Here is a 576,716-nt window from a genome sequence, read left to right on the forward strand (position 1 = left end):
AGGTCAACTTTAACGAAGGGTCCCGAGGAGTACCAGCATGGAGGTTGCCGCCAGAACCAACACCACGTGAGAGGCGTCTCCAGGGGCGTTCCTATTGGAAATGTGATTTTGTATTAGGGACAGCACCCCGGGGTGGAGTTAGAGCAGATGATCTGAGGAACCTAGGAGAGCGGATGGGTAGGCAGATAGGGAACTGCAAGACATCGACTTTGAAACAAAGACTAAGGGAAGTGTGTGATCTTCTTTGGAAGTCACCACGGCTGACACCTTTTTAGGTAAAGATCTTGCTAAGTAGGGATGTCACTTAGTCTAGTGTAGGGACAGTCTAACCTGAACTTTTCCTTTCTGTAAATGACGCATAAGCTACAGCTTGTGTCCATGTTGGCAACTTTAATGCTTTTTGAATTTGTATTAGTGATATCCTTCTGCCGACTAAGAGCATTTAGAGAATTCTTGTTTGTATTGATTTCTGTATACCTTTTGAATCTTATTCTGAGATGTTTGTATCTCCAGATAACTTTGGCTTTATAATAAACTCTTAAAACTTATTCGTAGTAAGTGGTTATTCAGAGTGGAGTAAGTTCTTTCTCGATTAACCTAGTAGTGGATTGCCTTTTACTCAATGACAGGTACCAACGATTTAGTCGACCTGAATTGGGATCTGGATTAACAACAATAGACCAGAAATCCCGTGTTAACAGTTGGTAGCAGAGTGAGGATGGTTACCTTCTTGAGGAAGGTGATCTAGACTAGGTTAGTTTACCCCAAGGTCCCTAGAGTTCGAGAGGTGGCCTGCCGAAGAAGGCGCCGACGGAGAGAGAGAAAAGCAGCAGTATTGGACGAGAGTGAGTATAACAAGGGTCATGCGTGGACAGATTGCGGTGTTTTGTGTTGTGTTTGTATTGTAATGTCATGCGGAGTTGAATGCCTGTAGTGTGATTGTGAGAAGGTTGTGAGCGCGCGCAACCTGGTAAAATCTTAAGTTCGGGGTAGAGCTTAAGTGGTTCGGGTGTATCGAACATCCAGAGTAATTGTCGACCAGAGTAAGGAGGTCATGAGGTACCATTGACCGCCGCAGGACCGAGATAGGGGGAATGCAAGAGTGTGTGTGTGGGTAACGGACGCAGGTCGGACGTTACCATGTGCAAGTAACCTATCAGAGAAGGCGATTGTCTGGACGTATAAGAAAAGACATTTCGTCAGTTAAGGTGACAATTACAGTTAGACTGTGGACGTACAGTCAAGAAAAGTGATCGCTTGGTCGGAAGTAATCATTTTTCAGAGTATGAATGGGATGCATGCATGACCGCGGAGACGAGCTGAGAAAGGAGGGGAACTGCTGCAAAGGGGGACGAGTGACGTCGACTAGAGCCGCGCTGAGATAGGGCGGTTGGTGTGACGTCAGCTAGAGCCGCGCTGAGATAGGCCGGTTAGTGAGAAGCCGTGCCGTGATAGGGCGGTTGGTGTGACGTCAGTGAAAAGCTGCGTTCTGATAGGCCAGTTAGCGAGAACCACGCTGAGATTGGTGGATTGTCATCAGGAAGTAAACAAACGCGAAGAAAAATAGAAATTCTGTAGGTTTTGAACATGAAGTGTTTTAAATGTTTGAGAGGGATTTTTAAGAGAAAAAGAAGGGACTCTTATTACGGGGAAGAGGCACCGCCAGAGGGTACACCAGCTTACTATATGGCAACGAATGTTGGCTTGCATACTATACTATGGATTAGTGAATGGAGCAAGATTTCGGAAGGGAATGAGGAACTGACGTTTCCTAAGTATGGAACGTTTAGGTTAGAGGTGTTACATCGGCTGAAAGCAATTATGTCCTCTTTGAATCCTTCGCCTAGACCAACACAGTTTGAGGCCCTTAATGTGGGGATTAGGGCGGCACACGACAGAAATCTGAACAGGCGCCAAGAAAGGTTGAAGCGATCAGTAAGGGCAGTGCGAGATGCCCAATGGGATGCGGACGCCAAGAGATGAAGGGTACAGGCTATTGAGGTGGATATGTTGTACACAGTGAGAGAGGTGGCAGGAGAAAAGAGGCTCATGGAAGAGGATGAGGAGAGCGAGTCGGAGGACAACTTGATAAATAGATTGCTAATAGATAGACCGCCTCCGAACGTTGGGGAGACAGAAAGTAAGGAACTCCCAAGGGAAGGTGGGGCTGCCATAGAGGGGTATAGACCACTCCCTATATCGGATTGGACACCTGTCAAAGGTGAGGAGACACCTCAACATAGTACAGTACAGAGTGTAGTCGGAAGGTTTGTGGTACAGAAGACGCCAACCACTGAGAAGGTTGAGTCTTACGGGTTGCCAGACGCTCTACAAGTACCCGTTACCATAGGTCCTATAGTATCGATTTACAACCCCGAGAGAGACAGAGAGGAAGAACAGATACGGTTAGACAGAGAGAGAGTTGAAATGGAAAGGAGAAATAACACGACAAATGCCTGGAGGCAATTGCCAGGACCAGTGACGTGGAGCACCCCATTTGATTCAGCAGTGGGTCCCGCAGCAGAACAGGGGGGTCAGAGAGGACCGATGGACCTGAGGGGACCACGGCCGAAATCCTTTAAGGAGCTGAGAGCTGACTTGAGAGAATGGGATGGGTCCACAGAAGCACCAACCAACAGGACAAGAGCAGGGGCTGAGTGGGGAAGTCGAGGCAACGGGACCGTATCTCACTGTGGGGCTAGCGAAAGCAGTCAGGAGCGTGAAGGTCAGAGTCAAGAGAATAGGGGAGTTATACGTCCTATTGATGGTAGGGATCAGCAGGAGCGAAATGGTAGAAGCACGGAGTGTGGAGAGATGTCTCGCCTCTTTGAAAAGGGTGGAGACCAAATGGTACTAGAGTACAGAGATAGGTTTAGGTGCACTCATCACGCACCTGGGGAGAATGTGCAACACTGGAATAGGGGGAACAGTGAAAGATCTCGCCATACATCGGGTGATCAGAGATCACCGACAAATTGTGAGGAAAGGGGGAGTAATGGAATGTCTTACCATGCACCCAGAGAAACCAGGCAGGATGGGGAATGTGGGACTATGAGGCACAATGGAGTGTTTCATCATCCACCCAGAGAGGACGGAACTGCATGGGATCTGGAGGGGTGGGAGCATGGGAGGACCCCCCGTAACTCGCCTGAGCCTAGACGTAGGACTCGGAGCTGGGATGGGAGAGATGTGAATGGACCCCCTAGAGCTAGCATACTGAAAGCTGCGGTAAAGGCCAAAAGACTCGATGTCACTAGCTTAAAATCTGATCTGGACGAGATAATAGATGGGACGTTGGCCTTAGAAAGGATTGACTTGGACGAACAAGATGAGTTACTGTTTATAGCAAAGGATATTACCCGAAAGGCAAGAGCAATTCATGAGAAACTGTCTGAACTGGCAGACAAGTATATGGTAGACTTGTCCAGAACAAAGACATTACAGAGTAACCATAGGTTGCAGTATTCGGACCAAGACTTAGACGAGAAGAGAACTACAGGATTAAAAACACACATAAGGGAGCTGATAACAGGAATAAGAGCGTGGAGAGATCTGGACAAATGGGAAGAGAGGTGGTCCAAAAGGGGTACTGTCAGACGGAGCACGAGTGTGATGTCTCCGGAAGGAAGGGTAATGCAGATGGGGGCATTTCCTTTGAGAGAAATATCGAATGGGAACTATGTACATGTGCCCTGGAGTAGAGGAGATTTGGCTGCATTTACCAACTCATTTCCGAAGTTAAGGGACAATCCTGTTGAGTGGTACAAGCAGGTAGAAAGGTTTGTGAAAATCTCAAAGGTATTGTGGATTGATTTGAACACCTTGTTTGACATTGTGGTCCCAGGAGATTTGTGGACAGCATGCAAGACTAGTGTCGAGTGGCCAACTGTGGAACCAGAAAGGAATGCTGCTACAAATAGACCGTCTGAAATTGTAATGTTGAAATATGAAAGGGTAATAACTTGGCTGAAGGATAAGGTCCCACCACAAGACATAGATTGGGTAAAAATAGACCGAACCAGACAGGAACCCAAGGAGACAGTTCATGAGTTTTATGAGAGATTGCTGAAAACATTCAAACAATACAGTGGACTCGATGTAATGGACCCCAAGGATATAGGACAGTTTGTGTCAAAGTTCGTTTTGGGGTTGAGACCTGATATTTGTTTGATGATTCAGCAACATTTAATTTGTTGGCAAAACAGACCATTAGATGAGATTTTGAGGTATGCAAGGTACTGCAGTGATGAAATAGATTCCAAAGCAAAGAAGCTAAAAGAGAAGCTTATGGTGGTGCAGATGCAGTCAGCTGGAAAGAGCGGACAGCAGCAGCAGGGGACGGGGACAATGGGACGGAAATCGAATATTCAGAGTAAGGACAGTGAAGATAACTCGAGACCTAGAATTGACATTGCTACGTTGAAGAAAACGACAAAGTGCCACCAGTGTCATCAGGTGGGACATTGGAGACGCGAGTGTCCCTATAACCCTGAAAACGGAGAACTAGAGGTAGAGGAGGAAGTTCCAGAGGTTCCAGTTCAAGGGGTGACAGTGCCAAGAATCAAGGTGGCTAAAGGGGGGACTTCGGCTCCACGAGCTCAGTTTCCGCAGCCACCAAAGATTTCGACAGGGGGAAAGGTCTTTAGACAAATGCCTCTTTTCATAGATGAGGAAAAATGTTACTACATTGATCCATTGACTGGACAACGTGTAAGCAAAGAAGAGGACTGTACCCTCGGGGCAGTTCTGGAAGTGGATCAAAGAGGACCATTTGTTGAGGCTGAAGTGGCAGGGTGTCCCACAACATTCTTAGTGGATACCGGAGCTACTCGATCAACTTTGAGATCAGCAGTGGTTCCGGATCTACCAATGTCGGGGGAAACAATTCAGGTGGTAGGAGTCGCAAACAAGAGAATGACTAGCCCTTTGACGGAACCAGTGTCAGTGAAAATCGGAAACTACATGAATGAACATCAGTTTGTGGTGTGTGATTCTAGTCCTGTGTGTCTGTTAGGAAGGGACTTATTGTGCAAGCTGAACTGTACCATATACTGCACACCTCAGGGAGTAGAGGTAGAGACGACAGATGATGACGCTACCTTCAAAATTGTAAATTCGAGAACATGTATAGAACTGTATCCTACTCTGACTGTGGAGGACCTTCCTTGGGACTTACGCGAGGCAGTATCATCAGAAGTATGGGATTTTACAGGAGAAGAGATAGGATTGGTCAAAGGGGTAGAGCCAGTGAAGATCATGGTGAAACCAAATGTCGATTATCCAAGAACGCCTCAATACAAACTGTCCCAAGAGACGATTGCAGGGATAAAACCTGTGATCGATTCTATGATTCAACAGGGAATACTGAAGGAAATCGTGGGAAGTCCATGCAACTCCCCGATTATGGGTTTGCAGAAACCTTGTGGAAATTTAGAATAGTACAGGATCTTCAAAAAAATTAATAACATTGTTGTTTCATGTTGTCCAGTGGTACCGAATCCATCAGTGATATTGTTTCAGATACCATTCCAAGCTGAGTGGTTCACAGTGATAGACCTTTGTCAGGCCTTCTTTTCAATCCCATTAGATGAAGAAAGCCAGTATCTTTTCGCTTTTAAAATGGAAAATCGTGTCTTAACATGGTGTAGGATCCCACAGGGGTTCACAGATAGCCCTTCAATCTTCAACCAGCTGTTGAAAAAGAACCTTGAAAGTCTAGTGCTGCCACAGAACTCGGTTCTGGTCCAGTACATAGACGACCTACTCAGAAGCTTGCAAGGAAGACACCATTGCCTTGTTGAACCATTTAGCTGAAAATGGACACAAGGTATCCCCGAGCAAATTACAGTACTGTCTGACCGAAGTACAATACTTGGGTCATCGGATAGAAAAGGGAAAGCGCAAAGTGTCACCAGATAGGATAGAGGCGATAATGAAAATGAACGCGCCTACGTCACAGAGAGAAGTCAGGATGTTTCTAGGAATGGTTGGTTATTGCCGACAGTGGATAGCTAACTTTTCACTGAAAGCAAAACCCTTACAGAAACTGACGCACAAGGAGGTGAGTGATCCGGTACCATGGGACAATGAGTGCTTGAGGGCGTTCCTACAGCTGAGAGATGACTTGTGTCGTGCTCCGGCTTTGGGGATGCCAGACTATGAGAAACCATTTTCCCTCTACTGCTGCGAAAGGGAGGGCTGTGCTTTGTCAGTTTTAGTGCAAGTCCATGGAAATGCCCGTAGACCAGTTGCCTACTTTTCGGCTACTCTAGATCCAGTAGCCGCAGCTTTGCCCGGATGTCTCAAATCCGTTGCTGCAACAGGTGTCAGCATTGAGCGTTGTGAAAGCATTGTGATGGGACACCAGTTAGTGGTGTATGTACCTCATTCTGTGGAACTGTTAATGACCAGGACCAAGACACAGCACTTGACTAACAGTAGGCTCACGCGCTATGAGCAAGTTGTTCTTGCTGCAGAGAATGTGACCCTTAAGAGGTGCTCTGTTTTGAATCCTGCTACACTGATGCCACTTCCTAATGATATAGAAGGCGAAGACTGTGAAGATCACGATTGCCTTGATGTGACTGAACTATGCACGAAGCCCAGACCAGACATTGTGGATGAGCCATTGATTGACCCCGATGAAATTTTCTTTGTTGATGGCTCATGTTTAAGAGACGATACTGGTCGGTTGAGAGCAGCTTATGCTGTTTGCACCATTACTGGAGTCGTGGAAGCCACTTGCCTGGAAGGAGTACACTCCGCACAGGTAGCAGAAACATTGCATTGACACGTGCCTGTACAGCAGGTAATAAAATTAGAGTCACCATTTATACCGATAGCCAATATGGTTTCGGTGTAGTTCATGATTTCGGGCAATTGTGGTCTCAGAGGGGTTACATGACCTCCTCTGGTTCGCCTATTCGAAATGGAGAATTTGTGCGGCTGTTGTTGGAAGCATTACAGGGTCCAGCCGCAATTGCAATTGTGAAATGTGTAGCTCATACAAAATCTACAGATTTTGTGTCACAAGGAAATAGATATGCAGACGAAGTTGCCCGCTATTGTGCGGAGCATGGTTATTCTTTCACGGAGGTGGAAGTAGGTGGGGCTCAGGAAAAGACAGAACTAAGCATGATGTTAGAAACTGTTGATACTTGGGAAGATTTGAAACAAATGCAAGACAATGCACCTGAATCTGAGAAGCAGGCATGGGAAACAGCAAGTTGTGTGAGAAGCGAAATGGACTTTTGGGTTTCAGCAGATGGAAGGGCAGTGTTACCTGAGGAGTTAGCGAGTCCAATGGCACGACAGATAAATGGTCCAGTGCATTTGGGAAGAGACGCCATGCTGAGGGTGTTCAGGCAGACTTGGTATTGCCCAAAATTTAGGATTGCAGCAGAAGCAGTGTGTAAGCGATGCGTTACTTGTCAGCAGTTAAACATAGGGAAAAGAACACCAGTTACACTGAGTCACATTGGGAGGTCTGGGGGGCCTTTCAACAGAATGCAATTGGATTTTTTTGAAATGCCAAAAGTCAACCGCCTTAGGTATGTTCTGGTGGTAGTATGCATATTTTCCAGATGGGTTGAAGCATACCCTACACGCAGGTGTGATACACTCACAGTAGCAAAGTTGTTGCTTAGAGAGTTGATCCCGCGCTTCGGGTTGCCTGCCTCTCTGGAATCGGACAGAGGAACACATTTTAACAGCGAAGTTGTGAAGATGCTTTGTTCTGCATTGAATATTGATCAGAAATTGCATTGTAGCTATCGACCAGAGGCTTCAGGTATCGTGGAGCAGATAAATGGGACGCTGAAATGTCGAATTGCTAAAGTATGTTCATCAACTTCCTTAAGTTGGCCTGATGCTCTTCCTTTGGTCCTTATGAGCATGCGTAGCACACCCGACAGGAGGACAGGTCTCTCTCCACACGAGGTGCTGATGGGGAGGGCAATGAGACTTCCAACTGTCCCAACAACCGCATTGTTGAACATTACAGATGACCTGATCCTGGATTATTGCAAGGGGTTGTCTGACGCCATTCATTCTGTGTCTCTTCAGGTACAGGCCGCAGAAGTTCCACCTTCAAGAGATCAATGCCACGACCTGTGTCCAGGTGACTGGATTGTGGTGAAGAAGCACGTCCGGAAGAACTGCTTAGACGTGCGCTGGAAAGGACCTTACCAGATCATCTTAACGACGAACACTTCCGTGAAGTGCGGAGGGCTGCCCAATTGGATCCACGCTTCCCATACTCGAAGAGTTCCAGCACCCCTAGAAGAAACAGCTCCTCTCGCAGAGGAAGATTCAGTAGTGGACGGTGAGCCACCAGAGGGGATCAGTCAAGCTGTGGGGGTGTCTGAAGAAGTTGGGAGCGCTACGGATCCAGAAGAAGAAGAAAGACAGAACGGGGGGGCGTGGCCAGGCGCCGATGGAAATGGCCGCCTGAATCCCCAGCTCCGCCGGGACCGTCAGTGTCCCCTTAAAAATCCGCTCTAAATCCTGGCTGGGAGGCTCTCCGAAGGCGGCCCCCAGCTCCCTCAGGTGCGGTGACTCCTCGGTGAGATCTCCCGGCTGAACGGACCCTCGGAGGCCCCGGATTCCGTCCGCGACTGACAGCGGCGACCCGACGTCCCACCCCTGGATCCCGCATACGGCCGAGTCGGCCACTCGAGGTCCCGGACTGCGGCCTGCCGCGGCCCGCGGCTGTGAGGCGCGAAGGCGGGGGGCGTGGCCTCAGCATAGGCGCGAAAACGCCGGAACGTCCAGGACGTGTGGCAGGGTGCCCAGCGAGGCCCTTTGAACACGGGAGACCCGGGACCTCTGCTGCTCGACTACCCAAGCGGTAAGAGGGACTGCCGTGCACAGCGTGTAAACCACGGGGGCTGGGGTGAGATTGCCCGGCCTGTGCTGCTCCCAGCCTTCCACAGAATAGCTGCCCTTCACTGCTGCATACAGGTGGCCCCTGTGGGCCGGACACGTCCCACGGCTGTGGAGGAGGCTGGCCCCGGGGGAAATTGACGGCAGGAGGACCGGCTGGAGGCAATAACGGACCTGGGAGGCATCAGATCGCGACGTGAAGTCCCTGACACACCCCTGGAAGTGGGCCCCGCACTACTATAGCGCCTGGACGGCGGCTGCTGTGGGACAGAGTCTCTGTCTCTGCCTGAGATCGGCTGGAGCGGGGAGTGGAGCTGGCGGCAGTCAGGAAGAGGGTGGGAGACGTACCATCGGACCCCAGAGGCACCAGATCGAGCATGAAGCCTAAAGGGGGTGCAGTGCCCCAAGCGAATAAACTTGACCAATATACTGTGCCTAAGAACCAGACACCGCCTGGGGGAGGGACGAGGGATGTCGTGGGGAAGGCGGAACCCTCTCTGACGTCCATTATGGCCGCGATCCAGACACTTGGCACTAACCTAGAAACCAAGATGGACAAGATCACCATCGAGGTGAATCTGCTCCATACCGACTTGAAGAAGACCGCGGACCGATCGAAAGCCAATGAGGTGGACATTAAGGCCCTCCAGGACTCGGAGAAGAAGCTCACAAGCAGGGTCGACGAGCTGGTCCACCAGCACCGACAGATGGCACTGCGACTCGATGATCAGGAAGGTAGGGCTCGAAGGAGCAACATACGCGTGGTGGGCGTGGAGGAAGACCTGGAGGGTGACAGTATGGAGCTTTTCCTCGAAGACCTGATACTCCATCACCTTAAGCCCAAGAGACTTTCCAAGATTTTCACTATAGAGAGGGCCCACCGAGCTCCGATTCCCAAGCCTAAGCCTGGAGCCCCACCGCGAACAATTATCGCCAAAATCCTTAACTACCGTGACCGAGATGCGATACTACAGGCTGCCAGACAACACGGTGATCTACAATACGAGGGGTCCACGGTACGGTTTTTCCCTGACTTCACGCTGCAAGTGCAACAAGAACGGCGGTCCTTCCAAGGGGTCAAGGCGGCGCTCCGAGACCATGGAGTTCGGTACATGATGTTCTTCCCCGCAAAACTAAAAGTTCTGCACGATTGCCGGTCCCATTTCTTTACCTCGCCAGCAACAGTACAGGACTGGATCGACGCAAAGTTGGCCGTGGCCCGCCCTCTCCAAAATGGCGGACAGTGGAGAGACAATGGACAACCATCTCCGGGATCGGCGACGGAGGGAGCTGAGGCGGGGGGGCAAAGTCAACGATCCTGGCGCTCGAGATCTAACAGTCCCCGTTGGGACTCACCCGGAGAAAACACAGCGCGATGAAACGACGCACACAGGACTTGGAAGTAGCCGGACAGTAATGTATGAAGTGTGCTTGTTTGTATGCCTGGGCGCTCCGAAGGGGCGGAATGGGGCCTGCCCGGGAATCTAGGGCCGGGCTCCCTTTTTGTACTTGCACACCCAAGGCCTGAGGGACTGAAGGACCTGGGACACTGCCGGGGGGCGGCCGGGACGGAGCTGGCCACGTGTCTCCCGAGTTAGAAGTTCCTCGGTTTTTTCACCGGGGTAGGGTTGGGCGACAGGCGCTCTGCTAATTGGGGTGGTGGGTAGTTTGAAACCCACGGAGCAGGGGGCAGGGAGGGGGGGGTTCGTTTTTGCAGAGGTGGGCGGGCTGGTTGAGGTCCAGGCAGGGAGGAGATCAAGGGAACTGTCGGATATGCATATCACTGTCTGCACTGTTAGAGCATGTCCGGGGGGTTCCGGGATGGGTGGTGACCACTGGGGGGGATCCGGGGAGGGACGGGGAGTTGGGGGTTTGTTATGGTCGTACGAAGTGATTATCTATGCTGTCATTTATGGTTCAGTGGTGCAAAGTAGAAATGGTTTACAAAGCAATGGTTATGGCTAGGCATTGGGAAAAGAGCTTGAGAATCATGAGCTGGAATGTGAATGGACTTGGGGACAGACTCAAGCGCACTATAGTCCTTCAACTCATTAAACGACACCAACCGGACATAGTAATGTTGCAAGAAACTCACCTACTTGGTAACACATGTCACGCCCTTAACAGGTGGGGCTATACTCTCGCCTCGCACTCTGGCTTCACCTCAGGTTCCAGGGGGGTGGGGATACTTTTGCGCCGCTCGCTGCCCTTCCACATTGATAGTACTAAAGCAGACCCACAAGGCCGCTTCACGGTGGTCTCAGGCCGATGGGAGGGGTTCACGCTTAACCTGCTTTCGACATGCATCCCGCCGGGCCTGCAGGCTCAAGCCTTTGCAGACTTGGGCAAATTACTGCTCTCCCTTCCCGAAGGTCAGTTAGTCCTGGGCGGGGATTTCAATTCCGTAGTGTCAGGATTCCTGGATAGACAGCCCCCCAGGGATCTTCCCCAAGGGCAACGATGGTTAGCTGACTTTCTTGAGGCCTTTGGACTCACCGACGTTTGGCGTCACCTTCATCCCACAAATAGCCAATTCACCTTCTTCTCGGGGCCACATCATACCTTCTCACGACTTGACTACATCCTCACCGTCCTGCAGCACCACACTACAATACGGGAGGCCACACTCTTGACCAGGGGCATTTCGGACCATTCACCAGTTACCACACACATCACGTTCGGAACCAGGAGGGAGGGGTGTGTAGCGCCGATAAACCCCTGGCACCTAAAAAACGAGGACACACGGGGGAAACTTGACACCTCCATCTCACAATACTTTGAAGAGAATTTGGGATCGGTAGACTCCCCTGTCACGGTATGGAAGGCATTTAAAACGGTGGTAAGAGGGGAGGCGCTTTCAGTCATCGCAGGTAAAAGACGGGAACAGCACTGTCAGGTCACTGCAGTCGAGGCGGACCTCGCTATACTGGAGGCTGAGGCACTCGAAAAAGGGGCCAGGATGGTTAGACATAAGTGGCAGATCAAATTGGCAGAATACAGAGAGCTGGTCTCCCTGGAGGCCCAGACGGTGGCTAGACATAGAATGGGTAGGTTGTACGATCAGGGCGACAAAGCTGGAAAGCTCATCGCCTGGTTAGATAAAAAACAGCTAGCCAAGAAGGTAGTCCCATTAATTCATACGCAATCCGGAGCGATTCTCACAGAGCCTCGAGAGATAGTTGATGAGTTTGCTAGACACTATAAACAGGTCTATACGAGGGTATCTGACCGTCCGGAGGAAGACTCTATTGCCCTCCTTGCTGATATCCAAATGCCGTGTCTATCTGATGATGATCGTGAGACCATTGATAGCCCACTCACAGAGGCCGAAATACGGCGCGCGATAACGGAACTCCGGCCTGGGAAAGCATTGGGTCCCAACGGCCTCCCGATAGAATTGTACAAGATTAAACTGGATACTATCAGTAAGCACCTTAAAGCCATGTTTGAGACAAGCAGAGAGGAGGGAATACTGCCGCGTGACCAGCGAATTGCCACTATAGTGGCAATCCCGAAGGAGGGAAAACCGGTTGAACACTGTGCCTCATATAGGCCGATCTCACTCCTCAACGCTGAGCCCAAAATACTGGCAAAGGCACTTGCCAATAGACTCAAACCAGTACTGAGTACGCTGGTACATCCTGACCAGTCTGGCTTTATGCCACACCGGAATACGGCCCTCAATATCCGACGCCTACACGGGGTGCTTGGCCAGCGCCATAGACTGACGGAGGACGCGGTGGTGGTCTCCCTGGATGCCACTATGGCGTTTGACACCCTAGAATGGCCGTACATGTTCGCTGTCCTGCGTAAGCTGGGCTTCGGACCCCGATTCACATCGTGGCTTCGTCTCCTTTATTCGGAACCGCTGGCACAGGTCCTAGTGAATAATAAGGTGTCGGAGATCTTCACTTTAGAACGTGGTACTAGGCAGGGCTGCCCTCTTTCTCCTCTCCTGTTCGCCCTCTCCCTCGAACCGTTGGCTGCCTGGATTAGACAGGACGTTTACCTTCGCGGGATAGAGTGGGCGGAGGGATGGGAAGATAAAATATCCCTATACGCTGACGACATTCTTTTATACCTCTCCAAGCCGCGACGATCGATCATTGCTGCACTCGACATCTTCGCTAGCTTTGGTCGCAATTCCGGCTTCAAAGTCAACTGGAGCAAATCCTATCTTTATGTCCTCAGAGGGGGGGCCCCCGAGGCTTCCTGACACCTGTCCCATCACGGTTGTTGAGGAGGGCTTCAGGTACCTGGGAGTGTTCATCTCCACGGACAAAGCCCTATCCTATGAGTGTAACCTACTGCCTCCCCTTCGGCGTCTCCAACGAGAAGCCAAGTCCTGGCAAGGTCTGCCATTGTCGCTGCTAGGCCGGGCTGCCTTATTCAAAATGATGGCGCTGCCTAGGTTCCTATATGCCCTCCAAAATTGCCCTGACCTGGTGCCCAACGCCTACTTCACGGCGATTGAAGCCGCTCAGCGTACCCTCCTCTGGGCGGGCGCCCCCCGTATTGCCTTGCAAAAACTCACACTGGGGTGGTATGACGGAGGCATTGCCCTACCCGACATCCGGAAGTACTACTGGGCGGCCCATCTCTCGGCGATTAATCAGGGGACCTACGGGGATGGCAATGATCCAGCCTATGGGATGGACAGATGGCAACTCCCGGGGGGAAACTATGAAATCGCACTCTACTCCAAAATGGGTAAACATCACTTTACTGGGCCTACACAGCATTCGGTACAGATATGGCACATAGCCCAGAAAAAACTTGGCTGGTCCGGGGTCCTCACCATGGCTACGCCGCTCTGGGCTTCTGGCAAGTTAGGCAACCTGGGTCGTTCTAAAGGGTTCCGGAATTGGGACTTGATTGGGATCTCCCAAATTAAAGACGTCTGGGGCCCTAAAGGTGTCCACACATTCGATCACATGCAGGCAACGTATGAACTGGCGCACACCGAATACTTTAGATACTTACAGTTGCGACACTCACTTCAGACAAACATTCCGCCAGACACTACACTGCCTCTATGCTCACCTCTTGAAGACAGGCTGTTAGATGGCCTCATTCCAGAACATGCTATATCCCTCACATACAAAAAATTACTTAATAACTCCCCCGACCTACTCCTTCCCTTAAAAGAGAAGTGGATGGCAGATGGACTAGAAATTGATGAGGAGGAGTGGACCTATGCTCTGGCATCTCCCCGTGAGGTGGCAATATCAGCCCGGTTGCGCCTAATTCAACTGAAGATACTTCACAGAATTTATATTTCAGGTGCGAGGTTGCAGAGAGTGGGAAGAGAAGGGGACGGACTCTGCAGAAGGAGTTGTGGTGCGGAGAGTACTTTCTTTCATATCCTTTGGGGGTGTCAAAATGTGCAACTGTACTGGGGGAGAGTGGTTCGCTGCATGCAAGAGGTGTGGGAGGTAGAAATACGGCTAGAGGCCAAAAGATGTCTGCTCAACATTTGGGAACCAACGGACCTGTCACACAAAGGGAGGCTTTGGGTCACGCTTGGGCCGATGGTGGCTAAACGCAACATTGCTAGGCTGTGGGGGATCCCAACCCGCCGAAACTGAGAGACTGGAAATGTGACATGGACTGGTGCATGCTGCAGGAGAAGACGGTGTATGTCTCACGAGGCTGCCCTCGCAAATGGGTGGAAATATGGTCCAGGTGGAACGAATACAGGGGAAACATCTGTGAGCCCCCGCTGACCACACAGTCTAGCTCTCTGGAAATGTAGGGCAGCCCATTGCAGCCAGACTCCTAGCACTCGTACTCGTTTAGGTACCGTATATGCACCTGAACTGCTCTGAACCTGATAGTCATGTAACGTATCGACCAAGTTATAGGGGGGGTGTTTTCTGTTTTGTTTCCCTTTTCGGGGGAACCTCCACACATCGACCTTATTATATGTGTTAAACTTGAAAATGTGACCTTCCTCATCCCTCATTATCCTTCGAGATCCCGCAGTTGTACACTCTGCAACGCCGCCGTACCCCCGGGTTGACGGTATGGGCTGTGTTTTAAAATTAAGGTACACTGATTGGGTCTTCACTGTTGGCCGGCCCGATGGGTTGTAGGCGAGGAATGTTTGATGTGATCTGCTAAATAAAGGTCTTTAAAAAAAAAAAAAAAGAGAAAGACAGAACGGCAGTGAAACTGAAGTTGCCACTGAAGGAGAAAGCTGCTGTGAAAACAACTCAGATGCTGATCAAATCCAGAGTGATCAAGAACCGAGTGAATGGGCAAGAAATAGGAGAACAAGGCGTGGAGCAGCTACTTGGCCTGAAAGAAAAAGGAGGCCAAGCTTGAAGCCAGCTCGAGAGGAAACTCTTGCTCCTATATCCGAAGACTCAGATCCAGAAGTAAGTGCACAAGGACAAGAACAGGAAGGTCCGAGAAGATCAAGGAGGGTGCGAGTGCCTTGCAGAAGATACGCTATTCCTGAGTGGACCTACCTCGCTACAGATGTCCGAAGCACGCAGAACTGGGAGGGTGAGGAAAGTGACCCTGACCAGAACTGACCCCATTATAACAGTGGAAGTAGAGTTGCTGATACCAGGAGTGGAGGTCGAAGGGCTGCTGACACTCAACATCGTCTATCCTCCTCTCCTGAGCGGAATAAGAGACTTGATCCTAAACACAGTTGAATTTCCGGTTTGCTGTTCAAGGTGTCCAATACTTGAGGGATTACTTCTTCGTTTGGAAATATTAGAACAAGTGATGGGAGTTGTTGGAACACGCATAATTCCGGATTGCTAAAGACCTTGCAAAGAACTTTGTAAATACAGATTGAGAGATAACCTAGCGCCAAAAAGAAGAAGAAGAAATTAGGGATTTCCATTTTAGAGGGTGGAGAAGGACTAAGGTTGTCTATTGCTACAGAACTCAGAGACTGTTTTTGCGGAGGGGATTTTCAGCTTACAGGTGTGGTTCGAAAGATTGGAGAAGCAAAGAAAAGAGACTTTGTACTGTGAAAGAAAAACAGAGCTACACTGTCTTGAGATCATGGAGGCTGGCAACCCGAACCGCAGGGCAAAATGCATAATAGGCACACTTTTAGTGGTAGTGATTTCTCTTATAGTTTTAGTGGTTACTGTATCATATGTAGTGGGACATGAAAATGATGTGAAAACAGCAAAGGAAGCAAAAAGTGTATCAACACAGAAGCCTCCTACTGCTGGCAAACAGGGGGACAATACAGAGAAAGAGAAAGCTTTGCTAGCCGCTGAGACTCGAAGGTTACACGTAGATGAATCACAGGAAAGTTTTAAATCAAATGCATATGCTAAATTGCTTTATGAATATGTGGATGCTATGGAGGCAAAGGATTGCTACGTTTGCATGAAATTGCCAGCATCGGTAGACGAGGGTATTAGGTACCACCATCTTCCATTAACTTATGGAATCACATGTAGTTTGTTGCTGAGCATATTTTATGAACGTGATGGTTTCGAGTATTACTTCTCGAACTTTGACTCGGTATTGCCAGAGGTGCCAAATTATAAGCATCTAAATAAATGGGATTATTACAAGAGTGAGGACAGGTTACAGAAATGTTTCCTTCCATGGGAAACTTTAGATACTTCACATGCCCGAAGAAATAATTTGACTTGTAAAGTGTCAGAAATTGAGAAAAAGTTTGTAGGGCAGGTGGATGATCGATACAGGAGACAAAAGATTTTAAAATCTTCAGGTCAATGGAAAACAGATTGGACCGAGGAAGAAAGGGCACACCAAAAAAAGGGTAGCAAAGGTCCAATTGCTCTAGATCGAGAGAAAAAGGGGAAACTGTGCATACATAGAAGTGAGACCTATTACGAGAATGTGTTTGTGGGAAAAGTAAGTTGTGAACATGCTTTCCAATTAGAGTATTACTCGAAGGATTTCCTGAAGGAAATGCAGGTGATCCCAAATGTATATTTTGTCTGTGGGAGAAATGCATATGTGAAACTACCAGATAATTGGTATGGATCATGCTATTTAGCGATTGTCTTTCCCAAGATATACCATGCTAAGGATTTGCAAATTATAGAGGGAGAAACACCAGCTAGAGGAAGAAGGGATGTAAGCACTGAGGAGGTAGTTGGAGACGTATTTGGTGCTATGTTTCCTATTTTAGGGATAGCACTGAATGATGTTAAGATAAGAAGACTGGCAACAGTTGTAGATAGGTTGTCCGCCAGTACTGCTAGATCACTAATGCTGGTGGAAGGAGAGATGCAATCGATAAGGGCAATGGTTCTTCAGAACCGACTTGCTCTAGACGTTCTGTTAGCCAAAGAGGGAGGAGTCTGTAAGGCTTTGAAGGTCCAGGAATGTTGCACTTACATTCCAGACAATTCAAAACCTCTAGAAAAATACATACGAAACATTACTGAGATACACCATGAGATAGAGGAGTTGACAAAGGTAACAGTGTGGGAAAAAGTAGGTCAAGGAATGGGTAAAGTTGGAGGTTGGTTTGCCAACCTAGGAAAGAATATCATTTGGTACATACTGAAACCTATCATCATAATAGTGATTTGTGTAATCACTTTGTGGGGATTGGTGAGACTGTACAAATGGTATAGAGCAAACAGGTTGCAGAGATCCATGCGAGAGCAGGGGAGGAGATTAGCTGCGATGCAGGAGAATCAGTACAGGAGTCTGAGGGCTCTAGAGATGATGAAACGAGGGGGTACTGAAACGACTTCAGTCTGACTCAGACCATACCTCAGGGATAATGTTTTGAGGGTGATGACTACTGTAAGTCATCAAAGGGGGGATTGAGAGAGCACAAATCTGAAAAATGTAGAAGTGCACCATATTTACAAGCACGTAGTAATAGTTTAGTATAGAATACACAAGAGTGTCAAACTTATAGAGTGAAAATTAGAGAAGAGTGTTTAATTAGAATAGGGATGCATATATCAGTGTGAAAAACGAATGTAGAGATTTGTAGAAATGTTAGAATGATGTTGGAGTCTCACGTTATGAGGCTGTGTGAAAAAGAAATGTAATTCTGCTAAACGTAGAAATGTGTAGGCCACATGGCAGTTCACATAGAATACAGGATGCTGTTACACTTTCTTGTGAGATAGTGGATTTCAATGTTATTGTAATGCAAAGTATTATTAATCATAGAATTGAAATATGTTTTAAATAGATGTGTTACATTATAGTAATGTGTGTTAGTTAGACTACTGTTTAAACAAAGAAATTAAATGTGCAGAGTGCAGAGGCCCGTTTCATGTAATTTTAATAGGCCTGAATAGACAAAGTCATTTCTTTTGATCTGTATGTGCTCGTTAGAGAAAAGTCTTGCTAGACACTAACTATGAATCCTGTTACATGGTTTACGACTTAAAGATATGGTGGAGGCCGGAATTTGAGGCCTACAGAGAAAGTGTCTTTTGCAGGTGCGAGGGGGTCTAATCAGGAAAGTGATGAATAGTCTTTTGGTCAAGAGAGCCAGGCACAGGCCTGTAGGAGTCTTCAGGAATTTCTAGGGGGTACCGTCTTGCCGGAGAGAAGCCTGGGAAGCAAGGTTAACTTTAACGAAGGGTCCCGAGGAGTACCAGCATGGAGGTTGCCGCCAGAACCAACACCACGTGAGAGGCGTCTCCAGGGGCGTTCCTATTGGAAATGTGATTTTGTATTAGGGACAGCACCCCGGGGTGGAGTTAGAGCAGATGATCTGAGGAACCTAAGAGAGCGGATGGGTAGGCAGATAGGGAACTGCAAGACATCGACTTTGAAACAAAGACTAAGGGAAGTGTGTGATCTTCTTTGGAAGTCACCACGGCTGACACCTTGTTAGGTAAAGATCTTGCTAAGTAGGGATGTCACTTAGTCTAGTGTAGGGACAGTCTAACCTGAACTTTTCCTTTCTGTAAATGACGCATAAGCTACAGCTTGTGTCCATGTTGGCAACTTTAATGCTTTTTGAATTTGTTTTAGTGATATCCTTCTGCCGACTAAGAGCATTTAGAGAATTCTTGTTTGTATTGATTCCTGTATACCTTTTGAATCTTATTCTGAGATGTTTGTATCTCCAGATAACTTTGGCTTTATAATAAACTCTTAAAACTTATTCGTAGTAAGTGGTTATTCAGAGTGGAGTAAGTTCTTTCTCGATTAACCTAGTAGTGGATTGCCTTTTACTCAATGACAGGTACCAACGATTTAGTCGACCTGAATTGGGATCTGGACTAACAACAATAGACCAGAAATCCCGCGTTAACACCCGCACCTCTTCAGGTGCCCCCAGCCTCCATTAACTAGCCTTGGGCCTGACAAACCCTGCACCCGCCCGTCTCAGTGCTGCTGCAGACCCTCCCTTAAAGTGACCCTTGCCTAGTACCGGTCTAAACCCCTGGAGACTGGAAAAATAAGTCATATACTTACCTGCTGATGCATAACTCTGCTTTTCCTTCCTTAGAATTGCGTTGTCTTATAACTGTTGTATCCGACTGTCTACCTGTTTCAAGTAGTCAGTGTTACTGTTTCAGATTGACAAGCCTGAAAGTATTTCCAAGACTAAAAAGCATTCCTTGCATTCTATTGATTCATACTTTACAATCTGAGAGTATTGCAATTGAAAAGTACTTACTTGTAACTGAGAGCAACTTGGTTCCATGAATTAAAAGTAACTAAAGTAATATTTTTCTACAAACAGTGGCATGGATTCAGTCATTGTGTGTTTCTGCTTTTTATGAGTACGTACACCAAAGGCATTCACATTACCCTCTGATAAGCCTAACTGCTCAGCCCAACAACCACTAAATTGAGAGTAAGGTATTATCTACTTTAACCTCTGCCGTACCTTTGGGACTCACTGGAATCTGTGCACACTATACTTCTTTTTGGTATGTTATAGAGCTTGACTGAAAACATCCCATTCACCTTGACCCCGGCTACCAGGGCAGTGTACAGCAATTTCACCTACTCCAAAAACATTGGGCCGAACCCCATCTTGCCCAGCATCGCCATCAAGTAGGGCCACTCCAAATAGTAGAATGCCTAATCGGCATGGGGGACTGTTGGCTCTTCTATACGATCACTCTGCACTAGGCATCTCACGAGCCTCTGCAGTTTTTGTCCTGTTGCCCTATAGGGCATGCAGCCTGATTGGTCAGGGACGGCAAGTGTGTCTACTATTTGTATCAAGCAATTGGTGAGGCCTTTTCTTAGACCTTAGTTTCCACTTTTGGCAGTGAGATTAGTCTATATGAGGCTCATTTCTCTGCCGGCTTGCCCTCCTTGTGGATCGTCACTATAGTTGCCTGCTACAGATCTTGCAGGAGGCCACCATCTTTTCTCCCTTAGTTGCACAGTGCCCAAAGCGGGCCCATTACAAGTGACTTGACGCATTTGAAAAACTTGGGTGGCAAGATGTTCAGGCTGCAGATCTGCCCCCTTCATCTGTGTCAGCACTTCCGCTATTCCCATCTCCACGATCTCCACCTTCAGAGCCAGTTTCTCCTCTGGTCTGAGTCACGCAGCTAGGAGGTAGGAGACGAACCTGGGCCTGTCTACCGACGCTGTGATCTTATCGAGGTCCCCTTGTGCTGTTAAGTTGAGGTCTCCCCCCATGAGCAACGAGGTCTCCGGGGTCTCTGTGATCCATCCTGCTAATTTCCCCAGTGCCTCGGTCAGAAGGCTGGGGGGGAGGGAGGTACCATGATGCAAGTAACAAGGCCTCTCCCCATCCATCTTCCACTCACTGCCGTCTGACAACTACAATCATCCGCCCATGAGCGGGTGACCTGCTGTGGGAGGGATCTGTGTGCTAAAATCCCCACCTTCCAGGCTCCCCTGGAGAATCCCACATGCACTAGACGTTTGTAGCTCCTGTGGTGGAGGATCCTACAATTGTTACCCTCAAGATGGGTTTCCTGTAGCAGGACAATATTGGGGTCGTGTCTGGCCAAGTATTTCCAAATTACCCATCTCTTCAGCTTGTTACCCAGGCCGTTGATGTTCCAAGAGAGTATCTTGAGTGGCACCCCAGGGGTCATACCCTGTACTATGTGTCCTGCCATGGTGTGCGTTTTTCTGGTATTTTCTCACCTGCAGCACTCCCCAGGATGCCTTCAAACTGCCCACCTCCCTACGCCCCACCCAACAATCTTGTGCCATGGCTCTAAAACATCCGGCCACCCCAATGCCTAAGGTGTCTGTCGCCCCATCCCAGAACTTGATAAAGCATCTTAAACAGTAGAATTGTTCTCGTCCCCAGTCACTGCACTAATAGAAAGGTGAGGGGCATAGGTCCACCGGAGTATCTTTAACTGCCATCAGAGCAGCCGCCCCTTACTCAGTCAGTCGACATAGTATGTGCACAAGGGGCCTCCCCTTATTCCTCTGGGTCCCTTAACCAATGGTGTCTTCTGTCATTGTGGTGACCACTGGTAACGGCATCTCAGGTAGATCTTCCTGCAAGGTGGCAAAGTCACCCACTATGTATCCCGAGTCCACCGTTAGTACTGCCCATCTGTTATGGCTGATTAAGGACCAGTGCTGTTGTGTGTCTGCCACCACCTTGGCCCTTTCAGACTTTGCCTGAAGTGTCATCGGGGCAGCACACGGCTGTCCTCGTGTTTTGCATCTGGGTTTCTGGCTCTTACACTCTGAGGGTCGGTCCATTTCCTGGGCATCAGGGAGTAGGTGCCCCTTTATCAATAACCCGTAGCTTTGCAGGGAAAAACAGCAACAGCGCATATTTTTGTAGTGTAGTTCCTATTATCCCAATAGGCTCTGCGCATTGGAATAATACCTTCAATGGTATAGGCCTAGACCAGACGTTAACTAGGTCTACTACTGTCGATATTAGACTTAAAGTTTTGGGTTTGCCAGCTAGCTCAGAGTTCACTAGAAACTTTCTCGAATGTTCAGGAAGGAATTAACTTCCCTGATTAGACAAGAAGGGATTTAGTTTCTGACAACCATAGAACATGACAACTTTGCTCTCCCCTAATCAAGAGTGTATCTCGAGAGTCGTGTGAACAAAAGGCAATTTATTTTACTCAGTCAGTACGTGCATTCTTAGTCTCATCAGATTGTAGAGAAAAGGAAGAGACGGGCGTGTTCAATAAAAGATGTTATTTATTGATCAGTCTCTTTTCTCGTACAAGAGAAATGGATCGATATTATTGCAATACTTATAGTTAAGTAAAGTGCATACATTAGAAGCAGAAGTATAAAATAATACTGTAAAAACATTGATATGGTTTCTAAGCCATATGAAGGTTTAAAATGAATAAAATATATTACATACACATATACATTTGACTAAACGTACTCAACTGGTGTTTCTAGATACGCCTACCCCGTGTACCTGACCTAAGTCTAATACGTGGGCGGGAATAGAAAGTTACAGTTTAAGTTAAGTTTGTTTTTGCCAAGTGACTGACTAAAGAATTCTCTGCGAGGGGTTATTCAGTTCTGTACCTGGAAGTTAGGATGAATGAGTGATGGTATCTCTCGTCTCTGGTCTCGATATTCCAGGCTGCCTGCGAGGGCTACCCGGAAAAGCCGGAGCTGGATTTCTCGGCAGGAGAAATAGGCAGCTGCTCGATCTCAGCGCGTCAAGAAGGCGGGGCTGCGCCAGCGGGGTCTGCTCTGCTCTAGGCTTCGGCAAGTCTGGCTGCTCCGTCCTTGTCACCGCTGCGTGTGTTTGCATAGGGCAATATCGGTAATATTTATACCTTTAAGGTGCCGAGATTGACGTAAGGATGGACATAGATACGTCAATAAAGATGTCATACGACCAGGTCGTTAGCACATTCTTTTGCTGAAGTTCTCGATGAAATCAAAACAATGGCCGCAGGGTTTTTCCCAGGTTGTCATAGGTTTGATTTGTTATGAGAACTCCGTATGCCTTATCAGGGGCTGGAGGAATATCGCTTGTCTAATTAGATGGCAAGCGTTATGACCTAATCAGATAACACGTTCCTGTGCCGTAGTGTGGCTTTATCAGATAACGGTTCCTGCATCATGGGGGTTTTCTGCCTCATGGGATGGCTGCTAGTTAACTTGTTAGTTTGCTAACCAGAATAGGGTCAGGAATAGGGGGATCGATACAGAACCTATAGGAATACATCACACCCACTCCACGCTAACTATGGACATATTTACTAATCTATGCATAGTAAAACATACTGTAGAGTATCGTGTATACCTTACCACCCCAAAATACATAAATGCATTTTGAAATTATCAAATATACGGAAAAAAAGCAGTTACATGTATTGTATGCACTCAAGCTGTGAAATAATGCTAAAGTAATCACGCATTTGTATACATTATTGCTATTTGGTATATGAAAATTTACACATGAAATGGCTCTTAATACAGAAAAAAGGTTCGAGACCATTTCATCACAGAATAATAATAACTATGAACATGCCAGCGGGCAGCTAATGTCTATAAGCTATCTAAAATTAGAAATTTTAGTTCTCTAAGAATAGTTCTTACTTTAAGCAGAAGATAGTGTCCCGAAAAATATGCAAAAATATTTTGGGGCTGCTGAAAAAATTTGCTGTCCGTGAACTGGAGGGAAAATTGTTCATGTGACTTTATTATTAAAGTTGAAGGCCACATTCAGGGAACGCCGTGTACGGGCTTGTTCAAAAGTCTCTATTTCTGCTCTGGTGAGAACATCATATCATTTAGGCTTTCGAAAAAGTTGTCAACAGCTTCCTGGGAGAGTTCCACTAACTCGGAAATAGGTGTAACCATGCATTCGTGCGCATGATTGTCTCCATTGACATTTTGATTTGGATTGCTGACAGAAGGTCGTACCTGATCGATGCTGCTTACATCTTGTACTTCACTACCCCTTAATCGTAGTGGTGAAGCTTCCACGAATGCCGTCATCAGGATTGGTAGCCTTTGAGGGCAGCACAAAGCGTGAGCCTTTGTTGGACTCAACAATGTTTCTGCATCCATTGGCGCATCCGATTGTAGCGTCAGACAGGTGTCTAACACGCATTCTTCTCCGCATAGCAGGCACGTTAATACAGGTAAAACACATCGCTGCCACATTGGTCGAAATGATAGAAACCAAGTCATGTTCAGGTCTCTAAGCCGGGATAGTCCCAGGATTTTTGATATCCGGTCCCGGTATCCAATGGCTAGGATTGTTTCTTCCCTTGTCGCAGGTGTTCTGTCTGTGACATGGTTTGCCATAACGAAATATAAGGACTAGGAATAGGATTCCTGCAATCAGTCCTAAAATGAGGGGAAGTCCGCCAAAAATCGAATGGACGAAATCTGGAAAAATACCCAGTATGGCTTTGAATGGTGTTAATGCCATCGAAAATACTGTCTTAAATACCTTTGAGACGCCACTGGTATCAGAAATATTTAAGATTTCATTCAGGATTTCTGCGAAATGTATTGGGGAATTAGTTGATAACAATGAATGTATCTCTGCAGTCGTCCTTGCGACTTGGAGATCATACGTTTCTTTTGATGACGTGAGCCTTGTCGGCGTCTGAAGAAGCACTGTTTTCATTCTGCTTAAAGTATCTATTCGAATAGAAGTAATTTTCAAGTTGGGCCATGCCCTTGCCTCCCTGTCTGGAAAGGAGCTGGGGAACAATGAGTGTCCACAGCACTTGACCTTCGCAGTCGTAGTTACGAGATAAGGAGTCCCGGGCATAAGACTACAACATCTGCGATCTACAATTAGAATGTAACTCCCATTATAGAGTCTTTGAAAGAATGGTTCAATCTCTGTTGCAGGTGCGCCTTGCTGGTGACATGAAAGGTTATTTGAGTTCCCTTCACAGGCTCCATGCAAACTAATTCCGTTACACAGAAGTGTACCGCTTAGTGACATTGCACAATTATTGCCACTAAGAAACACTTTCTGTCCTTTATTACTGACACATGCATGTGAATAGGGAAAGTTCCATGTTGTTTTTATGTACCCTTTTCCTAATTTTTCATACATGCCAGCCTGTATATATTTTTGGCAGTATTGAAACCTGAAGGTTGATATTGGAATATTAATTATCCCATGTATTATCCATTCACTGACAGGTCGTTCTGACATTGCCACTGGTAATCTCTCAAGTTTCTCAATGCTCAGGATTGTATAATCAGCTCCCTTTTGGGCCATACTGATTTGTCTATCAGTAAGGTTAAAGATATAGAATAGTGACGTTGTGTTGATTAAACGCCAAGGCACATAGCCTGAACGCAGATTTTGTAACGTCCAGCCAAGCTGTACAATAGAACGCAATTGAGACTGACCGTGTTGTAGCAACAGTAAGTCTTGCGATAATATGTCGATTGCTGAAGACACAATGCTGTCCAAAGAAAAAATTCTGGAGGACAGAGTCATTAACCCATTGTCCACTACAGAAAGTGATTTTTCCAAATTAATACGGTCAATTTCCCGTATCCTTTCTGCTGTCTCAATTTGAGTAACCTTCCAGGCCTCATTGTATGCTGCATATACAGAGGTTGCTATGAAACGCTTTTGACGCTGTTTGCGCGGTCCCATAGTGAAATCACGCAAGTCAGCACCATCAGTAAGTAAAGTTAGGTGTTGCTTAATTTCTGCCAGTGTGGAAGTTTGTAGCCATTGAAGGCATAATTTGCCCACACTGTAGGTGGTTATTATCCCTGGGTGTTGTCTTTGAGGATATCTAGGGTCTGGCCTGGTCATTTTGAACCCCTGTGTTTTGGTCAGGAATCTGTCTTGACAGTTATTAGTATCTGTGGGCCAGATCAACCACTGTTTCCAATCTGGATGTGTTCTGTTTTGGTTTAATACATAATTTACGTCTATCTCTTCATCTGTAGAGCTATTGCTGTTCATTGTTGGTTTTGGAATAGACGGTTTATTTAAGTCTTTGATTTTGGCTAGGCCAAGACAGGTAGTTTGTTGAACAGTGTCATTTAAAAATATAATTTGTTCTGGGATTATGCAGGCTCTAAACAAAGATTCTATACCCTGTACTTGCCATTCTTTTGTGCCCCAAACACTTTTCAATTCAACATTTTTGTCCCAATAATCAAAACCAAAAGTATTCATTTGTTCAAAGAATGAGTCTGAATATATCAATTTTGTGTTGGTTATCATGGACTTCGTCCCTGTCTTATTTGACAATTTGAAATAAAATGTTTCAGCATTACTTATGTTAAAACCTGAAAAGTATGAATATTTGTCGTAAACGGTTCTTGAGCTTCCTTTTGGAGGGGTTGCACAATGTTCCCATTGATTATAATTTAAAACATTTCTAGGTTGTGCAGATCTATGTAAAAAATGGTTACCATAGTGGTTGTAGCAATACATACTATCATAATTTGTAGAACCCTGCAAATAATCATGTTTGGTAAATTTAGCAGACATTACTAAGTCAGACATCATATTATTAATGCTTTCGAAGTCCCAATCATCAGCAAATGAGCTTGGTTTTACAAAGTCACTCAATGAGATCTTAATTTGGTGTGGATATTTCAGGATTTCAACCGGACCATAGATTTCGTAGTCTGTGTTGTCCCATGCTACCCCACCCGGTATAGGATTGGCTGTGAAGTTGACTGAAGAAAGTTCTCTTTTCTCGACGTGTGAAGATGTGTGTGGTTTGAGGATCAAGTTGATTTTCTGACTTGCTGTGTCCATTTTAGCATATTTTCCCTCAATGAAGCGTCCCAATGTTAGTATCATGATGAGCCAAAGTATGAGGATAAATGCACCAAAACCCACCCAAAATTCGATCCATGGAGAAATTAGATATGTTTCTTTCAGTTGTTTCAAAAGTTCTTTAACTTTATCTTTAAAGGTTTTTGATGATGGCTGTGTCTTTGATTCAGTGAAGCCTCCAGAGGAATCATCAAAGTTTATGAAGTAGCCGGATGCAGTTCTGTCAATAGTTCCAATTGCTTCAGGATTAATGTTTCTTGCATTGTCGTTTGTTACTTCATTATAGATTGGTGTGTCTCTGCTAAATGTTTTTATTTGGGTTTTCAGAGGTCTAAGTTCCATTGCATTGTTGCATAGTCCTTGTTGTTCTTCTGTAGGCGTTTCGAATGTGATTAGCCTCTTTGTTAGAACCTCTGTACTGGTAGCAAACCTTGGTGTTCTGCTACTTATTGGGAGTCCACTTGGCCTACTATTTGTTATCGGCCACATGATTGTGGTTTTACCAGGTCGATGGATACAACTCGGTTCTCCTTTTTACCAGCAAGTGGCGGTAGTACAACTGATCTCGTCCCGTTGACAGACAAGGCAAGAACTGCTTTTCTGTAAGAAGGCCCAAATTCCTTCTTTACCGCGATCTTTTCTCTGACTAGATCCCCGACTTTTGGAATCCAGACAGGTCTTGCTGGGACAGGTGGTGGTTCTTCAGTGGTTGTTGGCTGCTGTTTCAACTTTATGTTGCTCAGGTCTTTTCTTGTTTCATTTAAGTCCTGCAAAATAGCCAAACGGTCTTTGATATCAAAGCTTTTTTCCTTCACCACTGAAGTTTGACTATCAAGGTCAGAGATTAGCATCCTAGTTCCAAATAATAATTCGTACGGACTGAATCCCCTCAGAGAATTTCTTGGCAAGTTATTTAGACTACGTTGGACACTTATTAGATGTTTGACCCACCCAGCTCCCGAACCTAATACCTTTGCCGTTATAGATTGCTTTATGTCACGGTTTTTTCTTTCAACAATTCCGTTCCCCTCAGGGTGAAATGGACAAGAGTACCGCAATGTCACGCCCATGCTGACCATGGCCTCCTTATAAGCTCTAGAGCTAAAAGCAGGACCGTGGTCTGAATGCAGCATGCCAATTGCGTATGTGCCGATAAAGACTCGCAAATCTTTTATAACAGTTCTGGCGTCAGCCGTTCGCTGGGGCCACATCCATATGAATCTCGTACATGAGTCCACTGCAACCAAGATATATTTATAGTTACCATCCCTTTGTAAGGGACCACAGTGGTCTAGGTAAACACAGGCTAATGGTTTATCCGAGATTAGAAGGGGCGTCTGTGCTGGGCGTCTCACCGTTGATACTTTCATTCTTTGACATATTTCACATTCTAAAACATAATTCCTTGTTTGTCTTCTCATTTGTGGCCACCAGTATCTCTGTTTTAATAATGATACTGTGGCTGAGACGCCAGCATGTATAGAAGCAAGCCCTTCATGTGCCGCTATTATTAGTCCTAACCTATGTTCCATGTTTGGAATTGCCCTATCCCCCACTCCAGGGATTCGAGCAAAAGGAACATTATTCGCATCAGTTATGTATGAGTATTTTACAGGAAAGCCTTTCGGGAGTGTTTCTATCGAATCCTTTTCTGTAGCGCTGACAGCTTGTAATATTTCGCTGTCTATTTTTGTTTTTGACCGGGTGATGGCAGCTACGGAAGCCGTTTGCACAGCTGCCTTCGCGGCCTCATCAGCCAATGAATTCCCTGCAACGTGAACGCCATCACGTTGATGACTCAGTGTATGTATCACGTGAGTCTTTGGTAGTTCTTTTTGTAAAAGAACTACTTGTTCCCAGAGCATTTTATGCTTGACTGTGCCACCTTTCACATCCTTGAAACCATTCTGAAGCCAGATCTGCAAGTATTCATTGTAAGACTGAACGCAATAATACGAATCGCACACTATGAGTGTGGGGAATTCTCGATCGGTGTTTTCAAGCGCCATCTTGAACGCCAGTAGTTCAGCTCGCTGAGCCGTACAATCTCCTAAAGATTGTGTTTTAGTGATTGCTGGTTTAAATTTTCCTTCATGCCAGCGACCTTTAACGATCGCGCACGCAGCACTGTAAGCTTGCTTACCCCCCACTGCGGGTTGTGCTGATCCGTCTGTATATATTATACAGCCGTAGTGTTCTAGAGGCAGATTTTCGGTCGGCGGAGGACATTCAAATTCATATTGGAGAAATTCTTGAGTTTTTAAGTAAGGATCAAATTCGTACGCCACGTCTGTTGCAGCAAGAGAATTAGCCCATTGTATCCATCTCGGATGGAGCGCTTTAGCATTTGGAATGCTTGCTTTTGTTACAGCCTCTAGGGCTGGTATCGGTGTCACGATTATTATTCGTTTACCTTGAGCCAGGGCTCGTTCTTTTGCTATAGCCGTCTGTGTTGCAGTAAGAATTTTCTCCGTTGGGCTAAATTTCATTTCAGCCTTAGTGTACAAGTGTGATTTGAATGCAATTGGTACCTTTTCTCCCTCATTAGAAGTCAGGTATGTGAATCCGCATCTTCCTGGGATGACTCGAATCACAAGATTGCGTGTTTTATCACGTGTTTCTAATTTTGTTTTAATTAGCATGTCTGTTTGTAAGGATCTCAGAATTTCTGTGTGTATTTGAGTCCAATTGGTTCTTTTAAAATCTGGTTTTATTAGATCATAAAGGGGTTTGACCGTTTCTGCGTAATTTGCAATGTATGTTCTTCCGAAATTTAGGAAGCCTAGAATTGACTGTAGGTTTTTTAGTGTTCTAGGTGCTTGGAGTACGGCACATTTTTCTAGAAAATTGTCAGCCAGGCTTTTGCCTTCACTTGATAATTCATATCCTAAGAACAGGACTGTCAGATGGGCAATTCTGGATTTTTTAAAGTTGAATTTGTAACCCTCTGCTGCGAACCCAAGTATTATGGTGTTCACTCTCTTCAAGTGAGTCTCCAAGTCATCATCTGTTAAGTATATGTCGTCGACATACGATAATGCTTCGTCGTCATATATTTGTAGTAATTCTGTTACTCTCGCTGAGAATACTCCCGGGCTGTTCTTATACCCCTGGGCTAACCGACAGAATTGCTTTTGAGTGCCATTTATTGAGAATGCAGACAAATATCTGCTCTCTGGTGCTATGTTTTGACAAAAGAATCCATTAGAGATGTCTAATGTTGTTTTGTATTTTTTGCGCACTATGTTATTCATTAGTGCAGCACTATGCGAATTTTGCACTGCAAAAGTTTTGCAACATGAGTTAAGGTGTCGGTAATCCAAAACTAGACGATATGAATTGTCTGGTTTGGAGACCGGAAACAAAGGGTTGTTCATTTGTGAGGTGCAAGTTTCAATCACCCCCTGGTATTCTAGCTGATCTAGAATTTCTTTTACCTGTTTTTTAGCTTCTTGCTTAATTGGGTACTGCCTCTGTGCAATAGGTTGTGATTTTAACTGGATTTTGTGAGGAGGAGAGTCCTCATCCCATCCTACGTGATTTTTATATAAAGCAGGAGCTAGAGCTACTGCCCACTTTCTAGCAAGTGTATATTTTTTATGAATTGGGATATGATTTGAGAAGGCAGGCATAATTATTTCTTCGCCATGAGGGCACTCCCTGACAAACTCTGGTGGCCAGTCTTTTTCAGCTAGAAGGATGTCATAGCCCTTGGAGAGATTATCCCAAAATAGTCCCCTTATTTTTCTAGTCTTATCCCCCTCTATACGTAATGTGGTATTTCATAAATTTTGTGAGGTTTGCTAACTCTGGTGTCTGCAGTTTCCACTTGAAGATATTCATTCGTGTCCACTGTCTCCAGATGATTCATAAGGACTTTGCGAGCTATGCTCACTTCTGCTGCGCTGTCTAGCATTGTCTGAGCCCATTCTCCGTTTTTCAGTTGTGTCCTCAGTATTCTCGGCATTGTTAACTACCTTGATACTGGCTACCTTCTTTTTTGGAAATTGTAATTTCTTTTTTAGCTGAGCAGGTTCCTTGTCTTTGGACTTGGCGTGCTCTTCTCTTTGTTCTGATCGTCCTCTTCTTTCCGATTTCTGCAAAGAAGTCTGAAAAGATTGAGAGGGACGTGTATCAATGTCTTGATATCTATCAGGCTTTTTTATATTATCCCTATTTCTAAGGTTATATCTTTTCCCAGAGGGGTCACTCTGGGGTGACCTGTGTCTTTGGTTCGGAGATTTTTCTCTTCGCCTAGGAGACCTTCCTCTGGACTGGAATTTCTTTTCTTTAGGATTGATTGTTTGTTTCCATCCCAGCTCTTTTTTTGTGATGTTGAATTATTATTAAAAAATATTTTTTCAGGACTTTCAATCAGTTGTGGTTTTACTGGTATTCCACCTAAACTATCTCTACCTAGTTCCTCATAGGATTTTTCTATGATTCTGGCAATTTCAGCTGGTTGGTCTGCTATATCTGTCTCCTTTAACCTCTGGCGGATCGCCACGTTTGCTGCTTCACCCTTTATGTTGGCTAATAATATAGCCGAGACCTGCTTGAAGTCTTTTAGTAATTTCATACCAAGAGTTAAAGCTGGTTCTGGACCATATTCGTCTTGAATTTGTTTTAGCACATCTGGTATTACCGAAATGGATGGAACACCGTGCGTTTTTGTGTAAATGGAAGCAAAGACTGTACCCCAAGTGTCACAGTCCTCAATGTGTGGTGCGATTCCCATTGGAAGACAGATAGTCAGAATCCTGTGTTTTTCTAACGGGGTGGTGTCTGGAAACACCGCCTCTATTTGGGTGATTTTTTGTGCCAACCAGAATGGTATTTGTTCCCGTTTAGCCGGTACTTTACCTAGGCAGGATTGTATATTCTGAGGTGTAATTTTATTTGTGTTCCCCTGGTGAGGGGTCAGCTGTGGAATTTTAATTGCTGGTTGAATTGTTGAAGTCCGCATCACATACTGGACAAATTGTCTATGTATCTTTATTAATTGTTTTAGCTGTGTTAACAGCTCTGCTACAGACATCCCATTGATGTCTGGATGTGGTGTGTATCCGGCTAGGACCGGCCACGTTGCTCCTGGTCTACCTAAAGGACCGAGCCTGGTGATGTGATTATTATGTTTTAGGGCGCCATTAAATAAGAGCAAATGCTCTTGAAATTTAAGTGGTACTTCCACCTCCTCGAAAGGAGTGTACATTTCAGGAGGTTCCTCTATTTTGTAATAGTGGAAGTACTTTGTTACAGCATTTGCTGCTGGAAAATGTATCCATGAATAGTATACCTCTGTCTGCCGATATTCGTGTGCCTCAATTACGAATATGACTGTACCACCTCTAGGTGTCAGTCCATTTTCTATAAGTTTTAAGGTTATAGATTTTCTTTTAATGACCGGGATGAGTATTATATCATGGTCAGCTTCTTGTAGTGCAGTATCAGCTTCTGCTATTTCAGCTGCTAATCTAACTGCCTCTCTTTCATCATCACTGTCTGCCATTTTACCGACAGGATGGTTACTTTGTTTGTTTGCAGATCAGGTTTCTTATGGAAACAAAGATTAGATGCACAATATTTTGGAACGGTTTATCCTTCAACGTTGACTAAACCAAGAACCATACATAGGAGTTTCCTCCTGCGAGGTTTTGGAGGATATTACCTTTCACCCACTCCAGACGTCTTTGGAGTATTATGGGGAAAAAGGGGTCTGAGTGAGAAAGCACGACTGAGTTACTCTAAATGTCTTACGTTACTTTTATCGCCCTTCCAAACGCGTTGGGCGCCATGTAGTGTAGTTCCTATTATCCCAATAGGCTCTGCGCATTGGAATAATACCTTCAATAGTATAGGCCTAGACCAGACGTTAACTAGGTCTACTACTGTCGATATTAGACTTAAAGTTTTGGGTTTGCCAGCTAGCTCAGAGTTCACTAGAAACTTTCTCGAATGTTCAGGAAGGAATTAACTTCCCTGATTAGACAAGAAGGGATTTAGTTTCTGACAACCATAGAACATGACAACTTTGCTCTCCCCTAATCAAGAGTGTATCTCGAGAGTCGTGTGAACAAAAGGCAATTTATTTTACTCAGTCAGTACGTGCATTCTTAGTCTCATCAGATTGTAGAGAAAAGGAAGAGACGGGCGTGTTCAATAAAAGATGTTATTTATTGATCAGTCTCTTTTCTCGTACAAGAGAAATGGATCGATATTATTGCAATACTTATAGTTAAGTAAAGTGCATACATTAGAAGCAGAAGTATAAAATAATACTGTAAAAACATTGATATTGTTTCTAAGCCATATGAAGGTTTAAAATGAATAAAATATATTACATACACATATACATTTGACTAAACGTACTCAACTGGTGTTTCTAGATACGCCTACCCCGTGTACCTGACCTAAGTCTAATACGTGGGCGGGAATAGAAAGTTACAGTTTAAGTTAAGTTTGTTTTTGCCAAGTGACTGACTAAAGAATTCTCTGCGAGGGGTTATTCAGTTCTGTACCTGGAAGTTAGGATGAATGAGTGATGGTATCTCTCGTCTCTGGTCTCGATATTCCAGGCTGCCTGCGAGGGCTACCCGGAAAAGCCGGAGCTGGATTTCTCGGCAGGAGAAATAGGCAGCTGCTCGATCTCAGCGCGTCAAGAAGGCGGGGCTGCGCCAGCGGGGTCTGCTCTGCTCTAGGCTTCGGCAAGTCTGGCTGCTCCGTCCTTGTCACCGCTGCGTGTGTTTGCATAGGGCAATATCGGTAATATTTATACCTTTAAGGTGCCGAGATTGACGTAAGGATGGACATAGATACGTCAATAAAGATGTCATACGACCAGGTCGTTAGCACATTCTTTTGCTGAAGTTCTCGATGAAATCAAAACAATGGCCGCAGGGTTTTTCCCAGGTTGTCATAGGTTTGATTTGTTATGAGAACTCCGTATGCCTTATCAGGGGCTGGAGGAATATCGCTTGTCTAATTAGATGGCAAGCGTTATGACCTAATCAGATAACACGTTCCTGTGCCGTAGTGTGGCTTTATCAGATAACGGTTCCTGCATCATGGGGGTTTTCTGCCTCATGGGATGGCTGCTAGTTAACTTGTTAGTTTGCTAACCAGAATAGGGTCAGGAATAGGGGGATCGATACAGAACCTATAGGAATACATCACATTTTAGGTCCTGTTTCCATGGTTGGTGCTTCAATGCAACAAAGGTTTCCATAGTCGGGATAAATGCTCACTTTCCCAAGGATCATGGCACATGCCACCTGTAGAATGTGGTCATAGTTGCGGAAGTTCAGCAGTCAAGCTACTATCGATCTGGGGAGTGAGCTGTGAGCCAACGGTTAGGCCGGAACCCTATGTGCCCTCTCTGTTGTGAACACATTTGAGGCCTTGCCTCCCAGTACTGTTGACAGCAGCCAGTCTTCCATAAACAGCTCTACACTGGGGCCCTCCGCGCGTTCCAGGATCCCCACCAGCCGCACACTGTTATGCCGGGAATGGTCCTCTCTGTCCTCCACTCTCTCTAGCAGCTTATCAATGGTCATCTGCATGGCTCGGACCTGTTTGTCATTATACGCCACTGTAATCACGATCAGGCACAGTGAGGATTGAGTTTCACAACCCACTCTGCTGTTTTTTTATGGTCGATTTGCAGGAACCCAAGATCAAACGCTACTACATCAATTTTTGTTTCCAGCGCAGCCTTGGTAACCCTAATCGTCGCCAGGATCACAGCAGTGTGGGTTTCCAGACCGTGCTCCGTCTCAGTCACCCCTTGGCTGGACCCTTCGTCTCTGTGGTGGGGGGATCTGATGTTGGTCCATCTTCAGGGCCTTAAATTGTACCATAACCTTGTGTGTGTGAGGTCCCAGCTGACACCCTTTTCAGTGCATTGTGGGCCCCAACTGCTGTCGCTCTTAGGACCCCATGGAGTTCCCAATCTCAACCAGGAGGGTATCCACCGCACAAGCTGCTTTACGCAAGGGTGTGTCAGCCCCCTCCAGCTCAGCCCCCACTGCTCACTTGTCACAACCCAGGAACCAGCTACCCTGCCCCCTGGTACATGCCCGGGGTGTACGGCTCTGCACTGCTCAGATGGGCCCATGGGGTCACCAGACTGCACGGGCTTGCCCATGCCTCACGTTTACCTTCATATGGCTGCAGCAATTATCCCCATGCCACTGCTGCTCCGATGGGCGCTTCTCAGTGTTGGGCTCTGGGGCCTTTTTTGTACCGGGCCCATATTAGGGCCCATAGAGAGCCGGAGTGGCGGCAATCCGCCCCTGAGAGTCTGGTTGCTGCAGCTCGCCTCCCCGGGTGGGCTACCCAAATCACTCTCACACAGTGGCAGCTGCCATCTTGCCTAGTGTGCAAGCTGCCGCCAGTTTGTTGCGGTAGGCTCCGCAGCCTCCCTTATGGTCAGAGTTCACCCATGACCTCCACTGCAAGGTGTAGGACTCCCACAGCAGTTTTTTCTCCGTCGACCGTTAACCGGATGGCAGAAGAAAGGCATCCTTCGGGGGGGGGGGCGGCGCCAGAGCTTTGGGCTCATGTCTCCGACTCCATTGGCATCATGACACGCCCCCAATTATAAATCATTTAATACCCTATTTTGAATTAAAAATACCAAAACAATATATAACAATTAAATAGTTTAGATTTAAATAGGAATTATGTACTATTTTTATATATTGTTTCAACATTAATTTAAGTATATGTTTAGCTAGTTAAAATAATATAATTTAATTTGACATTAGTTCCTATGGGGTTTTGTTTTAAGTCTCTATCAGCCTGATTCATCAAGCCGAAATCGTCTCGCAAAGGGCCAGATTCTGAGAATCTGGCCCTTTGCGAGCGCTATTTTTGCATTTGGGATTCATCATCCCAAATGCAAAAATCAGTAATAGCGATTTTGCTATTTTGCAAGGAATTACATTTAAGGAATCTCTATTTGAGATTCCTTAAATGCAATTCATCATCCATTTAAAAATTGCGAATTCGCAATTTCGGCCCGCTATTTACCGCAAGGTCAAACCTCGTGGTAAATAGCGAAAACTTAGAAAAATGCTTTTAAAAGCATTTTTCTAAGTTGCATGTTGCACACACACATGTCCTTTGGACATGTGTGTGCGCAACACCTGTTTCAATTTGCATTTAAGGGGTGCTACAGGGTGTCCTTTGGACACCCCTGGCACCCTTTAAATCGCTATCTTATTTGCGATTAGCAAATTGCTAATCGCAAATAAGGAATACTCCCCGTTCATTCCTATGGGCCTTTTGGCCCATAGGAATGAATGGGGAGTTATTCCTTATTTGCGATTAGCAATTTGCTAATCGCAAATAAGGAATGTGTAGGAATCGCATTTCTTTATGCAATTTCTACATGAATCTCGTTTTGCAAGTCCTTAATAGCGATTCGTTATGAATCGCTATTAGGGCTCGCAAAACGGGAGAATGATGAATCAGGCTGTATCTCCATTATTTTATTTGGGAGGGTGTTGCAGTACCAAGTGTTGGTCAGGTGTAATGCTGGACTACAAAAGTGTAAATGACTACAAAGGTGCAGTTTGTGACTATCAAAAAGTAATAAACTTACTCACAGTGAAGTTTGTGAATCAGGATCTTGATCCGATTTTAACTATTCAGAAGATGTTTAATGATCCATTTCTTAGAGAAAACTACTAACTCGATAACATTTTACTATGTGCAATGCTCACACATTGAACGTTGAGGAGGGTTCAATTATCACCTGCAGAATGCAAATGGTTGAGCGTTTAACTCCAATTGTTCAAAATATAATTGACCGTATCCAGAGATAACATCCTGCCTTTTAATGGTACTAAGCACTTGACATCAACTTTTGGAACAGTGACATTTGTCATTCCTTTGCACTTAGTGTGCCTATGCTTGTAAATGTGCTAATGTCCTGATGAAGGCCTTGGCCTCATACACTATATATATACATGTAAGAAAATATTATTTTTGAAAGGCGATTCTAAAATGTTTAAGTTTTTTTATTTTTTAAATACTAGTATACATATTTGGCTACGACACTAGTGTTTCGTCACTACATTAGCCTCTGTTTCCGGTTAGTCTCTATGACTCTATTCAGTATGTGACATTAAGAGTAACTTGTGCACCTACCTCTCGGAGTTTCTCTTTAACTGTATGAAAAAGGCTCTTTTGTGTCCATCTCGATGAAAATACAACCTCTTAATTAATAAATACCTAGAGGTAGGATAGATTTTCCTTTCACAACCCCAAATCCCATTAATTTTCATTGATGATGGGTTTGTAGTAAAGATTCTGCAGGTGACTGGGCCTATCAGACTCTTTGCTGGAACAGAATTTCCCAAGGCCACTGAACCATCTCAATAGGGAAGAAAGACCTACACCTAAGCATGATTACAAATAAATCAATGCCATCCAGGGTAGGTCTAAGAGTGCCTGAACCAGGCCACATTTCAAGGTATTCACATACAATACGTTTAAAGAATACATCTAATGGATCTCAGTCAGTGTTTCGCCCGAAAAGTTTGAATTAATCAGGCCCCCCTGAACCTATTTTGGTCAATCCCACTTTTGATCAACCCTCTGAAAAAAGATGAATTTGACTTTATCAGCAAATACCCTTCAGACAAAGTATTTAAACACAAACTGGCTCATAAATTGACCAGCTACCTTCTACAAACCTGGAAAACTTCTGGCCTGTTCCCCAAAGAGTGGGAGTGATGAAACAGGTTGTTGAAATATCCCAGTAAACTAGCACATGGCAGCATCAGTAACAAAGTGACAGGATATCCTATAAATGACAAATAATCAGTCCCAGTCAAATGTATGATATGTCATGAACTCATGATCCAACAGTTGGCCACCCCCAACACCTTTGCTGTGCCTGCTCTGCCCACATGCAGAACAGAGTACTCTCCTGAAACCATGTTGATCAAAAGTTGGTTCATCAAAAGTCATAACAAGAATCGTCGATGGGCAAAATGGGAGGGCATCCCAAAACTCATTGATGGGCACCCCTGAAGGACGTCCCAAGGCTCACTGATGAGCACCACCAAAGGGCATCCAGATACTCATTGATGGGCACCATTCCAGGGCCTTCAAATAATCATTGATGGTCACCACTGGATGGCACTTCAAGACTCATTGATCAGCACCACCAGAGATTATCCCAAGACTCATTGATACACAGCACCACTGGAAGGTATTCTGAGGCTCATTGATGTACATCACTGAAGACCACCCAAAGACCAACTGATGGGCACCATCTGAGGGCTTCCAAGACTCCATTATTGGCAGCATTGTGAGGTACCCCAAGACTCATTGATGGGCACCATTGTCGAGAATCTTAAGACTCAATCATTGGTACCACCGTGGGGCACCCTTAAGACTCATTGACGGGCACCATTGTCGAGAATCTTAAGGCCCACTCATGGGCACCAGCGTAAGGCATCTCAAGGGTCATTGACGGACAGTACCTGAGGGTATCCCAAGGCTAACCGATGAACACCACTGGAGGGCATCAGAAAACACACTTATCAACATCTCTGGAGGACACGTCAGGACACGCGGATGGACTCCATGACAGAGCATCCTGAGACTCGTGATGGGCACCACTGGAGGCTTTCCTAGTATGACTGTACGCCACACAGATGGCTTACATCATTCGTTATCATTTTATTGCAAGCTCTCTTTTTATTTCTCAGTATAACATCTGCATCATCTAAAAATGCTCCTATTTAAAAATATACAAAAGCTCATATTGATAAATCTAAAAATGCTCTTATTTAAGCTTTTCTTGTAATTTCAATCGACATTTAAATAAAGAAAGAAAACCCTCAAAGGTGAAAGGGTATGAACTCATGCACAGCACCTGTAGAAACCCTATGATGCAAAAACTGCCAAAATATAGTCCACCTATGTCTAGTAAGTAATTGGGACGCTCAAAGTCTTTATTCCAAACATTTGCTAAATGGGGAATAAAACGGTGCAGAGACATTTGGTCTTGTAATCTTCGGTGACACAAAACGAGTCCTTTCACCTTGGCCAGAGCACCTTAGGGCGCTGTTGCCAGGGCACCGACAAGAGGTGTACACTGCTGTGTTAATACAGCTGTTGCTTCTTAAAGAGGGTTTCAGATCTGTTGCAGAATGCAGAGTGATGAGGCAGGTCTGCAGGAGCCCAGGGGTTGCCATAGAAACTGTGATTCTGAGGATTCTCATCCTGAGTTCTCTCGATTCTTCCCATTGTGCGAGGCTTCCCATCACCCCTCCTCACCCCAGTGCTGGCGGGGTCTGCACCCTTGCCTGGTTGTACTGTTTGCCTCATGGGGGCGACCCAAGAAACCAACACATAAGATGCACTAACACCCATGAGGATAGAGCACACAGAAGCCTCCAAAGACTTTAAATGTGCAGCACACCCCTAGCAACTGCTACCTGCCTACTGGATTATCTGTAGTTGCATTTATATAGCGCTTCATACCCCTGGTGAGGCGCTGGAGGGCTTCAGCTGATGACACACAATAGAGAGTGCTAGGGATACATGGTCTTGGCATACTTATGCAGGGAGTGTTCTGTAGCTGTGTTTGATGGCCAGTGGTGCCCTTAACTTGAGAGCATGTAGTTGCACAAAGAAGAGTGGGGGGTCAAATGCTTGTGCTCATTTTGCCTGCTTGGAAGGGTGTGGACTGTGGAGGAGGTGATTTGGTGCCGTGTGTGATGAGTAGTAGAGTGCACTCCTCATGTTGCTGCGGATGTTTAACCGCGCCTATGCCTGGAGTCGCAGAAAGTAGATTGACCCCTGGAGTCATGTAACCCTCCATTCAGACCATTCATAATGTCTCAAGAATTTCCATTAGGCACTCTGTTGTATCCTTTCTCACTCTTTGCAAAACATGTCTCACTCTCTTCTTAATTCCCCACATCCAGCACAAGTCCCAGACTGTCTTTGCTCTTAGGCAATGCAACATGTATCCCAGCTTCTCTCTCATCTACTGCGAAATGTGTCTCCTTTTCAAATCTCTTGCCCTATCAAATACTATGTGCATTTTGTTCTTCCCTCACCCAAACACACATCCCACCATTCAGTGCTTAATTTGTAAAAAACAAAATAATAATAATAAGTGCCAGGGCTTTCAGTCATGAGCACTCTAGTTTACAACACCCATTGTCCCTGCCAGTGCTGCCAATCACCCTGCCAATGCAACTTCTGACCATCACTCTCCTACAAGTGTGAAAATTCAGACCATTCCAGGTTCCATAGCTATAAAAATGGCTTTGGCGGCAGGCATGAGTCATTTTTAATGTATATTGAATTAATAAACAACTGTCGTTGTGGTCATTTCTAAATTAGACAAATGGCACCACCATGTAGCAGACAGTTACAAGTGTTGGTGTTGACAATTAAGTGCCAGTGTCCAGCACCGGAAACCACTGGCTCAAATTAAGCACTGCTCCAATTCCTTCTTCCCCCAATCTAGCACTTGTCCAAACATCTCCAACAAACAACCCAACTAATGCCCCTCCCTCTCATCTTCTTGCCCAATCAAACTTCCTCTTCCGGGTCCTCCTCTCAACCAATCACACCTCCTTCCTGCTCCTGCCCAGTCGAACTTTCCTGCTCGTGCCAAATCCAACACACAAGCCATGTCCAGCCCTTTGCTCTCTCACTCAGTGCCATGAACTTTGTCCTGCTCTTACCCAATCAAACATTTCCCGTGACCATCCAATCACACAACAACCCAACAAATAACCCACTTCGCTCCCTAAATTCCAATCCCACACTAATCCCTTCATATCCTTCTGTCACCAGTTATATAAAGTCTCACCCGCTGCTCCTCTCTCACCCAATCGAACAAATGCCCCCCTTCTCTCCTCTGTCAGCAATTCCACACGAGTCTCCACCCAATCCAAAACAATGCTCCCCCCTCTTCTTTTCTCAGCCAGTCTGAGACATCCCATCTCTCTTCTGTCTCATGCAGATCCACCTCTATTCTTACCCACCTAAGATATTTACATCCCAATCCGACAAGCCTTTCTGCATCTCTGTCTCTAAACCAATCAAGCACTTATCTGAGCATCACTTTTACTTTTACTTAAGCCAACTCTTTGTATTTGAATCCCATCACTAGTTCAGTGTTTAATTTGTAAAAAAAAGAAAAAAGTGCTGGGGCCCCCGTCAGGATGCCACCGCAGTTTGCACCACAATTGCCACTGTACTTACACAACTGCTAAAAGTGTGACAATTCAGACTGTTCGATGCCGCCAAAGCTTTAAGCATGGTTTAGGTGGCAGGTATTAGTTTTTTTTGTTATTAAATGTATATTTAATTAACAAACAATTGTTTTTCTGCTCATCTTTAAATTACACAAACAGCGCCACCATGTGGCAGTAGTCATAAATGCAGGTTCCGGCAATTAAGTGCTGGTGCTGAGCACCAGAAATCGCCAGCTCAAATTAAGCACTACTCTAGTTCCTTGCCTAATGGAGTAGCATTTCTTCTCCCTTTCCTTATGAATTCTCTTCCCGATTATTCGTTACTACACGTGTGGCACATTTTTCTTTTTTTCTCAATAGTTCCACTGTATACAATTGTTCTTTCAAATTCTCCCACTTAGCTTTGTTGTTTTTGAGAAAGTTTGGGCCCTTAGTTATACTTATTAAGTGAGCTTTTGTTCAGAGTGCTACCACTCAACTTATAGGAGTGCTGTAGGTTTGAATAGGTACATTAGAAAACACTGTGCAGAGTGCTTAATTTGTAAAAGAGAACTTAAATACAATTGGCCAAAACCAAAAGTACCATTTCGGTCACAAAATATTCTTTGTGTCTACCTCTATGGGGCAGATTTACTAATATGTTGTTCAAAGTTGTACAATGCAGCGCAGCAACTTTGCTACACTGCATTGGGTGAGGGGAAAAACACAGGTCAGATCTATATGCTGCTGTCATCCGTGCATTGGCGCTCAAACCGTGTACCTAGTGACTTCACACTCACCTTTGTGTACATGATGTCTTGCATAGGTTCTGTACTGGAAGGGCACCCTTTCTATAGAACATACTACGTAGACTAACATTACAACGTTTTTCACATTGGTTGTGTGCTGTACATTGCAGGACTCATACAACGTGGAAAATATTTGGTGAAATTAAAAGATTTCTCCAGCCTAACTTCTGCCTCTAAGAGGCAATATTTCATGCGGCAAAGTCTGTCATTTATTTAGTAAAACACACAAGATGATGGACGGAGTGTTGCACAATGGCTAAACATTCACTCCTAGTCACAGATCTGGGTTTAATCCATCGTTATTTTGCTCACCAAGCCACCCCAGTTCAGACATGGCCATATGCAAATCAGTCTTGACCCGGTGCCTCATGGGAACAGTCCAGACCGAACTGCCAAGCCATGTCTTTCCTGGACCGGAATTAGGCATCCTAGGACCGGTTTCTGGCTATCAGCCGTCTTCAGCCAGGATAGCTGATTTGCATATGGCCATATCTGAACTGAGGTGGTGTGGTGAGCAAAATAACGATGGATTTAGGCCCAGATCTCTGTACTGGGGTGAATGTATGACATTGTTCTGCATTCTGTCCATCAACTATTGTTTTTGGAATTATTTAGTAGGCAGGGTTTTGAATCAAAAACCACAGGTGGCAGCATGGAAATGCCCATGTAGGACCCACGGGAAGCCCTCTGAATGCAAAGGAGAGAAAAGTCTTTTTTGCATTACTTGAACACTTACTTTGCATTACTTTAAGTCTAATTTCCAGCTCACGTAAAGATTTGCGCTGAAAAATAAATACCATATCAACACTTTGTACTGATTTGAGTCACTACAGGACTCGGCTAGCGTAGGCGGCGCTTGCGCAGTCTCACAGGCGAGATTTTATGTGTTCTAGTAGGGAGGTAAATGAGCTAGCTCTTCTCCATTGGCTGGCTTCCGAAACGGCGGCCAGCCATTGGAGAACAGCTTTGTCTGTCACTTTAAGCCACGTCCATTTCAGATTGAGGGGCGTGTTTTTTGCTGTCCTTTCTCTCCGTGACGTCTTCAGTCAATCAACAAAAAACACGCCCCCAGTCTGAAAAGGACGGGGCTTGGCTGGCGCTGTTCTCTGTGTTGTCTAGGTTTCTGCTCTGTCCCTGCCTTAGCTCTATGGTCAGAGCGCCCACTCTGGCTCTCCTGTCTATGGTTTTGGTACACACTATCACAAGCATTGCTAAAGGCAAAATTCTGACCGCGAAAGTCACACCGGATGCCTTTACCGTTGCTCGTTCATATAAACTCGCTTGCTTTCGAAGGTCAGCCAGATAAAAACAAGGTGCTCCGCCTAAATTCAGAACCTATTATGATTCATGGGAATGGTGGGTGATATCAACAGATCCCTGAGGGCCAGCTCCCTTCGCCTAGTCACGCCCAGTGGCATCAACTGCTCACCTGCGCCTCCCTCCGCAGCTGACAGGCACAGGTGGGCGGGGCGCACGGGACAGGTGAGCAGCAGCAGCAGGCGGGGAGGTTCCACCACTTCCGGCTCCACGCAGCATGGAGTGACAGTGGGCAGGGCCACAGAAACTGACCCCGCGTGCTCGGACCCGCAGCTGTGCAAGGTGCCAGAGCCGTGGGAACCGGCTCTCCCCTGGGAATCCCGTGGCCGGGGAGCGACTCAGCGGCCTGAGGTGGCAGCGAGGGACCCGGGCAGTGAAGCAAGCAGCCGTCTCTCCCGGGAGCAGAGGCACCTCAGACGGCAGGCAAAGCGCCGTGGGTGCAGGGTGCAGGCACAGAAACGGTCTACATGTGAGGCGGCATATAAACCCTTGGATACAGGAAGCAGGCGCAGTGGCACTGCCTGTGGGCGAAGGAAGCACGGACAGCGAGGGTGCTCCTCCTGATACACACACGGCGGCCGTCGCTTTGGGTACTTTAAGAGTGGCCAGGTACAAGAACAGGCAGGGTGCTGACAGCACGTACACTGCACGGTATCAGGCGCTGTGCCCGGAATAATCCCAGTGGCAGTGAGCGGGAGGGAAGCATGGTGCCTCGGTGCGCCGGCCCTGTGACAGACCCCCTTGCATTGGAAATAAGAATTGGCTGCTACAAGGGTACTCCACAGGCTACAGGCGCAGTGACCGGTCCCCGCGTAGATGTGGCTCCCCCCGTCCGCGGGGCTGTGCTGACACTCGCCGGTGGTTGTTGTCCGAGTGACCCCGGTGCTGCATCACGGAGGTGGGGGTCCTCCTGTGGCAGAGCGGCCCTCCCTCCATGTGAGCGGGCGGAGAGGGGCCGAGCCCCAGGGGGGGCTGGAGGAGAATGGCTCGGCGATGCCTGCCACCCCGTCCCCGGGGCCCGGCTCCAGGCGGGGCTCAGTGGCAGCAGAGGCCCCCAGCCCGCTGCTGCTGGACTTCGACCGCAAGGTGATGCCTGTGGCGGGCGGCCTGGGGCCCTACACGCGCCACCTGATGCTGCTCACCTGGGTGCCCATGCTCTTCATCGGCTTCAGCCAGTTCTCGGACTCCTTCCTGCTGGACCAGCCGGACTACCGGTGCCTGGGCAGCCGGGGCAACGCCACCGTGCCCTGCCTGCTCGGCCACACCGGGAGCCCTGGGGCAGCCCCCGCGTACAACCAGAGCCACAGCCGGGGGCTCTTGGAGCACCCCGCCCACGCCGAGGACCCGCAGCTGGGGAAGGACTGCCAGTGCAGCGAGTGGACCTACCAGATCCGGGCCGGCCTGGGGCAGAACGTGGTAAGCAAGGTAAGAGTTATGTGACCTGACCTGTGACCCCGCACCCAGCGGTCCACCCTTCATACTCAGTATATACCCTCCTGCGGTGCTTCTCTTACAGGGGCAGTGATCGGCTTTTCTTGCCTCTGTTCCCTGATTGTGATCGTTTTTCTTGCCTCTGTTCCCTGCTTGTGTTCGCTTTTCTTGCCTGTGCTCCCTGCTTGTGCTCGCTTTTTCTTGCCTCTATTCGCTGCTTGTGCTCGCTTTTTCTTGCCTCTGTTCCCTGGTTGTGATCGCTTTTCTTGCCTCTGTTCCCTGCTTGTGATCGTTTTTATTGCCTCTGATCCCTGGTTGTGATAGTTTTTTCTTGCCTCTGCCCCCTGGTTGTGCTCGCTTTTCTTGCCTCTGTCCCTGGTTGTGCTAGCTTTTCTTGCCTATGTTCCCTGGTTGTGCTCCCTTTTCTTGCCTCTGTTCCCTGGATGTGCTCGCTTTTCTTGCCTATGTTCCCTGGTTGTGCTCGCTTTTCTTGCCCCTGTTCCCTGGATGTGCTCGCTTTTCTTGCCTCTGTTCCCTGGTTGTGACCGCTTTTCTTGTCTCTGTTCCCTGGTTGTGCTTGCTTTTCTTGCCTATGTTCCCTGGTTGTGCTCGCTTTTCTTGCCTCTGTTCCCTGGATGTGTTCGCTTTTCTTGCCTATGTTCCCTGGTTGTGCTCGCTTTTCTTGTCTCTGTTCCCTGGATGTGCTCTCTTTTCTTGCCTCTGTTCCCTGCTTGTGCTCGCTTTTTCTTGCCTCTGTTCCCTGCTTGCGATCGTTTTTATCGCCTCTGTTCCCTGGTTGTGATCATTTTTTCTTGCCTCTGTTCCCTGGTTGTGATCGCTTTTCTTGCCTCTGTTCCCTGGTTGTGCTCGCTTTTCTTGCCTCTGTTCCCTGGGGCGTTACTGGGCAGAGATGGGCGTGTGGCTGACCTGGACTGAGGGAAGCAACGGGTGAGCTCTGGGAGTTGGTGGGGCCCTCGAATAACCCATTTGTAAATAAGGAGAGTCCCCAGGGTTAGGGTGTGTGTGTCTGTGGCTTTGTGTGTGGCTCTGTGTGTGTGTGTGTGGTTCTGTGTGTGTGTGGCTCTGTGTGTGTGTGTCTGTGTGTGTGTGTGTGTGTGTGTGTGTGTGTGTGGCTCTGTGTATGTGTGGCTCTGTGTGTGTGTGTGGCTCTGTGTGTGTGTGTGTGGCTCTGTGTGTGTGTGTGGCTCTGTTTGTGTGTGTGTGGCTGTGTGTGTGTGTGTGTGTGTGTGGATCTGTGTGTGTGGCTCTCTGTGTGTGTGTGTGGCTCTGTTTGTGTGTGTGTGGCTGTGTGTGTGTGTGTGTGTGTGTGGCTCTCTGTGTGTGTGTGGCTCTGTGTGTGTGTGTGTGTGTGTGTGTGGCTGCGTGTGTGTGGCTCTGTGTATGTGTGTGTGGCTCCGTGTGTGTGTGTGGCTCTCTCTGTGTGTGTGGGGCTCTGTGTGTGTGTGTGTGTGTGTGTGTTGGGCTCTGTGTGTGTGTGTGTGTGTTGGGCTCTGTGTGTGTGTTGGGCTCTGTGTGTGTGTGTGTGTGTGTTGGGCTCTGTGTGTGTATGTTGGGCTCTGTGTGGCTCTGTGTGGGTGTGTGGCTCTGTCTGTGTGTGTGTGTGTGTGTGTGTGTGTGTGTGGCTCTGTCTGTGTGTGTGTGGCTCTGTCTGTGTGTGTGTGTGGCTCTGTCTGTGTGTGTGTGTGTGTGTGTGGCTCTGTCTCTGTGTGTGTGTGTTGCTCTGTCTCTGTCTGTGTGTGTGTGTGTGTGTGGCTCTGTCTGTGTGTGGCTCTGTATGTTTGTGTGGCTCTGTCTGTGTGTGTGTGTGGCTCTGTCTGTGTGTGGCTCTGTCTGTGTGTGGCTCTGTCTGTGTGTGTGTGGCTCTGTCTGTGTGTGGCTCTGTATGTGTGGCTCTGTCTGTGTGTGTGTGTGTGGCTCTGTGTGTGTGTGTGTGGCTCTGTCTGTGTGGCTCTGTCTGTGTGGCTCTGTCTGTGTGGCTCTGTCTGTGTGGCTCTTTGTGTGGCTCTGTCTGTGTGGCTCTGTCTGTGTGGCTCTGTCTATGTGGCTCTATGTGTGTGGCTCTGACTGTGTGGCTCTGTGTGTGTGGCTCTGTCTGTGTGTGTGTGGCTCTGTGTGTGTGACTGTGTGTGTGGCTATGTGTGTGTGGGTGCGTGTGGCTCTGTGTGTGGCTCTGTGTGTGGGTGCGTGTGGCTCTGTATGTGTGTGTGTGTGTGGGTGCAAATGCAATAGGTCTTGCATTTGCAAGAGATTAAGCTATTGGCATTGTAAATGACAATGCCATTTATTTATATGTTTTAAAAATAAAAAATAATGTCATGAGCAATGCCAATAGCTCTAACTTTAACAAAGACGAGACCATTGCATTGTAAATGCTTGTTGTGACTGTGACTGGCGCACATTGTTAATAATCTGCTCCTACATTTTTTAAATTACTAAAATGCAGTTTTTAACTCTGCCACAAGGTGGTACAAGACTCTCAATACAGAACCATATTTACTAGTGTTTTTCTTACACTCTTTGATAAGTAGGACAACTGGCAGTGGGACATTTTTAAAATGGCCCGTTGCCCTAAAATTAGTGCCAGTGCTGCCCACTGAGAACCACTGAAACAAATTAAGTACAGTGAGTGTGAGGATATTGAGGATTCATCCCGAGGTGAGGTGTGATTCCCCCATACCTGATATTCTGCTGTTGTTCTGTTCCAAGCTACCAGATCTTACAGGCAAAGCAGCTCTCAAATGTCTGTAAGACTGATAGGCATTAATTTAATGTGTCATTGTCTGCCAGACTATCAGATGAGACAATTTGCTGCCCTTCCCATGTTACTCCCATTTAATGCTAGCCATGCGATAGGGTTTTTCAATGCTTAATTTGAGCCGGCGGTTTCCGGTGCTTGGCACCGGCACTTAAATGTCAGCACCCGCTCTAGTGACAGTCCACCACATGGTGGCGCTGTCTTTAATTTTGAGATGCGCACAACAACCGTATTAATGAAGACACTATTCACTGAAAATGAATAATACCATCCCCTGACGCCATTAATATAGCTTTGTGTGGTCTGATATAGCCTGAATTGTCAACTTGTCGGAGTGCGATGGTTAGGTGTTATGTTGGTAATGTCATTGGCAGCAGTGGCAAGGTATGTGTGGTGCTGGTTGCAGTGGCCTTCCGGGAAGGGCGGTGGCACTTAATTTTTTTACAAATTAAGCACTGGTCACTGAGGACGGGCAAAGTCCTTCCAATTTTGTCAACATACTATAACATATGAAACTATGTCTACTCAGGGGTTTGGGTGCACACTTTTCTTTGTTCTTTTATTTCAAAACAGATCTCAATATATTTACAAACCCTGGGTGAGATCTCTTAATAATACATGGAATTCTGTAATCCCTATTTAAGAACCTGTCTCTAATTTCTTTGTAATCGGAGACTTGTGTCGCACGTAGTCGTCGATTATGAACTCAATTATTATAAGTTATTACAGTTGAGTTCAGATGTCACTATGCCTGCTGCCACAGCCAACAGCCGAGGTGAAAGATAGATCAGGTCACGGAGCATAAATGAAGCAGCTGTTTAAAGCAACGAAAGTTGCTTTTCTTTCTTCGGCTCTATTTTTTAGCTTACAGGGAACATGCTTATTTTTGCACTCTTTAGATAGCTAGAGAAGAGCTAGTATCGTTCTGCATGTCTCTAGGCATTTGGAGCTAGTGCAGCTCTTTAAAAAAAAAACACAATGGACTTGCATTGAACTTTTTCTAATAACTTTGCAACAAATAGCTAACATGTTTTTGATGTGTTTCATTTTGCACTAGAAGTTTTATTTTTATTATTTGCAAACATGCTCGCTCTTTCATATGAAAGAGATATGCATCAAGGTTTTAAGTGGTGTGTGGAAAAGGTGATGGTGTGACCATGTCTTATAAAGTACCCCCTGGCATACATGATAAGGATATTGCAAGTCAACTCGGAGTTCAAAAACTTTATAAAGGAATTCGGACTTAGGTCCTGTTCCTCTATATGGTTATGGAACTCCTCTGTGTCTTGAAATATAATGTACGGCAGGGAGCACTGTATCCCTTCTGTCCTGCTAGTCTCTGCCTCGGCCATCAGCCCTCTCTCCCAGGTCCCCTCCCAAACATCCGGGACCCTGGGAGTTTACTGAAAGGAGCGATTTACATCAAAATAATAAAATCGGAGGACCACATTTGAATCCTGTTGTCAACTTAGTTTTCATTTACTATGCAAACACCTTTGGGGTATTGTACCTGTGCCTCAAGGTTTACCTTCGAGTCACTTATGAAAGCGAATACCTTGTCTTTATGTTCGATTTCTTCTCACCCATAGGCTTCCTAGGCAGCATTTATCTTATTGATCCACTTAGCACCCGAAGCCATAATATATATATAGTGCCACAGGGTGCTCTCCATGCCACTGGAGTCAAGCTATCCTGGCTGAAAAAACATTCTGTTCATCAATTGTTCTTTTTGCACAGGGTTGCATAAGGCATTTGTGGCACTTTACTACTGTAGAAGGGTCTATAGATGTGTGTGCGCCCCCTTCTGTTAGAGGGATCAACACAGCATACATTTGATGTCAGTGCAATTACCATGTTGCATTCCCTCGTTTGGTATGGGTCTGGCCACTTGCTAATGAGGAAATACTTTGCCTTTGCACTCACACTGTGTTACTGATGTGGGCACAGAGACAAAGAAGCTGTTAAGGGCACCCTGACACTGTGCCACATACCTCCAGGCTAATGCCTTAATGGATGATGCACTAAAACTCTGTCAGAAGTTAAGGTAGGACTATGGCTCAAATCGAGACATATTTTGGGCCCTGGTATAAATTTCTATGCCAACGTAGTTTGTGTGCCTGGTAAATATAGTTCTTGGAAACCCTGTGAAGCTCATACTATTGTTCTCTTTCCTAAAAATATCTTCACACCTGTGGGGTCTAAAGACTCTATTAACTTGTTTCGAGTTGTGCCCTCCCTTTAAATTTTCTCTAGCTTGTCTCTTATGTGACTGCTGCTCCTGGACATGTGAGGGCACAGATTCTTGTAATCTTTGTAGCTTTGTGAGATGGTTGCCTTTTCCAAAGACCGGTATTACAGTCCACCTACCCCACCTTAGAGACCTGGGCATGGTGGAATCCTCTATGAGCACTAACTCCACGCTCAACTGTCATTCAACGGTCACCAATCACTAGTCTATCACAAGGAGCCCTGAAAACCATAGTGCCTACTGCCTAGAAAGATATGCCAATTCACCAAAAACCTAAGGTTTTTGGATTGCACCTCTTACTTGTGGTAATTTACAGCTCCAAGGGGTTGGCTCACTTGGGTCTGACTAGACTCAGAGGACCAGGGGACCCTACCACCACAAAGAACCTCAAGGGGCTGTGTATCATTTAAAAAATACCCTGAGTAAGTGTTGACTAATGGAACGTCCCTCACTCAAACTTCTGATAGGACCATTGATCCTCTCAACCTCACCCAACTGGTTCCAATGTGAACTCCCACTGGACCCTTTTCCTGGAACCAGTTCCAACCAGCTTAGATACTCTTCTGCAATGACACTGCTGAGAAGGTGGGCTGACGGATAAACTCCTGAATGCCCGTTGGATTTGGGATCAACATACTCCAAGATAACTACATTTCTTTTCTCACTCTATTTTAACCTTATTTAGATACCATGAGTGGCAAGTCTTAATGGTACTCTTATAATATTAATAAAATATTTAGGTCTTGGAAGGAAATTAAGCTTAGAAATGCTAAGCGCAACAGGACTATGTCCCCTGGATACATGAGAATTGGTCCCTCGATGGAATTGCCCGGGAGAAGGGCATTTACCAGAGCTCTGAAATATAAATCAGAGAAGAAGGGTGCCAATATACACCCCTGTCTTTAGTTATTCTCTGTCACTACTGCTTTTTTTTACATGCCACATTCTCCCTTATCCTCTCCTTTATCCATGATCCAGAATGGAGTTCCATTATTATAAAATTCAGCCCCACAGGGACCCCTCACCCCATCATCCTTTTTTTTCAAACAGAGTGGGGTGAGTCACAGTATCAAAAGCAGAACTGTGACCAATCAAAACAAGGAAAATTAACTGACTTCTATATTCGACATTTTAAGGTCTGGTTTGACAGCACGTCTGTCTTTTAGAACTATTTTTACTAGTTCATTAAAACTTACAATGAGTGGTCTTTGGCTGCACACAGAAGAGTTTTTCTCTCTGAACTAATGCTATTGACTTGTTGGTGCACTGAGGGACCACTCTGCATCTGAAAACTACACTGAGTCATCACTGTTTGTCAAATTCCATTTTAAGCCCATATTTGCTCTGTATGCAATGAGAAATCCTTACTACTCTCCCACGGACCTACCTTTGGAAAGCCAGTAGGTCTGCTTTTAACCTCCATACATTATGTATGAATGTCTGTTATTGCATGCAACTGCACTTTAATGTGAGAACTATTACCTTTGCCAGTGCTTGTTGAGATAGGAGAACCAACAGAAAAAACATGCCGGGAAACGGCCACTACAACGCGGCCGTTTCCACGGAAACATTAACCACGCATGCATTACAATGCATGCGTGGTTACCACGAAAGCCTTTACCACGCATACCTTTACTACGAGGTACGTAGTAAAGGCATGTGTGGTAAAGGCTAACATTAAAAAAGGGGGATTGGGGGGGTCTCCCCCCCAAAAAAAAGAAACTCACCTAAAGTCACTCGGCGTCGTTTAAGAGGAAACGGAAAGAAACTTTCGCTTCCTCTTAACGACGTACGACGTCACCACGAACAAAGAGAGGAAAAGGTTATGCGTTGAAATAGCATTCCGTTGTAACGCATGCATGGTAAAGGCATGCGTTGCAACGGAATTCGTTGTAATAACATACAACCAATGTTGAAGGATTTTTAAAACTTCTGCACCAGCCCACGTTTGCAAATGTTGAGGGGTGTTTGAAACCTCCTCATCATCCCAAGATTACAAATGTGGAAAGACGTTTGATTCTTTTGCATCAGACTAAGATTGCAAATGTTGAAGGATTTCTAAACGCTCTGCGTCAGCCCAAGATTGCAAATGTTGAAAGATGTTTTTCTACTCATTTTTGTTAAAGCAAATACATTTTTTACGTTTTCCACATACTTTACCATGCAGAGATATTTGCCCCGCTGATGGAGTCGCACTGTGATGTATATGAAAAATGTTAAATGTTTGACACGAAAAAAATGTATAAAATATTTTTATGTTAAATATTATTGTAAATTAATGTAATATATTTATTTTAAATGTAGAATTGAAGAAATGCTCCATAACTTCCAACTGCATTTTGAATTAAATATTTAATTAATGTTTAGGAATAATGAAATGTAAAAATATTCTCATATTTAAATATAAAAATTAATTCCCATCTATAGTAAAAAAAAAGACATTTTATTATGCATTACTAATTATTAAAATTGATGTATTGATTCATTAAAAGTAGTGTAACTATATTTTAATAAAAATTATCGTTACATTTATTTTTAAATTCCCAAGAGTTTATTAAAATAAGTTTTAATTAAATAATAAATACATACTATTGAGTTTCATTTCAATTCCCTAACTCAATTATTCTCTATGGGAGCATATTGCAGTACCAGTGATTGGCAATGTGTGTTGTTGGACTTAATTCAGCTCTGAGCTAAAGCACCTTACTATTTTGGGTCCCTTTTTGGATACCGTATCTTTAGACAGGGCATTTTGTGACTAGGAATAGGCTTACTCTTTTCTGGATGGTTGCATGTCCCTCCCTATACCCCTCACTGACCATCCCCGATACTTCCTAACCCCCTCCTTATTCCTCCCTACTCCTCTCCCTTTTAGTTGTAAGAATTCCCCATTTTCCAGCCATTCCCTTCATTTCAATCACACATTTACTACTAAATCATATACTTATGTGTGGAGGGGCTTTGCACTCGCGACAGACATCTCCGCATGGTGGGTGGAATTTGCATAGTCACGCTACGCAAAGCGATGCAAAATGTTAAAAAATCTCTGCAACCACGCAAAAGTTCAGCGAAAACGCGGAATTGCTGGTTCCGCCCGTTCAAGATTCTTTTTTCCTGTTCGCGAATGCTGTTTGCATGCCTGGGGAGAAATATCTTGTGAACACGCATTTTGAAAGCGCGAACAAGCAAACAATTCTGCGAAGCCGCGGATCGTGGAATTCTTGGAAATTCTGCATTCTCTGTGGAAAGCGAAATTACCCAAATTCCGCGAGCGGAACGGAATTACTGCCCAGGCCTAATAAAAAGGCAGAAGAGGTGGAATCTCTGACTGTAGGTTTATGAATAGCATTTTGTGCTATGTCTGTAGTACTACAAATGTGCCCTGGTGTTTGTAATCACCTGGAGGGAGGTGGTGACAGAACTCTGAATTCACTCGTGACTGCAGTTGACTGAAGGGATATAGTAAGCTTTGGTGTGTTGCCTGCTGAACCATTGGCATGGCAGAGAGCCGGACACTGCTGGCCCAGCCGTGATCGGCCCGCTATATTTAAAGGTAACTGCTGGGTGGGTGGTTTCCTTTTTTGTTCAAAACAAACGGTTGGAGGAGTTTCAGCAAACGCAAAGCCCTCTGCAGCTTGCTTTTCTTGGCAACCAATATAGACATCCGTGAAGCGCTAGGAATTTCCAGCAAGTGACTAGGATGTTTTTATCCATTTGTATTATGATGTTGTGTATGGGGGCTGCACACATGGGAAAAACAACAAAACAGACATAGCATTGCAGGCTGACAACATATCTGCTTGTGGTCCAGTGGCAGTTGCCGGAAGTGCAACCAGGGCCAGACCCGGGAACAAAACAAGTTGTCAGAAGCAGTGCGGCTTACACAAACAACAAGAACAGAAGTGAAATATCAACATCTTTTTGTGACATTTGTAATAAAGCTTGAAACATTGAGAGAACATATTTGAATCAGTTGTTGTTGAATGGTTGCACAGATTGATGATGTGGTGGCTCTGAATGATGTTGTGGTGGCGACGAGTGATGCTGTGGCGTTCAGTGATGCTGTGGTAGCGCATAGTGATGTTGTGGTGCCCCTGAGTGATGCTGTGGTGGTGCCGAGTGATGCTGTGGTGATGTGATAGATAGTGAGGGCGATAGATAGATAGAGGGAGGGCGAAAGATAGATAGAGGGGGAGAGAGAGATAGAGGGAGGGTGAGAGAGAGCTAGATGGGGAGAGAGAGATAGAGGGAGGGTGAGAGAGAGCTAGAGGGAGGGCGAGAGCTAGAGGGAGGGCGAGAGCTAGAGGGAGGGCGAGAGATAGAGGGAGGGCGAGAGATAGAGGGAGGGCGAGGGAGAGAGGGTGGGCGAGGGATAGAGGGTGGGCGAGGGATGGAGTGTGGGCGAGGGATGGAGTGTGGGGCGAGGGATGGAGTGTGGGGCGAGGGATGGAGTGTGGGGCGAGGGATGGAGTGTGGGGCGAGGGATGGAGTGTGGGGCGAGGGATGGAGTGTGGGGCAAGGGATGGAGTGTGGGGCAAGGGATGGAGTGTGGGCGAGGGTTTGGAGTGTGGGCGAGGGATGGAGTGTGGGGCGAGGGATGGAGTGTGGGGCAAGGGATGGAGTGTGGGGCGAGGGATGGAAGGTGGGGCGAGGGATGGAGTGTGGGGCGAGGGATGGAGTGTGGGGCGGGGGAGGGATGGATGGATGGATGGAGTCGGGGAATGGATGGATGGATGGATGGAGTGGGAGATGGATGGATGGATGGATGGAGTGGGGGATGGATGGATGGATGGATGGATGGAGTGGGGGGATGGATGGATGGATGGAGTGGGATGGATGGATGGATGGAGTGGGATGGATGGAGTGGGGAGGATGGAATGGGGAGGATGGAATGGGGAGGATGGAATGGGGGATGGATGGAGTGGGGGATGGATGGATGGATGGAGTGGGGGGGGATGGATGGATGGATGGAGTGGGGGGATGGAGTGGGGGAATGGATGGATGGAGTGGGGGAATGGATGGATGGAGTGAGGGATGGATGGATGGAGTGGGGGGATGGATGGATGAGTGGGGGGATGGATGGATGGAGTGGGGGGAGGGATGGATGGAGTGAGGGGAATGGATGGATGGATGGATGGAGTGGGGGGATGGATGGATGGATGGAGTGGGATGGATGGATGGATGGAGTGGGATGGATGGATGGAGTGGGGGGGATGGATGGATGGAGTGGGATGGATTGAGTGGGGGGGTGGAGTGGGGGGATTGATGGCTGGATGGAGTGGATGTACTGCATGTACCCTTGAAGGCATTTACTGTTCACAGATAGTTTTGGGTGCCGTGCAGGAGTGTATCGCAAACCCCTGCAGCCCCTACGTCGCAGGAGAGACCCCAAGCTTTCAGGGGGGCCCAACCGTCAGAGGGCCCCTATTCACCCCGAGGCCAATGAACATCTGTCTGTGAGATGCGGTAGACTAGGGGGTTCCCGCTCACCTTCTGCACGGAATCACGCATGCGTCACACCGCTGCTTGGTGTTTGCATCTTTACTAGTGCTACTATATCGTCCGTTTACAGGTGTGTATCCTAATATAAATATAATTGCATCCACTGAGATACCCCAAATATACCTGCAAATGGTATGTGGTGAGTACCTCTACATTGCACATAATAAGAGCTGCGTGAATCATTCTAGACGGAGTAACGTGGCTGTTCCTGGTAAAGAGTGCTCAGTGCAAGATTTATAGCGCCATTTTTATGGAGTGATATACCCTAAGTACCACGCACAGATCAGTGTAGAGGTTATGTAACCTGCAGAGATGGTGCCGCGTGCAATTATCTTCCGGGGCTACCATGTACCCTGAGCTAACGGAGCTGGCACTTAAAGGATATACTCACGCCACAGGTGCAAGTGCTATCCAGCTGCATGGGTGCGCAGAGACAGAGTAGGCGAGGGCAGGCACTCTGCACAGCTGGCATCAGCCTCCCCCTCCTTGCCCACCTCCAGAGATTGACAGCCAAGGAGCTGGCAGCGGACACACTCCCTGATTGACATCTCGGCGGTGACGTCAACGCTGACTGTGGTCGCCATGGCGACGCCTTGGCAGTGAACTGTGAGGCCCCGCCTCTGCTCTTCCCGGTGCCCTGACATCAATTGACGTCACCGAGAGGCGGTGCCGGGCGCAGGCACCGCTCCCACGGCCGAGGCTGAGCTCTGCCACAGGAGCCGGAGCTGCTCGCGCCGCTTCCCCGGGCTCCCGCACTCCGGTGCCGCCTCCGCTGCTCCCTGGCCCCAGCATGGTCATGGCCGAGCCCCCGGGGCACCCCCAGCGCGGCCCGGTGCGGGTGGGCTTCTACGACATCGAGCGCACGCTGGGGAAGGGCAACTTCGCCCTTGTGAAGCTAGCGAGGCACCGCATCACCAAGAGCGAGGTGAGTGCCTGCGAGGACCTAGAGAGGGATTCCTATAGATGAGGCACATTCATCCGTAGACACAGATACATGCAAGCCGGGCCCCTGGATCACCGAGAGGGAGGTGAGTACATGTGGGGAGCGAAACAAACAAAAACAAAAGCGGAGACTTTGGGGGAAATTAAGAAACATTTGTGAAAGTTGCGGGAGGTGTGTGTGCATGTGTGTGTGTGCGTGTGTGTGTGTGCGTGTGTGAGTGCGCGTGTCTGTGTGTGTGCGTGAGTGTCTGTGTGCATGCACGTGCGATAGGCTGACTTGCTGGGAATTTGGACAGGGGATGTGCACGGCGCCGGGCTGGACGTGCGTGCCCACAAGATGAAATCGCCGAGGGCTTGCGCGTGCACATCCCCTGTCTCAGATTCCCAGGAAGTGGCCAACAATAGCTACTTCGCTGGACGCAATCCCAGCTCGACCTAAAAAGTGGTGCGTGGGTGGAGGGGTGCAGGGCTAGCATGGGAGGGGGAGTGCGAGCGTAGGGGGCGTTTACTTATAAAAAACAATAAGACTTACCTGAAGCTGCTGGCCACCTCGCGCCTCTGTGCTCCTCTGCTTCCTGTTCGCAGCAGACACCGAGACAGCATCAGAGACTCCCTGTGCAATCACTGCACTGTTCTGAGAGCAGCACGACCAGGAACCAAAACCAGCTATCAGAAGAGCAACCAGGGCCGGACCAGGAACCAAAACCAGGAATCAGAAGCGCAACTAGGGCCAGACCAGGAACACAAATCAGTCTTCAAAAGCGCTAACAGGGTCAGACCGGTTACCAAAACCAGTCTTCAAAAGAGCTACCAGGGTCAGACCGGTTCCCAAAACCAGTCATCAGAAGCGCAACGCGGGCCAGACTGAGAACCAACAAACAGTCATCATAAGTGCACCCAGGGCAAGACCAAAAACTAACACCAGTCACCAGAAGCACAACCAGGGCCAGACCGAGAACCAAAACCAGCCATCAGAAGGGCAACCAGGGCCAGACCGGGAATATAAACCAGTCACCAGAAGCACAACCAGGGCCAGACCGAGAACCAAAACCAGTTGCCAGAAGTGCTAAAAGGGCCAGACCGGAACCAAAATCAGTAGCCAGAAGCACAAGCAGGGTCAGACCAGTAACCAAAACCTGTTCTCAGAAGCGAGGCCAGACTGGGTACCAACAAATAGTCATCATAAGCGCAACGAGGGCCGGACTGGAAACCAAAACCAGTCGTCAGAAGTCCAATAAGGGCCAGACCTGAAACAAACCCAATCACCAGAAGTGTAACTAGGGCCAGACCGGGAACCAAAACCAGTCACTAGAAGCGCATCCAGAGCCAGACCAATAACCAATAACCAAAACCAGCCATCAGAAGGGCAACCAGGGCCAGACCGGGAACCAAAAACAGTCACCAGAAGCACAACCAGGGCCAGACCGAGAACCAAAAACAGTTGCCAGAAGCACAAGCAGGGTCAGACCAGTAACCAAAACCAGTTCTCAGAAGTGAAACCTGGGCCAGACTGGAAACCAAAACCAGTTGTCAGAAGTGTAACTAGGGCCAGACCGGGAACCAAAAACAGTCACCAGAAGCACAACCAGGGCCAGACCGAGAACTAAAAACAGTTGCCAGAAGCACAAGCAGGGTCAGACCAGTAACCAAAACCAGTTCTCAGAAGTGAAACCTGGGCCAGACTGGAAACCAAAACCAGTTGTCAGAAGTGTAACTAGGGCCAGACCGGGAACAAAAACCAGTCACTAGAAGCGCATCCAGAGGCAGAACAATAACCAAAACCAGCCATCAGAAGCGCAACCTGGGCCAGACCGGGAACCAAAACCAGCCATTAGAAGCGCAACCAGGGCCAGACCAGGAACCAAAATCAGTCATCAGAAGTGCAACCAGGGCCAGACCAGGAACCAAAATCAGTCATCAGAAGCGCTACCAGGGTCAGACCGGTTACCAAAACCAGTCATCAGAAGCGCAACCAGAGCCAGACCGAGAGCCAAAACCAGCCATCAGAAGAGCAACAAGGGCCAGACCAGTAACCAAAACCAGTCATCAGAAGCGCAACCAGGGATAGACCGGGAACCAAAACCAGTCATCAGAAGCACAACCAGGGCCAGAACAGGAACTAAAACCAGCCATCAGAAGCACAACCAGGGCCAGAACAGGAACCAAAACCAGCCATCAGAAGCGCAACCAGGGATAGACCGGGAACCAAAACCAGCCATCAGAAGCACAACCAGGGCCAGAACAGGAACCAAAACCAGCCATCAGAAGCGCAACCAGGGATAGACCGGGAACCAAAACCAGTCATCAGAAGCGCAACCAGGGATAGACCGGGAACCAAAACCAGTCATCAGAAGCGCAACCAGGGATAGACCGGGAACCAAAACCAGCCATCAGAAGCGCAACCAGCACCAGACTGGGAACCAAAACCAGCCATCAGAAGCACAACCAGCACCAGACCGGGAACCAAAACCAGCCATCAGAAGCACTACCAGCACCAGACCGGGAACCAAAACCGGTCATCAGAAGTGCAACCAAAACCAGCCCAGGCATAAATGTGCCATCTGGCCTCTGCTCACTGCCCCCTTTCTTTATCTGTCCTTTTTCTGCCTCTCTCCCCACCCTCTCTTTCATTTCTGTTGCCCCTGCAATACCTGCTGCCATTAACCCTGGGGTGCTGAGGCGAGTGAGAGTTACCCCTGGGAAGGGGCCCTGGGCCTTCAAAGGCTGCAGCTCCCTTCCAGCTGCTCGACCTCCTGGTGAAAGTATCCACTGAGATAAATGGCCAGTCCGGCCCTGCAGACAAGGCTTTTCCTGCCTCTAAATGAAGCTTCACTCGCGGGAGAGGGCCCTAAATCTGCCCAGCAGAAGCACCCGGAAGTGTCTGGTGCACCCTGGAAGTTTCACAATGGAAGCAAGCAGAGCTGTGCACCTCACTTGGAAGCTGTGAGCTCCCCAGCCTGTGACAACGCGCGTCACACAATCCCTTTGTCAAGGTTGTTCTGGTTCAGGCTTTGTCATTCAGATGAGGTTTCCAGGCCTCGAGCTGCCTCCGTGAATACCAAATAAAGAGCACGCGCCCCACTCTCTCTGGCAGCCCTTGAGAGGACGCTGATTGCAGAGATTTTAAGAGAAGTTCGGCTCCACTAATTGATTGCAGGATTTGAACTTTGGACTAGAAGTCATGCTCTGAAAATATCTATTCCATGCACTTGTGAGCAACCTCCTGCGTTAGCGCATTTTCCACATAATACAATAAATCATGGCTTTATCGTGAAATTGGAGGGCTTTGCGTTACCATCCACTTTAACATTATTCATTGTGGGAATATATTGAATCAATGGAATTTCCTCCTCCACACTGGGCCCCATTCACAAGAACAGGTGTATGAGTAAGTGTGACTTACCAACTTCACGAGTAGTTGAAATGAAGAAGATGTATATGAGAACACAAATGCCCCAAGGCTTCAAGGCGCTAATGGTTAGTCCTGAGGTACAACTCGGCTGATGACTGGCTCAAAGTTACGCAGTGTGGGCGTCTTTACGAGGGCTTATCGCACCAGAACGTCGCTTTTTATGGCCTTCTGCCTTATTTACAAGGCAGCTTTAAGCCACTTAACATGGCTTAATGCCGCCTTATAAGTAACCCCTTTTTCGCTCACGCTTAGCGTGAAAGGGTCGGACAATGGGAGTTGCGATGGGCTTTCCGCCGCAACACCCATTGCTTTTGATGCGGCCCCCTATTTACAACGGTGGTATAAATAAGGGGCAGCACCAAAAATGATACCAGGGAAAACCTGGTCTCAACCTGGTGAAACGAGGAGAAATGATTAATTTCTCCTCTTTTTGCTGTTTCTATGAGTGCTGCATTATGCAAATCACCATTAGTGATTGTTCATATTTAGGAAGGTTTCCCTTCCTCCACATAAACAATCAATTATAAATGATGAGTTGCAGCTTCTATATGTGCTGCACAAAGCAGCGCGCGTAGAAGTTACAAATCGCCATTCTGGATTGTTTATGTGCAAGAAGAGAGCCTGCATTGATGCTAGGCAGCTAGATTTAAGCGGCAGCGCTAGGGGAAATGCAGGGGCGTGCTGCATTCTTGTGAACATGTCGCATGTCTGCGTTTTTAAACACCCAGAGCTCAGCGTTAGCAATTTTGGAGAAGTGTGGCTCAATGGTTAGAGCGGCAGACCTTGATGCAGAGGTCTGGCCCGGGACCAGGGTTCAATTCCCCACCTCGCCGGGTCTTGGGCTCAAAATTCCACAGACCTGATAATTCTCGCCTCGGTGCCTATTCCAATCATGGAGTCCCACTCTGCAACTCTGGGCAATAGCTTGCTTAATCTCCACAACGGCCCCCATAACGCTAAGGATGCCTGGCCTCCACCTTGGGGGTGCCCAGGAGTGGACACCTCACAGGGAAAGCCAGGAGTGGTTCCACAGCGGTATTCGTACAAGCGCCTTGAGACCCTTGCGGGTGAGTAGTGCGCTATACAAGTATCAATTTACATTTACAATTTTACACGCTCCACCAGTTTATTGTAAATATTCCCTTTATTGTTTATCTTCCTACAGAGTAAAGAGCCAGGTTTTTAAAGCCTTTCTGAAGGGAGTATGCATCTTTAGGCAAGCAGGGTGCCAAGGAAGGGAGTTTCATGGCTTAGCTACTGCCACCAAAAAGCTGTGCCTTCCCATTTTTTCTTACAAAATCTGGGGACAACAACCAGATTATGGCCTGCAAAGCAAAGATTTCTGCATGGAGTGTGCCATTGAAACATGGTTTTGATTCGTCCAGGATTTGCATTATACAGGGCCTTATGAACAATGCATAGTGCCTTAAACATAATGCGCTAATTTTCCGGTAACCAGTGAAGATGGACTAAACCTTTAGAGACCAACTGATGTTTAGGGATGTCTAGGGTCAGTCTTGCTGCTGCATTTTGCACCATTTGTAGCTTGGTTTGTGCCGTCTTGTTAATCTCAAGGTACAGCGCATTGCAATAATCAAGCCTGAGTGAGATCAACACTCAGTCTACCTGTTTGCGCACAGAAAGTGGAATGAATGGAAAAACGTTTCACAGAGTTCTAATAATCCAGATGAAGGTCAGAACAGTATGGTTGACCTGAAGGTTCAAAGTCAAATCACTATCCAGGATTACTCATAGAATTTTTGCTGATTCAGTGGGAATGGGTAATGCCCACAACATATCCAGCCATCAATTACGGCTCCATAAAGTTGGATGGCTCCCAAAGATCAGAACCTCTGTCTTAACACCGAAAGTTTTTGCCCATCCACATGGCCACTGCCTCATGTATTTTTTTTAAATTAACTGCTGTGGCATCCGTGTCTTTCGTGATAGACACAATGTATGTCATCAGTGTACAACACCGCCTGCAGCCCGCATGAGTGTATTAGCTTAGCCAGTGGGGAGATATAAAGATTGAACAATGCAGGGCTCAGAGATGAGTCCTGAGAGACCCCACATGTCAAGGAAAAGGGTTTGGATTAAATTTGGTTCATGATCACCCTCTGGGATCTGTCCTTGAGTAAGGAGGTGAGCAGATTCAGTGCAGCATCGTCTAATCCCAGTTCCTTTAATCGCTCCATAAGCAGGGTTGGTGAGATGGTATCGAAAACTGTGGATAGATCTAAAAGAACCATAGCCGTTGCCTGCCCTGAGTCAACTCGACCGCTAATACTGTCCGTTGCAGATACGACGGTAGTTTCATTTCATGACTCTTTCTAAAGTCGAATTGTGACACATCCAACAGTCCTTGTTCCGCCACATAATCCATCCAATGCTGGTTTTAATGTTTCTCCAGGATCTTGGCTGGAGTGGGAAGCAAGTAGATAAGGCGATAGTTCTTAAGATCGTTGGGGTCAAGATTGGGCTTTTTAAGTAGAGGCCCAGCCGTTGCCTCTTTCCACAACTGTGGGTAGCGGCCTGAGCTAATCGCTCTATTCATAATAGATTTTAATGGTTGAGCTATTTTGCGGACTGCCAATTGTAGGATTTTTGGGGGATAATGTTTAAATGGCGATCTGGATTTTATGTTAAGAAGACGTACAGAGGGGCATATTATCAAGAAAGGGCGTTACATTATCGCTGCTTTAGCGGCAGGAAACTGCCGATAAAGCGGCAATAATGGGCTTGATAATATGCTCTATGGAATTCCAATCGAAGCCCATGTTAGATGTCTTCACATCTAACATGGGCTTCGATTGGAATTCATAGAGCATATTATCAAGCCCATTATCGCCGCTTTATCAGCAGTTTCCTGCCGATAAAAGCGGCGATAATGTAACGCCCTTTCTTGATAATATGCCCCTCAGTTTGCTCAGTGGTGATGTGAGGAAAGCAAGACAGCACCGCTTAGTGTTTCTCCTCTGCCTCTGAAGTTCCCGGAAGGCTCAACGGAGCCTGCATGCTTTACTGTGCTGACGTTTGAGCTTCTGTGTTTGAGGATTCAAACTCTTTATAGATGTTCATGATTTTAGATTGAAATAATTCAGCTAATTTAAGCAGAACCCCTGTGAGCCCTCTGTTTCAGAGGAAGCTGGAGGAGCTGAAAGCAAGTGAATAACTTTAAAAAGTTCTCTTGAGGAGTTAAACGACTCTAATGTATCCGTACAATAGCTTGATTATTCTTCCCTGATGGCTATTTTGTATTCTCTGATGGTTTTCTCGTATAGGGTTTTTTCATGCTCCTCATAATGTTCCCACCAGGAGCATTCCTGGAGTCGACAGGCCTGCCTTAACAAATTTTTTTTTAAACATACTTTATTGAATTTCCATTTATATCTGTTATATTCAAACATGATTATGTGTCTGTACATTGTTTCCAATCAATTTAACACTGCGTATAACATAGCCATCAACTTTGTCACATCCGCCTGCTTATTATTGCCTTAGGCATTCGTCTTATACATGAATTTAAGCTGTGACATAATTATACAGATACCAATAACAGATAAACTGTAACTGTTAACAACTATTTGTCCGCCCACCCTCCTCCCGCCATGTTCATGGCTGGTGCAGTGGTCGTCACTGAGGGCACTGGTGAAAGATTCTGCTGACACCGCCTTCCAGTTCCATTGGGATGTTGTTATTATCAGAAGTGTCCTTGTTCTAAGGATGTGGGAGGCAAAGTGAGAAGGCAACTGGGTTACTCCTGGGACTCAAGTGTACTACAAGAGGAAGTCACAGCAAAATCTTGCTTGGCCGATCATGTTTAGGCTTTGGAACTTCCACCAGAGGATTCTGTATTTTGTCCACAAAGTGGAGTTTACATTACCACCAAACAAAAATCAGCAGTGCTCAAGCATGTGTAAAATACAGGAGCTGTCTCTTGAATATTTCCCACCCCTCGTTGCTTATTGCACTTGCACCTGACACAGGCACTGTGCTTGGAAAGGAAATAAAGACAGAGGTTTCATTACTGAAATGTGGTATGATGACAGCTTGAGGTCTTAGGATATTAAGGTGTGTGGTGCATTGAGCTTACATTTTCAAAAGGAGATAATACCGCCCAACAGCAAAAACAGTTCCACAAGGACACTACTGAGGGTAGCTGCATTGCCACCACCAGCAACTGCACTACTGTCAATTACATTACTTACATATAAACAATAATAATACAGAAATGTTGCAAAATCGTGCAAAATCACATCAACTCTAGGCAGGGACATCTCTATGGTTGTGTGTTCTGTGCAGCCACACCTGGCACTGACCTCTGGGGGTGCTGTGTTTAGAAATAACAGGGGTCTAGAAAGCCCCTGCTGCAGAATTCCTTGTGTTTTCAGAAGTTTTCAGGCAACAATAAAAATGTTACGATAACTCTGGTGATTAATGTTCCTGCTTTAGAGAGATCAGAGTTTTGTTTAGTGGCAGTTTCCACTCATAATAAAGTCGTGCAGAGGGTTAATATGCCTGCTGCAAAGAAAGCGTTTCATGCAAATAACGGAACTCTATTTTCTGTGGATCACTCAGTGGGTTACTGCTTTTGTCACAGAGATCCTTTGTCACAAGTTACAATCCTAATATAGCACAGTGAGCCATGAACTGTCATCAAAGAGCTGCATGGAAACTGCATGGTGTTGGTTAAAATGTTCTGTTGTTTTCACCAGTCTTCATTAGCCTAATGTTGCTAAAAAGGATTAATTTGGGTAGAAATACATTCTCATTAGTGAAGCCAACCACCGAGGTACGTTTTAAATTCTGAGTTTGTGCTTCTCCAGACCAAACACCCTTAAAATATATTGCCTACTAGTCTCTGTGACATGTTACACCTACACCTAGTAATCCTCATAGCGTTATGTAACTTTTCCTATAGGCTAATTTACACATATATGATTCAAGGGCTCTGTATAATGTGTGTGTGCTGTAAAGTGCTCCGACACCCTACACCAGTATGAGTAGCCCTATCAAATAAATGAAATGTATGCGAGAGAGGGGCTATGGAGAGTGGCACTGGCGGAGCATGGCACTGATGGAATTTGTGGATAAGAAGAGTTTTAGGGGGCACCAACAAAGATTGTCACACTGGGCTCCCCCATCGCTGGAGCCGGTCCTGATTCTAGGGCACCCTTGAAGCAGCATGAAACCAGCATCAACTTTCACTACTTAAAGAATAGTTTTGGTGAGGTCACGAAATGCAGTGCTAATGACTGAGAATTTTTTGCTTGTATTGTTGAAATACCTGGCTCAATGATCCCGCTTTCTTATTTTAATTAGTTATTTAATTTTTATGTGCAAGTCTCCTATTTGTTACTTTATCCTCTCATTTGTTGCTCACATTTTTGTCATTGTTTTATTTCCCAATGGATGTTTTGGTAATGGAGCTTGCCATTCACACCAGGAGCTGCTTGGTTCAAGTTTTGGTTGTGTTGCCCCTCTGATACTCACCCATGGGCGTTTCAGCCGAGTGGTGGGGTCAGGGCACCACAACAGGTGGAGATTGGCAGGAGACCTCAGTAGGTTAGTGGGCAGGTGGTGATGACTTAGCCAGTAATAGAGGTGGATTAATAACAAGCGGGTAGTGGAATCTTCACACTCGGGACGGAATCTCCGTACTGGGGGGGTGGATCCTTGCCCCGAGTGTGTAGATTCTACCCTGAATACAGAAACTCCACCCAATTGCAGAAACTCTGAAGTCATAAAGATACTACTCGTAACTTACCTTTATGAATACTGAAAGTAGTAAAGTTAGACCTTTGATCAAAACTTAGACCAAAAGTCTAACTTTATCTTTGTGAATAAGGCCCAAAGTCTTTGCGAGGGCATTGGGTTTGGTCTCAATCCAGATCAGTGGTTCCTTGAAACCACCTCGACCACAGGATATGTACTGGATGATGCCTGGTCAGCCACTCTTTCCAAATGTCTCTCACGTCAATTGTCAACACTTACTCCTGCCCATGGTGTGATCATGCCAAATAAGTCGTTGTATCGTGGGGCTGTGACCATTTTGATTGTCTAGATGCAGCCTCATATAGAGAAGCGCAAGTGGAACATTTCTGACAGTCAAGAACTATGACAGCCAGCAGAAGGTTCATATTATCACTAAAGAGATCATTTCACATTCGGATCCCCAAATAAGTTATCGGGCCACCCATCCACTGACACTGGGAGACGCCCAACAGAGACGGGGTGTGTGCTGGTTCAGTGGGAAAGCATCACTCCCCCCCCCCAATTAATACTGTATTGTGAGGATTTGCCAATGGCAGCGATCAGCTCCATAAGCGAAAGAAATTAAGTATCCACTCTCGAGAGAAGCATAAGGATTTAATCAGTGTAGAGCAGTAGTTTAAGCTCTCTTGGCTGGGTCGAATGCCAGAGATCTGTGCGGTAGCTCGAATCTTGATTGCTAGGGGTTCCAAAGTCATCTAAAAAAGAGCGGCGACAGTTGGCCACCCTTCTGCATCCCTCTGCAGATAGGAAAGCATTCTGAGAGGAAAGTCATTGCAGTTGATCTGGGCCAAAGGAAAGGTGTAAAGAAGTTGGACCAATTGGATAACGTAATCCCGGAAACTCGCCATCTCCAGAGTGCGGAACAGGTAGGACCATTCAATTCGGCCAAAGGCTTTTTCTGCACCAAGGGAAATTGCCACACGCTGCTTCCCTCTCCTGCGTGCTTGCCAGATGACATGGGGAAGCACCAGCATGGGGTAAGATGATCTCCGAGGCATAAAACCCATATCTACATTGGTCAATAAAAGGGGTCTGTTCACTGCTTCAGAATTGAGGGCCTCCTTCTGTTTGGGGAGCAAGATGATGGTCACTGCATTGAATTCCAGCTGAAGAGAAGGTTCCTGCATATGAGCGAACACGTTAGCCAATAGGGGAGCCAGTTGAACAACATTCCTCTTGTAAAATTCAATGGGGAAGTCATCTCCCCCAGAGCTTTGCAAGGGGGCATCTGCTTAATTGCTTCCAGAATTTCCTCAGTGGAGATAGCCATCTGCAGTTCTTCAGCAGCATTCTCCATGGGTCTAGGCAGATGTAGACCATCTGTGTGCTCAGGAGAATTCCTGGACTGTATAAAGATCCTTATAGAAGGTGAGAAATTCTTCCAAGATATGCTGGGGGTGGTTGAGGGGACCCCTATCTGCCCTGATGCTGTGTAATGACCCGTTGGGAGTCCGCATGTTTAAGCTGGACCGCCAGCAGTCAACCAGCTTTCTCTCCAAATTCGTAGTGTCATTGTTTGATTCGGGCTAGTGATTTTTTGCAATGGAGGTGTACATGGGGTTCGAAACCAGCTTGACCGGTATCAGTTGTCGGAAGAGGTCCTGTGTTGGGCATGTATGGGTAGGATGCTTGCAGAGAAAGTATCTTCTGTTCCAGTTTTTCTTTGTGGCGACTGACTTGAGTTTGTAAAGGGCAAATTCCTGCTTCATTTAGCCCCACATGTATGCTTTGCAAGCATTCCAAAGAATTTGAGAGCCAGAGTCCAGCTAAGTCTGGAGAAGGGTGTGTAGAGTTTTCTTCGCCTTTGGATCTTTAAACTTACAAGTCAGAATCTTCCAGAGGCTGCAGGGTGCATGGAAAATATTCAAGTCCATGAGCCCTTACATGAGGGCATGGCCAGATACTGTGTCCCGAAACTATAATGCAGGTCTGGAGTTGTGGAATGAGGGGACTTGTTAGTAGAAAAAAGTCTATCCTAGATTCTATGGCATGTGGGTGGGAGTAAAAGGTGTATTCACAATCCCTAGAGTGCAGAAGTCACAAAGGGTACAAAAGGGAGGAATCAGGAAGTAGGTCTCTGTTCGGTCTAATATCTGGGGTGCCTGTGCAGTCAAGAATCGGGTCCTGAGCAATGTTCCAGTCTCCTCCCAGAAGGATTGTCATGTGCCCTGAGTCTGTGAGCAAGCGGTGAAGATGGGAGAGGAACAGAAGTTTGAAGTCATTGGGCATATAAATGCTCCTCACAATAAGATGAGACGATTGTATGGCTAGTTTGCCTATGACCTAGCAGCTGTCCTTGTCTGACCATGTAGCAGTAACCCTGGCAGCCACCATTTGTGTAGCAGCATAGCTGTGCCACCCTTTTCTTGAGGGAGAGCCACTGGCATATAGTGCCTTCCCCACTCATACTCTCTTGAGCTTTTGGGATTCAATTTCCTAAATCAGTGCAATGTCTGGATTATGAGTAGCCGGGAAAGTCAGCACATTTTTACATTTTATATAGTGGTTCAATACTTGAACATTAAGAGAAAGCATTGTCAGGGTCACAGGGCCAACATGACTGGTCTCAGATGGTCAAAAAACTAGCACCTCTTAGGAAAAAGGCTGTCAAATGAGGTTGTGTCCTCATTTGTGTCGAAAGAAGCGGTAGGTGAAGGTGGCTACGTAGTACCATGGCGGAGGATGCAGTCAGGTGAACTGTAGTCAGGGAGTAGTGGCCGCACCCAGCCCAAGAAAGAAAGAGATGAGGCTCTAAGGATGCACCTAAGTGTTCAGGTATCAGTGGCACAAGCACCTTTGGTCAGTATCAGTGGTGATCTGGACTGGTCTCTGTTGCCCGGAAGATGGCTGCTCCACCTGTGGGTTTCAGATGAGCTAGGGTGGTTGTTATATGATTCTCTAGATAGGCGTTTGGGTTCTTGTATTGTGCCCATGAAGGATGAAGCACTTGCATAAGGTTCTACCTGGGGTGAAAAGATAGTAGCCGCATCCATCACTAGGTCAGCAACGGAGTTCAGAAACCATCCCAGGACTGTAAGATTGGTGTATTCGCTGGTAATGTCATTGTGCGTAACAAGCATGATCCCCGGGTCGAGAAGGCTGTAGCGTATTCCCTTGGCCTTAAGCTGTGGACTATGCTAGGAGTGGCCTATGAAGAAACGTAATATCAGGGGAGTAGTTAACAGCTCCTGTGATCCACCGTCCATGGTGGAGAGAGGCTCCATTGCGGCAAAACAGTTGAAGAATGCAATGCACTTGGTCGGGGTGTAAAAAGCAGGCTATAAGTGAATGGGGATTATCCAATGTGGTTTTGTGCTGCATTCTTAAGGGGCTGACTGTGAAACACCAGGGGTGGGTCCAAAGTAGCTTTCAGCTTTCAACAGAGTGGGCAGGCAAGTTGCAAGGAATCGCCTAGCGTCAGACACTTTCCCTTTTTCCAGGACCACAAAACATTTGAGGTTGTACTCCCAGCTGTGGTCCTCCTAGTTGCAGTTGCCAGAGTTCAGAGCTGGACTCCATGAAGTTCAGCAATTATATCTTCCAACGTTGGAGTGATGTGTCTCTGGTGCTTGATAATTCAATTTTGCAGCTAAATGTCAATGAAAATTCGAACCGTCCCTAGATTCAGGTTTGGTCATGAGCTCTATGGAGGAGACCCTTTGGGTTGGTCTAGACGCTTTTTTATATGTTGTCCATTTCTTCCAATTTCTCAAGCTCCTTCTCTACCAGTGGCCTGAGACGAAACGATAAGCAGGGCCTTTGGATTTATCGTTTTGTCAAAGTGTAGTATTATCAATGTGTCTTTAATGTTGACTGATCGAAAATAATCAACAAAAATCTTGGCAAAAGTACCGTGAACACATTGCATGTAAAGTCAAAAAAATCAACAACAAAAAAAATATAAGACAACAATATCATCAAAAAATGCAAGTATATCGCATCAACTATTATACACCATATTACCTTTAAAAAATCAATTACTTTAAAAATATTACAATTAAAAATACTTGTAATATAAAAAAATTATAACATGCAAATATAAAATAAAAATATATACTTTAAAATAATGAGTAAAATATTACTATAATATTTGTAAAGTATGATTTAAACATAAACAATTAAAAATGTGTAATAATTATAATTACAAACACTAGGTTTTCTCAATATGTTTTAAAATAGAATAGCATGAAATAAAGAAATACATTTAAAAAATACTACAAATAAATAAAAAAATTACATTACACTAACTTTTCCAATTAAAGCAAATAAATTCGGAAAAAAGTCAAAAGTCAAATAAAAAAAATTACATGTGGAGGGTTCCAGTTCACTACCCTCACTCTAACCTGACGAGCAGCAGGGTAAATTGAAATTTTGGAGGGTTCAGATTTTCTATTCCCCCTCTAATCTACGTGTCCTTGTGTAACGCAACTGGTGCTTATGTAAAGTGCTCTGATACTTTGGGTCAAGTTCGCACTATATAAAAAAAATATATATATATGCAACAGTAAGGAAGGTGATGGACTTTGTAGGGATCAGATGTACAATTCCCAATCCAACTTAAGAAAAAGTAGAAAAATTGCTAGACACTGCAGGGGCCAGATTCCCATTCCACTTCAACATAAGCATAAGTTGTTAAAGAGTTGGAATTTGATGGGGTAAGATTTACTATTCCCACTCCGATCTAAGTAATAGTAAGGAAAGTGATGGACTTTGTAGGGGTCAGATTTACTATTTCCATTCCAACACAAACAAAAGTATTTTATTTTATTTATGATGTTATATACCGCAAACAAGACCATCTCTGGTATCACAGTGCTGTTCATGGGAAGTAACTGAAAAAAAAGGAATACATAGAATCTCAAGGATAATATCATGAACAAGATCGTTTCGGGTAACTGGAGGTTGGAAAGTGTAGGGCTTTGGAAGGGCCAGATTTATTATTCACACTTCAATATTATCGACAGGGAAAGTGTTGGACTTTGGAGAAAGTCAGATTTACTATTCCTACTCTAATCTTAACTAAGCAATAAGGCAGGTGTTGGACCTTGGAGAGGTCACATTTTCTATTCCCACTCTAACCTCAGGAACAGTAGGGAAAGTGTTGGACTTTGGACGTTATAGTTAGGTGAATATGTTAGTGACAACATTAACGTTTGCATATTTTAAAACCCAGAAATTCACTAGTTATATTTAGGAAAGTTGACTGTAACTTGTGCCCCTCCATGCACTGCTTTTGACCTCACATATTACCTCACTCATTACATGTTCTATGACATCATTTATGATATCACTGATGACATCACCCAAGTTTCTTTTGTACACATCACTCTATAAACCAGTATGGCATTAGAGGCCTTAAAGTAAGTACAAAATAGCTCCGAATAATATGAAACATTATTAATGCCACCACAGATACAACACCCACAGGTGTAGCAAGCATGTGTTATGTGTAACATTGACCCTATACAATTCACTTAACGGGTAGCCTAGTTCACACTAACAATCAACCACAGATATATGGGAGACTCTCATTGAACACGGTGTTCAATATGTATACAACTGTTCTTGGAAAGCCAAGTACCTCACGATACTCAATGTCTGTTCCAAAATTAATGCCCAACTATGGAAAACTTTTCTCTGTATCAAACTCCTCACAGGCACCAAACCTATACTCAGAAGTTAAGTTGATATGAGTAAACAAAGTGGGTTCTGAACACCGTGTTCACTCTATGGAGAGAGTTTACTCAATACCACACTGTTTGCAGACAGTTAAACTCTCATGAGAAATACACCATGGAGTATTAAAAAAAAGAAAGAACTGTGTACACTCTTTGAAAAACATGTCCAAAGAGAGACTACTCACTTAAAACAACTAAGATCTGAAGGAGCTAAGCATCATAATACCTGCAGGCATCAGTCTGTGGTGAAACCTTTACAGATAGCCCATCTTCTGAAGCAAAAGAAGCACATGTACATAGGTTACTACCTGGTGCACATAGTTGTCTATGTAATGTAGAAATTGTCATTCTGAAACGATTCGTTCTAATAACTCAAGGTTGCTTACAATACTTAAGGGCGATTACGATGTCGGGTGGACGCACTGTCTCGTAAACGGTACCAACCGACCTCTGGTCAGCAGTCCCGCCCGCTTCATTAGGAGTCGACTGAACACTTTTCGGTCGCATTCCGACTTTTTCCTATGGGAGCTTGCATTACGGCAATAAACCGGCCATAATGCATGCTCCCATAGGGAAATGGGAGGTGTTGTTCATCCCTGCACCCCGTGGCATGCACCATAAGGTGCCTGCCACGGGGTGCAGGGATCAATGGGGGCACCATAAGTGCCCCCTCGGGCCCCAACCATAGGCCGCACACACAATGGGGGCCCTGCCTGGGGTCCACAACCATGCTTTCCGACCTGGTTTCCATGTCGGACAGGCCGGCATGGAAACCATGCCGGAAACTGTGCATCGTAATCCCCTAGGCAGAAAGGACGGTGAATTTCTGTGTTTTTTTAGTTCAAAATGTTAATATCACTGACATATTCACCTAACTATAAAGTTAATTTAACCTTTTGTTTTTCCAAAGTATATATATGCACACACACACAAACGTGTGTGTGTGTGTGTGTGTGTGTGTGTGTGTGTGTGTGTGTGTGTGTGTGTGTGTGTGTATATATATGTGTGTATATATATATATATATATATATATATGTGTATATATATATATATATATATATATATATATATATATATATATATATATATATATAACCTACTGGCGGTCGCCAGTAGGTAGTTATAGTTAGGATCGTTTTCTATAGGAAATCCGCAACATTCTATTGGGAATAACTTTGGCGCCGAATGAGGGATCTGCCTGTAATTTTCCTTAACTTTGCCTCGCTGCGCACCGCTCCTTCCTTGAAAGTTTCGGGGGGATCCGTCAAGTGGGGGCCGAGATAAAAGGTGGGTCCCAAAACGTGTTTTCCCCATGTTAATTTCCATAGGGCGGTTGGACTCACTTTTAGCCCGAACGGCTGAATGGATTTCCACCAAACTTGGCAAAATTGTAGGGACTGGTACCCCGATGTGCCTTTGCTTTGTCTCAAGATATATGCTCCAGTGGTTTTTACGAAAAGTAACTTTGAAAAAATATATATTGGGCTACATTGGGCTATATATATGTTAGAGCCCAAATGTAGCCCAATGTAGCCCAATGTAGCCCAAAGATGGCCACCAGAGACAAAAAAAAACAAATGTAGCCCAAATATCAGCCAGATGTAGCCCAACTATGGCCCAATGACAGAATGTCCCAGAGTCTACTAAAGAACAACTAGAGCGCTAACAGTCTTACTTATGACAAAAGTATGGCACACCTGAAGTCATCTTGATTGGAATAAAGTGTTAACACTTAAAACATTTAATTTGCAAAGGAACAAAATGAGGGGGTTCATATTGCAATAGAAATTATGATTAGTGCTGAAGAAAGAAAAATTAGGGCACATTTTGAGTGACTTCTCAAATCCTCTTATATTTCATTAAAAAAATTCTGATATGCAGTCTCCCAAGATGGCCACCAGAGACAAAAGAGCCCAAATGTAGCCCAAATATCAGCCAGATGTAGCCCAACTATAGCCCAATGACAGAATGTCCCAGAGTGTTCTAAAGAACAACTAGAACGCTAACAGTCTTACTTATGACAAAAGTATGGCACACCTGAAGTCATCTTGATTGGAATAAAGTGGTAACACTTAATACATTTAATTTGAAAAGGAACAAAATGAGGGGTTTCATTTTGCCATAGAAATTTTATATATATATATATATATATATATTCACTGAAAAAAACATAGGTTACACACGAGTTATAGTTAGGAATTAGCATTTAAAAAACCTTTGAAATTCACTGAAAAAACCATAGGTTTCACACCAGTTATAGTTAGCTGGAAATTTTACTCGCATAAAACCATTGAAATTCCCACGTTATAGTTAGTTGGACTCACTATAACTTGCACGTCTGCAATGCACTGCTGATGACGTTTTTTTTTCGATTTTCGCGGGGGGATAGCCCGGTACGCGCACCGGGGAGTGTACCGGGGAGCGTACCATGGGGAAAAAAGAATGACAGATTTTTTTTAAAATGTAGCCTTTTTTTTATAAATTGGAGGTAGTTCTAAAAAGAACTGTTTTTTTTCTTCTTTTTGTTGTTTTATATATTTTTTGAACATTTGTACTTTTTTTTGGCTTTTATGAACTATTTTATATTTCTTTGGTTATTTTTATGGGGAGAAACAAAAAACAGGGAATTGTAAACGGCTCAACTGGAGCAAAGAAAAATAAGGAAAAAATTATGTTTTTTTGGGGCAATTGTGGTTGTCACCAGCACGGTTGATGAGCTTTAAGCTCTGCTCACCATAGGTGATGGTCTTACCACAAAAAATACAAGTGATCTTGAATTCACCAAACTGTGGTTGTATGTTTGGGACCATCTTCCTTGTCTCTGGTCCCGATTGAGTGGGTTGCTTTCTTTTGGAGGTGCTGGGTGAAGATTGGGGAGGGTTACTGGCCAGTTCTCTCACCTCTGCCGCAGCATAGTTGTTGGGATGCTTGCGCAGCATGTGCCGAATCATGGTGTTATTGCCAAATGAATATTTCTTATTAGGGTTCCCCCTTGAAAGTTCAGAGCCACAGATTTGGCAAGTCACCTTTGGCGCATTCACTTTCTTCTTGCCCTCTAGGATGGAAAAAAACTCCCATACAATGTGCTGCTTTGGCCTATATGGGGTATTGTCTTCTGGCAGGAATGTCCTACTCCCCTCCTCCTCCTCCTCCTCCTCCTCCTCTTCTTCTTCTTGACCACCAATGTGATGTTGTGGTGGTCCTCTTGGTGATGGTGGTGGTGGTGGTGGTGCAGATGCTCCAGCTGCTGCTGCTACTGTAGCCATTTTAAAGTACAAAATATTAGTCACAGATCTCCAAACAGGTCTTCCTCAGTCAAAGGACAAAGTCTGAATAAGGAAAAAAGGTGGGGGCTTTCATCATTTGGAAAAGAAAAATGTCCTGGACCAATGAAAAGTGTTATTTTCAGGTCACATGACCCGGGCTTTCATCATTTGGAAACCAAAACTGTTTTGCACCAATAAAAAGTGTTATTTTCAGGTCACATGCTTACATGATGCTTACGTTGCGCGATCGTATGCACTCGAGTGCTTCCGGGTGCGCTTACACCGTGCGTATCACGCGGACGCGGCTACACGATACGTCACGATGATGTTTGGGCGCGCCCCGGGGCGCGTCCCGGGGGGCTTACATAGCGTGTTCGTATGCGCGTGGGTGCTTCCGGGCGCGCTTACGCCGTACGTATCACGCGGACGCGGCTACGCGATACGTCACGAGGATGTTGTCGTTCGCGGCAATAGCGGTAACAGGACTCTCCCCGGTACGCGCCCCGGGGCGTGCCGCAAAATTGCGCTGACCGGGGCGCTCCCCGGTACGCGCCCCGGGAGCGCTCCACGGCAAAAAAAAGATGTAACTTTTTTTAAAATAAAAAAATAGTATTATATAAATATACAATATAGGATTCATTATAAAAAATATTACATTTCATAGGTTTGAGGCCCTATATTTAGTTAGGAATTAGCATTTACAAAACCTTTGAAATTCACTGAAAAAACCATAGGTTTCACACCAGTTATTGTTAGGAATTAGCATTTAAAAAACCTATGAAATTCACTGAAAAAACCCTAGGTTTCACACCAGTTATAGTTAGGAATTAGCATTTAAAAAACCTATTAAATTCACTGAAAAAACTATAGGTTTCACACCAGTTATAGTCAGCTGGAAATTTTACTCGCATAAAACCATTGAAATTCCCACGTTATAGTTAGTTGGACTCACTATAACTTGCGCGTGCAATGCACTGCTGATGACGTCACATATTACATCACTCATGACATGGTCAGTGACATCACTCATGACATCAATGATGACACCATCTTATCGGGCTTCCTACTGTGGGATTTGGTTCTTGGTCACAACGTCAATATTGATACAGCTGCAGTCCTGACAGTTATTTTGTCGCCTTCGAGGAACTGAACATGATTGCCGTGGTTTTATTTTTATTGTGGGGTTTGTTATGTGTTTAAAAAAGAGAAAAATCTTAGACCTAAGTCATGTTGTATATTTACATTCTTTGCATCATGCACCACGATACTTCCATCCGCCGCCGGGCCCCCGGGTTGTCGGCTCTAAGGCCGTGTGCTCAGTATAATCTATATTGATTGTTTTACCGTTGCAGCCGGCCCTGGGGGTTGTTGGCCCTACATTGTGTATTCCTATGCATGTACAATAAAGGTCTTAAAAAAAAAAAAATGATGACACCATCCTTGTGACAGAGTGACAGACCTCCTTTCACTGAAATGTAACCCTTGAAACACATATTCAAAAATAAAAACTAACATTTTCAAAAAAATGGAGATAGCCATACCAGTTACAACAACCAATTCAATTATTCCACCATCTATATACTCATGCACTCATCCACCAACAGTTCTATATAGTCACTCATACATATACTCACTCTTCATATGAAGTGATACACCTATACATCCTCTTACACACCGACAGTCATCCTAAAGATACTGTCACACATACTCACACATGCAAATAAACTATTGAACATCCATTTATTTGCATATACAGCTATACACACACTAACATTTTACTTCTAAGGAAACTTACACATACTTAAACAATCACTTATAGAAACACATACTAATTTAAACAGGAACTCTTACAATTCCCCACTCTCACATATACTCACGTATATACATCAATCTTCACATATACTAGATTAAAACATATGTAGTTACTGATAAACACACTAGTGAGACAGTCATTCACTCACTAACACACACATATACACACACTCATCCACCCATACAGTCCTGCACATATGCTGTCTTCAAAACACATACAAACAGATACAAACAGAGAGTCAGTCATTCATACATCTATGTGCTAAGTAATACCCCCACCAAACCATACAAACACTCATACTGATACTAAGAAAAACATCTAATAACCCATATGCATACACATGTAGCAACTCACCAACCCATGCAGGCACTTCTATACAAAGTGAAACACTAATACATATATTTGAATATTTAAACATTACTCTCTAATATATGTATTCACTAAGATACACTTAATAAACCAGTTAACCAATCAATTAAAAAAAAAATCCATGTAAACACTTATTTAAACATTTATTCTTCCATCAACTTTTACATATACATATATAACACATTTATTTTTTTAAAAGACACACATTCACTGGATGGTGTCATGAGTGATGTCATGAGTGATGTCACTGACCATGTCATGAGTGATGTAATATGTGACGTCATCAGCAGTGCATTGCACGCGCAAGTTATAGTGAGTCCAACTAACTATAACGTGGGAATTTCAATGGTTTTATGCGAGTAAAATTTCCAGCTGACTATAACTGGTGTGAAACCTATAGTTTTTTCTGTGAATATATATATATATATATATATATATATATATATATATATATATATATATATACACACACACACATATATACATACACACACACACATATTTATATACGCCATGGAAGTAAAAATAAATATAGCTAAATAACACGTTTTTAGAGCAATCGTAACAATTGTACTAATAAACGTACATTCCCACCTTTATTTCTCCAGCAGTGTTTGTCTATCTATCTATCTACGCACACACACACTTTTTATTTATATAATTGCGTTCCAGATATAGAAATAGAGGTACACATGGGGGTAGATTAATTAGTGATATTGCCATTTGAATAATAATTAGCTCCTACTACTGCTGCAATTGCAATAATAACTGAATCTAGGTCATCTCTCGTTGATGCACAAGTTTAATTTTATAGATCAATGTAAATGCGTACAGCTCAGTGGGGGTCATCTAAACATAGAACTGCTACTGAAGACTCCTTAGGTTACCGGATACTACAAAATTGTCTATTCAGCAGTAACATCCAGGGACCAAAAAACATGATACAGACAGCATCACTACATTTACATTTTATTAATTAAATTGGCTGAATTTCTGTTTAATGACCACCGTGATTATACATTCAAACTACAGATCAATCAAAAACGTCATATCAACATTTTTTTAATCTGGCAATGTTTCAATCTATAAATATACCAGGGGCAGCAACAGCTGTCCCATCCCACCCTTGGGAGACAAGTATCCACAGGTGCCCCTGAACCCGCTGTTGTACCCTAAAGTTTCTTCTTCATCATTCTCTTAGAGTTTGGGAATAAGTCAACAAATGAGGAAAACCTTTTTTCTATGACATATAGAAATGTTGGAATGTTGAAATAGTTTTCGGATTGGAAATTTACCTCCGGCCTTTGGACTGTTGGTACAGGAGCATTGACGCATGTGCAATATGGTAGACAGGACATCGGCCATGTTTGTGAAGGAGTATCCCAACAGCCAGAATCTAATAAGACTCTACTAAATCTATGAATAAGTCACTCTAAGAGTAAGTCACACCTACTCACAGCTTTATTTCTGTGAATCGAATTCTAAGAGTGAACAACAAACTATTGCTCACAACACTGATTGTAAATTGGGATTTTAATATGAAAGCTAAATAATTTTTCTTAAATAGCATTTTTTTAAATAACATCTTTTTTCCGCCCGTCTTGCATTCGTTGGAAAAAAACTCACGAAACCCATGGTTATTCCCTATTGCTCCAGGGTTTTCTCTTCTAGTACCTCAAAAATTATATTTTACCACTACTTTCTCCCACTTCCCTGAGCTCCAGAACCCTTTAGATGCTTCAATTCAAGCTCCGATTCCTGCACTCTTATGCCCCCTTCTCTTTCTGATGTTTCATAAAATATAATTATGAAGAAAAAAAAACAATATGTAAAATGCCAAACTGAGAAACTGTTTATAATTTTTTTCCAAAGGACTTTGCCAACCTCCTCACTCTATGGCAGGTTTAAGGCACCTAAAAAAAAAGAGGTAAAAACTGAGGAGGTAAGAAGGAAGAATTTGGAAATAGCTTGTCTTGTCACGTATTAAAGGGGAATGTATAAATGTATTCTTGTTTATTACATATCCTCAAGTGCATTTCAAACAGGAAGTGGCCAGGCACCCAAATACTACCCCATAAGCCACAGCTACTTCTTGCCACTAGCCACTAGCCAATAGCCAGCCTTCAGTGCTTAATTGGTAAAAGAACAAGTGTGGCTGACTGTCGTCGTGCCGAATACCAATGTTGCATAGTCTTGATTCCAACTCATGCCTCTTTAATCCACCATCACACACTCCCCGGCCATTCATCTCACCATGGCAGGTTCCGATATTCTCCCTTTGTCATAGTTTTTTTTGTCTTTCTCTTCCTCCTTCTTTCCCCCTTGTGCGTTTTTCCGATCTTGCTCTGGGCGAAAGTCTGATGAAGAATAATAGGTGCCGGTCTCCAAAAAACGAAGCCAGTGGGCCCCACCTGCAACCACTGCTCAAATTAAGCACTGCCTACACTGCCTTTGGTCGGCCAGTAACCTGTGATTTACACAGTATGAAAGAGTGAATCAACTGGCCATTTGTATTGCACTTACTTTAAAACTCCATTACCTTTAGGCACTTAGCAGACAGCTGACATTCAAAGTGACATTATTTTATAAACCAGTCAATACATCCCCAAGGCCATGCTTCTCCAGAAGGGATAGGAGATGAGGTGGTGTTTTTAATCAGTGAATGGTAACTGAGCGTCTACAGAGGACCTTTATAACCAAAGCATGTTCTACTACCCATGTAAATAAAGAAGAACACATAGTGGAAGGATAGAAACTGGCAATCTAGTGTTTATATTTTGAATGTGGAGGGAAGGAGCCAGGTGCAAAGGGATACACAGTGATGTTCAAGTCTTTTGTGCATGTACTACATTGTTTTACTATTTCATTGCATACTACAGTATCTTTAACATTTGTTTGAACAGTGTATTCATTGGTGAAGGTTTCATGATGCATTTACCAAGACATTATTGATTGTGGCACTGGATCATAGCGCTTTTAACCAATCTCATTCATTCTTGACACTGGAAACCAAGTGCCATTTGCTGCAGTTGGAGGGAGGCCCAATTAAGCTGCTTTCGACCTAACTTAACCTCTTTCCGTCTAGGTAGTTAAGCACACAGACCTTTGATGCCACAAGGGTGAGCTGTATTAGACGAGATAGGATACCTCGGTCAGAAAGTTATCAGAAAGTAAAGGCTAGAACAAGGCGAACCAGTGGCTGCATTTTTCTGTAAATATTAAATTAACAGTTTAATTGACAGTTGTCCTTGCATTGTGAAATGAATTAAGATTTGAGATCATAGCTAGAGTAGTTTCTAGAACTGCGTAATTGAGAAAGCATAATGATGTTCCTCCATGCGAAACCTTAATAAAGAAATGTGATTTAAAAAAAAAAAAAAACAGCGAGGGAGCATAGAGCATGGTGATGAATATTCTGATGGATATAACAGATGCATGTCTGCAATATAAGAGTACCAGCACTTCCCCTAAAAAAGACGCAGCTCAATGTAGAAGTCTAAAGTCCCTTACAAGCTCAATGCATTCCTTAACTTATATAAGTTTGCTCCACCTCTAAACATTAATGGCCTGTGGAAGATATGCTAAATCCAGAATGATGACCGGTCAGAACTCAAATAAGATCCATCAAGTTCAAAATTATATTTAAATGCCTACACAAACTTGCTTGTCAGACTTAGTGACTCATTTGTCTTATTGGGGAGAAAACCTACATTGAGTGTTCCAATTCACATATTTCATAATCGTAAACATTAATTATCATACATACTTGCTGCATTTGTCACATTATGTGATAATTCATTAAATCATTAACATTGGTTTACATAATCAAGGTTTCCTCAGTGAAAACACAGGATTTGTTCTTTTTCTTTCTGCCTTAGTCGCAAACACCAGAAGTAGGAAAAGTGTTTGCCAACAAAAATTTACCAGATTTTATTACAATGGAATACCTCTACAATTCCAGATTCAAAGAGTATTATTCCATTAAATATAATTATTACTGACAGCACCCTTCTTTATCAATTGTTGTATCCCTAGCATTCTGCAAAAAACACACACACACACACACACACATAGAGTACAGGGCTTTTCTGACCAGAATTTTAGTTCAATATCAATTCCCTAAAAACAAAACGGAGACAATTTATATAGGTATTTACATTTGGAACTGTATCTGGCAGAATGATACACCTCGGTCATAGGCAGTGTTGTATAGTGAATAGTTATTCACCTGAAGCAGGTAAGCAAGTAATACAAATATGTCTGACAGGTATATTAAATGTGAATAGTACACTGTCACGTCAGTTCATCACATTACATAATGGTTGCTGCACAACCAAGTCCACTTGTTCGCTGTATTATAAGGAAAGCAGTTGGAATTATTGGATTGCTCAGCATCTACTACTTAAACTGCTGATTTTTTTAAACAAAAGGTTTAAAACTTAGCTGAAGCTGCATATAAAATACACGGAGATCCTGATATTTTTCAATAACTCAATTGAACATTGAATTGAGAATATAGAAAATGACAAAATATTTTTTTTGCTTTTTTTAAGATCTGAAGTCTTCTATTTTAAGATATTAAATAAATGTCTAAGGTATAATGAAGTTCTTTAGACTTGTGTATTAAAAGATCTTCCAAAAGCTCTCCTGTTAAAAAAAAAGAACCAGACGCTAAGCCCAAGGAGAGAGGTTTTGAAAATGACATTTTGGTAATATTTACGCTCAATTTCTGTACCCTTCCCTTTACTAAATCCAAAACATTCAATGTGGAATCTGGTTCAGCAATATTTCATATCTGCTGACGACAGTTGCCTGTCACTGAAAAGAACACTCTATTGATTCCCTTTGAATTGTGAATGAAACAATGTCTGCTGCTAAACTATTTATCAAAATTCTCATACAAAACAATGTAGGGCTTGCCACACATTTAAACATATTGTTTTCAAGAAATTAATCGACTAACCTTTGCTGTCAAAGAACTTCCTTTCATATTAAAACCTGTGCCACGTCAGCTATCTGAAATCTAATCTGATGTTAACAGCAGTCTAGAAAGTGCTTGGCAATGACAGAATATACATCGTTAGCTCCAGTATTAAACTTGTATCTTGTTCCAATGAACCTACACTTTTCCAGCTTTCTCTTCAACATATAATATAGTCTGAAAGGGAACTGTAAAAGCAGTTAAAACCCTTTTGTCAACTAGAAGGAAAGAATCTTAGTCTAAATCTTCCATTATGCAGGTGTCCAATTCTTTTATCCTTCATGATAATATTACAAATGGAACAGGTGAGGCGAAGTGATGTTTTATTTTTGCGATAATTAATCTTTGTCCAGTATTGGTATATTTCTCTGTGATCTGGCCATAAATTCTCTCAAATATTGTACTTAATCCAATATAGGAAAGGTTTCATATCAAAATCGCTTAAACTAATAGTCCACTTATAGCGACTTTACATCAGCATCCATGATGCAGTGGAATTTTTACATTTTTAAAAGTAGGTTTGGTGAGTCCAACTAACATTTTTGGACACAAATGATATTATAATAATCACATTTTAGTTTTAAAAAATATACATTATTTCCAATTGGATACATTATGATTCTTGTACATTTGTTATAAGTTGATACTTCAAATTGAATATGTACTATCTGACAATTCATGTTCCAAGAATGTTTCCACCTGGTGGGATTTTAGTAACAAAGATTTTAGAATATCGCAGATACACAAGGTGTGCTTAAATGTAAGAGGCATCTTTTGGAAATGCATCACTGTCAATAATCAACTCTAGTATTAGGGGGATCAGGAATGTTTTTGATATTAATCTTTGATGAGAAAATTGAAAACTTAATTTTCTCAAGTAGTACAGATAAACATAATACATTGCAATCTTCACTATTTTATCCAACATTTATGACAGACTGCACCATAATCAATTACTTCATCGGACAGCCGTTACCTAAAAATGACGAATACATGTTCCCAAGCAAAGAGTACCTACGGTTGCTTTTGGGAGATACCTTGATTGAAGAAAATTGTGAAAGGCTGACTGCCTCGTGCCAGAACCTTCAGAGGCCCTTTTGGGGCATGATTAATATATTATAATACAGCAAATCAGTGGAGAAGTCAATTTAGTAACCAGGGTGTAATAAGAAGACTTGAATTTAGAGATTTAGAGTACACAGACTTTTCACTACTTTCATTGTTAGGCGGGGGGAGTTGAGCAATTTCTGGGAGTTTGCTGAGGCTGCCATTTGTTCATTCTTTGTTTCTAGATGACATGAATTACCACAAATACAGTCAAATACAGCATATGTTAGTGAATACATGATTATGAAATCTTGGGACATCAAAGTCTTCCTGACAGTGAAGATAAGTGAATCATTTAATGTATGTAACTTCAAAGAACAGATATACATGGATGGTGTTTATTGAAAATTGTTTACACCCATTTTCACTTTTATGCACAGTATATTCACAAGTGACTGTGATTTCTTTTACATTGAAAGAGCCACACCTGGTACAAGGATACTAGAAGGAATTCAAAATATACTTATTATTTGGAAACCCAAACACTATGTTGCTGTAACCACATTGCTAGAAAAATTTAGCAGCATGAAAAAAGTAAACATACTTTTAAACAATACATTTTACTGCATGGGTGTGTGTTTTTATTTGTAGTGCAAGCTTTGAGGAGATGGGGTTGCAGCAAACATCTTCATCTGTATCTTCCTGAGAAAACTCTAACTTCTAGGTGTCAAGATATTACAGCACAGAAAATTAAAAATAGATTATTGCAACTTAACAATTGTAACTAGTTTACATGCAAACTATCATTTTACTGCAAGGCGAAATCTTTCAATGACTGTACAGAACAAATGGTGGTCTCATACTAAGTTCAAAAACAGGTACAATACCTCATTATACAAATAAGCAAAATCTTTCATTTGTACCATGGAGTTAGTAACACTAATACCAAATACAATTCTTTGGGAGTGAGACCTCTTTGTTTAAAGCCCTGTTAAAAAGGGCTTGGCAGCCATCTTGGATTTTCCACATTGAACCACTAAGATTACTGCTTTTCTCGAAAACGTTTGACAATTATTTTTATAAATAGGACACTTGGAGAAATCCAAGCTAGCTATGGGCTTAAAATGTTGGAAAATGCTTATTGAAGATTATAAGTGGAAATTTAATTAAATTGTTTTGGAAAAGTTTTACGTAAGTGTTTAGGGAGAGTATTAATTATTTCAGTTATATCAGGGAAGGGTGCAATAACTGAATCATGGATTGGAGTCTAGCCGGAATAACAGAGAGTAATGATGCTAAGGGCTGATCAAGTTATACAGTTGATTTATCAGATATCCTGTGGTTTAAGCTCCATTTGGTTTTGGATGGATGAACAATGCACTCTCACAAGAGAACAATTGCAGATTCCCCTATATTCTTCTCCTTTAGTGAAAGCAGGAAAAACATGTAATATTGAGAAGTTCAATCTTTGTTCACTTTTGTACATATGTAAAGCAATATGAAGCGTACTACTGTCTTCAGTATTTATTGTAAAAACATGTTTTTTGTGAAATTGTTTTCCATTTTCACTACTATTTGAGCAGATTGGACCCTTGGGCTGCTCTTCTATACTAAGATGTTTTAGTATTGTTAATTTATGTATATATATATTTAGTTAGGACGCCCAACATTGATGCTCAAGTGATGGATCCTAGCCAGATTTTCAAAAGAACCACAGACTGTTAAAATGTGCAGTTTAGATTAAATTACATATAAATCTATCTAATGTGGATTTCTTGAAGAATGTATTGGTGTTTGTCTTTGTCCACACTCTTGGCCAGGAAAATTCACACAATTTCTCACTCTAGCTCTACATAAGAGCTTCAAATCTTTAAGTGGTCAAGCACGTCTTGTCTAAACGATACAAACAGAGATCACAGGATTGGACCTCTATTTTGGCAGTCTATAAACAGTGAACCAGTACAATATGTAGCCGCTTTATTGAAATGGACAGAATGCGGCCTACAAAATTAATTTTGCAAGTGGTGACAAGTAATGGTGCTTGTTCATGTGTGTGAATTGTGGCTAATGAACTCTGTTTTAATGATTATATTGCATACTTTATCATTGTATTAATTACTTGTAGTGCATGGTTTTAAAGTGGATTGAAATTAATTTAGTAATTTTATATTATTGAGATATTGCTACTCTGAATATATCAGTTTAACTTGTTATGGTATTGCCCTCTTGCATTGTATTCAGTATATTTCACAGCTACTGTCATCAATGCTCATTATTAATACACATCAATAAATATTTATATTGCTGTGCATGTTAATTATGTTCACTTAATATTTAAGGACCAGCTTGCTAACTGTACTTTAAGAACTAGGCTCAGGAACTCACCATCTTGTTGTAGTTTGAGTAACACAAGAAATTTTGTTATGACGAAAAAAGAAATCCACAAAGCTCTGCGGGAGTAATGACTTCCATGTCTCGTCAAATAAGCAAGGGTTGGCCTACGCAGCACCTGGCAATGAAAAATGCATGATGGGAAAATAATATCTGTCAGTGATAAAGAAACACCAATATGCACTGGAAATACTAGGGGTCTGGCCTTCAATCTTTGGCTAATGACAATTCTAGTGACACTAACAACCAGAGGAAAGACAGTCTTGGCTCTGGGACTTCACAGTACACATTGGCCCAAGACGTGGCGGCACATTTATTGGAGTGGCTGAGATTGAAGTTACTTTCTGGAGGAATAATAATTTATCTTCTTTTGGAATTCTGGGGTGGTGACATGCTATCATAGAGGTTCATCTATATGATAGGCTATCAAATTCCCTCTTAACTGGAGAAGCTATTGCTGTGGCATTGGAAGAGGGAAGTAAAATAGCTGCGGAAAGCAGGGTTACAGAAATATATGTGAATAACGCTTGGGCCAAGGCTGCTACTGTATCTCCGAAACTTCACAAAATTCTCAGTAAACAAAGCGGACAGTGACTTTCCAGGGCTTTCCAAGCCATACATAGCAGATGGATTTGCAGCAGAAAACCACATACAGGAATAACTTGACATCCTTGGTACAGATGGTTTAGAAGACACAAATTGTGATGTATTTTACAGGACATACAGGCATTTTTGAAGTAAATTCTAACTTGAAGCCAGAATCCTGTACAGACCTATTGGCAGGAATCAACCCCCTATGCAGGGAGATGGCAGTATCCTCGCTTACAGTACTTACGGGGTTTATTAAGCGCTCATGGTCCCTGTCTGACCATCTTACATCCCTCAAGCCCCTCCGCCACCCCTGTTAAATAACGCTAGGACAACATGTGTGTTTCGGCCTTGAGCCATGCGCTCCACTAGACTGTACTGGCTACACAGACAAATGGAGACAGGTGGGTTAGGGCTCGTCGGCTGGAGTACGTTCTCAGTTCACGCTGTCTTCGTCGCTCCCATCTCTGTCCTCTTTGGCTTCGGAAATACTGCTTTCATCAATGTTCTCCAAGGAGTCAGCGTGCTGTATGGACAGCTCCGACAGCGCGATGCTGGGCAAGGTACTCTGCTCCGGGTACAGCCACGGCTTGTGCTGGGGGTTATGCTTGCGCTTCCATTCCGGGTACTTCAAGCAGGCTTTGTACATTTTCTTCATGGCCTGAGAAGGAAAAGGGGAAATTTCAATTAAAGTGGGGCTTTTGAGTTAAAATATGTACATTTTTCAATGACCCCTATCTTAAATTGACCAGATTCTCATTTGTCACCCATATCAATATAGAAGCCTTATTTATTGCTGATAATGTAGGTGATTGCTTTAACTACTATCAGCTCCATGGCTTTAATACTGCTAAACTTCTTTTGCCAAATAACTCTTTTTATTGTGTTTTATGTTTTATTGCGATAAACGATTGTTATAGTTTTAACTAAAACAATAAAAATCTTTGTATTGTTTTGTAATATAGAAATACATTTAGTGTGTGGCCTTCATATACTTGTTAGGACTCTATCTTTGTTGACATGCCCAGGAGGTTTACACAGTATGCTAGTTATTTAGGGTTATACAGGGTTGCATTACAAGTAGTTTGATGGGCAACAGTTTAATTAAACTGTAGCTCAATGGTATGGTACAGAAGCAAGAAGGAAATAAATAAATCTTAGTTTACAATGCAGTAAGGAGTAAAACAGAAAATGTAGCATAATTTTAAATAGTTACTGAGTAAATGCTTTTAAAATTAGGTTTTCTAAGACTCAAGGCAGCATTTTGTGGAGAAACTGTTCAGCTTTTTCTCTCTATTTGGTCCGTACTAGTCGGCCTGGATTCCCTGTGGTTCTGAAGGGCACCTTCTACACCTTGAACACAGCAAATGACAGCCTTTTCAGTAATGTCTCTTCACTGGGCTTCAATCTTTATTTAAATTGTATCATATGCTAAATTGTTATCACCCAGTTTTTAAACTTATGTACTGTCAAATTGTTTTTATCACAGTGTTCCTTTAACATGCATTTTTTGCCACGTATTTACAACACTTGTCTATACCACACATTTATTGTAAGCTGGGGAGCAAAGAGAAGGTCTCCTTCCACAAATACATTTTTTATATAAGTATATATAAAATATATATAAACAATGGGTGGTAATGGAATGCATTGCAAAAGCATATACGCTCTGAAAAAAGGGCGGGGTAAAAAGTGCGTTGTAAAGGCATGCAAAGTATTTCCCTGCGTTGTTCCGTCAAACAACCTGTGCAATAGCAATGGCCCTTGAATGTTTCCAGAGAGGTCTGGCAGGGCGTCCTGGTGTCCTTCCACACATCTGTGAACCCTAAACTTTCAAGGTTTTTTGTGTAGGTGCCTGTTCTAGTCTGCCTGGGAACCAGTTAGGGCTCAGCGGCACTGGTGTGCGATAACTCAAAAAAGCATGGGGGAACTCTATTGGCTGAAGGTGGTGCGACTCTAATGTAAATATGGCTTACACTGATGTAGGGTTGAGGTAGGGTTGAGGTAGGCATTGGAACCACAAGAGATGTGAACAGTGATGGTCTATAGTATTGTCAATAGACCTCTTTCAAAATAGGAAAGAAAAGAGGTATTCATCAAACCAGCCCTCTCCTACCTCGCCGGGAGCTAGCTAGATCCCAAACAGCGAATGTGATGGAGTGTTGTAAAGACATGTTTAATGAAAACTGTACTCCAGTACATCATGAGCAATTCATGGACCAATTCCTAGAAAGTCATAAATCTGCTGTTCTAGGTCTCAAATCTCATTTGGGTGTAAATTTACCAATTTTAGGGATTCAACAACTCCCAGCTCCAGATGTGCAACTTTTACATGTGCACCGAGGCACTTCTGCGTGAGGCACTTCTGCGCTGATGCACTTCTGCCTGAATAACTGTGCACATTGCCTATTTAAGCACAATGAAATGTCAGCAGTTTTGTGCAATGGCACAATTTTCTTAATTTTCTTTTAATCACCATACAAATAGTTTTCTCCATGAAGAGACCCCTTCACCGCTAACTCCACCAGTTTTGAGGGTGTCCTTTCCCATTCCCTCCCCAGACTGGAATTTACTCCTGATATGGACTAAATCTCTGGCCATGGTGGGAAAGGGATTGGAGAGGAGTTTATGGGAATTCCTAAACTTTCAAAGGAAACTACACCGTGGAATGCACACTCCCCCACCCTCAAAAGGGTTTTATTCATGACCAGTATTATGCAATTGGGGGGAAAGTTGTGCATGGGTAAAAGTACGAATGCAAGGTCGCCATTTGGGAATACTCTTAAATCCAATCTTTTCTGTGCGTGTGCAAGTCATACTTACAAAAGGATTTGTGACTAGAGCACCTGCAGACCTGACAACTATTAACATATTTTTACAAAGTGAGAGGGGGTAGGGCCTTGAAGGGAAGGGGCTTGGAAGGGAGGACAGGACTTTTATGCCCCTCACCACCGGTGCCGGACTGGCCGTAGTGGGCATCAGGCGTTTACCCGGGAGGCTTGAAGGGTGGGGGCCGGTATTGCAGCGGTGGGGGCTGGTTTTGCTACTGGTTGTACTGCACTATTGGCCCCCAGTAACAAAAGCAGCAATGCTTCACACTTGCATCCCCACCCCCACCCCATGCCCCTCGGGGGCTGGTGAAACAAAATTGCCAGGGCTGCTTTGGGTTCCCAGTGCACTGTGAATTTAATGATAGACTTCTATATATATTTTAATCTCTATTTGTGGGGGGATTTGTAAAGATTTTAATTAATCATACAATAAACTATGACTGACTGGGTTCCCAGTGCGGCCCTGCTCAAGAGCTGGCAAATCGTGGAGGGGCGGGGCTTAAAGCTCAACCCTGCTCAAGTTGGCCAAACCCCAAACAAATACCTCACCAGCGTTTTGGGGAGGTGGTAAAGCTCCTGATGGACCTCAGCTGCCGTGAGCCTTCAAACAAGAACTGTAAATACACTCTCTTGGGACTTCCAGCTCACTTTGTGCCACTGTGTGCTATTGGCTGTTCAACGGGAGACTGTGTGACGAGAGCCAATATTGTGTGGTACACGCGGCGCTGTGCAAATTGGCACATCTGCTCTTGGTGGTGTTTAGGTTTTAAAAATTTTATTAAAAGGTAGTTTAACTGATTTTTATAGAGCACTCCAATAATGTACAGCCTCGCAAATATTTCTTTTTTTTTAATTTCAACATATTTTTATTGATTTTTACACATATAGTCATCAACGCGGTGTCGTTACAGGGTGGCAGCCCAAACTGGCTGGGTTTGTCGAGGATACAGTTACACAGTAAATATTTCAACTGAGGAAAAGCTGCAAAGAAAGACCCTTTGGAACAAGTGAGTAAACAGGAGGGAAGATCTTTTTGCTTTTTCTCAATAGTTGCAGACCATTGCCGCCACCACTGTGAATACGATAAATGCAATGGCTGGTGGCCCAACTGCTGAGGTTTCAAACTTATTTTACATAATTTGCTATTAAAGATGATTAAAAATAAATGTATTGCTCAGTGACTGTGTTGCTAATACATTGCATTTGTTACAAATGGGGGTGGGGTCGCACACTACTCACACACCGGCGGTGTCGCCCCTAACAACTCTGGTCAATGTAGTTAAGTCTTCGCGATGCATCATCTTTCGATCTTCTGCTATCTTCGCTGTCTTCGCCATCCCTGGACACGTGTTTCAGGGTATTACCCCTCATCAGCAGGGATAGGCCGTGTACTGGGGTTGCCGATGGCTGCCAATATCTGCCAGGTATAGTACCACTCAGGCACGTAGGTGCGGGATCCCTGGCTCGTCAGCCCGCTGCTCAAGGGAGCTTTCAAGTTACAAATGGGGGTGGGGTCGCACACTACTCACACACCGGCGGTGTCGCCCCTAAGGACTCTGGTCAATGTAGTTAAGTGTTCGCGATGCATCATCTTTCGATCTTCTGCTATCTTCGCTGTCTTCGCCATCCCTGGACACATGTTTCCGGGTATTACCCCTCATCAGCAGGGATAGGCCGTGTACTGGGGTTGCCGATGGCTGCCAATATCTGCCAGGTATAGTACCACTCAGGCGCGTAGGTGCGGGATCCCTGGCTCGTCAGCCCGCTGCTCAAGGGAGCTTTAAAGTTACAAATGGGGGTGGGGAACCCCATTACCATCGGCAACCCCAGTACACGGCCTATCCCTGCTGATGAGGGGTAATACCCCGAAACACGTGTCCAGGGATGGCGAAGACAGCGAAGATAGCAGAAGATCGAAAGATGATGCATCGCGAACACTTTACTACATTGACCAGAGTCCTTAGGGGCGACACCGCCGGTGTGTGAGTAGTGTGCGACCCCACCCCATTTGTAACTTTAAAGCTCCCTCGAGCAGCGGGCTGACGAGCCTGGGATCCCGCACCTACGCGCCTGAGTGGTACTATACCTGGCAGATATTGGCAGCCATCGGCAACCCCAGTACACGGCCTATCCCTGCTGATGAGGGGTAATACCCCGAAACACGTGTCCAGGGATGGTGAAGACAGCGAAGATAGCAGAAGATCGAAAGATGATGCATCGCGAACACTTTACTACATTGACCAGAGTCCTTAGGGGCGACACCGCCGGTGTGTGAGTAGTGTGCGACCCCACCCCATTTGTAACTTTGAAGCTCCCTCGAGCAGCGGGCTGACGAGCCTGGGATCCCGCACCTACGCGCCTGAGTGGTACTATACCTGGCAGATATTGGCAGCCATCGGCAACCCCAGTACACGGCCTATCCCTGCTGATGAGGGGTAATACCCCGAAACACGTGTCCAGGGATGGTGAAGACAGCGAAGATAGCAGAAGATCGAAAGATGATGCATCGCGAACACTTTACTACATTGACCAGAGTCGTTAGGGGCGACACCGCCGGTGTGTGAGTAGTGTGCGACCCCACCCCATTTGTAACTTTAAAGCTCCCTCGAGCAGCGGGCTGACGAGCCTGGGATCCCGCACCTACGCGCCTGAGTGGTACTATACCTGGCAGATATTGGCAGCCATCGGCAACCCCAGTACACGGCCTATCCCTGCTGATGAGGGGTAATACCCCGAAACACGTGTCCAGGGATGGTGAAGACAGCGAAGATAGCAGAAGATCGAAAGATGATGCATCGCGAACACTTTACTACATTGACCAGAGTCCTTAGGGGCGACACCGCCGGTGTGTGAGTAGTGTGCGACCCCACCCCATTTGTAACTTTAAAGCTCCCTCGAGCAGCGGGCTGACGAGCCTGGGATCCCGCACCTACGCGCCTGAGTGGTACTATACCTGGCAGATATTGGCAGCCATCGGCAACCCCAGTACACGGCCTATCCCTGCTGATGAGGGGTAATACCCCGAAACACGTGTCCAGGGATGGTGAAGACAGCGAAGATAGCAGAAGATCGAAAGATGATGCATCGCGAACACTTTACTACATTGACCAGAGTCCTTAGGGGCGACACCGCCGGTGTGTGAGTAGTGTGCGACCCCACCCCATTTGTAACTTTGAAGCTCCCTCGAGCAGCGGGCTGACGAGCCTGGGATCCCGCACCTACGCGCCTGAGTGGTACTATACCTGGCAGATATTGGCAGCCATCGGCAACCCCAGTACACGGCCTATCCCTGCTGATGAGGGGTAATACCCCGAAACACATGTCCAGGGATGGTGAAGACAGCGAAGATAGCAGAAGATCGAAAGATGATGCATCGCGAACACTTTACTACATTGACCAGAGTCCTTAGGGGCGACACCGCCGGTGTGTGAGTAGTGTGCGACCCCACCCCATTTGTAACTTTAAAGCTCCCTCGAGCAGCGGGCTGACGAGCCTGGGATCCCGCACCTACGCGCCTGAGTGGTACTATACCTGGCAGATATTGGCAGCCATCGGCAACCCCAGTACACGGCCTATCCCTGCTGATGAGGGGTAATACCCCGAAACACGTGTCCAGGGATGGTGAAGACAGCGAAGATAGCAGAAGATCGAAAGATGATGCATCGCGAACACTTTACTACATTGACCAGAGTCCTTAGGGGCGACACCGCCGGTGTGTGAGTAGTGTGCGACCCCACCCCATTTGTAACATTTTATTTGTTCACTTCAGCGATTTAGTTAATTGCCTTGATTTGAATGTTCCAGGGTTATATTATGAGCTCCTACAAATTATTCATATATTTGTTTATGGTACATTCATAACGCGCTTCCAGCAAAGCAACATGTACTGTTATGGTACAATTTAAAATAAGGTTACTACAAACATACAAAAAGAGAACAGGCAGGACCATGAAATCCATAAAGTCCATGAGGAAAGAAGGAAATGGAACCAATTAAAACATGAAAATTATTATGCAGCTATTATTCAACAAAGGACAAATGTATGTCAGATCAAAATTTATCAAGAAGTGGACACCCAGTTCTCCTCACTGACTGATGATGGGAAAGGTAACATGTCTTGGCAGATCTTAAATGCAGAAGTGCTGCCAACTGTCTGGATGGTGTGTAATCCAGATGGCAAAGACAGGAGACGAACTAAACAAAGCAATCATGAAGCAGAAGGAACACAAACAAAAATCTGTAGATAGCAAATGCAACCGCAATAACGCAAACTCCTGACTTTGTGCCCAAAAGGGTGGGCAATAAAATCTACTTTGCTGGTAGAATTGGCAGAATATGGAGTTCCTGCTGAATTCAGCCAACCGCTGCGTGGCGGAGTTCTTTCTTGTGTGCAGCTTGCCAACGGTAGGTTGGCAAGTGCGAGTGAGATCTGGAGTCCCCTAGCACGATTCTTTGGTCACTAGGAGGGTACATGGTGAGATTTCCTCAACGCGGGTGGTCGTGGCCGTTGGCGGTCAGAAAGCTGCCTCTCGAGTAAAAAACTTCCAATCAAGAGGGAGCAAAACAAACTTGAGAAGCAATACCCTCTAGCACGCCATGTGGTGCCATTCGCACTGATGTTTCAGCACGGAACAAGCTCCCAGAACTAAAAATCACTACAAACAGCGCAACGTGCCTAATTCCGCCCGTTCGCGGAACATGGCGGAATCTCGCTGGGTTTTTATGTAACTCCACGGAATTACGCGGAGTGAAACTCCACGAGTTCCACCTAGCAGATCCTGCTGGTTGTAGTTAACTAGGAATATGAAGTATTAATGTACGTATGTTTGTATGACTCTGCACATGTTGAATTATGATCCACAAACCTAGCCATAGATCAACGGCGTGCTGTACAAGGTGGCTGAAGACAGAGTGCAGCATAGAGGTAAAGTGAAGAGAGGATGACGTGGGACAGGGAGTGTAGTGTCGGGGAAAAGAAGTGAGAGGGGAGAAGTGGGGTTCTTGGGAGGAGCAAGGACCCAAGAGAGGACATCTTATTAAGAGTCTGGTTACAGACAAGATACAGAGGGCCAGATGTATCAAGGTTTTCCTTCGCCCGTGTGCCACGGTAGGAGGTTCAAGGGTGACACAAAACCTAAGCTCAATTTATCAAGCCATGCAAGGATATTGTTGTTATTAATATGTAAGCAAATATGGATGATTACTAAATCTGATACATTGAAGGGTATAAATTACTGATGTAAATACAACTCAAATAGAAGAGAGTGAGAACATTATTTGACATTTGTCTTTTGTGAATTGTGCACATTGGATCAAGTGCATGTACTTGTATTTATGATAAGACATGGAAATTCGCCAAAATGCTATTCCTCCCCAGGTGAGGAGTAAAGAGGAGAAGTATCTTTATTTCCCTTCGTTTTTGCTCTTTCTAAGTATGCTGCATTCTGAAGAACACTGAGAAAGAGGAAAATGCCGCTCAGGACTGTGTTTGTGCAGGAAGGTGTTCCATCCTACACAAAAACAATCCTGTCTACATTGCAGGCACCCTTGCACCATGACGCAAGGGTGCCAGCGTTGGCGCTATGGAGCCAAACGTGCACCAGGACTAGGAAAGGACAGGAGTGCACCATTAATGGTAAGTACAGCGCATTCCTGCCCTTTCCATTTCACGCAGCAGGGCGGCTTGCTGCGTGAAAGAATGATAAATGTGGCCCAGAGTGACCAGTTGCTGCCTTAAAACTTCTTGAGTTCTTTTCTTTAGTGACGGAGAGATGGAACTGGTTAGAATCCAACTGGGGTGGAGCTCCACACCTTGCAATGTGGCCGCAGAAGCCCTGGCACCTCATCTTCTCCTTCCAGCATGTCCTCGTCTCTCATGAAGAGGTTCTGTTCCTGCATATCCTTCAAACTTATCTTAGGCACCGGGTCATGTGAGGTGGTATCGTCGACTACATTGTAGAGAATGCAACAGGTCTTGAAGATGATGTAGGCTGGAATGAGGAGCCAGAGGGTCTCACTGAGAGAAGGAGTTATGCTATAAAATTTCAGAAGAACTTTGCCGCGATCCGCAGAAGCGTGAATGCGTTTTTTTGGAGGGTCAGATGGGATATTGGATGCCAGTTAAGGCGTTACCTCCACAAAGGTGACATAGGATCCACACCTCGACAGTTATTTGTAAGTCCTCTTCAGAAAGAAGTGGCTTTACATTGTGGAACAGGGACTATTAACCTATGGATTTCCATTATTAAATATTAAACGCCCCTATCTCACCAATTGTCAATAAACACTATTTTTGGGAAATTGTAATTTTAACATTTGGTGGTACATCATAATTTTTTCAGAAAATGACTACAATATATTTTAGCTTTCATTAGTAAGTCATGTGCATTCACTGATGTCATCAAAGGCTGTGGATCAAAATCATTGACAAAGCCCAGGTAGCTCTGATACGTAAGAAGTTCTTTTGATTTAATAAGGCTTTGCATATATTGACATCTGATTGTTAACATTAGCAATCTTAATTGATCTTCAATCCTCAAAGCAGAGTTTGACTGTCAGGAAAGGACCTTCCCTTTGCATGGCTTGTGGTCGAATTACTGCTGGCCCAGACGCCACGTGGTAAGAAAAGACTTGATGTTCAGTGTTCACATTTCATTGCTGTCCTGTAGGGGAAAGGTGTGGCACAACAACCAGAGCGGCTGACTCCGGAGCATGTGGCTCACGGTTCAATCCCCGGCACAAGCGGCAGCTTAGCTCAGCATCATGCGACTCTGGGCAATAGCTCACTTAATCTCCCCGAAAGCTCCCCAGAGCCTGGATACCCCTATTATTAAGGATGCCATGAATTGGATTCCTCACGCTAAGCATTATGCAGCACAACTTTAAAGTATTCGGTGCCTCCTTAACGCCTCATAATCTTTCTGATCGATTGATAAATCTAAAGTCTCTGTAACATCGAATGTATCTAAAATGTGTTTTTTCTCTTTTATACTAGTAATAGACTTCAGCAAACTAGTCCTGGTCTTCTATGTTGGGAATCTCATTTTCTGGATAGGTTTTCTAATATCCTTTTCCCCAAGAGAATATGGTGGGCTCACTTCATGTGCCTGCTAGGATCATCTCCTATCCAGTGGTGTTTAAGGAGATCTGGACCATGGCCTAAATCCATCCAACTTTTCTCAGTACAAGTTGCTCACTCGCCGTTTCAGTTTGGAAAATTTTGTTTCCTACTTGACTCTGTGCTCCAGCTTGACTCTACACTTCACTTCATCTATGACCTCCTGTTGCTCCTCCATGTCCTTTGGACTGGACCTTTGGGAGGGTTTTTTCTGCAATCCAGTTTTTTCCTTCAAAGTAGTATTTGCTTTGGCAGTACTATACAACATGCAGTTCAAATCTGCGGCCTGGTATAGCCACTAGAAGCAAAAGGCCAAATCTGCAAACACATTTGTCCATCAAGAAAACCTGCTTTGCACATTGACACTAAAAATGTAGCTTAGAGGATTGGGAGAGGTATACCCCGAAACCGGTCCCAGGATGCTTGTTTCCGGTCTAGGGAGAAGCTGACTCGGCATTACTGTGTGTGGACTGTTCCCATGGGGAGCAGGGTCAAGACTAATATACATGTGGCTGGGTCCAAACTGGGGTGAAGTGGCATGCCAAATAACGATGGATTAAACCCAGATCTGTGACTGAGGTGAGTGTTTTGAAAAGTTTCAGCACTCCATCTATCATTTTATTTTGTGATGTTGCTATGTGCACCCTAAATGGCTATGGGAATGCCCTGACGTGGGTCCATTGCTCGCTGTGCCACTGGATTCAAACTAGCCTGGCTGATGGGGGGTGATACCCCCGAAACTGGTCCCAGGATGCATGTTTTCAGTCCAGGGAGGACTTGGCTTGGAAGTTGGGTGGGACTGTTCCCATGGGGAGCAGGGTAAAGGCTGATTTGCATGTGGCTAGGTCCAAACTGAGGTCAGGAGGCGAGCAAAATAACTAAGGACTAAACCCAGATCTGTGACCCAGGTGAGTGTTTGAAAAGTTTCAACACTCCGTCCATCATTTTATTTTGTGATGTTGCTTGAGAGGTATAACCAGTGGCAGAGGACAACAGCAAAAGAGAATCCTTTATGAAACCATTCATACTTGATTGGTTTCCATGTTTATATCAACAACTGTGAAACTCACAGGCTTCGTTCAGGAACCCTCGTTGTCAGTTACACCCATACCGTGGCAAGAAATTAATTACTTCATACCCTTAGAAAAACGTACACACCTCATTTCTAAGGAGCAACTGAAAATAGCAGTGGACACGCTGGCCATTCTCAGACTCTGTTTCAGCAAGGCTATCCTAGCCAGGCTTTCTCAGTCTTGCCTGGGTCTGCCAAAAGCCATTTACAATCTGCAGACATATTGATTAATTCATCCATAAAACCGCTCTATCTCTTCCATTTCCTGGAGCTTCATTGGTAGCAATTACATTTTTGGCTAACCTTCAAGCTATGGTGCATTGCCTCTAAGGTAATACACATGACCAGCCATCTTCGCATTGCTGCTCTGTCGTCCACCTGCAGAGGTCATAGAAACCCACGATGCTGAGATGTGCTGAGGCCTGAGGTCCCCAGGTTCAGAACATTCATCACCCAAAAACCTTCCACAACCAGGGCTGAAACTCTTGCAATTAGGATTAGAACCCACTCTCTCCTGCCCTTCAGGAAACAGCTGAAGACTCATCTTTTCTCCCTAGACTAGCTTTACCTTCTATTTTTATATTCCATTACAAACGTGGCAGGCAGGGTATTTTGCCAAGATATGTGTGGAAGTAGGCAAGAGTAAAGTGTCTGGTGTAGTAGATGAAACAGTGGGGGAAAAGTAATAGGAAGAAATGTGTAAGAAATTAAAAAAAGAGTACGAGGAAGAAGGGACGATCCAAAGTGTATTTTATAATGAAAGATAAGAGCAAAACACTTTTAGTGGAAACAGATTCTCATCATCATCATCATCATCATCATCATCTTTATTTCGGCAACATGTGCCATAAAGGTACAAATGACATTAGATCTAATACAGTAAATGTTAAAATATGTACAACCATTAAAACATATAAAATCAGTGAACAAATATAAGGACTAGCCATTCTGTATGCTAAAAATGTCTACATCACAGTTTATCATTTTAACAATTTATCATAATTCCCCATCTAAAAGATATCTCCTCTTATGCCAAACTATCCCCAGATATTTGGCTACGGCAAAGACTATATGCCCTGATAAATCGGTCTTAAGAACCCTATATGCTTGCAAGCAGTGGGAGAAACCCAGGTTTTTACATAGTGGGACGATCCATGTCTTCCGCGCCTGCACATAAGCACTACAAAAGAACAATATTTGCAAATCAGTTTCCTGTTCAGATTTGCACCCTGGGCAATGAGACGGGGAAAAATCTGCCCATTTACTAGTGTAGGCCCGTAATGGTAAACTGCCATACCTCCATTGGAGATACAGTTTCCTGATTAGTATTGGGGATATGGTACCTAAAACAGTTTCAAACCTATAGCTGTCCTTTATTATTAAAAATGATGACGTTAGGGTGCCAAGGCCGCTTCCTTGCAGGTGAATAGCCATTTTACTTTCCTGGTACTGGGTAATGAGCTGCCTTCGTGTAACCCCGGGACATGATGAAAACGGGTCAGACCATAAGGTGGGTAGCCCTAACTTCCCTAATTCTTTCTTAATATAATTTAGCCAGGGAATTTTCCTGATGTTTGGGAGGGTAAGAATTTCCTGCAATTCTAGCCTGTAATTCGCTAGCTCTGGTACAGACCAAATCCTGCGCCAGAATAATAGGGGCCGCAGGCCGATGTCTTCATCAAGAGGTCTTAAGGCCAGGTCGAGTCTAATGGGCAGCAGCGGAGTGGTTGGAGGAAGTGATAGGAGCTGTCTGATAAATTTATTCTCAGTTACTACCAGATCGCGATTACACGTGTGGCCCCAAAGTTCGCTTCCATACATAATAACTCCCCTGGCTTGTGCTCTATAGATCTCTAGGGAGGGACCCACCGGCTTAAAAGAAGATTTGTTCTTAGAGACTAATTTAATGATCCCGCCTGCTATTTGGGCCAGCTTTATTTGTGATTTCTCCCCTTGGTGCGCCCATGACATTTTTTCGTTTAGGGTGATTCCTAAGTACTCAAAGGTTCGAACCCTCTCTAGTACGTTAGGTCCAATGTACGGATTAGGGCGGGTTCTGACGGGGGGGTTGAAGACCATATATTTGGTCCATGATCTTTACAAAATGCCTCGAAACCATTGAGAACTCGCTGGATCCCCATTGGGGACTTGGAGAGCAGCAGGGTGTCATCCGCAAACATAATTGCCGGCACCCTGCTGCCTCCAAGTTTGGGAGTGTCAGTATTCTCGACCCCATTCAGGTGCGCAATTACCCCATTGACATAAAGGCAGAACAGGGTCGGTGCAAGCACACAGCCCTGCCTAACCCCCCTGTCAACGGGGAATTTGTTGGACAATATCCCCTCCCTACCACATCTGACCTGAGCGTAGTTACCAGTGTGTAGTCTGATAATCATAGTTAAAAGATGTTGTGGAACCCCTAAGCCAGAGAGGACAGACCAAAGTTTCCTACGAGGTACCAGGTCGAAAGCTGCTCGTAGGTCAACGAATACAGTATAGAGGCTGCCACCCTCCAACTGTACCGTTTTCCAAAATATAATAGCAAGTCCAAAGACTTGATCTATGGTGGACACTTTGTTCCTGAAACCCGCTTGGTATGGGCTCAGGACTGAATGGTCTTGCATCCATTCCAATAAACGATCCAGAATCAACCTGGCAAAAATCTTTTGGGGGACGTCTATTAGACTAATAGGCCTTTAGTTGGCTGGGAGCAGAGAAGAACCCTTCTTGAAGATGGGGACAATCTCTTCCCCCAGCCAAGTAGCAGGCACCGGCATCCCCCCCAGAATTTCGTTGAATAAAACCTGGTATGGAGCCCAAATCATGGGTTCGTTTTTTAATAAGTCACCAGGGAGTTTGTCCAACCCAGGTGCCTTTTCTGAGGCAAGTCTAGCTATAGCTGCCCCTACTTCTGGCAGGGTAAATTTGTCCATATCCAGAGGCGGCGTGGGGGTCATGCCTACCGTCGAATCATCTTGGACCCGGGTAAAATCTATGTTAGCCGCAGTGTACAGGGATCTAAAATGATCCTCCCACACACTTGGTGCGATATTGGCCTCGACTACCGGGGTAGGATCAGCCGAGCCATTTTTTACAATCTGCCAGAATTTCCTGGCATCACGGAACTTAAGAGCATCAGTCATATCTACCCAATTACCATAGTCCCATTCGGTCTTGGCATTATAAATTAGATTTTTGTACTCCTTCCTCTTAATTCTGACCAAGGAAATATTATGCTGTTGCTTCATAGCCGCTAGTAGGTCAGCCTTGGCCTTTCTACAGGCGGCATTGTACCATGAGGCACGTGTCCCCCTGCCTTTTCCTTTGCCTTGCCTCTGCTCAGGATTTAGAACATCAGCTAAGGTGCTACACAACTCTAGATGGAATACACCGAGTTCTCTATAAGTCTCCTCAGGCGTGACGGGATTGTGTATAAGGTTGTCAACCTTTTCCAAAACTAGAGTAGCTTTTGCATACAACCTCTGAATATCCTTAGGATTTCCCAGAATTTTGGGCCAGCGGACTCTACGCCGATTAGTAGATAAGATCGTTCTGGAATTCATACGATCATTGCCATCCTGTATTTGGATAGTGACACCCGGAACCGACATTTTTAGGATCAGCACATTGTGATCGCTGTCGATTCGGGGAATTACATTAAAGTCCACAATTCTGGCCCATTCGGACATTTCCACAAATATGTAGTCTAATCTCGAATTATGCCCCATTTTATTAAAGGTCGGTTTAGGTGGAATGTCACCACTTACCCGGCCATTGCAGGCCCTTCCAGAATTTGCTAGGGTCAAACAAATAATTTGCGTTGCTAAAGGCGACCAGGACTTCACTAGTGGGCCAGCCAATTTCGGGATTCCCCAATGTTCATCTTCCTCATTGGTTGTACCTTCTAGGAATAATGGAAGGGGCTCAAATTGGCAATTGAAATCTCCCCCAACCACATACGGGATACCCTGGGGGAAAGTGCTCAAGAACAGCGCTAGTTCCTCAACGGTACTAGAAACTTTTGTTATACCTACTGGTCTTGAGTAAACATTTATCAATGCCAATTTTGTTACATCAGACCATTCCAAGAGTACGCATTGAACATCTAGGGAATTAGTTGGTAAAGCCCGAGCTTTGCAGCCCAGGTGGGAAGCCACCCAGATAAGTAATCCACCAGACGGGCGTCCCTTCCCCTTCGCCCAGGTAGAGAATGTATCAAAACCTGCACGCTGATGGTCCTCTCTTGCCCATGTCTCCTGAAAGAGGCAAACATCCTTTGAGTCTATGAATGCCCCCCAGTCAGGGGAATCAAATTTATTAGCTAAACCCGCCAAGTTCCAGGAGACAATGGAAATAGAACCCCTTTCACAGAGATCTGTTTTAAAAGAGTTAATCGGCCCATTTGCCGCCGAGTCGCCCAGATTGGGCGTAGGCTGCAAATTATTCTGGTTACGCGGGCTAGAACTCCTCTTATTAGAAAGGGGGGATGTTTCTTGCTCAACCTAGATATGATGAGCTTACAATGCCTGTCTGAACCCCCCCTTATGGCTTCACGGTCCATCCTCCCCGCCACAGATAGGTTACTAGAGTTTGGCTGTCAATCCACCATCTCTAGACAACTGTATCTGTTAGCGGTCGGGAGGCCATACCAATTACCCCTATGTGCTTGTTCTCTGAAACCCTGTAAGGCCCAGGTACCCCAATTTCCATTCCTGGCAGGACGCCCTACAGTATGCCAGTTACTGTCATTATTCCAATCACGTATTAGTCCACTCCTGGGGGGGTAAAAAAAGGAAAGGCGTTGTGTTGTGATCCCCTCATGTCTGTCCTGGATATTCCAGGTACATATGTAATCAGCAGTGTGGGGGTCCGCAAAGTTGACCAATATACAGTCGCCCTGAACCGTTTTCCTTTCGTGAACCACCCATGCTACCCTACGCACTGTCAAGATCTTACTAGTTAGATTCGGAGGTAGGGGCCGGTTTATATTTAGCCAATGTTGAACTTTATTTTTTAGAGACCAATTAGCTTCCTCCTCAGCCTCACCCAGTTCTGGGACCCCCGTCATGAACATCACATGAGGGCTTGCCTGAGGAGGCAGGTTCACCGGTCGTCTCCTATGTGGCCCACCGTCATTATTGTTCTTATTTGACTGCATCAAATGATCCCTGGGAGGAATGGGCCCCTCTCTCAAAGGGGTAGCACAGGTTCTCATTTTGGGTGCAGTTGACTTCACAGAAGAGGAGTCAGGCTTAGATTTGGGGTTAGTCACAATTGTTGATGGTTTTTTAATGACAGGAGCACTGGGTTTGTACTTGGGTTAGTTCCCCCTGCTTTGTTAATCCCCCTAGAATTTACTGTTTTTGGGGCATCACACAGGTCAGCTATCTTTTTTTCAATACGAGCTAGTCTTGTCTCAATAGGGGTGAGGTAGAGTTTAAAAAGTTCAGCAATCCTAGGTAGGAGTGAAATGGTTACCTCATCATCCCTAACACTAATCCTATCTAAAGCGCCCGAGGCTTCTACATTCACACTAGAGGTAGCTTCATTAGTGGGGGCATTACTAGGGCAATCAGTAGCTATAGTCAGGTTTTGGGCAGGAGCCACCGGGGTCTTCCTCGAATGTTGTTTGCCCCTCCCCATTATGTTGTTTGACTTAGATTTTTTGGGAATGGCTCCCTCCCTCCTAGCCTTCTGCTGGATGTTGCTCAAATCAGTGGGTGGAGTGGTAGCGACTAAGTCTGGGATTTTGTCTAGATCTACACATATTTGTGGGTCTGAAGAGAGGTGGGATACTGAGAGGTCTACCGTAGCGGGTAAGCTCTGTCTATGAGCGTGTATGTCGGCTTTAACTATTATAGGGGTTAGTAAGGGGGCCCGAGCCATGGATTGCTCAGGGGTTTTGGCTGTGGCAAACTGACCCATGGAGGATCTTTTTGCAAGGGCAAGATCTTGAGATACTCTCCGTCCCAACGAGGTGATTTCTTGGTCTATGAAAGAATTAGCCCTTAAAAAGAAATTATCCAAAGTGCCGGTTTGTAGTGGGCCCCCCGCTGCCGTCTTGCTTCTAGACCCTCTTGTGCACATGGTTATCAAAATAAATACTAGCCACAAAAGTCTCTACAACAATAATGTTCCTAGTTACAAACAAGTACGTAATGAAATAGTATTAAACGTGCACCTACATGTGGGTCCAATCTGAGTTCAGGGGTTAGACGGGTGGCCCAGCCCGGCCTTACACGGCCTCTAACAGGCTACAACGGGCCCGCCCTTGGCCCGGGCTTAGCCCCGGGCTGAGTTACGCGCGCGTCCCGCATGCACGTTACGATCACTCCTTTAAAGGGAGGAGACACAGGAGGGGGCGGGAAGAGGACCTGCTGCGGCCGATCAGCGCCGCTGGGCAGGCTGGTCCTCGCAGTCCCGCCTCTGTCCGTGTGTGGCGCTGGCGTTCCAACACAGTCCTCAGGGTCCCAGGTGGACAGGGAAAACAACCAAAGCAAGCGAGCGGCCCCCGGGAGTAGTGGCGAAGTGGTCAGACAACCAGGTAGTACGGCGATGTCCGTGTCAGCAGCAGCCCTTCAACCAGAGACCAAAAGGCACCCACCGGATACACACTCTGCAGGATCTTTTGAGCAGGAGGGGGCGGGAAGAGGACCAGCTGCGGCCGATCAGCGCCACTGGGCAGGCTGGTCCTCGCATTCCCGCCTCTATCCGTGTGTGGGGCTGGCGTTCCAACACAGTCCTCAGGGTCCCAGGTGGACAGGGAAAACAAGGGTCCAAAGCAAGCGAGCGGCACACGCGGAGCAGGGGCCGCGAGAAGTGGCGAAGTGGTCAGACAACCAAGTAGTACGGCGATGTCCGTGTCAGCAGCAGCCCTCCAACCAGAGACCAAAAGGCACAGATTCTGTGTACACCATAATTCCAAGAGAATGGTTTGAGGAAAATTGTCCCAAAGTGTTTCTCTAACCGTGAGATGTTTACAGTGGAGAGATACAAAGGAAGATGTATCAATATTTTGTTTATATTTGGTCAAAAGCAGCATTCAAATGTCATGAACTGTGTGAGGCAAGGGTCGAGCCCCCAACTTTACAACAGGGGCACCAGGATGACCTGCACAGGTTTCTCTAGCATCCTCCCCAGCCACAGAGGAGGCAACAAGCCACGTTGCACATGGAGCTCTGGTTCGCACGTCTTCTTCTGCATGCACCCGTTAACTGAGTGCTCTGCATCACCACCTTTATTAACCACACCCAGTCACACCCAACCAATGACACAAGGAGTCTATAAAGGACCAATCAGTGGTGTAGCACAAGGCCCTAAAGCCCCCGCGGTGCAGGGGCCCTAGCTGCAGGGGGCGTCAACACCATAGTACGCAGGCCTGAGAGGTCCACATTAAATCCGGAGCGGGGGCCACTCCATGTTGCAGGGGGGCCCCCTCAACTTTCGTTACGCTACTGGGACCACTAGAGGCCTCAGATATACAAACCCAAGACACAACCTATTCCCCTTTGTTAAAAAAAAAGCATGAACACATATATGAAAATATAAACATCGCAACTCCTCGATTAGACTTTGCGGTGCTAGCACTAGTCTTCCAGATCTAGTTGTATGAGGTAAAAGGGGAGGCGCCTTCACTGGCATCTCTGGAGAAGAGTCGGATGCTTGACAGGTGGACTTGCCTCACCTCGTGAGATCTGGTGCTGATAAACATTATAGTAAATGCATGCTTGAAGTGCAAGGAGTCCCTGGTTATGGACTTTTCAGGTCATTGGGCAGTTACCTTATGTTCTTTTTTTGCCACAACTCTTAGCAGTTCAGCATCAAATGGAGCATCAGTCTTGTGCGTCTGCTTTTGCTCAACAAGAAGTCGGTCTCCTTCTTCGAAGACCATGTCTCAAATGCCCGTGGGCTTATTGGGGTAAGCCTTCATTTTGCATTTGTGAGAGGTGTCTGTGACCCGAATCTCATAAGGGTCTATTGACCGACAGGTGGTCCGTTGTGGTATCTGTGTCCCAAGTGCTCTCTTGAACAGCAAACTTTCTACAGTCGTGCAATGTTGGGTGGAATTGGTAAGCACAGAGGGCTGTGTGTAAATTTGACTTCAGGTTTATTCCTCTCAGCGCAGCATGCTGAACCACCCTTTCAATGTATTCATAAATCGCTTGACCGCGCTGTTTGCCTGTGGCCAGCGACTTGTACTTTTCTGATGTTTGATGTTAAAACTACTAAGAAACTCCTTGAACTCTCTGCCGTTGAAAGGTGGACCGTTGTCAGATTTGAGAATGGAAAGAACACTCCAGGCTGCGAAAATGTCATCCAGCCTCTGGATAACTTTGTCATGTGTGGTCTTCTAGTAGAGGAAAACGTTAGTTCTCATTGAAAACTTCCATGAGATGAAGTCCATTATTGATGGGTCCGAAGAAGTCAGCCGCAATTCACTCCCAGGCCTGTTTAGGCAGATTCAACATATTCAGCAGGTGCTACATTGTTTTGGGAGACAGGCAGCTGCATAGATGACAAGCTTTCAGTTCCCTTTCAAGTCGCTCATCAAAGGTGCTGGAACCACACTCGATCCCTGAAGACTCTTTTAGTGGCCGCAACGCCACAATATCCTTCATGTGTCAGCTCAATAACGTGTTGCCTCAGGCTTTCAGGGATAACTATTCTTGTTCTTTGAGGATGAATCCATCATGTGTAACAGAAAGTTCTTCCTGAACATTCTTGAATTTCCGGTACTCAGCGTAATCGGTAAGAGGTCGAGTCTGTTTTCTCAATGACTGCGTCGCAATTATTTCTTTAAGTTTGAACTTGTCTCTATCAGTGCTTGTAGCTGCCAAAATCTGTTCAATAGATTGAGATACAGGCGCATTTGACTTTATTGCAAAATGGACGTAGGCCTCAGCCGCTTTAGATGTTGTACTATGATGTTGTAACGGCACTAATAAAAAGTAGCCTGCAGGGTTTGATCCTCCTTCCACCAGCGTCTGCACAGCATTGAAATCATACTCCTGCAGACACAACCGACACCTCTCGATGCGAGGGGCAATCTTGACTTTTGGATTTCAAAAAATGGTGAGCAATGCCTGATGATCTGTGACAAGGGTGAAATACTTTCCATACAGAAACACATGGAAGTGTTCACATGCTCATACTACAGCTAAGCTTTCGTTCTCAGGTTGAGAATAAGCACACTTGGTCTGGGATAAACTCCAGCTAGCATAGGCCACAATGTGTCTCTGAAGATTGGGCTGTCCATTGTGTTGGGCAAGGAACGCACCCAACCACACCGAGCTCTCATCTACCACAATTGCTGTATACAATTTCAGATCAAAATAAGCTATTTCAGTTGCATTTTCAATTGCGTGCTTTATGTGCTTCAAGCTCCGTTCACATTTAGATGACCATTCAAACAGAACATCTTGCCTTGTTAGTTCTCTCAGAGGAGCCCTCACAGTAGAAAAGTCATGAATGTACCTGGAGCAGTAGCTGGCCATGCTTAAGAAAGATCGCCATGGTTACATCTTCTGGAGGGCAAGTAGACGACAATGCTTGTACCTTTTCAGGGTCAAGAGACATCCCCTTTTCAAAGAAACTATGCCCAAAGAATGCAAGACTGTTTTCATACAGTAAATGTCCTGCCATTGGAGAGGTAGGCAAAGGCTGCGGGAAAGAAAACTATTTCATAATGGTTGGTAACACGAAAGAGAAGCTAAATGCGTTATGGAGAGACAAGAAAATGGACACCAAAAAGTTCCAGAAGCACTCTAGGAACTCCCACAAAGCCAACCGGCAACATAGACCTGTCCAATGGCAGGACATTTACTGTATGCAGAAAGGAGAATTGACAGCGGAACTCACTTTCTTTTTCTTCTGAGACATCACTCTGTGGGCCTGTGCCTTGTATTTGTGCTTACTTTTCATACTAAACGCTGATTCCATTTAGGATTCTCCAGCTTCCATACCAGCAGCCTGTTGATTAGCTTGTTCCTCCACCCTTGCAATCATGAGCACTTTCTCCAAACTGAGCATTTCCCGGAGCATGAGGCGTCAGAACGAATCGTAGAGGCAAACATCGATAACTCTAAGATGCATGGCTTTTTCATCATTGAATTCACTGAGTTTACAATGCTTTTTGAGCTTATTATGTCTTTCAACAAACGTATCCATCGTCTCACCAGGTTTCCGCCTTGCTTTGTTGAAAGTGTACCTTTCATAGTTGACATTCGCCATTGGATTGAACTTGGCTTCCAAAGTCCTCTTGATTTGACAGTATGAAATTTCATCAGCTTGTGATATTTTCTTCATCACTTCTTTTGCTCTGTCACCTGCCAGGTTCTTTAAGTATATGATGATCTTTCTGTTATCTGCTTCTTCTATAGCATCTATGAAGCCATCAAACATTTTGATGCAGGCACTCCAGCTGGTGCCAATATTTTGCTTTTGGCGGTATCAGTGGCATCAACCCTGACTTAAGGTATGATGACTGGACCCGTCTACTCTAGACTCAAACACCATGATAGAGCCCCATAAGAGGACCCAGAGTCTGGAAAAAGTGTTTCTGGGCACAAAGCAGCTGCATCATACAGATTACCCTGACTGAGATGTCCTCTTTCTCTCCTCTACAGCTTTCCACTTGCAGTGCAAAACTAAAATCAGAATGGCCAGAATATCCTAAGCATTCACCCTACATTCACCAATCAGCGGTGCCTCCCTGGATCTTTACAAAGTTCACACAGTTCATGTACAGTACTTATGGGAAACATCCTTTACAACGCAACTTTTACCACGCAGTGCCTTTACGACACAACTTTTACAACGCAAACCATTACAACGCATTGCGCTGGGGGGCGAGGTAGGATAGGGAATAGATTTAATTTACTATCCAACACCTTCCCTACTATCCACGGGGACTGGAGTTGGAATAGTAAATTAAACTATTCACTATCCAGCACCCCAAAGCGCTGTGCGTTGTAAAGGCATGCGTTGTAAATACCGTGTTGTAAAGGCATGCGTGGTAAAAGTATGCGTTGTAATGTCATACATCCGTACTTATGCACCAATCATACTCTGTCCCAGCATTTTCACCAATCAGCCAAAACTCCTGTTCCTATACATAAGTCATAATAATAATCAATAATAACCCAGTATTTGTAAAGCGCAAACTGATCACCGGTAAGGGTCTCAAGGCGCTCGGGCCGTTGGGGAGATTAAGTGAGTTACTGCCCAGAGTCACATGATGCTGAGCTGATCTGCCTATGCCGCTGGGAATCGAACCGTGAGCCCCACACTCCAGAGTCAGCCGCCCTGGCCGCTGCACCACACCTCTCCCTTCATAGACAGAACTAAGCAGCCAATCACATTCACCATATTAGGAAACCAGAAATCAGAGCATGGCTCCAAACATTAAACTAACTACCTCTGATAGCTATGTTAAACCAATGCTCCATTCTCAGATACACAGAGAGCAATATGCAGCCCACTCACTGCCTACCTACTAATCCATAAATGCGAACAACCATTTTGATGTACCAGGGTGCCCCATAGTAAAAATAATATCACATTATCTAACCTTTACGTATTCATTTAAAATACCTTTGCAATTTCAAATACCCTAGGGGTGCAGGTATCCACCAGAGATCCCCTCATCAAAAGGCCAGTGTGCCACAATCTGCTTGAAATGGCAGCAACATCATTTAAACTCCAGAATTACAAAGCAGGACACCTTTCTGTGAAGTGATTGAACAAAGAGAGGCTCCAGCATCCACTCTGTTAGAAGGAGCTCCATGAAGAGCAGGCTGGAAAGCAGGTCAGCTGCAGTGAGGCTCTTTACTTATTTAAAGGTATATTAAAGGCTTCAGATGCTGAGCTGCCTCTTTGGAGATATGGAGGCAGTTTAGAGTGAGAACAGCTATACAACAGTACTTTATCCTAATTTCCTGACATCAGACTTCATCTGGCTCAAAACCTGTTCTGTCCTCGCGAGCGAGCGGCATCCTGCCACATCTTGAAGACAGTGCGGAGAGCAAACCTCCATATAAGAGGAGGCAGATGCTGTTTTTATGGTAACTGGCAACCCTGTTATAGGTCAGAAATACTGGGTTATCTGCTAGAGATTTCAATCTTATGATATATCAGAGCGCTTTACATGAGTATCAGACCATACTTGCAGGTTACATAGGGGAAGATGTATCAAGCCTTTTGCGAATTTCGGCCTTTGCGAATCGCAAAAGGCTTTTTTGCATTTTTTGAAATGTATCAAAAAAATCGGAAAATAAAGAATGGCAAAAATGTGCGATTCCTTATTTTGCTTAAGCATTTAAGGAATCGCAAATTTTGCGATGTATGTGGGTTTTAGAAATTGCGAATTGGGGTTTAGAAATCGGAAATTACCACCAACTTGTAGTTGGTGGTAATTTGCGATTTCATTTAAAAATGCCCTATTTGGCATTTGTGAAGGTGGCATGTGACGCACATGCATGCCCATAGGGCATGTATGTGCGCCATATGCACACACATGTAAATTTCAGGGGTGCAGCAGGGTGTCTTTGAGACACCCCTGCACCCTTGAAATTATTCTCAATTTGCGAATTCGCAAATTGCGATTAGCAAATTAAGAAATATTTCACAATCATTCCTATGGGCCTCCTGGCCCATAGGAATGCATTGGAAATTATTCCTTAATTGCGAATTCGCAAATTGCGAATTCGCAAATAAGGAAGACTAAGAAATTGCTAAAAAATAGCGATTTTCTAAATACATTCCATTTTGCGATTTCTAAATAGCGATTCCTTAAAAATCGCTATTTAGAAATCGCAAAATGGAATCTTGATACCTCTACCCCTAAGTTACAAAGGTTACACAGTTATTAGGGCCTGGCAACATAGTGACATGTAAGGTCGAGACAAACTAAAAGGACATATACGTAAGGGAAAAAGCAGGCAAGGGGAGAGATTCAGGGGAGGGGGGTGAGAGCAGGGGAAGTAGGCAGAGAATGGAGGTGGGAAAGAGGCAGGGATGGTGAGAGACACCGCATGGAAAGAGGAGGTGGAGGGTGGCGGGGACACAGCCAGTAGACGAGTCAGAGCTGCGTCCAAAGTCCAGTATGCTGTGATCCCAGGGGAAGTGGTATAATTTCCCCATCTCTGTTGCGAGAGGCTCTCTTTACGAGTTGGACTCTCTCAGAGGGGTCTCTGAGACTCCAACTGTGTAACCTTTGTAACAATGTAACCTGCAATTATGGTCTGATACTCATGAAAAGCGCTCTGATACCTCCGGGTCTAGCCTGCACTATATAAAACCTTTAAAATAAATAAATAAATATGGATTTAGAAAAGATGCCACTGAGGCAGCATCAGTCTATAAACAGTGTTTCGTTCTACTGAAAAAAAGACACAAATTGGTCCAGCATGAAAGGTTGGGCTGCATTTTCTAATGGTGGCAAAATTACCTGCTTCTGTCATCAAGTCTATGTTATTATTAGCATTGTCATTACTATACGTAATATCAATAGCAATAATACCTCACCTGTCACTGAACGCCTCCTAGATTATGAGCACCACAGCTCTTTGATATAATGGCCTTAACTTCATAACCAGTTATTTTGACTTGGCTGATTTGGGTACATGCAACATCAAAATTTAACAACGCGGATTTTAAACGCTCAGACTGCTGTACCAGACTTACTTTTCCAATGATTGCACAGACCCTCTTGGAACAGGTGAGATGCACCTCCCTTGACATTGTGTCACATGTACATCACATATGTATCAAGGACATTCTGGGTGCACCTTTTCATGATATATATATATCTCAATTGGACAGTTGAGGGGTAACAATAAAATTACAAGTACATTCAGGGTAATGGAATGATAAGGGAGCCACAGGCCCTCATGCAAACATTTCAAATGAACCCCCATGTCCAGTGGGTAATAAAAACAGAAGTATGGGGCAGAGGCCCTCTCACCTCCTTGGTCCCCAGTGGCGCTGTACGGCTGCACAACTCAAAGCTACATCCGTGTTTGAGGACTACTTCATCAATTTTAGTCGTGGACCTCAACCTCTCGCTTCAACAATAGGTCAACCAAGAGACCCAAGGACCTTGTCACCATAATAGTGCCTCAAAGGACATTATCCACTCGAGACACTCTCAGAGCATTATGGCTTCTAGAACTAGTGTCCCCAAGCTTCAACTGTGCCAACTGGCTTAATATTAGGCTCGAGGGTCCTTATTTACAAAATACTTTAAAATGTTGCCGCAATACAAGTGCTAAACCTGAACAGGCATTAACTACCGCGTCACCCCTGCCCCAAGTCCTGGCATTGGCTCTCAGTGGCTAGAAGAATAGTCCTTTGTGTTGTTCATTACAGGGCCACTTTAGGAATTTTTGGAGCCTCAGGTAAAGTTGGGGCCCCCTCGTTGGGAACAAGTTTGACTTTGATATGCAGCTCAGTTAATTCAATCCGTCTTGTTGCCAAATAATATTACATTATTAGTTAACTGCTAAAAGCTCAAGTCTACCGGCCAAAGAGCACTCAAAAAAAATGATACAAGCATTGATGAAGGCATTTCCTTTTAGATATATATTTGGTGACTTACAAAAACAACATAACATTTTACTTAGAGTTCAGTGTCTACCCTGCTTGCTCCTCCCATTGCAGAAAAGAGACAATAAGCTCAATCTGATGGAAGTTGATTGGGCCAGCACTTAATATTAATATAAAACAGATGCACTTAGAGCTAAAGTTGTAGCATGAATTGCTGGATATATGTAAATCCCACAAATCCCACATCAGAGCTGACATTCTTGATGCAACAATAAAAACCATAGCACTATCCTGAACATGTATCAGAGGGCCCCTTGGAAGGTGGGGGCTGGTGGCTAATTTGCCCCTTTGCCCATGTCTTAAAACTCATCAGGTGATCCAGAAATAGGGCCACTCTTCCTTCTCAAACCTCAGGCTCTCCTGCCAGAGGAGGATTGTCAGATCCAGAATGGTGCCAGAGATGATCCTTTCCCCGTATAAAATAAATTCTTTATGGGGCGTCTTCTCTGTACAAATTTACATGCTCCCAAAGCAGATTGGGATAACTAACAACTGCTTAGAATTCAGAAGGGCCAGAAAGATAGGCTGCTTCCTGCAACCTAATTACAAAGAAGCACTGGTCAGTCAGTGTACACAAGAGGAGCTGTTATCCCTCAAACCTCTCCCGCTACACGAGTCACTGATTACTGTACGCCTACATCCTTCCACTGTGCATGCTTATACGTACAGCGATGTGTATCAAACCATGCTACACCATATCTTCAAACCCTGCATCTCGCACACCACACGGGTCTAGCTACCACCTTCGCCCTATCAAACATTCACTTCAGAGGGTCGCCACGAACCTGATGTAAATTGGAGTGCACCCAGTGCTTAATTTGTGCCAGTGGTTTCCAGTGCTCGGCACCGGCACGTAATTGTCAACACCAACCCTTATGAAACTCTGCCACATGGTGGCGCTGTTTGTCTAATTTAGAAATGAGCATAAAACAGTTATTTAATAATTTAATATTCTTTAAAAATGACTAATACCTTCTGCCCAAGCCATTCTTATAGCTTGGGAGGCACGGAACATTCTGAAGGTTCACACTTGTAGGAGTGTGATGGTTAGCAGTTCGGTTGGTACCTTAATAGGTAGGGCAGGTAGGGTTAATGGATGGTACAAGCTGCAGTGACCTACTGACGAGGGCCCTGGCACTTATTATTTATTTATTTTCTGAAATTAAGCACTGCTTGCAAAGGAAGTTCAGTTGTAGTTGTTTGCACTCACTAGCGTGTTTTCAGGACTACCTCTGCACCAGGATACCTTCCCGAGCGATAGTGCGATCCGCGAATTGCATAACATAACATTCCCGCAGCTGGCCAAGAACATCACCGAGAGAACAGGCCTTCCAAACCAGCCTGGATCTATTGGTGACATTCTGCACTACCCTCGCTCTGTGGTTGCCCACCACAATGACACAATGTCCCTTCAGAAGACTACACACAAAAGTTTTTAAGTGACTTACTCGTGTGGTACTCATAATTCCAGCATTAAGCCAAGAGTAGGCCAGCAATAGACCTGACTTAGTTCTGGAACTCATACGTAAGCCAGGAATACGACATGAGAAAGTCACACTTACTCATACATCAATCTTCAAGCACTGGACCTTGGCCTGCTAAAAGAATTACAAAGTCCAATCGTAATTTCTCGGATAATTCATAGATTGTGGCGTGTGCAGATTTGCTTCCAGCTCTGTCGATCATCACATTTTTTTAAAAATAATACTTTGTGAATTTTAAAAAGAAAAGATGTGTCCTGGGGTATCTTATTGTCCATTTTGTGGCGACTGAGGTTAGGCACGCTGCGTCAATATGTTGTCATAGTGAAACTCAGTGTCAGTCACAAGTAAAGAATTTACATCATATTTTAAAAAGCTTGAGAGACAGAACAGCAAGGAAACAACAAATACTGCATGGTTACAAAGACAGGAGATTTTTAATTGATGGTCTTGTTAAGTAAAAGTACATATTCCCTTGAACTAGAACTTCAAATTTGATGAAAAACACAGAGTGGATGGTATATTTTCGTGATACAATCAGAGTTTTTAAACTGAACACTAGAGTTGACATGAATTATTGTAAAATATACCGCAAATGGTTGCCGCATGCTTTCTATTTGTACCCTAGCTTGCACCTAGCAATCCGGTTTGGAATCTTGAACCTGATCATTCTGGGCTTTTCAGGTTTGACTCCTGATGCTTTCGCACCGTTTAAGACATCTTTTGGACACATGGAAGGGAGTCAAATATCTAATGCAGAAGAGATGAACCCGCTGCAGAGTCTTATGGAATGCAGAGAGTAAAATGTAGGATGGAATCTCCCAGTTGTGTCTTACTGTGGAATACAAGTGAGGTCTACTTGGATGATGTCATATGTGTGAAACAAAGCAATATATATTTGGAAGTTCTATAGAGCTCTACATGTCTCCTTTAGGTTACTTCAGAGTACTGAAGGTAAAAAAGTCAACTTTGACTATGGTTGTTGCAGTCTGATGGGTGAGGTAACATCTTTCTGGAGAGACCCAGAAGATCAGACTACAGCGACCCTACAACATTGAATTTTTGCTCCTGCCCCCATATTCCGTATTTCAACACTGATCCCACTGCTCGAGGGTCTGGCAATACAAGACCCTGACTCTAATCCATTTACCAAGTTTACTAGAAGACCAGGGAAGCCATGAGTCACTCACCTTTGGTGCCAAAAATTGTGACGACTTGTTCACCACCCATTTTGGCAAGGACCCTAAAAGGAATGGAGGAAACCAAAGCATTAGATGCAGAGTCAATCAATGGTCAATGCATTTCTTCTAACAAGACAAATCAAGCACACTGGGTCACTCGGATGACTTGAAGATTTGTTCACACAGCCGTCACCTTATATGATATGTCCTAGCATTTTTGCGAAAGCAGCGTTTGTGTACATTGCTGGTCTGGCAGTTACAGGGGCTGAAATCTTGTGTCCATCTCCAGTCACTCACTTGGAGCCTCATCTCCCATCTCAATTGGAGACAAGAACAAGTAGCATTTAATACATTTCTAGGTTTGGGTTTCGTGGAGCTTGGCCAACATGTTTCACTGTGAATCCCCCGTTTTAGCTTCATTGCCTCACACTTCCCTTTCTCATTTCTCGATTCAAGGAACTTCTTCCTTAAGTCTGACCTCTGAATATTGTCTCCACTCACTTGAAATTGATATTTTGTATCCCAATGTTTTGCATGGAGGGCAAATAGAGATGGGGCTGTAATGTTGGACTATCTTCCTTCGCCCTCCTGATAGCCTCCATCTTGCTGGTCACCCGTACTAGTCCTAGGTGAGCCATGTGTGTCTGAAAATTCCACAAACGAGTGTCTGTAAAATTTCTGATTCCTTTTGTGTATCCACATTGCTTTCTAGTGCTTTTAAATATTTTATATGCCCGACTATTTTCAACTGCATGTTCAGTCATCTGTGGGGAGTTACATTTTTAAACCACCATTGGCAATGCCAGTGGGTGTGGCTTTTATCTAAAGTGCCTATACAGTCACTGGTGAGTTTAGGCACTGAATAACTCATCACATATGTACTCTGCCATTCATCCTTGCGCTCATGCATCCATCATTCTAAGGGCTGACTCGTTCTTGCATCCCTCCCACTCACAGTCCACAATAAAACATGCACGAAATCTCAACACACATATGCAAAATAAAATCCTTACTAATATAATAAAGAGAGAGCCCAAACCTTTGAGGCGGGTAATCTCAGGAACCACAGCACCAATCACAACACCCAATACAGCGTTGGAAAGGGCAGTTGCAGCAGAAGGACATAGGCTATGCAGACGCCCAACATATACATTTAAAAGGTAAAAGAACCGTGCCACCAAAGTAGTCCTTTGTGGGCGTGTCTGCGTTGTGCTGTGGGCGTGTGCTGGGGGCGTGACAAACACTGGGGGCGTGTGGTACATTCCGCCCTTCATGCCACGTCTCATATCGTATGCTAATCCCACCCTGCTCCCTTTAAATACCCCTGCACCCCATAATCATAACCCACCCTTACTACTCAAAATACCTCAACACCCTTAAACACTAACCCATCTTAACCCTATAAATATACCCTGTACCCCAAAACCCAAACCTATCCCTAAACCCTAAAAATATCCCTGTACCCCAAAACCCAAACCTAGCCCTGAACCCTATAAATACCCCTCTACCTCAAAACTCAAACCTACCCCTGAACCCTAAAAATACCACTGTATCACAAAACCCAAACCTAGCCCTGAACCCTAAAAATACCACTGTACCCTAATACCCAAACCTAGCCCTGAACACTAAAAATACCCCTGTACCCCAAAACCCATACCTAGCCCGAAACCCTAAAACTACCCCTGTACCCCAGAACCCTAACCTATATTTGAACCCTTAAAATACCCAAACACCCCAAAACATATACCTCAGTACCCCAAAACATATACCCCTATACCCATACTTACCGTATCCAATTATTTTTAAAAAACATGCTTTTACCATTCATGCATTTACAACGAATTTCGTTGTAAATGTATGCGTGGTAAAAGCATATAAAATGTAATGCCATGCGTTATAATGGCATTGCGGATTCATGGTACTTTCGTAATGAAAGTATGCGAAGTGATGGTATGCGGAAAGAAAGTTGCGGAATAATGGGTGTTTACCCTCCCCCGGTAAGTACATTGGTGGCACGGCAGCCCACATCTCCAGCAACATACTCATATTTTTTCACCACCCATTTGAAAAATGCACAGGTCCCTCTCATTGATGGCCAGTACGACATACACTTTTAGACACACCTCCCGCCACAAGTTCTAGAGTGCGAACTTTAGAGCTGGGGAGCTACGTTTGAATCTCGGCATCAGCTCAACATCCTGTGATTCCAGGCAAATCGCTTTGTCTCCCCGTGCCTACCACAAATGAATGTGTTCTTCTGTAATGTAAATTGTGCTCATGCCATGTTGTCGAGTTCGCGCTATATAATATTGCAAGGAAAAATAAAGTAGGGAAACTCGAGTTCACACACTACTGAACGCACACTCTTAAGTGCATCAGCAGTGCACTGTGAATCGGAGCGTTTCACAGGCCTGACACAGATAAGAAATGCTATCTAAACGAAATCCTACAAAACAATATACTACTGGCCGGCAGCAATTCATACCCGGACAACGTCGGGACGGGCTGCTAGTAAAATAAAAAAATAGAAAAAATGCAGCTGCCTAAATGTGGTGGCTAAATACTTGCAATATCAAATAAGTAAAAGAATTACACATCGCAGCAGGTGGCTGATGTGTCTGCAATCAAGGGCAATTAATTACATCAGAGGAGGTACTGTGCTCATTTTCTTAAACTCCCTTGCTGGTACACCATTTCCTTTACTATACCCGTGCATCCCTTGCTCTGTCATATGCTGAAATAGCCTTTGTTTCCCTAATTTACAGCCTTTCCTCAATTCTTCACAGAAAGTGATGTCCATGATCCAGCGGGCATCCATACGGTCCCAGTGTTCTCATGACCTAATTTCTTCCACTCCCTTCTTAGCAAAGAGAAACACGTCTCTGACATGACATCTCACCCCTTCTTAAAGAAAGACAACAATTATTTCCCCTTCCACCCCCACTTGAGAAGAAAAACCCTTGATGTCCCTTACATGAATGTGATCTTGCCAACACAGGTTTGTTGAGTCAATCGAGATGCTCCTGTTGCTGTGGATGGCGTCAAGTTTGTGGTTTATGTTCTTGTGTGGGCAGCTGGTGTGATGCACTGGTGGTTGCATGGACTCATCAGAGCATGGTGCCTGGCACTCCGAATGGAGGAAGTCCTCCGGCTCTGATGTGTATTTTGGTGGTTGTCTGCAGGCAGGTTTTCATGATCATTTTGTAGCTTTTGATACTGCTGATCTGATAGCATGTGATGATATGCTCTTGCGCCCGATGCATCTTCAAGTGGTCTGCTTGAACAAGGTTCTCTTGACTTTTTTGGTGAGTCCATTGGTTTGCAGGACTCCTAATGAGATGCCCCGTGAGCCTCTAGGTGATTTTCTGGCTGTCACCCAATATTTGTTCACAGATATTTTTCCATTTACACCATTGCTTAAACCTAGGAAATCTTGCTTGAATCCGACAGGTAATTCCTCATCCTGGTTAGACAAGATGTTGACAGCAGTGTGGCAATGTGAGTTTCTTTCATTGTCTCTTTCAGTCTTGGGGGCTTGTCTCAGTTTCTACCTTGTGAGATTAACTGCTGACTCTCCCTTTGGTGTTGTCTTTCTCTGGCCCATTTGTGTTCTGATTTCTAGGGTTTGACAGTACTGACAGATTTTCTGCAGCTTGTTTACTCTTCTCTCCTGGGTTTGCTATTGCTCAAGCCATATTTGTGGAAACTACCGCCGCTGGACACCTCCTCAGAAGTGCGTTTAAAGCTTCCCATCCTGTGCGACACAAGGTTCTTGGCTATTTCTGTGCCTTGATCGGCCTGATCACCAAGCAAGCATGAGTCGGTCTTACTCTCTTCTTTTGGTACACGCATTAGGCAAATGACATTATATATCTTGTCTTCGGCTGTGAAGTCTCGTCATTGGCTTATCTGTGTATTCTTGAGACCTTTCTTGGTCTTCATTCCCCTTGTTCCTTCTTCAGTCTCTATGACTTCCTCAAAGGTTCATGAGATGTTTCTTCTTTCTTGTTCTTTCCCAGTATCGAGTTGTGCTGCATGGTCATTGGCCAGCTCACCAGCTCTTGCCCTCTTTAGGATTACCTTTAACAAGAGCATTTCTTTAGAAACTTGCTTTGTGTGGTTGTGAAAAGACGCAACTCTCAATGGAGATGAATTGTGTCCTCAGTCATGCATATTTCCAAAGCACAATGTTATACCAGGTTTTCTATTCTTGCAATAAAAGTCACCAAGGCTTTACCCATTTCCTCATGAGTCAAGTTGAAAAATGTGGCATTTGTGGTCCACATTCCTTTAAATGTTAAAGTGTGCACATAATGTTTCTTTGAGTCTTTTGTATGTCTCAGAGAGCACACTGATTAAATGTTGGCCAACATGCTCTGCTAGATCACAAGGATCTGCTGCTGCAGCTTTGGTTTGTCCTTTGATTCACTTGCTGCTTCAAGGAAGTTGTCTAATGACTATACCCACTTCTTCCGCCTGAACCTCAACACTGTGTGTGCTGGTCTCCTCAACTGGGGGTGGCAGGTCAAGGAAATGAGTCAAATTTAATGGCCTCTTATTTCATCCACTGTGATGCTACACTATTGAGGCTCTCAGCTTGAAATGCCTCCTGCAACTTTGACCCTTACTGTAGGTTTCTTATCTGTACCACCCTCTTCCTATATTATCCTCAGTTTGGGATTGGTTCCCTCTTAGACCCCATCCACACCAACCTGCTTCACTTGTCACAGGTGGTGGATGAAATGCACTATATTTGATCTTCAGAATGTCTTGTATGTCTTGCGCCTTTTCTTTGCGGCTCAAGCTTGGCTGGCTCTGCCGGGGTTCAAGCATGTGATTGGCAGATCACACTTCTCAACGGTGAGCGTTTCACTTCTTTTGCCAGGACTCTTAATTTCAAGTTTCTGGACTTCTCTCTCCTCTTGTTCAGGGCCAGCTGTATGCTATTTTATCCTACTGTAATAACATTTGTATTAAAACTCAATCTTAAAGCTTTATTGTTCCTTTGAGTTTTGTTGAAATAGAGGTTACGTTGCTGTTTGCCATCATTGCGAGACGGTTGGTGGAGCGCTAGCACTTGCAGCACCCGCTATAATGTGTCACGTTTTAGTAAATGGTTTGTGTCCTTCCTTCATTCCACGTTCTCCTTCCTGCTGACTCTCACTTCATTTCTCTGCATGTTAATGGAAATTTGTTTTGGGGGATTTCATTTTCCAAAACGCCCTGTGTTCCTGAATGCCAGTGTCTTTCACTTTGTTGGTCTAATCCTTCTTGCTAGTATTTCAGAGTGTTTCCTATTTATTTGTTTAACAATGTTTACGCTTTTTGTTTATTTCTTGGCTTCTATTTTGCTTGTTTGCCTTCCATAGCCGAGAGGCAATTTAGGAGGCTCAGCTGCCTTCAGTTTACAGTTTCCAACTTTATTCAATTAGGTAAACTGCCACTTGTGATGGTGTTGGATATTAAAATGGACACCACATTCCCTTATACTGGAGCAGCCTGACTCTAAAATGGCCACTTTTATTTGCTGTGGGCTGGCGGCTTTCAAAATGGCTGCCTTATCTTTCCTTTCGGGCTGGCTGACCCCAAAATGGCTGCTTCCCTACCCATGTTCTGACAAGACATTTTGTACTTTTCTCAGAATGGCGGTCTGCTTCAGAATTCTATATCTGTCAAAGATTTACTCAGGCACTGTATGTTGCCTTAATTATGCTCCTTTATTGGTGCTTGACAACCTCTCCCAGTCATGGGTAGCAATCATGTTAGCCCTCCCCCTTGAGTGGCACCAGGGCTCTATAGTGGCTGGAGCTCTTACAGCTGGTCTGCCATCTTCTAATGATGCGGCCTAGTATGGATGCTTTACCTTTGAATCCACTCCAAAAGTTCCCTTTCCTTCAATCACCAGGCATTGGAGCGCTTGACATTCTGGCTCTCACAGCTCAGGGCACCTTGACCTGACCGTGAGCACACACTACACTGCGGTCTGCCCTGCAGGGCTAATTAGTTTGCATTGTGTCAACAGCTGTGATTGCTGGATTTGGCTTGTTGAATAGTATATCCACCCACGTCACAGGCAAAACGCAAATACACCGATGGTACCAGTCAGGCCTCCAATCCTCTCACGTGCTTGTACGCATCCCATCTCGGCAATTGAGGGAAATCAGTCTTCCACCCCATCAGACAACGTCGAGTTGAGCACCGGCCAGTTACACATAGATGTGCTTTATAGCACACATGAATAGGACTCCAGTTCATAGGCACTCATCATGTCCATAGTCAAGCACAATGTATCACCATAGATGGTTCTGCCCTATATTTATTTAGCAATTTCCAATGCCTCTGGGAGAGCTATACTCTACTCATGCAGACATAGCATCGGCCATCTTGGAATGGTATTGTGCCAAGTGAATAATGCTTCTAAAATGAATATGTCAGCTGCATTAACTTTGTCATAACTTTTCATCATAAACATATAAGACCTGTGGTATCTGACATAATAGTTTCCAATTAACCACTTGGCCCTGTAGTCTTTCTCATTTAATTGTCATAACCAATTCAGGACTACCGCATTGAGCATAAGCTTACCCACAAGGCAGCCTTCAGGCACACAGTCTTGAAATAAGATTTTCACATTGGTTGAAACAATAGCCTACTCTATCCAAAATGATCACAGTGCAAACCAGCACTTAACCCTTTGCCTTATACAGTAATCTGTGAGATTCCATATAATAAAATCCTGAATAATACACTCTTAAAGGCCTACTGTCTTTAAAATATGCTTTTCAAAATATATATGTCAGGTGTACTGCAGTTGTATCATTTCATAATAACCATATCAGCCATGATCGATGGCTTGTTACGATAACCAATCAGGTCCACTCTGCCCACTTATATCAGAGTGGCACCTGGATTTAATAAAATGGTTGCAAGCGGAAACAATGGCCCGCACGAGCAATGGATCTGGTGGCAAAAGTTCTGTGAGATCTACCAAATGCGATCACTCCTAAACGGAGAAAATCCTAACTTTAAGACTTTCAGTATTCACAGAAGGCATTTAGGAGTCCTAAAGTTAGGAGTCCTAACTTTACTACTCCTAAACTGAGAAAAATCCGAACTTTAAGACTTTCGGTATTCACAGAAGGAATTTAGGAGTCCTAAAGTTAGGAGTCCTATCTTCTGTGAATACCGAAATAAGTAAGTGCCTTCTGTGAATACCAAAATGAGTAAGTGCCTTCTGTGAATACCAAAATGAGTAAGTGCCTTCTGTGAATACCAAAATGGTAGTAAGTTTAGGATTTTGTCTTAAGTTAGTTCTGTGAATCGGGCCCGAAATGCCCAGACTCCAACTCATTAGCCATTGGAGAAAAAATCAATTCATTTTAAATATGAAACCTGTCTGCATATGGCTTCCAGCACCTCTTCAAGATTTACTCCAATGTACTTATATGGTAATTAAAAATGCCTATGTCTATCAAAAATTGTTACATTTAGGAGGCATTAAGAGATAGAGGAGATGGATTGTCTGAGGAAACGGACATGGAAAGAGGATGCTAGATTTAGCAGGAATAGTTGTGATTAACAATTTGTATACCTTTAAAATATATAATCACATAAATGACTAAAACCCCACATTTCCCCCTAATATTTTTTGAAACAGTTCTTTTCATATCTGTATTAACCCTTTTTTGCTGATATACTTCAGCCTGATACAAATAAAAGGCTTGAGATTCAATAGCTTATATTCCAGCAACATGGTGTTAGTTGTGTGCCACTTTTGTCATGAACATAAAATGTTAGCACTCTAGTTGTGAAGAACTCTGTGGTGAAGCTACTGTAGAATACTGTGGACTCTACGGACAGACAGCAGCTGCTGTTGGATGTACGTTTGCCAGTCTTTCACATGGATGAGAAACATTTTTAATAATTTACTGGAAATATGTCCTCATTTTAGCTTTGTGAAGCACTAACCATAATGTCCATGCAAAATATAGCCCTTGATTGTGTCTATTTACTGATGTCTTCTCTACTGTAAATGCTTTAAATTCTACATCTCATTCCAGCAACATGGTGTTCAGGTGTGCCTCACTTCTGGCATGAATACTGAATGTCAGCGCTCTAGTAGCTCATTAGTACTCTGTTGATGCTGCAGTCACACACTTGGAAGTCAGCTGGCAGACTGTTGGAAGTTCATTTTTCCCTCAGAATGGCAGACCTTTCTCTGATATGGCTTGGCAAGATATTCATAAAATTAAAGAAAATGCGCCCTTAGCTTAGGTTCTCAAGCTCTAACAAAACTTTCCATGAGACGAGCATATGAATAAACAATTTTCACTCCAAGATGGCTAATGAAACCGTAAGGCAGGATTTTTCACAATGTTAAATCACCTTAGAATTTCCCACAATTCCTAAAATGAATATGGTAACCTCAATAGATTAGGGCTATTGTGATTAAAATCTGTTATCATCATTTCTATATACTCTTTTTGTGACCTTAAAACCAGGTATTCACTACAAATCTTTTCGAAAACACTGGAGCCTTAAAAAATCCAACAGGGATTAACCTAGAAACATTCCACCTACTTAGTGCCATGAAAACACCATCTAACAAACTATGTTGTAAATTTCACCCCAAATTTGAAGAGTCTGATTTACAATAGCAATATTATCCACAACTCCCAAGAAGTTAATGTCTGGGACCGGGGGTGAATCCCACCCTTGTCAATAACTACCTGGGGGTGCCCTTCACCGTGAATAATATTGCTTAACTTGAACATCGGAATGTTAGAAAATAATGGAATGGAATATGCCCCGTAATTGTTGGTAAAACCTTCATCTCCAACATTTCAATTCGTGTCTTTCTGTTTCTTTTTAAGAAGGTTCTTATTAGAACACTCTTGGCACGGTGGTGGGAATGTTTTAACAGCACCATAGCCCTTCTGACTCAGCCTATTTCTGTTGTTAAAGGGCAACTTTGTGATGTAACTCAAGGAAAGGGAATTTTAATGACTGTATAGCCCTCTGGGGCATGCTAAAATGCTATAATAAATCTATCAGTGATTGAATTCAAAGTCAACATATGGAATATTGCTACAATGGCCCACACATAGCCAAGGCAGAGCACAGAATGAGCAACCTAACACGGAGGACTAAACTAGTCAGCATTGTCCTAAAGAATTTGCACAGGAAATGAGTTACCCTGCTCAGTTTAAGGCATTTTGGCCATTTTCCTTTCAGGTTGCTTCTTTTGAAGTAATCTTCTGTTGATATCAATGGTTCTGCTACGGATAACCTTTTCTTATAATGTACACTGAAACAATGTCAAGGGTCTAGTTAATTCGTAGCTCTAAACTTTTCCATACACTTACTTTTGAATTGGGGCTTCCAGCATCACATTTTACTGAACTGCTTCTTCAAAGGTGCCCAATATCCTTGAAAATGTACGGCAGATCAAACACGCTTCTATCCTTTTCATCTTCGACCTTTCCACTGCTTTTATAAAGGTAGATCATTCAATTCTTCTCTCGCGTTGATTGACAGCTTTACTGTCTATTTCTGGTCGATGCTCCTGATTCAATGGCTTTCCTCCGTATTCTTGTTCCTGTCCTGCCCAGCCCCAAAGCATAGTTTCTTTTAACTGGTTAGCTTGCATCCTTCTACTACTGACATCAGGCAGCTTTTTCTTATTCTTCTTTTAGCCCTGCAAGGAAGTTCAGCACGTTCCATGCTCTCTCCAATGTCCGCCCAAAATCACCCCCACGTTCTCCCGCACTCATCCATGTCTGCCAGTCCTTCTTCAGTTTTTATCTTTTTTATTTTTCATTTTGGGAAGTTTACTTTTCCAAGGGCCTGGCAACGCATATTGCTACTGGGCCTTTCATTTCTATCTTCACTGTAGCTTCCTCACACCTCCTATTCCCGCCTGCTTTGTCTTTTGCACAGGCCTAATTTCTGCATGGGATAGCAAGTTGCTTGCTTCTCGGTTTCGCCGGAGCAATTGACGATCTTAATTTATCATTCCTACATGACCATCCACCACCTTGGAATGGTACATTAAGAGTAAGGTATAAAAAAAAAAAAAAATGACCACGCATATGGCCGCATGTGTGCGTAAATACAGTGGCCACCTTGGAATAATTTACTTACCGTATAAGTAAAATCTTTCTAAGATGGCTGCTGGTGTGTGTGCATACAAGCACACACACCAGGAGACCCATAGGAATGAATGGGAAGACATTCTCAATTGCGATTACCAATTAGAGAATCTCAAATTGAAAATGCAATTTCAAGGGTGCAAGGGTGCCAAAAGGACACAATGTTGTACCCTGAAATATGCATGGGTGCACATTTTGCGCACATACATGCCCTAAGGGCATGTATGTGCGACATATGGCACTTTAAAAAAAATCAAAAAAGTGCTTTTTTTAAAGAAAATCGCAAATTGCCACCAGCTTGAAGTTGGTGGTAATTTGAAATTCCTTACGGCCAAATAGCAAATTTCTGGTGCTTCAAGAATTGCATTTAAGGTATCGCAATTTGCAATTCCTTAATTGCATTTGCAAAGTAGAGAATCGCAAATTTAGCAATTCTCTATTTTGCGATGGCTTTTTGAGATGATAGATCCCAAAAGGCTTTTTACAATTCGCAAACGGGACGATTCTGAGAATCGGCCCGTTTGCAAACAGGAAAAGGGCTTGAAACATATGGCCCCAAATTACTAATTTTTCTTCTTCAAGTGTTGTTTGTGATTTTTACTTCTTAGGCTTCTTCTTTGGCTAATTATACTCTGATTGGGCATAAACTCTGCAGCTCATTTAATATTAAATATTCCCTCCCTGGCTATTTTGCTCTTTACACATTTTCAGATGTTCCCAATTTGTCACAAAAACCAGAAATGCCTATTATTTACATCATTACATGATTCTAAATTTATCATTGGTTTTGGTGCCGCCTACCCAGTGCTTAATTTGAGGCAGTGGTTTCCGGTGCTCCACACTGGCACTTAATTGCCAGAACCTGCTTTGGTGCCCCCCCAGTGCTTAATTTGAGGCGGTGGGTTCCGGCGCTCTGCACTGGCACTTAATTACTAGAACCTGCTCTTATGATAGCTGCCACATGATGGCACTGTTTGTGCAATTTAAAGATGAACAGAAAATGTGTTATTTGTTAATTCAATATACATTAAAAACAACTAATACCTGCCACCATAGCCGTTCTTAAAGCTTTGGCAGTCTCAAACAGTTTGAATTGTCACACTTGTAGCAGTGTGATGGTTAATAGTTGTGTAACTACAGTAAAAATGTGCGGTGCAAACTGAGGTGGCCTCCTGACGAGGGCCCCAGCACTTATTTTTTTTTACAAATCAAGCACTGCAGCTACCTTTCTGTTTGTTCCAACCATAATAAGGTGCTTTTGCTCCACAACTCATCTTGGATTTTTTTCCAGACTTTGTGCTGCTTCTCTTTTCCATATTTTTTAGGTTATTTTCTATTTGAAAGAAAAGAAAATGTTCTCCCACTCCTCATTTACTTAAAACAATTATTTTAACCTTCTTCCTCATTCGTGAATCACAACCCACACACTGTCAATGTCTATTTTCCTTCCATTTTAAGATTGACTTGTAGTTAGTTGACATGCACGTTGGATAAACCTTCTATAAAATATGGAAATAAATTCATGAAAATGAAGCGCATGCGCACTGCGGCTCCTTGGTAATGAAGTGTCGCGGTTTTTATGCTGCGCTCATTTCGCGCTTTTCACGCTCTGACTCATTACAGAGGATTTGGCAGCTCAGCCTGATTTAGCGGGTAGGTCGCTCCGGTTTAAGCTCCTGCCATCTGGCCTACCCTATACAAAATGCAAAAAAAGGGAACATTGCACGCCATTTCATTGTAAACAGAGAGCTATTACTGGCACAACATAACCATCTTCTATTGCTGGCAGGCCTGCATCCTCCTGTTAGGGATTTTCTTATGTTTTCAACATAAATTGGTCTGGTTCCTCTTACCACCTCCCCCCCTTTCCACTGTGCCAGAGACATTGCTCTGAACCAGTAGCCAGCAGATACATTATTCAGCAGTGATGCATAAAAGAATATTCATTAACATACATATACTTATTTCTGTAAGTATGCACATATATGTTATTATATAAAAACTCAAGGCAGTATTAATGATATGATATTAAAAAGGTGGCATGTCCTATTCTAGGTTGAAATTTTTAGGAAACAAAAATCTCTTGGTAATTAAAGCGTGTGACCAAAAGAAATGGTAAAGAAATTGGGGTGGAACTAAATAAGCAAGAACGGACAACGGCAAGGATGTTACTAAATGAAAGCGGTATATTTTCAATATACGGGCAAAAAGAAAGAGATCAATTACGGAAGGGGGAGTGGTAATAAGGATTTCCTTCACGTAGGAAAAAAAACATATAGGTAAGTTTCAAATGTAAAAGGTCTGCATTAAGGAAGGCAAGCAGAATAGTAGGGGAACTCCAGGGAACATTATAAACAAGCATTTGCAATGCATTCGGTCTCGCCTTTGGGACCTAATATGTATTTAGCTATGCAGACCATTAGCCTAGGTGCTAAAACATCTACTGTTTTTTAACATAGAAGGAAAGTAAGCAGGAAACTGCGTGACATGCCAGGCATGGGAACACATGGAGAGAAATATTGCCTTTCAGCGGGAAATGGTATAGCCCAAAGCTCTGTTTTTAATATAAAATCAGGGCCTTTGGTGGTCATATCACTGAAAATACAAGATTTGAAAAAAATATTATTGTCTACGGGTGCTCGTGGAAGACAAATTCTATGGACTGGAATCTAGAGCATGCTAAAGCAATTATGGTATTTTACTGATCTCTGCTGGTCGTTTTCTATCAAGACAGTTAAATAGAGGCAGTTGAACAGACAAGTCTCTAAGCGGAAGCAGACAAGTCCTAGGGCTGATCTCCAGAGCCCACAAAGTGCATACACATATAAGTATATAATAAGCATATACTAAAGTATATACAAGGAGGTCTCGAATGCTCGACCTAAAAAGAATAATCAAGGGACTTTCTTCGGGGTATTGAAAAACAAAAATATATATATAAAATACATACTGAAGATAAAGTTTGAGATTAATCAATCTAAGATCAAACACAAACAAAATCAGGGGTCAGTAATCACTCTGACAAAAACTTAGAAGACCAACAAAGGCCAGGAATTGCAAATGGTAAGTTACATTGCAACTCCACATTTATGGGTAATTTCCTACACGACACTAGTTCAAGCTCATCTCTGATAAAATAGGTCATGATTGGAGGTAACGGGGGACGTATAGCTACCCCACAAACGGTTTGCTTCCAGCCTGGAGAATTTTCCTGCCCAAAGAAGGGAAAAATCTTTGATTCATAGTGTTCTTGGATCTTTCCCTAGAACTTCAAGTTGCTGTGGTCTCTCAGTCTCTTCCCCGCCTTCCATCTAAGGGTGTGCTAAAGACTGGTCCTTGCTTGGCGCCGTATGTCTGATGAGGCGGCTTTGATCCACCCATGGGTTGATTATGGTAATTCTTTATCTCTACCTGCCTAAGTCCTTCTTTGTTGTCTGCAACGAAGGGGTTGTTCACCAATCTGAGCCTGTCAGCCCCTTGCCGCTCTCCTAGTTCACAGACTAGGGTTCTTTTAAGACATTAGTCATGTCTCACCTGCCTGTCTCTGTACCCCTACCTGTCCTCTGAAGATGAAAGTTTCCTGCTATATCCTTAGTGGTGTGTGGACTTCAGAAGCCAGGCTCTTCTGGAAGCTCCCCGGTATCTTAGACAGCGCAGGAGTGGAAACTCCTTCCCTGCTGCAGCTGCTACTGTTGTTTCAGGAAACTACTCCAGATGTAGCTCTTCTCTTCCTGCTGTGCATACGGATTACAAGCCGTGGAGCTATATTACTCACCAGCGCATGAATCCGTGGGTGTTTACAAGCATTACACTACGGAAACAAAACACAGAAAACAATGACACCAACAGTGAGAACCGTAATTGCAGTCGGTGCAAGGCCTCCTTGGCGGGCACAGAATGGGTGCTGCATGCAAATAGGTACACTGCGTCCATGGGCAGCATAGTACTTGCTGTATGCAAATGGTGCAAGGCCTCCATTGCAGGTACATAGTATGTGCTGCATACAAAAGGTGCACGGCTTCCATGGGCCGCATAGTACTTGCTGTATGCAATCAATGCAAGGCCATCGTGGCCGGCACATAATACATGCTGCATGCAAAAGGTGCACAGCTTCAATGGGGCACATAGTACTTGCTGTATCCAATCGGTGTATCTCCTCCATGGCCAGAACATAGTACATGCTGCATGCAGAAGGTGCACGGGTTCCATGGGTCCCAAACGTGCTGCATGCAGTAGCTGCACGGCCTCCATGGCCGGCACATACTACATGCTGTATGCAAAAGGTGCACAGCTTCCATGGGGCGCATAGTACTTGCTGTATGCAATCGGTGCATCTCCTCCATGGTCGGCACATAGTACATGCTGCATGCAGAAGGTGCACGGGTTCCATGGGTCACATTGGGCGTGCTGAATGCAGTAGGTGCAAGGCCTCCATGGCCGGCACATTGTGCATGCTGCATGCAAAAGGTGTACGGCTTCCATCGACCTCATAACACTTGCTACATGCAATTAGTGCAAGGCCTCCATGGCAGGTACATAGTATGTGCTCCATGCAAAAGGTGCACGGCTTCCATGGGGCGCATAGTAATCGCTGTAGGCAATCGGTGCAAGGCCTCTATGGCAGGCACATAGTAGATGTTGCATGCAAAAGGTGCATGGCTCCCATTGGGGCACATAGTAGAGGGTGCATAGGACACGCTGCATGAAATTGGTGCATGGCTCCCATGATGGCACGTAAGACGTGTTGCATGCAATCAAGGCATGGCTTTAATGGGGGCACATGGGACAGGTTGCATAGAACTTGTTGCATGAAATTGGTGCATGGCTCCCATGGGGGCACAGAGGATGTGCTGCATAAGCTTTCTTCAACTGGCTCCTCATTTAAAGGGGATCTATCTTGAATACCCTTAAATAAAATGGCCTTGGAGGGTGACCTAATTATATAAATATGCAAAGTCTCAGTTTATTTAATATTTATTCAAAGCGTAGAAAAGAGCCTCTAACTGAATGAATCAACTCAGGCTCTGTGTCTGGCATCATGGAATGCCCTACTTTTTGTGAACTGTGTTAAATAAAAGGAATTTTGCATAATTACATAATTAAGTCCCCCTCCAAGGCCACTTTATTTAAGGGTGTTCAAGATACAACTTAACCTCTTCCATGCTGGTATCAGAACCGCTCCGTCACCAGCCTCGGTTGCGCTGTGCTGGTGATGGAGCGGTTCCGTCCCGGCCCGCTTGGCGCGCCTGCGCGGCGCTGTTTATGCGCCTGCGTGGCGCGTTTTATTGAGCGGGCGGGGCCGTGACGGAACCGCTCCATCACAAGCATGGCGCGCCCGAGGCTCGTGACGGAGCGGTTCCGTCAGGAGCATGGGAGCACCGGGCGGCCCCCCCTACCCCTGCGGGGGAATTGCCGCCGCAGCGAAGGTGTTAAACGAGGAGCCAGTTGGCTCTTGTCTTCCGAATAATTTTGCAGTCACCTCACCGGAGGCCTTTACCCTCCAGTTGCTCTCATCTAGTCTATCACAGAGTCCTGATGAAGACCCGAAAGTGAGGCTCTAACTGGCCCCTCTTCTAGTTGTTGGGTCGAAACGTCAACATTTCACAAAGCGTGGATTGGATTATTCTTCCAGAAAACCAGCAATAATGATTGAAACTAAGAACCCTATACAATGAGATTGCATGTATGTTGTACAAAGAAATGTAACAGACAGGCTTCTAAATAATGGTAATGTTATATGTACAAGTTCCACTTCCTCTTTTCATTCCCCAACCAAAATTTCCTACACGTGCACTCTCTTTGAGCACCTTCTCTCTCATCTTTCTATCTGGAGAGAAGTACTGTAATTACACTGTTGCATAAATAAATAAAAAGTCATGCATTCACTTCACTTGTGTGTGATAAATATTAGTATTATTGTATAGTTTCTTGCTTATTGATATAGGTGATTGCTTACCCCCTACCTCAGGACTGAGGTAGGTGGAACAGACAAATTAGATTAGGACAAGTGCATTAGTTCAGTCGTCCTTTCTGTTGGTGTCTCCAGCGGGAGCACTGTTTTGAAGTGTACCTCGGTCGTTGGGGTTATTGTTGGGTTACCCCATTGACATGTAATGGTTCATTAGGAAAGTGGTCACAACTAAATTCAAATTGCAAGTCCATTCTGCAACGAACCAATGCTAAATTAAGACAATAAAAGGAAGTCACCACAAGCAGCCACCAGAGTGAAATGGAAGGCCTCCGATATGGCGGTCATAGGATAACGTGTATTTGTTTAAGCGCACATCCTCTCAGAAGGAATAACAGATGCTGTTGTCTCACAACAGTTCTCATTTTATCGACCTCAGAAGGATGAAAGCCTGAGTGGACCCATCAGGATTCTAACCTGTGACCATGAGGCGAAACACCGATCCATGCAGTGGGTGTGTTTATCCACTGAGCCACCAGACCCCCCTGCTGACAGAGTGGGTGCACCAAAATGGCACATGACGTTTTATTTAGGGTTCTGCTCCCCGCACAGTGACGGGCTCTGCACAAACCACCCCCAAGATTTTTCAAAGCCTTTACCTTTGTCCACCACATTTTGATTTCAAAACAATTAATTGAGTAGTGAATGTAATTCAGAGCAGCCTCTCCAGAGCACAGGCAGGTCCCAGCACTGCACGACCAGCACAACCACTGCAGCAGTGCAAGCAGCCTGCACACCAGCAGTGACGGGAAACAGCCACTACAACGCGGGCATCACATCGCGATGCCCTTACAACGCGGTTGTTACAACGACCACGTTGATCTTGGACATGGTAACATAGGAGTACGACCTTTACAATGCGGTTGTTACACCGCGGATGTTTACATCGCGGGCATTACAACGTAAGTCGTTATAACGACTTGCGATGGATGAGGCTCTAAGCTAAGGAATAGTATGATTTACTATTCCAACAACTATCTACGGTTACGTAGACTGGAGTTGGAATAGTAAATCATACTATTCCTAAGTCCAGTGCCCTCAAGCGCAAGTCTTTGTAACGACTTGCGTTGTAACGAACGCTATGTAAAATACCGTGTTGTGAATGTATGTGCTATAACGTCCTACATTCGGTAACATCATGCTCCTTGCACAATTCCCTTTTCATTCAACTTAGATTTTATGTTTATACCACTGACAAAGCCATAAACTGCCACAAAACACCCACTGCGGCTGAACTTTGCAGGATCCCCCACCCGACAGGAATGAGTGAATGACACTCTTCTTTCCCACCCAAAGCTCCAACATGAAGGACCAACTCCTTCAACATCCTCAGACTTCTAAGGTGGGGTTTTCCTTTCTTGAGCTTTCCACAGAGAGTTTAAACTGTACTAATTCCTCTGCCCTCCCTCCTGGATTAGGCAGACTCTGCATTTTTGGAACCAGAATATCTGCTATTCAAACTTCAACAGGTCCACAACTCGTTTCCACCCTCGGGGGGACACCTCACCGGCTTTTCTACCGCTCCACAGGTTATGAGCTGCCTGAAGACTAGTATTTATTCAACACTAAGCGCTACAAGAAATTCCACTAAGATTCATACTGCAAAGGTTGAGTCCCTACAGGCCAACGGTAAGCCCTCAGTCCCGCCCGCTGCTGGAGATTCCTCCTTTCCACGAACCTTGTCGAGGACAGGTCTCTTTCTTGTTCCAAATGGCAAAATTATGGACCATCTCATCAAGTGGTGTCAGGTAAACTCAGGACCACTTCAGTTTTTCTCACGTTAAATCCCTGGCTGTGCTTGTCCTCCTCTTAGTGTGTTACTCAAGGCGCGGCATTGACCAACGCAGAACTTCAGGTCCCTGTGCACAAGGTTTGGAGAACTCCAGTGGTCACTGATCATGAGACGACTCTGAACCATGTTTTTAACTCTGCTGAAATTTCCAATTCGACGATGGGTTCTTAATATACGATTATTAAATAATTAAAACTACTGCAGCAGCGGACCTATGTAATCAAAGTACAACTTCAGTAGTAAGAGTGTAATTCGTCGATTACCGAGTATTTGAGATGACGCAGTTTCTGGTGCCTGAGGATCTTTGGTAGTACTCAGGCTTGCTCTATCGTCTAATAGTTGAGGGCAACTAAGTGAATTCTGCAGCAGCTTTATTCAAAAGGGCACTTCAAGTCTCCAAGAACCGACTGGCACGGAGGATCTAGTGGAAGAACATCACTAACATGGCAGACCAACAACTGCCTTACCTTCCACCAACTATCCAGACACATCCGTTCCGCCTCCCTCTCCATCGCAGACACCCCACGGATCCATCGAGCCAACATCGGCAGACGTACCTCTTTACACCTGGCAGCCAAGGCTTGGAACAACACCCCCGCCCCTGGACCTCTGGACCGCACCATCACTCCAACAATTCAGAAGAGATCTAAAGATCTGGTTGTTTGAATAAACAATATCCACACAGCTACTACAGGTCCTGCGCATCGAGACCCTCACGGGTGATTTGCTGCACTCTACAAATGAATGAATGATTGATACATGTTGCGGGTTACATGCTTCCTGGAGGCCTCTGCCTCATCTCAGGGCTATGCAGCCCAATGGCTGCAGGCTTCATAGTGGAAGCCTCGATAACAGCCGGTCTTGAACAACAACACTGGGTATTGTGTGAACAACCACAATAGGCCACAATGACAAGCCTGGAAATTTGCTGATACATGACCCTTCAATGCAGTAAGCTGCACGCTTCCAGGTTCCATTGCCTGTGCCCACTGGAAGATTTGCAACTCTGGTGGCGCGGCTTCCTGCACTCTTGCCACCTTTGAGATCACGTGACTGTTGGGTGCTTCCATGCGATCCAATTGCTATTGACGCGATAGCGTGATAGTCCCCTAAGCCCTCATTACTACCGACATTACGCTGCACGGGGCACTCACAAGTCTCTTATCACAGCCTCAGCACGGCCAGCAGCCAACGCAGGAAGCCATCCATCGAGGGTATTGACAAAAGTACCTTTCCTTAATGAATCAAGCGCGCTGATCAATAACCCCGGAAGTAAAGGGCCATTTAACTGTGAACCACGCCAATTTCACACTGCGGCTATCCTATGGCCTACTTAGTGAAATGATGTATCTCCCCTAGGATGTAACATGGAGTTACAATCGCGAAACATACAGGAGGCTGGTGAGAAAGGTTAACAAATTGGATGCCCATTCGTGGATAATGTAACCAACCTCTCATCAAGGAGGCACACTGTCTGGATGTCGAATTTTGTCAAAAGAATGTCCCTTTAGATTCTACTCAGTGTCTGCAACAGGTTTTAAACCCCAGTGAGTTTATTGTCTGCTTGTTCTTGAGAACAAATTACTTTTGACTATCCAGGCCTGGTCTCCAAAGCATTTTCTGCAAGTCCTTTTGTCTTACTCCAGGCTTAGAAAAGATGTACTCCTTTGTTTCCAGAAGTAAGTACTGCTTTTAAAATGGAGAAAAAGCTTTGTGAAACACACCACTATTTTTCTCATGAATAAGCACGTCTTACTTCTGGAATAGCATTAAGACACACCTTAGCCTAGACTAAGACACAACTACTCCCAGAAAGAGTTTTGTGAATCGGGCCGAGGGTGTTTTTTACACCCAGTAAAAGAGCTTGTGTCCTTGTGGACAAAGTATGTCCCCTTTATATAGTGTCCTAGTTTCTCTGCACTCCAATGCATAGGTGCAGAAGTAACAAGACTTAAGGAAAAACGTGCTACATGAAAAACTAGTATGCGGAACACCACTATATAAGTAAGTCAGAATATAAAATTGACTACAACCCACTCAATTGAGACAAGCCCGGGGCCTGCTAATGCAAAGCATGAGGGTAATAATGCAGAGTATAACTTGAAATTGTGGTATAATCATAGCCTAATTTGTACCGGTGAGTACTGCTTTTTGCCTCTTCTTGCACTGTCCCTGGTCTCTGTCCCAGCAGCATTAGTCCTTCCTTCATTTCCAATGCAGATAGGAATAGAAGGAAGAACGCAGATAAAGTGAGCTACGCCATTTCACTAGCTGGCTGCCCTCCTTCTATTGCCATGGAATCAAATGGAAATTAAAGCAGGGCTGTTATCTTCTCTCCCGGCCGCAGTGCATGCGGGTCACTCCCAAGCCTGTTGATAGAGCCCAGTGCCTAGCAGAGGTAGTGCAGTCTCAGGGCAGCAGTGGCACTGCAGGTAAGTCCAGCCTTCCAATTTTGGGGGACGCATTTCTTTACTTATTCATTTATTATTAATTAAGTGCAGTGTCTTATTGAAACAGGTTCAGCAGTCTGCCCTTTGATTTAATAACCACCAAGCATGCGCAACTGGTTTTGAATGTAGTGAGGATGAGACTTGTTTTATATTTGGTCATTCTTATTGGAGTGTTTACCCCCAAAAATACAAAAGGAAATTAATATACATGTAGTAAAATCAGTATATGTAAGCGTTAATCAGTCATAAAACAAGCATCTAGTGAACTGATATAATGGAATGTTTAAGAAATTGCAACTATGTACAATTATAAAATGTAATACAAATAAAAAAAGCAAATGGAAAAAAATATGAACTGATATAATGACTGTTTCTCAATGGACGTTATGATGAATCAAAAGTAAAAATGAAATCCGAAAAATGGAGAGGAAAAATACAGAAGTGGAAAAGAAAGAAAAATGGAAGAAAGAAAAGATGGGGCTCTTTCATGAGTTATAGCATATAGAATCATCTAAAAACAAACACACGATTAATAAAGTTAGACAATGATATTGAAATAGTGCTGGAGATAATGTATTATATTTGATATTTCTATCTCAAATAGGTATATAAGCTTCACTGTGGGGCTAAAAACAATGATGTAGAAAGGCAATGGATAGCATCTTCTCACTGGCATTCAGAGTCCTGGATTCTACATGCTACATTGATTGTGCGATACAATCTTTACGATGTCCCTTGGGCAGGCTATAACTTGGCGAAGCTATGTGTGAAGTAATAAAAACAAAAGCAATGCTAGAAATCGAAACATAAGATCATCTCTGGCCAGATATTTCGAGAGTAGGACAGTCACTGTGGTACAGTTACAGTTTCAGACTTTACAAGTGGTCAAACAATATTGTGGACAGGCAATACAGGCTGTGAACAAAGGCTTCAGGGAGCCTGAGGGGATTTCAGTCCCCTCGCGCTCCCTGAAGGCTTTGTTTTGTTTGTTAGAACATTCTGCCCTCTAGTGCCAGAATGTTCGATTAGCCTTATAGCCTTTCGTAGCAGGGCTATACCAGCGATTAAAGTTCCTGCTGCCTTGTTAAAGTCCCTCGCCTTCGGCTCGGGCCTTTAATGCTGCAGCGGGCCTTTAATAGCCAGTATAGCCCTCTACGGCGGGCTATAAGGCTATATAGCGCATTAGGACAGAGATGTATAGATGTGCTGTACACAGTAACAACAAGAGTGTCACAAAGGATGCACATCAAACAAGAAAGGAACCAACAAGAGAAGGAATGGGCAAAGGACAGAGGGCATGGGAGAAGACGGATTGAACCCTTACTGGTGAGAGGATCTGTGTGCCACCAGAGCCAAGGCAAGGGTGTGTACACATCAGATTGTGTTTGATTTTGCTTCATGGTCTTTCTGAAGGGTCTTAACACTGCTCAGAGACCCAATTATAACACACTGTGTGATGAACTCTGAAAGTACACAGTAAGTGGAGTTAGTGGCCAGGCTTTTATTTTGTTTGGATTTCGGCTTAGTGTAAAGAGAATAATGTAATATAACTTGTGTATCTAGAGAATCTAGAAAACAAATTTACCAGGGATAGGTTGGAGGCTTTGCCGTGGCGGCACCAACAGCACACACTGCCAGCTTCCTGGATACTTCTACTGTGTTCCTGGGTCCAAACGTTCAATTCAAAAGTTACACCTTGGTAAATGCCCCAGTGGTACCGGCACAAACTCAGTGTGATGGGGATTGGAGGCTCTTTTTTCCCACTTGCCTGGGTACCAGGCTCCAAATTCAAGGTAAGCCATCAAATCCTACTGTTCGACTTGTGTCCTGGAGGAGAGTCAGTTGGTCACTCACAATGCTGCCTCCAGACCCCCAGTCCATTAAAGAAAGTAAAGATGCACCCTGCAGTGTCTCTTCACAAGATAGACAAAATATAAACCCAGATATTTAAGTGTTGTATGTTACATGTCACCAAGATCTCGAAAACACAAAAGATATCAGAAAACAAAGGGAAGAAAATGTGTGTGATGATGCCCTTAGATCAAGAATATATAGAGTATCACAGTTTGTAAGTACACTAACATTGCCACTTAATGCAGCACGCAATACAACCCAGAATGTTTTGGCACTTGTGTGTGCAGGGTGGGGGCTATCATATACAATTTGGCAGATGCAGGGCTTCTGCTAAATTGCCCCTTCGGCCCTATTTAGAGTAGATATCTGGTCTTATCCTCTACATAAGGCGAATGGACCTTCTGGAACTGTTGGAGAATGTCCTACAGCCAGCATTTTTGATAGATGACCTGTATTCACAAAATTCTAAATAACACTGTTAATAATTCGTGCTAATGATTGCCAAAATTATTGCTACTCATTTTATTAACTGAGAAGAGTGCGAGACTGACCTGCAAGGACTCAAATGAAAGCATTGGAGATTACATGCAGATGTTTGCGTTAGGTACAAAACCAACTGAACAATATTAAAACAAAACTGGAAAATTGTGATCTGCAACGTACACAAGGATATATTTTTATGTATATATATATATTTGGTTTTATATAGCGCAAACTAGACCCGAAGGTATCAGAGAGCTTTACAAGAGCACCAGTTGCGTTACAGACAAAGACATTCAATTTTTTGTTAGGCACAGAGAAATTAAGTGATTTGCCCAGAATCACAGGATGTTGCGGATCCCCGCCGAGACTCGAACCTGGTTCCCCAGCTCTGAGGTGTACCGCTCTAGCCGTTAGGCCACATCCTCTCCCCAATACATATATATGCAACTAACACACTAATAAACTGAGAACACTTGCTAGGATAGGAGCCTGTGATCTGCAGGTCACATACTGAGCTCAGATTAGGCACACTAATGGCCTGATTATGATCTTGGCAGATGGGATACTCCGTCACAAACATGACAGATATCCCATCCCCCGTTTTACAAGTTCCATAGGATATAATGTAATTGTAATTTGGCGTACAGTAACCCTGCCCGCCAAGATTGTAATCAGGCACTAAGTTACTTCATGATGATTCATGCCAGCCTCTTTGTACATTCTGAGCATCTCCACAAGAGTGTTGCATGTAGGGGACCATGGAGATTCCTATAGTCAAAATGTTGGTTGCTGCCAGTCCAGGTATACAAAGTCCTACAAGCCTTAGCGCCAGCCAACTAGTCGATTTTTGGAGCAAGTTTCAATTTTCAGAATGTTGACCGGTGAACACTGAATCCCAGGAGTTGCCAGAACACTCAAAATGTGGAGCATCAACCTCATGGAAGCATGAATTTATTGATCTGGTGCCATCAACTAAAATAAACTGGTTTGCAGTGAGACTCCCTCAACACAGACTTCAGCAGTGGGGTTACAAAAGTGCAAAACTGAAAAGTAACTAAAGGAATTAAGTCATTCCTTCGTGGTGTGCAGCATTAGCAGCACACCCACGAAGCACCATGCCAGAAGAGCAGAGGGCCACCAAGGGGGCCACATTTCATCTTGGCTTGTGTTTGGTCCCTCCTACCCAGTGGCTGTGGATGGAGTGTGACTGAGTTATATTGAGGATAAAGTAGGAGCCCCTCTATCCCCAAAGCCTTTAATGGGTAGGAAATAAACAGCTAGGCTTGGAGATTGCCTAATTCTCTTTGGCCAGCTCATCTCTGTTTGAATGCTAGTAGGAAGTCCTGCAGTATTAAATTACTGGTCCTTAATCCATACAAACTTGTCTTCACGAGAAAGCTGCAAGATTTCCCAGGTAGACCGTTTCAAGGATTTTCCATTAAATTGTCAATTGACAACCAAATTAAATTAGATTATCACTCTAAAGGAACTTCAGTGGCCACTGGAGACAGAAATGAATTGCAAATAAAAACTCATGGCATAATATAGAACGGTGCCCATTTCTGGTCATCAAAACAATTATTTTTGTCAATGCAAGCAGTACTGAGCTACCAAGGGCACCAACATATGGTTAGGGAGGCATCCATCCACTTTCACTCTGTGTACTGTTGCCCTGTCCCAGTGCTTAAGTTGAAAATATATATTTTTTTTTTAAGCTAGGGCCCTTGTCGGGAGACCACTGCAGCTTGCACCACATTTTGTCCCTGGCAGTGCTGTCGTTGATAGTATCAACACAACTACCAACCATCACACTCCAACATGTGAGACAATTTAGACTATTAAATGCCCCCAACGCTATAAGACTGGCTTGGGCTGCAGGTAATAGTCATTTTTAGTGTTTATGGAATTAATAAACAACAGTTGTTGGGCTCCTCTCTAAATTGGACAGGCAGTGCCACCATGTGGTAGACTGGCGCAAGCGCTGGTGTTGACAATTAAGTGCCGGTGCCGAGTACCGGAAACTACCGTCTTAAATTAATCATTGCCCTCCCCATACAGGCTGCATGCCCCCATTAAAATCCCAGATCCTCCTCCCTTCTCTGCTGTCTATTGCTTCTGTCACCCACCCCTAACATCTCCTTTAAATCAAAGGATCTTTCACGGGCCACCCATATCTTCTCCCTGACCCCCCTTACAATGATAAAGGAGAGCAGCATCTGCAGTCATTTGAGAAGTCGTCATTATTGTAAAATGTACATTCATAAGCAGTGCATGACAGGGACTTGAGTTATGTAAAGTTTACCTAACCATAAATCGTGAATTTCCGTGGATTTTAGTTTTTTTGTGTAACCATAACTGCACTTAAGCTGTGTTTTTTTCAGTGAATGTCTGTGGTTTTTTAAATGTATGTTAAGGTAATATAACACATTTAATGTTATGTGGATGGATATGAATAATGACTTTGGTCACACATGGTAGGCATGTGCACTGGGCATACACAAGTGCCGTAAGTCGATGATAGTGGAGACGCGGTTTGCGTCTCTGGTGCTGCTGTTGGCTAAACGCTGTATTGCAATGTACTGGAGGGACCCGAAGGGACCCCCGTCGGCGGGGGGCGGTCAACAAATGAGGTGCCGCAGAGGAAGAGGTGTTACGATTGGTGGAGCTCAAGGGTACCCATAAGCACCCCATATCTATGGCATGGGCCATCAAGTTACACTCCTTTAAACAGGAGGCGGTGGACGAACCACTGCCCTAAAGCGCTTGCTCCCCCGCGGTGTGCACACATGCCGAGACATCCGCTGCAGTTTCTCTGTGGTATAGACACCACTTAATGGGCCGGTGACAGTAGCCTGGGACATATGATCCACATGACGTTCCGGTTCCGATTCCTCGGGGTCCCTGCCCCCCCACCCCCCCTGCAGCGCAGTGCGTCCAGCAGTTTAACCCGGACGTTTTTACCCGTTGGCAGGGCCAGACTGGGAATCACAACCGGCCCTGGCAAAGTGCTCGCCCCCCCCTCCCCACAAGGGGGGGGGGGGGTTGGAGGTGCCGCCGAGCTCTTTGCCGGGGCCGGTTTTGGGCCAATTTTGGTACAGGGCCGATTTTGCAGCTATGCTGCAAAAACGGCCCTGTAACAAAAACGGCACCCAGGGGCCCAAAACCGGCCCCACCTGTGCAGCGCACCGGGGTATTGCCCAGTGCCCGCTATGGCCAGTCCGGCCCTGGCTGATGACGAGATACTAGTTCAGACACAGTGTACCCCTGTTCCATTCCCAGGTTTGATGAGTTTTGATAGTTATTTGCACGCACAGCAGCGAATCACTCACGGGGCTGATGTTGAGAGCTTACGCCCGAGCATCATTGCAGATCACGGACCATCTCTCATGGAAAAATGTTTTTACACCCATGTACCTCCCCATATCGATGATACTGTCTACTGCACTAACAGATGGGATCTGAACTGGGATATGGCTATAAATGTTACCATGATCTGTAATTAATAAGATGTTTACTTCCTGCGATAATTGATACATATGTGCTGTGGTATACAATGAAATGCAAATAAAAACGATTTTACCCAAAAAACAAAAACAAAAAACGAATAATGACTTTGGTGGTGCACAACGGATCTGCAAAAAACTTTTTAAAAAGTTCATCTAATTTTGATGTGGTCTGGCATTTTTTGTGAAGATCGGTCAAGAGAAGGGCACAAGAAAAGAGGGGTGGGGGTCAAAAAAGTGACATTTCCCACTTTAGCTCCTGCACAGCTCTTAGCTCTCTTATACAGAAAAAATGGCTGAGTTGAATTACATCAAACTTGGGATGAAACTTCACTCAAGGACCCTCCTTTTCATGGTTTGTTGTAAATCTATTCAGTAGTTTTTTTAAATACTAACATTACAAAACTTTTTTTTTATGGCTCATTTTGAGCCAAGTTCCTAATCAAGTAACAGATATTGAACTATTAGTCTGTACATGGTATACAAACCAGGTTTGTAGCTCATCCAAGGAGCTAAATTTTAAAATATGCCCGGACAAGAGAGCTTTTTCTCCCTTTGTTCATTTCAGCTTCATGGATTTAAAGCAGGGTCTGCAGACAAGAAACAATTTGATTGACTGGCTAGAACTTCAAGAAATATGTTGTGGCGGTCATTAAAGGACACGGTCCCTGCATGCTAAAAAACAAAAATATTGGATCCAAAAGGGGAAGGGGAGCATCCAATGGCCTTGTTGCCCTGGGGGTGAGGCACCAAAGGAATGCTCTGGAGATAAAATATTAAAAAAATAAATATATGTTACATTTTTTCAAGGGGTTTATAGACCCTGAGTCAGGTTTCGTGGATCCAAGAGTGTCTCCAACAGGTCCATGAACCTAGTCTTGGTGGTCTGTGAAACCAGACGATTTCATGAGCCTTTGATGGCCTCCTGCTGGGTCCACCCACCCATTCCACAGCAAGCGCACCCTATGGGCGGTCAAACAAAGAAACAAACTTCCTGGGATTTATGAATTGAAACCAAGGTCTACAAACCACCTGTTTGGCCGTACAAAGTTTGTGCACTGTGGGTTGGGTGTAGGGAACTGTAGCAAGTGATAAATGACTAAAAACAAAAACACTGGAAAACAAGCATTTGCAATGCAATAGGTCTCGCATTTACACAAGTTTGAGCTTATGGCAATGCCTTTTATTTATGTTTTGGTTTTTCAAACATAAATAAAAGGCATTGTCATTTACAATGCTAATAGTTTAAACTTTAGCAAAAGTGAGACCTATTGCATTGCAAATGCTTGTTTAAAGGACGCCTCAGACACTACTTTCCCAACCTACCAACCTTCAGCGATAGGACAAAACTGCAAGAAGCCAAAAGTAAGTAAAAAAATGTGATTCAAAAGCATCACAATGTTATATTCGTCTGGACTGTGTAAAACTTAAACCTCAATCAGAAGGTTTCTTAGTCCTTTAAAATTATCAAAATGGGTGAAATACAGACACTGGCAAAATCTCTTAATAATGCAATGCCTTTAACGCAGCTCCGATCAACTTGGCTTACAGCACTATTTTTTAGGAAAGACCAACATAGCGCACCAAAAGTGCAATTATCCCAACTCGAAAGTTCTAAGCGTTGGTATTGCTTTCACCTGCTTTGTAGAGAATGTAACTGACCAACACGATAATATAGCTGGGCCTCGTACTGTCATCAAAAACCGACACCTTCAAATAAACTTATGTAGGGAGGCCTTCGGGAGGTCGTAATAGCATTGACTGGAAAAAGTATCACAATAACAGAACAACTATTAGTGTACCCAGTATAATGAAGTACTTGTTACATTTAAGGCTCACATTGACAACGCAGGGTAATGATCCTATTAAGAGCAGTCGTCTTTTCAAAAGCTCCCTTTCAAAACAAGGGCTCAGCTGTTGGACTGAATGTTTCATGAATGATGACTGGGCACATAGGTAACATACTGCTAGGACCAGTTCTTCCTGTTACAGCTACAGTTTACAGAACACGTATTCAGCAAATCCTTTCAACATTTATGCGTCCAGCGAGCCCTAAAAAAGCTGGCCATTCATTGCTGTTTTAATAGTCTACAAATGCGTGTTTGTGATACTAAATAGGACTGTGAACGAAATCGTATGTATTCATCTGATATTTATAGGTTTACATCGTCTTCGCTGCTTTATTTTGCTCGTGAGAAAATGTAACACGTAGTCGTTGAATGCCACTCATAATTACACTGAAATTATGAAAATGTCACACAAAAGCAATCTGAAACCATGGCAGCTATAGGCCGCTCTTACCTGGGGAGAAACTTCGGACGGTGGCCGCGCTCTCGAGCTTCGCGCAGATCCTGTCCTCGAGCCTCCCCCGTCTCTGTGGGCGATCGGATGATGGTTCTGGTGACAGGGCCTGTGCGCGAGGCCCTCGGATGCCGGGCTGCGCTCGTTACCGCGATCAGAGGGCGCGGGTGAGGACTCCCCATTTCAGCCATTAGTGTTGGGGGGCGGGGGGGGGGGGGGGGGTGTCGCCGGCCTGAGTGGCCTGGGGCCCTCACTCGTTGTTTGTCGCATTGACTTTCTCCCGCCAACAGTTCATGTTCTCAGAGCACGCAAGATGCAATGCCCCTTGCAGGGGTGGGCGTCAGATGCTGGTGAGGGAAAGGGAGCCCTGTGCGCGCGGCGGCCAGTCCAACCCCTCTTTAAGTCGTATCGCCGTGAGGCCTTCTGAGGGTGGGGTGTTCCTAGGAAGGAGGGGCCCCTTGAGCGGCCGCACAGCCCTGGCTATCGGATTCTCGACTATCCGGACTGACGTCTTCAGTGTGAGGGTTCTAAATGTCTGTCAAACACGTATCTAAGCTATACATTGCGCCGCGAGTGAGTACGATGCCATGGGCCATAATGTGAGCCGGTAAATGTGAGCCCATTCAAACAGGTTGAACAATAACAGTCGGTTATAATTGAAGTTCAGTGGCCCGTTCCCACCCATGGGCCCTGGCACCACTGCACCAGCCTCACCGACGATAGCTACAAAGGGGACCCTTTCTCGACCCTGGCCGTTCCTAGGCGGCCTCCCGCCAGAAAATATTTTATTGAAGGAGTGGGAGGGAGGCCCACAAAAGACTTGTTCTTGTTCAATCGTTTACTGTGAGCGATAACGACGTGTTTGCCCAAATGAATCCCTTTGGAGTCATGAACGTCATGCCTCTATATTTTAAAGCACATTTTCCGGATCAAACTCGTGGCTTCTACTCATGAGAGTGTATTTATCCTGACACAGCCGAATGTTTCTCTTCTCCTTTTGGGATGGAAATTCCCACGGGACGACGAGCGCGCACTGTAGCAGTTTCTCAAGTTGCAAGGCCGAATGCGTTTGGTAAAGCTCACAGGGCTGCAGCTGGACCCAGTTCCAAATGTGCCTCACGCTTCCCCAGTGAGGAAAGACGGCCACTGTCCCCTCCTGCAACCGGTGGTGGGTAAGACTGGGACATCTTCCAGAAGAGGACGAGGAATGCACTGTATAGATTTTCAGTAAAGTGCTGAAAAATAATGTATTAAAAAAGTCTTAGAAGTGCAGAGAAAGTAAAGGAAAGCACGCTCACGAAGGTGATGCGCGCGTTCACAGCCCGTGTCTCGAAAAGTGCGCGAGCAGCCATTGTCTCCTATGTGCCGGAAGTCCCGCCTCCTCGAGCACCCGAGAAGGGAGAGGAAAAGTCCTCCCGCGGCCCGGGGCTCCCGTGAGCTGTGGAGAGCCCCGGAGCCGCCTGCGCAGAGGAGTAGCCTTTTGTCCCGCGGCCCCGGAGAAGAGCTGCAGAGCCGAGGAGTCACACCGGGAGGAAAGAGAAGTGCTGCGGAAAGAGCCCCGAGGAGCGGGAGCTCTCGTGTAGCCCCCGCCAGCAGAGCCCGGTGAGTGTCGTGAAGGGGGGGGGGGAGAGAAGAGATCCGGACAGAGCTCCGGACTTTGGACAGAGCTCCGGACCGTGCCACAGTGCCACCGAACGGCCCCACCTGGTCAGCATGGCGCATGGAGTCCGGTTGTGGAGCCAGAGCGGGAAGGAACCCGGGAGCGGTGAAAGCGAGCGGGGGGCTTGTATGGCGGTGGTCTCTGTATGTGTGTGTGCGTGCGTGCGTGCGTGTAGGTGCGCTCCTGTGTGTGTGGGGGGGAGGGGGGCCTTCCTGCCTGCGTGTGCATGTGTGTATGTCTGTGTTCAGCGAATCGGTGGCAGGGGACGTGCACGGCGCCGGGCTGGGCGTGCGCGTTCGCGCACACCAATCCAGCCTGGACAAACTCGTGCACCTTCTCGTCCGTCCTTCCCTCGAGACAGCTAACTATACGTCTCCAACCCTGGAAGCATCCTTTGGATGCTAATTCCAGGGCGAGACCTAAAAAGTTAGTGAAATGATGGTAACCTTCCATAATAGACCCTAATGTATGTTAAAAACAAAACTTTAGAGATTCTACTAAAAACCCACAGTCATAATGCAGTTGTAGTTACAAATTTCCAGAATCATTCAATGCACTATTACTCCAGCTCCCTAGTGCTTAATTTGAGCCAGTGGTTTCCGGTGCTTGGAACCGGCACTTAATTGAAAACACCCGCACTTATGACAGTCTGCCACAATAGTTTTGTGAAAGCCAAGAGAAATCTCTCACTCAAAACAGAAAGGTTTCGTAAAGAGGGGACGGAAAAATTACAGCTATTAATGCCCAACTGCATGTGTGCGATCAGGCTCGTCCCACTAATCTTATCCAACAGAGACAGACAAACGGACGACTGCTCCTGCCTGCTGTGTGCCCATGCTTCACGCTCTCACCGAACTTTGCCCGCAGACACAGTAGAAGTTAGAACAGCATTCTATGCACTCTGATTGGCTGAGCCAATCTCCGCATTCCATGCAGGGTGCTGCTTGTCCTGCATTGTATTTTAATAAGAATGCCTTCCTGCTTTGGTTTCACTCTGTATAAAAAACAATTCCAATGCCAACCAGTCTGCATTAGCTTCAATCAGGAATTTTGTTTAGTTTGTTTATTGAGTGCATGGTTGGTTGAAGGAAAGGTATTTTGCAAGAAGGAAGGTGTGTTCTATTTAGATTGGCATAGTGTTTTAATATGCTACATTTGCATGTGCCTTACTTACACTAAACATGTGTATTGGTAAAACGCGCGTTTACCGCGAAGGGTATCTTGGCGATTGTTACCCAACTCAATGGCACTTATTCAATTACTTGAAAAAGTGGTGGAAAAATCTCTGTGTGGCAAAGTAATTATTGGTTTTAGACTCCTGAGATAAGAAGTATATTTTTAACTCGTGTGTGTACTCAGTGAGACTTGTTGGAAGAGAAGGAACAAGTCTGAGAATGGGAGGAAGAGATTTCATTTTATTTTATTTTGACGCATGCCTACTGGACGAACACCCCTCTAGGCACCAAAAAAGGACAGGGAAGGAAGGAGACAGGCGTATTGGAGAAGTAAATACTGACAGACTGGGGTGCATGTGTTTCTGTGTGTAAGTAAATGGCTCCTAAAATTAGAGACGAGTGGATATGCTAAGCCAAATTAATTCTGCTATTTATATATAGATTTAAAGGGAGCGCCCAGTGTATGGAAAACAAGCGGTTCTTCCCGCAGTCGCAAATCTCCATCAATCGCCAACAATAGGCATTCTAGAATATTTCTTTCTTTGATGATGTCAACTGGGGTTTTGACATATTTTGTGGCGCCATTCTGATCTGCCATAATATCAATTAGGCATTTGATCACCAATTCCATCAGCCAAACAACAAATTTGTCTATGAGCTCATTCGTTCTCCGAGGTTGGATGTAGAATTTGTGGACAGTAATTGCCAAATTTTCTGAATCAGCAAATCTATTCTATAACCTTGGTTTCGCTTCTACATATATATCATGTCCCTGCAGATCTATGGCCGCTGGACAATATTTAGAATCATGTTCCCCTGCCTTCCCAAAAGCGCTGACCAGTAATGCCTTTTCTTGCTTGTACTGAAGTCTTCCCCACCAGCAGGGTTGGACTGGCCAATAGGTCAATCTGGAAGTGTCGAAGGGCTGCTCTGTTAGGTCAGTGATTTGGCCTGTTTTTTTGGCTGTTTGTTTCCCTGGTTTATGGTCTGGTGGACAAGTGTTTGATGATGATTTCCCCGATATTATCACAAATGTGCTTGCTGGAAGCATAAATACATGCCTTTGAAAACACTTATACAGCATATCTTTATATATACGAAACTGCGAGCCACTTTTTTAGCTGTCGTATTCGCTGAAGAGGGCCACTTTATTTTGGGACCCCGGCCCATATTCTGTCCCACTTCGACCCTGGTGACCAGATAGTTCGATAACAGTTCGATGCATTCGAACTGTTATCGAATGCATCGAAACACTGTGGACGGTGGTGCCAGTTCCACAAGAAAAAATGGTGGTTGAATTAAGGCCTGAGGATCCGTTTTGAGTTGCGTAAATGTTGGCAAGACTAAAGAGGCACAGACACGAACTAAAACCTTAAGATAAAAGTAAATATGGATGTCTACAAGTGACACTAAACTTATTTTATATAAAAAGGATGCACAGCCAAAACACCCCTATCCTGGGCGGAACAAATTAGTGCAGGTGGGGCTGAACCTATGGTGGAGCAGTAAAGGTGAAGTACCAGGCCCTGCCACAGCCCAGCCTCTGCTTCAAGACTGGGACAACTCTTGCACTGTCATGCTTAAATATGTATATATACTTTTAAGTCAAAAGATGGTGAAGCTGTAGTTCTGACCTCCAACCACCAGATGGCGAAGGCAGCCTATTCCAGTGCTTGGCTGTAGTTCTGACCTCCCACCACCGGATGGCAAAGACGGTTTACCCCTGTGTAACTAGTTGAAGGCTGCACTTACAACTACATACATGGCAACATTTTGAAAGTGGTTAGAGGAAAAGTTTGAAAATAATCGTGGGAATTGATTTTCCCCACTGTCTTACATTGAAGCAGAGGATATTTTAGGAGGGAGAGACCTAAAAGAAGTCATTTTGGGCATAAAAACTCCAAAGTCTTCTGCCCCAATCAGCAACTATGTAACACTGTCCTTAAAGCCAGCTGGCCATGGGCAAAGCTAGAGCTTTAACAGCAGCAGAGATCACTTTGGGTGAGACACATCTCTCTGGTACGCGAGTGCTTATCCCATTCGTTGAGCAAGGAGAAGTCTGCTCGAAACACTGCTTGGGTGCCAGGGCTCATTCAGCGTCTCCAAGGGGAGTTGGGTGGCACGAAATGAGAGGACCGCGAGTGCTGAATGCTGGCAAATGCACTCAAGGAAGTGTGTGTAAGTTTCCTTCATGCATCTCAGCATCCTGGGCACCTGGAGAAGACTGTGAGCGAACCTGAACTACAGACTATGACCTCTTTGGAGAGGACTTTAATACAGGGACAACCCAACAAGATGATGTCCCCAAACTGGCCAGTTACAACTGGACTCCTGTCATTTTATCTGACATGGTGATGGAGTGGACAGTGCGTTCCATCATTTATTGTTACGCCATTTGTCTCTAAACTTTTCAGATAAGAAAGTTAGCAAGAAAACTGAGTTGTCCAATAACTCATGGAGTCTTTTCACAGATTAGGAAGTGGTTTTCATGCCTAGGTGCTAGGATGACAAACACTAGACTTTTGAGAATGCGTGAGAGATAATGCTAAGACATTGTTATCCTTTGATTTGTAAAGTTGTTCAAGACAAGTTCAGCTCAGCAAGTGATGTTCAATGGCTGCAATCCAGTCTTTTTTATCTTCTTTGACTGACCTTAAGATTTGGTACACTAAAGATTCTTGAACGTAGTTTTATTTGCCATTTAGACATGACTTGGTGATGAGAAGACATTTTAATGTCCAGTAAATAATTAAATGATGACGTTCAGTGCATGTAAAACTGCAGACTGAGCACTGACTTAGCAAGTGTCTTTGTTCTTCAATTGTCACTACAGTAGAGAGCTCCAAACTCCAAAGGCGAAATCTTATCTGGTACAGGGCGAGCCGGTATACAATCTGAGGAAATCTAAACATGAAGTAAGTCTGATGGCTGACAAAGAGTTACCTTTATACAACGTAAAATTGGGATGCAAGTAAATAAAGGTGGAAAGCAGAAGTAAAGCACAGAGGGCCCTGTGTGTTGAGGAGACTCAACGCTCCTCTGCATTAACTTAGTGATGGTGTGGGTGGCGGCTTCAAACGCAATAGTCAACACAACAGCCAATACGAAGATGACCAATCGAACAGGACCCGAACAAGCCCATTATGGTGCTAAGCACGGTGCACCGAACCCTCCTATTGTAAGGTTTGTCTTCGTGTGAAGGTGTGACTCTGAAGATGTGTGGGTGGAGGGGTCTGTTGTATCTTGTTTTCTTTTGTATTACTTTCTTGACACTGTTCCTTTAAACTGTACATTCCTTTTGGATTCTTTCTTACTGTCGTGTTCTTTCTCTTTGCCTAGTGGGGCAGTTGCCTGCTAGCCTGGAGAGGGACACCAGCTGATACCTGTAGCTTAACAATTAATATACTTTCTTAATTTATAATTCCTTGGTGAACGTCGTATCATTTCCCCACAACAAGGTCCCCAGAGACTGACAAGTAAATATCTAATTTAAACCAGGTACCGACATCCTGATACCAAAACAATGTGATGAGAAGAGAGATCTGAGTGACACTATTCCAGAGCACAAATCTTGAGTGAAAGTCAAAGCAGAACGGCATCCCAGGTGGGGTTTTGCCGCTTGTTGGTTCTCATCCACTCCTGGTGGCTGCAGATGCTGGCCTGCTCCAGGGGCTGCCTTTGGCGCTGATAGGCGGAACCAGCACCAGTGGTAGGAAGGCTGCAGTCATGTACCGGAGATGTCCTGAAACACTGCTTCACGGTTGTAGGTACCAAGAAGAAGATATCCTACAGTTCCTCTGTTGGGAAGAAGCTTATCACCACGGATCAGGAGCCAGAAAGGGATTTTTAACCTCTTCCATGCTCATGACGGCTCCCGACCGTCATGAGCATGGTGGGCGTGTGCTGATGACAGCCGGGAGCCGTCATGACCACGCCCGTGATAGGAAGGTTCAGCACTGCGGCAGAATTCGTGCCGGAGCGATGAGGTTAACACAGAGTTGGCGTGGGAGTGCTAGTAGACAAGCGAGTTTGGAGTAGGCAACGGTGGCAGTGACGTTTGTTGCATGTGAGGTGTATGGTAGTTGTATAGTGCTCTTTACCCCGAAGAGTTTCTAGGGGTAAATGTCTTGCTGCCATCTTGCGGTATTTGACCACAGAGAAATCACACATGCGCAGTGGAAGGTCTTGTGAGGCCGATAAAACACATCGAAGTTCAACATCAAGTTTATGTATATAAAGAGGAATGAAGGCAATGGCGGCCTCGCAGCGCAGTGCAGCGTGCATATGTTCACAGAGTCTGTAAGATGTGTTGAAACTAGAAGGTCCTATAGATCCTTGAGTACTCATCATAGTGAGTACTCAAGGAACTACCACTTTAAAGGAGTCATCTGGTGAATGACATCACAATAGGTCTCAAACCCCAACAGACATCATTAAACAAAGGAACATTCTGGAACACCTATTGTTGATTGCAAATAGAACGGATTTTATTTACAATGGATATAGATCTCCCGCTTTTGAAGACTTGGGGCTCGCATGGTGTGTGTGTACATTGAGGCGAATGACCAGCATCACCCCACACGTAACCCAGATCTTTCTGCAAGGGCTATGTTAAAGCTAAGGAGAGATGACATCCCTTCCTACTCACTCTTGGCACACAGGATTGCTTGTATCAGGGCCGGCCTTAGGCATGTGCAAGCTGGGCACCTCCACAGGGCCGCCAAACCCCAGGGGCCGCCAGGCCAATATATATCCTTAATATAATAATCCTCTGAGAATGGATACATATTTGCATGGCGGCCCCAGTGGCAGGGATTTGGCGGCATCCGGCTCTGTTCCACTTCCAAACACCCTGACCCCAAGTTCAAGTTCAAGTTCAGAAATTTATATAGCGCACTACTCACCCAGAGGGTCTCAAGGCGCTTGGGGGAGGGGGGGTGCATTTACTTATCGAATATCCAAGTTTTCAGTTGTTTTCTGAAGGAGAGGTGGTTCTGAGTAAGGCGGAGGTGGGTGGGGAGAGAATTCCAGGTCTTGGCCGCTAGGTAGGAGAAGGATCTGCCCCCCATGGTGGATTTACGGATGCGTGGGATAGCGGCGAGGGCTTGATTGGATGATCGTAGTTGGCGGGTGGGGGTGTAGAAGGTTAGTCGTGTGTTGAGGCATTCGGGTCCAAGGTCGTAGAGGGCTTTGTGTGCGTGGGTGAGGAGACGAAACATTATTCTCTTGTTGACGGGGAGCCAGTGGAGGTCTTTCAGGTGACCGGAAATGTGAGCTTGACGAGGAATGTCCAGTATGAGTCTGGCTGAGGCATTTTGGATGCGTTGGAGTTTTTTCTGTAGTTTGGCTGTGGTTCCGGCGTAAAGGGTGTTTCCGTAATCCAGACGGCTGGTGACCAGGGCGTGGGTGACCGTTTTTCTTGTTTCGGTGGGGATCCAACGGAAGACTTTTTTGAGCATGCGTAGGATGTTGAAGCAGGATGATGAGACGGCGTTGACTTGTCTGGACATCGAGAGAGAGGAGTCTAGGATGAAGCCCAGGTTGCGTGCGTCATCCGTAGGTATGGGTGCGGTTCCCAGGGCAGGTGGCCACCAAGAGTTGTCCCAGGCAGAGGGGGATGAACCTAGGATGAGGACTTCCGTTTTGTCCGAGTTTAGTTTTAAACAGCTGTTCTTCATCCATTCGGCTACATCTTTCATTCCTTCGTGTAGGTTGGTTTTGGCGGTGTTTGGGTCTTTGGTGAGAGAGAGGATCAGCTGGGTGTCGTCTGCGTAGGAGATGATGTTGAGGTTGTGTTGGCGCGCGATGGATGCGAGGGGGCTCATGTATACGTTGAAGAGGGTGGGGCTGAGTGATGATCCTTGTGGTACGCCGCAGATGACTTCGGTGGCCTTTGATCTGAAAGGGGGGAGGCAGACTTTCTGGGTTCTTCCGGCGAGGAACGAGATGATCCATTCCAGTGCTTTTCCTTGTATTCCGACATTGTTGAGACGTTGTATGAGGGTGCTGTGACAGACTGTGTCGAAGGCTGCGGAGAGGTCAAGTAGGATGAGGGCAACAGTTTCTCCGTTGTCCAGTAGTGTTCGAATGTCGTCTGTTGCTGCGATGAGGGCGGTTTCGGTGCTGTGTTTGGCTCGGAAGCCGGACTGTGAAGGGTCGAGGGATTTGTTGGATTTGAGGAAGGCGGCGAGCTGACTGTTGATGGCTTTCTCAATGACTTTGGCGGGGAATGGGAGGAGCGAGATGGGGCGGTAGTTCTTAAGTTCAGTGGGGTCTGCTGTGGGTTTCTTCAGAAGGGCGCTGAGTTCGGCATGTTTCCAGCTATCCGGGAAGGTGGCGGAGTTGAGGGAGCAGTTGATGACATCGCGGAGATGGGGTGCGATGATAGAGTCTGCTTTGTTGAAAATGTGGTGGGGACAAGGGTCGGTTGGTGATCCTGAGTGGATGGAGTTCATCAGGCGGATGGTGTCTTCGGTGGTGATTGGGTTCCAGGCGTAGAGGTTGTTAGAGTGCGGTTTTGGTTCGGGGGTGGGTGAAGTGGGCTGGTCTTCGGATTGGTTTTTGAAGCTGTTATGTATGTCGGCGATTTTGTTGTGGAAGAATGAGGATAGAGAGTCGCAGAGGTCTTGGGAGGGGGTGAGGTCGTTGGTGCCGGCGGTGGGGTTGGTAAATTCTTTGACGATGTTGAATAGTTCCTTGCTGTTTTGGGCGTTGTTGTCAAGTCGATCCTTGAATGCTGATTTCTTGGTGGATCGGATGAGTTTGTGGTGTTTGCGGGTGGCGTTCTTGAAGGAGGCCAGGTTGGCAGTGGTTGGGTTTTTTCTCCAGGCTTTCTCGAGGGTACGACAGAGCTTCTTGGATTCCTTAAGGTCGTCGTTGAACCAGGGGGCTTTTTTGCTGCCTTGCTTGATTTGATGGTATTTCAAGGGTGCTAGTTCGTCTGCGCTGTGGGTGATCCATTGTGTGATGTTGGTGGCTGCTTGGTTTGGGTCCGATGATTTGGCAGGGGGGTTTTGGTGAAGCGATGTGAAGAGTTGGTCGGTGGTAATTTTGTTCCAGTTTCTTCGGGGAATAGGTTGTAGGGGGTTGTGGGTCGAGGTCTTTTTGTAGTTGAAGTGAACGCAGCTGTGGTCCGTCCAATGGAGAGTAGTGGTGTGATCGAAGGAGATGTGCTTGCTGGAGGTGAAGATTGGGTCGAGCGTGTGTCCAGCAAGGTGGGTGGGGGTGTCAACAATTTGTTTGAGTCCGAGATTGGCTAGGTTGTCTAGAAGGTTGGTGGTATTGCTGTCGTTATTCTTTTCCAGGTGGAAGTTCAGGTCTCCCAGTAGGATGTAGTTCTCGGAGGGGAGGGCTTGTGGGCTGATAAAGTCAGTGATGTCTTCGCTGAATTGTGCACGGGGTCCTGGTGGTCTGTAGATGAGGGTGCCTCTGAGTGTGGTCTTGGGGTCGGAGTGGATCTGGAAGTGAAGGTGTTCGGCGGTAGTGAGGTTATCGTCGGAGCTGGTCGTGATGCGGATGGTGTTTTTATGGACGATGGCGATGCCTCCTCCTGTTTGGTTGGTGCGGTCCTTCCGGATGATCTTGGAGCCGTCCGGGATGGCTATGGCGATGTCGGGAGCTGAAGAGGCGTTCATCCAGGTTTCTGTAAGGAAGGCGACGTCCGGAGATGTGATGTCGAGTAGGTTCCAGAGTTCAATGGAGTGTTTGTGGATCGAGCGGGTGTTGAGGAGGATGCACTTCAGGTAGTTGTTGTCGGGGCACTGTTTGGAGTTTGTGGGTTTGGTGTGGGTCCTGATGCAGTCGAATTTGCAAGAGTGGCAGGTGAAGGGTCCATACGTGCTTCCCGGGGCAGCCAGGTAGCATTGTGGTGAGCGGCCGGGGTTCAGAGCGGAGAGGGTTGTGGCGTCGTATGTAATGCAGGCGGAGTGGATTTTGTGGGGGCAGGGGGTCTGGCGCTGGGCGCGGTCCAGGCGCGGACGGGCGTAGACGGGCTTACCTTTGGCGCACCTTCGGCACGCATGGGGCGCGACCGCTGCCCATGAACGCTGCGCGCAAAAGCAGCTGTCATATGTGGGTAGTGGAGGGGACGGGCGAGGGAGGAGCAGCTGGGAGGCGGGTGCGGGGTGGGGGGCTGGCTACGAGGCACAACAAACAAAATGGCAGCGAAAACAAACCAGATACAGGACGAGATTGGGGCACACAGATGAATGGCGCTATGGGCGGTGGTACCAGCACAATCAGGCAGTAATAATTATTTTTGAAGTCCAGCAATGCGAGCGCCAAAATTTACATGCGAGCAATAGGACAATAGCAGGCACAGGATCTTAGCGAGTTATGCTGACAAGCGCTATGATAACCAAGCAGCAATATTATTTAAGCCAAGCAGTCAGAGCTACGATACCCAAGCAGCAATCTTTTTAAAGGTAAGCAGTCAGAGCCAAGCGCTGCGATATCCAGCCAGGAAGCGTGGGGAGCGACCTCTTCTCACGGAGTCAGAGAGGTCACCCCCCGCCTCTTCGCCGCCCCACCCGGACCCCCTCTTACGGGGCCCCCTACCTACGCTCCCTGCCCAAGGCCACCATGAGCCTAGAGCCGCCCCTGCTTGTATTAATGGAGGGATCGATCGGGGTGGTGACGTGACTATCGATAATGCAGCAGGTGCAGAGACACCGCTGCCTACTGCACCCCAATTAAAGCTGCCGATTACAACCAAGCCTGGGCAACGCTGCTCTATTTATCTTGATTGGATTGGGGGCCAGGGAACTTGTAGTACAACTCTGGATAGGCTGGATGCAGGGGGCAGAAAGCTAAAGGGAGACAAGCATGGCGGCAACGTTCACATTTCCTCTCTGGCACCCCGAATGAATGCCTCAGCATGAGGGATGTAAGTGCAGGCATTGCACAGCGGTGCCTCCGCCTGCAGGCCGCGTCCTCCCGCCTCTGCTAATGGATCTGGAAAGGAGAGCAGCGCGCGGGGGCGCGCGCCGTTACATCGCCTCACTCCAACACGAATATAGACTTTCCCAGGAGTGGAAATCGATACACTAGCTTGAAGCGTCGTTAATAACCGGAATGTTACTAAATGTTCAGCAAGCCCGGTGTTTAACACATTTAGATGCGTGTGCAGTGTTCCATAGCGCCACATAATGACCCATAAACCGGAAGCAATCAAGCACTGAGTCTATTACGCAGTTGCCTGTGTTAGCCAGGAGACTCCCGAAACCCTTTAATTGCAGAAGCCATTTTTATTAAGACTTGGGCACAGCGTAATAGGAAAGTGTTAACTCATTTCAAGGTGGCCTCACTATTTTATATTGGTGTGCCTAGCAATATCTTGTGGAGAATGTTGGTTCTGTCGGGTGCAAAGTTGATTCTTGTTTTAATGAATAATAACATATTGAAAACAGTACTCAAACCTTTCAGTAATAATCAATGAAAAGAAAAGAGTGAAAGACAAAAAAAACAGAAAATTAAATAAATCTGAAGTTGCATTGAGGGATAAATCAATATATTCTTTTACATTTTATGTTATTGGCTGGGGGTCACAAAACTAGCCAATACCATAAAATGTAAAAGAATATATTGATTTATCCCTCACTACAACTTCATATTTATTTTCCTGGTGTGTTTTTTGTCTTTCACTCTCTTTCCTTTTCATTGATTATTACTGAAAGGTTTGAGAACTGTTTTCTATATGTTATTATTCAGGAAACCACGAATTAATTTTTTACCCGACGGAACCAACATTCTCCACATTCTTATACACCCAGGTTTTGGGTTAACCCCATTATACTAGATGTAGCAATAACTTGTGGCAGACATTTTGTCTGATATGGTACGAAGTTTCCTCACGCCTGAGCCCTACACCTGAATCCGAAAGGCCTTTGAGACTGTGCAGGTCTCTGGTTCGCACCCTACTACCCACTGCACATTAGATGTGATTAGATTCATAGCCAGCTCGAGATAAAGAACTCAGACGTAGGTGCCAAACGCCCCCTTATCACACTTCCTGTTTTAAATTTCACACTACACAACTCAAGAGGATCGCGCCTAAGCATTGAAAAGGTGTCTGGAAACAAAAGAGTGGTAAATAAATCAAATATCGGCTCAGGAGACAAGGTAAATAATTTAAAGTAGCATAGATGGAGTTAATAGTAGAAGAGAACACCTTATTTAAGGGAACACATTATTAAAAAAAAATTATAAATAGAAACTAACATTAGATACCTTTCCAGGCATAAGTCCTTAAATAATGTAATAATAACATATGACGTGAGACGTCAAGCAACACCTACATTACGTAATTATTATTCCAATTTTCCTTCCTCCAAATCTACTGATTTGTGCGGGAAGGGCCAAAATTGAGTGGCAATTCACTTGTGGAATTTCACTCATCGCTGGAAGAGTAGAATACACCGCCATCTTTGCCTCTTGATTTAGTGTTTTGTAAAAATTATCTGTTAACGTACAAACCTAAATTATTCCCTATGTTAGTACAGCAATAATGCCTGTTACAGAGTAAGGGCTTGGCCCGGCTTACCCGCTACCTCTTCACCCATCTTCTTTCCCACCGCGTCAAAGAAGATGCCGCTGTCATCACTGCGGGGGCCAGCAACGCTACCATGGTGGCACGCCTCCTCACTAGGGCCGGTCACAATGATCTTTCCTCTATACTTACCCTCTCACATTTACCTCCATGCGGCAACCTATGTTGTTGATGTACGCGTGCAACACATGTTACATAGGTTACCTCCTACCGTAGCTGGCCACGGCTTGTCATGATGCTTCAACTTCTTTCCATGGGACACCACACAAGTTGGCAGATCGGTTTTGGGTCCATTAAACATGGTTAGATTTGGACCATTGTCTCAGAGAAGGATGCTTCTCTTCTTGACAGGCGCGTTCGTGCTGGCATTAGAGTGTGGAGGGCAGAGTTTGTGGTGCCAGTGATACCCCTCAAGAGATCTACAGGCAGCAAATGACTTATAAAACCAAGATTATGCCCTCAATAATATGGTTTATGAAGTACCCATGTCCGTCACTGCTGTAGGTTTGCTCAATATTCGACCCTGACGGGTTAACAAAGGCCATCTTAACCCACATCATCCACCTACACGCTAGATTACTCCATGACGCAGATTACGCCACTCACCACTGCCTGCGACAACATGTCTGCCACAAAGACCTCCAGTCCCAGCCGCTTACACCAGGTCAACTTGCTCCAGACATATCCTCTCTGGTCCTTGCCCACCACCATCTTCCACATAAAAATCTTTCTTTTCAGACCTCATCTTCAGCCCGCTGCGGTTTCCTCCCGCCCAACAATGAGCCCACACTGCTGCGCAGGAACTCTGTGTTTTTATTTTACTGCCTGAATCTCATGTTTTTATCTGCAGCCCTGGAGAGCGAAGGCGGCGTATAAATAGACGCCAACATGTACGCATACATCAGTTTATTTCGGCGGCATGAGCCAGCTGGCACAAAGGAACAACAGGACATTTTTATAACTGGTTATGTATTCAGCGGCATTCATCCCTCCATAGGAAGGGGACTCAAATTCTTAGTATCAGATGAAACATTTTCTCCTAATTAGAGACATAACACCGACACTTTTAAGAAGATTCTATTAACTTGGAGCCATGTGGTGCAGTCGTGAGCAGAGAAGTGGAAGGGGTGATGTCTGTGAGATTTCCACCCTTCCTGAAAACACCAAACAGCATGTTCCTCCCAGGCCTACTTGGACCCAGTCCTGCCCTGCCTCCCTTCTCCAGTCTTGAACCACCCTAAATTTTCCAACCCTAAAAGATGAGTGTAGCAGTTGTCACTCCCAGTTCCTTGACGTTCTGCATTCATTTAAGCCTACAGTTTTTCTGCCCCTTCCCTGCCCCACTTCCTGTAACTTTTCTTTTCTGTTCCACTTCCTGTGACTTGACTTTTCTGTTCCACTTCCTGTCACATGACTCTGACCCTCCACAACAAGGTGATTAAGACACCAGAGTTTTTTATACTGTGGCCCCGCCAGTAGTAGTGATGTCGCATCCCCGCTGCATGGTACCATGCCTTTATAGTCCAATGGAGTCTTGGAATATTTCAGAGCGCCTCATAGCGACACTTGAGTATTGCTTGCTGCAAATTGGAACCAACACAATCCACTTAAATTAAAACAGTGCATACAAAGTGCATGCAGACAAAAACTTTACTGTGCGGAGGCCCCCCCTTGAACTTGCCCCCCCCCCGCACTGCGGGGTCAGCGGGGGCCTTTGTTACTCCGCTGGAGTGGTGGTACCCACAGCAGTGTCGCCGGAAGATAGTGTGGCTCGTGCCGTCCTCCTAGAGCAATGGAGGCAGCAGTGTGTCTTTCCTGAGGAACAGGTGAAAGCATCTGCTCGCCAGCCCCTGCTAACCTAACGGAGAGACCGACCGAGTGGGCACAGTAGGAGAATGGTGAAGAAGCAGTGGGCAAGCAGGGCCATAGGCAGGTGCAGAGACTAGAAAAGAAATTAATAGTGCAAGTAAGTTCTAAAATTGGCACAGTTGATATAGACACTATTGCTCCTTCTAGATTAATGTTGTGATATTGTGGTGCCATTAAGATATCTGAATAATTTTGCAGTCTATCCAGCGCATGTTGTTTACTTAATTAGTGGATTCTGAGATTAAAGTTTCATTGTCAATGTCCTTGAGTGGTTCTCCTCCTATCTTTCAAAATAACACCAGTTTGTCTCACAAGCCCCTCCAGGTCCCCAAAGATCCCTTCTCCTACGAATCCCTCAGCATTCCATGCGGTTCCCGATCGTCTTCGACCTCTACATGGAGTCCCTTGGGGCTCTACTCCCCGATAAAATATACAAATTTCACCAACATGCTGATGACATGTAACTCACTAGAAAGTCTCTTCCACTCCAGACACCAGCATCTCAAACACTGCCTGCACTTCATTGAGACCTGGATGCCCCGCACCTATTTGAAGCTCCACCCCACCAAGACAAAATTCCTGTTATTCACCAGGAACAACGGGCAAGCAAGACAAAGTACAAACCTTGCTCAATGACATGAATCATGACCGCTTCAAACCAAAAATTTCACCTAATGCCACTCTTGGAGAACAACCTCACACCCAAGAAAACAAAGATGGCCGGGTACCAGCTCTCTCTGCTGAAGAAAGCCAAACCCTCTCTTCATGACAGTAACTTAAAAAATGCTGTTCAAGACCCTGTACTCTTGCCTTTGGATTGTGCCAATGCCCTACTCCACGCTGACTCCACTTCGGAGCATCCTAAGTGCCACTGCATTTCTCATCCAGGGCCAGAAGAAATATGCCAACATCACCCTCCGTCCTGATGAAACTCCATTAGCTCCCCTTGCTGGTCCACACCATCTTCACACCCAGCTGGCAGCTGCATCTGCAACGCCGCCTGTCTGGCTGACCAGCTCACCACCTCTGGTGGCTCTCAGCACGCCGGCAGCCAGGATACCATCAGACTGAAGACACAAAGTATAAGACCAGGGCAACAGTCCTTGCTCATTTATGCAACCCGATCTGGAGAAATCTACCCATATCCTTCAGGACTGCCCCAACCCTGCTGCATTTCAGAAAAGAGTTTAGAGTTTAAAGAACACTACATCATGATGCAGCGACAGCCAACAAACCAAATACTCCTCCAACCACCTGTGGAATGTATCCTGTCTTAGACCCTGTGCTGTTCTCTGGCTGAGTGCAAGCTACACAAGTACCATATACATACTCACACCTTTATATTCTAGAAGGCAAATCCTAAGCTCCACACTCAACTCCCTGCCTGATGGGATCAAATAAACACCTGAATGTTAATCGACCTCTGGATACCTCTTGTAGGGGGCCATAACGTGTCAGAAGCATAATACACATTCGGTGCCCTACTCCACTATGTTTAATGTACTTGGCAGTCCATATCTGCCTTTATAATTTCCATACTTTTATGTACAAAGGCAAATTTACACAATATATATATAAAATAAAACCAACGAAGGAGGTTCACTCAAATAGGGTTGTTTGGGAAGAGGAGTCATCCACATCTCCTAAAGGCAAAGAGAACCAATGACCTACGAGCAAGCGATCCTTGTATTTTGATCTTCTTGGTATTGGGTACAATTGAAAAGGGTTCACGTATGGTTGGTGTGGTCAACAGAAGACTATAGACTTGGAATCTAATATTGCAAATGCATTATTGGCCAAGCGCTCCCTCGAGTCATCAAGAACCCTCGGAGAATAAGAACCACTCAAATCTACTGGAGTAGTACTCGTGTGCGATACACCTAGTACATACACGTCAAACACTGAAAATCACTAAAGGAGATTAATGCTGAAAACTGTACTAGATGAAGTTGTTTGGAAATTAGTAAAGAAATGCGGCTCCATAAATCTTACAAATGTGTAAGTCAAATATTGCAAGGGTCACACAAACCTTACTGAAAAGATAGTGCTTTCCAATTGACAACGCCGTAAGGCCGAGTTGTGTTGCCTATTGAAAACATTTGCTCATGATGTAATGATAAAAGGGTCTAAGCAAGTAATGTTCCAAAGTGATCTGCCATATATTAGGTATTGCATTAAATGCATGATTCAAAGTCATTAACTAGGGTAAAGAATCATTGAAGAAATCAATTGAACCTCAAACTATGAAGTTATAAAACTGCATTAACTCTTCCTCAACGAATACACTACCTCGCAGGAAAGGAGGCCAACACTTTAATGGAGCACTTCCACAAAAAAAACTAGAAATTAAATACATTAAAATAACATTTTGGGGGGGCGTGGCCAAGATGGCGGGGTAGACGGACGTGTTAGCTGGAGCTCCTGACCCCGTCTAAGGCCCTGAGCCCTACCTGCAGCTAAATTCTCCCCCCCGGAGCTGCGCTGTGCTGCTGAGTAAGCGAGGGAGTCAGTGGCTGCTTGACCATCGCCGCCTGGCCCCAGTACAGCGCGAACTCACTGAGTTCGGAGTGTCGTGCGGCAGACCGGGGCGGACCTGAGCCGGCGAGGCGCCTTCGTCCCAGCGGTGCAGTGGACTACGGGACGCCGAGAGGCGGAGACTTGCCTGGCCGGTGTGAGCGAAGCTGATCTGTGCCGACGGACCTTGGGTCGGGGTCCCGTTCATACCTGCACAGCGCTGTGAGGTGCCGGTGGAGCTTCCGCCCTTCCCCTAGCGGCCCAAGATGGCGACGAGCTGAGGCCGAGACTTCTCTCCCGAACCTGCATGGAGACCGGCGCCCGGGAGGCGTGAGCGGAACGGGGGCTGCTGATTCCGCCATCAGTTTGGTGCTCTCGGCGAAGAACCGGGCGGATTGCTAGCAGCGGGGACCCCTTGGCTGGCGACTGGTGCACTCCCCGCCCCGGGACGTTGGCTCAGCCGGGGTGGGAGCTACGCGAGTGCCCGGCTTTGCGGCCTTCTCCGGGCAGCGCGGAGGGCCGGAAGTGGCAGACTTTGGAGTTCCGCCCCTGGCGAGCGCTGGTAGTGGCCGGAAGGTCGCTTCATCATTGCGGGCAGGCAGCCCCACGACCCCCCAGCACCGGCCTGCTTCTGTGCGACCCTGCCAAGGAGGCCCACAGCTGACCGGGCCATATTGCGGACATAGGTGCAGCGGCCCCCCCGGCGTGGCTCTCCCCGCCCCTGCCACCTCGGGAAGCAGCGAAGATCCGGGTGGCAGCCCCCGCCTGCAGGAGCAAAGACTGGGGCTCAGCTTGTGGTGGAACGGGAGCCACCTCGAGGAGCTGACATAGTGCGCTGCCGGGAGCCGGGCTGTTGGGGTGCGGCCCTTGACCACGGATCCCGAGGCCCTCGACACAGCTCTGGAGCCCGTGTGCCGCGGCCCGCCCCGGGGACACAGTGCCGTAAGAGACTTTGGAGCAGTTGGCGCCCCGTTTTGAACTGAGGAGCAATACTCGACCCTGGTGGGCTGCGGTCTTTGAGGAGGTCAACGCCGGCCCCGGGTTGGAGGCAGACCCCTGGAGCGGTGAGGACCGGTGAGGAGCAGAGAGGTGACGGGCGAGTGGATCGGTGGGGGACCTGCACCATGACCACTCAGAGGGGTGGTAAGCGGAACGATCGCACGTTGCCGGAGATGCTCGGCAGGCCTCAGAACAAAGGAGATAAGGCCGCCTCTCCACCTGGAGCAGCTGGGACCTCACAGTCAGACGCGGCGGCGGAACCCCCGGTCACCAGATCCTTTTTGGAATCCCTATTTGGCACGCTGCGGGAGGACTTCCAGGCATTGAAACAGGAGGTGGCGGGAGAGGTGAGAGAGCTCCGCAGGGAGGTGGACGGACTGGGCGAGAGGGTGGCCACAGTGGAGGGTTCCACACACAGGCAGGATGAGGAGATTACCTTTCTGCAGCAGGAAGTGCTGACCCTCCGAGAACAGCACTTGGACCTCCAACTGCATAACGAGGATTTGGAGAATAGGTCACGAAGAAACAACATACGGGTCCGGGGTGTGCCGTCCTCAGAGGAGAACCCGAATATAGTTACGTACCTGCAGGAACTCTTTCGGTCAGTCCTAGGCGAAGGGGATGATTTCCCCATCAGAATTGACAGAGCGCACAGGGTGGGACCCGTTAGACGGGCTAGTGGCCCTCCCCCGGACATTCTAGCATTCCTCCCGGACTTCCCACTGAAAGAGAGGATAATGGCGGAGGCACGGAAAACACGATCACTCACCTTTCGCGATCATCCTGTGGCGCTATTTCAGGATCTGTCCACGCTCACGCTTCAGAGGCGTAAGGCGTTTAAGATTGTAACGGACTTCCTCAGGCAGCACGATACGCCTTACTCCTGGGGTCACCCCTTCCGTATAATTTTCACATGGCGTGGAGAGACTCACCAATTGCGATCCCTACAAGATGCTTGCGAAATCCTGGGCATCACTGCGGAGGAGGAGGGATCCCAAACGCCGAGGAGGCGACGCACAGCAGACGGGGGATGGCAGCGGGTGTCACGCAGGAGGACGACGGGGGTGTCACGAAGGCCGGGTTCTCCAACTATCAGAGCGGCGCGAGAAGATGCTATCCAGACAGCCTCTGAAGAACTTGGAGGCGCGGTGGAGGCGGCACTGACCGCTTGAATGTGCTCCGGGGGGAGTTCACCATAGCAACGCTTCAATTGCTGGCTCGGGGTGGGGGGGTGGGGGCGACGGATTGGACATGTGTGGCTGGACGTCCACTAAGGTAACATTCCACGGACTGGTCCGCCTGGGCCTGTCTGGGACACTTTCAGGTAGTTATGGGACAGTTGGGGTGTGAGTTGAAGGGTGGGGGGGGGAAACTGGGGACACTGGGATTGCGGGGGGTTGAAGAAGTTTGGGTGTTGGGTGGGGGTGAGTTGGGGTGTTGGGGGCTTGGGGCCACTCTGTCCGGCGCTCTAGGGGCATACACACATACCTGTCCTGACTCATGTGCGCCATTACATGCACTCTCTCGGTTGCACACCGTCGATACACTGCGCAAAGGGGAGGGCTCAGACATCTCATGGCGACGCTGAAGGTGGTAACCCTTAATGTTAAGGGGTTGAATAATCCTACGAAGAGAAGGGCGATTCTATCGCTGCTTGAAGGCTCTCAGGCGGACATCTGTCTGCTTCAGGAGACCCACCTACTGGCTGCGGACTGTCACAGATTACGGTCCCGACATTTCCCCACGCAATTCTTCTCTTCCAACACGACTAAAACGGCCGGGGTAGCTATCTTATTCTCCAAGTCCTTCCGGGGGGAGGTGTTGCATAAACTCACGGAACAGAAAGGTCGACTTCTGGCCTATCGCCTCAAATTGGGGTCCCAATTGTTCACGGTGGGGACGATTTACGGCCCGAACGAACAGCAAGACAGGTTCCTGCGCGCCGCCCTTGATGACATTACCGCTTCCCCGGACAGGAACATCATTCTGGGAGGGGACATTAACATGGTCTTTGATTCCTCCGCGGACAGATCTGCGCAGCGGCGTCCCCAGGCTGGTGAGTTGTCTCCGGCGATTAAGGCCCAGCTGGTAGATTTGGATATACACGATCTCTGGCGGAGCCTACACCCGGCGGACAGGGATTTTTCCTACTACTCACATGCACACAAAACATACGCCAGATTGGACCACTTGCTGGTTACAGGGCCTGTCCGTGACATGGCCACGGCCTCGGAAATAGGGGTTATCAGTCTTTCGGACCACGCGCCGGTCTCGGGGACTTTCCGGCTCCAGTTGAATGCTGCGAGGCGCGGGGTTTGGCGGTTGCGGGACACACTCCTTCACAAAAAAACGGTGGTGCAGCGGATCACAGACTCAGTTCAGGACTTTCAGTTACATAATTCTAACTCGGATACCTCACTCTCAACTCAGTGGGGAGCCCTTAAGGCGGTGCTGCGGGGAGAATTCATTGCAGTTTCGGCTGCAGACAATAAGGATAGGGCGCTAAAACGGGACGAGCTCACTCAGAAGGTACGGGAACTGGAACAGGTTCATCGCCGGACTGGGGCTCCGAGAATTTGGAGGCAGCTCAAGGCCGCCAGAAAACTCTTGTCCTCTTTGGATTTAGATAGAGCGGAGTACGCTGCGCTGAGAATGAAACACGCCTATTACACGGGGGGGGGGACCGGTGTGGCCGTTTACTAGCGGCTAAACTTAGAGCAGTGCACCAGTGCCGTCGGGTGAAGGAGCTACGGGATACAACCGGGGAGCTGATCACGGATGACGCTGCCGTGGCGGACGTCTTCCGTCGGTTTTACGCTGACCTATACGCTGCAGATGACACTCGGATTGAGGAGCCGGAGGCTTACTTGGATTCGGTGCCCCTCCCGTCCTTGACCCCGGACCAAGCTGTCTATTTGGAAAGGGAGATAAGGATTGAGGAAGTGGTTGCGGCAATCTCCAAGCTTAAACATGGAAAGGCCCCGGGCCCGGATGGGTACACGGCCCTTTTCTATAAAACGTTTAGCTCGATGCTCGCCCCTATTTTAACTAAGCTGTATAACTCCTTCTCAGACCCAGGGGCTATTCCGCCAGATCTCTTGCAGGCAACTGTGTCGGTGATACCCAAGCCAGGAAAGGATAGGACCCAATGCGGCTCGTATAGGCCGATCTCTCTCTTGAATATAGATCTGAAACTTTACACGGGGATCTTAGCAGCACGGCTTGCGCGATACCTCCCTGGCTTGATTGAACCGGACCAGTCTGGCTTCGTGCCGGGCAGACAGACAGTTGATAACACGAAGAGACTGGTGCACGTTTTGGAAAAAGCTACGCGTATTCCGGGGGAGAGGATGTTGCTTTCGGTCGATGCCGAGAAAGCATTTGACCGTGTACACTGGCCCTACCTTGAGACTGTGATGGCACGGTTAGGGATGGGGGAGAAGTTTCGTAACATGGTGTTTAATTGTTATAAGTTCCCGTCCGCGGTGGTGCGGGTGAATGGCTGCAGTTCGGGGCGCTTCGACATTGCGCGAGGTACAAGACAGGGGTGCCCTCTATCCCCTCTCCTCTTCGCGCTCTATATGGAGCCCTTCGCTCAGAGAGTGCGACGGAATCCGGATGTGACGGGCATTAGGATGGGGGGTTACTCCCACGCGATCAGCCTTTATGCGGACGATGTGATTTTCGCGCTAGAGAACCCAGGGCGGTCATTACCAGCTAGCATGGCCGAACTCGAGGCTTTTGAGAGAGTGGCGGGCTTCAAGATGAATGTAGCGAAATCCACTGCATTAGATGTCTCCCTTCGACCCGCGACTAAGAACGAGCTGCAGGGGCTCTTCCCCCTCCGTTGGTCGCGGGACCAAGTGCAATACTTGGGGATCGCGCTGGCCCCCACGCTGCAGGCAACGATTACCATCAACTACGAGGCGATGTATACGAAAGTCAAGGAAGAAATGGGGAGGTGGAACAAGGGGACCATTTCTTGGCTGGGGCGAGTGGCAGCTGTCAAGATGACGGTCTTACCACAAATTTTATACCTGTTTCGCGCTCTGCCCTTACAGCCCCCCAAGGGGTGGATTCAACGGATGCAGACTGAAGTGTCCCGATTTGTGTGGCAGGGCCGCGCCCCCCGAATGCGCCGCGCACTTACTACTCTGGCGCCGGAATCGGGAGGATTGGGGGTCCCGGACTTGCGCAAATACTTCCAGGCGTCTCAATTGAGATACCTGGTGGAGTGGAGCAGACTGGAATCCGACAAACATTGGCTTTTTCAGGATCAGGCGGTAGCCGGGCGCCCGCTGCAAGACATACCATTTCTCCGCCGATCGCACCGTCCCCCGAATCTCTATGCCTCTTACATCACACGGGTCCCGTTAAGGGTGTGGGACGCCACCAATCGAGTATTTGACTTCACCACATTCCCCTCCCCTTTCACACCTATAGTGAGCAATCCCGATTTCACACCGGGGACAGAACCTGGGGGCTTTTCGCGCTGGAGGGAGAAGGGTTGTAAGGCACTATACCACATGTACACGACTGACGGGATTGTCCCCTTCCAAAGCCTGAAAGACGATTTCCAGTTGGACGAAACGGACCGCATGAGATATTGGCAAGTTAGGCACTGGGCCCTTCACCCACAGGTTAGGGGATCGGCGGACAGGAAACTGTTGCCGTATGAAAAATGGTTAGTGACGCGCACCTCAGACGCGAAACTAATCTCCGATCTGTATAAGATGCTGCAGCGTCCGCCCTCACATTTCCATATCCCCGGCAGGGAGCGGTGGCACAGGGAATTAGGGAGGACTCTTAGTCATAAGGAATGGGAACACGTATCATACCGAGCGCGGCATTCAGCTTACCATGTAGGCCTCACAGAAACATTTACCAAGGTCTCTACTTATTGGTACCGCACTCCGGAGCGGTTACACGAGATAAACCGGCTGATTGATGATAGGTGCTGGCGCGACTGTGGGCAGAAAGGCACTCTAACACATATCCTGTGGGACTGTCCAATTATACAGGCGTACTGGTCAGAGATACTTGATGAGATTGATGTGTGCTTTGGGATTGAACTGCCCAGATTTCCTGCTTATACCCTGCTAGGCCTCCCTAATAGGTTAATGTATCCTTTGAAATCCAGACGGGGGAGGCAGATTGCGATAATGTTAGGTTCAGCGGTTCAGAATATTTTAATACACTGGCGCACACCCACTGTTCCTTCTTTAACAGGGTGGCTACACAGGCTGTGGCATGTTCTGGGGATGGAAAAGCTCTCTCTCACGTTAGCTGGGGAGGTGGATGGCTTTGAGGAGTTGTGGCAGCCTTTTCACACACTGCTGTCCACGGAATTCAAGGAAATAACATGCCCTAGATACCTGAGGCTCATGAGGCTTATGCCACCGTTGTGAGGAGCTGTTGGCGTGGATTGAATGAGTGTACTAGCGGGTGGTGCTGAGGAGAGGATGCGTGCTCGAGACTGCACCAAGGCTTTGGTTTTACATGGCACCGGACGGAGTGGGGGAGGGACTGTGGGGGGGGGTTTGTTGGTTAATGGGGGGTTCGATTGGTTTAGGTATGGCTTTTATGCCTTTGTTTCCTGCATATTGCAAATTGTTGGGTCAGGTGCTGGACGGCCCCAGCGGCCGGGACATTTGAACTGCATTCCGGAGATGCCTCTGACGCGAGCACTGACCCTTTGTATGACTGTCTACCTCTACCACTGTACCTTTCTAATAAAAATACTTTAAACATAAAATAACATTTTGAATCAAATGTAACACTTTTGTAAATAAATCTACTACTTGAGTGAAGGAATTCAGAAAAGCTGCAGGCCCATTATTAAAAACCAAGAGTAAACGTTTACACCTGGTAGAGTTTCCCAAAAACAGAATCCAAAGTAGAAAGGAGTATTCCCTTCTAAGAAACCTTACCAATACCTACTGATTCTCAGTTTAGATTTACATCACATCACAATAATTAGAGATAGTACTCCAAAACTTGGAAAGCATGCCTTTTTGTTTGTGTCTTCTTATTTTTAGGTCTGATGTAGCGATAGCTTTAATGTTTTGACACCCTTATCATGTTTTCCAAAACAAATAATGATATATCTCTTTCGGTCAGCACCTTCATCCACTGGTCTCTTCGAACGCTATTCACATTTACTTTTGCCCGCCATGGCCTAAAATATGGGTCAATAGGTCAGTCTAACTTTAGCCATTGGCTTTCTTCACTGAGTGACATCATTATGTTCTTGCACATGTGCACATCTGTCTACAAAGTAACCCACTTCAGGGCTGGTAGACATTCATGCCACCTTTAGAAGACAGTATGTTTTTCTTTGCATACTTTTACACTTTTAATGTGCATTGCATATGTTTTCAAAAGCAAATAGAAAAAAAACACAGGCTTGCCATGGCCAGACCTTTTGGTTTTTCCAATGCTTGTTTATATTTGGGCTACTGTGCAAGAAATACTTTATACTGATAAACAAGCAGTACACCCAAATCTGAAAAAATAGTAGAATGGAAAACTTGATTGTATTGATAGAGACACTCAACATTCGGACATGTTTATCTAACAGGTTGTGAATGAAATCTTCTACAATTGCTCTATGGACCATTCGGTGAATGATTACAACTGACACACAACGCAGCCGTACCGTTTTATACAAGTCGCTCATCATGCGCTTCAACAACCGCTGAAAATTCTTGTTTTTATAGGATTCTTTCAATAAATTATATTCTGTTACTGGTGCTGCCCTCTGTGGCTACGCCAGGCCTTTCAGACTCGCCTAGTACTAGGCGTGCAAGCAGTAGCGTAATGCGAAACGATGCCCCTCCCCCCACATAATGTGACGCGGGCTCCTCAGTTTCCCAATTTTCACAGATATTCATTGGCCTTGGTCTGAATGGGGGTCCCATGAAGAGCTGTGAGGCAACCGAAAGTGTTGCACCTCACCTTTCCACGTCGCGGGGGCCATAAAGACTGCAGTACACCCCAGGTACAAGCAATGGATAGTCATTGAGGTTTTATGCCAATACAAACATCCATAAGAGTACATTATTAAGTTAAAGTCTGGTATAGGGTCAGAACATCAGAAACTGGGGTATGTAGAAGGGACAGCATGTTGGGTGGAGACATCTCAATATGAAAGGTGAGTTATGCTGAGATGGTGTGGGTCACCACGTATAAGCCAATAAACATTGGCAGATTCACCAGAGAGCCTGGTGTATGTGAATTCCAGTTTACACATTAAATAACTATCTTAACTGCATGTGTATCCGATTACACCAACGAAATGCACTGAAAATTGATGCACTTACCTTTCGGGTCTACCTGTGCCAGGTACGTGAGGACACAACTCTTGGCTCCTTTGTTCTCGATCAAGTAGCCGGTCTGGATCGACACAGCCCTCACCATATCTTTCCTTGGAGGGTATTTCTGTGAAAAGGACAACACATTTCCATTAACTTCACAGCACAAGACCAATAGGTGCAACATTTCATGTTCAATCTTAAAAAATGTTGTAACTTGAGTGGATTGGGAAAACGTTGTTGCTTCTCAACATTCACCTTTCACCTCACCAGAGATGGCATCTGTTGTTGCTGTCAAAATCTAGCGGCAGCCATTTTGAGAGTAGGCCTGGGCGTGAAATTCTGCTCTACTTGCTGGGATTTTCCCACTGATTGCAGAGTTTTTGCCTCGCTTGCGCTGGCCAATGTTAAATTGGCAAGTGCGAGCGTGGAAAATCTTATTCTTAACCAGCTCCTGGCGAGATTTCCCAATGCAGGCAGTCACGGATGGTCACTACCGCTTGTGTTGAGAAACCTTCCGTTCCTGCTGAGGAAGCTGCCGCTCCAGAAGAAAATTTTCTTGAGCAGCAGAAACAAGCACCGCCCTCTTGTGCCGTTCGTGCTGATTTTACAGTGCGGGACAAACACCAAGCGCTAAAAATCTGCACAAATTTGGGGATGTAACGTGCTCCGGTGCTTGCGAAACTACACGTAGCGTGGCACCATTTTTTGGTCACTTCGTGAAGTTATAGTGGAACTGCTCAAACTCCACCCAGGCCTATTTGAGAGGCCTTAATGTCAAACAGGTCCTGCAACCTGATGGCAAGCAATAGGTAGCAAACAGCTTAATTAGATTCCAGTTCAAATTTCAACAAATGATTCATGGTGCTGCAAAAGTGGCACAAACCATGGGATTGGCACCCCACCTAGACAACGTTTGAATGAAGGAAGAGCCTTGAAATTCAAGAAAACAACATATTTATGTTACCTTTTCTTTTTAATATAGGTATGTTGCCATGAGCAACATCATTAGTCTTTTTGGGGGGAGAGCCCTTTCTTTGGCTATGGAGATTTCCTTTTACATCTACAACCTTTCAAGGAATTTCTGTTCCATTTGGATCAAAATACTCACATTTACCTGCTCTGTAGCCCCTTACAAAGCACCGGCCATACCCATGGAGCTTGGGTTTCTATAGACCACACCCATAGAGCATCACTGCGCAACTGTTGAAATTGCAAAAAGTCCCAAATAAATCTGGAATATGGAGGTCTTTTTTGAGAAATTGGATGATGCCTAGAATCCGAGGGGAGTGTGTTTCCATCTGTAGGTTTGTGGAATTTCCCAGCTATTAGATTAACATTTTATGTACAGACCGTCACATCCAAATAATTCAAAACCAACTTCCTAAGGCTATGTTGCTTCTAATCATCCTTTTCAAATATTTAAAACATTAGCTTAAAAGCTCTTCAGTATCATTAAAAGATGAGGTATGCATCTACACTACAGATGTCCCTTGCAGACCAGGAGCTCCCTTGAAATCCATGGCACCGCCAATCCTCGGGTGTGAGCGAAGTGGTACGGAAAGCTTTTTCATACAGGAGGAATGGCTGTGCGAAAGATCTGAGTGGAACTCGCCAATCTACCCATGCGCTCTGTGCTGGTCCAGACTACCTTGGAGAGACTCCTGCATCTCTATTTCCATCAGCACCAGGTATAATGTGCACTTGCACAGCACCTGGAAGCTGCAACTCGTAGAATTACGGTACTGGACATATATCTTTACCATGTCTTATCTGGATATCCTCTTATCTTCCCGTCTCCCTTCTAGGACAATAGCGGTACGGAATCGCACAACGATCCTGCGCTTCCCTCAATAGTGTACATATGTCACTAGCCTTTCCCAGGTATGTCGAACTGAATAGCAACTACTTTGTCTTGGATTTTGGGGTGCTCCGTTTATTCAAGCACATCCTTCAATAACATAGATCGGAAAGGAACCAAGCCATTATTTGAAGCAGCAATCTTAGTAATGATCATTATTTGAACATTGCTAGCCATTTTGCTTAGCTAAATTCTAGGTTCAACTTAAGAACTCTGAAAACAAATTCTTCTAGAGTTAAAAAAAAAAGTGTTGCTTTCTTTCGACCCATTTCTAATTGGATGCAACTTTTGAATGTCCTTACCCATTCTCTAATTGGATGCAACTTTTGAATGTCCTTACCCATTTTCTAATTGGATAAAATTGTTGAATGTTCTTACCCATTCTCTAATTGGATACAACTTTTGAATGTCCTTACCCATTCTCTAATTGGAGGCAACTTTTGAATGTTTTTATCCATTCTCTAATTGGATAGAACCTTTGAATGTCCTTACCCATTCTCTCATCTGATGCAACTTTTGAATGTCTTTACCCAGTCTCTAATTGGATACAACTTTTTAATGTCCTTACCCATTCTCTCATTGGATGCAACTTTTGAATGTCCTTACCCATTCTCTAATTGGATGCAACTTTTGAATGTCTTTATCCATTCTCTAATTGGATACAAGTTTTGAATGTCCTTACCCATTCTCTAATTGGATGCAACTTTTGAATGTCTTTATCCATTCTCTAATTGGATACAACTATTGAATGTCCTTACCCATTCTCTCATTGGATGCAACTTTTGACTGTTCTTACCCAGTCTCTAATTGGATGCAACTTTTGAATGTCCTTACCCATTATCTAATTGGATGCAACTTTTGAATGTCCTTACCCATTTTCCAATTGGATAAAATTGTTGAATGTTCTTACCCATTCTCTAATTGGATACAACTTTTGAATGTCCTTACCCATTCTCTAATTGGAGGCAACTTTTGAATGTTTTTATCCATTCTCTAATTGGATAGAACCTTTGAATGTCCTTACCCATTCTCTCATCGGATGCAACTTTTGAATGTCTTTACCCAGTCTCTAATTGGATACAACTTTTTAATGTCCTTACCCATTCTCTCATTGGATGCAACTTTTGAATGTCCTTACCCATTCTCTAATTGGATGCAACTTTTGAATGTCTTTATCCATTCTCTAATTGGATACAAGTTTTGAATGTCCTTACCCATTCTCTAATTGGATGCAACTTTTGAATGTCTTTATCCATTCTCTAATTGGATACAACTATTGAATGTCCTTACCCATTCTCTCATTGGATGCAACTTTTGACTGTTCTTACCCAGTCTCTAATTGGATGCAACTTTTGAATGTCCTTACCCATTATCTCATTGGATGCAACTTTTTAATGTCCTTACCCATTCTCTCATTGGATGCAACTTTTGAATGTCCTTACCCATTCTCTAATTGGATGCAACTTTTGAATGTCCTTACCCATTTTCTAATTGGATAAAATTGTTGAATGTTCTTACCCATTCTCTAATTGGATACAACTTTTGAATGTCCTTACCCATTCTCTAATTGGAGGGAACTTTTGAATGTCTTTATCCATTCTCTAATTGGATAGAACCTTTGAATGTCCTTACCCATTCTCTCATCGGATGCAACTTTTGAATGTCTTTACCCAGTCTCTAATTGGATACAACTTTTTAATGTCCTTACCCATTCTCTCATTGGATGCAACTTTTGAATGTCCTTACCCATTCTCAAATTGGATGCAACTTTTGAATGTCTTTATCCATTCTCTAATTGGATACAAGTTTTGAATGTCCTTACCCATTCTCTCATTGGATGCAACTTTTGACTGTTCTTACCCAGTCTCTAACTGGATGCAACTTTTGAATGTCCTTACCCATTCTCTCATTGGATGCAACTTTTAAAAGTCTGTACCCAGTCTCTAAATGGATGCAACTTTTGAATTCCTGGGAATGTTTATAGATGGGCTGAGAACTGGTTGGGAAGGCGGACTTAGGTTCAACTAGACTGGTATCAGTCATTTCACTGCCACAAACACAGGATGGGAAATACCCTAGACTGCACTTATTATGAATGTTACCACTGCTGACACCATCAGTGGTGGAGTTGAGTGGGATGCACCAGGATGCCGAACAAGAAATAATAGGGGGGTCTGGCTGTATGACACGCTTCCCCATCACAAAGGAGAAAACTGGGAGAAGAGATTCAGAAAAACCCCATAGAAATCACATGTAGGAAATCCTTAGCTCGACCAACGTTTCTAAAAATGACCTGCAACACAAATGTATTTGGAATGCAAAAAAACTGAAAGGCGGCCTTGTAATACCATTAACGTCGATCGAGCCCCCGGAAACAATTTTCATTTTGACACAAGTTCCACTTTGAGCTGCCTGCAAGAACATGCATAACAACTTCCTTCCCCATGGATCCAATGGTTTATTTCCAGCAGCTCTTCAAGTGAAGCTCTGTTCTGCAAGGTGTCTCAGAAGGTTTAGGATTGTGTAACTGGCTGCCTGTGGCACGTACTAGCACGGAACAGTCCTACATCACTCTGAGGATATACCTTTCTGAAAGCCTCCTTGGAGCTCAGAATGTAAAACCGGGTTGTGAAAGAAAATCAATTTGTTGAACAGAGGAAATATCAAAGAAATAAACGAGCATCCCTCTGTCTGTGTTTTGTGTGGGCTGTCCCTCCTTCTTTAGGGGAATAAATACCTCATAGGAGAAAAAATATATTCATTTTGTGGGAATGTTTTGGGCAGATTCCTAAAAAAAAAAAAATCTGAAGTGTGCAAATTAATAGGCCTGGGCGGTAAATTCTGTTCCGCTTGTGGAATTTGCAGAATTTGGTTAATTTCGTGCTCCGCGGAGAATGCGAAATTGCCCAAACTTCTGAGTTCCGCGACTTCGTGAAATTTTTTGCTTTTTCGCGATCAGGAAAAAAGCATCGCAAACATGTAATTCCGCATGTTTGCGGAATTTTTGCGTGTTCGCGGAGATTTGTGTAACACAATTACGCAAATTCTGCCCACCCCTACCAATTAATTCCTTATGGAATCGGAATATGTGCCTTGAAGAACCCAGAATTTTGATCTTTCAAATATTGTGAGTCATGAAGAACAGGGTAAATTTCACAATACATTGACACTGACCGCATGTTTGACGGAGTAGTTCATAATGATGTAATCCAATCCCATTGGTAACCAGGACCGCAGCGTGATGACGTCTCTGTTCTTCAAAGGCTTCGGGCACTTCCCTACGTGAAAAGATTAGAACATATAATTACATTTCATATGATGCAAATTGTTACCAATAGGGTAGGTCTTTCTCTTAGTGTCTGTTTCTGATTTGCTGAGGTTAGGGGAGGGGCTTAGGGGACGATCATAAGTATGGTGACCAGACAGCTATGTTTACTGCGAATATACCGGGCTGAACTATGGGACACACTCAATGGAGCGATCATCCGCTATCCAGCCTGGCAAACAGCCCTCAGGGAACACACTTACAATTTTCTTGTAAACACCTGTACCACCCCCTGAATCCTCCAGGAGGCAGTCAGATGCACATGCAACACCAACTCAGAACACTAGGGGCTTGGCATGAACACATTTTCCAGGGCTGCCTTTAGCTACCCACAGTTTTACCCACTCTGGGTTTGTGTCCCAAGAGTACGGTGACCAGAATTTTAAAGCCAAAAACCAGGACATTTCACAAAAATAGAAGGACTACAATTTTACTTCAAGCCAGCACACAGAATGACAGCGCTCCTCATCAGAGAATTACAGAACAGGCAGTTAGAACATACACAAAATACAATGTTTAAACCCAGTAGCTTGCCTGTAAATTAAATTGCTTTCTTGAAACAATTGCTAACTATCCCTGCTTTGTAAAACATAAAAAGCACCTACCGCCGTTTTCAGTCGACTCTCTCTAAAAACCGGGACATGAGTTAAATTTCCTGAAAACTGCTGGGACAGCTCGTGAAAAACCGTGACCGTCTTGGCAAATCTCAGACACCTGGTCACCCTACCCAAGGGCCTCCACTTGTACAGACCACTTCCCCAGTTACTGTGGGTTCCTTCAAGTCTGTGCCAGGCCTGCACTCCATGCTTAATTTGAGCCGGTGGATTCTGCTGCTCATCACTGGTACTTAATTGTCAACACAAGCGCTGGCACAGACTGCCACAAGGTGGCACTGTCTGGCTAATTTAGAGATGACCACAAAAGCCAATTAATAATTCAATATGCATTAAAAATGACGACTGCCTGCCGCCCAAGCCATCCTTATAGCTCTGAGGGCCTGGAATATTCCAAAATGTCACACTTGTAGGAGTGTGATGGTCAGTAGTTGTGTTGTCACTCTCATTGGCAGCAAGGCAGGAGCAGTGTGTGGTGCAAGCTGCAGTGGCCTCCTGCTGCGGGCCCTGGTACTTATTATTCATTTACAAATTCAGTACTGCCTGCACTGCTGTTGCAGGCTAAGCCCCCGAAGAAAGAACGCCTGCAACATCACCACACTAGTCCAAGTTCTTACCGACCTATCCTTGCTTCATTTGCAAAATACAACCTCCCGCTTGACGTACATCAGCCCGTTACTGGGTGGCAGATGACCTGGGAGTAGAACCTTCGCCATGAATTGCCTTGTTGCAATGAGCCAATCGGTATGTGTGGCAAGGGAAAGCCATGTGAGGTGCCCAATGGTGTTCGGTACACAACTGTTCATCAAGTTGTAGAGAGATGGTCATATTTACCCTTTTCATGATTGTTCTGTGGCCAGTGGCATCAATAATCCACCCAAGCCCCCTTCTGGTAGTCCAGACCCAGATAGAGGAGTTTCCTCTCGATGAGGAGTCTCCAACCTTTCTCATGATGAGAGCTACTTCTAATCACTGAAACCAATTCTGAGCTCTGCTTAATATAGGATTCTGTAAGGGCACACATGGGCCAAGTAACTTGATTAATGCCACTGAAGAATGCCAGTCCTGCCTACTGAGCAAAAAGAATTAAAAGCACAAGACGTATATCCGAAAAGGTTTACCTCAAATCTTCAAGGAATAAATGTGTCGCTTTGCTCTTGACTGAGAGAAAGAGAAAGTATGTGAGAGAGAAAGAGAGACAAAAGGGGAAAGGAAGAGAGAAAGAATGAGAGAAAAAGAAAGAAAACTGTTATGAGGGAAGAAAGTGAGTCAAGAATGAAAGGAAGAAAATAAAGAAGAAATATTCAGAGAAAGAATGATAGGAAGGAGAGAAGAAATGAAAAAAGAACATATAGAAAGAAAGGAGGTGAAGAGTGTGCTTAAAAAAGGAGATAGAAAAATGAAGAACAAAACTGAAAAGAAAGAAGAGAAGGGGAAAAAGAAAATGCAAAACACAAAGAAAGAAAGGAAGAAAGCAGGAGAAAGAAAAACGGTGAAAAGAAAAGGAGCTAAAGAAGAAAATAAATCACGGTAGAGGAAAGCGAATTGCAGATAGAAAAAGAAAGACAGTACATGGAAAAAAAAGAAAACAGAAGGAGGAGTTGGAAAAAGAGAAAATGAAAGGAGAGAAAAGAGAAATAAAGGAAGTGAATTAAAGTGAAACGAAAGAAAAAGAAAACAGCAAGGACAGGAAAAAGGACAATTAGAGAAGTTGAGGAAGAAAGGAGAGAACAGAAGGAAGTAGAGTAAGAGAAATATATAGAAGAATGAATTAGGGGATGAAACAGAAAGCGAAAAAAAAGAAAAAAAATAATAGAGGAAAAAGAAAGAGGGACAGAGGCGACACTAAAGGAAAAAACAGAAACTAGTAAAGAATGAGTTTTCATAAGCGGTTAGCCTGCATTGTCTTCCAAGGCTTCACAGAATGGGCAGATTGTTTAAAAGTGCTGCTTTAGTCGGTGGGGGTCTGCATATTTTCAAACCAGTTCACAGGGGATTATAATGTGTGAGCGACTGAGAGGTAGCCTGGGAGCTACTGGTAGCTTGCGATCGACTTGTTTATCAATCAGGGACATCATAAGGATTTGGGGGGCCCTGGGCCAAACGTATTTTGGGGCCCCTTTCCATAACAGCTTTAAATATATGATCCAATTTGAGCTCTTTCATGCCCTCTTTGGCCAGGTCACTGATATTGCACAGGCACACTCGTCCATTCCCACAAATTATCTGTGTGACGCACTCTCGTTTCTCATACCTGAAGACCTGTTTTGATCTAAAAGAGACTTTTTTATGGATGTTGCTTGAAACATAACCACAAAACTTCTCTATAAAATAGAATATAGAATATTGCAGACTCACATCTACAATAAAAAAAAATTAAAGGAAAACGAATTTAAAACGTAAGAATGATTCAAGGTTATCAGGGCAAGACTCTCTACAGAACAGAGCTGTGTATATGGGCGCCCCCTCAAGGGATGGGGCATGGGCCAGAGCCCACTTTGCCCATGCCTTAAAATGTCTCTGTACTCCAGATGCTGGCATGGACGTCATGTAGGGATTACCAGGGGTCGCAGCTGCAACCCCTGGCTTGCCCCTTGCGGTCCCTGGCTTCAGAGGTGGCAAAATCAGTGGAAGACAGGGGAAACTTGTCCTTATGTACCTTGTTTGGGGTTCCAGTTTCCCTGTTGTATGGTAATTTTTTAATGACACTAGAGTGAATAATATTATATTATCGTATTCAGTATTTGCATAATAAAAAACGGAGTACAATTAGCTGGAATATGATTCTCCCTGACAGCTGAGGTAAGTAAAAAATGCTTTTAAATGTATGTTGTGTGTATGCTTGTGGGTTAAAGTGTGTTTATGTGAGAGAGAGTGTGTGAGTGTGTGTGTATGTGTAAGCATGTGTGTGTGAGTGAAAGTAAAGGTCAAATGGTGTGTGAAGTCACTTCCTACCCCAGGCATTTGGGTGAATTGACGTTCATGGACCTTGAGTGCTTCGATGAAGTTGGTCTGTCATCATGTCTGTTCTTTGGGGTTCTCGCATCTCAAGGCACGCAAGAGTCGTGCAGCATGTGGTGCGGAGACGGACAGAGCTGAAAGGATTTTCTACAAGGCAACCTTGTTTTCAAAATTTAGAGTTCTCATAGGATAGGGTCAAAGTTAGAGTGAGGAGAGCGCATATTCAACGATTGTTGACTAGGCAGGCGACTGCCTGTAGGATCATCAACATTCAGGTATCCATTTGATGCAGACATTCACTCCTTAGGGAAAAGCAATCAAAACTGCCCAGTGGAGGGGACAGTTTCGTTTTCTTTTTTGTTGAAATATTTTTATTTTATTTTGTTCTAATCGAAAAATAACATAGAAAACAAAGCATAAATATTTGACAGGCAATATTGGATAATCCATTGTAGTTTCATCAGGTATATGTTCACAGTAAATGTCCATTGCAAGGCAGTACATTGAGCGACACAAAATAATAAGTCTTGTATAGAGCATAGTCTAAGGTTACGAACTTTCTGTGTGGCGTCAATAGGAACATAGGATACAACAGTCCAGGGTCTTCCTCCATTCCTCGTGACGGTGTTCCCCCACCCTCTGTTACCCCTTCCAATTCTAATTCATAATACCTCATCCAAGGCGCCCATATCTTCTTGAATTTCCGAGGGCAGCCCCTAGCTTTATATGTCACGTGCTCTGCCACCATGTACAAGTCTAGGCATGTCCTCCATTCTTTAAGTGTGGGTACTTGCTGTGCCCCCCAGTGCTTCGCTATGTCCCGTTTGGCCACCACCAATCCCAAGTTGGCTAAGAGTAGTTTTCGTCTAGGGATATCTACCTCTGTTGAAATACCTAAAAGAAGGTATTTTGGCTCCATTTCAAGTTGAAGGTCAAGGATATTGTTGAGCTCACCCACAATCCTCCCCCAATACTCCTGAATTTCTGTGCATTCCCATAGTGTATGGATAAAGGTACCATCCACCCCATGACGGACAGTTTCAAAAAGCTAAGGAAGATGGCAAGGGTGTGATCATGAACTTTGCCAAGCCCAGACACTTTTGGACTGGCTGTTTCTGTCCATGCCACTTGGTAAACCTATTGATTAGGGATTTGCAAATTTTGTTGAAGAAACATTAGAAGTATGAGTCAAATACAGAGCATACAACTCTGCTGCAATCCCTGATAGATCTAAGCCACCACGTCTAACCCTGCTGATCCAAGCTTTAGTTTCCGGATGATTGCACTAAATGCCCAAAGAAGTGGCAGCCATATTTTACATTGAGAAGGTTCCACCCAGACCCTACATCCAAACACAGCCTTCCTCTGATGCACTATTGAATTGCTACAATATTCATCTTCAACATTTCCTCGATGTTTGTACACACTCTCCCTATCCGTCCACAGACACAAAGACAAAAAGAAGCCACAACTCACAGGCGTAGTATCCGATGTCGGCGTTGACCGTCAGCTTGCCTATATCAAAGGTCTCGATGACATTGGTGTCCCACTTCTTCCGGTACTCCACGTCGTGCAGCACATCATAGAGGTCTTCCGCTGCGATGTCCTTGCACTCCATCCTACACTGGAAGGGGCAGAGAGAAAAAGGAGAGCCTTAAACAGGGGGCTTGGGAATAAAACACATGTAAAATCCACAGTCACCAGTGTGGGAAGGATAGCGCGACGGGTGCAGAGGAACCTGGAAAGTGATAGCTCACTCAAAGCGTAATCATTTTAACACAAGTATCTGAGCAAGACTGGTCTTATATAAACTAGAGCTGAGAATTAAATTAGCTAGATGTCCAAGAAAGGTCACGCAACACCGGATCCATGCCGGTCTTCCTGGATATCTACATAAAATAAATGTACATATAATTAAAATAAATGCAACCCCTGTACAGCGTAAGCACTTATCTCGATAACCTGACCACCGCAAGAAGTACAAGTGAGGAACAGATCATATTTTGCATTCTGACTGGTGGAATCATTGACAAATCACAGTACCAGAAACACAGAGCACAAAAAAACCAGCCAACAAACTGTCCTGTGTCTTTGTTGTTGTTTCATTAGCGGCGGCCATAGAAAACACCATTAGGGGCATGGCCGTCACCTAGCAGCAGTGGACTGCAGCAGTCTGGAGACAGGACTCTGTGCAGGAACCAGCCTTTGGTTTCCCTCAGCCTTGCTCTTAAAGTCCCCTGAAGGTTCCAAAATGCATACTAGATGCGACTGCAAAAGCCCTCTGTTGTAACTTTGCACTTGGTTCCGCCCTCTTCCCCCTTGTCACCCCTCCCGCTTCTCTCCCACTTGGTATGGCCCGTGCTGTCATTTGAAGGCAGCAGTAGAATGTTCTTGTGAACGATCCTGTCAAGCTGGGAGCACCTTGTGTTAAATTGAACTGAATAAAGGTTCCTGAATTCTACCACGTGTGGACCGTCTTTACTACAATTTTGGCGACGAAGGAAACGGAGCTGAGCCAGGGTCAGTTGGGTGTCTCTCCCCTGGAGTGATATGAGCTTGGACAAGGAAAATATGAGGAAACGAATTTATGATGTATCTTGGGCGTTCTAAGGAATGGGAGAAATTCAAGTGAAGTAAGACCCACGTTGAGGAACATTGAAAGAAGCGCAAGTCGGTGAGGTGAGCACTTTAATCTGAGTGAAGAGAATAAAGAAGAACAGGGAACGAATTTTAATCTCTGTTGAGGAATAAGAAAACATGATGAAATAAATTGATGATTTAACTTGGGCAGTCTGTGAGAATATGAAATGTTGAGAAGAGAAAGACCCAAGTATATGAGCGCTGGAAGAGGCGAGAGTTCGTGAGGTGAGCAGTTTCAGCTCAGTGAGGAGAGCTGAGCGGAGCGGGGAACGCATTTGGAATCGTGGACGTCGTGTTTGAACTATATAAGTTGAGCCTTGGAGACTGAGTTGAAAAGTGAGCGAGGCAAGCGTACCAAGGTTCTTTGTCCCCGCAAGTGTCATTGAGGAGAATCAGCGCGATCATCGTTTGAATTGTAAATCTCCTCAGTTGTTCTGAGTGCTGCCAAAGCTCCGTCACATTTGATTAAAACCACCTCAAATCTACAGCGCTAACCGGATTCCTATTTGGAGAGGCACTGCCACCTGGTAGCCATTTTAAGCATAGGAGCATGTGAAAATCTCCAGTGAGAACAGTTCAGCGCAGGTCATTTCAACCGGGGTAAGGGGAAGTGAGGCACAATTCAGTGGCGGTTTCCCTTGGTGGTGTAAAATGCCGGGAGGAAAGATGTGTAACTCTCCTCAGTGCGGTGTGTAGGAATTCAACTACGCCATAGCAGCAAAGCAGCGTCTTAGAGTGTCGTTTGAAGGGAAGGAGAAGACCGAGATCTCACGCACTCGTGTATCTACTAAAGGCTTATTGGTGAGTCATAGTGGCTGGGAGGAGGAGAAGTGAGCCGAGCAGGGAGCTCGGAAACGGCATCTTGAATTTTGGTGAGGCACAGCTGAGCGTGAGAGGGAGCTACCCTAGGGTGAACTTAAAGATTTCTGAGGCTGATTTTATTGGAAAATAGACAATAACAGAAGCAGCCAGGCGCATAGTAGAGTGTGTGGTGATAAAGAGCCTTTGAGTTTTCAACAGTTATAAGCAGCGTGAGGTCAATGCTCATGGGAAAATTATAATAAAAAAAAAGGTGCATAATTGGTATCAAAACTTATGGGGGTGTAAAGAGACTGTGAGTATTCAACATTACAACGCGCAGCGCGAGGGCGAGGCTCATTGAATATTTACATTAAAAGCTGCGCATAATTAGTATCATAGCTGACGTTTTCCCCTTGAGACTTTAACTGAACAAGAGCGAGACATTGATTACCAGAAGGCTGGACCCAAGTTGTATAACGCTGAATCGTGGTGAATCTTTGAAACAGTGTGAGGTGCGGGGAGCAGAGCAGAGGGTACAGTCGTCCGAAACTGATCTGAGGCAGCGGGTTGAAGCTGCGTGAGGAGATTTAGAGGAACAGAGAGTGTAGCGAACCTCTGGTACCGTGTTTGATGATTAACCGAGGCAGCGCGTTGGAGCTGCGTGTGGAAATTTGAGAGGAACAGGGAGTGCAGTTAACCCCTGCTACCGAGAGTGAAACAGAACAGAGGCAGTGCGTTGAAGCTGCGTGAGGAGATTTGAGAGGAACAGGGAGTGCAGTAAACCCCTGCTACCGTGTGGAAAACGGAACTGAGTTAGCGCGTGAAGCTGCGTGAGGAGATTTGAGAGGAAGGAAAAAAAAAAAAGGAAAAATAAAACTTAGGAATTCCTGAAAACAAGCATTGGTTTTCAAACTTCAAAGAAAAGGGGAATAATTCAAGGAGTTGGGGCTTGAAGCTATTTTAGGTGAATGATAACCGTGCTCCGGAGCAACCACGTCATCGTGCTGGGTGAAATTAAGTGAATTTAGCTTACCTGCAGTTTTCACCTGTTGGGTGCAACGCTAGTTACATAGTACCGAGAAATACTTACTGGTTGTGTTATATTAACCTGGTTGAATAGCAACATGAACGTGGAAATGAACAAAAGGTATAACTTATCGCCACCGGAGCCATTTTTTGAAAGGACTGGTGTTACCACAAAGACTATGGAAGAGTGGAAGGAACATTTAAGTAATATGGTAGCTATGATAGAAAATGAGGAACAACCATTACTTCCCAATGATAAGGTGGAAATATTGTGGAATAGATTAAGTGCAGGCGGGGAAGAAGTCTACATTAACATTGGAAAAATGGTCCAAGAGGGAGCCGGAAGGAATGTCGGGGAAGAAGTTGTGGAAGATACAGAGGATCATTATATGCAAGTGAGGTCTTGTGATGCACAAAGGTACGAAGGTATCAGGGATGAAAAGAACGACAAAATGGGGATGAACTTGAGTAAACTTAACCCTGGGGGTACTATCAACTTGGGAGGAAGTGAAATTGATATTGTCGCAGATTCTGTGTCATATGATTCTATGGTGAGCACGAGTTTGAGGAAAAGCAAGTTAGCTGAAGCTTTTGGACTTGGACTCAAAGAGACTAATATATCCCTTAAAACGTACATGGGTGATGACAATAACCGATCAGGGGGGAAAGAGTTGGAATTGATATACAAGGAAAGATGTACTAGGAAAACGATTTACATCACAGTAAATGAACCCTCCGATCTGAGAGGGGTGGAACAAAAGAAATTAAGATTGATAAGGTTCCTAGAAAGCAATGAACACAGGAGTGACCTGGTGGGAATCAACAGTACACCAATGGCCTGGTTTGAATGGTTAAAAGAAAGGGAACCACCATATAAGGGACAGGTGGCATGGAAAGGAACTGTTTGGAGAGAAGGATGGAAAAAAAAAATGGTTATGGACAAACTCAAAGTAAAACATGGTACATATAAAGGACTTGAAAGGAGAAGGAATATAAGCAAGGAATCTGTGAAGGAAAAAGGTGAAGAAGCTAGAAAAAAAGAAAATGAATTTGTTAGTAAAGGAAAATATAAGGTAACTCCCACTAAAGGTGGAAAGGAGGAAAAGGGTAATCCCATTCGACACAAATTAGGGAGAGAATGGCATGAAGCTACAAGGAATGAACCCATATCCAGAAGTTCAGGCGCTGAGTACGGAAAGAGGTCTGAAGTGGGAGCATGGCCTAGACCAGACAACGAAGATGAAAAGGGGTATGAGGGCCATGGTGTTACAAGGCGGAGACGTAGTGCGGTCTGGTCCAGGAAACTACCCAAGGAAAAGGACTTAAAGTTATTAATACTCACCGAGATGGAGGTGATGATACGAGGGAGTGAAGTCTGGAGCACAAGAGAACTAAACCTTGGGACTGACTTGTGGATGACTGGCATAGCGGAAAAGCAGGAGTGCTAGGAATATTTTACCCTGCAGTGTCCGCCTGGGCAGTCCGTGCTTCCAAGTTGGATTAAGGCCCGGACAATGGGTGGGCCATCACAGAACGAATAACTCTTGTTGACAGTAATACCTCCTATGTAATTCTGAGCTGAAAACTACTAGAGGTTTGACTTTGGGTTGGTCATCACAGAACTAATAACCCTTGTGTACAGTTATACCACATGAGACATTTTACTTTGTAGAATTATAAGTCTGTAGTGTTGGCCCCGTAGGCCATGACTAGGGGATAGTGATTTCTTACCAGTGTCTACATTATTTCTCTGAGCCCTGACACTCGTATAATTAGGAGCATGACGTCTCTTAGTCTCTGTATAAGTATTTAGGGGTTCAGGGTGGACGGGAAGTTGAGGAGTCTAGCCCTTGCTTTACTCTCCTTTGTCTGATACAACCGGGGGATAAGGGGACTTTTATAGTTTCAGGTCACCACCCTCCTGTTCCTGTATTTCTCCGCCCCGCCCGTACAGAGACAGTTTATCTCGTTTACAATGGTCCTCTGCCAGCTTGGTAGAGGCCTTGGGTTCTTTCTTCTTTATGTCCCAGGTTCTCACCGGGACTTTGGACTTTTGTCTAGGACCCTCTGCGTTTCCTGTTAGCGCAGTTGCAGTTATCTTTTCCCTCCATGCTCTATCGTTTTTCTCTCTCTTACCTTCTCCCGTCATCTCTCCCTTTTCTCCACCCCTTCCTCCTCCCCACTCCGCTCCCCTTCTCAGCTGCCCCCTGTCTGTTCCCTCCTTGTCTCCCTAGGGAGGATGATGTGTTGTAACTTTGCACTTGGTTCCGCCCTCTTCCCCCTTGTCACCCCTCCCGCTTCTCTCCCACTTGGTATGGCCCGTGCTGTCATTTGAAGGCAGCAGTAGAATGTTCTTGTGAACGATCCTGTCAAGCTGGGAGCACCTTGTGTTAAATTGAACTGAATAAAGGTTCCTGAATTCTACCACGTGTGGACCGTCTTTACTACACCCTCACTAGCGTTCAACTGGATGCCCAAGCTGGGCGGGGATCCTGTATGCACAAGGGCGTGACTAGAAAGTGGTAGCAGGACTACTGGTCAAAAACAAGACTGGCGATTTGTCACTATCTGAATGCACGACAACCATATCTGTCTCAGAAAAGATTCAGAATTCTAACTTCCTGGATATGCAGTCAAAATGGCGGTCTTTGCAGATAACTGGATAAAAGGGCATTATCAAGTACATGGAGCAGGGCCCAGTAAAACAGCATACATTATTGACTCCACTGTATACATGAGAATAATCTTTAGAAGTTTCAGAGCTGCTTCCTGGGGTTCCATCATGATTTACGCGCAGAGCAGTTGAGATCAGTGGTTTATATTTTTGCGAGGATAAGTATACAGACAATAACAGAAACATCAAATGGTGGAACAATTTACAAAGGAACAAGGCAAGCAAAGCGGCACAGCCTAAACAGGCAGCACGGCTTCCTGGTCATCTACAGAAAATCCCCCCTCTATTTTAACTCAGGAAAGCTCTAAAATGTGCCTTTTTGGTGTTGAGTAGCTTTCAGTATATCTTTTTTGAGAAGAAGGATCTTTGTTACAACAACATATTTTTAATCGCTTCAAGCTCTGCCTGTAGCCATACCTTTGTTGGTTGTTTTAGCGCCAGGACACACTTCAGGGTATTTGTTGTGCTCTATAAAATTACTAACATAACATAATATACATAACAGTTAAATAGTTTGGGTGGATCACCAACACAAAGGAGTGAGTTGCTTGGTGGACTCCATGGAAGGGAACCCAGTCTGCAGATTTAACAAGCTTTTGCAATACAATAGATCTCGCATTTACGAGAGTTTAAGCTATTGTCATTTACAATGGCAATAGCTCAAACTCTTGTAAATACGAGACCTATTTCACTTCAAAGAAGCGGCCGCCATAGTCTGGACCTGCTTGGAAGTGAAAGCAGGCATGGCGAGGAAAGCACGTCGTGTCCACAGTAGGAGAAACACATTAAAGAAAAGAGTGCTTACAAACTTAAGACATGCCGTGTCGCATCCGTAGTAAATGGGCCAGACGCCATGGGTGTTTACAAATGCATACAAGGCGGTACCAAGGAGAGACTAACAACCCTAACAACAATTCACAAGCCAGCTTTTATGAAGGACAATGACACAAGCCAATGAAAAATGTGGGCGGGGCTTCTCTTACATACTCCACCACAACAAGTCTCGTAGATCAGCGCATACGCGCGGACTCACACTCGAACTAAAAATGAATGACCATTTCAAGGGAACAGAAGGCAGACTTTGCAATGAGTACAAGCAGACAGTTACAGTGATATAGTTCACTCATTACAGGTGTATTTATGATGCACTGTGTTTTAGGGAATGAAAGGAAAGACATTTTTCTAATACTAAGTAGCCGATACCTGGCGGCAGTCGAAGGAGTGGAGAATACATTTAGCCTTGAAAATCACTCTAGGATTTTAGCAAAAAGGAAAGGAGTAAGGGCGTCAGATGGAAATTAGATTAGTGGAGACAAAGGAGATGGGTTGGAAGAGGGCCTAAAATAGATATTTTTGTTTTGTTGAGCCTTAGAGACCATACAGTTGTCCAGTGTTTTATAGCGAGGCAGGTAGAGTTTTTAGGCTGGAGGTGGGGTGCAAGAGAGGGGAAGGGTAAAAAGCTCTGGGTGTCACCAGCCTAGAGGAGAGGATACACCCTCAGGAGAAGGTATTGAGCGAGAATAGTAGCACACCGAGGAATGAGTCTTGTAGAATAACCACTAGAAAAGAGATGGGCGAGAACAGTGCGGAGCACCATGATACAAAGCACAAACAATTCTATCATTCCTTTTCGGAAGGTCACTGGCACCCATCTCATGAGAACGCTGTTCACCTGCAATGATCTAACTGTTTTGATTTCGGTCATGTGTTCTATTGGCGCCTGAATAGAAAAGTCTCTAAAAACTACATATATTGGGGGAGACGTTAACCACTAGATGCTCACAGGTGCAAGGGGGAACCTTAGTCTCTCAATATCATGATTTCGGCGATGGTTCAATGTTGCTTAATAAACATGTTCAGACTTCAAGTATGCATGAGAACGTGGTTTTTCTTTGACAAATGGAGATGTGTATCAGGATTCATTTGGCTCAGGATCTTTGAAGAATGTTTTGCTGATAGTCTACCTTGGAAAAGAAATTCCAAGGAAGACATAGTGGCGAGGACCAGAACCATGCATCCATAATTAATCACAATCTATTGCGATATATTTATTGCATCTGCAACCGGGATTCCAATCAATTTCAAGGAGATTTCAGATTTCAGGTAACTCTAATTATGTTTGGGTTTTGAAAGGCCAATATCAGGACCACAAGGATTCATGGCCATTTAGACACATTCTCTCATGCAGAGGGAACATTGGATGGAATGGTGCAAACCATCAATGTATCCTAGGTAAAACGAATCTTAATCGGACAGGTCTGCATTTACAACTACAGTCCTGCGCCTGCATCACCTACAAACCTAACCTACACATTGCAAAGTTGCACTGATAGAATACATCTCTTATTCTTCCAGAGTAATTTATTTATTTATAAAGTGTTTTTTCCTCCTACAGCACTACAGTACAGGACTAAAAATAAAATAATAAGAGGGGCAAGAATAGTAAAGGACTAGGCAGCAATATGTTTAGCAAAAAAGAGGAAAGGAAGGTGGTTTGGCGCGTTTCTCAAATTGAGAAGTGGATTGCTCTAGAGTTGCACGCCTAGTTGGCGTAGGGCGCAACTTCTTGCAAGAGAAAGTTTGAGCTTCGGAGTCTCCAGCAGCAAGAGACTGCTGGATCGGAGTGGTCAGAGAGACCTAAATAAAGAACATGGTTCGAGGACAATGAGTTGAAGAAAATTTCACTCTTATAGGAATGATGTAATATCAGCATTCACTGAGGTTGGTTAGCGAGGTCAGTGCATCATGAACCGGTCTGACAATGTGTTGAGCATCGTCACAATCCATTAGAGTGCACCAGCTCTGACGGTTAATTAGCTGAAGCAATGCCCTACCATTTCTAATGTATTCTAATGTTTGCATGTTCCTCATTAACTCGTTTAATATATCCCGCATCAACCGGTCCACTTCATCATTCGAGATTTTATTATCCAACTCCCGAAGACCACAGGTCTACATTTCCTTCCCACCTTTACCGACTCTTTTTAGACCATGCTGGACCTTCTTTGATCATGCGTACGGATTCACCATCCTTCCAACCTCCAAGCTGACCTGTCTACTGTGCGATGAAAGTTAACCCATTAGTATTTCCTTGAATATAAAAAGTCAAACAATTCATTCTAATGTCACTTAGGCCATAAAGCTGGCTGACCTGTCACACTATCACAGTTTGTATACCTTTATTGCACGGTTCCCAGACAGAAAGCGTCTGCAGGTTGAGAACCCTACCTTCTGCAAAAAGCCTCAAGTCTCCATAGGAGTCAAAAGAAATGAAGGGTGAGTGGGCTTGTGCTGAAGAGACATGGTAAAATATGAACAAAGTGGGTGGCACACAATGATGGATTAACCTCCCCTCACGGAAAAATGTCTTATAAGAAGGAAGAAGGACAAGGATGTGGCCTTACGGCTAGAGCGGTCAACCTAGAAGCTGGGGGAACTGGGTTAGAGTCTCTGCAACAACATCTTATGATTCTGGGAAAATTACTTAAACTCCCCGTGCCTACCAAAAATGAATGTGTCCATCTGTAACGAAACTGGTGCTCATGTAAAGCGCTCTGATACCGGATATATTCAGGTCAAGTTTGCGCTATAGAAAACTAAAACAAAATTAAAAACCAAAAAAGATCTTCTACAGACTATACCATCTGTCCTAAATGCCTGGAGGTAGCTGAAGATGCCTGCTCTCCTTTCCTCCCTCAGGGCTCAAATTGAACTCTTGAGGTTTTCTCAGCCTTATTCTATAGAAGATTTAATTGCTCCTAGCGTACAGAATCACTAATATTCCATGATACCCTGAAAAGTGATGTTAGTCATTAATCTTCTTTCACTCTGTAATGTTTGTCATTAATCTTCTTTCACTCTATCGTCAAAAAAGCAGCTATAAGGTGGCTAAATGACTTTTATATTACAAATATAAATGTATTTTTATAAATCTGAAGATTTTTTCTTGCCCCCGAATATGGATTTGGTAGTATAAACTGAAAAACTCGGACATTCAGTAAATACGGATTCACCGGTGTTCAGTAAATAATCCAGATGTTAGATAACATTGACTATGAGTTTTTATAATATAAAGTACAGTCAGTATTTACAACTAATGTTAACCCTTTACATGCGCCCGTCGGCCAACGGCCGTCGCGAGCACTACCTCCGCAGTGCTGCGCACTTCCGTTGGCTGACGCGTCCCCGCCCACTCAATGGAATGCCCGCGCGAATGTGTACTATTTACCGGGTGTGGTAAATACTGCCCTCAATAAATAGCACATGTACAAAACATCAGGAAGTGCCCATTTTCAGGCATTTGAAGTTCTTGGAGTGAGAAAATTAATCCTAGATACCAGAAACAGCCACAACAACATTCAGGACTCCCCCAAAGTACCAACAACCCCCTCCTATACAGGAGTGGGCTGGTGATGAAGCAAAGCTTCGCATATTTTGCGACCTTGCCGAAGTCATGAACCTCGTTTATGTGTAACAAGGTAATAAGTGTACGTCTTACTAACGTTTATATTTAGTTTGAATAAGGATTAAGAAGCTTGCCTATGTGTTTTACTAAAATAATTTACTCGAGTCATTTAAAATGTCTGCCGCTTGTATTTAGTTACTGCGCATGCGTCAGCCACACTCACGTGTCCTGACGCGTCTGCAGAATTGGAGGGAAAATTATGCGCATGCGTAATACATAGCTTGACCCATAATGTGGTACTGCTCGTGCCACTGCTCTTGTCACCGTTTCTATGTAGCTAACATTTAGACTGCATAAGTATATTTTATGATGATAAGTTGAAAGTACAACCCTGTGATGTGATTTCAGAACGTTATGTTTGTGTATTAATTTGTTCTCGCTTACTTTTCATGTACCGCGGGGAATGGGGGTCCGAACTGATTGGGAGCCATATTGACGGTCTCTTCTGCGCATGACCAGGGAGCACTGAAAGGTGGCCACTTTGGACAGTGGAACTCAGCCAGCTGGCAGCCACAGTCAAGATGCGCCTGGGAAAGCCACCTCTGCGCTATGAGAACGGAGAATGTTGCTCCTCATGTGTTACATTGTTAATTTGTCACTCGTATTTCTGCACGGTTTCTCATGGGAACCCCAATCTCGCTAGGCGGTACCCAAATATGTAAATGTAGCATCTAAATAGACTAATATGATTGGTGTGTTACCCAAAGCCTACCTTAGGACCAATCGAAATTGGGGATTCTGACACTTTGCAACATTTGGGGGGTGGTACACTGACCCAAAAGAGTATATCTACCCTGGGTTCACCTAGGGAATTGTCCGACTTGTCTGGTTTAGCTGACCTGTCACTGACCCATCGTACTCAATAGGTGACTGAAGATACAGAGCGCTGCGGAGCACTCTGTCCGAAATTGACCATAGACTAAGGTTTTACTGAACCTTAAAGTGCTGGCGAAGCACTTTGCTGGGAGTTCGCTGACCCAATCGGGGTCTTGATCGATAGCTGCAGAGAGGGTGGAACGCAGGCGTTGCTTCCAAACTGCGGGTGTGGTCCTATCCTGAGCGGTCCTGTCCTGAGGGTTTGCTGTCCTGTCCTGAGGTCCTGTCCTGATTCCTAATCTGAGGGTATCCTGTCCTGTCCGGGGTGTCCATTCTGCACCTGCTGTCCTTTGAGGGGTATCCTTCCTTGAGGGTTTCCTGTCCTTAACTGACCCGTGGCCAGGGTTTGGTTTCCACACCAGTCTAGGTAAATACTGCTCTAAGTTCCTTAAAACTTGCACCTTTCTATATTTCTGTCTTTTGCTCAAATAAAGAGACATCTTGCATACGTTGATTTTTCCATGCTTTTGCCGCAAACTATTGAAACGTAAAGTCATTTTGCATAATTTTTCTTGATATGTTCTCATGTTACCCTACCTTTTAGAGATCATATTTTGCATTGCAGTTTGTCATTTTCTGATATGGTCTAGAACGACCTTACTTAGATTTTCTAAAGAATTCCTGCCTTGAATGCATAGCATATTTCCTTTACATCTCATTATTGCATTTTAATGATTACCCTGACTTTATTTCTCTATAGTTATGTACTTTTCATTATCTTGATTATCGATTGCCTTATTCTTGTAAATCTCATGCTTTCAGAAAACAAACTTTAGATAAACATTTTAAAACTTCCAGTTGTCCGTGGTCATTCACAACAGTATTGAATGTCATTTTGAAATTGCATTTGCTGCCTTTCCTTTTACAGCTAGGCCCCTGATCCATTGAAGTCATAGGTACCCGTGTCGGTGGATGGTAAGTCGGGTACACTAAGTAATAACAGTAGGGAACACACACAATTGGTAGCAGCCCGTGAAGTCGCCTGGTCAATGAATAGTGTTAATTGAAAGTATATGGGCCCTGAAGCCGGAAACGGCGAAATCATTGGCTGGGTGACCTCGCGCGCTCTATCAGTTTTCTGGTAGATCAGAGGATGGTTAGGGACTAGCTAAAGGTTAGGTAGAACTAGTTAGACTAGTTGAGTCGGAAGCTGCTAGTACATTAATGCTGCTATAAGAGCGGCTGTTCCGAGGGGACTGATCACTCTCTTGTGAATACGCTGCTAAAATCAATGAATTGTTTTTTCATTATTATTCTTGTTCTTATATTGGTATATGTATTAATCCATGCATTTGTAAACCGTATTGTTTCTTGTTGTCCGAACTCCCCGGGGAATTGAAAGGGCAAGTGGTGAATAGAATCCATTGTCCTGAGGTCACAGGCTTAAGGAAAGTTAGGTGCAGGTTAGGATAACCGGGAAGCACTAACTAGGGTTTTTCTGAATACATGTGTGAATAAATGTCAGTAACGAGGTTCATTGGCAAAATTCCCATAGTGGCGTAACCTAGTAAGGGTCACATCGGAAGAGTAGCAGGTTCATCGGAGCTTGGGTGAAAGCAAAGGGGTCCGCTGGGAAACCTTAGACTCGGATATATCCCGGAAAGAAGTGGATGAGTTTAGGGGAATAACAGGTTCACCGATGCTAGAGTGAAGGGTAGGCGGAAGAGATCTGCCCGCAGCGCGTGAAAAGTAAATGGAAGTAGTTTACTTGCAGTAAAACAAAGCTATCCTGTCTAGACACTTGAGCACTGTGGCGAATGTGTATTTGTTGTAAATTAACCAAGCACTGAGCACTTTAAAAGGAAAGAAAGTTTCCGTTACCTTGTGAAGGGAGGGAGTCAGTCGCGAAGCGCCTCTGACGTCACTCCGTGCCGCGCTGGGATTGGTAGAAGCAGCGGGCGGGTAGCGGGGCTGGAATTGTAAAGGAGGGGTGAAGCGCCAGAGCGTGAGGACAGTCTCACGAAGGGGCCGCGCACCCATTGGCCGAAATTATTTGAACGCGCGCACCTCATTGGTTGCACGGAATTACAAGACGCGTTCTGATTGGAGGTGATTTTGTAAACAGAATTAAGCGTAGAAATCGTATGTGGCACTCGTATTGTCCAGAGACTAGACCCGATCTAAGAAACCAAGGGTTTGAAAGGGATCAGTGGAAAGCCAATAGATACGATATCATGTACGGAGCTAAGAGAAAGATGTCCCTTGTAAGCAGGGTAAAGAATTTCTTCAAAACGGACAACCCGATTAAGTCTAGAGAGGGCGTTACTATTCCGCCACCGAATACTCCTGCCTCATTCATGATGTTTGACCGAGGGTACAACACCTGTGTGTGGTTGGAGAATTGGGTAAAGTACACAAAAGATGACGGAGTATTGGCTTTTCCGTTAGATGGTACTTTTAATGGCAGAATTTTATTTAATTTGAGAACCCGCATGAATGAATTACATCCCAGACCGAGACTAACGCAGTATGAGGCATTAGAGGAATGGGAGATCGAGGCTTTCGAAAGAGAGAAACCCCGAATGGACAAAGGTCTGACTAAGTGGTACCCCAGGCTGAAACAAGAGACAAGGGACAGGAGGATGAAACAGTGGAGGCAGAGCATGATTGTTGAGGGTCTGTTTCCTATGATGCCAGCATGTACCCCGTCAGGGGGAGAAAAAAGGACAGAAAAGTGTAAGCATTGGGGAGCTCTTGGAGAGTCAGATGATGAATTGTTAGATGACATCTTTACGAGAAGTCCGCCCCCTTATAATGAAGGAGCCCGACCTTCCAGTGCAGGAGAGAATCTCCAGCGTCCATCTATTAAGGAGGAGGACAGATCCCTATGTAGGGGGGGAGGGGGCCAGGTATTGCCCTATTTCGAGAAGCCCGAGCCCCCGGAGGTACGCAATATATATCCTAGAATGCCCGAGAGCTCAGAGGAAAAATATTCCCGTGAAAGAACATTTTACCCCAGACCTCTTTATGAGAACGAAGAAAAGCCAGTAGGTTCAGGGGTGCCCTTTTTGCAGCCTCCATATGGGGAGGAGCGCAGGTCATTTGGGACAGGAACTTTGTTCCCGAAACCAAATTATGGTGGGGGTTCAAGTGAAACGCATCCTACTGCCCCGAGTCTTACGCCTCACCTGACCCCACAGATGATACCTGACCGGACATTAGGAAGAGTACTAGATGAAAGAGAGCAAGAGGCCCTAGCTAGACAGAGGACAGAAATAATTCAGAAGATCTCCCAGTTAAATACCAGTCCTGAAGCTTTGACTATTCCGGTAACAATCGGACCAGTGGTTCCGTTGTACGGGAATAATCAAGGAGGTCTGAACCCTCCGGTTATGAACCCGATAATGGCCCCGCCGAGGCAAGAGCCCCTACTGATAGACGATCAGTCCAGTGAGTGTGAGTCCGAAGTGGTGTTCTTGGATCTACCAAACAAACAGACCGGAAAGGGAGTGCAGAAGAGGCATAATCCTTTTGATGCGAAAGAAATTAAATTAGAATCAGCAACAGGGACTAGGAGTGTTTCCTTGGTAACGCCAGAAGAGATTGAAAATTGGAGTCGTGATTTAGAAAAACAGGCTCCGCAAACGAAACCTTTAGACCTCTACAAGCTGAGGGTAGAAATAGAGGAATTGATGGCAGGAAATGTGGGGTTAGACAGATTAAATACCTATTCTGAAGAAGAATTGCTGTTCATGTATAAAAGCCTTACCAGAAGTACCAGGGTGCTCCACGAAAAACTGACCGACACTGCAGCTAGTATGGGGATAGATATATCGAGATCGAAGCCCTTGCAGAAACCATACCGAGCTGAGTTCTCAGATAAGGATTTAGAGAACTTGAATGTGTCAGGGAGGAAGTTGCAGATTAAAGAGTTGCTTGCAGTTTTGCAAAAATGGGGAGACGTGGAAAGGTGGAAAACGAGGTGGGCACGTAAGAAAGATGAGGCCCGATCGAGACAAGCTACCCCTGAGTTCCCTCTGAGAGAAGTAGACAAGCCCGAAACGTTATGCCCCATGCGGGAAGTACCAGGTGGGAGGTATGTGCACGTTCCATGGTCCAGACAGGATATTGTGTCCTTTACTAACGATTTCCCGAAACTGCGCGAGAAGCCGGTTGAATGGTACCGGCAAGTGGAAAGGTTCATAAAGGTGCAGAAATGCCTGTGGAAAGACCTGGATGGGTTTTTCCGACATTGTGGTCCCAGTCGATCTATGGACCGAGTGTAAAATAGCCATAGCCTGGCCTAGTGAGGAGTATACAAGAGATAAAGAAACAGGGGAACCTTCGAAAGAAGTCATGAGAAAGTATGAACAAGTAATTCAGCACTTGAAACTAAAGGTGCCAGCTAAGGAAACTGATTGGACCAGGATAGATAGAACAACGCAGGAAAGAGAGGAGACAGTGCACTCCTATTATGAAAGGCTGTTGCAGGTGTTTAAAACATACAGTGGTATAGATAACATCGAGATGAAGGACATGACGCACTTCATTTACAGGTTTGTAAACGGTTTAAGACCTGAAATTTGTCAGTGGATAAAAGATAACAAAATCTGTTGGCACTCCAAAAAGGTAGACGAGGTCCTGCGGTACGCAAAGTACTGCGAGGACAAGATGGCAGAAAAGAAAAAGGCTCTCAAGGAAAAAGTGATGTGGGCTCAGGTGAAGCTCGCAGAACAGCAGGAAAAGCAGTTGAGTAACATGGTCAAAAATGCAAAGAACGAAGGCCCTGGGGGAGGGGGAGGAGGCAAGCCCCGGCCCAAAATGAGCAGGGAAGAGGCTATGAAGAAATTTCCCTGCCATCAGTGCGGCGAGATTGGACACTGGCGTAACGAGTGTCCTTACTTGCCCGAAGATAACCCCAAAACTCCTGATTTAACTCCACAGACGCAGAAAGAGAGACCAAGAAAGACTCAACCACAGGTAAAAACAGTTCAGGTGCCCCGAGCACCAAAGCAAGTATACAGGGGAAAACAGGCAGAGGGAGATGAGATAGAAGTCTGGGAAAGCAATGAGAACAGAAATGCAGCAACTTCGCAGTATCTTCTAAATGATACCTTCCTTTGTGATGACCAGTACTGACGGGGCCTGAGATGGGAGGACGAGGAGTGCGTACTTGGCGCCTCCTTGCCGGTAGACCAGTCCGGACCATACATTGAAGGAAAGGTCGACGGAAACGATGTCACCTTTCTGTTGGACACTGGCGCTACCCGTTCTACTGTGAGAACAGTGGACGTTCCAAACCTACCCCTCTCGGGAGAAGCCATCCAAGTAGTGGGTGTATCTAATCAATTGATTAGTACTCCTGTTACCAAGCCCATGGAGATTTCAATTGGAAACTTTAAGGAAATGCATAGATTTGTCGTTTGTGACACCAGTCCGGTAAACTTACTGGGACGTGATTTGCTGTGCAAAATGAACTGTACCATCTTTTGCACACCAAAGGGTGTGGAAATTCAGACCCCAGATGAAGACGGCATTTATAAATTAATGTTAGTCAGACCTGACTCGGAAATTAAACGAATGACCATGCAGGATTTGCCCAAAGAACTCCAAGAAGCAGTAAAGCCAGAGGTATGGGACTTTACTGGGAAAGATGTAGGGTTAATGAAAAATGTGGACCCCATACAGATAGCAATAAAGGACAATGCAGTATACCCCAATACTAAACCCTACAGGATGAATGCAGAAGTGAAAGCTGGTGTTGCTGTGGAAATACAGAAATTGTTAGAAGGAAACATCATACAGGAGGTGATGAGTAGCCCATGTAACTCTCCGATTATGGGCATTAAGAAGCCTAGTGGCAAGTACAGAGTAGTACAGGATCTACGAAAAGTCAACAAAATAGTAGTTCCCTGTTGCCCTATTGTCCCGAATCCAGCAGTGATTCTGTATCAGATTCCCTGGGATGCTGAGTGGTTCACCGTGATAGACTTGTGTCATGCATTCTTTTCCATTCCCTTGCATCCAGATAGCAAATTTCTTTTCTCATTTGCCTTCGAAGGTCACGTGTATTGCTGGAACCGGGTCCCTCAAGGGTATACAGAGAGCCCCTCTATCTTTAATCAGATCTTGAAAAAATGTTTGGAAACTTTAGTCCTACCTGGGAACTCTGTCTTAGTTGATAAATATGAAGAGACGATGCACAGCTAAATTGTATTCGGTTGGTTAAATGTAAATGAGCTTCGGGTGCACACGTGGGTGATGTCTCCGTCCGAGACACCCAGGAAAATGTATGAAGAGTCGTGTATGCATGAACCATGCAACTACATCCCCACAAGTTGGCACTCCATTTGAATAATTCTTCAAAATGACAAAATTATTTTGAAAAGGTTTTGCCACCCAGCATGGACAGCAAGCCTGATGAATTGAAAGGATTAAGACCTGGCAGTACATTTCAGGCTCCTTGTAGCCATAAGTCAATTGATTTGTTTGAAAAACTGGTACGACATGACGTGTCTAAGATCAACTTTCAGCGTCACAATCGACGCCCTAACCTCACATCTAAAGACCTTGATGCCCTCAAATCTCTGGCCAACAACAAGTCAATTAAATGCTTGAAAGCTGACAAGGGTGGGGCTCTTGTCATCCTTGACGACTCCTTGTACAATGAACGTTTACAAGAACACATCAGTGATGCTTCCTTATACATGAAACTCAATCAGAACCCGACTAGAGAATTTCTTAACACCCTTCAAGACATAGTCAAGAAAGCTTTTGATAACAATATTATACAGGAACGCACCAAGAATTTTCTCCTACCTCAGCATCCAAGGAGTCCCACTTTACAAATGAGTCCTAAAATCCATAAAGATTTGAACAATCCCCCTTTTCGGCCTATTGTGTCCACCCGAGGTTCCATCCATGAAGCGACTGGTAAACTGATCGACAAATACCTACAACCTATCGTCACCAAAGCCCGTAGTTACATCAGGGACACCACAGAATTTTTAATCAAACTATCTGAAATTCAAGTCAATTATGACAAACACTACATCATGTGTACTGCTGATGTCAGTTCCCTTTACACATCCATCCCTCATCAGGGAGGGATTGAAGCAGTTGAACAAGCCTTACTTACTAGTGACATTGACAGCTCCATGCAAATGTTCCTTATGGAATTGATGGGATACACCCTCTACCACAGTTACTTTCATGTCAATAATGAGTGGTTCCTACAGCTTTCCGGGATGGCTATGGGTAATTGTGCGGCCCCTTCATACGCGAACATCTATATGGAAAACTTTGAAAATATGTACATTTATGACGATCAAACCAACTATGAAAAAATACTCATGTATACAAGATACATCGATGATCTTTTCTTTATCTGGACAGATTCTAAAGACTCTCTCGAACAATTTCTCATACAACTGAATACCAAAGACGACCGAATCAAGCTCACATGGGAAATCAATGATTCAGAAATCACTTTTTTAGATGTGAACATAAAAATTACCACCAATGGACTCACCACTGACATTCATAGAAAAAAGACAGACCGCAACAACACCCTGCACTATAAGAGCCATCATCAGGAATCTCTCAAGAGACACTTACCGTTCTCTCAACTTTTGAGAGTCAAGCGCATTGTTTCAGACGATCACATTCTTGATTCACGTATGGATGAAATGCAGCAACGATTTGTAGTGAGAGGCTATCCTGAACAGGTTGTGAAAGATGCACAACTTCGAGTATCACAAATCACTAGACAAGAAGCTCTATCAAAAAAACCTAATACACCATTGTCACGAAACGTCCTGGTGTCCAAATATTCAACAGTTAGTAAGATCTATAAAAAGATCATATTAAAACACTGGCCCATTCTTCAAATGGAACCTGATTTTGATGAACTATATAGAGCTACACCATTGTTTGCCCACACTCGAAGCAAAAACATTAAAGAAATCTTGTCCAACCCCACATCTCCAGGGCAAAAATACAAGGGCACACAACCGTGCCTTAACTGCAGTCATTGTAATTCAGCCATTAAAGGTAATTTCATCCATCACCCAATGAAAGGCAACATCATCAAACTTCGAACCAATGCCACATGTGACTCCTCTAACCTAATCTACGCTCTTAAGTGCCCCTGTGGTAAATTATATGTGGGGAAAACAGAGAGAAAAATAAAGACACGTTTGAATGAACATAAGTCAAACATCAGACTTAAAAACGCAAAGTCTAACATCGCTATGCACTTTGATGAAGCGCGTCATTCCATTGCCCAACTACAATTTATCATTGTGGAAACTGTGATCAAAAAGGAGGGCACTGACAATAACAAACTCTTATTGAAGAGAGAATTAGAATGGATCTACCGCCTTCAAACTCAAAAACCTCATGGATTAAATGATCGTTGTGAATTTAGTTGTTATCTATGATGTTCATTATACTGCATTGTTGCTTGCACTGCGTGTGCACCTACACCTATTACTTATCACCAACATGCATGGTCCACTTTTATTATGGTTATTATTTTCATCATTATTATCATCATTTCCTTTTTACTCATTATTACTTTCTTTTTACTTTTCACCACTAACTTATGTTTTGTACACCCTGATTGCGTTTTTTCCCCACTTCAATATGGCGCCCACACTACTCGTTCACTAACCTAGTCCTTCCTTAATGTCTACCACCCCACATCCCGCGTAATATAGTCTTCCTGACTTCTTGTCTGGGAACCACGACCCTGTCAGTAACGGGCGGCGTTACTCTGAAGCTTAAGTAAGTTTTTTCCACAGGCGAACCGCATGGTGGCCTGCTTAATGCATGCTTTACCGTTTACGTTATGTTAAACCTTTGAGCACTTTCACTAAGATGTCGCACACAAACTCCGCTTATATGAGGTCACAAACCATTTGATAAAATCACTTGTATCGAGTGCACTGTTTATGCTTTACCACACCCAAGCCTTCACCTTTTTAAACCTTAAGCGCGACACTAGTTAAGCGCGAGGCACCGCTTTTCATGTAAACATGCATGTGAATTATGGTTTTTTCACCGCTATGTTTTTTAACCGCTATGTTTTTTACCGCTATGTTGTCTTTTTACCGTTATATATCCTGATGGTGATTCGTCTCCTTTCTTCTAGTACTCCCTGACAAAGGGCCTAGCCCGAAATGCATTGGAGTCATAATGCTTCACTGTTCCTCGTTTTGAACAACGAACTTTTGTGAAAATGAACTACTTATTGATATGAATTTAATATCAATCTGCCATTGATATGTAATCTACGTTCAAAATAAATTGAATTATCGACATAGTCATTTTGAAGAATTATTCAAATGGAGTGCCAACTTGTGGGGATGTAGTTGCATGGTTCATGCATACACGACTCTTCAACTCTGTCTTAGTGCAATATATAGACGACCTCTTGGTGGCGTCTAAAAGTCATAAGGATTGTGTGATTGACACCATTGCCCTGCTGAATCACCTGTGTGAAAAGGGACATAAAGTGTCCCCTGACAAGTTACAGTTTTGTGCAAAATCGGTGAAATATCTGGGGCACCAGATAGAAAAAGGTGTCAGAAAAGTGACATCGGAAAGAGTGAGAATAATTCAAAAGATGCAGTTGCCCCGTACTCAGAAAGAAATAAGAATGTTCCTGGGTGTGATAGGATACTGCAGGCAGTGGATTCTGGGATTTGCAGTCCTAGCCAGGCCCTTGATAAAAATGACTAAGAGAGGAACACCGGAGATTGTAGAATGGGATGATGAAAGCTTAACAGCCTTCACCAAACTACGAGATTGTCTGTGTACTGCTCCTGCATTGGGGATGCCAGACTATTCCAAAGAGTTTGCCCTATTCTGTGACACTCGCGATAATTGCGCATTGTCAGTCCTAACTCAAGAACATGGCACAACGAGAAGGCCTGTGGCATATTTCTCTGCCACCTTAGATCCAGTGGCTGCTGGATTACCAGGTTGTCTGAAAGCAGTAGCTGCTACCTGTGCCAGTTTAGAACAGAGTGAGTCAATTGTCATGGGACATCCGGTAACTGTGTATGTTCCGCATGGAGTGGTAATTTTGTTGACCAGAACAAAAACACAGTATCTCACCCCTAGTCGGCTGACTAAATATGAGAGGATTCTTGTGGGTGCTGCAAATGTAAACATTGTCAGGTGCAGTATTCTGAACCCAGCCACCTTACTCCCCGACCCAAAGGATATGGAAGGGGGGGTGGATGATGAACATGATTGTATTGATCTAACAGAATTCAATACCAAGCCACGCCCAGACATAAAGGAAACGCCATTGCCTGTGCATGATAAAGAACTATTTGTAGATGGTTCATGTCTAAGGCATGAACAAGGAGGCCTGAGTGCTGCCTATGCAGTAGTGTCCCTAGAGAAAATTGAGGAAGCAGGTTATCTATATCACATCAAGTCTGCACAAGTAGCCGAATTGATTGCTATGATAAAAGCTTGCCAAATTGGGAAGAACATACGCATAACAGTGTATACTGACAGTCAGTACTGTTATGGGGTTGTGCATGACTTTGGCCAGTTGTGGCTACAGAGGGAGTTCCTGACTTCATCAGGTACCCCTATTCGAAATGGAAAAGTTGTCCAAGACCTTTTAGAGGCAATCCAGTTACCAAAGGAACTGGCAGTGGTAAAATGTGCTGCTCATAAGAAGAGCATGGACAAGGTATCACTGGGAAACGATTATGCTGATCGAGTGGCCCAATGGTGCGCTAGAGATCGGTATATCGTAAATCCGAAACGAGGGGGGCCAGGAACCAGCTGCCAACTTCAGGTGTTTGAGGAAGTGCCTACATGGGATGAAGTGAAAGAGTGGCAGCAGGCGGCACCTTGGCAAGAAAGAGAGAAGTGGAAGGACGATGGGTGTAGACCAAGACGTGTGGATGGTGTCATCTTAGGTCCAACTGGTATGCCTGTATTGCCTAGACACTTACTTAGCACAATGGCGAGGTTGATACATGAAGGATCACACATTGGTAGGGACGCCATGATTCTAGTGTTCCAACAGACTTGGTACAGTAAAAAGTTCAGGAAAGTAGCAGAGTCCCTCTGCCAGAGGTGCCTGTCATGTCAAAAGATGAACCCAGGGAAGAGGACTGTGGTGGAACTGGGGAAAATTGGGAGGTCTGGGGGTCCCTTTGTAAGGATACAGGTTGATTTCATCACCATGCCCCGGTGTGAAGGAAAGCGATATGTCCTTGTCATGGTCTGTTTATTTTCAAAATGGGTGGAAGCTTTCCCTACTCCCCAAAATGACGCAAAAACAGTAGCTAAGTGTTTATTAAAAGAACTGATACCTAGGTTCGGGGTTCCAGTCACTATTGAATCAGATCAAGGCTCACATTTTCAGAATGCAGTGATCGACGAACTCTGTAAGGCCTTTGGAATTGCCCAAAAGCTTCACTGTGCCTACCGTCCAGAGGCTTCTGGAGTAGTGGAACAAATAAATGGAACTATCAAAAACAGACTAGCGAAACTGTGTGATGCATCTAAATTGACCTGGGTGAAGGCCCTGCCCCTGGTCCTGATGGGATTGAGAAGTGTTCCTGATCGCAAAACAGGCCTAAGTCCCCATGAAATCATTATGGGAAGAGTGATGAGACAAGCATGGGTGCCAGGAAGCAAACTGTTGAGTATTACTGATGATTTGGTGCTTGAATACTGCAAGAGATTGGGTGACCAAGTGCGTTCTATCTCTCGCCAGATCGGAGAAGACGCCATCCTCAATCCAACGACTCCCCTCCACAAACTGGTCCCGGGGGACTGGGTGAAGATAAAGAAGCATACTCGGAAGAGCTGCCTGGAGCCAAGGTGGGGAGAAAAACGTCAGGTGATTCTGGTTACTACCACAGCAGTCAAGTGTGCAGGGGTTCCGCGTTGGATACACGCCAGCCACACCCAGAAGGTACCACCAGACGAAGTGCCTGAAGCAGGAGGACGTCCAGCAGAGGACTCTGCAGGAGCCAGACCAGAAGTAGCTGACGACGTACAGCCCAGTACCAGTCAAGCTGCAGAATCAGCAGACGTTGGCCCAAGGATAGTTGATGACGAACTACCAAGAGCCCAGACTGCTGAAGGGGTAACGGAAGCTGAGCCAGAAGTAGCTGAAGACGAGCTGCCTAGCATATGGCCAGAAGAGTGGATTCCCTTGATTGATCTCACCGAAGACCCCATTCGAACAAGTGAACGACTTTGGGAAGGTAGAGAGTGGACTAGAGAGGAAAAGCAAGGCACAGGCGAAGAACCTCAGACTCTTGAGATTCACATCAAAACTGAGGAAGGAGAAGGTCAGACAGGGACAGAGCACGTGATTAATACAGAACAAGTGAATAAGACTGAACAAGTGCCCGATACTGAACAAGTGAAGGATCCTGAACAAGAAAGGAATACAGAACAAGTGATTGATACTCCTCCACTGACACCTGATATCGGGAAGGGACAGACTAGACATAGTGTAATAGTTCGAGCAGAAGAAAGTCCAGAGATCGAAGTGCTTGAACAGGATCAGATAGAATTAGAAGAACGTGTTCAGGAAACAGAATCAGAGACACTTGAAGAGCAAACACACAGTATACCTGAACAAGGCCAGATTAGTACCCAGGCAGAAGAAACAGATGCTAGCCCTGGAATTAGTCAGATAGAAGAAGAAGAAACTGAAGCAGAATTGCCACAAGCTAATGAAAATAAGAGGGCAAGAGAAGAAAACGAAGTCCAAGTACCAACCAAAAGACTAAAGAAAAGAAAGCATCTTGAGCCTAAATACATAAAGAAATTGAGATTGAGAATAAAAACAGTAGAAGAAAAACGTGCAGAAGAAAGGAGAAGTGCTCGTATAGCAGAACAACCAGAAGACACTTCCAAAAGAAGGAGTGATCGGATAAAGAGACAAAACAAAAAGTACAAGTCACCTGAATGGACACTTGTGTTAGAAGAACTTGAAGATCTCGATATCACTGACGTAAGCGACGGAGAGCCCGTCCCTGAGTACTCTGACGAAGAGGAAGAAGAGCCACCGTGAATTTGCACAAAGTAAGATACTTGTGTAGAGACACAAAGAGGGGTTGAGAAACTTCTTCTGAAGCCAAAATGTCTGATTCAAACGTGAATGGTAGACCTAGTCGCAGCTGTTGCAAAACATGCTGCAAGGTATGTGTCTGTAGTATAGTTGTCCTGATATTACTGTGGATAGGACTAACCATTTTCATTCCCTTTGCTGTAAGCAAAGATACTAATATTGTCCCTACTGAAATTGTAAATACTGACAGTGAAGAGCTGACAACACAGAGTGTAGCTAGACATGAGAGAGCACTGAGACAAACAAAACAAGACTTAGAAGCATCAGATGAGGAAGAACTACACTATCATAGAATCAAAAACAGGACACGCTTAAATGTTTTCGCAAACTTGTTAATACACTATGTAGAGACTATGGAAATTGAAGATTGCTATGTCTGCATGAAGCTCCCTACTTCTGTAGCTGAAGGCGTGACATACCATCACTTGCCACTGACATACGGAATTTCCTGTAGCATTTTAGCTAGTTTATTTTACAAAAGAGGACCGTTACAGTACTATTACTCTAATAATGACGTGATCTTTTCTGAGCTTCCTATACGTGGGAACTTGAATCCTGTACATACCAAAAGTGACGCAATACGATACATGGGAGATTATTTCCTGACTATAGGTAACATTGACATAGCGGACGCACACAGAGATAACTTGACTTGTTCTTTGCATGAGCAGGAAAAGATGTTCCTAAACATGGCAGAGAAAAGGAGAATTAAAATACAAAAGAAGGCTAATGACGAAAGTCAGAAAAGGCCAAAGTGGGCAGAGAACATGGAAGGCACCTCAACTGGTGGGGCGGGTCCTGCTCTGTTGCTGGATTTTGAAAAGAAAGGCAAGCTATGTCTTCACCGCGAGAAGACTAGCTATTATAATAACATTTTCATTGGTTCCAGTGAATGCGAACATAATTACAAGGTAATTGGAGGTTGGGGTTTCAAAAATGGGTCAGAGCCTGTGTTTCCTGGAATTTATTATATTTGTGGGGACAAGGCTTATTTCAAATTGCCGGATCACTGGTATGGAAGTTGCTATTTTGGCATTGTCTTCCCGAAAATATACCATGTGAATGGAGTTGCTGGAAGCAGTGAAAATACTAATGGCTTAGTGCGTAGTAAAAGAGAAAGTATAGGTGAAATAATGGGTAGTATTTTCAGTGCACTGATACCTGGAGTGGGAGTGGTTCTGAACACTCACAGAATTTGTAAATTGTCCACTATAGTGGATGTGTTGTCGACTGAGACAGCTCATGGATTTCTGCTGGTCAATACCGAAATGGTTGCGATCAGATCAATGGTTTTGCAGAATCGACTTGCTCTTGATACCTTATTGGCGAAAGAGGGCGGAGTCTGCCGGATGTTGAAGGCGCAACATTGTTGCACTTATATTCCGGACAAAAGTGTGCAGCTCAAAAGATATGTAAGAAACATTACTAATTTGGCAAAGGAACTCAGACCACTCGAGGTTGATAGTGCCTGGAAGAGACTGGTAGATGGTCTCTCAAATGTAGGTCATTGGTTCGCTAGTATAGGTAAAGGCTTATTGCTCAAAGTACTGATGCCAATTGGAATTATAGGTCTCATCCTATTTTTCATATTTGTCTGTTGCAAATGCCGCAAGCACACAAAGAAGTATGAGGTGAATGCGAGATAGGTAAATACAAGAGGAGTGAAACGGAGTGTGGATGAGCTCGAATTAGAAGAGATGAATAATCAGATCTATAAAAAGGTGAAGAATTCTCACCCTACCAAAACTGAACGAGAAAAGCTGGAGCGATTGCTAGAAGAGATAGAATTGTATAAAGTGTGAGAGAAAGTTGGCATCTGGTTCCATTTATATTTGTGATGATAGTAAATATCATCAAAGAGGGGATTGATGAAGCAAAGCTTCGCATATTTTGCGACCTTGCCGAAGTCATGAACCTCGTTTATGTGTAACAAGGTAATAAGTGTACGTCTTACTAACGTTTATATTTAGTTTGAATAAGGATTAAGAAGCTTGCCTATGTGTTTTACTAAAATAATTTACTCGAGTCATTTAAAATGTCTGCCGCTTGTATTTAGTTACTGCGCATGCGTCAGCCACACTCACGTGTCCTGACGCGTCTGCAGAATTGGAGGGAAAATTATGCGCATGCGTAATACATAGCTTGACCCATAATGTGGTACTGCTCGTGCCACTGCTCTTGTCACCGTTTCTATGTAGCTAACATTTAGACTGCATAAGTATATTTTATGATGATAAGTTGAAAGTACAACCCTGTGATGTGATTTCAGAACGTTATGTTTGTGTATTAATTTGTTCTCGCTTACTTTTCATGTACCGCGGGGAATGGGGGTCCGAACTGATTGGGAGCCATATTGACGGTCTCTTCTGCGCATGACCAGGGAGCACTGAAAGGTGGCCACTTTGGACAGTGGAACTCAGCCAGCTGGCAGCCACAGTCAAGATGCGCCTGGGAAAGCCACCTCTGCGCTATGAGAACGGAGAATGTTGCTCCTCATGTGTTACATTGTTAATTTGTCACTCGTATTTCTGCACGGTTTCTCATGGGAACCCCAATCTCGCTAGGCGGTACCCAAATATGTAAATGTAGCATCTAAATAGACTAATATGATTGGTGTGTTACCCAAAGCCTACCTTAGGACCAATCGAAATTGGGGATTCTGACACTTTGCAACATTTGGGGGGTGGTACACTGACCCAAAAGAGTATATCTACCCTGGGTTCACCTAGGGAATTGTCCGACTTGTCTGGTTTAGCTGTCCTGTCACTGACCCATCGTACTCAATAGGTGACTGAAGATACAGAGCGCTGCGGAGCACTCTGTCCGAAATTGACCATAGACTAAGGTTTTACTGAACCTTAAAGTGCTGGCGAAGCACTTTGCTGGGAGTTCGCTGACCCAATCGGGGTCTTGATCGATAGCTGCAGAGAGGGTGGAACGCAGGCGTTGCTTCCAAACTGCGGGTGTGGTCCTATCCTGAGCGGTCCTGTCCTGAGGGTTTGCTGTCCTGTCCTGAGGTCCTGTCCTGATTCCTAATCTGAGGGTATCCTGTCCTGTCCGGGGTGTCCATTCTGCACCTGCTGTCCTTTGAGGGGTATCCTTCCTTGAGGGTTTCCTGTCCTTAACTGACCCGTGGCCAGGGTTTGGTTTCCACACCAGTCTAGGTAAATACTGCTCTAAGTTCCTTAAAACTTGCACCTTTCTATATTTCTGTCTTTTGCTCAAATAAAGAGACATCTTGCATACGTTGATTTTTCCATGCTTTTGCCGCAAACTATTGAAACGTAAAGTCATTTTGCATAATTTTTCTTGATATGTTCTCATGTTACCCTACCTTTTAGAGATCATATTTTGCATTGCAGTTTGTCATTTTCTGATATGGTCTAGAACGACCTTACTTAGATTTTCTAAAGAATTCCTGCCTTGAATGCATAGCATATTTCCTTTACATCTCATTATTGCATTTTAATGATTACCCTGACTTTATTTCTCTATAGTTATGTACTTTTCATTATCTTGATTATCGATTGCCTTATTCTTGTAAATCTCATGCTTTCAGAAAACAAACTTTAGATAAACATTTTAAAACTTCCAGTTGTCCGTGGTCATTCACAACAGTATTGAATGTCATTTTGAAATTGCATTTGCTGCCTTTCCTTTTACAGCTAGGCCCCTGATCCATTGAAGTCATAGGTACCCGTGTCGGTGGATGGTAAGTCGGGTACACTAAGTAATAACAGTAGGGAACACACACAATTGGTAGCAGCCCGTGAAGTCGCCTGGTCAATGAATAGTGTGAATTGAAAGTATATGGGCCCTGAAGCCGGAAACGGCGAAATCATTGGCTGGGTGACCTCGCGCGCTCTATCACTGGCATCAATGTTATGGTGGCAAATCACCTTGAAACAAGACAAACAGAATCCACTGCCATCCTCTGATATCACTCACTCACCAAAAGCAGGAACCTGCTAAACTCTTCAATCATGTGCTCCAGCAGGAACACGAAGTACACGTGTGTGAATCCTGAGCCGGAGCTCGAGCCAACGAAGTTGTGAGGCACCATGACTGCCTAATGTGCCACCCCATGCAGAATATGTCACCAAAAGCAAACAAAAACCGGCATATCGAAAGAGATAACTCACAAAAGCAATCTAGTTTCAACATATCCACTTGATGATAGGAACATTAAAAACAGGTTCCAAACCTTGAAATTCTGGGTATCTAAGCGAGTTGCCAAGCACAAGCAAAAGCAACGCAACTGGTGGTGATTCTCCACCTCAGCTCCAGCTGAAGCCGTGGGAAGGAAAAATGATCAACATCCTCAACATGTCTGGAGTAGAAGACATGAAAGAAGGTCTTGAGGTCAGAGGAATGCAAGGTAAACGACATGAGAGTTGTAACGTAAGTAGATGTGTTCGTAAATAAAATGGATGGGTGAAAATTATCATCATTGCGAAATGACTGTTGTAACAAATATCTTATGGTACTGCTGGTGTGTATTGAGATTGGACTACAACAATCATAATGAATGGTAATCTTGATGATGAAGTGTTGATTTGTCCATCAGTACGTTGAGAGTGTTGGGTCACCACAGTATGACAAATGTTGCTTCTCCACAGGATCATGGCATTGTGGTTTGTTCCGGGCACCTAACTCTTGTCTTTTTTAGGTCGTCCCGACTGACTGCTTCTCTATCTGTGGTTGAAGATCTACTGTGAACAAATCAATACAAAGAGTGGACAACCATCTTTGAATTTGTTTTGAAACAAAAGAAAATTAATTTAAAAATAGCTGCTGCACCTACAAGTACATAGATGGCGACTATCTAGGAAATACCAAGCACTGGCAAAATCAATAGGTTTCCAAGGTGGGACCAGTGGCTTTGCCAATGCTTGTTCTGTTTGCCAATATCAAAACCACCTAAGATGCTCATTTAAACTCAGTTCCATATCTTTCCAGAAAAGGGTAGTACTCATTTTTAGGGGTTCCAAAGCTCTGTTTTAGTTTATTCTTGTTTTTCTAATTCACCACTAATTCTTTTTGGGTTACGGAGTAGCGTGCTTCTGCCCGAAAAAGCGCTTCAATGCTTCGTCAGGGGTAAGCACTATATAAAAACAATTACTATTGCAATTTCCAGGCAAATTCATTTCCTAACGGGCAGCAAATCGAACACTAGTTCCACACCCAGTTATGTCCACTAGGACAAGAGCGCAGGGTCAGAGCTGCCGACCTTGGCACTGAGAAACCAGGTTTGATTCTTGGCGTCGGCTCAACATTTTGTGATTCTGGGCAAATCGCTTAATCTACCCGTGCCTACCGAAAATGAATGTGTCCTTGTGTAAAGTAACTGGTGCTCATGTAAAGTGCTCCAATACCTTTGGGTCTAATTCACGCTATATAAAACTGTGAAAAATAAAACACCCAGTTGCTACCACCCTCAGTGTCTGTGTACTCTCTGAACACACTGGCCGCCATGTTTAGGGTGCTCATCACTCAGCCACCCAGTCTGTAACAATAACTATAACCAGGGCTTTAAGTGGGCCGGGTCCTGTGGTGCTCAGCACCGGCACTTCTAAAAAGCAGAAGGTGCTGAGACTGATCCCTAATGGGCTCTCCATTTTTACCTTCACCCTCAAGGTGAAAAATAAATCTGAACTCTGCAGCAGTACCACCTTCCACTGCCTTTGTTGTAACATCAAAGAGACTGTTCTAGTTCTTTCAAAGAAACATCATTTCAGAACTGAAGCATTTTCAGTATTCTATACAACGAAGCCATAGTTTTTGCTTTGTAATCCTATGCAGCTAACAACCATTGACAAAGCCAATTGACCTGGCTTGTTGTAGGTGTAATTTTACTTGCTGATTATATATCTGGATGCAATGACTAACAGCAAAATACCAGTCGGGCTACACACTATGCGAAGCACACATTTTTAGCTTACTTTTAAGCCACGTCCTAATTGCACCGGCCCGCTCCTTGGAGAGAACCCCCACCCCCTAGTTTTTTCATCCCAGTTAAAGGCATAACTATAACGGCAACTTTTTAGTACCTTCGCACAATCATTAAACAGAAAAAGTCAAAGCAGCTCTAATTAGAGAAAAAGAAACATTTTAATTAATGACCGTCCAAAATACTGCAGTCCGCAGGGCTGGGACGGGACGCTGGGGACATTGCATACTGTTAGTTGCTGCTAAAAGAGCTTTTTCGATCTGCATTGACTGAAACCACTTCCAACCAGCTGCACGCCAGCGACCTCATTTCAAAATCCATTTATAATGCCTTTTTGGTGACACGCTTTATAATCAAATGGTAAACCAATTTGCTCTAATAGTGAATGCATATTTATGAGCACGTTCCCACCAAATCAATTCTCAGAAGGGGAGTGACGCGCCCTGTAAACGGCAGCGCGTGCATCAGCCAGGGGACATTACAAGAGGCCACGAGACCTCTGCACTGCCCACGCCTGGAACACCAGGACCACTTTCGAGACCCCAGGGGGGCTAGGGGAATAGCGGAGGGTTTTATTATTATTGCAAGGGATTTGTATTGTAATTGCAATTGCATTTATATAGCGCTTACTACCCCTGACAAGGTGTTGAAGCGCTTTTTCGGGGAGTAGCATAAAGGATTAGTGTTGAATTAGTATAGTGACATATGAAGGTATTTTGAGTGGTGGATAGAATAATCAATTATTTGGATTCAGAAGTATAGCGGAGAGATAGAAAAGGGAAAAAGGTTTGTATATATATATATATATATATATATATATATATATATATATATATATATATATATTGTGTCCAACTCTCCTTCAAAGAAGAAGAAATGAAAACGCACTCACGATGTCAGTAGTAGTTTCCTTCGGATTTTATTTACCAAATGGCATTCAGTTTTTCAGAAAAAAGCACCGACGCGTTTCGCTGTGCACACACAGCTTTCTCACGGTCAATACAAAACACATTAGAGAGCCCCTCCTATATCAGTAGGGAGTCGCCAGAGAACATTTAAAAAAACGTCACTTCCTTGATAATTAATGGAGGTGATGTGGGAGTTGTAGTTTGTGTTGTGAATTACAGACTGTTTGTTTGGATGCTGTATATTAAGCGCATGGATGTTACATATGAGTTATGTTGTCACATTTTGGCCATTACATTACCCAGTTCTTTCAAAAGCGCAGGGTCGTCTTTTTCTAACCGCTTTTAAGCGCTGCACATAGTACAAATCTTGACAAACCAATAACCATTCCTGCCCTCTAGTGGGCAATTCATTTTGTTATTTTTCACTGTTTTTTACTCTTTTATGCCCTCCCCAGTGGGCATATTTGTATACTGTGCAATTATTCCCATTGCCATCTACTTCTGTGACAAACATGATAACTACTGTCACATCATTACATTTACTCTTAGTCTCGTAAGCCACATTCCCACTTATGTTTTACAATCTACTGAATACTACTGTCCGTTCTGTCTATATTTGAAACAAGGGATCATAGTTCATAGCAAAGACCCAATTTTCATAGATGTACATAAAGTTCTTCACTTTGATTAAGACCTGTCGGAGCCATTGTCCTGAAATTTAAGATGTGTCGTGACTCACGGCGTCTTAAAGTTTTTTCTCGATCCCCCCCTCTTTCATGTGGGAGGACTGTTTCCAAGGTAGAACTTGAGAAGTGTCCAATCTGCATTGTGTAATTGTTCCATGTGTTTGGCCACAGCATTATTACGGTCTTTATTTACTGTCGCTCTCACATGTTCCAGGATTCTTTTCTTTAATTCCTTTTTCGTGCTGCCGATGTATTTGAGTGTACACGGGCATTCTATCACGTATACCACATGAGTACTTACACAGTTTATTAGTTCTTTTATTCTCCATGTTTTGTTGTTCGGCATTGTCACTTCTTTTTTATTCACCGCTATTTGGCACACCTTGCAATGTTGACATTTAATGAAACCTTTTGTTTTCATCCATTGTATGCCTTTCTTTTTCTTGGTGTTGTCTTTGAAATGGCTTTGTATCAGTCTGTCTTTAAGGTTTCTTGATCTTCTATATGTTACCTCCGGGTGCTTGCCCACTATTTTGCTTGTGACAGGGTCTAATTGTAACAATTTCCAATTCTTCCTGATGATTGTCACGATTGTTTAGATTCCCTCGTATGGTCTAGAATCAATCGTATTTTTTTGTCATCTTTTTTATCGTTAAGTTCAGTGTTTTCCTTTTTGGATGTGAGTATTTCCCTTCTTCTTTTGTTGTTAGCTCTTCTCCAGCATCTTTCAATGATTTTCTTGTTATATCCTCTGTTTTTGAACCTGTGTGCCATTTCGAAGCTTGTCCTTTTCCATTCTTTTTCTTCCGAACAGATCCTTCGCAGTCTTAAAAATTCCCCATATGGAATATTTTGTACGACCGACGGTGTGTGAAAACTGCTTGCATGCAGTGTTGAGTTCGTTGCAGTCTCCTTTCTGTGTAGAGTAGTTTCTACTCGTCCATTGTGAATGTAAATTTCCGTGTCCAGGAATATGGCTTTTGTTTTGTCGATGTTATATGTGAATCTTAGATTGGTACTTGTGGAATTTAGAATTTGGAAATATGCTTCAAATTCCTGATTAGTGCCTTCCCACACAATGAGAAGGTCATCAATATATCTAACCCATTTGGCAATTTTGTTAACATAGAAATCATTGTCAGGGTGCCAGGCAATTTGTTGTTCAAACCACCCCATTGTGAGGCATGCATATGCCGGACTGAAGGCAAAGCCCATAGCACATCCCTTAACTTGCTGGAATAACTCATCCCCAAACAAAAATGTATTTTGAGTCAAGCACAGTTCGATCATTTCCATTAACATTTGATTATGTCTTTTGAATTGTATATCCCGGTTTTTTAGGAAGTGAGCACATGCATGTAGTCCAATATCATTTTCAATGTTAGTATACAATGATACTACGTCCATTGTCACAAGCATGTAATTCGTTGCCATGGTAGTTCTTCCAATTGTTTTAACAAGTCTGTGGTGTCGCGTAGATAGGAACTTAAATTGGTTACTAAGGGCATTAGAAAAAAATCAATGTAACTAGCTATCGGTTCCATAAGAGATCCTTTGGAAGAGACGATAGGACGCCCTGGTGGTTTTCGTGGGTTTTTATGGACTTTCGGAAGAAAGTATATTGTGGCGAGTATTGGGTGATCCGTTGTAAGAAACTTCTCCTCGTCCAGGTCTAATAGATTTTGTTCTCTCCAGGATTTCAGTTTCAAATCTAGTTTCTTTTTAAATAGTTCAGCAGGATTGCTTTCCAATTTTCTATAGTAGTTCTTATCACCCAGTTGATGCTGTGCTTCTGCTACATATTCCTTTGTATCTAGGATGACCACATTGCCTCCTTTGTCCGCCATTTTTATGGTTATACTTTTATCCTCTGTCAGGTCCTTTAGTGCCATTCTCTCTTCCTTTTTAAGATTGTCTTTATATCTTATGCCCTTGATTTTGTATAATTCTTTAGTGATCGCCTCCTGAAATAGATCAATTTTATTGCCTGGTGGTAGTTGTGGGTAGAACTTTGAGGGTCTTTTCATACCACTTAGTCCTGCTCCTTTTTGTGGACACACCCCTGATTCAGAAATTGGTTCCTCTTCCCCCATTACATCCAAGTTTGTTAATAGTACTAATGCTGGAAGATCTTTAGTTGTAAGTCCTCGTTCCTCGTTCCTCTTCTGTTTCTGTTGGTTGATTGACCTGCTTTCGTTTAGTGGAATTTGACATTTAAAAGCGGTTAGAAAAAGACGACCCTGCGCTTTTGAAAGAACTGGGTAATGTAATGGCCAAAATGTGACAACATAACTCATATGTAACATCCATGCGCTTAATATACAGCATCCAAACAAACAGTCTGTAATTCACAACACAAACTACAACTCCCACATCACCTCCATTAATTATCAAGGAAGTGACGTTTTTTTAAATGTTCTCTGGCGACTCCCTACTGATATAGGAGGGGCTCTCTAATGTGTTTTGTATTGACCGTGAGAAAGCTGTGTGTGCACAGCGAAACGCGTCGGTGCTTTTTTCTGAAAAACTGAATGCCATTTGGTAAATAAAATCCGAAGGAAACTACTACTGACATCGTGAGTGCGTTTTCATTTCTTCTTCTTTGAAGGAGAGTTGGACACAATTAATTAAGGCTGGGCTCAGCCGAGGACAACGCACCGAAGCGAAGTAGCGCCAGGGGTCTGCAAAATCGGAGCCAAACTGGAAACATTATATATATATATATATATATATATATATATTCACTGAAAAAACCATAGGTTTGACACCAGTTATAGTTAGCTGGAAATTTTACTGACATAAAACCATTGAAATTCCCACGTTATAGTTAGTTGGACTCACTATAACTTGCGCGCCTGCAATGCACTGCTGATGACGTCACATATTACATCACTCATGACATGGTCAGTGACATCACTCATGACATCACTGATGACACCATCCAGTGAATGTGTGTCTTTCTGAAAAATAAATATGTTTTATATATGTATATGTAAAGGTCGATGGAAGAATAAATGTTTAAATAAGTGTCTTAATGGATGTTTTTTTTTTATTGATTGGTTAACTGGCTTATTAAGTGTATCTTAGTGGATACATATATTAGCGAGTATTGTTTAAATATTTAAATGTTTGTATCAGTGTTTCACTTTGTGTATAAGTGGCTGCATGGGTTGGTGAGTAGCTACATGTGTGTGTATATGGGTTATTAGATGTTTTTTTTAGTATCAGTATGAGTGTCTGTATGGTTTGGTGGGGGTGTTACTTAGCACATAGATGCATCAATGACTGACTCACTGTTTGTATGTGTTTTGAAGACAGCATATGTGCAGGACTGTATGGGTGGATGAGTGTGTATATGTGTGTGTTAGTGAGTGAATGACTGTCTCGCTAGTGTCTTTATCAGTAACTACATATGTTTTAATCTAGTATATGTGAGTATTGATGTATATAAGTGAGTATATGTGAGAGTGAGAGATTGAAAGAGTTCTTGTTTAAATAAGTATGTGTTTCTATAAGTAATTGTTTAAGAGAGTAAGTATGTGTAAGTTTCCTTAGAAGTAAGATGGTAGTGTGTGTATAGCTGTTTATGCAAATAAATGGATGTTCAATAGTTTATTTGCATGTGTGATTATGTGTGTGAGTAACTTTTGGATGACTGTCGGTGTGTAACAGGATGTATAGGTGTTTCACTACATATGATGAGTGAATATATGTATGAGTGACTATATAGAACTGTTGGTGAATGAGTGGATGTGTATATAGATGGTGGTATTACTGAATTGGTTGTTGTAACTGGTATGGGTATCTCTATTTTTTTGAAAATTTTAGTTTCTATTTTTGAATATGTGTTTCAGGGGTTACATTACACTGAAAGGAGGTCTGTCACAAGGATGGTGTCATCAGTGATGTCATGAGTGATGTCACTGACCATGTCATGAGTGACGTAATATGTGACATCATCAGCAGTGCATTGCAGGCGCGCAAGTTATAGTGAGTCCAACTAACTATAACGTGGGAATTTCAATGGTTTTATGTCAGTAAAATTTCCAGCTAACTATAACTGGTGTCAAACCTATGGTTTTTTCAGTGAATTTTTTTAAATGCTAATTCCCAACTATAACTGTTGTGAACCCTATGGTTTTTTCAGTGAATTTCATAGGTTTTTTAAATGCTAATTCCTAACTATATAAGGCCTGAAACCTATGTTTTTTTCAGTGAATTTCAAAGGTTTTTTAATGCTAATTCCTAACTATATAAGACCTGAAAGCCCACCAGGAATCTCCAGTATGCGCCAGGGGACTGCATTGCAGAGAGGTGTAATGAAGCCACGCCCCTTTTTACACCTCTCTGCAACGCAGCCCCCGTGCATGTTTGAAGAGGGGGAACTAATTTCCCTTGCATACTGGGGGGCCCTGGGGGCCAACTAGCCCACCTGGAACCTCCAGTATGCGCCAGGGGGCTGCATTGCAGAGGTGTAATGAGGCTATGTCCCTTGTTACACCTCTCTGCAACGCAGCCCCCTGCCACGTTTGCAGAGGGGGAACTAATTCCCCTTGCATACTGGGGGTCCCTGGGGGCCAACTAGCCCACCAGGAGCCTCCAGTATGTGCCAGGGGGCTGCATTGCAGAGAGGTGTAATGAGGCCACACCCTTTTTTACACCTCTCTGCAACGCAGCCCCCGTGCATGTTTGAAGAGGGGGAACTAATTCCCCTTGCATACTAGAGGTCACTGGGGGCCAACTAGCCCACCTGGAACCTCCAGTATGCGCCAGGGGGCTGCATTGCACAGAGGTGTAATGAGGCTATGCCCCTTTTTACACCTCTCTGCAATGCAGGCCACTGGCGCGTTTGCAGAGGGGGGGACTAATTGCCCTTGCATATTGGGGGTCCCTGGGTCATATCTGCCCAAACACCGATATTCCCAACGAATGAAAATGACTTTTCTTGAGAAACATTTGGATTTGGATTATCATGTCCTATACTTTGGAATTTTTGAAAGACTGACTTTGAGGATGCTATAAATTACTCAAGTCTGCCCGAATTGTGTGGGTAAAATTGATACCTAGTCACTTTGAATAAGAATGTACCTACGTCTCGTCTACCATTTGGAAGAAATATCTAGTTATATGACAACAGAATACCGACATAACTTGAAGGAAATAAGAACGCCCTGAAGAAGTTCTGTTGTACAGAACGAAACGTTTCGGCTGGCTGTGGTACATAAACTTAAGGAAAATAAAAGCATTTGAATATACACCAAGATTCAGCTCTTCAATAAGGACTCTAAGTGATATGATTTGATTGGACTTATTGTGCAAGTGGTGCTGTGCCAAACTTTGGAATATTCTCCACTACTCTCTACTACTTACTCTCTCCTACTCCACTACTCTCAAATACTCACTCTCTACTACTCATTCTCTACTACTCTACTACTCTCTACTACTCTCTCTCTACTACTCACTCCCTACTACTCACTATCTACTACTCACTCTCTACTACTCTCTACTACTCACTCTCTACTACCTACTCTCTACTACTCACTCTCTACTACTCTCTACTACTCACTCTCTACTTCTCACTCTCTACTACTCTCTACTACTCACTCTCTACTCCTCTCTCTCTACTACTCACTCTCTACTACTCACTACTACTCACTACTACTCTCTCTCTACTAGTCTCTACTACTCACTCTACCACTCACTCTCTACTACTCTCTACTATTCTCTCTCTCTACTACTCACTCTCTACTACTCTCTACTACTCACTCTCTACTACTCACTCTCTACTACTCACTCTCTACTGCTCTCTACTACTCACTCTACTACTTACTCTCTACTACTCTCTACTACTCACTCTCTACTATCTCTACTACTCACTCTACTATTCACTCTACTACTCTCTACTACTCACTCTCTGCTACTCTCTCTACTGCTCTCTACTACTCTCTACTACTCACTCTCTACTCTCTATTACTCACTCTCTACTCTCTACCTCTCTCTACTTCTCTCTCTACTAGTCTCTACCTCTCTACCGCTACCTCTCTACCTCTACCTCTCTACCTCTACACCTCTAGCTCTACACCTCTACCTCTCTCTACACGCACACATATACACATATATATATGCATATATATGCATATGCATTTATATATATGTATGTGTATGTATATATATATATATATACATATATAAACATATATAATCTGTATATCTATATAAATACAAATATAAATGCATGCATACATATACATATATGCATACAGATGCATGTTATTTACATGAAAGTTTAAAAAACACTAATAAAAGCAAAGCTAAAAAGCCACCTCATTACAAACAGAATGGCTTTAACTTAAACGAGGGCGAGATCTGTTGCATTTTCAATGCTTGTTTACTTTGGTTCCATCAAGAAGGCATTCAGATGTGTCACACATTTGCCATAAATTCTGAATGTTAGCACTCTAGTTGCTCATTAGATCACTGTAGTAAAGCTACTGCTCACCAGGGAAGTCTGCTGCTGGTATTCAAAGTGCATGTTTCAGTCTGCATGTCAGAATTTTTTTAATGAAATAGAAGAGGATTTGAAAAGTCACTCAAAATGATCCCTAATTTTTCTTTCTGAAGCACTAATCATACTTTCTATGGCAAAATGAACCCCCTCATTTTGTTCCTTTTTAAATTAAATGTTTTCAGACTTACCACTTCATTCCAATCAAGATGGCTTCTGGTGTGCCATACTTTTGTCATAAGTAAGACTGTTAGCGCTCTAGTTGTTCTTTAGAACACTCTGGGACATTCTGTCATTGGGCTATACTTGGGCTACATCTGGGTGATATTTGGGCTACATTTGGGCTCTTTCGTCTCTGGTGGCCATCTTGGGAGACTACATGTCAGAATTTTATAATGAAATAAAAAAGGATTTGAGAAGTCACTCAAAATGTGCCCTAATTTTTCTTTCTGCAGCACTAATAATACTTTCTATGGCATAATATACCCCCTCATTGTGTTCATTTTTAAATTAAATGTTTCAAGAGTTACCACTTTATTCCCATCACGATGGCTTCAGGTGTGCTATACCTTTGTAATAAGTAGGACTGTTAGCGCTCTAGTTGTTGTTTAGAACACTCTAGGAGGCTGCAGTAGAACACAAAGGAATCAAAAATTAGCTAGCATTCGCGCCAAGAATTTTCAATTCTTTTAAGGACACGGAGGCGAGGATTATGCTTCTCTTTCTTATATTTGCCACTCACAGCAGCCAATGAAAAACGTTTTGTATGCAAATAAAAACGACATTTCCCATGATGCTTGTACATACATCACATCCTGTATAGCCCCATAAGAGCTGCTGCATCCTGTGTCTCCTCCTCTTTCTTTGCTCGAACATATACAGTCCACACATTAAGAAATCCAGTAAATTTTTGCAGAATATGAATCTCAATAAACATCCTTCAACATGGAGAATCAACATTAACAAATCCAGTCCTTTTCACGGAATATGAGTCTCCAGAAACATCCTTCAACATGGATAACCATCGTCAACTGGAAAGATCACGTCTTTTAAGCCAGAAGAACACCTGCTCCTTCTTCTTTACTCGAAGCTGAAAGGAATGAGACAGGGAAAAACCCGTAACTTCTGCTGAGACAGAATATCAAGTACCTGCGGGTGGGTAATTATTACCAATACTGTAATAAACCGGGTGGGATAATCCTCGCCTCCGTGTCCTTAATAGAATTGAAAATTCTTGGCGCGAATGCTAGCTAATTTTTGATTCTATTACAGGACCGGAGGCTTCGGATTATGCTAGTTTAACGCTTATTAACACAACTACAGTCTTAAATCTCCCACCGGTACATAACATACTGTTTAAATAGAGTCTGAGAAACTCCATCAGAAAAGGCAAAACTTGCACAACAATGGGAATTATCAAAAGAAGAATGATAAGTATCGTACTTGAGCAAACTGCTTATCACAATGGTTCTAACACTCATTCCGGCCAAAGGCCCTCAACTATCGGCTGTAATAACCTCGTATTTACAAGGAAAAATGACAATAATCATCAACCATCATATGAACATACACTCGAAAACTCAGATAGTAATTCCGAGAATCATCGTTGTAAGCCATGAGGCATGTGAAGAAGCACCCATAAAGTGCATTATCTCGAAGTCGTGTGACAAGGCCCTGACCACATGCCGTTCAGACCTCGCTGACAGGGCACTTTCTCATAGTATATACTATACCTGTAAAACACGGGCTTGCCTCGCCATAGGAAACACCCGAAGGTGGAATGCTTCGTAACACAGCCTGACAATATTTAATGTCCTGTTTGGAAAATTTTTACACCAGCAAAAAGAATACGACAGAAAACTCGACGCAAGTTCAGCAACCTGCCCTGAACCGAGAAGAGCCGCAGGAAAACGGCCAAATGGACGCTAGAAGGAGAACGTCACCGAAGTCCCCGTACATTATTTGGGAACTAATTCACCAGAAGGAAATCAGTCCTCACAAAGCCGCCAAATGGCATACATACCCACAAAGCGACACTCTATCGCCGAAACGTATGTAGGGAATGGAAGGACCCAGAAATACGAAAAGAACGCGCTCGAAAACCAAGAAAATATTGTAGATACCAGAAACTTGATCGTAAATAAAGCAAAGTAGAAATACATACACCTATGAAAACTTGTACTTATCACATTGCCATGTGTCAACCCATACCCGTGCCTACTAAACGACAACGATGAATCTGTGGGCCGTAGCTCCCTGGTGAACCAAAAGGCATCTGCCTCGAATTTACATGAGTGATACTACATTAGAAAAAGGGGAAATTGCAAGGAGAGGCGGGTAAACCGAGCCGGCCTCCGCCGACCCAAGGGGCATTGGGATATCAAAATGGATTCCGCCCTGCACGAAGGTGCGACCAGCCGTCAGAATACAAGGAACCCGGATGGAACAAACCTTTACTGCCATGAAGGCTAAGGAGGTATACTGCAACAATCTAAATACGAAATGGTCGGAGTCCTGGAACTAGACCACTAAGAAGATGACCTATATGCCCCTATCCGCAGATCGTTCTCGCGGTCGAGATATTGCGCATGCTGAACAGTAAGCCTCCAGAGGCGTGCACGACAAAGAGCCCGAATAACTGGAGGGACCGGAAAAAACTGTTTGAATGACGGTGCCCAACACACCACTACCGAGGCATCCACCCAAAGGGAAACTCTCGCGCTGATACCATCGGAAAGTCATCCTCGCATTGTAGAGTGGGAGTACAACCACTGAGTCGCATGGGATCGAGATAAACTTGGAACCTAAACTAAAGGCCCCAAATGCATGAAGGTTATAACCGAGCTATTCCAGTACATCAATCCGATATCCGGAACTGTGAGGCCAAGGCCTGCTAAGATAGATCAACCATACCTATATGTATCCAATTAACCTGAGAGATAAAACAACACGGTATTCGGAGGGTAATAGGGAGTTGAGGCTTGGGATAGCCTATCCCTCGCATCAACGTTAGAACCACCATCGGAACAACAGCCATTGTAGGGAAGGAGATAACCAGACTTTCCCCTGAATGTCATATGCCAGAAACTGCGGAAACACGATGGAAAAGAACCGACCAACTAGTATGAATGCGACCACCAGCCAAGAACGCCTACCCTTTATACACTCAACGATAATAAACTGACCTAAAGTGGTGTCCAACCTTATGAAAGGCTTTGCGCCTCTCGGGCGATCCGGCGCAAAGGCGTCATACCGACGCCTATCGCCGAGCGTGGCGGACTACGACCTTGATTTGCAGCCTGTCAAATCAGGAAATCCCTTTCTGAGACGACTAGGAAAAAGATGAAACACGAAATAAAGACAATAACTAACAACGTAAAAATAATAAGTAAATAGACAAAAACGAACTCATGCTGAAAGATGTGTGGTAGCAGAACGAAAAAGGGCGTCAATCAAGCCCTGTCACCCTGAGTTAGGTAACGTCATACGCGAGGCCCTGTTGACTGCACAAGAACGTGAAGAACCTGGGTGTCAACATAATCAGCTCAGGAGGCTCTTGCGCTCCTATCAGTAGTTGTCATCCTCCAATATAGAAATATATATATATATACATACATATATTCCAACATCATCCTCAAGGGACATCTGTATTCAATACATATGAAAGTGCAAGGCACAATGCAACGGAGGAGTCGAGGGGGAGCCAACCCTGTGCACACTAAAACAGAGAAATGAATAATGCATCGGCTCCTCAGCAAAGCTGTAGTCATTATACCAGCCCAGAGGGCGTCGGGAGTCTTTGTAAAATACAAGGAGCGTGTGCGCACTCCGAGGGCCAGCCTATTGTTAAAGCCTGGAGGCTACCAGGAATCTGCTCAGGTAAGCAGGAGGCACTGAGACCTCAAACAAAACAAACAAGGGACGCCTGCGACGTGCGTAGGCCAATGTGCCCAAAGTAAGCCCAAAATTGTGCCCAAGTGGGTTACGCACACCGGAGCGTTATGACTCCATAACCGCACTCGGCTACTAGGGAAGCCTTTGGCGGAGCAAGCACGAGACCGCGCAAGTATTCAAACAAACCTATGGAAGTGACAGGAAACTTTCACAATGTGTAAACAGCATCGTTGGAACGTAATCCAGAAGTAACAAATCAAGACACAAACACATTCACCCAATTCATCATGGCGCACTCTAGCGCCGATTCCAGCTCCAGAGGGAGCGAATGATTCAGTTTGTGGCCGAGCCTAGGCCTCTCATGAGGATTAATGTCGCCGGCATAAGCAGAGCGACCTCACCACTCCCGCAGGAGCTATCTGAAAGTTGCATCAGCGCTACCCAAACGCTACCAAGCGCACCCTGCCGTCCAGTATAAATTGTTAAACATATCCCAGGAGAAAATTAAACTGAAATCGTAGAAAAAACATAAATTACAACATTATTGATAATCAGACATGACTCGGGGCACCTGGGATCGAACCCTTCACTATGGAGATCAAAGGCCGCAGCCTTGCCCCGAGGCCACCTGTAGACCGATCCACATGAAGCTGATGAAACCTGAAGACCCCGGCAGGGAAGCGCGGCATGCGCTGATCAGCGGGAGTACAGAGCGCCTGAAAAAATACATCAACGAGGCGACGCGCGCCCGCCTTTAATGAAGTGAGCCATGAAGCTCTGCGGAGTTCAGCGGTAAAGGGACCAAACCCGCGCTCGAACGGGCCAACTGATTAGGCTACAGACTCCGCTGCAGGAAGAGGCGCCACACCCGTGCGCCGCACACTGCCCCCGCAAGAACACAGCCATGCCCGCAGGCCATCGGGGTACGTAACGCCTGGCCGGGGAAACCGAACCGGTAGGAAGGAAAAAGCGTCCAGGGAGTACGCTGCTCCCAGCGGGAGCCGCTCCGCCCTCCTTTGCGGCAAAAACAAGCCATGGCGCCCGCGAGCGCTGACACAAGAAGCAAGGCAATGCTGCTTAAGTCGCCAACACAAACTCCCAGTACCCTTTGTAAAATGAGGACAACATAGCCAATTTGTCATCTCCAGAGCGCTGCAAGCAGTCTTGAACTTAGGGAGTGTTGTCCGTTAAGATACAAGGCTGCACGTAACCCGTGCACTACTGACTCCCATAAACCACCATCACGCCACAAGCCTGAAACATAGCGCGATATAAGCGCAAAGCAGTTCAACAACATGCGATCTAGACGCAAGGCAATTAATATAGCGCGCTATGAGCGCAAAACTACTGGCATTAATCTCAAAGAAAATCCATCAGTCAAGTAAGACATTAATCATGGCATAATGTTGGGAGCACTTAACTGTCTGCGTGAGCAGCAAAGAAAGAGGAAGAGACACAGGATGCAGCAGCTCTTATGGGGCTATACAGGATGTGATGTATGTACAAGCATCATGGGAAATGTAGTTTTTATTTGCATACAAAACGTTTTTCATTGGCTGCTGTGAGTGGCAAATATAAGAAAGAGAAGCATAATCCGAAGCCTCCGGTCCTGTAATAGAATCAACTGACATTCTCTGTCCTTGTTGGATGTACATGTTTTCCTGAGAATGTCAGACTTCATTCTCACATGACTGAGAAAGATAATGTGAATTTACAGAAAATATGCTTTCAGTTTAGCTTATAGATCCCCTTCCAAACCACTGTGGGAAAATCATGAGATATTAGTTTTCTTTCAAACATGATTCATGATATCCCAGCAGAAGGCTTTTTCACATGGTAAAATCACCTTAGAACACACCACAATTCCTAAAATGAGTATGGTACCATCAACAAATGATTTATAATGTAACTAAAGTCCTAAAACCCTCTATTAACTACAATGCTTTTTAATGAGGTGCTATCATGTATATTGGTCCCAAGATGGCTGCCAACACTTCTTGGATGAAGTGCTGACAGCCAATCAGATCAGATGTGTGGTTAAGCTCCGCCCAGATATATATATTTTTTTTAACCTAAATTACTCAAAATCCACTGGAGCACATATCTTGAGACATAGCAAAGGCACACCGGGCTACCAGTCCCTACAATTTTGCCAGGTTTTGTGGAAATCCATTCAGCCGTTCGGGCTAAAAGTGAGTCCAACCGCCCTATGGAAATTAACATGGGGAAAACACGTTTTGGGACCCCCCTTTTATCTCGGCCCCCGCTTGACGAATCCCCCCCAAAGTTTCAGGAAAGGAGCGGAGCGCAGCAAGGCAAATTTAAGGAAAATTACAGGCAGATTCCTCAACCGGCGCCAAAGTTATTCCCAATAGAATATTGCGTATTTCCTATAGAAAACAATCCTAACTATAACTACCTACTGGCGACCGCCAGTAGGTAATATATATATATATATATATATTTGAGTGGTGGATATTAGTCCGTTTTTTGGATTGGGAAGGATAGCGGAGGGATGGAAGATGGAAAAAGGTTTGCATTTATATATATTTGATCCAGTCATGCTAATACCACCATTAGGTATGCATTTATTCAATTGATTGATTACACATGGATTCACTTTTGGCTATAATCTGTACCTAGTTTCCCGTTTATGATCAGGGGTGGCCTTTTTGGCTATACTCAAAGCACTATGAGACACTAGCATAGCATGCAGAAATTCTAAGCCATACACTAGAAGGTTGTGAAATGGATAAAAGGAAGCTGGTGCTCTTACAGTGTTGCTATAACGTAGAGTTACTACCTCTTTCCATGCTAGCAGGCCACCATGCTTCCAAGCCCTGGGCTAAGGCATTCTGGGAGATGTCGGCTTGTTTTGCTTTCGTTGAACAAATGGAAGTAACCCATCCGATGAAGGATGGAATTAAAAAGCCTAGAAATACATGGTGTTTCTCAGACGCAAAGTGGCAAACCAACTCCTCGAAGATCGATATACAGTGACCACAGAGAGATGACCAGGACCACAAACGACCAAGGTCATCCGCTTCTGCGGCAGCGCTTTTCCCCTGCAGCAGATACACAGATAAAAACACTCCCCTCCTCTGAGGTCCGAAGGAGAAAGCACCAAGTAGGCTCCGTGGTGAGGCATCCAGACAATATCATACAACGCTCAACTCACCGTCATGTGGAGAGTGCCACCCAACTTTGTATTATCTTCACCTTCCCATCCAGCCAGATCCTTCTCACAGACCTCAGTGGGGGTCCCCCTTGCATCCCTTCCTCACCCTACAAAAACTGTTCACCTCCATCGACTTCAACGGGATCACCCTCCACACATGACTTCACCCTCCTTGTAGAGTAAACAGGAGGAGCTGTAAGAAATAACCAAAGCTTGCGCTCTGTCTGAAATGAGTAAAGACCCTTGTCATTGATAGGCCCAGAATGGATGGTGCTCGAGCTAATTCTGCCAAAAGTCTCTGCTACTTTTCTAGGTCAAATGCAAAAACAACAGTTGAAGGACAAAATGCAGAACAATGGCATACATTCACCCCAGTACAGAGATCTGGGCCTAAATCCATCGTTTTTTTGCTCACCATGCCATTCCAGTTTGAACACAGCAATATGCAAATCAGTCTTGACCCTGTGCCTCATGGGAACAGTCCAGCCCGAACAGCCAAGCCAGGTCCTCCCTGGACTGGAAACAAGCATCCTGGGACTTTTCTAGGTCTGTCTGAATGGCATTGGGCCAATCCCATGCTTAATAATGCTGCTAAAGATGCAGACAGGTAATGTAGGCAGGTATGGAGTGCTGTTGTAAGTGCGCTCCACCAGTAGAGCAGCTCTTCACCTAAAGACATGGAACTACCCAGAGATTCTGCTGCCGTAGATGCGCTCCACCAGAAGAAGCGGCTGTCCTGTCCACAAGGAGCGGTGCTCCACCTAAACACAAGTACCTACCCAGAGTTTCCTTGCTAGTGTTCTGCACAGGATACCACTTCACTTGCTGTTGCCCCTACTTCCTGTGGCACAGAGTATTTATAGGGTGAAAGCCGGTAACTTAGGGAATATTTCACCAAAGCAAATGTGGTGCTTACATTTGCCTCCTAGGGACGCAGGACAACACATGATTAACCGGGGTCCCTGGAAGTCCAGACATGAATGCTGTGCATGGCAAACCCCATACATAACGGTGCACCTAAATGTCAGCAGATGCGACATCAAGCCTTTTGCTGCGCACAGCGTGGGGATAGCAGCAGGGCCTGGCCTGTGGCTAGGACCTGCTCCCAACCCCTTGCTGGTGTCCACCCCCTGTTGCACCCACTCCCCCCTTTGCAGCCAACCTGACCACACATAGGCCTTCAGCCGTGCGCAGTGTGGGGTAGGCTGCAAGTCTTGGCAGGTCCACCACCCACCGTGCACTGCCTTTGGCCATGCTCATCAAGGGCGAGCAGCCAAAAGCCTGTATGTAGTCAACCCACCACAGACACTCACATCACCCTTTTATTCCTTTTAATGGTTTTCCAATCCTGTGTGAGTCTGTGCTCCAGCAGGACTCTCGTAGGAGTAAGTTGGCCATGCTGGCTCCTGCTGGAAATCCCTAGGATTGCAGCAACCCCCATATTTTTTAACTTGGCTCTGGGGGGGGTCCCTATGGGGCCAGTCACAAGGTCCAGAAAGTCTCCAGAGTACCCCTACCCCAGCCCCATGCCTTTTTTTAAATCATTTTCAGAACGCAGGGACCTGGTCCCAGTTTCCTGTGATGGCGGCCGCTACATTTCTCTTCATGTTGGGCTAGTCGATCAGAACGCAAGCTCCTGTGGGACTCGAGAGAGCCTCTCGCTCCCAAGGGAGTGAGGGGGAAATGGGAGAAAGCCCCCTCGGCCAATCAGATTGCTCTATTATTTCAAGTTGTAAGCCTGCGGATCTATAACTCGTGCTCTAAGGTAACTATAACTTATTCCCGCCATGCACAGTTTAATCATTAATAATTTCACTGCAAATGTTGCAATGATATTATCAATGATGTCACAGAAGATGTCATGAGTAATGTAATATGTGGGGTAATTTGCAGTGCATAATGAGGGTGTGACTTATAGTTATCTTAAGGCACGAGTTATAGTTACTTGAGATAACTATAACTGCTGAATTTCTACCATCCTGACCATCCTGACTCCTGCAGAGGTGGTCGCTCCCCACGCTCCCTGATATCGTAGCCTGGACTGCTACATTGCCTGCTTTTAAATTGTGCCATATTGGTATCGTAGCGCAGCGCTGGACTGCTACATTGCCTGCATTTTCAATTGTGCCACACTGGTATCGTAGCGCTATATCGCATTGCCTGAGTGTTTGCTATGCCTTGTTTCGCTTTTGTTTCTGTTGCCATTTTGTTGTTTGTTTGCCTCCCAGCCCGTCCCTCCACCCCGCTCCCGCCTCCCAGCTGCTCCTCCCTCCCACAGATAGCATAGGAATCGTCCTGCCTGCCCTAGCGCTGTGACCATCCTGACTCCTGCAGATGTGGTCGCTCCCCACGCTCCCTGATATCATAGCGCTGGACTGCTACATTGCCTGCTTTTAAATTGTGCCAGATTGGTATCGTAGCGCAGCGCTGGACTGCTACATTGCCTGCATTTTCAATTGTGCCACACTGGTATCGTAGCGCTATATCGCATTGCCTGAGTGTTTGCTTCGCCTTGTTTCGCTTTTGTTTCTGCTGCCATTTTGTTGTTTGTTTGCCTCCCAGCCCGTTCCTCCACCCCGCTCCCGCCTCCCAGCTGCTCCTCCCTCGCTCCACCCCCCTCCACTATCCACTTATGACAGATGCTTTTGCACGCAGCGTTCACGCGCAGCGGTCGCGCCCCATGCGCACCAAAGGCGCGCCAAAGGTAAGCCCGTCTACGTCCGTCCGCGCCTGGACCGCGCCCAGCGCCAGACCCCCTGGCCCCCGCAAAATCCACTCCACCCGCGTAACGTACGACGCCGCTACCCTCTCAGCACTTAACCCCGGCCGACTCCCAAACTGCTACCAAGCCGCCCCAGGACACACCCATGGACCCTTCACCTGCCACTCGTGCAAGCTCGACTGCATCAGGACCCACACCAATTCCACAAACTCCAAGCAGAGCTCTGAAACTAACCACCTGAAGTGCATTCTGCTCAACACCCGCTCGGTCCACAGACACGCCATTGAACTTTGGAACCTACTCGACACCACATCGCCGGACGTCGCCTTTCTTACAGAAACCTGGATGAACGCCTCATCTGCGCCAGACATCGCCATAGCCATCCCGGACGGCTACAAGATCATCCGAAAGGACCGCATCAACCAAACAGGAGGAGGAATCGCCATCATTCATAAGAACACCATCCGCATCACGACCAGTTCCGATGACAACCTCAGAACCGCGGAACACCTTCACTTCCAGATTCACATCGACCCTAAGACCACACTCAGAGGCACCCTCATCTATAGACCACCCGGACCCCGCACACAATTCAGCGAAGACATCACTGACTTCATCAGCCCTCACGCCCTCCCCTCCGAGGACTACATTCTACTGGGAGACCTCAACTTCCACCTGGAAAAGAACAACGACAGCAACACCACCACCCTTTTGGACAACCTCGCCAATCTCGGACTCAAACAACTTGTTGACACCCCCACCCACTTTGCCGGGCACACGCTTGACCCAATCTTCACTTCCAGCAAGCACATCTCCTTTAATCACACCACAGCTCTCCATTGGACGGACCACAGCTGGGTTCACTTCAACTACAAAAAGACTACGACCCACAACCACCCACAACCAATTCCTCGGAGAAACTGGAATAAAATTACCACCGACCAGCTCTTCACATCGCTTCACCAAAACCCTCCTGCAAAATCATCGGACACAAACCAAGCAGCCACCAACCTCACACAATGGATCACCCACAGCGCTGACGAATTAGCACCCTTGAAAAACCATCAAATCAAGCAAGGCAGCAAAAAAGCCCCCTGGTTTAATGATGACCTTAAGAAATCCAAGAGGATCTGTCGCACCCTCGAGAAAGCCTGGCGAAAAAACCCAACCACTGACAACCTGGCCACCTTCAAGAACGCCACCCGCAAACACCACCAACTGATCCAATCCACCAAGAAATCATCATTCAAGGATCGACTCGACAACAACGGCCACAACAGCAAAGAACTATTCAACATCGTCAAAGAGTTTACCAACCCCACCGCCGGCACCAACGACATCACTCCCTCCCAAGTCCTCTGCGACTCTCTAGCCTCGTTCTTCCACAACAAAATCGCTGACATACATAACAGCTTTGGAGACCAGCCCACCCCACCCACCTCCGAACTAAAACCCCCCTCCAACAATATTTGCGCCTGGAACCCAATCACCACTGAAGACACCATCCGCCTGATGAACACCATTCACTCAGGATCGCCAACCGACCCATGTCCACACCACATTTTCAACAAAGCAGATTCCATTATCGCACCCCATCTCCGAGACGTCATCAACTGCTCCCTCAACTCCGCCACCTTCCCGGATAGCTGGAAACATGCCGAACTCAGCGCCCTCTTGAGGAAACCCACAGCAGACCCCACTGAACTTAAGAACTACCGCCCCATTTCGCTCCTCCCATTCCCTGCCAAAGTCATTGAGAAAGCCGTCAACAGTCAACTCGCCGCCTTCCTTGAATCCAACAAATCCCTCGACCCTTCACAGTCCGGCTTCCGAGCCAAACACAGCACCGAGACCGCCCTCATCGCAGCAACAGACGACATTCGAACTCTACTGGACAACGGAGAAACTGCTGCCCTCATCCTACTCGACCTCTCCGCAGCCTTCGACACAGTCTGTCATAGCACCCTCATACAACGCCTCAGCAACGTCGGAATACAAGGAAAAGCATTGGACTGGATAGTCTCGTTCCTCGCCGGAAGAACCCAGAGAGTCCGCCTCCCCCCTTTTAGATCAGAGGCCACCGAAGTCATCTGCGGCGTACCCCAAGGATCTTCACTCAGTCCCGCCCTCTTCAACGTATACATGAGTCCCCTCGCATCCATTGCGCGCCAACACAACCTCAACATGATCTCCTACGCAGACGACACTCAGCTGATCCTATCCCTCACCAAAGACCCAAACACCGCCAAAACCAACCTACACGAAGGGATGAAAGAAGTAGCCGAGTGGATGAAGAACAGCCGTTTAAAACTAAACTCGGACAAAACGGAAGTCCTCATCTTAGGATCATCCCCCTCCGCCTGGGACGACTCATGGTGGCCACCGGCCCTGGGAACCGCACCCATACCACTGGACCACACACGTAACCTGGGCTTCATCCTGGACTCCTCCCTCTCGATGACCAAACAAGTCAACGCCGTCTCATCATCATGCTTCAACATCCTACGTATGCTCAAAAAATCTTCCGTTGGATCCCCACCGAGAAAGACGGTCACCCATGCACTGGTTACAAGCCGACTGGACTACGGAAACACCCTCTACGCCGGAACCACAGCCAAACTACAGAAAAAACTCCAACGCATCCAAAACGCCTCCGCCAGACTCATCCTAGCCATCTCCCGCCAAGCTCACATTTCCAGTCACCTGAAAGACCTCCACTGGCTCCCCGTCAACAAGAGAATAACGTTCCGCCTCCTCACCCACGCACACAAAGCCCTCTACGACCTAGGACCCGAATACCTCAACACGCCTGTCCTTCTACACCCCCACCCGCCAACTTCGATCGTCCAATCAAGCCCTCGCCGCAATTCCACGCATCCAAAGATCCACCATGGGAGGAAGATCCTTCTCCTACTTAGCGGCCAAGACCTGGAATTCCCTCCCCACCCACCTCCGCCTCACACAGAACCACCTCTCCTTCAGAAAACAACTAAAAACCTGGATATTTGAGAAGTAAAGCTCCCCCCTCCCTCAAGCGCCTTGAGACCCTCTGGGTGAGTAGTGCGCTATACAAATTTAGACTTGACTTGACTTGACCATTTGTAATGTTATTTCCTTACTATAACATCCCTGTAACCTAGGTGAGTGGTTGTGTTGGTGTGTAAATGGGTGTGTGAGTGTGTGATGGGTGTGTCAGTGCATGTGTGTCTGACTGTGTAGGTTTGTGAGTGGTGGGTGTGTGAGTGGCTGTGTGGGTCTGGAGTAGGTGTGTGTGGCTGTATGGATGTATATGTTGGTATGCAAGTGTGTGAGTGGGTGTGTAGGAGTGTGTGAGAGAGTGTGCCTCTGTGTGTGGGCGGTTCTCTGGGTCTCTGAATGGGTGCACAAGTGTGTAAGTGAGTGTGTGAGTTGTTTTCTGAGTTTGAGTGACTGTATGGGTGTGTCAGTAGTTGTGTGGGTGTGTAAGTGGGTGTGTAAGTAGTTGTGTGAGTAGGCCTGTGAGTGTGTGTGTGTGTGTGTGTGTGTGTGTGTGTGTGACTTGCTGTGTGGGTCTGAGAAAGTGTGTGAGTGGTTTTGTGGGTCTCTGAGTGGGTGTGTGAGTGGCTGAACAGGTGAGTGAGTGGTTGCATGAGTGTGTATGTGGATTTGTGAGTTCTCAAGGTCTCTGGGTGTGTTCATGGTTGTATGAGTTGGTGGGTGGGTGTGTGAGTGGTGATCTGGGTCTCTGAGTGGGTATCTGAGTGACTGTATGGATATGTGATTGGGTGTGTCAGTGGCTGTGTGGGTGTGAGTGAGAGTGGGTCTGAGTGGGTGTATTTTTTTTTAATTGGGATCTGGTTCTCTGGATCCGCAGCGGATTCACACACTGGGCCACGCTGAGCACTGCAGTGGATCAGTGGATCCTTGCGTGCCCCCCAAAAATTGTTGTTGGACAATTTTTTGCCCATGAGGAGTCCCTCACAGACACCTCCATCCGTCCCATGTTGTCAGGATACCAGTGTCCTAGGTGTCTCCAACAAGTCGATTGTGAGCTACCAGTAGCTCGCAGGCTGTCTCTCAGTCACTCACACATAATTCCCTTTAAGCAGGTTTGAAAATATGCAGACCCCCACCAGCTATAGCAGCACCTTAAAACAATCCACCCATTTTGTGAAGCCTAGGAAGACATCTAATGAAAACTCTTACTTTACTAGTTTCTGTTTTTGCCTTCTATTGCCATCTCTTTCCTTCTTTCTTTATCCTCTTTCATTTATTTTGCTTCATTTTTTTTCTTTTTCTCGACACTTTCTAATTAGCTCCTGCCTTCTCTTTCATCCCCTAATGTATTCTTCTAAGTATTTCTTTCTTCAGTGTATTCCTGCTTTTTTCTTTTCTTCCTCTCTTTCAGTCTCTTGCTCTGCTTCCATCTGGTTCTCCTTTCTTCTCTACTCTCATCAACTTCTCCAATTATCCTTTTTCCTCTCCTTGCTGTTTTTTTTACTTTCTTTCCTGCTTATTCCTTTTTTCTCTTTTCTCCCTTTTCATTTTCTCTTTTTCCAACTCTTTCTTCACCTTTCTTTTTTCTCCATGTACTGTCTTTGTCTTTATGTCTGCAATTAATTGTCTTTGCATTCCTCTTCCTTGATTTCTTTTCTTCTTCCTCTCCTTTGATTTTCACCTTTTTTTCACCTGTTTTTTCTTTCTTGTTCTGCTGCTTTATCTTTCTCCCTCTCTCTTTCTTTGTTATTAAAGTTATTTCTTCATTTTTCTATCTCCTTTCTTTATCTCACTCGTCTTTTTTTTACTTCTGTCTGTATATTCATTTTTCTCCTTCCTATCATTTTTTTCTCTGAATGTTTTCCTTTCTTTTTCTCCTTTCTTTCTTGGCTCTTTTTGACTCCTTTTCTTCCCTTTTAAAAGTTTACTTTCTCTTTTTTCTCTCCTCTTTTCTATCTTCTTTTCCTCCTTTGTATATCTTTCTCTCTCACATACTTTCTCTCACTCTAGAGCAGTAAGACAACATTTTTCCTTGAAGATTTGAGGTAAACCTTTTGGTATACACCTCTTGTGATTTTAATTCTTCCTGTTTATTGGGCAGGACTGGGGTTCTTCAGTGACAGTAATTAAGTTACTTGGCCCATGTGTACCCTTACAGAATCCTATATTAAGCAGAGCTCAGAATGGTTTTCAGTGATTAGAAGTAGCTCTCGTCATGGGAAAGGTTGGAGACTCCTGATCTATCCTGACCCCTTACGCCCTATTTAAACTTTGTCCCCACCGCCCCCCGCCAGAAACCGTGTCCTGATCGATAAAATGGTGGCTGCAACTTTTCACTCCGGTTACAGCCAGCCAACCACACCATTGCTATTGGCATGTAGATCTGTGGTTCCTCCGCGGTGGATCCACCTCTCTAGAGATACATAAATCTTTTTACTTTAATAACTCCAAAACTACTGAACAGATTTACACCAAATTACAAAAAGCACTCTTTCTGAACCAAGATCTAACTTTCTGCCAAAATTGGTGTAATTACATTCAGCAGTTCGGGCTGTAGACGTGTCTGAAATCCCTACGGAAAATTGCATAAGGAAAACGCATTGTGGGAAACCCCTTTTTCTAGGCTCCCACTTGATGAATAACCCCAAATCTTTCCTTTCCAGACAGCAGCTGAAGTGAGTGGCACACTACTTTGGAAAATGTTGTGAAGATTCGTCAAATGGCACCAAAGATAGCAAAACTAAAAATGCTTTTCCTATGGAAATGAGGTCCAAACTATAACTACCTACTGGCGACCACCAATAGGTCATCTATGTATATGTATATAGATACATATATCAGTATAAATATAGAGATATTCTAGCAGCTACATTGAACGTGTTGCTATAGAAGCTCATAGGGAAAGTCTAGAACCGTACTGGAGATTCTTTAAAGCTCCATAAACCTCAGTAAGGCTTACCTTCACAAGTGCTCACATGCATGCAAAGGTCTGTCCAACATACATGCACAAACACCCAACACACACATACAAATGTGCATACATGCATGTGCACCTGCAACCACCCATCACACACTTAGCTTGTGCAGACAGGCATGCATCTGCATGGATACAAAGTCCCATCAGACAGCTTCCTGCAAGTGCGCGCGCGTGCACACACACACACACACGCACACACACAGTGTTCAGAGCGGCCTGTGATTGATCTGTTACCACTGCCACCATTGCAACACCTCTCTGGTCCCCTGCGGGGAGGAAATAACTGTTTATTGATGTTTTCTTTGGTTTGTTTTGGCTGTCAGGGTATTTTACCTTAATTATTCTGGGATTTATGGATTGATTTTTTCCTCAGTATCTATATGAGAGTGTGCTCGTAGAATACCAATTTCAAGCATACATTAGATTTCAATGAACGTAAATCACGCGTGACATGTATCCCTTATTTGATGCAAGGAAAGGATCACATATTTCTGCCTAGTTTACTTCCTGGCAATGAACTCTACCGCAGAGGGTGTAAACCATGGGTGTAGTGTTGTAAGTCAGACCTCCTGCTGCAGGTATACAGAGTAGCACCTTGTACAATGCTCACTACAAAGAGTCAGAAGTCGTGCAGTCTTGTGCCCACTTTGTATTCTTGAGCAAATCAGTTTTATCTGTGCTTCGGGTACTCATGCACAGGGGGGAAACAACCTTTACAACACAACTTTTACAACGCACTACCATTACAGCGAAACTTTTACAACGCAACATCCATTACATCGCATGCCATTACAACGCAACCATTACAACGCATGACACTACAACACATACCATTACAACGCATGTCATTACAACGCATGTCATTACAACGCATGTCATTACAACGCATACCATTACAACGCATAGTACCCTTACACTTTCCAACACTTACCCTACTGTTGCACCCCCTGGAGTTAGAATAGTAATTTTTACCCCTACACTATCCAACACTTACCCTACTGTTGCACCCCCCTGGAGTTAGAATAGTAATTTTTACCCCTACACTATCCAACACTTACCATACATGCAATGTATTGTTATGCGTTGTAATGGTATGCGTTGTAAAGGTAGTATGCGTTGTAATGGAATGCGTTGTGAAGGTAGTTTTTAAAAATTCGTTGTAATGGCATGCGTTGCAATGGATGTTGCGTTGTAAAAAATGCGTTGTAAAGATATGCGTTGTAAAAGTATGCGTTGTAACGTCATACATCCGCACAGGGAGATCTACTGTTTTGTGCAGTGTAAGTGAATCCCACTAAGTGCAAGGGGTATGCCAGGCAGGTGTCCTTGCACAGTGAGCGGTAGGGTTCAAGCTGCACCACACGGATGAGGCTCAACAAGGTAGGACTGCTCTCTGGTTGCTTGTGTTCCTGTTCAGATGACTAAAGGTTTGGGATGGGCTGCTCCCTTTTGGGTCCGCCCAAGACTAATTGGCTTGTGGTTGGTCCTGTTCCATAATGGCACAGACGAACTTAAACTCACCCAGTGGAATATGGCATGAAGTCATTATCAGCAGCAGAGATTAATTCAAACATTTTACCCGTCACGTTGTGTTATCCATAATTTAGTCATTACCAAACACTTAACACCACAATATACATTTTTGGAGCAAATCCCTAGATTCTGCAGTAGACGGGGGGGGCAATGCAATATTTGAGGTTGGTCCGGCCGCTTCATTGTGCTGACGCAATAGAACTTGGGTCTGGTCTCAGACAGTTGAATATGCAGGAGGTGTGATTTGATTACCCGCAAAGGGAAGTATATGTGGCTGTTCCCTGGCAACGGCGAGAGCATGCCACAGAAAACCCTTCTCTTTCAGGGTTCACCTTGCACTATCCTGATCTGACTGTGGCTTTGAAGGAATGACTGGAAAGCGAGTAGCGGAGATTTCCATGCATGCTATTGCAGTATTTGTTGTTGTTCAGTGTCCCTATCTTGAAGCCATGGTTGAGCCATAGGTTGTGGTTTTGGATACTCCAGCAGTTGTCTGGTTGCTTCCCTTTCTAGGATTTGTTGTGGTGAAGGGGATTTAAAATAGTCAGGCAATAAGCTAGCATCTTAGCAGTGGCAGTGGGCATCTTCAGGAGGGGGTCATGATTGCACCCATGAAAGAGACGGTCTACTCCCCTGAGCAAGGATAGGTGCTCAATGACTATGTCAGAAGACAGCCATTGGGAGCAATTCCTCAACCAGCAGTTCTTGACACGGGTTTGCAGGCAAGTTTAAGGATTTGTTCTACAACCATGTGGATCATTTCCAAGTGGGACTGCCCGCTTATTGGCCAGGGGAATCTGAGATCTTCTTGCTAATCCAGATGTCTCCAGGGTGGTCATGGTGGATGACAGCTGGGCACCACACTGTGGTACCCAATCGGTGAATTTGGCCAGTGCATCAATTGGAGCAAACTAGACCTTTGTTGTCTTAGCTCTGGTAATCTGTGGATTGGAGCAAAGCCGCCGTGCAATGCAGTGTTTTATTAACCTCAGCTGTTTAAGTGGGCCGGGTCCCACTGGGTCTTAGACCCGGTAGCAATTTTCGTGACATACACTCATGTCATTAAGTTCTATGGCAAAAACACTGATCGATTTCTGAACAATGAATGTAATAAATGTTAAGATGATCCATGTCAGCCGTTTACTTGTCAAGCTTTACTCAATATTGCATTCCTTAAGAAGGTTAACTGTTTCCAGGGTTTTGTGTTTCTGTATTTTTTTTATGTTGCACAGCATATTATTCTTGTATAGTGCGTACTTTGAACTGAGACACATCCAGGTGTTATTAACGGGCCGTGATTGAGAGGGCTGGAATTGAGGTTTCTCACAGTGTTTGTCAGTGGATGAAAACAGATGTTCAGAATACATGGTCATCCAATGCTCGGCCTCTCTGCAAAGCGCACTGGACTCAGTAATGTTTAATTCAGTCTCTCAATTTCAGTTCTGAAAATTGTTCAGTATTAATTACAACAAAATCATTGTTACTCAATTATCTTGCACAGCAAACAACTGTGGACAAAGTGAATAACCTTGGTAGGTTTTATGTGTGTCTTTTGGTGTGGTATATATCTGGATGCAATAACAGATCTCAGAGAGGAACCAAAATACTGGTCAGGTGGCACAATGGGGGAATCACAGACATTTAGTTTACATGTTTAAGACACGCCCATAATTCCATAGGCCACGCCCATTTTAGAGACACCCCACTTTTTTCATCCCACTTAAAGGCCTGATTAACTGACCTATGTGGAGTGCAGGTCATAGCCTCTTTTGCTTCACTGACAGAGGCCTAAGCTGTCCACTGAACCCTGATTATTTTGCTGTGCTTTATAACAGCGGGGGTGGGAATTTCCTTTCTTGCACTCTTGACTTGGGCCTGTAGCCAGTGGCGTAGCTATGGGGATGCGGGGGGGGGGGGTGGACCATCCCAGGCGGCACTGTTTTGGAGGCGGCAACGGTGGCCGCGCGGCACTTGTGGCCCGTTGCTTGTGGCGGACTTTATGATTTATTTGGGGACACCGGACACTCACTGTCTGACACTTTGTCAGTCAGTGTCCCCAGCCCCCAAATAAATTATAAAGGCGGCCGCAACGCCGGGCCACCAGTGCCGCGCCCGTTTTAAGTGCAAGCAAACTCACCTGCTTGCAACTGCTGCCTGCCTGCAGTGCACGCCCGCTGCACGCACGTTGCACGGTGGTGGTGTGGTGCGCGCGCGTCTCCAGAACACGTCCTTGGGTGGAATGCATGTGATGTAAGTCACTTCCCGCTACTGTTAGATATATATATTTTATTTACTGGCTAGATGCTAGTAGAGAGAGAGAAGGGGTGGAGGGTGGAGGGATGTAGGTTGGGGGATGGGGTGAGGAGGCGAGCCTGGAATGGCGGGACAGTGGACTTGAGTGAGGTCTGCACACATGCCATCCGGGATTACTTAGAGGCACCTAGTGTAACCTACAAAAAAACACCAAGATCTTATGGAAGAATTAAAGACCCAGTAAGTTGGCGACCTTTTGTTTTATTAATAATGTACGTTTAGAACATTCAATTTTCCTTTTGCACCTTTAAACAGTGCTTGACTCACAAAAAGTATGGAAACTGTCTAATTTTTACCAGGAGTGGGTATGTTTATTAAACTAGCAATGCTTTGCGTAACTCAGGGTGAGTGGCTTACCCGCAGGAGTGTTTTCTACATTTACACCCTGATGTACATTTTTTCCCGCAAAGTGGCAGTATTTCTTCCCAGTGCTAGTTGGTGCTAAAATAGGATTTGTAGTTTCACCTCAAGTACATTTTTTAACTGTTTTCCTCACGACTTTGAAACTTGATGGATTTGTACCAATATTTTCTTCTCCTAACATCATGCAGAAATTCTTGACCATAGTGTTAAACGGCATCTGAAGAAAATATTGTGAGCTGTGGGTTGTAAAGGTACTACTCGCAAGAACTACGCGAAGCAAAGGAGAAAGTGTGCAAAATACCACATGCTTAATTTTGAGTACAAGGTGACAATTATGGGAGTGAACACAGAGTGGTGCCTAGTAATAGCTAAATATTTTGCAAAGCGCTACTTATCACCTGTGAGGGTATCTAGGCGTTGGGGGGTGGGGGCTGTGCTGCTGATGAGGGACGTTAATCGAATAACCATGTTTTTAGGCCCTTCCTGAAATCCTGCAGGGTGGCAGTCTGTGTGTTCTCCTTTGTACTGCCGGTCACCGGTGTATTTAACTGTGTAGCCTTGGACCATGTCATGTAGGTGGATGTAACTTGCATGATCGAGGTAACTATTAGCGGCGATACTACGTGTCTCTCTGTCCATTTTCCCAAGCCCCCTCCCCCTGCTCCCCAGGGACAGCAATCTGAGGGATAGCCCCGGGCACCACAAGCTCTAGCTACGCCCCTGCCTGTAGCACACTGGCTACTCTACTGATAAAGTGACCACTCACCAAAGTGAGAAGTGGCCGAGGTTACAGTACAACCAGAGCCGGCCTTTGTTAAGACAGTGTCCTGGGCGATAAAAATGTGGCACCCTTGCTGATGCGAGCTAATTAAATGAGGCAGCAGGGGGGGGACCCTTTTGAGTTCAGTGGTCAGTCCTTGGCTGAGGAGTGACTGGCTCCTGAACACAAACATTTCCAGACCTCCCCCAGCTCACCTAAATCACCGATAGCATAGCTGCCTCCCGCTGATGATGGTTTTGTGTGTCAGCAAAGGTGAGATAGTGAAGGCAGGGCAAGGAAGGGGGCAATGGGTGTTAATAATTGCCCATGGTATGATAATGAAGGATTAAAACCACTTACTGGAAAATCAGACAGAAACGAGCATGGAAGGACATTGACACGGTTGGAGCAAGACAACAGGGGTGCTGCTGCTGGCATTACATTAATGCGCCCCTCAGAATATTTGTGTCCTGGGCCTGGTCCCAGCTCGCCCATGCTTAAGGCCGGCCCTGCGTACACACCTCTGCATCGCATTTCTTTGGCCACTCCACGGACACACCTTCAGATGGGCACACTTATGCATCCTGATTCAGAAACTACATTTCCCTTATTTACACATACACTTGGCACTATAGTGCATGATTACGTGCGTGCATTGCACACCACACCAGCTCTTTTCAGTGAAATAGGAGTAGTTCATTGCACGTGTACTTTAAACCTTTTCAAGATGTAAGTCAGCAAGTCCCAGGGCTTTAAGTGGGATGAAAAAACTGGGGGGGGGGGGTCTCTCAAAGGGCGTGGCCAATATAATTAAGGGTGTGGCTTAAAACACATAAGCTAAAAATCTGTGCTTAGCATAGTGTGCCGCCCGACTTGTATTTTACTGTTTCCATCATTGAATCCAGATACATGATACATCAAGTAAAACCATACTTACAAGTCAGGACTATTGGCTTTGTCAATGGTTGTTAGTTGCACAGGATATATAATCAGCAACTATGGCTTGTATACAATACTGAAAAAGCTTCCACTCCAGAGATAAAGACTCTCTTTAAAGCATTATCCCTTCCTCTACAACGTTCACCTGGCATGACGTCATGCTGTAACTTCTCCTAGTGAGAGTGAGCAGTGTGAGCAGCGATGTGCCTGCTGTCACTGTAGTCCCGAAAAAACAGACCGCCTGTGCCAGGGCACAAAACAGAGCCCGGAAGAGACCCGTTTCGAGGCCCCCTTTAAAAAACTGCTGGTGCTCAGCACGGGTGAGACCCTGCCCACTTAAAGCCCCTATAGGCCAAGTGCTGTCTGAGACATTCATAAGCACTGCTACACTGATCAGTACCATCCATGTTAATGCTCACAGCCGTGTGGGCACTGGGACAGTGGGCTCCTCCTTGCTACCCATAGATTGCACCTACCTCTTAATGGCAGATCTGACCAACAGTAACCAAGCAAGGATGCCACGGGGCCTGGTGCAAGCGAGGAAAACAGCGCCTTTAACTGCTGGGGCAGTAAATCCAGCACGGTCGTAGTTCATTGGGCCGCTTAGGGCTCATGGCCCCGGTGTCACTGCACCTGCTGCACCACTGGGAGCAACGCCCCAGCTGGCCAAGGATTTGGTTGTAAATCCAAGGTTGTGATCCATTGATCTGTCACTCAAGGCGCACCTGCGCCTCCCCCCTATCAATTTCCTCCAGGATAAACGCCATTGCTCATCACAAGCGCCCCATTAAACTGACGGCTGCCTGACAGCGAGCTCCGGGCTTTCATTAAAAGAAGCCTCCCGGGGACCGGCCTTATAGTCTGTACAACGGCGTCAGGGGCACTCGTACAAGCGAGAACCATTGGAGCCCTGCCTGCTGGCTGGGTAGCAAAATGTAGCAATAATCAGGTCCCCCCCCCAGGCCTATGTGCCCCGGTGTCACTGCACCTGCTGCACCTTTGACAGCTGCGCCCCTGAGTCTGTAGAAACATCTGTACCCATGCCCCTACAGAAATGTCAGCTAATAAGAGCTGCCAGACCACTCCAATCAATCTAAAGCACAGCAAATCACCTGTGGGAGTCTCAAGGCGCTAGAGTTGCTAGCTGCTTCGAGGTTCGAAAGGAGAAAGCACTCCGAGAAATGGGGGAAATGAAGAAAAAACGAGTAAAAAAAAGCAGCAGAAAACAATCAAAGACGGGGGGGAAAGCAGAAAGCAGTAAAGAACGAGGCAAAAGCAGGCAAAAGCACTCAGAAAGGAAGCAGTGCAGCAGCACAGGAGAGCTGGGCCTGGACCGGTGGGACCTATCCGGCACAACACCATACTTGCACTACTCTATAAATACTTACAACTTACAAGGCAATGTGTTCGGGTGGGTTAGCCGAATTGAAACAAAACCAAAACTACAACTCCCAGAATGCACTGATGTGTAAAATCAAACGCCGTTCTGGACAGGTAGTGTCATGCTGGCATGGAGAGACCTTGCAACCCTAGGTGCTAGCGGAAATAAAAGTCTAATAACCCCCGCACTCTGCCCCACTCCCACATGTATGCATATCTCCCCATCATGTACTCCTTATCACGCCAAGAAAAGCCAACTTACACATTTGTCTTGTGGTGGTAATTTGTTGGCCGCAGTTTATTAGGAATACAAGGAAACAATGTATATACTTTGCATTTTGCATGTTATGTAATAACAAATTCCTTGGTATTGTCTCTTGGCCCTTCTGGGTCGTTTCCTTTGGTAGGTTGGGTTTTCTGCGCCCCTTTTGCGCGGGAAGGGAGTAGCCTCTGTCCCGGAGTTAAACCACCTCGCTACCTTGTCCGACTTTGTTGTGCCCTGCCATCCGGCGGGGGCTGGGCTGCGAGCGCCGTCTCCATTTGCTACCCCCTCCTTCGGTGTAGGCCACGCTACCCAGCCGTGAGGCATCCCAGAGTGGGTGGTCCTACGCACCTGTCCTTAGGCTAACTCACCCAGCCGTGAGGCATCTGAAGGTGAGTGGACCTATTCTGGCACACCGCCCTCCGGTGTGCCTCTGTACCAACCGATATCAGCGTAGTTCTTCGCCACGCCGTCCGGGAGGCTGCCGTCTCCCTGCGGCTCCCCCCCAACTACGTCCTGTATTTTCACATTGGCATCCTGCCAGTACCATTGCACCCCACGGTTGCTCTCGAACATTCCCATGCCCCCTCCGCGAGGTGTGCCCCGTCGCTGGCATAGCATTCTGGGCGGTCGTGTGGATGAGCCCGTGTCTGTACCTTCTGTATCACCTTGGTCATCTTATCGCTTTTTTTTATTATTTTTTTTTTTTATATATCCATGCAAAGTGTCTTTGCTATTTCCGTTCCACTGCTGTACGGACCCAATCTCCTGAAGTTACAGGCGGCATGCATAGGCCGATTGATTATTTTCCACCGCCCTTCATTCAAGATCTAACCGAGTTGTTATTATCTAAAAAATGCCCTCATCCTCCCCGCTAATTCTCTGTCCGGTTGCAGTGCTATGATACGGGTTTGAGTGAGGGTCCTAATTTCTTTCATGGTTCGTTAATGGGAAGCCTTTATTCTTGGGGCGTGCGTTCTAAGCCGCGTTGTAAGCCCTGACTACACTACTTCTAACAGTTCCCGTGTAGACTTGCGTCTCCACGTTTGTCAATATGACGCAATGTATCCTGTTTCGTACTTGCTCCCTCAATCGATGCGATTATTCCAGCACAGTGCCTGCTGCACAACCTTGAGCACGTTCCCTTTCTCTCCAAGCCTCTCATGGCCTCTACTGCTACACTATCTAGACTCTCTCTAGGATATGGCTAGAGATTTGGAAGCCTTGTCTCTTCTGAGGGAACCGCCCTAGTCGACGTCTCCACGTGGGTGGAGTGGCCCATGTATCCTTCTGCGCTTTACATGGCGAAGGGCGTCTTTTGGCCATAATCCTTCCCATGATACTAGCCATTGTATCGATCATTAGACTTCAGGGTTCCTCTCGCTCCCGCTGGGGTGTGCATTGTGATTCATTTATCTAGTTCTTTATTTCTAAAATTCCACAGCCTTTCCTGGTGCCCTCACATATGTAAGTGGATACCCTAGACAACTGCAGGTGCCCGTTCTCCTCTGTGACCGAAGGGGCCTCAGCTGTGCACTTCCCTTGATCCCCAACCACACTGCTTCCGCTGGGGGATCTCTATGTGTTGGCTGCACGGGCCCTTGGCAGCGGATGTGTGACCTTTTGTATGTCTCTTCGGGGAACCCACTCCCCTCCTTCCATGTGTCAATCGGTCATTCCATGAACACCGGCCCTAGCCTCTAATCCCTGATCGGGAGTCACCGAAGTTATTGGCTGGACTATTCGTGGGCTGGTGACACAAGTGCCCCCAAAAAGAATTCCCGGCACTAACCTTGTCAATTCGCTAACACGCCTTGCGAGGCTTTGCACAGGTGACCTGCTCACTGTCAGTGCCCGGCTAAAGAGCGGACGACCCTAGGCTCCTTGCGGAACTCCTAAGAACCGCTGTCGTGTTTAAGTTCTTGCCGGCGGACAGTCACTGCCTCAGAATGTGAGCTCTACTCGCACCTACCCTGTGCCCGAGTGCCCCGGCAAAGGGGGCCCCGAATGCCTGGCCATGGCTCCTACTGCTGAACTATTTCGGTCCAGCCACCTGGAGTACCTTTGGCCCGGGGGGGGGCCATGAACAGTAACCAAATTCTGTTCCCGCCTTAATGCCCCCCCCCCCCCTTTTTTTTTTTTTTTTTTAAGACTTGAGCGTGCCAACGGGCTACCCTCCCTTTCTTAAACCTTTGCCGCGCTCCTATCACAAGCTGTGCGGAAAAGTGCCTTTAAAGGCCAGGATTGTTCTTGCCCTGGTGGCGCCCCCCTCTCCTAGTACCTCTAATGGCCTGGTGCCTCCTGCGCCACATGCGTTTTCAACGCTTTGTGCACGGCCTCCCGCTGCTCTGGCATGGCCTCCGGTCTGATCCCGCCTTTGCAGCTTTGGTCCCCCGCCTCCCGGGCTTCAGTCGCCAGGGGTGCGGGCTTGCGCCCTAAACCTTCTCTCCTAACTAAGTCCCGGGCTGGGGCCGACTATCGCCTCACTCACAGACTGTCATCCCCCTTGCTGGTTGTTACAAGCATTTGCAATGCAATAGGTCTCGTATTAGGAAAGTTTGAGCTATTGGTATTGTAAATGACAAATTTTTTATTTAGGTTTTGTTTTTGAAAATAGCGAAATTAATAGCTTTGTCATTTACCATGCCAATAGTTATAACTTTCGCAAATGTGACACCTATAGCATTTGTAATGCAATATGTGTTGTATTTACGTGACTTACATGTATTGATATTACAAATAACAATGGTTTTTAATTTTTTTAAATAATTAATACTTAAATAAAAGTCTGATGCCTGATGTTTGTGGATGTCTGACACTTGTGGATGTCTGACGCTTGTGGATGCCTGACGCTTGTGGATGTCTGACGCCTGATGCTTGCGGATGTCTGACGCTTGCGGATGTCTGACGCTTGCGGATGTCTGATGCCTGCGGATGTCTGACGCCTGCGGATGTCTGACGCCTGCGGATGTCTGACGCTTGGTGATGTCTGACGCTTGCGGATGTCGGACGCTTGCGGATGTCGGACGCTTGCGGATGTCGGACTCTTGCGGATGCCGGACGCTTGCGGATGCCGGACGCTTGCGGATGCCTGACGCTTGCGGATGTCTGACGCTTGCGGATGTCTGACGCTTGCGGATGTCTGACGCTTGCGGATGTCTGACGCTTGCGGATGTCTGACGCTTGCGGATGCCTGACGCTTGCGGATGCCTGACGCTTGCGGATGCCTGACGCTTGCGGATGCCTGACGCTTGCGGATGCCGGACGCTTGCGGATGCCTGACGCTTGCGGATGTCTGACGCTTGCGGATGTCTGACGCTTGCGGATGCCTGACGCTTGCGGATGCCTGACGCTTGCGGATGCCTGACGCTTGTGCATGCCTGATGCCTTTGGATGTCTGATGCTTGTGGATGCCTGACGTTTGTGGATGTCTGATGCCTGATGTTTGTGGATGCCGGACGCTTGTGGATGCCGGACGCTTGTGGATGCCGGACGCTTGTGGATGCCGGACGCTTGTGGATGTCTGTTGCTTGTGGATGTCTGTTGCTTGTGGATGTCTGTTGCTTGTGGATGTCTGTTGCTTGTGGATGTCTGTTGCTTGTGGATGTCTGTTGCTTGTGGATGTCTGTTGCTTGTTGATGTCTGTTGCTTGTGGATGTCTGACGCTTGTGGATGTCTGACGCTTGTGGATGTCTGACGCTTGTGGATGTCTGACGCTTGTGGATGTCTGACGCTTGTGGATGTCTGACGCTTGTGGATGTCTGACGTTTGTGCATGCCTGACGCTTGTGCATGCCTGATGCCTTTGGATGTCTGATGCTTGTGGATGCCTGACGTTTGTGGATGTCTGATGTCTGACGCTTGCGGATGTCTGACGCTTGCGGATGTCTGACGCTTGCGGATGTCTGACGCTTGCGGATGCCTGACGCTTGCGGATGCCTGACGCTTGCGGATGCCTGACGCTTGCGGATGCCGGACGCTTGCGGATGCCGGACGCTTGCGGATGCCGGACGCTTGCGGATGCCGGACGCTTGCGGATGCCGGACGCTTGCGGATGCCGGACGTTTGTGCATGCCTGACGCTTGTGCATGCCTGATGCCTTTGGATGTCTGATGCTTGTGGATGCCTGTCGTTTGTGGATGTCTGATGCCTGATGTTTGTGGATGTCTGTTGCTTGTGGATGTTTGATGCATGTGGATGCTTGATGCTTTTGGATGCCTGACGCTTGTGCATGCCTGACGCTTGTGCATGCCTGACGCTTGTGGATGTCTGTTGCTTGTGGATGTCTGACGCTTGCGGATGTCTGACGCTTGCGGATGCCTGACGCTTGCGGATGCCTGACGCTTGCGGATGCCTGACGCTTGCGGATGCCTGACGCTTGTGGATGTCTGATGCCTGATGTTTGTGGATGTCTGACGCTTGTGGATGCCGGATGCTTGTGGATGTCTGACGCTTGTGCATGCCTGACGCTTGTGCATGCCTGACGCTTGCGGATGTCTGACGCTTGCGGATGTCTGACGCTTGCGGATGCCTGACGCTTGCGGATGCCTGACGCTTGCGGATGCCTGACGCTTGCGGATGCCTGATGCTTGCGGATGCCTGACGCTTGCGGATGCCTGACGCTTGCGGATGCCTGACGCTTGTGGATGTCTGATGCCTGACGCTTGTGGATGTCTGACGCTTGTGGATGCCGGATGCTTGTGGATGTCTGTTGCTTGTGGATGTCTGTTGCTTGTGGATGTCTGTTGCTTGTGGATGTCTGTTGCTTGTGGATGTCTGTTGCTTGTGGATGTCTGTTGCTTGTGGATGTCTGTTGCTTGTGGATGTCTGTTGCTTGTGGATGTCTGTTGCTTGTGGATGTCTGTTGCTTGTGGATGTCTGTTGCTTGTGGATGTCTGTTGCTTGTGGATGTCTGTTGCTTGTGGATGTCTGTTGCTTGTGGATGTCTGTTGCTTGTGGATGTCTGTTGCTTGTGGATGTCTGTTGCTTGTGGATGTCTGACGCTTGTGGATGTCTGACGCTTGTGGATGTCTGACGCTTGTGGATGTCTGACGCTTGTGGATGTCTGACGCTTGTGGATGTCTGACGTTTGTGCATGCCTGACGCTTGTGCATGCCTGATGCCTTTGGATGTCTGATGCTTGTGGATGCCTGACGTTTGTGGATGTCTGATGTCTGACGCTTGCGGATGTCTGACGCTTGCGGATGTCTGACGCTTGCGGATGCCGGACGCTTGCGGATGCCGGACGCTTGCGGATGCCGGACGCTTGTGGATGCCGGATGCTTGTGGATGTCTGACGCTTGTGCATGCCTGACGCTTGTGCATGCCTGACGCTTGTGGATGTCTGTTGCTTGTGGATGTCTGTTGCTTGTGGATGTCTGTTGCTTGTGGATGTCTGTTGCTTGTGGATGTCTGTTGCTTGTGGATGTCTGTTGCTTGTGGATGTCTGTTGCTTGTGGATGTCTGTTGCTTGTGGATGTCTGTTGCTTGTGGATGTCTGTTGCTTGTGGATGTCTGTTGCTTGTGGATGTCTGTTGCTTGTGGATGTCTGTTGCTTGTGGATGTCTGACGCTTGTGCATGCCTGACGCTTGTGCATGCCTGATGCCTTTGGATGGCTGATGCTTGTGGATGCCTGACGTTTGTGGATGTCTGACGCTTGCGGATGTCTGACGCTTGCGGATGTCTGACGCTTGCGGATGCCGGACGCTTGCGGATGCCGGACGCTTGCGGATGCCGGACGCTTGCGGATGCCGGACGCTTGCGGATGCCGGACGCTTGCGGATGCCGGACGCTTGCGGATGCCGGACGCTTGTGGATGCCGGACGCTTGTGGATGCCGGACGCTTGTGGATGCCGGACGTTTGTGCATGCCTGACGCTTGTGCATGCCTGATGCCTTTGGATGTCTGATGCTTGTGGATGCCTGACGTTTGTGGATGTCTGATGCCTGATGTTTGTGGATGTCTGTTGCTTGTGGATGTTTGATGCATGTGGATGCTTGATGCTTTTGGATGCCTGACGCTTGTGGATGTCTGATGCTTGTGGATGTCTGTTGCTTGTGGATGCTTGATGCTTTTGGATGCCTGACGCTTGTGCATGCCTGACGCTTGTGCATGCCTGACGCTTGTGCATGCCTGACGCTTGTGCATGCCTGACGCTTGCGGATGCCTGACGCTTGCGGATGCCTGACGCTTGCGGATGTCTGACGCTTGCGGATGCCTGACGCTTGTGCATGCCTGATGCCTTTGGATGTCTGATGCTTGTGGATGCCTGACGTTTGTGGATGTCTGATGCCTGATGTTTGTGGATGCCGGACGCTTGTGGATGCCGGACGCTTGTGGATGCCGGACGCTTGTGGATGCCGGACGCTTGCGGATGTCTGACGCTTGCGGATGTCTGACGCTTGCGGATGTCTGACGCTTGGTGATGTCTGACGCTTGGTGATGTCTGACGCTTGGTGATGTCTGACGCTTGGTGATGTCTGACGCTTGGTGATGTCTGACGCTTGGTGATGTCTGACTCTTGTGGATGTCTGACGCTTGTGGATGTCTGACGGTTGTGGATGTCTGCTGCTTGCGGATGGGCAGGACACTTGTTGAAAGAAATACAGTGAAAAGCGTGCAATAGAAACACGCCAGTATAATATGAGCTCTCCCTCCACCAATCAGCATAGTTGACAATCCGTTGACTTTCCGATGAGGGGGGTTAGTCATGAGTATAAGAGAGAGAGATCCCTTTAAGCTGAAAGCAAATGGACAGTTTTAAGAGGGAGATAAAAGGTTCGAAAAGAGGGTGACCCATTAATGTCTGTGCCTGTGGATGCATTTTGTCAGGATGGTGAATATGTGATGAAAGAAGATGGCAAAGGCACAAAAAAAACGAGCCTAACAGGGGCAGAAAAAACGCGGCCGCGAAATGAAATCCCTTTGAAGTCACGCTGCTGAATGATAGGGAATCTGATAGGCCTCTAGGAACCTGTAACACAAGCTCTTGGCATTGCTGTGGGGAGGGGGGAGGAGAAATGCGAGTCACGGCCGCCAGGCCGTGAAGTGTGAAGCAGTGGGCGGGAAAGAAGATCCCTTTGAAGCTGCTGGGCAGAAATGCGAGGTCACGGCCTGGCGGCCGTGAAGTGTGAAGCAGTGGGCGGGGAGGCAGGAGCAAATGGTATGGGGAGCCTTTGAAGAGCAAGCCAGAAACACCAGGGGAGCGGAGAAGCAGATTGCCTAGGAGGCAGGCAGAAGGCTCGGGCTCGTGCATGTGCACATGCACTCGTGGAAAACCTCTTTTTGGTAGACCTTAGTTTAAGTCTTGGTTTCACTGCTATAGACTCGTCCTATTCCATTCCTGCGGAATGGGAATAGGCCGAGACCTAAAAAAGGTGTGTGCTGCAACTGCAAACTAACATGTCTAGAGAAAACAGTTTCAGCTGACAGTCACTGTGGAGGGCATGCGTGGAGCACCTACCCAGGCAGCAGAGCTCTGGATCTCAACAATAACTCAATATTCTTCAGCTTCCATGCATGATAGTCACGTGTGCTGAGGCCAAAAGAACAACAAGCATTGGAAATGCAATAGGTCTCGCAGCATTAGAGTTAGTGCTTTTAGAATTGTTTATGGGTTTTTTTTGTAAATCTTTAGCATTTTTGTTTCCTGTAGCCAATGCTAAAGAATTACAACAAAAAAAAGCCATAAACATTTCTAAAAGCTCTAACTCAAATGCTCCGAGACCTATTGCACTGTGTGAGGGTGAGGGGTTGAGGGTGAGTGAGGGTGAGGGTGGGTGAGGGTGAGTGAGGGTGAGTGAGTGGTTGAGGGTGAGTGAGGGTGAGGGGTTGAGGGTGAGTGAGAGTGAGGGTGAGTGAGGGTGAGGGTGGGTGAGAGTGAGTGAGGGGTTGATGTTGAGGGTGAGGGGTTGAGGGTGAGTGAGGGGTTGAGGGTGAGTGAGGGTGAGGGTGAGTTAGGGTGAGGGGTTGAGGGTGAGTTAGGGTGAGGGGTTGAGGGTACAGAGGGATATTTGTAAGAGAATGGATCATACTACACCGTGGCTAATTGGGGAAACTCAGATGCCCTGTGAGTATAGATAGTCCAGAGTAAGAGTGTTAGCAAGATAGTATCCTCATTTACAAAAGGTTCCCAGAGGTAAACGTCACCAAAATGACATACAGTATTATCTAGGTATGTTGTTCAATGATCGGTGATATTTAAAACAAAACTGTAAGGTTCTGGTACCACAGTGTATGTCTTTCTTTAGAACCGATCCCTCCTGTATCCAGGGTAAGTCGAAGTATTATTTGGCCCCTGTGCCTACAAAGTAGAGTTACAAGAAACCGGTGCCGTACACTGCCGCTCTGGAGAGGGAGGGACAAGTGTAGCCGAGAATACCGAAAGCCCTTGCTGCGGAGCTCCCCTCGGGAGATGGTGAAGCTCAGGGGCCCATGATACCCCGCAATCAATCCGCCACTGGGAGCAAGAAACAGCAGCCACGATCACAGAAGGATGGCACGCGTAAATATGCCGAGTACACTGATCCACAGCATAAAGTCCGCCTCCAAAAAACTAAAAGAGACGGTAGAAGTGAGTACATCCAAGCTAAAATACAGTCTGATTTACAATCCAAGCATTCTCCCAAGGCCGGTTATTTGCATGACGAGGGCTCCTTGCGGTGTTCGCTCAGCAGTCGGAAGTCATCGACCCTTGTGTCTTTCCACCTGCAGGGTGCCGACTGTGCTGATGTGTGTTTACGGAAGGCGCCGATGAGAACCTCACCCCCCCCCCCCCGCCCCCCTCCAGGGTGGTAGGGAGCGGTGGACAAGTTCCCAGAGGGTCCCTTTTCAGAAACCAATGCATCTTCGCTGGTTCTCTGGGTATGTCCCACGATAGCAACTTTTATTTTCAGCCATCGTCTTTGTTTGCGTAGCATCGTCTTGGATGGTGCACGGCGCTAACTGTACCAAACATTCCAGGCATAACATGCATTTTAACACTGAATGTGATTGTCACAAGGCATTGTTAAACGTAAAAAAAAAAAAAAAAAAATCAGCACCCTGTGCAGTTACAGACTCAAGTAACAGTTACTTTAAACGCAGTATTAAAGGGCATGCATTACGTGTACGTATTGTTTACAACCTCCACACCGACGACTAACACATTTAACAACTTAATTTAGCACACGTCTGTTGCACGTGTTACTTTATTTAAGAGCATTTACTCCAACAGGAATGTTATCTGTTGTGTATCATGTCGCAAATAAAGACGCATTTTGAGTTAGATTAATGCAATTAGAGTTCAGGTTACACGGGACAAAGACGTGATCTAAACTAACATATAGTTCATTGTGTTGGCATAAGACACATCATCTTAGAATTGACCCCTTCTTCCCCTTACGAAACACACTGGCCGCTTGTGATTCACAGCAATCTCTCGGCGCGCCTTGTGCCTGAGGTGTGTGTTGCAGTTTTATCACATAGTCTGGCACACCGCAGGATGAATGTAACCGCCACCATTTACGGTAAGGAGCGCCATAGGCCGGAAACGGCAGAGGTACGGTCACTAAGCCCTTGGCTTCAAGGTGCACACCCTCTAAAAGAACACAAGAAATAACCCCCATGCATTCGCCCCGCAGACAAGGATTGTGGGGGCAAAGACGGCTACTAGTGTCTGGCGCAGATAAGCAAATGCCGCCCTCGGCCCACCAAGCATGCTGTTTAGGGTACTACCGTAATGGGGCAAAACAAGTAATAAACATAAGTGTGTAAGCGAGAAATCCTCAAGGTGCTTTGCATGGAAACAGGCTTCACAGTCTCCAATCAAACAAGACGGAGGGAAGAGAGGGGAGGGGGGAGGAGAAATGCGTCTCGGCCGGAGCAGGGGGCGGAGCAGGGAGAGCGGGCTTTGGAATGTAATTGACACGGCCGGCCGGTCGTGAAACTGAAAGCATGGCCGGCCGGCCGTGAAAGCCTTTGATGCGGCAGGGGAAATGCGAGACGGCGGGGAGGGGGCGGAGCGGGTAAACAAAGACGGACGTGCACGCGCTTTTAAGCTCAATGCGCATGCGCATTGAGCTTAAAAGTCACGGGCACTGCAAGGAATCGCCACGATTCCTTGCAGTGTGGATAAAGAGTGGATAAGTCCCAATACTCTCGCTTGCTCGATGCGCATGCGCATCGACAGGCGAGACCTAAAAAAACACATCTGCCGTGCTGGTCCCCCTCCCAGGTCCCCTGCTGACTGATCAGCCTGTGTCTCGAGTGCTGGTCGGTCGCAATCAGTGTCCTGTCTCAGGGTGCTTTCCCTCGCACCCGTCCTGTTCCTAGAGGCCCCACGTTATTTTTGTTTGTTTTTTTTTTGTGTTTTTGTTATGCACGTGGTGGTTAAGTGATTTACCCAGACTCACCCGATCAGTAATGGTCTTTGCAGGGCCTATACAACCCTATGCATCTGGATGGCCCCATTAAAAACGTCTGGTTTGTACTTCTGAGAGATTTGAGCCCCTATACTTCGTGCCATCAGTGCCACTGAGCTACCCTGTGTGCATGTTCCTTTGGCGGTGATACCGTGCTGTGACTGCGCGCACTATTTTATCAAGGGATATTAAGCTCCGAGGCGCAGTGGCCGCTAAGATTGTGCTCTGACGCCGTCGCTGCTCCCCCCGCTCCGTGAAGATAGGAGCTTCACTAGGGGGAGCAGGGCTATATGCCCCGGCTCGCCCTCCGCCCTCCTGTAGGCCCCCTGTTAATTGGGGGGTTTGTATCTCGCCATGGCACCCATTGGCCGGGAGGGTTGGCGCCACTTTGGTGGCTGCTTGTGGGGTGAGGGGAGGGCCGGGGGCATCCCTTCGCCCTTTATCCTGCTTTTTCGCGCCAAAAGGGCGAGTCACCACTGGTTTGTCCGGGGGGGGGGGGGCACGCCGCTGGTTATGGCGCCGGCTTTCGAGCTCCCTTCGGGAGCAGCCTCTGCAATGACTTGTAGACCTGCCCACAGTGGCGTGGGGGGGGGGTGTTTGGGGGGGGGGGGGTAGAAGGGGCCTCTCTTGCCGCAACTTCCATTTTTGGCAGGAGTCAGGAGAACAAATTTCTAAATGTTAATGACATACCACTGGCACAGTATGCCCACCTAAGCTACCTCATTCTTAATCAAAATAGCAAGCTTATTTACAAATAACAATCTATAAATAGATTTCAATGAAAAACCACTGGGCACTGGAAAGTGAAGGACTTGGGGTCTATTGCCCCCTCTGCCAACCCTTCCATGACATCGTTAGCAACCATTATTAACAGATTTGACTTGTTTTAATATAGCGCCTGCTACTGCAGCTTTTGTCATTTCATAGCACTGTGAAAAAAAACGGGATTTACTAACTTAAATGGTACTCCAACAACTTCAGAAGGATGAAGGACTAAGTGAGCCCTGCCAGGATTCAACCCTTTTAACTGTTGCAAATATCTACGCGTATGTCAGCAGTGAGCGCTTAGATAAGCCACCTGAGGACCTAGAACAATCTAACAATAATTTAATAAAAGCTGGTACCCTTCCCCAACTATAAACCAAAGATTACATGAAAAAGTCAAAGTAGAAAACACTCCAGCTGGAGGGTGCAAGTGTGGTCCACAAGAGAGTGCCAGGTCAGACTTTCAAGTTATTCACATGAGAATTGCACATACATATAATTGACCTAAAAGAAAATAATTTACATATTAAGTGGTTGCCCAGAAAATCTTGTCATTATTATGGCTCTTGAAGGCAAGTACCATACAAACATTGAAACTACATACTGCCCAACAATCCCTGATTTACTTATCCATTTGTTGTGATTTCTGTGCCCCTCATCATGGGGAGACTGAAGTCCAAACAAAAGAGAATGATTCCCTCCCAAACCGTTATGCCATTTGGCGAACTACACTGTCAAGATGAATTTGTAGGAGCTGAATATAGTCTCCCTGATTTGCCCCTTTTTCAAACACCACATGCACATGAAGTTACCCTACCTTGTCCTGGCTTTAGCACCACCCCCTCCTTACAGGGGCGGCAGGCACGACTCGCAGGAATGGGGGCAGGCGCAGGGGGAGGGGTGTGGAGTGCTTAAAAAAAATTGAAAAAAACCATACCTTGCCGACACCGCCGGGTCCCGCGTCTTCTCTCCTGCTCGCCTGTGTCTGAATCCAGGTCGAACAGGAAGCAGACAGCCAGGCTCCCACCCCTAAGCCAATCACAATGCTCCAAATGGAGTGGTGTGATTGGTCTGAGCGCCGTGATACAGCGCTCAGCCAGGGGCTGGAGTGGCGGCATGTTCTCAATGCAAACTGTAATGCAGCCTGCATGGAGAACAGGGGAGCGCGCATGAATGTTTTGCCCGGCCCGAGAGGGCTGACCAAACAGTCATTGCGCACAGCCACATGAGTGTTCTACCACTCTACCCCTGCAGCTCCGCCTTGCCCCCTCACGCACTCCCGCAACAGGAGGAAACAATAAGATGATGAAAACATTCCGTTATCATTTTTTTTTCCTTTCTTTGCTGCTCCTGGCAGTGGGGCGATGCTCCTCCGCCGTCGCTGAGGAGCCGCCGCTGCCTACTTGGTTTGTATACCTTGGGCTATAACTTGATGTTTTTGTCTTCACCACTTCTGATAGATTCTGGCACAGACTGACCTACTGGTTTTGTGTTGCCAAGGAGGAAGGTCCTTCTCCTACCTGGCCGCCAAGACCTGGAACTCCCTCCCGGCCGACCTACGCCTGACCCGAGACCACCTCTCCTTCAGGAAGAAGCTGAAGACCTGGCTGTTCGAGCAGTAGCGGCACCCCCCCTCCCCCAGCGCCTTGAGACCCTACGGGTATGTAGCGCGCTCTATAAATGTCATTGATTGATTGATTGATTGAATTCTCTGGCAGAGCCTGGACAGGACTGTCCATATGGGACTCCGGGAGAACTCCCAGTAGGCTGAGGACTGTTATTCGGGGTGGATGGTCAGAGAGATCATTAGCTGTTCGACAGGGCCGGCTGGGAACGCAAACTAGCCCCCTGGCAGTTAAGTCAGACCGGCCATGGGGGGTTTGGTGGTTGTGGGAACACTGCTGCTGCTTTTAGTACAGGGGGCCAATATTGTAGCACTTATGCAAAACCGACGCCCTGTACCAAAATGGCCCCCACCAGTCCAAAACTGGCCCCCACCCTTCCAGCCTACCGGTAAAATGCCCAGTGCTCCCTACGGCCAGTCCAGCCCTGCTATCCAGCCTGGCAAAACACCCAGGGGGAACAGACATAAGTTATTTGCTTTCTCAATATTCTCCTGGAGAAAGTTGAACTCACTTGGTACAATAAGGGCTTGGCATGAACACATTCTCCAGGGCACACTTTAACTGCCAGTCCACCACTGGTTACAACCCCAAACTTATGTGCCCTTTCAAAAGAGCAAAACAACAAAATATATATTTCCAGAGGCGGTGTAGTGTTAGTAAGCAGATAGTTTGACAAACCTAAAACCCATTTCACAGAAACTTATTTTGTGATTGAGGACACATTGCACCAGCTGTCTACAGTTCAGGATGTTATGACATGACAGTGTGCCGAAGGTACATAGTGCTTATTTCAAATCAATTGGTCCTGACTTTCGTTTAGTTTAAAATAAATGCCTTTAAAAAACAGTTTGTATGGAATGCTCATATTGGCTCAGCCAATCAGAATGCTTAGAATGTTGCTACCTTCTACTCTTCTTTGCCTGCTCCTTTAATGAGAGAGTGAAGGAGGGGTATGAAGTGTTTACTTTGTAAAATAATAACTTCTGGTGCCCAAAGCTCTGCTCGAAGCACACGGTCGTTGAAATTAAATGTCGGTGTGCTGAATACCGAGCCTTCATGGTTTTAAATCCACCTCAGGCCTCTTTATTCTACTGCCAGACACTCCCTGCCCCTTTATCTCACTCGAGCAGGTACCTTCTTTCTCCCTTTGTGATGTTTTTTCGGTCTTTATCTTCTTCCGTCTTTTCACTTTGGTTGATTTCCCTCTCTTGCTCTCGGCAAATGTCTGATGCAGAAAAATAGGTGTACACAAACTACAGAACCCAGCTCGACTGGAAGAATAGAAGACAACATAAGAACCCGTCCGACGACCTAAGGAGAAATGAATCTGTTTGTTTAGCCCCTTCGCTGCAGAGGTAATTCCCCCGCTGTGCAGGGGAGGGCGTGGGGGGGGCACACACAGCGCCCGCATGCTCCTGACGAGCTGAGCTCGTCACAGGTGCACCGGCTCCCGTGGAACGATCAGTACAGCAGGGGAATTCTCCCCGCACCTGAGCGTTCCAGGCTCATGACGAGCTCAGCTCGTCATGAGCATGGAAAAGGTTAAAGAACTCTCACAAACCAGAGGTACCCCTTGGTGGCACGCTTCATCATAGAGTTCCATTTTAGTACGGGGTGAGCTACAACCTATGAGATGCACGGGATCACTTTGTTGGTAAAGGAATAGTGTACTGAGTGGGGGTAAGGTTACTCTTTAAAAATACCTGCCTGATAGCCCTATCGTTTAAATCTGGGTTGATTAAAAAGAGGAAAAGTTAGGAAGTACCGGGGCTCTAGTTACCCCTACTTCCTCTTAGAGGTCAACATGTTTCTGCCACTTATGTTCCCAAATGTAGGTGGCCTTTTGTCAGGCCCTGTTATGCTACAGCAATCTATACCTATTCTCTAAGGCTGATTTAACTGGTGAATTTACCATACATACATGCGTCAAGCCCACCTAAACCACCTACTTGGTGTCGGTAAATGGCTCTCTCAAAAGAGAGGGAACAAACAGCATACGGATTATGCACAGATGTTGAAAGACCGGGCTCTCAATTTGTTCATGTCCTTAGCAGTATCCCGTAGCCATATCATTGTTTCTCATTTTTGTCCCTGTGGGAATACACAAATGCAAACCTGGGCACATCTAAGACTCATACGGCAGAAAACCAAGTGCCATGCACTGTGGAAACCACATTCAAACACACGTAGTGGTTACAAACATATTAAGGCACTTAATAGTGCTCAATAGGTACATGAGGAGAGGCGTGCCTGTTGTACGCTGAGTTTCGAAGGGAAAAAGAGAGGAATGCATCAGGGTCCTCTCATGAATTAAAGTCTACCTCAAAAGTGGCAATGCCATACTTACGACTCCACTGTCCCCGCCTCCGTCCGTGCTTGCATCTTGAGACAGCTGGACCCCCTCTGGTGGGTGAGGGTTCTTTAAGGCAAAAGGATTCTTTTTCTCTTTGGGTAGACGGCAGGGTTCTATATTGATCAAATTGAATTGGCTCTATAGTTTGTGTGATGTTCTGCATCAGAGGAGGGTTAACCAATGCGCTACAGCACCTCTTCACTCCCATTAATTTTTTATAGGCAGAAAAATGAGTTCCAGTTCCCCAACAATGAATGCGTGTGGCCTCCACTGGCTCAAATTAAGCTCTGGGTTTATGGAACAAACAGGAACAGTTGGCATGTCGGCCTTTCTTCAGTGAGATCTAGGTGCTAATATGCGGCCAGCATTAACAACCCTTAATTTCCCTTCCCCTTATTGCACACTCTTAACACTCTCAGCAGAGAGCAATAAGGCATAATTACCAAGAAAGCAAATAGCACGACAGGAATTACATTGGAAACATTATCAGTTATAGTTAGGCTGATTATCAGAGTTAGAGTAATGGCTAGGGTTTGGGTGTGAGTTTGAGTTAGAATTAGAGTTCTTAATTAAAAAAACACCCTGAACCTAATGGGATTTGAACCTACATGACGCCACTGAATGTAGTATACAATGCGATAGATTTTTAAACCCTCTGGCTCAACTTTAATGTCACTCACAGTAAAAAGTGTACTTCATTACATAAGTTTGTCCCAATTAATACAGAATTTGACAGTGAAAACTACACCAGACCCCGCTGTCTGCCGACATGCATCTTATTTTGCATTTGAGATGGCGTACCCTATCCCGAAGGCGTAGCTTGCTGCTTTACCAAGAACAGTTTTGTCATTGCAAGGCATCTTAAACAAGAGGTAGAAGAGTTGGGTGTGTGGGGTACACCTGGGAATATTCGAGACACCTGGGACCCTATGATACATAGTTCCTGGGGGACGCACCAGTGGTTTGAGCCCATATTTTGTGCCACCCCAGGGTATTATGGCATCACAAAAGGAGCTCACTGCAAGGGGATGTGGCCTCGTGCAAATTAGGAAACCCTTTCGAATTGCACCAAATTACAGACGTGGGCACAGGGACAAAGCAGTTATCAGGAGCGGGGCTCATTATGCGTCACCAATGAGGTTGTGCGATGCACAAGAGGTCAAGGGACCACCCTCCAAGACATCCCCTTGCAGCTGGGTGCACTCAATGCACCTGATATAGAGGGGTCCCTGCCCCCTCTTTAAGTGAGGAGGGTCTCTGCCTACAGTGAAAGGCAGACCGATGGTTTCCAACAGCTTGGCTTTCACTAATGCACAATTCACAGTGCAGACAAGCGTTCAAGCCTGCTTTGTGAATAGTGCATTTGGTGATGTAGGGCGCACTGTCCTAGTCTGCCTCTGGCGCACCTAGTTAAGGATGTCGCATAGCACATGCGAGACAGAGAGTCCTCGTTGCAATACAGCCGAGGAAAAAATGTGGAGTGGTAGGAGACTGGAATTTCATTTTTTTTTTACACTATGCAAAATTACAAGTTGAGACAAATAAAGGTTCGGACTCTGGTGGGTTTAGTATCCAGGTCCCAAAGCAAACAAACTAGAAACTTGACTACATAGCCTTCATCCTACCTCTCACCTCATCCCATGGTCTAAAATATGGAACTAGAGACTTTCAAATCTGAGCATGGGTGCCTTGCAGACTTTTGCCCTACACTCTCGTGCGTGCTCATGTTTCTCACTTATTATGGTAACACTGCGAAGAGACCTCGATCCCTGCCTCAGGTAGAACCGTGCTGCATAAAATTGTAAAATAAAAAACGCCCTGTAGCGATCGGAGTATACTCTTCATCTGAAAAAATGCTCCTAGCGCTATGCAGCGCTTAAGAACGTTCATGTTCGGGTTTGCCACATCTCAGGGCTCCAGCCTCCCTCCAGTGTTTGCATCTGTGCAGTCTGCGGCCTCGTCCCCCGGGACGCGGTGCAGTTTGAAGCTGCCCTCTTTGCCGCCATCTTCCCCGCTGCTAGAATCCATTACCACTGCCACTCAGAGCTGCGGCCCTCGAGACGCCGCGCGCGCCCCGTGACGCCGGCCCCCGCGCGCCGCGCACGTGCCCTTTCGCTCCCTTTGTTGCCAGGGCTCGTCGAAGGCGCCATGGAGGGCTGGTATTTCCCTCTCGTTAACAGGCTTAACCCCTTGGCAGCGGCTCTGAGGGAAAGACCTCAGCAAGCACTGCTCCGTCTTAAAATTTCATGCACAGCCAATCGCTTGGCTCTGCTTTTGTGGAGTGCAGCCAAACTGAGGCACTGGATGAAGGCCACCATTTCATGCATTCCAATAGCCTGGATTGATCAGGCGAGAGACTGACGATTTTTTCAGCCAAAATGGCTTTATTTTGACTGCCTGAAATCGCCTCTGTTTCAATAGAAGTTGATTGGGGAAATGCATTCTCCCGATTAAAATTTTTAAATCTTCCATTTTCCTCTTGTAAAATGTCGACTTGTATAACATTTCTTCCTGGGTCTCAACGCCTTTCATTGCTCGCTTGAACATTTCTTTCTGGGGTCTCAACGCCTTTCATTGCTTGCTTGAACATTTCTTTCTGGGTCTCAACGCCTTTCCTTGCTCGCTTGAACATTTCTTTCTGGGTCTCAACGCCTTTCATTGCTCGCTTGAACATTTCTTTGTGGGTCTCAACGCCTTTCATTGCTCGCTTGAACATTTTTTCTGGGTCTCAACGCCTTTCATTGCTCGCTTGAACATTTCTTTCTGGTGCTCAACGCCTTTCATTGCTCGCTTGAACATTTCTTTCTGGGGTCTCAACGCCTTTCATTGTTTGCTTGAACATTTCTTTCTGGGTCTCAACGCCTTTCATTGCTCGCTTCAACATTTCTTTCTGGGTCTCAACGCCTTTCATTGCTCGCTTCAACATTTCTTTCTGGGTCTCAACGCCTTTCATTGCTCGCTTGAACATTTCTTTCTGGTGCTCAACGCCTTTCATTGTTTGCTTGAACATTTCTTTCTGGGTCTCAACGCCTTTCATTGCTCGCTTCAACATTTCTTTCTGGGGTCTCAACGCCTTTCATTGTTTGCTTGAACATTTCTTTCTGGGTCTCAACGCCTTTCATTGCTCGCTTCAACATTTCTTTCTGGGTCTCAACGCCTTTCATTGCTCGCTTCAACATTTCTTTCTGGGTCTCAACGCCTTTCATTGCTCGCTTCAACATTTCTTTCTTGGTCTCAACGCCTTTCATTGCTCGCTTGAACAGTCGCCATTGTTCGCTGGCCTACAGCATCTTGGCTTCCTTTGGTGAAATGTACTACTGGAAGCCAAGCTCTCTTGCATTTGGACGACATCCTTCGGACTTGTAGGCAGTTGTGAGATGTGGGAGGAGGCATCAGGTGAATATTGAAGGCTTGTGTGGCACACTTAATGCTTCTTGGAGCTAGTTTTGTGCTAACAAGGTTCCACCAAGATAAAGAGAGATCTGTACTGGTAAATCAGGTAAACTCAAACGCACCAGCGCAATTCTTCACAGTCTGCAATGGAGGGGTGAGATGGACTTAATACCAGTATAAATAGCATATTAAAGTAAAACTCATTTTTACTGTGCCAGTGTGACCTGCAGTCCTTCAAATAGGCCTCACTCTGGGTGTACAAAATGGAATTCCATTGTGCGTGTAGTGTATCGAAAATACATTGGCAGCCTTCACGCCACTCCTCCCACAAGTCACGCTCTCGCTTCTGATCTCAGAAGTTCACACAGAAGGCATTTTAAAAAGGACACCTCTGCCCTAGGAACTGGAAGAACCTGTAAAACAGGTCAAGGAGACACAATAGGCAGCCTTTATATCTGCCTGAGGTTTCCAAGCTCCACAAATCAGAGCTTTTTAAAATAGCTTGACGGTCGATTTGAGAGAATGACTCACAGCTGACAAAAGCGCCCACTCCCAAGCATGAAAAGCAGGGACTATGAGGCGGGAGAACAGATACAAAAAAAATAAAATCAGACAGGTGCTTAATGGAAAGGTATTTCTTTACGGCCTATTGTAGCCCAGCGGAATGGAATTCCACAGAATGTAAGGTTATAGACACAGGATCTGAACATTCCGTCCGCGCCGGTGTTCCAAGGTAAACTAAGAACAAACTACAAAGAGAATGCTTTTACGCGCTATAATACTGCAATTGGAATGCTTCACTGCTAACCAAGAGGACATCCTGAAATACCTCCGAAGCTAAAGAAAGGGATAAAACCATGGGATATAGAAAAGAAAATCATTGCAACAAGTCAAATAATAAAAATGCAGCATTTTTTGAAACAACATAGGCATTACTGGAGAAATGCAGAGGTAAATCAGATTATAAAAAGTCCCTAAATCGAAAATAATGGCTAAATTTACAAATAAGATACAGAACACCCACATCAATGGATCAAATGCAGGGCCGGACCGGCCGTAGCTGGCAACGGGCATTTCCCCGGCAGGCAGCAGGGGTAGGGGCCGGTTTTCTGGCCTTTGGGGCTGGTTTTGTCACTGGCGGACAGTTTTTCAGCAGTGCTGAAATATTGGCCCTCACCCCGAACAGCCGACTCAAATGCCACGCACCCCAAAGGACCCTACGATCTGCCCAGCTCTCCCCCCCGCACCAGAAAGACCTCTCCTTCCGCGCGACCTGAGCCTCGAACGACCTTCCGCTCCACCTCAGACAGACAACATCGCGCCCCATCTTCGCAAAAAACCTACAAACCTGGCTCTTCGACAGACCCCCTCCTTGATGGACTGGAACCTGCCCCCACTCCCCAGCGCCTTGAGACCATATGGGTGAGTAGTGACGCTTAACAAACACCTGATTGCTTGATTGATTGAGTTACAAAAGCGGGAGGAGTGCATTTTACTAGCACCCCCTACTCCACTCCCAGGGCCGGTCGAGCAGCAATCTGCCAGGGCTGGTTGCTGTTCCCAGGCCGGCTCTGATCATATGTTTCTTCCTATAATTTGTGCAGATTTCGCACTTTCTTGAGAGCCACAAAAATGCCATGGTCTGTGCTTGAATCCTGCAAAAATCGTAGCTTTCTCTGCATACTCGTCCTCTTCTACGTTTGTTCCTGCTGACTGCCTGCAGAAGTAATTCTTGTATAGATGTCAATTTAAAATACCAGCCTTTTTTGTTCTTTATTTCAAGTTGTCACTGTGAAATAGCTTCCATTGTGGATTCTGGTCCATAAGCTACAGGTTTGCGGACAGTCATCCGTAGACAGAGCAGAATAACTAATCTCGAACCTTAAGGTTCCAGAGACAAGCCACCTCCAAGCCATGACTTTAGGTCGCCCTTAAGCACCAGCAGTGGACACTATGGGAGTATGCATGGGTGAGGTAGTGCCCACCTGACTGCAGGATATCCCATTGCTTTATGCTGGTGCAGAGAGAGGACCATGGCCAGTAAGCTGAAGGCCCTGGCGAAGGTGCAGTAGGACAGCTTGGATGCACAGAGCAGCTTTCACGATGTACTCAGCGTGCTTTGACCCATCTAGTTTCCAAAAAGTTGTTCCATGATTCATGCAGCAAGCGCCAGCCCATCTAGATGCACAGAGGAGCCCCAACAGTGCATGAGCTTTGATGGTGCCCACGGCAACACGTTTTGGTGGCAACGTTAATAGGTCATGCCCTTGGAGACCTATTGGCTATGCCAGTGTCTTTAGTTCATGATATACACCATCGGTAAAAATGCTGATGCAGTATAGCATGAACGTAAGGGGGAAAAAAGTGAGATGATGTAGTCGCTGATGGCTGCATCATTTTGTAGGTGCAAGCATGCACCATGACGCCCGCCATGGATTGGGTGCAACTTTTTTATTTAAAGAACCGAGATGGATCAGTAAATTAAAAACAAATATATGAAAATGAAGTAGCACAAAAACACTTATTTAAAAAGAGTTTGGGCTGCCAAAAAAAAAAAAAAATTATAATTTGAACACCTGGTGGGATGTTAGGCCGACTATGGAGGAAGGGGTCAGGGGAGGGAAAAGAAGCACAGAAGAGATCAAGCAACAAAGAGGGGCAAGGGAGATACACACAAAGAAGAGAAAAACATGGGGAGAAGCGCACAGGTGCATAGTTGGGAAGCATAAGTGAGAGACAGCTAGAAAACACATGTACTCTCATGAAGTGCTTTAGCAAAAAGAAAAAAAAGTTCCCAGACAGTGAGCATTGGAGGGACACAAGCAAATAGATTATGCTCGACAGGAGAGACAAACACAAGATGGACAAGGCAAGCCATCGAATAAGAAGCAAGCAAATGAGTGACAATAAAGCAACCAAAGGGAAGCAATGGGCAGGCTTTAAGCCCACTGTAAGTTCTTGGTAAGGCGACAGTAGGTCTTTTGCAACAAAACAGCTTGCACTGTGTGGTAGGCTCGACCTAAGGGTATATCATTTTTTAAGTTACACTCGGATAAGACTTTGGTTCTAAATCTATACCTGATTCCAACCTTCGGTGGCCACCATCCCCTCTGGTCAGAAACTTTGGGTTAAATCTGATCTGCGCACCCTTTGAATCTCAGATACAATCACTGTTTAGTTCCTGTTTCTTGACTTTGAGACGTATGATGCATTTTATTCCTGTGGAACAGCAGAAATCATTGTGCAAGCCTTGATTTCTTCTAAACTAGACTATTCAAATAGTCTGTATCTCGGACTCCCTTCCTTTCTTATTCAGCATCATCAGATTTTTCAAAATGCTGCTGATCAATTGATCTTGAAACTTCCTCCCTGTGGCTCGATCTCAAATCATTTGCATTAGCTTCACTGGTTTCCGATCAATATAAGGATTCAGTTTAAGGCCCTCACTTTTGCTTTCAAGATTTTTAACTCTAGGGAGCCTCTCTATCTTAGGTGCTGGTTCAAACTATCCTCCCAGGTGTGATCCTTTTGTTCTAATAACCTTACGTTGGTTCAAACCCCTCGTATTGCTAAATCCACAACCTCTTGTGGTGGTTCCTTTGCCTATTTGACAGCTAGACTGTGGAATGCCTTACCCCAGGCCTTGAGAAGTTGTCCATCTGAAAAGGTGTTCAGGGAAAAGCTTAAAATGCTCTTTTTTTACTCTACAATAACTTTCTCCTAAGCCGGTTTCTGCCTTTGAACTAAGTGGAAATTCTTTTAGCTAGCGCCGGGACACCTTTTAGATAGATGTGCGCTTCACAAATGTATTGTATTGTATATCGTCTTGAAAGGATGAAAAGTGAAGTGAATCTGCCAGGTTTCAAATATGAGATTTACAGGTTGCTCTAGGAAATCTATAATTAGGCACAATACCCAACTAACCTATACCAATCACACACACACAAACAAACATTGTTTTGTAGAAATAAGTGGAACACCAGTTTGAATCACTAGATATATTTTTTTCTCATTTCAATGTGCCATCTTCATGGTGGTTCCATGTCACTTATTATTTGCGTATTACAAACAACACATTTATGCTGTAGTAACATTATTATTCATATCCTCGCAAAATCTTTCCTTCCTCTTACTGTCTTCTGCCTCCACAATAATTACCACCCACAGGTATACATGTGACCACTAAAATGTTTTTGCTACACAAAAGCCAAACAATGGACTTTGTTGATATTTGTTTAGTTGGAGGCGAGAATTGTGAACTGCAATTTCAACATTCATACCCCGCGGGCGTGACCGGCTCCTTCAAAGCAACTCTACTACTGAGGGTGAAATTATGTGGTTGTGGTTAGACCACAATACCAGAGTTTTACTGAGAGCAATTAGTAATTTCATGTTGTCATTTCAAGAGTGGGGCCCTACCTTGAACAGGGCCCAGGGCATTTAGTCCCGGCTACACCAATTTGTGATGGTCCTGAACTTGCACAATGTACTCAGCAAGCTCGTACCAGAGTGGGTGCACATAGCAGCTACCATGATGCCACCAGAGACCTCTAGTGAGAGTGGCACTCCACCAACACAGGATCAGTCAGCAGATGTGGACACCAATAATTATGCTATGTTATTACTTTGTATGAGTTGTTCTTGTATGCTATGTTTTTCTAAATGTGCTACTCATACCTTGTGTGAGAAGTTGGCCTGGTAGGGGATGTTTCCAATTCTGGAACCACCTACTACCTGACCAAACAATCCCTTATGGTGTCTGGTTGTAAGTCAACCTTATTAGACAAGCTATCCTAGGGGTAGCATGGACTAAGCAGCCTAAAGGCTTAACTTAAGAGGTCGTGTTAAGCGAGCTGTTTTACCACATACAATCCTGTAATACCAAATGAAAGGACACCACCCAAGTATATATTATAAAAATATATGTGTTTATTACTAAAAACAATCCCCAGTATTCTTTATGAATAAAGGGGCACAAGCGTTAAATCAAAAGCACTGTTTAAACATACAAGTTGCACAATTATGGATGAGGGCGGGTGGCCACTCAAACCATATACTAAACAAGTGGTATAAGAGAGACCACTCGAACAGTGGTTAGGCCTAGGGCCTAGGGAATCGCTGGGAGCAGTCAGGACAAGCAATGCTGAAGTCGGGAATGGCCCTCGGGATTCGGGAGAGGTGCGGAAAGCGCACGCATGCACCAATGTTAACCAATGGTGCGTAAAAGTCATAGAGTTAAAGTTTAAGGACACTTCCGCTGAACCTAGAGGAACAAAACTTAACACACAGACCCTAGAGGTGTGCACCAGTGTGGGAACACCGGCGGAGCAAAGTTACCTCACCCACAGGTAGTGGGTGCACAGGGTCAAAGTGGCGTCGGGTTTTGACACGCAGGCTCTTGGTGCTTGAAGCTGAAAGGGCTGCAGGCAGGGTGAAGACGAAGTGTCCGGTGGAGTCCAAGGGTGGACTCAAGTTGTAGAGTACCTGAAAGCAGAGGGGACAGAGTCTGGGTCACTCAGCAGTGACCAGGGTGGAACCAGGACGGAACCAGGCAATGTCGGGCGCAATCAGGTGGTCGTCGAGGAGCTTCTCTCCGCTGTCACGTGGGCTCTGGGGCATCTGCGACGTCCAGGAGCAGGTCACGATCTGTCCCACGCAGGCTCTCACCGTCGGTGCAGTCGGCTTCAAGTTTGGAGCAAACAAGCCTTGGCAAGAGCAATCCACGCGGGATCGGAAGATTGCTTCTCACTCGGACCAGGAAGGTCAGAGTCGGGGCTCCTTTTCAGGGGAGCTGGTGTGGATCTGGAGCAACCAGATTCACGAGTCTTCTTTGTAGTTTCGTCGGCACAGGGACCACTAGCCAGCTGGCAAGTGACCGGGCCAACGCGTTGAGCCAAATAGTGCCAAAGGGCCCCACGCAGCACTCGTCGAGTGTGGAGGGCTGAACTTCGGCTCAGGAGTAGCTCAGGGTGGGGGCTTCTCAAACCCCGGTGCACAGCTTCGAGGGTCACTCGTGGGCTGCACGGTCAGCGTCTCGTGGTCAATTCAAGATGGCGTGCCCCACGCTTCCGGTCGCCTCCACGGGTCTCAGCTCTGCAGGGACTGTGGATCGGGCTGTTGGAAGGCAGGCAAGCTTGATCTCGTCGATCTCAGTCGCTCGAGTTCCGGCGGGAACTGCAACTAAGTAGATGTCGAGGGCTGGATGGTGCCTGCTGCTGCAGGGTGGTCACTCCTTGACCACAAGGGAGATTCTTCGGGCTTCCACGTTGAGATGGAGGTCCAAGGGTCCAGAGTTTCGTTTCTAATGTTTCTTCCAGGAAATCTGATGTGCATTGGCACTGCTCCCACTCTTATTCCAATCTGGGGGGCGTGATTACCTGCTAGGTCCCCTCCTATGGGTGGGACCCAGGAAGTGGGTGGATACACCCCCTTCCTTTGATCCAGGCCGCCCTGGCACGGGGGCTGGAGTGCCCCAGAACCGGTTTGGCCGGATTATGCAAGGGGCAGCCTTGTGCGCCCCAGGCAGTGTCTGGTTTCTTTCAAACCTCCCTGCTACAATACACTATCTCCTGTCTGGAGGGTGGTGACACCCTCCTGTGACAGGAAACCCTTTGTCCAGGCCCCATCTGCTGAGTTTCGGTCAACTGCAGGGGTCCAGACATTTGTCTGTGGCAGAGGCATCCATTTTGTGGATCTTAAGGTCTTTGGAGAAATTAACCGCATTAAAGTAAAGTAACATGTCTTACCCCTCTAGAGGGGTGGAATGCCATCCCCGTCGCCAGAACTGGCGAGGGGATGGTATTCCAAATCGTATGACACCTTACACGACATGTTTTGATAAAGCCAAACCAAAGTTGCTATTTAACCGCGAGGATTATAAGGCACTTAAAAGTATATGGTATGGCATTATCCTGAAACAGCTTAGGGATTTGTTCCCGACAGCTGCAGACAGGCTCAGCTCATGCTAGAGCTCCATCTCACATAAAACCACGCACTCAGCCTCCAGGATTGATGAGGCCTTCTATAGGAGTGGCTCACAGGTTTACATGTGTCCAGATATAGGTTTAGATACAGGTATACTATATCTAAGCAAGGGGTGTTTACACCACCTTACCCCAGCTGAGTGATCAGCCAGTTGTGTCAATTTAAGAACCAGCCAGGGGTGGCAAAAGATATGCTGCAGCCCCTGGTAGGCCTTGGTGGCCCCTATGCCCTGGGCACCTATAGTGCATTATACAGGGGCTGACAAGGAGTCCATTTCCAATTGTGGTATGTACCTAGGGTACATGGAATCCATTTTACAGAGAGAGCAGATGGCCTGGGGCCCTGATTAGCAGGGAACCAGGTCAACTAAGTCAAAAAACCAGCTAAACACAGGCAAAAAAATCTGGGGTAACCATAGTCAGGTAGCCACCTTCCTACACCTTGCTCACTATGTAAAGCGCTCTGTTACCCTACCTTGGGTCTGGTTCGCGCTATAGAAAACTCTAAAAATAAAATAAATGAAATAAAATGGTAGGTTATTTTAATGGCATCTGCATGAAACACCTTCTACTATTTGTATGGCTCAACATCAGCAGTCCTGTAATTTTCCAATTGGTTCTAAGGTGATTATGGCAGACCAGACGCTGATCAGCTTGAGATAACCTGTTACAGGTATCGTGTTCCAATGTTTTTCCTCAGTGAAGATAATTCATAGTTATTCAGAACTCTCCACCTCCTCTGCCACCACCAGCAGCAGATCTGTTCAGAAGAATACAACCTGTATTTTGGCAATTAACTCCATATTGGTTCAGTTGAAGGTTAACTGGTATTACAACTCCTAATATGTGCTAGGCTGATAAATTAAAGTCTTTGACTGGCATGTGGTAGCAAAATAAACATCTAGGTATCTGCTAACTCTAATCTAGCTAACTGACAACCGGAAAGGTAATGTACATGTTCCCCTAGCGTACATCTGTCTAGTAGTCGAGATAGTCATTGTAGCTGGGGTGTTTAAATAGGTGCATATAACACATATTTGTGTGTTATACCTATTATACCATGCTATCATTGGCTGTGTCTTCATAGGTCTACTATACTAGAAAATCTCAAGTACCCTGAAGTCTAGCTTTTCTGTATCTCCTCAGAGTCCATCCTCAGGTCTTTGAATAGAGCTTCTTCTGCCACTGGTATGACCTTGAAGCGCTAACAGTGTCAAAATATGTTTTCTGGGGTTCTAATGCATAACTTGTCTAATTTGGCTTGCATTTGTGTGCTACCAAAAGTGTGACGTAGGCCTACTCCTGTTGGGCGAATGTGTTGTATTTGACGAGTTGTGCATAAATGTAGCTGGTGTTGGATGGATTTGACCAAACAGTTAAAACATACTGTTTATGCATCTTATGTGCTGGTAGGCACTGCCTATCCAAAGGATGTGTGAGTGGGGAGGAAGGAGGGGGTTAACTGGTAGTAAAGCATGAAGCTGGGTGTCATAATAATTAATTGGCTAATGGCATGTTTTAGCTATGGTGTATGCATGTATGCACAGCCCAATACAGGGAGGCCTAATAGCGAACATCATCTTCTACACCAAGACACCAACTGAATGGAGGAAAATGTCCTCCAGCACCTACTTGTAGCCAACTCTACCAACATTCCTTATGGATCCAAACTCAATACATCCCCATCCCAAAATATTTTAAGGTTAACTGTCCATGTCCAGATATATATGAACGGGAATGTCATAATACAAGCCTCTGAACAAAACCTCTCCATATTTGACCGCCAATTCCCTGTTCTCTGTGCCTACATGTCAGGTGTCCCAAACCCCAATCCACCTCCTCCTCCCACATAACATATACCTGTACTTCCTCCCCTCTTAATTGAACCTACCACTTCTCAATCCCATTGCTCCAACACTACCTACACCCCCGCCTACACCCCCATCCCTAAACCCCATATAGCTCTGGCCTCACTTCAGGAATTAGTTCATCCTACATCAACGACCACTTCCCCTACACTCTTAGACCAAGCCACTTCACAGGAATCCTCACAATCCTCAATGCAACTCTTACGAAATCCAGCCATAGCCCCCATCCTAGCCTACGATGATTACCAGCTTTCCCCTTCCTCTGCCAAAGAACCAACTGCCTCCCAACTCATCCCCATAATTATTCGTCTTGAACTCAAACTCAACACCATACTCGATTAAATAACCTCATTACGTAAAGACTCAAAAGATGTGCCTCAACTCACTTCCCAACCACACACCTATGGCGCACACTGATCTAATCACAAAAATACACCCCCAACTTCCCACGCCCTACCCCTTGCCAACTACCCCCTTCATTCACTACCACCGCAAACCTAGACACGCCACTTCAGGAATGTTGGAGCATGAAGCGGAGATTCTGAGCAGCAGATACAACAACGCTCCTAACCTTCCCCGCTACAGCAAGATACCCGTCATCCTTGGCACTAGTAGGATCCCCCGCTAATCGCTCCCTCAGACAACCTGCCCAACTCACTACCATCCAACCCCATCAATCTGAGCTAAGAACATTACCCACATTAAACAGCTTGCTATTAAACTGTCTATCAGCAGTCAAACATGCCACTGAAACAGCTGAAGCCATTATACTAGATAAAGCGGACATCTGCTTTCTGAAAGAAACCTGGTTAAACAACCACTCGTCCCCCATTATCGATCTACTCACCCCTCCAGACTACTCAATCTTTGGCCAAGACCGCAAAAACCGTGTCGGTGGTGGATTGGCTGTCATTCACAAAAACGATCCCTGCCTGAAACCATTCCATAGAAGCAAATATTCTACCTTTTCAATACCTAGGAGCCAATCTCTCCACCATAGGCACCAAAACCATCAAATTTCACGTCATCTACCACCCTTCAGGTGAAAAAGCTATATTCTTTGAGGATCTAACAGACTTAACCCACAGCTTCCTGAAGCACACCACAGACATTTTATTAGGAGACCTCAATTTGCCCCTAAATGATGGTGGAGATACAACAGTACACGCCTTAACCAACCTCCTTGAATCAAAAAATGTCACTCAACACTGCAAAAATCCAACACTTAACAAGGGCTCTACCCTCAACTCAATCATCTGCAAGTATAATGCCATATCTCTCCAGTCCATCTTACCCACTGACTGGAGTGACCACCTCTTAATTCTATTTGATCTCAGCCATACAAAACCCTACACCCAAACAAATCGCCCTATGACCTGGACAAGAAATATGCACAAAATCCGTAAATTCAACATTCTTCCTCCACCCGTCCTTACTTCCACTGAGGACCTCGCCTTCCACTATAACACTGAAATGACAGAACTTCTTGACTGTCTCCCCTCTTAATTGAACCTACCACTTCTGAATCCCATGCCAGGAACTTCTACGGCAATGTTTGCTTTTTTTAACAAAAAATATTTTGCTTTTAGTCCAATGATAGCAAGCGGTAGGCAGCTCCTCCAACAACAAAAATAAGAAAACAAGCATGCCTTCATACAAAAAACATTCACAAGCATTGGCAAAGCTAGTAGTCATCATCGAATGATTAACTTTGACAATACATATTTTATGATTTCTTTTGACTTTGCGTCTGACAGTAATTTCTTAGTGCATTTCTGCATCAATCATACATCGAGCCAATTGGTGGTCTACTCACACATAACATCCTCGAGATTCAACAATATGCGATGATACACAACTCTACTTGAAAATCTCCTTCACTTCACCCATCCAATGCCTCAAACTCTTCTCTCACATCGTCCAGACCTGGATGTGCAGCTCAACCCAAACAAGACAGAATTCCTGTTATTTGCCAAGAACAATAAACAAGATAAAGTACAATTCTGGCTCACTGACAATGATCCCTGACAGCTTTGAACCCCAACTTTCCCTGAATGCAGAGTCACATGGATTTGCCCTGGACACCAACCTCCCCCTGACGTAACACATTGTCCCAAAAAAACCAAAAAAAAGAATGTCTGATAGCAGCTCTCTTATCTAAAGAAAGTGAAACCATTTCTTCTAGAAAGAGACTTCAGAACTGCTGTTCAAGCCCTCCTACTCTTCCATCTGGATGGTGGTCATTCCCTACTCCATTGCCCCCCATATTCCACAAAAGCACCCATTAGGCGCATCCTACATGCTTCAGCAGATCTCTTTCAGAGCCTGAAGAAATATGATCACATCACCCCCATTCTGACGGAACCCCATTGCTCCCATTGCCGTCCCACCCCAGCTTCAAAACCAGTTGCATCATTTGCAAAGCTATCACGACCAGCACCCCAGCTTATCTTGCAGACAAGCTCACCATCTCTGTTAGATTTCGGCAAACCTGCAGTCAGGACACCATCAGACTGCAGGCTAAGAAGTGTAAAAAGAAGAAACAAGCTAGCAGGCCTTTTTCATCTATGCACAGAGGATATGGAACAACATCCCTGTATCCTTCACGACTGCCCAAACGCTGCTCCAATTTAGGGAAGAGAAGACTCACCGGCATAGTGAGAAAACAAGTATCTTTTTAAGGGGATATATTATTTGTTCATTTCCTCGATACATCTTATCCATCTGATGATCTCTTTTAAATAATGCAAATTGTTTTCCCTTGTTATCACGCCCATAGCACCACCCTTGTCCCAAACAGACATTCTCCATTTTATCCATAAAACATCATGTCCCTTAAACAGCTCTGGGACATTGGTTCTCAAAATGATGTTTTGCCGTTCAGGTGCTCCCTATTCAATACAATCAAGGCTATTTGTTGAAATCTGGTGCTCTCTTGTGACTACAATGGCCTTAACATAGCTGTGGCTCTGCACCGAATTCATTCACACCTTGAGAATTGTTTGCCCAAAGAAGAAAGGGCTTCATATCCATCTCACCCAGGTGGCCCCTACCCAAGACGGGTTTCCCTTTTACCTCTAGTTGCAACCTCGCAATGGTTTCCCCATTGGCATCGACACAGAGGTGAGTGGTCTTCATCCCCCCTGCCCCAAACCCCTCACTGGGGAAAGGGGCAGACATATTTTCTTCTAGATCCAACACCCAATACTTCTCAATACAGAACTCCCTATATTCTTTGTTTTTTGGGGTTTCTGTACACTGATCGGCCATGTATGCCCAATCAGTTATCACTGTCGAGCTGGCTTTCATCTTAGTTTTCTTCTAGGTTTTCAGTGCTGTAAAACCACTTCCATTGTATATTGGCGCTTCAAAGGCTGCCTCTCCCTCACTCAACCCAGACACTAACTTAATGTGCCTAGAAGCATGTGCATGCTTCCTGCAAACACGATAAATAATGATAGTATTCAAACTCAAGAGTCATTGACTTTTATTTCCCCTACTCAGGGCCGGCCTTAGGCATGTGCAAGACATGGCTTGGCAGTTCAGGTTGGACTGTTCCCATGAGGCACAGGGTCAGACTGATTTGCATATGGCCATGTCTGAACTGGGGTGGCTGAGTGAACTAAAGAATGGTGATGGATTAAACCCAGATCAGTTGACTGGGGGTGAGTGTTTGATTTGCTCAAACGCTCCGTCCATCATCCCCTTTTGTATCGATATGTGCAAGCTGTGCACCTGCACAGGGCCGCCAAACCCCAGGGGCCACCAAGCCAATATATATCCTTAATATAATAATCCTCTGAGGGTGGATACATATTTGTGTGGTGGCCCCAGTGGCAGGGATGTGGCGGCCTCCGGCTCTGTTCCACCCTGTTCCACCCTCACCCCCTTGCTGAGCTCCGGGGGGCTCTGCCCCTCCCGGACCCCCTCTTCCGGGGCCCCCTACCTACGCTCCATGCCCAGGGCCGCCATGAGCCTAGAGCCGCCCCTGCCCTACTAGACCATCATGTACTGGTTGTGTAAACAACCAGAAGATTACCAGCTTGCCAGTTGTGGTGCCCTGAAAAGCAAGGGGGACATTGATCTTCAGTCACCTGTGATGCAGTTTAAAAACTTTCTAAAAGCTCCTAGGCCCTCTATATGCAACATCCGTCGCATATTTGATGGAAGCGCTTAATAGAAGCATTTGGTGCAGATCAAAGTTCTTGTCAGCAGATATGTATGCATGGTCCTTGTCGTTTTTTTTTTTTTAAATTGTGTTTTTCAGTCTATGCTTTGAAATGCTACCAGTGCTAAAATCACCATTGCTTTGTTGATTAACTTTTGAGATGAAGCTTCAAACTTTCTTTAATTGGAATTCCGCAGGGGCTACTGCAAGTCTGTTTGAAAACCTGCAGGCGATTTGTTTGTGTAGTGGAAGAAAGCTATTCCCGAAACAGACCTCCTTGGAGTAATTTCCTCATTACACTGTGTTTAAAAAAAGCTTCAACAAGCATGCTGGGGGAGCAAAGGCCCAGTGCACATCACTGACAAGAGCTGCCTTGATGCTGTGTCAGGAGATAAGATAGACTGCAGTGTTCTAGTTGAAATGGTAAGCAGCTTCTCACCCAGAGCATCCATCCCTCTAAAGGCATTAGCAATCAATCAATCAATCAATCAGGTCATTTGTAGAGCGCACTACTCACCCGTAGGGTCTCAAGGCGCTGGGAGGGGGGGGGGTGCCGCTACTGCTCGAACAGCCAGGTCTTGAGCTTCTTCCTGAAGGAGAGGTGGTCTTGGGTCAGGCGCAGGTTGGTCGGAAGTGAGTTCCAGGTCTTGGCGGCCAGGTGGGAGAAGGATCTTCCTCCTGCTGTCGCTCTTCGGATGCGGGGGACGGCGGCGAGGGCGTGGTTGGTTGATCTGAGGAGGCGCTTGGGAGTGTAGAAGTTGATCCGGTTGTTGAGGTAGCTCGGGCCTTGGTCGTGTAGGGCTTTGTGTGCGTGGGTGAGGAGTCGGAAGGTGATTCTCTTGTTGACCGGGAGCCAGTGCAGGTCTCTCAGGTGTCCGGAGATGTGGCTGCGTCGGGGGATGTCGAGGATGAGTCTCGCCGAGGCGTTCTGGATCCGCTGGAGTCTCTTCTGGAGTTTTGCAGTGGTTCCGGCGTAGAGGGCGTTGCCGTAGTCCAGTCGGCTGGTGACGAGGGCTTGGGTGACCGTCTTCCTCGTCTCGGTGGGGATCCACTGGAAGATCTTACGTAGCATGCGCAGGATGTTGAAGCATGACGAGGAGACGGCGTTGACTTGTCTGGTCATGGAGAGGGAGGAGTCCAGGATGAAGCCCAGGTTGCGTGCGTGGTCTGTCGGTTTGGGTGCGGTGCCCAGGGCGGGGGGCCACCAGGAGTCGTCCCAGGCGGAGGGCGTGGAGCCCAGGATGAGGACCTCCGTCTTGTCTGAGTTCAGTTTCAGGCGGCTGGTCGTCATCCATTCGGCCACGTCTCTCATCCCTTCGTGCAGGTTGGCTCTGGCGGTGGCGGGGTCGTTGGTCAGGGAGAGGATCAGCTGGGTGTCGTCGGCGTAGGAGATTATGTTGAGGTTGTGTTGGCGTGCGATGGCCGCGAGGGGGCTCATGTAGACGTTGAAGAGGGTGGGGCTCAGTGAGGATCCTTGAGGGACGCCGCAGATGACTTCGGTGGCCTCTGACTTGTACGGTGGTAGGCGGACTCTTTGTGTTCTTCCGTCGAGGAAGGAGGTGATCCATTCCAGTGCCTTCTCCTGGATTCCGATGTTGCTGAGGCGCTGTATTAGGGTGCGGTGGCAGACAGTGTCGAAAGCCGCGGAGAGGTCCAGGAGGATGAGGGCCGCTGTTTCTCCGTTGTCCATCAGAGTTCGAAGGTCGTCGGTGGCGGCGATGAGGGCGGTCTCGGTGCTGTGGTTTGCTCGGAAGCCGGACTGTGAGGGGTCGAGGGATCCATTCGTCTCGAGGAAGGCGGCCAGCTGTTTGTTGACGGTCTTCTCGATGACTTTGGCCGGGAACGGGAGGAGCGAGATGGGACGGTAGTTCTTGAGGTCGGTGGGGTCTGCTGTGGGTTTCTTGAGGAGAGCGCTGAGTTCGGCGTGCTTCCAGCTCTCAGGGAAGGTGGCGGAGTCGAAGGAGGTGTTGATGATGTCCCGCAGGTGGGGTGCGAGGACAGCGTCGGCTTTGTTGAAGACGTGGTGAGGGCAGGGGTCAGTCGGAGATCCGGAATGGATGGAGTTCATGGTGCGGATGGTGTCTTCGGTGCTGATCGGGGTCCAGGTGCGGAGGGTGGTGGTGGGTGGCGTCGTTGCGGTTGTGGCTTGCGTTGGTTGGTTGTTGAAGCTGTTGTGTATGTCCGTGATCTTGTTGTGGAAGTAGGACGCGAGGGAGTTGCAGAGTTCTTGCGACGGGGTGATGTCGTTGTTTCCGGCGTTGGGGTTGGATAGCTCTTTCACGATGTTGAAGAGTTCCTTGCAGTTGTGTGCGTTGTTGTCCAGCCGGTCCTTGTATGCATTTTTCTTGGTGGCGCGGATCAGTTGGTGGTGTTTCCGGGTGGCGAGCTTGAGGGTGGTCATGTTGTCCGTCGTTGGTTCCCTTCTCCAGGCTTTCTCGAGGGCTCGACAGTTCTTCTTGGAGCTCTTGAGTTCGTCGGTGAACCATGGTGTTTTTCTGCTGCAGGATCTGCTGGGTGGGGTTCTCAGAGGGGCGAGTTCGTCCGCGCAGTCGTTGATCCATTTCGTGAGGTTGTCGGCGGCCTGGCTGGGGTTCGCTGAGTTGGCGGGAGGGTGCTGGCTCAGGGAAGCGGTGAGCTGGTCGGCTGTGATCTTGTTCCAGCTTCTTCGAGCAACCTGTTGCTGGTGGTGGTGGATCGTCGTTCTTCTGAAGGTGAAGTGGACGCAGCTGTGGTCCGTCCAGTGGAGTCCTGTTGCGTGGCTGAAGGTGACGTCTTTGCTGGATGAGAAGACGGCGTCGAGTGTGTGTCCGGCGAGGTGGGTGGGGGTGGTCACCAGTTGCTTGAGTCCGAGGTTGTCGAGGTTGTCGAGCAGGCTGATGGTGTTGCGGTCGTTGTTGTTCTCCAGGTGGAAGTTGAGGTCCCCCAGGAGGATGTAGTCGGCGGAGGGGAGAGCGTGCGGGCTGATGAAGTCGGCGATGTCCTCGCTGAATCGTGTGCGTGGTCCCGGGGGTCGGTAGATCAGGGTGCCTCTGAGGGTGGTCTTCGGGTTGGTGTGGATCTGGAAGTGCAGGTGTTCAGCGGTGGTGAGGGTGTCATCGGTGTTGGTAGTGATGCTGATGGTGTCTCTGTGGATGATGGCGATGCCTCCTCCCGTCTGGTTGGCGTTTCGGTCCCTCCGGGTGATCTTGTAGCCCTCTGGGATGGCGATGGCGATGTCTGGGGCTGAGGAGGCGTTCATCCAGGTCTCGGTGAGGAAGGCAACGTCGGGGGCGGTGGTGTCGAGGAGGTTCCAGAGTTCTACGGCGTGTCTGTGGACGGAGCGGGTGTTGAGCAGGATACACTTGAGGTGGGTGCTGCTGGAGTTCGGCTTGGCGGGTGCAGGGAAGGCCCGGATGCAGGTGAACTTGCAGGCGTGGCAGCTGAAGGGTCCGTGGGTGTGCTTCGGGGCGGCTCGGTGACATCCTGGGATTCGGCCGGTGTTGAGTGCGATGAGGTCGGCGGCGCTGTAGGTTCGTCGGGTCGGCTTCCGTCGGTGGGGGCCAGGGGTCCTGGCACTGGGCGCGGTCCAGGCGCGGACGGGCGCAGACGGGCTTACCTTTGGCGCGCCTTCGGCGCACAATCGGCGCGCCCGCTGCGCGTGACCGCTGCGCGTTCGCACGGTCGCCATTTAAGGCGAAGTGCGCGGGTGGGCGGGTCAGCTGGGAGGCGGGAGCGGGGAGGGAACACAAGGAAAAAAGGGGCGGGGTCGCAAGTGGTGGCGGGAAGCGGGGGCGGCGAGGGAGGCGGGAAACAGGACAGGGGACGGCGAAACAGGCACAAATTCCTAACAAAAGACGCTAAACACGGGCCAAAAAAGACTAGGGGATAAAAATACAAGCACAAATTACAAGTGGCGCAAAACAAGGGCAAAGACAAGAGAAATCAAAGCAAGCACAAATGCAGTCAAAACAGGCAGCGAGGCAGCGCACAGCGGAGGGGCACACGCAGCAGCTGGTGGCCGTGCGGCGCGGGGGTGTCCCACAAGTGGGTCACACTTACCTGTGCCGCACGGTCGCCTTTTAAGGCCAAGTGCGCGGGTGGGCGGGTCAGCTGGGAGGCGGGAGCGGGGAGGGAACACAAGGAAAAAAGGGGCGGGGTCGCAAGTGGTGGCGGGAAGCGGGGGCGGCGAGGGAGGCGGGAAACAGGACAGGGGACGGCGAAACAGGCACAAATTCCTAACAAAAGACGCTAAACACGGGCCAAAAAAGACTAGGGGATAAAAATACAAGCACAAATTACAAGTGGCGCAAAACAAGGGCAAAGACAAGAGAAATCAAAGCAAGCACAAATGCAGTCAAAACAGGCAGCGAGGCAGCGCACAGCGGAGGGGCACACGCAGCAGCTGGTGGCCGTGCGGCGCGGGGGTGTCCCACAAGTGGGTCACACTTACCTGTGCCGCACGGTCGCCTTTTAAGGCCAAGTGCGCGGGTGGGCGGGTCAGCTGGGAGGCGGGAGCGGGGAGGGAACACAAGGAAAAAAGGGGCGGGGTCGCAAGTGGTGGCGGGAAGCGGGGGCGGCGAGGGAGGCGGGAAACAGGACAGGGGACGGCGAAACAGGCACAAATTCCTAACAAAAGACGCTAAACACGGGCCAAAAAAGACTAGGGGATAAAAATACAAGCACAAATTACAAGTGGCGCAAAACAAGGGCAAAGACAAGAGAAATCAAAGCAAGCACAAATGCAGTCAAAACAGGCAGCGAGGCAGCGCACAGCGGAGGGGCACACGCAGCAGCTGGTGGCCGTGCGGCGCGGGGGTGTCCCACATTCAGATGTTAGAAACACAGATATACACAGCTAAGTAGGGTGTTAGTGCAGTTAATACATGACATCTTGAACTAAGCAAAAATAAATCATTCAACGCGCAGAGTATTTTTGTATGTATGAAAAATTGTTTTGTCGCAAGTGGCGGCTCGCTATGTAGGGCGTTGGGGTTCTGCTTCTCCATCATCCACTTACTCTGAGGACCTTATTCAATGCAGGGCAGAGCTCCAAACCCTCAGAGTAAGGGCATGAAGAAATGAAAACCCTGCATGTTTGGATGACTGGTGAGCCACGCTGGGACAAGAGGACGCGCATAGTAGGAGTATTTAGAGCACTGAAAACAGGGCTTTGATTCGGCCGCCTTCTATCTGGTGGGCTAAGGTCTTCCACATTAAGTAAATGAAGACTTAGTGAGTATACATTCATCAGGCCCCAATGGGGCATTTTGTCACTTACTCTTGCAGATGCTGCAATACTAGCCCTGTTTAAAAATGGTCTGCGGGGGCCCTACTGGCCTGAGAACATGTCCTAGCCACCCGCAGGACCACCCGTTACATTACAGTAGACACTATGTTTATCAAAGTTGATTTAGATGATTTAACAGAGAAGATTTTGTTAAAATAGTAGAGCTCCACCCCCTAAAGTAGTAAGGGTCCACCACCCAAAGTAGTAGGGGCCCACCACCCAAAGTAGTATAGGTTCACCACCTAAAGTAGTAGGGGTCCACCACCCAGATTAGTAGGGGCCCACCACCCAAAGTAGTAGGGGCCCACCACCCAAAGTAGTAGGGTCCACCACCTAAATTAGTAGGGGCCCACCACCCAGATTAGTAGAGCTCCGCCCCCTAAAGTAGTAGGGGTCCACCACCCAGATTAGTAGAGCTCCGCCCCCTTAAGTAGTAGGGGTCAACCACCCAAAGTAGTAGGGGTCCACCACCCATAATAGTAGGGGTTCCACCCAATACACACACACAATTACTTGGGTGGAACCCCTACTATTATGGGTGGTGGACCCCTACTACTTTAGGGGGCGAAGCTCTACTAATCTGGGTGGTGGACCCCTACTACTTTGGGTGGTGGGCCACTACTACTTTAGGTGGTGGGTCCCTGCTACTTTGGGTGGTGGGCCCCTACTACTTTGGGTGGTGGGCCCCTACTAATCTGGGTGGTGGACCCCTACTACTTTAGGTGGTGGATCCCGACTACTTTGGGTGGTGGGCCCCTACTACTTTGGGTGTTGGGCCCCTTACTACTTTGGGTGGTGGACCCTTCCTACTTTAGGGGGTGGATCTCTACTACTTTAGGGGGTGGAGCTCTACTACTTTGTGTGGTGGACCCCTATTACTTTAGGGGGCGGAGCTCTACTAATCTGGGTGGTGGACCTATAGTACTTTATGTGGTGGGCCCCTACTACTTTGGGTGGTGGGCCCCTACTACTTTGGGTGGTGGGCCCCTACTACTTTGTGTGGTGCGCCCCTACTACTCTGGGTGGTGGACCCTTCCTACTTTGGGTGGTGGGCCCTCCTACCTTGGGTGGTGGGCCCCTACTATTATGGGTGGTGGATCCCTACTACTTTGGGTGGTGGAACCCTACTACTTTAGTGGGCGGAGCTCTACTAATCTGGGTGGTGGACCTATAGTACTTTGTGTGGTGGGCCCCTACTACTTTGGGTTGTGGGCCCCTACTACTTTGGGTGGTGGGCCCCTACTACTTTGGGTGGTGGGCCCCTACTACTTTGGGTGGTGGACCCTTCCTACTTTGGGTGCTGGGCCCCTACTTATCTGGGTGGTGGACCCCTACTAATCTGGGTGGCGGGCCCCTACTACTTTGGGTGGTGGGCACCTACTAATCTGGGTGGTGGGCCCCTACTACTTTGGGTGGTGGGCCCCTACTACTTTGGGTGGTGGGCCCCTACTACTTTGGGTGGTGGGCCCCTACTACTTTGGGTGGTGGACCCCTACTACTTTGGGTGGTGGACCCCTACTACTTTGGGTGGTGGACCCCTACTAATCTGGGTGGTGGACATCTACTACTTTGGGTGGTGGGCCCCTACTACTTTGGGTGGTGGGCCCCTACTACTTTGGGTGGTGGGCCCCTACTACTTTGGGTGGTGGGCCCCTACTACTTTGGGTGGCGGGCCCCTACTACTTTGGGAGGTGGGCCCCTACTACTTTGGGTGGTGGGTCCCTACTACTTTGGGTGGTGGACCCCTACTAATTTCAGCAACCTGATTTTGGAAGGGTTTTGTGTTTCCTTGAATGATCAGTCGTGGCAGTGGGGGTAAATCCAATCAAAGTAGGTTTATTCTGGTACACAGAAGTCAGCCCAGGTGTCTCCTCGCAGCCGCTACGGGCTCAGTCAGCCGTACCTGCCTCAAGCGACACTGGTACCAATGTAACCACTATTCCAAAAAAATACAATTCCATCATGCCTATACATGGCTACTGAAATATAGTTCCAAATAACAAAGGGTTTGTGTTGTACTCTGTCACCCAGGCTCAGCCCCAGCAGGAGGACTCGTCATCTTGCCCTTGGTTGTGCTAAGGAACTAGGTCAAGAGTAACATAGCAAAGTTATTACAAGGGAGCACCCTGTTGGCACCTCTGCCCTGTTGAGGAATTGCAATAAACACAGCCTTTGGTGAGTGGAGTTCTCGGTCAGCCAAGGTCACCCAAATGTTGCCCTGCAGAGTAACCCTTGCTATGGGCTCCATGTTGAATGTTTTGAGGCACCTTGCGGTATATGTATGAGAGCTAAGACTATGTGTGTGGTTGTATCCACGACGCGGGTGGAGATAGCACCTTGTGTTAGTTTGTGCGCTCACATATTTTAACCATCCTACTTTCAAAAGATAAACTACTATTTACAAATATATCTTCTAAAGTGTATAAGGGTTATTGATGGTAATTACTTGAGCTAGAGAGTATCTGAGTTCCACAGTTTCTGCTACCACCTGCAGTTAAACTTGTTTACAATATTAGCTTTCCCTGGGACACCAATGGTGGCTTAAAATGCCCATCACTGATAAGGACCAGTAAACCAGGCTCAGCACCAGAACCTCTTGAACCTTGGAGCAAAACAAGCTGAGCCTCCATGTGCCTTCTGCCACCCACCCTTTCACCTCACTCACCAATATCCCGTGCCCTCTTCTATTCTATAGTTCTTGCATAGCACATGGCGACCCGAAGGCCTCCCTGCCCTATGCCCCTCTTGCAGCTGACGAGATGCTGACCTGTGCTGTGGTCATTTTGCCTATGGGCTGACAGTAAAGATCCACCAGGGTGCTGTGAAAGTGCTTAAGATTAATGGTATGCTAATGATGTTTCTTTAACTTTAAACACTTTGACAAGCATTCTGCAGGGTCTTGAGGGTCTGAAATGCCACCCACAACCCAGGCGGTAATGCAAAAAATACTATAAGCCAGCAGTGAATGGGATCTGTGTGAAAGTCGGCCTGGAACTGAGCTCTGCACTCCACTTATGCCATATAAACTCCATGGGCTCTCCCGGAGCTTTGCATTAGTTAATGTATGTAATCCTGAAATTGCTCTTTTTGTTATATCAGGGGAAGCAGGAGATATCAACATTAAAATAGACTGCGATGGTATCTCTTCAATTGTATGTATACTTTTTCTGGAAATACTTCTTGTTTCAACTTGATTTCACATTCTGTTTATGAATTTATATAGCAACGTTCAGATAAAGCGCCAAGAAGAGTTAAAGACAAAGTATTTACTGTATATATAAAGAGAGCTCGAGATACCCATATAGTGGCTGAATAGCACAACATGAAACAGGCAAACCTGGAATCAATCCCTGCTTCCCTCTTGACCAAAGAGTGTGATCTTAGGCAATTACCTCAGTTCACTGTGCCTACTTTTCCTTTATCAACACATTTGAGAACGCCTTGAAACACGTCCGTTCAGGAGGTGCGCTGTGCAAATAAAACTCTTGTATAGGTTTAAAAACACTTTAATTTTGTTCTATAACAAGGACCTAGTACACAGGGAAACCGACTTACTTCTTCATCAGGGCAATGGGAGGGGCACGAATGGTCCTAAAAGTTTAGAAGCTATCACTTCTAATAAATGACACTCGATGCTGTGATACCATTTAATGCACTAAAGTGAAACACATCCGCTTTTTAGAGAGATACACTTTTTGAATATAGAAGAATCGCTACCATATGTGTTCATGATATTTGTTGCATTATTTACATCCCAAATATGTTGTTAGCTCAGCTTGTGTCATGGGTACTTGAGACAAGCCAGTCCCTATACATTTTCTATCTTGCTCATCTCAAATATACCCAACACAGCACAGATAGACCTCCTAGTTGGATATTACTATACCAACAATACTAACATAACAAATACCACACACACCATCCAACAAAACACAGACCCTGCTTACAACAGCAAAAACCATTAGTAACAGCAAAAACCATTAGTAAAGCAAAAATACAACATCCAACAGAAAGCATTAGACAGTGCTCATACAAGCAATACAGCTCAACTATGCCACACAGGTCGATTAACCATGCTCATAAAAGAACCCCCTTCTAACAAACCACACACTATTCAACGACAGGATATTTTAATCTGAACCTTAATGCGTATCCATCACACCCAGGCTAATTTATGGCTATTGCAGAATCTCAATTGTAGTACACTCTACATACTGGGCAGTGTGCCAGCCACTTAACCTCAATGGCAAGCATTCTGTTGTGTGAGACGTGTTTCCACGCCTACCAAACAGCATAGCTCTTCGATACACCTGTGATTAAGCGATGCATGCAGAAAAGAGTAACTGAACCAAAATTACCCTACTGATGAGGCAGCTTAATGAAGGTGCAATCCGTCGACCTCAACGTTCAGAATCAAGCACGCCCTCCTATACTTCATTGACCGTGCCTTTGCTTTTGACCCTGTTCAGCGCTCGGCTGCTTTATGGCTAGTCTTGTGCTACACAAATAACATATATATACATATATTCAGGGTATAGTCTGAGATAGAGTCCTTGAAACAACAGTCAGAAAGTACTTGAACACAGCACTGGGAGGCCATCCGAGTAGTAGAATGCACGCTATATAAAGGACTCTAATATAACAAAGAGGACGGCCTAGTACAACAAGGCAGAGGGTGTGGCTTAACGGCTAGAGGGGTCGACCTTGAAGCTAGGGGAAACGGATTCGATTCTCGGCAGGGATGTTCGACATCCTGGGATTCTGGGCAAATCCCTTAATCTCCCCGTGCCTAACAAAAGTTAATGTGTCCCTCTGTAACACAACTGGTGCTCTTGTATAGCGCTGCAATACCATCGGGTTGAGTTCAAACATCCCGCTCCTGGCGAAAGTGCTGGAAAAGTGTGTTCAACTACAGCTTAGTCACCACATCAACAAATACCATCTACTGGACGACTGTCAATCAGGTTTCCGACCCGGTCACAGCACCGAAACCACCATGCTCCACATCGTTGATGACGCTCTTCAAGCCCTTGACCAAGACAAAACCTGTCTCCTGATCCTCCTTGATCTTTCATCGGCCTTCGACACGGTCAACCATGCGATGGTACTCGAACGCCTCAAACTCAGGATGGGACTAGATGGCATAGTCCTCGACTGGTTCAAATCCTACCTCCAAAACCGATCTCAGAGTTTTTTAGTCAATGGCGAACTGTCCGCTCCTTCCGATGTCTCGGTGGGAGTCCCTCAGGGATCAACATTGTCCCCTACCCTCTTCAATCTCTATCTGGAACCCCTGGCCGAAGTCCTGCGCAATGCAAATATCTCCTTTCACATGTACGCTGATGACACTCAGATCTATATAAAAATCTCATCTCTGGCAGAGATCCTCACCCTGAATGAAACCCTGAAGCTGACTGTCAGATGGCTCTCCTCCAATCAACTAAAACTTAATGCCAAGAAAACTGAGTTCCTTCTAATCTCCCCTCCCAAGAACAACCCTGACATCCAGACATGGATTAAAGCCATCACAGCCTTAAATTGTTCCCCGACCATTGTGAAATCTGCCAAATCTCTGGGAATCACCTTGGATTATAACCTAAACATGCGAGACCACATCAACACAATGGCGAAATCAGCCAGATTCCACCTGAACTACCTATGGAAATTGAAACCCTTTCTAGACGCTCCGGACCTCAAACTTGCTGTTCAATCATTAGTCATCTCTCGACTGGAATACGGTTGCTCCACCCTCTCTGGCTTACCCAAGATCTCGCTGGCTCCCTTAAAAGCCTGCCTCAACGCAGCCGCCAGACTACTTACAGGCTCAAAAAAATTCGATCACATCACTCCTCACTTGAAAGCGTTAAACTGGCTCCCCTTCGAGGCGAGGATCCACTTCAAGCTGGCATGCATCACGCACAAGGCCCTTCACTCTAAATCCCTGCGTATCTTGCTCAGAAGCTTGTGCTATCTGGTGGAAACAGACACTCAAGATCGACCAAGGCCTTCCTACTCCGGCCTGCACGCTTTAGGAAAAGAACAACCTACAATAGGGCTTTCACTGGAGCTGCACCAAGAATATGGAACTCCCTCCTTCCTGACATTAGAAAAATCCCTTCCTTTGCTCGCTTCAAAAACGAGGCCAAGTCCTTTCTCATGGGTAAATTCCTTGGCTAAACTCATTCCGTCAGCCACCTGAGAGAATGTTGCCCTATCCTGCGCCATTGCACACCACTGTATTTGACTTTTTGTATTATTTGCATTATATTCATTGTACTTTACTTATCCTTGTTGTATAGCTTCTCACATCCCCCAGGTACAGTACCCTCTGCTACCCTGTCCCACCTTCATCCCTTGACTCTCTGTAAGCCCTCCTTTGTACCTAGTTTTCATCGTTTATCGTGTGATATGTCCCTGTATTATTCTACTGTATCTGTAAAGCGCTCTGATACCCTCACGGGTCATGTTCGCGCTCTATAAAACCTTAAAATAAATAATTAATAAAATAAATAAATATAAACCTCTCCCCCTCCCAAAAAAAAAGCAGTGTGGATAACTTTGCCAGTAATGTCTCCAATGACGAATGACAAGCTACATGGCAGTGCACTGTGCTTGTAATAAAAAAAAGATGGCCTAGAACTACAGTAAATATATATTACATCCTAAATTGTGACCCATAACATCCCTTTAGTGATGCTGCTCATGCTAGACACCAGGATGCCGGCATCAGCACAAACATCAGCGTTGATGCCTTGGATCCAAAGGGGGGCACAAGGGTTCATTTAATAAGAAATAGTCTGTCTGAGATGTACTTTAATACCCTTGCTCTAAAGAAACGTATTGAATGTGTCTGGTGTTATCGTTTACACCCAGCGTGCACTGTTGGCCCTCAACACAGTTGTGAGAATTGACTGAGAACATTCTCCCCTGGCTCTATTGATTTCGCTGCCATTCACATTTATCTCCTTTCCTTTTGTGAGGACTGAAATCCCATCTTTAACCATGTTGTGCAGTCCTCAAGGTCAGCACATTCAAGTATTGTTTTGCAAGGCTCAGAGGTGTTGAATGCACTTGACCTTCCTTCCATTTTTAAGTGAATTGGTTTTTACAGAGAACACAGTATTTTCCATTCTTTGCTATTTGAGTGCTTGTTTATTTCAGCAGTGGTTGCATGCTTGCAATATCGTGTTTATTTGTACACGACTTAAATTAGCTCTAAACCTCTTTCACATCAACTAGTGACGGGGGTAACCACAGGGCCCAGGTGTATGGATAATAGGTAGTCTGCATCTTTAAAACTTCCTGAGAGATTTCCATTTTTTTTACTACACTATTGAGTTTTAAATATCCTGCCAAAATGTCATAATCCGAGTACTAACTCCCTCAATATTGTGGAGATAAATATACTGCCCATTAAAACAGAGTGATTTTATATATGTTTAAGGAACAACAAGTCATCATGATACCACTAATGTTTTATTGGCTATATAAATCCGTATGTATCAAGGTATGTGAAGTTGGAGTTAAGAATGGTAAACCTATACTTTACCCGTATATACTTTTCTTCACAATATAGTGATATTAGGATATTTTGATTGGACAATAATTAAAACGGATGTATGACGTTACAACGCACACTTTTACAACGCATACCTTTACAACGCATTTTTTACACCGCAACATCCATTACAACGCATTCCATTACAACGAAATTTTAAAAACTACATTTACAACGCATTCCATTACAACACATAATACCTTTACAACGCATACCATTACAACGCATAACATTACATTGCATGTTTGGTAAGTATTGGATAGTGTAGGGGTAAAAATTACTATTCTAACTCCAGGGGGTGCAACAGTAGGGTAAGTGTTGGATAGTGCAGGGGTAAAAATTACTATTCGAACTCCAGGGGGTGCAACAGTAGGGTAAGTGTTGGATAGTGTAGGGGTAAAAATTACTATTCTAACTCCAGGGGGTGCAACAGTAGTGTAAGTGTTGGATGGTAATGTTAAGCGTTGTAATGGTATGCGTTGTAATGACTGCGTTGTAATGACATGCGTTGTAGTGGTGTGTGTTGTAGTGTCATGCGTTGTAATGGTTGCGTTGTAATGGCATGCGTTGTAATGGATGTTGCGTTGTAAAAGTTTCGTTGTAGTGGTAGTGCGTTGTAAAAGTTGCGTTGTAAAGGTTGTTTCCCATTAAAACTAGTCATTCTGACATACATCCATTACAATATTTGTGTAGTCATCATGATCACTTTTTATGAACCAGTACAAATTCACCCAGTTTTGATGGGAAGCACAATGACTTCGATTCATTGAAAAGAGAAAAAACCAATGAAGGACTGCTCAATAAGCGAACATTATTATGTGGAAATTCTGGACTTAAAAATGTGTCTTAAAGTGACTGCGAAAAGAGAGCAAACAGTAAAATAAATAGTTGACACCAATAAACCTCACAATGTCCAAGAGGCAGATGCATAAAAGTTAAATCTCGCCGCACCACACTATATATCCCTCAGTCTATGCAATTAAACCAGTTTCTAAGCATTTACAATTTTAGGTAGATAAGAAAACTGAGGTGCAGGGGGAAAAGTTATTTTCCCAGAGTCAAAAAACATGGTCAAAGGGGATAGGTAGCATTGCAAATCAGTTCCCTTTGATACCAGACCCAACTATTTGCATGGAACCACTGGTGTCTTTTAATGTCAAAATGTTTTAGGACTTATACAATAATCCTTGTGTCTGGTGCTGGCCACTTTAATCGGTGTGCGAATATTTTCTCAGTGGTCCTCCCTCCTTCTCTTGGGAGAGAGGGGTGGGTGGACTGTACAATTGATAAAGCTGGTGTGGATATCATAACCACCCTCGGTGTCATGCTTCATCATTGGTCATCCCACGCTCGCCTACAAATACTTAGTGGCGGGCGGGCCCTCTGCAGTACTGAGAGCATTTTGCAGGGTATTGAGCAGAGGAACCCAGACAGGAAATAGACACAAACCTCAACTACCTAGCTCAAGGACTTTCCATTTAATGGTGGGGCAGGAGTGAGATTGTCAAAAAATAGATTGAATGTACCGGAGAGATTATTACTCCTACATCCAACAGGTCAACATGCGTCAAACCTTTGTATGGCCCCCTACGGGGTCCTGGGCTTTCGCCAAGACTGGGATCCCTAAATTGACTCCCTGACTACATATATACGACTCCAGGATACATATATTCAATACATGTAATATGTTTCTGCTATAGGGAAAAAATTCATTGTATGTTATTGACCTAACAACTGACAGTATTTGTCCATATTTCTAGCACTGTTCCACTATTCGCCCACTTTTCTTCTCGGTGCCACGCAGGATTGGGCATGAATTATGCACCAGCAGGCAGAAAAAGCATACTGTTCCCTAAAGTGGTGCAGGGCATTTCCAGCATTTTTAGTTTGCAGTAGCACTGTGTTAGTTTCATATTTGCTGTTCCACTGGAGACTCTAAGAGCCAAGCAATTTCTAATGACGGGTGTTGTAAGAGAAATCTTGTTTTATTTGTAGCAGAGATTATGCATGTGAACTTTTGCACTGCTGTTGGGACAGAACAGTCTTCTGCATAGGTGAAGGGCGTGAACTCTTGCCCCGAGTGCCCAACTCTATGGTTGTCTGGAGCCCGAATGCTGATTTTTATTGTCTTTGTCAAACACGGACCATGTGTGTGCGCCATGACATAGGCCTGCCTCACTGACTGCGGTCTTGTTGGACCGAAAGGGGCGTGCAAAGCAGTACTCTCATAGTAGTGGAAGGCTACTGCCTTTCCTAGGAGTTAGCGGTACAAAAGGGGGTGGTGATGGACGGAGCATCTGAACCAATCAAACCCTCACACCCAGTCAACAGATCTGGGTTGAATCCATCACCGTTCTTTAGCTCACTCTGCCACCCCAGTTCAGACATGGCCATATGTAAATCAGTCTGACCCTGTGCCTCATTGGAACAGTCCAGCCCGAACTGCCAAGCCATGCATTTTCTAGGAGTTAAGCAGCACAGACGCGGTGGTGGCAGCATACTCAGCAGTAATCAGTAGAAGGGAACATGTCCTTTCTAACCTGTATCCCTAAGAGAGAAACAAAAGGCTCACTCACCTTTTTAAAGTTCAGCTACTGTGTGCTTAACTCACCCTTGGCCTACATCAGTTATATGTAGTGTACTGTGCAGTCAGGAGTGGTGACTCTGCGCTGGATGTATGTGGGCCGGGAATGGTACAGTACAGGTATAGAGCAGTGCTGTGCAGTACATGCATGGCGGATGTGTATACCAGGTGTATGTGTACCTGCTAGGGATACATTACATGGGAGATGTAGTGCTATGCAGTGGGTGTGCAGTGAAAGCCTGTGCTGTGTGTGTGTGTGTGCTTGCAAGAAGTATATTACATGAAGGGTGAAGTGTTGTGCAGCAAGCGCATGGTGAATGTGTGTGCTGGCAGTGTGTGTGTTTCCACACCATGGCGTGCAATACAGAAATGCTATAGTACGAGCAGTGTGCACAGAATGAATGTGTGAGCTGAATGTATGTGTGTCTGTGATGGCACAATACGTGAAGGTAACAGTACTGGATAGTGTATGTGCTATGACCATACACTGAGTGCAAGGGTGCCTGTAAAGGTACATTACATGGAGGACCCTGGGTTCCCTTTTGGGAAGCCCTGGCATGCCTGAAGAAGACATAAGCAGCAGAAGAATCCCCTAGACAGATTTGGGTGTTGCTGCATTGCTGTGAGCTGGGAGGGACACACTAGTGAAGGGAGAGAGAGAGACTTCGCCGGCACACTTCAAAGGGTGCACTCTGATTCAGAGATAGATAGGAAAGGGCCAGGGCACATCTCAGGTGTGAGAAAGGGAAGCTCTGGAAGACTTCTGCCTTTGACCCGGACTAGAGGCAAATGCCTGCTAATCTCGCTGCTGACTGATGGGACTTCATCCAGGGAAACCAAGACCACCTGCTCTGGAGCCTGGAGCACCAGCACCTGCCTGTTTGCTGAGGCTGGTGGACCCTGTGAGGGGAGGGAGCGCTGGAGTGACCGAGGTCTGGTGGGGAGCCCAGCCGAGTAGATTCCCAGTGCAAAATGTGAGGAGACGACTGCTACACTGATCGAGTGCCCATGTGCAGATACCAGTCAGCGACTCCAGTATGCCAGGAGGAGTCCGCCATGAAAGTTACTGCTGGATCAGAAGGGCAAAAGCCTGCGCGGAGCTTAGGGGTGACCCCATATGCCAGGGGGGGCGCTGTGGTATGGACTAATATGTGGTGAGAGCTGGCACTTTTTCTATTAGAGTTACAGCAACCGCCTTTAGTAGGAGGGGCAGCTGATACCTAAGTGGTTGCGAGGATCGGGCTGTCAACTGAGAAATCTGAGCCGCGAGTCACCACGAAGCAACAAGGATTGAGCTAGAGCTTTCCCCGTGAAACTGAGGAAGATGCCCTCTGTACATCCTTGCATCACCAGGACCCTAGCCAGGAGCACAGGAACCAAAACCCGTGCAGGGAGCGCAAGACTTACCATGCAGGAGGCGCACCAGAGCACCACCGATCACTGCTGAAGCCGGCCCATACGCTCAGGAGAGAGCTGCGTGCTGCCGACTCTCCGCACAGGGCCAGAGCAGTGTGAGTGCAGCGGTTGGGGCACTTGCTGAGACATTGCACGCCTCATTGCTGTCGGAGAGGGTAAGATTTGTTAGGGGCCTGTCGGCCAGGGGGGGTTCTCGCTGCTGAGGGTGGTGCCATGACACTTTTGTCTATTATACGAAGAGTCAGAGTGGACTCTTGAGTTAAGGCCTATTAGTGAGCATTCCCCGGATGTGGCCATCAGTGAATGGGGAATAACCCCTACCACATTATGAAAAGCAGGTGGAAGAGGGATTTCCTAGTGAAACACTCTAGCCCTACCTTAAAGGCAAATGTGTTATTCTTTATATATGTTGTAATATTGGTGTGAATGCAAAGAGTTATAAATGAAATACTTCTTTTTGTTATAAAACAAGTATTTGACTGGATATGGATTTAATGGCATTGATTTACGGACATGAGGAGTAAAAGGCTTCAATCCATGCAGTTGAGTCCAGTAGCTCCTGTGTGCCCTGTGTCCTCTGAAAGGGGTTCTGACACAACATCAGGGTAGCAATTGCAAAAAAGAACAAGTGATGGACTGAATGTGGATCAATGTCACACACTCCCCCAGTCAAAAGATCTGGGCCCAAATCCATCGTTTTTTTGCACTCCACACCACCCTGGGTCAGATAATGGCTTTATGCAAATCAGCTCTGACCCTGTTGCCCCATGGGAACAGTCCAGTCCGAACTACAACAGCCATATCTTTCCCAGACCGGAATCAAGCATCCGAGGACCGGACCGGTTTCGAGGTAACACCTCTCGTCAGCCCGGCTAGCTTGACTCCAAGTGGTGTGGAGTGCCTGGGACCCACGTCTGGGCATCCCCAGCGCACTTAGGGCGGCAATTGCAAAAAAGAACAAGTGATGGACTGAATGTGGATCAATGTCACACACTCCCCCAGTCAAAAGATCTGGGCCCAAATCCATCGTTTTTTTGCACTCCACACCACCCTGGGTCAGATAATGGCTTTATGCAAATCAGCTCTGACCCTGTTGCCCCATGGGAACAGTCCAGTCCGAACTACAACAGCCATATCTTTCCCAGACCGGAATCAAGCATCCGAGGACCGGACCGGTTTCGAGGTAACACCTCTCGTCAGCCCGGCTAGCTTGACTCCAAGTGGTGTGGAGTGCCTGGGACCCACGTCTGGGCATCCCCAGCGCACTTAGGGCGGCAATTGCAAAAAAGAACAAGTGATGGACTGAATGTGGATCAATGTCACACACTCCCCCAGTCAAAAGATCTGGGCCCAAATCCATCGTTTTTTTGCACTCCACACCACCCTGGGTCAGATAATGGCTTTATGCAAATCAGCTCTGACCCTGTTGCCCCATGGGAACAGTCCAGTCCGAACTACAACAGCCATATCTTTCCCAGACCGGAATCAAGCATCCGAGGACCTGACCGGTTTCGAGGTAACACCTCTCGTCAGCCCGGCTAGCTTGACTCCAAGTGGTGTGGAGTGCCTGGGACCCACGTCTGGGCATCCCCAGCGCACTTAGGGCGGCAATTGCAAAAAAGAACAAGTGATGGACTGAATGTGGATCAATGTCACACACTCCCCCAGTCAAAAGATCTGGGCCCAAATCCATCGTTTTTTTGCACTCCACACCACCCTGGGTCAGATAATGGCTTTATGCAAATCAGCTCTGACCCTGTTGCCCCATGGGAACAGTCCAGTCCGAACTACAACAGCCATATCTTTCCCAGACCGGAATCAAGCATCCGAGGACCGGACCGGTTTCGACCGGACCGGTTTCGAGGTAACACCTCTCGTCAGCCCGGCTAGCTTGACTCCAAGTGGTGTGGAGTGCCTGGGACCCATGTCTGGGCATCCCCAGCGCACTTAGGGCGGCAATTGCAAAAAAGAACAAGTGATGGACTGAATGTGGATCAATGTCACACACTCCCCCAGTCAAAAGATCTGGGCCCAAATCCATCGTTTTTTTGCACTCCACACCACCCTGGGTCAGATAATGGCTTTATGCAAATCAGCTCTGACCCTGTTGCCCCATGGGAACAGTCCAGTCCGAACTACAACAGCCATATCTTTCCCAGACCGGAATCAAGCATCCGAGGACCGGACCGGTTTCGAGGTAACACCTCTCGTCAGCCCGGCTAGCTTGACTCCAAGTGGTGTGGAGTGCCTGGGACCCACGTCTGGGCATCCCCAGCGCACTTAGGGCGGCAATTGCAAAAAAGAACAAGTGATGGACTGAATGTGGATCAATGTCACACACTCCCCCAGTCAAAAGATCTGGGCCCAAATCCATCGTTTTTTTGCACTCCACACCACCCTGGGTCAGATAATGGCTTTATGCAAATCAGCTCTGACCCTGTTGCCCCATGGGAACAGTCCAGTCCGAACTACAACAGCCATATCTTTCCCAGACCGGAATCAAGCATCCGAGGACCGGACCGGTTTCGAGGTAACACCTCTCGTCAGCCCGGCTAGCTTGACTCCAAGTGGTGTGGAGTGCCTGGGACCCACGTCTGGGCATCCCCAGCGCACTTAGGGCGGCAATTGCAAAAAAGAACAAGTGATGGACTGAATGTGGATCAATGTCACACACTCCCCCAGTCAAAAGATCTGGGCCCAAATCCATCGTTTTTGTGTACTGGGGATGCTCAGACGTGAGTCCCAGGCACTCCACACCACTGGAGGCAAGCTAGCCGGGCTGATGAGAGGTGTTACCTCGAAACCGGGCCGGTCCTCGGATGCTTGTTTCCGTTCTGGGAAGGACATGGCTTTTGTAGTTCGGACTGGACTGTTCCCATGGGGCACAGGGTCAGCGCTGATTTGCATATCGCCATTGTCTAACCCAGGGTGGTGTGGAGTGGAAAAACGATGGATTTGGGCCCAGATCTTTTGACTGGGGTGAATGTGTGACATTGATCCACATTCTGTCCATCATTGTTGTTTTTGCAGTAACCGCTCTAAGTGTACTGGGGATGCTCAGACGTGAGTCCCAGGCACTCCACACCACTGGAAGCAAGCTAGCCGGGCTGATGAGAGGTGTTACCTCGAAACCGGGCTGGTCCTCGGATGCTTGTTTCCGTTCTGGGAAGGACATGGCTTTTGTAGTTCGGACTGGACTGTTCCCATGGGGCACAGGGTCAGCGCTGATTTGCATATCGCCATTGTCTAACCCAGGGTGGTGTGGAGTGGAAAAACGATGGATTTGGGCCCAGATCTTTTGACTGGGGTGAATGTGTGACATTGATCCACATTCTGTCCATCATTGTTGTTTTTGCAGTAACCGCTCTAAGTGTACTGGGGATGCTCAGACGTGAGTCCCAGGCACTCCACACCACTGGAAGCAAGCTAGCCGGGCTGATGAGAGGTGTTACCTCGAAACCGGGCCGGTCCTCGGATGCTTGTTTCCGTTCTGGGAAGGACATGGCTTTTGTAGTTCGGACTGGACTGTTCCCATGGGGCACAGGGTCAGCGCTGATTTGCATATCGCCATTGTCTAACCCAGGGTGGTGTGGAGTGGAAAAACGATGGATTTGGGCCCAGATCTTTTGACTGGGGTGAATGTGTGACATTGATCCACATTCTGTCCATCATTGTTGTTTTTGCAGTAACCGCTCTAAGTGTACTGGGGATGCTCAGACGTGAGTCCCAGGCACTCCACACCACTGGAAGCAAGCTAGCCGGGCTGATGAGAGGTGTTACCTCGAAACCGGGCCGGTCCTCGGATGCTTGTTTCCGTTCTGGGAAGGACATGGCTTTTGTAGTTCGGACTGGACTGTTCCCATGGGGCACAGGGTCAGCGCTGATTTGCATATCGCCATTGTCTAACCCAGGGTGGTGTGGAGTGGAAAAACGATGGATTTGGGCCCAGATCTTTTGACTGGGGTGAATGTGTGACATTGATCCACATTCTGTCCATCATTGTTGTTTTTGCAGTAACAACATCAGGGTAAGCAGACTTAGCAATTGTTTGACCTTGTAACCGATATATTAGTGGTTATTACATTGATTAGACTCATTTTATTGCTCAGAATAAATGGAAGTCAGCCAGGAAAGCATTTGCTGTATGTTAACCCCTTCGCTGCTGGGTAATTCCCCCACGGCGCGGGGGAGGTGGGGCCGCGGTGCCACGGTGCCCGTGACAAGCCCAGCTCGTCATGAGGCACAGTGGAGCTGTGCTCATGACGAGCTGGGCTCGTCATGACTCCGCCCACTGATTGATTCTCCCGCACAGGCGGGGAATCAATGCGCGTGGGAGTGCCGCGGCCGTGTTGACGAGTCCAGCTCGTCGTGAGCACAACTCCACTGTGCCTCATGACGAGCCGGGCTCATCATAAGCATGGAAGGGGTTAAAAGGATTGTAAATCCTATCCTATCTGCAAATATTATTATTGGGCTCAGTCAGTACGGCAACTTTCTTTCAACTGATTTTTCTCCAGCCTTTCTCTCCTATTAGGGTTATGAACCTGCGCCTAAGCGAGGTGGTGCTGCGCATGCGCAACGCTCCTGCAGGAGACGCTAGCCTGACTCCTGTAAACCACGGTGAGTACTGTGCTGGGCAGTAGTGAGGCTCATCTAATCGATTCGCCAAGACACCTCAGGGTATTTGTGCGCTCAATAAGTTGGAATAACATAACATAACATAACAAAAGAAAGTGCACACTCCAATCCTAGTTTGCGATTTAAAAGCTGAGCAGTCTGTTTAAGTTCATTCATGTCAACGTTTTACAACAGGAACATAGAAGATTTTGAAAACAAAATAGGGGGACTGGATTTTCCCCATTGATCTCGATTGGAGCACAGGCAATTTCAGGCAGCTGACAAGTAACATTAAGTCAATTTTTGCCTTTAAAAATTGTGAGTCTCCTGCCTGAATCGTGTATATACGATAGGTGGGCGCGTCACTGAAAGTTCGAGCCAGATGCCTCCCTCTGGCTCAGCCCCCGATCCTCTTCGACCACCCTCAAGCCCAAAACAAGCCGAGCTTTCATGTGGATTCTGGCTGTCACCCGCGGTCTAACATAATGCTATAAGATTTAAAGAAAAAACATTAGCCTTTGATGTAAACTTGGAGAGGGAACACGTTACCCAAGTAGTGACTGAATTGCACAATGGGAATTTAGAAAACCTGGGATTTTCCCCAGCTTCCCTGCTTGACCAACCAGTTAATTCCTATGTAAATGTTGCATTTCACCATGCTTCCATATTTCCTATTCCATTTCAGAGCACTTTGTATAGCACGCACCCTGAACTCCTGCATTTCAAACACCTCTCTTGTGTCAGATTTAAATAGACTGTGGTGTTGCTCCATGTAAGAATCTAGGCCACATATAGGGTGCACATGACAACGGACTTGCCTCTTAATTCACTAATGGCATTCTTGTCATGGTGGGGGACGAGAGGCATGAATACTTTTAGGTTCATGTTTAAAAACTGTCACTTTTAGTAAATGCCTCTCAGCACAATAATGGAATCTGATGTTTTAAATTGAAAAAGTTCTGTATAATAAAGAAATACAAGGTTTTGGATTTTGAAGAGTATTTTGTCATATTTTTATATGGTGTTTGTTGCACAGTTTACATGCCAAACATTTTCAGGGCTCGGCTCGTGCATGGGCTCTGGGTCGGCTCTCCCTGTTAATTTACCTACTTCTAGTGTATTGGTGTATATGCTAGTTTTAATACCAGCAGCCTGTAGTTTAATGCAGCTCTGACAGACAGTCCCTGGTGCTTTGATGATTGGATATCCCAGAATCCCGTTCTACTCATGGCTCTCTTTTCTGCAAATGATGTGTGGGGTGAAACCAGGTCAGCTCGAGCAGCAATGGGTGATGTAATTGCAGCTCTCTCAATTTAGAGTAATTGCAGGTTTGAATTGCTGCCTTCTACTCTGTCAATATGCAGTCAAATATAAACATGGCAGGAGGAATGCCGCAGGCCAGAAGGCCACGCCCACATACCTTTACCAATTCTACTGTGGAAAGTTTGCAAATGAACCTAAAATGTGTGGCAACCTTTATTTACTTCTGATAAAGCGAACTGCAGATTTTTGGTGTAGCTAGAAAAATGTGGTGATCAGATCTGGTAAAACTTTATGGCACCCTACAGGTAAAAAAGACCTCATAGTTGTATTAAACACTTTAAAGCATTTAGCGAGCAATTTAGTTCCAAAAGGCTGAGTTTGTGCTTTCCAGGGGCAGCCTTAGGCATGTGCCAGCTGTGCACCTGCTCAGGGCCACCAAACCCCAGGGGCCGCCATGCCAATATGTAGCCTTAATATAATAATCCTCTGAGGATGGATACATATTTGCAACGCGGCCCCTGGCAGGAATTTGGCGACCTCCGGCTCTGTTCCACATCCAAGCACCCTGACCCCCCCCCTCCCCCTCCCCTCTTCACTGGTCTCCGCGCTCCGCCCCGCCCTGACACCCTCTTCCAGGGCCCCCTACCTATGCTCCCTGCCCAGGGCCGGCATGAGCCTAGAGCCGCCCCTGTGCTTTCACACTTAAGGTCCAGCCAGAGCCTTGGTTGTCCTTGGCCAAGGCCACTGGAATTATGCGACAGGGGAGGGAAAAATTATGCAGCAAAGTTTAGCAAATTATGTGGCAAGAAAATGCAAATTATGTGGCATAATGCAGCACATTTTGTGATCGAATTACTTCATTATTTTGTCATTTTTACGCTTGTTAACACTGTCTGAACGTTGGTTGCATCTCATTAGTACCAGTTTGACCCCCATATATAGTAATAAGCAGCACAGAGGTGACTAGTCAACCTCTGCAAAGGGCCTTCCACTGCATAGCAACATGTGCTGCTGTATTTTTTTTTTTACATTTGAACAGTTTGAGCTAGAAACACATTTTTTTATTAAAATCTGCAAATTATGCAGTAGATGATGGATTATGTGACAAATGCGGCAAATCTATAAATAAGCAAAAACAATGCTACAGCCGCACAATCACATAATTCCAGTTGCCTTGGCATTGGCTCACCTCTCCATATTAAACTGCTGGTTTGCCCACCTTCACTCGTTCGGCGCTTATGATGAGCTCAGCTCGTCATAAGGCACAGTGGAGCTCTGCTCATGACGAGCTGAGCTCGTCATAACTGCCGTGGAACGCCCACGCGGGGATAATTCCCCTCCTGCGCGGGGCGTTCCATTGAGTGGGCGGAGTCATGACGAGCTCAGCTCGTCATGAGCACAGCTTCACTGTGCCTCATGACGAGCTGAGCTTGTCATGAGTACCGCGGCGCCGCGTGCAGCCGCCCACAACCCAAGGGGTTAACATGAAGGCCCAGGTGGTGATGCAAGTTAGTGTGGTTGAGGCTGGGGATTACAGAGCAGAGAGGAACCAGGATATCAGTATAATTGGTAGATTGTGTGTTTGTGATTCAGTCAGCATCTTTCAGAGGAAAAGTACACCAACCCCATATCAAACAAGAGAATATAAACTTCTTTTGACTACTACTTAGGTCTGACAAATACTTTCTTTGTATGATTTCACATTCGCAGATTCACACGAAATTGATTTGGCCAGAATTCTTGCCCCTAAATTTGCCCCTTTATCCCATGCAGAATTTGACTCCATGCCAGGTGGTCACTGATTCGCATCCAAGTTCACATTAGGCGTGTAACTGACTTGATTCACCTGTGTAAATTTACATATGCAATCTGTAAAATGTGAACTTACATTTGTGAATCAATTTTTTTACAAGTACCAGTGCACCAGTATGGTGTAATACCCACCAGAATTAAATCTGCTCTCAGAGGTGGAGAATGGGCTTTTCAGCAAGGGAATGACACTAATTTGGTGGAGACACAGAAATCCACAAATTAATGGTGGATTGAGCTATTTTTCCACTGCACATTCCCACTCTGGATATGATATGATGGTTGTTTTACTCTGGTGGAGGCAAAGAGTACCTGTCCATGGCAGGAAAGAGAACACAACACAGCCAAAATTGGTTGTGTGGAGGGATGGGTCTTCGTATGGCCAAAAGTGGGGCCGGAATCCCATTTTGACCTCCTTGACCGCTTGCCCCCATTCAATTGTACAACCAGCGATGCACGGAGTTGGTAATTCGGCCATACATTTAAAATCCTGTCTTGCCCATATTTCCTGCTAGCTGGTGCATCATCTCAGGGAGCAGCAGTTGCCGTTCAGCCAAAAGAAAGAAGAGAAGAAGATTGGGTAGACAAGGGGGCTCAAGAGGGGGAAGCGCAGGCATAGAGTGGTACTGGGGAGGGAAGGAAAAAATAAGAAGGGGGGAGTAGAAGTGTCTCTCTGGTCGAGTATGGGGGGGTGACAGTATTCCGACCTATGAATCATGCAGCGTCATGGCCGTTCACACCACAGGCACGGGGGATCTGCAAGGTCAGCAGAGTGGAGCTGCAGGAAACTTTGCAGAGGTTGCCAGATGTCGTGAGGGCGTGACTGTGTCGGCATAAGTTCCCAGAATTCTAACAATTGGTTATGGCAGAAAGCCGCGTTCCTAAGCCAGTCATTCCTACACGGTTTACGCTTTCGGCCCCATCATATAGCCACTCACCTGAAGTAGTGTGGCTCACTGGTTAGAGGCGGCAGACCCGAGAGCAGAGGACGGCCCGGGACCAGGGTTCGATTCCCGGCGCGGCAGGTTTCTGGACCAGGGTCAGCGGACTCAATAATTCTCTCGCCTCGGTGCCCACTCTGATCAGCGTTCACACTCGGCAACTCTGGGCATTAGCTTGCCTCATCTTCACTAACGGCCCCACCAGACCGCCGGGGATGCCTGGTCTCACCCTGGAGATACCCATTAAGGGACCATCTCTCAGGGAAGCCAGGAAGGGTTTCGCAGCGGTCGAAGCGCCTTGGGACCCTACGGGTAAGTAGTGCGCTATATAAATGCCTATACATACATACATACATACAACAGCAGCATCATGGCATCCAGACTCCTGATATCTGCTGGGAGATTCTTGACATAACCTAGCAGAGCAAGTAGTGGGGAGGGCTCCAACCTGTACTCCAGCATTTCGCTCAGTGCCTCAAACGCAGGTTCAGTAATTAGCTACGGCCAAACATTCACAGGCCAGGTGCATGAAGGAGGCTGTGAGTATTCCACACCGCACACACCTCTCATCCGCACTGAATCCCGCTTTGCGCAGCCACACAGGAGTCCTATATAACTGATTCTGGAATTTAAAATGAGTTATCCGCAGTCTATGATTGGGTGACATGTCTTTTGATTGTGCGCAACAGTAGGCCCAGACCCCTTCCCCAAACGGAGTACCCAGGCATGATGCTATTGCAGTCTGGCCGCCAAAGACTCCATTTGCTATAGGGAAGAGGAGGGGTGATAGCAGGCACCCCTGCCTCGTACCTCAGGCTACCTCATTCGGGGGAGATATCGCACCATTGACCCGCAACCTAGCAGCTGGAGATGTGTATAGTAGTGCCATCTTTGGAGAAAAGCAGGGCTCACGCCGATACTTGTCAGTAGCGAGAGCAGATAAGAGTACTCTAGCGTATCAAACGCTTTAGTCTCATCCAGAAATACAGCAGCAGCAGGTAGGGAGGGATCCACCTCCTACATTACTGCAAAGAGAGTGCAGAGGTTGTAGCTAATAACTTAGCCAGGATCTTATTATCCACGTTCATCATAGATAGTGGCCTGTAAGAGTCACAGAGGAGCGGATCCCACAATGCCCTTTGGATGAATTGGTCAGGGATATTTGCCTACTCTTTTCCCCTTCTCCCACGGGTTCAAAAACTCAGGCAAACATCACCCACTGATTATGGTAGCTCCCACACGGACCCATGAACCATGGTACACCACCTTATTATAGCTGTCAGTAGTTCCATATCAAAAGCTACATCTCACCTCCAGTCTTCTCACTCAGAACCATGAAGAAATCAAGCATCCTAATCCCAAGGAGCTCAACTTAGAGATTTGGCTCCTGAGGTCATAGAGTTTAGGTATTTAAATTTGTCACCAGACTGTAGGACTATTCTGAGAGAAGCAATAAAACCTACGACCAGAGCTTGCTATGCAGCAAAGTGGAAACGATTTGTTATCTACTGTAAGAACAACAACATTATTCCTCTGAATGCTTCTGTTCAGAATATTATCTTCTGCACTTAGAGCAATGTGGGCTATCTTAAACATCCATTCGATTGCACCTTGCAGCAGTAGCTGCATATTTGCACAACAGACAGCATTTATCTTTGTTCAAAGTCCCTGTAATTAAAGTTTTATGGAAGGCTTAAATAGGGTAATTCTACCCAGAATACCTCCAGCACCAGTATGGAATCTCAATATTGTACTTACAAGACTCATGGGCCCACCGTTTGAACCATTACACAATTGTCCTTTACAGTTCCTTTCATGGAGGTTTGCCTTTCTCTTGCAATCACTTCATTAAGGAGAGTTAGTGAGCTTCAGCCATTACTCTTAGAAGAACCCTTCTTTCAGCTTCATAAAGATAGGGTAGTTTTTCGTACCAACCCAAAATTCATCCCTAAAGTAGTTTTTGCTTATCATCTTAACCAATCAGTTGAGTTACCTGTGTTCTTTCCTCAACCTGTTTCTGTAGCAGAACGAGCTCTTCACACACTTGATGTCAGAAGTGTTGTTGTATTATATTGAAAGGACAAAAGATTTTCGTTAAACAAAGCAACCGTTTGTCGCATTTTCACTACCTCACAAGGGCAATCTTCTCTCTAAATCTGGTATTACAAGATGGATTGTTAAATGCATTCAATCTTGCTATACAAAAGCTAAAAGAACTTTATACCTCCTAGAGCGCATTCCACTTGCACAATAGGTGCAGCAACATGGCCTACAGCACACACATTTACCAAACACTATTGTGTGGATGTATTAAGATCAGATCGCAGAAATTCAAGAGTAACAATTTGATGTCTTCGCCAATACCTGTATCGCTAGGCGTCCCACAAGGATCCTCCCTATCCCCAACTTTGTTTAACCTAGTTATGGAACCTCTCACCACCTTGCTACAAGCATCCAATGTTCACTTCCACATGTACGCCGATGACACCCAACTATATCTCAAATTACAATCACCCAAAGACATCATGCTCTTGAATTCAACGATCAGAAGCACCCAATCCTGGCTGGCCGCTAATCATCTCAAACTCAATGCTCTTAAAACAGAGTTCCTCTTGATCTCACCTCCAGCGAAGATCACTACCGCTCAAATCTGGCTTAAACACCTAACCGCACTCAATGTTCATCCCACCATCGTGGACTCAGCAAAATCTCTAGGCATAACACTTGACACCAACCTCAACATGCAGGAACACATCAACAAAGCAACTAAGGGTGCGAACTACCAGATCAATACCTTAAGGAAACTCAAACCCTTTCTTCCAGCCAAAGATTTCCAAACTGCGGTACAAGCATTAGTCATCCCGCGAATAGATTACGGCAGCATCGCCCTCTGCGGTCTCCCCCTAACTACTACGGCACCCATAAGAGCTTCTCTAAACGCCGCAGCGAGACTCATCACTGGATCAAAAAAACACTCACACATTTCCCCTGACCTGAAAGCCCTGAATTGGCTGCCTTTTGAAGCCAGAATACATCTGAAAATCGCCTGCTTGACGCACAAGGCTGTTCACCTGAGCTCACCCGGATACCTCGCCCAGAAGCTGACGATTTCTGGTGGCTCCAGAAATACTAGAGGCACAAACAATCTCTTGCTAAAGCCCCAAAGATTCCGCAAGGAAAAAACGTATAAACGCTCCTTCTCAGGAATGGCACCCAGGATCTGGAACTCACTTCCCCCTGAAACCAGGCTCATCTCCTCCACCATACTTTTTAAGAAAGAAGTGAAAGCTATCCTCATGGCTAAATACACCTGAATTATTACTGGGGTTGATATTTACAGACGCTGTACCATTCAGTTCTACTGATCTTTTTGCATTTTTTGTAGGACTCATGTTATTGACCTACCTGAGGGTTTACGCTACCACGTATTTGTACTTGTATCATTATTAATGTATCTGTCTGACTATGGTACCTGAATGCTTACGCTACCACGTATTTGTACTTGTATTTGTACTTGTATCATTATTGATGTATTTGTCTGACTATGCTCCCGCATGGACCTTCCACACCCCAATTGTTATCTATTCACGGGTTGGTCCTTTCGTCTGTAAAGCGCTCTGATATCTGCAAAGATCTTGTTCGCGCTATATAAAACTTTCAAAATAAATAAATAAATAAAAACTGTGATTGGGTGGCTTGCGGTCAGACGGGGGCGGCCAAATCCGGTGCGCCCCCCTTTCGCAAGCTTTTACAGGGTGCTCCTGCCTTTGGGAGGTGGTCCGGCTTTGCCTTCCTTGCCAGTGTTTCAAATCTTTGTGTATAGATTTATTATTTTTTTGTGTGGATGGGCAAAACTCTGGCTCATAGTCTCAAAGTATGTTTTAGCTTTACACCCTTAATACAGACTATATTTTTTTTAAAACACCCAAAATGAGTCATTGCCACCTAACCCACAAAGCACTTGGACTTCTGTGTTAACCTCTTCGAGGCTCATGACGAGCTGAGCTCGTCATGAGCCACGGCGCTCCGGTGCTCATGACGAGCTCAGCTCGTCATGAGCCGTGGAACGCTCGCATGCGGGGATAATTCCCCTGCTGTGCTGAGCGTTCCACGGCAGGTAATGCACCTGTGACGAGCTGAGCTCGTCATGAGCACAGGAGTGCCGTGCCTCATGACGAGCTCAGCTCGTCATGAGCATGCGGGCGCTGTGCGCGCCCCCCTCCCCCCCCCCAGCACAGCGGGGGATTAACCCCCGCAGCGAAGGGGTTAATACTTTTCTTCTCGCGGTTCTTTGCAAATGACTACCATTCGCAAACAAACACAAACCATTTTGATGCAAATTAACCACTCTTGATGGGGAGACATCCTTTACAACGCAAATTTTACTACGCAGTGACATTACGACGCAACTTTTACAACGCAAACCATTACAACACATTGCGCTGGGGGGCGCTCTAGGATAGGGAATAGGTTTAATTTACTATCCAACACCTTCCCTACTATCCACAGGGACTGGAGTTGGAATAGTAAATTAAACAATTCACTATCCAGCGCCCCAAAGCACTATGCGTTGTAAAGGCATGCGTTGTGAAAACCGCGTTGTAAAGGCATGCGTTGTGAAAGCATGCGTTGTGATGTCATACATCCCTCTTGATGCAAAACCAGACCTATTCTTTTTTGTTAGTATTTGTAAGTTAACTGCTGCAAGTGAATGGGAAGCATGGAAAGGGAAGAAGGCTCCTACCGAAGTTCCACTGAAGGGCTGGCATGGAAAGGGAGGAAGGACTGCGCTGGGAACCAAAGGCGCCGGGGTTGATTTGCAGGAAACCTCTTGTAGGCCTTGGAAACCGGCCCAGGTTAGTTAATAACTCGCCGTCCACAAATCACGCCGCCTGGGGAAGAGGCGGCTGCATCACACCCATCTTTAGCTGTCTGGAAAATTAGCTGAGCCTCCTGCAGACCGACACGCGCACTCAGCACATATGCAGAAGGATTATGAAAGCGCAAATAATCATTTTAGCTTTTACACTGCGCTTCCTGCCAAAGGATGCGAGTGTTGAACTATATCACCCCTTACCAAGAAGTGCCTAACCTGTCACTAGGGATGGTTATATTACAGGAAATGTACTTATTATTGCGGATATTCGTGTGCAGTTGCATCATGTGAATCGCACGGTTACATATGTCAGGCCAGCATTCATGCCAATGGACCTGACTTTGAAGCCAAAAATGCCTGTATTGTGGCTGTCTCTCGCCTGAAATTGCCTGCGCTTCAGTAGAAGTCAATGGGGGAATTATAATCACAAGATTTTTTTTTTATTCTCTCACTTTCCTCTTCTAAAATGTTGGCATGTATGCGCAGCAGCTTGACGCGCAAACATTTTCACCTGCCTCCAACACTTGAGCCTGCCTGCTCAATGCAATAAAACAAATCTCAGGTCAATTGTACTCAGGTAAGTTAATGTCTCAGGCCAGAAAGATTGTAGATGAGGGTGGCACTGCGGCCATTATTTTGTTGGACCTGAGTGCCGCCTTCGACACTGTGAACCACGACATCTTACGTCACAGAATGTCAGAGCTCGGAATAACATCTACTGCAGCAGCCTGGCTCCATTCCTTTCTTTCGGACCGCTCCTTCAGAGTCTACGAGGGCAATACCACCTCACCCAGCAAACCCCTCAGTTGTGGAGTGCCTCAGGGCTCGTCCCTGAGCCCCACACTGTTTAATATTTACATGCTCCCCCTCGCAGACATAATCCCTCCTTTCGGCATTCAAGTCGTGTCCTACGCCGACGACACGCAACTGGTGGTCACTCTTACTCATCCCTCCTCCCACCCCAGTGAACTTAGAAACTGCATGGAAGCAGTCTGCACCTGGATGAGTCAGTCCTACCTAAAACTCAACGGAGAGAAAACTGAGCTAATGGTGCTAAGCAACTCCCCCCAAAAATCCATCGACTCTCTGTGGCCCCCTTCACTTGGCCCGGCCCCCCCGTCCAGGGACTCCATCAAGAGCCTGGGCATCTGGCTGGACTCTGCTCTGACCTTCGGCCACCAGGCAACAAAACTAGCAGCATCCTGCATGGGTATCATCAGACTCATTCGGAAGATCTTACCTCTCCTTCCTCTCAAGGCCAGACAGACCATGGTCCAGGGTCTCATCCTCTCCCGGCTTGACTTCGGCAATGCCCTATACCTAGGCTCCCCTGAATCTACCCTGAGAAGACTGCAGGTGATTCAAAACTGCGCGGCCCGTACCCTCCTGCGCATTCTCCGCCGGCAATCAGTGAGATCTGAACTAAGAACACTTCACTGGCTACCGGTAAAAGATAGGGTTAACTTTAAAAGCATGTGCATTGCCCACCGTGCCTACTGGAGGAAAGGAGCAGTCCTTAATCACACCCTGATCACTCCCTACAACCCTAACAGGCAGCTGAGATCATCCCTTGCCTTCCAGGTCATCATCCCCAGATACAAAAGAGAAAGAAGTGGAGGCAGAATGTTCTCTACTAACGCAGCAAGGCTATGGAACTCCCTTCCTCTTTCCATCCGGTCAGAACCTAACATCCTGCTATTCCGTAAAAAAACTAAAACCTTTTTTCTTCAGGAAATAATTCCAGACCCGCCTTTCCACACCATACTCAGTTATAGCGCTGGGACGCCTGCGGGTAGCTATCGCGCTCAACAAAAACATATTCCATTCCATTCCATTCCATCTCGTTTCAGCTCCTTTGGCTACTGGTACTACCTTTGTTCATCCTCACGCGGTAGAAAGCCTGAATGGTCTACAAGGATTCAAACCTGTTAGAGCAGACAGCACAAACAGCTGTGTTAGTCGCATTTAGTTCACTTGGAGATCTGTGCAAAACCATAGAGAGGCACTGAAATGTGTCTGTAACACACTGGGACGAAATTAATTCAAAATAATGCGCAATCAGGCATTGGCGCAATACTGTGACGCGGGCCTCTGCGTGTGCTTGGAAGGCCATGAAAAGGAACCCTTGACGTTTAATCTCCAGGATTAGAGAGGACACCTCTCTGACATTATGAATAAATTAGAAGGCGCTTTGAAGGGTGCCACAACTAATTAGCAGTGCCCACGCGTGCGGCGGCAACAGCGGCCGGCGCTGACAAGGTGCATTACACAGGAGGCGCTCCCCTCCCACGGACCCGCCACCAGGGACCTGATGATGAAGGCCTTGTTTTCCTTCTTCATGTCGGTCTTCTTGGTCCCTGACGGCCGCCTCAGGCGACTCACAAAACATAGCACGACAAGTAGCACAATTACCGTAATGGCCGCTGAGGCCTGGCAACAATCCTGCTGGACCCAGGTCCGTAAACCGAGAGCGGCCATGTTGTAGCTCGCGCAGCCTTTTTTTTTTATTTTTTTTTTACAGAGTTTTATATAGCGCGAACTTGACCGGAATCAGCTATCAGATCGCTTTACATAGCACCAGTTGCGTTACATGACGACACATTCATTTTTTGTTAGGCACGGGGAGATTAAGTGATTTGCCCAGAATCACAGGATGTTCAGGGTCGTTGCCGAGATTCGAACCCAGTTCCCCAGATTCGAGAATGACCGCCCTAGCCGTTAGGCCAACTCCTTTGCTGTGCTTAGCTATTTTAACCGTCAGAAAAACTGAGACATTCCTAAAAAACCAAAGGACTAACTGTTTGAACCCCTGTTAATGTCAGAAGTCACTTTAAAAATTAGGTTCAGTAGTCACTTCTGCATAGGGCTCTCACATACTTTTGTGGGGCCCAGGGTGAAAATATTTGGTGCCCCCCCAACGAATTTTGTAAAAGATGTAGGTATTATTTTCTTTTAATTATTATTTGATCCATTAGCGTTTTCCTTCCCCAACCAAACTCCTTAGGTACACCCCTCTTCGTGTGATTTTTTGCGTATACCATTCACTTGGATTTTAGAGTAGCACTTCTGTGTGTTTCCTGCGCATCTTAAATCTGGCCCTCTTTCTGATCCCTCTGTGCCTCCAATTCTCCTCTATTTTCCTCTACCTATGTACCTGCACTTTTCAAATTCCACCATCACATGTTTACTCTTTTCTGCACACTCATTCCCTGGCTATCTTCCAAGCACCTGCTCCATGGCACCCAAATGCCTTTCTCTTATCCAGACTGGAATGTAAAGTCAGAGAAGCTCCACTGCAAGGTCTTTCAGGAATTGCAGGCAAAATAATGTTTTGTCTTTTGAGCGCTCCCTTTTCCCCTAGCAAAACGCCATTCAAGCACTTTGTCGTAATCTGCCAGCCTCTTGTTGCCATGTGCAGTAGCATCATAAGGCAGCTGCCCTCTACGGCCAATTGAATCATTGGCATTAGCCTAAGCTGCCTAGTGGCACGTTACTGACAATTGGGCCCATAAAGTCACGCCAGTCCATCCTCAAATTGTAGCTCCACAGCTACACAAGACATTGACCCAGAGACAGGGCTACTGGAATTATGCGGCAGGTGAGGGCTAAAGTATGTGGGAGGGTTGAGTAAATTAGGCGACAAAAAAGGCAAACTTTGGGTCATTATGCAGCACATTTTGTAATAGTATTACTTCATCATACTTAAACTTGGTAACAGTCCCTAGGAATTGGTTGCACCTCATTAGTACCTGTTTAACACCCAAATATAGCAATAAGAAACAGAAAGGTGACCAGTCCAGCTTTGTAAAGGGCCTTCCACTGAGTGGCAACAGGTGTCTTTGCAATTTTTTGTAACTTTTGAACCGTTTGAGTTACGAACAAATGTTTTTAATTAAATCTGCAGATAATGGAAAAGATGATGAAATGTGCAGCAAATGAGGCAAATTTGTAATCCGGCGATAATCGCCCAAAGGCATGGTTTCTAAAGCCACTCATCTCTCACCTAAATCGTTCCTGGCACTCTTGTTCTGTACCCTTACGAGGAAATGCAGCATCTCTTAACCTGGTGCAAACCAGCTATCACAGCATTAGGACCCTAATACACTCAGTGCACCCCAACCCTGATTGACTTCTTCCCAGGCTGTTCCAACTGTAAGTCCTTTACACAAGTCTGCAGATGTTCCCAGGTCCCTTTATGTAGCACACTTGCAATTCCACATCAGACACACAGAGAGGTCTGCCAATGCACCTCAACACTTACATACTTGCTCCTCTACTAATGAATCCCTGACAATACTGCACCAATGCAGATCCATTCTCAAATTAAAATATAAAACAATCTTAAGGCCTGATTACCAGTTTGGTGGACAGGGTTACTCCTTCACAAATATCCCATTCGCTAAATTACAATTCCATTATATCCTATGGAACTTGAAATACGGAGGATGGGATATCCGTCACGTGGATGTATGACATTACAACGCATGCTTTTACCACGCATGCCTTTACAACGCTGTTTTTACAACGCATGCCTTTACAACGCATAGTGCTTTGGGGCACTGGATAGTGAATAGTTTAATTTACTATTCCAACTCCAGTCCCAGTGGATAGTAGGGAAGGTGTTGGATAGTAAATTAAACCTATTCCCTATCCTAGAGCGCCCCCCAGCGTAATGCGTTGTAATGGTTTGCGTTGTAAAAGTTGCGTCGTAAAGGCACTGCGTGGTAAAAGTTGCGTTGTAAAGGATGTTTCCCCCGTCACATTTGTGATAGAGTATCCCGTCCGCCGTGTTACAAGTCCATTATATTCCTTGGAACTTGTAATAATGGCAGACGGCATATCCGTCCCATTTGTGACGGAGTATGCCATCTGCCGTATTACAAGTCCAAAATATCCTATGGAACTTGTAATACGGCGTACGTGATATCCGTCCTGTTTGCGGCGGAGTATCCCATCTGCTGTATTACAAGTCCATTATATTCCTTGGAACTTGTAACACTGCAGACGAGATATCCATCATGCTTGTGGCAGAGTATCCCATCCGCCGTATTACAAGTCCATTATATCCTATGGAACTTGAAATACGGCGGATGGGATATCCATCACATTTGTGATGGAGTATCCCATCGGCCAAACTCGTAGTCAGGCCCTCAGCCTATAACAAACCAGTTTATGCAAAGGATGTCATGTCTTTAAGAGCAGATGAGACAGTGACACTCTACAGTGTAACAGGTAAGGTGCACACATTATGCAGGATACCCTCCCCCCAACATGCTTCACCTGCTGAGCAAAACATCTCTTTCTGATGGCTGGAATCATTACATCCCTTCTACCCCAGGTCTTCCTAACTTTACTCTACCCACAAATCATCTGCTTATCTGTTGTTGTGACCTGAAGTGCTGGTCCTGCTTACAGCAGGCCTCAGAGCTTGACCCAGCTGCACCACCTGGTGATAGCAGTGCATCTGCATGACCAGGCCTTACTTGCCTTCTTCTGACACGAGTTCCTTTTGCCCATAGGCTCACCAGATGACTTACAAACCACAGCAGAACGAATGGGCCACAATTCCCGCAGCAGAACAAATGTGTCACAATTACCGCAGCAGAACAAATGTGCCACAATTACCGCAGCAGAACGAATGGACCACAATTACCACAGCAGAACAAATGTGTCACAATTACCGCAGCAGAACAAATGTGCCATAATTGTATGACATTGTTCTGCATTCTGTCCATCAACTGTTGTTTTTGAATCTGTCACCCAGAGTGGGACGGGTATGCTCAGACGTGAGTCCCGTGCTCTCCACACCACTGCAGTCAATCTATCTGGATGATGACGGCTGATAGTCAGAAACCGGTCCTAGGATGCTTGATTCTGGTCCAGGGAAGACATGGCTTGGCAGTTCGGGCTGGACTGTTCCCATGAGGCACAGGGTCAAGGCTGATTTGCATATGGCCATGTCTGAACTGGGGTGGTGTGGAGTGCAAAATAACAATGGATTTAGGCCCAGATCTCTGTACTGGGGTGAATGTATGACATTGTTCTGCATTCGGTCTATCAACTGTTGTTTTTGCATTTGTCACCGCGAGTGGGTATGCTCAGACGTGAGTCCCGTGCTCTCCACACCACTAGAATCAAGCTATCCTGGCTGATGACGGCTGATAGCCAGAAATCGGTCCTAGGATGCTTGATTCCGGTCCAGGGAAGATATGGCTTGGCAGTTCGGGCTGGACTGTTCCCATGAGGCACAGGGTCAAGGCTGATTTACATTTGGCCATGTCTGAACTGGGGTGGTGTGGGGTGCACAAAAACGATGTATTTAGGCCCAGATCTCTGTACTGGGGTGAATGTATGACATTGTTCTGCATTCTGTCCATCAACTGATATTTTTACAATTACTGTAGCAGAAAGAATGGACCACAATTACCACAGCAGAACAAATGTGCCACAATTACCGCAGCAGAACAAATGTGCCACATTAATTTTTTGTTGTTGCAGTTTTACATAGTGCGAACTCGACCCAAAGGTATCCGTGCGCATTACATGAGTACCAGTTGCATTACAGACGGACACATTACTTTCTAGGCACAGGGAAATTAAGTGATTTGCCCAGAAACAGATTTTTGAGCGTCAGAGCCAGACTCGAACCTGGTTCCCCAGCTTTAAGGTCGGCCACTATGCCTCACCAATTATGCAGTTCAGGACAAAACCAAAGAAACAACTATTTTACCACCCCTCTTTTCTCTCCCTTTCCTTGCCTTAATATGAGCACACAAGAACTACCCACAGCCTTAGCTACTGCGATATTGTCATGCACCAGGGAGTGCTCAATTATATAATCCATGGCATCCTGCAATCCCTCTATAACATCCCATCTCCAATCTCCTTTTTATATTTGAGTTGTGAAGTCTCTAGTCGCCTGTAATAAGAAAATGATGTAGTTGCTCAGCTGTAAAATGTTATTACAGTTGTATAGTCACCAATGGCATAGCCAGTGTGTCATAGGTCCTAGTGCATGGAAGGAAATGGGCCCACTGACTGCTGATTCATTTGTAAAATACAGCAGTAATCAGGGGTCAGTGGACGCCTCTGGCCTCGGGCCCAGGTGCCACTGCACCTGCTGCACTAATTCAAGCTACACCCCTCGGTTGTGACATCAGAATGAATGCTGCTAGCGACAACTAGCAAGATGAAAGGCAGGTCACGCAGCATAAGTGCAGCTGCAGTTTAAACAGGGAAAACCAGAACAGGCCTTTTGTTCTTCTTCTCTGTTTTATTCAAATGAACTGTGATCTGCAAATGGAGACATTTATGGCAACATGTTTATTTTTTTACAAACAGTAGGAAATACAGTCATCAAAGTTCCATGACCTTATAATTGAAGGTGGCCTTGTGCCTTGTTCCTGTATATAGTCAGAGAATTCTTTAGTGACTCGCAATATCTTTTTAAAATATGGTCAAGCCATCATCTCCCCCCCCCTAAACTGCGTCAAGTCTTGGGGCTGTGCTCTATCACATAAAAGTATGGCTGCAAACAAGAAGAACAAAATAGAATTGCAGTATGGAACTGAACACACGAAAAAGCATTTAGTAAACATACATTAGAGTCAGTTTGATGCAAGTCAGATTAAAAAACTCTTTAGCACATACAAAGGGCTAAGAGCTTTGCATCTGTAACATCTGCCCAGGCCTTGATCCTGCATTCAAACAGGAAATGGCAGCTTAAAACACAAAATATGTGACAGCTGACACTAGATGCTTAATGGCTTAGGACGGTGGTCTTCACACTTTAAGCCGAGACCCCGTAGATCTCCGGAGCCCAGCCCCAGGAGCAGGGGCGGCTCTAGGCTCATGGTGGCCCTGGGCAGGAAGCATAGGTAGGGGGCCCCGGAAGAGGGGGTCCGGGCGGGGTGGAGCGGGAGGCCAGTGAAGAGGGGTGGTCAGGGTGTTTGGAAGTGGAACAGAGCCGGAGGCTGCCAAATCCCTGCCAGGGGCCACCACGCAAATCTGTATACATCCTCAGAGGATTCTTATATTAGGGATATATATTGGCGTGGCGGCCCCTGGGGTTTGGTGGCCCTGTGCAGGTGCACAGCTTGCACATGCCTAAGGCCGACCCTGCTAGGAACCTGCATTTACTGTGCAGACCAGGGCTTTAAGTGAGATGAAAAAACTGGGGGGGTCTCTCAAAGGTGCGTGGCCAATGTAATTAAGGGCGTGGCTTAAAATATGTAAGCTAAAAATCTGTGGTTAGCATAGTGTGCCACCCCACTGGTATTTTGCGGTTTCTGTCATTGCATCCAGATATATGATACAAGTAACATTACACCTACAACAAGTCAGGACAATTGGCTTTGTCAATGGTTGTTAGTTGTATAAGATAAAAAGCAGCAACTATGGCTTGTATATAATATTGAAAAAGCTTCCGCTTAAAGCACTGGTAACGCCACAATATTGTTGCTGCTCCTGAGTTTCAAAAAGAGAAGGGAAAACCAGAGAGAAAATGACTTTCTTTAAAGGATTTCCCTTCCCCTACAACGCTCACATGGCTTGACGTCATGCCGTAACTTCTCCACTAGTGAGAAGTGAGCAGTGTAAGCAAGTGCACATCCATGTGCCTGCTGTCTGGAAACTGTTCTCTATCGGGCTCTGTTTTGTGCCCTGACACGGGTGGTCAGTTTTTTCCGGACTGTAGTGACAGCAGTCTGCAGTCACTATATTCCGGAAAAAAGTGCCAGGGCACAAAACAGAGCCCGATAGAGACCCGTTTCCAGGCCCCCTTTAAAAAACTGCCGGTGCTCAGCACCGGTGAGACCCTGTCCACTTGAAGCCCTGGTGCAGACATCACTAAACTGAAGCACCCAGGACACCAGCTATGCGGCAAGCAAATGCTAACTTTAAGCCCTTCCCAATCACACTCAGTATACAGGTGTATGTATATTAACACACTTCTGCACTTGTTTTAAATGCCATTTTTTACTAGAGTCTAGCAGTTTAGTAGCTCTAATAACGTCCCTTCTGCAGAGCACTGCATGTCATTTGCAGCTCACATGTTAAGATAATAGTACTATATCTTACTTTGTGTTTTTTGCAGGGATATGTGCATCTCCTGCAGGGCAGAAGGCTCAAACCTCAGTAATAATGCCCCTGCCGCATACATCTACAGGTGATCTGTGTGGCATCATTTTAAACCTTTTCAGGGCTTCACTCTCTGGACCTTGATAAAGTGAAAGTCATTGAGCTGGGTTGGATGATATTATTTTCAACAGCCTAAACTATTTGTACTGTGTACTATATGCCGGGCCACTGGCATTATGCAGCAGGCTGGACCAAATTATAAGGCAGGATTGACTAAATTATGCGGCAAGAAAAGGCAACTTTTGCACCTCAACACTGCACATTTTAAGACAGTATGGCTTCATTATTTTGTTATTTTCACTCCTGTTAATACTGTATAGGCAAAGGTTTCAACATAGTAGCTCCTGTTTATCACCAATCAAAGCACCTGAAAGTGACCAGTCAACCTGTGTGAAGAGCCCTCCACTGAACTGCAACACGTGTTGCAGTGTTTTTAATAACATTTGATCAATTTGAGGTAGAAACACTTTTTTACGGTTAAAATCTGCAGATAATACTGCAGATGATGGATTATATAATGCAATTCTATGAAAATGCAGCCGCCACAGAATCGCATAATTCCAGTGGCCCTGGCTATACGTACAACAATTATTAGCATAATTATTCATATATGCAAACTTCATTTTATAGTACTGATTAAATGAAGAAAGGATGTAACATATCTTCTCTCTCATTCTTCGGGGGTCATAGCTCACTTTTTCTGTTTAACATCTGTTTTTCAGAGATCCTTTCGTTTGGAAGCTGGGTGTTGTCGAAGCACCTAATGTGTGCAATACTTACAGTGGACTTTGGGTCAGCCCATAATTGGTCGATCAATCAATCAATCAATCAATCAATCACTGCATTTATAAAGCGTGCTACATACCCGTGAGGGTCTCAAAGCTTTCTTTTCATTCTCAGTTGCTTGCTTCTTGTTCAATGTTTTCTTCCCACTTGCTTTGTTCGCCCCTCCCCTGGAGCATGGCTTCTTTACCATCCTTTTGATTTGATGACTTGTATCCTTCCACTGCTTACATTCCGGAAACGACTGCTGCATAATTGATAAACATGCCACTTAATGTTGTCCTCACTGCCGCATGGTTTCACAAACTCTGCTGATATTGTAAAGTGTTTTGCGCCCTCCTTGGGACTGCACGTGGTTCCTCACAGTCTCCCATTCGCCCCTTTGCACTGCTGCCCCTTCACATCCCTGCCCTGGTGAGCTGTTAGGGCTGTCACACCCCCCAGCTCATTTGTTTCTCCCCATCCTGTGTTTATTTCAGTCTTTATTTTACTTTTTAGGAGGGTCCAGTAGCTGCAGTTTGGTACTAAGCCACCCCTCTCGCTAAAATGTACTAGTCCAAGATGAAGTCTGCCATCTTGGAATGGGGAATTAAAAAAAAGCCAACTGGACTGCTGCGTTATGACGTATGCACATTCATACATGATAATGTGTACATGTGCATGTGTCATCTTGCTGTTTCCAGAATGGCTTCTGCATCATGGCGTTTGCAGGGGTGTTGACATCATGCTGGTTTGATCTTTTTTTGACCGATGTTGTTCATCATCAGCAACAAACATTGGCAAAGCCAAAAGGTTGCCGATGCCTTTCAAGTATCCGACCTCTGACTGTGCCGGTGCTTCACTCATGACATGACATGGAGCCCCCCCAAAGGTGTCCTACAGTTTGATAACTGGCTTACAGGATGGCACTAGAGGGTACAAATGTGCCACAACACCACACATATGGGGCTCTACGCAACATAACGAATAGCGAATCGCCATTCAGATGTAATAAGGGTTCTGTTGATAATATACAAGACACCAACAAGTTCCACCTCCTTGTAAAGACACTGGACATACAATCTTGGAAAGTAAGGTGGGAAATTTTGGAATGCCAGGGCCCAGAACTTTGACACAGACTCTGAATGGTGAAAATAGCCTTCAATTCAGAAAATGCATGCAAGCAGAACAGCTTTAACGGGCTTTCAGTAAAGTCAAACATTGTCCTAAGAGCAACAGAAGAATGTCACCTCTTCGCCTATGGCATGACCCTTTTCGTGAGTTAATTTTATGTTTTTTGTGTGCAATTCCATTGCTCTGTAGTGTCCTATATTACTTGCAACACCGAATGTGGGGCCAGTGGAATTATGCGATTCTGTGGCCACAGTGTTTTTTCACATAATTATGAATTTACCACACTTGCCACATTATCTTCATCTGTGGTGCCGTGCAGTGCCAATTCCTGTGCGAAGGTTATCTAGTCACGTGTTCTTTGTTGGTTGCAGTATTCAGGTGTTGAATTGGTACTGAGGTGCAACCTTTACCTATGCAGTATTACAAAATGGCCACATTATATTTCATTTTATGGCTGCATAATTGATAATCATGCCACATAATTCGTCCCCAACCGCTGCATGGTTCTACAAACTTTTCTGAGAATGTAAAGCGGGGGGGGGGGGGGGGGGAGTTTATCCCATACAACATTTTGGACCACAATCACAAGATCATTGAAAAAGCAGTCTGTATTCAACTTCAAGACCACATCAATATTAACCATCTCCTGCATGACTACCAGCCTGGCTTAAGATTGTGCTGCACCAGGGAAACGGCTACCTTACAAATTGTGTAGATGAGGCCCTCTTGATCACAGATGAAGATGATCCCTGCCTCCCGATATTGCTGGATCTCTGAGATGCCTTTGACACTACCGACTATCCCCCCCTCATACGCATCCTGAAAACTCGAATGAAATTTCCCTGCAATGTTCTCCATTGTTTTTCCTCCTACCTTTCCAACTGACACCAGTTTGTTTACATGGACACGTCCAAGTCACAAAAGATCTTTTTCTTGTGGAGCCCCCAGGGCCCCATGCCATCTCCGGTATTCAACCTATACATTAAGCCACTTGCTGCTCTGCTGACAGACCACAGCATCCATATTCACCAATATGCCAATGAGACAGAACTGTACTTGAAAGTCTGCTCAGCTTCAGGCATCCCAAGCCTCAAACACTGCTTGCACATCATCCAGACCTGGATGCCCAGCACCTACCTAAAGCTCAACCCATAAAAGACAGAATTCCTGTTATTTGCCAAACAAGAAAAAAGAAGATTCAATAGAAACCTGGCACAACAACATGAACATTGATTCCTTCGAACCACAACCTTCACCGAATGCCAATACACTTGGATTCACCTGGTTCACCAACCTCGCCCTCCAGGGACACACTACCAAAAAACAAAGACAGCCTGGTACTAGCTTTTTCTTATAAGGAAACTAAAAACCACTTCTTCGAGGAAGCAATTTCAGAACTGTGTTCAAGCCCTCTTTTGTATGCAATACAGACATAAATACATGCAATCGTGGTACTGCTGATGTCAGATGTAGCTGCTAAACCTTATTTCCATTGAGCCGTGATATCATAAGGACTTCTGGACAGCCTGTGCTTGGAGAGTGTAAAGAGCATCTCCCTATAATAACAGCAGACTCCTTTATAAAACCGTGGACCAGTGAAAGGGAAGGAGTGTGTTGTATTCTCTGCACTTATGTTTCTCTGTATCCCTTTAAGTCATGCATTCCATTTTCCCTGATGTCATTTTCCCCTATGTTCTGTCTTGTCAGTTAGCTCCTGCTTTCTGATGGGAACACCAGCTTTTCTCTATGGTGCTTAATAAACAAGTGTTAAGCCTTTCATCTGTCTACTAACTTCATTTACAACACATGGCGACGATGAACAGAAGGAGATAAACAACCATAGAGGGAGGAGAACTCCACTGGTGAAAAGAACCACGCGAATTTCTGAAGAACCAGAGAAAACAACTCTAAAGAACCACGCAAGTCTTAAAAAAAAAAAGAGGAAAATATATTGCTACACATCTATTGAAACAGGCAAGAAGGACATATTACGTTTTGATGTGAAAACTGCAAGAATCTACGTTTGAATTAGAACCTGCAAACCTCCAAAGCAACTGGTGAGTTGGAGAAATCATTAACAAACCCTTGCTGTGTGTCTCGTTGTAACTTTGGTTAACTTTGATGAACGTTAAGCTTAAAGGCTACAGCCACAGAAATACCACGTTTGAGAAAGCTCCGTTTTTAAAAGAAAGAGAAATTCCTGTTGATTATAAAATTTTAAGGAGATGAAAAACGTGACCTTTAGAGCGAAAACGGAGTGACTGGTGTAGCATTCATGCTCAAAATCTAACTTTATCTGTGTAATCCTGCTCAAACTGATAACCTCAACACAAACATACGTGTTGCATCTTTTGAAAATACACGAGCGCACTTCTTGAACAGAGAAGCACAGCAGACACACGAGCGCAGGAGACTCACCATTCCATTTTCAACCATTGTTTTCTTTCGCAACCGAGCTGCGCATCCAACAATGCAGGAAGTGAAGCAGTGACGCGATCACGCAGCGTTCATCCGGATCACTGCGTATCCTAGCAACCGACATCGCGTGAGAGCAAAGTGCCGGCAGTGACGCAACCACGCAGCGTCCATCTTTGTTTACCGCGTATCTTGGCAACGCGAGTAGAAATTGTTACAGACATCCCGAGTAAAGATCGTTACTCATAAAAAAAATTTACCGAGTAGCTTGAAAATCTCAGTAAATCTAAATGAACGAAAGAAAAAGGAATTGAAAGGTGAGCGCGTCAACAAGAGGAAACGGAGGGTGAGTGCACCATTAACAAGAGAAAGTGAAGGGTGAGAGAACCTTACTTACAGTTTAGCTTTGAGACTTTAGGCAGTGCACAACGAAAGCTGCAAGTTGAAGTGTTGGAGCCCCATGGAAGAGCTCCTCTATTAGACACAGTGTAAGCTACCAATGACTTTATTCTTTACATTAGACGGGTAAAGAAAGAGCAATGAATTGCATATAGCATATGTTAAGGAGTGTAATTGTTATCCCAGTCTGACTATTTCTTCATTTTTTTTATTAAAAAAAAAAATAAAATACATTTTTTTTTTAAAATAAAAAAAAAAATGGAGAATTTAAATATCATTGCACCCCCATTGTTCTTACAAGCCACAGGAGATCCACCCATTGAGTGGGATGAATGGATAGACATTTTCGAGAACTACATCGAAGCACTTGATGGGAAAGATTTTAGTGCAATTAGGAAGAAAGCTCTCTTGTTAAGTGCTTTGGGCAAGGAGGGTCAACATTCTTTTAAATACCTTCCTGTGGCAGTCAACCAAGATGGTAGAGCAATAACTAATGTATACACAGAAGCTAAAGCTCGGATGAAAAAACAATACGCAAAAGAAGTAAATATTGTTATGGCGCGACACAAATTTTACACTCAGCCTCAAAGGAATGAAGAGTCTGTGGATCAGTTCGTGGCTAGACTACGTGAGTTGTCGATAAAATGCAGTTTTGGAGAAATAAGAGATGAAATGATAAGAGACCAACTAATAGTACAGTGTCGAAATAAAAAGATGCAAGAAAAACTGTGGGCAGCAAAAAACCCAACCCTACAAATGGCCATTGACATAGCAAAAGTGGTTGAGGAGTCGAATGCATGCATGAAAGAAATGGAAAAGAAAGATAACGCAAAAGGCAATGCTCAAGGCAATGATGTTTCGTGTGTTGACCATGACGAAGTTGCTGTTGTAAACAAGAGGAGTGTGGATCTGGGAGGAAGTAGTCAGAAAAAATTTAACAATACATTTTCAAGTAACGATAGAAATAGATTCCAAGGAAGAATGTGCAGTAGGTGTGGGAGCACTTTTCACAATTCAGACTTTAGAAAATGTTTTGCAATTGACAAGATGTGTAGGAAATGTGGGCGGAAAGGACATTTCGCGAAGATGTGTAGAAGTACAAATGTCGATAAAGTTGCTGTTGTTGAAAACAGGGATGAAGTAAGAGACTTTGTTAGTGTTGAAGGTGCGAACAAAATATTGTGCTTAGGTGGAGACGGTGTGAACGAGGATGAGCCTGGGAGGAGATTCAGACCAAAAGCTCTATTCCTTATTGATAAAATTGAGGTTCAACTGATGGTTGACCCTGGATCCTTATGGACCATCATTCCCAAAGATATGTTCCAAACCAATTGGAAGGACGTGCAATTGTCTCCCAGCGACATTAATGCCTGTGGTTTTCAGGGTGAAAGCATAGATGTGATTGGGTTCATGGTGTGTGTAATAACATTCAAGGATCGTTCAGCTGAAGGGAAGGTGTACGTAGCCAAGTCCGGTCCTGCAATTTTAGGATGGGGACAGCAGTATGACCTTGGGATAATAATAAATCCAAGAGCAGCACAACAGGTAATGGTAGTAGACAGTATAACCACGGATTCGATAGTGGAAGGGATGAATGGTTTGTTTGATGAGCATATAGGAGAGTTAAGGGGCTATGTGCATAAGATTGTGTTGAGGGATAATGCCATACCCATGCAACACAGAGTCAGAAAGGTTCCATTTATCGCACGTGAGGAAGTGAAGAAGATGTTAAAGGAAATGCTAGATCAGGGTGTGATAGAACAGATCGAAACGTCACCTTGGATTTCCCCCGTGGTTATTACAACCAAATCTGATGGGAAATTTCGTTTTTGTGTGGACCTTCGCACCCTGAACCAAAACATTGTGACAGATAATTTTCCTTTACCAAACATCAATGAGTTGGTCCTATCACTAAAAGGTGGGAAGTATTTTTCCAAGTTAGACCTTCGCAGCGCCTATCATCAGATAAAACTACACCAAGACTCTAAAGCACTTACAGCGTTCATAACAACCGAAGGAATATACCAATTCACGCGAATGCCTTTTGGACTTGCCTCTGCAGCTGGGGTATTTCAGAGGATGATGGGTGTTGTACTAAAAGGGGTGCACAATGTTGTATATTTTCAGGACGATGTTCTAATATTTGGAGCGACTGTCGAAGAACATAATGTGATTTTGAAAACTGTTTTAGAAAGGATGGAACAAGCGGGTTTAACTCTCAAGAAAGAGAAATGTAAATTTGCAGTGGAGGAGGTTGAATATCTTGGGTATACATTGTCTGTGGATGGTGTAAGACCCAAGAGAGATTTATTAGACTCCATTAGAAATGCACCATCTCCATGTGATAAGGATCAGTTGAGGTCTTTCCTCGGCCTCATCGAGTACTACGCTAAGTTTGTAGGGGATTTTGCAGAGAAAACCGAAAAGATCAAGGTGCTGTTGAGGAGTGGTTGTAAGTTTGTGTGGGGTGTGGAACAAGATGAGTGCTTCAAAAGAATCAAGGTGGAGATTTGTGAGGCGGGTATTCTGACACCGTTTGACACCAACCGTAAGTCGGTTCTGACAGTGGATGCAAGTGCTGTGGGAGTTGGTGCGGTCCTAGCTCAAGTACACGATTCCGGTCTTAAAACTGTAGCGTTTGCCTCAAGGACACTTACTACAGCCGAGAGAAATTACTCTATAATCGAGCGTGAGGCTTTAGCTGCAGCATGGGGTTGCGAGTATTATAGAATGTACCTGTGGGGGTTTAAATTTACATTATTGACAGACCACAAACCCCTGGTTAAGATACTTTCGCCTGGTGGCGCTGGTAAAGGCTCCGCCAGGTTAGCGAGACTCGCCGCCAGGATTCAAGAGTACTTATACACCGTGGAATACATTCCCGGTTGGAAGAATTGCCAGGCGGATGGACTCTCTAGACTTCCACTACCTTGGGAGAGAGTAGACAAGTTAGGGGTTGAATCTCTCAACTCGGAGGGTTCTGTTGCTGCTGTAGATGAAGTTGTAGATATGTGTGCTGGAGCAATTACTAGAAGTTTGTGGAACACTTCAATGGTTAAAGATGCAGTGCTGTGTGAAGTCAAAGATTTGATAGCAAAGGGCCCAAGGAGAGAGAGTTGTATATCTCCTGCACTCCGTCCTTATTTGAAGGTTCTGGATCAATTGTCTATCTTGGACAATGAGGGATTCTTGATCTTAATAGATGACAAATTCATTCCTCCACAAGACGTGCGATTTACCTTGTTTAAGCTGGGTCATGAGGGCCATTTAGGGCAGTCCCTTACCAAGAGGAGAATTAGGGACAATTTTTGGTGGCCCGGAATGGACTCTGAAATCTCGCAGTGGGTGGAGAGATGTACCGATTGCTTAGAAAGTGAAAAGAGACTTAAGGTGGGTAGTCATACTGGCTGTGGCTCAATAACGGATCCCAAGTGCCCCTGGCACACCATATGCCTCGACTTCATTGGCCCATTCCACCAGTTGAACCAGGATTTGAGGTTTGGGCTGGTGGTAGTTGATGTCTCTTCTAAATGGTTAGTAGTCAAATTCATGAGGGAGATCACTACGAGCAGCACTATTGCCGTACTGGGTGAGATTTTTAGGGAGGAAGGCTTCCCCACAAAGATTATTACTGACAATGGGACGCAGCTCACCTCCTTGGAGATGGCTAACTTCTTGGGAAGATGTGGGATCATTCACTCAAGGACCTCGCTTTATAACCCCCAGGGAAATGGCATAGTGGAGAGGGCCAACCGAATGGTTAAAGGTGCTATTCAGATGGCGATTTCTTCCCGGTTAGATGTAAAGAGTCTGGTTAATGACCTGGTGTGGGCCTACAGGACCACTGAAAATGGTGTGACTGGTTTGGTCCCGTTTTCTGTCATGAGGGGACGTCCAGCGGGTACCAAACTTGTGGCTGCATGGATGAAGGAACTCCTGAACGCTGATCCCCCTGCCAGTCCTGGTGAGCCTGACATTGTTTGCGAATCTGATGGCGCGTGTAAGTTTGCTGTGAATGATTGGGTTAAGGTCAAGCCCGGTCGAGTGGGTGTCGGACTGACGAAGTTCAGGGGTCCATTTAAGGTGAAGTCTGTACACAGGAGATTTGTCACTTTATTTAACGGTGAAAGTTGGAACTTGAGGCGTGTGGCACTGTATAAGAAAGCCGAGCAAGAACCGGTGAGGTCCAGCGAGCACAGGGCAAGTGGCACCAATGAGTTTCGTACTAGTAGAACCCAGAGAGTGAGAAGACCCCCAGCCCATTTGCACGACTTTGTTTGCAAGTAAGGTCTTCTCCTGTAACGAAGGGCATAGCCTTATTATGTTTTTTTTTATGTTTCTCCATGGGAAGGGAAGAGGATATGTTGTATTCTCTGCACTTATGTTTCTCTGTATCCCTTTAAGTCATGCATTCCATTTTCCCTGATGTCATTTTCCCCTATGTTCTGTCTTGTCAGTTAGCTCCTGCTTTCTGATGGGAACACCAGCTTTTCTCTATGGTGCTTAATAAACAAGTGTTAAGCCTTTCATCTGTCTACTAACTTCATTTACAACAGAGTGCAGTATCTAAAAAATGTATAAGATCAGAAAGAGTTCATCTCACCCATGGCTTCAACTTGATCAGGGAAGCAAGTCTGTGTGTCTATGCTTTAACACATTTCAGAATAATACAAGATTAAAGCCTGCTGCCAAAGGCTATAAATATTGTTACAGGCGCCCCTTGCAAGTTATAGGCCTGAGGCTAAACTGAGGGAGAGGGCCTTTAACAGTCAGTATAGCCTGAGGCAGAAGAACTATAATGCTGCTTGACTATTCCACCCAATGAGGGCACAATGCTCTAAAATAAACAGGAAGGGTCAGCACCACAAATATTAGTTGGAGCAGACATTCAATCAACCATTTGCCCATGAGACACATCATTGACCTCATGGCGCACACAGCATTGCAATGTTCTAATGATAATTAAAATAATATAAATAGTAACAACACATAGAATTAGAGATGGGTAACACTAAACAACAGATGTTTTTCACTGAGAGGTTCTGAGTGATTAAATTGACAATGCAAGCGATGCTCAAGTTGTCAATGATGATAATTACAACCCCAAGATGAAAATAATTTCCATTATTCACTTGGTACCAATGTATAAGTGTATGTTCTGTATGGACCCAGAATCTCCCGCCCAGTCTTTCAACTGATACACGGGCAGAGACATAATGGGGAGTCAAACATAACATGCCTGTCCCAAATGTAAAACAAAACTAAATAACTGGCCTTCAGACACCCAACACCAAAATCCCTTTCCCATCTCCCCTCCAAAAGCTGTCCCCTCTGCACTCTATCACAGGCTCCCGGAGGCCATTCAAAGCAACCAGAAATTCCTTTAGGATATAGCAACTTTTCTAAAAGACTTTTGTTATCCACTGTTGCTACATCATTGCAGTGAGTAGAATACAGCTACAGACAACGGCGGACACAGTGACCTCACTTCCCTGGTGTGTTCCCTTCGTGTTGGATTCAACAATAAGTCTGGTTGGGTGTGCACAAGCTACTCCAGCACCTGCTGTTGTTGGGCAGCTGCGAAGCAGAGAATGGATGAACCCAAGATATTGAGTGGTGCACCACCCGTTGAATGATAATAGTTTCTCAATAAGTCATATAGTCTTGGTTACGGTGTCTTAATGGATTTATTTATTTTCGTAAGAATCCAAATATAGAAAATTGACAGCCAACGTGTTTCGTTCATACGCAATGAACTTCTTCAGGGCGAAAAATTATGTCTGGTCCTGGTAGATAATAAGCTTGTTTAGTGTGGCTGCGTGGCCTCCTTGATAAGGGCCAGCATATGTAGGATCTGGTATGATGAAAACGTCAGGTCCGTCTTGTGAGGCGATTTTGAATCTGGTGTTCAAGCTAATATCTTGCAGTGAGAGCCATGCAGAACATACAGAATTATAGATGGGTAATTATAGATGGGTAACTGAACAGCAGAAATTATTTTCACAAGGGGTTCTAAATGACATGAATAGATCGGAGCGAATAGGAAAAAATCCCTGTTATTTACATTTTACCCATGTTTAGTTGTACATGACTCCCCTCCTCCCCTAAATCATTTGCCCCTGCATCCAGTGTATATGCAGGGATAAAGGAGTGATGAGGGAGCCTTATGGAACATGTAAATAAAGTGGGGAAATAACTGCCCCTCCACTCACCTCCATCACACTCAATATACCTTCTCCTAAATTAAAAATGAAATACCTGGCTGCTGCCACTTACACCCCCCCCCCCACTTCCTGAAAGAAAACCTTTACCTTCCCTGATCCCAGGTGTCCTGTTCCTGCTACCCATCCTCTGCATACACGTCCCCCAGCCACTCCCGCAACCCAAACAGAAACAAGCATTTGCAATGCAATAGGTCTTGCATTTAAGCGAGACCTATAGCATTGCAAATGGTCGGCTTCACAGACAACGGGAGGGAAGGCATGGACAACGGGAGGGTGGGGGCAGAAGGCACGGACAACGGGAGGGAGGGCAGGGTGGATGGGGAGAAGGGACGGACAACGGGAGGGGAGAAGGGAGGGAAGGCATGGACAACGGGAGGGCGGGTGGGAGGGGAGGAGAAGGCTCGGACAACAGTAGTGAGGGCACAGGGTGGAAAAGAAGGCACTAAAGCACGCCGTGCCTGCAGTAGGAGAACCTTATTAAAGAAAATAGTGCTCACAGTCTCAATAACAGGTACTGTGTAACAGCCAAAGTAAAGGGGCCAGTTGCCATGGGAGGTGACAAATAAAGAGGAGGCGATTGTAAGGAGGGACTAACAAGTCTATCGACAAATCAGAAGCCAGCCTTTATCGAGTCTTGATAAAGTCTAAATGCCGAAAAGCGTCGTCTGTGGACCAGAAGAATGCACAATTCCTTTACTATCTCCGGTTGGAGTGTTGTTAAGGTCTTTAAAAAATACGTTGTGGCTGTGTGGCTGCTGTGGCCGCGGAGCTGGCACCAACATCGTGGGATTGGTGAACCACAAAACACGGCAGTTGGGAAAATATATATATATATATATATATATATATATATATATATATATATATATATATATATATATATATAGATAGATAGATATATATAGAGATAGAGATAGAGATAGAGATATATTTATCCTGTCCCGACGTTGTCTGGGTATGAATTGCTGCCGGTCAGTAGTATATTGTTTTGTAGGGTTTCGTTTTGATAGCATTTCTTATCTGTGTCAGGCCTGTGAAACGCTCCGATTCACAGTGCACTGCTGATGCACTTAAGAGTGCGCGTTCCATAGTGTGTTTGAACTCGAGTTTCCCTACTTTATTTTTCCTTGCAATATTATATAGCGCGAACTCGACAACATGGCATGAGCACAATTTACATTACAGAAGAACACATTCATTTGTGGTAGGCACGGGGAGACAAAGCCATTTGCCTGGAATCACAGGATGTTGAGCTGATGCCGAGATTCGAACGTAGCTCCCCAGCTCTAAAGTTCGCAATTCTAGAACTTGTGGCGGGAGATGTGTCTAAAAGTGTATGTCGTTGCTGGCCATCAATGAGAGAGACCTGTGCATTTTTCAAATTGGTGGTGAAAAAATATGAGTATGTTGCTGGAGATGTGGGCCACCGTGCCACCAATGTACTTACCGGGGGAGGGTAAACACCCATTATTCCACAACTTTCTTTCTGCATACCATCACTCCGCATACTTTCATTACGAAAGTACCATGACTCCGCAATGCCATTATAACGTATGGCATTACATTTTATATGCTTTTACCACGCATACATTTACAACGAAATGTGTTGTAAATGCATGAATGGTAAAAGCATGTGTATTTTTTAATATTTGGATAAGGTAAGTATGGGTATAGGGGTATATGTTTTGGGGTACTGAGTTATATGTTTTGGGGTGTTTGGGTATTTTAAGGGTTCAGATATAGTTTTGGGTTATGGGGTACAGGGGTAGTTTTAGGGTTTAGGGATAGGGATGGGTTTTGGGGTACAGGGGTATTTTTAGGGTTCAGGGTTAGGTTTGGGTTTTGGGGTATAGGAGTATTTTTAGGGTTCAGGGGCAGGTTTGGGTTTTGGGGTACAGTGGTATTTTAAGGGTTCAGGGCTAGGTTTGGGTTTTGGGGTACAGGGGTATTTTTAGGGTTCAGGGCTAGGTTTGGGTTTTGGGGTACAGGGTTATTTTTATGGTTCAGGGCTAGGTTTGGGTTTTGGGGTACAGGGGTATTTTTAGGGTTCAGGGGTAGGTTTGGGGTACAGGGGTATTTTAAGGGTTCAAGGCTAGGTTTGGGTTTTGGGGTACAGGGGTATTTTAGGGTTCAGGGGTAGGTTTGGGTTTTGGGGAACAAGGTTTTTTTTAGGGTTCGGGCTAGGTTTGGGTTTTGGGGTACAGGGGTATTTTAAGGGTTCAGGGGTAGGTTTGGGTTTTGAGGTACAGGGGTATTTTTACGGTTTAGGGATAGGTTTGGGTTTTGGGGTACGGGGTATATTTATAGGGTTAAGATGGATTAGTGTTTAAGGGTGTTGGGGTATTTTAAGGAGTAAAGGTGGGTTATGATTATGGGGTGCAGGGGTATTTAAAGGGAGCAGGGTGGAATGTACAGAACCTGGGAAGAAAAAACAATGAAATATTGGGCACAACGCGCTCTTTTTTTCCGTAATCCCGCACCCCGCACACGCCCATGGCTCCAGCACACGCCCATAGCACACGATATGAGACATGGCATGAAGGGCGGAACGTACCACACGCCCCCAGCGTTTGTCACGCCCCCAGCACAACGCAGACAAGCCCACAAGGGACTACTTTGCTGGCACAGGTCTTTTACCTTTTAAATGTATATGGTGGGCGTCAGCATAGCCTATGTCCTTCTGCTGCAACTGCCCTTTCCAACGCTGTATTGGGTGTTGTGATTGGTGCTGTGGTTCCTGAGATTACCCGCCTCAAAGGTTTGGGCTCTCTCTTTATTATATTAGTATGGATATATATATATATATACTAGCAGCCCGTCCCGACGTTGTCCAGGAGCAATTAGGCTTCAGGGCCCCGGCCCGCCCCGACGTTGTCCGTGGGTCCCCCGGAGCCTTCCTCCATATATTGCAGTATTATACCTCTATGTTTACTTTGTACGCTTTTGTAACCTGCACACGTAACTTTTTCCTCCTGTAATGCACCGTTTGGCTCAGTTTTTTAATGCTCCGTTTGCTTCCTCTTGATACCTGCACACGTCACTTTTTCCTCCTATACCTCTATGTTTACTTTCTACGCTTTTGTAACCTGCACACGTAACTTTTTCCTCCAGTAATGCACTGTTTGACTCACTTTTGTAATGCTCCGTTTGTTTCCTCTTGCTCACGATTTTCATTTTTCCGCCGCTCACCGCTCCTAAATATATAAATAAATAACCTACCTCATCCGCCTCTCACTGCTCCTTCCCGCCTGTCCGCCGCTCCTCACCACCTGTCTGCCGCTCCTCACCACCTGTCTGCCGCTCCTCACCACCTGTCTGCCGCTCCTCACCGCCTGTCCGCCGCTCCTCACCGCTCCTCCCCGCGCCATGTCCGCCGGTCCTCCTCACGCTCCTGGACACCGCTCCTCAAGTCGAGCACGCACGTCGCGGCCGGCGCTTCTTCCAAGGGACTACTTTTTTTCGGTAAATTTTTTAAATAACGTATATTTATTACGTTTATGTAGCCTATGTCCATCTGCACACCCTGACGATTACAACGATGTATCGGGTGTGTGGATCGGCGCTGTGGTTCCCGAGTTTACCCGCCTCAAAGGTTCAAAGTTCTTCCTTTATAATAGTAGTATAGATATATATATATATATATATATATATATATATATATATATATATATATATATATATATATACTAGCAGCCCGTCCCGACGTTGTTCTGGGGCAGAACGGGGCTGGGGGCAGCACCACAGCAGGAGACGCGCAGCAGAGCGGCCAGCAGCGGGAGCAGCATAGCGTAGTCACAGCAGAGCGTACTCACAGCACAGCGTACTCACCAGCATCACGTGCGCAGGGTGTTATTTCCTTGCTCCCGTTTTCTTACTCCTGGCTGCTTTTGCCCACGCTCCGGTCCGCTTTTACTCCGTGCTCCCCTGGGCTTGTTGATGTCGACGGTCCTCCCCGCGCTCCTGGCCGCTCCTACGCGCTCCGGACCTCGCAGGGTGTCGCTTTCTTTCTCCTGGGCGCTCCTCGCAGGGTGTGTCTTCCGCACTCCGAACCTTGCAGGGTGTTGCTTCGGCGCTCCTGTCCGCTCCTCGCAGGGTGTCACTTCCGCGCTCTGGCCCTCGCAGGGTGTTGCTTCCGGCTTCCGCGTTCCTGGCCGCCGACCCGTGATGTCAGCACGTACGTCGTTAGCTGGCGCTACTTCGAAGGGACTACTTTTCCTTAAATATTACTTTTCCCTTCTAACATATATATTTTTTTCTTATATAGCCTATGTCCATCTGCTTGCCCTGACGTTATTAAAGATGTATTGGGTGTTTGGATTGGTGGTGTACTTTTCGAGTTTACCTGCCTCAAAGGACACAGTTCTCTCTTTATAATAGTAGTATAGACATATCAATATATAAATATAGATTATATATATATATATATATATATATATATATATATATATATATATATATATATATATATATATATATATATATATATAGATAGATAGATAGATAGATAGATATAGATATATATACATACATACTCACACACTATTTTGGGGGGAAATTATCTTAGAAAACATTTCTGGTCCTTTAATGCCCCAGAAGAGCACAGGCATTGATTTTTATGTCTGGGTTTTGACAGTCCAGCTGTCAGGCACACCTGCTGCTAGCAATATACAAATAGTGGGCGTTGGGTCAGCCCCTTTCTTTATTTAGCCTCTTCCAGCCATTCTCTTGAGGCTTAGTCAATCAGATCTGGGATCAGCCCAGTGGAGTATTCATTTCTCAACTAATTATATTGACCTTCTGGCTGTATCCTGTCACCGCCTCTCAAGTGCTTGCCAGTGGTGTAACAAAACTTGAGGGGGGGCCTCCAAAGTACATGGAGGCCCCCCCCTCCCCAGCTCCTCACCTATCCACACACTATTTTCCTTTCATATTGAAGAAAATGTGTAAGATCATCTTTCACATGACACTGTCACGAATAACAATAGAAACAGCATATAACACGAAAGGTTCTTTCCAAATAAATGCTACTCAGATCAACATCTTGCTCTTTCATACTTGTTCCAACTCAAAATCATTAAGGGGGATGTCGATTTTTTTTTTGTTGGACCTCTCTAGACCAGGATTATCCTACAAAAGGTATACGACAACAGAATCCATGCAAGAAATTCAGGGTAACTCTGCATACTCTGTTCAATTTTATTCTTCGTATGTAAATGTATTTTATGTGGCTATTCTGATAATCCTGCTTGAATCTGTCTAAACTGATCCTACGTTGACGTTAGTACTTAAGATCAATTTATTACTTTGATGCACTTTACGAAAGATTACAAAGGATTCAACATTTAATTAAAATACTGTGATAGAACTGCAACATGTATCTCGAGATATCTATTAACACAATCCTGTACTACCAAGAAAAACTCTGCATTCTAAATGTGCATCATATGTAGTGTGTGAAAGGGTGTGGGATGATTGGATGGTAAATCAATTTAAAAAAAGAAACAGGGCCACTATAGCCAGAAAAGAGCTTCAACATCCATCAGGGGTAACAAGTGCTATATGAATGCAAACCTTTCTTCCCCTTTTATCCCTCCGCTATCCTTCTCACTCCAAATAACTGAATAATATCCACCACTGAAATTACTTTCATATTTCACCATATTAATTCACCACTAATCCTTTATGGGCTTCCTGAATAGTGTGCTTCAACAGCCCATCAGGGGTAACAAGCGCTATATAAATACAAACCTTTTTTCCTCATCTATCCTTCTGCCATCATTCCAAATCCAAATAACTGACTAACCTATCCACCACTTAAAATGTACTTGCAAGTTTCACTATACTAATTCAACACTAATCCTCTTTGGGTCCCGGAGTAGCGTGCTACTCGCTGAAAAAGCGCTTTGACGCCTCGTATGGGGTAGTAAGCGCGATATAAATGCAATTACAATACAATACATTCCCACCATCAAAAGGCTTATAAAATCAACACATTTCTGTCCAAGGCATACTGTGCCAGGCATTCATCAGGATGTCCTTGTGCAAAGGAGCAGTTGCTGAAATTCACAAACTTTAAAACCTTTGTAATGTTCAAGAAATACTTTTTGTGAGAATAGCCCAACAAACCTTTTTGTGATTCGATTTTCCCACAAGAACGTTTACTTTTAAAATTATATTAAAATCAGTTTTGCAGGGGAAAAAAGCATCCCCTTGTGATGATGGATAAAGCAGTGGACATTAACTTTCAAGCGCTTATGCGCAATAATGTTTATGTGGTATAGATCTTGTAATGTACTACTTATAGGTAATATTAATCTTTAGCTAAAAATTATTCTCTATGTATGCGGTCCACTGTGCAAAGAATGACAGAGGTCCAAAGCTCTAGTATTTATTACCTTTACAACTTGAAATCTTCTCAAACCTTCTTGCTCTGGAGACTCCTATAAGTAATACAGAGTACATTACTTTACTTAAAACCACACCACCTCAAACACACTCAATGCTCAGTCTGCTGCAATGACTGCGAAGGGGGGAAGGGTGTAGACAGTACAAGCAGTGCAGGTACGCAGAACCACTTCCCTCCACCTCATCATCAAGCCACACGGTTTTAACAAGCATTGGCAAAGCTAGTAGGTCTGGTCTTGACAAGCTAGTGAGATGCATAATTTATTTATTTTTTTATTGCAAGCATACGCCACAAAAAGAAAATATGTTGCCATTTAATCGTAGCTGGCTCATGCTTGAAAAATATGCTTAATTAAAATAGAATTGTGAATTTGTGCCATGCATTTAGCATTATTATTTGTGAAAAAGACAGGAATAAATCGCCACATAAACAATTACTTAAATCGCAGGCAGATACAATTATGCAATGTCACTTACACACTTTATAGTGTAAACTTCAAAATGGAGTGCAGGCAAAATCAATAGTAAGTACTTAATGTTAACATAAAATGTAAATAAGATTAAGAAAACATGCTTTTAAACAGCTTTACAACAGAAAAGAAAAGAAAAGAAATATTTTTAGTGGGATGTGAGCAAAATGTACAAGCTTTGCACAGTCAAAGTGAAGTGAACTAATGGGAACGTGGGCTGACCCACTGCCCCATGCTCTATGCTGAGGTAGGCGGAAGCAAAAGGTGACTGACAATGTAACAGGCCAACAGATAGAGCCCGCTGACCCCTTTGCCTGTATATATTCCGTAGGTGTTTTTTGGAAATCAATAGTCTGGCAAGGAAATTAAAGCGGTCTCAGAGGCCTAACCACCCATTAAGTCCAGAAGACCAACGTTTTGAGCCAGATAAGGGGAAATGACTCTTCACACAATTGGAACGCTTTGAGAAAATATAACGACTACGGTATCAGGGGCGGCTCCTCAGCAGTGGTCGAGGAGCGTCGCTCCACTGGCTCACAGCCAGCAGCTGAAAAAGAAAACAATATTATAACAATGTCTTATTTTTTAGCTGCTGGCTCAGCCAGCATGTGTAGGGAGGGATGGGCCATCTTAGACCAGCCAAACACACATGCGCACTTGCACAGCTGGGTTGGAGAAACAGCACAGGTCCTTTGTGCCTGAGAGGAGCGTCAAACAAGCCCGCTCAGGCCAATCCCCTTGCTTCTGTCATGGCATGAGAGCAACGCAGGGATCACACAGGGAGTCTTTGATGCTGTCCCAGGGGCTGCTGAGATCAGGAAGCACAGGAAGACCTAGGCACAAGGAGGCCAGCAGCTTAAGGTAAGTGTCCTGTTTTTAATTTTATTAAACCTCCCCCAGTGGCCCCCTCCCGCGCTTCTGCCCCCGCGCCCCTCCACCCGCCCACCACTTTTTAGGTCAAGCCTTCGCAGCGCGCATGCGCTACAAATGAAATCGACCTTTTCCGAGCGCTTAGGCTTTTCAGCCAAGCACGTGCGCGCATTCCATTGCCTTTAATGGCAGCGCGTGCACATCAGGAGATTCACTCGCGGGAGCGCGCGGCCCATCTTGTCGCAATTATCGCTCCCGCAAGTGAATCCCTTACCCCCCTGCTGCCTCGCGGGCGCTTTTTTTCTGGTTTTACTAGGAGCTTGAGTGAAACAACAATGTGAACTAAAATAAAGTTCTGTGTGACGTTTTCTGCTGACGTCGGGCACAGTTCTTAAATAACAGGATAAACGGGCTTGAGTCATTGGTGAAAACTCGAAATATTGTGATGAGCCTTGTGTTACAGTAAGCTGGCAGTCATCTCGCTCCAAGCCCAACAGATAAGAGTTGGACTGTTTACCGAAAACGCGCATGTTCCGACACAATTTTTCAAAGTCTTGAAAACAAATCTCGCCGATGCAAACTGGCGTGGCCGCGGTTTGAACTAAATTCACACGACCACGGAGGGCAGTAACTTTTACAAGAATTAGCCCTGACGTTCGTTTTTAAAGTGGAATATGCGCGGAATAGAGGCGCTCTTTCTTGATACATTTATTAGTGTTGTTTAGTGTTGAAGATTCTGTCATTTGAATCCTGGCATCCAACTCTTAGCCAAAACCGTTGTGTGATTTGTGGCAAATCACCCTCCCCCGTACCCGAAAACGAAACTATTATCACGTGCAATTGTGACTGGAGTACGTAGGATACGAAATTCGAACAGCGCAGTGTTTTTTCTAGTACGGTCTACATTACAGCCCCCCACACACACACATACACACACACACTCTCACCTGCAACCATCACTACTGCAATCTGACATCTGGACCCCTCCCTACACAGGCAGCACTTTCACAACTTTTACAATGCTTTGTGTAACGCGCCACCTTGATCTCCACATCCAGGTCGGCACTATATCGTGGACCTCTGGTATATTCTATTTCAGCACCTGACTCTCAGTTTACAGTTTCTATTTCTTGCAACCACTTTACCTCTTGTATTTGCACCCGGAGAACACTCACACTGTGTTGAGCAAACTTGTTTGTGTTTAAAAACAAAATGCACACATCGCTGTACTGATAGCCATGTGGGAATTACTATTTGAACGTTTTGCCTCTTGAATCTCGGGAACTGTACTGTGCCTATTTATAGTCTATATGTGTTGATTTTTTTCCCATTTTATATTGTAATCATTTTGCGACTTCGACTCGACTCTCAGCATGGTCCCGCTCGCCCTGCAGCTCCGATAACGGGAGGGCGGGGGGGGGGGGAGTTGTATGGTGGCAGAACCGGACATCAGCTACAATACCTTTGCGCTCAGTAGATGCAGTTCAAACAGCGGGTTGTCGTGTCTTGGTTCCCTCCTGTGAATGCCGTCTGCACCCTCCGGGGCAGCACAGATCAGGACAGCAACAATGCCCTGTAGAGGCGCCTTGAGATCGTTCTGTCTCACATATAATATGCCCTAGGATTGGTCCTTAATGTCGCCCTGTGACACCGGGATTCCCCAGCACGTGTGCATGTGCAGCCGAGATTTGGTGTGAACTAGGGCACTGGTGTTGAAGCTCACTTCTCGCCTTCTCTGCACTGAGACACTCAGAGCTAAGACACGAGACACACTAACTCTGCTCTCAGCCCCGGTCTGCACTGCTTCATGGCACTTTATTGCAAAAAACACAGTTGATGGACAGAATGTAGAACAATGTCATACATTCACCCCAGTACAAGGATCTGGGCCTAAATCCATCGTTTTTTTTGCACTCTACACCACCCTGGGTTAGACACTGGCTATATGCAAATCAGCTCTGACCCTGTGCCTCATGGGAACAGTCCAGTCCCAACTACCAAGCCATGTCTTTCCCAGACCGGATTCAAGCCTCCAAGGACCGGTTTCTGGCTATCAGCCTGGATAGCTTGACTCCAGTGGTGTGGAGAGCCTGGGACTCACGTCTGAGCATACCCAGCCCACTCGGGGTGAAAATTGCAAAAAACACAGTTGATGGACCTTATGTAGAACAATGTCATACATTCACCCCAGTACAAGGATCTGGGCCTAAATCCATCATTTTTTTGCACTCTACACCACTCTGGGTTAGACACTGGCTATATGCAAATCAGCTCTGACCCTGTGCCTCATGGGAACAGTCCAGTCCGAACTACCAAGCCATGTCTTTCCCAGACCGGAATAAAGCATCCAAGGACGGGTTTCTGGCTATCAGCCTTCATCAGCCTGGATAGCTTGACTCCAGTGGTGTGGAGAGCCTGGGACTCACGTCTGAGCATACCCAGCCCACTCTGGGTGAAAATTGCAAAAAACACAGTTGATGGACAGAATGTAGAACAATGTCATACATACACCCCAGTACAAGGATCTTGGCCTAAATCCATCGTTTTTTTGCACTCTACACCACCCTGGGTTAGACACTGGCTATATGCAAATCAGCTCTGACCCTGTGCCTCATGGGAACAGTCCAGTCCGAACTACCAAGCCATGTCTTTCCCAGACCGGAATCAAGCATCCAAGGACCGGTTTCTGGCTATCAGCCTTCATCAGCCTGGATAGCTTGACTCCAGTGGTGTGGAGAGCCTGGGACTCACGTCTGAGCATACCCAGCCCACTCGGGGTGAACATTGCAAAAAACACAGTTGATGGACAGAATGTAGAACAATGTCATACATTCACCCCAGTACAAGGATCTGGGCCTAAATCCATCGTTTTTTTGCACTCTACACCACCCTGGGTTAGACACTGGCTATATGCAAATCAGCTCTGACCCTGTGCCTCATGGGAACAGTCCAGTCCGAACTACCAAGCCATGTCTTTCCCAGACCGGAATCAAGCATCCAATGACCGGTTTCTGGCTATCAGCCTTCATCAGCCTGGATAGCTTGACTCCAGTGGTGTGGAGAGCCTGGGACTCACGTCTGAGCATACCCAGCCCACTCGGGGTGAAAATTGCAAAAAACACAGTGATGGACAGAATGTAGAACAATGTCATACAATCACCCCAGTACAAGGATCTGGGCCTAAATCCATCGTTTTTTTGCACTCTACACCACCCTGGGTTAGACACTGGCTATATGCAAATCAGCTCTGACCCTGTGCCTCATGGGAACAGTCCAGTCCGAACTACCAAGCCATGTCTTTCCCAGACCGGAATCAAGCATCCAAGGACCGGTTTCTGGCTATCAGCCTTCATCAGCCTGGATAGCTTGACTCCAGTGGTGTGGAGAGCCTGGGACTCACGTCTGAGCATACCCAGCACACTCGGGGTGAAAATTGCAAAAAACACAGTTGATGGACAGAATGTAGAAAAATGTCATACATTCACCCAAGTACAAGATCTTTTGACTGGGTGTGAGTGTTTGATTGATTCAGATGCTCTGTCCATCACCACCCCCTTTTGTACCGCTTTTGGCCACCATAAGTGTGGCAGGGTATGCTCAGACGTGAGTCCCTTGCTCACTTTGCCACTGGATTCAAGCAAGCCGGGCTGAAGACGGCTGGAATGCCAGAAACCGGTCCTCGGAAGCTTGTTTCCGGTCCAGGGAAGACATGGCTTGGCAGTTCGGGCTGGACTGTTCCCATGGGGCACAGGGTCAGACTGATTTGCATATAGCCATGTCTGAACTGGGGTGGCAGAGTGGGCTAAAGAACGGTGATGGATTAAACCCAGATCTTTTGACTGGGTGTGAGTGTTTGATTGATTCAGATGCTCCGTCCATCACCACCCCCTTTTGTACCGCTCATGGCACTTTATGGCACTTATTTACAAGCCCCTTGCAATGCCTGTACCTCACTTTTTCCCATAATAGAAATTGACGCATTGGGCAAGGGGCTTGTTGAGTATGGAGGGATCATTCATCTAAAGAAGTGAAACCTCCAGGGGTTCATGATTCTCTTTCCTACCCTAAGATGGGTAATAACACGCTTACTGCACCCGGCTGCTACCTCTGCATGTGTGGCCACGCAGACGTGAGTGTCAGTTCTAAATAGGAGCCTGCACAGCACCTGGTGACGGTTCCGTCATGGCCCCGCCCGCTCTTTAGAACGTCAGAGCGGCCCGCGACGGAACCGTTCCGTCACCAGCACAGCCCACCCGAGGCTCGTGACGGAACGGTTCCGTCACGAGCATGGAAGGGGTTAATAAAGTTGCATATCGCTGGACAGATTTAACCATTTGTGCACTGATTCTGGTTGAATGCGTTTGCTTATAACTACTACTCATGAAAGAAATAGCATAACATAAACCACGGAGGCCGATCAGCAGACTAAAGTGTTTTTTTATGGCCATTATTGTGGGAGCAGTGACTCAGATAATCTTTGCCTTTTGTAAGGCAGAACCCTCGACACACTTGAACAAGCATTGGTGCAACAACAACTGATGCATGGATAAACACTTATAACGTCCCAAAGGCGAGACCTATTGGCTATGCCAATGCATGTTGTTTGTGGCAGCCACCACTGTAAGGTACATTAAATGAGCCCTGTTGTCAGTAATATGAGCTCAAATGCAGAACTGCTCAGCAAAAAGAGGCCTGGTTGGATGCCATCACTCTAACCGCCATGCTAGCTCAGAGAGTTTAATGCTCGCAACTGACATCTTCTGTAAGAGGTATTACATGAGTTCGAATGCAAGCAAGACTGACTCTGTCTTCCATCTGCCTGAGGTCGGTAAATTGAGTACCAGTAAAAATAATATTAATAAAGCCTTCTATTGACAAATGTGCAGCATAAAAAACAAGTTTCTATTATTTATTAATGTGCTTCATTACAATTTGACAAGTGTACGGGTGCAACGACTAAATATGCATGAGTTTAGAGAATGATGAGCGATGCAATAAGAAATACTTAAACACCCCGTGTTTACACTCAGATTTTGTGAACAGCTAAAAGTAGTAGTAGTATTAAATTACACATGTAAATTACTCACAAGTGTAAGTGACCTTTGTGAATAGCCCCGATATGAGTTTAGCCAGCCGTGACACGTGCAGGTAAGAGCGGTGGGGCTGGATTTCGATAGACGATGAGGGAAAATGTATAATTTATTTATTTTCCCTCGTGGTCGTCTGTCGAATCCCCCCCTTCAAACCCACCCCACAACTCTTACCTGCTAGGGCCGTGGCTTAGTTTAGGGAACTAACTAACAGAGCGATGAGAGATGCATTACAAAAATACACCAACACTCCAGTGGGATAAATACACTAACTAGCTTTAGCCAAATCTCCATCACTAGTAGAATAGAGGCTCAGTTGCAAAAGAAGGAAGAAGTGACTCACATAAAAAGGTAAATACAAGACTCCTAGGTTGGAACAATCAGTAAGAGATTTCATGAAGATCTGGAGCAAACTTGTGGGTGTAAACAAAATGTATGAGTAAAGAGAGACCTGGGAACAATATAGAAGATACCCAGATGAGTCTGTGCTGCCAGGACCTGGTGCTTAAATGCTTGTTTTTTTAATTAACAGTGATGCATTCTGGGAGTTTTAGTGCTAGTCACTTCAGTTGGTTCAATACAACTATCAGATCTGAAAACAATTATTTTTACTGGAAAGGCTTAGGAATCCTTGGGGACGTGGGGAAAATAGGCTGAGTAGAGGAGTATGAAAGTGCTTGCTGTGCTGTTAAAATAAAATAAAAATCTGCATATCCGGAAGTCAGCCTCACTGCCTGCATCCTCACCTTGTGAACGCAGGAAGCCTGCCCATACAGCTAGCATCACTTCCAGATCCCAGCACTCCTGCTCAGAGACCTTTCCCACATAAAAGCCTGCATGAGTCATTCCCCCACCATCTTCCCACACCTTTCCCTCCCACCTGCATCCCCCCCGGCCTTGCACAGCTGGAGCATTGCTCGCCCAGACTGTCACAGAGATGCTAATCCTGCCTGCTCTTTCAGAGCATCCACAGTAAAGGGTAATTGGAACCCATTAGGCCTCATTATATAGTCGCTTCACTTCTCGGCTGTGTTTTTTATTGTCCCATGGGAATTGTTAGAAGTAGGTTGCAGGGGGAGGCGGGGTTTACTGGAGGGCAGCAGGAAGGAGTAGACATTAGATATCTCTTTCAGCCTCACATCAATATCACAGATATATGTATGTCAGCCAACAGGATACCACACCAAGTCACAGGCTGGATTGTACTACAATATTTATATAGTGCCTACTACTACTATGAGGGACGCTAAAGCGCTTGCCCATATGGGCAGCAGGCTACACTGTGGACAGTGTGCCGCTGGCAGTGCGTTGCTTTGATCCTATGTGGGACGTGTTTCCATGTCGTACGTGAGGACCTCCAAGGAGTAGTTATTGTGTTATTGTGTTATGGGCCGCAGCGCTTAGGTGTGTGATGGATGGAGAATTATGAGAGACAGGCACACAGTTTATGGTTTTCAGTAAACTGGCAACTTGGAGCAGCTTAGCAGCATTATTACCAACTTGGGGATTCCAGACACCCCTTCCTTAGTCTACCAGGTATAAATTGACAAATGGTGTAGGATACTATCATTGCATGAAATTGCTTCTAGGCACTATCAGTTTTTGGCAGATAAAGTTAAGTAGTTGGGTGACATACCAATATCTTGGTCTCTTAGAGCCTGTTTGCTGTTGTGAGTTTGCCACGAGACTGGGTCTATGTGGTGGATGTTTGAGGGCATGCCATGGCCCACTGGGCAGTGTACTGTGGATGAGTGCAGAGATTTCCCTATGGATAAGGTATATAGTGTCTCGCAACCTACCTTCCAAACCTGTATGGAGTTGGCATGTGCTTGAGTTGTATCTGCGGTGTGTGACACAGTAAGTGGGTGTGTCTTTAGACCCTTCAGCTATAAGCAGGCCGCTGCAATTATGTGGCATGGGAGAACCAAACTATGCAGCACGGGTGACTAAAGTATGCAGCAACAAAAGGCAAATTATGCAGAGGTATGTGGTAGTTTATGGCGGTATTATTTCACTATTGTGTTATTTTTACATGTTAAAACTGTCTGGGCAAACATTTAACCTCATTAGTATCAGTTTATCAGCTAAATACAATATTAAGCAACTGAAAAGTGACCAGCTAACCTCTGCAAAACTCACACTGTGCTGAAAGTGTGAATGTGTTTTTATTAACTTTTAATCTGAGCTAGAACCTTTTTTGTTAAAATCTGTAAATTATGCAACACATGATGGATTCTGTGGGAAATCCAGAAGTATGCAAAACACAATGGCTTGGAATGCTACCCAGAGAGATTGCTATTCGTTTAGACTATTTGCAAGCATTCCCCCATCACCTTTTGTGGGTTTAATATAATGCCCGAATAGCCATGTGTATGTCCTAATGTGGTACCCCTGCTCGCTGTGCCACTCGATCCAAGCTATACTTCACTGATGGGGCCTTATAAGAGGGGAATCAGTCTGGGTTGCTTGTGTTTCTTCTTGGGATGGCCTGTATTTCACTTCAGGTCAGAATGTTCCATAAGGGGCAGGGTCAATACTGATGTGCATAAGGCTGTCCTCTGTCTAGAATGACAGAGTGGCAGAGTGGGCTAAAAAACGATGGCTGGAATGCTAGCCAGAGCAAGTGCCAGCGGTTTAGAGCATTTGCAACCAATCTCCCATTACCTTTTGTGTAGTCTTGTTTCCACCTCATGCGCCTTTCTTCCACTACCCAACACTACCTGTCTCTTTATCGCACTCCTTGAAGTACTTGGTTATCTTGATCTCTCCCTTTGTCACGGTTTTCCTATCATTCTCATTCTCCTCCTTTTTTCTTCTCAAAGACGAAAAATAGATCGCGATCCACAACAAGCATTTGCAATGCAATAGGTCTCGCATTAGGTAAGTGTGAGCTATTGGTATTGTAAATGACAATTTTTTTTAATATGTGTTGGCTTTAAAAATATATAAATTAATAGCATTGTTATTCACAAAGCCAATAGCTTACACTTTCCTAATGCGAGTCCTATTGGCTATGGCAAAGCTTGTTGGTAGCAAGCAAGGACAGTGCTGTTGTGGTGCTGAGTGATGATGTGGTTGGGCTGAGTGATGTGGTGGTGTCCCAGAGTGATGTGGTGGTGTCCCAGAGTGATGTGGTGGTGTCCCAGAGTGATGTGGTGGTGTCCCAGAGTGATGTGATGGTGTCCCCGAGTGATGTGATGGTGTCCCCGAGTGATGTGATGGTGTCCCCGAGTGATGTGATGGTGTCCCCGAGTGATGTGATGGTGTCCCCGAGTGATGTGATGGTGTCCCCGAGTGAAGTGATGGTGTCCCCGAGTGAAGTGATGGTGTCCCCGAGTGATGTGGTGGTGTCCCCGAGTGATGTGGTGGTGTCCCCGAGTGATGTGGTGGTGTTCCCGAGTGATGTGGTGGTGTTCCCGAGTGATGTGGTGGTGCCCCCGAGTGATGTGGTGGTGTTCCCGAGTGATGTGGTGGTGTTCCCGAGTGATGTGGTGGTGCCCCCGAGTGATGTGGTGGTGCCCCCGAGTGATGAGGTGGTGCCCCTGAGTAGTGCCCCTGAGTGATGTGGTGCTGTCCCCGAGTGATGTGGTGCTGTCCCCGAGTGATGTGGTGGTGTCCCCGAGTGATGTGGTGGTGTCCCCAAGTGATGTGGTGGTGTCCCCGAGTGATGTGGTGGTGTCCCTGAGTGGTGCCCCTGAGTGATGTGCTGGTGTCCCTGAGTGATGTGGTGGTGTCCCTGAGTGATGTGGTGGTGCCCCTGAGTGGTGCCCCTGAGTGATGTGGTGCTGTCCCCGAGTGATGTGGTGCTGTCCCCGAGTGATGTGGTGGTGTCCCCGAGTGATGTGGTGGTGTCCCCGAGTGATGTGGTGGTGTCCCCGAGTGATGTGGTGGTGTCCCCGAGTGATGTGATGGTGTCCCCAAGTGATGTGGTGGTGTCCCTGAGTGATGTGGTGGTGTCCCTGAGTGATGTGGTGGTGCCCCTGAGTGGTGCCCCTGAGTGATGTGGTGGTGTCCCCGAGTGATGTGGTGGTGTCCCCGAGTGATGTGGTGGTGTCCCCGAGTGATGTGGTGGTGTCCCCGAGTGATGTGGTGGTGTCCCCGAGTGATGTGGTGGTGGTCCCTGAGTGATGTGGTGGTGGTCCCTGAGTGATATGGTGGTGCCCCTGAGTGGTGCCCCTGAGTGATGTGGTGGTGTCCCTGAGTGATGTGGTGGTGCCCCTGAGTGATGTGGTGGTGTCCCTGAGTGATGTGGTGGTGCCCCTGAGTGGTGCCCCTGAGTGATGTGGTGGTGTCCCTGAGTGATGTGGTGGTGCCCCTGAGTGGTGCCCCTGAGTGATGTGGTGGTGTCCCTGAGTGATGTGGTGGTGCCCCTGAGTGATGTGGTGGTGCCCCTGAGTGATGTGGGGGTGTCCCTGAGTGATGTGGTGGTGTCCCTGAGTGATGTGGTGGTGTCCCTGAGTGATGTGGTGGTGTCCCTGAGTGATGTGGTGGTGCCCCTGAGTGATGTGGTGGTGCCCCTGAGTGGTGTGGTGGTGCCCCTGAGTAATGTGGTGGTGTCCCTGAGTGGTGCCCCTGAGTGATGTGGTGCTGTCCCCGAGTGATGTGGTGCTGTCCCGAGTGATGTGGTGGTGTCCCCGAGTGATGTGGTGGTGTCCCCGAGTGATGTGGTGGTGCCCCCGAGTGATGTGGTGGTGCCCCCGAGCGATGTGGTTGTGTCCCCAAGTGATGTGGTGGTGTCCCCGAGTGATGTGGTGGTGTCCCCGAGTTATGTGGTGGTATCCCCGAGTGATGTGGTGGTGTCCCCGAGTGATGTGGTGGTGTCCCCGAGTGATGTGGTGGTGTCCCCGAGTGATGTGATAGTGTCCCCGAGTGATGTGATAGTGTCCCCGAGTGATGTGATGGTGTCCCCGAGTGATGTGGTGGTGCCCCTGAGTGGTGCCCCTGAGTGATGTGGTGCTGTCCCCGAGTGATGTGGTGGTGTCCCCGAGTGATGTGGTGGTGTCCCCGAGTGATGTGGTGGTGTCCCCGAGTGATGTGGTGGTGGTCCCCGAGTGATGTGGTGGTGTCCCCGAGTGATGTGGTGGTGTCCCCGAGTGATGTGGTGGTGTCCCCGAGCGATGTGGTGGTGCCCCCGAGCGATGTGGTGGTGCCCCCGAGCGATGTGGTGGTGCCCCCGAGCGATGTGGTGGTGTCCCCGAGTGATGTGGTGGTGTCCCCGAGTGATGTGGTGGTGTCCCCGAGTGATGTGGTGGTATCCCCGAGTGATGTGGTGGTGTCCCCGAGTGATGTGGTGGTGTCCCCGAGTGATGTGGTGGTGTCCCCGAGTGATGTGATGGTGTCCCCGAGTGATGTGATGGTGTCCCCGAGTGATGTGGTGGTGTCCCCGAGTGATGTGGTGGTGTCCCTGAGTGATGTGGTGGTGTCCCTGAGTGATGTGGTGGTGCCCCTGAGTGGTGCCCCTGAGTGATGTGGTGGTGTCCCCGAGTGATGTGGTGGTGTCCCCGAGTGATGTGGTGGTGTCCCTGAGTGATGTGGTGGTGCCCCCGAGTGATGTGGTGGTGTCCCCGAGTGATGTGGTGGTGTCCCTGAGTGATGTGGTGGTGCCCCTGAGTGGTGCCCCTGAGTGATGTGGTGCTGTCCCCGAGTGATGTGGTGGTGTCCCCGAGTGATGTGGTGGTGTCCCCGAGTGATGTGGTGGTGTCCCCGAGTGATGTGGTGGTGTCCCCGAGTGATGTGGTGGTGTCTCGAGCGATGTGGTGGTGTCCCCGAGTGATGTGGTGGTGGTCCCTGAGTGATGTGGTGGTGTCCCTGAGTGATGTGGTGGTGCCCCTGAGTGGTGCCCCTGAGTGATGTGGTGGTGTCCCTGAGTGATGTGGTGGTGTCCCTGAGTGATGTGGTGGTGCCCCTGAGTGGTGCCCCTGAGTGATGTGGTGGTGTCCCTGAGTGATGTGGTGGTGTTCCTGAGTGATGTGGTGGTGTCCCTGAGTGATGTGGTGGTGTCCCTGAGTGATGTGGTGGTGTCCCTGAGTGATGTGGTGGTGCCCCTGAGTGATGTGGTGGTGCTCCTGAGTGGTGTGGTGGTGCCCCTGAGTGATGTGGTGGTGTCCCTGAGTGATGTGGTGGTGTCCCTGAGTGATGTGGTGTGTGAGGGTGAGGGTGTGTGGAGGTGTGAGGGGGTGAGGGTGAGTGAGGGTGAGATGGTTGTGAGGGTGAGGGGTGTGAGGTTGTGAGGGTGAGTGAGGGTGGGTGAGGGTGAGGGTGACAGGGGTGAGGGTGAGGGTGATGGGGGTGAGGGTGAGGGTGAGGGTGTGTGAGGGTGTGAGTGTGTGAGGGGGTGAGAAGGTGTGAGGGAGAGAGGGTCCGAAGTAAATGGTGGCAGGGCAGACATCATAAAACAAAGAGAAGAGACTGCGTGGTGACTGCGTTGGTCAGTTTCAGAATCAGGAGGGGCAGAGTCAGCACAGTCTGAGAGGGATCAACGTGTCTAGAGGCAAAGCATAGCGGATGTAGCATTGCAGCTAGCAAGTCGAGTGTTTTCAAGCTGAGTGTCCCTAGAGAGATGGCAACACAGCAACAGCATTTGAGGAGCAAGGCTACTGTAAACAAGCACAGTAGGCTTTCACTTTCGTCCAGAAACAAGCTCTTGGCATTGCTGTGGTGGGTGGGTGGGCGAGGGAGCGGCAGCCTTTGAAGTCTGATGCTGGGGCACAGACAAATGGTGGTGCGCGATGTGCAAGCGGGGGGCGGGGGAGCGGCAGCCTTTGAAGTCTGATGCCGAGGCACAGACAAATGGCGGTGTGTGATATGGCTGACTCTGTGCACGCGCATAGATCACATGAACTGTATGCGATCCGCAGCCGTTTTGGTAGACTGTTCTTTTCCGCTTACTATAATGTGACGTCGCCGTAGCAATGCGCAAGCGCATTGGCTCAGGCAAGACCTAAAAATGAATGCGTTGTTCAGCACCTGCAAGCAGAGTCTACCACTGGTAGCGGTGCAGCTCAGCCCTATGCAGAACTCAACCAACAGGGGGCAGTAGCCACAAGTCTTCTGCTGGTAACATCCAAGGATTTATGAGAGCGGCATCTCATTGTTGCTGCTTTATGAGGCCTAAGACCTGGTCAAGGGTCAGGAAAGGTGTGGAACTGATTACTCATTTATGGCCAGACGAGCACCAGAAAAGGTTAGGGGCAGGATTATAACCTATTTTTCAATTTTTACTTTTTTGTTACAAAGGGTAACATTCAGCTACCATTTCTAAATTTATTTTCAAAAACCAAAAGATACAGAAAATATTTCTTCCTTTGGGTATCTTTCCACTTTGTTTTTAAAAACCTCTGTTTATCGATCATATAGGGTTCACGTTTATACAGTTTTACATTTTTGTAAATGACAAAGATTCAGCATCACTTTACATGGATTAGCAAATTGGAGTTGATGCTGAGTATATGTACAAACTGTAAATAAACCAAGTAAACAAAACATTCACATGCATAGGCTTTGTTCATCATCAATATTCTGCGATGGCGTTAAGTGGCATATTGAGTTCGGTAGCAGGTGCAAGGGACCAGTGAAAGATCATGCTTAAGGGCTCGTCCGGGCAGGGGTATCTTCGTTGCCTCCCTTGGGTCTCCTATCTAAGTATGGGCGAATTGTGCGGATTTGCAGTCCGTGAAATCTCACGTAATGGCAAAAAAATCAGCGAGTTTGCGGGAAAATACGCAAACTCATGGGTTTGCACAAATATATGCTAGAGTTCTGTTTCTACTGGCTAATCAGTAAGTGCTAGCTCGTTGGGTAAATGTATAGTGTTTTTCCTATACTGCAGCTGCGTAAAGGGCCAGATGAGTTGTCTCGAGTGACCACGTGTGTCTGTATCTTTGCCACCGTGCCGAAAGACGCCAAGGTCCCTCGAGTGAGCTGTCCATCATAGTGAGGAAAGGGCGAGAAGATGTTGCATACCCTAGTGTGTGTGGGGCGGGGCCAAACGGCGGGGCTTCCATGCGAGTTCACATGCCTCTTGTTTATAAAGGGTCAGAGACCGATCAGACCAGCAGATGAGAAGGAAGCAGCCTCCTGGTCACAGGAAGCACACGGGGATTGCGCTCGAGAAACTTGTGGATGCAAAGACCTCCATCAAGGATTACATCTAATTGTAGATGGTAGATATGGGGAGGAAGCAACCTGCCTAGCCTCGCTCGTGCTCACTAGTCAAAAGATCTGGGTTTAATCTATCACCGGTCTTTAGCTCACTCTGCCACCCCAGTTCAGACATGGCTATATGCAAATCAGTCTGACCCTGTGCCTCATGGGAACAGTCCAGCCCGAACTGCCAAGCCCCGTATTCCCTGGACCGGAAACAAGCTTCCGAGGACCGGTTTCTGGCATTCCAGCCTTCTTCAGCCCGGCTTACTTGAATCCAGTGGCAAAGTGAGCAAGGGACTCACGTCTGAGCATACCCTGCCACACTTATGGCGACCAAAAGCGGTACAAAAGGGGGTGGTGATGGACAGAGCATCTGAATCAATCAAACACTCACACCCAGTCAAAAGATCTGGGTTTAACCCATCACCGTTCTTTAGCCCACTCTGCCACCCCAGTTCAGACATGGCTATATGCAAATCAGTCTGACCCTGTGCCTCATGGGACCAGTCCAGCCCGAGCTGCCAAGCCATGTCTTCCCTGGACCGGAAACAAGCTTCCGAGGACCGGTTTCTGGCATTCCAGCCTTCGTCAGCCCGGCTTGCTTGAATCCAGTGGCAAAGTGAGCAAGGGACTCACGTCTGAGCATACCCTGCCACACTTATGGCGGCCAAAAGCGGTACAAAAGGGGGTGGTGATGGACGGAGCATCTGAATCAAACACTCACACCCAGTCAAAAGATCTGGGTTTAATCCATCACCGTTCTTTAGCCCACTCTGCCACCCCAGTTCAGACATGGCTATATGCAAATCAGTCTGGCCCTGTGCCTCATGGGAACAGTCCAGCCCGAACTGCCAAGCCATGTCTTCCCTGGACCGGAAACAAGCTTCCGAGGACCGGTTTCTGGCATTCCAGCCTTCTTCAGCCCGGCTTGCTTGAATCCAGTGGCAAAGTGAGCAAGGGACTCACGTCTGAGCATACCCTGCCACACTTATGGTGGCCAAAAGCGGTACAAAAGGGGAAGGTGATGGACGGAGCATCTGAATCAATCAAACACTCACACCCAGTCAAAAGATCTGGGTTTAACCCATCACCGTTCTTTAGCCCACTCTGCCACCCCAGTTCAGACATGGCTATATGCAAATCAGTCTGACCCTGTGCCTCATGGGAACAGTCCAGCCCGAACTGCCAAGCCCTGTCTTCCCTGGACCGGAAACAAGCTTCCGAGGAGCGGTTTCTGGCATTCCAGCCTTCTTCAGCCCGGCTTGCTTGAATCCAGTGGCAAAGTGAGCAAGGGACTCACGTCTGAGCATGCCCTGCCACACTTATGGCGGCCAAAAGCGGTACAAAGGGGGGTGGTGATGGACGGAGCATCTGAATCAATCAAACACTCACACCCAGTCAAAAGATCTGGGTTTAATCCAACACCGTTCTTTAGCCCACTCTGCCACCCCAGTTCAGACATGGCTATATGCAAATCAGTCTGACCCTGTGCCTCATGGGAACAGTCCAGCCCGAACTGCCAAGCCATGTCTTCCCTGGACCGGAAACAAGCTTCCGAGGACCGGTTTCTGGAATTCCAGCCTTCTTCAGCCCGGCTTGCTTGAATCCAGTGGCAAAGTGAGCAAGGGACTCACGTCTGAGCATACCCTGCCACACTTATGGCGGCCAAAAGCGGTACATATTTATCCACGAAAATGCCACCGTGTTGTGCCATACCTCTACTCAACTGGAGTACTTTCTACTGGCTATTCAGTAAGTGCTACCTCATTAGGTAAATGTATAGTGCTTTTGCTACACTACAGCTGCGTAAAGGGCCAGAAGAGTTGTCTCCAGTGACCACGTGTGTTTGTAACTTTGCCACCGCGCCGAAAGGTGCTGACATTCCTCGAGTGAGCTGTCCATCATAGTGAGGAAAGGGCGGGAAGACGTTGCATACCCTAGTGTGTGTGGGGCGGGGCCAAACGGACGGGGCTTCCATGCGAGTTCACATGCCTCTTGTTTATAAAGGGTCAGAGATCGATCAGAGAAGCAGATGAGAAGGAAGCAGCCTCCTGGTCACAGGAAGTACACGGTGATTGGGCTCGAGAAACTCTTGGATGCAAAGACCTCCATCAAGGGTTACATCTAATTGTAGACAGTAGATATAGGGAGGAAGCACACCTGCCTAGCCTCGACCGTGCTCACTAGTTCTTTGGGCTGATTATAATGCGTTACTGAATTTGAGCTTCAACTCGGGCATGTGCAAAAAAAAAAAAAAAAAAGCTACCCGCGAGCGGATTTGCGGATCTTTCAGCAATTTCGCAAGATTCGCGGATCGCGAAATTGCTGAAAATCCGCAAATTCCGCGAGCGGAACGGATTTTGCGCCCATACTTGAGTCCTATCTGTGTTGCACTGGTCTTCGAACTCAAAGTGTGAGGAGTGGTGGAACCCGGGTGGGCTCAAATATACTATGAATTTTTGGAGGACCGTTCTCCACATCTCCAAGGTGGTCTTCTGCGTGATCCGTACACCTCATTCCTCTATAGCGCTTCTTCTTCCGTCATGGCCCAGTATTCTACTTCGGTGACCCAGTTCGTATAAAGTTGGCCCAGGATAACTTCCAGGCATGAGTCTTGGGCGCCGAGCGAGGAAACCTACCCAGCAGGAATGCTATGGGTGACAGATTTAGCTCCTGCCCCAGGGTGTCCTTAAATGTGTAACAGCACGTGTCCAGTATCCCTGTATAATAGGGCATGCCCAGACCATATGTATGAAATCTACTCCCGGGGCTGAACATTGAGGACATAATCTGGGGTCACCGCCAAATATTTCTCCTGTGTTCTTAGGAGTAAAGTAAGTTTGGTGTAGGGAATTAAATTGGGTGAACTTCAGTCAAGTGTTTCTGCGACCAAGCCAGTCTCTGTCCACTGCATCAACTTCTGGGAGGTGTAGAAGGAATGACTAGAGTCTCCATGCCACATGGCGGACCAACCAGGGGAAGTGCTGGTGAGTACAATGGATAGCATATGGTCACTTTCACACATTTTATAAAAAATACCTTAAAGCAATTGGTAACAAGGGTGTCGTTCAGGGGCCTTTTGGTTTGTCCAGTAAGAGAGAGATTTGAGCACCTTGGTTGGGTACCCTTTCCATGTTGCCCATCTCTCTAACACCCTCGCCATTTAGCAATCGGGTTATCCACTGCAGCTGTGCCGCCAAGGAGTATAACTTCAGGTCTGACACTCCCAGGCTTCCGCCACAGTTGTGTTTTTTAGTGTGCAGAGGGCCACCCTCTGTCGGCCTGTGTCTCAAATCAATGTTCTACATAGTGTCAAGTCTCAGGAACCACCCTCTCGGTATCCAGGTTGGCAAATTGACAAATAAAGTAGCCTGGGAAGTATTACGATTTTTGTTAGGGCGATGTGAGCCATAGTTGGCAACTGTAGCGAGCGCCAGAAAGCTACAGATCCCTTCAGGCCACGAAGTACAACCTCTAGGTTCCCGTCCCGGAGAGCCACTGGGTCATGGTAGATATAAATGCCCAAATAGAAGGAGGTGCTGGGTGCCCACGGCATCCCACAAGTGTCCAGTCCCGCTTTATCCAGGTTTGGTTGTAAAGGGTACCGTGTTTTCCTGGGAGGTGATCAAATACAATCCAGAGACTTTCCTGAAATCCCTTAATAACTGCACGGTCGCGGCCATAGCTCACTCCCCGTCTCTAATATAGAAAAGAAGATTGTCCACATATAGGGATTTAACATGAATGTCGTCCCAGAGTGGGATACTTCTCTCTCTTTGCCCTCTCTTCCTTCACTCGGTCAGTTAAAGCTGCATATGTAACACCTGTGGTGTTTGACAGCAGGGGAGAACAATCATTGGCAAAGCCAATAGGTCTTGACTTAGATTGAAGTGTAATGGCTGCAAGGATGCACATGCTTGTACAACAATGATATTTTTCAGGTGAGTGTATTGTATGATACTTGGGTTCTGGTCGCACTAAATTCCTACAGGTAACCTTGTTTGGATGTAAATGTATTGACTAAATAAATGTGGAAATTAATTGTTGCTATGTGTTTTCACTGAACACAAAAATAAATATAGATAAATAATACAGTAACTAAATAAAAAAAATATAGATACATACAGACTGAAATGTAATAAAATAAAAATACAATAAAAACGAAAGTGCTCCACCTTGGCCACCCCCCCTCGGATATCTTCAGGCCCTGTTTAGGCACCTTCTTCGGCGCCACCTTCCAGTCGCTAAATAATAAAAAGCCCTTCTATAATAATAACAATAAGAGCTACATATATTTTGTAATAGTTTCTCTTCTTAATTCCCTTGTAGGAAGGACTGGTTGCAGCCTGATGACTCCCAAGTTTTTGTGTTGCGATTTTAACCATGGAGGCAACACTGCATGCAAATGGTATATCGAAACTTGAGGGGCACATGGAGGGGACGTCTCGCCGCTCCGGACACAGTCAGGAGCTCTCAGGCCAGGGGCCCTTTACCGGTGCACAGTGCTGGAGGGAGTACCCTGTAGCTCGGGGCCCCCGATTACACTGGAGTCAAGCTAGCCTGGCTTTTGAGGGGTGAAACCCCGATACCGGTCCTAGGATGCTTGTTTTCGGTCCAGGGAGGACCTGGCTTGGCAGTTCGGGCTGTACTGTTCCCATTGGGCGCAGGGTCAATACTGATTTGCATATGGCTGGTTGTTACCTGGAATGGCATGGGGAGCAAAAAAACAAAGGATTTAGGCCCAGATCTCTGTACTGGGGTGAATGTATGACATTGTTCTGCATTCCGTCCATCAATGGTTTTGTTTGCATTCACCGTATTTTAAAGCACATCTCATAGCCTCACACACTTCACCCAACACCTTCCATATAGGCCATTCTATACCAAACACCCAGAGAAATTGGATACTGTGAAGACGGCACCCATGATCCGAGTGCAACTTGGTGCTGTGGGAGACACCGGTCAGCGTTATGGAGCATTATATAAACACCACAATACGGTACAATTAGACAAATAATCATTTAAAATAGCCAATCGGCGGCTATTGCTTTGTGTAAGCTCTAATAGCTACAACTAAAAGCCCAGAAGTAGGAGAAAGTGACAGCGAGTTGACCTAAAATCAACACATACAGATATGTATGTATATATGTACAGGTAAGAGTGTATATGTGTATGAGTGTGATCCGAATCCCGAGATGGCATTTTATGAACGTAACACTCTCCTTCCCCTTTAGGTATATAATACATAAGATATTCAGGAATTGTGTTGCACAATTCTGTTTCACAAAACAGAAAAGGATACCTTGATTACAATACAGATGATATCATGTTCTTATTCCAACTACCCAGTGTGCTTTAATGCAGCACCTTTGCAGAGTCAGCACTACATAAAAAGAATAAATATAGTAAAAGTATGTGGTTAAAACTGCGTCCTTTTCCTTTGAATGTTTATTTATTTTTATTGTATTTAAAGACTTGGCTGAGGCATGTGACGCATGCACACTATTAGGAGCATGACTCAATCCTTGTCAATCAGCTTCACGTTTGTACAGTGGGAAGGATGGACAAACACCCCTGGGAGAAGCAGCGCTTATTAAATAAACAAGAAAACATCACGTGTAAGCCAGAGTGTGAAAACATCTGTGGGGCCTGGAGGTGCAGCAGAAAAGATGACCTCACAGAGCACGGTTATATGTTATTACAACAAACTCCGTTGTAACGCATGCCTTTACCACGCATGCGTTACAACGGAATACTATTTTCACGCATAACCTTCTCCACGTTTTTTCCGTGGTGACGTGTTACGTAATAAAAAAAAACGGCTGTTTCCTTCCTCTACGATGCCGATTCCCTGCACTTCTCTAATTAAGGTTAGTGGGGTTTTTTTGAGGGGGGGAACCCCCCCTCAGCCCCCATTTTTTAATTGTACCCTTTACCACACATGCCTTTACTACGTACCTCGTAGTAAAAGTATGCGTGGTAAAGGTTTTCGTTGTAACCACGCATGCGTTGTAATGCATGCGTGGTTAAGCTTTTCGTTGAAACGGCCGCGTTGTAGTGGCCGTTTCCCGCAGAGCACACACTGCGGGCTCTCTACCTGTAGGTTTACTCCCTTCAGAGTAACAATGTTTAGACTTCTGAAGGTTTTTTGCGACTACACTACTCATGGACCCCCGGTGACAGTCATGGTTCACCAGGAGTTCGCTCTTCTTTTATGAAATCCGAATTACCTCCAAGCAAAGGCAGTTCAACATGCTTAACTGTGCATGTAAAAATGCATAAGACTTTGTGTAAGTGCACTTCTATATTTTTTTTTTCTCAAAGGGGGGGAAATATTTCCTTGTGGCAGGACCCCTTTCCCTACACCCCACCAACTGTGCCGGGGCTTCCCTGCCCATTTCCAGCATGAAAAAGAGATTTACCTCTGTTCTTTACAGGACTAATTCGCAGACTGCTTCAAGGGTGAGAATGGAATGATAAATAGTTTGTCAATACTCACACAATGACACATTTGTAGGTTTCCACTCACTACCCAGTGCATCCATTCTATGAAAAGTCCAAGAAGGGGGAAGCATTTCTTTGTGGTGTGCACCTCACAAGCCTGTCAACTCCAACAAATGGTGGGTCGCCTGGGCTGTTGCATAGAATACCACACAACACATTAGTGCACCTCCAGATAACTGGTGGTGCAGGTGCAGTGGGGGACAGAGACAAGAAAAGTGCACCCATCCCGAAGGCACATGCAGAGAGACACACCGCAAACCAGTACACCGATTCCTGGCAGCATTGGTGAAGACGACAATGACAACGAAGCAAGGTAGAAAGAGATGCACACCTCAATACACAAATTAACCACAACTAGGAGCATTTGATACTTTTTCATCGGTGAGGAGGAGTGGACACTTGTAGGTGTACGACGAGGGACGCACCTTGAGGCAAGTGTGACTACAGCAGTCCCTGAACCCTGGGGCACTAAGGACCTGACATTGGGGTATCTGAGAACACCAGCGTTAGGTTAGAGGCTGACATAGGTCGCCCTAACATAGTGGCAATAAAGGAGACCAATTTGGTAAGATAGGAGCTCGTTTCTCGTCCTGAAGAATGCCGTGGACTCATTCGAGCAAATGGCAGAAACATGTTGACAACAATAGTGGTGATGGGGTAATAGTTTCCCTAATCCCCACACTCCAGCTTTTAATACCAAGTAATACCCTATGATTGCATGTGGTTTGGGGTAATACATTGGTTTTTAACTCACTTTTTGCATGGGCCCCCACTTAAATATTTAGAAGTGCCTCCCTGTCTTCAGGTGTAGGCCCGCTCTCTATCAAATCGGGGTTTTAGAGAGCGAGGACTTCCTATGATGAAGGTGTCATGCAATGGAACGTATAAGGAAGCAATGTAATATAGTTTGATAGATGTACAACTGTCAGTCACTGTATATGGAGAGGCCATAAAATTCCTCAATGTGAGTTATTAACGGAAGCTTTTATAATAGAAAATGTTAGTTACTTGTATTGTAGAGGATACCAACAATTTGGAGTTCGCAGTGTGCATTAATATTGGAGTATTAGTCTGAGGACGTGCAGTCTGTGATACGACCAGTTGGAACGCAATGCTCACCTGGTTGAAAAGTAATCTGTATTTTTTCCCCAACGCTGAGGCCACCGTACATACACTCACGGGAGGGCATGGCCACGCGGGTGAACAGAGCATTTATCATATACGAGCAGAAGCCTAAAGTAGGACAACGGATATGTATCAGAGTTGTTTCTTTGCGCTGCACTTCTCTTGGACCTGTCCATCCCAGCAAATGGTGAGCCGCTGAGCGTGTTCCACACAACAGCACATACCCGCCAGCCTGCTTCCACCTTCTGCGATTACCACTTACAAACATCTCAGAGGGCAGCTTAAGGTGTTGTCGTCAAGTAATCACTTCAGTGGTGGGCACTGTGAGCCTGCTGTTATAATCGCATCTGGCCTGCATCACAGGCCTGATGGAACTGCAGTGCAGAGGTGGGCGAGCCACTGAAAGTTCGAGCCAGTCTCGAGCCGGTTTCCTGGCTCAGCTCAAGGTCCTGTTGGAACCTCGAGACCATGACGAGTGTGGTTTCCGCCTGCCTCCCTCCATCCAGGATGTGGCCTTACAACCAGAATTGCTGACTTTGGAATTGGGAATCAGGTTTGAGTCTCTGCGTCAGCTCAACATCCTATTACTCTGTGGAAAACACAATCTACCTGTGCCTCCTAAAAGAAAATGAATCTGGCCTTGTGTAATGTAACTGATGCTCATTGAAGGCGCCCCCTTGCACGTTTGGGTCGAATTCGCTCTCTATCCAGAGCAACTGCAGCAAAATGTACAAAGAGGTAAAGACAAAGTGTTAACATAAAAAAAGGAAGGACAAATAGATACCTATTTAGTGAATGATTTATACGAAGTGCAACCAGAAAACCTGGACAAATCATTGTTTCTACTAAAATTGTGTGATCTTAAGGACATATTTTATTTCACCATAAGCCCTTTTTCGTCATTATTGTGTATGAAAGCACTTTCAAATCTGTGAGTTCAGAACACCAGTGGTACAAAAGGTTATTGTGTTTATTTCAATAGCCAATAATGTATAATAATCTGGGCGACATACAGGGTTTACATGACAACTGTCTTGGTTTCTTAGTTCACTAGTTTATGTTAAAATCTAATCACTTTTAATAAGTACTTCTCAGTGCGATCGTATATCTGACGTATTCATGTCAAAGATTCCTTCCCATATTTGGATAGCAAACATGTTCAGAGCTCAGATGATGCACGGGTTCTAAGTGCCAAGCAGACCCTTGGCTCGGTTCACTTCACCCCGTTAACTTGTTGACTCGCCCACCTTGACTGTGGCGTAAAACACCTACGGAATGCTATCTATCCTGCAGGGGAATTTGAATTAACAGAGTATATGTGGTGCAATGCTCGTATTTGCAAGTTCTTTTTTAGAAACTGAAAGAAAGGACACACAGCGAGGAAAATGCTTTTAGTTTTAAGGGAACAAGACTCTGCTGGAGGCACGCGCCCCCGCGTGCGTTGATAGCAGCCCACGCACACGCGGTGCACGTCGGTGCTCCAGGGCGCACGCGCCTCCTCGCTCACGCTGCGCACGCAGTCTTTGAGCAGCGGTATTGACATCATCTCTGACGGGGGCTCATTGAGAGAGAGAATCACACAGGCTATTTATAGTCCTTCGACGCGGGAGACCCACGCAGAGAGCCAGACAGGACAGCAGCAAAGCCCAAAAGAGCCTGCTAAAAATAAAAGCCGTCTCGTTCACAAGTTCAAAAATAGCAAACATCTTTTGGTTTAAAATTCGTCGAATTTGTTCGATTCGGTGTTATGTTTATTGATTCAACAGGATGGTATTGGGCATTTATTTGGAATGCTCAAAAAATGTAGGCGAAAGTCTAGCATCAAGAGACGAACGAACAGAATGTGCAGAAGCAAAAAAATATAAAACACCAGTTCTATAAATAGAAATCGAGAAGTACTGGTACTCACGATCTACAGTACCGGTTACTGCTTGAGAAGTGTCGGTACTCTCCCTTTAAATGTATTGCAGCAGCGGTGAGAAGTGCAGGTAATCTCCGTTTCATATTAAAGAAGTGCAAGTACTCAGTGCTGGACAGCACCTGTCCATTTAAAGCACTGTAAAACACCAATAAAACACTCAATCACTAGTCTCTAAACAGGATCGGACTGGAAACAAAAATCACCCCATCAAAAAATGCTTAAACTAGTCCCACACTGCAGAAGGCCGCAAGTACAATCAGGGCTGGCTTTAGCACTAGTGGGCCACTGTGCATTTTTGGCACCGCCACACCCCGTGAGCGCCTTCTCGGATTCTCTCATTACCACCAGGCAAACGTGCCCCTCATCTTTCCAATCATAAGTTATTGCTAAACACAGCGCCCCCTTGGAGCAAACTCCCCCTCCACAGGTCGGCGCCCAGTGTGGCCTCACCAGGCGCACAGCCCTAAGTACAATGGGAAGTAAGGGCATGGTTGGATGATGTCTTTCGGCACACACGTTAGTTTCATACTTTGGACACAATATTCTCAACTCCGATAACTCGAACATAAGGCACGCTAACTTCTCCCAAAAATGTCACTGTGTGAGGAGGGGGCGGGACTTTGGAAGAAGGGAGGTACATGCCTAGAACGGTCTGCACGGCAGTGCCCTTTGCCCACCATTTCTCCCACCCCCCAAAAAAAACTTCTTGATGTTGCCACCCATGTCTAGAGGTGGCGAGCCACTAAAAGTTCAACGTCGGCTGCTTAGAGCCTCCAAAGTCTACTGGAAACCCACTCGGTGCAGTTCGCCTTCTCTGATACCGAGTGACATCAGGTCTTCACTGGGTGGCCATGTAAAGGGAGTAGATATTGTGTGGCACACGGTGCCACCATGTGAGTTGGCAGGTCTGGTACAGAAAAATATGCAGTAATTATATGTGAACTGTGCCAAGCTGCTATAAAAGAGCGCACTGTAATTGCACACCCACCACTTTGTGATTTGATTATAGGGTGACAACGTTTTGAAGGTGGGTGTGTATGTTAATATGGCGAGGTTTAATTTGGACTTCATGTGTACAGTGTAGGATTAGTTCCACTTTCTTCCCCTGGCTGCAACCTAGTTTTAGCTTAGAAGTTTGTCCACGTCCCACTTCCACACAATACTTCCGTACAGCTGCTGCAGTTATATGGTGCACTAAAGAAACTGCATTGTGACTTAAGTCTTAAGCATGCAAGAGAACAGATAATAAGGGCTGTTATTTGCCCACATGACAAAATAGGAGATAATGAAAAGGGCTCATGAGAAGTTCTGAGCGCAAATATATTGTGGCATTTTTGCACATTTAGTAGTAAGGAGTGGGCTTTGTGAATGCGTCAGGGAGGCTATGATCATCACAGCACTGACCCAGAGACAAGTGCTTTTTTACTTTATTTATGGAAGGGCTTCATAACATTTGCAATACAAGTCTGAAGTGCTGTTTTAATGGGTGTTCCTATTGTCTTATGGTACTAGATAACTCAGGTGATTAAAGCGCATTATGAAATGTGAAATCTTAGGGCAAAAGCTTTTTTAGCTAGGAGGGTTTGTGTGCCTGCTGCAGAGTATTACATGTAATTTTACAGATTTGTACTATATATAAACGGTATCTGAGATGCCAGTACCCAGTACATATTGCAGTTAGGGAAGCACTAGTAAAATTATCTTGCAGTCTGTGAGGTATATGAAGCGCCATTGACCGGTATATGATGTGTTCTACATCTCTATCCACAATGCTTTCTGTGCTGTATCACGGTCTCTGTATCATGGCTATGGGTAAGTATTTTATGTCTATAGGATGAGGTCCCTCTACAATGTACCTATACAGAGCACTTTTTGCTGTACATGCAGCCTCTGATGTGCCATACCATGGTGATGGTGGCATTAAAGTTGGGCTGGTGCACTAGCTAGTTTTGGTAATCCAACACTGATGTGTGGGCTAACGCCGTAACGCGAGGATTTCTTTGGAGTTCCATGGAAAGTGACATCTTAAGTGTCCACAACGAGAACGGAGTTCTAAAAGCCTACGAGTTCTCAAGAATTTATCGAGAATAGACGGAATCCAGGCCGACATTATTAAAGTAATATACAGATTTTAAATGATATAAAAAGAGAAGGACCATTATAGGAGACTGCCAAAAAGAAAACATACTGCAAAAAGGAATCGTTGAGTGAGCAGTGACTCACCCGACTCTAGTAGATGTGGGTGATTGGGAGCTGATAATATGCTATGCAGACTGATAGAACTGGCGTATAAAAATTCCGAATGAGATAAGGAGTTGGTATTAATGGCAACCACACAGTGCCAACAAGAGAGAGCTAAAAGTTGGTCTTGAAAAAGATGGACAAATAATACAACCATTGAAACACGTTGACGCTTTTGTTGCATAATCTGTGGAACAAGCTTATTCTGCAGATAATAGATAAAACAGTATATCCAGGAGTAGCTAGTAAAAGGTTCTGACCGGATATGCTTTCTATGACAAAGTGTATTGTCTTTGTGTTTCTCTCTAATGAATGATTTTGTGGTTGGTGAAATGAATGTTTTGTATATGAACTTGTACTGTTGTGATACTTATAGGGTTTTATGAGATCGTGATTTCTGATGTTTTAATCTAAATAAAATATTTTTTATTGTTGACATACAAGTGTTGTACATGTAATTGTTAGGCTCTACCATATGGGCTGCAGTGTTTGTGGTGAGAGGGTGTAACACAGGGGCGACACAATCCTTTTTGTGCGACCAAGCATTGCACCGAGTGTTCTGATAGAATTCTCTACCAAGGGATAACCCTTTCTACCTAAAGATAGATAGATATATATATATATATAGATATATATGTAGATATATATCTATATATATTTTTTTATTTTTTTTCAACCGCCCGCCCCGGCCCTACGTCGCGGCCGGCGCTACTTCCAGGGGACTATTTTTTTTTGTTACATTTTTTAAATATCGTTTAATTTTTACTTTATATAGCCTATGTCCATCTGCACACCCTGACAATTCCAAGGATGTATCAGGTGTGTGGATTGGCGCTGTGGTTCCCGAGTTTACCCACCTCAAAGCTTCAAAGTTCTTCCTTTATTATAGTAGTATATATATATATATATATATATATATATATATATATAAAATATATATATATATATATATATATATATATATATATATATATATATATATATACATATATACACATATACATATACATATATACACATCCCAAACATTTCTGACTACTATGAACTCCCAAATATCCTTCTCAATCTTCCCCCTTCTTTTTATAGCCATTTCCCCAACTAACAGGCACACACCAGCATTACTTTAAAGAACAACTTACTACTTCCCCTTTCAACTCTATTCCCATCCTTCTATCCCTACTCTAAACTCTACTAAACACACAAGAAATCAGGAGCACAAACCTAACGCCTCTAATGCACAAGGAAAATTTATTATTACTAACCTACAAACTATTAAACTTTAGCTCCGGAGTACCATGATACTCGCTGTAAACCACTCCAAAGCCTCGTCAGGGGTAGTAAACGCTACATAAATACAATTTACAATTACATCATTTTCCAATGATTTCCTTAAATCAGTGCTTGGTGATATCATCCCTGGTGCACTTCAGGCACAGCCTTTATTCACGGGAAATAATACAATTGCTTGCAAAAGTGTTTCACTCACTAGCTGATGGTTAAACCACTGTGCAGACAGTGTGAGGGGGGACAATGTGCTACAACAGTGCAGTGCAGTCTGAGTAAGCCGCACGTGGACGCAGTGTCACAGACGGCGCCCCGGGCTCTGCCCGAAATGCATTGGAGGTGATACGGCTAAGGCCAATAGTTGATCTAAGGGAATCATTGGAATATGATGTATGTGGCATGGATCCACAATTAACAGTTATTAATAAGTGGCTTATTCAGATATTTACTGTAATTTCAATGGAATGAAGACGAAATAATACAAATGTTTCCATTATAAAAGTAACGTGAAAGTACGCTAGCGGTGTGCGATCCATTGCGGTTGATTCTGAAAGTACGTAGTGATTTTTAATACATTACGTCAAGTATTTTCCTCAGTCGTGTCCAGCTCGCCGCTCTGGATTTCCCATACCGTTCTCCCAGCCTGGTTCCTTTCACCCTCAGGGACCTCCGGCAGTCCACCCTGGCTCCATTAAAAGCTATAATCTATGCACCAACTGTAGTGTCCTGCTGGACAGGTCGTGCAGCAGCCCCTCCCTGGGGGCAGTCCTATAACCCAACCCACATCCATCCAACACAGGTGTCACTGGTCCGGTGACCCTGCTGATAAAAGAGCCCGGGCGCACATGGTCAAGGCCAGTAAAGTCACCACAAAGACAGTCTGTGTTATCATTTATCTGATCGTGAAGGCCAAGAACCCAAGATGCAACAGCAACCTCGCTTACCATCAATCAGGGAAAAGTCAAGCTTATCTTGGCCACCTTGAGGCAACAGCGTTGGCTCCCTTTTCATGGCACAAATCCACTCCTAGGCATGCCACATAATCTACAAACCCCCCTACTCAAGGAAACCGGATTACTTCATCACCACCAGAATCTCTAATGGCACCCATGCAACTCCACCCCGGTAAGACTTAAGAATTCAAGAAAACTCTTGAAGAATCAAACAACACAACAGAGACCTTCCCCCTCATACACATCAAGTCTATCGAATGCCCCCTCACTGCACCTCTGAGTTGGTGTCTCACCGCCTTTGGCATTAAGGAAGGGTCTCAGGCTCATCGCTGCATCTTCCATCCACCGAAGGACGACCCACTTCCCACCCAGTCTCCACTAATGTCTTGCTAAATTTAACCCTCTTCTCTGATTCGCTTCATAAAAGTCCACACATGAATGTAGAACCCAACAAGATGGCCACAGTCCTTTGTTGCTGCAGCGCCTCGATGCCTTGGGGGGCCATGTTCACACCCCGTAAAAACACTCATTTAAATATTAATAAATAAAGGATACCTTGAGTCCATGGAATTTAACAATAGTAATAGCTTCTATTTGTGCGATTATGAAACAGCAAGGTACAAGTACAAGGTTCTAGATATTCATACACAAAATATAGATCTGTTGTCAGTCCTACATCTCACGCCTTTACTACACGGTATTTTACAATCTGCTTTTTACCATGCATGCATTTACTTTATTACTCCATAGAAAATGCACTTACTTTGTGTTGAGTTTTCTATTTAATCAATGCATTGCCAAAACTAAGTGGACTCCCAATGTAACCACTAACTTGATGCAAAAACAACAATGTAAGAGTATCTCATGGAGATAAACGTGAAGTGCAGGTACTGCACCTATAGATTTCAATGGTTCCATATTGCCCCTTGCATTGATGTATTCATTGTAGACATTAGGTACTTTTGCTATGTAAAAGACCATCGCTCTATATAGAATATTGTGGTTGGTCTTATTTACAAGTGACTATAAGTTATCAGATGCCTTTAGCTAGGAAGGCCGGCAGCTCCGCGTATCACCCACCTAAAGTCAACTGAACGAGTACCTTGGAGTCAGATAATAAAAGTATGGAAAGAGGCAATTTAGTTTGTGAAGTTCATTATATAAGTGGTCAATGTTCTCCATGATAGTATAGGGATAGCCTCTTTATAAAAGCAACCCCAAATTAATGTTGTTTAAAAGCATAAATACCAAGTTAATAAATACATACAGAGAAACATGGCTGCCAAATTGAGATGAAGACATAGTAAGCATTGATAAAGCCAATAGGTCTGTCTCTGTTTATCGCCACAATATATGCTGCATATAGAAAGATACCTTTGAGTTGGAGGATTAGGACTACATAAGGTACTTTTTAAATTTTATTTTTTAAAAACAATAGAGCCCTTATTCTCGAATCATTTTGAGCACCTAATATCAATTCAGGTGAGCAAAAAGAAATCTTTGCTGGGTCTAATTTCCCAGTTTCAGGATTGGTGGAAAATTACCCTTGCAAAGGGTATTTTTAAAAAAAAAAAAAAATTTTTTTCAAACAGAGTTTTATATAGCGCGAACTAGACCCAAACTGGTCTTTCCTACAATTGAGACATTGGCAAATGTACTTCTGTGAAGGGCAGGAGTAAGCAAACGTCCATGGCAGAACAGAGAGGGAGCACCCCCATATCTAATGAGCGTGTAGGTAAAGATTACTCTAAAAAGGGAAAAACATGCTCCACCTGAAGAGAAAAAAAATGGAATGCACATCTGTTCGTACAGAATTTTCCATCTTGTGAAGATTTTGTATAGAGAAGTATATGTGATTACTCCAACAAATCTACAACTGGTATAGTTTTCCAGAAGTACTTGAGTGAGCACTTGTAAAACCTCGCAAGTTGAAAATTTGCTCCAAACATAAGTCTAATACAACAGGAGGAGATTTACAACTTTTCCTCCTTTTGCCTTGTGAATTGGTGGGATGTTTGTTAAAGGTGTTGTGAAAGCATAGGAGAATATGCCTTAATAATTATAGAACAATGGTTTTGAAAATAAACACTTTTAATTGAAATATCACACAGTCCGGTAGGAACCCTCAAATTAATATGCTTTACAAGAGAAGGGACTATTAAGACTTGGTCTAAACTTTTTACAGCGGAATATAAACATAAATGGGCAATGATTTTATGTGCGTGGTTACTATGGCACAGATTTGAGCATACAAAATAGGGACAGATGTACAAAGAACTGAGGGCAAGATATGGGATGCAATTTGCGCAAAGTATTTTTGTGACTAGTAGTACAGCGTGGTAATTTGCAACTGAACCTATGTACAAATAGGTAGGTTTGCAAGTTGCCAAACCCTGGTGAGTCGCAACTCAACCTACCTCGAGAATATTGATGAGGTAGGCTGCAAATTATGACTCACTAGGAATCACAGCTATCTGAGGGATGGTGGGCTGCTGAGGTCAGCAGATCACCATGTCTGTGATTGCTTTTAAATAAAGCATTTTTTATTGCAGCCTGTTTTCCTTAAAAACAAATGGGAAGCTTTAAAAAAAAAAAAGGAAAAAAGTCACTGAGACCACTGGCTACTCTTAAAAAGTGTTTTTATTACCATTCACAAAGGGCCATGGGAACCCCTTCCTGTTTGCAAATGCCTCACCACCTCCTATGAAGAAGTGGTAAAAGAACAATGTTTGCGACAAGAATTTGGAAGCAAAATATTAACGCATACCAATACGATTCTGCATTTGGAGGGGATGCCCTAAATACACCCTTTCCGAATACTGATCGGTATTGTGTCGTAAAGCCAGATTTGCGATTTGGTAGCTCGTTACTCAATCGCAATTTGTGGTTTGTACATAAGAAAATGCATTTTTTCAATCACAAACAATTGCAAAAATACTTTGTACATCTGGGTCTAAATGTTTATTTGTAGAACTAGATTTGGTACATTTCCAGCAGATATGCTCTTCGTTGCTTTTTTCACGATGTAAAGTGTCGATGTTCAAGAGTAATGTCATTCTAGAAATGCACACATTCCAAGTAAGATGCCACTCCAGGCACAATGCTGCTCCAGAGCACAGCTTCTCTCTGCTCTTTTTATGGGCACCTTCCTTGCTACTGCCTGTGCTCTTTTCATTATCTTTCAATTCCTGCATGGCATGTTTTGAGCTGAAGCCACAAAGATGTGACATAGTTCCTGAACTTATATGTTAATGAAGTAAACCTTAATTACAAATAGTTCTCTTCTTACAGCCTTTTCCCTAGTAACAAAAAGGTAAATATAGAACTGAATCTCTCTTCAACCAGACCTAAGAATGCTCTGATGTGATCGCACATATGCTAATGTTTGCTGGGAACCTCTTGTACATTACAGGCAGCTCATGCATTTTAATGAGCTTGAATGCAAAGAAACCCCACGTAGGAAAAGAGGTCGGAAAGTCTTAAGGGCACATGCATCAAGCTTTTTACAGGTCCCAAACGGGCCTATTTGCAGAATTGGCCTGTTTGCGAGCGGTAAAAAGACATTTATGATGCATCAACCCAAAATGCATTCGCAAAATAGGTAATCGCAATTTTACCTATTTTGCAAATGCATTTAGGGAATCGTAATCCCTAAATGCAATGCAAGAAGCATTTTCAAAATGCGACTTTGCATTAAAGAATCACAAATTAACATCAACTTCAAGTTGATTTTAATTTGCAAATCCTTAGAAAAATGCACAAAATTGCATTTTTCAAAGTGCCATGTGGCGCATACATATGCCCTTAGGGCATGTGTGTGCGCCACATCTGCACACTTTCGTTTTTGGGGGGTGCATCATGGGGGACGTTAGGCCCCCTGGTACCCTTGCAATTGCATTTGCGATTAACTATTTGGTAATCGCAAATTGCGAATGCTTTCCCATTCATTCCTATGGGCCTAGAGGCCCATAGGATTGAATGGGAAGGTATTCCCTAATAGCGAATCGCAATTTGCGACCTGCTATTAGGGAATGTCTTGGAATCGCTATTATTTTTTGCGAAACTTACATGCATAAGGAATTATGACTCCTAAATAGCGATTCATTAAAAATCGCTATTAAGGAATCGCACTTCCTTATCTTGATGCATGTGCCCCTTAGAGCCCAAAGGGATCTTCGAAAATCTGTTCAGAAAAAGATGAAGGAAGTCAGGGGGTTGTGGATGCAATACGACTCGATGACCTAGGAGGCCACGAGCAAAGATCTAGACCTGTGGCCTCAGAAGGTAAACTTCACATTGGCTATTAAAATAGCCTCCTTTAACTCGTTCGATGCTGATGACAGAACCGCTCCGTCATCAGCTGCGGTGGCGCTGTGCTGATGACGGAGCAGTTCCGTCATGGCCCGGCCCGCCGCGCCTGCGCGGCGCGGATTCCGCGCCTGCGCTGGTCGTTCTATTGAGCGGGCGGGGCCATGACGGAACCGCTCTGTCATGAGCACAGCCCAACCGCGGCTGATGACGGAGCGGTTCCGTCACCAGCATGTGGCCGCCGCGCCCCCTTAGCGCTGCGGCGGAATAGCGAAGTGGTTAAAACAACCAATTGTTGGATATCTCGGGAGCGGTGCCGGAAAAACTAGCCTGTGGCCACAAATTGAGAGCCTGAATGGGGGATAAGGGTAGTAAAGTATGAATGACATTTAACTCCAAAAATGTAGAGGCCTTATTCTTCAAAACCAATTAATCTGCTATTTGTATAGACTTCAACCTACCATTTTCACAGAATTACTTTTTCCCCAAAAAATTACAATGGGTGCAAGGAATAACTCTGAAAATCTATGAATTTCTGTATTTTCAGACCTAAACCTATGTGTTCCATGATCATACTCTGGCATGGTTTGTGCTAGCCGACAATCTGATAGTTTAGATTTAGAACAACTGTGGTTTGCATATTTTTTTCCCAGTTTTGTTTTTTTCTACCTACAAAATCCTGAACAATTGGGGGAGTTTGGGGTAGTTTTAAACTTCTATGCCTGCCATAACCAAGTTTTTTTGCTGTGCTAACTTTACATGCATATTTTGGATGTGGAATGGATGAAGGAGAACTGTAAAACAAATGTAGATCCGTCTCGGTGAATAATCCCAGTCTTTGCAATGGCCAACGCATGGCCCTTCCTTACAGACGCATATTTTTACTATACTTCCAACAGTGAAAATTCTGTCAATCCAGCAGATTATCAACTGGTTTATGTGGTATTTGGTTGTCAATCAGGATCCAGGGATTCAGATCCAAAATTGTACTTGTCCTTTCTATGGGTGATGCTTTCAGGTGGAAGAGATCTTGAGAACTGAGTTCATATTGTGGAGCCCTGGGGCGAATGGGGGTGGCGGAGCATGTAAAAGGGGCCTTGCTGGAAGGGAGAGGAGCTAATGTAGCAAGGGATGGTGCAGTGACTCTGGCAGGAGGCGTGGCAAGGGCAGAGTTTCTGTCTGCTTCAAAGAGCAGGATCAGCTGCCGCCTTTTTAAAGCAAGCATTGGCACAGCCAATAGGTCTTGCATTTGCAACCTATTAACTTTGCCAATGTGTTTTGCCACTGGGCTGCAGCATAGACATTTGTTTTGCTGAAGCTGTGCAGCATTAGCTATTAAAAAATAATTATAAAAAGTGCAATGACGTCTGTGCACACATGAGTGTAATGCCGCTATGGCCACCTATCATGAGAGCAGCATACAAGGGAGAGCACAAGTTCCCTGAATGTGAGCTTTGGAAAACTTTTAAAAAGTATACAAAATTGTGAACTTCTGAACTCGTTATATCTGTAATTTACATACATATTCTTGCTTCAATTACAGAAAAAATATGTACTTTCCAGTTGGGCCCTCGAAGAGAGCATGCACCTCTTTGTTGCTACTCGGTTTATAGAAGTGAGCCCATGGAGAGTCTTGGGTCACTTCCGGGTCGTGGTAGCCTATAGGGAAACCTGGCAGTGCCCAAAGGGTTGGTGTGACAGATCAGCTAATGGGATGTTTTTTGGGCTGTATGTGGGCCTGTGTTATGGTCTGCTGGACCGTTTTTTTCTATTGATTTAGGAGATATTATCACAAGCATTGACTGCTGCAAGCACAACTCAGTCTCCCATACCTTGCAAAAACACCTGTTCATCTTGTCTTTACAAGTTTAAACTGCCCTGGTGTGCAAATGGGGGCACTTTATTATCGGTCTGATTTGCTAATGGAGGCTACTTTTAACTCTTGCCAGGGCCTATTAACTGTCCAAGTCCGACCCTAGTTCAGTTTTATATTTCCTGGTGACATGGTTGGCACTGGCAGTGTACCCGAGTAGTTAGCAATGCACCCCTACTTTGGTTTGACTCAAAGCATTTTAAGTGCAAGGGTGAAGGATGTAGAAAATAGAGCTTTCTTTTAACACTGAATGTTATTGGGGGGTTCTATTCTGGTACCCTATCTACTCTCTTTAGGGCCTTTCTACATTATAGCTAAGGGTATTGGCCGAACCTGAATTATGTGGCATTGTGTGAGCTACAACACATACTTAATAAAGACTTATGACCCACCTCAGGTTTTGAATAGCTAGAGAGCGTGTTTCGGCTTCTCAGGTAAAGCGCATTAAGCCTCTAATTTCTTTTCACTCCTGTTTTTGACTTCTTCATAACAGCAGCATACAGTTCCTGGTATACAGCATGTTTTACTGTTTGCTTCATAGTGTTACAACTGCATGCATGGTCACTGATGCATGTTACACATAGATGCCCTCACTGGGGCGTCTCCTACCTGTGAGAACCCCCCAAAGAGTGGCAGCTGGATGCACACGTGCACAATAACACCCAACAAAACCAGGGCCACTGTTATTGTGAGATTCTACAGCCATTTTTAGGTCGAAGCACGACCTGCTTCAATGCGTAAGCATTGATAGCAGAGTCTGCTTCGACATCTATTGCTGCCCGTTTCTGGGAATGTGGACAGGAGAGGGTGCACGAGCGCAGAGCTGCTCAGTTTTGACCTCGTGAGCGCGCACGGCGCCGTGCCCCTCTCCTGCCTCATTCCCTTGCGCAAACACTCTACACTCACGCATGCGCACATACACAGGCATACACAGGCACACACACACTGCATACACACACTGCATACACACACGCAAGCCCACGCGCGCGCGCGCACACACACACACACACACACACAGACACAGACACACACACAGACACACGCACACACACACACACACACACACACACACACACAGACACACGCACAGACACATTCGAACACACACAGACACACGCGCGACCCCCACCCCCACCCCCACCCCTTACCGGGCTCTTTTGGCGTGTTCAGTGTCATCTACGGCAGCGCTGGTACCAGGGGGCAGGACTTCACTTCCGGGGCTCCCTCCAGCACCTGGGAGCCCCGAGATGCGGAGAGGCCATCAGTCGGCCGGCTCCACTTCTTCCTCGGCGGCGGCGGCTGTGGCGGCGGGCGGGACTTCCTGCCGGATTGCAGGCCCCGCCCCCGTCTCAGGCAAAAGTGCCTGACTTCCGTTTTTTTTTATTGGCTATGAGGCCATCGAGAGGCTTCGTTGATGTCAGAAGCCGGAAGATCCTGGTTAAAATATGCTGTGAGGGCACATGGCACTTTACCCTTCTAACAATCTACTGCTATTTGTAATATCTCTTTTATTAATATTCTTAATATGTTTTTAACTGGATGATTTGTTATATGCATGTTACTTTTATGGCTAAAAATTCCCCCGATTAAGTGTTCAAACTGAAACGGACATGAGACTCATCTAACCTTAAGTAAGCAAGTACAATATTGTATGAAATCGGTGCGTGGAGCTGAGAGCAGCAGAGAAGGCCGGGCCCTCCCTGCGAGGAGCGTGTGAGCCCGGGGACATAAAACAGACATGTCAGGCTGCGAGGTGATTAACGTCGCTTTGGCGAAAATGCAAGGTGAGGCAGCGCAAGAGCGAGGACACGGGCGGGCTGCAGGCGCAGTTGTTTTGGCCAGTGCTTATTTATGGAAGGGTTGCTATACTATGCTGCTCAGCGCTGGGTTGGGGGCTCTATGACTCGGCCTCATGTCGAGCAGTGGTGTGTGTTTGTTTTTTGACCTGGTCGCTTGATTTGGAAATGCTGTTGTTTTGGCCATAGCTGCCAAAAGGGATAAGGAACTCGTCAGAACGTCCTTTTGATCGTCAACTTCAGTTTTGCCACATTTTTCCTGTTGAATTTTTTTTCGCGACTGTTTAGGGGCCATGTATTTTTCGCCTAGTATGCTAGGTCTTGAATATGCGTTTCTGTTAGAATTCTTCCAAGCCTGCATTGTTTGTTTATGTTTACATCGGTAGGGTAATAGTGGGTGCAGTAGTGGCAACCGATGAAGTGCTTTCAAGAACATCTGGAGCAGGATTCGGTGTATTTTACTAGCGATTTAGCACATTTGCACTGATGACTAGGCATTTTTGCACGAGGGAACGACAAAGTATCGACTGAAAATTAGATTCTGAACTAGCCCTGTCAGTGGAGATGCTGATGGGCGATGGCCGGTCACTAATGCAAAGTTGCAGAGTCTGCGTGCGTGCAGTAATCCGGTCTCTGCAGAGATTAAGGGCCGCACATTTACAGGGGTTTAGCTTCAGGGGGGTGTTACATCCCACCAATAAATGTTGTTTCAGAGAAATAATTGGGTACAGGTGCTTTCAGTCGGTTATGGTGAGAATATCAGTTTGATTTCAGCAGGAATTTTTGCATACACATAAACATACACATACACATGCACTCTGCTTTGAAAATCCTCAAAAATATTGGTTATTTTACAAAATATTGCATTTTCTCTCTTAGTACTCCTACAAGTACTCATTCCTCTCCCTTTCCACTGCCCTAAAATCGGAAGCCCTCTCCCCCCCAATCTTATTGACCATGCTACGTCCCTGTCCATTTAGAAACAATGTGGGATACTGGGGAGGTTGTTCACTTCTTTAGGGCCAAGACTCCAGAGTTCGTGTCGTGTGTGCTTTGTAAAATGCTTTTTCCTTCCCTACTTCATCAACCGACAAAATTGGGATCTGTTTAAATGTGACTGAGCACCACTTTCAAGACTTACCTCCAAGTCGGGTGTGTATGGTCATGTAGATTGCTTAAGTTTGCATTTCCGAAGTGGGGTCGCCCCTGGATACCCAGCAATGTACTAGGACCAATCAAATGTTTCCTTTGCGGAATAAGTATTCTGTCTTAGCCACGGACATATTTTAGTTGTTGTTTATTATTGAATGCTTGTGTTGTGATATTGTCCTTCCCTATTCGTGCAGTGATTGGCCGTGAATGCACTACTGCAAGGGGATGGCTGGCACTGTGATGCGTTGCAGTGGGGAATATGTCAGTGTCTAACGCAAACTCTCCTCTTTTTTCACCGTTCTTGTATTGTGAAATGTAATAAATAATAACTTATTTCGCATGTCTTGCAGCTTCGGAGCACTGCACATATCAGTAAGTTCGATTGTTTAACTCAGTGGCACTTTTTATTAACCTAGTAAGAATGAGCGGCTGAATTGGCCCCGACAGGGTTCAAGATATAATTTTCAATTGCCAAAATATTTCTGAAGCAGGTGCACACGCATACACACTGAGGTATCTAACTGGGTTATGAAGGAACGAGTGAAATTGAAACTGTTGATGAGATGAGCGCTTTTTATTTCAGTAAATTGTTAGGTCGAGCCTAGACAAAAGCAAATGCGAAGCATTTGCTGTCTGGATCGACAACTATAGTCAGCCATCTGGTGGGAATGTGAGACAGGGGCCGGGCACAAGCGTCGACTTCACCTCGTGGGCGTGCACGGCCAGCCCGGCGCCGTGCCCGTCCCCTGCCTCAGATTCCCCGCAAACACACATGCAGGCACGCACACAGACACACACACACAGGCAGGCAGGCACGCACACACACACACACACACACGCGCACGCACCCCCCTCCCCCACCACCACCACCACCACCACTCACGGGCTCACGCACACACACACACACGCGCGCACACACAGATGCACACAGACACACATATCCCCCCTCCACTCACCGTGCTCTTTTGTCGCGTCGCCTCGCTGCACTCCTTTTCTCCGGCGCATCTCCACACGCGGGGCACTTCTGTGGATTTTCACGCTACCGCGGGGCTCTCCCTCCATGATGGGAGCCCTGCATGAACAAGCAACGCCGGTCTCTTCCGGCCGCGTCACAGGCCCCGCCCATGTCACGGGCAAGGATGCCTGACTTCCTTTTTTTCTCGAGTCCAGTTCAGCTGCATCCCGGTCATGGTGTCAGCAGGACCTGTCTGACAGCTTTGCGTGCAAGAGTGGGCAACAGCTGTACTTAAGTATCCCGATCTGCTGGGGGCACAGTTTACATCCAGCGGTTACTTCAATGTGATGGAAGAAAAAGAAACATCCGCGGATACGGCAGGCTGAGGAAAATGCAGGTCACATCTGGGGATACTTACAAGCGCTAGAAATGAAGCTAACAACTGTATCTTCATGTAATGGGGATTTCTGTGTTACTTCGAAATGTCGGCGATTGAGCTGAGTTCACATCCACAGCTGTTCTCCCGTCCCCGATCCGCCTCAGGAACTATACCCGGCTCAATGCTTTCGGTCGATACAACATTCTCGTGCGCTTTCACCGGTCGTATTTTGCAAAGCAGCGCAAAGGCAACGGCACCGCCGAAACTAACACTGCAAGTGCAGGCATAGATAGCCGCCAGACAGGGGTACGCATGCGCATCTCAGGGCGGAACGAGGCGAGCCGGGCGCTGCAGGATGACTTTTGGTGACTGTAGTCTCCGTCAGTGGAATCACTTTCTCTCTTCCACTCCAAACTTTCTCGCCCTCTACTTCGCTCTTTGTCTCTACCCCTCCTTACCTTTCCTATCGTTCTCTCGCTGTCTATGACACATTGTCTCTCACTCTAGCATTCCCTGCCTCACATTCCCTCGTCTTCCCTCCCCAATTTCGTGCGTTCTCTCTTTCCATCACCCTCTGATTGTCTCTGCCTCTCTAAACCTGTCCCTCAACCTATCTCCCTTTCGATCTCTCTCCACCCATCTCATTAACCCTCTCTCTCTCTCTCTCTCTTGCCAATGGTCTCCCTCTCTTCTTCAGTTCAGACCGTCACGCTCTCTCTCTATCTCTCTCTCTCTCGCTATCATTTACCCTCCCCTTTTCCCGGCACTGCGGACTGTTCCATAGTTCTCTGAGCTCTTTTGTGTGAACCATTTCTCTGGATGTTTGCTGCTCTCACAACGGCTCCCTCCCTCGGCTTGCATGACGCCCCACTCACTCTTTTTCTCACAAGTCTTTTAGCTGGAGTGGTCATAATAGAAAAGAGTCCTTCTGGGGTGATGAAAGTGGGAATGTGGCATACAAGCAACACAGCAAGGCTTGATGACCAAGAGACCTATGAGGCAGGATGGGCAGTCGAAGCTAGATAGCACCACCACATTATCACTCAACACCACCACAGCACCACTCAGCATCACTCAGCACCACCACAGCACCACTCAGCACCACCACAGCACCACTCAGCACCACCACAGCACCACTCAGCGCCACCACAGCACCACTCAGCGCCACCACAGCACCACTCAGCGCCACCACAGCACCACTCAGCGCAACCACAGCACCACTCAGCGCAACCACAGCACCACTCAGCGCAACCACAGCACCACTCAGCGCAACCACAGCACCACTCAGCGCAACCACAGCACCACTCAGTGGAACCACAGCGCAACGACAGCAATACTCAGCGCAACCACAGCATTACTCAGTGCAACCACAGCATTACTCAGCGCAACCACAGCATTACTCAGTGCAACCACAGCATTACTCAGTGCAACCACAGCATTACTCAGTGTGCAACCAAAGCATTACTCAGTGCAACCACAGCATTACTCAGTGCAACCACAGCATTACTCAGTGGAACGACAGCATCACTCAGCGCAACCACAGCATCACTCAGCACCACCACAGCATCACTGGTTCAAATATGTTCTCTCAATGTTTCAAGCTTTATTACAAATGTCACAATTTTTTTTAATATTTCACTTCTGTTCTTGGATTTTCGTCACAATGAAATACACTGAACATAATCTTCACAAAAGTTATTTACAAAACTTTAAGCTATTGCCATTATAAATTACAATCACTTTTATTTAAGTATTAATTATTTAAAAAAATTAAAAGCCATTGTTATTTGTAATATCAATACATCTAAGTCACGTAAATACAAAACATGTTGCATTACAAATGCTATAGGTGTAACATTGGCGAAAGTTATAACTATTGGCATTGTAAAAGACAAAGCTATTAATTTAGCTATTTTCAAAAACAACACATAAATACAAAAAATTGTCATTTACAAGACCAATAGCTCAAACTTTCCTAATGTGAGACCTATTGCATTGCAAATGCTTGTTCTTATAGCTATAGATTTGCCATATTTGCCACATACTCCATCTGTGGCATACTCTGACGATTTTTTTTTTTTTAAAGTTTTAAGCATAAATGTGTGTATGTGTATAGGCATTTATATAGCGCACTACTTACCCGTAGGGTCCCAAGGCGCTTCGACCGCTGCGAAACCCTTCCTGGCTTCCCTGAGAGATGGTCCCTTAATGGGTATCTCCAGGGTGAGACCAGGCATCCCCGGCGGTCTGGTGGGGCCGTTAGTGAAGATGAGGCAAGCTAATGCCCAGAGTTGCCGAGTGTGACCGCTGATCAGAGTGGGCACCGAGGCGAGAGAATTATCGAGTCCGCTGACCCTGGTCCAGAAACCTGCCGCGCCGGGAATCGAACCCTGGTCCCGGGCCGTCCTCTGCTCTCGGGTCTGCCGCCTCTAACCAGTGAGCCACACTACTTCACTGTAGTGGATCAAAAGTTACAAAAAACTTAACAAGCGTTGCAGCGCAGTGGATTGCCCTATGCAAAGGTTGGCTGGTCACTTTTCGCTTGCCTATTGCAGTGTCTGGCCGATAAATGGGTACTAATGAAGTGAAACCTTTTCCAAGACAGTGTTAACGTGTAAAAAATATATATTTTTAAAAATGAAGTAATACTATCACAAAATGTGGCGCATTACAAAATAAAATTTGCCTTTTTTCATGCTGCATAATTTAGTCGACCTTACTGCATAATTTGATCCTCTGCCGTATAATTTGTGTCCCTGACTATAACTTACTGCACTAACAGCTGTCAGGTGTGACACCCTTAGCAGGACTCGAGTGTTTACGCCAATGGCAGGTTGTATTGTGGGGTTTGTATCTTTTTTACCCTGGTCTCTATGGATTTCAAGACAGAACACACACACTGCTGTTAGGTAAACACAAGACTGTGTGAAGATAGAGTCATGTGACATCTGGCCACCTTCCAGCTGTGAACAGTCGCCCACAGGCATCCTGCTGCTGCGACTGACAGAAGAAAGGGCGGGAAACAGACTCGGAGGCAACAGAAAGCACGAAGCAGACCACAGGTGGAAAAGAACAACAGCAGCACAGCAGGAAAGAGGGAAGAGACAGCAGGAACCTCCATGAAATAAGAAAGGTGGGAGAAGGTCTGGAGAAGGTCGGTCCAGAGTTTAGGCCCCAGGAACCTGAAGGACCATCCCAACCATGGGACTGACAGAAGGTGAAGTCAGGGAGGACAGCACCTGGGAACTTACGAACCCCCGTGAGATGGCCAGATCCCACCGCCGACCACCTGTGTTTTTGGCACACCATAACCAAGCGACAACCTGTCTCTATTTCCACCCCTTTCCTTTCCTTTCCTTTCACCCTATTCTTTTCATCTCTTCATTTCCATGTACAAGGGTGCAACGACTCACAGCGTGCATATACAATCGAGCCAGTTGTAACCCCTACGGAGCCCGCGAGGCAACGTTACCACTGTACTGTATGTATATATGAAAATTTGCTAATAAAATCTGTTGAAATATAAAATACATAATTTTTTTAACCAAAATAAAATATAAGAACCACTGAGGCTGGTTTGGCCAGAATAGTTCGGGAGCAGGATTGCCGCCACTTTTATACCGGCGTGAACGGCATTTTAAAATCCCGGCTGCATATTTTTTCAGAAAAATCACCTAAAGCTGGTATTTTCCCCCTTATCTGTACTCTAAACAGTAAATGTTAGAACACTTCGAAAGCTGCCCTGATGACCCCTGACTGGTAATTAAAGTAAGCAAAGACAGAAAGGCCATGTTAAAAATGAATACAGATGATTTGACTTTAAGAATCATGCCTGGGCCATTGCAGAATGTTAATACATCAACTGATGGACAGTATTTTTCTCTGGTAAAGGTGACAACCCTATTCAGGAGTAATATTAGAAAATATATTTTCTAATTAATGGTGGAGAGCGAATGGAACAGCCGCCCAGAGCAAACTAAACACAGGAAAGTAGAGTAGGAGACTAAGTACATGATTAACAAGCACTGGCAAAGTCAATACGCCAGGCATTGGCTGCCAGCCTTTTGGTTTTGTCAACACTAGTTTAATTTGGTCATGGTGTTTGTACAACTAAATTGCTGAGGGAGTTGCCTGGCCCTAGGAGTATAAAGAAAACACTGCGTAAAAGCAAACATGTTTTTCTTCTCAAAAGCACACGTTGCACATTGGTCATCAGCACTGAAAGGAACTACTTTGTGTGTGCATATATTTCTTGTGAAAGAGCGGAATGCCATCATTCACAGTAAACTAAGCCAATAACTAAAGTGGGCTGATCCAGGGCCCATGCAGAGTGCAGTAGTGGACGAAAGAAAGTGTGACTGACACTACAACAGACCAATGGATAAAGAGGACTGCTGATAATCCCTAGAAGTACGAATATTATGTAAAAAATTCTTGGTAAAATCAAAAGGTCTTAGCTAACACCAGACCAAAGTCCCTGGCTGACAGCTACACCAGTCTGAAGTGAACTCACAACATCTTGTGAAAGAACGCAATAATGGGTGCGTGTGTGTAATCCCGTGTCACAATCCCCTGTGCTTACATTCCATGTGGTAGACACCGCAAACATTACTCCACACACCGTATTGCTATATACAAGTGCATTAGCCGTAGGCCTACAACTTACCACTTGTTTAAGTTTGAATTTAATGAGCAATTCTGGTTCACCACACACCACAACACAACACAACCTCAGGGCGTGACTAGCAGAGAGTGGACGTGATTGGCTGACAAGAAGGCAAATGTTCCAGCATTGTAGCATATTAAGATTTCACAGGCTTAACGGGGGGTGCGCCGAGACTCGAACCCGGTTCCCCAGCTTCGAAGTCGACCGTTCTAGCCGTAAGGCCACATCCTCTCCGCAAGGATGTGCATGGCTGGAGCTAGATTTTCCCCTCATTAAAGTCTGAGTGCAGTCACAAATGGCTGGTGATGGGCAGGTGACGTGTTCGTTGTTTGCACCACGAGGTTGGCTCCTCTGACCGTCCATTGTCCTAAAAAAAAGTCTGGGTTTATCAAGTAAGGGTTTTTTCCTACAGTGGGGGAAATTGGGGTGTATTTTGCGACCCTCCCCCGAGCCCAACTGGCATCAGTGTGAATTATACCATGGGGGTTTTGGGGGGGTGGGTGGTAATGGGTGAGTTTTTTTTGGTGTCCCTGCCCTTCCCTTAAGCAAGAATATCAAAACAGCCTAATTTCTAGCCAATTCATTGCCATTGTTTTGCGAACAACCAGGGCTTTGAAACAATTTAATAAAGTATCAAAACACAAGTCTGCATTTAAGTGTAAACCAATCCACTTGATCATGAAGGGTACTGTTTCATGTATTGCTTTTGTTTTTTATATATAAGATGAAAATGCTAAAGTCCATTTATCACGTTACATTTTCTGTGACATAAGTGTCTTTTTCTCGAGGCGTGATAACTCACAGCTGTCAAGGATGCTATTGTAGCTGCTCGTGCTTAATTTTCAATGGATTGCCCTAACGCATACAGAACGCCTCCGCACGCCTCATCCTCGACCTCCCCCGCCACAGCCACATCACTGCCCACCTGAGAGACCTGCACTGGCTTCCCATCAACAAGAGGATCACCTTCAAGCTCCTCACCCATGCTCACAAAGTACTCCACGACGCCGGACCAGCATACCTCAACAAACGACTCACCTCCTACTCTCCCAACTGCCAGCTCCGCTGACCTCGCCCTCGCCACAATTCCACGCATCCACCGAACGACCACCGGCGGCAGTTCCTTCTCGCACCTCGCCGCCAAGACATGGAAAACCCTCCCCATCCACCTGCAACAGACCCAGGACCTGCTGACCTTCAGGAGACTTCTCAAGACCTGGTTGTTCGAGCAGTAGCAGCTCTCCCCCCCCCAGCGCTTTGAGACCCTCACGGGTGAGTATTGCACTCTACAAATAAATGATTGATATGTCCAGATGTTTTATAGCCTGAGAATACGTGTCTACAGGTGCCTCGAAATGTATAGTCAATATGCCTAGATATCCAAGTAATGGCTGAGTGGAACTTTCTTAAGAAATCTCTCATTCACAGCTCACACTATAGACAAGCCCCAGGTATGGCCAACTCACAGCATCAGGACCAGCGTCTATTGGAGTGAAAACATGGCAGCTAGCTGGCCTTGTTACATAGCCTCTTGACCATAGTCCCTTCTTTAATGAGCATTATTGATTACCAGGAAGTAAGCCTTCTTCTTCCCTCCCATCTTAGATGATTCCTTAGAATAAGCAGCATCATCTCGGCTCATGGTCCATCTCCTCTTAGGTGGCTCCCCTGAGGCCCTTACAGCATTATCTACAACAGAGATGGTTCTTAGCTCCCAGACGGTATTGCATGCTCTGGTCCTCTTGAAAGCTGTCCCTGTGCCACTATCAGCTGACCAGTTCAAGCACCTGGCGGGTGCAGTCCCACTCCATGTCCACCACCAGCAGTGGTGGGAACACCAACCTTCTGGGGCTCTCCCCCTTCATATCGGAGTCACTCTTTCCGGGCCAGCGTTGGGCATCAAGGATGCTGTGCTTTGAACAGTTGTTCTGCGACATAAGCCATCAGTCATTTGTCTGCACATCCTGAGGTTGTTGAGACAACTGCTCATGCTGCCCGAAGACTGAACATCTGTTCTGCTGCCAACATGTAACGAAGGCATTAAAAATAAGATTTCTGATGTTCTCATCTGATGCTTGGGAGTGATAATCAGATCACTAGGTTTAGGGTGACTTTAGCATTTCCGATATTGTATCGGAGACAGAGATCCAAAAATCCAAAAATCAGGGAAGGGCCTGCTGGCTTCCGAAGAGGTGGCTACAGCGGGCACCACACTGCGGGCCCACAGGGAGGAAGGTGCAGAGCATCGGGAGACGAGAGAGGAAGGCGAAACTATCCAACCACCTTGTCTTTGAGAAGTAATGTCCTAGCTTATAGTTTGGTTGGTGGATACTCTGTCAAACAAGGTATATATCCTACCGCCATATTACAAGTGCCATAAGTTATAATACAACGGAAAGGACATCCGCCACGTATGTGATGTAATAACCGGTCCACCAAGCTCTAAATAAGGCCCTAAGGTTGTGGATGGGCGAGGGTGAATAGAGTGTGTCGCCTATTAGAGGAAGGAGGTCTCTGGAGACACTCTTGCAGTAGTGACCCAAGAGTGGGGCCACATCTGTGCAGTGGTTGCTGTGTGGAGATGCTTTTAGGTTGACCTGCTGTAGGGTTCATTGCAGAGGAAGAATGCTGACCCCAGGAGATACAGTTTAAATGAGTTTTAAGATCCATGTAGACATTCAAATAAAAGTGCACATATCTGAATATGGGGTAAAGGTGCAGTTGGACGCTCTGCACAGTGTAGGAGTACCTATGCTGTATTCATATAATGGCCCAGTTTGGGAGCCATATTCACATAGTGGCCCCAGTATGCAAACCAATTCATGTAATGGTTCCCATATCAGAGCCATAATAATATGATGTCTCCAGTGTCCGACAAATAGTCACACAATTGCCCTAGTATCAGAATTATAGTCATGTTGTTCCTCTAGCATTAGGGGTATAATCATATCATGACCCCAATACCAGTGCTATAGTTAAATATTGTACTCAGTATGAGATACGATGGACCCGTCTAATTTCGATATAAATATGGTATCCACATTATCAGCACTTTCTTCATGCAGTGGTGCTATTTTTGAACCATATTCATATGGCGGGCCAGCTATCAGAGCCAATATTTATAGTGGCCCCAATAGTAGAGCCATATCCTTATAGTGGCATCAGAATCAGAGCCTTATAGGTATAGTGGCACCCGCATCAGAGGTCTAGACATATAGTGGCATCAGCATCACAGCCATATTCATTTAGTTACCTCCATATCAGAGTCATATTCACACATTGGACCCAGAGTCCAGAGCCTTCTTCACACATTAGCCCCAGTATCACTGTTATATTTAATTAACAGTCTAGTATCATTGACACTTTCTCATAGTGGTCCCTGTGCCATGCCTATGCTCAAAGTTATCTGCCAAGATAACCTGGGTGCTGAGGGGTGATCCCCCGAAATCGGTTACAAGATGCTTGTTTTCCGGTCCAGGGAGGACCTGACCTGGCAGTTCGGGCTAGACTGTTCCCATGGGGATCAGGGTCAAGACTGATTTGCATATTGCTGGGTTTAAATTGGAATGGCATGGGGAGCAAAAAAACGATGGATTGAACCCAGACCTGTGACTGGGGTTGAATGCTCCCTTTCTCTTTTATAGTGAGTGGTATCTGGGGCGCCATGCTGGCCCCTGCTGCTCAAAGGGCAGTAGAGGTGATTTACAGGCAATACTCCTTCCAGGAGCATGGAAGGTCCTTTGCTTGTTAGGCAGATGTTGGCCTCTCTCCTTCCAGAGAAGTGTAGGTTTGGCATTTCATTTATCTTCAGCACCCTCCCCCTCACAACAGACACTTTATAAAAGGGGACCTACTGTCAGATCCCGCTGGTACCATCCACACTCTCACGGAGAGGGGGAATGAGCTACCCTTCAATGCAGGGCCAGACTGGCTGTAGCGGGTACCGGGCGTTTCCCCGGTGTGTGGCTGGGGTGGGTGCTGGGTTTGGGCCCCTGGGGAGCCGATTTTATTACCGGTGGTCGGCAATATCAGCCCCCTGTAACAAAATCGGCCGAAACTGGCCCTCGCAAACTGCTCAGCTCCACTCCCCTTCACCCCAGGGGAGGCGGCTGATCAGTTTGCCAGGGCCGGTTTCTGTTCCCAGTCCGGCCCTTCTTCGATGTTTGACCACAGATACGGACTTGATCTTTTCCAAGTGTGGTGGCCCTCGGAGAGCATTAACGGGGGGAAAGAGGGTTACAGGAGCAAAGTCCTGGTTCACACACTCGATTACACTGAGCGGACTGGATATATTTACAGTCTCTGTGGATGGCCCTTCTGGTTAATCAGAAAAACACCCCCAAGGCTCCTGAGAGAGGGAAAGATGCACTTGGACCATCTGGTCAGTGAACAAACACCTTACCTTTATTAATCACTAGCCAGATATTAATATGCAACCATGACTACACACATCACAGTTACAGGTAAAATACCCAGATGTTTCCCAGACCAAAAGTTAAACAAAAGTTAAACAATAAAATGTCTCATGTGATACAGTTTATTCTCCTTTCCCTTTTATTTATTTTTTTTGCACCTAAGAGAGCCAGCACATGTTGCGCGCACTTCTAGGGCTTTTTCAAGGCCGTGTCAAGGTCATTGGTGCCATAAATGGAATCCAGGAAGGTCAGAAACTGTAGAGCTTAAGACATAGATTTCAGATAATGGCAGTGGATAGGTTTGTTACATCGGTCAATAGTCTGTGTATTTTGAACAGCCAATGCGGTCAGTGTCCTTAAACCACAAACCCTTCAACACAAGTGCATCCTCTTCCCACCTTAAAAAGAGACCAGTGCAAGATCTTCACAACATATTGCTTTGGTTTCCTGTTGTAGACACCACTTCGGTAGTTGATGTACTGAGATTCGGCCCCATAAGAGATGTGTCTATTGTAGCCACAAGGGGCTCGCGTTCATAAGGAAGCGCTTCAAAGACTGGCAGTACATCGCAGACGCCTCTATTAAATACTGAGGCATAGGTTTACAAGAGCTGTCCCTAACTCCAGAGCTCGTGCTCCTTTCTCCTTCAGGAACCAAACTTTCCTCTAGAAGGTCCCTGTTCCTTGGGACTTTAAAAAACAAGAGTGAAGCAGTCAAATAATTCCATATTCCTCTGTTTGAAATATCTCTCCCATCTCTAACTGGGCGAGGGCCTTGGCTCAGATGGGGTATAGTAAAGAGCAAAGTTGAATGCCTGCCCTCCAGCTCGTGCTGCACTTAAGTAGCAAAGTACAGAAATATTTGGTCTGTTACGTCATCCAATTATTGCCCAACATGGTTTTTGATCTTTAACCCTGATAAATGTAAGCCCAGAGCTATCTAAACTTCCAAGAAAACTAATTGACTTTCCATCTTGGAATTGATTGACTTTCTATCGCAGACAGTCAACCCATTGGCAGGAGCGGAGCCCAGTTGTAGCTACACCTAGCAGCAGATACGCAGTGCCAAGAATTACACAAAATGCACACTTTGTCGTCCAGCTAGTGCACATACCCAAGTAGTAAGCTGGCATAACCATGCAATGGTGCAAAATGATTCCCTATTATCATGCTGCCATTGTAACAGTGGGAAGGCCATACTGCCTTTGGCTTAGGCCACACTGATGCATCCTTCAGAAGGGAGAAGATGCCTTCTTATGGCCTCATTGCAAGGGGCCTGGAAATTCGAATTGTGCCACTAAAATGAGTTAAAGGCCTCAAATTAGGTTCAATGACTGCAATACACAAAATACCAATGATTGATTTTTTTCCGAGCATTGACATAAATGCTCATGAGTCCTTTGAATAGCAGATCTTCAGTCCTGAAGAAGGGCTGTTCAATGGGATGAAACACATTAGTATATGGTCACTATTATAGGGATGGTTGTAATAAGGAAATGGCTTGATGCTGATGCACCTAGAATAGAATAGAAAATGGTCACATGAGGCAATAAAAATTTAGAACAAGGGATATTACAGTTGTACAAATGAAAGGGAATTTAGAATGTTGATTTGAAGTTACCATGGATAAGACTGAATTACATATTCTAAGTAGAGAATTATAAATATGCTGGTGTTGTCATTGATAAAGCTTCCAGGAAGCTAAGTTGAAACATATACTTACATCCATTTGAAACAATCTCGATTAACAAAATGAAATAAATAGAACCAATTAAAACCGCATTAGAAAACATTGTGATTCAAACAATAATTATAATAATTAAAATGACACATTAAAATAGATGACATAAGTAATAAGAAAAGTTCCAAGCCCATCTTTTACCTCAACACAATGACACTTTGTTAATTTCCTAGCATTCCCAAATATTACCATCATCCAACACTAAAGTATCTCTTCGGACCTTGAATACTCTATATGGAACTGACAACACGGTTTCATCTTTCTTTCCCAACCTTCCTTTCCTATACCGAACCCAGTCACCCACCATAATTGAGCACGTCGTGCAGTTTGATATTTATTTCATGCCTCAGTTGATATCCTTGTTGATATTTCACCACTTTATCTTTAACTTTGTACTTTGCACTATTCATGTCTCCAACAGACATCTCATTCTTATACATCTGCCAATGAATGTGGATTCCTCCCTTTTAGTAAATAAAAGGGTGTGGCACCATCAGCTGAATGGGGAGTTGTCCTATAGTTCCACATCATCTTTTGCATTCCTCTCTTCCAGCATAATAAATCATTACACAAGATTAACGGTATGCTTTCCACTAGTACATGATTAAACCTCTCAACTAAACCATTTTCCCTGGGATGATATAATGCTGTCCGATGATGCATAACTCCAATTTCTTCATCTGACGTAACACATATTAAGAGCCATTATACATGACTATCTCCTTTGGCCATACTTCACACAAATACCTCGCTCAAGAATTTCCTCACTGCATTAGTATTCACACAGTTCACAAACTTGACTTCTGGCCATATGGAAAAATAGTCCTTTAATAGTAAGGCATATTTTCCAAAACACCCTTTCGCCCGCTGATTTCCAAACCTAGTTTTTTCATGGCTCATTAGGAAACGTCACAGGAGTAATTGGCATTTGCTGTGACTTACCACTCCTTGAACATGGTAAACAATCTCCCACACACCTTTCAATCATACGGTCCATGCCTGCCCACCAAAAATGTTCCCTTGCTTTTCTTTTCATGCAGAAAATATACTAATCAGTTCCTCACCTCTTCAGGAACTACAGTTTGATGCCTTTGTACAATTTATCGTCAACCCACACCAACTCATTTCATACAGCTTTATATACATCCAACATTGCCATTTTTGACTTCTTCTTAGGCCAACCTTCTGACAAATATCCTTTAATCGCTTTCAACACGTCATCAGTTGCAGTCCATGATAGCCATTCACTTTCCAAAATAGCCCCCTTGCTGCACTCCGATAACGAAGCAACAACAATATCATTACCATCACCCATCCCATGTTGCATTTCCAGTTCATCAATTTTTAAAGGCACTCGTGATAGACAGTCATCATTAACATTAATATGTCCAGGGACATACTTTATAACAAAAGGAAACTCCTGCAAATAATACAGCCATTTAGCAAGTCTAGGAGTATCTTTTCCAGCACCCTTGGTAGAAAACAACTCAACCAGTGGTTTATGATAGATTCTTAATTGCAAAGAACTTCCCCATATATAAATCTTAAAATGCCTAATTGCCTATCAGCATGCTAAAGCTTCCTTCTCGATAACACTATACGTTTCTTCAGCACCCCTAGAGTGCGAGAAGCCAAAGCAACAACCCTCTCTTCCCCATTTTCCTCTCCATTAGAACTGCACCCAATCCATACAAACTTGCATCGGTCACTAAAATTGACTGATCATTACATCAATTGGTTTCAAATTAACAGCATTAATTTTACAATCTTTTATCTTCAGTAAAGCATATTCACAATATTGTGTCTGTACACATTTTGTATTGTTCTTAAATAGATTCCTTAATTCCTTGGCAAGCTCACTCAATGGAATTTGGGGAAAATATTACACCCCCAACTTTCAAAGTTTACACTATGGTGGACTTTTAGGTGTTAACAGGACACGGGCTAAGTGTAGCTGGCTGCGAAGAGACATTCCTTTACACGTTCTTCTTTTAGTTCAAGTCAAAAAGCAGCTTTAATATATCTGATCATCTACCCTGTGTTTAACAATGTTTGTGCTTCAAACCAGTGTTAGGGAGAAAGACTACAGCGTAGGTTTTTCCCTCTACTACCGAAAGAAGCTAAAGAGACTGTCATTCGGGCATTAGTACTTTCCCGGTTAGACTACGCTAATGGACTGTTTTCTGGCCTACCGGCTTTCTTGATTCACCGCCTTCAGGTTATTCAGAACGCCGCCGCCAGACTTCTGTTTAATGTCCCAAAGCGTTCCAGTGCTCGACCTCTTCTTCGTGCTTTGCACTGGCTCCCTGTTGCCAACAGGATTCTGTTTAAAATCCTAGTGTTGGCGTATCGAGCCATCCACCACACTGGTCCTGTCTACCTGAGAAAAAGGTTTTGCCTGTATATGCCTAATCGCCCTCTGCGCTCAGCCAATCTGTGCCAAATGACTGTCCCCAAATTTAAATATTGTAGACTTGGCGGGCAATCAATCTCAGTGAGAGCAGCGAAATCCTGGAATACTTTACCTCTCCATTTAAAAACTGCCCCGACTCTTGGTTCTTTTAAGAAGGGTCTTAAAACCCATCTTTTTAATATTATAGTTTAAACCTTCTTATCCTCCGTACTCCTTGTTATTTATGCCCCCCTAGTCCGCTCTGCCATCAACGCGCCAGGATACTATTTTTTTAGTAATAGAGCGCGATATAAAAGCCTTTAATAATAATAATAATAATAATAATGAGACGAGACTGGCCCTATTCCCTACAAGTGGAGAAATGCAGAATGACGTGGCCTCACATATGCATACCACCCTCCAAAACACCTCTAACTTAAGGATAATGAGGTTTGACGCCTCCAGTTTCAATGACAGAGTGGTTCTGACTTGCTGTTTGTGTCTGTGACCATTAATTTTAATAAGAAAACGAATGGCGGCTGGCTAGAATTAATCTTGCCTTTGGCAATTACTCGAGTCACTTTACAGCCCATCATTATTTTCTCTTTTATCACTCTGCCACTCTACAGAGGGACCAGCCATATGCAAATTATTCTTGGTCCTGCACCAAAAGGAACAGCAATTGCAAACTCCCACACCAGGTCACCCCCAGACAGCAATACAAGCAACCAGAGTCTTGTTACACATCATCCGTGATGGGCGAGTACTATGACGCATAGCGTAGGCTACCCATACGCGTTGTACTTGAGTTATCTCACTTAAAAACATAAGTGAAGATTGGAACTAGCCACTGGTCGTCCGATCTATAGTTTTTGTGCTCACTCTCCCATTACAGACAAGAACCATCCATAAGCAAATCAGTCTTTACCCGCACACAAGGAACTGTCCAACATGAACCACAACCCCTTTGGACAGAAAAACCTGCAACCTCGGATACATTTCAAAGTTGAAATGATCCGATAAATGGAAATATAGTTCTTCGCGTCACACTCGGTGCACCACACTAACCACCTGTGTTCAAGTTTGCATAATTACATGAAACAAGGAAGCACCTCATTCCTACTGCTGGGACCTTTACACTGTAAGAATGATGTATCCATTATGCCAATATGGTCCCACTACTAATTTATAAAAAAATGATTGGTTTCAAGTCATGCCTAAAATCACAGAATGACAACAGTCCATATTCAATCTAAATTTCTCATAAATGTTCTATTGTGCTTGGGTGAACAGATAACCAGATAGAAGACTCAGGTGACTTTCTGTAGATATGCTCACTTTAGAAGGCTGCCCATTAGGCAAGGCATCATTCGCTGACAATGATCTAACAGGCTAAATAAATGAGCTCTGGTAGTGAAATTTTAGATGAAGGCCAAAAATGGTCCTTTAGGTAATCTTCAAACCAAAGCAGCTTGTATTAAATCCCAGGATTGGACCATTTAATATTGAGCCCATTGACAGGGCGACAAAATGCAATGTACAGTTGTTTAGACGTCTAAGGGAATTATAATAAATGTAATATGAATCCGAGGATTTTCGGGGTGAAATGTCACGTTGATGACAGTAGAAGAGTGAAGATATTGAGATTAGGAAATTTGGGAAGCACTGTGGTAATGGACAAAAATAAGATTGGAGACAATTCATTGATAATATAAATAAAGAAAAAAGAATTATTGAGGAAAGAAAGGAATGTATTTAAATGGCTTTGAAGGGTTTTCCATGACAATAGACAGGACTAAAGCACTTTTTGTAAAAAAGGGAATTAATGATTACTATCAGATTAGAACTATGCCCAAGAAAAGAAAATGCATGTAATATTTCATTAAATCGCTGTGGACGTATTTTCTTTACGTTCATATTAGACATTCAACACCTTTTTCAGCCCTGATTAGGCACTTTCCACGAAATACGCTTTGGTGGATAGACCAAGCGAATATGTGGATTGAATGTGGGCTACTGTCTGCCCATAATCAAAATAGAAATCAGAAGCAAAAATAATTCAAAATGTTTTTGAAACTGTTCTGTTGTGATTTTTCAGCATCATTGGAAGCCAGTAACTATGCGATATGTTAGACGAGGGACCATATTGACCCAAGGTATGTCATTCAACGTAAATATTCCAGTGGGAGGAATTAGGTCGTCCAGATTAGATGATTTAATTACTCAGCTGTATTTCAGCCTTTTAAGGCCAAATCATCTGAGACCTATAGGAAAACGTGGTATGGGACCCATGTTGTTGGTAGCCATTTATACATCGTACACTCTGCTATTGTTATATCATTGCAGTCCGTTCTCATGGGCGTCCAAAGAAAATTTATCAGGGGGAGGGGGGAATAATTAAAAAGCTTTCAAGATTGCGCTGCCCGTATTATACCGGCAGCACAATTTAGAATTTTTTTTAAAGGGCAAGTGAAAAATCCAAGGGGGGGGGGTTGCAAGTGCCCCCACATCCCCCTTGAGGATGCCCACGTCTGTTCTGTAGTGCAGGGATAACGTTTCAAAGGGCTCAGATGTTTCCATCGCAAACTGAAGCACGATTCAATCTGCAGAAATGTGCAGCCAGTGATGTTAGGTGAATATTGTGGGTATAAAGGTTGATGTCAGCGGACTGTGCCAAGTGACATGCACAGCTTCACGTTGGGCACAGCAACCCACTGCCAGAGAGATGTTTTTGGTAGGAAACGGAAGCACATGCCACTATGCCCAGTTAAATAATTATTTGGGTAGTGTTGGATATATATTCAGGTTTCATCTGGATATATAAAGACCATTTGTGGAATCTCTCTGAAAAAATAAAACAAGCATTGGAAAGGAAACATATTTCGCCCTTGACACTTGGCGCAGCCCAATTGGCTTTGCCAATGCTTTTTTTTTCCTTTTTTTTTTTTTTTTTTTTTTTTTTTTTTAAAGACGGCCACTATGCATATGGCATGCTTTTTCTTAATAGAAAGGAAAAACCATTGCAAGGTGGGGTAGGAACAGAGGGAGAGAAAATAGTCCCTCCTGCACTGCAATGTACTCATGTCAACAGTGGAAGGATACAACTCAGCCAATCAATACGTGATGAGACCACAGCGCTCCTTGGAATTGACAAACAAAAGAAGAGTGAAGAAAGTCATTACATCAGGAGCAGCGGACGGCCATAGATGGGGAAGCCATCCAATCATGAACAGGGGGCGAACCCACAGCCCCCTCTAAGACTATATTGGATGCAATTGGTTGCTTGAAAGACCGATAAAGCAGTCTTTAGAGGAACCTAAAAATAATGGGTGGAATGCTTAAATTAATCTCAGCCATTGGTAATTTCTCTGAACATCACAATCATCATCCTGCATTCATATAGTTCTAAAAGCCATTAGGAAACCATGCACCTAGTGGAACAAAGTAGAACATAACATAAGTGCTAAGACAGAACGAGATCTAAAGTTACCCAAAGTTACTGAAACAGAAAGGTCTTCAGAGCTTGCCTGAACGGAAGCTGTAAGTAATTCGTTCGCAGGCGATCCTAAAGATTGTTCCACAAGGTGCTCGTATGAGCCTGGTGAGGACTTGTAGAGGTAGGTATACTCCGTGATAATTCATAGTTTCGTTGAGGTACCTAATAATTGGGAGATCTTTCCCCTTGGTTTTCAGTTAGATATTTCCTCAAAGTACTGGGGGATTATATGGGTGAACCCATGACGCTTGGATACGGACTTGTACAAATAGGTATGCTCCATGATAATTCATAGTTTCATTGAGGTACCTGATAATTGGGAGATCTTTCCCCTTGGTTTTCCATTAGATATTTCCTCATAGTATTGGGGGTTTATATGGGTGAGCCGATGACGCTTGGATACGGACTTGTACCGGTAGGTATACGCCATGATAATTCATAGTTTCGTTGAGGTACAGAGTAATTGGGAGATCTTTCCCCATGGCTATCTGTTAGATTTTTCCTCATAGTTCTGGGGGATTATATGGGTGAACCCTTGACGCTTGGATACTGACCTGTACAGGGAGCCAGTGCAAGCCTGCAATATAGATGTTTGTAAGCCATGATTTTGTTGGTCTTTACAGCAATGTATTTCTCTGATTGTAACCGTGCATTTTGTAGAGTCCCTGTCATCAATGCAATTATATTGTAAAACTCTCCTCTGTTTTCTGTCCCCCTACACCCTAGAATAGCGCAAGAAGATTTTTACCCTTTCCAGGTCGCTGGGGTGTGATTATAGGTAATAATTTGTGACTAAAATATAAAGCGAACACTATGCCATTGGTTTGACCATCCGCGGACGTACGTGCGTCAAAAAACAACCCCTAACATTTTCACTTTAACGATTCATCAAAAACGACCCCTAACCAGGGCTTTAAGTGGGATGAAAAAACTGGGGGGATGGGGGTCTCTCAAAGGGGCGTGGTCGTTGTAATTCAGGGTGTGGCTTAAAAACACATAAGCTAAAAATCCGTGCTTAGCATAGTGTCCCGCCTGACTTCTATTTTGCGGTTTCTGTCATTGCATTCAAATATATGATACAAGTAACATCATACCTACAACAAGTCAGGATTATTGGCTTTGTCAACGGTTGTTAGCTGCATAAGATAAATAAGCAGCAACTACGGCTTGTACATAATTTTGAAAACGCTTCCACTTAAAGCCCTGGTGACACGACAACGATGTTGCTGCGCCTGAGTTTCAAAAAGATAAGGGAAATCCAGAGATAAAATAACTCTTTAGCACCTTCACTGCGGCGGCTATTCCGCCGCAGCGCTAAGGGGGCGGGGGGGCCACGCGGCGAGCCCATGCTGGTGACGGAACCACTCCGTCACCAGCCTCGGTTGAGCTGTGCTCATGACGGAGAGGTTCCGTTATGGCCCGCCGCTCAATAGAGCGAGCCGCGCAGGCGCGAAATCAGCGCCACACAGGCGCGTCGATCGGGCCATGACGGAACCGCTCCGTCATCAGCACAGCACCACCGCGGCTGATGATGGAGCGGTTCCGTCATCAGCGTGGAAGGAGTTAAAGGATTTCCCTTCCCCTACAACGCTCAGCTGGCATGACGTCATGCCGGAACTACTCCACTAGTCAGAAATGAGCAGTGTGAGCAGCACACATCGATGTACCTGCTGTCACTGCAGTCCAGGGAAAAAGTACCGCCTGTGCCAGGGCACAAAACAGAGCCCGATAGAGACCCGTTTCGAGGCCCACTTAAAAAACTGCGGGTGCTCAGACCCGGTGAGACCCGGCCCACTTAAAGCCCTGCCCCTAACATTTTCCCTTTGACTAAGTTCAACCCCAGTGTCCTTATTTTGACAATCTGGAGTACTTTGTCAATTCTGTTTTGGGCACCCACCGGGTTGCGAGTTGGTTTGAAGACAATCTGTGTGCCATGTGTGTATTTATGAAGACTAAGGTCACAATGACACAACTGACTGAAGCCCCCACACTAAGCACTCAAGAGAATGGAAGAAAGTCGTGATCACTGTTCGACTGCAAACAACACGGGCCCGTTGGGTTATTTTACCTCCCAGATGTAAAAAGTGCACCGCACATTGGTCTGTAGTTTGTCATCTCTGCTGATTCCAGGAAGGCTCTGCCGAACTACAGGCCTTAATGACAACATATCAACAAGGATCCCCTAAAAGTCTGTGGGGTACAGATTTCCAATCATTCTTGTCAGCTTCATCTGTCCTCACTGATAGAAAGTCAACCTTATCCTCCCTGGGTAGATTTAACTTAAGTTCTCTCCACATAGCAATAGTTTAATTACAGCTTTATTTGAAATACTTTCCTTGCCTTTGGTTTTGCAGTCATATTTACTCTGCAGCTATTTGCATAAATTCCTATCCGCAGGAATCCTCACGAGTTGATTAACAAGACCGGCTAGAATTTGTAATGTCCTAAATAGTTGTCAACTAGAGCTCATTTCCTTTGATGTCACCCACAGAGAGGGTCATCTCTCCTCTGGTTCACATTTCTATGTAGTTGCTCACTGAGCGGCTACAGCAGGTAGAGGAACAGGAAGCATCAGGACAGGAAGCGCCGGACACGGACAGGTAAGTAGGGCCGGGCCGGGTTTTGGGGGGGGGAGGGGGGGGGATCGGTTTTAGGGCTCAGGGCGGAGGTAAATAAGGGTCGTTTTTTTGGAATGGGGCAGGGTTTTAAGACTCACGGTTGGGGGATGGGAATGGGTAGTTTTAAAAGCAGGGTGGGGATCAGTTTTAGGGCTCAGGGCAGTGAGGCTGGGGTCGGGGTAGTTTTTGGCAGGGGGCAGGGTTTTAGGCCTCAGGGGAGGGGTAGTTTTAAGTGCAGGTCAGGGTCAGTTTGAGGGCTCGGGTGGGGGGTGTCAGGGAAGTTTTTAATGACTGGGACCGAGTGTTGGGGCTTAGGGTGAGGGGTAGTTTTGAGGGCTGGGGTGGATTACAGGGCTGGGATATCGGGTGTTAGGGCGCATGGCAGGTGAGCTGGAATATGCCATTTACCAACCATATCCCTTAAGTAATCATTTCTTTACAACTAAATACGTTGTAAAGGCATGCGTGGTAAAGGCATGCTGGGTAAAGGCATGCGGGGTAAAGGCATGCGGGGTAAAGGCATGCGGGGTGAAGGCATGTGGGGTGAAGGCATGCGGGGTGAAGGCATGCGGGGTGAAGGCATGCGTGGTAAAGGCATGCGGAATAAAGGCAAGCGGGGTAAAGCCATGCGGGGTAAAGGCATGCGGGGTGAAGGCATGCGGGGTGAAGGCATGCGGGGTGAAGGCATGTGTGGTAAAGGCATGTGTGGTAAAGGCATGTGTGGTAAAGGCATGTGTGGTAAAGGCATGTGTGGTAAAGGCTTGCGGGGTAAAGGCAAGCGGGGTAAAGGCATGCGGGGTAAAGGCAAGCAGGGTAAAGGTATGCAGGGTAAAGGCATGCGGGGTAAAGGCATGCGGGGTAAAGGCATGCGGGATAAAGGCATGTGTGGTAAAGGCATGTGTGGTAAAGGCATGCTGGGTAAAGGCATGTGTGGTAAAGGCATGCTGGGTAAAGGCATGTGTGGTAAAGGCATGCGGGGTAAAGGCATGCGGGGTAAAGGCATGCGGGGTAAAGGCATGCGGGGTAAAGGCATGCGGGGTAAAGGCATGCGGGGTGAAGGCATGCGGGGTGAAGGCATGCGGGGTAAAGGCATGCGGAATAAAGGCAAGCGGGGTAAAGGTATGCGGGGTAAAGGCATGTGTGGTAAAGGCATGCGGGGTAAAGGCTTGCGGGGTAAAGGCATGCGGGGTAAAGGCATGCGGGGTAAAGGCATGCGGGGTAAAGGCATGCGGGGTAAAGATGCAGTCGTACTTCAGACCACGTGGTTATGGGGTCATAATTCAGACCGTGTTGTTAAGGCATCTGTTGTTGTATCATTCAGCCATGTCTGGTGCCCGAATGACCTGGAGAGACCCTTCAAAGCAGGAGTTATAGGACCACATCACCCCCTTTTCTGCCTCACTGTGGCACAAAGTCATCAGACTGGCAGCTACAGGAGCCAATGGCAGAGCCTGGCGACTCCCAGCTCAGGGAGAAGATGGGAGGGCGGGCAGAGGAGCAAGCTGCGCCAGTGCAAGGCTGCCAAGCGCCCTCCATTGACCCCTTTTAATCTAAAGCCAGCCTCCTTGTGGGCAGAGGATTAGAAAAAAGACACCGTCAGCATCTGGGACAGAAGGGAGAACCGTGCGAGGCATCCCAGCCCCTAAAAGAGGCATTGTCCGGACAACTCCGGCTTACACCACATGCATTAATCACGGTCTGACTCTATCCCTTCATTTATTATTCCTTTTCTATTTTTACCCTCTATCCCTTAAGCTTCCTCCATTCCCAGGAGTCTATACATTGGGCCTTACTTCCGACATGAGCCCCACATATAATTGGGAAAAAAGAGAATGACTGTTCAAAGTAATTAACAGATCTTAGGTTAAAAAAATATATATTAAAAATAAAAATTCTACTGAATTAATTAAATATGAAAGATTAATGTTGAAACAAGGAAATTGCAAAAGAATGAATAGAAAATAGAAAAAAATTAAAAGAGCTCATGATCACAATTAAAACAATTCAACACACATCAGTTCTGGGTGCGGTTCCTGCAGCCCCCACACCATGTTAAAACCTCATATTTATGACATCTAAATTTTAGAGCACCAAGCCCCAAACCACCTGATCCCCAATGTACCCCCCAATGACCATTTGCTTCAAACATCTTTTCATATCTGAAACATCAAGCCAAGAAATGAAGACTGTTATGATAACCATCCCTCCCCCTTTAGGGGTAGCAAGCGCTATATAAATGCAAACTCTTCACTATTCTGTCCCTCCACTATCCTTTTTCAATCCAAATAACAAATTCACCAGGGGTGGGTGGAATTTGCATAGTCGCACTATGCAAAGCTCCACGAAATGGTAAAAAACTCCGCCAGCACGCAGAGTTCCACGAACACGCATAATTGCTTGTACCGCCCGTTCACGATGCTTTTTTCCTGTTTGCGAACGCTGTTTGCGTGCTCGGGGGGAAATATCTCGCAAACACGCATTTTGAAAGTGCAAACAAGCAAAAAGTTCAGCGAAGCCACGGATTGTGACATTTTTGCAATTCTGCGTTCTCCGCTGAACGCGTAATTAACCAAATTCCGCAAATTCCACGAGCGGAATGGAATTTGCCGCCCAGGCCTAAAATTCACATGTCCACCGCTCAAATTTATTTCATATCTCCCTGTACTAATTCACGGCTAATCCTTTTTGGTTTCCGGAGCAGCGGGCTACTGGCAGAAAAAGCCCTTCAACGCCTCGTCAGAGGTAGTATGCACTATATAAATGCAATTACAATTTCACCAATTGCATAAATAATTGATATATCTCCACTAGGCGGCGCTGCAGTACTATTGTCCTTCTGCTCCTTCCATAGGCTACGGAAGCCCAGAGGGTGTCTCCCACTTCACCCTCCTCACCAGATATAGGAATTTATAGCAAACCCTGCTGCAGAGTTAATAGGGTGATTCGGGAGAGGCCTTAGTGGAGCCGTGGTTGTGTGATAAGCAGAAATATGAACAAGCTCCTCCCTTTCCAGTAGCCCCTCCCATCCGGGGCCAGACCTTTAGAATGCAAACTCAATTAATGTAGAAGTACAGGCCAAAGGTGACGTGTAACAATGGGATGTGATCCAGGGAATAAAGATCTGTATTAGGAATCAAGGGCCAGATGTAGGTAGGAAATATTTACTGATTCTTATTTACCGAATTTTACCGATTCGGTAAATAAGAATCGGTAAATAAGAAGGGGGAGATGTAGGAACATCCAGATGTTCTTTTTACCGATTCGGTAAAAATCGGTATTTACCTATTCGGTAAATACCGACCGGTAATGCCCATTCATTCCTATAGGCTTTGAAGCCCATAGGAATGAATGGCCATTACCGGTCGGTATTTACCGAATCGTTAAATACCGATTTTGACAAGGGTGCAGGGGGTGTCACTTTGACACCCTCTAGCACCCCCAAAAAAGGTTTGGGTGCCATGTGGCAGGCATACCTGCCCTAAGGGCAGGTCTGCCTGTCATATGGCACAGGTGTGCATGCACACATGTGCATGCACACCCGAATCGGTATTTTACCATCAAATAGAATTTGATGGTAAAATACCGATTCTTTAAGGCTTGTGGGACTCAGAAGAGTCCCACCTACATATCATATTTACCGATTCGGTAAAAATACCGATCGGTAAATTTACAGAATCGGTAAATTTACCGAACGGTAAATTTACCGATTCTGTAAATATCTGCCCCTACATGTCAAACTCCATTTACCGGTCGTTAACGGCCGAATTCGGCCGTTACCGACCGGTAAAACCCTACCTACATCTGGCCCCAAAATCTTTATTTAGAGTTAAGTGTTAGCTTACAGTCACCCTCAGCAAGGAGGTCACAAGGCCAACCCGACCCAGTGTACCACAAAATACCAGAGCCCCTGACAGAGTGGAGCAACCAGACGGGCATTGCTCTGCAAGCACTTTAAAGCGCTTGGAAGCAGATCTTTCAACATTAGCGCTGTAAGACAGATGTTTAAGAAAAGGCACGGGTGCCCTTTAAGGTTGTTTTATACGATTGACAGTGGACTGCTATAGGTTTCTTACAGGGTCACATGCAGGTGGAGCACAGAATAAGTCTAGGGGAGAGAAGTTGGCCTAACGGCTAGGGCGGTCGACTTCGAATCTGGGGAACCAGGTTTGAGTCTCAGCAATGACGCTGAAAATCCTGTGATTCTGGGCAAATCGCTTAATCTCCCTGTGCCTAACAAAGATGAATGAATGTGTCCTCATGTAACGCAACTGGTGCTATGTAAAGCGCTCTGATACCCGATTAGGGTCAAGTTCGCGCTATATAAAACTCTGTAATAAAAAAAGAAGAAAAAAAAAGGTCTATGGTGAGATTTTTATGAGACAGATGTGTAGCACTGGTAGCTTAGAGCAGTGTGACCTAACTGGATGGTGATAGGACAGGACCACTAGGACATCCCTGGCCAGGCAGGTATTCAGACTTGCGTTGTATTGGAAATTACCAAACAAGATACAATGGTTTCTTACAAAGTTTTTACGTTCCCAATAGGAAAGGTAGGGAATGGTAACAGTAACTGTGTCTTTTAGAAAGCGCTTCACCCTGCACTTCAGCTGTTTCTAAGCTCTGTAAATATGGTTTTTTACCCAGTTTACTGGTACGAGATGTACCTGCCTAGGGTGGAGGGTCCCAGAGTTGACCTTGCTGGTACCGGAACACAGATTGTAAAGGAAAGTGGATCAAGAGGCCGGTTGTTTCTTTTCTTAAAAAACAAAATCAACTTTGGGCCTTCCTCCGGGGCGTGGGACCAAGGATGTCAACCAAGCAACGCAAAGGGGCGGCAGACGACATCGAGAAACTGAACTTGGAAGACTGGTAATCGGACTAACGCCAATAAGACTGGAAGCTGGCAGCGAACCTCCCCCCACCCCTGGGCGCTTCTCTTTTCTTTCCTTTCCTTTCCTTTCCCTTCCTTCACCCATGTATATTCTATGCTCCATGTAAACATATATTTTTCTACAATAAAAAATTACAGAAATAAAAAAAAAAAAAAAATCAACACTATTTCAGGTCAACCTCGTTGAAGAAGGACCGGGGACAGACAGACAGACTGGACAAAGGCGCTCTTGCTGTCGGACAGAAGTCCTGACGGACTGGAATTTCCTGGAAAACCCCAGAAGTCCACCTCTGAAGAGCCTTGATCCAAGGCTTGGCAAGAGCTGGAAATGGGCTCCCTGGAATTTTACCTGGCTCAATCGCTGGTGGGATGCGTTTTTGTATTATTATTACTTTTATATAAGGAAGATGATAAACCAAGTATTGATGCCGCGCGGCATCGCTTATCGCAGCAATGCAAGGTCTCAAAGATCCGTCCCACCTGCTTCACAGGTCTTATCTACCGTACACATTTGGTACTCACTGACCTTCTCGTGTGACATGGATGCAGAGCTTATCAGTCGTTAGCTAGCATCAGCTGGACTCTATCCATCCCCACATTTACATCTGGAATGGGTACCACATATCTTTTGGTCTGGGCACAGGGGCATCAACTAAATAAAAGTGCATTATTGCAAACACTAAACCTTGCATCCGGTCTTGGACTCTCGGAAGGGGACCCTTGCCCACCTCATCACCACCCATCGCTTTGCTGATAATGCCAGTGCATAATTCCGTATAGTGCTTAATTTGTAAAAAAAAGTAAAAATACAAAAAAGTGGCAGGAATCTTGTAAGGAGGCCACTGCAGCTTGCACCACACATTGCACCTGGTATGCTGTCAATGATCGTAACAATGCAACTACTGACCATCACATTCCTACAAGAGTGACAGTTCAGACCATTCCAGACCCCGAAAGCTATAAGAAGGGCTTGGGCGGCAGGCGTTAGTCATTGTTTATGTATAGTGAATTAAAAATTAACTGTTGTTGTGGTCGTATGTAAATTGACTAGACAGCGCCATGTTGTGGCAGACTGTCACAAGCACCGGTGTTGACAATTAAGTGCCTGTGTTCAGCACCGGAAACCACCGCCTCAAATTAAGCACTGCTTCCATTGTGCTACCGGAACAGCCATCACGTAGAGCAACAGGGGTGCCATAGGAGATAGCCCCACCCATCATTTCCCCCCATCTCTGTAGAGACATCCTCCCAGTCCGCCTTTTTTCTAGGGAACCATCTGGCTAAATAAGGTCCACCGGTGCACGACAATGCCAGCATCTACCACCAGCCCCTATCGCCATAACCTTTCTGGAGTCTGATAAACACGATGTATTCATTTGAATTGGATGAATATATGTCTGGTGTTCAAGAAACCTCTTGTATCATCAAGCAGCAAAATTTCCATTGCTCGTCAGGAGTAGTCAGGGCCACTGGAATTATGTGGCAGGGGAGGACCAAATTACGTGGCAAGGTTGACTAAATTATGCGGCAAAGAAACACACGTTATGTGGCATAATGCAGCACATTTTGTGATCGCATTACTTCATTATTTTATAATTTAGACTCATGGTAACACGGTCTGGGCAACAATTTCACCTCGCTAGAACCAGTTTAACAACCAAATACCGAAATAAGCAACTGAAAGATGACCAGTCAACTTTTGCAAAGGGCCTTCTACTGCGCGAGAACACATGTTGCAACATTTTTATTAACTTATGATCCGTTTGAACTAAGAGCAACATTTTTTCTTGTTAAAATCTGCCGATTATACAACAGATTGTGTTGCAAATGGAGCAAATCCATAATTATGCACTACATTTAGCAGCCACAGAATCGCATAATTCCAATGGCTCTAGTAATAGTGCGCTATAAATGCTGCTCCCAAGTCTGCGACTGCTCCTGGCTCATTCACTATTTCTATGCTTTGGACCGGTTTACACATCCTGGATATTATGTTTGTCTCCTTTTGTTTGCCCCAGATGTGACTCCATAAAGATATTAGTTGAGCTGTCTTTAAGTGGGGTGTGTATTCCACAATCAGAAACGCATTGACTCAAACACATCTAGTGCTACATAGTAGTAAGTTCCCCAACGTGTGCATCCTTTCCTCCCAGTTTCTCTGGCAGCCACAGTGTGCTCCACCGAATCATCAAACCCCTGAGAATGTTAGAAAATGCATGCAAGTGCTACCATTTTTCAGGATGCCAGTTCTTCCAGCGAGAACACAGGAGCTTAATCCACCTCGCTATACTATCTTGTAACTTGTCTCTGGCTGTTCTGTTATTACAACCAATACTTCCACTGGGTCTGTGCACCATTTTCCAGTGCTTAATTTGAGCCAGTGGTTTTGGGTGCTTGGCGCTGGCACTTAATTGTCAACACCGGCACATATGACAGCCTGCCACGTGGTGGCGCTGTTTGTCTAATTGAGAGATTTGCAAAAGAAATGTTATTACTTCGGTCTACATTTAAAATGACTAATACCTGTCGCCCAATCCATTCTTATAGCTTTGGGGGTCTGGAATAGGCAGAATCGTCAAGTTTGTAGGAGTTTGAGGGTTAGTAGCTGTGCTGTTACTGCCTTTGGCAGGGCTGCCAGGGTCAATGGATGGTGCAAGCAGCAGTGGCCTCCTGGCGAGGGCCGTGGCACTCAATTTTTAACATATTAGGCACTACCATTATCCCCAGGCTAACGCACTGGTTCCTTTCCTGCCTCCACTGGATGAGCGCTCTAGCACATATTGGTGCATGGATTCAGTCCTTTCCCCAAGGGGGCATGCATACTTGAATTCAGCAACAAACACTGCCCCAAAGAAGGCAGTTTAGGGACTTTGCAGCATTTTTTGCCAACCATAGGACACCTACTTCCTGTTGCTTTAGGCACTCCCATCAACCAAAACCAACAAGCTTCATTACACGGCTGAAGGAGCCGCTATACAGCGCGGCCATCTTGAGACTGGTTGGCTCCGCCCCTGCAGAAGGGATATATTTAAGTAGTCCATAGCAAGGTGGGTACTGGCTACTGGAATAGGGAGCCTCAAGTACCAGGATTAATCTGGGATTTCCTTTTCTCTATCCTTCAGATTTGCTACACCAGGTCTGGTGCAGTGACTCTGCCAGAGTTTGAAAAGTACAGTGGGCAGGTAAGTTTATTTGATATTTAATCCGGTTGGATAGCACATTAGTCTGCCCAACCCTGGCGCCCATGTGCACTGGACTGCATCATGTGCTCATAGGCCTGCAACTCTTTCCCAAGTCTGGTGTACATACGTTGAGCAGGGGGTTAACACCTGTGCAAAGGGTGGGTACACATCATCAGCTAGGGAGGGCTGGGGCACACGTAGGGCAGGGGATTGAAGGCACAGTGGCATGCCTGTAAAGTTATTTGGTGGGCAGTGGGCCATGACACAGTGGCCAGCCCATAGGGAAAGCAGGCAGGTGAAAGGGGAAATGGGGAATTCACATTTGAGCAATGGCAAAATGTTTATCTCCTGTATATATATATATATATATATATATATATATATATATATATATATATATATATATATATATATATATATATATATATATATATATATATATATCCCCAGAACACTCCACCTGCCACTGGCAACACCGTTCATGCGAAAAAATTAACCACGGACCACCAAGAAAGCGCTTCAGAGTTTATTTAATCCACAGAATAGGCATGTGCTGGTCACTCTTCTCCCTTGCTGAAGCATTAGCTTTAAATGTAATACATTTCAATGGCTAAGAGGCCTCTTTACAGGACCTAGATAATACTAGATTCAGGTCGCAGCCCTGCGGAAAGCCTTTCACAACCAGATTTCATTTTAAGCCGGTTGGGTAATCCTCAACTCACTACGTGATTAGCGAGAGAGGAACACTTTAATTCACGTCTCATGGCAGGTGGACTTAAGGGAATTAAACCAATCAGGCAGAGTGTCCACCTAACAAGACTAAGGAGATCTCCAATTTAGCCTCCTGCCACTCCTCCACTGTTTACATCAGTCCCCGACAGAGGTGTTCTCCGTCGCTAGCGGAGTCTGGTGCCTTACTGTCTCTGGATGGCCTTACTGGAACTGGACCTCTTCCCTTACCTGAGAGCCTTGGCTTGGCCCACAGAAGTTGATAGGTAGATTTGTTTGACGTCCTTCACCCCTACAATTAAGTTTTACAAATTGTATAACTTTTCTATTCGTGGTCATCTCTATGGTCCCTCTTCACTTGGTGTGATCACTTTTGCTGGCGACCTTAAGACATTCCTTCAGACATAATTTTTAATCAACACCCCTGACCGCCCATAGACAACTTGTGGACACATTTAGGGTACACTCATCACTTCTGAGCTATTCTTCTAACCCAGACCAAGAAATTGCTGCCCCCTCACCACCTTTTTCCTCTAGCTTTTAAAAATCTTTGTCCTGATGATGATCCTAATATATAATGTGGTGGAAACGTTGCGGCCTGTGCCTCTATGAACCCTGTATTTGTTGACACTTGCTTGTGTTGTAATCATTCATCTATTGAGATACTTAGCTAAAACAACGTCTGGTCATATGGCTATACCTCCTCAAGCACTTATTTAAATCTATAATTGATCTGCAGGTTTTCTTGTTTTATAAATAAATAAATCTGTTGCTTACTTTTGCAGTATCATGTTGCATATTTGTTTATATTATTACAAGAATCAATGCTGCAATATGATAGTCTTAAAATATACAACAACCATTGTTTTATCCAATGCACCTCTGAGGGTTTATATCCTGAAGTAGAGAAAACATGGCCTGCCCAAAATGGCAGAGGTGCTACCAGAGTCCTTTCAAGGCATGGCCTAAGTGAGGAAATGTCCAGGGCCCCTAACTTCCAAGGCGCCTCTGGGAAATCCAACTTTCGCACTTTCAACTTCTGTCTATTTCTTTATCTCAGCTTTTAGAATATAATTCAATATTGTTTGGCATCCGGGTTCTTCAATTATATTTCTTGCTCTGGGCCCCCAAAATCCTCAAGATAACACAGAGTATGCCTGGAAGCAGTATGTGGAGGGGAAAAATTTGAGCCTCCTAGGTCATGGTCATGACACTAGTCTGTAAGATTTTTTTTTATCATCTCACAGATTAGAAAATTTGCAGGAGAGATACGGACAAAGCTTGAGTGTTAGAGAGGGAAGAAGAAAGCTGTTGGGTGCCTTCTGCTTCTTGTATTATCCTAGTCCAAGAAGAAGTTTGCAAATGGACACAGGAGAGATGCCATATACTCTTCAGTGGAACGGACAACACATGTTCAGTCGTTGATAGGAAGCCGATGTAATGTCAACAGCAGAGTGCTGGCAAGAGATTGTGAGTACCCAAAACAAGCCAAGGCCCACCGTTTTAGATGGGGAAAGGCCTACTTACGCAAACTTTTAGTTTCAATTCCCGGGTGCACTTAGGATGCCTACTCGGTATACCTTCTGAGATGTTCTTTAAGGGGATGGTCCAATGGAAATCCCATTAGTTCAGCCCTACAGCTCCACCCAACGTAAAGAGTGGACTGATGTGGGCTCCTCTGGTTTGTTGCTGGTTCTGATGTGAGAGTCTAATAAAGGAAAACATGCTTTTGGGCACAGAAAGCAAACCGTCAACTCTAGTAGGCCAATGACCACACAGTGAGTGGTGGATTGTTCGCACTCCACAGCTCAAATTTGAGGGATTCATTCATCACCATTCTCTGGGGGGCAGGAGAGACAAAGGGGTGGTGGAGCCCCTTACATCCTAGTCACCAGGAATGAAGTAGTTTGACATGGAGGGCAACTATGGATAGGGCGTCTACCTGGGCCAGAGGGGGTGCACACAGCACCAGGCGCGCATTGCGACGGGAGCTGGTGCTTCCGTCAGAAAGGCGATCACTTGTACAGCGCCGCCATGTTTTCCATAGTCAGCCATGGCAGGATATGCAGCACGTGAAGCGAGGTTTCTAACCTGGTTAATAACCTCATATTAGACCCCAATCAGGACTCATACAGACCCTATAGCTACAAAAACAAGAGCCCATGCAACTCACTGCATAGTCATCATGTATAAAGCAGAGGCTCCAGCAGCATGTTTGCCCTACCATGCACCTATCGTACTCTGTAGACTGAGGAGTACATGAACCCAGTATCCTCTCGATCGCGTTAGCTGAAGGAGGAGTGTAAGAATCAGGGAAGCAGAACAAGGATTAAAGTAGATTTATTGAGGAGAAAGAATCTCATCCACAAGGAAGATGTCTTCAGTTCAGCAAACAGGATCAAACTGCCTAAACTCTAAACATAACATTCTTGGCATGGCTGCATGACATTCCATGGCTCCTAGCAACAGGGACCAAGATGCCACAAGGGTGTACTGGACCAAGCACAATGTTCAGGGTGTCCCTCATGAGCTGGAGGAGTCACGAGGGGGTATAAGAAATGGCCTTTTCTTAATTTACAAACCGGCCTAGGTTCATTGTCGGAGAAGAAAGTGTGCCAAGTTCTGCAGTTTAAAGGGGCCATCCTGTGTAGAGAAAAGGAACAGTTTGGTTGTCTTAGAACCGCATCACTAACAACCGCCAACAATGGACACTCCAAAATGTTGCTTTCTTTGAGGACATCTGCTTGGGTTCTGAGACCTATTGTGACATCTTTCACTAAATAACCCTCCAACAGAAGAGCCACCCAATGCTGCACCTCGTTATGTCTCATTTATTTCTTAATTTAATTTATTACTGTAATGGGGTGTCCTTGGAGATTCCAACCCATCCACACTGGAGCGCTCACACTGCACTGCGCCGCTCTTCTCACCTCTGGCCTGAAGAGACCCAACCACATCACCTCTACCATGAAAGTACCACGCTCAATCAAGGAGCAGTATGGTTCTCAAACCCGATCTATCCTCACTGCATAAAGCATTGCATAGATGTGCCTGCCTCAACCAACCTATGCTCCGACCGCCACTCTACCTTATGCCCAACATCAGCCTATAACAGCAGACTGCCTTCATCCTGAGAGGTCCACACACCTTAGGGAAGGGTGTATGTCAGGATATGGTTAGCAGACAGATCACCTGCCAGAATCAATGTGGCCTAATTATTGTTTACAAAATCATCATCAAACTGGGTGTAGATATTCACTCCAGTGGGGCAATCTACAACCAATATTTAGCGCACAATATTTCTGCAAGAAGATATTTTGGTTATTAACTTTTAGCACCATATGTTAGGAAATGGCCTAGAATACACAGGGTCTATACCTTACAAATCTCATCCACTTACCACAAGCTAGAGTACTTCTTTGTTAACTTCGAATGAGGACTAAAAGCGCAGCTTTTTGGAACCACGATGTCTTGTAAATTGAAGCCAATCGATTTGAGGCAACAGAATGAGGGAGTTACCCCACCTCCACTTCAATAGAATGAAAAGATAGACCTCTTCTACCCACCCACCCCCATCAGCCCCATCATCCACATTAACCTTCCTGCCAATGCATGACCCAGTTCCCCCTCAAAAGTTCCTAGAAGTGTCGCCATGACAGTAAAACTAAGATACAAATCGATAAACATTTTAAATTGTGCTTTGGGCTTTATACGAGGAAGGGGAAACATCCTTTGCCACGCAGTCACCACGCAGTCACTAGCCCGACTGCGACGTTACCACGCGTTCCTTTACCGCACAAGTTGTTACAATGGCTTGCTTTAGGGGGCGCGTTGTTGGACTGGTGTTGAATTTTAGGTCCAACACCATCCCTACTGTTGCGTAAACTGGAGTTGGAATAGTAAATTATACTTTTCCAAAGTCCTGCTCCCCCCTAAGGCAAGTCATTGTAACAACTTACGTGGTAGAGGAACGTATGGTAATATCGCAGTCGGGTAGAGACTGCATTGTAAAGGTACGCGTGGTAAATGCATGCCGGGTTTCATCATACAATCGCCAAAAAGACAAAGTCTTCAAGGGTTATAGAGGTAGACATTGCAAATATCGGTGTAGTACCAGGGTAGGGGTGTTTTCATGCCTAAAGAAGTCTTAATGTCAATGGATTCACATCCCAGTCACATTCAGAAGTGTCCATGCCACGCTGAAGGCTGATTGGTGGAGGGGCGATCTCAGTTAATCGTCGAGTCTGATTTGGGATGGACAAGGAGTTAAAGGTCAGCGCCAAGACACACTGGGTGGGCAGTAGCAGTGCTTGAAATTAAAGCACACAACCGCCAGTACTCACAATCCCAGAGTACCAGTTTGCTAACAAGAAACATTAGTACTCTTCCCATAAAAGTATTGGAACCCTGCTAAAAAGTGCTGTTCCACTCCCTTGCAAATTAAAAAAAAAGTGTAGATACTAAGTGCAGGACAGTACCTGCCCAGGACAAATGATAAACACAGATGATTAAAAATTTAAAATGTAGCAAGTTCTGCATATGATAGCAGATATTAAACGCCAGCGGTGGTAGACCCTTAAGACATTTGCTGTCCGTAAAGCATGCTGCACCGGTCTCTAGAAACAGGCATTGGGGAATAACAGTTAGTCATGAAACTGAGTCCACTACCCAGAGGATAAGTGACTGATTCTTCACTTCCTAGGAGGCTGGTGTTGTGCTTCTGTCATGTCTGTGAGCAGGAGTAAGCACTCTGGCCAGAGCTGCTGACTTTGGGGATGGGGAACCAGGTTCGAGTCTCAGCGTCGCCTCAACATCCTGTGATTCTGGTCAAATCACTTAATCTCCCCGTGCCTATCAAAAATGAATGTGACCTTGTGTAATATAACTGGTGCTCATAAAGCGCTTCAGTACCTTCGGGTTCCATTCACACTATATAAAACATCAACAACAAAAAAAGACATTCATAATCGGGCAAAGTGACATTTATTGTCACCTGGTCCTGATTTCTTGCAGCTGAACGTCGTCCAAGAGGGCTTGACTGGAGGCTTTTGGGAATTGGCCTGTGTGGGAAGAGCTTTACCCGCTGCCTCCAAGGGGCTGCCCTTATCCCAGAGTGGTGCTGAAAAAACAGCTAGCCATCACTAAGCAACCGCGCACCAGCCATTCTCCATCACTGAGTCCTTAAAACTGTGCGGGCTGCCGAGTAGCGGCAACGGCCTAGCGGCTATGAGTGGCAGCATTTTACCGCTGTCACACATCGCCTTTTTGTGCTTTTTTTAACTCACCAAATTTGCGAAGCATTTGACTGAAACTTCACACATGCCAGGCGCCATGTGTACAAATGCATTTTTACAGTCGGAAATAACCCGATTCACAGAATCTGGCTGTTTCTAACTGCATAAATGCTTTTTCATATGTACAAAACACAAATTGCGATTCGGACATTCAGAATGTCCGAGTTTAGGGCATCCCTTCCAAACAATGAATTGCAGTGCTATGTATGAATGTTTTGTGACCGAATTACAGTCACAAACGTTTATAGTTTACTGACACCTCATGGGTGGTGGTAACCATTCGCAAATGGGAACAGGTCCTCACAGACCCTTTTGTGAATGTTGAAACAAATATTTATTTTTTAACAGTAGGCACGGGGGACGAGCAACCACTGCATGCTCGTAAAAAATAAAACATTAACGTTTAAAACGCATCCTGTTTTCCTTCAATGAAAACGAGCTGCATTAAAAAAAAAAAGATTGCTTTATTAAAATGCAATCACAGACATGGTGATCTGCTGACCCCAGCAGGCCACCATCCCTGTGATGGTTGCAAATCCTAATGGGTTGCAAATTGCGATCTACTCCAGTAATATTCATGAGGGCAGGTAGGTCTATTTGCTACCCCATTCGGAATCACTGTCTGAAGTTCGTAAAATTTCTTACATCAGGAATTCCAATTTCCTAATTGTAAATTGTTAAAAAAAAAAAAAAAAAACTTACATTTTGGGGCCACAGGTACGACCGTTTCTTTTTGCGACTCACAATTGCAAATTTTAGCAACTCGCGTAGCATAAGGCGATATACGAATGTGTCTCAAACACATTTTGCGATTCCCAATAGGGTCGTGAATGACCTTGCTCATCAATATTCATGAGGCAGGTCTCAATTTACGACCTATTTGGAATTGGCAATAATACCCGGATGGTGTCCTGCTGGGTACAGCAGAACTCCATGTCTGTGTTTGCTTTTTAAATAAAGCAACTTTTTTTTTTTTAAAGGAGCCTGTTTTTCTTAAAGGAAAACGAGATGCGTTTCAAAAACAACAAGCATAGGTAATGCATTGGTTTCGCACTGGCAATGAATAAAGAGCTATTTTCGTCAATCATCGTCTGGAAGAAGGAAAGCAATGCAATTTTATATAAATATGCTGTAAGAGTAAAAAGCAAAAAGAGGCAAAAATTTATGAAAAAATAGTTCCATCAAAGCAAATGTTAACAGTATTTTGGATACGGGAAACTGATAAGAGAAGCAGAGGAGGAACAAGCAGTGGTAAATGCAGGAAAATATGCTACAGCCAAAAGAAATGGAGAAAAAGTAAGTAGCACACACAGGAACCAATGAGAAGCCAGGAAAGAGAAGAGGCAGGATGCAAGTCCCTTTTAAGATTATATAAAAAAACAATAGATATCTCAAGCATAGTGCAAGCTCTGTGCACGCAAAACCTAAAAATGAAACGTTTCAGTTTTGAACAGTAGGTGTTTTCGCTGCCAATCACAAAGGGTAAAGGGCCCCATGAGGACCCCTTCCCATTTACGAGTAGCTAACCACCTACTTGAAGTAGGCTGTGAACTGCGATTGTTTTGCAACCGCATTCCAGTTGCAGAACAAAATTGTACATCCCCCTGCAACTCACTATTAGGAAGGGATGCTCCTGGCATGCCTTTACTAATAGCGATGGGCAAACCCTATTTTGTTGATACATGCTACAATCCTTTTTAGCGGTCACAAATGGCCTGAATCTCCGTTTGTAACCGTTAAAAACCATAGTACATGTGCCTCATGGCGCCTAGCTTGGAGCCTGAAAATAATAGGTCTTAAGCAGACTGCTTGCGTGCTGTGTGGTTTTAGTTCGTCCCCTCCAACCTCAAGTGTTTAGCGCTTATCGCAGAAGAGTTCAGCATGCTTAGCTCTCAGGACCCGGCAGGCCTCCTGCGCCACTTACACACACCTCTGCGAGTCCTCCCTCTAAGCAGGGCTGGACTGGCCATAGCGGGCACCAGGCGTTTCCCAGGAGGGCCGCCAGGGTGGAGGCTGTTTTTGTGCCCCTGGGGGGCCGTTTTTGTTACCGGGGTTGTCAATATCGGCCCCCTCTAACAAAATCGGCCGAAACCAGTCCTCACAAACATCTCGGCTGCACCCCCCCCCCCCCCCTCCCTCCAGTGGGGGCCAGCCTAGCAGTATGCCAGGGCCTGTTTCGGTTCCCAGTCCGGCCCACCCTTTAAGGCGGGCTCTTCAGCAGTCGTGTTGTCTCTCATTCGCGGCTTCCATAATTCCTGTCCTGCCAGGGCACCGTGAGGTTGAGCTCGCCTGGCATCAAAGCAGGGCATACATCAATTCATTTATTGAGGTGATGCAGATGTAATAATAGAGGCAGTCAGATCTGACGTCTGCCAGGCTGTGGGCACGCGGAAACAGGCCTAGTCAGTAGAACTGCATTCTGGGTCACCGTGACACAGAGGGTCATTACCCGTCTAGTGACGCAGCCATGAAGGCATCTCCGCCTCTCGACGCCTATTGCAAAGAGCTTTGAGGATTACTTGAGCCATTTACAAACTCGACGGTCATGTGAACATTTTTCTTTCAGATTTAACATTATAGTGACTTCTCGCTCGCTGAGATTAGCTTCACCGATCTATCGCCCGTCAGGGAAACTCCCTCGAGGTACCAGGAGACGTGGCTGGCAGTGTAGATTACGTCAGTCGCTGCAGTGACACATGAGGTGCATTCGCACCCTGGCACAGATTTCTTTAGCAGGGCCAGCCTCTTTGGCCCTCATATACAGGGAGATAGATCGTACCACCCTGGGAGGAAGATGCCAGGACATGCCACCCACCCTATCATAGAAGAGCCGGATTCTTCTGACGTCACACGGCGAGAGATAGTACCACCTTGTGAGGAGCATGCCAAGGCATGCCACACATCCTTACTAGCCTAGAAGTACTAGCTTTTTCTGCCTGGACGGGCAGGAATATAGGGCATGCAACAAACCCTGGCACGTGTGGCTCTAGAAGTGCAAGCCTCTCCTCCAGGGGCGGACTGGGAACCAAAACCGGCCTTGGCAAAGTGCTCGGCCCCCCCACCCCCAGGAGGTGTGGGTGCCGCCGAGCTCTGTGCCAGGGCGGGTGTTCGGCCGATTTTGTTACAGGGCCGATTTCGCAGCGGCCTTGTAACAAACATGGCCCCCAGGGGCCCCAAACCGTCCCCCCACCCGTGTGGCGCACCGGGGGATTGCCCGGTGCCCGCTATGGCCAGTCCGGCCTTGCTCTCCTCACATGGAGGTGGGCGAGCCAACAGATTAGCAGGGCGAGCCAAGCGGAGCCGAGCTAAGGGTCTAGCTCAGCTCTCTGAACCCGTGAACGAGCCGAGCCCTGAAAATGTTTGCCATGTAAATCATACAACAAACATCACATAAAATATGATGAAAAAAAGAGTGTATTTATTTCACATGTGAAAGCTTTGACATTAATGCGTCCATTTGCACTGAGAAGTATCCATTCAAAATAATAGTTTTAAAACAGGAGCAATTAAGCCCCCTCCCCCTTCCCCCACTGTGGCGGCAGTGCCATTAGTGGTCTACGAGGCACAGCGGTTGTCACGTGAACCCTGCACGTGGCCCTGATTCTTGTAGCTAAAACATTAAAGTCCATTACATCAAACACAATGGGCTTGATTAGGAGTCGGTTGTTTTTTTTCCGACCGGTGCGTGGTCGTAATTACGAGTTGAGTGTTATTTAATGCATCCAGTGTTAAAACCCTCAACCTTTGTTAACTTTCAGCAGGTCAAACATGCAGATATTTAATCGGAGGAAAACCATACAGTAATTACCATATAATGCAGATCTTGATCCGTTACCCATTAAAATCCACATATTATTCAGCAGAAGCTTGTAATAGGTGCTATTTATCTCCGTGGTATCATTATTTACCAAGCGCGATAAATAGCGCGTATATTTGTAATCAGGGGAGCTCCTCCACGAAGGCGGAGGAGCATCGCCCCACTACTTTAAAGCAGTACAACGGAATAATGAAATCATAATAACAGAATGTTAATATCATTTTATTTTTAGTATGGCAGTTGCACTGCAGCCATGTTGTTAGGGCGGGCGGGCCAGGCTCCCCCGACGTCGAGGCAGGAGGAGGAATGGTTGCTGCTCCACTTAAAGTGTGCTTGATGGTTTGATGGGATCACTGACAGAATATCGACTGAAAGAATATCGACTACCCAAAATATCGTTGACAAAATATCGACAGTCAAAATATCGAGTTCCAATCTACAAACAGGTAAGTACAAAAATATCGTTGTAAAAAATATCGACTTTACTAAAAACAATGTTTAATTACATTAATATAAAAAATTAATTACTAAAATATAATTAACAATACTTAAAATAACTTTTAATAATTAAATAATTAATGAAAGTAAAAAAATAAAAAAAATTCATCATATTTCTTAAAACATATATATATAGTAACAAAATTTAATTAAATAGGCAATATTGTATATGTACCCCAAAAACCCAAAACTGACCCTGAACCCTAAAAATACCCCTTTACCCAAAAACTGAAAACTGACCCTGAACCCTAAAAATACCCCTTTACCCAAAAACTGAAAACTGACCCTGAACCCTAAAAATACCCCTTTGCCCAAAAACTGAAAACTGACCCTGAACCCTAAAAATACCCCTTTGCCCAAAAACTGAAAACTGACCCTGAACCCTAAAAATACCCCTTTGCCCAAAAACTGAAAACTGACCCTGAACCCTAAAAATACCCCTTTGCCCAAAAACTGAAAACTGACCCTGAACCCTAAAAATACCCCTTTGCCCAAAAACTGAAAACTGACCCTGAACCCTAAAAATACCCCTTTGCCCAAAAACTGAAAACTGACCCTGAACCCTAAAAATACCCCTTTACCCAAAAACTGAAAACTGACCCTGAACCCTAAAAATACCCCTTTGCCCAAAAACTGAAAACTGACCCTGAACCCTAAAAATACCCCTTTGCCCAAAAACTGAAAACTGACCCTGAACCCTAAAAATACCCCTTTAATTTAACATAATTAGCAATTAATCAATTAAATTAAAGTAATTGCCAATTACATTTTAATTAATTAAAAAATATTTTTTAATTTACAATGATTTAAATATTACTACCAATTATTAAATTTACATATTTAATTAATTATAATTAAATTACTTCCCACCCTATTCCCCTATAAACCCACAACCCGCTACAGAAAATACATTATTTTAATTTACATAATTAGCAATTAATCAATTAAATTAATTACCAATTTAATTGTAAATAATTAACATATATTATTTAATTACCAATTAATTAATTATTACTACCAATTAATAAATTTACATATTTAATTTATTATAATTAAATTACTTCCCACCCTATTCCCCTATAAACCCACAACCCGCTACAGAATAAAATTACACAATAATTTAAAAAAATTATTAATTAAAAATAATAATTAAAAAAAATGACACTTTTCACATATAATATAACATAAAACACTATAAATAATTAAATATTATTTAAAAAACTATATTTTTTACTATCTAGATTATATACTTGGATATTTTCACTGTCTATATTATTTACAGTCGATATTACTTCACTTACCTTAAAAACGATATTTTGACTGTCGATATTCTGTCTAGTCGATATTTTCTCCAAACGATATTTACAACTCGATATTCTTTCCAGTCGATATTTTGGAGTCGATATTATGTCTGTGCACCGGTTTGATGGTTTGGCCGGCTGCCTCGGGCGGGCCAAACAGTCATGCACACTAGTGCATGTTCTCCACAGGCTGTATTGTACAGCTTGGGTGAAAAACATGCACAGCCCCCCCAAGTCCCTCTCTGCACGCCGAACCACGGCACTCAGACCAGTCACAGCGCTGCTGTAAGGCAGCGTTGTGATTGGTCAGGGGATTCTGGAAGACTGTGTGCTTCCTGGTTCCTGCTGGAGGAGAGGCGTCAGCTACCGGCTGGCGACCACCAGGTAATTTTTCTCTTTTTTCCCCCTCCTAACGCCCCTCCCACCTTCGCTCACCCCACGCCACCATTCCTTACCAGCGCCACTGATTGTAATAAATCCCAACATTTTTTTTTATGCAACTGGTATTTGGAACACAGGTATTTGAAGCTGCTTTCATTAACCTCATCACTGCGGCGCGAATTCCGCCGCAGTGCTGAACATTCCAATCGCGGGCGTGGTCATGACGGCTCCCGGCCGTCATCAGCACACGCCCACCGTGACTCATGACGGCCGGGAGCCTATTAAATTTCTCTTTAAGGTTCTCTATCCTATTTTAATCCACCACTTTTTGTGTTTCTGCACTGCACTATAACCCATCAGATCATTATCATATGGTCCAACAGTGATCACGGGTCGCAACCCTTGCCCACCATAGGGTACGATCTTTGTCTCAATGATCCAGAGACACACGACCCTAAGGATGACCAAATGATAACATTGATCATCACAAGTCTTTGATGGGAATCCTAACAAGATTTTGCTGATCTAAAATCACTGGTGGCCCCCATTTGAGATTTTGTGTCTTGTTCTAAATTGTGAGTCTTGACTCTAACCAGATGTACTCAGGTAGACGTCCGGTTAAATAAATAGGAATTTCCATGGTATCTTCCTACAGAGACCCCTAGGTTTTCTTGTTGTTCATCGAAGAGGTTAACCATAGTGAGAAAGAAAAAAAAAAAAAAAGAGGGTCATGGTATAAAATCTTGCCTAAGATCACACATTTTAAGCGGGGACACCTCGATTAATGCTGGTTTTCTCGGTTCGCTTCGCACCAATCCACCATTAAACGGCATCTATTTGTCTCTCCATCTTACCTCAAACGTTAATGGTTTGTTTTTGCCTCTTTGTGCAGGAGGGCAGAACAGAGACGTGAAAGCTTGGCTTGTCATGGGCTCGTGGTTCCAACAGAACCTCGAGCTGAGCCAGGGTCTGACATGCTCGAGCCTGCCTCAAGCCTTTAGCATCTCGCCCACCTCTAGGTGAGTAGTAAAACCCCGGGAGGAGGATGGCAGGACATGCCACACATCAGGTCTATCATATAAGTGCTAGAGTCTCCTGCCGTCACATGAGGCGGCTAGTACCAACCTGGGATGGGGATGTCAAAGCATGCCACACATTTATACCAGTGTTACAGCAAACAAGTAATGGACGGAGTGCTGACAATGCAAACATTCTCCCCCAGTCAAAAGATCTGGGTTTAATCCATCGTTCTTTTGCTCACCATGCCACCCCAGTTTAGACCCAGCCATATGCAAATCAGTCTTGACCCTGTGCCTCATGGGAACAGTCCAGCCCGAACTGCCAAGACAGGTCCTCCCTGGACAGGAAACAAGCATCCTGGGACCGGTTTCAGGGCGCTAGAGCAGAAATGCCAGCTTCTAGTGCCTGGGCATGCAGGCAGGTAATACCACCCTGGATGGAGGACGCCAGGGGCGCCCTCACACCCTGGCACAAATGGCTACAGAGGTGCTCACCTTTCCTCACTTGCAGGGAAACAGTCCCAGTCAGCGAGGGGGGTGCCAGGGCATGCCACTCACCCTGGCACAGTTGGCCCCAGCGGTGCTCGCCTCTCCTCACATGCAGGGAGACAGTCCCAGCCAGGGAGACGGGTGCCAGGGCATACCACACACCCCGGTTCTGAACGCCAAGGAAGAAATAATGGACGTAGTACATCCCAGATGACCTCACGTCACCTTTCACATCATTGATGACATCACTGACGGAGAACAAGCCGCTACATCCCAGGCAGCAATGGGCTCAAACGCTGGGCGTGCCCTGTCAGAAGGGACTGGCATTGCACAGTCCAGAGGTCACCATGACCTGTGCATTCCTGGGCGGAGGATCAGGGCGGGCACCCCCGGGACGGATCGCCTCAAGTGTGCCAGGCTCTCCTGCACTCACACGCAGAGAGACGTGTGATCCTGGGCGCAGGCTGGCATGAAGGAACTCGAGGCAAGGAAAGCACTCGGATCTTTTAATACTTAGTGTCAGGGTCAGAGAGGCAGGACAGGCCACGCTGGGAATGTCTGCCTGGCGATACAAACGGGACAGGCCGAGCAGCCCCTGTCAGTCTACAGAAACAGAGACAGGAGGGCAGGTCGAGCAGTCACTGTCAGTCTAAAGAAACAGAGACAGGACAGACCATACAGTCAGTACCAGTCAAAACAAACAGAAACAGGACAGGCCACGCTGCAAATGTCTGCTTGGCGATACAGGTAGGACAGGCCTAGCAGTCGCTGTCAGGCTAAACAAGCAGAGGTAGGACAAGACAAGCAGTCAGGTCAGGGTCAGCCTAAACATACAGAGGCAGGACAGGACAAGCAGTCCCTGTCAGTCCAAATAAACAGACAGGGCAGGCCGAGCAGCCCCTGTCAGTCTAAACAAACAGAAACAGAACAAACCGAACAGTCATAGGAAAAGGCGAGCCACCAAAACAGAACCTCAGTCTAGACAAACTCCGGGAAGTGTCGGTCTGAGCACCCAGTACAGGCAGAGCAGCGACTGTCGGTCTGAACAAACCCCGACTCTTTAGGCATCTCGCACGACTGTGTCACATAGTTCTCTGTCGGGCATGTGTATCTCACAGTGTGATCTTCGGCCCATCCCGACAGTCAACGGACTGTACACGGCCTTACTTATAAGGTGCAGCGAGGCGCCTTGAGGCTCATGGAACCAATTCTAGGCACTTTGCAAAGCAGTGAGAAAGGACTAAAGGGTGAAGCTTTCAGGGCCAGTGCACAACCCTCTTAGCAGGTGTGCAAGGGGGCAGCGCAATGCAGCCAGTAAACGGGCTGCTCTTTCCAGCTGCAGACACCATCAGATCTCAGGTCATTGCAATATTAAGATCTAATAATGCATTAGTATACTTATAATTACATGTAGGCATAATAAGTGAACTGAGCTGTCCCTCTGTTATATTCGTTAAATGATATCCTGGCGGTTACAATCACTGGTGCAATGACTAAGAGTTGTGGGAGTAGGCGGGCCACACCCAGGCTACATTTTTAATATACCCGCATGAGATTAATTTACAAAAAGTAAATCTAAAGTGAAATAATCTAAAGAACAAGTGGGTTTCTAGACATCCTGGCATGGATTCTTCCCTCCTGAAACCCTCTGCTACAGGCCTCATTACTCGTACCACATTTTCGGCCCTTATAAATAGTACACCCTGCATTTACAGAAACTGGGGACATTAGTTGTGTATGGGCCAGGAAGGAGGTAGAAATTACCAGGGATTACAAATGGGACTCTGAGGATGTCCTTAGGAATCAGTAATGCCAGTCCAGATTCCTCTGGAGACTCCTCAGCGTGGCATTTCACCCAAAGCCTTCACCTAAATAGATGGGGCATTGTGAGCCAGGGTGTCTGAAACAGTTCTGCCCAGAGTTGGCACGGGCTGAGTCAGGTGGCGCAATTGAACTTTCCCGCGTGGGGTGAATAGTTCTTGGCACAACTTCACAGGCCAAAAGGGCCTGTTGTTTCTTCAGACACTAGCTGATCCAAGCTAACTTCAAGGGCTATTGGGATATAGAGGGGGTCATCTACACCCAGTCCGGATGGTTCTCTTTCATCTAGATTTGCAGGAGGCTCTAGACAGGAGAGATTGCGGGTAAGACTATAGCTGTTTTTAGGGGGACTCTGGCGGCGACGGTGGCCACTTCCAGAGATGTGGCAGAGTTACAGGGCGATCTGGAAGCAAAGGGGGACGGAAGGGTACCTCTGCACGGCACCATGGTGGGTGCCAGAGCAAAATCCTAGGAGCCTCATGGGAGGGTCCTGGAAAACCACGTCGGCGCCCCGCTAGTCCTTCGGGCGGTTGTGAGCCTGAACAACCGGGGGGTTTGCTATGCTACGCTCCACCCTGAAAGGGGCGTGAGTAAGAAGGTACTAAGTGTCATGTGATCCGGGAAGAGGATCACCAGTAAGGGCAGCACAGGTGGGGGTCGCCCCGGTGCTGCCTGGCTCATCAGGCGGGCAGGCGGCCCAGTTGGTTGCCTGCCTGTGGATCGCCCGTAAGATAACCCACCTATTACATAACGGTGTATGTAATAAACCTGCAGCAACTTTACCCAAAAAAAATGTGTGTTGTGTGCTTATTTATTGGCATGTATGTTCTGTTGGAGGGGTGGGAAAGGATGCCAATGACGATAATATGTGGCCCATCCAGACAGTCAACGGACTGCACAAGGCCTTACTTTTAAGCGTGCACCGAGGCGCCTTGAGGCTCATGGGACCAATTCTAGGCACTTTGCGAAGCAGTGAGAAAGGACAAAAGGGTGAAGCTTTCAGGGCCAGTGTACAACCCTCTTAGCAGGTGTGCAAGGGGGAAGCGCAATGCAGCCAGTAAACAGGCTTCTCTTTCCAGCTGGAGACACCGTCAGATCTCAGGTCATGGTAATCTTTAGACCTAATAATGCATTAGTATACTTATAATTACATGTAGGAGTAATAAGTGAACTGGACTATCCCTCTGTTATATTCGTTAAATGATATCCTGGCGGTTACAATCGCTGGTGCTATGACTAAGAGTTGTGGGAGTAGGCAGGCCTCGCCCAGACTATATTTTAAATATACCTGCATGAGATTAATTTACAAAAAGTAAATCTAAAGTGAAATAATCTAAAGAACAAGTGGGTTTCTAGACATCCTGGCATGGATTCTTCCCTCCTGAAACCCTCTGCTACAGGCCTCCTAACTAGTACCACATTTTCGGCCCTTATAAATAGTACACCCTGCATTTACAGAAACTGGGGACATTAGTTGTGTATGGGCCAGGAAGGAGGTAGAAATTACCAGGGATTACAAATGGGACTCTGAGGATGTCCTTAGGAATCAGTAATGCCAGTCCAGATTCCTCTGGGGACTCCTCAGCCAGGCATTTCACCAGAAGCCCCCACCTTTTTTCAGCTAACGGAGTCTCCGAGTGAAACTACCCCCAGATCTCTGCATTCACAGCGCATCTAGTAGTCTTGATTTGACCCGTAACTTGTAGCGATAACTGAATGGAGCTCTTCATCGAACCTGGAAGGCTGAAAGTGCGAGACAGCCCCTCCTGTGGTTTGAAGCCAGGCCTTTCCAGGTTACTGACAGATTCACTCCTGTTTTACACTAGAGATTGATAGACACCAGCAGTTTCAGTGTCTGTGACTCTGAACACCAGTTCACAACCAGAACATTTTGTTCAATTCGTGTTATTTGTAATTGTGGACACTTTCCAAAGTCAACTTTGAATTAACCAAGGTATTGTTCTTAGCTCACAGATAACTAAAAGATCACCGTCATGTGACCATGTGTCTGAGTCAGAGTCGGACTGGCAGATCAGGCAGTGCTTATTGGGCTGGTCTGACAGGGTATTGTGTGGGCCGGTTTAAATGTCTGCTGGGACGGTTTTTACTTTTGATGTCCCTGATATTAAAGCAAACATTGCATGCAGCAAGCAGAAGTGTATGCACTCTCCCATACCTTGCAAAACACCTATACAGCTACATTTTCAAAACTGCCCTGATTTGAAAGTGTGTGCCATTTTTATTAGCTATTTAATTCACTAATGAGAGCAACTTTGATTTTGGTGCCCGGGCCAATTTTCTGTCCCTGCCCAACCCTGGTCTTAGTCACAGATTTAAAAGCACCCAACAGCAGATCTCAAGTTGCCTAATGTGGGTGTTTCAATTTCACCCATTCTGGCTATTTTGTCTCTGTATCCTGATAAACCAAGCACAATGGCTTAAAAAAAAAAAAAAAAAAAAAAGAAGTAGGGGTGCTAACCAAGTTAAGCAGTAAACAAGTGATATAACTGTGCGTGACATCACGGTGTATAACATCATGGCGTGTGACATCACAGGATGTGGCCTCACAGGAATTGCCATCACAAGAAGTTACATGAGATCTTAAAACCTCACACACATGTTTAGCAAGTTTATCATAAGTAGATCTGAGCGCATTATGAAATATAACAAGTGAACGCTGATTAGTAAATAAGGTTGTAACTTGTATGCAAGTCACTAGGTGCTACCAATTTACGCATACTAAACTTGCCACTGCATTATAAAGGCTAGAGATGCAATTGTGAATATCAAAACTATAAAATGTATTACCCTACCTAACGCACTAACATTATATACACTGAAAATGTTAGCACATTTTGACCATTATAAAAAAAAAATTTACATTAAAATGAAAGCACTACTTTTGGGGCTCTGAGCATGACAAACAATATTCCCTATGAAATAAAGAGTTGTAACTGGGTAATCTGCACACATTAATTCAGAAATCATGGACCATGCCTTAATGCCCCAGGACGTTTAACCATAAAAAGTGAGTAATTAGTGAGACCGTTTACATGATTGAATCTCTATCTTCTCTACCAGGTGGGTAACAAAATAGTTTAAAAATACCCCATGCATCTGTAAACCTTTAGTTGTGATGGGCAGTAGGATTTACCTTCCTAGACTGAGTATCATCCGCATGACGTGCAATACCAAGACAGTTTTGTACCGGTGGCATCAAGTTCATGACGCCGAAAAACCTATTGCAGTCACTGGAAGTCAATGGTAGTGTATTTATTGCCCTCAAATCAAGTTGCCGATGATATTGCATCTCATTCCAACCACTGTCAATATGGCCTCGAAAACCCTCTGATAGGAGTTTATAATTAAGAGACAATCTCCTGCACAACTTTTGCAGTTTCTCGTCTCCTTCACGCAGCGGGCTCTCAATGTTGTTTGACCTCCTGTGTGGATTGATAATATTGATCTATTTTTACCCGACCAGGTGATTTGTGTCTGCTGATTGGCACTCCTTTAAAGAAGCAACTTTCAGTGACTTGTTCAGCTTCATTTTTGTGCCTCCCTGGGAACTCCTTAAGCTTCTCAATTGTTCTTACTGCATGATTGATAAGCTGGTAATCTCGTGAAGCATTACTTGATGGCTTTGCAGTGCTCCTGAAGTGTCTCGATTTCATGAACAGCATCAGAAACACCCGCTAGATTGATGTCAGGAGGTTAATCAGACCCCTGAAAGTAGAATGATGTTTGGCATCACGAGAAGGGCTCAAGCTTGATTGAATTCTTTTTTGAGAAAGGCTGGGCATGACTCCCATGGTGTTAGAACTGCCCTTTTGCCAGAGCCAATCAACCAAATAGAAAATACTTGCCCAATTTTGAGAATTACAAATTCCAACTCTTTTGCACATTCAGAGAGTCCCCAATTTTTATGTGAGGCTAGTGGTACACAGCATAAAGTTTTTTGTTTTGTTTTTTAAATTGCTTGAGGAGCTTAAAGCCAGACACAGTATCACTATGCCTGATACACGGAGGCTGATCAGGTGGCATAAGCAGTATCATTTCACAATGCTTGGGTGTTTTGAACCTAGCCTCTCCAAAACACTATAGTTTCACCCAAGCATTACACTGGCACCATCACTGTACACCCCTATACAATATTCTGAAAGCACTTGTTGCAAAGTAACATGTTTCACAAGACATTTCAAATGTGAGGGCTTAGTGCACTCTGAAACTCCCTTGTCAATTCAGCCAAGTCAAGGAAAAAGGTGAGGGGTAATTTCCGCCCACTACTCACCCTGGAATCATCAGTACCACCACAATACTCACACAAAGAATAGACCGTAATTTTATAGTAAGTGTTATCAGCTCCTATAACAATAAGTATAAGCTGCCTAGTGTCAAGAATAAGAAGAACATGGTGATAAAGTTATCGTACAAGAAAAGGGCACAAGCAATTCTAGTCCTAATTTCCACCTACAAGAAGTTGGTATTCACAATGAATTACATCTAGTTTGCATAGAAAATCTACACTAGTGTGGAGATGTAGAAACAGTGAGCGATACCACAAACTACGGCGTCATCGGAATCTACATTAGACTACACTCGCTAATCAGAACTTTGCACATCTTAGACATGTTACACTTCCAACATGGCACCCAGAAGGCGGCCTACTTATTTACAGTAACTCTGACCTATGGGCTCGACTAGCCACTGTAACTTCTTACTGATGGAATCAGCCCTTTGTAAGGACACATAATATGTCTTCTCATACATAACTCTGAATTACATCAGCCTGCCAGACCTAAGAGCATCATAACAGCACAACTACACTGTGTGACCATATCCGTGTTCCAGAATTTCCTGAGCTATAAAAAGCAACTTGTCTTCCTTTTGCAAAAAGCAACTCTACAAAAATTTAGTGTTTGGAATCTAGTAAATAAAGCAGATACTTTCAAGTGTTCAGAAACCATTATTGTTGTGTTCTGACAGATTTAGATACTTCTGCACAAAAACTGAAATATTTGGGTCATGGAGGAGCCAGCAGGATTATGCAAAACAGCCCTTATTTGAGGGGAAAAATACACAGTTCCAGCATGGATGAGAGAAGAACTGAGCATGTGATTTCTACGAGTTGGCAAATAAGCGTGCATCAATCTGCGGAACTGACCAAACATGAACCCATCGGTTCAGATTGAAACAAGGCCCTTCATGACACCGGACCAGCATACCTGAACAGCAGACTCAAATACCACGCACCCCAAAGGACCCTACGCTCATCCCAGCTCTCCTATACCGTGGTCCCACGCACCAGAAAAACCAGGTTGGGAGTCCGCTCCTTCTCCTTCCTCGGAGACAGGGCCTGGAACGCCCTTCCGCTACACTTCAGATAGACAACATTGCTCCCCATCTTCGCAAGAAACCTCAAAACCTGGCTCTTCGAAGGACCCCCTCCCTGATAGACCGGGAGCAGCACCCTTTCCCCCCCCCCCCCAAGCACCCTGAGACCCCCTACGGGTGACTAGCGCGCTTTAACAAATGGCTGATGGATCGATTGATGTAAACCTACTTCGGTCTGTCATCTTTCACAAACATACAGGAATAAGTCAAAGCTGAACTGGGGCTTAGCTAGGAGTGGTGATCCTAGACAGATAATTTTGTTTGATTTAATAGACCGGAATGTTGCTCCATATATAATAAGAATCTAGGCCACATGAAGGGTGCACATGAAAATTGATTTTCACGTGGGTTCTGCCTGCCACCCATGCTCCAACCTCATGTTGCAAGGATTAAAAATACAAAGCTTTACCCGTTGATGTAAAACAGGAGAAGTAAAAAGAAGCCAGTCTAATGGAAGAGTTGCACAATGTAAAAGCAGAAAACCTGTGATCAATCCCAGCTTCCCAACTTTTGCACAATGTGAATGCAGAAGCCTGTGATCAATCCCAGCTTCCCAACTTGACCAAATTGTGTGATCCTAGTCAAACATCTCTCTTATTTGTGTGGACTATAATGTTGCTCCATGTATAGTAAAATCTAGGCCACATAGTACACATGGCAATTAACTTGAATATGGCTTCTGCATGCCCCCCCCACGCTCAAGCCTCCTGTACCATGAATTAAAGACCACACATTAACCTTTAGTGTAAAACAGAAGAAATAAGAGATGTTCATCAGGTGGCAGAATTACACTATGGCAAAGGAGAAAACCTGGAATCAATTCTTGCATCCCTGCCTGAACAAATTGTGTGATCGTAGGCAAATCTTGCTCTTGTGTTTGACTTAATAGACCACAAGGTTGTTCCATATGCAATAAGAATCTAGGCCACAAATAGAGTGCACATGACGATTGGCTTGCATCTTAGCTCATTACTAGCATTGTTGTTAGGGTTAGAGGGCATGAATGTTTCTAAATTCACACTAAATTTAAGCTATCACTTGTAATAAAGGTCGGTCAATACAGTAATGTTCTCTAAAAAAAAAAAAACTATGGTGAAAAATGTCTGCATTTTAACTAAATACATTTTTGAATTGTAAAGAGATTCACATATTTTGTTGTAATAATTACATGCCAGTTTCATGGCTCAGCTCATGCATGGGCTCTCCCTGCTAATTTGTTTGCCCGCCCACTTCTAAAGGAGCTAGTGTTTGAAAGCAAGGCTGGGGCCTGAGTGATTGTAATGGTACCCTTGGGCCCAGGCTTAGGAGTCAGAAACATTTCCTTGAAATTAGGCCACATGCCAAGCAGAAGCTGCATCACAGGGGCAGCATTTACTCTAAAGATAAGATGCAGTCATTCTTTTGCACAGGGGCGGAGCCTGTCCAATAAGACTCAGGGGTGGGTGAGCTTCAGATTTTCCAACAATCATGCTGGCATATAACGTTAAAATACATTATACAACAAGCAAGGTGGGTGCGAGAAGCACTGGAAAGGGAGAGGAATGCAGATTTGTACGACTACTATGTGAGAGAAAAGTCAATATTTTGTAAAATAACCAACATTTTCGAGGACTTTCAAAACAGAGAGGGAGAAAATGTGTGTGCTTTTTTATCTGTGTATGTAAAAATTCCTGGTGAAATCCAACAGACACCCCTCAGATCCGACTGAAAGCACATGTACCCAATTATTTATCAAAACATACATTTATTAGGGGGTGTAACACCCCAAACACCCCCTGAAGCTACGCCCTTGCTTTTGCCGTGGGATGGGGTGAAGTCAGGCTGGGGCACTAGTACTTTCCAAGAGCTGGAATGAATACCTGAATACAGCCGACTCCTCCCCCCCTAAAATCTCTGTTGCGTTTCTTTGTTCCTATTTCCGTCATTGCGCAGCATGCGCTCCAGCGCCAACGGAATGCAAGACGCGGGTGAGCTAAGGCAGACGTAGAGGTTTAGAAACAAAAAGATCAACATTCTGTCTGCTCACACTTTTAAATGGTGTGCAACGAATGTTGAGCTTCCAGATTCCAAGCGTGTTGCATTCTGGGAGAATCGTAGGGCAGACTACTTTGTCTACTTTCTTCCGGCACTGGGCATGCTGCAGTGCTTAATTTGTAAAAAAAAAAAAAAAGCAGGAGCCAATGCTCACACCAGGAGCCTACTGCAGCTTGCACCACACATTTCCCCACCATGTTGTCAATAATAGTAACAACACAACGGCTAACCATTGCACTTCTACAAGTGTGACAATTCGGACTATTTCAGGCCCCCAAAGCTATAAGAATGGCTTGGGTGGCAGATAATAGTCATTTTAATGTATTTTGAATGAATAATTAACTGATGTTGTGGTTATCTCAAAATTTGCCAGATAGCGCCACCTTGTGGCATGCCGTCACAAGCACCAGTGTTGGCAATTAAATGCCGGTGCCGAGCACCGGAAACCACAGGCTCAAATTAAGCACTGGCATGCTGAGAAACGGTTCTCAAGCTTCGCTAGTTCCATGTGTGTGATCCTTACACAGCCTTCCAAATTTTTGGCGGCTAGGGTGGTGTCCACCCTGTAAAAATAGCAAGTGTACACCGTCCACCCATGTATTCCGTCCAAACTCGTGTCCTGTAATTGCAGCTTAGCTTTTTCCAATGTCTACCTACACCTGCCTCGCCCTCAGTATAGCCCTTCTTTTTCCAATGCTACCCACTCCCAGCACCTGCCCACACCCACCTCTCCTCTAGTGAGTGTCTCTTGAAGTCTAGTCCCACTATCCTATTTGGACAAAATACTCCTAAACCAGGTTTAGAATATGGCAGACTTTAAGTGCATCCAGAAATTATACACTTACAAACAGTGAATCTACATGGAAGTAATTTTCATAATCATCTGTAATCCTGAAAATCCGGCATGGATCCACCCTCCTGTACTTAAGGTGGGCACACCTATCCTCTTCAAAGTTTTCGTCCTATTAGCATATTTTAATCTTCTATGTTTCTCATTAAGTTGTCAAACAAAGAAAACATTTATGTTTGAGCCTCTTGCTATCTTGATGCATATGTTCTGCACGCAAAAACTTCGAGCACATAGTTGCTTGGTGACGCAGTTGCAAACTACCACTAGATGATGGGTTCAACAAGTGCAAAGGGGTGGGGATTCTTTGTAGTTTTCCAATGAAGTAAATATACTAGCAGACTTGAAGGTGTGGGGACAACGTGTCTACATATTATCTCAAATCATGCCTCCACATATTATTTTGGTACAAGATATATGTATCCTACTACATTCAACCACTGATACCAATGGAAACAATAAAGAAATCCTCAAATCATTGATTACAAAAAAAATCTATTACAATTTGTGCTGGAAAAATAAATAAATAATGATGTTCAACACTAGATCTCCAATTTATTTAAAATAAACAGATGACTGATGCACAATGGTGCCTGAAGATGCCTCAACATGTTGCGGCTTCCTTTATTTTGTAGGAACCTGCATCAGGGCAGGGACGCTAGCCCATTTACAACATGAGATTTTGAGGAGGGGTTCCTAATTGATGGTGGGTTCTGAATGGATGATGGTGCAGTGCTAAAGGGACTGATGAAACCTAAAGTTCAAGACACTTTGGAAGGAGTCATCAAATTGTTTTACGAGAAAGTAAGGTCAGGTGTATTTTTATTCATCTGAGGTTCATTGTATCATTTGAATAATGTATATTTGTGGAGAAATATGGGTAATTCTGCCACTTTAGCCCAGTATGAAATATACAATGGTGGAAAAATTACAATCCCTGGGACCTATCTGGCCCAAAAGGCATTATGGTTGGCTTAAACCGAAGAGGACCCCCTATTGCAGCTATTCTTTTCTCCAACCTCCCCAGACAAAATAGGAAAAGAGTGGGCTAGCGGAACAGACTGTACGTGTACAGAATGGAAAAGGATGCGTTTACCATACAAAGTACACAATAAGAATTTACATTTAATTTACAAGTGTAGGGGTAGTTCCTTATGCGCAAGAGTATATATCTTAATGTATGTGCAGAAATGAATGGTAGTCACATCCCTGAACCTACATTTGTATAAAGTATGCAGGTGCAGGAAATGGAAAAGTAAATAACTTTTAGACTGTTTCAGTTGTTTCCTTTTCCAACAAGAATCCCACACATGCCTTTCCTTCTTACACATATCCTGCATAAATTAATAATAATAATGCAATTTCTAGAGCACACAGCTACCTCATATGAGGTGTCCCAGCGCTAGGTACAGGTCATTTGTAAAGCGCACGTTCACCCAAGGGCATCTTGGCACCGAATAACAGATGTTTACTGTTATCAACCTCAATGGTACTAATTTTATCGACCTCAGAAGGATGAAAGTCTGAGTGGACCCACCAAGATTTTAACCTGTGACCATGAGGTCAAACACAGGCCCCTACAGTTTTAAGCCCCCTTACTTCCCAACGTAAAAAAAGAGGTTTTAATATTCTTCCTTAAAAGGCATTTCAACTGGGCCAGCCGAAGTGTTGGAGACGCTCATTCCACAGTTTTGGCGCTTGGTAACAAAACGAATGACTCTGGGAACAATAGCCAACCTTTCTCCTGCCGAACTTAATGATAATAATCCACATTTGTAAAGCGCGAACAATCACCCGTAAGGGTCTCTAGGCGCTAGGGGCCGTCGGGAAGATTAAGCAAGCTATTGCCCAGAGTCACATGGTGCTGGGCTAATCTGCCGCCGGCGCCGGGGATTGAACCGTGAGCCCCAGATTCCAACGTCAGTCGCCCAGGCCGCAGCGCCAGCTCCCCGTAAATTCCTCTGCGGTACGTAAGGTCTAACCAACGAGTTCAAGTAACCTGGGCCTTTGTTATTCGGAGCTTTGTAGCAACAACACAAAGCTTTCAAGGAGGATCTCTGCCTCACTGGCAGCCAATGAAGCTGCTTGAGTGCAGCCCCCATGGACGCACACCGCTGCAGATTCAGTAGGAGCCGGGCCGCCGTGTTCTGCACTCTCTGCAGTCTCTTCATCCTACCCTGTGAGACTCCACAATATAAAAAATTGCAGTAGTCAAGCCTCGACACAATCGAGGCCTGTACTATTGTCTTTCTAGCCGACTCTGGTAGGAAACACCAAATATTCCTCAGCATTTTGAGAAGGCCGAAGCATCTTCCAGCAACTGCAGAGATTTGACTGTCAAAAGGCAGCTTTTCATCCACCCAAAAGCCAATGGATGGGGGACTGGGCCCAGCTCCGTAGGCCACCATGCAGTAGACCAGATGTTTGACTATTTGCCCAGGGTCAAAACCCCTATATTCCGTGCATTGAATTTGAGGCATTTCAGGTCCATCCATTATGGAAACGTCTGCCAGGCTTAGGCCCAGGGAAGAGCTCCTATGGGTGGAATTCTTCAACAGCGTGATGATGTACGCTTAGCACATCTGTGCATGTTATGCACCTTTTGTGCCTGATCCGTGCACATCTGCATTGGCTTCCAAAATCAGTGAGTGCAGTGCATTTGATAAGGCTTGTGTGAACCCAAACAAATACTATCAACTGATTGGTTAGCTAATTTGTGTTGAAACGGGGAGAGGATGTAGCCTTATGGATAAAGCAGTCGAAGCTGGGGAACCAGGTTCGAGTCTCGACAACGACGCTCAATATCCTGTGATTCTGGGCAAATCACTTTATCTCCCCGACGTGCCTAACAAAAATGAATGTGTCCTCATGGAACGAAACTGGTGCTCATGTAAAGCGCTCTGAAAACCTATATCTCGGGTCTAGTACCCGCAATATAAAACTCTAAAAAAACGTAAATAATAATTTCCCAGACCACTGCCTGGGTACCCCCACCTTTTAAACAAAAGTCAGATTTGCTGTCTCTATTAAAAGCGACCCTCCACTGTACGCCCGACTAGACTAGACAATGTAACAGCCTCACTACAATACTAACATCTGGAAACTGTCTGGAAATAGATAGAAGACCAGCTGCATCCTGTGGCAGGCTTTACACACAGCTTCTTTGGCCACCAGACAGAGGAGGAAGCAAAAACATAGGCATGGACTAGGCTTTCTCGAGCAATGCCCCCAAATTCTGGACACCCCTCCAGCCCCCCCAACTAAGACACTCCCACCTTCACAGTGCTTAAAACTGGGCCTAAGAAGCACAGACTAGCTCCTCGTTAGTCAAATGCCTTTGCTAATCCTAACAGCATTTCACACTCGCCTGTTAGGTTTGTTTTGCTTCAGGACAACATATTCCATGCAGTGGGATTTAATTAGTCTGGAAAACAGTAAGGCAGTGCTTAATTTGTAAAAAATAAAAAAGTGCCAAGGTCCTAAGTGTTTTTAAGGAGTCCGCTAACGGTGCTGTCGAATATGAAGTTTATCTAGTCTTGATTCCACCTCATGTCTCGTTCTTCCACCAGCAGACGCTCCCTGCCTCTTTATCTCACTCTTGCAGGTTGATTTTCATCCCGTCTTGCTCACTTTGTCCCTATTTTCCTATCTTTCTCTTCCACCTCCTTGCTCCCATTTCTGCCTTTCTCTTTCTTGCGCTGAGTCCTCGTCTGATGGTAAAAAATAGGTCCCAACCCCAAAAAAGAAGTGCTGATGCCTTCCATTTGTGGGTAGAGGTGCAGAGCGCAGGACACTCCTTGGAGTTGCAAATGCCTGTTCATTCATTCATTCATACCAAACACCTGTAACCACTGGCACAAATTAAGCACTGCCAACGATTCATGTACCCAGTGTCAAAACTCGAAGCCGACAAGCACATAAAACATTCAGCAGAAAAAAAATCCCGGTGGCTCTAGTGTAGCTGATGGACTCCTACTGGCAGACAGTCCCCGTCAAAACGAGAGGTACATTAGCTCTCAGCCGAGCGGAGTGACGTTCAGGCTTGAGCGGGCAGCGAATAAAGCCCTTCACTGTCACCCGCTGAAATACTCTGCGTCACCTATGAGACTGCGCGGCTTGTGACTGGCGGCAACTGCTAGCCGACACTGTTAAAGGGATACGCATCAAAAAAAAAGCGAGGCAGGAAGCCCGCTAGTTTCAAGCCCCCCCAAAAAAAACAAATATATATATATATATATATATATATATATATATATATATATATGTGTGTGTGTGTGTGTAAAATACACTCAGGGAAGAGCTTAGTCAGGGAGATTCAGTGGGTGCAAGTCAACAACTTAGAAACCAGTTTCCACAGTGAGCCCAACTAATTAAAGATGGTGCGTCAAGCGGGGTTTGCAGGGCTGGATAACGGGCATTGGGAGGGTGGACTTTATGGTTGTGAAGGATGTCAAAGAGCAGGATGGAAATATTTCAAAAAGTAGCTAAAATTGTTTAGGTCCTACAAGTTTAGCTGATGATTGAGAGTTGTACAGGAGGAGCCCTAGCAGAAGTTAGGGGAGTTGGGGGCATGTTTTAGAAACTGTGCCACAGGCAGTTCACAGTTTCCGATGACATAATTCACAAAGTTGAGTGTCTGATGCAGTAGTCTGAGTGTAACAACTTTGTGGTCATGTGAGTTATTTAGAGTTTGGCAGACAGGGTACTCTGTCGCAAACGTCAGCCAAATTGACGGTGCACGCGCTTTATTTAGAGGCGGGCGGGCGGACCTCCAAGTTACAGTTGGCGGCGCCCCAGCTGGCGTTTCTGAGACTGCCCAAAGCACTTGGGTCCGTTCGTGTAGGTACATCAGACTGCCTTCCCTATTTAGAGAGAACAATCTTTTGTACTTTTTTCTGTTCAGGACCAGCAGGGAAGGCCTGGCACTGTCGAGCAGAAAAAATGAATAATGACCCCTGGGAGAAAAGTGTGAGGGTGTCAGGGTAATTGGTATTTCGTTTTACAAACACACACTCCCACTTTGGGAGTTTCTTTTTGTAAAAAAGAAAAGTTTGCTGAGCAGCTGCATGAAACTTGATGGGCACAAAGATCTCTCTGCACCCAACTGCAAGGAACAGTAGAGTGACACAGAGAACATTTTTATTACAGCGGGAGCATACCATGCCTCAAGAGGTGCAGGTTCAGAAACAGTATTTTCTGTGGTGGAGTCCAAAAACCAGAATGACGTGAGGAAGTGGGGAACAGCTAAATCACAGGAGTCTGCGGATAATTAGCATAGCACTGGTCTAGGCCAGCTTTAGGGCAGTGCGACTGGTGCGACCGCACAGGGCGTTGACCTGTGGAGGGGGCGCTGACCTCAAGGGGGGGGGGGGGGGGGGCTCTGTTTAGCAGTAGCTTATTATTGCAGAGAAGAGGGACACTTTTGATCAGTGGTAGTAAGAGAATCCGAGGAGGCGGTCATAGGGTGTGGGGGCGCCAAAAATGATTGTCGCGCCGGGCACTGGTTCCTTGCAGTTAGGTTCATGCTAAAAATCAAATACCTGATAAAAAGAAGAAAAACTGCCTTGAGGTTGACAAACATGCATGCACCAACTCACAAGACACCTGCCCTCATGTGTAAGTTCATTAGCCCCTCCCCCAAACTATTTCACTGCAGTGGAAATTATGGCCCTGATTTAGAGCTGTGCGGGCAGCTGGTAATAACCACCACTCCCCTGGCGGACTACCCGCTGCCATATCCACTGGCAGGGTGGACGTCTCTGTGCCTTCAAAGGAGCCGCCACCACGGCCAGTTTAGAATCTGGCCAAGTAAATTACCGTCTCCACTATGAAGAGGAACATGGGAGACCCGAAATTAGGGTCCTTTTCATTGGGTGTTTCAAGGGACACTACACCTGCTCTAATCAGGTGAAAAACGTCATTAGACAAGGGGCGGTTCCAGTACTTAACTTGTAAAAAAAAAAAAAAAGTGCCAGAGCCCTTGTCAGAAGGCCACTGCAGCTTGTCCCCACTAGTGCTGCCGTTGAAGGTACTATCACAACTAACCATCACACTCACCACAAGTGCGACAAGTCAGACTTTAAATATACATTATTAATGACCGGCATGTCGCCCGAGCTACTCCTATAGGTTTGGGTGGCCAGTATTAGTGATTTTAATGTATATTTAATTATTAAACCACCGTTGCTGTGCTCCTCTCAAAATCGGACAAACAGCACCACCATGTGGCAGACTGTCATAAGTGCTGGTGTTGACAATGAAGTGCTGGTGCTGAGTACCGGAAACCACTGGCTCAAATTAAGCATTAGGCAGTTTTACAGGTTCAGACATGTATGAAGTAAAATCAGGTCTGTAACATAAGGTGCAGAGGCAATGCCAAATCCCTCAAGGATAGTAATCTTACTGACCCTTAATGAGAGCGCCAGTCTTGGGTCTCCACTTGGCTCAAGGCCAGCAGGACCCCACTTTTTTCTTTACTAATCATTATACTCTAGTGTGTTAATTCAAGTGATTCCATTGCCACAAACAAAGACTAAGTACGAATGGATTTTCTAAACGAAAGCCAGAGGTTAATAGCCAGTGTGATGCCAACATAGATTGGTAGGTTACCCGGTGACTCTAGTTGCCAAGGCACCAGTCCTAGATTTTCGTTTAGCAACCTTATGCATTCTGGGAGTTGTAGTCCTGTTTACACGTCAGTGGGTCCATTTGAACTAACCCACCTGAAAACGATGTTTTGCAAAAGAAAAGCAAACACACAAAATGTGAGGTGAGTAATGGTTCCAGTTTGTTTAACCACTGGAAATCGCTCGGGTAGCATTTCCAGCCCACTGTTCTTTTTTTCCACCTCAGATTAGATCCACCCATATGCAAATCAGCCTTGAGCCTGCTCCAATAGACACAGCTGTAAGAGAGAAGGCCGGAAGAGAGCAGCCTGTCCTCGGTGACAAGTCAGCTGAGAACCTTAGTGAATGGCAGCCCAGTGTGCAATGGAAAAAGAATACTAGAGTAACCATTCACACCCTTCATGGGCACCAAAAGAACTTGAAAAGAAAGCAAATGTAGAAATATGTTGGTTAACTTCAAAGCAACACGTCATTCTCAAATGCAACGCTCCCTCTTAACTTGGACTATCAAGTGGGCCATGTCAAGGTTTGTAGACAGTCCTGGTTTTATGCCAGCTTGAAGAGCATGCTGGGATTTGTAGGCGCGCGAGAATCTTAGTTAAATCCAACATCTGTTTTAACCGTCCTTGAGTTGTCAGTGCATTGCCCTGGCACTAGCCATGCCCATTCTTGGGTGTGTCCACTATAGGAAGGAAGCAGGGACGCACCTGTACGTTGTATACGCATGCGTGACCTGTCGCACGCACACGTGGCCTGGCTCGAGCGTGTCCTGTGCATGACAAATTGGCCACATGGCAGACACACCCTCTCTCGCCCTGAGCCGGCCTTTGATCAGAGAGCGCCCTGAGCGAAACCAAATTTATCACCCTCTTCACACTTTTTTTTTTTTAAACTAAGTCATCATATGGCGACTGCTGAGGGGAACTCCAGCGCCCATCTTAGGGTCTGAGCCACAGGCCCGGCTGGCACATGCAATTGGGCGGTCCTGCTTCCGTCTGCACCACTTGTGGGTTGGGGTGGGGGTCTAGAATGTATGTTGGAATTTCTCATCTTTCCCAATTCAGGTATTTGGGGGGGGGGGATTTCCCCACAGAGACTCTCCTAGTGGGAGTGGGTAGTGCCAAGTTGCCCACGTCTTGGGAAACAGCCTGTGATGCTTCGAATACGAGTTTGCATTATGGGCCATGTAGAACAATGCGAGAAAGTAGTAAAGACAACTTGGAAAGGCAGAAAGAAAGAGAAACTGTGTAAAAAGGAAAAAGCGAAAGCAAGAAGAGAAGAGGAAAGAAAGGGCTAAAAAGAAATAATATCGAAAGAGAAATAGAGGCTGAAAGAATTAAAGATCAGTGAATATTGAAAGACATGGAGATGGAAGTGGAGAATAAAGAGCGCGCCTCGGCCCTGCCGCACATACCGTGACTCCAGATCCCGGCTCACCCCGGCACTTACCTTGATCTTGTGCAGGGACCGTTCCTCCTCCAGGATCTGAATCCACACCGTGATCCCACCCTTATGGTAGGTCTGGGTCCAGCCCTCCTCCGAGTGACACTCCGTCCGGAAGTTGCTGAAGTCCCGGTCATCGGGGATCTGTACGCTTTCCCGGGTCATCCTGAGGTGCAGAGGGTCACACGACGCGGCGGCGCTCCGAATCCTCACCTGCTCCAAAGAATGTAGACGGGAGTCAAGGGGCAGCCGAAAGCTCCCAAATGGAGGGTCTCAAACCTGGCCCTCCCGGACACAAGGGCCACTCTGGCCCCTGGAAGTCTTTTAAACAAAAACGCAAATAATCCCAGCGCACCTTGTTTTTTAGTTTTTTTTTAACCGATTATTTTCTTACAGCAAAGATTGCAATAAAAGTGAAGTCAACTGCAGCTGGGAGCCGAGATCATCAGATGTTGAAGCTCCATAAACAAGTCCCCCAAAGCATGGATCAGTCCCCCCAAATCCCGAGCAGAGGGCGGGCTCACCAATTGCTTCCTTTGGTCCGATTGCAAAAGATGGGGTGAAGGTGGACCCAAGAGGGCGCCGGCACCTGCTGCTTCCTCCCCAGGCTAGACGGCAGCTTCCCGCAGCCTGGCACCTCCCTGCCAGGGGTTAATCCGACCCTCCGTGCTTGGCAGGCACTGAGCTCCGTGCTCTCTCCTCCTCACCCGCTGTGGTCCAGGAGGCTGCGCCCCCCGCGCCCGGGCAGCTCTCCGGCCCCTCTATGCAGCCCACAGGTGGCTCTCAGCAGCATCAAGTGATGGAGGGCGCCCGGGGCTGCTGCTAGGGAAGATCTGCTGGTGAACCAGGCGAGCCTCCCCTGTGCCACCCGCGTCCCCAGAGCACAGGGTGTGTGCCTTCGGCAGGTGCAGCCGGGAGCCGTGCGTCGGAGCCTGCTGGCGGCAGGAGGGCAGCGTTGCTTCTGTTTTCCAGGATGCAGAGCGGAGGGCGGCGATGCACAGAGGTGAACCTGCCTGTCAGAGCAGAAACCCTCCCATGCAGGCTCTCACACACACGCCCGGGAGGAGGGCGTTCCGGCAGGTCCTAGAGCCCCTCGGCTCTTATCCACTGACGGGGACGCTTTCAGAGGGAGGGAGGTTAACAGGAACCTGTGGAGCAAATATTTGGCATAGCTGCCAAGTGGCGCTCTGCCACGTGTGACACTTTTGCGGCCCCCCCACCCCCTGTCTAGTCAACGGACAGTACGTTGCATTCTGGGGCATGTAGTTCCGCTTTTGACACTGTAAGTGCGGACTCAAAGATGCCACTAAGGAAATGAAAACATGGCTCTTAACCCATCCCTGTAGCTGTTGGTTGTTGTCCTTGCACACCATTTAGCGCCAAGACGCCTCGAAAATAGTGCGCTCTATAAATAACTCAGTCAGTCAATGTGCTGCCTAAAAAGTCAGAAATGTCTGAAGGTTTCTGGCAATGCAGGGGTCGAGGAGATGATGGACGGAGTGGGTTGAATCCATCATTGTTCTTTAGCTCGCTTTGCAACCCTAGTTCAGACAGAGCTATATGCAAATCAGTCTGACCCTGTGCTTCATGGGAACAGTCCAGCCCAAACTGCCAAGCCATGTCTTCCCTGGACCGGAAACAAGCCTCCTGGCACCGGTTTCGGGCTAGTAGCTCTTATCAGCCAGGCTAGCTTGAATCCAGTGGCAAAGTGAGCTGGGCTGTTCCCATGAGGCACAGGGTCAAGACTGATTTGCATATGGCTGGGTCTGAACTGAGGTGGCAAAGTGAGCTAAAGAATGATGATGGATTCAACCCAGATCTGTGACTGGGGGTGAGTGGCTGAAAAGTTTCAGTGCTCCGTCCATCTCCTTGTGTTTGCTTTGTTCGCCCTAAGTTGGCAGGGTATTCCCAGACGTAGGTCCCTTGCTCACTTTGCCACTGGATTCAAGGTAGCCTGGCTGATGAAGAGTGTTACCCAGGCCCAGGAGGATGCTTATTTCCGGTCCATTGAAGACATGGCTTTTGCAGTTTGAACTGGCCTGTTCCCATGAGGCACAGGGTCAAGACTGATTTGCATATTGCTGGGTCTGAACTGAGGTGGTGAAGTGAGTTAAAGAAAGATGATGGATTCAACCCAGATCTGTGACAGGGGGTGAGTGTCTGAAAAGTTTCGGGTGAGAGAAGGGGCTAAAAGAAGACAATATTCTGTAAAGATTTTATTAGCCTTTGGCCTACATGTAAGCACATCTAAAATGCAATGCACACACCCCAAATGAAAAACACAAGGAACTTAAAAGAATCTGTAGGAAATGCATTTTTTTGGTAAAAAAGTTCAGAGGGTTAATGCATCACTTCTGATATATATGGGTGTACCCAAGAACGGTCACAGATTTGAATCCGGGTTAGTGTCCTGGCTAAATAATGACGCGCATTTTAAAGTGCTTAAAAGTCCAAGCGTGTGACGTAAAGCACAGCAAACTATGTAAGTTATTAGTTTGAAACCATGTATGACACTCAGTATAAGATAAGTTGAACAAAGGCTGTTGCAAAAAGTGAAAAAGATGTTTAAATTTTTAGAGTGCGTTCAAGTATTTTTAGTGATGCAGAGTGTACCTATTGCAATTTTTTTTATAGGTTTGATTTAAAAAGGCAAATTCTAGTTTCTATTAAGCAATTAACATCTATACTGACTCCCAAGCAGCCTTCAGATTTGCCAATAAACAAACTGCACACATTTGCATTTCTTTTAGGCATCCTAGAGCAAAGGCTTGTTTCTTCGTTAGCTGTCTCTCCTCCACCTTTAGCGGTCTCTCCTCCACCTTTAGCGGTCTCTCCTCCACCTTTAGCTGTCTCTCCTTTCTCTCACTTCATGGGAGAGGAGACGCTTCTTCTCCCTTTTCAACCTGCAGCAACTCAACTGTCCAGGTATGATTGTGTATTAAATAAAAAAGTATGGGAACTGTTTTGATCAAATTAATAAAGCTTGGGAACGTCATCACATCCGCAGCTCCACTGTACATTTACTAATGTAAAGGTATTTTGAAGGCAGTGCTTAATTTGAGCATGTGGTTTCCGGTGCTCGGCACCGGCACTTAATTCTCCACACCAGCGTTTGTGGCATCAGCCACAAGGTGGCGCTGTCTGGCTAATTTGGAGATGGCCACAACAATAGGTAATTATTCATTCAATAAACAATAAAAATGATGACTTTTACCTGCCGCCCAAGCAGTTTATATAGTTTTGAAGCCTGAATTAGTCCGCATTGTCACACTTGTAGGAGTGTGGTGGTTAATAGTTGTGTTGTTACTATCGTTGGCAGCATAGCAGGGCAATGTTGGGTGCAACCTGTAGTGGCCTCCTGACGAGAGCCCTGGCACTTCTTTTTTTTACAAATTAAAAACTGTTTCAAGGTCTAGAAGCAGCGTCGGATTGGTAATGCGGGCATTCGGGCAATGCCCAAGGGGCCGGTGTACGAGTTCCTGCTGTGGGCCTCTTTTTTGAGCAGTCTGGGGGCCATTTGGGCGCTTTCTCTATTTTACGAATACAGCCAGTGGCCCAGTGGGTGTCTGAGTGGCCTTTCTAAGTACAGATGGGCGCTCATTACCTCCGTTTTGCAACAGGCAGAGGTGTCACTCCCTTTGTCTTGCAGGCCGGCCCATTAATGTGTGCTTACTGAGCGGGGCAGGGGGCCTGACTAGAAGTGGCCTCACTTGTTTCACCACTGTAAACGAAGGCGTGCAATTGTGCAAAAAAACTCCTAAAGTTTTTTTAATAAGATTACACCAAGGCAATGATTTGAGGAGTGATTAGGCAAATGTGGGCCGATTTTTTTTTGGGGCATGCCCGGGCCGATTTTCAATCCCAATCCAACCCTGTCTAGAAGCCCTTTGAAGTGAAGCAGAGGTTTCAAGTTGTACCGTTTACCCTGTCTTGGTTTTACCTTTTTACACAGGCAGTTTGTAGTCTTGCTTCTCCTATGATGCCTGTCAGGCTACAAGTGCGAGATTTCAGGGACAACACCAGGATGGTGTGAGGTGCTCACACCCAGCACCAGCTGCTTTGGAGACACAAGACAGGAGCAGAAACACACTAGGACCCGGCCAACAACATTTGTGCATAATGTGTTTTGCCCAGGGTCACACAGTTTTCTGTGCAGAGACAACGTTGAGATTGTAGCAATAAACTCATTTACTAACAGAGTCGTTTCTGCGATAATTCTGGAACATCTTATTAATATCTCCGCTGGCGGGCTCACTGAATTCCATTTTTTTAACGCAATGCTCAATATCCAGTTCCCCATTAGTCTGCCAAAGACACTAATTTCTATTTTTTTAGCAGGAAGATTGATGATTTTGTGCTTCTTTTCTAGTAAATGTTTTTTCATCCTGTACAGTAAAGTGAGTGGGTTTCATTCTTCGCCAACTGCAGGATAATAACTTTTATAAGACATGTTTATTGTAGTGTGGCTGCAGGGCTTGCCTGCAGAAAGATCCTGGCATCCAGAGCTAATCCGCTTGTACATTTTGGACAGGGTACACTCCTCTCCCTACGAGGATTATGGCGCTACAACGACACTGACAAGTACTTATTAAAAGTGATAGTTTTTAAACATGAACTTGGAACCATTCCTATCCTCACTCTGGCAACAGAGCCATTAGTGAACTGTGGGGCAAGACCATTGTTATGTGAGCCTGTATATGGCCCAGGGTCTTATAGGTAGAGCAACATTATAGCATTAAATCAAAAGAATAGATTTTTATAAAGTTGGTATTCTGAAGTCACTTATTTTAAAGTGCTTTTGTTTGCCGTAATGAAGAAAAAGAAGAATCCGTGAAATAAAATCTTTGCCTAAGATCACACAGTGTGGATAAGCAGGAAGCAGCGATTTATCCAGGTTTTTAGGTCTCGCCTGTCAATGCGCTTGCGCATTGAGCTTGCGAGAATATAGGGGCTTAACCAGAGCTTAACGATCGGGCGATTCCATGCAGTGCCCGTGAAAAGCAAGCTCAATGCGCAAGCGCATTGACCTAAAATGCGCGTGCACATGTAAGCCAGCCATCTGCCGCCAGCAGCTTCAGTTGAAAGGTATCCGCTCTGCCCCCTGCTGCATCAAAGGCTTTCGGCAGTGTCGCATTTCTCCTCCCCCTCCCCAAAGATTTCCCTTTCACGGCCGCCAGGCCGTGTCTCTCGTTTCTCCTACCCCCTTCCCCACTCGCTCATCAAAGGCTGCGCACTCTCCTTCTCCCCCGCCCCCACCCCATCCGACTTGTCTTCATTTCGCTCTGATTTTTTTTGCGTGCTGTGTCTCTCGTTTCTCCTCCCCCCTTCCCCCTCCCCACTCGCTCATCAAAGGCTGCTCACTTTCCTTCTCCCCCGCCCCCCACCCCATCCGACTTGTCTTCATTTCGCACCGATTTTTTTTTTTCGGCCGCCAATGCTTGTTTTTATTTTCTACTGATTGTTTAGATCTCGCTTATTTCTCCGCAGCTTAATGAATAGGTGCCTCTTGCAATATTACTGTATCAGCCACGGTTCAGGAATTAACACTTCACTCGGAAGCAGACTTGTGCTTGTTTATCCCCTGATGGCATCCAATGTATAATCATTCATTTGTGAATTCATTCTTACCCATCCGAATGTTTATTCCTCTATTTGTGTGCACATTGCCTCGAATATGTGGGCAGCTCAGGAGGCTATGTACCCTCACAGTGGCACCTTCAAGTCAAGGGTTGGAAACCCGGCACTGCAGAGTCTGCTTTTTATCCTTCCCGAGTCGATACAAAGAACACAATTTCGTTGTGTAGTCATGCATAGCCTTTTATCCTTCGTATCTCGATACGGACTTGGGGTTGTCCATGCAACTGCTGTTCAGTTTGCAATGAGTCTTGCACAATCATTATTATTATTTAAAAAAATTAAAAGCCATTTGTATTTGTTATATGAATACATGGAAGTCAAGTACATACAAAACATGTTGCATTACAAATGCTATAGGTGTCACATTTGAAAAAGTTAAAAGTATTGGCATTGTAAATGACAAAGCTATTAATTTTGCTATTTTCAAGACCAACACATAAAAAAATTGTCATTTACAAAACCAATAGTTCTAACTTTTCTAATGCGAGACCTATTGCATTTCCAATGCTTGTTCAGTTTCACTTTGTTCAATTCAGCCGCAAAATGAGCATTTATTTGTCTCTCCTTTTTTACCTCAAGTGTTAATGCTTTTTTAAAGTACCTCTTTGTGCACAAGGGTAGAGGGAGGGTGGAAGGCAAAAGCCACATGAAAGCTCGGCTCGTTATGGGCTCGAGGTTCGAACAGGACTTCGAGCTGAGCCAGAGGCAGGCCTCAGGCTTGAGCCTGGCTCTAGCTTTCAGCGGCTCGCCCACCTCTAGACTACACATTTGGGGCCAGATGTAGGAAGGCAAATACCGGTCGGTAACGGCCGATTTCGGCCGTTACCGACCGGTATTTGAAGATGGAGATGTAGGGGCATGTTAAAATACAGATTCGGTAATTTTACCGATTCTGTAAAATACCGAATCGGTAAAATTACCGATTCTGTATTTTGACATATAGGTAGCACTGCAATCAGTGCTACAGGGGTCTAAGAATTCGTTATTCGGTAAATAATGAAAACCCTTTAAAAAGCATTTTTTTTTTGCTTTTTAAACAGTGCCATGTTGCAGACATACATGCCCTAAGGGCATGTATGTCTGCAACATGTGCACCCATGCACAATTGCACAATTGAGGGGTGCAACAGGGTGTCAAAGTGACACCCTGCCACCCTTCAATGTTTCCCCCAATTACCGAATCGGTATTTACCGATTCGGTAATTGACATTAATTCCTATATTAATTCCTATGGGCCTACAGGCCCATAGGAATGAATGGCAATTACCGAATCGGTAAATACCGATTCGGTAATTATCGAATCATACCGATTCGGTAATAAAATCGGTAAAATTACCTAAATCCCGATTGCCAGTTCTTAAATACCGAATCGGTATGATTCGGTATTTAGGAATCGGTAATCTGGGATTACCTACATCTGGCCCTTGGTGTTTTATGAAAGCCTGGAAGGGCCCCTGATATATAGTTTGTCCTAAATGGGAGATGGTGCATGAGGTTCGAAGACACGCTCCAAACATGATATGGCGGGTGACCCAGAGCATATGCATGGAGTATTGCAGACAATGTGAGAGTTGTGGCATTCAAACGCTGGCCCTATTTATCTGAATAAAAGAATCAAAGAGGACCAATCAAGAAGACAACCACGGTCCAGTAAGACTCACCTCAAATAAGCCTCATGCTTCAAAAAACCAAGATGTACGCGGTGGGACCTCTTTTCTAGTACGCACCGCCAAAAAATGAAACCGCCTCCCAATTCAGCATAGAAGCATAGGAATTTAGGGGCATATCAACAAGGCAGCAATAAAAAATTATCACCGCTTTTGCTGCCGCTTTTGCTGCTGTTTTCGCCAGAAAAGAAGTGATAATGATATCGCTATATCAGCAAGGTCACGCTATCGCGTGAATCCTTGCCTTAGCGCCCTTTCCCGTAACGCCCACCTAATGAAATGCAAAATGGGCGTTCCTGCTCAAAATAACTGGAGAAATGTCGCTAACCGACATTTCTCCAATTATCAATGGGCACGCTAACAAGCATAGCGATAAGAAAAGTAGCGCTAACCTTGGTTACCGCTACTTTCCTTACGCCTGCTTCAAGACTGACTTGGCATGATATCCTGTGCGAGGTGGATATTATGGCTAAGTATGCCTCGCCCTATCATCAAGCTATCGCCAAACTTTGTGAGATTATCCCTGGATTTCCAGCGATAATCTCACATTTGGCAGTTAGCGCTTGGAATTATATGGCTTTTGAGATACGCGTTGCTAATAGCACGGTATCTCAGCGATAAAATTCCACGTTACCCGGCGATAATTATCTTTGCGCTAAGTGCGATTCGCGATAATTATCGCCGGTCCTTGATGATATGCCCCTCAATTTGCCATCCGCAAATCCCTAAAAAACTATCTTTTCAGTCAATAATGTCCTCGCTCCTCCTCCCTATGTTACTCATGTGGCAGCGCCGGGACACTCAACTTGAGTAGCTGTTCACGCAATATAAATAACGTAATTCATTCACATAACGATACTCAATTTAGCCTGCTCTGGACCGGTGCACACTAGGACAATAAACCTTGGCAGAAAACACAGGTGTTTCAGAAAGGTACCTACTAATCTGTAGCTTTCAGAAAGGTACATACAATCTGAACCCAGCGCTTGAAAGAAACCATTGTCTGAATTAAACCATAAGTAACCTTGGACGTGATTCAACTGGTGACTGTTCCGCTCTGCTCTGAAGGATGATGCAGCTTCCCAGGCACACCTGGAGGCCAAGGTGGAGGATTAACTACTGATTTACATCCCTTCCCCAAGACTTGAAAGCTGTTCAAGAATACTGAAAGCAAAATAATTTAGACATGGAACATGTTAAAAAAAGATGGGGACATTAGGAGCTAGAGAGCAAGCAATTTGATGTTTTCTTACCCATTACAACTGGTTGTTTTTCACCAGGTAAATGTACTATTTTCACTTGCTTCCTGCCATAGTTCAGGATTGGGGAATATTTAACCACATCGCTGCTTGGTAGTTTCCCCTGCTGTGCTGGAAAGCAACGAAAACGGATGTGGTCATGACGAGCTGAGCTCGTCATGAGCATGGAAGGGGTTAAGGGGTCGAGCGATTGAGAAGGCCAGCATTGATGTGTCACTGAAGACCAGGAGTCTGACAGTCACAGACATCAACAAAGCCATGTCAAACCTGATGGAGCTGCTCACCTGGCAGAGTAATTGGAAAAGTGGTTTTAATTAGTTTCAGGTGAGTCTACACCCCACAGATACTATTTGATGAGGATGTGCATGGGTTTACCCACACCACTTGCACTGAAAGACACTCTCCAACATCCTCAGCCCAGAAGGAAAGGACATCCATAGGGCAGACCTGGCCCCTACAACCTCCATGACTTCTTGCAGCATCTGGCACACGACAGAGGGCCCCACATGTCATGGAGCCTGCAGGACTCCCATGCCTAAAGGCTAAGAGAATATTTGGTACCACCCTGCAAGTCAGTCCTTTGGGGCATGTTGGGAAGCATCGCTTACCACATACGGCTCTGTACGCGTGGTGATGCAATACTCTAAACCCACTCACGTCACGTTAATTTCAGAGAAGAAAAGGCTCACTGTCTTCACAGACTGTCAGCGCTGCCTGGTATAAGGCCTCACTGGTTGGGAGAATGCACTATGTAATGGTGCCCTGACGACAAACTACATTTCTCAGTAGGTTTTGAACACGCGCATTTTTAGTAGATGTGTCGGCCATCTTAGGTCATTCGTTATAACTTTGCATCTTTGCTATGCAGTCCTGCTACAGTGTTGCTACCAGGCCGGATCTTCCTACCTGGAGTTAGGTTTTAGTTTTGCAAAGATCATTTGCTTCCTTGAGATTTTGATGGAGGACAGTTTTGTGAATACAGAGAACTATCCTGAAAATCAAGTTGTGTTGAGAAACACAATTTGACTATTTTGAACATTTGGCTTTAAGCATGGTTTAATATGTTAGGGATTGTTTGCATTTGATCTTAGGGTTTATTGTGCGTAAGGTGCAGCGAGTTCTTAGAAAAGGATATATAAGTGATTTATATCTCAAATGGTAGAAATTGCAGAACAGTAACACCAATTAATCATTTTTTTTAGTTGCACAAAAGTCAAGTAGAAACTAAGCCTATCTTCATCAGAGAGTGCATAGTTGTAGAGCTTGAATTAGTTATATTAACAATAGAGGAGAAATAACATAGGTACTCCTCTCTTGTTATGCTTCAGTTTCCGGAATATCAGCTTCATACCAGAACAAAGAGGTACAGTTATGGTGTGTCCTTTCACTGTTAAGGATTGATGCAGAACTTCCCAGGCAGATCACTAAGAGATCTCCTTTGGCCTTTAGATAGCTACTGGACCTGCAAATGTCCTTGTCCAGTAGAGTGATGCGTCTGGGTGGTGGTATCTAGTGTCTCTGTTTGCTCTCTTATCCCAATCCTCTTTCCCTGTTTCTGCTACTGCCCTTCACATCCTCATAGTGGTCATTGGTGGAGGCGGTAAGAGGCATAGGGGTGCATCACTCCCCTCCATTAGCGCTTTCTCACAGGGCAGCGCTTCTATGTTCCTTCTTCAAGGACCAATGTGCTTTTGTGGAACGGTGGCCCGATGGACTTATTTGAAGGATGCACACCTATAGGTCTGTGAAATGTTCCAATTGCCCAAAAATGTACCACATTAGACCATAACATCTTTCACTACAAAAACATGCATATCTGGATCTGGACATAGGCACTGTGATTGAAAGACTCTAGAAGCATTTGTAGAAAACACAATCAAATATAGAGGGTGTGAAGGTCTATGTAGCAGAGCACATTCCAAGACCCATACCCTACTCCTATTTGTCCAACACCTGCTCCCGAAGAACAAATGTGAACACTTCTGTTCTATTAGCTGGCTCCACCCAAAGCTTAACTTGAAACTGTAGTTTCTGGTGCTCAGCGCCAGCACTTAATCAACACTGGCGCTTTTCATGAGCACCAGTAAAGGACTCATTCATTTACCAGGAGATTAAGTGATTTGCCTAGATTCACAGGATGTTGAGCCGATGCTGAGACTCAAGCTCCAAAGTCAGCAGCTCTGGTCATTACGCCACATCCTCTCCCCACTTTAATGGTTAGTAGTTGGTTAATTTGTTCTGTTTTAGGTGGTGCTAATAGGAGAAATGGGCTTGTACAAGCTGCCTCCAGACGAGAACCCCATCACTTATTTTTGTTAGGTCTCGTAGAGAGACCTATTCCAATCAAACCACAAAGCTGACTTTTACGATCTGGATTTGTAGAAGTGCACGTCCTCGTGACCGCGCTTCTATCCCCCTGCCTTGCACTTCAAAGGCTCCCCTTACCCTTTGCTCCTGCCTCCACGCCCACTGGTTCACACCTCACGGCCTAACTCGCATTTCTGCCCAGCAGCTTCAAAGGGATCTGGTTCCCCGCCCACTGCTTCACACTTCACGGCCTGGCGGCCGTGACTCGCATTTCTCCTTCCCCCTCCCCATAGCTCCTCTAGTTTAATAATAATAACACAGAGTTGTAAACGGTATAGTTTCAAATGTATTAAATGCACACTTTTGTGAACAGCTCTCTTCCTCTTGCGTTTTAAAAGCTTGTTTCCCTACCCTATTACTCTTCCCCCACTGTCTCCACCTCGTCTCACACTTCACTCTTCTCACCCGTACCTCGGCCTCCCTGCCTTTGCTTTTTTTCTCACTCGTTCCCAGTCACCCTCCTTTCCCCTGCCTTCCCTCCTTTTCTCTCACCTCTTTCCATCCCTTCCCTGGTTCTATATCCCACCCTCCCCCTATAATTTATGCCCTCTCCCTCCTCCCCTTCCCTCTGTCTCTTCCCGGACTCTGTTCATAGTCTCTCCCTTTCCATTCGATCTTCCTCGCTCCCTCCTCCCGCAAGCATCAGACATCCACAAGCGTCCGACATCCGCAAACATCAGACATCCACAAGCATCAGGCGTCAGGCATCCACAAGCGTCAGGCATCCACAAGCGTCAGGCATCCACAAGCGTCAGACATCCACAAACATCAGGCATCAGACATCCACAAACGTCAGGCATCCACAAGCATCAGACATCCAAAGGCATCAGGCATCCTCAAGCGTCAGGCATCCACAAGCGGCAGGCATGCACAAGCGTCAGGCATGCACAAGCGTCAAGCATTCACAAGCATCAGCGGTCCACAAGCATCAGACATCCACAAGCGTCAGACATCCACAAGCGTCAGACATCCACAAGCGTCAGGCATCCACACGCGTCAGACATCCACAAGCGTCAGGCATCCACAAGCGGCAGGCATGCACAAGCGTCAGGCATGCACAAGCGTCAAGCATTCACAAGCATCAGCGGTCCACAAGCATCAGACATCCACAAGCATCAGACATCCACAAGCGTCAGACATCCACAAGCGTCAGGCATCCACACGCGTCAGACATCCACAAGCGTCAGGCATCCACACACATCAGACATCCACAAGCAACATACATCCACAAGCAACAGACATCCACAAGCAAAAGACATCCACAAGTAACAGACATCCACAAGCAACAGACATCCACAAGCAACAGACATCCACACGCATCAGACATCCACAAGCAACAGACATCCACACGCATCAGACATCCACACGCATCAGACATCCACACGCGTCAGACATCCACACGCGTCAGACTTCCACACGCGTCAGGCATCCACACGCGGCAGGCATCCACACGTGTCAGGCATCCACAAGCGTCAGGCATCCACATGCGTCAGACATCCACAAGTGTCGGGCATCCACAAGTGTCGGGCATCCACAAGCGTCGGGCATCCACAAGCGTCGGGCATGCACAAACGTCGGGCATGCACAAATGTCAGACATCCACAAGCGTCAGACATCCACAAGCGTCAGACATCCACAAGCGTCGGGCATCCACAAGCGTCGGGCATCCACAAGCGTCGGGCATCCACAAGCGTCGGGCATGCACAAGCGTCGGGCATGCACAAACGTCGGGCATGCACAAATGTCAGACATCCACAAGCGTCAGACATCCACAAGCGCCAGACATCCACGAGCGTCGGACATCCACAAGCGTCGGACATCCACAAGCGTCGGGCATCCACAAGCGTCGGGCATCCACAAACGTCAGACATCCACAAGCGTCAGACATCCACAAGTGTCAGACATCCACAAGCGTCAGACATCCGCAAGCGTCAGACATCTGCAAGCGTCAGACATCCGCAAGCGTCAGACATCCGCAAGCATCAGGAGTCAGGCATCCACAAGCGCCAGGCATCCACAAGCGTCAGACATCCACAAGCATCAGACTTTTATTTAAGTATTAATTATTTAAAAAATGTAAAACCATTGTTATTTGTAATATCAATACATGTAAGTCACGTAAATACAACACATATTGCATTACAAATGCTATAGGTGTCACATTTGCGAAAGTTATAACTATTGGCATGGTAAATGACAAAGCTATTAATTTCGCTATTTTCAAAAACAAAACCTAAATAAAAAATTTGTCATTTACAATACCAATAGCTCAAACTTTCCTAATACGAGACCTATTGCATTGCAAATGCTTGTTTTACAAATTAACCACTGCCACCACCCATGCTGTGCACGTGGAACATCAAGCTCTGGTTTTGGTCTACGCATAAATAGACAAGAAAGCAACGGTAGGACGTAGTGTGTATGGTAATCAGTGCACTTTGTTGGGGGTTTTCGAAAGATGAACATGTTGTGAAGAGGAGGAGTTGAGAGATAACAAAGCTGTGGAGAAATTTTAGGACTGTGAAAAATGCTGGGCTGTAGAAAGATGAGTAGACTGTGGACATACACAGAGGCTAGGGTCATGGATGAAAGATGGTGCTATCAACAAACTATGAAGCCACAGAGAGGTTAAGAGGCTGTAGAGAAATGCTGCCCTGTAGAAAGATGAGCACAAATATTTATACGTGGCCCCGCAAATAAAAAGAGTGCCCCATGGTTTACATTAGCTTTAAAAACCGAATTGAGTGCAGTAAGATCCTTGGAGCGTAGGTGGCGAAGGAGTTATGAGCCAGCTGCCCGTGATTTCTATAAATCGGCACGCAAAAACTACCATGCCGCAATTAAGCTGGCAAAAAAAACATACTACTTGGAGGCTATTTCTTCTTCGGATAAGGGACAGAGGAGATTATCAAAATAGTTAAGAGTTTTATTAATCCCACCGCACTCTCTCAGGAGCTTCCATCTTCCCTCTCGCTTTGCAACGCAATAGCTAACTATTTTGAAAAGAAAATCCATGACATTGCTAAGGATTTTCCATCTGTACCTTTCATCTCGTCAACTCTGGAAAAATTGAGGATAGACGTTCTGACAACCAACACCCCCCGCTTGGACTCATTTACGCATATCTCTTTGGAGGATTCACATCAGGCTATTTTGGCCATAAAATCTGGGTCCCCATTTGATCCTTGCCCGCCTATGGTCCTGCAAACTTTGGTTGAGGAGCTAAACCCAACCATTAATAGTATCATCAATTCCTCACTGGCCACAGCAGCAATCCCAGGAGACTGGAAATGTGCAGCAGTTTTGCCACTGCAGAAAAAAGCCCTGCCAGACCCAACTACTCTGTCTAACCTGCGTCCCATTTCCCTACTCCTGGCGGTGTTTAAACTGACGGAGAAATTCGTTAACCATCAACTTACGAGTTTTTTGGAGGAGAATAACATCCTGCACCCCAATCAATCAGGGTTTCGGTCCAAACATTCGACTAAGTAAGCTCTCCTGTTTTCAGCAGAGACTCTACGAATGGCACTGGACCAAGGGAAGAAGGCCGTCTTGATTTTACTCGACCTATCGGCGGCCTTCGATACGGTCGCACATTCAATCTTGATTGACCGTTTGGAAAACGCAGGTATAGGAGGAATGGTGCTGGCATGGCTCATTAATTTCCTTTCTCAGAGACGTCAGGTAATAGTACTAGGTGACTGCAAATCTGAGGAAAAGGTTGTCAGCTCAGGGGTCCCACAGGGCGCTAGTTTGAGTCCTGTTCTTTTTAATCTTGATATGGTCCCCTTGATTGAGCTGATTGCGTCCTATCAGATTGCAGCTATATCGTACGCTGACGATACCCAGCTGATTTTAGTGCTGGATAGGGAGCTGCCTGGGGCCGAAGAAAACTTGAGGAACTGTCTCAAGGCTACATTTGAGTGGATGAATAACAATCACCTCAAATGTAACTCGGGGAAGACAGAAATATTACCCTTCGGACCTCAAAATCTGTTCTCTCCCAAACAATGGTGGCCCGAGGATGCAGAAGCTCCCCCTAATACCATCGCTTCTGCCCGAAACCTTGGGATTAAATTCGACGACCAACTTTCATTCAAACACCAAGTAGTGGGCGTAGCTGGCTCATGTTTTCAGATTATCAGATCACTAAGGAAGTTTTTTGATCTTCTTCCTCTGGCAGCCAGAAAGACTGTGGCAGTAGCTCTTATAACATCTAGACTGGACTACTGCAACAGTCTTTATGCAGGCACCAATAAAGCAGTGCTGCATAGGCTGCAGATGGTACAGCATGCTGCTGCTCGCCTGGTACTCCGCTGGCCGAGAAGGTCATCTGCCTCGGCGGCGCTTAAGATCTTACACTGGCTGCCCATTCATAAGCGTGTTCTATTCAAGGTTCTTGTCATCACCTTTAGAGCCTTTCAGTCTCAAGGTCCGAGATATCTGATGAATGGCTTTAAACGCTATGCGCCAGTACGATGCTTGAGGTCTGCCAATCAAAATCTTTTGGTGATCCCCAGATTTAGATTGGCCACTAAAGGGGGGAAATCTCTTTTTGTGCTAGGATCAAGAGCCTGGAATACACTGCCAGCTCAGCTTCGGCGTATAGCTAAGGAGAGCAATTTTAGGAAGTCTCTGAAGACATGGATCTTCTCACTCTCCGATGTGGCCTGCAGAACACTAGTGTAAAGGCTTGTGCTGCGGAAAATTGCCTTTTGTCCACCAACCTATTCCAGCAGGGTTGGGTGCTGAGCTCCAAGATGCTCCTTGGAGCGATAGTAGCGCTATATATATAAATGTGTGCTTACATTACATTACATTTACACAATGTGGAGAGTTTGGGCTTGTGAGAGATATGAAAAAAAATAGATGATGGAAAGTCACTGGGGCTCTGGCGAGAGGCTGAGACTGAAGAGATTACTGAATGATTTAGCTGTAGTGAGACCCATGTTCATTCTTGTGTCCTCAAAGCTCCCAGCTTGCTTAAGTGTGTGTTCTCAGCCATGGGTGGATACAGTTCACTTGGGGCGTGGAACCAGCACTTAGGTGACCAACCTTGGCATCTAAGGACACCGACTGGTACTGCCTACAGGGGGCACCATGGAATAGAACTTTAGACACAGAATAAGAAAGCATAGGATTGCTAGTGGTCATTTGCACTTAACCCCTAGGGCACACCGAGGTCATGAGAAAGGGTTCCCTACCATGCATTTGTTTTATGTCCAGCAGTGTCTCCTTTGCAATGGCGGTGGAGCATCGTCCCACTGCCTGGCTCAGAGCCAGCAAATGACGAATAAAATGATGTTCTTGCATCATTTTATTTTGTATTTGCCGGCTCTGAGCCAGAGATGTAGGGAGGGGCGGGCCGAGGCAAGAGGGTTTTTTGGGGGGGAATGCTACGTGTACTTCACTCCCTAAGTGCTCATGTGTGTTTGACCCGGCGTATCAGGCCGACCAAAACACACATGTGGCCTAGGTTTTCTCCAGCCGAGCTGCATTGAGCAGCCAGGCTGGAAAAACCCCACCAACTCCTTGGCCTGTGCAGAGTGTCTTTCTAGCCCGGTCAGGCCAATCCCCACGCTGCTCTGCAGCGTGGGGATTGCATGGGAGTCTATCCCAGGGGTTGCTGGGACCAGACAGGGAGAGGAGAGGCAGCACAAAGCTGGAGGCGGCCGGGGGCTAAAGGTAACTTAAAAAATAATAAAGCAGTTCTAACCACCCACCGCCTGCGTGACCCCTCCTGCGTTCCGTCCACCCGCCACACCACCCTTTGTTTATGGCGGCCACCACGGTTTAGGTCTGACTTTGGTCAAGACCTTTTGATTTTAATAAAATTTTATATACATATAATATATGCAGATACCTTGGCTTTCAGCCAGCCTTTAGTAATCAGTCTTTTGCTGTGTCATTCACATGTTTGTTTCATCCATCACATCATACAGCATGGCCCACTGGGTCATCCCACTTCAGCCATTGGCTTACCTCACTATGAACAACTGCACTCTGCTCTTGTACAATGTGCACTTACACAGAATAAGAAGTGCCCTTCATGCCTGGGATTCCTGGCCGAATATGTGCTTTATCATCAAGCAAAAACACACAGTGGCATTTCCTTTTTTAGGTCTCGGATAGACAGCGCTTGCGCTGTCTCTTTGAGACATGCTGTATTGAGGTATGTACTTGAAGCTCCACACGCTCTCCACCCTTCTTTTAAATTGGCTGCTGTCACTGTCCTTTGTAAATGCTGGCTTTTAATTTGTTAATAAGCTTGATAGTCCCTCCTTAGTACCTCCCTGTCTCCTATTGCCACCTCCTACGAGGACTGGTTCTTTTACATGTGTTGTTACTCAGTGGGTTTCATTTACAGTCTGTCTGCCTGCTGTTCCAGGCACACTTTTTGCTTCCTAGTTAACAGGCAGCATTTGTATCCTGCTCATCAGAGCCTCTGAAGGGTGCCTGCTCTGTTCCCTGCACTTAACAACTCCTGCCCCCCACCCTGCATGTTTTTATAATTGTTGACATACTTTATCAGCGCTGCACTGGTTTCACTTTTATGGTTGTGTATTTCCCAGCTCTTCTGTCCCACTTTCTGTGCTCTCTCTCCCCCCTCCCAATCAGTCAGCAGGTTCCAGCCTGCCTCACAGCAGAGCCAGGCCTCAGAGCAGGGGGCACTGCTGTCTGTGCCTACCCTGCTCCTCACAGCTGCCCCAGCTGTGGACTGGCTCTGGTCTCTGGGAAGAACAGCAGGACATGAGCTCTTTCTATGAGCTCTTAGTTTCTATCAGTGCAGCGCCCTTTCAGAGCACCACAGTGGTTAGCTTTCACTCTCCTGTCTCCCCCCCCCCACATCCCTGCTCCTCTACCCACTCCCCCAGGGCCGGAATGGGAACAGAAACCGGCCCAGGGGTGAGGGGGAGTGCAGTCGAGCAGTTCGCGAGTTCTGGTTTTGGCCGATTTTTTTACAGGGGGCCGATATTGCCAACCCCCAGTAACAACCCCCCCTCCCCCATGGGTCTAAAACCGCCCCCCACCCTAGCGGCCTACCGGGGAATCGCCAGGTGCCCGCTATGGCCAGTCTGGCCTGGACTTTCTCTGCTCTCCTCCCCTCCCCCCTCCCTTCCAGTCACGGGGTCTGCCTCACAGAAGAGCCTGGTGGAGAAGATGGAGGGCTGTGCTGCCAGATGAGCATCATAAACAAGAAATGGTTTCTGTCAAGCGCTGCCACCTTGCTTTCACATTGGAAAGACAAGAGTAGGTATAGAAAGTACACACTATGCCTTCCCTGCTTTGGAGTCATGTAACCACACTTAGGGGTCGATTCTGATCCTGTAAAAAGCGCTCCGAATTGCCATTCGGAGCGTTTTTCCCGTACGAATCGTACCCTGCAACGTCCCCCGTACGTACGACAAAGTACGATCCGTACCAAGAGCTGGACTCTGTACGAATTGTACAGGGACCGTACAAATCAAATCCCCATACGAATCTCCCTCGGAACCCGCTGTACGCGACATCTGTACGGTTCGCGGCTGCTTTTTCTGAACCGGCAAGTACGATTCGTGTTGGGTATGCACCGTACAACCCTTTTTCTACGGGAGCTGAAAACAGCCGTAAAAGCAGAGTTCGCCCCGAAACAGGTACGGAATGGCACCCCCAGGTACGGTGCGTACCCCCCATGATCACAGGGGTACGCACCGTACCCCTGCGATCATGGAGGAGTATGCACCGTACGGTGTGTATGTGAATGTGCGCTTTTCCGTACGAATCGCCCTTACCTGACGTGGACCGTACGAATCGCGTACTGATACCCCGGTCGGGATCGTACTCGTCGAGTCGTACGGTGTGTGTACGAGTCGCACGGAAACGGCCTAGGATGCGAATCGTACAGACGAGAATTTTACCAGATCGGAATCGGCCCCTATATATACATAACTCCCCTCCTATTTTTTTTCGTCAAGAGACTCCTTTTCTAGGAAATCTCAATTCGGATTTTATTCACAATTATGTATTTTTGTTGCTAACATGCTGTTTGTTTGCTAAATTAAAATGTATTTCTGTTCTAGTTTTCATACATTTTCTTTATTTTGTGCACTGTTTATTGAGAATGTGCTTTGTAACGGACGTGTTATGTAATATGCTGTTTGTCTTCTATGACATGCAGAAGTGAAAGTTATCTGTGTTATATATGTTTTTTATTTTCGACAATATTGTTTTTGGTCGTGATTTGTAATAAATATGTTGTGAATCGATTTGTTCAGTGTACTGGATGTCAATGTATTGTGGCTAAAATTTACTTTTGACAATGTGCAATTTTAGTTTTTAACTATGAACAGTTGTAGGCACTTGAACTTTGATCCCTAGCTTCAAAGTCAGCACCTCTCTCCCTTTATTTAACTGATGTTTTTTTCATCCGAAGTCTATCATATTCTGTTTCTTTACTGACATAATATCTATTTCTACTCTAGATTAGATATATATCTGTTTATATAGACTATTTTTTACAGGGGTATGTACAACAATTAGGCTCCTATGTGCAGGACACTGGGGATTTCCTGTTAAAAATCAAGGAGGTTGAATGGGTTGTAGATGATTGGCTGCTGGCTCTGGATGTATCATCCCTTTATACGAGTATTTTGCATGACGACGGTATCAATGCGGTTGAACATTATTTATCCAGAAGGGGTTCGGATTTTCATGACCATAATGTAATGCTTCTGGATATGTTGAGATTCTGCCTTGTCAATAATGTATTTCTCTTTAATCAACAATTGTACCGTCAGTTACAGGGCGTGGCAATGGGGGCCAGCTTCTCTCCGAGCTTCGCATGTTTGCACATGGGAGCTTGGGAGGAGCTGGTCCTGGGTCACGAATACCGTCACAATATCCGCAATAATCTGGTTGCATGGTTTCGTTTTATTGACGACCTTTTGGTTATCTGGCGGGGGAGCAAGGAGGATGCATTAAAGTTCATTGAAGATATCAATAACAATGAATTGAACTTAAGATTCACGGCAACATTAAGTCAGGACAGTGTAACTTTCCTTGATATTGAATTGTATATAAGAGACGGCCAGTTGGAATCCAGGATTTTTTGAAAAGCCACTGCTGGAAACAGCATATTACACGCAGCTAGTGCACACCCGTCACACTTAATATCGAGCATCCCCTATGGGGAGATGCTACGATTAAGGCGCGTCTGGAGCAATCCTATTGATTTGAAAAGGGCACAAGATCAAAGCACAAGCCGCTTTTTAGAGCGAGGTTACTCGAGTCAACTCATACAGAGGCCCAAGGATAAATCTATGGTGTTCTCCCGGGAGGAACTACTCACTAAGAAAAGCAGTAGCCAGGAAGACAAGTTAGATAATATATCAGTTGATGCCCCAGTGGACAATAACTGTTTCCGAATAATTACGGGATACAATAGACAACACCAACAGATCCGCAAAATCCTCAATAAACACTGGCCCTTGGTCACCCATGACACCATCATAGGTAACAGTGTCCCTAAACAAGTCTCCCTTACATTTAGCAGGGCACCGTCGCTACGAGACCATTTGGTGGTAACCAATCCTGAACCTTATGTAAAATCTACCTGGTGGCAAGAGAACAAAGGCTTCTACAGATGTAAGACCTGTAAAGCTTGCCTCCATGGACAAAATACAAAAACTTACAAGGATGGCTTCACTAATATTCAACATTCTATCACCCAGGTCTTAACATGTAATGCCCCTGTTCATTGACATATGTGGGCAGCACAAAAAATGCTGTCCACATACGCATTCTCCAACACCTGCGGGCTATTACTAATGGTGATAACACCTATCCGGTGGCTCGCCATTTTAGGGAATGCCACCGAAGTGACAACACTGACCTTAAATACTGGGTGATAGATTCAATCATGAGTAGTAATAGAGGGGGAGACAGGGATGCTAAACTGAGAAAACTCGAGACCAAATATATTTTAGTGCTCAACACAAAGTCACCAGTGGGCTTGAATGTCACGGAGGACTTGTATACGTGTTTACCTTAAGCGGTGAACCATGATTGCTTTATAACTATGCAGGGATCCCTCGCAACAGTTCTCATTAACAGGAATCACCCGGCTGGGAGATACTGTGTGGGAACCTAGTGGGGTTGAGACTTGAGTCGAAGTGTATGTTGATCTGAATGTGCTGCTACCTATGTGAATTCATTGTTAATTTGGAGTACACGTTTATAACATTTGGACTGTGTTGGGTCCTTAATCCCAGTCAGTCTGTCATTATTATTCATAGTATTTACTCACTTTTGATTATTAAGCAGGCTCATAGAAATCATTATATTCTTGATTGTTGGAGGGTTGAGGTACTAACATTTTGTTACAGGGTGGCAGACTGTATTCTTAGACTCCCCCCGGTATTTGCCATAGGGAGATTTGAATTTTATGGGTATTTAACTCTGAATGTCTCCTTGCGTTAGGGTGCCCAGTTTATCTATAAAGGTTCTTATACATGTTGATTATCAGTGATGTAGATATTTGGTTGACACAACTAGATAGTGTCCAGATTTTGATATTTTGCACATATTGCGGAATCTGCACAACAAATTGCTATTTTGCACATTTATTGCGGAATTTGCACATTTGATGGTACTATTTGCACCATTTTATACATCTCTAAAACAAGCACTTGCACTTTATTATCGATACTACTATGATGTTGTGTTTGGAACCTGTTTAAAAGAATCAGACATCCTGAACTTAGAGCAAAGGGAAATCCTGGTATGTTTATTTAATTAGTAGAATATAATATCAATGTTTATAACCTCTAGTAAAAAATGTATTTTACCATGAACTTAACGAGGTTAATGCACCCCGGGATTGTCATAAAATGTTTGTATATATATATATTTATTTTTTACACTATGTACTAGACCCCCGCTATGGTATTTTACTGATACATTTTTACAAATCAAGCTAAGTTACCCGTTATTATAATGTCATTAGAAAATCCAACATAGTATGTTTTCTATGTCCTTGCCTAAGCACTCACACGTGACGTCAATTTAATCATCACTGGCACCGATTAAGTAACATTGTCATGTGAACAAGGCTCGTGGAGCCGAAACGTCATGGACTTTACCTGCACTAATTAAATAAACGAAAAAAGGAAACTTTATTGGTCCGTGTCCGAGTGCTACTTACCCTGGCTGGTTGTTATTCCAGAGCGAGGTGGAGGCGACGGGAAGGTGAATATATATATATATATATATATATATATATATATATATATATATATATATATATATATATATATATATTCTACTGCGCAATGTTGGTTTTGTGCCTGCTGTATAAGGTGTGTGTTCTGTAATATGCTGTTTGCCTTTTATAACACCCAGTGCTAAAAGTCATCTGTGGTATATTTACTATTTAGGTAACAATATATTGCTTTTCTTTGTGGCATCATAAATGTGCAGTTACATTATTTTTACACTTTAATACCTAAAACAAATTTGTGTTGCATATATTTTTTGCCATCCACACTGTATATCTGCCTTAAGTTTTTTTTAACTATGTACTGGGTGTAAAGGTGTCCTCACTTATTTATATAAACAATATTAGTCTTAAAACTACTGCTTAATTTCAGCTGGGGTTTTCCTGTACACACCACAGCACTTAATAAGTAACACATGCTCTATTAATGCAAGAATCATCCAAAAGTATTGATCGAAGTGCTTTTAAACAACACTACTTAAATCCATAATACATTACGTACACACAAAGTAAATACAATATTTGCCAAGGATCACAGGCTATTGGGGCCTCAACAAAACTTCAACTTTAATCCCCAACCTCAAATTCAACACCTTTCTCCCTTAGGCCACATCCACTCCACGATGACCTTTCTCTCACACATTCTGTTCCTTCTTTACAGCACATTCATTTACCTTTCTCACCTGATCCCTTCTTTCTTTTCTTTTTCTTTCTCACACTTTTTTGCTTTTAACATTTCCTCCTTCTCTCTTCCACTCCTGTCCTATTTTCTCCCCACACTTGCCCTCACTTATTACTATTCTGTCTCAGCCACTCTCTCCACATTTCCTCTCCTTCTCCCATTCTCCTCCTCTTTGCATCCGTTTTACACCCACCCTCTCTCATACAAGTCCACACAACACTGCTTTACTCCACACCACTCTGAAGTAAAGCAGCGTGGAGTGGAGTAAAGCACTCTGCTTTACTCCACTCAACACTCTGCTTTACTCCAGTCAACACTCAGCTTTACTCCAATCCACTCAACTCCACTGTGCTTACTCCAATCCTATCAACTCCGCTCTGCTTACTCCACTCAGCCTTACTACACTCTACTCCGCTTTACTCTTCTCCGCTTTACTCTTCTCCGCTTTACTCTACTCCGCTTTACTCTATTCTGTTTTACTCTACTCTGCTTTACTCCACTCTGCTCCGCTTTACTTCATACTGTTCCATTTTACTCCACGCTGCTCTGCTTTTCTCCACAACGCACTGCTTTACTCCATGCCGCTCTGCTTTGCTCCACTCAGCTTTACTCCACTCCACGCCACTCGAATTTACTCCTCTACAATGGACAGCACTCTTTATTACTCCACTCCATTCCACTCTACTCTGTGCAACGCCACTCTGCTTTACACAACTCAACTCAACGCCACCCTACTTTACTGCACTCCCATCTGCTTTACTCCACCCCACTCTGCTTTACTGCACTCCACTCTGCTTTACTCTAGTCTCCTTTACTCCTCCCTGCTTTACTCCATTCTGCTCAATGCCCCTCTATTTTACTTTACTCTTTGCAACACTACTCTGCTTTACTCCACTTCACTCAACGCAAATCTGCTTTACTCCATTCCACTCTACTTTACTACACTTTGCTTTACTCCACTCCACGCCACTCTAATTTACTCCAATTCTATCAACAACACTCTGCTTTGCTTCAATCAACTCTGCTTTACTCCACGATACTCTGCTCCACGCCACTTTGCTTTACTCCATGCCACTTTGCTTTACTCCACGATACTCTGCTCCACGCCACTTTGCTTTACTCCACACCACTCTGCTTTACTCCATGCCACTCTCCTTTACTCCACTCCACTTTATTTCACTCCACTTCGCTTTACTCACTCCACTTTATTTCACTCCATTCCACTTTACTCCATGCGTCTGCACTTTACTCCACTCCACTCTGCTTTACTCAAGCTACGCTTTACTCCACGCCACTCTGCTTTATGGATTCAGGAGTAGTGTGCTACTCACGGAAAAAATGCTTTAACACCTCATCATGAGTAGCAAGCGCTATATAAATGCAAACCTTTTTCCTCTTCTATCCCTTCACTATACTTTTCAATTCAAATGACTGACATATCCAGCACTCAAATTACTTTCATATATCACTACACTTATTCACCATTAATCTTTTATGCGTTCTGGAGTAGTGTGCTACTCGCTGAAAAAGTGCTTTGACTCCTCATCAGGGGTAGTATGCGCTATATAAATGCAATTACAATACAATACTTTACTCCATGCCACTCTTCTTTACTCTACTACACTGAACATCCCTCCGCGTTACTCAACTCTGCTTTACTCCACTCCACACTGCTTTACTCTACTCCACCCCACTCTGCTTTACTTCACACCACTTTGCTACTTTGCTTTACTCCACGATACTCTGCTCCACGCCACTTTGCTTTACTCCATGCCACTTTGCTTTACTCCACGATACTCTGCTCCACGCCACTTTGCTTTACTCCACGATACTCTGCTCCAAGCCACTTTGCTTTACTCCACACCACTCTGCTTTACTCCATGCCACTCTGCTTTACTCCACGCCACTCATTGCCACTCTGCTCACTCCACTCCACTCTGCTTTACTCCACTCCACTCCCCCAATACTATTCAGCTCTACTCCAAACCACTCTGCTTTATTCCACTCCACTTCACATTACTTTACTCCACTCTGCTTTGATCCACACCACTGCGCTCAACACCACTCTACTTTACTCCATGCCACTCTGCTTTATTCCACACCGTTCTGCTTACTTCATCCCACTTTGCTTTACTCCATTCCACTTTACTCCAATCTACTTAACCCCACTCAAGGCCTCTCTGCTTCATTCCAAGCTTTTTAAAATGTATTTTGAGTACGTATTGGGAATAAATGTATGTACCGTTATTTATGTAAACAATATTAGCCTTTAAACTACTGCTTAATTTAAGCCAGGGTTTTCCGGTACGCACCACCCCACTTAATATTTAACACATACTCTTATAATTAAAAAAAATCACCCCAAGGTATTGAAGTGATTTTAAAAAACACCACTTAATAACATAATAAATTTACGTACATACAAAGTAAATCAAATTTTTGATTCCACTTAAACTTTCATCCCCAACCATAGAATTATAATTTTTCTCCCTCACGCCACATCCACTGCACAATGACCTTTCACACTGCGGCACTTCATACCAAAAAAATCACCCAAAAGTATTGAAAGTAATTTTAAATAACTCTACTTAATACTATAATACATTTTCTTACATACAAAATTAATAAATATCTCTTTGGTTAAATGATGTTTTATTTCATATTTAATGTACAACACTCTTTTTGGGGGGCTTGGATGGCCTTTTAAGTCAACAGTGCACACATGGTATTCTTTCTTTTGTTTTCAAAACCCGAGCCATTAAGCATCCTGTTTCCCACTTGCATCTGAAGGCCTTTTGATAATTATCAGCACCGCCATATTTTCTATATGGTTAATTTGCACCCAGACAGTAAACAAAGCACATACTTTACCACATGCTGTTTCATTTCACAGTATGTTGTGAACTTTCAGACAATGTGCTAAATTATTTCCTTGCTGGATACATTAGCATCCTGCTTTCAAAACATAACTGCACTTTAATACAGGTTTCTGCAAAATGTTTGTACCATCCATACTGTAAATATGTTTATTTAACACAAAGATATTACACTTGTTTTAAACATCACTTAAGGACATAATGCATTTTGATACAGACAAATACTTTACAGGATTTTCCGAAACACACATGCTGTCAGGCCACGCCACGTTTGTTATTGTAGGCTGCACAACATGTGTTTTGCTTGTGCAACCCGTGACCCTGCAGAGTAGGTATTTTTTATATTTAGAGTTGTGTAATATGCCATTTGTTTAAACAATTTTAGCCTTATAATTAGTGCTCAAATTGAGCCTGGGCTTTCTGGTGCACATCACAGCAATTAATTATTAACAACTGCTTTTATAGCAGAAAATTCACCCAAACAGAGTAAAGTGAATTCAAACAGCAGCAGTTAAGGCCATAACATATATATCTATACTAATATAATAAAGAGAGAGCCCAAACCTTTGAGGCGGGTAATCTCAGGAACCACAGCACCAATCACAGCACCCAATACAGCGTTGGAAAGGGCAGTTGCAGCAGAAGGACATAGGCTATGCTGACGCCCACCATATACATTTAAAAGGTAAAAGAACTGTGCCAGCAAAGTAGTCCCTTGTGGGCGTGTCTGAGTTGTGCTGTGGGCGTGTGCAGGGGGCGTGACAAACGCTGGGGGCGTGTGGTACGTTTCGCCCTTCATGCCATGTCTCATATCGTGTGCTGTGGGCGTGTGCTGGGGGCGTGGGCGTGTGTGGGGCGCGGGATTACGGAAAAAAAGCGAGCGTTGTGGCCAATATTTCATTGTTTTTTCTTCCCAGTTTCTGTACAATCCAGCTCCGGGTGTCCACCCTGCTCCCTTTAAATACCCCTGCACCCCATAATCATAACCCACCCTTACTCCTTAAAATACCCCAACACCCTTAAACACTAACCCATCTTAACCCTATAAATATACCCTGTACCCCAAAACCCAAACCTATCCCTAAACCCTAAAAATACCCCTGTACCCCAAAACCTAAACCTAGCCCTGAACCCTATAAATACCCCTGTACATCAAACCCCAAACCTACCCCTGACCCCTAAAAATACCCCTGTACCCCAAAACCCAAACCTAGCCCTGAACCCTAAAAGTACCCCTGTACCCCAAAACCCAAACCTACCCCTGAACCCTAAAACACCCCTGTACCCCAAAACCCAAACCTAGCCCTGAACCCTTAAAATACCCCTGTACCCCAAAACCCAAACCTATCCCTCAACCCTAAAATACCCCTGTACCCCAAAACCCAAACCTATCCCTAAACCCTGAAAATACCCCTGTACCCCAAAACCCAAACCTAGCCCTCAACCCTTAAAATACCCCTGTACCCCAAAACCCAAACCTACCCCATAACCCTAAAAGAAACCCTATACCCCAAAACCCAAACCTAGCCCTGAAAATACCCCGGTACCCCAAAACCCATACCTATCCCTAAACCCTAAAACTACCCCTGTACCCCATAATCCAAAACTATATCTGAACCCTTAAAATACCAAAACACCCCACAACATATACCTCAGTACCCCAAAACATATACCCCTATACCCATACTTACCTTATCCAAACACAAAAAAAAACCATGCTTTTACCATTCATGCATTTACAACGAATTTCGTTGTAAATGTATGCGTGGTAAAAGCATATAAAATGTAATGCCATGCGTTATAGTGGCATTGCGGAGTCATGGTACTTTCGTGATGAAAGTATGCGGAGTGATGGTAAGCGGAAAGAAAGTTGCGGAATAATGGGTGTTTACCCTGTAAGTACATTGGTGGCACATCTCCAGCAACATACTCATATTTTTTCACCACCGATTTGAAAAATGCACAGGTCTCTCTCATTGATGGCCAGCACCGACATACACTTTTAGACACACCTCCCGCCACAAGTTCTAGAATTGCGAACTTTACAGCTGGGGAGCTACGTTCGAATCTCGGCATCAGCTCAACATCCTGTGATTCCAGGCAAATCGCTTTGTCTCACCGTGCCTACCACAAATGAATGTGTTCTTCTGTAATGTAAATTGTGCTCATGCCATGTTGTCGAGTTTGCTCTATATAATATTGCAAGGAAAAATAAAGTAGGGAAACTCGAGTTCACGCGCTACTGAACGCGCACTCTTAAGTGCATCAGCAGTGCACTGTGAATCGGAGCGCTTCACAGGCCTGTCACAGATAAGAAATGCTATCAAAACGAAATTCTACAAAACAATATACTACTGGCCGGCAGTAATTCATACCCGGACAACGTCGGGACGGGCTGCTAGTTTACATATAAGGAAACTCATTTATTTGCCCAGGATCACAGGATGTTGGGACCAGGGCAATACTCGAACTAATCCCCAGCTTCAAAGTTGGCACCTTTCTCCCTTTATTTTTGCCAATGTTTTTTTCATCCTAGTTCTGTAATATACTGTTTCTTTGCCAAAATAAAACGTATTTCTACTCTAGTTTCACTCTATATATATATATATATATATATATATATATATATATATATGCAAACTAAAGTCCCAAAACATCAGAACCACACCGGCACAACACTAGGGCACAGACTCCACAAGCAGTGATATTGATATATTTATTCACATATCAAGATCCAGATGAACCGTTTTGGCTGCCAGACATGCAGCCTTGATCACATAGCGTGCTATTCAAATGAAAGTGACTTTTATACACCCGTGACAACTAGGCAGTAGTATTTTTACTATGTTGTTCGCTAGCATGAGGAAGCAATTTTAGTACACTGGGACCTGAATGACATGGATGATTGCTTTAATGTAAGCAGTAAGTTAGGTGAGTTATATCAACATGGTGGAAAGACTCACCTATTGTGAAAGCGGTCAGACGGGGTAAATGTTATGTGTCCAGTATCACCGGAGAATATACACGATAATATAAATGCGGATACTAATATTATGTGGTTAATCACGTGTGCGTAATACAGCGTATGGCTTAAAACGCACATGGTAAATGAAGGCCTAAGTGACTTACTCGGCCCCCGCATGTGCCGTGAGAGATGCAAGATACCCGTCGCGTCTGAAGGTTGGTAAACTCCAGAATATGTCGGTGTCCCTGGTCGATGAGACATTGTGGAGAAGTGTGGCTCAATGGTTAGAGCGGCAGACCCTGATGCAGAGGTCTAGCCCGGGACCAGGGTTCAATTCCCCGCCTCGGCGGGTCTTGGGCTCAAAATTCCACGGACCTGATAATTCTCGCCTCGGTGCCTATTCCAATCATGGAGTCCCACTCTGCAACTCTGGGCAATAGCTTGCTTAATCTCCACAACAGCCCCCACAACGCTAAGGATGCCTGGCTTCACCTTGGGGGTGCCCAGGAGTGGACACCTCACAGGGAAAGCTAGGATGGGTTCCACAGCAGTATTCGTACAAGCGCCTTGAGACCCTTGCGGGTGAGTAGTGCACTATACAAGTATTAATTTACATTTAATGTGCATTAAAATCCGAAGGGGCTGCTGCCTAATGTGTGTGTATGTCAAAGAGTGGTGAGGGGAGGAGCGGGAAGTGAAGGTCAGTGGGTGAAGCGTGGTGACTACGGCGCAGTGAAATACAACACAAGTCCTGTGCACACTTTATAATGAGTAAATCAAGCAAGTTTTTATCCTTTTGGATGAACAAAAAAAGAGCATCAGTCTTAGGTAAGGTAGACACAAGTGGAAAGTTTCTTTCAGATGTATTAAGCCTTCCTGTTCTGGAAGGGTGATATCAACGCAAAAAACCAGCCGACACGTGTTTCGTCAAGCAAGCCAAAAGCTTGTGACTCTTCAGGGCTGTGGGCTGTAAGAGTAAACCATTATTGTATGGCCGGTGATAATTCCAACCCGGCATTCACGGGTAAAATAGAAGAGTTGTAAGTGAAGGATCTCAAAAGAAATGGAAAAACAGGCGGGTACATCCGTCTCGAATGGCAATCTGTATGCACGAAGCCGTGTGTTGATCGTGGTGTGCTTCCGTGGTTTCTTGTACACTCCAAAACCCTGCATCGAACCCACGGCGCAATCAAATGTAGAAGTGTGTGCCCAATAAAAAGACATTTCTGACGAAGTGTGTCTTTGAATGGTGTGTGTAAAAATAATCTGATAGCTACCAGACCACTATGCTATATAACAGTGTGTAGTTTTGTCGTACCTCCAGCCGGACGGTACTGGGCATGCATGATGGACTGCCAAGTTAAAGTCACTTGGGTAATCAGAAGACTGACATTAGTGCAAAGATCACTGGGTGGAAGTTGAGAACCCTCAAGGACAGCGCACACTGGTTATATGCTTACATTTTGTGCATTGGGGTAGTCCCGCAATTGGCATACATAAAAAACATTTAAAGCATGTGTGCGAAACCATGAGAAGTGCAATGGATAACACGTCATATGGCTTGACACTGTTTGGTTTGAGTTTTTTCATTACAAATTACTAGCATTTGTGACAGAAAAACAATACATCAAATAGTGAAGAAAAAAAACTAATCAAATATGCACCAATGCTCCTGTTACTCAGTTGTCAATCTGATTAAGACATCAATGAAGTAGTGTGGATCCAATAATATCAGAAGTGGCTATTTACAAGAAGTTATGTAAATCCTCATTGGTGTTAAGGCCTGCAGGTGCCTTAGTGTTGAGTTCTAATATATACCTGCTCTCTAGTTGATGAAGTAACCGGTGCCGGTTGCCTCCTCTTCTAAGGGGGGGGGGGGGTGCAGTCTATCACATAGTATTGTAGATGGCCAAGGTTGTTCCTATGTACCTCCTTAAAATGTCTAGCTACTGGGTAGGTGGGATCACTGTTTACAATCGCCCTTAGGTGTTGGAGGATGCGTAGGTGTACTGGTAGTTTGGTACTACCGATGTAACGTAGGCAACCTTTACATTCCAGTATGTACACCGCAAACTCCGTTCTACAAGTTAGCCTTTGTTTGATGATAAGGGGTTCTTTTCTGAATGTCGCTTCCAACTGTGTGGTGTTTCTGCCAAACGTACAGGCCCTGCAACTGTTGCACTTATAGAAGCCCTTGATATCAGTTAGCCACTTAGATCAGGTAGTCATTTAAGGGCTGTTTCTTACCACTTATACGCCGAAAACCAAGAAGCTCTTTCCTGGATCCCTGCCCGTAGTCCGGTGGCGCGTAAATGCCGGCAGAGCAAAGGCAAGCAATAAAGTTTCTTCAAATAAGTCAAATAATGACGCGCTCTCAGAGATAATGAACAGTGTAGCGTTTAATCCTCAGTAGTTACGCGTTGCGACAAAAGTCTTGATCACACACTGAGTAACGAACAAAAGTGTTTTACATAGTGCATTGCGTGGCCATAAACACAAACAAACTGTAACTGTGGATCTTCTACCATGATGCTTGACACTGTATATTATGTGCACGTATAACTTCATATGTTTAAAATTGAGATTTTAATTGATTTTTCTTTTTCTTTTCTACCACCACAGGAGGAAAGGAAGGTACCCACCATACGCTGACAGTCACTTCACGGGTTCCCCACCCTTTTCTTCCCCTTCATGGGAGTGCACGTACAAATAGATAAGAACTTCTACACTTGATACACTTCGTTTTTATTATCACTTGTATCTTGTGGACTAAACACAAATTTACCTAGCCACTTGGTGCTAGTATAGTCGTGTATATTTTCAACATATAGTTTTCACCACATAGTAGCTCCTAATTGTAGACGTCACGGTCAAATCATGGTTCCTTATTGTGCAAATATTTGGTACTTTGACCGTACATGTATCCCTCTTAAACCTGAGCCACTAAGGCGCAAGCAGGGTATTTTGGTGCGAGGGGATGCATTGGACTCCATTCTTCTGCTGTCTTTGCCTGTCACTCCAATTTCAACTCTTGGCACCTGGTCACTTGTATTATAGTTTCAAGGTGATATCGATACAGATGCATCAAACTCAATGTGTATTAAGCGGGCTGTTTAAGTAGCGGACGATGAGATTCGCATAAATATGTGTTTAATATTTATTGCTGAAATCCTATTGTGACCGATTGTGGTTATGTGCCAATAAGGTCCTGAATCTGACATAGTAATCTCTTTTTTGTGAGCCAACACTAGGATTAATAGTGTGAGTTACATGGTTTTATTTGGAAATGTATAGCTCTAAGACGGCCGCACTTTTGGGAGTAGTAAATATCAGTGGTATTGGGACAGGAAGTACATACAAATGGTATGCGAGTCCTTTGTTTGTGTTTATGGCCATGCAATGCACTATGTAAAGCACTCTTGTTTGTTACTCAGTGTATGATCAAGACTTTTGTTGAGACGCGTAACTACTGAGGATTAAACTCTACACTGCTCCTTATCTCTGAGAGCGCAGTATTATTTGACTTATTTGAAGATATATATATGTATATATATTTTTTTCTTTTTCTTTCCTTTTTTTTCTTTATTCTGCGCAATGTTGCTTTGGGGCAGGCTGTGTAATGTGCGTGTTCTGTAATATGCGGTTTGTCTTTTATAACACCCAGTACTAAAAGTCATCTGTGTTAAACTAACCATTTAGGTTACACTATATAGTGCTTTTCTTTGCAGTGTTTTAAAAATATGCAGGTACATTATTTTTGCACTTTAATACCTAGAGCATATTTATGTTGCAAATCCATATGAATCTTTTAGCCTGCAGCATGGCTTGGAAAAGAAGCATTTGCAATGCAATAGGTCTCACATCTGCTAAACTTAGAGCTATTGGAGTTAGAAATGACAATGTTTTTTACTTTTGGTCTTTTATGCCAATGGCAATAGCACTATGCAAGTATAATTACTCCACTGCAAATAATAAATCAAAAAGTAAAAAACATTGTCATTTTCAACACCAACAGCTGTAACTTTAACAAATGCAAGACCTATTGCATTGCAAATGCTTGATTTTTATTTATTTTTAGCAAGGGCCCGGCAGCTCCCTTATTACGGCTACCGGTTTGCTTGTGTCTCTTAATATATACGCATTGCGTGCATAGTCATTGTTTTTGCTGAAAACAAAATATATAAGCATTGGCACAGCCAATACGTCTAGCCACATCAAGCTGGTGCACTGGATAATCATTTTATTTTTTAGGCCAAGTATTTGCATCACACAAGGACAGTCCTCAATGAATGGTTTTTGGATTTGTAAGGAGCATTTAACGAAGGCCTATGCATGCACTTACTCGTACACACACAGCCAGCCATCTTTTAATGTTTTTGTAAAACTTTTACAAAAAACATTTGTGAAAACCATTGGCAAGTTAAAAGTTCAGCAGCCAACGCCAGACCTATTGGCTTTGCCAATGCTTGTTTCAATTCATGGGCAAGCCATAGGTACCCACAGACCATACATGGCCAACAGTGGATGGACATGCTTAACCTTGTGCCAATTAATGAATGCAGCAGTCCTTTCTCCTCTCCTTGAGGCTGCTATAAGGAAGGCTCTTCCTTCCTGTGGCCATTGTGTTGTTTAACGCTTATGAAAATCATGTGGAAGCAACAGGTGAGACTCAGAAGGGCCCCTAAATGGAGGAAGAAGACAAGTAGCTTAAAAAAACATTCAGGCAGGCAAAATAAATCAAAAATAGAAAATAGTAGAAGCTGCCACTCAGAAACCCCGAGTAAGAGCCCATAAGGACTGGATCCAGCTGGAGTAGGATTCCAGAAGATGAAACTGGAAGAAATCCTTAAAAACTTCCTCTGGGTAGGAAAAACAGGAAGCATGGAATAAAAGTAACCAGAAGGGAGAAACCTGCCATCACAGTTGCATGAGCATTTGCAGCACATGGTACTGATGTTTATAGTTCCTGTAATGAGGGAGGCAGCAAGTTAGGACAGAGGAGAAGCATGATATGACATACAGGAAGTTGATCATTCATTGGAAAATGAACAGATAAGGTATTAGCAGAGAGGTCCCTATTGGATGGGTGAACACTTAGTGCCACTACCTATTTCACAGACAGAGCAACCAAAGAATGGAGCCATATTATACACCCATGGAGCCAGAGATCCCAAAAGAAGCTTTGAAGGTTGGGTGTGAGTTGCTGGAAGAGATTTGCCCCAACATCGCTTTCTAACAGACTGCAATGAGCAAGAAGGGCTGACACTATTCAGGACAATGCCTGCGCGCCAGCGTGCGGGTAGAAAGATAGGCTCACAGCTCTCCTGCTTTTGGGCAGCAAGCAGACCTGGAGCAAGACCAAGCCCCATGAACACGCCCCAGCAGGATCAACCCAACAAACACACGGAGGAGGACGTCCCACTGGTCCTCCGGCTGCACAGTGCAACACCTTGTTTTTGGCCACCTAGTTTTGACTACCAATTATGAGCAAGAAAAAGATATTTTTTTGACAAAATTTGGTCCGGCACACAAAAATCTCTTTACAGTTATTCAACAGTAACCATAATTGTCATGCACAATAGTAAATCATTTGTAGCAGAATCAGTAATGTTGTTTGAAGTTCATTTTTTATTTATTCTTCATAAAAACACTGTAGCCATAGCCAACGCGTTTCGTCCTCCACAGACTTCTTCAGGGCGAACAAACAAACTCTTCTTCTAACTTTATCATACGGTAATGTATCTTCTGTCCAATCCAGTTTGAACTGAAGTATCTTAACAGTATTCTTTTATAGGTTTCGCCTGGTGATCCGCTGCGCAGCAGCTCCCGCGCAGGCGAAATCTTATGTTACAACAGTATGTGGCTTTGTCCCGCCTCTCTCTTCCATTAGCTAGCTCCATAAATGGAGGCTAGCCATTGGAAGAGAGATCTGTCCGTCATTGCCGGAGCAGATTCGTGGGCGTTCCGGCGATTTTTAATCATTCCGCCCCCTTGCGATCGTCATTGCGGCGGTGGGCGGATGTTTTTTTTTTTGAGCCGTCATGTTTTGGTCATTTTAAAAGTGTCTTTGGAAGGGGTGGGCTGCGCACTGAGGCCGCTGGCCGATGTCGGACGAGCTGCAGTCGGCAGGAGTCACCGCAGCAGTGTGGTGTCGGTTGCGAGCTGCAGACGGCGGGAGTCACCGCAGCGGGGGTGTACCTCTGTCCTTGCCTGGCTCTACTTCTGTGACTCTCCCTTGTCTGTGGACGCCTGAGCTTGTTTATGTTGTCGTGTTCGTGGCTGCAGTGAGTTCGTTACAGTTTCTGTGATATACGCAAACACGCTGTAGTGTTGGACGGCCTCTAGCTCAAAAAAATCACAAGGGGTTAAATCCATACAGTGAGCTACAATTTCATCACGCAAACGTGAAGGTCGGCGTGTTATTACAGACCCTTAGCGTGATCGCCAAGGAGGAGCGCATTCTATGCATATATTGTGTATGTGGTTTTATAAGGCGCTTCTCTTTTTGTGATCAATGAGCGCCTTGGCATATCGTTGATGGCTTTGCGTGTATGTTTTGGCCTCGTTCCTGCACTGTGCAGTGTGTGTCTGAAATTTTAATCGAGTGTCTCGTTTCCAGCCCCACAACGTGCCTACAAATATGTGTGATACGCCTGTAGTAGCCATGAATTATTTGATGGCTGATAACAATAGCCGGCCTGGAGTCGGCGCCGCCTCCGGATTGGATGCAAAACATTGTAGTTTCTGGGATTTTTTGGGAAGCCGGCGCGTGTGCAAAGGAAAGGAATTTCCTCGGCAGCCGCCGTAAATACCAAAGCGTAGCTATTATATGGCGCGCGATACTGGTCAGTTTCTGAAAACTCCCTAATTTGGCTAGAAGTAACCGAGACACAGGTAACCACTTCGCTCATGCGGTCATTTATGGAGTTTGTTTTCAGGCTCCGTAGGCAACAGCCTTAAAAAGTCTAGATGGCATTGTGAAAAACACATTATACGCATTTTAGAACATCAGTCTGGAAATTAATGAGAAATATAACCAGTCCTTCGAAATTAGGTATGATATGATCAGGGCCTCAAGAATTATGCGACAGGGGAGAACCAAATTATGTGGCAGGAAAAGGCAAATTATGCGGCATAATGCGCCACATTTTGTCATTGTATTAGTTTTAGTCTGTCGTTCTTACACTAATTAACATCGTCTGGCCAAAGGTTTCACCTCAATAATACTCGTTCAACATCCAAATATAGCAATAAGCAACAGAAAGGTGACTGACTAGTCGGCCATTGCGAAGGGCCACCCACTGTGTGGCAGCATTTGTAACCGTGTTTTACTAACTTTTGATTAGCTTACGCTAGAAATAGTTTTTTGTTAAAATCTGCTGATTATACAACCAATTTGGATCATGGAGCAAATTCAAAGTTATGCGGACAATGCATCAGTCACAAAATCACACAATTCCAGTGGCCCTTGCTATGACTGTATTATGTAAGTCGGTGGGACCTTGGGGCTTTAAAATGTAGTGAACATTTTATGGGGGGGGGACTTTACAATACGGAGAACGTTTTCTTCTTTCATAGCTATGGGTGTAAATTAATATAATCTATGAAGTATGTGTTATGGAGTAATCTAAATGGCAGTTTTTACGTCTCACATAAAACAGCGCATGCTCTATTGCATGCACAAGATAGTGTAGGAGCCTGCCTACTGCTTACCATTTGTGGGCTTGTCACTCTTTCTGTCTTGCATTTGGCCAGCATGAGCTGGCTTCACTTCTTTTGTGTGGCTCATGGACCAAGTACTGATTGCTTTGTCTTGATTAGTATCCTTTCACTGATCTGGTACTATTTTTCTCTTCTACTTTCATCTTTCTGTCTTGTTTCTTTTTTCTTTCTTCTTTTCATCATGTTGATGTTTTTCTTTCCGTCGTTGTGCTGCTCATTGTCAGTGTTGCTCCCTCCTGTTGTCTGTACTGTTGCTTCCCTCCCTTGCTCCCTCCCACCCTCCCGTGGTCCATGCTGCTGCTTCCCTCATTCCTTCTTTCCCTCCCTCCCACCCTCCCGTTGTCCATGCTGCAGCTTCCCCCTCCCACCATACTGTTGTGCATGCTGCAGCTTCCCCCTCCCACCATCCTGTTGTCCATGCTGCAGCTTCCCACCTCCCACCCTTCCGTTGTACATGTTGTAGCTTCCCCCTCCCACCATCCTGTTGTCCATGCTGCAGCTTCCCTGCTCCCACCCTCCCGTTGTCCATGCTACTGCTTAGCGTCCCTCCCACCCTTCCGTTGTCCATGCTGATGCTTCCCTCCCTTACACCCTACTGTAGTCCATACTGCTGCTTAAATCCCCCACCCTCCCATTGTCTATGCTGCTGCTTCCCTCCCACATTCCAGTTGTCCATGCTGCTGCTTAAATCCCTCCACCCTCCTGTTGTCTATACTGCTGCTTCCCTCGCTCCAACCCGCCTGTTGTCCATGCTGCTGCTTTCCTCCCACCCTCCTGTTGTCCATGCTGCTTCTGTCCCTCGAGTTTTCCTTGCTGCTGCTTCCCTCCCTTCAGTTGTCTATGCTGCTGCTTTCCTCCCTCACACCCTCCAGTTGTTCATGCAGCTGCTTCCCTCCCTCATACACTCAAGTTGTCCATGCTGCTGAAAGCATTCTTTCCCGCCCCCCCTCCCGCTGTCCGTGTGCCCATTCCCGCCCCCCTCCCGCTGTCCGTGTGCCCGTTCCCTCCCCCTCCCGCTGTCCGTGTGCCCGTTCCCGCCCCCCTCCCGCTGTCCGTGTGCCGTTCCCGCTTCCTCCCGCTGACCGTGTGCCCGTTCCCGCCCCCCCTCCCGCTGTCCGTGTTTCCTGGATGTGCAGTGGATTGCAGTTCACAGCACTTGCCTGGCCCAGTGTACTGTAGTGATGACTGTGTATGGTGGGTGACAGCTGGCTGTGTAATTGGACTATAGGTGACAACTGTACTGTGGACGGCGGGTAAGTGTGCTGCTTATGACGATTCATTGTGTACTGTTGGAAGCACCCGCGTAGCTAGGGGGGTGCGGGGGGGTGCGGTCCGCCCCAGGCGGCACTATTATGAGGGCGGCGGCCGCGCAGCACTGGCCCATTGCGGCGGGGTTTATAATTTATTTAGGGACGATGGCTTCTGTCAGTCAGTGTCCTCAAATAAGTTATAAAGTCCGCCGCAATGGGCCAGTGCTGCGCGGCCGCCGTTTTGCAAGCGCTGTTCCCATTTAGGGCTTCTGCTACAAAACTGTACAATAGTTGCAGTGCGAGTAGTCGCTATTTAATTCCTGCAGCCAGTATGGCGCTCACAGCAGAGTTAAGGCATCACCCCAACTGCTACACAATCCATTTTTTTCCGATTCCCCGGGGCACGGCTCTGTCAGCCGTACGTCATCGAGGTGGTGTGCCAATGATAATTGTCTGTCACCGGAGCCCACCCCCTTTCCTGGGACTCGCAGAAGTCAAGACAGCCCCTGCCTCGGCAAATATCATCAGAGGCGGGCTGGGCAGCAAACCAGTGAATTTCCGCTCATGGCCTGAGTCTGCCTGCTGCAGACCAGACTAAATGAACTCCCTGCTCCGGTGCCCAATTGGTGAATTTAGATCTCCCCAAAGATAAGGAGCCTTCCACGTGACATGTGCCACAGTGTTCTGTTGTTGTCAAACTGAAACAAATTAATTTCGATCCAGCAGACAGTGCGTGCCCCCTCGTGGATCTGGCGCCCTACCTGTTATTTTTTGGGAAAGGCCTCTGCCCCACTGGCCACTGTGACCACGCGTGTGGTGCCCTTATTGGCCAGAGGCAGACAGACGGAAAACTAGCAGGCAGCTTTGATTTTCCTTGCCAATACAGTCGCTGCCTGCCTAAGTGGCACGTTATAGTCCACAGCACCCGGGCCGGCCCGGAATTCAAGAGATCATGGGGCCAGTCACATTCAAGGCAGTGTGGCAAGACAAGGGAGTCTGCTGTAATCAAATCGAAGATTTGAAAAGGTATGTTAAATGTTTGGTGAACAGGTGCTGGGGCTGTGTGTCACGCCACCTTTGCATTTAATGTTTAGATAATAATTAGCTGCGGATGTCGGCACTCACCACCCATTTCACCAAGATTTATATGGGTTTAAGATTAGGATACAATACTAGACGTAGACTAAGGAGAATGTAAATAAGCATAGGCCAACCACAATTGGTGAAATCTAATAAATACAAGTAGAATACATTTACACACAGACGTGCCTAATTAAGTTATGCCAGTATTTGACATTGGCAGAAGTGCACAGATTTCCCATCCAATGAGCTATAATATTGAGCTGCTCCATGCTGGTTGCTCTAAGCGCCATAGACTATGCAACCGGTTTCAGATAGGAGAGCTTTAATGACGCTAGCCATCTTGGAATAATGTTTGATAAAGGAGCTTGTGCCAATTGCCACTAGATCCAGTCTAGTCGTGTTGCAGAATCAGAAGTTTCCTTAATAATAAATTAGGTGGTTAGTGACCATTTCATTTCAGACGTTTTTCAGCAAAGCGGCACGTTTGAGATGTTTTTCTCTCTACATGAAAGTCATTGCTTGGTTTTACTCTTGTTAAAATGTCGCACAGTCTGACTCTGGTTAGTGCCCTTACATTCCTGGTGCTTTGCAGCAGCAGTTTTAAGCTAGAGTTTCTCATTGCTCAAATGGGTTTATTTCTGATATGTATAAGTTTGCCACATCTTTATTGCCTGATTTTGCTCACGAGAAGGTGTCATTCTTAGTCTTTGAAATGTCACTCATAATTACACTCAAATTATGAAAATGTCACACATAGCAATCTGGAACCTTGGCAGCTATGATGTTCCTCTGTGCAGCAGTCCCGCACAGCATGTGACTTCCTGGCTGCTGCTGCCCCATGCGGCATCAGCAGGTGTCCTGATAGTGTGCTGGGCCAGTCGAGGTCACTGAGCCACACTGTGATGTTCTAAATGTAGCCTCTCTGCTGTGACCAGAAAAATCGTGCTGTTTTTGGGGTGTGCCCCCAGCACGTCAGAGCAGGAGCCCTCGAACGCCTCTCCTGACCCCACCTTGACTTGGGCCAGAGTTACTCAGCTCTGCCTGCATTCCCAGTGCTGCTCAAACGCGCTCGAGCCTGCCAGGTGAGGGCTTCCTTGTGACGGCGCTGCCCAGAGTGTGGCAAACCAAGCAGAAAGTCCTGCCCTGGCCTGTGCATGTCACCTGGCAGGCCAGAGGGCGAGGCCGGCACCCGGGTTTTTGGTTAGCTGCGGTCCATCTTCTTGGGTACTGCGGGCACTCGGCCATGCTGCAATCCCAGCGGAGTGTGGGCATCAGATCCCTTCGGTCTCTAGAGCTGGACTAGGGCCGCATGCCTGGCATAGGAGACCGACCACCGCCCGCCTGATGCACTCGGTGATCACCGGTGCCGAAGGACACACAGGGTGAGTTGGTGATGCGCGGAGCTGCCCGTGAACATGGTGGACCCAGGTAGGGGATGTTTGTTTCATAGTGCCCACACCATCAGGCTTACTTCGCCCTGCATGCATAACTTACATACCAAGAAAACCATGAGACATATTTGTGGGAAAGCAGTGGTGCAGGTTTATTTCGTACAACACAGGTACTGGTAGGTGGGTCATCTTACAGGCGATCCAAAGCGGCAGCCTCTCGCTGACCCGCATGCCCAAGGAGCCATCTTGCACGGCGAGTCGATGCTCAGACGGTGCAGTACATTCACTTTATTTTGTTAGACTCCCGCCCCCCCTGTCAGGGCGGAAGATGAGGCACACCCCCGGTCGGTTCAGGCCCCCCGACCGCCCGAAGGACTAACGGGGCGCCGACGCTGCTGGAACCCCCTCGGCTCCAGGTTCTTGGCTCGGGCACCCTACTGTGCCGGGCAGAGGTATTTAGACTGTATCCTTCTGCCGCAGAGGTACCCCTACTGTCCATCTGCTTCCAGATCGCCCTGTGACTCCGCCTGCAACATAAAACATGATCATTAAAATATCCAACAGTGCCAACCGCTCTGCAGCTGGGTCAGGGTTCAGGGTGGGTACAGCGCAGAGCAGCCACGCGGGAGAGAAGGCCGAGCCACGCTGCTGGCCAGGATATACTTGCGAAACGCCCTCCCCCGTCCACAATGAGCCCTCCCTATTGGCTGTTGTCCGGGGGGGGCGGAAACGAGGGCGCGCTGCTGGCTGCGCTCGCCAGCTGGGTGGTACTAGGGCGCTGTCCCCCCATACTCCCCTTCGTGTCGTGGTGCCAGCGGCATAGTGCCCACACCATCAGGCTTACTTCGCCCTGCATGCATAACTTACATACCAAGAAAACCATGAGACATATTTGTGGGAAAGCAGTGGTGCAGGTTTATTTCGTACAACACAGGTACTGGTAGGTGGGTCATCTTACAGGCGATCCAAAGCGGCAGCCTCTCGCTGACCCGCATGCCCAAGGAGCCATCTTGCACGGCGAGTCGATGCTCAGACGGTGCAGTACATTCACTTTATTTTGTTAGACTCCCGCCCCCCCTGTCAGGGCGGAAGATGAGGCACACCCCCGGTCGGTTCAGGCCCCCCGACCGCCCGAAGGACTAACGGGGCGCCGACGCTGCTGGAACCCCCTCGGCTCCAGGTTCTTGGCTCGGGCACCCTACTGTGCCGGGCAGAGGTATTTAGACTGTATCCTTCTGCCGCAGAGGTACCCCTACTGTCCATCTGCTTCCAGATCGCCCTGTAATCCGCCACAGCTCTGAAAGAGGCCCCCGTCGATGACAGAGCCCCCCCACCTACCCAGCTACCGACACCCTGCAGCCGACAGTTCTTCAAGTAGGGACATGCTTGCAGTTGGCAATTCCTTTCCTGCCAATGTTTCAGCATGTAGCTAATAGGGGCATCAACTGCTGGGTCTTGCTGTGGTACTTTTAATATCGACATTTGTGTTGACGGCATATGTGCGTGAAATTACAACCGGATACCAGCCATGGTCTTCGGCAAATATCTTGTATCTATTCTGTAACTAAACACAATTGCAACAGCAGATTGTTGAAGGACAACACAGGATAAGGTGCTTGTATCAGTTCAATAAGTGCTATTTTGTATTCCCCTAGGTCTTAAATATGGGGATTCCTTAGATACCGTTCTTAGGCCACGCCCTTAGTTACATACCCCGCACCTCTAATGAGGACTGCGTAGACACGCCCTTATCCACACAAACCGCGCCTCTAATGGGTCGTTGCGTAGATACTGTTCTTCGGCCAGGTCTCACTCTCGCAGGACTGGTTACCACTACATTGGTCTTGCCACCTTGGGACCTGAATAACCCATAATTCACTGCTCGGGGCGCCCTGCCCTCTTACTAGTGTACCTGGCCCCGGGCCCTCCACCTCTTGTGAATCCTGTTGTCTTTTCATTAGGCTGTTTACCTGCCAATATCTACAAGAGGAGCCGCACATCCTTGCTTAGCCCCGCTTCCCTGTTGCATTCTGCATGTTATTTGCAATGTTTCATGGATGCTACTGGAAGACCGGTGATATTGGTCGCTGGAACCAAAGGGATGGGTATGGCAGGTATAACGTTAATGCCTGCAGTGAAAAGCCCTCATCATCATGTAGAAAACTGATCAGTAATTGTTGTAGCTTTTTACTTGCAGCTCATAACTAGAATCCTTCAACGCCCCACCGTGGACTGTGAAGGATATGGGACTCCTGTACCTTGTGACCCTCTCCATCCCCTGAAACACCATGTCTACCGCTGTCATACCCACTTATGCGGCACACCAAACTGGAAACCTTTCTAATATCGCACTGTGGACTCAGAAGGATGTGGGACTCTTGTACCTGTAACCCTCGCTGTCTCATGTGATACATATGATCTGTTTCCTTCACCACTCCACAATGTATTGTCCCTGTATGACGCGCATGTTACCCAACCGTGCTCTGCCATCCTGCATACGGATGCGTGTTGCTGTTACGCATAAAAAGTGCTATTTAAATTGTTATTTGGGTAAGTACCGGGACAGGTAAAGACGACTGGCATTCTTATGGTGCCTGCACTTATTTAAATTGTTATTCGGGTAGTACCGGACAGACAAAGACTGGCGGAGCCACCATCGCCTATCTTACGTTTGTTCTAGGCCTGTGTGTCTAGCACATATTGCAGTATTTCACCACCCATTGCATCCTGACGCTCTTGTAATCTGCGCACTTGTCACTTGTCCCTTCTGTATGCACTGTTTGGTACCTCATGTATTTTGTTTGCCTCACCATCGCTTTACCTCATATAACTTAACGTCTGCTTTTGTACAATATCACCGGTCATTCTTGTACTTATCGTGAAGAGCCCGCGCCTTCGGGTACTTTCGTGCTAATAAATGCATCCTAACATAAATGACAAAAGTCGACCTTGCATTGCATACTCCATTTTATAGTTGGAGCCAGGCAAGGGGCTGTGCCGCCTGCTAGAGCACTCGGGTTCAGACTCTTTACTGTCAGCTCGAATATATGTTGATAAAACAAATTCTTTCTCTGTGAGGGGCTGCTGCTAGCTAGACAAGACAGCCAGAAGGTGGCGGCAGTGACTGTATAGTTGTACACCCGAAGCCTGTCGGGCATGTATCGCTTTCTTGATGGAAACAAGTTCGGGGCTGTTTCCGTTGGGGCCCTTAACGACATTTTTAATCTGGCCCAATTCAAACTTTGTCTGAGCCTGTCTGTGCACTGCTAGTACAACCAGATATATTAACTAATCCCCTGTTACAAAACGTATACAGTCACCGTGCACTTCCGTCCTTCTCCGCACACTCTGCCAGTATGTACCACCCGGGCACACCCTCCAAGTGGATGCATTCTCACGTAAACATTAACTCGCTCCAACATAACGATGGAACTGTTAATTTAAACTACAGCAGATAGTAAAAACCTTAGCAATTGTGTTACTGACATTAGTATGGATCATACTAACTTAACTTTAAACTGCCATTAAAACATGATACACTTTTCATCATAATGGTTACCTGGTGGATGTTGTGATGCTTTCAGTGGCAGACTAAATGTAATACCACTTAGTTATTTCTTTTACGCCTGTAATCCTTCTAATGTCGCCTGTGGCCTAGAATGGTATGGAACTCTAGTACCTTGGGACCTGCTATCCCATGCCACTCGTTTCGGTAATTTGCGCTATGTGCTCACTTTCATAGAGTGTTGTATAGCTTCAGCGAACATATGGTTGTGCCAGTTTGTAAAAGCACATTAGAAGGAATATCGTTCTAGTCACACACGGCGTTCTGGTGTGTAGCATGTTCTGTTATGTGAACCCCCAGAGCATTTATAGTGGCGCGTGTCCGGTAGCAATTTCCCCGTTATTCTTGACGCAATATGTCAACCCACACTGCCCGAGTTACATCCCTGTGACTTGTGCTCAACCGGACCAATCAAGGTTTGTGGAAGGGACCAAACAAGCTTTGTGGGAGTGAAGCTCCGGTTACTAATGGCGTCGGCTCACAAGGCTGGCCTTGTGCGTCCGCTGTGTACGCTTGTCTTATCTGCATCGTTAGAACCGCTTCATTGTTACTGGGTGCTTAGGAATGCTGCGTGGCGAGTCGAGACTTGAGCAGGCGTCTGTAACACGTTACCGCATGCACAAACAATGCCCGGCAGGAACACCGTTCTAATGGATATCTGCCAGAGACAGGCAGACAGGTACTGCAGGCCCCGACTGGAACAATGAAAGACCGCAGCAGTGCAGAGCAAGACACAGCGCCTCTAACTGCTCTTTTCATATCCCGTGTCTAACCTGCTCCATGTTTAGGCAACTCCCCGCTTATCCTGTTCTAGCAGTGCCCAAAACCAGAAATCAATAAGTACTACTTTTTGTCACCTGTAAAATATTGATCGTAAGACTTGCTCGAAGCTCAGCTAAGGGTTAGTATTTCAGTGAGGCTCTGGAGACACCCTTATTCACCCCTAGTCTCGGTGATAGCGTGAGGGAAAAAAGACAACGAAGAAAGCATTTCAGCATGGACAAAAAAGCCTCCTGCTTACAATCAGAAGAGACATAATATCGTAAATCCCCTCACAATGTGTCCTATGTACTGTACCATGTCATAATGTGCTCACAGAGATATTACAAGATCGTGGACGGAAAAGAGTTAACCAGGTGCGTTTTTCAAACCGAAAAATACATGCGTCTCCGAAAGGCTATTTCTGACTAAACGAAGAAAGCTAGCAGATGGGAATTTAACCAGGCTTATTCAGAAATAAACTCTTTGGGACTCTTTTAAAACAATGGCAGCACGGGAACAGGGCAGGGGTCAAAGTCAAGGTGATGTGAAAGGAGGACGATTTGAAAGTGAAACTTTGAAACCAGGGGCTTCAAATGTTTGAAACCCGATGTGACACACACCTTCCCGCGGTAAGCATGGAAGTATTGGACTCGCTTGCGCAGTCACACACTCCCTCACAACAGCCTTAACCAAATTGTGACATGGAAAGCATGGAGGGATTGGACTCGGTCACTCCCTGGCACCGACTCCCGGCCACGGCATTACAAATCGCGAGACGCACTTTCTCCAGTGGAAAGTACCCGCGCCCCAAAACACGCCCGCCCCTTACACAGTACCAAACCTAATGTAAGTAGAATTTGTCCTTAATTTACGCTCATCACATCATGCTCGGACAATCCAAACGCTTCCAACATAAGGCCTCGCTATCCGGTCACCGGCTATACAAGAGCTGAATCACAAAGCTGGTGGAAAACTTTCATACCGTGTCGCGATAGCTCCAGCGCCCTTAGCGTTATTAGCTTCCAAACCCTTCCAACATAAGGCCTCGCTATCCGGTCACCGGCTATACAAGAGCTGAATCACAAGCTGGTGGAAAACTTTCATACCGTGTGGGGATAGCTCCAGCGCCCTTATCGTTATTAGCTTCACGCGCCCAACAATGGAGCTAAGTAGCTGCGGGTGCAACAGCGCAACACATGGCACACACCCGCACCAGACAAACGCTACGTAAGCAATGATGGCACTTCTGCAAGTATCTAAAGCAAACCCTTCGTCGAGCCAAATCTATGTAGCTCAACTCAATACAAACGGAATCATGACGTTCTCCTAATGAGGGCCTATAGTCCGTTTTTATTTTGGAAGAGGAACCTGCGGTACATAATATCACGCCCAGTGGGCCCCACCGCCAATCAGCGGCTCTACGTAAGCACTGCTCATAGGTAGCCATAATGTAAGCGACTATTATTCAGCGTTTACAGAGTGGAGTAGGTATTACAGTGAACATTCGACTTTGTCCTTTGAACCTCTTTATCACCCGATCTATCGCCTAAGGGCAAAACTCGGGGCCATGCTTTTAATGGTGATATATATATCGATACAATCAAATGCCCAAACTGATTATTGGATGCTGTGTATTAACATTATACATCGTGCCATTCTCGTTGTAATATGCTTCTCATTAATGCCGCAGACATACAACTAGCCAATTTACTTGCACGTCCTTGAAAGATTGGATGTGAAAAGTACACAAAACAATGCTACGTATTAGAAGGAGACTCGTCCGAAAAAGCGACGCCTCAAAGATGCCGCGCACCTCCCGTTAACAACATTATGGCGCTACACTGTTTCCCTCCATTTCCCACAATGCACTTCTCCATACCAAAAAGGGGGGGGGGGGATAAACGAACGGCCCGAACGGGGACTTGAACCCTGGGCCCTCAGATCCCAAGCCTGATGCTCTACCAACCGCGCTATGAATTAAGGTGACTTCTCACGGACTGCAGGGTACTGTACAACCGGAAAAGGCGCTCTGGCAGCCAATGCAAAACATCCTGCACGAATTATTTTAGCGGGATCTTGAAGGCCGAACATATAAACAAGGCAAGCGGGTCGCATTACACAAGGAAACAAGCTGTTCGCAAAGCTGCTGGGGAAAGTTCACACGCTACCGTAATGCCATCTCTTTTATTCAAGTGTTTGTATTTTATGAGTTCGCCAATATATCTTTGTTTGGTGATAAAGGAGTCCGGAAACTGTAGGTACGTTCGAATTTATTTCAACTGTGCTCGCTCCCGCGGCTCAGCTTGCCAGCACTGGCCCACATAAACAATACCAACATCCATTTCCAAACTCTAAAAAGGTGCGAGCAGACAAGCTGCAGCTCGTGGTGGAACATAACCCGGCGGGGGTCTCTCAAAAGTGCGCGGCCGATGCAAGCAACAATGCTGAGACGCCCCGGCTAGAATAGGCGCAAAGAAAGGGACACGCACTAATAGCGCCGATGCTGCCGTTCCCAACATCCCTCGGCTTCTGACCGAGTTTAAACATTTGATGGGGAAACCCATGACGGGTGAAAAAACATACCAAACTCGCGGTATCAACGCGACTTGCTTGAACAGTGATACCCACGCTCTCCCTCGGCCCCCCCAAACCGCTGCTCTGCGACGGGACAACAAACGACCAAAGCCCCCGATCAATGCTTCTTCCCGCTCCGTGTCCTCAAACCCCTAACAACCCGCAAGCGGGCCCAATAATACCAGGACTCACCGCAGACCCGTTGAAGTAACAACCCGACGCAAGACCACGAGGCATGGAGACGCCAGACGGGAACAACTAACAATTAATTGCATTAAATACACATGTACGATAATTGAATCAATCACCTGATACGACCCCTCCCCCCAATGCGAAGCCAAGGCAAGGCCCACGCGCCGGAACGCACGCACCACAGGGAGCAGTCAGCGGTCATACTTCTTCCTGCTCTTGCCCTTATTAAGCTGACCTGACCCTGCCCATGGATCATGCTCGTACCGTACAATCAACGCTGATTGCATCCACCGATACAGAGGAACAATTTTAAAATGATAGAGAAGGAACCGCAGCATTATGCCTACTCACACCCGAGTCCCTAGCCTGAACTCGTCGCTCTCGCCGGCCACTCTACACCTCGGGCCTACCTAAACAAGGATACTGTCCTGAGGGGATGCAGGGCAGATGGTGCCATTAACGCCTTAATGCGCCGCCCACCCAGGTCCATCCCGTGAAATCTGCGCAGACCTCGCGCGGCGGAAATCCCTTTGTACCACGCCGCCGCCTCCCCAGACACTGTGCCCCCATAAATAGGAACATGAACAAAGACCTCATGCCCCGCAGTGCCCCTTTACTAAACCAACGCAATCCCTCGACCGCATCGCACGCTAAAGGGTAACAGTGCACTCCGGACCCGTGGGTAACTGATGTGACGCTGCTGTGATTGCCCAGCTATCTAGAGATCATCGCAAGTGGTAGGAAAACTATAGAATTACTATTGCTATATATAAATCCTGTGACTGAGGTTGCAGTAACCACAGAGCGACAATAGAGAAACGCGTCTAAAAATCATTTAAAACAAAACAGTGTGTCTATAGCCTTTTCCATGCGACTGTTGAGACCCTGTGTAGATACCTTGCATTTGGCCCTGACTGCAAAAGCTTTAGCAAAAGGGGTTATTGTTTTCTGTATGTGCTGCTTCTCAACATATACCGGTGCCCTGAACCATCGCTAGACCTGGGGCCCTCCTGCCACGAGGGGGTGGACTCACCGCCATTGAAAACACACGCCGACCGCAGGAAACAGCACCCCTATGCCAGACCAGGTCTCTGGGCAATTAAACCCGAGCCGCCACCTCCCCAGACACTGTGCCCCATGAATCGGAACATTGAACAAAGACCTCATGCCCCGTAATGCCCCCTTACTAAACCCAACGCAATCCCTCGACCGCATCGCACGCTAAAGGGTAACAGTGCCCTGAACCATCGCTAGACCTGGGGCCCGCCTGCCACGATAGGGTACGACTCACCGCCATTGAAAACACACGCCGACCGCAGGAAACAGCACCCCTACGCCAGACCAGGCCTCTGGGCAAATTAACCGGAGGGCAACCAACGCTGCAGTGCTCAGACAGGAAACAACAGCGCTTGCGTGAAAACTTTTCCGGGGAAAATTGCAAAGCTAATCAGTTTTAGTATATCACGCACGTGCTGTTGGTATGCTGTTATAACATAAAGACACACCTAAAACACTGGATACTAGAAATAAAGATGCATACAGTTTCGGCTAAGCCCACAGGACCCGGCCCGGGAGGGTGACCGCGCGGCCGACAACCTGGAAATTCATATGCCTTCAACGAAAAATTTTGGTTTTCGATCTGGGTCACTTTACACGGTTTTATTTTAAGCGCGTCTACTGGGGCTGCGCAGAAAGATCGATAAAAATGCACTCATTATATTTCAACCGTGCACTAGCTGCGATCACCGCCTCCTCCTCTCGCTTCTGAAGCATCTCATCGCGGCACCAACGGCGACCCTGATAACCGCATCCCCTCCCTTCACGATAGACTTAAATGTAGTGAAGTCCTCATTGCGGGCCTGCAATACATGCATCATCCAAAGGGACAGAGGCGGACCGATGCCGGTAGCAGGACACGTGTGAACCCGCTCCCCCTCGGTCCCCCGGGCCATACAAACCGCCGCTCGCGCTCCTCGCTTCCTCCCGCTCTGTGCCCCTCCAACGCAGCCCCCGCAAGCTGACACAGGACCCCCGAACTAGCACTCACCGCAGACCCGACGAGGGAATACCCGATGCAAGACCCGCGATGCCGGCAGGCGCACGACGGGCACACGAGGAACATCCGCGCAGAGCCTAGGAGGGTTACAGCGCAGAGCAGCCACGCGGGAGAGAAGGCCGAGCCACGCTGCTGGCCAGGATATACTTGCGAAACGCCCTCCCCCGTCCACAATGAGCCCTCCCTATTGGCTGTTGTCCGGGGGGGGCGAAACGAGGGCGCGCTGCTGGCTGCGCTCGCCAGCTGGGTGGTACTAGGGCGCTGTCCCCCCATACTCCCCTTCGTGTCGTGGTGCCAGCGGCAGAACTGCTGCTGCTGCGCCATGGAACTCGCATCTGAATCCGAATTCCCGGAAATTATTATTTTCATGACTCGGAAGAAGTCTTCTTGCTCTAGAACACTAGAACATATTTATTCCACACCTTGGCTTGGAGCTTTCATCACCCCCACACACATTTATTAGTGCTTTTCACTAGGACTCAGTTTACCCTCTCCACTGGTGCCTCGATTGTGTAAAGCCGTTTGGACTTTGACTAAAGTGTCGCCGTCTCGAGCCACTGGAATTCCCCGCAAGTCCCCGCAGCTAGATCTCGGCCTTTCTCTGCATCTGCGCTCCTTTAGTGGCGATGTTAGGAGGATTCTCAAGTTCTTAAGCCTCCTGAAGCGTCCCTGTGCTTTGTGTCCGTCTGAGGCCTCTGCCTTTCCATACACAACTTCAGAAAAAGCTTAGTTGACCAAAGCAGGGCGGTCCGTAACAGCCAGAGGAGGTGTAATAATGTGGCTCGAAGAAAAGGAGATTTCACACGTCATGTAGTATTTGGTGTCAGGTTGTGACTTGTCCTTTCCCGTCTTGTGTATGATACTAACCCAGGCTTCTGAACATATTTACGCTCTATGAGGGCTGCAAGGTCCATTCTGGGATATGAAGTCCTGTCTACTCCATATTAAATGCAATGCATTATATTCCATTCTATTTTACATGGGCTTGTAGTCTTGTGAGGTATGTGTACAAGGAAATAGCTGTTTAATTTAGCAGATTGTCTAGGGTATGTCGGGAGTGAACATCGCATCCAGAGGGTTGTGGGACATATTGTTTAACTTCATCCAGTGCTGCCTGTCTGAGTTATTACAGCCAGGTTCTACTTCTACATGAAGTACTGTGAACCGTGTCAGACATCGTGAGGCAGCACGTGCTGCACCTTTTCAAGCCGGGTCACTTAAAAGCCTTTCAACTTGCTGCACGTCTCGAGTCAGTGCATAGAGTGATGTAATGGTATCTCTCATTCTGCTAGTTTCTCATAAAATTAAAGATGTGCTTGCCTTTTAAACTAGCAGAACCTAGTGCGCAGTCATGATTATCTTCATCTGCCTGCTCTGTTACAAGAAGTAGTTTTGCAGTCACTCACAGCCTGTGTCTGTTCAATCACCCGTTTTCACGAGACGTGCCACTCCACATACAGCCGCACTAAAATCGTGTTAGGCCGCTCGGGGTTTTTGAGCCACACTGTGTCACTTAAGTCAATTATAGAGCCTAGTGTAGCTCTGACAGCATGTGGGGGTCATGGTGTGATTAGTGCCTTGGGCATATAGAAGTTCTCCAAACGGGGGAGGGGTGGGCGCAGACCTCTCAGGGTAATGATTTTTATTACAGTTGGAGTCAAGTAAGCTTTTTGAAAAAAACATTTCTACTCATTTATGTTGCATTTTGTTATTCAACCCCAGCATGTTTCCCTTGTTTTCATTGCTTTATGTTAGTTTTGTGAAGGTGTCACTCATTGTCATTGAAACATAAATCATTATGAAACGTCACACATAGCAGTCTGAAACCTTGGCAGCTATGGCGCTTTTTCTGTTATGTGTAGAGGGAGTGAGTTGCAGGCTTTGGCCTTGGCCTTGGACACAGTGACAATCCGGCACAGTAACAGGGGCAGTGTTTTAAATGGGCCTGCACTTCAAAATACTCTTCTCTTCAGTAATGGAACTTTTGTTTCGCAGTTTTGTAGCAGTACAGAGGTGTTAAAAGTACTACAATGTTCCATGTATATTGAGCAGTTTTCGGGCAACACACAGTGTCAAGTAAACTCTGGTGATTAGTTTACCTGCTGGAGAGAGATGGGAGTTTCATCTAGTTGCAGGTTTCTTTTGTGTGAGGTAGCGCAAGTGGTTAATATCATAGCTGCCAAGTATTCGCATTGCTAATGTGACATTTCCATTGATGCAGTGACTTATGAAAGACATTCCACAGCGAAATGTGACACTTCAAAAACATTTTATACTGTGTTAAAATAATGAGTTGCATATTCATTGTGCTTTAAGTCATAGGCTGGGACATCGTAACACTTTAAATACAGAAGTTGTTAACCACCACTCCTTACCCACCACCACCACCAGGAATCTATTCCTTTACTGTCTGGTTACACTCATCTGTAGTAACCGAATTAAGCAATAAAATATCATAATGCAAACAAATGCATTTCCTACCGATTACTTTAACTTGGATTTATCTTTAAACATACAGTGTGCCTTTATTTTATATGCTGTTACCTGAAGGTGAAGATAATCGAAACTTGGGACAGAATAAACATATTTTGTCCTTCCAGCTTTGTTTTTAACGTACTGCCCCTCCCAACCCTCTTCCCCCTCATCCAGCCTGGTACTGCCCCAACTGCAGAACTCAAGTAAGTCTAGTGATCAGGTGCATTGGACTCACCTGTAGTATCCTGAAGGTGCTGCCAGGGGAATTGTGGTCAAACCCAGTGTGGTGGACCGGTCTGCAGACATTGCTTAGGTCATGGACGGGGCAGATAGGGGACAAGGGTCCTGCACAAGCTGTGATGTTATGAGTGATATGTCACAAATAGGGTAGGTAGAACTAGTATCCTGAAGGTGCTGCCAGGGAATTGTGGTCAAACCCAGTGTGGTGGACCCATCTGCAGACATTGCCTAGGTCATGGACGGGGCAGATACGGGACAAGGGTCCTGCACAAGCTGTGATGTTATGAGTGAGATGTCACAAATAGGGTAGGTAGAACTGATGTAAGTTTTGGGTTTCCTTCTGCTTTTCCTTCATCGGCGCAGCTAGGTGGGGGCGGTACGCCCTAGGCAGCCCTATTTTGGGGACGGGGCCTGTCTGCCTTGGGCCGTGTCATGTATGTGCATGTAACTTGATTGATCGAGATAACTATTAGCGGCAATACTACGAGTCTCTCGGACCTCTTTCATGTGTTCACTGTCATTTTTCCCAGCAATCCCCCAGGGGGGGCGGCAATCTGAAGGATAGCCCCGGGCGCCACAAGCTCTAGCTACGCCCCTGGTTGGAAGCTGGTTGGGAACAGTTACTGTAGGCAACTCCTAGTCATACATTTTACAGGTGACAGCTGGCTGTGCAGTGTACTAGGAGTGACAGCTGATTGTGCACCATTAGTGACATCTGTCTGCACAGTGGTTGTCATCCAGCCGTGCATACTATGATATGGGTGACACATGGATGTACATAAAGTAAAGTAACAAGTTCTTGCATTGTACAGTGCATAGCAGGTTCCTGTGCAAAAATAGTAACAACTGGTTGTGCACCGCGTAGAAAAGTTAGCAAGAGCCGGCTGTAGTTTGCTGTAAGTCACACCTGGATTTGCGTGTATCATGTATGACAATTGGATTTGGTCAGTTTGCGACAGATAGCGAGCAGTTTACTGTATGTGATTGCATTCTGTTTTGTACTCTAGGATGATGTGCGTAATACCCCGTGGCTGTAAGCTGAGTGCTCAGTATGAGACAGATGTCGGCGTGCTCAGAAAAGTATTGTGGTTGGCGGCTAGGTTTTTGTTTTCCAGTTGGTGGAGCTGATTTTGCACTGTGTATCGTGGGTGACGGGCCTGGGCATGCAGTGTGTTTTGGTATAAAGCTTCATGTGTAGGGTATGGTCATTGAACTGCACATCATAGGCTACAAAGGTGGGTGCTTGCAGTGTATTTTGGTGACATAGGTCTGCTCAGTATAGGTCACATAGCAGAGTGCTTACAATATGTGAACGAGATGGTTGAATATATATGTACAAAATAAGCATGCATTCTTTACAGTGTGCAGCTGCCTGCAAATGTGTACTCATTACAGAGCGTTGGTGCACAGTCCTCAACTTATTTTCTGTACTGTGTGTGTTGGGGCTGTGTGTGTTGGGGCTCCGTGTGTGTTGGGGCACTGTGTGTGTTGGGGCTCTGTGTGTGTTGGGGCTCTGTGTGTGTTGGGGCTCTGTATGTGTGGCTAGATTTTGTTTTGTAGGTGGCTATGTGTGTGGGTGGCTCTGTGTGTGGTTGGCTCTGTGTGTGTGGGTGGCTCTCTGTGTGTGTGCGTGTGGGTGCAAATGCAATAGGTCTTGCATTTGCGAGAGATTAAGCTATTGGCATTGTAAATGACAATGCCATTTATTTATCTGTTTTCAAAACCAACACATAAATAAAAAAATTGTCATTTACAATGCCAATAGCTCTAACTTTTACAAAGGCGAAACCATTGCATTGTAAATGCTTGTTTCTCTTTCTCGTTAGTTTTATTCTCATTAAGCAGAAAATGAGCCGCTCTTGCAATTCCAATCTCTCCCGTTTGATGTTTATGCATTCGATAGTGCATTAAAAATTTGTTTCATCCGGCTCCATCGCGTGGCGTCCTCCGTTGTGTGCTGGACCAAATGCTGTCAAAATTGTGAAAGTAAGGACAATTCCTGTCCTAGGAGATTTAGGGGATTTTGAGTCTCCGGTCCGTGGCACCTATAGAATTATACAAGGCAACACTAAGGATAGGTGCAATTGTGCTTAAACCCCATTCCCCAGTTTTTTTGTTTATAAACAAGAAAAAGATATTTACCTAACAGACAAAAATGAATCCTATTGTTTGCACCCAAGTCTGTTTCAGAGAGGTAAAGTCAAGTCACAGGGGACATTTACTTACAGTGTATCTAAAGATTAGAGTGCAAATGTTCTAATTTTCTAACTGCATACTAAATATTATTAGGAGACTCAGAGTATTGTTTGTTTTTCCGGTCAGATGTCCATGGATGGGCCTGAGCCCACAGTAGATTGAAGAGTTGTGCTCAGGAGTGACAAGCCATGGTATGCACATCCTCTGACAGACCCCATCACCCTCATGTAGACAGTACAAAGTTAATACTAAGTTTAGGTAACACTGCATACAAGCTGTCTGGCTTTTAGTGTGCAGCTGGAAGAGGAACTGGCGTGAACAAAGATGTGCAAAGGAAGGACTAAAGGCCTCTGGTCGCATAGTTGACTAAACCATTGAAGCACACCCTCTTCTCAGCCAATCACATCCCTATCCTATTCTGAGTCAAGCATCTTACCTCATATCCGGTCACAGTTTCTTAAGGTTCCCCATACTCTCTCATGCAGCATCAAACTTTATCATCTCCACTAACACCACCTCGAAACCAGCTAACCACTGAGTCTAACTTGCAAGCAGTGGTTAATTATGGGAGAGGTGTGGCGCCGCGGCCAGGGCGACTGACGCTGGAATCTGGGGACCACGGTTCGATCCCCGGCTCCGGCGGCAGGGTAGCCCAGCACCATGTGACTCTGGGCAATAGCTCGCTTAATCTTCCCGACGGCCCCCAGCGCCTAGAGACCCTTACGGGTGATTGTGCGCTTTACAAATGTGGACTTTATATAATAGGACTAGTCAACAGAACTATTTGTATCTTGCACATAACAGGTTCCTGACCCCACTAAAAGCTCAGAGCTATGCTCCAGCTGTGTGTAACATGCAGATCAAAGATTTGCACCCTTGCCTGCCCAAAACAAGCATTTTCACCTTATAAGGTAGTTACAGTGAGTATATTTTATATCGTAATCCAGCGTTTTGTTGAACTGGAAGTTAGAACTCAGGCTGGTTGGATACACATTTCTTACAAATGGGGCTGAAATTCTAGGTCTTTCCTTCAAGAAGGGCAGCCGAGCAGTGTGAGCAGATATTAGGAAAGGCTGAAAAGAAACAAATTTAACATTCAGCAGGACAGGCCAGCAGCAGTGTGTGGGTTTCACATATGAAAGGTTTCTCCTGGTTAACCACCTAACAGCAGGATAATGGTGACTTTATCGTTCCTTTTGATGTTTCCGTTGTACTAGACTGAGATCCAAAAAAACAAGCATTTTCAAAGTGAATAGGTCTTGGAAGAATATGGTAATGAACACAGACACAGTGTAAGCACATTGAAGCAAATTTAAGAAACGCAAGTGGGTGTGTATTGAAGGCGCTCTGGCCTTCAATACAGTCCTGCTTTTGTTTCTATATAAAATAAAGAACGGATGAAAATCTGAGCATTCATTTGACTACTTCTGTCATTTCTATGACATAGAAAGAAACCAAGGACTTTATTTAATGCTTTTTTTCCCCTCTGATATATAGAAACAAAACACGACTGAAATGAAGGAAAGGGGCCCTTCAATATGGACCATCTTTTATTTGTATGAAACATAAAAAAGGCTTCCTTGCCACCCACTTAAAAAAAAAACAAATCCTGGTGACACTGATAAGAAAACAACTGGAGCTTAATGTTGTAAGTAGATTAGATAGGCAGCAGGACACGTCTTCAGATTATTAAGATATATTTATTAAGATAGTATAAGATAAGACAGCAGAGCAGTAAACCTCACAGCTGACCAGACCATCAACTGCCAAGGCTGGAATCCTCACATATCAGATAGAAAACTCTTAGGTAACATGGGAGGTTGGGAAAGATAGAAACACTAAGAAAGGACTACTGACACCAAGTAGCCATATTGAATGAAGTGTAAATATACAACACTTAAATTAAAACACCAGGGGAAAGAAGGGGTGATGGGAAGAAGCAAAGAGAGGGAGAGGCGGGTTGAAGGACCAAAAAACAACACGCCGGGAAGAGAAGGAGAGGTGTGAGGGAATGATGTGGAGGCGAGAAACAGGATAAAAGGAGTAGCAGCATGAGTATAAATGGATGGGGTGGGAACGGGCGACAAGGAGCCAACAGAGAGGTCGGCGGTGGTAAAATAGCTTGGCGACTCCTCAGTAATGGCGGTGGACCGTCGCCCCACTGGCCAGTCAGTCAGCGGTCTAGTGAAAAATAAAATTACCTCTGACTCATTGAGCTGATGTCAGCTGTAGGGAGGGGCAGGTCGGGCATAACAGGGAGGAGTGGTAGACGCACTGTATGTGCGCGCATGTCTGTTTGGCCGCCGGTCTTAGGCCGGCCAAACAGACATGCACACTTAGGTTTCTCCAACCCAGCTGTGTTGTACAGCTGAGTTGAAGAAATGTCACAGGCACCTAGGCAGTGTCTGAGCGGCAAACCACGCCACTCAGACCAATCCTGGCGCTGCTCTCATATGATGAGAGCAGCGCCGGTTTTGGGTGGGCAGCCTGTGTCCCTGTGCATGCTGGGACTCAAGGAAAGAAGGAGAAGAGGACTGAGGCAGCAGGTACGTTTTTAAAGAATTATGATCCCCCCCCTTCAGGATTGCGGCAGCTGCCACGGTAAAATAGTACCTCATACTTGAATGAATGAATGAATGGGTGTTTTATAAGGCGCAAAACTTAACCCGGAAGGGCATCAAGGCGCAGGTAACAGACAGACATAGAACAACATAAGCAAGGGGGAGAGGTGGAAATATATATTCATTGGCCAATAGCATAAGGTGAGAAATACTCCATTGAGCTGAGCCAAGGTGTGACTGGCAACGTCTCAAGCCAATGGCTAAAAGAAGTTGGTTCAAAATAGCCAATGGTTGAAGGAGAAAGAGCCCAAAGCCCACTGCGTGTATATTGAAGCAATATGTGTGGGGTAGTGCTCGTGTAAACATACTGCTAAGGTTCAGGGAGATGCGTCCTTCTTGCTGATGCTGATTCCGTTTGATGCAGCACAATAGGAGCTGGTCTGCACTACAACTATACCAAAATGTCCCTAAGATTTAAACTCTTGATTTGATTACTTATTTTATCCATGTTCGCTGCTATTTGTGTGCCATTCCCTGTAAAGCGCTATGACACCCTTTCCCATATGACACACTATATCAAGAATCTAAATGAATCAATGGATGAGGGAAGAGCAGCAAAAGAGATGGCGGAAGTAAAAGAGGTGAAGGACTGTAAAAGGGCAAAAGGAAGAGAGGAGGTTGTGGGGAAGGAAAGAAGAAAGGTATTGAGAGAAAATTGATGGGAGGAGGCAGCAAGAAAGTCAAAAAGGAAGAAGGAATGGAGGAAGTATGTGGGAATAAAGGATTTTTAAAAAGAGGCAGAAATGGAGGAAGGAAGCAAGGGAGGAGGTGAGGAACGAAGGAAGTAAATAAGGACATAGGTGAGAGAGCAACAAATGCAAAGCAATACAAGTTCGAGAAAGAGAAACAGAAAGAGAGGCAGGAAGAGGGAGAGACTTGGGTAAATTAGAGTCAAACACACATTAATTTTGTACAGGTGGCTGTGTATGGGCCTGGCCCACGCTCAAGGCGACATGTAGCAATTAAATACATTTAAAAGTCAGACAGTTTCACAAGCAGGACAATGAAAAGAGAAATCCAAGCAGGTGACTCTTGTTCGACCGGCCCAGCACCAGGCAGCATCAAATGAAAGTGAATTCTCTCCAGGCACCCCGACCACACCTGTGCCTGGGCCAGGCAGGGAGGCAGGGTTGAATTGGGATTAAAAATCGGCCCGGGCACGCTAAAATAAAGTGGCCCACATTTGCATATTGCCTTTTCGCACTACTCTGCTTCGGCGAAATTTTATTTTAAAAAAAAGGGAGGGGGTGTAAAAAAATGCATGGATTCGTTTACACTGATGAAACACACCAGGAAACAAGTGAGTCCACTTTTGCTCAGGCCCCCTGCCCCCCCTCATTATGCATACATTAATGGGCCGGCCCAGAGAGAGAAAGGGAGTGACACCTCTGCCCGTTGATAAAAGGGAGGTAATGGACGCCCACCGGCCTCCAGAAAGGCCACTCAGGCACCCACTGGGTGGCTGGTGGCATCCAACAATGCAGAAACCGGCCAAATCAGCCTCCCAGGCTGCTAAAATAAGCAGCCCCCAGCTGGAATCGGATACCGGCCCCTCCGGCATTGCCCGAGTGCCCGCGTTACCAATCCAAGGCTGCCGGGAGGGCGGGGAAGGAACCCCTGTATCACGGCTGTGCAGGAGCAGGAACCCCTGCATTCCGCTAGTGAGGGGCTGCATTCCTTCATTTCCCTGCAGCCCTTAGGTACAAGCCGCAGCAGAAGCAGCCATTACCCGGCTGTGCCTCAGATACTAACTTCGAAAGAAACCAGGTGCAATCAAGGGGCAACCAGAGCATTGCATCCTAGTCCTACACATAAAACGTGTAATTTACACAAAATTACACATTTCACCCACCTTACCCTTGTGCTGTTGTCCTTACATTGAAATGTATTCTAGAGGTTGTATGTGGAGTAGAAACCACTGGCTCGCCTTTGCACCTTAGCGCAACTCTTAGTATCAGGCAAACCTGGATTTTTTTTTGCGTGCTGCGGATGACATCATCAGCAGGTGAGGCTTTGTAGATATGGGCTTTGCAATTTTTTATTCTATTGTTCAAGCAGCACAACAGTGCAGCATATTTACACCATGGTTGGGTTGGGATAAAAAATAACCCCGGGCATGCTAAACAAAAGGGGCCCACATTGCGGATTGCATTTCCGCAAAACACTGCTTTGGCTAAGTTTTATAAAAAGAAGGGGGGGTCTCTGAGAGAGGCATGTTTTCTTAATTTCACTCAGATAACCACAACTTAACACAAGTGAGACCACTTCTGCTCTGGCCCCCTGCACTGCTCAGTCTGCATACATTAATGGACCAGCTCAGCGAGAGAAAGGGAGTGACACCTTCGCCTGTTGGTAAAAAGGAGGTAATAGAGGCCCCTCTGTCTCCAGAAAGGCCGCTCAGGCCCCCACTGGGCCGCTGGTGGCATCCGAACAGCACAGACACCGCCCACATCAGCCCCCAGGCTGTCCAAAAAAGCGGCCCTAAGCTGGAACTCGGATACCGGCCCTTCGGCCATTGCCCAAGTGCCCGCCTTACCAATCCGACCCTGATTTTCGCACAGTGCTTCATTATGTAGTAACTTTAGTAAATCTGTCTATGCCTGAGAGGTCAGCTGCCCAAACTTTGCCTAGTGTGCTACTCACCCACTACAATCAATGCAGTAAACTGTACATAATTTGTAGCTGAACCTCAATGCTTAATTTGTAAAAAAATAAAAAAAAGAAGTGCCAGGGCCCTCGTCTGAAGGCCACTGCAACCCGCACCACCCACTGCCCATGCCAGTGCTGCTAATGACACTACCAATACAACTACAAACTACTAACCATCACAGTTCTACAAGCATGACAAGTCAGACTTTTCCAGGCCTCAAAGCTATAACAACGGATTGGGAGGCTGCAATTAGTCATTTTAAATGTAAATTGAATCAATAAACAGCTTTAGTTGTGCACAACGCTAAATTAGATAAAGAGCGCCACCATGTGGTAGATTGTTATAAGTGCCAGGGTTGACAGTTAGGTGCAGGTGCCGAGCACCGGAAACAGCCGCCACAAATTAAGCACTGAATACCCGCATTCCAAGAAGCTGTTTGTTACCTTCTACTGCCCCCATTTTAAAGGGGTGCTTAAATCTTTCTCCAGATGCAACTTAAAGGAGGTGCTCCTCCAGCGAGGCTGCAATGCATATACCCTGGACATGCTACCCTTGAGTTTCCCAGAGGCAATTTATTTATTTATTTATGAAGCGCTGCACTCATCCCGAGGGATATCAAGGCGCTGGTAGCGAATATCCGGGTACGGCTGCGAGAGTGGGAATTAATATTTGGGGAACAGATGAGTTTTTAGTTTTTTCCAAAACAGTATGTAGTTGGAAGTGAGCCGTAGGTCCGGAGGTAGCTCGTTCCACTTCTTAGCTGCCAGATAAGAGAATGATCGCCCTACGGTCCTCATTTTCTTAACGTGCTTAGTTCTGGCCAAAGCTAGATGAAGTGATAGCAGATCATAAAATTCAATTTTCTCCTGGAGTATTATAGGGCCAGTTCGATACGGAGCCTTATGTGCGTGACTGAGTAGCTTAAATGCTGCTCTTTGGCGCATGGGTAGCCAGTGCAGGATCTTCATGCACGTTGAGGCCGAACTTAGCTTGCCTTTGTTACAGACAAGTTTGGTGGCGGCGTTCTGGAGCACCTGGAGTCGCGTGAACAGGAGCTCATTCATGCCTACAAATAGTGCGTTCCCATAATCCATTTGACTGACCAGCAAGGCTTGCGTGACAGATCTTCTGCAGTCCAGTGGTATCCAGGGAAAAAGCCTGGCCAACAGTTTCAGGGTTGCAAAACCTTTGCCGCAAAGGGCCCGTACATGGTCTTTCATGGACAGAGTGTCATCAATGGTGATGCCCAGGTTTTTTGCGCAATGTTTGGGAGTTGGGGCGGTGCCTATTGTGTGTGGCCACCATGTGGCATCCCAAACTAATATGGCACCTATGAAGAGTAAAATCTCAGATTTCCCTGCGTTCAACTTTAAGCAATGCTCATGCATCCATTGAGCCATCTCCGTGAGGCAGCTGTGTAGCTTTGATTTAGTGACCTCAGGCTTTTCATCCAGGGCCACCATCAGCTGCGTGTCATCGGCATAGGAGCAAATACCAATGCCCCACATCCTGCTGATTTTCACCAGTGAAGAAACGTGGGCATTGAATAAAGTGGGGCTTAATGATGCTCCCTGCGGGACACCACAGCCGATTAGGCTCGATTTGGATTGAAATTGGCCGAGGTGGACTGATTGTGTTCGGTTACTTAGAAAGAAGCTGAGCCAACTCAGCGCATTGGAATAGATTCCTTCTTCATAGAGGGTTTCTAGTAGACTGTTGTGGGAGACCGTGTCGAACGCTGCCGACAAGTCCAACAATATCAGCCAACTGCCCCTCCTTGGTCAGTACAGGATCTAATGTTGTCTGTTACAGCCAGCAGCGTTGCCTCTGTGCTATTTTTTGTCTTGAATCCCATCTGTAATGGGTGTAGAAGATTGTTAGTTTCTAGGAAGTTAGATAATTGCCTGTTCACCAATCTCTCCAAAACTTTGGAGAGGTAGGGGAGTTGGGATATAGGGCGGTAATTTTCAGGATTGAGGACATCAGTTCCGTTTTTTTTAGCAGAGGGATTACTGAGGCGGGTTTCCATTTATCAGGATAGGGGGTAGTTTTGAGGGAGTTGTTGAAGAGCTGGGTAATGAATGGGCACAAAATGGAGGCAGTCTGGGCAAAAATGAAGTGAGGGCAGGGGGCTAGCGGGGATGTAAATGTAGTATACTTGTAAAGCGCACAGCTGCCCCAGCAACGGGGCGTCCCGGCGCTGTATAACTCTGGGGAACCCGTCCTAGCTTTCCCTGTGGGATGGTCCCTTGCTGGGAGTCCCCAAGGTGGAGCCAGGCATCCCCGGAATTGGAGGGGCCGTTGTGGAGATTAGGCAAGCTAATGCCCAGAGTTGCCGAGTGGAACCCCTGATTAGAGTAAGCACCGAAGCGAGAATTATCAAGTCCGCTGACCAAGGTCCACGACCCTGCCGCGTCGGGAATTGAACCCTGGTCCCAGGCTGACTTCTGCTCTCAGGCCTGCCGCCTCTAACCAGTGAGCCACACTACTCCACTAGCCACACTACTCCACTAATCCAGATTTTACTTCACCCATAGCTTTTAGGACCTCATTCTCTTCAAGGGGGGTGAAATTACACATGACTGATGTGGCATTTGGATGGGAAATCGAGAGGTCCCTGTTCGTTATGTCAGTTTTTGTGGGAAAATTGAAGGTGGAATAGATCTTCTTTATCTTATCCGAAAAGAAGTCACTTATTCTTTCGCATGCGTCTACTGATGGCGGTAGTTTTGGGACATACTGGCTGGTTTACTGAGTTATCTGACTATTCTGTACAGTTCTTTAGCAGAGTTGCAATTCTCATTGATTCGGAGGGCATAGTAGGACTTTTTTGCATTTTTTATGGCGTGATTATAGGATTTAAGTTCGGATTTTTACCTCAGTTTGTCCGATTCATTCTTTGAGGATCTCCATTGATGTTCGAGGTTTTGACATTTCCTTTTGAGTTCCTTAAGTTGTGGGGTGTACCATTTTTCCGTATGTGGTCTTTGAAATGCAATGCTTCTGTTTCTGTATTGGAACCAGTTTGTCTTAGGTTGTACAGATCTCTGACTTAAGGTTAGCGGCTCCTGTACATACAGGGAGATCCCCTAAGGTCTGTATGTTGGAGCCAATAAAGTGTGCTAGAAATGAAGATTCAGTGACAAGCCTCCAGGCTCGATTCGATGTCTGATGAGTTTTGCACAACTTAATTGATTTAACTGGTAGACCCAGTGTGAAGGCTATGAGCGAGTGGTCTGTCCAAAGCAATGGCTTAATCTCATGGATGCAAGTGGCTTCGATATTAGAAGAGAGTGGGTCAAGCGTGTGACCAGCTACGTGGGTGGGCCCCTTAGTCCACTGTTTGAGTTGAAGTATCTGCATGTCGCTCTCCAGTTGAGAGACGACCGGGCTGACTTTATTTTCGTACTGTACATTACATCACATAATAGGCAATGAATTGCCTATTATGTGAGGCTCCTGCGTTTTCCTTATTACTGCCACTGACTCATGTTGGTGGCTTAGAGTAAATGGTAGCTTTTTCTAGAAATTATAGATTTCGAAAAAGTGGAATGTTTAAAGAAACTTCTGAAGATTACCTCTGAAACAGCAGAGTTACTTATCTTAGACCCAGTATCTCCCACTGCCCCAATACACCATGTGACCCCTAATTCTACAATCACTATTCATCCAGGTACTCTGGCGGAAATACATCTGGAGCAGGAGCTGTATTATTCTGGAGGTATCTGATCCCTCCTGATCTCTCTTCTTCTGTGATCGGGTAAAGCAAGTGGTCACTGTGAGGCGTTGATAGTTTTGAGAGCTGAAAGGCTGTGAAACGGGTATTTTAAATAGATTTGTCTTCCAGAAGCTCAAGAATTACCTTCCCTAGTTTCCATGCAAGTTTGGCCTTGGTTTTCTGGAAGAGATGCTATGCACCTGTAGGCTGCGTTGTCATGTGGGCCAAACAGCTTCCATCTTGTGGCCATGTTACTTGTGAATTATATTGTAATGAAAATTAATGTTACATTATTTAATACATTTAAAAAAGGTTGTTAGATTGTTAAAATGTTGTATATTAAAGTATAAATAGTTTTTATTTTGATATTTTTTAAACAAATTATATTTATTTATATTTGGCGATTTTAAATCATTTAATTTAATCCAATCCAACAATATTTCCAACTGGGTTTTATTTTAAGTCCCTATCTCCATTATTTTCTATGGCAGGGTGTTGCAGTAGCAGTGGTTGACTTTCTACTGTTTCTTTCTGACAGTAGTACTTACACGGATAAATTTGGCTCCACCACATTTTTCAGGGAGTGGAGACGTGTAAGTCAAACCTTATGAGTAAAGTTACACTCTGATTCTGTGAATAGCTCAAAGTAGTAAAGTTCAGGTGGGCAAGTCACTGAAAGCTCAAGCCACGCTTGAGTCAGATACCTGGCTCCGCTCGAGGTTCTCTTTTATCCTCGAGCCCACAAGCCTTCATGTGGCTTCAGCCTGCGACCACGCACTAACATCATGCACCAAGAATTGAACACAAAGCAGTGACTTTTTATACAAGCATTGGAAATGCAATAGGTCTCGCAGCATTAGAGTTAGTGCATTTAGAATTGTTTATGGGTTTTTTGTTGTAAATCTTTTGCATTTTTATTTTTTGTAGCCAATGCTAAAGAATTACAAATCAAAAAAGCAATAAACATTTGTAAAAGCTTTAACTAAAAATCCTGTGAGACCTATTGCACTGTGTGAGGGTGAGGTGTTGAGGGTGAGTGAGGGTGGGGGTGAGTGAGGAGTTGAGTGTGAGTGAGGTGTTGAGGGTGAGTTTTGTTGGATGAAAAAAACTTTAGGACCATAATTAAATCAGGTTATAAGTTTGCTTTCAAATCTTCCCTTTCCACATAAATGTCTCAGCGCTCTATTTACATAAATGCACTGTTTAATCCAGCAGTTTTTGCACTAGTAGATACAAATGCTGTAAATTGTACATAACTTGGCATGTAGACTTTTCTTTGAACTTTCACGTGTTTGTTCACACATACATGCCGGTACAGTAGCATGCATGCAGTTCTCCAATACATTATATGATATTGAATATCATATGTCTGTGACGGCAATATATTATTCTTATGGACGTAATGTGTATTTACACGTGTTTACATTTTGTGTGTGTGTGTATACATGTATAAATACACACGCAATCACAAAAACCCGCAAACAATTATTTGATGTCAGCAGTCATTCGTGCAGTCTTGTCATGCGAGATCAAATCAGGCGCTATGCTGATGAAAACGCTTGCATATGGTGGGTGGATTAAGGGCCAGAGACTCCTTTTTGTCATGGAAATGTTTTTGTTTACTTCATCTCATAGCATTTCTCACACTTGGCTTGTTTTGTGTCGCCTCTCAATGGCTACACGATCAAATGAATGGATTTATTTTTGCCGAATGAGGGGGGCAGCCCTCCCCTCAAAGGCGCGACACTGCGTCCCCGCGAGGAATGTTAACGCGGGTTTTATTGTGGGGCGCTGAATGGGGAGCGCCTTTCACGGCTAGCCCCCCGAAATGCAACAATTTAAATAACTGCTTAGACCCCAGAAGGCCGCGGTCAACACGGGTCGCATTCCTGGTCCGTGAAAACACACTTAGCTGATAGAGTTATGTAAAACGTATCCTGAGACAGTAATTTAGTGTGAAGACATAAGTTTTATTTTGTAACACTTTGCCGCCGGGGCATGGAATGCCAGAAATTGCAGTGGTGCAAACTGTTATGTAAAGCCGCAAATGAAACACTTGCACGGAGTTTGCAGATTGGAAGGGAGCTCGTGTTCAGACAGCCTTGAAATGTGTAAACATTGTGGTAGAAGAATGGGGGGAAGGGGGGGGGGGGATAATCCCAGGCACTACAGTCGTGATAAAAATACAAGAGCCCCCATTTTTTTAGCTTTTAATTTTGGAGGACCTGGATATGCCTTTAAACAAAATGAGGTTGACTGGCTCTGCGGTACTAGTTCGCTGAAGAAACCCGCTTTGAATAGGTTTTCACCTAACCCTCTATTGAACATGCCCTCTGCCAGGCCACTCTGGGTAGGAAATGACACTTTTAGCCATATAACTAATTCTAGAAGACATTTTCTGATCTTATAACGCCAGACATTCGCATGAAGTGAGTCTCGCTCGTTGTGTTGTCGGACAGGGCATAGACAGTAAAAGTACCATGACATTATATTGCAAAAAAGGCAGAGTTCTGATACTCGGAGGCTGAGGCCAGTAAAGATTTAATTTCTCGAAAAAAGAGAATGCTAACTGAGTTTGATTGGCTGTTAAATGAAGGGCGAGATCCAATTACTTGTCCGGGACTTGAAATGATTATTGTGCATGGGCCGTGGCTGGTGCAGGGAAGCCCACACACGGTGGTTTCGGCCTTGCAGCTTGAGAGCACTTAGAAACACAATAGGCGGATGTTAACTCGTTTCAGATTGTTGGAGGTCCCCATTTAATGCCAAACAATGAACTGAAATGCAACGCTTTCAATGGACTGCAAGCAGAGCAGGACGTTTAAAAATGCGAGGGCACAACTATTTAGGGGCACCAACTCACCCAATCCGTTTCTCAGAAAAGTTACGTATTTACAAACCACAGGGCGAGTAATAAGCACAGCAGTGTTAATGGCGATTCACAATAATGATGTATATTTGAGGTAACAGGAGCTACTCCTTTAACAAAAAATATCAACTAATGTATGTTTAAGGGGATGCAGAGCTGGCTCGAGCATCCTTTAAGATGTGCACTGGTTGCCGTTTTATTTTCGGAAGCCAAAGATAGTGTAGGCTTTCCCATTACGGAAAGTCGTGCTTGCTCGCCCTACATAAGAGACAGGGGCAGGCAGGAACAAGACGGAGGGAAGAGAGGGGAGGGGGGAGGAGAAATGCGACACGGCGGGAAGGGGAGGGGGCGGAGCGGGTACAATAAACAAGACGGAGGGAAGAGAGGGGAGGGGGGAGGAGAAGTGCGACAGGGGAAATGCGAGACGGCGGGAAGGGGAGGGGGCGGAGCGGGTAAGAAAAGTTACGTATTTACAAACCACAGGGCGAGTAATAAGCACAGCAGTGTTAATGGCGATTCACAATAATGATGTATATTTGAGGTAACAGGAGCTACTCCTTTAACAAAAAATATCAACTAATGTATGTTTAAGGGGATGCAGAGCTGGCTCGAGCATCCTTTAAGATGTGCACTGGTTGCCGTTTTATTTTCGGAAGCCAAAGATAGTGTAGGCTTTCCCATTACGGAAAGTCGTGCTTGCTCGCCCTACATAAGAGACAGGGGCAGGCAGGAACAAGACGGAGGGAAGAGAGGGGAGGGGGGAGGCAGGATGACTCAGGGGAGGGGGCGGAGCGGGGCAGAGCGGCATGTGGGTGTGAAGAAGCCGGGCCTTTGAAGTGAAGCTAAGCTTCACTTCAAAGGTGTCGGAGGAATGCGGGCGGCTGTGCACGCGCTTTTAAGCTCAATGCACATGCGCATTGAGCTTAAAAGTCACGGGCACTGCAAGGAATCGCCACGATTCCTTGCAAGTTAGATAAAGAGTAGATGAGCCCCTATAGTCTCGCTTGCTCGATGCGCATGCGCATCGACAGGCGAGACCTAATAAACTGGGTGAGAGGCAGAGATACTTGTTTAGAGGCAACAAAGTGGAACCATAAAACCTGGGATCAGTCCGGGCTTCCTTGTGTTACCAAATTGTGTGATCCTTGGCAAACGTTTTATTTCACCAGGCCTTCTTTTTCTTCATTGTCACTTATGAGAACACTTTCAAATAAGTGAGTTTGGGATGTGCGGTCTACTGGAATTACCATCAGGGTGGGGGGGGGAGATTATAAATATAAGGCCAATAGCCCCTGTCATTGACATTTATAAAGCAAACGGAGTTAGCTCTGCTCTCTACGGGGCAGAGCTATGGGGCACTATTGGTATAGATGAACTGACAAGGTCCGAAAATAAATTTTATAGGGATCTTATGTCACTTCCCCAGAGTACCCCAATGATACCTCTATTGCTTGACTTAGGTTGTCGCCCCATTAGCGATTTGGCAAAGCTTCGGCCGTTGCTCTTATGGGCACGGTTGTGGCGAGTACCTGAATTGGCCAAATATGCTAAAGGGCTATCTGAAGTAATGTCATTGCCTGGATGGCATAAAGTAAAGTGGTTAAAAGATGTAAAAGCTTTGCTCGGCGATTTGGGCCTTAGTGAGGCATGGGTTGGTAGGTCCTCTCGTCCGAAGGCAACTTTAAAGAGCCTCTATTGGAACTGGGTTGCGTCTAGAACTAGTACTGATCACGATCTGGGCAGGCTTACGGACGACTTCCTAAAGTTCAAGGATCTGCCGATCCGGGAACTTTATTTGGATATTATCTGGAAGCCATTCGATAGGGCCCTCTACTTCAGGTTTAGGGCCGGGGCTCTGCCAGTGCGTGCCCTTACAGCTCGTTGGAAATCCCCGGCCCAGACAACAGCATTTTGCCCTATTTGCCCAACCAGACCAGAAACTATAGCGCACTTTATGTTTGAATGCCCGGCGTACATGCACAAACAGGTGGCTTAACCTCTGTGTCGGTTGTTAGGCACTAGGTTTCACATTGAGGCGCTGCGCATTTTAATGTCAGATTCACGGCCATTGTATGCCTGTGGCCTCTCTAAATTTTTATCATGGGCATGGCATGTTAGAAACAAAAGGCTTAAATGAAATGTTTAATCTGTTTTTTAACTAATCGCTTAAAACGTTGTTTTTAACTTGTAAATATTGGATGTAAAAATGGGTGTAAATAGATTATTTCTTGTTTTTATTTTCAAAATGTGTTTTTTATAATGTGAAGCTTTTATGATATGTTTTTATCGAAATAAAGCCTTTCTGACTGACTGATTATAAATATTTCTATGTACATGTTTAAAAACGTTCACTTTTAATAAATGCTCGTCAATATATTGATATAATCTGATGTAGTGATGTAGTGAGGTAAAACACTTCCACCAGTTAATGAAATGTAGTTGTTTGAATTTTGAAGTGACCATCATATCCTATTTTTATTAAATGTTAGTTACATGATTTACATGCCAAGATTTTTCAGGGCTCGGCTCGTGCACGGGTCTTAGCACTGAGCCAAAGCTCTGGTTTGGGTCTCCCTGTTAATCTCTTGGCTTGCCCACCTGTATAGTAAAGTTACTCAAAAGTGTAAGAGTAAACGTACACATGTAAATTACTCATAAGTGTTAGTTCCGTTTGTGAATAGCCCAGACAGTGTGCTAATATGGCTGCGTAGTAGGGTACACACATGCTGATACACGCTCATAAAGTGGCAGTCACATGGCGAACCTTCATGAGCGGGCCCCTTTGCGCCTACTCTAGGGCACCCTACAGTGCCATGTGGGTGTCTCATGTTAGCAGAGGTGAGTGAGCCACTGAAATCTCGTGGCAGTCTCGAGATGCTGGTTCTGGAGCGGCTCGAGGTCCCCTTTGACTCCTGATCCCATGAGCCTTCATGTGGCACAAAGCTGGCACAGGGGTTGCTAGGCACAGAGGCGCAACTAGAGTCAAATTTCAGGGGGGGGGGCTAAGAAAATTTTTCTGGGGGGCGCTGAATCTTTAGGCAATCGGGAGCTGCAGGGGCTCTTAGAAGGGGTGAAACAACAACAAAGCCCCATTAACATGCACAAGGTCTTTTAAAGACCTGTGAAGTGCTCGGGTGCGGCTGTGAGCAGGCCGGGAAGTGTCTCATCCCGGGCTGCCACACACGACGGGGGGGGGGGGACTGAAGCCCTTTGAGGCCAATGGGTGTTGCGCACCTGGCTAGGCACTAATACCCAGGGCACAAGATGCTAACGTCACAACAGGAAATGACGTCACGATAGGTGGCTTGCACCATCAGACTCATTGCCTCCCCTCACTCACCCCTTGGATGCCTTAGAGAAGCGTTCTGAATGAGCTCCGATCTCGCCCCAGAGAGGCCAAAGAGTGAATGTGTGGCTCCATTTGCTCCAGTTATCGAGCTCCCGGTAAAATAAGTGGGGGGCCGCCGTCCACCCGCGTAGTACCCTGATCCCTGCTGTGCTAATACCAGACTAGCAGCACAAGCGATGCTCAGACAGGAAGCACTGTCTGTCAGCCACCGGCCACAACCCTACACGGCAGGTCCGACGGGGTCACATGACCGGCAGGCCTCTCTGACTGCGAGCCTGACGCTGAGCCGGGCCGGCAGGCGACGTCTCCAGGCGCCTCGTTATGCCTCGGCCCCCTCTGGCGCTTCTCATTGTCCCGCTGATCGTGTCCAGAGCGGCCGCCGGATGCTGCGGACAGCGCGGGGCGTCCATGCGCTTCTTGTCACCTTGAATGTCCTCTCTTCGCACCCGTCTGTTCGCCGCTCCGAGGGGCCAAGGAACGCCGGGGGCGGGCTCGGGCTACAGGTGGAAAGTGTCTGTAATAGGATCAGCTTCAGGAGTGATCGAGTGGATCTGATGAAGAATGACCCACGAGGAGAAAACAACGCTCTGACAGGCCTCTTCAAGTACACGCTCATAATCACGCACATATGCACGTGCCACGCACATTTCTGCACACGCCGACCCACGCATGCAGGCACAATTACACGCATGCACGCACCCACATACAATCATGCATTCATGCGCGCACCATCACACATGTACACACACATGCACGCACAACCACTCACGCACACACGACCACAGACACCCCCACGCACACACATATCCACGCACAATCAGACAGGCACGCACACATACCCAAGCCCAATCGCATACATACTTTTTTACGCGCACACAATCACGCACGCACGCACACGCTCACCTCGGATGACTTTCCGGTATCTCGTGACAGAATCATTTTTGAGGCTTAGTAGGGACAATTAAAATAAAATACACAAGGACACACCTGCAGGCAGCACTCAGCACTTTCTTTTTTTAAACCCCCTACGGGCTGTGCACTTTAGTAACACAGCCAGCAGCAGGGATGCTTGTAGCAAGCATTATCGTCCCCTCTGTTCCTCGGGTTTCTGTTTTTGTCTTCTCGCATTGTATACAACACTGTAGATAGCCAATCACCGCTCACGATTAGATGGCTTTCATGTCGACCTCGGTTACCTTCATCTTAATGGTGGCTTTATTCCCTAATCTGTTTGCTCCTCCCCGTGGCATAGGGTTTAGATCGCTGCTCACTGAACTATTTTTTGTGTTCTTTGTTTTGCTTGTTTAGTACTCCATGGGAGGGCATGTCTGTTTTCAGAGCGTGTCCAGGCTCTGCACTTTAACCCCCAGGACCACCTGTCCCCCCTCTCGCCTTAGGGACCCAGATGGTGGCCTTCATGAGGACTTGGACGTCCCCTCCCTCTCTTCTGATGCTCTGTGAATGCATGTGCTATGTTCAAAGCATGCAAAGGATTGGAAACATTGTTACATTTGGAGCAGTTCGGTGCTTTAAATGGGCAGGTGCTGTCCGGTACTGAGTACCTCCACTACATTCATTTGAAAGGGAGAGTACCAGCACTTTTCGGCCCTGCTGCAATAATGTTAATGGGAGACTACCAGGCCTTCTCAGCAGCACACTAATACTCTGAATAGGGAGTACCAACACTTCTCAGGAGCACACAGGTACTCTGAATAGGGAGTGCCAGCACTTCTCAGCAGCACACAGGTACTCTGAATAGGGAGTGCCAGCACTTCTCAGGAGCACACAGGTACACTGAATAGAGAGTGCCAGCACTTCTCAGGAGCACCCAGGTACACTGAATAGAGAGTGCCAGCACTTCTCAGCAGCAAACAGGTACCTCTGAATAGAGAGTGCCAGTACTTCTCAGCAGCAACCAGGTAGTCTGAATAGAGAGTGCCAGTACTTCTCAGCAGCAACCAGGTACTCTGAATAGAGGGTCCCATCCCTTCTCGGCAGCAAATAGGTTCTCTGAATAGAGAGTGCCAGCACTTCTCAGCAGCAAACAGGTAATTTGAATAGGGAGTGCCAGCACTTCTCAGGAGCACACAGGTACACTGAATAGAAAGTGCCAGCACTTCTCAGGAGCACACAGGTACCTCTGAATAGAGAGTGCCAGCACTTCTCAACAGCAAACAGGTACTCTGAATAGAGAGTGCCAGCACTTCTCCGCAGCAAACAGGTACTCTGAATAGAGAGTGCCAGCACTTCTCAGCAGCAAACAGGTAATTTGAATAGGGAGTGCCAGCACTTCTCAGCAGCAAACAGGTACTCTGAATAGAGAGTGCCAGCACTTCTCCGCAGCAAACAGGTACCTCTGAATAGAGAGTGCCAATACTACTCAGCAGCAAACAGGTACTCTAAATAGAGCGTGCCATCACTTCTCAGCAGAAAATAGGTTCTCTGAATAGAGAGTGCCAGCACTTCTCAGCAGCAAACAGGTACTCTGATTAGGGAGTGCCAGCACTTCTCAGCAGCACACAGGTACTCTGAATAGGGAGTGCCAGCACTTCTCAGGAGCACACAGGTACACTGAATAGAAAGTGCCAGCACTTCTCAGGAGCACACAGGTACCTCTGAATAGAGAGTGCCAGCACTTCTCAGCAGCAAACAGGTACTCTGAATAGAGAGTGCCAGCACTTCTCCGCAGCAAATAGGTACTCTGAATAGAGAGTGCCAGCACTTCTCAGCAGCAAACAGGTAATTTGAATAGGGAGTGCCAGCACTTCTCAGCAGCACAAAGGTACTCTGAATAGGGAGTACCAGCATTTCTCAGGAGCACACAGGTACTCTGAATAGGGAGTGCCAGCACTTCTCAGCAGCAAACAGGTACTCTGAATAGAGAGTGCCAGCACTTCTCATGAGCACACAGGTACTCTGAATAGAGAGTGCCAGCACTTCTCAGGAGCACACAGGTGCTCTGAAAAGAGAGTGCCAGTACTTCTGTATTTCCATGTGAAGCACTGCCGCATTTGCTCAGGAAAAGTCGGTCACTACCTTGCAAGTTCTGCTTGATTGCAGACTTGACATGAGGCATTAGGCGTCTTGTCCACTGTCTGTCCTGGTGATGGGAAGTCTCTGCACCCTTATTGACAAGAGTTTTATAATTCTCCTCTCAAAAAAGATAGCTAAGACTTGATACTTGAAACCATGGGTATAATGTTCTTGCCCCCAAAGAAAGATGCACACCTGGAGCGAGGGGTAAACACAGCTTTATTCTCTCGTAGCTGTCCCCGAAGTGCCATTTCGTTTTTCCCGCTCCGCTCCTCCCCTTCCGCTTCCGCCTGCCCTGTACACAGACAAGGTCCGGTGGACGATATGACACCTCCCCCTTTATACAATAATGCTTACTGTCTCTCAGAGCTCTTCAATGAGTCGAACAGGTCGATTGATTATTCTTCATGAGCGACTGGTTCATGCTCGTTCAGGTGTAACACAGTCTCGCGTGTCTTCTAGCCTCACTGGCCTAGTACGCGCCCCATCACTTTTTCCTCCTTGGCTCGATGAGTCTGTGCTAGACTCGCTGTTTTGGAATCGAGCAAGAGCAGAAGGATTGCATCTCTTGAAGTGGGATATGTTCCGGGTTATCCGTTTTCCTTCCGACTCAGCGGTGATCATAGTCCCCTTTTGACTGGAGACTCGCAGCGGGTGAGCGAGGTATCGACTGTCTGTCTTTGTCTTGCGGTCTTGCTTTACCAGCACCCAGTCTCCTACATGAATATCCCTCTGTCGTGCATGCCTGCGCTGATCGGCATAGTCTTTCATTTTCGCTTTCTTTGACTGATCTAACTTTACCAGAGTGTCATGATCGGTGGTCACGATTCGGAATTGCGTGACGGTATTTGACGTGGGCAGCCGCGTGCGAGGAACTCGCCCAAGCATCAGGGTGGCAGGGCATTGATTCGTGGTACTGTGGGGCATGGTCCTGTATGGTCACAACACTTCATTCAGCGCTTGCTGAATGTCACGGTGAGCGAGTTCCGCTTGCTGAACTGTCTTCTTAAGAGTCCCCATGAATCGCTCAACCATGCCGTTGGCTTGGGGCCATAAGGCAGTGATTTTCCGATGTTTGAAGTTGAGGTGTTTCGCAAAATCAACAAATTCGTGGCTGTTAAATGGTGGTCCATTGTCTGTTTTCACTCCTATGGGGATTCCCCATGCTGCAAATGTTTCGTCAATGACGGGGATGACAGCCGTCGCTTTCGTGGAGGACACCTGATGCGCGATGGGGAAGCGGGAGTATTCATCCATGACGACAATGATGTACTTGCCTGATTTTAATGGCCCGAAGAAGTCAATAGCCACTTGTTGCCACACCCCATCAGGTAGTTCAGACATCTGCAAAGGGGCTGGTGGTTCATCTCGACCGACTAGCTGACATGAAGCACAGTCTTTGAGTGTGGCCTCCACCATTTGATCGAGGGATGGGAACCAGACGCGTTCTCGGAGTGCTTTCTTGGTGGCTACAACTCCCCTGTGCCCTTCATGAGCTAAGCTGATGATCCCTTGGCGAAGTCGCTGAGGAATGACTATCCTCCCTCCTCTCAGCAACAACCCATCCTGGCTGATCGATAGTTCCGCTTGGACATGTTTGAACCCCACCAGTTCTTGAGCATCCACAGTCGCATCTTGGCGCTTGGTGTCCAGATGTCTCCAAGAGTTGGCGCGTATCCGGACCATGATGGCCTGAACAGTGGAATCTTGGGCCGATGCTTCGCAGATGGCTTCTAGGGGCCCAGCTCGGGGACATGCATTGTCAATGATGAAATTAATGTATTCCTCAGCTACAGAGCATCGTTCACGTGTGTGAGATTGTGGGTGTCTTGACATGTAGTCTACTAGGTTTTCTGCTTTGCCAGGTTTATGAACGATGGTGTAGATGTAGTCTTGCAACCAGAGGCCCCATCTTTCTATTCATAGGCATCTTCGCTCGCGGATTGCCAAAGATGGTGGTAAGTGCTTGGTGGTCCGTGATGAGCGTGAAATGCTTTCCGTATACGAACAGATGAAAATGTTCACAGGCCCAGACGACCGCAAGACTTTCCTTCTCGGGCGGTGAGTAAGCCTTCTCTGTGTCAGTGAGACTACGACTGGCATAGGCAACCACATGACGTTGGTCTGCTTCATTATTGTATTGTGCCAGAATGGCACCCACCCCACAGGACTAGCGTCTACCGTGATATCGGTCTTCCTTTTGGTGGCAAAATACGCCAAGATGAGGGCAGTGCTCATGGCCTTCTTAATTTTGTTGAACGCATGTTCACATGCGGGTGACCACAAGAATTGTTGGCCTTGACGGGTGAGTTCTCTGAGCGGATAGCTGATGGTAGCATAGTCCTTAATGTAGCGAGCACAATAGCTCGCCATTCCCAGGAAGGAACGGAGGTCACTGATGTCCTGTGGTTGTGGAGTGTCTGCGAGGGCAGACACTTTCTCAGGGTCTGGTTTCATGCCATCTTTGGAAAAGATGTGTCCATAAAATTTTAGCGTGGACTTGTGGAATTCACACTTATCCGGGTTAAGTGTGAGGTTGGCATTTAGTAAGGCGTGGCACACCCGGTCCAAGGCTTTATCATGCTCCACTTGGTTTTCCCCAAAAACTAGGATATCGTCGCTGTAGTTGAAAGCATTTGGGATACCCTGGATTACCCGCCGAATGGCTTCCTGAAAGATCTCCGCGGCGGAAGATATTCCAAAATTTAAGCGTTTGTATCGGAATAGACCCTGATGGGTGGTGAAAGTGGTGTTGTAGCGGGATTTCTCATGCAATTCCAGTTGGTGGTATCCCTTGTTGAGGTCCAGCTTTGAGAACACAGTTGCTCCATTGAGGCGAGCAATCATATCACTGATATGAGGTCTAGGATGTCTTTCCCTCTCAATGGCTGTGTTCGGGGCACGCATGTCAACACATAGGCGTACTTTGTTGTCTTGTCCTTTCCTTGGGCACTACCACCACAGGTGATACCCATAAAGTGGGTCCTGTGGATCTTTCGATGATGTCTGTCCTCAGCAGGTCTTGTAGCTCGTCATCTACTGCCTGTTGTAGGTGAAACGGCACCTTCCTGTGGTGTTGCGCTATCGGTGACACCTGCTCATTAATGTGTAACTTGAACTTGAATTGGTTGAGCTTTCCGAGGCCCTTAAAAAGGTTTGGGAATTTGTTGACGATGTCCGGGGAGTCATCCACGGTGTATAAGAGTTCGAAAAGTTTGAGGCGCTCTGCTGTCAGCAGACTGAGGAGGCAATCTGCCGCGTCAGGACCCTCAATCACATGGATGTGTGATTGGATCTGTCGGTCCTTGTAGGTCAGAGTCGTGCGGAATTGTCCCAGGCAAGGTAGGGGCTGCCTGGACATCCAAGTGTAGACTCGAACTGCGGCTGGTTCTAGCTTTGGCTGAGGTTTCATGCTGTGATATTCCATGGCACATATGTAGTTCAGGGATGCTTCTGAGTCTAATACAAACTTGGCAGGATGACTTCCTATTTGAATATTCAGCCATGGAGATTTTTTTAATCTGTCGGGGTCTGACACCATACACACGTATTCGTCACTGTCTTGTGACACAGGCGTGGGAGAAGACGGTACCCGGGATGTTGACCTCTGAGATCTATGTGAGTTGGCTGAGTGAATACTTGACCTTGATGAGCTAGAGAAGCGACTTTTCCTTCCTTTTACTGCCCTTGCATGGTGGCGGGTTTCTGAACTTGACTTGGCTGTCTTCGTTTCTGACCGTCGCTTTTGACAGGCTACTTCGAAGTGATTTTCTCTCCCACATCGGTGACACTGCTGTCCTCTGGCAGGACATTGTCCTGAATGTGGATAGTCTTGTCCGCATCTGTAGCATTTTGAGGCTGGCCTACCTGTCCGACAGCTCTGGGCTCCAATGCGCGACGATTTCGCTCGGAGGGTCTGCGTCGGTCTTCCTGATTTGTGGCGGTCAGGGTGGCGCCTCGAGACCGTGCGTGACTGCATTCGGAAAGCTTGCTCCTTTTTTCAGACTTACTAGCTTCCATTTTCTTAGCATGGTCTTCGACTTGATCATTGATGCGAGTGAGTTCTTCTATTTCTTCAAGCGTGTAGTGTTTCTTCAGCAACCGGCGGCGCAGTGATTCTGACTGGCATCCCTCAATGATGCGCAGTCGTAGGGCATCTTTGGTGTTGAACGCGTCAAACTCGCAGTACCGGGCTAGGCGCCGAATGCGAGCGATAAAGTCACACATCAATTCATCCTTTTCTTGACAAGCAAGGTTGAACGTGTGTCGCTCATAGTCTAAGTTTCGCTTATGGAGGAACTTCCCATGCAGAGCTCCTTTTACGTCTTCATATGAGGTGGCGTTGGCAGCAGGCAGTTCTTTGATAATCTGCGCGATGTCCTTTCCTATCAGATTTAGCAAAGCTATCAGCTTTTGTTTAGAATCTTGCACCTGGGACCCCGTCATAAAGTCCTCAAAATCCTCTGCCCAGTTCTTCTATTTGGGCCCCATGCTGTTCCCAGACGTCAACTCTAGAGGCTCTGGTGGGCGTAGGTATGACACTCCTAGCAGCATTGGATGCGGTTGCGGGGCCTGCGGGGTGGACCGTGTGGCCGCTGGGTGTGAGGTGTCAGGTTGGACTGACATTTTGGACACAAATACAGGCTCAGCTGGCTGTACAAGTCTTTATTTTCAGGAGTTTACGGGATTTTCTATGAGATTTCCTGCACTTGCCTGACCTCAAAATGGCCGCCGTGTTAGGAGCTGATGGTATCCGATACACAGTGCCTGACTTCAAGATGGCCGCCGAGGGGGACACAGGTCCTTTCATGCAGGCATGACCTTTGGGACTTCTTGCTGCTTTGCTTTTGTGTCCTTCTGATGTGGCGCTCGAGCAGCGCGCCCCTCTCTGCGCGATCCTGATCGCGTTTTTGCGCTCTTTTCTATCGGCGCTCTGGAGGGGCCGGTCCTCGGCTGCGCGTTCTGTATCCGACGCAGCAGCAAGGGGGGCAGAAGCGGTGGGTCGCGAGGATCCCACCCTCGTCGCCAGTATAATGTTCTTGCCCCCAAAGAAAGACGCACACCTGGAGCGAGGGGTAAACACAGCTTTATTCTCCCGTAGCTGTCCCCGAACTGCTGTTTCCTTTTTCCCGCTCCTCCCCTTCCGCTTCCACCTGCCCTGTACACAGACAAGGTCAGGCGGACGATATGACAATGGGTGTGACAGTCGGCTAACAATTCCAGAGCAGGACAAGCATTTCAAGCAACATAGGTTAAGATATCTTTAAAGCCAATAAAAGGGAAAGAAGAGACAAACTGAAGTTTAAGCATATTGTACACATACTTTCTGAATATGATTGACAGACTGGAGTACATATTTACCCCTAGAATCCTCACTTGGGCTCAGTTGTTTTGTGGTGGGTCTGATTGTTGAGGCTTTATTTTTGATGAGTGGTGTTTGATCCATTTACCACATATGAATATTTTGATTTGTAACGTGTTTATATTGCTGCAGTTGGTATCGTGCATTATTTGACCTTTTGAAGCATTGTACAATTGAGTATGATCTACAAAGAAGAAAGGCAGCCGGGTTGTAGGGGACTGCACTACCTGGATCAGTCACGTGGTATAGTGTTATTGCCTGCCTCAAATGATCAACTGCCCCTTGACCATAAATATGAACATGTATCCAGGGTGGATGAGAGGCAATACGATCGAATAGCAAGTAAAAAGATGTAACGTATTGAAGTTGACAAACAAAAACAAGTCATTGGCAGAGAGTCTTTATGTGGCTTTATTTCAGATGTGCTTTGTTTGCATTCGTTTGGAACAGCCAACGCGTTTCGCGCAAACAAGGGCTTCTTCCTGGCGATTAACGATGATATGTGGCTGGCATAGTGGGTAGCACGAGAAGGAAACGGCTGTTGAAGAGCCTGTGGAGTCTAACAGCCGCCCATGGGTTTATCTCACTGTGGTATCCAGTCCTTGGAGTGGGTAATGCTCTGTGGAATGTTCATGTTGGCGGTCGCAGTAGAGTAAAACTGGAGCCATGTCCGGGAATAGTCCTATCGTCTGCGGGTTGAAAAGCTGTTTTTTGTTTGTCAACTTCTACACGTTGCATCTTTTTACTTACTATTAGATCGTATTGCCCCTCCTCCACCCTGTATACAATTGAGTATGAGCCAAGGTCAGATGGGTTTTTATACTTAAGTATGATATGTGTATCATCTGTTTATCAGTAACACTTGAGATTGAAGTAGGCGATTAGGTCCTGTAGAAAACCATGGTAAATGTTAAAGAGAGGGTGTTGGTACATTAGGCTGATGTTGTCAAACCTCTGTAGAAGTTTGGGATGAAGAACAGCATCATAGGCAAGGAAGGCTTCAAGTAATAGGTGTGCCTGTACTCCATTTTTAATCCACTCTAGTTTTAGAATCATCCCACGTGGAAATCACTGCTGCTTCTGTGCCACAGCCATACCTCTATCTGTTTTGGTAATCAGAAAGCAGTTTCTTTTCTTTGAATGCAGATGTACGTTTTGACACATACTTTTCAATTTTTCTATCTTTTTGGCTAAAACAGTCTGTTATTGGCCCGATGTTAGAAGGATCTTTTGGCTCAAGGTCTGTTTGGTTTTGGGAGGGTTTTATGTAAGACATTCAGCGTTCCTTTGTGAAAATACCTATATTTAAGGAGTTGACAACTTTTCTGTCTGGATTGGCTGAACAGATATTCAAGAGGACATAGGTCTACAGGTGATTCCACTGGTTCACAAGCATCTGCAGCATTGATGAAGCCTTGATGATGTCTTCTGTGCTCAGGAGATTAAAGGCGAGCGACTAAGTTATTTGGTGTTTTGTTATTCGGTGAATTACACTGCACTGCTGGAATTGTGGCTGAGCAGTGGGAAGGGATGCAGAAAGAGAGAAATTGATGGGTGGGAAGTAATGCAGATGAGCCCTGCATACAGCACAGGTCTGTGATGAGGAGGACTTCTTCTGTATTGTCAAAGAATCAGGATGCCGTAAGGTACTACCAATTCAGGTGCCATGACTGACAGAACTTTAATCCTGTGCAATCCACTAGCGGGACTATTGTTTGTTACCTTAGTCATAGTCATAGTCATAGGCTCTTGTATAGCGCACGATTCACCAAAAAGGTCTCTAGGCGCTTGTTACCTTGAAACCTCTCATCAGGCCTGCAGACACATCAACAGCTCTCCCTGTTCAAATCTTCTGTCTCATGTTAAGGTCTCTTGGTCACTCTCGGCTCTCCAGGCTGTTGGTCAGCTCCCAGGGACATACTGCAGATCTCCCGTGAGTGAGGCAGACGTCAGGTATGTGGCTTGTTAGCTTTACTGGCTCCAGTCACCTTCCCTCACTACCGCCTCGTGGGTCTTCAGAAGAAAAAAAATGAAGCATCCAAGCTGCTGACCATTTACAGTGGGAGGAGCAGCTACTGTGTAGACATGGGCAGTGATTGGAAATAATCTATATTTAGACCATTGATTATACAGTGAGACATGGTATGCACTTTATTTAGTATCCACAAAATGTTAGATTTACAGGTGTCAACTAAACCTGTACATAGTAAAAATACCATAAGAAAAAACATATTAATTTAAGAGAAACATAATTTCGCCTAAACATGCTGTTGGGCTGGATATGCTCCCTGTGAGGTGTGCAGTTATGTTGCCCTGTTTTGAGGGCCTAGCTGCAACTTTCTTTCATCCAGTGGTTTTTTATTTTGGCCCTAGGCTCACCCTAATGTAACATGTGCTTTGAGGCCTACCCTTTTCTCTGAAGTAAGATCCTGTGACCTGGAGGGGTGCACCAAACATGCCCTCATTTTGCTGAGAGTGGATTACCGTCCTGTCATGGGTTTAACAGGTATAGTGGTGGCAGAATACCATGTTTTGTGAATCTGCAGTCATGACCTTCTATCTGTATTGCCAGTCTCAAGTGTGTGTTAACTTCTTCTTTAATATGTGACCCGTAACCTACTGCTAACATACCAAGAGAATTGTATGTGTTCGTGGCGTGTGTAGTACAATGTGGTATGTGCATAAGTGATCCATCTGTAGGTCCCATTTTGGAAGCCCCTAGCCTGCTCCTGTGCACAAGAGTGATGTGAGATTGTTTTCCAAGACAGAGGGAATGTTTTGCTGACATCCCTGAAACTGAAGGGAGGAGACAAGGCTCCTTTAGAAATGCACTTAAACACTTCTGCTATGAGGAGTTGCTGATTGGTCTTCCTGTAGTACTGCTATGTGGTAGTTGATGGGAGTGGGACTCTTGTCTCTGTTGTTCAGGGCAAAAGGGTTCTTTTAGGCGAGATCAGTCTTTGTCTTTATCCTGGTCATTTTTCAGTGTGGCTGGTGATAAGCCAGATGCAGAAATCTCCCACCTCTCTGTGCCTCTGTTGTGGGTGCACCTGGCTGGAAACTACTCTGCTGTGAGAAGCATCACCCTACAAGAAGGCTGTGTCTGGAGAGCAGCCTAGAGAGGACACTTGGAAGAAGAAACTTCCAAAACCTAAACTGAGATTGCAGACAGAGAATCCACATTGCCTATCTGCTTTAACTGTACAAAAGTCGGAGCTACTTACATCCAACAGTAACTGAATACCTGTATTGTATGATTAATACAAATCTTTACAATATAAACTGTTGCAATAATCCAAATAGTAAAAACACTTTATACATAAAATCAGTAAGACCCAAAGTGCATGAGAGATAAAGAGACAATATACAATGATTACAGTCTCATTAAAACAGATACTAAAATGCAGAGTTTAAAGCCGATGGAGCTAAAGGGAACAGAAAATACAGCAGTTGTAAACAAAAACAAACAGTACCTTAAAGTGCTTGGTCAAGATTAAAGTGCTTACAGTAATCTTCCCATTATTAGTCTCTCACCACTGAGTTAAGAAAGAGGCTGCTGCAATGCCTACCCGGGGAAACAAAGGTGTGTATATAGCAGCTTAAAGTCTTTTCCAGGAAGGCTCATAGGGAGCCTGAGGATGCCTAGTCTCCTAGTAGAAAATGTGTCAGCCGAGCCGGTTGGACTCGGTTGGTTGTCGATGGGCAGTCAGATTCATTGCCTACTGTCTCTGGGTGATTTTACTGCAGTTGTTTGCCTCTTCTGGGCATTGCTCCATAATACTGATGTTTTTTTTTTAATTTTGCAAGTTCCATTGGCTCTTTAGTAGTAAATACCAAACTCATAGCCTTGTAACACGTTTGAGTGGTTTTAACAGTCTACAATGTGATTGCAAAAGTGAGGGATAGCAGCATAATAGGTGACTCAATGACTCATTGTTTTAGTTACAAAGTCTGTAATTTTGGTGAGGGATAGTCATCGCGGATTTACTTCCTTAATTTTAAGACCCATTTGTCTTCCAAACAAGTTTTGATTAAGGCAGCACTTTCAAAGCGCACTGGAAAGATATGGTTGTGGTCTAACAAAATCCAGTTGTACACTAACATATGACGACCCCATCACTTACAGATTTCTTGATTTGGAAGCTTGGCCATGTCGCTGGCCTTCAATAGGGTTTTGGATTGTTTCTTCAATAAGGTTTTAAGAGCGGCACACATGAGCTGTAGTTTATTTAATACAGTGTGATCAGTTTGAAGGGTGTCAATTGAGTGCTGTAGATATTGCGACCAGGGGTTCCCTTCTTGGTCAAAGAATGGTTGATGCGCGACCTTTATGGTGTTAAGCGGTACTTTAATTACCCTATAGTAATAATTTACAAAGGACCTCATGCTCACCCAGGTTTGGGCCATCAGCCAAATTTACATCTTATCAGGAAGTTCCGCAGGTTCGATGGAAGTCTGAAGACCCTTTTGTACGCCTTTACCTGGTATTTGTCCAAGATGCAAACTAGCTTGCCGTGATTGGCTTCCTGACCAATACATCCTCGTTGCTCCAGTTCCAAGTCCTTTCAGCAAAGAAGGGAGTATTCCACAGCATACTCTGAGGACCGCTGTGCAAGCAGAGCAGGTGTCTGTGTGAGAGCCAGCTTCCGAGAGGAGAGGGTACATCACCTGGAGGCTTTACTTGCTAGAAGAGCTCACCTGAAGCGCCTGAAGACAATCTGTCTGCTGAGAGAGGGAAAGAGCCTGTCCCACCTGCAGGAGGTGTGATGGCTCAGGGAATGCCAGAAACAGCCAGACTCTAGTGTGAAGGGTCTACCAGGCGCAAAAGAAGACCGCGATCTACGAGTTCATAGAGTACGAGTGCAGTCTCTCCAGAAGCGCAGGTTCAAGTGGGAATCGCAGGCTGGCAGACAACCTTGCTGCTACACAATAGGAACAATCACGGTTGAGCTCGCTGCTTAAATCAAGAGCTTTGCCCATGTTGCACATAGCCAACAAAACCCAGAGCTGTACCAGTGGAGCACTTTACCACACATGTCAAGAATTATACCTGTGGTGGACGTCGCGACTGAAGCCAAGACTCGTGCCTATGGCGGTCGCCACATTTTCAAGGTGCATCCAATGATTGCCATTGTGTTGCTGCAACACCAGTGTACATGGTGGCCCATCTGCTGATCAATGCTGAGTGACACAGAAGCAGGTCCGATGCCTGGCATGAGCCCACACCAAAACCCAGTACTTGCTTTTACCGAAAGACTCATGGCTGCATCTCTGGTTGCCCGCTCCTGCTGTAACAATAATAATACCGACACTTGTTAAGTGCAAACAGCTATCTCAAACAGAGGTGTCCCGGTGCTCTAGCAGTAGGCAGTATGCAGACGAAAAGCTCCTAGCAAAGACCCCAAACCACTACTCTGACCTAAAGAGCCAAGTTTTAACCGCTTTCCTAAAAAGAGGCTCTGAATCAATGTGGCAAAAGTTGCCTACCCAAATCAAGGGCCACTCCTTCAACCACAACGCCTCATCCCAGAAGCGGGCAGGATCGGAAACAGGTGATGAAGAAAGACAAAGAGACCTGCATTGTGGTGAGACTGTATCAAGGAGACTGTACTGAAGTTAGCACAACCATAATTGAACTAGGGTACCTGCACCAGAGTCTTGGGTCGCACAAAAATAACCTACCAGGGCCCTCCGAGACTCACAAAAGGACACTCATGAGAAGGAGAGAAGGGGAGGACAGTATCCCAAGGTACAGCAGCACAAGTGACAGCGCATACCTGCTGTTATATTCCGTTTGAAGTGTGCCTATTAAAGTTCTTTTCTTATCCAAGTACAGCAATGGGTTGGACAAATAGATATTGTGCTGGTAGTAGGTGCTCTGAGTCCTGAGTTTGCGTACCTCTACACTACTTCCCTGAGAAGCCTGTGGCTGCTTCAAAGTGCTACCACTGAGAGTCAAGTGCTGAAGGTCTTGGGCGTGGCCTTATTTTTTAAGCCATAGTGGGAGGGACTCTGCGAAATCTGAGGCAAAACTACCCATGCCCCACGGCTGTGGCCCAGCCGCTCCTGCTTACCCCATTCACCTGAACTAGGTCTGACACATGCCCTCTGCTACAAAGGGTATGTTTGCTGAGTAACCAACTATACCCCACGTGCTGCCTAAGTATATATAGTCAGTGTCATTTAATAATACTACATTTTCAATGGGAGTTAAGGGCATAATGGCTGCAGGTAGGAATAGCACACTAAAGGCATTAAAGGAGAAGAATGAAAACAAGGTGATTTTGAATAAAACATATTTATAAAAAAACAAAAACACTTGACTGCTTTTGGGTATTCTTCAGTACTAACCAACACATATCATAAGTCCATGTGTTATTCTTGAAGCGTTAATGTACTTTAGTTCATATACTGTGTGATGATGTGTTTTTAAACCTCCTCATTGGATGTGTGTCAGTAGTTTTGAGATATACTTTTTAGGTCTGGCTTGATAGCTCAGCTGTCACCATATCTTGTGTGATCAGCAGAAAAAGATCTTTAGAATGCACAACTGTGACAGGGACTTTGGCTCCGCCACATGTTCACCTAGAGGACAGCATTTGATTGGGCAGACCTTGTACGGTGTTGCCAATATAGGGTGCATGTTGCACTCCTATTGGCTCCTGAGTGGTGTTTTCTGACTTTGGCTGCCCAATTAAAAAGCAATGACATTGCAGTTTTAAAGATGAACACCCCTCCAAAATGATGTGATAGTACTGGCTAGCAGTATTGCTCTGTGTGCCAGAAGCAGTATCACCAGTAGAATTGGTGAGTAGAGCTTCCCAATAAGAGTTTTAGCCTCGCCCAAAATGACTGCTACGTACAGCGTGAAGACGCTCATGGTGTCTGGTACGATCAACCTTCCTAGCACTCCAGAAGTGCTGGTCCCTGCAGCCTTAACCTGTGGTCCTATGTCCCAACGGCCTCATGTCAGTCTCTCTCCCAACTTCACCGGCTCCCCTACAGCTGGTTCCATCTCCAAGGTGACATGCAGCCTCAGCACACTATCCCCTACTGTCCCAACCGCTGCAGAGTGCTATGGCGATGCAGTGCAACAGGGCCCAGATGCTGGTCTCCATCATTGCTTCAGAAGCTGCAAAACAGCACATCTGGCCTTAGGTGATCGCCCCTTCCTTCACAATGGCCGTTATGAAAGCCAATGGGGCTCGGTGCTGGGTCAACAAGTACCTCTTGCGCTTGTGCCTTCTTCCCTTACCTGCACCGCACCCTTAGCCAGCGGCCCCGCTTAATTCCCTCACCAGCTCACATCCACAGTTGCAGTGCTGCAACCTTAGCTGCTGTGCTGCTCTCCCTTCAGCGTTCACCTGCTTTCACCACTCCCTTTTGGCTGAACCCCATGGCCTAAGACCAATCCCACCTCCCACACCAGCCCCCTCAGGCTCAGCCTAGTCTTTTCCCAGTACTATCCCACAGCCTCAGTAAATTCTCCCCTCTCACACTGGACTTTTAGTTACGAATGAAACTGGATAGGATGTGGTACTGCAGGAAGAGCAGATATTCTGTGAGTGCATTTGTAGACGTATGTGCATGTTCACAAGTGTTAAGTAATTTAATGTGTGCTGTGTTAGAAGTGTGCCTGTGTAAGTGCTAGGTGACAGTGAGTGGTGTGAGTGCAGAGTGAGTAGTGTGAGTGCAGGATGAAAGGTGTGCCTTTCGAAGTGCAGGGTGAGAGGTGTGAGTGAAGGGTGAATAGTGTGCCCATGTGAGAACTGGGGGATCAGTGTGCTCTTGTTTGTGGAGGTGAGAGTGAAAGGTGAGCTGTGCAAGTAATGCATAACCAGAGTGCCCATGTGAGTGAAGGGTAGTCATAGTCATAGTCATAGGTTCTTATATAGTGCACGAATCACCAAAAAGGTCTCAAGGCGCTTAGCAGAGAGAGACAACGACCCTGAATAAAAAAGGTGACAATGATCAATTAGGGAAGAGCCATGTTTTCAGACCCTTACGAAAGGCCAGGTGGTTAGAGATGGATGACAAATGGAGGGGCAGTCTATTCCAGAGTAGGGGAGCTATATAAGAGAAGGCCCGACAGCCATTTCTCAAGGTTCTGGCCCTTGGTTGAACCAGAAGGCATTTAGAACTGGAACTTAGAACTCTGGAAGGATTATATAGGACCAGTTTCTTCGCTAGATAGGAAGGACCAGTTCCAATTAGAAGCTTGTGGACAATACTAAGTATCTTAAAGTGGCTTCTTTGGCGCACAGGGAGCCAGTGTAATTCCCTAAGACTGGGTAGGGCTGATGATCTAAGAGGCAGCCCTAGCGCCAAGCGGGCTGCGGTATTCTGGACCGTTTGTAACTTGGTCAATAGACACTCATTTATGGATGCAAACAGGGCATTGCCGTAATCTAAATGACTAATGATGAGCCCCTGACTCAAGGGTTTCCTGGATTCCAGGGGAAGCCATCTAAATATTTTCCGCAGCCTGCGCAGGATGCCATAGCAGGTACGCGACACCAGGTTGACATGGGACTTCATGGAGAGAGTGGGTTCGATCATGATTCCCAGGTCACGAACCACTTCTTTGGGCTCAGGACAAGATCCCATTTCTTGCGGCCACCAATCTTGTGTCCATATCTGATTGGCCTTGCCGAACAGCATTATTTCAGTCTTGCTGCAATTCAGTTGGAGTTTGTTGGTACTCATCCAGTCCTTAATGGCAATCATGCATTTCTGGAATCTGGAGCGGGTATCAAGAAAGTCCAAGCTGCAGGTAATCAACACCTGAGTGTCGTCTGCTTGGACACTATGGAAAATAAATAGGACGTTATTACATTCGCCAGAGGGGTGAGGTAAAGATTAAAAAGCAAGGGACTCAAAATCGACCCCTGAGGAACTCCAACAGAAAAGGGAATCTTATTGGATTCCAGAGTGTCCATCTTTACATAGGTGTACCGGCTGGCCAGATAACTCTCAATCCATGCACGGGCTTTGCCTCTGGCACCGATCTCCCACAGTCGTTTGTAAAGAATACTGTGGGAGACGGTGTCAAAGGCTGCCGATAAATCCAGCAAGATAAGAACAGCAGATTCACCCCGGTCAAGAGAGAGGCGGATGTTGCCCACTACCTCAATTACTGCAGTCTCGGTCCCGTGGGCGGCCCGGAATCCCGACTGAGAGGATCAAGAAGGCCCTGTTCCTCTATGAATGTTGAAACTCGCTTGTTGACAAGATGCTCCAGTACCTTACCAAAGTAAGGCAAAAGCGAGATCGGCCTATAATTAGACAAGATGGTAGGGTTACTGTTGTTTTTTTTAAAAATAGGTTTAATCTGAGCCACCTTCCAACAACTAGGGAACAAGGCAAGATCAAATGAGGCATTAAAGAGGTCTGTAAGGAAACCAATCAGTGATGGTAATCAGTGTGATCTGTGTCAATGCAGGATGATGTATCCCTCAACAGTAACTCTCCTTGTCAAAGAAGGTTCGCAAGTTGGCGTTCAGGTGACATTGAAGCTGATTCTGTTATAAAATGTCTGCCTTTTGGACGTGAATGTTACTTTTCTAGAGGTGGGTGAGCTTTTGAAGGCCAGAGCCAGATGGTGAGCTCCTGGCTCTGGGAGAAGTTAAACTTTGAGCCAAATCTTTTTGTGACTTCTGCCACCCACATCCTTATGTTAGTCACCAAGTCCCCTTCCCCTTCGTCTGGTGGCTAAATGATGCAAAATAAAATCAGGAAACTTGGTTTCAAATACAGTTTATCTGCTAGACAAAATGTGTGTTACCATGAACAATTACCATATAGCGCCTCGCCCGCCCTTCTTTTATCGTCACATTTGAGAGCACCTTAAAGAATTAAATTTGGGATGTCCCTCGACAAAAGCCTAACTTGTATATGTTTTAATAGATTTTAATGTTGCCCCATATGTTATTAAAACCTAAGCGACGTTCACATGACAACTGACTTGCCTGTGGGTTCACTAATAGAATCGTCATCGCAGGCGTGAATGCTTCAGAGTTTACGTATAGAACCTATAGCTTCTGATACCTTACACTTAATGCAGAAATGAATTCTCGTGCACTGAAGTAAAATGCTTTCAAGTTAAAGAAATATATACTTTTTGAAATTTTAGTCTTTAGCACATACCTACGTGATGAATTATATGCCACACAGAGCACTGGCTGGGCTCCGACTAGACACTCTTTTTAATGTGCTGCTTGCCCATTGCCCACCTATGTCTTGTTCCTAAAATCCATTGTTGCAGCAACATTCCTAAATAAGGGCAGAGACAGCGGCAGGGGAGGCTCCTCCACTAGGGCGGTGGAGCGTCGGCCCACTGTTTCCTGCATTGTACCATTTTATGTTTCTGTTTCTCACACTGCGAGAAAAAAGTGTTAGGTTGGGGGCGGGGGGCGGGGAGGAGTGGTGTGCCCACACCTGAGTGAGCATGACTGATTTGGTAGGCCCTCTGGGGCCGCCAAAACCAGTCATGTGCATTCTGCCTTTTCTCCTTGAAGGCTGCATGCAGCCTACATGGAGAAAATGGCTTCCCCATTAGCCCCTAGCTGGTCGGCGTCCCCACCAATCACAACGCTGCTCAGGGGAGCCTGGCCGCCTGCTTCTGCTTCCTGTTCCTGGAGAGTTGCAGAGAAGATAAGACGCGGGACCCGGCCAGGTAAGTTTAATTATCTTTACTTTTTTGAAAAATTAATTAACGCCCCCTCCCCACATAACCCCACCTCCCTGCGCGACCCCCCACCAGCGAGTTGTGCCGGCTGCCACTGGACAGCAGGGGAGTGGGCAATTAAAACACACAAAGAGTTGTGAACTGATAAATCTTCTTTTGAAGACCTTGGAAATGCTTTGGATGAGCCCGAGTCTGAGACATCAGCCGCAGCCCAGAACAGTTTGAGAAGTGCCTCTGTACCCCACAGGCGGGCTGCTGCAGGCGCCAGGGGGAAGTGGGGGGCCCTTTCAGCCCAACGGGTGTTGCACACATTCTTCAAACCTTGAATTATGGCCAGCATTCTTCCATTCTTGCCTGAGACAAATCAACAAATCATGAAATTGTGCTAGGAGCTTTCAAATGATCAAAGCATGCCTATTGCAATCATCGCCTATATCTGGGCCTCCCAGGTCTTTTGCCTAACAGTTTGCAATGCTTGCAGAATGCAGCGGTGAGACTGGCAAGCATGATGAATTTCAGGAAATGCATGAGTCCAGCCCTCAGGTGCTTAGCTATCATTGGCGAAGGAGGCGTAATGACTCCATGCCTGGGGTCTTGAGCCCCCTATAAGGGCATGCATGGTCACACATGGACAACCTTCTTTTAATGTTTTTGCCATAAACTATGCTAAAACAAGCAAGCAGTGGCAAAGTCTATATAAAACACTTCAACAGCATATATATGTACATAAATGGGAGGAAGTAACGGTGTAGCACATACAAGAACTGGTGAATACACCAAGTATGCACATAAAGAGTGTATCAAGTATATGCATGAAGTTTATATCAGCATTATTTACAGAATTACTGGCCATGTCTCTCTAGGGGTGTTTCAAGGACTGACTAAGCTTGGCACAGTCATTCACCCTTATAACATGAAGTGGGGTTGTAACAATAGTTTTTTCAGTTCTGCTTTTTTGAGGTATTAGAAGATGGGGTTGTCCTGATAGCTGGTTGGATGAAGTTCCTGGCCTTGGGGACCCTTCATGAGAAGGATTGCTCTAATGGCCTGGTGTGCTTGAAGGATGGGTTTCAAGGAGAATGCTGTCACAACTCTGAAGCTGATGCTGATCTCTTTGTTTTGACTTTCCAGTGGCAGGTGGAGTTTGTTCCTGTCTGACATCATTGAGACCCGCACCATAACTGAAGTGTTGCAAAATATTTTCATCAGAGAAGGGTACTCCACTGAGTTGGTTACAGATAATGGGACACAATTCATTTCCGTGGAGATGAAGGAATTCCTGAGTGAGCACGGCATACGTCATATCCGTACTTCCTTGTATCATCCCAGGTGCAACGGATTGGTGGAACAATTCAATCATACACTAACGGATCAAATGCATTTAGCATTGGTCGAACTGGAAATGCGCCATGAGAGACATGCTAAGGAGTATACGTCCTACACCTACTGGGGCTACTGGTGTCTCTCCATTTATCTTACTTAGAGGGAGTGTTCTAGGATTTAAGTTGAATAGATAGTGGATGGGGCATGTCAAAGTCAATTCTTCTAAATTAGGAATGGTAGTGGACGTCAGAGGGAAAATCATGAATAGGTATCGTGGTAGAGCTAACAACGATGTAAGAGTGAGAGTGGGTTGTCGGCGTGGATAAAGAAATCAGGAAATGTGTCCAAAGGTGAATCAAGGTATTTTCCTCCAGTACTCATGCAGTACATACGGTGGTCGTCTGTGGAACAAAGACAGACTCATATGAATTCCAAATGACAAAGTTGATATGGTGCGCAAACGTTTGGGTGGGATTGACGATGAGGTTTGTATTGATACATCAATTTCGCATCTGCAACATTCTTCTGATAACTGGCCTGTGCCTGGCAGATTTGATGATTTTATTACAAGTTAATTATCACACTCTTTGATGGATATGTTGACTTGTATAAGTTACATCTGTATATGTTATATTTTCTTTCTTATGATGTTAATCAACAACACTTGCTGGTGATTCTGATATTTATTTTGATCTATTAATTCTTATGTTGCTATTAAGGTTTATACATAGTTATATGATTGCTTAAATGTTGTTCAATGTAAAGGGGTGAGATAAATTGGGTCTGCTCAGGCCATGGAATCTTGGATGGTAGATTCCAAGGGATGTGCAAGAAGGTGGTTGGGGAACGTTGGAGGAGCTGCGCTATTGTGGGGACTGGCGGTTGCTTGCCTGGCCCTAATAAAAAGGATTTACTTACCCCGCTCCCATCGTTGGTGCCTTCTTTACATGCTCCTGCAGGAAATAACACACTATCAGGACATGTTCTGCCTAGATGGCTCCTTGGTACAAACTTTAACAATGATAACAAATATTTCTCTTGAAATAAGCTGCAACAATCCTTTCCCAGTAGAGTCCACTTCCTTAGCTTATAAGACTGGCAATATACTCCAAGATTGAGGTGTCCTGCAGTTTGCCGTAGACCCCATCTTCAGACATGGTGCAGATATGTGGTCCTCTGGATTTACCTGCTTCCAGGGCTTTTGGGTGATGATGCTGACAGAGGGCTGTGGACCGTGTCTGGACTCGGAGACACATCCATGGCCTCAGCAGTCTTCTTTCTCTGGGAACCCTTCTGGTTTCCCTGGTGGGTTGCAGCCTCAGCATTCGGTGCATCATTCCTGTTCACAAGCCGGCCAGGGTCAATGTTTTTGCAGCGAAGAGTGGTGGTCTTTACCTAGTCTATTGCAAGGAGAAAGTGGTGAAAGTCACCAGCAACATGGCTGAAATGAGACATTTAAAAGTAATGTTATTTCAAACCAGAATAAGATGTAGGCATCTTTAACTTGCTTCAGTGAAGAATAGACCGATTTCCAAAAACTTCACTTCTCACTGCATTGCATTGACTTTTGAAGTATTTTTCTATGGAATCGTTGCCCAATTGCTACATTTTGCTATAGTGCATCTGATTTTGTTTCACTCATTTACGGTAGGTTTTCCAGATATTCTTTGTTCTGTCATCTCTGCGTCCAGGGTTGTTTAGTGCCTGGATACCTTCTGTGACCAGTGTGTTACCACAAGTGGATTTAATCCATCACCAGCGTAGAACTACACCCGGATTTAATCTGTGGCCAGTTTTAGTGCCACACCTTGATTTAATCCTTGACCAGTCGTAGTACCAAACCTGGATTTAATCAATGAGCAGCATAGTACCTGTTGGACTTTGCCCTTTCTGCAGAGCCATCCCCAAATGTTTTGACTTCACCCTATTGTTTTCTGAACCCGTTTGTGCTGGCTTTTAGGACTCTTTGCACTTTACCACTTCTGACCAGTGCTAAAGTGCTTGTTCTCTCTCCTCTAAACATGATAGAATTGGCATACACCCACATGGAATATTTATTTTACTTGTAAGTTCCTAGCAAAGTGGCACTACCTATACCCAAGGCCTGTAAATTGAACACTACTAGTGGGCCTGGAGCACTGATTGTGCCACCCACTTAAGTAGCGCTTTAAACATGTCTCTGGCCTGCCATTGCAGCCTGTGTATACAGAATTAAACTACATTGTGCCACCCACTTAAGTAGCGCTTTAAACATGTCTCTGGCCTGCCATTGCAGCCTGTGTATGCAGAATTAAACTACCATTTCGACTGGCAAAATAAACCTTTTGCTAGTCCTAAACCTTCCTTTTTAATACATAGAAGTCACCCCTGTTGTAGGCCCTAAACAGCCCACAGGGCAGGGTGCAGTGTATTTAAAAAGTTGGACATGTACTTGTAAGTTTTACATGTTCTGGTAGTGAACACTCTTAAACCTATTTTTCACTACTGCAAGGCTTCCTCTCCCGTTAGATAACATTGGAGTTACCTTACTTTATCTAATAGGCTGTAACTTTCAATTTTGAGCAGGTAGACAGGTCTAATTTGGTGTTTAAAGAATTGTAATTAAAAACCATCTTTAATGGTAAAGTCTGAATTTTGATTACAATTCTAAAAATACCTCTTTTGGAAAGTTAGCATTTTCTTGCCTAACTACTTGGTTACATAACTAGGTGTAGCTGGCAGTTGGCCTTTGTGTGTTGCTGTCAGACAGTGAGACAAAGGGAAGGTTGTTGTTGGCAATATGGGCCACTCTGAGTTAATGAGGGGGAGGAACTATCACCTACCACACTTGCACCTCACCAAATGTTATGTTATGTTATGTTATCCGGGGTTTTATAATTCGCACAGCTACTCTACTGAGTGTCCTGGCGCTGGGTGAGTGTGACTGAACTAGACAGGAAGAACCAAATGTACAGAGCGCAGAGTGTTACGTTATTGCTGAAACAGCCATGTTTTTTGGGCTTTTCTGAAAGGAAGCAGATCGTGGAGGAGTCTCACAGCATGTGGCAGATCATTCCATAGCTTTGCCGCTTTCAGCTAGAAAGAGCGGCCTCCAGTTCGAGAGTATTTCACCACTGGAGCAGGCTAGGGCCAATGCAGCAGAGTGAAGAGAGGGCAGTGGATGATAGAATTGCACTCTCTTCCTCAAGTAATGGGCACTGTGCCCATGTAAAGCCTTAAAAGCCAGCACCAGGGCCTTAAACTGTATCCGTATCCGGATCGGAAGCCAATCGAGAGACTTCAAATGAGCAGACATTCGGGTCCTGGGGCCAAGAGAAGGAATAGCTCTGGCCACAGCATTTTGCACTACTTGGAGGCGGGTGAGCAAATACTCTGGAAGCCTCAGATAAAGAATGTTAACATAGTCCAGCCTCGATCCGATCAAGGCCTGGACCACAATTTTCCTGCAGGGGATCGAGAGCAATGGAAGAAACTGTTTAATCATTTTCAGAAACCCAAAGCACTGGCCAGCCACCGTCTGGACCTGTAGCTTCATACTCAGAGAGTCATCAATTTTTATGCCAAGGTTTTTTACAGACGATACTGGGTTAGCCGCAGGGTGCATGTCCTCCGGCCACCAGTTCCGGCATAAGTTGTTAGAAGGGTAACCAAAGAAAATGATCTCCGACTTATCGTAATTACATTTCAGTTCATTCAACTGGAGCCAGGAGAACACCGCCGACAAGCAGGCCATAATAGTTTCCCCCTTAAACTCCGAAACATTGTCGCATGTAAAAAAGAGTTGGGTGTCGTCAGCATACAACACTATTTTGGCTCCATGCGATTCAACAAGACTGGCCAATGGGGACATGTACAGATTGAATAGAGTTGGGCTAAGCACCGAGCCCTGGGGTATGCCTACCTCCAAAGCAGGAAATAGGGCGGAAAAAGGAGGAGCTATCACAGTTTGTTGGCGCCCAGACAAAAACGAGGCAAACCATTTGAGAACCATCCCTCTAAATCCGGCCTCCTGGAGTCTCTTCAGGAGTTGGCTATGAGGGACGGTGTCAAAGGCTACTGAGAGATCTAAAAATATCAGCATACCCTTGCCACCCTTATCCAAGATGTCCTTCATGGATTCTGAAATTTCCAGAAGCGCTTTTTCTGTGCTGAAATTCGGGCGGAACCCAGATTGGCTCTGATGCAGGATGTTATTTATCTCCAAAAAGGCAGAAGTAACTGAGTGAACATATTTTTCCAGTACTTGGAAAAGAAAGGCAAAAGGGAAATTGGCCTACAGTTAGCGGGAGGCTCTGGATCCAATTTTTTTTTTTTTTTAAGGGGAAGGATATGAGCTTCCTTCCACTTGCCAGGAACCAGCCCCTGCTGCAGGGAGGTATTCAAAATAGAGTTCACATAAGAATTAGTAGAGGGAGCTACTGATGCCAAAGTAGATGCAGGGCAAGGGTTAGAAGGAGCCCCTGATTTTAAGTTCTTCAAAATGCCCAATGAAGAAGCCAATGTCAAAGGAGGAAACTCAAAGATACGAGGAAGGGTCAGGGTGAGAGGGGACGTTATCCTGGATGTTAGCCTCATGGGGGTTAGGAAAAGTGTCTTGGATCTTTCTAATTTTATGAGCAAAAAATAGAGCAATCTGATCCACCCATAGTGCTGAGGGGGAGAAAGACCTAGTTACGGCATTCGGGGATGCAACTTCCTTTACTATTTTAAAAATCTCTTTATTTGTATTCCCGGCAGCTTCTATTCTAGATGAGAAAAAAAAAATTCTCTTTAAGGATAAGTTTGTGGTGCAGTTTAAGTGCTTGTTTATATGCAGTCTTCTCCGGACTGAGCACACTCTCAAAGGGGTTTTACACCAGTCTACTGTGACCCCAGACAATCTGAAGCCAGGGCATGGAGACAGAAAATTCCAAGTGCCTCTGGGGGGTGGAAACCTCTGGAAGTTTCTCGTACTTCAAAGTGGGCTCTAGGTATAAATATTGGACCTCAGACTCCAACTCTTCAGTACACTTCTGGACCTGTGGAAGACTCTGCCAAGAAGAAGTACTGCTTTGCTGCTGAAAGGACTACTACTCTGCTGGACTGCTGCCCTGAAGGACTGCTGCCTACTGTAGTGACCTGCTGCCGTCTTGCCTAAGTGAGACTGACTGGACCTGATGACCACCAGAGTCACTCCAAGGGCTACTCTCTAGTCACCCGCGCCTGGACTCTGCAACTGTGAGTTCTACCCTGCCAAGTAGTGCCGCCCCATGTCGGGTGTGCTCCGCGCCTGGTCGCATGTGTGGCAGGGATGGAGCAGCAAAAGAATAAAGCCGGCTGACGAGGACAGAAAGATGCTTCATATTCTACTTGCCATGTGCTTGTCTTCCGCCTTGTATTCCTCTCGCCTTTGCTTCCGGGTCATATTGCCTTCGCATCCTCTGTCCTTGTCGTGCTGTCGGCAGCTCCTTCCAGGCTTCTGAACCTCATACCTCGTTCTTCCTGAAAACATCCGCGAAAGCAAACAAAAAAGAAGATATTTAAAGTATCGCCCTCCTCTCAGGCTTACAGCGCTTTGCGCTGACTTTACTTGTTATTTGCATATACCTATAAGTAATTGTTCACAGCGTTGTGGAGATTCCATTTTGATTGTGGCAGCCTTCACCTTAACCTGTATAAAAAGGAAGGAAATATACTTTAGAATTAAATCAGTTTTTATTAGTAGAACAATTAGCATAAAAATACAGTGTATCGTTGCCTACAACCCAACCAGCCGGCTATATCACAATCAGTAAGGAAAGGTGGGGTCAGTGGTTCATAGGACATCTGTTTAGTTAATTGACACAGCATGCCGCCTACAACCCTTCCTGGGCCGGCCACGTTTGATAACAGGAAACATAAAAATGGTCCTGGCTCGTGAAATGTGAACAAGAAGAAGGTCTATAACAGGGGTCTCCAACCTTTTCTGTAGTTAGAGTTAATTCTGCTCAAGGAAAGTCCTGCCGAGCTACTAGCATATTTTATCACTGTAAAATGCTGATGATATGTATTAGCATTACACTATGACCACCCTAAGAACGATTTATCAGTAGTAACCACCCAAACATTCCACATGAAGTTATCAGCAGAATGATAGGAACATGATTATCAATATTAAATGCTTGTAATCAAGTAAAATTCAAATCATCACATGCTGTGTGCCACAAAGGGTGCTATCACAGCAGCTATTCTCCCCATCTCAAATTGAATTATCATTCAGCTAACAACTTTAAATGTGTTTTTAGAATTGTAATATTTTGTCTTCATTAGCATATTAGTTACAAACCACTTTCCACTTTGAGCAATCAAACTCAATTTTTCAAAAGAAAAACCTTTTTAGAAAAAGCATCATTTTTTCTTTAAAAATCAAGTCAGTTTTCATTGTTAGAAAATACACAGTCCCTAAACATTAGCTTTCATTGAGTACCGCCATGTAAAAATGCCTCTAATGGACAAATTCTGCTTCAAATACCCAGGAACTGGAATCATAGGCCATGCTTGCTCACCATAACACTATTAATGCATCTGTTATGCTAATAATGCCAACCATTAAACCGGGGCTACCACTGTGCCATAGCTGGCTGCCCAACATATATAAGTTATGGACATTATTATGGGAGAAGCGGTTGCCACTCTGCCAGGAATGGCTAAAAGCAAGCCAGTCATGCTCTTAATATGTCAGTGTTGGCAGCAAGTATGTAAATACTAGACTTGTATGCCCAAAATAGTTGAGGATGAAAATATTATGGCAATGGCACAATTATACCATGAACGGGCACAATTGTGTCAGAGATAATACTCTTATGATGGGGACCAGCATACATATTTGGCAGCCCTTGACACTAGGTGTAGCTTTAAGGAACCATCACTGTTTATTAGGGAAGGACACAATGTCACACACCCACACGCAAATGACTGTGATGCTTCTAATTTTCCCCTCCCTGGATGCATACTCTTCCCTCAGCTCTTTGGTTGATCATGCGCCCAACTAACACATTTTCACTCTAGTTCTTGCAGTCACACACTTTGGTGGGTCAGTCCTGGGTACTGCTGCCACTATTCTTTGATGTCACACACGGTGTGACTGATAGAGCAGGGCATATTACATGGCCAATCTCCTTCTAAGGTAGATTTAAAGTGGATAAAGATGGTTCATGTGGCAGACTCTTAGGCCAACACCGTATCCTCCCCATGCTTCAACACCCTCTGCATAATTTGCAAGACCTTTAAATGGATCCCCCTCAAATCCAGGAAGACCGTCACCTATGCACTCATCACCAGCAGGCTGGACTACCGGAATGCCCTCCATGCCGGAATCAACAAATCTCTGCTCCACAAACTCCAGACCATCCAGAACACAGCAGCCAGACTGGTCCTCAGCATCCCACAACAAGACCACATCACCCAGCACCTACGAAACCTCCTTTGGCTCCCCTTTGAAAAAAGAGTGACCTTCAAGCTGCTCACACACACCTACAAAGCCCTCCACAACACCGGACCCCAATACCTCAACGAAAGAATCTCCTTCTACGCCTCCAAGAGAAACCTCTGCTCTGCTGACCAGTCCTTGGCCGAAATCACTCGCATCCACAGAGGCAGATCCTTCTCCTGCATCACGGCCAAGACCTGGAATGAACTCCCCCTCAGCATCAGACGAAGCCCCAACCTGAAAACATTCAGGAAGAGCCTCAAGACCTGGCTTTTCGAATGACCGGAGATGCCCAAATGCCCCCCGCCAGCGCTTTGAGACCCTCACAGGTAAGTAGTGCATTCTATAAATCCCTGATTGATTGATAGGCCAACAGAGTGTGTGTTTGAGTGTTATCGAGGGGCCCTGCCATTGGTTTGGCTGTCTGTAACTCTTACGGGTAATGAAACGGGCAGTGCTGCCTGATTTAATATACACAGAATCCCTGAGATCGGATTGGTTTGGCTTCACCTCTGAGAGCTACTTTGAGGGTGCTGGTGAGCTACCAGTAGCTCCCGAGCTACTGGTTGGAGACGCCTGGTCTATAGCACTATGTACATGTGTGCGGCAATGAACCAAGGACTCATTATGGCCAACTTGAGGCGATAAAGTCTGCCTTTTAATAAAAAGGGAATTGCAAACAAGACAGTAACAAGATCAAAAATAACAAAAAACCCCAATACCCTACCCCAACCCCCACCCCTCCTCACTCCAGGTGAGCCAAAGGTACACTTTTACTTACAGGTATGGACCGTTATGATGGTTGCTGATTCCTTGGAGACCCATTGAACCCGCCCAGGATTGTATATGCTAGCCACCTTCATTACTCTCAGGGATCAATTTCAAAATCCTTAGATAGGCGGGACATGATAGTTCTCGAAACTCTGTGGATGAGGATTGAGATAAAGGAGGCCCAGATCTTGGTGTATTCAAATTTGTCTCCTAGAGTGGTCATAAACAGTCTTTCCAAGCCCAATAAGAACCACAATTGGTGCAACCTTACGTGTGGTCCGGGACCCTGTCCGCCCTTCAACCCGCTAGAAGTACCTGGTGGGTGGTGTTCAACGCAAAGGCAATCTGCCTGCCTTTGATAGAGCGCAATGGAAAGGTTAGTGCATTGGACAGTCCTAAGATAGTATAAGAAAGGAATCTAGGGATGTTAGTGTCAAATGCCTTATCGATTTCATTGAGGATCTTGTCCCAGTATCCCGTGAGCTTTGGGCAGTTCCAAAGCAAATAAAGGAGGGTACCTGGGCTCCCTCAGCCACGTCAGCAGAGGCCATCGCACATGGAATTCCACTTGGTTAAGCGAGCCGGGGTGTAATACCAGTAAGATACAATTTTAAATGCAGTCTCCGTGTGGACCATGGAGTGTGCGGTATCGTGGGTCCTGTGAAAAATATCCTCCTATTCTTTGTCCGAAAGGGTGCGACCTATTTCCGCATCCCACTGTCTCCAGTACTGGCTCCCTTAGTGCTCTGGGTGAAGAACGTGTAAATTTCGGAAATGAGTTTGCGGTTATCTTTTTTCAAGCAAAGCCACATCTCAAACGGTAGCATTGGCCTACTAACCAAGGGTCGTATTAGGGGACTAGCCGTCCAGTGCAGCATTTGTATATGTAAGAAGAGGTCCAAGCCTGTAAGGTCATAATCCGCCCGAAGCGGCTTAAGGGGGATATGACCCTGGAGATCGAACAAATGCCCTAGACGCTTACACTGGCCATCCAACCACTGTGTGCCTGCCCCTGTATCCATCCTGGGTGGGAAACCGTGGTTTGAAAAGATTGGAGACATGGGAGAGGGGAATGTAGTAAGATTAGCCCGTTTGGACACTCTGACCCAAACTAGCATAGTGGGGCGAGTGACTGGCGAGGAGTATAGCCTCCAGGAACGTGACTACCGAGGTCATTTTGAGGGATTCCCATTAGTCTTGCTACTACCGAGGTAGCAAGACCTCCCTCCAGATATGGTGGCCATCCACCGTCTGGTCCATTAAAATCCAGTGTTTCTCCGTCATTGGGCGGTTCCATTCCACGAGGTAGCGCAGCAGCGATGCCTAGGAAATATACTTTGGAGATTCTTTAATTTCGTGATACTTCAGAGTCTACTGATTCTATATTTGTGCCCTAGATTTTGTTATCTTTATAATAGATTGTTTTTTTATTCTTACATCTAGTTTTGGAATGTTTATGTTTTTGGGTCTTACTTAAATGCATGACACAGAATGCTTTTAAGTAGGTTGGGTGTTTATCATTTCATTTCCGAGGACGCTATTCCAATATCGATATATTCCAAATGCAAATGTCTTCTCTGTTTTTGTTTCCATAGATTATATACAACCCCTGTGTATGCAGTCCTTCATTTAATTTTGGAAGAGGGCTATTATACAGGCAGTTAATGCATGAAGAAACTGATATATAAGTACAGTATACTGGTCTTGCATACATATAGGAAGGTTTCACACCTACTGATACCTTTTCTTTCATCTTTATATACGGCGAACACATACCTGGGACCTTACTTACCTTACTTACCTTTCTCAGTTGGCTCCATGGGACCGGTATTCTCTCTCCCCTTTTTCCCCCCTCTTCCACCTCTCACCACGACGTGCTTTGAAATTGTTGGGCGGTCTTGGTGGTGCAGGGAAGTTGGGACCTCATATTGCTCCTGCGTAAACCCAGGTGAGAATTGAACCCCAGTCCTGGACACTTGGAAGTGGGCCTGAGGTGCTCTGTGGATCTAGCAGAACCGATGCATGGCGCAACCACGAGCAGAAACAACTCACTGCCTCTGCTGCAAGAATTCTACCAGCATAAGGACTCCACATCGGCCTCGCAGCCCACATCGGAACCACCACTTTGCGATGCATTCCTGATGCAGGCCCTCGCTTGGCAGCCTCGACAATGGCACAGTTTCTTGCATCAAAGCCTTGCTGCGCCTCGGAACCGATGCATCACCTCAGCTGCACAATTCATCCTCAAAGCCAGACTTCGCGTCTCAAGCCCTTGTTAGTGGGATCCTCAATGATGAATGATGCAGGACCTCGCATCACAACTACGCAGTTCCTTAAAAGCAACACATCGTCTTGGATGTGCAACACCACACCTCGCAACACCCCACTACCAGGATTTAAGGTACTTTTGTTTAGTTGGGCTAACTGGGTCCCTGTAGTCGTCCTACGCTCCATCGTGGTTGGCCCGAGCTTCTGACTTTGTCCAGGTCTAGCACAACCAGATCTCTACAGTAGGCTTTGTACTTTTTGGCGTTTTTTTCCCAGAAGTCTTTAAACCTGCACATCACCAATCCTACTGATTGGATTTTTGTCATTATGATCGTGTTTTATTTATCAAAAATACTTCTCTATTTTTCTAATCTGGTGTGGGATCCTTTTGTGGTGTGTTTTCACTGTGTTAGTGTTTGAAGTGTTGCACAAATACTTTACACATTGCCTCTCAGTTAAGCCAGACTCCAAGCTACCTGAGGGTTGAGCACGGGTTAAGTTAGAGTTTGCTTACTACTTCACACTGACAAGGATTGTGGTTGCTGCTTGAGTGGTGCATCATCCTCCTTAACCAGTAACCCAATTTCTTACAGTACCAAACCTGGATTTAATCCATGACCAATGGTAGTATCACACCTGGATTTAATCCATCACCGATCGTAGTACCACATCTGGATTTAATCCACGATCAGTCGTAGTACCACACCTGGATTTAATCCATGAAAAATGTAGTACCACTCCTGGATTGAATCCTTGACCAATCATCATACCACACCTGGAATTAATCTGTGACCAGTCGTATCACACCTGGATTTCATCCATGACCTGTTGTAGTACCACACCTGGATTTAGTCCATGACCAGCATAGTACAATACGCAGATCTAATCCGTGACCACTCATAGTATCACACCTGGATTTAATCCATGACCAGTCATAGTACCACACCTGGATTTAATCCATGACCTGTCATAGAATCACACCTAGATTTAATCCATGACCAGTGATAGTACCACACCTGGATATAATCCATGACCTGTCATAGAACCACACCTGGATTTAACCCATTACCAGCATGGTATCACACCTGGATTTAATCCATCACCAATCGTAGTACCACATCTGGATTTAATCCATGATCAGTCGTAGTACCACACCTGGATTTAATCCATGAAAAACGTAATGCCACACCTGGATTAAATCCTGACCAATCATCGTACCACACCTGGAATTAATCCGTGACCAGTCATACTACCACACCTTGATTTCATCCATGACCTGTCGTAGTACCACACCAGGATTTAGTCCATGACCAGCATAGTACGATACCCAGATCTAATCCATGACCACTCATAGTATCACACCTGGATTTAATCCATGACCAGTCATAGTACCACAGCTGGATTTAATCCATGCCCTGTCATAGAACAACACCTGGATTTAATCCATGACCAGTCACAGTAACACACCTGGATTTATCCATGACCTGTCATAGAACCACACGTGGATTTAATCCATTACCAGCATAGTATCACACCTGGATTTAATCCATGATCAGTCGTAGTATTGCATCTGGTTTTGAAACCCATGACCAGTCGTAGTATTGCACCTGGATTTAACCAATGATCAGCATAGTACCATACCCGTATCTAATCCGTAACTAGTCGTAGTAACACACCTGGTATTAATCCATGACCAGCAAAGTACCACATCTTCACCTGGAGGGTTTTTGTGCCTGCTAGACTTTTTCATCAAAGTGCCCCATCTCAGGAGCCTCCCACCCACTTCGTGCTTATTGTTTCACGTGAAGAGGCAATGTGGCTTCCAGAGACCCATGCCCCAAGCAACAGAAGCACAAGAAACAGAAATTGCTGTTGATACAATTGTTTGATAGACGGGGACATTATTTTCCCAGGACGTCTTATTTATCTGCTTGCAAGACGCCTTGCCCGATAACCCTACTAAGCTGCCACTACCACCTGCAAACCCCCGTACAAATCCCACACTCACACCATGTGCACAACAGGTTGTGTGTACTTGTTTCACTGAGTCCAGTAAACAAGCTATCATCCCTCTCACACTTGTCTCTTAGTCCTTGCAAATTCCCTCTGCTCCAAGACTGCATTTCTGGCCTCACTGGGGCAGCTCTTCAGCAGTTATTTGCAGCTGTTCCACTGTACCAAACCCACCATCAATCCCTTTTCCATGCATGTGTGTACCCAGAGTACGAATACCCAGCAAACTACCGGTCATGCTCAGGGCACATTTGCGGTACTGTGAGCTTGACATGAACAATTGAATCATGGCCAGGTAGGGTCCCCATAATGTGCATATGCCCAAGAGCATGTCCTCATGAAAGTATGGAATGAGGGGCCTACTCATTGACATAAACCAGAATAAGTCACCATAAACACCATCCCTCTTTGTCATGCCCCACTGGACTGGAGGGGTAGCATTTTTTGGGAAAGCCTAACAGTGGGCAAATTAATATATCAATCAATCAATTACAATTAAATGCAAAATCACCCGTGAGTGTCTCAAGGGGCTGGAATTGCTAGCTTCTTCGTGGTGATCTGTTCATTCAAACAGCCAGGTCTTGAGTCCTTTCCCGAATTCCCAGAACGATGAGGGAGGTCGTTCTAAGCTTTGGCCTCCAGGTGTGAGAAGGATTGTCCTCTGCTGTTGCCGCGGCAGATCCGGCGGGAGGGGTGTCTGCGAGGAAGAGGGAGGCGGATCTTAGGTGTTTGGTTGGTTGGTGGAAGGTTATAAAATGATCATCGCTGTGGAGAGCAGGGAGCACACCACAGCATTTAGCTGTTTGTTTATACACTGCAACATGCATCACCCACTTGCCAACTCCATATGTTGATGCATCTTTACGTTCGAATGCCGTATACATCTTAGGAATAGAGAATCCACAGTGCATCGTGCTGGGTAGTACTGGCCCTGCTGCTACTGGCCCACACAGCATCAGCAGCAAATGGAACTGCTGCTGGTGATGCTGCTGTGCAACTCCAGGAGGGATGGGTGGAGAGATGGACAGTAGCAAGGGTGGTTTCTCCTGGGGCAAAGGGCAGTAACAATTCACCATCCTTGCAGTTAATGTGGGACATGCAATAATGGTTATGGAGGCCCCACAGCAATCATGGGCTACTGGTCTCAATTGGAATCTTTTCCTGCTGCTGTCCTACTGTTGGACCCACACTGAGCATCAGTTCCACCAGAGAGGAACCTCTCACCCCCCTGTCCCCAGGACTTATTAATAAATACAGACACTAATCTTTTGCTCTGGAACTCCTGCCGTTTGGCCGCCCATGTACAGCTCAAGGAAGGAAGGAAGTGTAGTCCCCTGCTCAATCAGGGACTGTGGGCTGGAAAGTTAAACTCAAAGTTTCCAAGCCCGTAAACTACTAAGGGCCATATGTATCAACATTCCGTTTTGCGATTCCTAAATAGCGATTTTTAAGGAATCACTATTTAGAAATCGCAAAATGGTATGTATGTAGGAAATCGCTTCTTTTTAGCGATTCCTTAAAATTCCGAAATTGCGATTAGCAAATTGCTAATCGCAATAAGGAATAATTTCCCATTCATTTCTATGGGCCAGGAGGCCCATAGGAATGAAGGGGAAATTTGCGATTCACAATTTGCTAATCGCAAATTGTGAATATTTTCAAGGGTGCAGGGGTGTCTCAAGAACACCCTGCTGCACCCCTGAAAATGACATGTGTGCGCATATGGCGCACATACATGCCCTAAGGGCATGTATGAGCGTCACATGGCACCTTTTGATGTTTAAAAAAATGCTTTTTTAAATGAATTCGCAACTTACCACCAACTAGAAGTTGGTGGTAATTTGCGATTCCTTAATGGCATTTTGGAATTTTTTTTCCTTGATACATTGCATTTAAGGAATTGCAATATTTGCAATTCCTTAAATGCAATAGCAAAATAAGGAATGGCAAATTTAGCGATTCCTTATTTTGCACCAAAAATGTTTCATACATACCACTTAGCGAAAATGGGTTCGCAAACGCCGGAATTCTGCGAATTTCGGCGTTTGCGAACCCATTTTGCTTTGATACATATGGCCCTAAATCCTTTGACCTCCTCAGTCTGTAAGTGCTGGGAGCCTATGTTGGGCAGGCATGTGCACTATAAATCCCTCCAATATCAGTATCACTGTCTATCTCAGTGATGAGCAATGTAACTCTTTCATAGTCAAGGGAACACAACTGATGCCCAATAAAATGCCCCAAAATGGCGAAAGGGACGAATCCTCTCTCTCTATTCTGCATTTAAAACTATTGATCTCATTATCTTACCTTTCTCTCTTCTCTTACTCTCCGTTCATTTCCTGCTTACAAGGATAGGATTTGTTAAACACCTGGGTCAAAGGGTATAACATTAGAACTTCAGACTAACTTTGTTTATTCCTCTTTCCTATGTCTGAGGAATAGAATCACATCTTGTCCTCGGAGGTAAGGTCGAGCCTGAGAGAGCAAACATTGTTCTATAAATGTATGCCCAAAAATGACTTTATCTTAGTGGTGTGATCAGGACCACTGGATTCGTAATATTTTTGTCGCATTTTCGATGTGATTATGAATGTATTGCACTTGCTGCAGATCCCAGCATCTGCTAGACATTTTGTATACTCTGCCAAAAAATGGTTTTTGTCTTAAATAGATCACAACTTGCTAAAGGTAACATGACAATCATAGTGCAAAGCAGTGGCAGGCGATTTTCAAAAGTTGATGGAGTGGAGCAGGGCTTTTTGTCTGTACTGTAATAAAAAAAATCCTTACATAATTAAATACAGTTCAAACAGCAGGGGGAGAATAATTCCTTTTTTGGCGAGAAAATGTTTTGTTTTATTATTCATGGAAATTCATGTTACACCTGAGGCACTGTTCTCAGAGCAGCAGTAATTTCAAGAAACTGCTGTACAGAAAATCAAATCCCATTTTACTTCTGTTTTTTATAGTCTAATGTCTTGTAGCTTGCAGAGGCCCCTGGCAAGACACGTACATTGAGCATAAGGAAATAGCAGCACTGTCCTGCTGTTTTTTTTCCAGTGGCGGCTGCTTCCTTTAGACAGTGGTGAGGCACATAAATTACTTTCAAATGTTTAAAAATTAACTTACCTCTGCAGGCTGCAGCACACGTTCGGCTTCTGCCTTGCGCTGCTTGCTGGATAAAAGCATCGAGCCAATCCGAGCACTGCTCCCTTGCTGCTTGCAATGCTAAACAGCGTAGGATTGGCTGGAGCAGGCAATCATAGCGCTCAACCGAAGACCTACGGGGCTGTGCTTCAGGGGCCTAACACAGACCCCCACAGCCCCCACGGCGCGGGGGGGCCCTAAGCTCCAAGAGGCCCCCTCCCTCAGCACATCACTCTGGCTACAGAGCTCCTGATTGAGCCCGGAGGGGGCCCCTCCACTTGCCTTGCAGGGAGGACCCCTCAAGTTTCGTTACGCCAGTGCTGTGCTTCTGCTTTTTTATTTATTTATAAAGTTTTATATAGCGCGAACTTGACCCAAGAGGGTATCAGAACGCTTTACATTTAGAATCGTTGCGTTACAGGTTACATCAGTTAAAAGAGCATAGTAAAGTACAGTACACACAAACAATGTTTCAATAATTCGAAGGAGGGGGGAGGAAGGAGTAATAGCGGGGAGGCGAGGAAGAACAATGCCCAATGTCCGGCTGAGTAGGTGGCGTTCAAGGGGTCAACCAGGGCCCATCTCCTCATTAGCTGTCAAGCAGCTCCACCGGTCATCAGCCATGTCGCTCAGGTCTCAGCGTTCAGGAAAAAACAGTTTTAGATTATTTGATTTGCGAAGGTCATATAGCGCTATCTAGACCCGGAGGTATTAGAGCGCAAAACCAGGGGAAACGTTGCATTAGAAGGTTCATCAAAAGGATTAAAAAGCGTTGACTTTACCCGTAGGTATCAGAGCGCTAGAACAGAGGAAGCATTGAGTTATAAATTGCAACAGTTAAAATAGCGTAGTAAGGTAAAGTAAAACAAACAACGAGGTTGAGAGAATTTATAGGAAAGGAGGGGAGGAAGGAGCCATAGCAGGGAGACGAGGAAGAACTGTGTCCGATGTTCGGCTGGGTAGGTGACGGTTGAGGGGGAAACCAGGGCCAATCTCCTCATTAGTTGTCTTGCAACTCCATCGGGCATCAGCCATGTTGCCTTTCAGCTGTCTTTCAGCTGTTGAAGTAGAATCATAAACCTCACATTTCTGGCTGGCCACAGTGAAAACACTATCCAATCTGACATGCGCAGTTCAGTTAAAACAGCCTGAACTGCTGCAGGCACGCTGGGAGAGCGAGGTCCGTCATGGCCCCGCCCCCTAAGAAGGTGAGTGGAAAGTGTGTCTATGTGTGTGTGTATGTGAGTGCGTCCGTGCATCCGTGCATGCGTGTGTCTCTCTTGGAGTGGGAAATACTGGGTCAGCAGCCCCCCACTGTTATGTTATAGGGTATTTGTTGAGCGCGTGGCTACTCCAGGGAGTGTCCCGGCGCTATCTTGACCCCTGGACAGAGCATATGAAAGACCTAGCAGCCAAAAACAGCTAGTCTACTGTTGGAAGAGCCAGGTTTTTAATCTTCGCCTAAAACTGAGGAGGAGACCTTGTCTAAGGGAAAGTGGCTGCTACCTGAAAGGAGCGTCCTCCTTTGCAAGAACGAAGGAACTTTGGCACAATTGTCAGTTGCTGGGTTGAGGACCGCAGGGTTCTGTGTGGTTTATAGGGCTGGATTTTATTCCTGATGTACGGGCCCGATGTTATTTAGGGCTTTAAAAGTCAGCAACAGGGCTTTAAAACTGACCCTTTCTTTCCCTGGTAGCCAGTGCAGGGATCTGAGGTGAGGAGACATGTGTGACCTGGGTCCGACCATAAGCACAGCCCTTGCTGCAGCATTTTGAACTACCTGGAGGCGGTTCAATAAGTAATCCAGAAGGCTCAGATACAACACATTTACGTAGTCCAGCCTTGACATGATCAGTGCTTGTAACACAGTTTTTCTATGAGCGATAGGAAGCAGGGGGAGGAAATTCCTCATCATTTTTAATAACCCGAAACAGGTGCCAGCTACCAATTGGACCTGGGACAACCACCGTTGGTAATTTCTTAGTGAGAATAGATGCTTCTTAAGGCCCTAGTGTAACCAGTGGAAGGGGATGTAACGTTACGGCCAGAGCTGCCAACTTTGAAACTAGGGCACCAGGGTTGAGTCTCAGCACCAGCTCCACATCCTGTGATTTTGGGCGAATCACTTAATCTCCTGTGCCTTAAAAAAATCCAACCTTTTGTTCATGGAAAGCACTCCAATGCCTTTGTATCGAGTTCACGCTATATAAAGCTGCAAAAACTATAAATATTTTAAAAACACAAACCTGAATACCAGTTCTAAAACCTGAGACATGCAGATTAAAGGGGGCATAGATAAGCTTCTTGTTTTCTTCTGTTCTCACCAGAAAAGTATACACGTGCACGCTTCTTTTAACACACACAATTTTACACTTGTAGTTAGTAGAGGTGTTATTATGAGAGAGTCCCTTTGCTTCCAGAAAAGACAAAAACATAATTTGTTGGTGAATAACTCTTTCAGGAGGTTCAGGTGAATGTGTATGAATTTGTCCTTAAGGGACCTTAGTATTTTACACAGCTCTTGGAGTCACTTGTGCCACAGAATCTGCCACATAATGTTTTATAATTTGCTTTTTCATGCCCTTTAATTTAGACAAACCTCCCTACCCTACTTTTGGTGGCACTAGGTATAGTTGAAGTGTAGTCTAATGTTTTTCAATGTTTTGTTTCAATTTTCTTTCCTGGCTGCCTAATTTTATTGATAAAACTGTCATAATATGTATAATCGATGTAACCCTGTAGCATTTTATTTTTTAGGCCTGGCCTTCAGACAGCTTTAGCTTGTTACCCCCATATGTTTAAATAAAATCATAACAAAAAAGCAAACATATATACATACATGCTGGGGATTTCAGTCACCATCTTCATCCATTGGTCTGTTCAAGGGTCATTTCCATTTTGCTCACTGTAGCATACAGCATGGAGCAGTGGGTCTGCCGGCTCCATCCCCTGGCAGTCTTACACTGCGAGTTATGGCATTTTGCGAGATCATATGTGCACTGCTGCTGAAACGGAGGGCACTTCAGTGCCAATGATGGCATGTCTGCCTGCTGGTACAATATTTACAACAATGTATAGCGATATGCACTCCTTTTTTGTTATGACTATTTGACTATTTCAACAAATTTTATCTGGTGCTAACCCATATCTTGACTAGCTCCTAGTCAAGTAGATAGAAATGAAAGGTATCCACAGAAGCCTGTGCTTCCCACACCACAGGCTTCTGTGGATACCTTTCATGTCTGCCTGCTGGGCAATTTTCTTTAGTTAAATATTAGTACAATTCTTCTCTGTATATTTCATGTATTTGCAAAAAAATAAAATTAAATAAAAACATGCCACATTCGCTGAGGCTTAACCATGTGTGTTTTACTAAGCAGAGAGGAGAGGATGTGGCCTAACGGCTCGGACAGTCGACCTCAAAGATGGGGAACTGGGTTTGAGTCTCAGCAGGGACGTTCAACATCCTGTGATTCTGGGCAAATCACTTAATCTCCTCGTGCCTAACAAAAATTAATGTGTCCATCTGTAACGCAACTGCTCATATAAAGCGCTCTGATATCTTTGGGTCTAGTTTGAGCCATATAAAACTTCTTCCCCCAAAAAAGCACTTAAAATTCAACTACCAATTTCTTAATTAAAAACCTGTTCCCCTCAACAGCATAAATTAGGTTGTTGAGGAGCTACAGGTGGGACAAGCAGTCAATCCTGAGACACCACCGAGGGTTGGCGCTTGCTTAATGTCACTACCACCACTGTTGTATATTTTTTAGTCGGTCCATTGTAAGGGTGGGCAGAGTTGGTGGAGTGGCACTACGTGGGATTTTGCGGAATTGCCTAAAAACTCTGTGGAATTCCGCTCTGCCCTAGGCCAAACTTCAACTTACCTCTGCCGGCAGCATTTCCTCGAGTCCGGGTCCTTCGTTTCTCCGGACCGCCTCCTCGGTGCAGGATTCTTCTTCCAGTCCTAGCGGTGGTAAAATGGAAATTCTTCCTGCAGGACTCGCGAGGACTGCGTATGCACGTGCATGGAGAGTGGTGATGCATGAGCGCACATGCGCAGACCTTGTGAGTCCTGCAGGAAGGGGTATCACTTGCACAGTCCTGGAGTCAGGACTGGAGGAGAAGAAGAATCCTCCTGCACCGAGGAGGCAGCCCGAGTACGGACAAGGCCTCACCGAGATCCAGGTAAGAAAGGACTCGGGCAAGGCAGGGCTTTAGAGGTGGGTGGCTGGGGTAAACTCCACCACGTGGCAGAGTTGGAGTTATTTTGCCAACTTCACACTCACAGGGGAGTGCAGAGTTGGCAAAACTCCGCAAACTCCGCTGTCAGAGCGGAGTTCCCTAACCACTCTTAGGGCCATATAATCAAGAAAGGGCGATACATTATCACCGCTTTTATCAGCAGGAAACTGCTGCTAAAGCGGCGATAACGGGCTTGATAATATGCGCTTGTGAATTCCCATAGAAGCCCAGTTTCTTGTGTTAACCTGGGCTTCTACGGGAGTTCACAAGGGCATATTATCAAGCCCATTATCGCCGCTTTAGCAGCACATTCTTGCCGATAAAGGCGGCGATAATGTATCGCCCTTTCTTGATAATATGGCCCTTAGTCTATTGTTCTAGACCCACATAAGAGACGCGGGACAGTACCTGCAGCACGTGCTGCATATGTTCAAGGCAGGGCGCATCACAGTGGTGTTGCAGGCACTCCACTTAAATTACACCAGATTGTTTTTCCTTTCCCCATGTCTCTTCAAACAAGTCCAGCTGTTGTTGCTCACCCTGTTCTAGTAAATAACATCATTTTAGCATGCTGGCTTGGTTCAGGGTGTTAATGTTAGCCCATTAGCAGTGAGAGTGCTTCCATTTGTCTTTCAAAGGCTAATTCAGCTTTCTGCCCCACTGAGCTGCAAAACCCTTGATTGCCTACAAGAAAAAGGTAGAAAGTCAGGAACTGAATTTTATTTTGTGTTTCACAAGTCTGCCAAGAGGCACTGTGACATGATACCATCAGCCAATAGCAAGAGGTATTGTGGGACTTGTAGTTTTGCTTTTAACAGGTTCATTATGGGCACAAAGCCCATGCATGCAAAGTGCTGTTGGGTAAAATGTCAGAATTTACAGAGGGTGCTGTACATGACATGCAGCCACTTGTCAGCTATGTTTTACAATGTTACCAAGTCATCTAGTCCATTTCATATAACTGCTTGTTTGCACGTAAAATCAAAATTAAATGCGGCTCACATAGTTTTTGAGGGTTCGCTCTTTCATTCACGTCATGCATTAATGCAAGCATTGGCAACAGAAATCTTATTGTCTTTTGTGCAGTGGAAAGTTTTTCAACAAGCTTCAAAACTCAAGGAAGGCCGACAATGGACTGCAGCAACGCAGCCTTGCCTAGTAAGTAAAGGACAGGGGAATATAGCAGGAAGAACATCACATGATTCTCTCAAGCACAGAACAGGTACAACAACGGTAGCTAAAGCACTAACGAGGGAGTGAGAGGAGTTAAGGTGCTATTGTATGCTCTGTGAACACAGACATAAACATATGCTTTTCTTGTCCATCAACATGTTTCGGCTCTTCAATATCAATCAATCAAACATTTGTAGAGTGCCCTAACTAATCACCCGTGAGGGTCTCAAGGTGCTGAGAGGGGGGGGGAGTTGCAGCTACTGCTCGAACAGCCAGGTCTTGAGGCGTCTCCTAAAGGTCAGCAGGTCCTGGGTCTGTCGCAGGTGGGTGGGGAGGGTGTTCCATGTCTTGGCCGTGAGGTAGGAAAAAGATCTGCCGCCGGTAGGTGTCCTGTGGATGCGTGGAACGGTGGCAAGGGCGAGGTCAGCGGGGCGAAGCTGGCAGTTCGGGGTGTAGACGGTGAGTCATTAGTTGAGGTATGCTGGACCGGCGTTGTGGAGTGCTTTGTGAGCGTGGGTGAGGAGCTTGAAGATGATCCTCTTGTTGACTGGGAGCCAGTGCAGTTCTCTCCGGTGGGCTGTAATGTGGGTGTGGCAGGGGATGTCGAGGATGAGGCATGTAGAGGTGTTCTGTATACATTGTTGTTTTTTCTGGAGTTAGGCCGTGTTTCCTGCATAAAGGGCATTGCCGTAGTCCAGTCTGCTGCTGACGAGGGCCTGGGTGACCATCCTTCTGGTTCCAGTGGGGATCCATCTGTAGATCTTACGAAGCATGCAGAGGGTGTTGAAGCATGAGGAGGCGACGGCGTTGAATTGCTGGGTCATTAAGAGCGATGAGTCCAGGATGAACTCCAGGTTGCATGCATGGTCGGTGGGTGTCTGTGCCGCTCCCATAGAGGCTGGCCACCAGGAGTCGTCCCAGGTGGAGTGGGTGGGGCCGAGGATGAGCACCTCCGTCTTGTCGGAGTTTAGCTTCAGTCGACTGTTCGTCATCTAGTCGGTGACAGCCTTCATTCCTTCGTGGCGGTTGGTTTTGGTGGTGGCGGGTCCTTGGTGAGGGAGAGGATCAGCTGAGTGTCGTCGGCGTAGGAGACGATGTTGAGGTTGTGCGATCGGACGATGTTGGCGAGCTGTGCCATGTAGACGTTGAAAAGGGTTCGGCTGAGGGATGATCCTTGGGGCACGCTGCAGGTGATCTTGGTGGCTTCAGATCGGTACGGGGGAAGCGGACCCTCTGGTTTCTGTCGGTGAGGAAGGAGGTGATCCAGTCTAGGAATTTGTCGTGGATCCCTGCGTTGTGGAGGCGTGTACGTAGGGTATGGTGGGAGATGGTGTTGAAGGCAGCCGAGAGTTCCAGGAGGATGAGGTCCACGGTTTTGCCATTGTCTAACAGGGTCCTGATGTCGTCAGTGGCAGCGATGAGGGCAGTTTCGGTGCTGTGATTGCTGCGGAATCCGGATTGGGACTTGTCCAGGATGTTGTTCTCCTCGAGGGAGTGGGTCAGTTGCCTGTTGACGATCTTCTTGAGTAGAGCGTTGATCTCGGCATGCTTCCAGCTTTCCGGGAAGGTGGCGGTCTTGAAGGAGCTGTTGATGATCTTCCGGAGTTGGGGTGCGATGATGCAGTTTGCTTTGTTGAAGATGTGGTGTGGGCAGAGGTTGGAGGGGGAGCCGGAGTGGATGCTGTTCATGGTTTTGATGGTGTTGTTGTTGTTGACGTGGATCCAGGAAACCAGGAGGTTGGTGAGGCTGGGGAGTGGTGAGTCTGCGGTGCCGGTGGCTGTCTGGAGGGTCTGGGTGTTAAAGCTGTCATGGATGTCGACGATCTTGTGGTGAAAGAGGGTGGCTAGGGAGTCGCACAGGTCTTGCGATGGTGGAATGTCACTGGAGCTTGGGTTGGAGAGTTCCTTCATGATGTTGAAGAGCGCTTTGCTATTGTGTGTGTTGTTGTCGATGCGTTCCTTGAAGAAGTTTGAGTCAGAGGTTGGCGAGGTTTTCGAGCAGGGCGATGGAGTTGCCGTCAACGTGTTCTCGAGGTGGAAGTTCAGGTCTCCGAGGAGGATGTAGTCTGCAGACACAAGTGCGTGCATGCTGACGATGTCGGAGATGGAGTTGCTGAACTGTGGTCGGGGTCCTAATTCTGAGGGTATTCCTGTGGACAATGGCAATTCCTCCTCCTGGTCTGTTGATGCGGTCCCTTTGGGTGATCTTGTAGATGTCCGGAAAGGCTATGGCAATGTCGGGTGCCGAGGAGGGATTCATCCAGGTCTCTGTTAGGAAGAGGACGTCCGGGGAGGCTGAGTCGAGTAGGTCCCAGAGTTCGATGACGTGCTTGTGGACGGAGCGGGTGTGGAGTAGTATGCATTTGAGATGGTTGCCTTCTGCCCTGGTGGGTGGGGCAGGACGTGCGGGTGTTCGGTGGCTGGTGAGGCTGCAGCTTCGGCAGGAGAAGGGTCCGTAGGTGAGCTTTGAGGAGGCCTCGAAGCAGATGGATGATCGCCCGGTGTTGAGTTCATGGAGGAAGTTGGTGTCGTAGCGTCGTCGGGTGACGTGGCTCTCGCGGGGGCCAGAGGTTCTGGCGCTGGCACGGTTCAGGCACCGACGGGCGCAGCGGGCGACATTATGTATGGAAGGGGGCGGGAACGTGCAGCTGGGAGGCGGGAGCAGCAGCGGTAACGGCGGGAAACCAGCAAGAGAAAAGCAGGAGGGCAGAGTAACCTGAGGGCAAAGATACAATGGCAGTGGACACCAAATACAGGCACACAGAATACAGGCACAGGCAAACAGTAACAAGGCACAGAACACCAGAAAACCAAAAGGCAAAAATCAGTGAAGGCAAGAGTCAGGAGAAAAAAAACAGTGATGGCAAGACTCAGGGAAAAAAACGCTGATGTCAGGAGTCAAAAGAAGAAGACACTACTAGGAGTCAGTGGGATCTGCGGCGGAACAGAGCACAGCGGAGCTGCTGGGGAGAGGGAGGAGAGTGGACTTTAGACTGGGTCAGAGGTTGTGCTATGGTAAAAGGCATCTACCTATTTCTGGACTATAGGTCTCACCATCTCACATCAAATGTTCTGAAACAGTCCCTGGTTCATAGGGCATGTTATGCACGTACATTCAATATAGCCTTTGTTTATTCATAAGCTGCGCCAGCAGCAGTGGAAACACTATTCTTCATAGAATAGGTACACCTTGGTAGAAATAGTGCAATATTCCATTCTGCAAAGGACAGGTATCACTAGGGCAGCAGTAGCACAATTATTCCCCATCACAGGACACATACAAATTGAGCACCAGCACGGCAACCTTTGCTTATTCACAGAACAAGTGCAGCAGGGTACTTACTAAGAAGCATCCCTTTCTCACTGAAGGCAGCAGGTGCAATCTTCCATTGCTGCAGGACAGAAAAGAGGTGGTCGAGCCAACAAATTAGCATTGAGAACATAGCAGAGCTGAGGATCTCGCTGGGCTCTAAGAGCCCTAGCACGTGTCGAGGCCCTGGAAATGTTTGCCACGAAAACTGTGCAACAAACGCCAGATACAAATATGGTAAAAACTCTTCAAAATTTTAAAAACTGTACTTAACAAGCAGAAGCGTTTCAACATAGTACATCAGATTATATTACAGCATTGAGAGGATCATTTATTACCTGTGAGTTCTTAAACATCAACTTAAGATATTCATGTCCCCCACCCCCCAAGCCGGCAATGACAGCAGGGCCACTAGTGAATTAAGAGGCAAGCCACTTTTCATGTGCACCCTGTAAGAGGCCTGGTTTCTTAAAAGATACAAAATGATTGTCTATTAGTTCAGAAACAAGAGGGGTGCTCAAAAGCAATCAGGAAAAGGGAGCAGAGGAAAATAAAATATTTACCTAGGATCTCACAATTGTGTCACGCCCAGAGAAATCCTTGGTTTTCTGATTTAAGATTGTGCCATTCTGGAGAAAGGCAGCCGTCCAACCTGACATGCACACTTGAGGCCTTTCTCACCTGCTCAATTAGTGAGCCAGGGGACTTGCAGCTGCAGCCTCCCAGTCTCCTAATGAGCGCTAACTTCGCCTGCTCAAGCCAATCCTGGCACTGCTCTTATGTTGTACTAGTAATCTTACAGCAAGAGAGCAGTGTCGAGATTCGTTCAAGAGACGTGGTTAGTAAGCCTCTCGGGTGCACTCTCTGGAGGCAGCACGGTTGTTGGAAGTTCCTTTCAGGCCCACTGAGCTCATGACCAATCACTGTAGGGCTTTATTTTGAAGCCATGCAGTGATTGGCCCTTACTGCTGTTGCGAAGTTTGAAATTTCTTCCAGCCCTGCCACTTGCCTCTAGGACCAGTCCACTAGCAGCAGTACGGGCTTAGTGCAAATTGACATGATGAGTAAGCAAAATGTGGACAGTGCAGTTGAGACGAGTAGTGAGGGAGGTAAATTATTCCTCCTTCAATCTGACCACGTCTCTTGCACGTGTCATGCTCAGGCCCAGGCCTGGCCTTATTGCAAACCCGCAAGGCAGCACTTTGAGTCGGCCTCGGCGACGCTGAAGACGCAGCAGTGTAAAAAAAAGTAAAAAGAAATCAGAAATAAAATTAAGTTCAATTAGTCTATGAGTGTGAGTTATGATAAAGATCAATTCAAAAATGGTCAGGCGATTTCAGTAGATGTTTCCTAAGTTAAATTTGCCCGGCGTAAAACGCCTCTAATACCATACGAAGTTATTCAATAAAGAGGCAGGCGCTGGAGACAGGAAGACAGGAAACGAGTTTATTCCGTCGGAGTAGAACACATCAGATCAGACAACAAGGTATCGTCTCGAGGTGCTCTCTCAACCTCTTTGAGACCTGGTCTTTTATACACTGGTCTAAGACATGTGAACGTTCTTTATTACAGCAAGGGCATTGTGAAGTATGAGAACGACATCCCCGTCACCCCCCCAGTTCCAGCCCATTCCAACACATGACAACAGTAGAGGCCCTCTCCCCTCATATGATTGGGAGGGTCTATCACGCAGCTGAGTGTTCTGCCGATTCCTTTGGAATGTGTGCGCCTGATCGAATCTCAGGGGGTGGGGACGTCATGATCAATAGTGGTCTCTTTCAGGAGAGGCGAGTGCATACAGTAGTGGGCAATAAACTGTACCCTCGGGCTAAGGGATGACCAGCGGTTCGTACAGGCAGTCGGGCTCAGAGGAAGGGGTCATCAAAGGAGGGGTATTCATGGACGGAAAGGATTGGTGTGGACAATCGAGCGTGGTGGAAGGGTTTATCCACAGAGGGGTATTCATGGACGGGAAGGAGGTGTTGGTCAGGCGCGGGGTGTGATTCCCTGAGACAGAGTCATGGGGGGGTTTCATGGCTTGTGCATGTGAGCGCGGGGGCAGCCAGGGTGCGCGGGGAAGGCTTGCGAGTTTCAGGGAAATGTGCTGACGGGCGATCGTGAACAGGGAGACCATGGTACCTAAAATGGCTGTCGTGTATGTTCATACGTGAATCTGCAAGATGGCGTAGATGATGTTCAGTACACGAACTAAAATTCCACAGTCCTCCCTTTAACATGTCTCGCCAGCTTGTCAGTTTGGATCAATCCCCATGAGACCACGCACCTCTATCTCGTATAGGGGACTCATGTGCTCAGTTTTAGAGTTCAAAGTCTTTGGGCACATACAGTTGGAAATGAGTGCACATAAAGGTGGTAAACATTGAATACCTAAGCAACACCCACACAGTATCATGATTGGTATCAATAAAAACGTGAACACTCTCCATCCCCAGTTCTTCAAAGTGTCCCAGAACCAGCCTCCAAGCGACCATCCTTCCTGCTCCTGGTGAACCTCCGAGGACAGTCTGTGGAGGTGTTCAATTGCTTTGTAGACTGAAGGTGAGTTATCTGGCACGTAGGCGCAACAGCTGGAGCCGATGATGCGGCATGCTCCTCCACGGTCGGCCAGAACCACATCTAGAACAAGACGGTTTTGAAGAGCCACCAGGCGGACTGCCTGAAGCTCAGCCGTGTTGTTAGCGAGGATGCCAGCGGTGATGTTAATGGTTGTTTCCAATGCCTGAGTCAAGTGTCGGATAGCGCGGCTATTCGCCATTGGTCCCCACAGAGGAACAAGTCCCTTTGCTGCATCCAGGAACTGTGCTCCAGTGGAGTCGGCTTGTTCAACATCTCCGGCGCGCTTTTGCCGGTGGTGGTTGGCTGGAGCCACATACGTGGGGGGAAGAATGAAGGCGATGTAGCACATACCCCTCCAGCTTTTTGGGTGCCAAGTGTAAGCTTTGGTGCCACAAACAAAGTACATGTTCGGGGAAGCAACAAAGGTGGGGGGGTCAGCTGAGACCAATGTTTTGGTGATGCGACAAGAACTGTGACCCACCAGCTGCGTTCCTTGTCCTTCGAGGCATACGAGTCCTGTGACATTGATGACAGACAGGGCCACGGTCAGGGTGGCAGCCGTTTGTTTCCGCAGGTGGGAGAAGGTGGGTCTGGCTGGATTGTGGAGCACTTGCATTTCGACCCTTTCTTTGGCAGGGATGCTCGTAAGGAAGGTTGAACCTGAAATTGCAGGACAAAAGGGCTTTCCTGTCTTGTTCAGCCAGAACCCATAGTAGAAGTGTGACACTGTCTGACCAGAAGCGGCGTTGTCCTTGTGGCTTTCCTGCATGAGGATCAACCAGGCGAGGCAGGAGCTGTGAACTGAGAAAGGAGAAGGGATGAAGGGGATGGAGTGTCCGGTAGCATGTGGGAGCAACCCACAGATCCAGCAGTTCGTGGCATTTGCAGCAAGGTTGTGCTGGTGCAACAGTTGTACGAAGGAATTGTTCCAGAACTCCCTACGCCTTTCTCGGAGCTGAGGTGAAAGGGTGATCAGGTGGTGCTCTTTCATGGCCGTTGGCTGGACAGTGGTTGGCAACATCTGGTGGGCGGGTGTGCTTTCCTCCAAGATCCAGAAGGAGGTCATGAGGAGGAGGCAAAAGAGGAAGACAATGAAGAAAGCGATTGTCTTTGATTTGTGCAAATTGTCAGTCTTTGGGTTCCTGTAGTGGGTATTTCCTGTTGCTTCCGACGTCTTCTTATCTGGCGCTTCCATCATCTTCTTATCTGGTGCTTCCATCATCTTCATCTTCAAGGTGCTCGGTAGTGGGCAGAACCACAGACTTTGTTTAACTTCTCTCCGGGTAACCCTTGGTTGCTTTGGGTCACCGTTCTGAGATTTTTAACTTAGTCAGTGGCCTACTTAGCCGAAGCTCCCTCCTTTCGACGCAGGAAATACCCTTCTCGAGATGGCACAGTGGGATCAGAGTGTTTTGCAAGTTCAAGTGCCTCGGTATCAGGATAGCAGTTCAGTGATGGTCGGTCTTTGTTCAGGAGCTCTTCTTGGGTGCTGACGTTGTCTGTCGTGGCCAGGGTCGAGGAAATCTTTTTGCAGTGGTGGGCGTGCAGCCAGTGCTTCTTCCCCTCCACTCGAAGAGCCGTCCGAGTGGTGATCAGTACTTGCCAGGGGCCCGTCCACCGGGGTTCCAGACTCTTCGCTCGTTGAAAGTTCCGGACTAGGATGTAGTCACCCGGTTGGATATCGTGACCGGGACCCCTGGAAGCATCGGGGATGGCCTGCTGCACCTGTTGATGAATGACAGACAATGTTTTAGTTAACTTGTATAAATAATCTGACAGCAGGACGTCGGGGACGTCGTGAATGGAGGTCGGTTTGGGGGCAGTCCAGAGGTTCATAGGCCGCCCAAACACAACTTCGTAGGGGGTCAAGTGGTGCTTAGTGGGAGTGGAGCGCATCGATAGTAATGCCAGTGGAAGGGCATCTGGCCACTTAAGTCCTGTGGTGGCCACTATTTTTGACAGTTTCAGTTTCAGTGTAACGTTGTGTCGCTCAACCAGGCCAGCGGATTGGGGGTGGAAGACCGCATGGAACCTTTGTTTTACCCCTAACCCCTTCAGGATTAGTTGGATAACTTCAGCTATGAAGTGGGGGCCATTGTCGCTCCATAAAATTCGACAAAGGCCGTAGCGGGGGAAAAACTCTTTCAGTAGTACTTTGGCAGTAGTCATGGCAGTGTTATCTCGGGTCGGATAGGCTTCCACCCATTTGCTGAAGGCACATACAATGACTAAAATGTACTTCAAGCCTTGGCACCTCTCTAGCTGGATGTAATCCATCTGAAGGACCTCAAAGGGGTGGTCGGGGATCCCAAACCCTCCCCGGGGTACCACAGTTCCTTTCCCGGGGTTGTGTTGTAAGCAGATAAGACACTGCTGGACTAGGCGTTTGGCCGAGTCGGGGATCTTGTTGTTGTGCCAAACTTTGGAAATGAGTTCAATCATGGGGGCAGAGCCTATGTGTGCAGGGGAGTGTGCCATTGTCAGTATGGGGATCAAATATGCATCAGGCAGCAACCATTTGTTCGTGTCTTTTGTCCGCCAGCAGCCTTCATCGTCCCTTAGACCCACCCGCGCCCACTCAGTCAATTCGTGTGGTGTGCTGGCCGATTGGATGTCCCTGATCGTTTCCCTAGCGTCAGTCCATTTTTCTGCTTGTGACCTGGTCACATACATGCGTGTCGTTGTCCTATTCTCAGCTGTGGTTCGGGCAGTGATGTCGGCTAGTGCGTTTCCCTGTCCAACTAAATCGGTCACCTTCTTGTGTGCCTGACATTTGATCACTGCTAATTGTCTGGGGAGAAGAACTGCTTCAATCAGGGCGGAGACTAAATCTCCGTGTAGGATGGGTGTACCGTGGGACGTCAGGAATCCCCTTTCCCTCCACAGGAGCCCAAAATGATGAACCACCCCGAAGGCATACTGGCTGTCCGTGTAAATGTTCGCCGTGGTTCCTGCTGCTATGATACATGCTCGTGTGAGGGCAATTAGTTCTGCTGCCTGTGCGGATCGTTGTGTGATGCGAGCGGTTTCAACTACTGTTCGAGCTGTCGTCACCGCATAGGCAGCAGAAGTGGTGCCGTCTGGGAGTTTGATGCAAGAACCATCTACCCATAGTTCTCCATCAGGATCTGTGAAAGCAATGTCTCGGAGGTCAATTCTACTCCTGGTCTGTTCGTCCGTGAGGGTCACACAGTCGTGTATGGGGGGCACATCGGGGTCGTTTTCAGGCAAGGGTAACAGTGTAGCAGGATTCAATGTCGTGCATCTATTCAGGGTGATGTGGGGCGCAAGTAAAGTCAATTCGTATCCTGTCAGTCGTGCACTAGTCAGGTGTTGAGTCTTTGTCTGGTTCAGAAGGGTGTCAACTGCATGGGGTACTAATACCGTGAGAGAGTTCGAAAGTACAATTCCCTCACTCTGTCGGATAGAGACAGCAGCAGCGGCTACTGCTCGAAGGCAGGCAGGTAGAGCTCTGGCGACTGGATCGAGTGTGGCAGAGAAGTAGGCACAAGGGCGTTGTTTGGCGCCGATGGGCTGGGTTGGAACAGACAATGCGCATCCCTCCCTTTCGTGAGTGAAGAGGGAGAAGGGCTTGGAGTAATCTGGTGTTCCTAGAACGGGTGCCGAGCAAAGGGCATCCCGCAACTCCTTAAAGGATGCTTGGCATTCGGGAGTCCAAGGGAGTGGGAACGGAACATCTTTGGCCAACAGGGAAAGTAGGGGTTTTATAATGAGACTGAAATTTGGTAACCATTGTCGGCAGAAAGAAGTAAGGCCCACTAATGAGCGGACTTGCTTCTGTGTTTTTGGAATTGGGGTGTCTAGGATGGTTTGGATTCGGTCGGGCGTAAGTTTCCTCCCTTCTTTGGACAGGAGATGACCTAGGTATGTTACTTGGGGCTGGCAGAACTGCAGTTTCTTTTTGGAGACTTTGTGGCCATTCTCCGCAAGGAAGTGCAAGAGTTGGATAGTGGCTGTGATTGCAAGTGGAGTGGTGTCGGCCGCCAAAAGGATATCATCAACATATTGGATCAACACCACCCCATCTGGTAGCTGGACGGCGTACAGCTGTCTTTTGAGGGCCTGGCTGTAAATGCTGGGACTTTCAGTGTAGCCCTGGGGAGCTCTACAAAATCGGTACGAACGGTTTTTTAAAGTGAAGCCGAAGAGATAACGGCTGTCTGGATGGATGGGGATAGAGAAGAATGCATTTTTAAGATCAATAACGGTGAATGTGGTGGCAGTGGACGGGATGAGAGTCAGAATGGTGGCGATGTCTGAGACTACGGGGTACTGTGGCACCACCACTTTGTTGACTTCTCGCAAGTCGATGATGAAGCTGTACGCTTTCTCATCTCCCTCACCTTGCTTCTTAACAATGGGTAGGATAGGGCTATTGCAGACATTACTAACCACTTCCTCTACCACTCCTGCATCTACCAAGGACTGAATAATTGCTACCAATGCCTTCTCGCCGTCGGGCGATATCCGGTACTGTGGGAGTTTCGGGAGTATTGCATCTGGTCGAACAGTTATATGTACAGGATCGATCATCATTCGTCCTACATCCGAGTCGTTTCTGGCCCACAGGTACAGGGGTAGGGTATCGAGCAAGGACAGGTCAGCATCTGTTATGGCGTACATATGTCGTGCGGGGTAGGGTCTGGACATGCTCGGGTTGTCGTACAGGATGACTTGGACTCCATCCGGGGAGCACCTAATAGTAGCTCGGAAATGTTTCAGTAAATCAATACCCATAATGGCGTCAGGGGAGTTGGAGGAGAGCATAAATGTCGTGTCAGTGGGGTTGTTTCCTAGGTCAAAGGAGATAGGTACAGACAGGGGATTAGTGGAGGGCGTTCCATCGAAACCTATCGAGGTAATGTGTGAGCCAGACAAGGGTGCCCTTGGAATCAGTCGTTTTGATAATACACTACTTGTCGCTCCAGTGTCTACCAAAAATGGAGACTTTGTACCCAGGACCTTAGCGGTGACGTAAGGACCTTGCTGGTCAACACAGAGCTCGACTGGATCCCTCCCTTGCCCCTGGCAGTCCTATGCAGAGTCGTGAGCATTATTGCGGTCGGACTGTTGGCACTGATTCTGTCGGGGGCGGTCAAATGTGTTTGATCTGTCAGATCGGTCATTGGTGGTGTCGCGGGTCTGCCCTCGTCCTTGCCCTCCAGTTTTGGAGCCATTTGTCATGTCCCTTGTTTCTTTATTTTTAATCATTTCCCGAAGGGCCAGGCATTGAGACTTCCAATGTCCAAATTCTGTACAAAATGCACACTGGTTCTCATCGAGGTCGGTTCGTGGAGCGCCAGGTGTGGGGTTGCGGTCTCTAGGGGCCGAATTCCTAGGGGCATTTGACTGGTAGTTTCCCCTATACCGTTCCCTTCCTGTAGTCACTCCCTGTAATTGAGCAATCATTACTCGTTCCTTTAAGTCCTTTTTCTTTTTCTCAGTTGCCCTTTCGCTCTCGTTCTTTTGGTGTTCGTAATACTGAGCCATCTGAAGGATAGCTGCAGGTTTAGAGGCTCCCCAACTACTCTCGCTAGTCTGTAACTTTTGGGAGACCTCTTGCGATAGCCCCTTTACGTAGTTTTGCACGAATAGGTGTTGTCCGGTTGCGGTGGTCATATCTTGGCCACTGTAGTCGGAGAACACCGTTTCGAATCGTGAGAAGTATTCTGATACATCTTCCTGAGGTTTCTGGCGACAAGCCATGACTATCGACCAGTCTACCTTCTTTTCTGGGATCAACGTCTTTAGCTTCTGCACTATTTTGTCGGGGAGTTCCAGTATGTCTTTTACAGGTTTCTTTCCGGGCTCTCGCTGCCTATCTAGGTCATCGAGTTGTTTCCAGGTGTGTCCGAACAGGTCTGTGTGGTCGGCTTTCCGGATTTGCTTCCACACATCAGCCGGCAGACACAACCCGAAAAACAAATCCATGTCCGCTAGAGTCATTATGGTTGAGCCCAAGGCTGTGCCTAGTTCTGTATAAATTGCTGTAGGGTTCTTTCGTAAATCGGGCAGGGTTTGCCTAAAAGTTAAAATATCTTGCCGATCCCATGGTTGGTAAACCCAGTTGTACACAACCCTCCCTTTTGCATCTGCGTGGTTGATATCATCGTTTGTTCCCTGACCTCTCGGGGGAACCCAATAGGGGGCGGCTTCTCTGATAGGCATCATAGTGTTGGCTGCTTCTAACGATGGCTCAATCGTCCCAGAGACTGTGATCTTGACCTCTGGTTTCTGTTCCGCGAGGTGGCGGAAGACCTCAAGCGTTTGCATGAAGAGGTCCGTCACATCGCTCTCTGTTCCATCTCCAACATCGACCCTTCTATATAGAGCCGTCAATTTAGCAGGACCTTTATTCTGGTACCTATCCTCATACGCGTTCAGGGTGTGGTAGCTGAACCGTAAAATGAAATGTCGTCTGTGACTACCGGCATGTGAATTGTGCATATTCATCGTATATTCTTCGCTCTCCTTCCGCTCTACCAATGTTTTTGCTATCTTATCGATTCCATCCCGCTCATCTTTGCTCAACCTATTTGATCTTGCTGTTAGGTGCCTGCTAGTCTCATGTTCATCTGCTGTTGTTACCAATGCGGCTGGTGCGAAGGCCGTAAGAGCCGGGGCACTAGCGCTAGGGTCACCCACACCTGCACTTTGAACTGGTGAGTGTTGTGCTAGAGGCTGGCTGGGAGCATAAGGGGGAGGCATGTAGATAATTGGAGGACCGAGCAGTAACTCGTCATTTGCCCGCTGTTTGGAGGGCATCTCCGGGTAGAGCGCTGAGGTGGTCCTGCCAGGCCTTTTGGCCTGTCAGTCCTGATTCTTGCGTTTGTTTAACTTCCTCTCTTCTTCTTATTTCTTCATCTAGTTCTTTTGCGGCCAGATGGGCGGGTTTTCGTAACTCTCTCACTATTTTCGCTTCCTCTCTTTTCCTGCGATGTTCTGCTTCTTTGCGCCACATGCCAATACTATCAAGCATAGTGGGCGTTGCCTTATTTATTTTTACAGCTGCTTCTAGTGTTTTTATTTTATTTTTGTCAAAAGAACCTATCAGTGGCCACTGGTTTTTAGGATCCTTTTTTGTATATTTATGCCATAACTTACTATAAGCTATAGCGACTAGTCCTTGCTTAGTAAACATGTCCTTATTAGGGGTGCCTTCCAGTGGAGCTGGATGGTTCATCTCTAATAAGCGGTCCGGGTTGACCCAACTATGAACCAATGGGGAGAAGATAGGCATGACGGATTACAATGGGGGGCAAAAGCCTGCACTACCTATCTTTTCACTATTTGCAAAGACTGGACAGAATATTCTATTCTACGCTATTTGCAAACAGGGAATACCTCCAGAAAGAACCAATTCCCAAACCAGTCAATGTTCGGGCAAACAATCAATCAATGAGGAACGAAATAGGTACGACGTGTTAAAGGTTTGCGTTACCTACCCTTTACTATCGGCAAAGGGAGAGAGAATATTCCTATTCTTCCCCGTTTGCAGACAGAGAAGATCCTTAAGAGAACCAACTTCGAACAATTCAATGCTCGATTCAATCAATCAATCAATGGGGAGAAAAATAGGCACGACGTGTTAAAGGTTTGCGTTGCCTACCCTTCACTATCTGCAAAGACTAAACAGAGTATGGCGATTCTGTGCTTGTTTGCAAATAGAGAATCTCTCAGAAACAATCAGTAAGAAATACTAGTATTTTCAAACAATCAATCAATCAATTTCGCAATTTTTGTCGTGTGTCACGACCTTACCCGGACCGCATGGACAGTTTCTCGTCTTCCGCTTCCAGCGCCCGATCGTCCTCTATTCTTTGTTGCTATCGCGGCACTCCTGGTGGTTCCCAGTCAGGACCGTAGATCACTCGGGAGAGGTCTGCTCGGAATCAGTGAAGTTCAGATGATCGGCTGTCAGACGAGGGTCTATCGGACAGGAGCTCTTCCGATCGTTGCAGTTGTTCACTCTGTCGTCGGGACCTCTCCCACTGGATCCACGTGTCGCTGATGGGCCCCGCGTTTGGGACGCCAATTGATAAAGATCAATTCAAAAATGGTCAGGCGATTTCAGTAGATGTTTCCTAAGTTAAATTTGCCCGGCGTAAAACGCCTCTAATACCATACGAAGTTATTCAATAAAGAGGCAGGCGCTGGAGACAGGAAGACAGGAAACGAGTTTATTCCGTCGGAGTAGAACACATCAGATCAGACAGCAAGGTATCGTCTCGAGGTGCTCTCTCAACCTCTTTGAGACCTGGTCTTTTATACACTGGTCTAAGACATGTGAACGTTCTTTATTACAGCAAGGGCATTGTGAAGTATGAGAACGACATTCCCGTCACCCCCCCAGTTCCGGCCCATTCCTACACATGACAACAGTAGAGGCCCTCTCCCCTCATATGATTGGGAGGGGCTATCACGCAGCTGAGTGTTCTGCCGATTCCTTTGGAATGTGTGCGCCTGATCGAATCTCAGGGGGTGGGGACGTCATGATCAATAGTGGTCTCTTTCAGGAGAGGCGAGTGCATACAGTAGTGGGCAATAAACTGTACCCTCGGGCTAAGGGATGACCAGCGGTTCGTACAGGCAGTCGGGCTCAGAGGAAGGGGTCATCAAAGGAGGGGTATTCATGGACGGAAAGGATTGGTGTGGACAATCGAGCGTGGTGGAAGGGTTTATCCACAGAGGTGTATTCATGGACGGGAAGGAGGTGTTGGTCAGGCGCGGGGTGTGATTCCCTGAGACAGAGTCATGGGGGGGTTTCATGGCTTGTGCATGTGAGCGCGGGGGCAGCCAGGGTGCGCGGGGAAGGCTTGCGAGTTTCAGGGAAATGTGCTGACGGGCGATCGTGAACAGGGAGACCATGGTACCTAAAATGGCTGTCGTGTATGTTCATACGTGAATCTGCAAGATGGCGTAGATGATGTTCAGTACACGAACTAAAATTCCACAGTTAAGTGTGTGTTTGTTTACTATATGCTTGTTGTGGTGGTTAGTGCCACTGGTAATAATTTGCCTCAGAGATGAGATGTCTTTGTTTTTTCATACTAGGAAATTAATTGAGATTGTTCACATAATTGCTGAAACGATATTCAATTCAATTCAAAAAGTCTTTATTGCGATTTCTCATCTTAAAAGACGGGACAGTTAAATAATTACATGTTACAACAAAATTCAACCGTTAAAACACAATAAAAACTGTCCGACAAATTTGGTAAGAATATAAATACCTATTTACAATTTTAAGAATCAACCATATTCACCAAGGTGAGTTCACTTACTGAAGTTAGCGGCGTGTGTGCCCTAGCCTTGCAATGTCGAACCTTCCTTCCTTGCTTTTCACATGCCTGACCTGCGTGGGTGCGGTCAACCGTGTACTGTTTGCTATTTCCAATTCTTTGCTGGGTATGTTGTAAATTTAGGGCTCCCGGTTTTATGGTATTTCTTTTTTTGCCATTTCCATGTGTATTTATCCTTATTTCTTTTTTGTTAATTTTTTCTGTATTTATCCATATTTATATAACATCTGCAGAAGGTAAATCAATGCACTTATAGAAAATATGCAAATCTCAGCATCACCCTTGTGCATATCTACTGCTGTTAAAGCCTCTTTACTAAAATTCCTTTCTTTTTTAACCACCTTATCTATCAATCCACACATCTATTGGCCTGGCAGTCATGGCAGATAGTATTACGAATTACCCCAAAAGAAACCCAAATTCCGTTTTTATCCACATTTAAAAATAAAAAATCCAAGACCACTACATCATCAGCGACTTTGGCTGTGGCAGGTCAAGCCAGCCCCGCTAACACTCAAGCCACCCCTTCTATGACTCCTTAAACAGCCCACCCTTGCCCTCAAACCCCCCGTCAGTGACTCCTGCTGTAGCAGGTCAAGCCAGCCCCGCTAACACTCAAGCCACCCCTTCCATGACTCCTAGCACAGTCCACCCGTACCCTCCAACCCCCCCCCCTCCGCAGACATCCACTCTTTGCACTCCAGAGCCTCCAAAATAATTCAGAGCCTCCATTCCTCCATCCTCGATCTAACAAACCTCCTCCACCTCGCCGAACTCTCCTTCGCAAACCTCATGCCTCAGCTGTCTTCCCTTCCAATCCCAGAGCTTCCCAAACACCCTCTACCGACATCCTCTAGGCATCTTCGCCCTCACAAGCACACTAGCTGCCTATCTGAGGAGGAAACCCTTGACCTCGCCCTCTCTTACAATCTTTCCCTCATCACAACAAATCCACTAGACCTCACTGAAAAGGAAATCCAGGATTTTCTTAAGGACCATAGCGCAGCCCCTACCTACCAGACGTGAGTGCTTAACACCCCATCTGCACGGTCGCTATCGACCCATATAGGTCATCCCCCCTCTGTAATAGAAGGGTGCTCATAAGCAACCTTGCACCCGTGCCCCTGTCTGTCCCGACCCCCGCTACCACCCCCCTCCCTGCTCTGACGGGTCTCTTAATCAACTGCCGCTCTGCAGTGAAGCATGCGGCCGATGTCGCTGCCCTCATTCTGAACAACAACACCGACTTAGCCATTCTAACAGAATCATGGCTTAATGATGCATCATCCCCATGCCTCGACCTCTTAATCCCCCCCAACTTTAACATAGCCAGGCTAGACAGACCACATAACAAAAAAGGTGGCGGAATCGCCTGCAACCATCGCTTTAACCTCCTTGTCACAGAGCTTCTAACGGATACCACTGATTCCTGCGAATATCTAGCCCTCTCAGTCTGCAGTAGCACCACCCACCTATGTAACCTACACATCTTTTACCACCCCCGCCGGGTACTAACGAACCCTTCACTGACTACCTCATGGAAGTTATCACAGCTAAGAACTCCCCCAAAACCAAAGACATTTTCCTCGGTGACTTCAACCTGCACTGGAATGACCTTAAGGATCCCCATGTCAACGCCATTAAAGACCTCATGGCCGATCTAGCCCTGACCCAAGCTTGCCCTCTCCCAACCCACTCGAAAGGGGCCACTCTAGACTGGATCATCTCTAAGGAGACAACCGTCAAGCTCATATCGATTGACCCCTGCGACTGGTCTGACCACCATGCCATCGCCTTCCTACTACCTGGTACCCGCAAGACTTGGACGCCACAACCGGTACTCCCAAAACGCTGGGTCAGAGAAACCAAAAATCTAGATATCCATAAACTTGAGATCTGCTGCAAATCCGACCTCCCCCCCCCCCCTCCCCCCCACATCACTTTGGTCAGTGACCTCAATGATCACTACTCTGCTACTATGTCGAACCTCTTGGATGACCTAGCCCCTCTTAAATTGAAAAGAACTCAAGTCAGAGATAAACCCATGGTTCACTGGTTCCCTCAACAACGAGAGAAAATCCATCCGACAATATGAAAGAATCTGGAGACAGCACCCCTCGGCAGATCACCTGAAACTTCTTCGCCAGGCCAGAAATACTTACAGCAAGAACATCGTCAACTCAAAAAAAGAGTTTTTCAGAGCGGAATTAGGAAATGCCCAGACCACGCCAATCGAACAAACTGTCCAAAACAGCGAAAGAAAACCCCAAGTCTCTCATCTCCTCAGAGGAGTTCTCCTCGTTTTTCACAAACAAAATCAAAACCTTAGATATCGAATTCAAGGCTGCCTCATTCCCCCCTCCGAACCTTGACCTTCCGCCTCCTCCCCCCCCCCTGCCGCTATGGTCCTCACCGAAGAATCTAGCACACTGGTCCGAATTCGCACCCTATGATGAAGACACTGTCGTGAAAATCCTCTCCACCCTGAACCCTAACAACGATTTAAATGACCCGATCCCTTCAAATTGTCTCGCGACTGGTGCCAAATCCATCATTCCTAGCTGGACTGCGATAATCACCGCCTCTCTCCGGCAGGGATCAATACCGGCCTCGCTGAAAGCAGGCCAAGTCCTCCACATTCTGAAAAAGCTGTCGTTGGACCCAGCCTCCCCAGACAACTTTAGACAAATTTCCAACATTCCGCTCTCGGCTAAAGTGCTGGAAAAGTGTGTACAAATTCAGCTAAGTCACCACATCAACAACTTCTATCTACTCGACGTCTGCCAATCCGGCTTCCGACCGGGACACAGCACTGAAACCACCATGCTCCACATTGTCGATGACGCTCTTCGAGCCCTTGACCAAGACAAAACCTGTCTACTAATCCTCCTTGATCTATCCTCGGCCTTCGACGCGGTCAACCATGAGATGCTTCTCGAACTCCTCAAACTGAGGATGGGATTAGATGATACAGTCCTCGACCGGTTTAGCTCCTACCTCCAAAACCGATCTCAGATATTCCTAATCAATGTCGAAATGTCCGCTCCCTCTGTGGTCACGGTGGGAGTCCCTCAAGGATCAACGTTGTCCCCCACCCTTTTCAATCTCTATTTGGAACCCCTTGCCGAAGTCCTTCGCACTGCAAATATCTCCTTCCATATGTACGCTGGTGACACTCAGATCTACATAAAAATCTCATCTCTTGCGGAGATCCTCACCTTGAATGAGGCCCTGAAGCTGACCGTCAGATGGCTCTCCTCCAACCAACTCAAACTCAATGCTAAGAAAACTGAGTTCCTTCTAATCTCCCCGCCCAAGAGCAACCCTGAGATCCAGACATGGATTAAAGCTATCACAGCCTTAAACTGTTCCCCGACCATTGTGGATTCGGCCAAATCTCTGGGAATTACCTTAGATTATAACCTAAACATGCGAGACCACATCAACGCAGTGGTCAAATCTGCAAGATTCCACCTGAGCTACCTATTGAAACTGAAACTCTTTCTGGACGCTCCCGACCTAAAACTCGCAGTCCAATCATTAGTTATCTCTCGGCTGGAATATGGTTGCTCCACCCTCTCTGGCTTACCCAATATCTCGCTGGCACCCTTAAAAGCCTGTCTCAACGCAGCCGCCAGACTACTTACAGGCTCTAGAAAATTGGATCACATCACTCCTCACTTGAAAGCGTTGAACCGGCTTCACTTCGAGGCTAGGATTCACCTCAAGCTGGCATGCATCACGCACAAGGCCTTACACTCTAACGCCCCTGCGTATCTTGCACAGAAGCTTGTGATATCCAGAGGAAGCAGAAACTCACGATCGGACAATGCCCTTCTACTCCGGCCGGCACGCTTTAGGAAAATAAAAACCTACAATCGGGCTTTCGCCGGGACTGCACCAAGAATATGGAACTCCGTCCCTCCCGACATCAGAAGAATCCCCTCCCTGGCACACTTCAAAAAAGAGGCTAAATCCTTCCTCATCGGTAAATTCCTCGGCTAAACCCGTAGCCACCTGGGAGACTATTGCCTTATCCTGCGACCTTGTACAGTACTCGTGTGATTTCCTGCCTAGTGTATAACTCTTGTCTCTGTAAAATGCCCTGATGTATAGTTTTTCCTATCCCCCAATGTACAGTACTTGTGTGATATCCTGCCTACCTATGACCCCTCGACTCTGTAAGCTCTCCGATGTACAGATCTCCTGTGATGACCTAATTTCTAATTTCTAATTTAAAACATTTGTAAAGCGCGGCGTACACCTGTCGGTTTCTTGGCGCTGAGGGAGGGTATTAACTACTGAGACAAAGTGGGAACCGGTGGTAGAGCCGGGAAGTAGAAAGGGTTACGCAGGGAAGGCCTGTTTAAAAAGAAACGTTTTAAGTTCCTTGCGAAAGGATACATAATCGGTAGAAGCACGAAGGTGGTCGGGGAGGGAGTTCCAAAAAGTGGGGGCCAAGGTGGAAAAATTGGACCCACCCCACTTTTTACGCCTGAAGCGTGGAATTTGAAGAAGGGACTTGGTGGAGGATCGAAGATCTCTAGGGGGAGCGTAATCTTTTATGAGTGAAGAAATGAAGACAGGGGCGGTGCCTTGACGGGCCTGGAAAACCATACATGCGGTCTTGAACAGGGAACGTTCCTTAACAGGTAGCCAATGAAGCTCCCTGAGGAGGGGTGTGGAGTGATGGAAGCGTGGAAGACCAAAAACCAGCCGGGCAGCTTGGTTTTGAACCAGCTGTAGCCTCCTTAGGCTATATGCTGGTATGCCATTATAGACGGCGTTGGCATAGTCCAGCCGTGATATCACAAGCGCGGCCATGATCATTTTGAGTGCCTGGGGAGTGAAGAAACGGGAGACAGTGCGAATAGTGCGGAGGGTAAGGAAGCAAGAAGAAACTACAGAACTGATTTGAGAGTGAAGGGTGAGCTGATTATTCATTTTAACCCCCAGTGTTTTCACCGTGGTTGAAGGAGTGGGACCTGCCTTTTGTATTACTCTATGAATCTGTAAAGCGCTCTGATACCCTCATGGGTCAAGTTCGCGCTCTATAAAACCTTAAAATAAATAAATAGACAAAAAAATTAATGTTTTCTGACTGTATTTATCTGTATAAATCCGTAAAGACGAAAAACAGGGAGCCTTAGTTGTGATGCTATTTACTTTGCTATATAAAAATTGCTTTTAGGGTATATGTGTACCGACTTGCTTATTGTAGGAATCTTTAGTTTTCAATAGGAGTATTGAAAGAATCCTAAAAGAGCAGGGTGTCTGGGCCCAGTGACTAGGCCACCCGGCTCACACATATGTCTTTGCCAGTTGTACGATGTGCTGAATAGGAGTTACAGTGGCGCATTTGTACAGTGCTGTGCACCAGTGCCTACTCGCTGTTCTACTAGGTAGTTATGTGTTTGTTTCTGAAAGCGCACAAATGAACGAGAAACAGCGACACCAAAACAGTTATTGCTCGTTCCAATATCTTTTGATCTGTGGGAGTGCATTTCTTTAAACAATAGAAAAAAGAAGCTTTCCATGAATGCAGTGGCGGCTTGTGGAAGTGTAAATTGGTGAGGTGTAAGCATAATAAATCAACAAATGCTAGCGAGTGTGTAAAACGAGCGAGCCCACCGGCAATGTATTTTGGTGCATTTTCAGCAGTATTTCTGTGATAAATGGACTAAAAATACAGCTCTTACAGGCATTTAGAAATGTGACGTGGTCCAAATAGCGCAAAAAGCGACCTCTGGATCATTTCTCCAGTTAAATCTTGAAATTGTCAATCTGGTTATTTCCGTATAGTTATCCTTTTAGCATGAAATAGGATCCCAGTCAACTGCCATGCTACATAACCCACCAGACACCTTCATGCAAATACAGGGAATGCATGAATGGGGAAAAACGTGTTACTTGCCTGTGCTTCCTATGCATTCATGCGTAATCGACTCCATATATATCAAGTGCACTCGCTAATTTATGAACCCACCCCACACAAAATTTGCAATTGTGTCACACAATCACAAACTTGATTTGGTGTTTTTTCACCAGCATCTGGGTACCCTGAGAATTCTCTGACGGACTGTTATGAGCAGTTTAGGAGTACATTGTAATGTAATGTGTTGTAAATTTATTTTATAGAGCGCACAATTACCGGAAGGTGCTTAGCGGTGGTGGTTAGTCACCAGAAAGCCAGTAAAGAGAGTGTGGATCACTAGGCTTACCTGAGTGGTTCAGCGAAGAGACATGTTTTTAGCTGCTTCCTAAACTGCAGCAAGTTCGATTGGGATCTCAAAGTTAGAGGCAAAGAGTTCCAGCGCCGAAGGAGAAGGTCCTACACCGCATCTAACTTTGTTTATTCTAGGTACAGTTACCAATCTGGCTGAACTAGGTCTAATGATCCAATTGGGAGAATACCAGGCGAAGATTTTCTGAAAATATTCTGGTCCGGTCTGGTGCAGACCCTTATGCACCAGACACGGTGCCTAAAACTTGATCCTGTTCCTCACTGGAAGCCAGTGTAAACCCTGCAACACTTGAGATATAGCAAATTTGGGGACTTTCAGAAGCAATCTGGCAGCTACATTTTGTAGGGATTGAAGTGTTTTCACCAGTTGCTTATGAGTGCCTAGGTACAAGGCATTGCAGTAATCTAGCCTTGAGACGAGGAGTGCCAACATCACAGTTTTTTGTAGTTCCAGCAGAATGAACGGTAAAATCTTCTTTAACGTCCTGAGCCAAAAAAAGCACAACAAGAGGATTTGGTTTATTTGCGCTGAGAAGCACAGTTTGCTATCAAAGATGACCCCCAGATTTCTGGCTTTTTGAGCAGGAGTAGGAAGGGGGCAAAGATCAGATGGCCACCATAACGCGTTCCAAAAGGAGAAGTAATTCCCAAAAAGCAAGACCTCAGTATTATCTGAGTTCAACTTCAAGCAGTTTCTTTGCATCCACTTAGCAATGTGAGACATGCAGCTGCAGAAATGTTTTGCCTCTTTTTCATCATCAAATGATAGAGACACCACAATTTGTGTGTCATCAGCGTAGGAGAAAACTGCAAAGCCAAAACTGCTTATAAGGTTTATCAGAAGAGTAACATAGATATTGAAAAGCTTGGCGCTAAGAGAGGGGAGACATCTGTTACAACGCGGTCTTTACACCGCAATACTTTTACAACGTGGCCATTACAGCGCAAGTCATTACAACGACTTGCGCTGCATGGCGCTCTACACTAAGAAATAGTATGATTTACTATTCTAACACCTTCCCTACTGTTACGTAGGCTGGAGGTGGAATAGTAAATCATACTATTCCTGAGTCCAGTGCCCTCCAGCGCAAGTCGTTGTAACGACTTGCGTTGTAAACGTATCGCGGTGTAAAGACCGCGATGTAACTTCATACATTCTAAGAGAGTACCCCTGAGGCACCCCACAGGGGAGGGAGAAGGGGTCCGAGATGGAATCTTCCAGCTCCACGATCTGATGCCTATCGGATAGGAATGAGGTCAGCAAGACCAGTGCTTGATTGTCAAAGCCCAATGACTGAAGCCAATTTAGGAGGAGTAATGTTGGACCGTATCGGAGGCGGCAGATAGATCTAGTAAAATCAATGCTGCCTTTCCGCCCTTGTCCACTACCATTCTCAATTCTTCAGAGGCTGCTACCAGAGCTGATTCTGTACAGTGGTTTGCCCTGAAACCATACTGTGAGACGCCGAGAAGCTGGTTATCGTCTAGAAAGGATACAATTTCCTCATTCATAGCTTTCTCTAGTATCTTCATTGGAAAGGGGAAGCACGATGTAGGCCTGTAATTCCTTACATCATTCAGGTCCAATTAAGGTTTTTTTCACCAAAGGTAGAATGGAGGCTATTTTCCAAATAGCCGGGAACAGTCCTGTGGTCCATATCTTATTTAGTAGATCAGTTAGCGGCCCGGCTACTGACCTAGGGATCTCGTGTAGTACCTGAGGTGGGCACTGGTCTGAGGGGGCCTCTGGTTTGGCGGAGACGATGAAATTAATCACCTTTTCTTTAGAGAGTAGGCTAAAAGTTTCACATTTTGTATCATCTGGGCTTTTGAGGGATAGTTGGGTGTCTAAACCCTCTGCGGGGGCCAGGCCATCTCCTGCACAAAAGGTCTTCAGGTTTTGTTTGAAATCCTGAAAGAAAAGATTCACTTTGGCCTGGAAGAAATCTGGCATTTTATTACAGAAGGATTGATCGGGGTTAAATGTGCTCCCATTGCTAAAATTAGACAAAGACTTAACCATTTTGAATAGTTCTCTGGTGGTGCCTTTAGCTGAATTTACTTTTCAGTAAAGTATTTGGACTTCGCTGCAATGATTCGAGCCTTATAATCCACGAGAAACCTTTTATATTTAGTATTTTCTTCTGTGCTGTACTAGTTCCTCTATCTGCACTCTAGGAGTCTACATTTCTGTTTGAAAGCTTTTAATTCTTGTGAATATCAAGGGGCGGGTGGGTTTTTTCTTTGGCACTTAATTTGTTTTTCTGGCACCAGTCAGAGAGCTGCCGACTCTAACCAATGGGTGTAGTTCACTGCAGCAGTTTCTATGTTGTTGTCTGTGACTGGTTTTGAATTGGAAAGAATACTATTTAACCCTATGGATGCTTATGACGAGCCCAGCTCGTCATGAGGCACAGTGGAGCTGTGCTCATGACGAGCTGTGCTCGTCATAACGGCAGCGCCACTCAACCGCGTGGCGAATTCCACACCCGTGCGGGCGTTCTATTGGAGTGGGAGGCATGCGAGCTGGACTCGTCATGAGCCCCGCGGCACCGTGCGCGGCCCCTCCCCCCACCGCACCCCGGGGGAATTACCCATGCTGCGAAGGGGTTAACTAATCAAAATCAAGGTTCTTCCAGGGACGGTCTTTGAAGGTTCTGGATACAGTTGTGCCAGGGCCATTATTGGGGGGACAGTAAGTGAGAGAAAAAAGGCCTCATGGTCAGACCATACTATTGGCAAAACCTTATCCAAACTCAGATCATGATTGTTAGTGAATACTCCATCAAGAGTATGACTGGCCTGGTGAGTTGCTTCCTTTATAATCTTCTTACAGTTAAAACTATTAAAATTATTCACCAGATGATCAGTGTCAGGGTTGTTTGTGAGCTCCAAGTGGAAGTTAAAATCACCTATAAACATTAAGGTCCTGCCTGCCGCAACCACAGTTCTGAGGGGAGGGGAGGTTGCAGGGGTTTGGGAAGCTTTCAGCTTATACCCAAGGCCACTGGAATTATGCAATGTTGCTGCTGTGGCTATTTTTGCATAATTATGGATTTGCTACATCTGCCGCCTTATGTTTTGATTTGATTTAAGAAAAAATTTGCTTCTACCTCAAACGGATCAAACATTACAAAACATATGGCAACTTGTGTCCCTGCGCAAAATGGTTATCTTTCATTTGCCTATTGCTTTATTTGAGTGTTATATTGGTACTAATTAGGGTGAACACTTTTCTCAGACACTGTTACCAGGTGTGCAAATGACAAAAATAATGCTATCACAAAATGTGGCGCATTAAGCCGCATAATTTGCCTTTTAGTGCAGTATAATTTAGTCAACCCTAGTGCATAATTTCGTCCTCCCCTGCCACATAACTCCAGTGGTCCTGCATATAGATTATAATAACCACGAGATACAGGAGTGTCGGATACCCATCACCTCGTTCTTCCGGGACCCACCCAGTTTATGAGGAATGCCGCTGAGCTGGAAAAATAATACACAGGTGTCAAATTTCACGCCCTGGGGTTCTTTGTTGCTCAATTTTCACCAAATTGTGCGCCAAACCGCACATTTTGTGGTTTGTGCGCCTTTGGATCTGTAGGATAGCAGGCAATAAGGGAAGTCCCTATCATCGTTTTGAGGTGCATAATTAAATAATGTACCCTATGCTTTGGGTATTTCAATGTTTTGAGCTATTAACTTTGGCAGCAAAGTAAATAGCATTGCTTAGTACTACTTAGACCCCGTGCTGCTCTTTTCTGCTCCCTCATCACTCAACCAGATAGAATCCCTCTTCGGGTCCCTCAGAATGTATTAACCTAACCCCATTGAGCTATTTCTCTGTTCCTTCAGTATGTATTAACCCAGTGCTTAATTTGGGAAAGAAAAAAAACAAGTGCCAGGACCCTCATCAGGGGACCACCGTAGCTTGCACCAACCATTGCCACTGCCAGCACTACCTACGACAGTACCTACACAACCACTAACCATCACACTCGTACTTGTGAGGCAATTCAGACTGTTTGAGGACCCCAAATCTATAAGAATGGCTTGGGAGGCAGGTTTCCGTTGTTTTTAATGTATATTGAATTAATAAACAACTGTTTATTTATTTATTTATTTATTTAAAGAGTTTTATATAGCGCTGGCTAGACCCGAAGGTATCAGAGCTCTTTATATGAGGTTCGACCAAGTTACAAAATTACCAGGTTACATCAGTTACTAGTAAAACCTTTAAGGAGCATAGAAGATGAGATGAATGGAGCGTCTGCTTATCTCACAAACAGTGCCACCATGTGGAAGCTTTCATAAGTACCGGTTGACAATTAAGTGCAGGTGCTGATCACCGGAAACCACCTGCTCAAATTAAGCACTGCATTAACCTGATGCAGTCCATTTTGATTTCCCTCACCACTATTATTCATAAAGAGGAGGATCTTGTCTGCAGCCTCAGTGCTCATTACCAGCATGAGGCTGCTTCCAGAAGGACGTTTCTCTCAGCGAGTTATTCTTCTCGCGCTCACTTAAAAAACTTCTGCCAAGCTGCGTAATGCAGAATGTCAGGAATTTCACACATTTTGCAGTGTGATCAAAATGTTCCCCAGGCCTCAGCGACACTTAGTTTGATGATTCATCTGCTCTCGCTGAGCTCTTTTGGAACAGAATTGCTTTTAGCGTCGAGTGGGTCTCGTGGGATGCTTTGAAGTTACAGCGCGCGCGCGCTGTTTATTCTGGACATGGTTTGCGCGTTTGCTTGGTTCAAGACATTACATCACAAATAAAACATTCCATTGAATTATACGTCTTTCTGCAATTTCCAAAAGTGATTACCTTGTAATCCTCATACCTGGGTGAGTGTGTTGTGTAATAGAAGAAAGATAGTGAAGAAACCTGGTGGTAAATGGACACAGCATCCTGATGAAGGCCACGCCTCTTAATAGTTAAGCAGTTTAGTATATTCAGCCCCAGCCATCAGTAGCGGTCGTCAGTAGGTGTTTCTGTAGGGCGGTGACGTGGGCAGGGGGAGGGGCAGGGTGGGGGTAGTAATGTATGGATTACGGAGTTTTACAGGTAAGTAAAACCGCTACTGCCTGCCACGACTACAGTTCGGGGGAGGTTTTCAGCCAACCACGAGATACAGGAGTGTCGGAGTCCCTTCATCTCCAGGGCCGGACTGGCCGTAGCTGGCACTGGGCGTTTTCCCGTTGGGCCGGAAGTGTGGGGGCTGGTTTTGGACCGGTGGTGGGCGGTTTTGGTACAGGGGGCTGGTTTTGCAGTAGTGCTGCAATATCGGCCCCTTCTACCAAAAGCAGCAGCAGCAGTGTTTCCCGAGCACATGCCCACCTCCCAGCGGCCAGTCCAACTTAAGTGCCAGGACTGGTTTGGGTTCCCAGTCCAGCCCCGTTCATCTCGTTCTTTCGGGGGCCCACCCAGTTTAAAAGGAATTTTTCTTCATTCAAACATGCATCCATTCAGGGCCAACCTTTTGCATGGGCGAGCTTGGCGCCAGTATTCTGAGGGGCGTACGGAGCTGTGTGCCAATGCCAAAAACAGCACCCTTGTCATCTTGCTCCAGACATGTCCGTGTCCCTGCGTCCTTCTTTCTGTCTGATTTGCCAGTTTAAAGTGATTTTAATCCATCCTTTTCACACCGTGGGCACTGTGTTTAACACCCTGTGGTCCTCCCTTTACCGTCTCTCCCTTGCTGACACACACCAGCAAAACCATCATCAGCGTGAGGCAGCTAAGCTATCGGTGATTTAGGTGAGCTGGGGGTGGCCAGGAGATGTTTGTGTTCAGGGACCAGTCACTGCTCTGACAGGGTCTGACCCATGAAAGGGGCCCCCTGCTGCCCCATTTAATTCACTAGCATCCGCAAGGGCGGCAAATTTCTCTCCGCCCAGGACGCTATCTTAACAAAGGCCACTTCTGCATCCATTGGTGGACCAGGAGACGGGAACTGTGCAGTCCAACCAACTTAACTTAGATTTTCTGCCATGACTCATGAGACGTAGGGAATTTAGCCAGGCTGTGGCCCCCTGCCTGTTGGCAGCCCCAGTGGCTCGGACCCTCCCCTGTAGAGGGGGTGTGGCCATCAAGCGCTTTGAAGGCTGCATGGAAGTATAAGGGACACACAGTAGGGGCATTCACTTCCCTCTCTCGAGCCGATCCTGTTTGTGGGGTCTGCATGTGTCTGTGGACATCACTTTGAGAAGCAGAACTGACTCACAATGTGAGATCTGAGGGGGAGATGGCACCCCGACATGCAACATAACTGTGTTATGATGAAAACAAGGACACTGCTGGTCGATTAAGCAGGATTTATTGAAGAGAGAGTAACCTGGCATCCAAGACCCTCGACGATCTAGCAGGAACTGCCAAAGGTCGAGTCTTGTCAGCCTAACATTCTTAAGAACATAAGGAAGTGAAAATTCTACAATGAGGTAAGATTAGAGAGCACGAGAAACACACGGTAAGTACAGTGCAATACAACATTACTTCATAACAAACTGCATACCATAAAAGGCATGCCCTCAGTGAGCAGAACACAACATAACATGGATGTAATCTTTATTCCTTGCTGTCTCACTGTGTCCAGTCCCACACATCACAATAATTTCCTCAGTAGATTTCATTTGAAGCGTTATATCACTAAATAAGGAAATCTGTGAGGTTTTCAGCATTGTTATGTGAAAGTCTGGTTTGAAGTTCTCTCTTTATACTGAATAAGCAGCTACCTACGTCATTATCATATGAAATCCAGTGCTTTAAATGGGAAAAAATAAGTGCAGGTACTCCTCAATTTAAGCAGTGAATGGAGGAGGGGCTATTATTGGCGGGGCTAAAGGCGGAGCTTGGAGGCAGGCATTTAATGGGAGCCACGTTTTCTTTGTGCCAGTTGTGCTTGATAATACAGAAATACTTCTGCTATCTGTAGAGTATTTGGTTTTTCCCCCCATGTGCAAAAGGTTAAGTTTATTATTGTGGGAATGTCATACCAATGCAGATTATCTCTGTGCCTAGGCACATATGAAACATAAAAGTGATTTGCCCAAATCACAGGATGTTGAGCTGAAGCTGGGGCTCAAACCTATTTCCATAGTTAGGCAGCTCTGACCTTAACATTACATCCTCTCAATTTTCCTATCTGGGAAAGATGCCTCACAGTCTATGCAAACATAACCCCCCACCAAGGCCTGAAAAACTCTGGAGCGAAGGTGCTAACCACAGGCACACAGCAAGGCCACTTTACTAACTCTCCCCCTTTCCCAGCAAACTATAGCTTCAGGGCGCTAGCCTGGACAAGCAAGGAAGAAAAGACCCTTAGGCACCATCCCATCGCCCAATGTCTGCTTTCCCAATCTGATGCTGGGTAGTGTGTGAACCCCCCCCCCCCCCAGACTTGTGCTGAGAGGTGCATTAATCTCGGGTGTCACGCTGTAATTAGATTGTGGGGTAGGGTGTAGGCTCAGAGTCCCACACCTACAATGTGATTGACTGGGCAGGGTCTGTTTGGACCCTTAACTTACAGCCCTTAAGTGATGCAAATGAGCCGCGGCAGGATTTCTCAGCAGCGGCTCCATTTAGAGGTGTACACTGCCCTCCCTTCATTCTGCCTTCTCTTTTTCGGCAGTAGCTGAGCAGATCACAGCCCCCAATGCCATCAAGCCTGCACTTCCTGACTTTCCCCTAAGAGTACCGGTACTGTCCTTGGCGAAGGAAAAGTTCCAGTACACGAAGGGAGAAAAATAAAAAGTGGCGGTACTCTGTACCGGTGAGAACCGGCCCATTTAAAGCACTGATGAAATCTCTTTATTGATGTCATAACTACACGTTCACAATTGCCTTATTAACCTTCTTGCTATGTCAAATTTGCTTGAAAATGCACCATTTGCCCACTATTTGTGAAAACAAATTCTTGGACAAACGGGAGAACCGCCCTCCCCATCACAAACTTTGATGCCTCACCACTTTCAAACGTCACCAGCTGACACAGGTAGCAACCTCTTCCAAAAGGTTTAGAATACGCGCCCACAGGCACTGCGGGAGGCCCGCGGTCCCTGCAGGGGACCCCATAGGAGGGCAAACCCCGTAGTAGGGCGCAGGTAACCGCGGGCCCGCCAGGGGGAGGGACAGGGGGCGGGGTGGGACAAGGGTAGGCCACCCCCCCTTTCTGCAGCACTGATAAGGGGAACACTTCCGCCCGGGCGCCCTCTTTGTTCTGACCTCCCTCTCCGACGGTCGCCCCCAGGCTGTCCTCGCCAGCCCCAGTCCAGGCCCTAGCTCCCTTGCCCCTCACTTTCCCCCCCCACGACGCGGACGCGAGGTCCGCAATTTCGCTCCCCTCCCTACCACTCACCCGCTGAAAGGGGGGAAGTGAGGAGGGGGGATTACTAATGATGTTGTTGTTTTTTTTTTTGTTTTTTTTTCAGGTTGCAGGAGGAGTTACATGGCGACCCCCATGCAGGACAGGCGCAGGAACAGGACCTGAAGCCACAGTGCAAGAGGCACAATAATGAGTCATACATAAGCCGAGGGGCCCTTCTTGGGGACTTGGTTCTACGGCACCCCGTTAGTCCTTAGGGCGGTTGTAAGCCTGAGCAACCGGGGGTTTGCTAATAACGCCCCTCCTGACTGGGCAAGGTGTGAGTTAACTCTCCCTGGTCCAGAGGGGGTGGGGCAGGTGGACGATAGGTCCATCGGGGGGAGGCTTGCCTCCCAGGTCCGACACATGGCCAGGGCCAATAGTGTCTGCTTCATTGGCTCCACTTCAGGCGCCCTGCAACGAGGGGTTGCGGGGTGGGGGGTCGCCTGTCAGTTAACCCGCTCTGTTATTTGTACCACAAATAAACCTGCAACCTTTTTAATCCCAACATACTTGTCTGTGTATCATTTGGGCGGTGAGGGTTGTGGGACAAGGGTACCTATGCCACTACTACGTGCCTTCCGGCCTCAGCGCTGCACCTGTTCAAATTTTTGAGGGCCACCACGTGGCCCAAATGCATGTGTGCGCGTTCACTATCAATGACGGGTTGTAAAAAGTACCCAGCGTCATGATCATACGTTCCTTTTCTTCTCGTTTGAAGATGTATAGGCCTCCTATCCGTTGGCGCCAGTCCACCTGAAGGGAAAATCCCTTTGCGCGCCCTTTCTCGGGAGCTGGATTGACCAGGAACCGGCCCACCCCTCCCGGATGTCTCAGCCGAGCCCTCCCTTCGACCTTCTCCCACTGTTTGCGGAGGGAGGGCTCCCGCCAGCCAGCTGCTCCCACCCCTCCATTCATCGGCCTGTTGGCTGCGTGGCGCTCCGAGGGCACGCCCGCGCACGCCCTTCACGCACCGAGGGTACACATCTGCAGCAGCTGATAACAGGGCCGCAGTCAGGGAATGCCCGGAGCCCGTGCGGTGACGTGGGTCTTAATCTACACTTCCTGATCTGCCCTCGAGGGAAGGGCGTAAATCAATGAATGCACCCAAAACATCAATGAAACAGACTCTTTCCACTGAATGAGCAACATATCCAGTTGTCCAGATAAAATACTGAAAACATATTTTCCTCAAATTGTGGAGTACCGCTGGAGTTATCTTCCTACTATCAACTGAAAGTTGTTTGCTGCGCACGGGCGAAATTGAATTACGCCAGTGAAATTCACATCATTCTTGAATTTCGCACTTTGGTGTTCACACAATTTCTCGGTATTTCACTCACAATTTTAGATACATTTTGTATGCATGACACTCATGTTTATGGAATGGAAAAAGAAGTCCACAAACCAGTGCTTAATTTGTAAAAGAATTAGTGCTTGGGCCCAAAGTATTGTGCAGAAGCCCGTGGCCGAACACCGAGGCTGCACCGGACGCCTCTTTCATTCACCATCTGCCACTTTATCTTTTGCTCTCATGCTCTTTTTTATCCCTGCTCTCTTTCTTTGTCACTGTTTCCCCATATTTTTCTTCCTTCTCGCTTCCACTCTTTTGTGTTATTTCTCTCTCTCTTGCTCTGGGTCAAAGTCTGATGAGGAAACATGAGTACCGGTCCGGCGGTCCCCAATTCACAAATACTCCTTCGGAATTGCCTGTTAATCCCATATTTTTAGTTAATTTATTTGAGAAGTGTGCTGTAAAATGAACTATTTTTTCCCACTTTTCCTCACACATTTCTAAAATGTTTATATTAGTTTTTTGGCATACATGTTATGATGACACAGAAACACAATTGCTTAAATGTTGTTCTAGAGCACACAGATCATACAATGAGATGACCCTGTTGCCATACGACTTTGCATTTTTGGGTTCCCAAATCCATATGACTTGCAGTTTTGGGTTCCCAAGTCCATATGACTTGCCGTGGTGGGTTCCCAAGTCCATATGACTTGTAGTTTTGGGTTCCTAAGTCCCTAAGTCTTGCAGTTTTGGGTTCCCAAGTCCCTATGTCTTGCAGTTTTGGGTTACAAAGTCCATATGACTTGTAGTTTTGGGTTCCCAAGTCCATATGGCTTGCAGTTTTGGGTTCTCAAATCCATATGACTTGCAGTTTTGGGTTCCCAAGTCCATATGACTTGCAGTTTTGGGTTCCCAAGTCCATATGACTTGCAGTTTTGGGTTCCCAAGTCCATTTGACTTGCAGTTTTGGGTTCCCAAGTCCATATGACTTGCAGTTTTGGGTTCCCAAGTCCATATGACTTGCAGGTTTGGGTTCCCAAGTCAATATCTAGCAGTTTTGGGTTTCCAAGTCCAATATCATGATACTGGTTTTGTTCACAAGGAAAGATCTTGGTTGCTATGAGGTGAGTTTTGAAGGGTATAAAGGGTGCAGGAGGTTTGCAGGGACGGCCCACTGTCCTACAAATGACATTACTGCAGCCTTGGCGCAATGGATTTATGCAAAAGGCGGGGCATGAAGTGGGCAGCGGTGAGATGGTGGCAGGGAATCAGTAACGATCTTGGAGAAGATTACGCATGATTTAAACGAGGTCTCTTCTAGCGATTACAAGCAGAAACTCTCTGGTCACAATCTTTGGGGTCCTGCTGGTGAGTTAGCTGAGAGTGGTCAGGGTGAACAGGGATCTCAAGATAAGCAAATAAAGACTAATCTTAGCAGCAAGTCGCGTGGATAACCCTGGAAAGCAATTGTCTTGCCAAGTTAGACTGTTTGCGGAGACCAAGGAATGTACAGGTGAGACGTAAGTGGCCTTGGTGGCTGCTTCCGCGTGAAGCCGCATCATCAATGTTGATTTTCCAGTTTATCAGTGTGCTCGAGGCACAGTGCGGAATTTGTAACTGACTTTTCAAGTTCAGGACAGGCGCTGCACCGGAGACATCAGACACTGGGATGTCAAGCGAGTAAGTCACGAAGGTGCTACGCTGGAGGTCTAGACCTTTCAAGCACTTTATGTGTTCACTATCAACGCTACCAATGGGTTCACCATCACTGATACTCACTGACGTGATGTGCCCTTAGTATTGGCTGAGCCTATCGTAATGTATCTGGTAGCAGGTTTATGGAGGGTTATTTTATGTCACTGCAATGATATGCTATCCTTCTCAATCCAAATAACTGACTAATATCCACCACTCAAACTACTTTCATATTATACTCTACTAATTCACCACTAATCCTTTATGGGTTCCGGAGTAGCTTGCTACTCGCCAAAAAAAGCACTTTAACGCCCCATCAGAGGTAACAAGTGCTATGTAAATGAAAACCTTTTTCCCTCTTCTATCCCTCCGCTATCCTTCTGAATCCAAATAACTGACTAACATATCAACTACTCAAATTACTTTCATATTTCACTATATTAACTTAACACTAATCCTCTATGGGTCCCGGAGTAGCGTGCCACTCGCCAAAAAAGCGCTTTGACGCCTCGCCAGGGGTAGTAAGCGCTATATAAATGCAATTACAATACAATACAATACAATCTTACCCCATCTGTATATGTGCTGCTTTTTATTGGTCATTCAACAGCAGTATATGTGACCCACACGTCTACACCATCCCAAGGGTTGTGCACAGGACTGGTTCCTCCCTCTGCAAAGGTTGCATGTGCTGAGAAGGCCAGTAGAGTGTGCTTAAACCTCATTGTGCACAGCAAACGTTTTATGTTTACACAAGTCTCAGAATGTTACGACTGCGTGAGGTTTGCTTAGAAGAGCCTCTAGTGAAGGCTGTAATGCAGTGCATCACGACCTTTCTAGAACCACGACCCACTTATTAGCACGACAAACTTTAATGACCCACCTAGCTTTAATAGACGAGGTGGGAAACTATTTAATGTCTATAAAGGATTGTTTGGTAGCGCAGTCATTTTTAGACAGCACATTTTGCATTTAAAAGGCCACTATATTTTCACACAAATACATTTTTACTAACTGCTTGAATGTGTACAGTTCATGCCCAAGTATTTATATTTTGTTGTGTGTTTCTAAAAATGACATCATAGAGCCTTTCCTTTCACGCTCCCTGTACCCCAGAAAGATTGTCACATAATTCACTTTACTTTTCTTTCTCTGACTACACAGTGATAGGAGTTTGTAAACACAAATCCCCATGTTAAAAAAACAAGCAGCAATTTGTCAGAAGACATAGCCTGACATTTGACCTCCATCTTTGAAGCACAGCAAATGTTACAAGATAAATACAGAATTTAAAGGCATCTATATTTATTGCTTGGACTATCACAACCCATTTCCCAGAAACAGTTCTATGGCATATTAGAGTGATTGATGGTAGTGGCCTCCAGGCACAGCTTGGTATGCGTTTATGTAGCAGTTACGTTTTGTCAGTGGCAGCCCGTGCAGGTAAGCACAGTGAGGCAGAGCAGGGGTGTGGTGGTGGTTGGGGTTGACGGAGGTGACAAACGACGGGATAGAGAAAATAAAAATATATAAATAAATATAAACCACTTACCTTGCGCTCGCCACATCCCCGCACAAGGTAAATGGTTTTATTTATTTATTTCATATTCCTGATTCCATTGTTTGTCTCTTCCATTCCCCACCCCTGCCCCACAACGCTTACCTGCACGGGCCGTGACTGAGTTTTGTAGTTATGTAGCTAGTGTTAATTGCATAATGCCGGTCTTTGGGTGATAGGTGGGGGGCATCCATCCTGTCAAGGGAGGGTCACTCCGATCAGCTGTTTGGTTATTAGTTGAGTTACATTAGGGCCTCTGGAATTATGCAGCAGGGCAGGGCCAAATTATGCGGAGAAGTGTGGCTCAATGGTTAGAGCAGGCAGACCTCGATGCAGAGCTCTGGCCCGGGACCAGGGTTCGATTCCCGCCTCGGCGGGTCTCGGGCTCATTCATTCCCCAGACCGGATATTCTCGCCTCAGTGCCTATTCTGATCATGGGTCCCACGCTGCAACTCTGGGCAATGGTGAACAACACTTACAACACAACTTTTACATCGCAGAGCCTTTACAACGCAACCATTACAACGCAAACTATTACAACGCATTGCTTTGGGGGGCGCTCTAGGATAGGGAATAGGTTAATTTACTATCCAATAACCTTCCCTAGTGTCCACGGGGACTGGAGTTGGAATAGTAAATTAAACTATTCACTATCCAGCACCCCAAAGCACTATGCGTTGTAATGGACTGCGTTGTAATACTTACGTTGTAAAGGCATGCGATGTAAATGCATGCGTTGTAATGTCATACATCCCTGGGCAATAGCTTGCTTAGTCTCCACAACGGCCCCCACAACGCGAGGGATGCCTGGTCTGCACCATGGGGGTGCCCAGGAGTGGACACTTCACAGGGAAAGCCAGGAAGGGTTCCCTTGCGGTATTCGTACAAGCACCGGGAAACCCACTGCGGGTAGCTGTGCGCTATACAAGTACAAAAACATTTACAACAACAACAACATGCGACAGGGTTGAGTAATTTATGCAACAAGAAAAGGCAAATTATGCGGCGTAATGTAGCACATTTTATGATAGTGTTACTTCATTAGTTTGTGATTTTTACGTGTGTTAACACTGACTGGACATTGGGCGCACCTAATTAGTACCAGTTTAACAGCCAAACAGAGCAATAAGCAAAAGAAAAGTGACCAGTCAACCTTTGTAAAGGGCCTTCCAGTGTGCGCCAACGTGTGTTGCTGCGATTCTGGTAACTTTAGAACAGTTTGAGCTAGAAACAAAAAAAATGTGGGGGTAAAATCTGAAGATCATGCAGCAGATGGTGGCTTGTGTGGCAATTGCCGCAAATCTATAATTATGCTAAAAACGCCACAGCTGCACAATCACATGATTCCAGTAGCCTTGAGTTACATATAGCACCAATGTTACTAGGAACCAGGCACAGGGCTAGATGTAGGTAATCTGAATTTACCGATTCATAAATACCGAATTTTACCGATTCGGTATTTATGAATCGGTAAATTTGAAGGAGGGAGATGTAGGGAGAATCGGTAATTGAATTACCGATTCTTTAAAATTCGGTATATACCGAATCGGTATTTCCTATTGATTCCTATGGGCTGTGAAGCCCATAGGAGTCAATGGGAAATACCGAATCGGTATTTACCGATTCAGTAAATACCGATTTCAGCAAGGGTGCAGGGGGTGTCACTTTGACACCCTCTAGCACCCCAAAGACGGGCATGTGTGCCATGTGGCACACAGACATGCCCTAAGGGCATGTCTGTCTGTCACATGGCTAGGTGTGCATGCACACATGTGCATGCACACCTGGATTCGGTATTTTACCACCCAATTGGATTGGGTGGTAAAATACCGATTCTGTAATGCCTTTGGGACTCTGAAGAGTCCCACCTACATATGGAAGTTTCCGAATCGGTAAAAATACCGATTCTGTATTTTACCGATTCGGTAAATTTACTGATTCAGTAAATTTACCAAATCGGTAAAATATGCCCCCTACGTGCCAATTCTTAAATACCGGTCGGTAACGGCCGAAATCGGCCGTTACCGACCGGTATTTTGGCTCCTACATCTGGCCCTATAGTGTGTAGTTTGCTTTAGGAAGGAAGGGGGAAGCACCGCACACGTTCCCCATGAGAAGGATATAAATGAGACGCATAGGCCAACACATATGGGTGTATACCCTAAATAGTCAGATGTGGGGGGCAGGGCTATGTAAATGAGTGATCGCCTTCCCTCAGCCACATGGACACCATGAATTCAAAGTCATCAGAGCATCCATTTCAAATGTGACCCTGATTGACTCTTGTGTAGTTATTTTGTGTCTGGTTTGATTGACAGGTGATTGGCAGGTCTTGGCCGCATGCTCCCTGCCCTAGCTGCCACGCCCCCTCCTCTGACACAATTAAGAGTGATTTGCTTTCTGGGCGTTTCCTGTTGGATGGCTGTAGCTGTCGTCACCGAGGTCTCTTCCTGCTTCTCAAGTCGCCCGTGTTAGGCCTGTTTTGCAGGTTTCCTCGTTTGCGCAGGGAGTCTTCAAGGTTTGCAGACAGTCAGGCGTGTGCATGGCCGGCGCGCCCTTCTCTGGGCTTGGTTCTTGTTAATTAGTCACAATCGTGCCCATTATCTGTTAATTACGCATCAATTGGAGCATGATGACGTCCACGCTATCTAGCAGCAAACTTTTTTTTTTTTACAAACTGATCACATCATGAGTTCTTTCCATAACTGTAGTTTTCCTATTTTCCTTCCTTATATTGCGACATGAGCTGATGATCAGACGAGTAGCCAGAAAATAAAAAATACCTACACTTCCACCCATACTGGGAATGATGCCAGCACGGCTGGCATTAACTCACATGGGGTTACTCCCATGGAGATCATTCTGACAACAATGTGGCCAAAGGGCACGTTTTACACCTCAATTCACCTTTCCTTCCTTCCTTCTCCCCATCCATTTATTCTTCCTTCCTTCCATCCATCCATCGACCCAACCACCCATCCATCCGTCCGTCCATTCATTCATTGATCCATCCATCCACCCTCCCATCCATCCATCCATCCGTTTATGCATCCATCTATCGAGCTACCATCTGTCATCTATCATCCACCCATACATTCCTCAACCAACCCATCTATCTACCCATCTGTCCATACACCCATCCTTCACCCACGCACCCAGAGTCTCATCAACCATTCCATCCATCCATTATCCATCCACCTGCTCATTCATAAAACCATCTGCCTTCCATCCATCTATTTAGCACCTCCTCATCATTTAATGTATCCATACATACATCTATCCGCACACTCACTCATTCATCCATCCTTCGCTCCATCCCTCCCTCCACTTCTTCTCTGCTCTCTTATATTTGATCCCCACCTCTCTGCTCAATGTTACTCGCCTCTTTCAGTGACATATACGAGCTTCTGCTCGAAGACCAGAGTTTCCAAACAAAGTAAATGGCGGCATAAACAGCCATTTTCATGCTTTATGTTAATCAGAGCTACCCAGTGGCACCCACATCCTGCAGCAGCTGCTAAAGTAGACTCCTGACGTCCCTGCCTGACATTGCAGGTTCTAGGCCAGGGACAAACTAGGAAGCAACAGATTGTGTCACTAGCAAAGGGGGAAGAGGCAGTGCTTAATTTGTGCCAGCGTTTGCCACTGGCACTCAATCCCTAACACCAGCACTTTTCTATGACTTTTCACCACATGGAGGCACTGTCTGCCTATTTTCAGAAGAGCACCGCAGTTTAGCAATTCAATATACACAAAAAACATGAGAGCAGCAGCTCCAGGTCCTACGTACTAGCAGGTGCAGTTGGTGGTGCGAGCTGCAGTTGCACCCTAAGCAGTACCCTTTGGCCCTGGCACTTATTTGTTTCAGAAATTAAATACTGGTTGAAGGCAAAGAAAAAAGGAATTTAGGGCTTGGGTCCAACCACAACTCCAAATAGAGCTATGTCTGAAATCAATTGGGTACAAAGATAATTCGGTTGGTTCTAGGATCAAGGTGGAAAACACAGCCAGCAAAACACTGCCAAAAGCCTAGGCTGATGAGGAAAAACATCTGTATCTTTTGACCTATGTCAGTGGAGGCTGCAAGTGTGGCTGTCTTGCATGTCAGTGCCAGAAACCGGTTTTCGTTAGCTTGTTTCCGGTCCAGGGAAGGCATGACTTGGCAGTTCGGCTGGACTGTTCCCATAAGGCACAGGGTCAGACTGATTTGCATATGGCCATGTCTGAACTGGGGTGACAGAGTGGGCTAAAGAACGGTGGTGGATTAACCCCAAATCTTTTGACTGGGTGAGAGTGTTTGATTCATTCAGATGCTCCGTCCATCACCACTCCCTTTTGTACCGCTTAGTTCAGTAAGTAGAGGCAAGAACAAAGCGTTCACAGCTCCATCACATGAACAAACTGGAATCCTAACAAAAAGCTCACGAACCCAGAAGGCACAAAAAACGATCAATTCTGCAGGTAGTGGAGGTGGTGAGAAAGCAGTATTCACAAATCCAGACCGAATGAAGGCTGAAAATACACAGACTAAGTGATCTTAGAAAATGGACATCTGAGCCAGGAACACCCGAGCAAGATAATTCAGTAACAGAAGCAAGAGAAAAAAATCAAAGGGAAAAAAAGGTTATTCAAGGGGAAGAGGCAAATCTGTCATAATCTGTGGCTCACACTCACCTGTACATACAGAGAAGGCATAGAGACGCACTCCTCCAGAGTGTCAGGGGTTCTATCAAGGCTTGTGATGGGGGCGGCCATTTTTGGTCCATTGAGTTTAAGTTCCCCATGGTTCACAGCGTTCCTCGCCAGGCTATCTTGATACTTGGATGTTGAAGCCAGAATCTTGTTGCCAGGAAACTGAAATTCACTGTGCGTTCATCACAAGTCATCAAGAAACTTGTTCTCAGAGAAGTATTCTGGATCAAAATTAGAGACCAAGGGTCTTATTTACGAGAAAGTGACTCAGTGCAGTGCAGCAAGCCATTTTGCTGAGCCGCATTGAGTCACTTTCAAAGGACAGGGATGTGTCATATCTACAGCGATATGACGGATCCCTGTGCTCTCCCCTGCGCTGGCTCACAATTGTCTGCCATGCGGTGATGGATTAAACCCAGATCTTTTGACTGGGTGTGAGTGTTTGATTGGTTCGGATGCTCCGTCCATCACCACCCCCTTTTGTACCGCTTTTGGCCGCCATAAGTGTGGCAGGGTATGCTCAGACGTGAGTCCCTTGCTCACTTTGCCACTGGATTCAAGCAAGCCGGGCTGAAGACGGCTGTAATGCCAGAAACCGGTCCTCGGAAGCTTGTTTCCGG

At 45.9% G+C, this 576,716-nt stretch overlaps 1 protein-coding gene across 2 annotated transcripts; it reads right to left on the bottom strand.

The window, feature by feature from the left end:
• Nucleotides 1–82,508: 82,508 nt before the first annotated feature.
• Nucleotides 82,509–427,161, bottom strand: STARD10 (StAR related lipid transfer domain containing 10). 2 transcript variants are annotated; one of them, XM_078658614.1, is made up of 7 exons: nt 426,147–427,161; nt 327,972–328,016; nt 178,205–178,352; nt 173,003–173,106; nt 167,977–168,094; nt 113,399–113,451; nt 82,509–85,764 (listed from the first exon to the last, which is right to left on the bottom strand). In XM_078658614.1, exons 1-7 carry the CDS (start codon nt 426,303–426,305, stop codon nt 85,540–85,542), a joined length of 852 nt encoding a protein of 283 aa, XP_078514740.1. In that variant the 5' UTR covers nt 426,306–427,161; the 3' UTR covers nt 82,509–85,539. The 2 variants fall into 2 exon arrangements, with proteins under 2 accessions (XP_078514740.1, XP_078514741.1); XM_078658615.1 differs by lacking the exon at nt 327,972–328,016 and having other exon boundaries at nt 426,147–427,119.
• Nucleotides 427,162–576,716: the final 149,555 nt, after the last annotated feature.

Source organism: Lissotriton helveticus, chromosome 8 (genome assembly GCF_964261635.1).
Source record: "Lissotriton helveticus chromosome 8, aLisHel1.1, whole genome shotgun sequence".
Lineage (NCBI taxonomy): Eukaryota > Metazoa > Chordata > Amphibia > Caudata > Salamandridae > Lissotriton > Lissotriton helveticus.

Coding starts and splice junctions, on each gene's coding strand:
- STARD10 (XM_078658614.1), bottom strand. CDS start 426,305: ATGACCCGGGAAAGCGTACAGATCCCCGATGACCGGGACTTCAGCAAC. Junction 178,353..327,971: donor GAAGATTTCAAGTTGTAAAG/GTAATAAATACT, acceptor TGCCCCTTCCAG/TGTAGGATGGAGTGCAAGGA. Junction 85,765..113,398: donor CACAATTTTTGGCACCAAAG/GTGAGTGACTCA, acceptor TTTCCTTCTCAG/GCCATGAAGAAAATGTACAA.